Source organism: Bos taurus, chromosome 12 (genome assembly GCF_002263795.3).
Source record: "Bos taurus isolate L1 Dominette 01449 registration number 42190680 breed Hereford chromosome 12, ARS-UCD2.0, whole genome shotgun sequence".
Classification (NCBI taxonomy): domain Eukaryota; kingdom Metazoa; phylum Chordata; class Mammalia; order Artiodactyla; family Bovidae; genus Bos; species Bos taurus.
In genome coordinates this window covers 31,607,544-32,181,021 of record NC_037339.1, presented here as the reverse complement: position 1 = coordinate 32,181,021, position 573,478 = coordinate 31,607,544, and the positions used below count along the sequence as shown (strand labels likewise).

At 43.7% G+C, this 573,478-nt stretch overlaps 6 protein-coding genes, 4 non-coding genes and 1 pseudogene across 27 annotated transcripts; 5 read left to right on the top strand and 6 right to left on the bottom strand.

Annotated features, from left to right (window-relative positions):
* The first annotated feature begins 23,208 nt into the window (after window positions 1–23,208).
* TRNAC-GCA (transfer RNA cysteine (anticodon GCA)) lies at window positions 23,209–23,280 on the top strand. Its single transcript has one exon. It is a non-coding gene; the product is annotated as a tRNA-Cys (tRNA).
* Window positions 23,281–57,077: 33,797 nt separating this feature from the next.
* On the top strand, window positions 57,078–62,051 carry PDX1 (pancreatic and duodenal homeobox 1). The gene is made up of 2 exons (NM_001192136.1): window positions 57,078–57,489; window positions 61,572–62,051. The coding sequence occupies exons 1-2, from the start codon at window positions 57,078–57,080 to the stop codon at window positions 62,015–62,017; spliced, it is 858 nt and encodes a 285-aa protein (NP_001179065.1). The 3' UTR covers window positions 62,018–62,051.
* Window positions 62,052–91,730: 29,679 nt separating this feature from the next.
* CDX2 (caudal type homeobox 2) lies at window positions 91,731–97,468 on the bottom strand. Of its 2 annotated transcripts, none has more exons than NM_001206299.1 (3): window positions 96,731–97,419; window positions 93,090–93,235; window positions 91,731–92,180 (listed from the first exon to the last, which is right to left on the bottom strand). In NM_001206299.1, the coding sequence occupies exons 1-3, from the start codon at window positions 97,269–97,271 to the stop codon at window positions 91,947–91,949; spliced, it is 921 nt and encodes a 306-aa protein (NP_001193228.1). In that variant the 5' UTR covers window positions 97,272–97,419; the 3' UTR covers window positions 91,731–91,946. The 2 variants fall into 2 exon arrangements, with proteins under 2 accessions (NP_001193228.1, XP_024855756.1); XM_024999988.2 differs by having other exon boundaries at window positions 91,949–92,180; window positions 93,094–93,235; window positions 96,731–97,468.
* A 7,661-nt stretch (window positions 97,469–105,129) lies between these two features.
* URAD (ureidoimidazoline (2-oxo-4-hydroxy-4-carboxy-5-) decarboxylase) lies at window positions 105,130–114,349 on the bottom strand. Its single transcript, NM_001099703.2, is given in 2 exon segments — window positions 105,130–105,843; window positions 114,145–114,349. Coding segments are annotated over 2 exon segments (513 nt in total). The 5' UTR covers window positions 114,320–114,349; the 3' UTR covers window positions 105,130–105,505.
* Window positions 114,350–121,019: 6,670 nt separating this feature from the next.
* On the bottom strand, window positions 121,020–190,918 carry FLT3 (fms related receptor tyrosine kinase 3). Of its 3 annotated transcripts, none has more exons than XM_025000075.2 (24): window positions 190,760–190,918; window positions 173,970–174,091; window positions 168,242–168,444; window positions 164,467–164,582; window positions 159,424–159,553; window positions 156,204–156,331; window positions 155,379–155,518; window positions 155,128–155,281; window positions 153,704–153,872; window positions 143,729–143,832; window positions 142,648–142,756; window positions 142,207–142,385; window positions 140,608–140,714; window positions 140,382–140,514; window positions 140,195–140,299; window positions 135,751–135,861; window positions 133,901–134,054; window positions 132,047–132,129; window positions 130,338–130,465; window positions 126,985–127,107; window positions 124,263–124,374; window positions 123,854–123,953; window positions 123,322–123,427; window positions 121,020–121,588 (listed from the first exon to the last, which is right to left on the bottom strand). In XM_025000075.2, the coding sequence occupies exons 2-24, from the start codon at window positions 174,075–174,077 to the stop codon at window positions 121,466–121,468; spliced, it is 2,925 nt and encodes a 974-aa protein (XP_024855843.1). In that variant the 5' UTR covers window positions 174,078–174,091; window positions 190,760–190,918; the 3' UTR covers window positions 121,020–121,465. The 3 variants fall into 3 exon arrangements, with proteins under 3 accessions (XP_024855843.1, XP_024855842.1, XP_024855844.1); XM_025000074.2 differs by lacking the exon at window positions 190,760–190,918 and adding an exon at window positions 189,785–189,921; XM_025000076.2 differs by lacking the exons at window positions 140,195–140,299; window positions 190,760–190,918 and adding an exon at window positions 189,785–189,922.
* On the top strand, window positions 128,959–129,040 carry MIR2285O-2 (microRNA mir-2285o-2). The gene has a single exon (NR_107747.1). It is a non-coding gene; the product is annotated as a microRNA mir-2285o-2 (primary transcript).
* Window positions 190,919–222,989: 32,071 nt separating the features above from the next.
* PAN3 (poly(A) specific ribonuclease subunit PAN3) lies at window positions 222,990–346,437 on the top strand. 10 transcript variants are annotated; one of them, XM_010810774.3, is made up of 21 exons: window positions 222,990–223,889; window positions 240,483–240,604; window positions 241,335–241,401; window positions 243,251–243,321; window positions 267,740–267,901; window positions 285,692–285,839; window positions 314,533–314,780; window positions 316,011–316,067; window positions 317,279–317,383; window positions 318,151–318,208; window positions 321,315–321,476; window positions 322,214–322,330; window positions 322,418–322,519; window positions 325,920–326,085; window positions 327,485–327,575; window positions 332,021–332,160; window positions 334,657–334,786; window positions 335,474–335,538; window positions 340,921–341,059; window positions 343,476–343,605; window positions 344,936–346,437. In XM_010810774.3, exons 1-21 carry the CDS (start codon window positions 223,436–223,438, stop codon window positions 345,070–345,072), a joined length of 2,871 nt encoding a protein of 956 aa, XP_010809076.2. In that variant the 5' UTR covers window positions 222,990–223,435; the 3' UTR covers window positions 345,073–346,437. The 10 variants fall into 10 exon arrangements, 8 of the variants coding, with proteins under 8 accessions (XP_010809076.2, XP_024855837.1, XP_024855836.1 ...); XM_025000069.2 differs by lacking the exon at window positions 267,740–267,901; XM_025000068.2 differs by lacking the exon at window positions 316,011–316,067.
* Window positions 260,255–262,509, bottom strand: LOC790037 (centromere-associated protein E-like; annotated as a pseudogene).
* Window positions 346,438–351,640: 5,203 nt separating the features above from the next.
* On the bottom strand, window positions 351,641–556,942 carry FLT1 (fms related receptor tyrosine kinase 1). 6 transcript variants are annotated; one of them, NM_001191132.4, is made up of 30 exons: window positions 556,474–556,537; window positions 523,978–524,074; window positions 523,155–523,384; window positions 494,046–494,170; window positions 490,045–490,207; window positions 489,803–489,939; window positions 486,408–486,582; window positions 484,904–485,021; window positions 482,459–482,628; window positions 481,682–481,841; window positions 457,175–457,289; window positions 447,892–448,000; window positions 439,777–440,085; window positions 434,683–434,829; window positions 412,793–412,924; window positions 397,251–397,357; window positions 392,083–392,215; window positions 385,794–385,898; window positions 381,996–382,109; window positions 380,267–380,355; window positions 375,952–376,108; window positions 375,407–375,504; window positions 374,132–374,254; window positions 372,313–372,424; window positions 370,484–370,583; window positions 366,284–366,389; window positions 365,656–365,798; window positions 361,272–361,356; window positions 358,095–358,183; window positions 351,641–354,392 (listed from the first exon to the last, which is right to left on the bottom strand). In NM_001191132.4, exons 1-30 carry the CDS (start codon window positions 556,535–556,537, stop codon window positions 354,191–354,193), a joined length of 4,014 nt encoding a protein of 1,337 aa, NP_001178061.2. In that variant the 3' UTR covers window positions 351,641–354,190. The 6 variants fall into 6 exon arrangements, with proteins under 6 accessions (NP_001178061.2, XP_059747951.1, XP_015329239.1 ...); XM_059891968.1 differs by lacking the exon at window positions 556,474–556,537 and adding an exon at window positions 555,775–555,926 and having other exon boundaries at window positions 351,644–354,392; XM_015473753.2 differs by lacking the exons at window positions 351,641–354,392; window positions 358,095–358,183; window positions 361,272–361,356; ... (11 more) ...; window positions 397,251–397,357; window positions 412,793–412,924 and adding an exon at window positions 430,612–430,796 and having other exon boundaries at window positions 556,474–556,942.
* MIR2300A (microRNA mir-2300a) lies at window positions 383,914–383,991 on the top strand. Its single transcript, NR_031035.1, has one exon. It is a non-coding gene; the product is annotated as a microRNA mir-2300a (primary transcript).
* Window positions 383,916–383,989, bottom strand: MIR2300B (microRNA mir-2300b). The gene has a single exon (NR_031038.1). It is a non-coding gene; the product is annotated as a microRNA mir-2300b (primary transcript).
* Window positions 556,943–573,478: the final 16,536 nt, after the last annotated feature.

The following is a 573,478-nucleotide window of genomic DNA, read 5'->3' as shown; positions in this document are numbered from 1 at the left end:
CCAGGCCTCCCTGTCCCAGAGCTTGTTCAAACTCATGTCCATCAAGTCGGTGATGCCACCCAACCATCTCATCCTCTGTCGTTCCCTTCTCCTCCCGCCCTCAATCTTTCCCAGCATCAGGATCTTTTCCAAGGAGTCAGTTCTTCGCATCAGGTGGCCAAAGTATTGGAGTTTCAGCTTCAGCATCAGTCCTTCCAATGAATATTCAGGACTGATTTCCTTTAGGATTGACTGGTTGGATCTCCTTGCAGTCCAAGGGACTCTCAAGAATCTTCTCCAACACTACAGTTCAAAAACATCAATTCTTCAGTGCCCTGCTTTCTTTATGATCCAACTCTCACATCCATACATGACTACTGGAAAAACTATAGTTTTGATGGAATTTTGTTGGCAAAGTAATGTCTGCTGTTTAATATGCTGTCTAGGTTGGTCATAATTTTTCTTCTTAGCACTAGGGGAAGACAAACCCCAGTGCCTGCAGTTCCTGAAGACCGCCCCACCATAGGCATGTAACCCTGGCACCGACCTCCACCGGCCCCAACCAATGCTGCAAAGGCCAGGAGCGTCCCTGCTGACAGATCTAAGGAGCAGGAAGGACAGAAAACAACGTGCCTCTAACCTCCAGCGGCTCTGTGGTCAGGGTGGGTGGCAGCTGCCCCAAAACGGGAGAAAGTCCCGCCCCTGGGTTAACCTCTTTAAGATGTTCTGCACACACACGTCAGCGATGCATAGCTGCTGGCATCAGGCATCGCCAGCGGAAGCCTGCGGTGAAGCCCGGCCCTCATCCGGTGATTGAAGAACTAGTGCTAGAGAGTGGCACAGAAGAGGAACCCACCTGCCCGGTTTGCGGCCTGACCCGTACACACGATCACATAAAATGCTATAAACCTGTGTGTTTTCTCGAGGATGAGCTCTAGAACTGACAGCCTGCCTTCAGTGAGTGAGCTGCCCCGACCACAGTTACCACGCTGGTGAAAGCTCGGCTCCAGGGCCCACAGGACGCTCCGAGGAGGGCCAGCCCTCGGAGGGGCCTTGCCGGCGCGGCCCTGGGGTTTGCGGGCCTCCAGCAACTCCTCTGCAGAGTTAAGGAGACTCACCCCGGCGCCGCCTCGGGCGGCTGGAAACTGTGGGGCGGCAGCGCCGCCTGCCGGCGCGAGACCGCAATAGCTAGGATGCTTCCGGAGCTGAGCCGACCGAAGACGAGGTCCAGGCCTGGGGAAGGACCTCGCACAGGCTACGGGGGCGGAGAGCCCTGCTCCCACGGGAAGCTGGGGCTCATCTGAAATGCCGGGGACGGGCTCCGTCCTTCCTTCCTCCTCTCCCCCACCTCCCCAAAGGGGGCTTCAGGAGTCAGCAAAGGACGTAGCGGGGTCCCCTTCGTGTTCTGAACGGTTGGCCCGACTCCCCGCCCTCCCAAGTCCCTGCTTTCTTTGTGGCAGCCCTCAGGTAACTGGATGCCTTGAATAACTGGATGTCACCATTAGTATTACAAACATCTCTATTATATTCGAATTGTGGTGCTGGCGAAGACTCTTGAGAGTCCCTTGGACTGCAAGATCAAACCAGTTAATCCTAAAGGAAAGCCAACCCTGAATACTCATTGGAAGGATTGATGCTGAAACTGAAACACTGATACTTTAGCCACCGGATTCAAAGAACTGACTCATTGAAAAAGACCCTGATGCTGGGAAAGATTGAAGACAGGAGGAGAAGAGGACAACAGAGGATGAGATGGTTGGATGGCATCACCGACTTAATGGACATGAGTTTGAGCAAGCTCTGGGAGATAGTGAAGGACAGGGAAGCCCGGCACGCTACAGTCCAGGGGTTGCAAAGATAGTCGGAGATGATTGAGTGACTGAACAACAACAACTATTATACTGAGCTTTCCTCACATTATGAGCATCTCAGTTACTACTAAAAGGTTAGAACAAGTTGTCAGAGCTCCTTGGCATCTGGTTATTCTCACGTCAGGGCCCCAGCAGTCCTGAAGAAAATTCTGAAAGACAGCAAAGAATCCAGTCCGATTCCTGATTTGACTTGGATCTTCCCTTCTTCCCAGGCCCACCCATTATGTCTTTCTAGGTCCTGTGTTCACTTGGGCCCTCTGCCAGAGTTAAATGTATGTCTGCCCTGTCTTTTCAATTAAAAATAAAGTTAAAATTTGAACTTGTCACATTAAAACACATTTCTCAACTTTCTTTCCTTTCTATCCTAAGTATTAAAAAATAAACAACAACAACAACAAAACCCACTCAACAAATGCCCTCATCAAGAGCTGTTAAGCGACTTCCCTGGTGGTCCAATGGTTAAGACTCTACTCTCCCAATGCAGAGGGTTCCCTAGTTGGGGAACTAGATTCCACATGCATGCTGCAACTAAGAGTCCAGCATGCTGCAACAAAGGTCCTGTAAGCTGTGTAACTAAGACTGGGCAGAGCCAAAAATAATTTTTTAAAAAAGAGCTGTTAACACACACTGCTGCTGCTGCTGCTGCTGCTGCTAAGTCGCTTCAGTTGTGTCCGACTCTGTGCGACCCCATAGATGGCAGCCCACCAGGCTCCCCGGTCCCTGGGATTCTCCAGGCAAGAACACTGGAGTGGGTTGCCATTTCCTTCTCCAGTGCATGAAAGTGAAAAGTGAAAGTGAAGTCATTCAGTCCTGTCTGACTCCTGGCGACCCCATGGACTGTAGCCTACCACCAAATGTGCCTTCCTGGACAGCAATGATCTTGAGTACATTTCTCAACAGTCCCCCTAAGATGTAGCTTTGACTGCACCCCAGCAAGTCTTCCTGCCATAGTCAGAGACCCAGAAGGTGCCCGTTGGCACCCCCTTCCCCAGACCCACACCCACCTGCAGGATGTGCTCCCCCTCTGGCTCCATTCAATGGTTTCCACTTCACTCTAGGATTTCATCTATTTGCGTAGCTCAGCCTTCAAGGCTTTGTCTTTCTGCCTTTTGTCTGTCCTCCACACTCCTGATGACTCAGCCACACAGCCTCTCCCGGAATTTATGACACCTCCTGTCTCAGTCTTTGTCCAACATTTTCCACCTGGGCTATTCTTATTTATCCCTCAGGCTGAGCTTGCATGCCCTGGCAGTGAGATCTCAACCTAAATTACTCTCATGTGTCACCTTCCCTATAGGGACATACAACCGTTTGTGTTTTTATTGGTTTTCAGCTCCGGCTCCTTCCTTGGGTGGTAAGTTTCAGGAGAGTAAAGAAAGCATCTGTCTTGTTCACTGACATATACCCCCAGCACCAAGCCCAGGGCTCAGCTGGGATAGGAGAATGGCTCCGGTGAATACACGAGTGGGTTTGGGGAGCTTGATATTGTTACCACTGAGAGGTTTAGTGATTTCCTGCTGCTGCACATCTGGGTTGGTGGTGCTCGTGGTAAAGAACCCGCCTGCAAGAGATGCAGGTTCGATCCCCGGGGAAGATCCCTTGGAGGAGGGCATGGCAGCCCACTCCAGTATTCTTGCCTGGAGAATCCCATAGACAGAGGAGTCATAAAAAGTCAGACACGGCTAAAGTGACTTAGCACATACGCACACACATCTAGCAGGAAGACGTGCGGTCTAGGTGACAGCATCCCCTGGAAAATTGAAGGGCGGTGGGAAGGGGGCGGGGGAGCAGGCAGGTGAGAAGATTCTAGAGGGGTCATTCTCAGATTCAGATCCCTCCTCGAGCGGGACTGTGTAAGAATACGCGAGAAGCACATTCAACGCTTACACTTAACTGCAGAACGTATTTTTGTTGCCATCATTCGGAGTGCGCAAGGGTCTCCCCTTACAAGAACCCCTCTGTCTGGAGAAAGACAGCAGACAATACAAGACTTCTCTGAGAGCAGATTTGTGGGTTTGAAGGAAGCTCGCGGGTTTAATAAGCGACTGAGACACTGCTCGAGGCCTCTCAGTTCCCTGGGAACCGCGAGCACGAGGCTGCGAGGCGCAGGAACGTTGAGTCGTTGGGGACCCAGCAGGTGGAAAGGCTGCCCCGGGCCGGGCCAGGCGGGAGCGCCCGGGGAGCGCACGGCAGAGGGCGCCCGAGACCCGAGCCAGGCGCTCTCGGCAGGTGCGCCTGCGCCATCAGGTGAACCGACCAGACCAGCGCGCGCCGCCGCGAGCGCGCCGGGGACCCGCTCCTTCTCCCCGCCCTCCTCCGCCCCGCCCGGATCTCCCTGTGCGGAGAACGTGCTAAGAGACCCCCAGGCTATCCGAAAAACATCTGCTGGCCATTTTTACTTATTCCGGTGTGTAGGTGACAGGTGATCTTAAGAAAGACGCCAAGGGCCTTTGGGCTCAGGGCAGGCATGCGGGATGTGTTTGGGGAGCTGGTTTTTGTTTGTGGAGTTTCCATGGGTAGTGGGTTTTGCTTTATTTTTTTCTTTTTAATGTATAGGTTAAAATTTGCCATTCTGGAAAAGTGCTTTTTTCCCCAGAGTGACTTGACACATCTCTAGCGATTTCCCTTCTCAAATGACTGATGGGAAAAGAACAATCGAAACAGGTCAAAATATGAGAGAAACTTTCCAAGGGACTGTTTATCAGTCCCTTTGACTGATAAACTTTGACTCCCCCCTTGCCCCTACTCCCTTACTGGAAGTGAGATTCATTAAGTCAAAAAGGAATGTCAGTGCTGGAAGCCAGTGTTGAAATTAAACCACCTTCTTATTGTTAGGTAGATGGAACAGGAGGCCCAGAGAGGATAAAGGACTTGTACAAGGTCACAGAGCCCTTGAGCATGGTGGGACTGAAGTTTTCATGGTGTGTGTGAAGCTTTCATTCTACACTTTATATAACACAATCACTGCAGAAAAGGAAGGGAAAGTGAATGATTAACATCCTAGAATCCTGTCTCTTCAAGATGGTAGATGTTGGTATTTTTGCTGTATGCTGCTGCTGCATCGCTTCAGTTGTGTCCGACTCTGTGCGACCCCATAGACGGCAGCCCACCAGGCCACCTGTCCCTGGGATTCTCCAGAGAAGAACACTGGAGTGGGTTGCCATTTCCTTCTCCAGTGCATGAAAGTGAAAAGTGAAAGTGAAGTCACTCAGTCGTGTCTGATTCCTAGCAACCCCATGGACTGCAGCACGCCAGCCTTCCCTGTCCATCACCAACTCCCGGAGCTTACTCAAACTCATGTCCATCAAGTCAGTGATGCCATCCAACCATCTCATCATCTGTCATGCCCTTCTCCTCCTGCCTTCAATCTTTCCTAGCATCAGGGTCTTTCCCAGTGAGTCAGCTCTTCACAACAGGTGGCCAAAGTATTGGATCTTCAGCTTCAGCATCAGTCCTTCCAATGAATATTCAGGACTGATTTCCTTTAGGATGGACTGGTTTGATCTCCTTGCAGTCCAAGGGACTCTCAAGAATCTTCTCCAACACAATTTGAAAGTATCAGTTCTTCAGCACCCTGCTTTCTTTATGGTGCAACTCTCACATCCATACATGACTACTGGAAAAACCATAGCTTAGACTAGACGGACCTTTGTTGGCAAAGTAATGTCTCTGCTGTTTAATATGCTGTCTAGGTTGGTCATAGCTTTTCTTCCAAGGAGCAAGTGTCCTTTAATTTCATGGCTGCACTCACCATCTGCAGTGATTTTGGAGCCCAGAAAAATAAAGTCTTTGTTTCCATTGTTTCCCCATCTATTTGCCATGAAGTGATGGGACCAGATGCCATGATCGTAGTTTTTTTAATGTTGAGTTTTAAGCCAGCTTTTTCACTCTCCTCTTTCTCTTTCATCAAGAGGCTCTTTAGTTCTTCTTCACTTTTTGCCATAAGGGTGGTGTCATCTGCATATTTGAGGTTATTGATATTTCTCCTGGCAATCTTGGTTCCAGCTTGTGCTTCATCCAGTCTGGCATATCACATGATGTACTCTGCATAAAAGTTAAATAAGCAGGGTGACAATATACAGCCTTGATGTACTCCTTTCCCAGTTTGGAAGTCTGTTGTTCCATGTCCAGTTCTAACTGCTGCTTCTTGACCTGCATACAGATTTCTCAGGAGGCAGGTAAGGTGGTCTGGTATTCCCATCTCTTTAAGAATTTTCCAGTTTATTGTGATTCACATAGTCAACAGCTTTCGCGTGGTCAATAAAACAGAAGTAGATGTTTTCTGGAGCTCTCTCGCTTTTTCTATGATCCAACGGATGTCAATAGTTTTATCAAAACTTATATCAGCTTCCCAAAACCATGTCAGCCCGTTCACGTTGCTCTGTAACCGTGGTGTTTGTGTGTGTCAGTGTATCTACAACACTTCCCCACGTCAGTTAGGGAACAGCTACATCATAATTTCTAACAGACCATTCCGTTGAATGGATATATCTTCATTACTTTAATCAAACCCTTACTGCAAGACATAAGATTTTTCAAATGTCAAACTCATAAATGACACTGTACCAAAAATGTCTATTCATATATATTTTTTTTGCACATTGGCGTTCACTCACTGATCAATGTGACTTTTGGGGGGAGCACAGTACACAAGTCACAATATTTCCAAGCCCCAATGTCCCCCACCTTTAAGTGGAAGCAACCAGTACTGATCTCCTAGAGGTGTTGGGAGAATTAAATGAGAGCACAGATGGAAAGTTATTAGTGCTGTGCATACAGCAAGTCCTGTGAGTGTTGGTCCATAAAGAAGGCTGAGCACCAAAGAACTGATGCTCTCATATTGTGCTGGAGAAGACTCTTGAGAGCCCCTTGGACTACAAGGAGATCCAACCAGTCCATCCTAAAGGAAATCAGTCTTGAATATTCATTGCATGGACTGATGCTGAGGCTGAAGCTCTAATACTTTGGCCACCTGATGTGAACGAAGAGCCAACTCATTGGAAAAGACCTCAGTGCTGGGAAAGATTGAAAGCAGGAGAAGAAGAGGGGGACAGATGATGAGATGGTTGGATGGCATCACTGACTCAATGAACATGATTTAATCAAACTCCAGGAGATAGTGAAGGTCAGGAAAGCCTCCTGTACTATAATCCATGGGGTCACAAAGAGTCAGATACGACTTAGCGACTGAACAACAACACAGCAAGTCCTAAATAAATAATGACTATTATAATGTGCATGCTACAATATGATTATTGTTACCACAACCCCTGAAGGCAGGCTGCCTCCTCAGAGTAACCCCCATGGTTTTCCTTTACTCTTTGAACAAGAGCTCCTGGAATTTTGTGAAGATGTTTTAGGTTTGAAACTTTAGTCGCTAAAAGATTTTCATTTTTTTCTAATTAAATTGAGTCTTCGACTATGTCCTGGTTCCACAATTTAATGGCAGTCAAAAAAGAGAAAAGCACCTGGTTCTACACATTTCATTGAAGGTCCTTGAATAATTCCAATGGCCCTAGTCCTTTGTGATTCATAAAGCCGTTCTCCACTTCTTTCCCCTTTGGAAAAGCGGACAGCATAGCCTCCAGGTCCCAGTGCCTTCAAACTAATCTCTGCTTCTTTTTTCCTTCATATTTAGAAGCCTCCACTAATTCACTGTTCTGATAAGGGAGAGGGGGGATACAGCAGAAGCTGTTTTTTCCAAACCTTTGGTGTTAATCTGAGAGGATCCGCAGGTCACAATGGATGGCTTTCAGGTTCATACTCTCATCGGAAGCTTTGGAATCCAATGTCCAGTTCTCGTACAAGTAACCCAACGTATGTGGCATCCACGCTTCTCCAAGGGCTGTCAAAATAGGTAACCTCGACCTTCTTTGAAAAGCTAGATAGAAGGTTCAGTGATAGAGGATCCATTGTGGGGGTCAGAAGTCAGTGACCAAAGTTCAATGTGCCCAGGGCTTTCCAAACTCCTAGGAATGCCAGTTTCTCCACGCCTCCTGTGCCCTCCTCCTCTGCTCCACGGAACACGGGAGTCAGGACACCCCGAAGATAGTTGGGGTGGGTGTGGCTAGTACACAGGTCCTGCCTGGCCATGAGGTCACAGCACCCAGCCCCGGGGGCTCCTGGTCTGTAACAGATGCACAGAATGTCCCTCGAGTGCCTTCCACCATGGTGTGTGTCCTTCCTTTCAGTGGTGACCAGTGTCATATTATAACGGCTCAGGCCTGGTGCGGTGGTTCTCGCCTCAGCTTGGCTAGTGCCCCATCTCCCAGGATTCGCTTCTTCCTTGGGTTCTGAGTCAGGGCTGGACATAAGGGAAACGTGTGCCGGCCTGGGAGGTGGAGGTGAAGCTCACTGTGATGTCCTGGAGGCTGGATGGGCACCCGGCACCATTGCCACGTGCCCACAGCAGCAGCATGCGTGCAGCTGTGGGCGGCACCAGGGCCTAAAGTTGCCCCAGCTCCCACCAGGTCTCCTTCCAGAATGTCTCCGGGTGGGGCCAAGGGTGCGTACAGCTTCAGGCCTGCAGGCGCTAGCCCGTCTGACGGAGGCAGTAAGACACAGAAGCGGGGTCCAGCTTGTCCCCACAAGTTCCAGTTAATCCCTGCAGGGTCGAGTTTGTCCCTGTTCTCACCCACGTCACATCCCACTAACCAGTGATGACGGTGACTTCAGGCCACCAGCAGAGACAGAGGTCTCAGCCCCACCAGCTCCCAGCACTGACTCCTATAGTAAATCCTCTACTCCTTTTAGCCCTGCTTTTCTACTTCTGGGGACTCATCCACAGGAAACAAAGCCAGCATCTCAAAGAGGTACCTGCACCCCCATGTTCACTGCAGCATGATTTACAATAGCCAAGACATGGAAACAACCCAAGTGTCTGCTGATAGATGAGTGGATAAAGAAGATGTGCTGTGTATGTACGGTGGAATATTACTCAACCATAAACAAGAGTGACATTCTGCCATTTGCAGCAACATGAATGAAACTGGAGGACATTATACCAAATGAAATAAGCCAGACAGAGAAAGATGAATACTCTACCATGTCACTCATATGTAGGACCTAAAAAGGTCAAACTCATAGAACCAGGGAGTAAAAACAGTGGTAGCAGGGTCTGGGGACGGGGTGGGATGGGGAAATGTTGGTTAAGGGCACAAACTTTCGGTTTTAAGATGAGTAAGTTCTGGGGATATAACATATAGCCTGGTGACTATAGTTAATAATACCATCTTATATGCTTAAATGGGCCTCCCAGGTGGCGCTAGTGGTAAGGAATCTGCCTGCCAATGCAGGAGACACAAGTGGGTGTGATCCCTGGGTGAGGAAGATCCCCCGAAGGAGCAAATGGCAATCCACTCCAGTATTCTTGCCTGTAAAATTCCATGGACAGAGGAGCCTGGCAGGCTGCAGTACACGGGGTCACAAAGAGTCCCACACAACTGAGGGACTGAGCACGTGCTCATATGCTTGAAACCTGCTAAGAGGGTGGACCTTAAATGTTCTCACACACTCAAAGGTAACTATGTGAGACGTCGATTAGCTTGACTATGGTGCTCATTTCAGCAAGTATAAAAGTATACATACATAAAATCGTCACGCTGTGCATCTTAAATATATACATTTTGTTTGTCAGTTATACCTCAATAAATCCAGAAACGTTTTTAATTTTAAAAAAACTGCAGCAAGGAGAAGGAAATGGCAACCCACTCCAGTATTCTTGCCTGGAAAATCCCATGGACGGAGAAGCCTAGTGGGCTATAGTCCGTGGGGTCGCAAAGAGTCGGACACGACTGAGCGACTTGACTTGACTTACTTTACTTCCCATGCTTAGACCATACCACTGCTTTTCTCATAAGAACATTTAAGTACTTGAGCATTGTTAAGTTAAAGATACCTTACTTCTGAGCTTTCACTTGGAATGTTTATTTTAATGTGTTCTTTATTTTGCACTGGTTCTGCCTATAGTTACATGGTATATGTATGCCTGACTTGTAGTGATTCTAGAACAGCGCTGCTTAAACGATCTGCGATGAAGAACCTTTTAAAAGATTTCTTAAATCTTTTTCAAAATTTCCAATCCTTTGCGAGCCAGAACTTACACAAAAACGCAATAAAAACATCAGACTACAAAAAAAAAAAAAAAAAAAACTGCAGCAAATGTGTCTTTCTGGTGGGAGAAGTTGACAGTGGGGGAGGCTATGTACACATGAGTAGAGGTGAAGAATGTATGAAAATTTCTACATCTTCTGCTAATTTGCTGTGAACCTAAATATAAAGTCTATTTTCACAAAAAAAGAAAAGAAAAGCAAGAGAAGTTTCTAGTGCCTCGAAAATGTGATGTGAGAGCTACAATTTCGGTACAAGAGAAAGTGAACGGCACAGTACTTAAAGCAGGGGTTCTGCGCCACACACTGCTGAATGGCCGGGAGGCAGGCAGCTCACGTCAGTGGCCGCAGGAAGAGGAGGACCAAGTGACTCGGAGGGGTGCTCGGAATAACACACCCAAAGCGCTGAGAACACCGCCTGACATACACTAGGGGCTCAGTGTGCTTGCTATTATTAGAATTCTGCATTTTAACCCAACAAATAGCACTTGAGCAATTAACCATCTACCCTCTGAGAGAATGATCATAAAAGGGCTTATTTGCCAGGAGAACCTCAAGAGAAAGCTGCAAGGCTGAATTCAAGCAACCCTTCCCTTGAGGGGCCCTTCCTCAACCCAGACTGTTTCCCATCCTTTCCTCTTTGCTACGTTTTTTTTTTTTTTTTTATCTTTTATTTCTCCAGGCCAGAATGCTGGAGCGGGTAGCTGTTCCCTTCTCCAGAGGATCTTCCCAACCCAGCAATAGAACCAAGATCTCCTGCATTGCACGTGGATTCTTTACCAGCTGAGTATGAGGGAAGCCCGTGTTTAAATAGATACAACTTATTTAATCCACTAAGTTTTTTAAATGAACCAGTTTATTTGTTTTATTTTTAACTTAATTTTTATTTTATGTTCCAGTACAGTTTAATCAGGGCTCCCCAGGTGGCACTAGTGGTAAAGAATCCGCCCCCCAATGCAGGAGACGCAAGAGATGTGGGTTTGATCCTTGGGTTGGGAAGATCCCCGGGAGAAGGGAATGGCAACCTGCTCCAGTATTCTCGCCTGGAGAATCCTATGGACAGAGGAGCCTGGCAGGTTACAGTCCATGGGGTCGCAGAGAGTCGGACACGACTGAGTGACTAAACAACAGACAAGTACTGCAAATGCTCCCCGACCCCCATCACTCAGGATGCCGGTGCTGGACCCGGGAAAGGGTGGCGCAGCAGTGGCCTCACTGCCTGTAGGCTTATCCAAGAGCACTCCCAGGGACCTGTGCCAAACTCCTGTCCTCCACGTCCGTGAGAGTGCGTGTGGAATGCAGCCTGGTGCATGTCTGGCTGCAAGGGAGCAAGGGCAATAGGGTTCCAGCTTTGCAGGCTCTAAGATCAGAAAGGCACCCCTGGAAAGAGATGGAACTGGTTGGTAAGTGCCAGTGGACCCACCCAACAAAAACCCAGATAGCGTTTCTTATCCTCTAATGGACTAGGAACCTCAACCACTGGCAAGGGCCAAGCAGCCTTGAGAAACACGATTTATAGTAGCACTGAGCAAGACAAAGATTTTATTTTTTTGGCATTTATTTATTTATTTGGCTGCACTGGGTCTCAGTTGCATCATGCTGGGTCTTCGGTCTTCACTGTTGCATGTGGGATCCACTTCCATGACCAGGGATCAAACCCCAGCCCCCTGCATTGGGAGAATGGAGTCTTAGCCACTGGACCACCAGGCATGTCCCAAGATTTTGTTTTAAATTTACTTTCAGATTCTCTTAGGTTTTGGTGAAGCTCTCAAATATTATCTGCCTCCCCCAACACTAAATCTGCCTCTTACAGACACTCCTGAAATCAAAGCCTGATTGTGTAGGCATCTGAATGTTTTTTTAGGAAAGTTTTCATGTTTAAAATTTTAAAATCTATTTTACTTTTATTTAAAATTTTTAAAAGTTGAATACATTCACTTTTTGATTGCGCTAGATCTTCGTTGCTGTGTGCTGTGTTCTAGCTGTGGCGAGCGGAGGCGACTCTCTAGCTGTGGTGCACAGGCTTTTTCGTTGCGAGGCTTCTCTACTTGCAGGGCTCAGGCTCTAGGAGCACGGGCTTCAGCAGTTGCAGCATGCGGGCTCAATAGTTGTGGCACACGAGCTTAGCTGCCATGCAGCATGTGTGATCTCTCCAGACTAGGGATCAAACTCGTGCCCTGTCCCCTGCATTGGCAGGTGGATCCCTACTGCACCATCACAGAACTCCAGGAAGGTTCTCAAAGGTGCACAAGAACCTAAAAACACTGAGAAACACTGTGCTGAGGGTAGTGGGGTTCACCTATGACACCCCTGAGCCTGAGTGGAGGCAGGGCCTGTATGGGCTGATGGCCACTGTGAAGACAGACACCCCCAAGTGTGTGGTCCTGTGGGAGCCCCCAGCGCCCTCCACCCCAGGGTCCCTTGCTTATTGACCCTTTTCAGCTAAATGTGGGTGTGCATCATGGTCACCTGCAGAATTTGTTCACATACAGAATTCTGGTCCCCACCCTAACCCAGATCTACTTAGGGAAACCAATTTGACCAGATAGCCATATTTTTAACACACTTGATGACTGATTTAGATACAGCACCAAGTTTGGGGTCCAAGAGAAGTCTGTGCTTTGTTTCTTCTAGGTCCTGGCTTCCTCTCCTGGTACACCCTGCCCCATTCTGACTGCCATCATGGTGATTCAGGACAGTCAGGGTACCTGCCAGGGACAGGTGAGCACTCGTCAGCCACTCAGTGACCCATGGGGCCAGCGCCCAGCATGTGCACAGGCTCCTTATCTGGAAAAATGAAGGCTATCACTCATAGGAGGTACCAGGGAGGAATGACTCACATCAAGAACCTTGAAATCTGCAGATAAAAGGCAGCACCGATTCCCCACTGGAACTGCAGTCACAGAGACCACTCTTCTAGGTGGGCACGAGGTCCTTGCAGACCATCTGTGTGTGAAAACACCCGCCGCTCCACAGTCAACCCGTCTGTGCCCTTCACCATCAAAGTCACCATCCCCACTGGGTGTTAGTCACTCAGTCGTGTCCGACTCTGTGTGACCCCATGGACTGGAGCCCAGCAGGCTCCTCTGTCCGTGGGATTCTCCAGGCAAGAATACTGGAGCGGGTAGCCATGCCCTCCTCCGGGGGATCTTTGTGATCCGGGAACTGAACCCAGGTCACCATCCCTACACCACGCTGCAAAGACACACTGTTGCGTGAGGACCACTGCAGGGCATTTCTTCCCGAGTCTCACTCCAAATGTTTCTGCCTGGGATCAGCCCCAGCCATGGGACCTACTGGTTGCATTGAATGCTGTTGTCATGTCCCCGTGGACCTTACACTCTCTTTATTGCACTGAACAGCAGTCAGCACTCCAAGGGGTGAAGGGCACTGGATGACGCCCTCGCCAGGCGGCCAGATGTCGCCATGGGGCCAGCGGCTTTTATCCTGCGGCTGCTGAATTTCACGTATATCATATTTATCAGCGGGAACGTTGTCAGTTTTATAAATGGAAACTGAACAACCATAAATCATTCTGTGGGGAGGTAATTGTGGGGGACGAGGGGTAGGTCTGCTTGTCAGCCTGCCAGCCAGGTGTGTTCGTCCAGCAAGCAAGCAAATCTGCAGAGTGACCCCTGGCCCAGCTGATGCCCACCATTCTTTCTGCTGGGAGACACACCCTGGCAGACAGGGCAGAAGACATTCGCCAGCCTTGAAAGCTTCATTGGCCTGTTTATAAGATATTCTTATATTTCCCTGTTCTTTCCACAATGTCACGGTCACAGGATCAGAGTAACTAAACATATGTCTCAGAGCCTAAACATATACACAAGTATTACTCTTTGGTCTCCTACTTTGGGGTTATCCTGGTGGCTCAGACAGTAAAGAATCCACCAGCAATGCAGGAGATTCAGGTTTGATCCCTGAGTTGGGAAGATCCCCTGAAGAAGGAAATGGCAACCCACTCCAGTATTCTTGCCTAGAGAGTCCCATGGACAGAGGAGCCTGGCAGGTTACAGTCCATGGGGTTGCAAAGAGTCAGACATGACTGAGCGACAAACACTTTCACACTTTTACCTTACCTGCCTTCCATGCCCATCATTACAAGTTGATTTCCTCGAGGTCTAGTCTAACTTCTTCAAGTTTGTTTTATTTTCTGGCCTCAGCATGCAGCATGTGGGATCATAGTTCCCTGACCAGGGATTGAACCCATGCCCTCTGCAGAGGATGCACGCAGTCTTGACCACTGGACTGCCAGGGAAGTCCCAAGTTGAGATGATACTGCATGACTAATGGATTACACCCACCTCTGAGCATTTACTGTGTATACGCAGCGCAGGGACCTTCGGGAAGCCATGGTCTGGTGGACCCCACCAGATGGGAAACTTAGGGTCAAAGAGGTCAAGTACCTTGCTGGGGTTCCCCCAGCCAGTTAGTGGCAGAGCCAGAGTTAGAAATTACATTCAGTCTGTTTTCAAATTGAGATTCTTACAATAGGATGACGAGGGCTTCAGTAGACGGTGCCAGGGGCGAGGATCCCCGGAAAACATTCCAAAAATCGGGAGCTTCAATCCAACACCACTTTGTTGTGACAGCTTTTTCAAGGGCAGAGAATGTCAGGGAGTAAAAGACAGTCAAGAAAACAGCCTTCTTTCACTCTTCCCAAACAAGTTGTGTTTCTTTCTGAGCTATGTAGAAAGCATTTATAAAATTAACAAGCTGTTAGATTTTGAGGGGGCTATATTTTTTGCTATGAATTCCTGGGGGTCTTTGTCCTGTAGTTATTGAAATTTTCTTTGCTTTACGCATGATCAAGTTTTGTAGTTTTCCGATCATGTAAAAGAGTGAATGAACTCCTAAACATTCCTCACTCAAAGCTGTCTCTTCTTTCTCTCTAGATGTAATGTTCTCTTGAGAATGTTCTCACTGAGAATAATAATATAATCAGTTTTTTAAAAGTGTTTAAAACTGTCGTTCCCTTGGAGGCTTTCAGACTTGGGCGTGAGTCCGTGTTACCTGCAAGGCTTGTTCGAGCCAGACTGCCAGGCCCGACTCCCAATCTTCTGATTGAGCAGATCTGGGCTGCAGCCTGGTACAGGGCTGAGACTCCCACTTGGGCACCAGGTCACGGCTGCTCAGGGCTGCCCAACAAAAACAGGGTCCCAGCCTCTGCTTTTCCCACCCCCTCACTCACACCCCTCCCTCATCCACTCTCCCCGGGGGGTTGGCCCCCAATGCCGGGCCCTGCCTTCAGGGAGGTTAGACAGTCCCTGTCACCTGCAGCCGTCATCCGTCCCAGGGGTCGCTGACACAGAGCACAGGAGGGATCGGACGGCTCCTAACCCCATGGAACACACCAGGGTGGCCGCATTTCAGGTCAGGCCTGCCTCTAGGCCATCTGGGTTTTTCCGGTCCCTTGAATCACGTTCTGTGGGGTCCACATCTCTTCCGCATTCACACAGGCTAAGTTCCGCATTGCATGCTTGAGGCTACTGACCCAGATTCTACTTTCAAGAAAAAGGCACAATCAGGCACCTGTCAGACAAAAAGGCAAGTACAGGAAGCCGCTTCTGGGAGGTGGTGTGCCGTTGGCGCAGCTGAGAGGAACGGCAAGTTCCCGTCTCCAGGCTGGTCTCGCCCACGTCAAGCTCAGGTTTCTGCATGGGCAGAGACAGCAGCGGTGGTTTTTCTCCCCTTCTCTTCTCTCCAATCGAGTCCTGCGCTGCTTTCAAGTTACTCCTTGGGACGGACCCTGGACCTCTCTCAACCCACGCCCTCCTTTCATCTGCTCCGTCCGTCCCCACACCCTCCTCTGCCTCAACGTGACCTTTCCTCACCCAGACTGCATTCTGGTCCCTTGCTGGCTGCTGATCACGTAGGCAGGATGCACTGTGGGGAGCTCTGGGCTTCACCCCACCTCCTGCAGCTCCCCTGAACCCAGGCTGAGTTGGGCCCAGGAAAGGTGCCAGGGAAGGCTTCAGACAGTAAAGAATCCTCCTGCAATGCGGAAGACCCGGGTTCAATTCTCGGGTCGGGAAGATCCCCTGGAGGAGGGCACATGGCAACCCACTACAATATTCTTGCCTGGAGAATCCCCATGAAGAGAGGGCTGCAGTCCACGGGGTCACAAAGAGTCAAAAACGACTGAGCAACTAAGCACAGCAAGGTGCCCAGGAAGCCTCCTCAACCACCAGGGTTCCCAAGAGCCTCAGGTGCGGAATCAGACAGAGTGGAGATGACAGCATGCAGAGAGGACAGCAGGAAATGAGGTCAAGGAGATGCTGCTCCTCTGGCAGCTCCGAAGGGTCCCAGCAACCCAGAGCAGAGGAATGGATTTACACAGGGACTGCAGGTTCCAGGGCTACCACCTGTCCTCCCATGAGCAGAACCAGAATCCAAGCCAAAAAGGGGAGTGAGGAGTGAGGAGTGACTGTCCCTCCCTTCCAGGGCTCCCCAACCTGGCCACAGAGAAGGGCCAGTCAGACATGGGTCTTCCCCGGGCAGGTCAGAGAAGGGGAAGTCCTGCCTGCGTGAGCAGCAGCATCGGCCTGGGTTGACCCACCGGTCATCTCTGCCACCCCACAGAGATGCTCAGACCCTCCCCTACATGGTGAAGGGCTAGGTTGCTGTGGGCTGACCACTGTTATCAGGCCAAGTCAGGAACACAGGGGCCTGGCAGCTTAACCACAGTGGGGTCGACCAGACATCCAGGGGCTGAATCCTTAAAAGCACACTGCTCAGAGCTAGCCTCCCATGTACGTACATTCCCAACACAGCACAGGGCCCAGGTTCAAGTGCCTGCATTTCAGTCCAGCTGTCAGCATTGTAGGAGGCCAACAGGCCCCCACTACTTGGGAAGATGGCCTAGGGTCCAAGGGAAATCTTACCAAGATGGTTTTTGCCCAAAAGGGTCCAGGTCTTGGTCTAGGATTGGGGGTTCCACTCTAGGACCCTGGCTCTTTGTACCCACCTGCTGCCAACCCCCTCAGGGTCCTTCTGAAGGGCTGGCCATGCCCACACCGAGCACCTAGATTCTGCCCTGACCCCAAGTAGTCTAGTGCTGCTGTTCAGTCACTCAGTCATGTCCAGCTCTTTGCTCCCCCATGGACTGCAGCACGCAAGGCTTCCCTGTCCATCACTGTCTCCCAGAGTTTGCTCAAACTCATGTCCATTGAGTCAATGATGCCATCCAACCATCTCATCCTCTGTCACCTTCTTCTCCTGCCCTCAATCCTTCCCAGCATCAGGGTCATTTCCAGTGAGTCGGCTCTTCACATCAGGTAGCCAAGTATTGCGCCTCAGCTTCAGCATCAGTCCTTCCAATGGAAATTCAGGGTTGATTTCTGAGTGACCACAGACAAGACCACAACCCTGAGTCAGACTGGGCACAGACCAGCCCACCAGAATGAAAGCTTCAGGACAAGCCCATCATCAGGGGATGAGTTAGTAAATGGAAGTGCATCCACACCACAGAACCCTACATCATCATTAGATAAAAAAAAGTACTGATACAAAATGAACTTCAAAATGCATTGTCATGCGAAAAGAGCTGGGTGTAATGTGTATGGAGAGGACAAAGAGGGTATTTGCATATATTTCCATATTACCTCTGATTTTGCAGGGAACTCATAACATAGGCTGTCTCTGAGATGCACAGGGAAAAGACAGGAAGAAATTCTTTCAATCTGCACCCTTTTGAATTTCAACTGTGGGAATATGTTAGCTCTTCACTAAAAACTTTAAAGTTAAAAAAGTCAGGAAGGGATAAATTAGGAGTTTGGGATTAGCAGATACAAACTATTTTATATATATATATATATATATATATATATATATAAAATAAACAGCAAGATCCTATGTATAGCACAGGGAACTAAGCACAGTGTCTGGTAATAAATATAACGGAAAAGAATCTGAAAAAGACTGTATATATACGAAACTGAATCACTTTGTTGTACCCCAGAAACTAACACAACATTGTAAATCAATTATGCTTCAATTAAAGAAAAACGATGACTCTGAGATGTGAGATGTTAGTCTGGACGACTGGGTTGACTAAAAATATGGAGCCAGGAAAGAAAGGGAAGCATTTGGGAAGAGAAAATAAATTTAGACTTCAACTATTGAGGTGGAAATGCAATAAATATCCAAATTAAGATGTTTAGCAGAAAACTGAAGACATGTGAAGAGAGCTCACAAGATGACACGGTACTGAAAAATGGAGACTTGGGGCCACGATTTCAGAAGATGTGGGACTGCATGATGGGCTGGTCTTCAGGTGAAAGGGGCAGAAACCTAACTCCACCTGCCTTAAAATATAAAGGGGGGAGGGAATCTATTAGAATAAATTACTGTGAAATCCAAGGAAAGGCACAGATAGGCCTGAACCTAGGCACTGAAAACACATTGTCAGAATGCCGAGCGGGGAAAGGTAGGTCCTTTTACATAAGTTCAAGAAAGGATAAGGGAATTGTTACTCAGCTCTAGTCCCAGGGCACAAGCATGCAGCCACACAGAAAGTTTCAGAGGCACCCCCATCACTGGGTGTGCATCTCACACCAACGCCACACCTGCCCTCTGAAACCAGCCACAACTGACGCACAGATCAGCTAATCCCCAAACCCAAGCTTCCCACAGCTCCACACGAGGACAGTGCTCGCGTGATTGAACAAGCAACACAGTTCTCCCCGCCGAGCGAGCGATAAGGTCAACGCACACAGAACAAGCATGACACTCCCGATCCCTACCGTGCTTCTTCGGCTCCGGCCACCTTCCCGCTCGCCACCATCCGCAGACAGTCCCGGCCACTTGTCCATGAGTTGCTCCCCCGCTGCTCCAGGCTCGCATGGTCCACAGAGCTCTAGTCCCAGGTTTCCTAACGACGTAAGGAAGAGACACAGAGGAGTCTATCAGTTCAGTTTAGAGCACACACTCAACAGAGTGGAAAAGAGGACAAGGCCCTAAAAAACGTGCACCCTGCCCATAATTTACATTCTTCTCACGAGGGGCGGTGCCTGTGACCCTTCGCCTTTAATCTGGGCTGGTTTACAACTGTTCTAACCAACAGAGTTCAGCAGAGGAGGGCTCGTGCGGCTTCTGAGGCCAGGTTAGAAAACGCCATGAAACTGGAAGCTGGCCTTCAGATGCTCGATTTGGGCGAAACCAGATACCACGTCAAAATTGCAACAGTGCTGTGTCTCCTGTGCTGGTGCCTCGGGTACCGGCCTGGAAGAACCACACACACCTCCCGGCCCACGACAGCCAGTGTCCACCACCCGCCATGTGAGTGAGCCACACTGAGCATCCAGCCCCGTCGAGACTTGGGGGAATCTGGCCTAGACAGCACACAGGCCACCTCAAGCAAGAGCTTCCCCCTAGTCCTTCCCAAATTCTTATTCCACAAAATCATGGGGAGAGTTATATGGCTGGTGGTTTGTTTTTTTTTAATTAAAGTAAGTTGATGTACAATATTACATAAGCTACAGGTGTACAATATGGGGATTCCCAATTTTTAAATGTTATACTCCAATATGATTATCATAAAATATTGGCTATAGTCCCTGTGCTGTACGAGTTACCCTGTGGCTTATTTTATACATGAGGGTGTGTACCTGTAGGTCCCCTTCCGCTCTGTTGCCCCCTCCCTTCCCTCTCCCCGCTCGGAACCACTAGTTTGTGCTCAGGGTTTGTGTGTCTGCTTCTTTTTTGCTACAGTCACTAGTTTGTCGTGTTTTGTCTGTTTTGGGGCTGGGGAGGGGGAACGCTGCGTCGGGTGTGGCTTCTCTCACCGTGGCATACAGACCTCTTTAGTTGTGGGCCTTGGGCTTAGTTGCTCCACACTATGTGGGACCTCAGTTCCCAGAGCAGGGATCACCCCTGTGTCCCCTGCAGTGGAAGGCAGATTCTTAACCACTGGACCACCAGGGAAGTCCCTGTTGTATTTTTCCGTAAGTTACTAAGTTTTAGGGGTGGTTTGTTACGCAGCAACAGTAACAGACAGGTTTTGGCGCTGGAGGTGAGGTGCTCAATATGAAAACAGGTCTTAGGTGTGTGGGACTGGCTTTGGGACTGAGCCAAACAAAGCTCAGAGCTCAGGGGACTGGAGGAGACTTAATAATAGTCTGAAGGACCTCAAAAGAGGCTGTCAGTGGTGGCTTAAAAGGAGAATGAGGGAAATGCTCTTGGAAAAAGGAGGAAAGCAGATGCTTGTTATAAAGTGGCAAAAAGTTCAGCAAAATTTTGTGCCTCCCATTTTCCAGTTTTTAATTTATTTTATTAAAAAAAAATGTATTTGGCTGCTCTAGGTTTTATTGCAGCACGTGGGATCTAATTCCCTGACCAGGGATCAAAATCTAGCCCCCTGGATTGGGAGCTCAGAGTCTTAGCCAATGGACCACCAGGGAAGTCCCCTATTTTTAAAACAGGAGTATCTATAAGCATCTATAAGTTTCTATAAGATATCTATATTATATATATGTATCTATTATAGATATCTATAAGTATCTATAAGTTTTCCCATGCCAAACACAGTAGTTTAAGTGAGTGGAAAGCAAATCACATGATTCTTTAATTCACAGATCTTCAGAGAGGCACTGTACTCAAGAAAGCTCATTCGTAAAGCCTCTTCTGGTTGGGGACCCAGCTTAGATGGCAGGACCCAGCCTTGGTCTCTGATGCTGTAATGGTATGAGATTTTAGTGGGTCAAGAGACTTCAGTGGATTCTTGGGAGAAGAGGAGCACTTTGCATGTAGGAGAAATGTAAATAATTCATGACCAGAGGGTGGACTATGGTCATTTGAAAACATGGTCCCAAAATTTTTGACCCTGCTCTCATTGAGAAGTGGGGTCCACTCCCCCCTCCCCTTGAATCTGGGCCGGCTGATACAGATTCAGTAATGGAGTCGTGAAGCAATACAGTAGTGGAATTGTGAAAGTGACCTTGTGTGACTTCTGGTGTTAGCGCAAAAAGAGCAACTTCTGCTGGGACACTTCGGGACACTGCCTCTGGGTGAAGCCAGCTATCGTGACCCCCTGAACCTGCCAGATGGAGAGGTCAGGTGGAGGTCTTTCAGCAGACAGAGCCAGCTGAACTTTCAGACAAGTCAGCAGTAACTTCTCAGAGCTGTTATGACTATTAAATAAGTTAACATATGGGAAACATCCCTGAAAGGTGCCTGGCACATCCTAAGTGATGTATGAGTGAGTGTTGTTATTACTTATCATGGTGGAAAACCAACAGAAAATGCCTAATCGGAAAAGAAAGAACACGTAGCCATTTAATTATTTCTAGTCTATGAGGTTGCACAGAGTTGGACACGACTGAAGAGACTTAGCAGCAGCAGCAGCAGCAGCAGACATGGATGTAAATACCAAAGTAATTAGGTAAAAATGGTTGCCTTTGAGGAAAAGGGAAGAAAAGAAGAAATAAGAAATTGCTTATCCCTTCCAACAAAACGGTAGAAGTGGTCGATTCTGATGTGCATTATAACTGAGAAAAATTAAAATTAATAATAAAGAAAGATGAAAAGTGAGAAGATGTCAAGCCATGGATAAGGAAAGTAGTCACTGTAGTTCTTGGATGGTGGAAAGTCAAATGGTTCTATAATGTTAGAAAAAGAAGGTAGAGATCAAAATACCGACTTCCAGCAGCACATAGAAGGTGTCCACAGAAGGAAAGACTTGCTGATTTTTGCTTAATCCAAGACACAATATTATGTTTTTGATCAGAAAGAAACATAATAGTTGGGCTCAGTAATGTCCATACTGCTGCAGCACAGTGTCCACCATTATTTAATGTGTTACTCTAGTCCTCCCCCTCTTCTATTCATTTGTGGCACGCTAAATAATCTGTGAATACTCACAGGCAAAATGTACCTTTTTGTTTTTCCAAATTAAACCACTGAATATGAGAACATCAAATAAAATTGCAGGTTTAAAGCAAACTTATTCTCTTAAAGTTCCCCTTTGGTCAACACTGCCATTCTCTTACAAATATATCTTCTAGATGGATTGGTTCTTACCAGTTAAAACAATCAATTGCCTAAAAGCTTTTCATAAAAAAGCAAAAAAAGAAAGAAACAAAAGCTAACCAGATCAGCCAGAATATGAAATCACTTCATATAAAAATAATATTATAAGATAGTCTGACAAAAATATATAAAAATATGTCTCAGATTTTTAAAGAGAGAAATAAACTCATAACTTCAATTGAAAATGAAAAATAAAATATAAAACAAATGTGCAGAAATTTAAAAAATAGATCTATTTTTAAAAAGAAACCACTAGAAATCTTAAAAGTGAAAAATACAACCATCGACATAAAATATTCAACCAGTGGAATATGCGCAACACCTGACATGGTCAAAGATAAAGTCAGTGAACTGAAAAATGATCTTGAGGAATTAACTCAGGAGGCAGTACACAGAGGCAATAATGAGAACCAAAGAGACTTGGAAATAAAATCGAGAGAGTCAAAGAAACATGTTAACAAGAGTTCCAAAGTACACAAAAGAATGAATGGCGTGATGCAGATGGAACATTTTTTAAAATAGCACAGATACTTTGCGAAGATTAAAGAAATGTGTTCTCTGTGCATGTTGAATATCAAGCAGGACAATTTTTTAAAATAAATTTCACACAGTGAAACTTGAGAACATTAAGGATAAAGGGACAATAGTAGAAGAAAAGATAGAAGGGAAAAAAAGATACATTATCTACCAAGAAATTTCAACAGACTTATCAGAATAGTAAATGCCAGGGTAATAAGGTAATAGTGTCAAAAGTGCTCAAAGACATGTCTGCATAAGTGAAGTCGCTCAGTCGTGCCCGGCTCTTTGCGACCCCATGGATAGTAGCCTGCACCAAGCTCCTCCGTCCATGGGATTTTCAAGGCAAGAGTACTGGAGTGGGTTGCCATTTCCTTCTCCAAGGAATATTCCCAACCCAGGGATTGAACCCAGGTCTTTCACATTGTAGACAGATGCTTGTCTGCATAGGTACTATTACTATCTCTTGAGGAGTAAGCTGAGACACTACTAGCTTAAGCAATTTTCTCAAGATTCCACGGGTGGGATTTAAACCCAGAAGCCTTAACTCCAAAATTCTTAGAGATGGAACTGCCCTGCATTTATAGGAACATAATAATAGAATAATAGAACATAATAAAAGAACAATTTACCAAGCAACAACTAGCCTAAATATTTAACAACAGGAAATGAGAAAATTATGGTATGGTCACATAACAGAGGCTTCCCTGGTGGCTCAGATGGTAAAGCGTCTGCCTGCAATGCAGGAGACCCAGGTTCAATCCCTGGGTTGGGAAGATCCCCTGGAGAAGGAAATGGCGATCCACTCCAGTATTCTTGCCTGGAAAACCCCATGGATGGAGGAGCCTCATAGGCTATAGTCCATGTGGTCGCAAAGAGTCGGACACGACTAAGCGACTTCACTTTCACTTTCACATAACAGATGACTGAACACCAATTAAAATGAATAAAATGTACCTACACCCATGCACATGGATAATCTCTAAAATATAATGTAGCCTCTGCCAGAAACATGCATCTAGACATCTGAACCCTCCAGCTAAAGAAGCTTGAAAGACTGATAAGAATCATTAATGGTGAGGTTCAATACTTTTCTTCTGAAAAATTTCCTCCAGGCAAATTTACCTATGTTACATCTTTTCAACAATTTTGAGATTTGAAGGAGAGAAAGAAATAATAGAGTCTATTGTTTTGACAACAGAGAATGTTTAAGGCATCTTAAGTTTAATAGGGTAACAATCTAATCATACCTATAGAAGTAATGTGAACAAATGAAACACAGTTAATTCAAAATCCGCATGATCCTTTTTATAACTGACCTCTTCTCAGTCTTGATTAGAACCACTTATATATAAATTGTGATTGATCCTCTTCTGTTGACTTATAATAGAGATGCAACAGATTATCTTATAGTTGTCAGGAACAAGGAAAAGTGGAATTTGAGAGTGAAGTTAAGATTATTCCTAAGGACTTAATGTGTGCTCAGTCGCTTGTGAAAGTGAAGTCGCTCAGTCATGCCCAACTCTTTGTGACCCCATGGACTGTAGCCTACCAGGCTCCTCCCTCCATGGGATTCTCCAGGCAAGAGTACTGGAGTGGGGTGCCATTTTTGTCCAACTCTTTTTGGCCCCATGGACTGGAGCCCACCAGGCTCCTCTGTCCATGGAATTCTCCAGGCAAGAATACTAGAGGGGGTTGCCATTTCCTCCTCCAGGGGATCTTCCCAACCCAGGGATCAAACCCGAGTCTCCTGCATCTCCTACACTGACAGGCAGGTTCTTTATTACTGTGCCACCTGGGAAGCCCTAAGGACTTGTATTAGGAAGCTAAAAATGCTTGACAGCAACCATCCATAAGATGATATCACATTGAGAGACAGTCCTTAGAATCTCAAACATTTGTTTAAAATGAATAATTTTGGCATGATACCCCTAATTGGCCTGAGGACAGGCAACCAATGCAAATACAGTAGCTTTTCCCCAACTATTCAATGACTAGACAAATAAATACTAAACTTTTGAACTTAGAAAGGGAGTTTTACGTTTGGATGGCTGAGACTAGTTTATTAACAGCCTAACTGGTCTTCCTGTCTGGAATCTTGTTTCTCTCAAGTCTGTGCTAACATACAAGGGCTAAAATGGCACATGTATTTATGACATGTTCTCCTCACATCACACGTCCCAAATAATGTCCGTCTTCTCAGCTAGACTCAAAGTTTAGTCATGGAAGGGACTGCTTTATTCATATTCAGAGCTAGTGTTTAAGCTTGATTCAAAAAGTGTTTGCTTGTAAAGCAATTATCCTTCAATAAAAGAAAATAAATTTTTTTTAAAAAAGCGTTTGCTAAGCAAAACTCAAAGAACTGGTGATAATGTAACGCTAGGGGGCGCTAGTATGTGGTGTCGGGGTTTCTTTTTGAGCTGAATTTTTAGAATCCCTGAATATTTGAGAAAAGAAATTCAAGAACACAGGGCCTTTAGGCCACAGAAGCAAGCTTACTAATTGACACACTCACATGGGGACCTGGGAAGAGATACACCAGGTGTATGTACTACCCAAAGAGCCTCCTGTGAAATCTTGCTGTTAATAAAAAGTCCCTCTCTGAGAAATCCCTTTCTGCAAGATGTGAGAACCCAAGGTTGAATTTATGACATTTTATGGGGTCAGGAACTCTTTCCAATTTTAGAATCTGCCCTTTATAAAGATACGCCTAAATTGTTCCCTGGTGAAATTACAAGACAATTATGCACAGACCTAAAATAATCTGAGTATGAAAGTTTCTTACGCTTTAACGTAAGAAAAGCTCATATAATTTTTTTTTAACTAAGAAACCTAAGCAGAAGTGATTTTAAAACACTTGTTGACATATGAAAGTTTTAAAATTTGACTTTGGTGCCAAGAAGACATCTAGCTACACCAATATCTAAATTCTCTAAATATTTCCTGGGAAATGTAAAGTCCAGATAATTAATGAATTACTCTACTCATATGTACTCAGGGATTAAGTGTTATGTGGATCAACTTTTAAATCCCTTTCGGAAACAGAGGATTCTAAATGTTTCTTTTTTTTTTTTTTTTAATTGTGGGTGGGCTAAGTAACCAGGGAACAATTCAATTTAGCAAATATTTATCATATGCCCCCTATGAACCAGGCACAGGTTTAGGTATTAAGCAGCCTGTGTTAAAATAAAATGAATTATTTTTTAGCTACAAAAATACACATGGCGCGTCACTGGAAAATTAAGAAGGTGAGTAAGAGCACCCATAATACAACCATCCAACAACAGCTGCTATAAATACTTTGATGTGCTTCAACCTAAATTTCTTCCCTGACATTCCTTTAAAATCTAAGTTTTTAAACTTCATTATAAACAATTTGCTTTTTCCATCAGCATTTTAACAAAATTTTTCTCAGGTTACTAAAAAGCTTCCTAAACAAAATTTTAGTCTTGTGTAAAAATATACAAATTCTTAAGGCTTTGTTGATGCTGCTGCTAAGTTGCTTCAGTCGTGTCCAACTCTGTACGACCCCATAGACGGGCTCCCACCAGGCTCCCCAGTCCCTGGGATTCTCCAGGCAAGAACACTGGAGTGGGTTGCCATTTCCTTCTCCAGTGCGTGAAAGTGAAAAGTGAAAATGAAGTCACTCAGTCATGTCGACTCTTAGCGACCTCATGGACTGCAGCCTACCAGGCTCCTCCATCCACAGGATTTTCCAGGCAAGAGTATGGAGTGGATTGCCATTGCCTTCTCCAATTGTCAAATTAACCTACAGAAAAGTTGCATCAATCAACACAGCCACCAATAAAATTAAAAAAAATATTCATTTCTACATATCTTCATTAGTGGCTATTAAGATTGCTTTAAACTTTTGCCAGGGGACTTCACTGGCAGGCCAGTGGTTAAGACCCCAAGTTTCCACAGCAGGGCGGATGGGTCACATCTCTGGTTGGGGAACGAAGATCCTGCATACTGCATGGAGCAACCAGGAAAAAAAAAAACTGTCTCTGTTTGCACATCACAGAACAGCATATCTGGAAAATGCTAGAAAATCAAAGATAAAGCAATCCAAACAATAAAAGAATTCCATAAGATAGCAGGATATAAAATTAACACACAAAAATCAATAGCATTGACTTCAAGGTTCTTGCTGACATGTAAAAAGCTTGGAACTCATCACTCTCAACTCCCAACCTCACAAAGAAAAAAAAAGATGAACACATTGCTTCTCAGACCCATCAAAGAATTAAGGTCACAGGGCAAGCTGACACCCTGAAAACGGGAGGGACAGACAGACAGATGCAGAAAATCACAGCTACCAAAGAGCAGAGCTGCACCTGGAGTCTGGCAGGAACACCCGAAAGTAAGAGACTAGTTTCCAGAGTCTGAGCATGGGGTTGCTTGAGAGAGAAAACTCCTGAAAGCCTAGTCTTAGGGACACCACTGCTGCTGCTGCTACTAAGTCGCTTCAGTAGTGTCCGACTCCTCACGACCCCATGGACTGCAGCCTACCAGGCTCCTCCACCCATGGGATTTTCCAGGCAAGAGTACTGTAGTGGGGTGCCATCGCCTTCTCCATAGGGACACCACACTCTCCTGCCTTTTACCTCCAGGAGTCCCACCAGGTCCGCAGAGGGAACAGAAAGTAACCACTGTGAGATAAGCTCAGAGCACTCTGTCCTCCTCAACAGCCTGCCCTCAAGAGAAAATATTTTACCAGACCCGAGGAAAGGGAAATACCCAACCCCAGCCCACTCTAGTTTTCCTCAGTGAGGACGGGGTGAGGGGTGACTTGTGAATGTCACAACTCAGGGCTCCTAAAAGACTGAGACCTAACATAAGGCTCTGTATAAGGTTTCCTCTCTTGCCATACTTTACCACCACATCGCCAATTCTCCTGGAGAGCACAACTGAAAGAGCTGCAAACTTCAGATGCTAGTTAAGCATCAGTCTCTAGGGACTTCTCCAGTGGTCCAGTGGCTAAGACTCTGAGCTCTCAATGCAGGGGGCTGGGTTCGATCCCTGGTCAGGGAACTAGACCCCACAAGCCACAAGAAAGAGTTCACAGGCCAGTTCACCGCAAAGATCGAAGATCCGCATGCAGCAGCTAAGACCCAGCACAGCCAAATAAATTGTTTAAAATATATTTTAAAAAAGAATCAGTCTATAGAGAAACCTAAAGACAACTGGGGAGACAAAATCAAGGACATGAGAAGACATTTTAGTCTTGGAAACCATAGCTACAGCAAAGAGTAAACACAGACAACTCCCAGAGAGATTGACATGACATCTCACTCAAAAGGCCTATTTACCTCAGTTTCTTTTACCTAATATTATATCATAATATATATTATTTGCTGTTCAGTCGCTCAGCAATTGTCTCTTTGCAACTCCATGGACTGCAGCACACCAGGCTTCCCTGTCCCTCACCATCTCCTGCAGCTTGCTCAAACTCACATCCACTAAGTCAGTGATGCCATTCAACCATCTCATCCTCTGTCACCCTCTTCTCCTCCTGCCCTCAATTTTTCCCAGAATCAGGGTCTTTTCCAATCAGTCAGTTCTTCACATCAGGTGGCCAAAGTATTGGAGTTTCAGCTTCAGCATCAGTCCTTCCAATGAATATTCAGGACTGATTTCTTTTAGGATTGAATGGTTTAATCTTCTTGTAGTCCAAGGGACTCTCAAGAGTCTTCTCCAACACCACAGTTCAAAAGCATCAATTCTTCGGTGCTCAGCCTTCTTTATGATCCAAATCTCACATCCATACATGACTACTGGAAAAACCATAGCTTTGACTAGACGGACCTTTGTCGGCAAAATAATATCTCTGCTGTTTAATATGCTGTCTAGTTTGGTCATAGCTTTTCTTCTAAGGAGCAAGCAACTTTTAATATCATGGCTGAATATGAGATAAAGCAAATGAGTAAAAATGTTGATGCTGTTGAGATTCAGTTCTCACTACAGAAGAAGGTCATACAATATGGAATATGGGAAGCCCAGAAAGAACTCTGTGGAGACTGGAGACAGTGACGTAAATTCCTTTTTTTAAATGTACATATATGTAGATGATAATGTGCATATGTATCTGGTAAGTGTTCACATGTTTGTCTGTGCATGTGTTTGTGTGTTTGTGTATATGTGTGTAGATACATGTCTCTATTTCTCAGGACTATCTGCTGAAACAGCTAAGAAGCAAGGTGAAAGTGAAAGTCGCTCAGTCATGTCCAACTCTTTGCAACCCCGTGGACTATACTCTCCATGGAATTCTCCAGGCCAGAATACTAGAGTGGGTAACCGTTCCTTTCTCTGAGGGATCTTCCCAACCCAGGGATCGAACCAGGTGCCCTGCATTGCAGGCAGATTGTTTACCAGCTGAGCCACAAGGGAAGCCCAAGAAGCAAGGTACCCCAGTAGTAATGAGCACCCAGACCCCAGAGCTTGATCTCTACCTCCATGCCCCAGCAAAAAGAACAAGAGGATCTCAGAAAATGGCTAATTCCAGGGCTGACAGAATGGATATCAGATAAGCCTGGAGTGTCACGTAATGCCAGAATGTAAGGAAATCCTTTGTAAAATATAGTAGACGCATGTCATGAAAATCAGGTTGAAAGGGCTCCTACTGGCCACATCTGGCATAAAATTTGAGCCCCCAAATAGTATAATAACGAATTAGAAAGTGAAAGTGAGGTCGCTCAGTGAAGTCGCTCAGTCGTGCCTGACCCTTTGCAACCCCATGGACAGTAGCCTGCACCAAGCTCCTCTGTCCATCGGATTTTCAAGGCAAGAGTACTGGAGTGGGTTGCCATTTCCTTCTCCAGGGAATCTTCCCAACCCAGGAATCGAACCCAGGTCTCTCGCATAGTAGACAGACGCTTTACATTCTGAGCCACCAGGGAACTGTGAATTAGAAATCACCCCAAAGTAGGATTCATGAGTTTATAACAATGATAAATAGATAAATGAATGGGAAAAAAAAAGAAAGAGTGCTGAGGGCCAACTGGTGGATGTGGAGGGGATTCCACAGCTGGAAATCTGTCATTCTGCAACCAGGGTAGAAACTGGATCGGCCAAGAATCACCAGTGGATGAAGGAGTAAACGAATGTAATGGACACAGACAATGGAATCTTAGAGAGGAAAGAGAGTCTGACACCAGATCCAGCATGAATGAATCTTGAAGACATTATGCTAAGCAAAATAAGCCACTCACTATAAGACAAACGATTCCAGTTATACGAGGTTTCTAAAGTAGTCAATTCACAGAGACAGGAAGTAGAATGGTGGTTGCCAGGGCCTGGAAGGATGGGGTCATCGTTTAATGGGTACAGTTTCAGTTGTGCAAGACGAAAGGAGATCTGTGGGTGGATGGTGGGGATGGCTGCAGAGCAGTTTCAATGTACTTAACGCCACAGAGCTGTGCACTTAAAAATGGATACAATGTAAATTTCATGATATGTATTATCACAATTAGAATATATAAGTTTTCAAAAATAACCATCACTAGATGCCAACATCAGAGGGAAATTTTGATGAGGAGTAGGATTTTTCATTTTTTTAAAATGGCTCCCCACAGATTGTTTATTAGTTGTAATGACTAAATCTGGCACCAATTTGATGATTGAAATTAACTTTACCAATGAGAGACAACTGGACATCATGTGCCTGCAGGTGTGACACCCTTAGAAGGACACAAGAAACATCAGATAAATACAAAAATGGAAAATGTTCTATCAGGAAAATGGGAGGGGAGGAGGGACTGAATTCTCTAAAACTGTCAATGTTATAAAAGACAAATAAAGACGATGGAAATGTTCCAGGCTAAGAGAGGCTAAAGATACAAGTGAAACCCAACAGACTGGAATACCAGCTCAGCTGATGAAACTGGAATCATATCAACAAAGAGGTATCAAGTTGATAACTGTACTGTGTGCCTCTGTAAGAACATATCCCTGCTCTTAAGAGACACAGACTTAAGTAGTTAAGGGCCATGACATATAGAGCTGACCAGCAAATGACTAAAAAGAAAAAAACTGGATATGCTTGTGTGTGTACCCTCTGCACCTGGCATCTAATAGGAACTCGATCAATGTTTGCCAAATGAAGGAAGAAACTGGTTGGAAACTGTTTGTTTTTTTTACTTAAGTTACTTGTAAATAGAAACATTGACTTATTTGTCTTTCACTTTGAACTAAAATTTCCTTTTTCCTAGGAACTAGGAAGTGAACTTGGGCTTCCCTAGTGGCTCAGACGGTAAAGAATCCGCCTGAAATGCAGGAGACCTGGGTTCAATCCCTGGGTTGGAATCAAATAACTGGTTATCTTAGTCAGCATGGCCTACTGTAATAAATACCATAGCCTGGGTGAGTTAAATGAAAGACATTTATTTCTCCCAGTTTCAGAGGCTGGAAAGTCCAAGATCAAGGCGCCAGGAGATCTGGCTCCTGGCGAGGGCCCTCCTCCTGGCGATGGCCAGCTTTTTGCTGTGTCCTCACATGGCAGAGAGAGCACGTTGGTCTCTTACCTTCCCACAAGGACAGTAGTTCCAGTGTTGGGGGGTCTACCTTCATGACCTCATCTCAACCTAATCACCCTCTCTGCACCACAAACACAATAATTAGTGCTGTGATGGTTTCCCCCAATTTCGCTTCCTAGTTCACTTCCTGTGCTTAGTCGCTCAGTTGTGTCGGGCTCTTTGCGACCCCTCTGTCCATGGGGATTCTCCAAGCAAGAATACTGGAGGAGTCGCCATGCCCTCCTCCAGGGGGTCTTCCCAACCCAGGTAACTTAAGTAAAAAAAAAACAAAAAAACAAAAGTTTCCAACTATTGCCTTTAGTGGAGTTTACTATCAGCCTTGGGTTCTTTGCATGTATGTTATCCACCAAGATATAACTCATTTGTCCAAAATTTTTTCATTCTTCCATGTTCCCTTCACAGAGGAAACCAATTCGCGGTAAGTGAGAATTGAGCCAATTCACAAAAAGAAATGCAGTTAGGGCTTCCCTGGTGCCTCAGTGGTGAAGAATCCACGGGTTATATCCCTGGCCTGGGGAACACCCCACACGGCGAGGAGCAACTAACCCCTTGGGCCATGACTACTGAGCGAGCCTGTGCTCTAGAGCCCGGGAGCCGCAACCGCTGAGCCCACACAGCCTAGACACTGGTGCCCTGCAACAGAAGAAGCCACGATAATGAGAAGCTTGTGTGTCGTCAGCTAGAGAGTAGCCCCCGCTCACTGAAACTAGAGAAAGGCCATACAGCAACGAAAACCCGGTACAGCCAAAAATAAATAAATAAAGTGATTTAAAAAAAATAAACGAAGTGAAGTCAGATGGAGCAGCTGACAGCCCTGATAACTAGCCCGAGGCTTTGGATCTAGCTGTGCCTGAGGTGTCCTCCATATTCCAGGTTCCCTAGCTATTTCCTGAGATTCTCTCTCTGTCCTCTTCCTGTCCCTTCTTCTTTCTGAGCCTTCACACAATTTTGTCACTTGCAGCTGACAGGATCTTGACATAGAGGTTATCATCATGAGGGGCACCACGAATGATAAGAAAATGAAAACTTCTACAAAAAGTCAGAGTTGTGGGAGTTCTTCATTGGGGAAGATCTGAGGAAAACAGCATCTGAGCACATTCCTAATGTGTTAAATCTTTGGTCAGTGGAAATAGCCAAGAGAATGTTCCAGGTAGAAGGAATGGAGGAGAAACAGTAAAAAAAAAAAAAATTGTCCAAGCCAACAAGAGCGTATTCACAGCAGAGCAGTATGGGAGCCAAGACCAAGAAGGTGAGTTTGAGCTGCTCCATGAAGGACCCTGCACTTGGACAGAATATTCCAGGTCATACTGTCTGGCTGGAAAGGAAAATGTTGTCCTGTAGCTCAAGAGAATAGCTGGGGCTGCAGACTTGGGTTGGGAGTTGTCTGCAGAAAAAAACTATAGCTCAAAGCCTGAAGTGCTGGAACTGCTCACGCTCACAGTAGCAAGTGTATCTGGAGAGTCTGTTCAGGTTACATTGTGCTAAAGGGTGGTGACAGCATAGCTTCATTTACTCCTTAGACAAACCCTGTAAGGCAGCCACTATGTTCTTACCTCATTTGGGAGCTGAAGTTTGAAATAAGCTTACAGAGTTAGCCCGTTCAAAGCAGTCGGTGCAAAGATCCAAAGCAGTCAGTGCTGCAGCACTTGAATCTGACCACTTCCAATTTGCCTTGATTCATGGACCTAACATTCCAGGTTCCTATGCAATATTGCTCTTTACAGCATTGGACTTTACTTCCACCACCAGTCACATCCACAACTGTATGTTGTTTTTGCTTTGGCTCCGTCTGTCCATTCTTTCTGGAGTTATTTCTCCACTAATCTCCAGTAGCATATTGGGCACCTACCAACCTGGGGAGTTCATCTTTCAGTGTCCTACCTTTTTGCCTTTTCATACTGTTCATGGGGTTCTCAAGGCAAGAATACTGAAGTGGTTTGCCATTCCCTTCTCCAGTGGACCATAAGCCTCTATACAGTCAGCAAAAATAAGACTGGGAGCTGACTGTGGCTCAGATCATGAACTCCTTATTGCCAAATTCAAACTTAAATTGAAGAAAGTAGGGAAAAGCACTAGACCATTCAGGTATGACCTAAATCAAATTCCTTGGAAGTGGAAGTGACAAAATAGATTCAAGGGGTTAGATCTGATAGACAGAGTGCCTGAAGAACTATGGATAGAGGTTTGTGACATTGTACAGGAGGGAGTCAAGACTATCTCCAAGAAAAAGAAATGCAAAAAGGCAAAATGGTTGTCTGAGGAGGTCTTACAAATAGCTGAGAAAAGAAGAGAGCAAAGGAGAAAAGGAAAGATACACCCATTTGAATGCAGAGTCCCAAAGAATAGCAAGGAGAGATAAGAAAGCCCTCCTCAGTGATCAGTGCAAAGAAATAGAGGGAAACAGTAGAATGGGAAAGACTAGAGATCTCTTCAAGAAAATTAGAGATACCAAGGGACTATGTCATGCAAAGATGGGTTCAATAAAGGACAGAAATAGTATGGACCTAACAGAAGCAAAAGATATTAAGAAGTGGTGGCAACAATACACAGAAGAACTGTACAAAAAAGATTTTCATGATCCAGATAACCACAATGGTATGATCACTCACCAAGAGTCAGACATCCTGGAGTATGAAGTCAAGTGGGCCTTAGGAGGCATCACTATGAACAAAGCTAGTGGAGGTGATGGAATTCCAGTTGAGCTATTTCAAATCCTAAAAGATGATGCTGTGAAAGTGCTACACTCAAATTTGGAAAACTCAGCAGTGGCCACAGGACTGGAAAAGGTCAGTTTTCATTCCAATCCCACACAAAGGCAATGTCAAAGAATGTTCAAACTACCACACAATTGCACTCATCTCACAGACTAGCAAGGTATTGCTCAAAATTCTCCAAGCCAGGCTTCAACAGTATGTGAACTATGAACTTCCAGATGTTCAAGCTGGATTTAGAAAAGGCAAAGGAACCAGAGATCAAATTGCCAATATCTGTCAGATCATCAAAAAAGCAAGAGAGTTCCAGAAAAAAACATCTACTTCTGCTTTATTGACAACGTCAAAGCCTTTGACTGTGTGGATCACAACAAACTGTGGAAAATTCTGCAAGAGATGGAAATATCATACCATCTGACCTGCCTCCTGAGAAATCTGTATGCAGGTCAAGAAGCAACAGTTAGAACTGGACATGGAACATGGACGTGGACTGGTTCCAAATAGGGAAAGGAGTATGTCAAGGCTGTCTACTGTTACCCTCTTATTTAACTTATATGCAGAGTACATTATGAGAAACGCTGGGCTGGATGAAGCACAGCTGGAATCAAGATTTCTGGGACAAATATCAGTAACCTCAGATATGCAGATGACACCACCCTTATGGCAGAAATCGAAGAACTAAGAGCCTCTTGATGAAAGTGAAAGAGGAAAGTGAAGAAGTTGGCTTAAAATTCAACATTCAAAAAACTAAGATCATGGCATCTGGTCCCATCACTTCATGGCAAATAGATGGGGAAACAATGAAAACAGTGACAGATTTTATTTTGGGGGGCTCCAAAATCACTGCAGATGGTGACTGCAGCCATGAAATTAAAGGATGCCTGCTCCTTAAAAGAAAAGCTATGCCCAACATAGACAGCATATTAAACAGCAGAGACATTACTTTGCCAACAAAGGTCTGTCTAGTCAAAGCTATGGTTTTTCCAGTAGTCATGTATGGATGTGAGAGTTGGACTATAAAGAAAGCTTAAGGCCAAAAAATTGGTGCTTTTGAACTGTGGTGTTAGAGAAGACTCTTGAGAGTCCCTTGGACTGCAAGGAGATCAAACCAGTCAATTGTAAAGGAAATCAGTCCTGAATATTCATTGGAAGGACTGATGCTGAAGCTGAAACTCCAATACTTGGGCCACCTGATGCGAAGAACTGACTCATTTGAAAAGACCCTGATGCTGGGAAAGATTGAAGGCAGGAGGAGAAGAAGATGACAGAAGTAGAGATGGTTGGATGGCATCACCTACTGGATGGACATGAGTTGAGTAAGCTCCGGGAGTTGATGAAGGACAGGGAAGCCTGGCATGCTACAGTCCGTGGGGTCACAAAGAGTCGGACATGACTGAGCAACTGAACTGAACTTGGATCTGATCTCGTCCCTGGAAACAAGCTCTTAACCATCATGCACACTGTGCTCCCCAGTGGGAGAACACAAGCACAGGAAGACGGCAGAGAAAGAATCTCAGGAAATAACTAGCAGAAGCAAGATTCTGGCCACCGCCAAGTGAGCTGGGAACCTGGACCCTCAGCTGCTATCTGTAGGTAGAAGAGCCAGGCAAGGATTTCTGGATTTATCTCCATTTGCTGGGGTACCTGGCTATCGCTTCTGTTCTTCTCTACCAATAACAACCGAGCCTAAAAACTCTCCCACCTGCTTTCAGATGCCCTTCTCACAATGTCTCTATCTTTTTAAACCAAATATTCCCCCATAGCTCAGTTGGTAAAGAATCTGCCTGCAATGCAGGAGACCTGGGTTCAATCCCTGGGGCGGGAAGATCCTCTGGAGAAGAAAATGGCGACTGGCTCCAGTATTCTTGCCTAAGAAATCCCATGGACAGAGGGGCCTAGCGGGTTACAGTCCATGGGGTTGCCAAGAGTTGGACACAACTTAGCAACTAAACCAATGAAGATGTCAGAGTTTCAGTACAGGTACCTGAATGACTGCAGGAAACAAACCCTTCTTTCTATTACAGGCCAAGATTTGAGAGGTTATTTGTTAGAGTAACTAACATTACCTTAGTTAGCATTTGAGGAGATTCAGTGAAAGCATTAAACCAACTAACTCTTGAAATTTAAAGATAAAATTCTTCCCACACTTAAAATTTCAATAGGCAAATTGAAGGACAGAATTGCCACTCATGAGATTAAAAAATCATGGTGTTAAACACCACGTGGAAGAAATCATTTCAAAAACTAGAACAAACATGCAAAGGGCAGGAATATGCAAAAGAAAACAAAAGTTATTTGGGAGATAGGTCCTAAAGGTTCAATATACAAGTAACACGAACACTAGAACAACAACAACGAAAATGTAACAGGAGGTAAAGTAATGACCAGAGAAATGTTTGTTATTGGCAGAGTTATTTATGCAGGTTTAAGAAAGAGCACATACCTAGGCATATCCTTGGAAAATTTTAAATGCCAAAGTTAAAGATAAAATTTGCATGTTTCTAGGCCAAAAGAACAAGTTATCTACAGAAGAAGAAAAAAATCAACCAGCACTGGACTTCAATGCAGCCGCAGAAGTCACTGGAATGGAGGATTAATGTGGACAAATTGCTAAGCGAAAAAGACTAGGATGTATCATATGCCAAGATATTATCTACTTGCTAGGCTGAAAGAAAGATGTTTTCTGCAATGCAAAGATTCTGATACCATCCTTCACATAACCTGAGGAAAAGGTTCCAGAAAGCACTCTGTCAAGAAGAGGGAGGAGGAAGAATGCGGATGAGGAGATGAAAAAAAAAAAAAAAAACTGATAGAGGAAGGAAACAGGAAAGGAGTCAATGGTAGGCAAAGAACTTTGCAATATAGGTTGTTAATCTAACTGGATAATAATTGACTGGGAAGGTGTACTATGAACACTAAGGAACCTTGAAATATGAGACATACTGCAAAGGAAGCCTAATAGTAGTCTGGGGCAAAAAGTAATGTTCATCTCAGCAATATCCAGGAATTGGGAATTGGTGGGAGGCACATGTGAAAAAGTAGTAACACTATAATTGTCTTCTAGTGGAGGCTAAAGAGAGCACAGGGGAAGGAAACTTAGTGAAGTAATATCGTCTTGGGTAAGACTTCAGCAGTAAGGACAATGATTAGGAATAGGAATGCTGAATGGGAAAGCACAATAAAAATTCCAAATTAACATGAGGGAGAGAAGAGAATAAAGACTAACTGGATCAATCAGCAAAAATAAAAAGCAAATAACAAAATAAAATATGGAAGTAAACAAATAAAGAGGGTAAGGTAAAAGATGGGCTTCCCTGGTGGCTCAGTCGGTAAAGAATCTGCCCGCAATGTGGAAGACGCAGGTTCAATCCCTGGGTTGGGAGCATCCCCTGGAGGAGGGCACGGCAACTCACTCCATCCAGTATTCTTGCCTGGAGAATCCCCACAGACAAAGGAGCCTGGTGGGCTACAGTCCACGGGGTCACAAAGAGTTGGACATGACTGAGCAACTAAAGCATAATGTAAAAGATGAGGATGGTCACCTGGGGAAAGGCAAAAAGAAAAGCTTAACTATATGTTGCTTATGGGCTTCCCAGGTGGTCCGTTGGAAAAAAAAAAAATACACCTGCCAAGCAGGAGACACGGGTTCAATCCCTGACGTGGGAAGATCCCCTGGAGAAGAAGAAAAGATCCTGTATTCTTGCCTGGGAAATCCCATGGACAGAGAAGCCTGATGGGCTGCAGTCTATGGGGTCGCAAATAGTGAGACACAACTTAACAACTGAACAACAGCAACCCACTTTTAAACATCATTGTCTTGAGTCCCAGATATTGTTATACTTTTGTTTCAATCACCAAATATAATTCATAAAACTCTTAAGAAGAATAGTCTGCTGACTGTACGCATCTTTCTGTTGCTCTTCCTTCCCAGCATTCCAAGATTCCTTCTTTTATCCTTTCATCTCTGGTTTAACCTGGTTTCCTTTAGCAATTCTTTTAGGGTAGGCCTGCTAGCAGCACGTTTTTTCAGTCTTCCTTCATTTGCAGAGGTCTTTTATTTCCACTTCACTTCTGAAGGATGGTTTCACCAGATACAGTATTCATAATTAACAGTCTTCTGCTTCCAGTATTTTTAAAATGTTGTGCCACTTCCTTCTGGCCTCCAGGGTTTCGGATAAAAACTCTGTTGTCTTTCAAACTGGTGTTTTCCTACAGATGATGTGTCTTTTCTCTTGGCTGTTTTCAAGGTATTTCTTTGTCATAGTTTTCAGAAGTTTGATTATATGTCTTGGCGTGGACTTCTTTAGGTTTATCCTACTAGGGGTTTCCTCATCTTCTTAAATTTGTAGGCTTATGTCTTTTACCAAATCAAATTTTTAGCCATTATTTCTTCAAACACTTTTCCAGCCCCTCTTTTACATCTTTCCTTCTAGGATTCCCATGATACAAATGTTGGATCTTTTATTACTGTTCCACACATCCTAGAGGTCTGCTTTTTTTTTTTTTCCCAGTCTATTTTCTGTTTCTCAGACTGTGCAGATTCCATCGATCTGTCCTCAAGTTCATTGAGTCTATCCTCTGTCATTTCTACTCTACTGTTGAGCTAAGGTAGCAAGAGTTCTACTGTGATTACTTTGCTTTTCAGTTCTATCATTTCCATTTGGTTCTTTTCTGTTAATTACTTCTTTGCTAAGATTTTTTTCATTCATTTCAATAGAACCTATAATTACTAGTTGAATATTTTTATGATGACTCTTTCAAAATACTTGCCAGATAATTCCAATCTGATTTATCGTGGTGTTGGTACCAGCTGACGGTCTTTTATCATTCAAGTTGTGATTTTCCTGGCTCTTGGTGATAGGTGATTTTGTTTACTTATATCCTTAACATTTGATGATTATGTTAGAAGGCTCTGGGTGCTATTTAAATCTCTTATTTCAGCAAGCAGTCACCTGGTTTAGATTTGGCACACAGATTCTTGTCTAGTTTGGGGGCCCCTGGTTCTAAAGACAGATAAACCTTTAGAGCCCTTGTGGTGTTATCTTGGTCTGCTTGGTTCACCTGGTGCGCCTGGAGCTTCTGCTCATCTCTGCATGTATTGCTTAATGGGGCAGAAGGGGCTTCTGGAGGCCAGGCCACCTATATCTCTCGGGGACCAGGGGGTGGGACGTGGGCATCTCAAGCCCATGGAAACAACAAGGCTTCCAAGTTGTCTGCTTGGGGTAGGATCCCCTTGGTCAGTGCCATCCTGCTTTTTGGTGTCTCTCAGTGGTAGAGGGGCCCTCTGGCCAGGCAGAGAAGAGAATATCCCTTGGTCACTTTTTGTCAGTGAATTTCTGGATTGATCTATCTCACTTGCCTGTGCTGCTGGGTCCACCCGGTATTGTCCGTGGGTCATCTGTCTGATCCAGGAACCTACCTCAGCTGTCTTCTGTTGCTAGACTGGTGGTCAGGAAGCATCAGCCTTGAGTCCTATTTCTCTGTTGGTTGAGTGGCTGTCAGATACCCATGTCACCAAGTTGTTCCTCCTGTCCAGAGGTGCCCAACCTGTCCACCTGCTTCTTTCCACCTTTCAGAGCTGTCCTTTGCATCTCTTCTGTTGTTTCCAGAATTTACTGTTGTACTGGGAGTCAAGGAACAGAGAGAAGTGAGTCTACGCCTTCTAGTCTTCACCCCAAGTCTGATCTCCTCCAAGAGCCTTTTATTAACTAAACCCAACTGCCAATGGGAGAGTAAAAGAGCATGTCAGTGCAATACATAAAGACAGCCTTGGCAGTCCAGTGGCTAAGACTCTGAGCTTCCAGTGCAGGAAGCGTGGGTGCGATCACTGGTCAGGGATCTAGGATCCCACATGCTACCTGGCCACAGCCAAAAAAATAAAAAGTCAACTTCCCAGAGCACAGAGCAGAATGAAGAAGGGTGAAGTGTGGGCTCGGATAGACAAGCAGAGAAGATCCAGTGCAACTACAATGTTTTGGAGAAGATAAAATCAAAACATTTAAAATATGCAAAGAGTATTTACCTATCCCATAAGTGTAAGTGTTAATCACTCAGTCATGTCTGACTCTTTGTGGCCCCATGGACTGTCGCCCACCAGGCTTCTCTGTCCATGGGATTCTCCAGGCAAGAATACTGGAGTGGGTTGCCATTTCCTCCTCCAAGGGATCTTCCACATTGAGAGCAGATTCTTTACCATCTGAGTCACTGGGGAAGCCCTACCCTATCCCATACTCTCTTTAAAAGAATATTATCTGAAGAAGGAAAGTAACTTCAGAAGGAAGGATGGAAATGCAAGAAATGAGACAGGAAATGAATAAAATATGTTGGTATAGTCAATTAAACATTTGTTAACCACCCAGAGACCTAACTCTGGGATTTTAGAAAGATGATACAAAGTCCTTAGATAAAACAAGGAATACAAAACAAACAAACAAACAAAAAAAAACAAAACAAGGAATACAAGGGATGGTTCCTTGGGTAGTTAAACTGCAATGTTGTCCCAGTCTTGTTCTGAGGTAGACAGCAGTCTCAGATAACTTTAGATACTGTTGGAAATTTTGAGGAAGATTCTCTGATGGTCCAGTGGTTAAGAATCCACCTTCCAATTCAGGAGGTTCAATTCCTGGTTGGGGAACTAAGTAAGATTCCATATGCCTTGAGGCAGCTAAACCCAAGAGACGCAGTGAAAGATCCCATGTACCTCAACAAAAACCTAATACAGCCAAATAAATAAGCTAATTGAATAAAAACTATCCTTGTTCATTAAAAAAAGAAAACTTCTGATCATAATGGATATTAAAAAACTTAAGGCAATTACTAAAAGAACAGCTATTTAACATATAGTTTCAGTCACATACACAAGGGAAATGGGAATTACAGAAATTTTTATCAGTTTTAAAGAAGGCAAGTGAAAAGGAAAGGGAAGAGAAACACAGCCAAAAGAGATGGCAAAGGTACAGAAAACAACAAAATTCTGTAAAGCAATTATCCTTAAATTTAAAAATAAATAAAAAATTTTAAAAAGCTTAAGAAATTATAAAAAAAAAAAAAGTTTAAAGCTCCATCAAGTAGATGGTGGAGAAGGCAATGGCACCCTACTCTAGTACTCTTGCATGGAAAATCCCATGGACGGAGGAGCCTGGTAGGCTGCAGTTCATGGGGTTGCTAAGAGTCAGACACGACTGAGCGTCTTCACTTTCACTTTTCACTTTAATGCATTGGAGAAGAAAATGGCAACCCACTCCAGTGTTCTTGCCTGGAGAATCCCAGGGATGGGGGAGCCTGTTGGGCTGCCATCTATGGGGTCGAACAGAGTTGGACACAACTGAAGTGACTTAGCAGCAGCAGCAGCAAGTAGATGGATGAGAAAATTAAAAAAAAAAAAGGTGGTAAAGGTAAAACACCTGTTATTTGCTGTAGTGACTATTCTAATGGACAAATCATTCAATTCCACAAAATACAATGAACTGAAGGCATATCACATATCAGTTCAGTTCAGTCGCTCAGTCGTGTCCGACTCTTTTCGACCCCACGAATCGCAGCACGCCAGGCCTCCCTGTCCATCACCAACTCCCAGAGTTCACTCAAACTCACGTCCATCGAGTTGGTGATGCCATCCAGCCATCTCATCCTCTGTCATCCCCTTCTCCTCCTGCCCCCAATCCCTCCCAGCATCAGAGTCTTTTCCAATGAGTCAACTCTTTGCATGAGGTGGCCAAAGTACTGGAGTTTCAGCTTTAGCATATTCCTTCCAAGGAACCCCCAGGGCTGATCTCCTTTAGAATGGACTGGTTGGATCTCCTTGCAGTCCAGGGGACTCTCAAGAGTCTTCTCCAGCACTACAGTTCAAAAGCATCAATTCTTCGGTGCCCAGCTTTCTTCACAGTCCAACTCTCACATCCATACATGACCACTGGAAAAACCATAGCCTTGACTAAAGGCTCCTATAGTCTGCTTTTTATTCAAATACATTTAAAGAGTTAGGCAGCTTTGGTTTCCCATGAAAATTGATAATTAACCAGCTTTGTGGAGGATACTGATGGGGGTAGGGGTGGTTAAAAATCAATCCCTGGAAAAGCTGTGCCCCCTGGCCCCCTCTCCCACCCCCTCCTCTTTCCCCCGCCACCCTCCCACCCACCTAAACCCTGGACCTTCCAACACAATCCATTCCTGCACTCGTTTTCTCCTTCCTTTCAGGCCTCTGAGCCAAGCACTTGCATTGCCTCAGGAAAAAAAACAAAACAAAACAAAACAAAAAAGGGGGTGAGGAAGGCAATAATTAGTTAGGAATCTCTTTTGCTAGAATTTTCCAAATCAATAAAACCACCTGTAGCAGTGGCTATGGCTAATCCATCTTTAAATTCTCAGGGCTTTGCATAATAGTGACCCCGAAGTTAGGAATATAAGCCTGGGAAGCTGGGAGGAAGGGTGAGCAGAACCAATAAACATTTCCTGTGCACTCGCTGCCTGCCTCGCAGTGAAGAGACGGAACGTCCAAGTCACGGCGTTAACATCTGGGGTCCGCATCTGACGGTGCCCACCGCCTCAGCTCCGTCCGCTGGAACCCGGAATGCCCTGGACCAGACAGAAGCACTGAGCCAGGGTGCACTGACATGGCTTCGTCCTGAGTCTTGGCCATTCAGGGGGCTGCCACAGAACACCACAGACCCAGCAGCTTACAAATAACAGAAGTCTATTTCTCATAGTTTTGGAGGCGGGGAACTCCAAGGTAAAGGCACCAGCAGATTCGATGTCTGATGAGAGCGTGCTCCACAGCCTTCCACTCTCTGCGTCCACGTGGCAGAGGACCAAGGAGCTCTCTGAGGTCTCTCTTACACAGGAGAGAGCTCCATCCTCCTGACCTAAGCACCTTCCAAGGGCCCCTCCTCCAAACACCCTCGCATTGGGGGTTGGGATTTGGGGAGGAGACAGACATTCCGGCTAAAGTAGCCCAATGGTCCTCCCTCCATCCACTAGGGCAGAGCGAATCAGGGTCACGGTGCAGCGACAGTCATGTGACAGAATTCCATCACTGCTCTTTCCTCTCCCTCTCGTGCAGGGTGAGAAGGTGACACGTGGAACTGGCTTGTGTGTGTCTTCAGTCATCCCCGCTCAGTCTCAGGACCTGTACCTGACTCAGGTGAGCGTCCTTCTAGAGCCCAACCTGAGGGCACGCTCTCAGTGCTCAGCACACAAGCGGAGCGGCACAGCATTTTTACCAAATGAACAGGATAGAAGGGTCCTAAATGAAGGAACAGTTGATAAGAACTGAAATCAAACTGAGTCAAAGAACCTAAAAAGCGTGGCAATTTCAAAACTGTAAAATGGTGTTGGAGAAGACTCTTGAGAGTCCCTTGGACTGCAAGGAGAGCCAACCAGTCCATCCTAAAGGAGATCAGTCTGGGTGTTCATTGGAAGGACTGATGCTGAAGCTGAAACTCCAATACTTTGGCCACCTCATGCGAAGAGTTGACTCATTGGAAAAGACCCTGATGCTGGGAGGGATTGGGGGCAGGAGGAGAAGGGGATGACAGAGGATGAGATGGCTGGATGGCATCATCAACTCGATGGACATGAGTTTGAGTGAACTCCAGGAGTTGGTGATGGACAGGGAGGCCTGGCATGCTGCAGTCCATGGGGTCGCAAAGAGTTGGACACAACTGAGCAACTGAACTGAACTGAAGCTTTAGGAAAAAGAATTTTTAAAAACCTTCTGCGTAACAGTAAATATATGATAGGTACATTTAAAACATCCAAACGTAATTTCCTGAGATAGCTCTATAGCCTTAGTGAAGTCATTAAATTTTCTAGATATCATTTTTTAGCACATCTAGGTCTAAAAACTAAGATTCTTTGAACATTTCTGCCAAGTATGAGAAAATACATTAGGAATGGCTCCCAGGTCCACTTGAGGACACACCTGCGTGACAGAGGTGAGGCCACTTTGTTACAAAATTGACTGACACCTGGACAGCCAGTTTGCACATCTATCGTAAGAACTTACTCATCCTCCTTGAAGTGAACTGGAATTTTCCAGGCTCTAGAGGTTCAAGAATATCTTACTTGAGGTCCCAAATTCACCCAATCACCAGGTATGCTCACCTCTGTGCTGGGAGGTTTTTTCCTCATCTTAGGAGCTATAGAGTGAAATAGGGAAGAGTAATGAGATACATCATCTGATCTTAAAAAAAAAATTGCTCAGAAGTGAACAAAAATAGGAAGAGCCTGCAAATTTTATCTGTGTGCCTCCATCAATAATTTCTCTTTTAACCCTCACAACAACCCCATGAAGTATTACTATTATTATCATTTCATGGGTAAAAAGATGAGATTTGTCTCTTTTCATTTCCTAGGGCCACTATCACAAATTATTATAGACTGGGTAGCTTAAACCAACAGGAATTTCTCTCACAACTCAAGAGTGTCAGCATTCACCACGTGTTGCTAAGGAACTGGTTTTATTGGCAGGAGAGAAAATAGCTTTTAGACTGAGAAATTATAAAATACATAGTGTAAGAAAAATAATTGTACTGGTAATGTACATAGGCTGGGTGTGAAGACGCAAGAAGCAGAGTGCCTCAGTGGACATCAGTCACAACAGCCTAATGAGGCACAATCTCTGCTAAGGCAGTGCCCATGGTATTAGGGGAAAGAGAAATAGTCATTCAGTTGTGTCTGACTCTTTGTGACCCCATGGACTGCAGCCCACTAGGCTCCTCAGTCCATGGGATTCTCCAGGCAAGAATACTGGAGTGGGTAGCTATTCCCTTCTCCAGAGGATCATCTTGACCCAGGGATTGAACCCAGGTCTCCTGCACTGGCAGGCAGATTCTTTACGAATGAGCCACCAGGGAAGCCCTTAGCACAGTGCAGGCAATCCATAAATATTTGTTGACTATAAATGAGTGAAGAGCTAGACACTCTGTGTGTGTTCTTTTTGGAATGTTTCTCAGGTATTTATTATTCACTCACGGGATACAACTCTGTGGTAGGTACTATCATTATTCCCATTTTACAGAAGGAGAAACTGAAGCAAAGAGAGGTTAAGACACTTCCCCAAGGTCACACAACTAACGAGTAGTTACACTGGGATTCAGGCCAGGACAGAGTCTGTGCCTTTAGCCACTGGCCAAGCTGCCACCCGGTAGATGAGAAATTTGAACCCTGGTCAGCTGAAAGTCCAAAGTCAAATGGCTAGTAGATGATGGGCCCAGAGGATACCCTACCTGCTTTCAGGGAAAAACTGAAAACAGGGCCCCACAGGAAAGCTGAGTGTCTTTCTGTGAGCAGTGTGATCACCAGCTTCCAGCAAGAGGTTGCAGAGCCACAGTCTCAGGGCACCTGCAGTTCTTTACTGTGTGTGTTTATGAGCTCGCTTCCTTCCCACTGCTGCAGTCGAAGACTGGATCCCAGGGTGGGGCTCATGGCCTATTCTGCCCCATCCCCACAGCCTGCCACAGTGCCATGTACTGAAATGACACTCAGACAAGAGTCTAATGAAAGGGGGAGGGGAGGACAATCTTTTTGTTTGTTTTTTGCTTTTTTGGCTGCACCATGCAGCATATGGGTTCTTAGTTCCCTGACCAAGGATCGAACCTGTGCCCTGTGCAGTAAAAACAGAAAGTCTTAACCACTGGACTGCCACGGAAGTCCCTTTTTCTTTTTTTTTTCTGTCAAGGGGAGAACAATCTTATTAAACCCAACTACCATTTATGACAACAGATCGAAGTCACAGCTCGATGTATCTGTAAGTCTATGAACCTCTAATCAATCTTAGAATTGTAAATTCACCTCCTCCAAACTCACCATTTGATCTCATCACATTTATTATCCTCATAGAACAGGTAACTACAGCCAGAAAGTTGAGTAGTAATTATCTAATGTATAAGTCCTCTGTACATAGCAAGAGTATTTAGTCAAATAAACGTGATCATTCTGAATATTTACAAGGCAGCAAGGCTACCCACTCCAGTATTCTGGCCTGGAGAATTCCATAGACTGTGCAAGTCCATGGGGTCACAAAGAGAGTGAGAAAGACTGAGTGACTTTCACTTTCACTTGCACCATTTGCAAAGTTCCAGCTAGTGCACTGCACCAGCAACCCGAATGCCACAAGTGGGCACAGAAAGCACAAGCTGGGCATGGACTGGGTCCAGGTAAACCTTGCCTTGTGAGGGATGGCAGTGGACAGGTCTGGATAGGCAGGGAGTTATGAATTTCCTGAAATCTCATGCAGAATTTTGTGCGCTTACGCACTGTGCCTTTTTCTAGGGAAATGATTGGTGGCATTTAATACAACCTCAAAGAGCTACTTGAGTGAAACAACAAAACCAGAACTATGACTTCAGTGTCTTTGCTTACTGATGGTAATACAATGTTTCCCTTCCAGGCACCAAATGAGAAAGAACTACAAGGAGCCCTAGGTATAAACAGAAGTGCTTCAAGGCCCCTCGTGGATGAAGAAGGTGAGAGAAAGGAGATGAATCTGGGAAACACAATAACCTGATGGATGCGAGGCTGTGTGCAAAATTTGGTGCTAAGGTGCTAATTGCTTCTATTTCCCTAATTAGTTATTTTCTTAAGAGCTGAACGAAATTGAGTCTTTTCAAGTACATTTTTTGAGAAAAGCGAGCTTGAATTAGATGAAGGAGCCGATCTGGCCATGTGCCTACCTACTTCTTTTCAAGACCATTCCGCCACCCTTTACCTAATGTACTGGGGGGGAAAAAACCTGGTGGAAATATCACTCAACTTTGTTAACTTATTTTTTCAGCAGAAATATATTACATAAACCATCTTCAGTTCCTCCCTCTCCCCCTATCAAGCAGTAAGCGGAATCCAAGTCCTAGAATATTATAAAGAATAGATGGAGGACTTCCTTGGTGGTCCAGAGGTTAAGAATCCGCCTGCCACGCAGAGGACTCGGGTTCAATCCCTGGTCCGGAAATCCCATATGACACACAGTAACTAAACTCTTGGATCTCAACTATTGAGCCTGTGCTCTAGAGCCCGGGAGCCACAACTGCTGACGCTGCATGCCCTAGAGAAGCCATGACAATGAGAAGCCCGTGCGCACTGCAATGAAGAGGAGGCCCCACTCGCCGCCACTAGAGAAAGCCCACGCACAGCAAAGAAGACCCAGTACAGCCACAAATAAACAAATTAATTAATAATAATAAAACAGTTTAAAAATGTATATATGTGTATAACTGAGTCACTTCACAACAGAGATTGGTGCAACGTTGTAAATCAACTACACTTCAATTTTAAAAAAGAAAGAAAAAAGGGGGAAAGATATAATGATAAGTGCTAATCAATTATTGTGCAGGGGAGAGAGAGAGAAATAGTAACTAATGAATCTTTAAAAAAAAAAAAAAAGAGTAGATGGACTAAGATGAGTATTCTCTTTAAAAATGGCCCTGGGGCTTGAATGGGAAAGGTTCACCAAGAACCAGCAGGAGAAAGTGGGAGGTTTGAACGTTTCCCAGGAAGTACTTCTCCTTACTGAACTTCTCTAGTTATTATATCTAAGTTTGGCTACTGGTCATATAAATAAATAAAGGCAAATAGTGTCACTCCACTCTCTTGAGAAAACTCCAAATTCTGTGTAATTACAGGCCAGGCGACAGATAACACCAGGTTAGGGGCTAGAGACTGTGTTTGCTTTTTTGTTATCATCTATCACAATTTGCTGGGAAGGTAAGAAAACACTGCTGTTTATCTGGGTTCATGGCAATCTCTGACTCCAGCTTTCAGAAACCTCAAGGTTTGACTGTGACCATGTTGGCAGCGTCTAATAAATTGCTTTGTAAATGAAGCAGACAACACTGACTGATTATGTTTTACAATACGGCATTAGTAAAAAGAGAAAAAGATTTTCTTCCCCTAAGTTGAATTTTAGGTTCATATGTGTGTGCCTTTTTCCCTCTCAAAAAAAAACAATAAAAATTAGGTCAGTTTACATATATATACAAGCTAGTCCATAAAATCTGGGATGCAGAGATAAAAATGTTTTGTATGCATGGAATACAAAATGTCATGTACATTTGCTTGTGTTCAGACTTTAAGGACACGCTATGTAAGGTGTAAGAATGACAACGAAATGTGAACCAGTTGAAATTCTGAAAGCCTGGTATCCAAGCGACAACTTGGGTGTGGGTCGGAGCAGTAAAAACAGACTCAGGTGATCATTTAAGCCTCTCAGCTTCTCTGTTCCCTTCAACCATCCGAATGAATGAAGCCAGGAGAATCTCTGAGCCTGTGTTATCATGAGTTAGTTGCTGATATGAATGCCTGCATTGTAGGAGAGATGGCTCTCTTCAAACCAAGATATATTACTTGACTCTTGAGCAGAGTCACAAATATTTACATGGCAAAGAAATAAACAAGGAACACCCAAATCAAACCAGGCCCACTCCCTGCTGTTTTATTTTAGATCTTTCAGCACAGAGAGCACTTCCTGACTCTGAAGACTCAGGTGTGAACCCGGAAAGCCCTCAGAAGAGCGCACATGCAGGGTAAGGATGGACACAGGAACGACAAGGTGACCAGAGGACCCGGATACTTAAATGAGAGTTTCACGTTTAAGCTTTACAAAGTTCATATAACTGTACAACTGCTGATGTTCTATCAGATAAAAAGAAGAAATAGGGACTTCCCTGGTGGTCCAGTGGTTAAGAATCTGCCTTGTAACGCAAGGGACACCGGTTCAATCCCTGGTCCAGGAAGATCCCTCATGCTGCTGAGCAACGAAGCCGTGTGCAACAACTAATGAGCCTGAGCCCTAGAGCCCTTGAATCACAACTACTGAGCCCATGAGCCACAACTACTGAAGCCCACACACTCTAGAGCCCCAGCTCTGCAACACAAGAAGCCACCGTAATGAAAAGCCCACAAACGGCAATGAAGAGTAGCCCCTGCTCGCCACAACTAGGGAAGGCCAGCATGCAGCAAGGAAGACCCAGCACAGCCAAAAAATAAAATAAATAAATCTTAAAAAAAAAAAAAAAAAAAAAAAAGACCCAACAGGACGTAACTAAGCCCAGAGGCAGTGAAATATTCTTTTTTAAAAAAAAACACTGAAATTTTTTTAAAAAGTCATATATTAGATGTAAAGACCCACATTCCTTCCCATGTTTTAAAATAGTGTGTGAGTCGTTTGTGTCTGGCATGGTTCTTACCTTAGGCACTTTCTCTAGCAACCTAATCCAGTGAGAAACATTCTGTGAAAAATAATTTACTATCCAGAAAGTTTTCCTGTTTCCAAGATAAGAAAGCCTGTTCTGCCGTCCCGGGCGGGCAAGGGCTGTTTAAGTTCCTAGATAACAAAGTTGTTATTGATTCTATTATTTTTACTCTTCCTGATTCCCTGCAGTCCAAAGGGAGTTTGTTAGACTAAGAGTGATTTTTATAAAAAGGAGTAGCTGTTATTGTTGTAACTGGCCTCATTGTGACAGATGGGATCTCAGTGTTTTCTCACCGCTCTTTACTCAGGAGCCAGGAGAACAGAAAGCAAACAACCAAGAAACCAACACACTCACAGTAATCTGGACTTCTCAGAGCTGAGCCAGACCACTTGGAAATCAAACACCAGCCTCCTCCTGAATGCCCCTTTTAGCCTGTGGTTATTGACCAACCTAACATTCCCTTATCACATGTGCATGTGGGCAGAATTAAATGGAATTAGCTGCAAATTATATAAAATTCATTTACCTTTAAAGGAAGCTATTTGGCTATGTTCAGCGTAGGGAGCGTAAGGCATTAAGACACAAGTTAATGGTACCGCCTGGAGATGGATCAATCTGCTTTGGTTTTATTGTCTCCCTTTATTTGCCCTTGTGGGTTAGCTGCTGTGGCTAGAAATGCCCAGCTCAACTTCTCTGAACCCACACTGGAGCCATGTTAACACCCTAAGTAGAATCCCACTCTTTCTAAAGAGCTCAGTGTGTAAGCGAAAGTGTAATAATAAAGTAAGGTCACAATGATTCTTTCCAAATCTCTACTCAAGTAAAGAAAGAATGAATGGAGACTTCTTTGATGACCCACTGGTTACGAATCTGCCTTGTAATACAGAGGACACGGGTTTGATCCCCGGTCCCGGAACTAAGATCCCACATTCCGATGGGCAACTGAGCCCACATGCCACAATTAGCCTGAGGGCTGCAACGGAAGACCCTCCGTGATGCAACTAAGACCTGAGGCAGCTAAATAATAAAAAAAAAAAAAGAAAAGAAAAGAAAGAATGAATGTGCAAGAGAGAAAGGAAATCTATGAAAATGTTTAGGATTTGCATGTATGCTGTCCATGCAGAGATTCAAATAACATGCCTCCTGCACTGACCTGGGCTTTTTTCCATACATTTCCTCACTTTCATCTCCTGACAATCTTATGACACAGATTTTATTTGTGATTTTAATTTGAATGTCCGTGCTTCATGCTTGTTCTTTTAAGAGTATCTATAAGGAGAAGGCAATGGCACCCCACTCCAATACCCTTGCCTGGAAAATCCCATGGACGGAGGAGCCTGGTGGGCAGCCATCTATGGGGTCGCACAGGGTTGGACACAACTGAAGCGACTTAGCAGCAGCATAAGCTTCCACAGAGCAAATAAACTATAGTTTAAGTGTTTGTGGTTGCTCAGTGATGTCTGGCTCTTTGAGACCCCTATGGACTGTAGTCCGTCAGGCTCCTCTGTCCATGGGATTCTCCAGGCAAGAATACTGGAGTGGGTAGCCATTCCCTTCTCCAGGGGATCTTCCTAACCCAGGTCTTCTGTATTGCAGATGGATTCTTCACCATCTGAGCCACCAGGGAAGCCCAGGAGAATGACCCTGGATATGTTTAAAAATGCAGATTCCCAAGGCCCAAACCCACCATGTGGTTATTCAGTAGGTCGGGATTGTGCTCAGAAATGACATGTTATAAGCATCTCAGTGATTTCACACATACAGTTCGCGAATCACCCTTCCAGAAACACTGAACCTGTGTGATTTCATTGATTAGCAGCAGTCTGTACCTCTGTGAGATTTGCCTAAAGATAGAATGTTTCCATATGTAATTGGAGAAAATAAACATATTCAAATACAGATTATCTCTGCATGAGGATACATTGATAAGAGACACCTACCATGGGAAGAATTACTAAGGGGCAAACTCAGTGGGGCTGAGACCACAGTCAAACAATAAACCTTTACTTTAATCACTGCCAGAGGAGGCATGAATCAGCCTCGGGCAACCAAGACTGAGGGTCTCAGCCGTGTGTCCTGAGCCTGGAGCTGACTCTCTCATATCCCTCCCCATAGATTTCCATTTTGAAAACTTTTGTCTGCATCTTAGATTTGGGTGACAAGCAGAGGAAACACAAGGGTGTTTCTACAGCCTCACAAAGAAGACCAGGGTTGCAATGATCATCTTCATGACCTGGAGGAGGTAGAAATGAAGCAGGATTCCACCCCTGCCTCAGTCCAGAATCCTCCTCTGGAATCCTCCTCTCTTGGACCACGGGAGGGTTTCCTCTGAGTTTGTGAGAGCAGCTTAGAAATGGAAAGTGAAAGTGTTGGTCGCTCAGTCATGCCCCACTCTGCAACCCCATGGACTGTAGCCCGCATGGCTCCTCTGTCCATGGGATTCTCCAGGCAGTAATATTGGAGTGTGTTGCCATTCCCTTCTCCAGGAGATCTTCCCGACCCAGGGATCAAACCCCAGTCTCCTGCACTGCAGGCAGATTCTTTATTATCTGAGCCGCCAGGGAAGAACCATGGTGGCGAGAGAACCTTTTGTCTGCCAGAAGGGCTTAGATCCTGCGTTCTTCACCTACTGGTGGTGGGGGTGGGGGTGAGGGGTGTTCATCCCTGCACTGATATGATGGACTCAGGTCGTTCTTTCAGGTTCTCCTTGAAGAAGAAGAGGAGGAGGAATGGGAAGAAGGAGAAGGAGGAGCCCCTGCATCTCCTCAGCCCTGTTTCTCCCCATGTGATGTCTTCAGGGCTGGCTGGAGCTGGTGCCAACAGCCTCTCCCCCTCCTCTCTCCCCTTTAAGCAGAGGGCACATTACCCTAAAACACAGGCACATATCCACGCAGTGCTTCCTCTGTGTCCCTGAATACTTCTCTCCAGGCCTACCTGTCTGGGAATGTCTGCAGTCAAGGGCTCCTGGTAACAGCTCTGAGACTCTTGAGTCTGCAGCCATTACCAATAGTTAAATGCTTGAAAGTGCATGAAAGGGCTTCCCCCAGGGCTCAGCAGGTAAAGAATCCACCTGCAATACAGGAGACACAGCTTCAGTCCCTGGGTCAGGAAGATCCTCTGGAGGAGGGCATGGCAGCCCACTCCAGTGTTCTTGCCTGGGAAATCTCATGGACAGAGGAGCCTGATGGGCTTCAGTCCAGGGGGTCACAGAAAGTTGGACGTAACTGAAGTGACTGAACACAGCACAAGTGTGTGAAAAGCAATGCCAGGGAAGAAAGGAAGAGACGGACCATTTACTGAGTGCCTATGCTGCTACTGCTGCTGCTAAGTCGCATCAGTCGTGTCTGACTCTGTGCGACCCCACAGATGGCAGCCCAACAGGCTCCTCTGTCCCTGGGATTCTCCAGGCAAGAATACTGGAGTGGGTTGCCATTTCCTTCTCCAATGCATGAAAGTGAAAAGTGAAAGGGAAGTAACTCAGTCGTGTCCGACTCTTAGCGACCCCATGGACTGCAGCCCACCAGGCTCCTCCATCCATTGAGATTCTTCACTCAAGAGTACTGGAGTGGGTTGCCACTGAGTGCCTATGAATTGCCACAAACATTAGACATTTTGTCTCTTTGAAATCTCACAAAAATAATTTTTAAAATTATTATTTCCTTAGTGCTACTACACAGTAAGAGAGTGTGATGTTATTATTATATGGGTATATGTTATAGAGCACTGCCATTGTTTTCATTTCACAAATTAGGGTGTTGTGAAGTTGTATAGCTTGCCAAGGGACCTGGCTGGTGCAGAGCAGATTCAGAATACAGGTATATGCAGCTCCTAAGATTTCTATGTGATACACCAAAGTCCAAACTTGTTCACTCCTGACTTTCTGTAACTCAAAGAAATTGCAGACAGGTATAGTAAGAGCTGTATAGGTGTTTAATATTATATTTCAATAAATATTATTGAAAATATTCCTCCTTCAAACCAATAAACCAAGTGAAATGCAGAATGGTTCAGGAAAGTGTGGGTCAAGGCTTCTTTGGGCTCCAGCAGGAACGTGGGGGTAAGGAAAGGCTCCCAGGAGAACAAAGGATCAGTGAGGAAACGGTGAGGCAGGGAGCAGGGAGCTAAGAAAGGGAAGCTCAGTGAAGGCAAGAAGCTGGTTATCCAGGACTAAGATGAGAAGAGAAATGAAAGGCCTGGGGTTTCTAGAGACTGCACATTGGGATGACAGAGCACAGATGGCAGCCTGGGTGACAGCAGGCCAGAGGGGAGAGCCCAGAGCTGCAGGGCTGGCCACAGGGGTGCTGGATAGAGGAGGGGTGAGCTTAGGCCCTTTGGAACACTTGCCTTTCAGCTGCAGAGTACACTGACTGCCTCAGAAGGATGAAACAAAAACAGGAGGAATTAAAAAAAAAAAAAAACAGGAGGAATTAAAAAAAAACAGGAGGAAAGGGCTGGTGTCTGGGGGGGGGCGGGGAGGGGCACCAAGCCCAGTCCTAGGTCACAGCCCACCCCCCATATGCCCATTCCACTCTTCCCATATCATAAAGAGAGCCCGTGACATAGGGAACAAGACAACTGTCCAATTAAATTAGACCTTCAGGCTGTATTTACTAGACATTTGGGCTTTCCTAGTGACTCAGATGGTAAAGAATCTGCCTGTAATACAGGAGACCTGGTTTGATGTCTGGGTTGGGAAGATCCCCTGGAGAAGAGAATGGCTACCCACTTCAGTATTCTTGTCTGGAGAATCCCATGGACAGAGAAGCCTGGTGGGCTACAGTCCATGGGGCCGCAGAGAGTCAGACACGACTGAACAACTAACACTTCACTAGATATTTAGAGTGGTAAACTGACTGAATTATCTGGAAAATAATTTCAACTCTCCACTGAATTATGCTTGATTGCTTTGCCCTAGCAATCAATGGGCAAAACTTCAGAGTCTGGGGTCCTTTTCCTGAAAGAGTTAGGTTTTCCTTGGCCCCTCTCAGACCTGGGTACCAGAGTCTGAGGAAACCCTGGAGTAGGAAGGAAGAATAATGGACCTGGGGGAAAAAACACTGGCTCATCTACCCAAAATCAAGGTACATTATGGAAGGAATGTCCTCATCTCATAGAGGACATCCTCTGCTTTAGTGCTTCACCTCCGGGTATCATTTAATAGCAAGACAACTATAAGGAATACACTGTAACAAATTAAATTGCACACAAATACATCACAAACGCACCCTCCGAGCTAAATGATGACCATATATTGTTTTCCCTTTATAATGAAATACAATGGCTTAAAAATTCTCATCGCCAAACCAAATTCATCCTTTGGCACGCTTGTGAAAACAGCGAGGAAGACTCAGTCACTGATGGAAGGACAAGGTGACCTCCGTTCGCAAGCCGGGCCTCGGGAAGTGGGGAAGAGGGGAAGCGAGGACCGCCAGTATCAGCCATCAGGACGTCCTGCTAATAAACGACTTTTTCACTGTCCACACTTTAATTGGTTTACAGCCTTTTCTGTTTATTTATCCATAAGAGCTGCTGCTAAATGGCTCGAGAAGGCGCTCGCCTAATGGCTCGGTATCGCTGCCGGGGCTGTGGGAGGCGAAAGGGGCGCGGGCGTCAGCGGGAGTGAGAGCGGAAATGCATTTCACCTTTAATGGACTTGGCGCTTTTATGACACCCTGAGCCCGGTCCACAGAAGAAACACAACGCACCACCCAGCTCGGTGGCGAGGATCTGTATAAGCCTGATAATCAGGCGATCCCCAAATCTTCTTACCTTGTCCCACCTAATAACAACAAACGGCCGTCTGACCTCGGGTTCTCGGGCCATTTCTTTGGGCAGCCACCAGCAGCAGCAGCAGAAAACGCTTACTGTGGGAGCGGGAAGGTGCGGGCGGCCCACCTTCAGCCCTACCGTCCCCTCCCCAAGTTTGGCGGCGGTGGTCCTGCCCCCCTTCCCCCTCCCCCCCCCCCCGGATTCCCGGATTTTGCCAGCAAGCGCAGGGGGCGGGTTGGCTTTCTGCTGAGTGCCCCTTTCCTTTCTGCAGGACCGAGCAAAAATATTAAATGGGAGCAAATGAAGCATCGAAATGGAGACCAATTTACAGAAATGTGCAATTAGACGAGAAGTGCAAAGTAAACACGTTGGGGAGGGGAGAGGCGGAGAGGGAGAGAGCCGGGGGAGGCGGGCGGCAGCTGAGAGGGAGGCGGGGGCTGCCGTGCGGAGTAGGGGGGCTGAGGAGGGGGCGAGCGAGAGGAGGAGCGGGGAGGGAAAAGGTGCCCGATCTTTGTCCCAAGCGGTGCTGCCGCCTGCTCATAACCACGTCGCCAAGTCAACCCGCGGCGACCGAGCCGATTATCTCCGAGGGTCAACACGCGGCGGCCCGGCCACCCCTCCGGCCCTGCCCTCCGGATCGATGTGGTCGCTCGAGGCCGGCGATAGCGGGTCCTCCGCGGACGCCGGGAACAATGGACTCATTGACGCGGGCGCGGAGAGATTAGGGGCGCGGGTCCCACGGCCTTTCGCTCCCCTGCTCCCTCGGACTACAGGTGGCCCTTTTCCCTGAAGAAATCGCCGGAACTGCCCCCCACTGCCCGCCGCTCTCAGTCGGTGAGAGGGGCGCTCGGAGGGCCCCGGAGCGGCGCGAGTGCCCACCCTCGGGCGGACCCCTCGGTGCCCAGCTCTTACTCACCCCAGTACAGATGACGCCCGCACCAACATCTCACCGCAGAAGGAATCTGCCGAAAAGTTCAGATCCCCAACTAGGTTTTGCTTTTTAATGAAAACGAGGCATATTTCGGGGTAGCGCACGCACTGCCTACGCATTCGTGTGCTTTCCACCAGTCTGTTAAAATCTGGTCAAACCTGGTAAAGGACTGGACGCAGTCTGCAGTTTAGGAAAGTCGGTGCAGTGATTTTCTCTTGCTGGTTCCTGGTGGTCCACCCTCTCTCTTGCCCAGGCTTCTCTGCAAAGGGGTCCGGGGTTTCTAAAACCCGCCTGGCGGTTGGAAGACTACGGCCCTTTCGTTAGGACGCTCAGAATGCCCAGGGCGAAGGGGTCGGTGGCGTGGGTCCGAGGTTTGGTGCCAATGCGACCTCAAGATAGTCCGTGAGCACCACTGGTTTCCAAAAAGCGAAAAAGTGTCTCTATTCAGTGAGGACCCCAGAGTGCTTTCCGAGCACTCCCCTCCCGGGCGTACCTTGTTTCCATCCGACCCAGGAGTCGACTCTCTGCAGCCGCCCAACTCCCGCCAGGTCTCGGGATTCCTGGGGGCCTAGCAGATCTGGAAACAAGGTGCCAGCCCCCTCCCCCAGCCAGACACAAGAAGGGCTGCAACGTCGTTTCCCCCTTGCCCCAGTAGGAACCTGCATTCTGAGTTGACCAAATGACCCTCAGTTCCCCCAAATCAAAAATTAACAGTGCCTTTCAATTAAAAAAAGTTTAAGCCATTGTGAATGCTTCTGAAGTTATAGTTTACACTCCAGAAATCCCCAGAGCACAACCATAGGCAAAAACACACTGCGAATCCTGGATCTTTATGTGTAAGCTCACTGACATCACTCATGATTGTGTACAAATTGCACAAATAAAACAGAACCAAGGGCTTCTGACCTGTAGAGCTGAGGTCTGTGCATTTTTTTGGACCATATTCCCAAACAATATTTTTAAAGTCTGTTTACAACCTCAACATGTGTATACTTGTAAATTATATCAATGAACTAATATGTACAGTATGAAACATACAAGGAAAAACAGACTTTATGATGAAATATATTTCTATAAACGAATAGAAGTTCCTGCCCCACTTTGAATGTTCATTCCGGCCCCACTTTGGCACTGTCCTTTCAAGTGTGTGCAGGAAACCGAGCCGAAGGAGAAACGGAAACATCCAGGGGGCTCGTGGGGACCCGGGTCTGGCTTCTTAAGGCCGCGGGCCAGGCCAATAATGGCCTCAGGCAGAGCCACGTGGGGCACAGCGGAGCCTATGGCGCGGCGGCCGCCCGCCCGTCCCGCCGGCCCCGGGTGCCCTCCGCGAGCCGCGCCGAGCTGTCAAAGCTGCAGGGGTGGCGCCGGGAGTGCCAGCGCCGCGCAGCTCCAAGTCCCCGGCCACAGCTCGTTCTCCCGGGTCCCCAAGCCCGGGCGGCAGCCATGAACCGAGAGGAACAGTACTACGCGGCCACGCAGCTGTACAAGGACCCCTGCGCGTTCCAGCGGGGCCCGGCGCCCGACTTCAGCGCCAGCCCCCCTGCGTGCCTGTACATGGGCCGCCAGCCCCCGCCGCCGCCGCCGCCGCCGCCGCCGTTCCCCGGAGCCCTGGGCGCGCTGGAGCAGGGCAGCCCCCCGGACATCTCCCCGTACGAGGTGCCTCCGCTAGCCGACGACCCCGCGATGGCGCACCTCCACCACCACCTCCCGGCTCAGCTCGCGCTCGCCCACCCGCCGGCTGGGCCTTTTCAGGATGGAGCCGACCCGGGCGCCCTGGAGGAGCCCGGCAGCGTCCAGCTGCCTTTCCCGTGGATGAAGTCTACGAAGGCTCACGCGTGGAAAGGCCAGTGGGCAGGTGAGTCTGGCCCCCCCAGCCGCTCTGTCCTCACCCCGCTCTCTGTTCGACTGCCCCTGTCTCCAAGAGCTTCCCAAGACCCTCTCTCTGTCTGTGACCCCAGCCCCCCACCCCGGATAACCTAGAGTCGCACTAAACCATAGGGGAGCTAACAAGGCCATATTGAACAGAAGCTTTTTTTTTTTTTTCTGGCTCAATCTGGAGCGGCCTTTACTCAGCGCTCTTCCTGGGAGTTTAAACCCCTTCCTTCCCTGTCCACTGAACACCAGGAGCCCGCGCTTCCTGACAGCCTAGGTCTGGCCGAGTTCAAGGCTTCGGACCTTCCAATCCTTGTCCAGCGGGGAGCCCCCCAGCCCAGGACTCCTGGAGTGCCGTCGGGGGAACCGAGCGGGGCTCTGGGATGCTCCGGACCCGGGCTTCAGAGCCCTGGCCTCCTTCTCGCTCTGAATTCCACTCCCCCCACCCCCTTACTGGCGGCTTCTGTGAAGCAAGCCAGACCATCTCAGGGGCACCTAGTAGGTGCAGAGAAGCAAGGGAAGAAAACTGTAGCCAGGCGTGCAGAGGTGTCCAGAGGCCAGGGTTGGGCCGGGAGGGGACTCACCGCAAGGCCGGGGACTGGCCACTCACCCCCGATGGAGAGGCATGGGGAAGTTCACTTACTTTTGAACAAACACAGGCTGCTTCCCAGCAAGGCAGTTTGAGGAGGGAGATGCCCTCCTGGCACAGGCGGCTTGGGAGGCCCCTAGCGCTGGCCGGTACTGGAAAGTCGGCCCGAAGCCGCCCCCACGTCCCTTCCAGGCCCGACCCGGCGGCAGCGAGTTCCGGCCGCGCGGCCTGCACCGCCGGCACCGCGTGACCGCTACCGTGCGGAAGCCCCTTCCAGGCTCACCTGCACTGCAAGTCGTGGACTTTTCTCCTCCTCCCAGCTAACTGTCGGGAGTCGGGGGACGAGGCTGCAGGTGCCCCCACCCCGGAATCCTCGGCCCCTAGTCTGCCCGGCCTGACTGACCTGACTGTGAGCTGGCGAAGCCAGGCGGGTCTTTGGGGGATCCGGGCTTGCCCAGGGTCCCCGGGGCTCGCCTCTCTCAACCTTTCTCCCGAAGGTTCCGTGGGGTCTCAGGCAAGTCCTGAGGCAGGACAGGGTCCAAACTCAGGCTGCAATCTTCCCCCGCGCCAACCAAATCCGGGACGGACCCTTATCCTGCCTGCGCGAAGTTTCGCCAAAGGCCTCAGAGCCTTGGAAAATTCGGGGTTCTCGGGAGGCGGGAAGCCGGCGAGCATGGACCTGGACGGGAAGTCCAGGAGCCGCCTGGCGCACTGGGGACGCGTTTCTCCAATTCCTGGCCCTCCTCCTCAGCTTCCTCAGGAAAAATTCGAGGGAAGTTCTGAAAAAGCCTTTCTGAGGTGGGGTAACTTCCCCACCTCCTGGACTCCTGTGGACGGAAGGGGTCACAGTGTAAAACCTGAAGGAAAGATAGCAGCGGGGGTGATGGGGGGAGCTCTGGAAGGATGACATTCCTGGATTGGAGGACTAAGGTCAGAGAGACCTGTGCCAGCGGGCCCTCCGACCTGGGGGAGGGCCCCCCTCCAGCCAGGATGCTGCTGCACCAGCTCAGTCCTCCCTGGAAACTCTGAAGGAACCCAAATTCAAGGTCTGTGACCCCTGCCTGGCTGCTCCTAGAGGGGCTTCACGCCCCTGGGGAGAAAGAAGCGACGCAAAGGGCTTTTATTCACAGATCAATCGGGTATGATTATTAATAACAATAGGAACTTCCAAAACCTTCAACCTAAAAAAGGAACTACATCCACCTCACTGGTGGGCTTGCCCCTAAATACCGTCCCACCCCCCCGTGCCTCAGAGAAAGGTACAAACTGACCTCTTCCCTTTTCTGACCACCAGCAGCCTCCATCCAACACCTTCATGTTCACTCAGTCACTCAGTTGTGTCCGACTCTGCAACCCCACCGGCTGTAGCCCGCCAGGCTCCTCTGTCCGTGGGATTCTCCAGGCAAGAATACTGGAGTGGGTAGACATGTCCTCCCCTAGGGGATCCTCCCAACCCAGGGATCAACCCCTCATCACTGGCAGGCGGATTCTTCACCGCGGAGTCACTGCGGGAAGCCCATCCTACACCAGGGTCCCTGAGTTAGTGGGCCCTTCGGAGCCTCTTAGAGCACTGCGGTGAGGCTGGTGAAAACGGGCCCAAGCCCTTCAAGATTGCGGGTTGAATTTACGGACTCTGAAGGAACTTTTTAGATGTTCTTTTTTTTTAATATATTTTTTTAATTGGAGGATAATTGCTTTACAATATTGTGCTGGTCTCTGCCATACATCAAAATGGCTTCCTCATTTTTCTCGAAAACCAAGAAAGGCTTGAAGTGTTAAGATTCTGAGATGTCCCCAGCAAGCAGGACTCCGCTGACTCAGACCTGAGCCTACTCCTTGGCTTCTGGGCACCCCCTTTCAGTCTGGGGGAAAACCCCAGCGGGTTGTACAGGGTGGTTAACCCTCCTAGCAAACACACACACTAGCTTTTCAACTCTAGCGGACAGGCATAGGAGAAATGTCTGCTCTACGAAGGAAATGATGACTTTGGCCTGTTCCTGGTGTTCTGGTGGAACCCACAGCCCCAGAGTCCACAGCCCTGGCGCAGCTGGTGTCTCATCCAGAAAGGAAAATATTAGGACTTGGAGGCTCGCAGCCGCGGTGAGCTGCGCTAATCCACCGGGCTGGGCCTGGCTGTTTCTTCTTTGGCCTGGGGTTCCTCTACCACCCACCACTGCCACCTCCCCAGTGGGGTACCCAGATCCCCAGTAGGGGGTCAGGCCTGAGCCTCCCCTCCCAAGGAGTCTCTCCTCTCATTTCTGCCAGTATTTCAGGCCCTGGATGCAGAGGCTGGGGCTGATGACAGTGACCATCCCTCGGGCTCAGAATGGTTCCCCTTCTGATCCAGGGCAGGGGCCCAGCCGAGATCAGAACAACAAATGCAGAGAATCTAACAGCTCTTGAGTTGGTGCTGATCACAACAACATAACTCTATAGAGAGATATGTGATATAACATATGAGATACAACAATACATGTCATAACCTCCGGATTCTTATTAGCTCAAGGTCTTTCCAACTGAAGGGTGCATCCATTTGTTGGTGAAATTCATTTACTGTGTTGAGACCTCTTTATTTATTTTTTAATGAACTAGTAAACTCCAGAATGTGCCCACAATGTGGGAGACCTGGGTTTGATCTCTGGGTTGGGAAGATCTCCTGAAGCAGGGCATGGCAACCCACTCCAGTATTCTTGCCTGGAAAATCCTCATGGACAGAGGAAACTGGTGGGCCCCAGGCCATGGGGTCACAAAGAGTTGGACATGACTAAGCACAACCCAGTAAACAATAGGGAAAATTAGACAGCATCATATGTGGTAAAGTTTGGTTTAATGTCCTAGATATTTTATATGTCAATTATATATCAGTGTGTGAATTGATTTGAAATACATTTCTTACTACAAGTCGTCATCAGAAAGGTTTTTTAAGTCCTTATTTAAAGACATTTTTTGCCTTTGTAGAATCCAGTTCCTTTAGATTCTTATTATGTGCATTTTGGGCTTCCCTGGGAACTCAGACAGTAAAGAATCTGCCTGCAATGCAAGAGACCCGGGTTTGATCCCTGGGTCGGGAAGGGAAGATCCCTTGGAGAAGGGAATGGCAACCCACTCCAGTATTCTTACCTGGGAAACTCCGTGAATAGAGCATCCTGGTGGGCTACTGTCTGTGGGGTTGGACAGGACTCTGCCACTAACACTTTCACTTTTTCACTCTGTGCATTTTAATCAGCATCAACCCAAACAGGGTGATTCTAGAACCACTGGTTGTTAGAGCCACTGGGAGATAAAGGACCTCCAAGAAAAGCCTTACTAGTAAAGGCCTTTGAGCCCCAGACTGTACTCATGGATAGATGGTTGGACCTCTGCGGCCAGAGCGGCTGGGAAAGGGCCAGAGCCGAAGGATCGGGCTGCAAGGGTGGGAGCAGGCCGCAGGAGCCAGGGGTGGAGGGGCCCACATTCACGTGCGGTGTCGCCCGCAGGCGGTGCCTACGCAGCAGAGCCGGAGGAGAACAAGCGGACACGCACCGCCTACACCCGCGCGCAGCTGCTAGAGCTGGAGAAGGAGTTCCTTTTCAACAAATACATCTCCAGGCCGCGCCGCGTGGAGCTGGCCGTCATGCTGAACTTGACCGAGAGGCACATTAAGATCTGGTTCCAAAACCGCCGCATGAAGTGGAAGAAGGAGGAGGACAAGAAGCGCAGCTGCGGACCCCCGGCGGCGGGAGGTGGGGACGCGGAGCCCGAGCAGGACTGCGCGGTGACTTCGGGCGAGGAGCTGCTAGCGCTGCCGCCCCCGCCGCCACCTGGGGGTGCCGTGCCGCCCGCGGGCCCCTCCGCCGCCCGAGAGGGCCGCCTGCCGCCAGGCCTTAGCGCATCGCCGCAGCCTTCCAGTGTCGCGCCCCTGCGACCGCAAGAATCTCGGTGAGAGACTCGCCCAGGCGGTAGGAGCGGACCCAGGACCCCGGGTGTGACCACCGGTCCAGGCTGCAGGGGAGAACCCGGGGGTTCTGAGGCGCCCATGACCACTGGGAAGCCGTGGGGAGACGCTGCTCCCCTCCCCCTGGAGAAGAGACGTTCTCTGTAATGTCCGGGGCCCCTTCGTGTGAAACTGCTGGGACTGGCAACGTCTGGGCTGTTGAACCTCTTTTTAGAGAAGCCAACTCTTCAAAAAGACCATAAAAAATATACAGATAGGAACCTTGCCCCAACACAAGCAGGCGAGCCGGCTGGAGCCCCTTCATCTGCCCGGAAACAGAGCCATTTTTACTCTAAAGGTCCCTCTGCCTTTACCTTTAGAAATAACTTAAAGGAAACATCCGAGGTTTCAAAGACCTAGTGAAATGGATGCCCGTTTCCTCCTCTTCTCTTTTAATCTTTTCATCAGAACCAGGCACCTCACTGCACATCCTTCGGACTCACTTCTTTTCTCTGAAGAAGAGACCGCCTCCAAGGGGTCGCTGGGTAGCAGCAGGGCTAGGGGGTAGGGGTAACCCCATTGTTCCTATGTACAACCCATCCCTCCGCCCCCCCCCCCTCCGTTGGTGAGGTGGGAGGGACCTGGAGGTCTGGGGGAGAAAGAGGCCCCCTGATCAACTGCTGAACAGAGATACGTGGGTGTGCATTTAGTTCCTGGTCTCTTGGCAGGGAAGACTGCGGAGGTAAGCAGGGGGGCCTGATTCACCTTGGAAACTATGGAGAGTGTGATTTCCACATCCTCAGAGATGATGAAAGCTTATGTGGTTGGGGAGCTTGGGGGGAAAAAATGGCTATTTTTATTTAAAGTTTTTAAATTACCTCACAGTTCACAGGTCTGTGGTTTCCAGGTCAGTTGGTTGTTTCAGGGTCTGGGTCTCGTGTTCAGGTGATGTTTGTGGGAAACGATAAATAAATACAGATAATTGGGAAGAGATCATGACTGATTCCCCTTGCTTTGTATCAAACCCGTTTTGTGGAGCAATGATTCCAGTTCATTAAAAAAAAATTAAAGCAGCATATTTTCTTTGGCACTAACCAGAGAAAAGTCAGTAATTAAGACACCACCTTTGGGTTATGAGGTTGAGAAAGCCTATCAGTGGGTGGATTTTCAGATTTATTTTAAAGTTAGGAGTCACTTTTTTTTTAATTTTTTTATTTTATTTATGGCTCTGCAGGCTCTTCATGCTGCCTGGGCTTTTCTCTAGCTGCGGCTAGCAGGGGCTGCTCTCCAGTGGGGGCGGCGTGGGCTTCTCACCGCGGTGGCTCCTCTTGTTGCGGAGCATGGGCTCTGGTGCCCACAGACCTCAGTTCTGCGGCTCCCGGGCTCGAGAGCCCCGGCCCAGTGGCTGTGATGCATGGGCTCAGCTGCTCTGCCACGTGCGGTCTTCCCAGACCAGGGGTGGAACTCGCGTCCCCTGCTTTGGCAGGGGGGCGATTCTTTACCATTGAGCCGCCAGGAAAGCCCTCAGGCGTATTTTAGACTAGTTTTCCACGCTCCTATCTGGTGAGAGAGGCCTGGGAGCCGGGAGTCCTCAGCCACAGTGCTTGCTCTGCCATCAAAAGCTCTGGGGCCTCTAGCGAGCGCCTGCCCCTCCCTCAGTCGTGTCTGACTCTTTGCCCACCAGGCTCCTCTGTCCATGGGATTTCCCAGGCAAGATTACTGGAGGAGTCACTTCTGAAGATGAATTAATTTCTTAGGCACCAGAGATGGGGGGTTTGGAGATGGGGGGCTGTCCATGAATAGGTTCAGTGTCAGAGCTGCCTCCCTGCACCGCTGGCACCCAGGCGGTCAGAGAAATGCCCAGAGCTGGCAGTCCTGGATGAGTCTCCCGCCCCTGGAGCCCGGGGGCCAGGAGGTTTGTGTTGTGGGCACACAGGCCGCAGTTCTATGGGCTCCCGACCTCCAGACACCCGCTCCCCGCCACGATCCTTGGACGGGCGACTGGCCCAGCTGCGTGCCTGAATGCGCCTCCCAAGCGTTCCCACCGGACGGTCCTGAGACATGGACTCACGCCCAAGAGTCGATGATATTTTCTTTAGCAAAAAGATGAAAGGTTTGTTTCGTTGGTGGTTTTTGCTTCTGCTTGTTTTGCTGTTTTGTTGTCACTGGTTGTTTTGCTTTTTGTTTTTCTGAGAGAAATCGAGTCGCAATGTCCAAAGAAAAGCAGGTTCTGTGGATCAGAAAGGACCTCTTCCTCGTCAGTGAGACACCTCACAAGGCCAGGCAGTGCCCTCGCCCTGCAGCCTCTGTGCACCTGCCTGGGCTCGCGAGTCCAGCACCTCTGGGTTCAGACCTGGGGTCCCTCAAACACGGGCTGCGACTCTGATAAAATGACTCCACTTCCCCGTGCCTGGGCTTCCTCATCTGAAACGTGGACGCACCTCACCAAAGAACGCAAGCAACGCGCTTAATTCAGTGTCTAGAAAATAGTTATCCCTGTAAAATGGTTGTTTTACAACGGCGGTCGTTTTCTGGGCAACTACAGCTGCAGTCCTTTGCGGGTCCCCACAGCCTCTCTCTTTCGACAGATCCCCTCTTGATCACGTACCCACTGACCTTTACTGCGCGCGTCCTAGTTTCACGCCGCCCCACCTCGTAAATACACTTAAGACTGCCCGCAGCATCCCTGACCAGGTAGCTGTCTTCTGGGGAGGAGATACTGCGGAGAGCGGACCCTCTGGAGCTCGGCCTCCCAGTTGGTGGAGGTAAGGGGATTTGAGCTCAGAGACCAAGGAGATGTTGAGGTTTCCCGCAGGGACTCTGGGTTCCAGGGTTCCGCATCCCAAGGAGAAGCCCCGGCGGCCGGGGCGGGCTCGGGAGTGGAGAGCGCGGTCTGCCTCCGGCCTGCCTGCGGCCTCCAGCTTCACCGGGCCGACGCCTCCGCGCAGAAGAAGCCCGGCTTTCACTTCTGCCTCCCCGGTCTCCAATCACCTTCTATCCCTTTAGCTACGCGGGCCCAGGGGCAAATCCCTGAGTTCTCCGTTTCCTCTGTCTTCCCAGACGGTAAAGAATGCAGGAGACCCGGGTTCGATCCCTGGGTCAGAAAAATCCCCTGGAGGAGGGCATGGCAACCCACTCCAGTATTCTGGTCTGGAAAATTCCATGGACAGAGGAGCCTGGTGGACAATAGTCCATGGGCTCGGGGTCGCAAAGAGTCGGACATGACTGAGCGACTAATATTCTGGAATATAATGGGCTCAACGCGAGGATGAAATAAGATGGTGTCTTTCAAGTTTATTGCCGGCCCAGCGCAGTGTTGGGGGAGGCCGAGAGGAGATGCTGTTGCCAGTGGAGGCCAGCCCCCCAGGAGACCCTGGAGATCCAAGGAGGCGGCGGAGGGCGGGCCCGACTCACCAGGTGGGCCTGGAAGACAGCGAGGAGGGGAACGAGCTCCGTCGGAGCCACGCGGGGCCTCACCTGACCGGATGGGGCGCGGGGTCCGACACCCCCGGCCGCCCAGGTCCAGACCCGAGTGTGGCTGGACGTGCGCTCCCAGTCCGCGTGGCCGCCCTCGGCCGTGAGCTGGCGGATGCGAACCGCCGGCTGAAGGCGCCCGGAACTGCCAGACGAAACCCCGCGCGGCCCAGGTCCCCCGGGTGAGGAGGCCTGAACGACGACAAGCCCTCCCTGGAGCCCGAAAAAAGAGTCAGCCGGCCGGGGCTCAAGGGACCGCCGGGTGCCGGGACCCACGGTGACCGCGGTACCTACCTCCCTGGTGGGGCCGGCGGCCTCCCTCCGCTCCTGGGAGCGGTGCGCTCGTCCTCGCGGTGGACACTCGGAGCCCGGGCGCCCGGACAGCGGCCCCGGCGCGGAGGAAGACGGGGCAGGTCTGAGCATCCACGCCCGCTGCCCGGCGCAGGGCATCCGCGCGGGACCGCGGACCCCACCTCTCCGCCCGGAATCTGCCGTCCGCCATGAGGTACCATCGTGGAGCCGCGGCACCGTCCAGGCTCAGCCACAGCTGCCCTCCCGGATTCGTTGGTCCCGCGCCACACCACCACCACCAGGAGCCATGGAGGGCGCGAGCCGTGCTGAACCCCGGGCCTCCCGGTGCAGAGCATCGGGATCTCGGTACGGGGCCACAGTGCTCAAAATCCCCTTTTCTCTTGCGGTATTATTCCCTCCTGTAGATTTGCTAACGGTTTAACCAAGAAGTTCTCACATTAAAAGCCAAGTTCATACTACGCGATAACCACATCTGAAATCGAGGTGATTTCGGGGTGTGGCATCTGTAATTCTCTCGCCCCTTCAGATCCGGGCCTGGCGCCTAAATGCGCTCTTGACTGGGCTCCTCCTCTGGGCCAGCACCTGCAGTGCTTGCCCTGAAAGCACCCAGTTTTGGAAAGCGGGGTCACTCTCCTCCTGATGTCCCTCACAGTCACGCAGATTGGATTGATTATCGGTGAATTTATCACGGTAAATAGGAGTCACTCGGGTTCCTCTAATTTCTCCCTTTGCACAACAAAGGCTGTGTTGATTTCCCAGATTAATCTTGACCCTCTTAGGCCAGCGCTGTCACTCTCTGCATATGCTTTCCTTCAGCTAATTCTGTTCAGTGCATTTGCTGAGGTGAAATCTATTACAGTGCCCTTTGCCTTTGTTCCTTCATTCCCATTCTCTTCCTCCTTTTCTTTCGCTCCAGATCTGTTTCTCTGTAGGTGTGCATATGCCTTAGGGTGAGCTTCCATCTTCATTTCTCGGTTTGTCCGTTGGCCTGTGTGCATTTGTGTGCATGTGTTTAGGAAGTGTCTTACGTGGATTGCAGTGATGGCACTGATCAGTGTGTGTGTAGGGACCAGGGACACCTTCCTATACACTTTTTTCCCCCGACCCAGGACAGCCTGAGGACATTGCTTCTGACGAAAACTGGCCCTTAAGGTAATTGTGTCAATTTTGTGTTGACACAGTGTTTTCGGGCAGGAAAATCAGTCTTCAGAAGAACACATGTTGGGGACTTGAGTAGAAGCTGGCTGATGGCTCAAGTATTGCACGATTGCCTAAGGAATTGAAATTGTTTTTCTAAGAAAAACGTTCACAACTGAATCTTTCATACTTCAAAGACAGAGAAACCATCCTGAAAATCCAGTACTTTGAAGGGTCAGAAGAGGGAAGTTGACACTAATCAAATTTTACTCAAAGCCATTCTGACAAGCTAGATGTGGGAGCAATGAAACTAACGGGACACTGAGGCAGTGCAGCAGGAAGCAGAAGGGCTTCCTGGCACCAGAACTGGGAGTGATGGAGCCTCTCAACCGGCAGCCAGCTTTCAGGAAATTACCACCGGAGGATGACTTGAGCCACAGGGAGTGATTTCCGTTGACTCCTAGTAGGAAAAACAGGTGAGGCTCTACAAACAGTGGCTACCAGTAGCTGTTTTAAGAGTGAAAGTGACTGATATGGGTCTTTTGGATTACCTAGTGATTACCTATCAATGCCAAGTTCCCTTATTAAACTGTGCTATGTTTATATATCATGAAAGAGAATAGATGTAATCAAATTTTATTTCTTTTTAAGTTGAAATTATTTTTCTTTATAAGTGAAACGCAATGACTTTTATAGTCTTTATTTTTTTGGCCGCATCATGTGGTATGCAGAATCTTAATTCCCTGACCAGGGATGGAACCCAGGCCTCCTGCATTGTGAGCACGGAGTCAACCACTGGCCTGCTGGGGAAGAACCTATAATTCACTTTCCAGTAGAGTTGCTTAGAGTCTTTCCCTAAATGCAGAACATGTGGACACCTTAAATATATGCCTTTATCAGAATGCAGTCAAGATTCTTACCTGTATCATAGAACACACTGAACTCTCACATCTAGTCATAATTACACACATAAAGTTGTAACAGTATTTTTACTGTGATTAATTTATAGCAATTGAAAATCTGTTATTTTTCTGAATTCTCAATTAGTCTTACACCCAAGGGAATGAGAATTTGAAAAACCATTTATCCTATTTACACATGCTCTTAAAAATTCATAAGTTTCACATGTCTAGATATGTCTGGAAATACTGCTAATTTGAAACTGATATATTACATGGAACTATTTCCACCTTGGAAATGCAATAAATGTATATCTAGAAATGCAATAAAAGGTATAAAATAAGCTCCAAGGTTTAAAAACAAATAGAAAATACAATTGAATTTATTATAATAAACAAACATATTATTTTAATTTAATGTTGAAAGTCTAATTTGCTAGACCAGAAGTACAGTAGATTATTTCTCCTCTTGATGAGGAGACACAAGAACACACAGAAGTTATAAAGCGCAAGTCAGCTTTCATGCTGCCCAATATCCTGAGATCCAGTGGAGGAGAGAGGGAAGGATATCTGGAGAAATACAGAGATTAACAGTGCTGTTTCTCAGTGCTCTGGTCAGGGTTTAACTTCTCTTTTTGCATCTACTATTTGTGGCAATTCTGAATGAGGGAAAATAACTTAATCCCTTTGAGCTTGTCTACTTTTCTGTGAATTACTGATAATGACACCTCTTATGATTGATCTGCAATCTGCATGCATGCTCATTCATGTCCAACTCTTTTTGACCCTGTGGACTATAGCCCACTAGGCTTCTCTGCCCATGGTATTTTTCCCAGCAAAAATACTGGAGAGGGTTGCCGGTCCCTCCTCTGGGGGATCTTTGCCACCCAGGGATTGAACCCATGTCTCCTGCATTAGCAGGCGGGTTCTTTACCCCTGAGCCACTTGAGAAGCCCATCCTCATGTGATTGCTGAGGGTTAAATGAAATCATGTGTGTAGAGTGCATACATGGGTGATCATGTGTGTACAGTACATTCATGGGTGGTTGGTGTGTTTCCTCCAGAAACTGAGATCATTCACATCTCACTTGAGCAAGGACAGCACTTTGCTCAGTGGACCTCAGAGGTGACAACAAGTGACACGAAACAGATGTGTGCCCTTTTATCTGGGACCTCAGAGCCTCCCTCTGATGGGGAGCTAGGTCTCATCCCGAATCTTCACAAGAGAGTGTGTGGACTGAAAAACCACATTGGTGATGACCAGACAGAAGCAAAAATCAACCACCAACTCTATCACAGAGGCAGAAGCCAGTCATGCTGAAGTTACACTTCGGACAGTACTGATGCCCCAGTTATCTAGCAGTATGTGTAAGGCACATATGTTTTAACTAATTTAGGTACCGTCTGATGACCAAAGAAAGTGTCTTGACAAAGGGGAATTTGTTTAGGGGCCCCCAGGCTCCCCAAGATAGGTGATTGTCCCAGACCTCCTTAATAAGTCATTTCCTTTGATGTTATTGTGTGGTTAGGTTTGGCTGTGACTACTGGAAACCCAAAATATCCAAGGTTGAAGAGTGAAATTAATTTCTCTCCTATATGGAAGTGTGGAGACAGGTGATTCAGGACTGGAATATTGCTCCAGAGTTGCCTGGGGCCCAGGCTTCCCAGGTAGCTCAGTAGGTAAAGAATCCGCTGCCAATGCAGGAGATGCAGGTTCGATCCCTGGGATGGGGAGATACTCTAGAGGAAGGCATGGGAATCTGCCCCAGTATTTTAGCCTGGAAAAAATCTCATGGTCAGAGAAGCCTGGTGGGCTACAGTCCATGGGGTCACAAAGAGTCAGACTCGACAGAATTGACTGAGCACAGCACAGGTTATTCTGACTTCCCTTTGCTATATTTGTCCCCATTTCATGGTTCCATAGGGCCCTCCAGCTACAACACCCACTTTCTAAGCATCAGGAGAAAAGAAACAAGGACAAAGGGTAGGCCCCTGTGATGGGTGGAGTATTGATCCCTGAGAGATGTCCACCTCGTAATCCCTTGAACCTGTGTTCCGTTGTAGCACAAAAGGGTCTTTACAGATGGAGTTAAGCTGGGGACCTTAACTTAATCCTGGATTATCTGGTGGGCCCAGTCTAATCATACAAAACCTTAAGAGCAGAAAGCTTTCTCCAGCTGGATTCCAAGAGATGCAGCAGCAGAAGCGTCAGATTCCATGTATGGCAGGTGCTACTGCCAGCTCTGGGGTGCAGGACCCACGAGCCAGGGCTGGCCAGAGGCCTCCAGGGGCTAAGGGCTGCCCCCAGGTGAAGGTCAGCAAGAGAGTGGTGACCTCGGTATTGCAACCACAGGACCTGGATTCTGCCAGCGACCGGAGTTCTTCCCAGAGCCTCCCTAGCAGAGCCCAGCTGGCCAGAAACTTGACCTTGACCCTTGTGAAACCCAGAGCAGAGAAACCTGCTGGTTGCAGAAACTGAGAGGTAACACACTTGTGTTGTTCTGTGCTGCTGTGCAGTGATGTGTCTGCAACAGTAGAAAAGGAATACTGCCCCCTTTTCTTGAATGACACTGCAAGGAAGTGACACCACACCTGCTTACACGTCATGAACAAGACTTCAGTTACATGAAACCACGTGGCTGCACAGCAGGCTGGAAAGTACAGTCTCCATTCTACGTGGTTGTTTGTCTAGTTAAAAACGGGAGGGGGCAGCATTAAAGAAAGAAGGGTATCACACATACTGGGGACAGCTTGATGTCTCCACCACTCTTACCAAGAATCTGCATTGAAAACTTGACATCATAACTTGGTGCCTTCTGCAAAACCCCCAAAATAAACAGTACTCATTGCTGTATACAGCCCTCGTGCTGGGATTTAGTGTAAGAAGGAAGTTTGCTTGGACAAACTTGCTTACTTTCATCAGGCTGTGAACACTGTACAAGGTATTGTTTGCCTTGTCTGTTCGAAAGCTAAAAGCTAAACTGTGTCTCCCAACCTTGGCTTCTATTTCTGCTTTCACCATTTGTCGCTCTTCCGAACTGTGTGTCAAATGACTGGGTATCTTTAAGTCTGCTTTTTCATTGGTACATTGGAAGAAATACCCATCTCACAGGATTGTTGTAAGGGTTAAATAACGTATGTAAAAATTACTTTCTGGCATGGAAATGGCCCTTCAGTGTATTTCATGGTGGTGGTGGTTTAGTCACTAAGTCATGTCTGACTCTTGCGACCCCATGGACTGTAGTCCGCCCGGCTCCTCTGTCCACGGGATTCTCCAGGTGAGAATACTGGAGTGGGTTGCCATTTCCTTCTCCAGGGGATCTTCCTGACCCAGGGATGGAACTCTGGTTTCTTACATTGCAGGCAGTTTCTTTGCTGACTGCGCTACCAGGGAAGTCCCATATAGTTTATTCTTTTATAATAAAAATATATGGAGGGAAATGTCCCATATTATGATAAATGTCCTCTATGTATTCAAATCCTCTTGTGTATGCGTGTGCTAAATCACTTCAGTTGTGTCTGACTCTTTGCAACCCTGTGGACTGTAGCCCACCAGGCTCCTCTGTCCATGGGATTCCCCAGGCAAGAATACTGGAGTGGACTGCTCTGCCTTTTTCCAGGGCATCTCCCTGACTCAGGGATTGAACCTGTGTCTCTTGCATCTCCTGCATTGACAGGCAGGTTCTTTACCACTGAGCCACCAGGGAAGCCCCTCAAATCCTCTTAGGCACATCTAAATCATAGAATATTGGGGTCTGTTCATTCTCCCCTCCAGGACTCTCAAGTCTCTCTCCTCCTCAGCTTCCTCACCGCCTTGGTTCCGCCCCACCCTCCTCCATCTTCACCAGTCCCACTGCAGGAGTCTCACTGGCTCAGGCAGCACCTTCCCCGTGCACCCCACACTTGGCTTAGGCCAAAGGGCTCCTCGGACACAGGGATGTGGTCGTGCCTCTCCATGATGCAGAGCTGCTCATGGGCCTCCATAGTCTGAAGGTCAAGTCCAGGTCCCTCAGGCTGGACTCTCAGGCCCCTTGGTTCTCTGAGCCCATCAGTACTTGTGTGGGTCCCGAACCCCCAGGGCTGCCTCTAAACAACGTTCTTTACCCTCCAACTGAAAAGGCTACCGACTCACCCTTCCTGTGCTCACCTGCCTTCCCTTTTTTCCCCCACCCTTCCTTACACTGAGGTTTATCAAGTAATAGCTCTGCCGGGCTCTGGAGCAGGACCTGGGTTCTCTGTCAAGTCCTCTAGCTCATCAAGCACTGGACATTCTCCATGGACTTCTCCACACTTCCAGAGCGTCCCTCTGTGGCAGCTCATTTCTGTGACGCCTGTGAAGCATGTTTCTTGTCTCTGCATCTTGGTGTAGTCCTGGCTCACTCCAGCTGGGCTGGGCCAATGACTTGAACCAGAAAACTGCAGTAAAATGGATGTTGTGCCAGTTTCAGGCCTAGAGGAAGGCCTGGCATATGTGCTTTTGGAAGCCACCTCGCTGATGAGGCTATGTGAAGAGGCTGTGTGGAGAGGAGCTGCCCTGGGACAGATGGAGACAGAAGCCTTGGCCTTGGGGTGTCTCAGCAGAGCCTCTGGAAAACCCCAGTCCAGTCACCATCTGACTGCAGTCATGTGAGGTCGGCAGAGCTGCCCAGCCCAGTCAATGGGAACAACTGTGAGTGTCATGGACCCCTACATCTGCAGTGCAGTAATGGATGCCTGGGACACCCCTTCCCCAGTGGCTCAGTGGTAAAAAATCCACCTGCAATGCAGGAGATGCAGGAGATGTGGATTTGATCCCTGGGTTGGAAGATATCCTGGAGGAGGGCATGGCAACCCGCTCCAGTATTCCTGCCTAGAGAATCCCATGGATAGAGGAGCCTGGCGGACTACAGTCCATGGGGTCACAAAGAGTCAGACGCAACTGAGTGACTGAGCACTCACGGCACAATAGACACCTCGGACACCGCTTCCCCAGGCCCTGCTCCCACCCATTATCCCCATGGTGCCTTTGCATTCACACCTTTATCATCTTCCTCATTACCTGGCATGGTCTTTCTCCTCGAATAGGGAGTGAGTTTCTTAAGGGCAACCCTATTTCTTTATCTGAAAAGATTCAGTATGAAAATAGAAACCACTTGAAGTGTTTCAAACTCAGCACTCACAATGCCATGGAAAGACAAGCCTCCCCTGGACTTTTGGCTTCAGGGTCTTCTTACCATGGTTGTCAGGAGAGGTCTGGAGGCTGCTGACCTCCAGCCCCATGTGGGGGCTGTGGCAGCTCATGGCAGCCCCACATCCGAGAAGATGATGGCCAAACGGTGGAGTGTGGAATGTGACCACGAAGCACTCACAGGATGGGTCAGCCGTGACTATCACAGGAAGAAAGACACCTGCCCTCTCTCTCTGTCTTCCAGATACTACATGAGTGCATCTCGCTGGTGGAAACTTAACTGTGCCCACTGGCCTTGCTCCTAAGATTTCTGGGAAATGTAGGCTTCAGCCTCCCAGCGAATGCTCAACAGGGGAGCCTGAGGTTAGAGAGACTCATGAGAGCCAATGGACCACACGTGTGCACTTCCAGCTCCCAGCACAACATCTTGGCAGGTGCAGAGTCTTCAGGATAGACTTGCTGAATGAATGGATGAAAATACAAATTAACCAGAGTATCCATCACTCAGTTTCGGGACTTTGATGATGGTCCAGTGGTTAAGACTCTGTGCTTCCAATGCAAGGGGTGTGGGTTCCATCCCTGGCTGGGGAACTAAGATCCCACATGCTACAGAGTACAGCACACACACCCACACACACAAAAGCAGTCAGTGTCACACACAAAAAACCTCTGCCCTACAACTGTTCCCTGGCTGAGTCAGGTCTGACTCTGGGAACCCACAGACTGCAGCATATCAGACTCCCCTGTCCTTCACTATCTCCCGGAGTTTGCTCAGATTCATGTCCTACAATTACAGGCCTGTTATGAACTTTCCTGTGTTAGATACTGGGAAGGAAAAGGTAAATATATAATTTTTAAAAAATTTTCCCAGGAACAAAATCTGAGCACAGAGTTGAGTCATAGCAAGGGTGGAACACGTGAGTGAATTTTGTAAGGTTCTCACTGTAGTTTGTTGTGGGATCTGTATCTTCTCCCTTGTCATGTAAGTGGTGGTGGTTTAGTCGCTAAGTCATGTCTGATTCATGAGACCCCATGGACTGTAGCCCACCAGGCTACTCTGTCTATGGGATTCTCCAGGCAAGAATACTGGAGTGGGTTGCCATTTCCTGCTCCAGGGGACCTTCCTGACCCAGGGATTAAACCTGGGTCTCCTGTGCTGCAAGCAGATTCTTTGCCAACTGAGCTATGTAGGCAAATATGGAATCCATTTCAAATGTTAACTTTTCAACCTGTTTTGCAAATTGTAACCAATTTCTCCTGGAAGTAAGGAGGTTGCTTTTCCAAAGCCAGCTTGTAGCTGATTCTGGAAACACAAAGTATGTTTAAAGAAAATAAATCAGCCACAAAGATCAGATTCTTGAAAACAGTCACAACTAAGTCCCATATTGACATGTAAATTCTATGGCTTCACCTTGAACATTATCTAACCTTGGAGGTTAAATAAAATCACTTCACATATACTATTTATTTATCAGGCTGTCACTTAGGGTGCCATGTAGTTGTCATTTCCTCAGGGATGAGGAATGGGCCAGAAACTCAAGACTCCAGGTGTCTTAGTTCAGCCAGTAATTAGTAAAGGCAGGTGAAAAGCTCATTTTAGCTGTGTTATTTTCACTATTTAAAAATGCAAGTATTTGTGGAGTAACCAAACACATATTAGAAGAGTCCTCATCAATTCCATTAACCTCTAACCTCGTCCACTATAAATCAAATATCTGAGGGTTTGTGAAGCCATATGGCCCATGTACAATTATAAGCACGTCCCCCATGCAAGAGGTTTAGCCATTTGTGAAAACAAGACTAAGGGTTTGTTTTGGAGAAATTAATTGATCTGTGGAATTTTTGTTGTTTGTTTATATTACTGTTGTTGAGAACTTTGAGTTGCTTTACATTAATATGGGCTTCCCTGAAAGAGATGGGAATACCAGACCACCTGATCTGCCTCTTGAGAAATTTGTATGCTGGTCAGGAAGCAACAGTTAGAACTGGACATGGAACAACAGACTGGTTCCAAATAGCAAAAGGAGTAGGTCAAGGCTGTATATTGTCACCCTGCTTATTTAACTTATATGCAGAGTACATCATGAGAAACACTGGACTGGAAGAAACACAAGCTGGAATCAAGATTGCCGGGAGACATATCAATAACCTCAGATATGCAGATGGCACCACCCTTATGGCAGAAAGTGAAGAGGAACTAAAAAGCCTCTTGATGAAAGTGAAAGTGGAGAGTGAAAAAGTTGGCTTAAAGCTCAACATTCAGAAAACGAAGATCATGGCATCCGGTCCCATCACTTCATGGGAAATAGATGGGGAAACAGTGGAAACAGTGTCAGGCTTTATTTTTCTGGGCTCCAAAATCACTGCAGATGGTGATTGCAGCCATGAAATTAAAAGACACTTACTCCTTGGAAGGAAAGTTAAGACCAACCTAGATAGCATATTCAAAAGCAGAGACATTACTTTGCCAACAAAGGTTCGTCTAGTCAAGGCTATGGTTTTTCCTGTGGTCATGTATGGATGTGAGAGTTGGACTGTGAAGAAGGCTGAGCGCCGAAGAATTGATGCTTTTGAACTGTGGTGTTGGAGAAGACTCTTGAGAGTCCCTTGGACTGCAAGGAGATCCAACCAGTCCATTCTGAAGGAGATCAGTCCTGGGTGTTCTTTGGAAGGAATGATGCTAAAGCTGAAACTCCAGTACTTTGGCCACCTCATGCGAAGAGTTGACTCATTGGAAAAGACTCTGATGCTGGGAGGAATTGGGGGCAGGAGGAAAAGGGGACGACAGAGGATGAGATGGCTGGATGGCATCACTGACTCGATGGATGTGAGTCTGAGTGAACTCCGGGAGTTGGTGATGGACAAGGAGGCCTGGCGTGCTGCGATTCATGGGGTCGCAAAGAGTCGGACACGACTGAGGGACTGATCTGATCTGATCTGATAGCTCAGCTGGTAAAGAATCCACCTGCAATGTGGAGACCTGGGTTTGATCCCTGGGTTGGGAAGATCCCTTGGAGAAGGGAAAGGCCTGGAGAATCCCGTGGAGAGGAGCCTGTCCATGGATAGCTCACAGCCAGACATGAGTGAAGCAACTTAGCAAGCACGCATGCCACAACTAAGAGTTCTCATGCCACAATTAAGACCTGGCACAGCCAAATAAATACATAAATAAACATTTAAAAATATATAACCAAATATTGCTAAGTAGCTAACTCTGGGTTATGGAACTGGGTATTCTTTTACTTTAGGTTCTTCTGCATTTTTTATATTTTTGACCATAGGATACTCATTTTAACATTAATAATACTTATTTTTAATGTTATTCATGATTGAGAGCAGAGAGATAACAGATGATTTCTAAACCTTTTTCTTATTTGAAGCTTACTTTTTGTGTCCAGAAGTGGACATGATTTAAAAGAACCCTTTCTAAATTGTCTGCTTCTCCTACAAAAAGTGCAACAAATGTATCACATTGCAGCAGGGACTGCTCTCAGAGGCCCTAAACCCTTCTCCACCTCATTCATCATCCTCAGAGGTGGAACCCTCCACAAGGAGAGGCAAAGCACTTGGGAAGCCCTGGGACTAAGGAAGCTGGCAGCCTGGACAGGTCAAGATCAAGATGCCTGGGGGAGGGAAGGTCACCTCCAGGGGTGGGAGGGTGTGGGGACGGGAAGACACAGCCCCACCCTTCTGTGCCTGTCAGACCCCTGCTGGAGAATCCCAGGACTGTGGATTGAGTCGCCTTTATCATGGCTTCCTATGTGTGATTCCTTACTGTGGTTTCCTGTTTCATGGCTGGTTTTTATTCCATAAACTTGGATGAACTGCTTACTATTTATCAGACCCTGTGCCAATTTTGTTAGTCACTCAGTCGTGTCCGACTCTTTGCGACCCCTTGGACTGTAGCCCACCAGGCTTCTCTGTCCATGGAATTCTCCAGGCGAGAATACTGGAGTGGGTTGCCATTTCTTTCCCCAGGGGATCTTCCTGACTCTGGGATGGAACCCAAGTCTCCGCATTGCAGGCAGATTCTTTACCATCTGAGCTATAGGGAGGTCCCTACTCGGGGTAGAAAAAGAGAAAATGTAGGATCCCTACTTTCAGTAAGTCCATCATCAAATGCAAGAGTCAGACAAGGGAAAGGGTGTGTTGTAACACAGTGCGATGGTGCTTGCACACAGATTTATGCAGAGAATACAGAGAAAGGGGACACCAGGCCTGGGGGATCTGGGGAACCTTGACAGAGTTTGAAGGAAGTGAGCTGGAGAGAGGGGAGGAAGTTCCATGCAGAGAGAGGAGAATGGACCAAGACCTGGAGGGCAAGAAAGAGCACAGAGAAAAGACACAGGGGAATTCTAGAGCCGCTTTGAAAGTATTTCTGCTGTCAAATTACTCAAATTTAGTGGCTTTTGTTTTTGCTGTCCAGTTACTAAATCATGTCGAACTCTTTGCAACCCTCTGGACTGCAGCACACCAGGAGGCTTCCCCATCCATCACAATCTCCAGTTCACTCAGATTCATGTCTACCAAGTCGATGATGCTATCTAACCATCTCATCCTTTAGGCAACACAAACTTAACCTCTAACAGTTCTAGAGGTTGACGTCTAAACTGTTGTCTAAACACAGGTCTGGGGGCCGTGGTCCTCTGGGAAGCCCTTCCAGCTCTGGAGGCCGCCTGCATGCCTGGGTTCCCGCCCCTTCCCCCACCCCACTAGCCACAGCTTCCACAGTCAGCACACCTGTCACCAAATCTCCCCTCTCCCCACATAAACACCCTCGTGATGCTCCGGATGGTTGTCCGCATCTCAAGATCCTTAACCACAGTCCCTTCACCTTGTAACGCAACACCTCTTGGGCTCCAGGTTAGGATCCCCAGCCTTGCTTGGGGCCGTTAGTCAGCTTGCCATTGTCCCCCTTGGCATAGATATCACACCTCTCATATCAACTCTGACAAGAGTCCATCATCCAAGAAAGCCAAGTGCATCCCACTCCTAACCTGCAATTCTGGAACACGCTAAGCCAAATAAACTTCCAGGGAAGTGTACGGAGAGTCTCCATGTTTCTTTCCCAAGCATTTCCTTCTTTCATTTTTACTTTCGTTTAGTAGTTCTACCAGTGCTATGACACACAACATACAGTCCTGTGCTTGGCCGGTGCTTAGCAAATAGAGGAGTCGTTACAGGAATGAATGCATGAAGGAATTCAGTGCAACTAGCATCTCCCTTCTTCCCATCCAGTCCTTTTGCTTCTTACTGGATTTTCATTGTTGAGGTTATAATTTCCCAATGCATATGATTCTTTCTTTTCCCTCCCCTGATACCAACATGGTCCACGGATTTCTTTACACTTTTCACTTTATTTACCACTTCTATGCTCTGATCCACTTTAATATAGTTTCTGGTGAGATTTCAGGAGGCCTGTTTGGATTCCACACTTTTGGCTAAGAGATACAGTTATGTTTTCAAAGAATAACTCTTCATATATGTTGTATACTTCCATTTATCATTTATCTCAGAAATGGGGAATATATTTCTATATTTATGAATATAATCATACAATGACTAATGACAATATAATCAGCAAGCCAGGGTGTAGACTACCCCATGGGACAAATAAACCTGTTTTCTTCAACAACTAAATTGTTAAGATTTTTTTTAAAGAGAGAGATTGAAGGGTCAATATCTAATTAATATATACCAGTGATGGCTATGCATTTCTATTTTCTCCACTTTAGAACAGGAGTATCTATAGCAGTTATCCTATACTTGTCCCACCATTGTATTAGCGCATGCATGCTTAGTCACCTCAGAGAGGTCTGACTCTTTGAGACCCTATGAATGTAGCCTGCCAGGCTCCTCTGTCCTGGGATTCTCCAGGCAAGAATATTGGAGTGGGTTACCATGCCTTCCTCCAGGGGATCTTCTCAACCCAGGGATCCAACCCGCATCCCCTACATTGGCAGGAAGGTTCTTTACCACTAGTGCCACCTGGGAAGCCCTGATTATATTAATATGTAAGGTTTATTTGAGGGAGAAGTTACAGAAAACTTGTCTCTAATTCATCAGTTTTCAGATTAAGTGGAACGAAACCCAAAGAAAGAGCTGAAGTCAAGGAGTCCAACATCCACCGGGACCTGATTTGTATCAGGGGCCCCTGTCACCCAAGCCTGAACCCAATGCCTTAGTAGGAAAGATAAAACTTCAGGAGGAGAGAACTTGCACATGAGGAATGTAAATAGTTTGTGGGCACGGAACTAACTTGAAAATATGGCCGCAAATTCTTTTACATTCCTCCCATAGAGAGGTACATTTATTCTCTTCCTCTTCAATTTGAGAAGTGTGTCAGTTCTTCAACCAATGGATTGAAAATGACACTGTGTGACTTCTAAAAGTGAGTGCAAGTCACTCAGTTGTGTCCGACTCTCTGTGACCCCATGGACTATACAGTCCAAGGAATTCTCCAGGCCAAAATACTGGAGTGGGTAGCCTATCTGTTCTCCAGGAATCAAACCTAGGAATCAAACTAGGGTCTCCTGCATTGCAGGTGGATTCTTTACCAACTGAGCCACCAGAGAAGCCCTAAAGTGACTTCTGAAGGTAGATCATAATAGGCACAGAGCCTCCCTCCTGCTCACTGGGATCACAGATTTCCAGAGCTCTGCACCACAATGGAAAAAGTGGTTTTTATACTTTTTAAGTTTGCTGGGAAGAGGTACAAGCCACAGGAAGACGTTAACCATCCACAGTGATCCCAACTTTTGGCTCCTTTCAGCCTACCCACCAAATACCTGAATAAAAGAATTCAGGGAATTCCCCGAGTAGTCCAGTGGGTTAGGATTCATTACTTTCACTGCGGTGACCCAGGTTCAATCCCTGGTTAGGGATCTAAGATCCTGCAAGCTGAATGGTGCAACTAAAGAAATAAAAATGTGAAAAAAAAAAAAAAAAAAGCAACCTCCAGATGATTTCTGCCCCAGCCACTCAAGTCTTCCTGAGGGTCCTGACATTCTGGAGTGGACATAAGCCATTCTTGCTGTACCCTATGTGGGTTCCTGATCCACAGAATCCATGGACATAACAAAGTACCCGCTGTATGACACTGAATTTCAAGTTGCTTCTGATACAACAGAAGAGACACCACCATATTAGTTTCCTGTGGCTGCTGTAAGAAACTATCATATATGTGCTGGCTTAAAACAACAAATTTATTCTCTCACAGTTCTTCAGGCCAGAGTCCAAAACCAGGCTGAGAGCAAGGTGCGTCACTGTGGGTGACGGTCTAACCCTCGCTTCTTCCAGCTGCTGATGTGTCTTGGCTTGCAGCTGCATCAATCCCGTCTCCCAGGCCAGCCTCAGATCTCTCACTGCTGCTTCATATCACCTTCAGGTGTGTGTAAGAGAGAAATCTACTTTTGCCTCTCTGAAAAGGACGCTGACAGTGGCATTTAGGGCCTATATGAATAATCCAGTGTAATCTCTCCCTTTCAAGGTCCTTAATTTAATCATATCTGCACCGATTGTTGGGGTGGGATTTCTCGGTTTTAGTATTTGGTTTCGTTTTGATTTCAGTGTCATTTTCTTGGCTTGTGTGGTTTTTGCCACACAGTCACAGTTTCCAGAGTTTGGCCTGTTGATGTCTTTTAGATGGCCATTTTTCAGCCTAGATACATAAGTACACAGAAGAGCACACTGTATAATTCTTTTGTGCCCTGCCTTTTTTGATGTATGAGACCAAAAAAAAAAAAAAAAATTTCCTCAGATTACTAAACACTCTGAAAACTTAAATAAAAAAACATGAAATAATACTGAAAACAGTGGCTTTAATGGTTACACAATATTCTACCAAATGGGTATACCATAATTTAGTTGCTCAAAATATTAATGTTGGACATTTGTTTCCAACTCCCTATTTCTGGTTATTTCCCTAGATTAGTTCTAGATATGGAATTACTAAACTTGAGTGTATTTTAAGACTTCTAAAATATATTACCAAATTGCCAAAGACATATCAATTTACAATTTTATCATAGTATAGAAAGTGCCTCCATATCTTTCTCTCACCAGCACTGAGTATTAGACTTTTTAAAGTATTAAGTTATTTGATGATATTTCATTAGCAGTCTAGAATTTTTCTTATTATTTTGCTTTGAATTCTGTATATATCAAGGAAAACAATCCACAGACATTTTTGTAGCAAATACTTTTGTCACTTTTAATTTGCTTTTAAATTTTGAAAATGCTATTTCTGATAATTATGTACCATTTTATGATTCTTCCTTTGCCTTCATACTTAGAAAGTGGGCCACATTCAAAGAGCAGACTCAATGGTGGCTTAAATAACACGGTGTTTAACACCAGAAGGGCTTCCCTGGTGGCTCAGACTGTAAAGAATCTGCTTGCAGTGCTGGAGACCTGAGTTCGATCCCTGGGTTCTTCTATTCCTGGAGAAGGGAATGGCAACCCACTCCAGCATTCTTGCCTGGGAAATTCCATGGACAGAGAAGCCTGGCGGGCTATAGTCCGTGGGATCGCAAAGAGTCAGACACAACTGAGCAGCTAACACTTTCACACACACTTGGCATCAGAAAGGCCTGGATCATAATCTATCTCATAGGGCTAGACGTTGGGTTTTGCAAAGATTTTGTTGTTGTTCAGTCGCTCAGTCGTGTCCCACTCTTTGCGACCCCAGCACTCCAGGCTTCCCTGTCCTTCACCATCTCCTGGAGCTTGTTATTTCATTTGCAAAGATTAAATGAAATAATTTAAAGGATCAAGCACAAGGCCTGGGATGCATAAACACTGTTTCTTTTCCATCTGTTTACTAGAAAATAATAGATTCAAGCAGACCACAAAGAAATGCAAAAAAAAAGAAAAGAAAATATGCTTAGTAAATTATGGAACATAAAATTGAATTAGTTACCATTTTCTGTCCATCAGAGTTAAAAAGTGTAAGCAATAATTTCTAGTGCAAAGAGGCCATGGAGAAAGGCAAATTCACTTATAGGCAGCTGGGAGGTACTGTGACTTGTTAAACCCTTTTGGGAAGCAATGCCTATATTTATTAAAGCTAAAAAATGAAAAAAGCTTAAAATGATAATTTTCTCTGACCTAGGATTTCCAATTTGAGTAATCTAGCCTTTAAAAATACAAATATACAAAAGCATATATGTAAAAAGATGCTTACCCTTGTACCATTTATGATAGAAAATGCTGACAGCAACATAAATATCCATCAGTAGGAGGGAAGTAGTTGAAAAAAAAATGTTTTCAGTCTCTACCCTCTAGAATGTAAGCTTCCCAAGACCTAAGATTTTATCTGTGCTCTTAACACTGTTTCCCAGCACCTAGAACAAAATAAACATTCAAAGAAATTGGTGAATAAGGAATGAGTAAAGTTACGGCATCTAAATTTACAATGCAGCAACCATTTAAAAGAGTCAATTGGATTTACATATAATGACCTGGGGAAATGCCCTTGATATCTTTGTTGTTGTTTAATGAGTTCCTGCTGTTTTGAAGGGGAGGTAGAAATTAACACAATATTGTAAATCAACTCTGTGTGTGCGTGCTCAGTCCAGTCAGACTCTATACGACCCCAGGGATTGCAGCCTGCCAGGCTCTTCTGTGGCATTTCCCAGGCAAGAATACTGGAGTGGGTTGCCATTTCCTCTTCCAGGGGATCTTCCCCACCCAGGTATCCTCTCCTGCATTGGCAGGCAGATTCTGTACCATCTGAGCCACCAGGGAAGTCCCCAAGATGTATTATTAACTAATAAAAGCAAGTCACAAAGAAAAGTATGACTTCAATGTTTTTTTAAGGAGAGACAAAGGAAGAACAAAAAACGAGATATAAGTTTGTAAGATGTGATACATGTTTGCCTAAGCACAAAAAATTCTTGGGTTGATGTAGCCCAGGATGTTAACATTGGTACCCCAGAGGGAAGGGATTGAAGGAAGTGAAAGTCGCTCAGTTGTGTCCGACTCTTTGCGACCCTATGGATTATACAGTCCATGGAATTCTCCAGGCCAGAACACTGGAGTAAGTAGCCTTTTCCTTCTCCAGGGGATCTTACCAACCCAGGAATCGAACACATGTCTCCCGCATTGCAGGAGGATTCTTTACCAGCTGAGCTACAAGGAAAGCCCAATGAAAGAAGCGGGGCGGGAGTTTTAACTTTTCCCACATCTCTGCCTTGTTTAAATTTGTTGGAAGGAACTATTTGTGGAAAGCCTCAACTGGCGTTAGTAAAAACTTAAACCCAGCCAGGCTTTGCGATGAGAAGGACAGCCTATTGGCATCCTTTGCCACCGCGTTAGAAAAATGTGTTCGTGGCTTTACTAGGAATTCTCTCCATAGTTCGGGCTTGTGGCGCCTGTAACTTTTGTGTCCCTCCCCCCAACACACACCCCTCCCGTGAGTTTGCTCAGCCCGTCCCCTTCCTGCCGGGTATCTTTCCCGTCAAACCTGCTGACTCGCTTGCGCGCTTATCTGACCCGGTGCTCTGCATACGAACCGGGCGCGCGGGGGCTGCTACCGCCGGGTGCACGCCCGACCTTTGCCACTTTCCGCGTCCAGGACGACTGCAAGGAGGATACAAGTTACAAAGAACGTGGCTACAGGCTGCTCACCCCAGAGCCCTTATTTCAGAAAGGGTCCCCCAGGCACAAGGCCCATCTCCAATTTTTAAAAAGGGGCTTGGAGGAGGAGGCAGGGCTTGGAGGAGGAGGGGGCGAGAGGGGACGAAGAGGTCTGGAGAAGCACCTGCCGTCGCCTCCACCGCTATTAATATTAACTTTTATGTAGACTTGGCCCTTTTCTCCCCGGGGCTGCACAAAGCAGGAAGTCGGGAGCAGGGGTGTAGGGGAGGGAGTTGGCAGGAGGGGAAAACCCTGGGTAAATTATTTAGCCGCGAGTAAATTATTTAGATCCAGAGAGATCCCGCCCTCCCCCAATCCCCCAAAGCGGGCCCGGGTCGGGGATCGGCCCTCACTAGTCGTTAAGTTGGACGCTCTCTGGAGTCCCGTGCGGGGCAGACAAGGGACACATCCGTCTGCGAGAAAAGGCTCGAGGACGGGGGGCATCCACCGGGCCCGCGGCTCCTGGGGATGTGGCCTCTTCGCCCCGCCGGGAAGGGGCCCCGGGGGCAAGGTGTCCGCGCGGCCCGGAGAGGCCGGAAGGGTGGGCTTGCCCATCCGCGGTGCCGCGCGATCCCGCCGGCCGTGGATCCCGGGCCCGCGCCCCTCTGCGGGGAGGCGGGAGAGGCACAGAGGGCCGCCCCGGCCGTGACCCCACTCCCCGCCCCGCGCGTTCGGGCGCTGGGCACCGCCGGCGTCCCGGGACCCGGCCGCTCCGCCGGAGCAGCAGCGCCGCCTGCCGGGCCCCTGGCGCCTGCCCGGCCCGGCGCGGAGCTGGGCGCGCCCGCCTCCCACCTCACCTTCCAGGTCAAGTCCCTCCCGCGCGGGGCGCTCAGGAAGCACCGGGAGGCCGCCGCGCCCTCCCGGAGCCCGGGGCCCAGCACCGCCCCACTCCTAGCGGGCGCGCATTGAAAAATCAAGAACCCATTTCACCCTGACGACCAGGCGGCGGTGGAGATCGAGATGCTCCGAAGAAGAAAAGGAATCTGTCTGGAATCTCCCCGCGGGGTCCTAGCTGAGCCTCCATTCCGGAGGCGCCCGGACGCCAGCAGACTGCCTTTCCCCGCCGGGCGAGGAGCCGGCGCGGCGTCCGGGGCGGGGAGACGCTACACCTGCGCCCGACGCCCCCTGGAGGTCCGGCTGCCTGGGGCAGGGGTTCGCCACTTTGATCTATGAGCCCGGGCCGCAGGGGGAGCGGCGAGGCCCCGGCCACCTGAGCGCATCTTCCCTGATGGCTGGGGCCGCGCACCGACGCCTCCATACCTGGCCGAACACCCTCTACCCCCAAGCCTGTTTCAGACGACTTGTCTATATGCATGAGCAAGGTTTGCTTTTTATTTTTCTGTCTAAAACATTTTGCAAAGACTCGAATCCAGGCAATCGATTCTCTGAGATAAAGGTGCGAGGTGGGGACTAACTAAAAGTTCCCACTAAGGGAGGAGCCTGCTGCCTGTCCCGTGTGGCTTGACATTTGTAAAAGGAGCGCCCAGCTTAATACGCTAATACATGTCCCTCTAAAAATTTATTCCCTAAACAGCTTCAGACGGCCCGATTGTCTGGTAGTGTTGCCTTCTGGTTCCCTGTTCTGGCCATGTCTCCACCCCCTGCACAGTTATCATAACCACGTGGGTGCGTTTCAAGACTCTCACCCTAGAAATGAGGAATACATGCTGGTTGTTGGCTGAACATCAGGACCAACAGAGTGTTGGTCTATTGTGTTTAACAATATATCACTCACAGGTATCTAAAAGTATAAAGGCGGTTATATGAGATTCACAGCTATGATGAAAACTGTAATAACAGGAAAATAACTAGAGGAATTTGGATTTCTGAAATCTGCATTCTTTTCAGTAAGGTGGTTTGAGCAGGAACATTATGCTTTTTATTTTTAATACATGTAGATTCCAGATAGCAGTCTTTTTTTTCTTCTGTCCTCCATGTATGCTTCTATATCGCTATGTATTGGACAATGGTCTCTTTTGTTCTCAATTAATTGTGTCTTTCTTCTGTTTGCCTCTAGCAGGGCACATACACCCTACCAGAGTTTTGCCTAGAAAAGAGGGAGGGCTAAAAATAGGATCTAGAGCCACTGAATTTTGTCCTGGTTGTTGTTTTTAATACATTAGATACACAAAGTGAAAGAATATATACTGTCTTTCATGAGTAAAAGACAGAGCCTGCCCACGTCAATTTTTACAGCTCCTAATCTGTGGTTTAGGTATTAATACTCAATCTTTGTCATTGATTCCACTAATTGTCAGTAAATTAAAATTATTCAGGTGCCAACCAACAAGCCATTGTTTGCGTATACTACAATGACTTTAGCTCCTACTTTGTTTTTCATTGTTTGCTTTCCTGAGATTGGACAGGAATTTATCAACTACCCCTTGTATAAAACCTATTATTGCCATACTGCAGATACAAAGTTTTATGAGAGCAGACTGTCCTGAAAGTTCTGAGATAACACATGAACAATTAGAAAAGAATTTCTTTCCTAGAAATTAAAACACGGATATTAAAAGGCATGCAATGGAAAAAAAAATGTTCTGGTATTGATCATGAAAAGGGGGGGGGGCATGAAATGCCTAGGTTCCTTCTTACCAATAAAATTACTTGAACCATAAACCCAGTACATGACCTGAATATTATTTTAAGTACGTGTGAGTGTGTGTGTAGGGGGGACTGTTTGATTATCACTGAATGTCAGGGAACTCTTCCTCATGGATCAAACTGGTGGTGTTCTGGTTTATAGATTAGATTTCAAGCACAGAATCATCAGGATCCTAAATAAAGAAGAATAAGTGAAAGCATTAGTCACTTAGTGGTGTCTTGACTCTTTTCAAGCCCATGGACTGTAGCCTGGCGGGCTCTTTTGTACATGGGATTCTCCAGGCAAGGATACTGGAGTGGGTTGCCCTTCCCTTCTCGAATGGATCTTCCCGACCCAGGGATCAAACCCAGGTGTCCTGCATTGCAGGCAGATTCTTTACTGTCTGAGCCACCAGGGAAGCCCACACCAGTCATTATCTTTGGAGCTCTGGGAACTTAATTGATATTATCTGTATCAACCAAGGTTAGTGACAAATTTCAATTTGAAAAAAACTGTTGTTAAAATAAATGTTTGAGTAGTAGAGACACAAACCTGAAAGGTCACCTATGTACTTGTTCCCACCTTCTCTAAACTGATACCTCCAAGAAGAATGTCAAAGTAAATGTGGCTATAATCTCTAGAATTGACAGATTCTACTTTCTTTATTTGGAATTTGAGGGTATTTTCCTAGATCTAATTTCATAACCTTCAAGAAGTGAATGATAGAAGAAGTGTGTATTTCCTCTGGCGTATAAGTAAAGAAAATATTTAGTGATTGTTTTGGCCCCCCCACTTGGCTTGTCCCAGTTAGCAATAAAACCTGCTTGATTTCCTAAAATCATAGTCAACTCTTGTAGAAGAGGAGGAGGCAAAAGGAAAAATCCACCCCCCCTCAGAAAAAAAAAAACAAAACTTTAAATGTGAGAATTATGGGGGTTGGAAGATTGTATAGTCTAAATAGAATTTAAGAAAATAATTTAAATGCTGATTTAAAATACAAGGTAACCTACATTATTTAGATATGAATGTTTTCCTTATCCTCCAAAGCAATACTAGTTTAACGCAAAATCTGCTGCTATAGTTTTTGTGTAAGGGAAAATTATGGGTGTTAGAAGAAAATGCTCATATTAAATGACTTTAAGGGAAGGCTTGAAGAATTGAACCCACAGCATCTGGGGGGGTGGGGGGCTGGCAGCCCAGCTCCTGGCAGAGTACAGAATTGATATTGAGGTATTAGACTGGAAATTATTTCAAAATAACAAAACTTTTAATATCGCCTAGGTAGAGTTGGACTATAAAGAAAGCTGAGCACGGAAGAATTGATGCTTTTGAACTGTGGTGTTGGAAAAGACTCCTCAGAGTCCCTTGGACTGCAAGATCCAACCAGTCCATCCTAAAGGAAATCAGTCCTGAATATTTATTGGAAGGACTGATGTTGAAGCTGAAACTCCAATACTTTGGCCACCTGATTCGAAGAACTGATTCATTGGAAAAGACCCTGATGCTGGGAAAGACTGAAGGCGGGAGGAGAAGGGGACAACAGATGATGAGATGGTTGGATAGCATCACCGACTCAATGGACATAAGTTTGAGTAAACTCCAGGAGTTGGTGATGGACAGGAAGGCCTGGCATGCTGTAGTCCATGGTATTGCAAAGAGTCAGATACAACTGAGCAACTGAACTCAACTGAACTGAGGAAGAGTGTCTGCCTCTGTGCCTCTTCTGGGTTAAAGGATTCTGATTGATATCCTCAACTAATCTGAGTCTCCTAAATACAACTGGAAGTGCGTGGGTCCATCTTACCTAGTAGACGAAAGGACAGGTAAGCTGGGCAGAGCCATAACTCATCTTCTCATCTGGAATGTTCATGTTTTGCCACTTGAGAGTTTGTGCAGACACACAGGCAGTGGAAATCAAAAGACAACAGACTTGAGGCTATTTTGACAAAGTAAGCAGAGCTAAATACAGGAGGAAAACTTCTGGAAGGTAATAATTCTCTAATGATTTGAAAAATGATCCTTGTTCAAACATTAACTATAAGGACCCTTGAGCACTTCAGAGAAGATGGTTCATGACTAAAAAAAAAAGAGGAGGAGTTCATGTCATTATTGGGGTCTAATCATAAGTGTAACCCCATAACTTGCATCTGCTTACATTGCATTTGATCTCCATTTACAGATGAGGAAGTGGTGGCTGGGAGGTTGTAATCTTCCCAGGGTTCTTAAACTGATTCTAAAACAAGTTGTGAATAGCGCTCTTAAAAACCCATAATCTCTTCCTAAGATTCTGTAGCTGAGATTTATTTCTGCTCCTTTCCTCCCAGGTGGTTGTCAATAACAACAGCCAGAATATTGCTGTTTATGTGTTTAGATTTCTATTTAAGATCAATATTCTTGATTATTGTCAGCCTCCTGCCTGATAGTATCAGAGAGCAAGGAAACTCACTGAAACTTTCGTGGCTTTCAACTAGCAGCCTATCTTGTTAACTTTATGAGATGAATATGATAAAATTATGAATTGTTTACAGGAAAAAGAAAGACTTGGCCTGCTTTCTCTACATATATACCTTCTTTTTTACATGAGTTCCACAATACTGCTGCATCTCCCCCCTTTGTTTATCCTAAGTTCTCGCTCTTCCCGTAAATTAATATCATACCTATATTTCTGTAAAATTTTTTTAAAGAAACGTCTTGTGCAGACTTTTGGGGGGAGTAGGGCACCCTGGGATCTTAGTTCCCCGATCAGGGACAGAACTCGCGCTTTTAACAGTGGAGGCGTGGAGTTTTAACTACCGAATCACCAAGGAAGTTCCCCCAAAAGACCTTTTTAGAAGAGTGGACAGCTCCCCTCCCCTAAATTTGCTTTTCTTAAACATGCACCAGATCCAAGAATTTTCTGCACCTGGCCCCGTGTGCACTTAGCTTCCCTGGGCCCGTGGCCGCGGCGGGAAGGCTCTCCACGCGGGTCTGGGAGCAGCGGGTTGGGAGAAAGAGGTCTGGGGCTTGCACCCTTGGGTCTCAACTGCATCCCCTTCCTGCAGAGGCGGCTAGCAGTGTGGGCCGGACCTCGGCTCTTCCCAGGGCGCGCGCGCTCCCTGGCGGCGGGAGCGGGGACAGGGCGCCGAGGGGACCCAGGGGCTCGCCCCTGCGATCCTCTTGCACAGCGCCCGCGGCGCTCGAACCCGCGCCGCCCTCAGCTCACAAATGAACCCTGACGTCAGGACGCCGGCCTCCCCAGGCCTCTCCCGGCCGCACTGCCCCCTCGCGCCGCGTCCCCGCGTGGGTTCCCTGGGGGCTGGCTCTCGGGGCGGTGTCTCGGCGTAGCGGGGCGCGGCCGTCATTCCCGGCCTTGCAGGCGGCGGGGGCAGGGAGGACCGGCGGGCAACCCGCCTCCCCGAGTGGGGTCCCGGCGGGCCCTCCGGACGCGCGGGCGTCGGCGCTAGGGGCCCGCTCCCCGGGAAAGGGAGGCCCGTGTGATCGCTCGCGGCGGGACCATGCCGACTTTTGGACCTCTAACCACTAAGCAAACAACCCTTGTGCTCGCGCTCCACTGTCCAAACAGGCTTTATTGACAGGCGTTTCACGGCAACGCATAGCAACCGCGCCGGGCCCCCGGGGACCACCGGCTGCCTGGCCGCCCCCGCCCCGGGCCTGGCACGCGGCCTCCCGCCCCCAGCCTCCGGGTCCCAGGCGCCGAGGGGAAGGCGCCTCCCGGAAGCGCCGCGGAATCGGGGCGATGCTGCAGGGGGCATTCCTGCCTCGCAACTCGGCCCGTCCAGCCCAGCCCTCGGGGCACCTCCTCCCTCGGTGGAGACGCCGATCCAGGCCCGGAGCGGCTGCGTGGGGGACACAGCCCCTTTTCCCGGGCCCCGCGGCCGCCGAGCGCGCCCGGCTCAGCGGCTTCCAGGACCAGAAACCTCAAGGGCAGGAGCCCCGTGCCCAGCCGAACCCTTTGCTGGGTTCCCAGTTCTTATCCGGGAGAGGGGAGAGACCGGGGAGGGAAGGCGGGGAAAAGGAAACAGCACGGAACAAGACAGGCCATTTACAGAACACGGTCGTGGGAACTTGGGCTTCCCAGGTGGCGCTAGTGATAAAGAACCCGCCTGCCGACGCAGGTTCGATCCCTGGACCAGGAAGATTCCCCTGGAAGAGGGGATGGCACCCCACTCCAGTCTTCTTGCCTGGAGAATCTCCATGGGCAGAGGAGCCTGGCGGGCTACAGTCCATGGGGGCAACTTAGTACGCACGTTCACGGAAACTTTGCCTTGGGGAAATAGAATCGAGGATTTTCACTTGAATGCTGGGCATCCTGGGGAGAAGAGACTCACCGATGAAGGGACTGAAGGTGATGGCCTCCGTGTGGACTTGACGGGACGCAGTGAGGGGCTCTCTCGCGCCCACTGCCCACCGTTCCCCTAGCTGAGAAGCAGCTGGGCGTTCAGCTGTGTGTCCTGCCCACAGGCACCCCCAGGAGAACCACGCATTCCACAAGGCAAGGCTGGGCTTCGGCTTGGGGGCAGGGCAGGTCTCAGAAACCGCTCCCTCGGGCTTCTGGTGCTCTGGGGTAAAATGAGGTTGTCCAGATAACCTTCTCCACCCCCCACCCCCGCCCTGATTTTCCTAATTCTAGCTTGCAAGGAGAAAGGATATTTCATTTCTTTAAAAAATAATCACAATTTCAAACAAAACCTGATAGGCGATAAATACAGAATCTGAAATCTGGAAAGCTCCTTTATCTCTTTTCTTTTTAGAAAAAAAAAAATTCAACTGTGTTCAAATACCACCCCCCACCCCACCCCCACCCCCATTTCCCTTCACCATATCACTTCTCTCCCCATGGATCCAGAAGGCTTTTAAAATGCTGGCTTGGATGTTACACAGACCAACAACCCAAACAGCAGCAACAACAACAGAAACTCCCCCTTTTTCATCAGCCCCAAGATTGTGAAAATCACAGGAAGTCCAGGTTGTCTCTGGCATTTATAGCACTGACATACATTCAGCCCAGAGAAGCTCTGGTGACAGGCATTCTAAACAAGGCCCTGTCCAGGGCCGCCCCCCGCTTGTCAGGCCTGGAGTCCAGCAACCACCCTCTCACACTACCATTGACCACGCGCATACGCCAGCCAAGCCTTTCCTGCACTGGGAAGGGAAGAGAAGAAAGACAAAGACCTGGGGGTTCTGCACGCTTCAGTGGGCCCAGGTCTCCATCTCAGCTGCCTCTGACTTCTGCAGCTTAAGTCTTGCCTGCCCTAGAGGTGAGAAGGGCCAGGGGGACCTTGGAGGGCAGTTAGTGGACCTAACCATCTTGGTTCCATCCCTGGCAGTCCCCTGAGCCCCTTTCCCGCCTTAGCTCCAACCAGAGACGTGTCCTGCAGATCTGGGAGGCCAAGAGCTGAGGAGCAGGGGGCTGAAAGGCTGGTCTGTTCTGCCAGTCCAGGCAGCGTGTCCGCCAGTACTAAAGGAAGCCCGGGTGTCTTTTCCCATCTCCTCACTTGGCAGAAAGAGTCAGAACGGAAAAAGTCGCAATCTAGGAGAATGTCATCCTTGAGGCCCCCAACCACAGTCGTCTTTCCCCCAGGCCCCCCTTTGTTTCTGCTCGGAGGGCTAGGTCAGCTGGTAAACATTAGTGAGTGAGAGGGGAGGGGGTCTTTCCTGAGGGTTCTAGCAGAGTCCATGCTCCTCATGGCTCAGCCTGGAATTGCTACTGCAGGCCGCTGCGGGTCACTGGGTGACAGTAGGGTTTAACACCCCCCCAGCTGGCCCCAGAACCCCAGGCACTGAGCCTTGCAGGGAAGACACGGGGCTCAGGGGCTCTGGGACGCTTCTCAGCGGACCTGGCTGTGGCTGGGGAGGCTGTGGCCCAGAAGGTGGGGGCGGCTGTTGCTGCTGCTGTTGCAACTTCTTCTTGTTGATTTTCCTTTCCTTTGCTCTGCGGTTCTGAAACCAAATTTTAACCTGGAAATGAAAAAGGTGGAGAAAAACAGAAGGCGGTGAAGAAGACAGCGAAAGCATAAAGGGACAGTATTTGACACTAGATCCAATGCCTCCTTCTCCAGCCAAAGAGGTCCCCACTGCACCCGAAGGACAGCAGCCCATCACCCAGCTTTTTGGACAGCCCATATAACAGCCCAGTGCTGGAGCTTCTCCCAAGCTCCATGCAGTCTCAAGAGGGAAGTGCCTCTCTCTCCCTCTTTGTTCCTCAGGTTTCTTTCCAGAGCAACCTTTATCTACAACTTTACTGGAAAAGTTCAGAGTCTCAGAACTAAGGAAGACAGAAACTGCCAGGTCCTTTCTACACCAAGCAAGGAGGCTAGGGCTAGATGTACTTCAAAATGACAACCTTTGGCCTCTCAAAGCTAAACGGAAATGAAATAGTCCTTGCCTTGGGGCTGAGAATGAGTTTTAATGAGGGGTTTCCTGGCTGTGAATTTGACAATCTAGAGCATTCAGGAGCTAAGCCTCACCCCTCCATAGTTTTTCTGGACAGAGGCTGGTATCCTACATTAATTTTTCCCCCAATAAAGAACTGGGTACAAAGAGAATAAGTCTTTATTGACCCAAATCGGATTCTGCATTAAACTAAACTCAGTTTGTGTGTGTGTGTGTGTGTGTGCGTGCGTGTGTGTGTGTTTTACCTCCCAGGTCCCCCGAAATAGAAAAAAAAAAAAAAATCACAATATACATATGTTTTTTAAAAAGACAAGTAGACATGGAAGAAGCCTTTTTAAAAAAGCATCTAGAAGGAAAAGTCTCTCGATTCTCTTGCTTAATCTGCCCACAGAACTGGGTGGATCCTGGGGCCTGGCTTCTAACCCTCCCCACTGGAGCCTCCCAGTTGGTGACGGGGCCCTGGAGGGTTCCCACCTGCCTCTCTGAGAGCCCCAGCGTGGCGGCCAGTTCGGCTTTCCTCCGGATGGTGATATAGCGACTGTAGTGAAACTCCTTCTCCAGCTCCAGACGCTGGTGGTCCGTGTACACGACCCGGTATTTGTCTTTCGTCCTGGTTTTCACTGTGGAGGAAGGCAAAGTTAGCCCCGAGAACTGCCGGGCAGCCCATCAGTCATGGGTAATGACAAACCTCCCTAACCCAGGAACCATTTCTCTTCCTCCATCGCCCTGGGGGGCCGCGGTTTGGCTGGTTCCTGCTGAGTCTGACAAGACCCCCTCCAGAGGGTGTGTGGGGGGGTGCTATTCAGGACAACTAACCTAGTCTTGGAATTAAGTGGTTTTTTGAAAATTAAAGAGAAACTAAAAATTCATACAGGTAGCAAAGAGTCTGACACGACTGAGCGACTGAACTGAAAAATACATACAGGTGACAGCAGAACCCCATCTGGGGTTTTGTAAAGCAAATACAGCACCTGAGCTGATGAGGCCCAAAAGGAAAACAGTCCTGGGAATATTCAGATTTCCAGGCCCATCAGAGGTTCAAAAAAAAAAAAGCTCACAGTAAAAACAGCTGGGATTGTGGGTATGTGGGTGGGGGGAGGATTCCCTTTCTGTTTGTTTTATTAGAAGTGGAAAGGGGGTGCAGCAGCTGACAGCTGTCCCCTCAGGTCACTAGAAACCGCACACGCCCCCCCACCCGGGCTCACCAGCGTATCCGGTGGAATTCTAAGCAGGGGTCTAGCAGGCCGCTAATTCCTCTCGCTGGGGACGCTCTATACCTGGGCGAAACTGGGTTGGCACACTTTTCTTTTTAATCCTCCATTTATTTCTGCTGCAAACCCTGCCAGAGCTATCCTAACCAGTGATCTACTGCTCATTGGATTGAGTCAACATATTAAACCTTGCATTGATTGTTTTACTGAAGGGCCTTGACAAATAGTGCGACTGGAGTCAGAGCAGCCCGGAGCCCCGCGTCTCCACCGAGTCTGTCCCGGGTCGACCCTCGGCAGAATCCCCCAACTCAAGAGCTGTTCTCGCTCGGCCCCAGGTCGGGGTCTTCTCCCCAAAAGAACAGGTTCAATCGCCCGGTGCCCCGGGGCTGCAGAAAGATCTAAAGGGTCTGGGGAGTTGCTCGGAGGTGTTTAATGCCCCGCAGGCCGACTTTGTTCAGGTAAAACCCTTTGCAAACCACAACAAAAGCGCCCTGGGAAGATACAGGCCGGATCAGAGGGAGCTCCCCGGAGCCGCTGAAAGGAGAACACAGCCTCAAACAATGCAGGACAAGGCGATCTTATCAAAGAAAAGCCCTTTCAATGCCTTAATAACAACCGCGTTCTGTTTGAATTACCACTACTGAGCAAATGGCGGGCCGGCCTTCATCCCCCTCCCCGCCAGGCGCATTAACATCAACACGGCGGCGGGCGCATTTGAATGCGCGCGGTGGCCCCGACCCTGCGCCCGCCGGGAAAGGAAAGGCAGCTGACACGTCCTGGGAACCTGCGCTACCGCCCCCAGCCCGCCCGCGGTGGTGGCCCCTGTGTACAGAGGGGCAAACTGAGGATCAGACTAGATCACCACGCAGATGGTGTACGGGGGCCAGGTGGGAGCCACAAAGGACACCTCCCCGGGCCGGAGAGCCGGGCGCAGGGGAGTTCTCCGAGCCGGACTCTCCAGGAGCTGGACTCGCCTTGGGGCCTTCGGGAGCGGCTCTGACTGGGGGCTGTCCTTTCAGTATCCGGAGAGGCCGGGGCAGCGCGACCAGGCCCCAGTGTGCTCTGCAGCTCGCGCCCCGAGGACCTTGGAGATGCCCCGCACCCCCTGGGAACCAAGGAGGGGGCTGGAGTAGGGGAGAGATGAGAGGGACTTGTCAGAATTCATTATTGACTGCGAAAGTCACCACCCTCTTTCCGGGCCCTAAAAGAGACAATGGCAGGGATGGGAAGGTGTATATCAAAGCGGACTGGGTCGGGTCCCACCCGCCCCCCCTTCCCCACTCGCCCCTTGACGGATGAGGCTCCGCAGAGGAGTCGGGCTCCGGCCGGCGGGCCGCCCCACATTAACATCACAAGGGCGCCCGGCGCCGACTGCGGCCTTGCCACCTTGGCGCAGGACTTCACAGCGGCCTCTCCTCCGCTGACCCCGCGGCCCAGGCTCCGGTGGCACGCCTCCCTCTCCCCCCCGCCCGAGCCTGCTCAGCGCGCATTCTCCTGGGACGCACCAAGGATCCCGGCCCGGCCCCGCGGGCCGGCGCCCCAGGCAGGCTCAGGATAGCCAAGGGCCTTCATCGGGCGCGCTCTCTGTCCAGGCGAGCGCGCCTCCTCTCGGGGGAAGGGACCCAGCCGACCCTCCAGGTCGGCCCCGAGGCCTCCTCCCCGGACCGCCGCAGTTCCCCCCGGTGATGGGTCCCGGTTTGTGCGCAGTGACGCAAAAAACCGATCCCGGGAGACAGCCCCCAACGGCTACTCTGATTTATGCGGCTGTAATCGGCTATAAAACCCCTGCAAAGTGGCCATAACCTGCATGCGAGCCGGGCTGGGCCTGAAAGGAGGGAAGAGGAAAAAGCGGAAGTGCAGAGGGCTGGGAAAGACTTCATGGAGGGAAAGCGGAGCCAGCAGGACTCTCCCACCACACCTACTGGAGCTCCTTCCCCACTGGACACACTCAGACGCCAGACGGGGCAGACCCGGAGCCCAAGAGCCTGCTCAGTCCCGCCAACCCGGGATCTCTGCAGAGACATCTCTGGGGCAAGCTCGTTAAACGAATATGCGCGCACACACGCACACACACTCACGCGCGCGCACACACACACACACTCACACGCGCACACACACCAGACCCTGGGGAGGAAGGTTCCGGAGAAACGATCTCCGTCTAGAGCAGCGGCGGAGCGCGCACGACCCCTGCCTCCCCTTCTCCCTCTGCAGACACGAGGGGACTCCCGGGGCGTCCAGTCCCAGCCCTCCGGCTTTTGATTGAAATGACCCCTGCGCAGATCAAAGGTCTGAAGACCCGGGTGCTCCCCCAACCCCCGAGCCGCACCTCTTCCCCACTTCGTTCCCGGGACCAACACTTTCTTTCAGCTTCGGCAGCTTCGCCCAGTTTCCCCAGCGCGGCAGCTCCGATCCTTACCTTTGGTTCCAATGGCTAAACCTGGTCCCTCGCGCGACCGCGCCGCCCTCCCGGACCCCCGTCCCTTGCTCTTCCTGAGTGGCCGGGACAGGGAAGGACGGTGTGCCCCTAAAGCCCGGCCTTGGGGAGCTGCAGGGTAGCCGCGCACCGAGCGAGGACAGGAGGCAGCAAGCCGGGCGGACGCGATCACTGCGCTGCAGCCGCGCTGCGCCACGTTCCCGGGAGTCTCCCGAGGGTCTGAAGACCCGACCTTACGAAGGAAGGGCGGTGGGAAGGAGGGAGCCTCCCCTTTGCTTTACACTGAACGCGGCTCCTGAGACCAGGACCTCCACTCCCGACCCCGCTATCCCCTACTCAGGGTCCAGAGCAGCAACCCCCGGGGGGGAGGGTCCAGAGCCCCCTAGACGCGGTCGCCCCGCCCCGCCCCCCTTGCGCGGAGTCCCCGGACGCGCGGGGACCGCGCCTTCCCCCGGCGCCCGCCAGCTCACCTTGGCTGCCCAGCGCCGGCTGCGCGGGCTTCCGCATCCACTCGCACAGGTTCCGCCGCTGGCCGCCGGGCGACAGCTGCTCGGCGGCGGCGGTGGCGACCGGCCCGGGGGGGCCGGGGTTGAGCGTCTGCAGCAAGCCGGAGGCGCAGGAGGGCGCGGCGGCCGGGTGGTGCGGATGGTGGTGAGGGTGATGGTGCGGGTGGTAATCGGCTGGCCCGCTGTAGCCCATGGCGGCGGCCGGGGAGCCCCCGTTGAGGCCGTGCGCTACGGCGTTGGCGGCGGCCGCCGCGCCCCCCGGCGTGTAGCCGTTCCAGTCCTCGCGGAGCGGGGCGCCGTAGGCGGCAGGCCAGGACGGCCCCGGGGACTGCGCGCTGTCCAGGTTGGCGGCGGCGGCGGCCGCGGCCGCCACATGGTATCCGCCGTAGTCCGGGTACTGCGGGGGGCTGACGAAGTTCTGCGGGGCCAGGTTGAGGCTGCCGGAGTGGCGCACGGAGCTGGGATACATGCTCACGTCCTTGTCCAGGAGGTAGCTCACGTACATGGTGGCGAGGGCCCGACGGCGAACCTCACCATGCTGCCCAGGGACGGACGCTGGAGGTTGCCGGGGGGCGCCGCGCTGGCGAAGGGGGCGAGGGGGCGCCGGAACGGCGGGTGGCTGCGCTCCGGCCCGCGAAGCTCCGCCGGCTCCTCGCGGCGCTTCTGCCTCTGAGGCGGTCCCTGCCTCGGGCCTGCCTCCTCCCTCCCTCCCTCCCTCCCTCCCGCTCTCTCTTCCTTCTTTCCTCCCACCTCCTTTCCACTAGGCTGCAGAGGCGGGGAAGACCCGCCACCGGCTGGCGTGCGGAGCCCCAGGCCGGCGGCCTTACGTGATTAACGAGTGTTTACAAGACTCTATTAGTAATGACACAGACACCAATGGCTGGAGACGTCGAGGCGCAGCGCGCACCCGGCGCACAACCCCTAGAAACACGATTTGCATTTTAAAAGATTAGGGAGGAGGGGGGGAGCTCTCGAGAGGGCTGCGACCCATCACAGCTAAATATTCAAACCTTTATTGTTAAGAGCTTCCTCCTTCCAACCTTGGTGCACTTTAACCTCCAATCACAGGTTCAAAGAATGAAATCAAGAGACTTGCAAAAGGGGGTGGAGGGGTGGGGAGAGCTATCTTGGTGGGAATCGGGGTTTAGGAACCGAGGAGTTGTGTTTTTGCATTTGCAGGGAAGGGAGGGGGTGTCTAGAAGAAGCTCCTTCCATCCCAAAGAGAAAAAGGGAAGCCATTGCTTTGATGACAGAGTTTCGGGCCAGCCTGGGAGGTGACGGGTGGAGCCGGGAGAAATAAGCCTGTTCCTTTCCCCTCTGTGCCCCTGGCCAGGCTGACTGTGCCCCTCAAACAACTGTCACCGCTGATCATTTGTTTTCTTCCCTAGGGAAACAGCTGGCCCTCCACAAGAGATAAATTAAGACCCTAGTTGAAAGTCATATCTCCGAGTTCATCTCACATTTGGGACTCAAATTAAAGCTATTACTTTTTTTGAAAAAGCATTTACACTCCAAATTCAGAAATCTTGACTGCAAACCAAGAAGAGAGTGGTAGTAGTCAGGCTGCTGGGAGGGCGGTAACGGAGGGGAGCAGGAGGGTTCGCTAGAGTTCTGGTGTTTCTTGAGCTGGGTCCTGGTGTGTTTGTTGCCTGTGAAAACTAAGCAAATTACACTTATATGTTTATATACTTAAATACGTGGTTTAAAATCAGGAAAAGGGACTCCAGGATTTCTGCTAATGTCTACCTAGGTATATATATGTCATACAACATACCAATGGCTTAAAACCATTCTCATTTGCAAAGTAAAACATATCTCCAGAGAAAATAGTTTTTCATCTCCAGGGGATGGGAAGAGACCCCCGAGCCATCACTGATGATTGTTTCTGAAAAGCCCCAAGTGGGGAAGGGTCTTGGATTTGGAAGCACTGTGTCTCGGGCTGGAAGTGGCGGCCCTGGGGACCTGTACTGCATGGCCTGGCTTGGGACCCGCCAGGACAAGTCGGAGGACAGGAGCTCAGGGCGACCAGATTCGCTCGGGCAGGTGCCCATCTCAGTTCAGCGACCTCGGGGAGTGGGGCCTGCGGCTGCCAGTCTACCTCTGTCTGCTCCGAGTCCAGACGGCGCTGCCAGCCTGGGATCTGAGGATCGGCCCGGGCAGTGGGCTGCGCAGGCGGACTGGGTGGCTTTGAGCGCTCCGGGAACCAGCGGGGCGCAGTGGCTCTCCTGCAGATCCACCCTTGTCGTTTCTCGCCGCCGAGCAGTCTCTGGTGTTTGTCACTTCCTCGTGTGATCTCTGGAGCTCCATCCAGTGTCCTTTATCTCCTAGATCTTCACATCTCCCCAGATCGGGAATAGAGCGGGTCTTGTCATCTTCTCCACTTTACAGAGGACAGCCGGCTGGCCGCAGAGTTCCGAGAGGCCAGGCCCCAGCAGGATCAGGCTTCGGATCTCCTCCTTGCTGGTCCCTCCTGTCCTCTGTGTTTCCTAAGGAAAGAGGTTACAATGGAGGAGGGCGGGTGGTAACAAACTGGGCAATCAACTGGTGAAGGCTGTGGCAGATCATCCTTGTGGATCTCCCCGGGCCTGGCCCGGATAACTGAGTGTCATGGGACCTCTTGAGAAATAAAATAGGAAACAAATTACAAAGCCTGTTACAGAATCCAAGTCACTGAGTTGGGAGGGGGATCACGGGGTTGGGGGGGTGGGAAGTCTGTGGACCTGGATGAGGCCGGGATGTGGGAGGTTAAGTGGTGGGAGCATTGCAGACGTTTGATCTAGCAAACATCTTCCTCCTCTTCCTGGGAGACACAATCCTTCTTTCCGCCTCCACCTCCCCCCACCCCCGCCCCGCCACCCCCGCAGCCCCCTCCCAAGCCTCCAGCTCTGGAAGCTGAGGCCCAGGCTTGCGCCCAAGTCTTCGGAATGTGGGCATTCTTTGGGACAATCGCTTTATTGGGGACAGCCAGCCCCCTCCACCCTGCGGTGGCCGCTTCCTGCGTTTTTATGGCCGCCGGCCGCTGGCTAATTGTCCCGGTTTTCCAGCTGTGTCTCCGCTCTGCCCTGGAGAAAGGGCCCTGGCCTGCCTGCCCAAATGCTTTGGGAGCGGCCTGGGTTGATCTGGCCCCAGGGGTCACACCAGATCTCAGAGAGGCCCATGCTCACTTGGCGTGTGGGGTGTGACGCCTGGAGAGAGGACACTGGCTGGTGTCCTTCATGAAGAAATGGGCCCTCATGGCAGTAGCATGGTCCCTCCATGGTTCTGGGCCCTGGGCTGGGGGTGAGGAGAAAGGAGGCAATAATGATGTCCTTGGACAAGCTCCTTGGAGTAGAAATATCCCCTCATGTCTGGGTTGCTCCCTCAGCCAAGAGGGGGCCCATCTGGGTTCCTGCAGGGGCAGGCTGTTGGGAGCAATCAGGGAGGGGTGCAAGGTGGCTGATGGGAAGAGAGCCTGGTGTCTTTTCATCACCATGGCTTAGCCTCTGAGAGCCCTTTGTCGGGTTCCTGACCCCTGGAAACCTGCTCTGGGTGGGGGAGGGGAGGCAGCTCCTCCGGGCCTCTGGGTGCAGGTGTGTGGCCCTGGGGGAGTGCAGGTGCCACGTGGGACAGGCCTCCAGCAGAGACCAAGGTGCCTGGTGCATTTCTTAGAGCCTCTTGGCTTGAGCTGAGAATCACCCTCAATGGTTGTCCCCAGCCTTCACTCTTCAAGGCTCTGGCCCAGCCTACCAGTACCTGGGTCTCCAAGTCATAGGGAAGTTTGGGGCTGGGGTGGGGCTGGGCCTGAGGCTGTGACCCCATGGAGCTTGAGTAGGCTGCTTAGGGCAGGACAGGGTGGGAAGAAAGAAACCAGGTAAATAAAAGGGTCCAGAAGACTCCGGGGCAGGCTCCACTTAGGTTATCAAAGGGACGTCTCTTTGTTACTGACAGCGTCGGGGCCACTCCACATTCCTCCGAGAGGGTCCGGGCTTCCAGAATCCTGGCTGCTGGCAAGGGCAGGGGCACTGAGCCGGGTGGGGAGCAGGAGGCACCGGAAGGGGCGGGCCATTCTTCCAGGGAGATGAGACACTCCTTGAATCCACAGATCATTGACAGGGCTGCCTCTCTGCTCAAAGGTCCCCAGTGTTTGCTCCAGCCTGGGGGGGAACTCTGCTTTTCCCCGTATTTGTGGCTCCTGGAACTGGGGCACCTGTGACCCTTGACACCTAGGTAGGGCAGGCTGTCTGTTCCACCTTAGCAAGCGAACCTACTTTCTGAAACCCTTTCAGATCAAGGAAATGATCCAAAGAGCGCTGCCCTTGCAAACTCCCTCTCTTGCCCTGCACAGGAAGCTTTCAACCTGCACTGACCTGAATTCCCAGGAGAAATAAGGAAGAGCAACAAGGAAGAGTGTTGTCTGATAAAACCATTCAGCTTGGCAGTCTACACTGCTGTGGGAAAAACTACTCGGTCGCTGTGTAGTTTGGAGTTGGAGAGTTTTGGGGCCAATAACGGCACGAAGTCAGCAATCCCCTCACATAAAGGAAGCCTCTATAAGGGGTGGTTTGACCCCCCAAGAAATCCTGCCCTGCAGCTCTGCTAACATCTCTGGGAGGGAGATCAGTCACAGTGTCCTCTCTGTAGGGTCTCCCCAGAGTCCGCCGCCTGCTCAGTTCCATCAGGCCACAAAGGAGCACAACGTGTTCATCCTGAACAGCAGGGAGGGGCTGCAGCTGCCCACAGCTGCCCGGCTTCATTCACAGACTCGTCCCCACCCAAGGGAGTCAAGAATGTTCCCCCCAAGCAAACTGAGTCTCTGGTCCTGCCTACCTGCGGGAGAGTTTCTGAAATTGTGGGAGGTCATCGGTGGGCTAGATGTTTAACACTCAGAGTGCAGGAGAGTGGATAAAACAGTGAGCTTTCTCATCCAGGGCAAGAAATAATTTTTCCCCCCTCCGCTCAAGGAGAGCTAGGAAAATAAAAAGCCTCAGACGAAGGGCTGATATTTGGGTGCAGAAATCTGGTTTTGCCCACTAGCTGCAAATTATGGGAATAAATGGTGGTTGCCCATTTTCTTCCCCCCACCCTCCCAACCCACCCTGCTAGAATCAGTCTGTGGATGTTGTACGACTTGGTCTAATTCTGTGTGATGCGTGAGCACAGAGCAAGAATTGAAAGCCTGAGAGGGAGCGCTCACTATGGAGAATACCCAGCCCCCGGGCCAGCAACACCTAAATGCTATCACATGGCTTTGGCGCGGAGTTACCGCTTGTTCCCTTACCGATGTCTCATGCCTAAAGTGATGACCTTTGTTTGTCATATGAAAATATGTTCCTGGGAAGCCCTACACAGCAGGCTGTATGTGGCAGAGAGAAGGGGCTCAGGTAAGGGTGCAGCTCTCCTTGGGTTACCGGGCCCATTGGAAGCTACTCTCTCAAGAGGAAAGTCGAAAGTGAAGTCGCTCAGTTGTGTCCGACTCTTTGCGACCCCATGGACTGTAGCCTACTAGGCTCCTCTGTCCATGGGATTTTTCAGGCAAGAATACTGGAGTGGGCTGCCATTTCCTTCTCCAGGAGATCTTCCCAACCTAGGGATTGAACCTGGGTCTCCCGCATTGTAGGCAGACGCTTTACCGTCTGAACCACCAGGGAACTTTGGTGCGGGGTTGTGGGGGTGGGGGTGGGACAAAGGAGTTCATGTCTGTAGCCTTTGCATTTTACAAAGGAGCACTCTGAGGCCCAGAGAGGTTGGGTGACATTCCCAAGGTCACACAGCTAGCTGTTCCGGTCACTAACATTAAATGAGCTATATACAGGTGCATTCTTTGTAAACAGGAGCACTCTGTGCAAATGTTAATAATTACTAAGGCTTTGGGTGCCACCCTGGAAACCGCCTCCCCAACCCCAAACTGACTGGCGTCATGCGGGAGGGGGGAAGCCAAACTCCCCATCCCCACCCCACGCACCAAATAGTTTGAAAACAATCAGGTTGAGCTGTTGTGACAATTCTGCTTTCCAAGTCCTATTTATTATATTTCTCCCTTTCAGGGGCACCTGCTAATTGCAGTGTATAAGTTTATTGAATTGAACTCCATCCAGATGTTTCTTCAGTTGCCAACAAAAGTATCCATCTATCCCACAGTAAATTACTTTCTGTAAAAGAGCTCATCTTTATTTTTTGAAAGGGAACCCACATCCTGTGGCTGACCCCTGGAAATGTGTCAAATTCAAAATGAGTAAAGGGAATGCAAAGAAATCAGCTTGTCTTTCTCACCGTCCTCTACTTCCCCAGCAGTGTCCCTGCACCTTTTTGGACACACGGCCCCAGAGGGTCGTACTTGTATGGGTGGCGGGAAAAGGCCACCCATTCAGTTTCCCATCACATAGGTGAGTGGGACCTGGACTCGGCAGTTCCCAGCGGGAGCATTCTCCTGGGGCTTGCGGCAACGCTTGCCGGTTGGTCTTGAACATTTCAAGGGGGAGTGACAGTGGGTGAAGCAGCACCATCTCGGAAGGCAGTGTGTGTGGAGGGGTTGAAGAGTTACTGAAACTGAAATCAGCTCTTTGCTCTCCGACTTTTCTTAGAGTTGCCGTCGTGCTTTTTTTTTTTTTTTTTAATGAATTAGTTAAGTACGGGTATTAACTATTCACCCCGGAAACTGCACCACCACTTCTGCACCCTCTTCCCCGACATCTCCCGGCCACCCAGCGGTCCTGGCTGGTGGCTTTGCTGAGGCCCGAGTCCGAGCCCGCATGCCTCCGCTGTCCGTTTGGTTCGTTTCCCGCATCCTGCGCACTGGGAACACAGAAACCAGAAAGCATGCCCAAGCCCAGGACACCACTATCTGAGCCAAGATGTGGCAGAAGAAAACTGCCCTGCCAGACCTTGGCAGCCTCTGGAGAGCCGCCCGCAGGAGGACGGAGGTGGATGTGGGGTGTCCAGGGTCTTCCCCGTGCCCCCGCAACCCGTCCTCTGCCAGCGCTTGGGGCTTAGGTAGAGACTCTCCCCTTTCTCCCCCAGCTCCTTTGAAGGGGCGGGTTCAGCACGTTCCCCCACCCCGTATGCCCTCCTGAAGAAACAAACAATTTTGCAAACAAGCTGTAAGCCCTCAAAATGTTAACAGTGTAATAGTAGACACCAGATGGTGCCTGAGCCCAGCAAAATGCAGCTCCTCACCTCTAAAAATAGGGCTTTGGATCCGGCCCTGGGGATTCCTGCTTGTCCTAGCCTGAGCATATTTATATGGGGGTCCCTCTAAGAGGTGGGCTCACCCTAGGGTTGGGCAGGGTCCCTTCAATATAGTTTATTATTCTCAGTCTCAGGCCCAGCCCTTGGTCCTTGTATCCAGGGCCAGAAAATCTTCTTTGTCAAACAGCAGGTTTCTTGCTTGTGTCAGGAAAGCCCCCAGGTTACCCCCGCAAGAGGGAGGCAGGCGTCTATCCCCAGGCCCAGGGGCCCCACCTTTGCACCCAGGTCCTTTGTAATAGACACCTGGTGTTCCCCCATCCAGAGAAGGCTCTGGGGACTCCCCTGGCCCTGCTGCCAGCCCATGGCAGGGGAGATGCTGGTCAACAGCGACGGTGGGGCCTCAGCTCACCTCCTGGCTTCCCCACCTACTGCTGTCCCCAGCCTCCGGCCTTCACCCTCACCACTAGCAGGCAACACCTGTAAGTTGGCAAAGGGGAGCAGGGTTCCTGGATTAAAATTCCCGTGCTACCATGGTGGCTTCTCTCCGTGGAATTTAGCCCCCAACCAAAGGTGCTGCTGTCCTGCTTTTTATGGAAAGATTTTATTGCTCCTGTTGCCCTGCAGACCCCGGCTGGTCACTAATGGAGGTTCGTGTCTTCAGAAGGGCCAGTTCTGCCTTCATGTCTTCCTCCCTCTGCGGTGAGGAGAATGGCATGGCTTGTTTCTCCTCTGCCAACAGAAGCCTAAGGAGCGCTTGTTGGGGTTTGTTGGACCTTCTGGTGGGTGTGACTGGGAGAGAGAGAAAGGTGGTGGGCTCCTGCTGTGTGAGCAGACACACTAGACACCAGTTCTCTGGGGCTCTGGAACCCCGGGTCCGGCCTCTTCTGGCCAGAACCGATTTTCCTCCGTTCCCCGCTTTATCAGTTCTATAAGGCCCCGGACCTTCACGGCCATCCAGCTTGGAGAAGCCCCACTCCTAGCCTTTTCTGCCGGCCCCCACCGGGTGCCTCCGCAACGCCGGCCCCCGTGGGGCGCTCTCCCGCCCTCCATCCCCGCAGGCCGCTTTGTCAGTCCCAGCTCAAGCTCCGCGGTGTTTGTCCAAGTTTCAGAGAGACTCCTTCCACTCTCATGGAAGTGTCGGCGCAGCAACTAAGGTGGGAGAAGAAGAAGAAGAAGAAAAACAAAAAACAGACAAACCACTGGAGAATAAGATTCCTTTTTTGTCCGTTTTGTTTTGCGGCTGGGGGTATAGCAGGAGAGGGTGCGGGGCCAAAACGAGCTGGATAAGCGCTTTGGAATCCGCATAGGCAGGTGGTGTCAACGGGCCGCAACGGGAGTGAAGAATTGGAGCAGTGAGCTGGATACATCGGTGGCAAAGCCCGAAACTATCAACAGATATTTTGGCAAAGGGTGCGCGTGTGGGGAGGGGGACAGAAGGGCTCGTTATTCGTGCGACTGTCTCGATTCGCCCCAGCCTCCGTGCGCGGGGGTGGACTTCGTTCCAAGCGCATCGCGCGCGCCCACGGCCCTGGTGCGTCCCGACGTGCGTCCTGGGGTCCTCTGCTGGCGCGGCCGCTACGGCTGCTCCCCGAGCAGGTCGGCGAGACGCAGGTGGCAGATCTTCTTCACCTCGCCCAAGGCGGTGCGCAGCTCCTGCGCCGGCGGGCAGCGCAGCCGGCGCGCCAGCTCGCGGGGCGCCGCCGCTGGGTCGCTGAGGCGCACGGCGAGCACGAAGGGGAAGCCGAAGCGCGTGCGGTACTGCGCGGTGAGCTCGGTGAACCGGAGCCGCTCGGCCGCGCCCAGGTTCTGCAGGCCCGCGGCGCTCTGCTCCCGCTGCGACTCGGCGGTGAGCCGACCCCACGGCAGCTGGCGGCCCGCCAGCTCCGGGTGGCAGCGCAGGACGCCTTCCTGGCCTGCGGAGAAGCACAGACATACGGCGGTGGGAGGGTGTTATCGCGCCCCGAAGGGCTTCGGAGAAAAGCAGGGTCCCGGAACGTGATGAGGGGCACCTCGGGGCGCCCAGTGCACCCGCCCCCTCCAGCTCGTCCTGAACCCTGCGCCCCTCCAACCCCGCTTCACTCGGCCTCGGCCGGGGCCCCGGGGGCGGGGCGGGAAGTGACAAGTCTGTCCTTTGAGACCTTGGGGCCAGCAGAGCGGCGGGGAGCGGCCGCGGAGGCTCGGAATTTACGACTTGCTCGGGAGGGAGCGGGGACGCGATAAGGGAACCCGAGCGTTTCGTATCTTTTCAAAGTCCTTTGCTCTCAGGGGGGCTTTGATGTCGGAGAGGGCCGGACACAAGGGCCTGAAGACTTCCTGCAAAAGCCACGGAATGGGTTTTGCTCTGGAAAGGAGACTGGCGGGGAGGATCCACAGGGATAACATCCTTGGAGCTTGGCAAATAAATGCCCAGGGTTTTGTGACCCTAAGTGTGAGCTCTGAGCTTCTGGAAATCAGGCGTGCAAAGAGCTTTGCAGATGATTAACTGCTAAGAAACCCATTTCCAGCCGAATCCTACGGCCCTTTGAACGAAAGTGGCTTCCTCCTTTTAGGAAAACAGCACCACTCACCACCCACCGTGACTGAGGCTCGTTTCCCTTCTCCCACGGTAGATCTCAAAACAATTCTTGGAGAACAACCTTTCCTGGGAAGGCAGCTTCTCCTCATCTCCGAACACTGGCCTGAAATTGGCCACCCGTGGTGTGAGTCCTGCGATTTCAAGTCCTAATCCAGGGGGGTTTTCCTGAGCCCTAGCCAATCATTTTACTTAGTTCTCTAAAGGGAGATTTAGAATCCGTGGGGCTGGGCAAGACTTCAGATATGCTAAACAGGGAACCCGATGCGAACAATGGGGCTGATGACACCTAGCTTGCTGAGGAGTGGCAAGGATTGGAGACAATTCACTTACCCACACAGCACCTGATGCTAGCAGTTTTTCAATAAATAGCCATATTACCTGCCCTAGTAAACTCAGTGTAACTGGGCTGCCCTGCGGCTGGAAGCTTCTGTCCCTGGGGCTGAGGACAGGTGCGGGGCTCCTCTGGAAAGGAGGGGATCACTGATTGACTCTTCCTTTAATTAGGGTATAAACTCTCCCTGCTTAAATCTTATAGTTTCTGCCCAATTAAAGGATGACTGGGATTGTTGGCTTGTGGACCTGTGTCCTGAGAAGTGGGAGAACTGGGGTGGGGGGAACTTCTGCACTGAAGAGAGGCTTCATCAGAGGCTCAGAAAGGAGTAGCTGACCTGCCCAAGGTCACTGAGCCAGGAAGCTGCTTGCGTGGGGCTCCTGGACTCCAAACCACTGGTTTTGGAGCACTGACTGCCCCTTCAAGATTAAAGGTAGTTTAAAATGAAACTCAGGTCACCAGTAATCCCATTTTGGCAATACCCCCCATTTTAGAATACCTCTCCTGGGCCTTGCAAAACTGGGGGGCTTGGTCCCCGTGTCCAGCACAGCTGGGTGATGCGAAAAACGTAGGTGATAAAGTCCCTACCTGGGTGCCCCCAGCCCTGGGCTGGAAGGCGGCTGTGCTGTGGAGGCTGCCCAAGTCTGAGGCTGGGTGCCCCCTGAATCCGCTCCATACCCACCTAGTCTGGACCCCCCCAAATGGGCATGGGCGGCGGGGGTCTGGGAGGCTCACTGGCCCTGACCGCCTGCCCTGCACCCCATCCTTGTTTATTCAGATTTTCAAAGGGGTGAGGAGGTAAGGGGGCTGGGACCCCGCCTTCTCACTGAACTCAGCGTCTCCCCACCCCACCCTCCCCCCATTTCTTACTCTGCAGAGGCCTGGCTCCAGTGCAGGGAAGGAGGTTTTTGCTAGGAGGACCTGGCCGGGGGTTGGGTTTGTCCCCCGGTGGCCCCAAGCAGAACCCTGGTCCTGTGGGTGGCCGCCCGCATCCCAGACCTGCTTCTTCTTTCTGGCCCTGACACCTGGCCTCTCACTCCGTTGGGCTCTTCCCTCTCTTGAAAACATCACCTGGGGTTAATGTTTGCCCAGGACTGAGCGTGTTTTCCGCTGGTGGCAGGAGACAAGGGGGATGAGAGAAGCGCAGAGCAAAGAGAAGAAAAGAGATCAGAAAAGAGGATTTACACACACACACACACAGAGCAGTCAAATGTAGGTAAAGGAAGATGGTGCAGGGAGGCAGGGGAGGCAGGTAGGGAATGGTAGCTCTGGAGAAATAGAACCTGAGCCCGTTGACCCAAGGACTCCATCTTTATTGCCCCAAACCACTGATACGCCCCTTCTAATCCTTCCTGCCGGACAGCTCTCTGCCCCTTCCAGTGCTGCATCCCCAGTGGCCTTAAGCCCCAGTAGGAGGCTGGAGACCACGCCTGGGTACTCCCCACCTCCCCACCTCAGCCCTGCAGTCCCCCTGCCTGGACTGTCCAAACCTGGCTGGGTGTCTCACTTCAGGCCTTTCAGTACTGTCTGTCCTTCAGTCGCTCCTAAAATCTGAGACAGCACCGCCTCTGCCATTGGCATGGCACGGTCTGGAGATGCAGGTGTGGACAGACACTGTTTGCTGCGACCACAGACCAAGAATCTCTGCCCCTTGAAGAGTTCCTGGCACGGAGCCGACAGTCCTCATTTTATTAGCAGACAGTGGTGGCCGCTGAAGAGCAGGGGGTCGGCCTGGAAGCCCATCAACGTCCTCCAGTGTCCCCACACTGTCCCAGCTGGTGTACCCTCCCTCCTGTCCGGTGCATGGCCTGGGCCAACCTCTCTCTCCACTTGTGTTCTGGGAGCCAGCGCCTCCTTCCATGTAAAAGGCTACAATTTCAACCATCAATCCACCCCCCCACCCCACCCCCCTCCCCCCCCCCCCCCCCAGGCCTGCCCACCATCACTGCCACTTCATCAACACACAAACCGGCCCTAGAAGCACTCAACCCCTAAACAAAAGGAGCGCCCTCTCTTGATTGCCTGTGGTCCTCTAGTTCCTCCCTGCCTCTCTGCTCCTCCTCACAGCACAGCTGTTCCAGGGGATTGTCTCCTCGGCATTCCCACTTCCTCTCCCCACCTCCCAGTCTCACCCCATCACACTTCCAGCCCCACCGGCCTGCCAGGCTGCACTCCTCGGGTCACAGGCGACAGACAGCTTGCTCAAGCCAATAGCCAGTGCTCTGGCCTCTTCTCTCTCAGCCTCTTGGCAGCATGTCATGTGGTTGGCCCTCTCTCCTTGGAAGATTCCCATCATCACTTATTCTCATCACTGGTCCAGATCAGCGACACAAGTGCTCCCCGACTCAGTCCTCACACCTTCTCCCTTCTGATTCACATGGATGCCCTAAGTGTTCTCATCTAGCCCCCTAGCTTCAAATGCCATGGATTATTTCATGACATCTGGGTCTAGTCTAGTCCTCGGCTTTCCCCTGAGTTCCTTTGTTATGAGCCACCTGAACACTCAATATTGTCCCCTGGATGGTTATTTGGCATCTCAGCCTTGCCAAGCTCCCATTCTCCATCCTGTCTTCTCAGTGCTGAACTCTTCCTCGTTGCAGAAAACAGACCACCACCCACTCAGTTGCTCATATAAAAAATACAGGTGTTATCCTTCATTTCGGGCTTCCCAGGTGACTCGGTGGTAAAGAATCTGCCTGCCAATGCTGGAGCCACAGGAGATGCAAGTTTGATCCCTGGGTTGGAAAGATCCCCTGGAGAAGGAAATAGCAACCTCTCCAGTCTTCTTGGCTGGAGAATCCCATGGACAGAGGAGCCCGGCGGGCTACAGTCCGTCTGGTCACAGAGTCAGACACAACTTAAACAACACAACAATCCTTCATTTCTCTTTGTTTCTGACCTGCCTTCCTGCCACAAATCTATCAAAAACACCTATTGGTTCTAACTCTAAAATTCTTCCTGAAAATCCAGCCACATCTCTTCATCTCTCCTGCTGCAACCCTAGTCCACCTGACCATCACCTCTCGATTTTACTGCTACTGCAGGCCCTCCTATGGACGGAAGAGCCTGGTAGGCTGCAGTCCATGGGGTCGCTAAGAGTCGGACACGACTGAGCGACTTCACTTACATTTTTCACTCTCATGCATTGGAGAAGGAAATGACAACCCACTCCAGTGTTCTTGCCTGGAGAATCCCAGGGACGGGGGAGCCTGGTGGGTTGCCGTCTCTGGAGTCGCACAGAGTCGGACACGACTGAAGCGACTTAGCAGCAGCAGGCCCTCCACCTGACCCCTTTCCTCACATCTCTCCACTCTCCACCATTCTCCAACTGCCTTGGTCTTTCTTGTCACTTCTTAAGAAAGACCTCTTTTATTACATATGTTCTATCCTAATACAAATGTTCTCCTAGTTTCTAGAATTGAAATGATCCTTTTTATGTATGTTAATCCTGCATCTCTTCACTGAAATGTCAGCTCATTGAAGGCAGGGACTTGTCTTGTTCATGGCTCTATCTCCAGGGCCGGGGACAATTCCCCAGGGAAGAGTAGGCACTTAGCAAGTGTTTATTGACTGACACTCTGGGGAGAAAGTGCTGTATATTTGACTGAATGAACACATCTTAATAGCCTCATATAAATACCTTATAGCCTGCATTGAAGGAAGTTATCGGTATCCAAGTCTTTGATGCTTTCAACAACTATCTTCTGAAATAAATATTAAGTAATGAATCATGGCATTATTGCTATTCTGAAATACCACAGAAAGATGCATGATTAACTGTTATGACATTTTTATTGCTCTTTGATGTTTAATACAAATCACTATTGAATTTGTTCATTATTGGCCGTGTGTGTGTGTGTGGGGGGGTGTGGGTGTGGGTGTGTGTGTGCGCGCGCATGTGAACCTTCTTCCCTTTATTGTTGTCATTCCTCTGGCTTGGGAATCAGGAACTGATTGGCTTGAAAAGGTATTTTGCCAATTAGTTTTGGAGCTAAATATTAGTCCTATACTGCCACCTACTGGTCAGTAATCACCATAGTGTCTCCGAAATGAATAGGCAATCTTGGCTTACTCTTGAAACAGAATTTTCCGTTTTCTTTAAATGGTAGAATGTTTTCTTAGACCATCTAAAACAAATCTTTGACCAGATAGATCATCATAACCTGAACATCTCTATAAGGTCCCTTTTAGTTTTAGGATTCAAAGACTCTGTTACACCCAATTTGTTGTTTACTATCTAAGGAGTAAGTCGTCCCCAATGGCTCAGTGGAAAGAATCTGCCTGCAATGCAGGAAGAAATGGGTTCAGTCTCTGGGTCAGGAAGATCCCCTGGAGCAGGGAATGGCAACCCACTCTAGTATTCTTGCCTGGGGAATTTCACGGACAGAGGAGCTTGGGGGGCTATAGTCTATGGGGTTGTGAGCAAACATCCAAGAAGAAAAGCTAGACTTTTACTTGATTATTTTAAAAACTAATTTAAAATAAATTAGTAGGGGAGGGGACTTCCCTGGCAGTCAATGGTGGGGACTTCACCTTCCAATGCATGGGGTGTGGGTTTGATCCCTGGTTGGGGAGCTAGGATCCCGTATGCCTCTTGGCCAAAAAGCCAGAACACAAACAACAGAGGCAATATAGTAACAAATTCAATAAAGACTTTTAAAATGGTCCACATTAAAAAAAAAAAAAACAACTTAAAAAAATAAAACCCAGCAATTCCCCGGTGGGATTCCCTGATGGGATTTTCACTGCTGCTGCCCGGGGTTCAATCCCTGATCTGGGAATTGAGATCCTGCAAGTCAAGAAATGTAGCCAAGAAAAAAAAAAAGATAAAAATAATAATAATAAAAATAAAACCCCAAATATCTGGTACATCAAGCATTAACATTATTGAATAAATCAGTGAATGAATAGATGAAGTCCCTAGAAACTGTTTCTAGATTTTGCCTTTGAATTTCCAGAAAATTCTTCAAAAGCTGTTGGGTTGATTATCAGGGTTTGTCTCAGTTTTCTTATCTGTAAAATGGGGATACTAATGATAATCCTTATTTTATAGGATTATTATGAGGATTAAGGGAGTTAGTAAATGCCAAGTGTTGGGAAAGGTGCTTAAAAGACAGCAATAGTAAGGGGAAAATGCATTTTAGGGGTTGTCATCATTATTTCCACCACTAACTCTGCTTGCTTAATGCCATGAAGATGATTAGATAGGAGGAAAGTGATTAGAGAGGGCTGCACTCCCAGCTGCCCCAGGCAAGTGTGGCCACCAGCACAGGGCTGAAAAGCAAGCTCTACCAGCAGAGAGGTCCCTCAAAGAACTGCCTGGAGTGCAGAAGCAAGCAAACGCCCAGGTGGCTCCAACTCCCTCCAGAGGTTTTGTCCCAGTGACCGCTTGGAAAGTCACCCCAGTTAAAGTGTGTGGGGAAGGGTAATGCCAGGCTCCACCATCTTTCAACATCCCCTTAGGAACGATTTCATTCATTCCCTTGGCAAACTTCGATCATGTTCCAGTGTTCTGTCCACTGGGTGGGATGGGATTCTCACACTGGCCCAGATACGGTGGGTCCCTCGTGTTTGCAGCCAGCTGGCCTGTGGCAGGGGGTTGAGGGGTGGGGGTGGGGGTAGGGGGGCTGCAGGATCAGCTTTGGACAGGCAGTGCGTGAAGGTCAACAGGGCCCCTACATTCCTACTTGCGGCAGGTGTGGGATCTAGTTCCCTGACCAGGGATCAAACCCGAGCCCATCCCCTACACTGGGAGCTCGGAGTCTTCACCAATGGACCACAGGGAAGTCAGGGCCTCCACATTCCTGTCAGCTTGGTTTAATCCCCCATCCTCCCCTCTTCCTGAATGTACCTAAAATGAAATAAAGGAGCCCCTTGTTTGGGAGGCTCCCTCTGACCTCTGGAAACCTCGCTGGGGCCGGGTGTCAGAGCCCTGGGCTCACAGGCCAGGACTTGTGCAGAAGAGCACCGCGCCTACAGCCCAGCTCCCTGTGGAAGCCCCTCTGTGAAGACAGCCTGTCCCCTCGAGGTCCCTCAGCCAGTCCAGGCTTCTCCAGGGACCTTGAGGACAGCCCGGGAGGCAGCCTCAGCCGCTGACCTTTGGCCTGTGAACCCCTGGGAGGCCGTGTGTCCTTCTGACTCACCTGGGATTGGCCTGGCCCCAAACTTCCCTCCTCTCCCCACCCTACACCCCCAAGGGCCTCCTTTTCTCTCTCCACCCAAAGGAAATTGGCATTTTCTACCTCTTTCTCCAGAGGGATTTCTTGAGACTTCTGTCTTTCCCCCTCCACCTCACACCCACAGGGAGCTGCTGACCTGAGGGACTCTACTTCCCTTAGCCGCCTAGTCCAAACCGGCCCTTTCTGGTAAAACATAAGCCATTCTCTCTTTCCCCCCAGGCTCCTCAGATAGTCCGATAGGGAGCAGTCTCCTCTCCAGCATACGGGACATTCCCAAAGCCAACGCAGGGCTGGGGTGGGGTGGGGGGGCGGGCACTAGCCTGACCTTTGGTCCCTGAGCAGCTTTGAGGCCAGAGGAGGCGGTTGCCTCCTCTTTCCTGGTAACCCCAGAGCTTTAATATTTAACAGCCAGTTTACCTGAGCCAAGGAACCTTCTTTTACTCTACTGTCTGCTTAACACTGCAAGGACTTGACTCTCTTTTGCAGAAGTCTGAAGAAACTCACCAAGCCTTACAGCAAAAATAAGTAAATGTGTATACCAGGGATAAACAACTAGGCTCAAATATCTCAAAACAGTTTGATAACAAAGAAGAAGTAGACTCACAGATGAGAAAACTAGAGGTTACCAGTGGGGGGTGGGGTGGGCAGGAGGGGCATTATGGATGGGGGAGGGGAGGTGGAGACGATTGGGTCTAAGATCCGCTCTGGAATATATCATACAAGACGGAGAATACAGCCAATATTTTGTAATAACTAAATGGAAAGTAACCTTTAAAAATTGTGTTTAAAAATAAAAACAGCCACAAGACCTCCCCTCCCCCCATTTTAAAAGAAATCTTTTTTGGCCACACTATGGCTTTTGGAACATGAGTTTGAGTAAGCTCCATGAGTTGGTGATGAACAGGGAAGCCTGGTATGCTGCAGTCCATGGGGTCTCAAAGAGTCAGACATGACTGAGTAAACTGAACTGATGGCTTGTGGGATCTTAGCTCCCCAATCAGGGTTCAAACCCAGGCTCTTGGCAGTGAAACCTGAGTCTTAACCACTGGACCATCAGGGAATTGCCTCCCCTATCTTTTTGATAAGCACATCTGAAATCCCTCTGTCAGCGTCCAACCCAAAACCTTACCTGACAGTGGAAGACCATCAATAAAGGCAAAAAAGTGCTTCTCTAAATCTCCCAAGCCAGAGAACGGGCGCTTGGACCAAACCGCGGCTGCGATCAGAGGACACCTCTCGATGACATTTCCAAACACATCCACAAATTCTCCAAAGTCCATGGAGTTGACCTTCTCAATGTCCATGGCTTGTGCTCCAGTGGCGGTGGCAAGACTGGGCTCCCCTCTGGGTGAGTGACTGACACGTCTCTGCTCGTCGAGTTATATTTGCTGAATGCACAGGCTTGGTTTGTTTTGTTTTTTTGCAACACCAGCTTGGCATGTTTTAAATGCCTCTGGGAAAAGCAGAGATCCAGAGTTCTTGTGCAATCAACCAACACGGGCTTAAGGTCTAATCCAGGGAGCAGAGATCTTGCAGAGGGGGAAACGTGTCCAGCCAAACTCTTCCCACCATCCAAGCAGGCAGAGGCCATATTCAGCCTCAGCATTCAAGCCAGTTAGCCTTCTGGTGCCATTAACATTTTAGCCTGCCTGCTTACTGTATTTGTTTCATGACTGAAGGACTGACAGCAAAGAAGTCAAGGAACTTTGCTTTTCAAAGAGGGTAAGTCTGGTGCCAGAAGTACCATAATTACAGGCCATGTCTTCGAATATGGAGGAAGATAAATATGTATAGGCACACCCATACACACACATGCACACGCAGGGCTTCCCTGATAGCTCAGTTGGTACAGAATCAACCTACAATGATACAGGAGATCGCCTGCAATGTAAGAGACCCAGGTTCAATCCTTGGGTTGGGAAGCTCCCCTGGATATGGAAATGGCAACCCACTCCGGTATTCTTGCCTGGAGAATCCCATGGACAGAGGAGCCTGACAGGCTATGGTCCATGGGGTCACAAAGAGTCAAAGGTGACTTAGTGACTAAACAACAATCATATGCGTGTGTGTGTGTGTGTGTGTGTGTGATGGGGTGGTTAAGTTGTGTTCACCTCTTTGCGACCCCGTGGACTGTAGCCTGCCAGGCTCCATGAGATTTCCCTTGCTCGAGTGGGTTGCCAACTCCTTCTCCAGGATCTTCCTGACCCAGGGATTGAACCCATGTCTCCTGCATTGGCAAGCGGGTTCTCTACCACTGAACCACTAGGGGAGCTGATATGTATTGCCTGTCGTATATGTTGCATAGATATGTGAACACACACTGGATGCTGTATCATGTGTGAAGTTTTAGGCAGGCAGCCCAGTGTGGAGGGCCTGGTCCCAGGAGAGCTTGGATCCAGGCTCTGCCCCCTGCTAGTTGGCATTCGTCAAGTTATTAAACTTTTCTGAACCTCAGTTTCTTTGTCTGTAAAGTGGGGATAATACAAGTATTTGCCTGATGGGATTTTTGCAAAGATAAAGCAAGTTAGCTTAGCAGAGTGCTCCTGTTAACATCGCACTGCAGAGGTGTCGGCTGATACAATGTTGACTGCAGGAAGTCTGCAGAGGACCAGCCACAGAACATCCTCTGCTGTCCTTTCTGCCACCAGAGCCAACACAGCTCTTTCCTGTCCCCCCAGGTTCCCTGCAGACAGGATAACAGCCAGTGTGAATTTATTTCCCATCTCCCTCCCCCAGCACCCTCAAAGCTGACTGTCCGGAAGGGAGGGTGAGGTCTGTCCAGCAACTGCACCCCCAGCCCCTCGCAACCCTTGCAAGTCTTACTCCCCTCCTGGTCCCCGGAGTGAGCAAAGGAGTGGGGAACTGAAGACAGAGCAGAAGGCAAGGGAAAAAGGGTTCCCCTCCTTGTGCATGACCCTTACCTTCCTCCGCCTGTTATTCTGCACACAAAGGGTCCTTCTTCCCCACCAAGCCCCAGGCACTGGCAGCCTGGGCCTGGAGCCTGGCGGCTCTCAGCTCCTCTGAAGCAGTGGGAGAGATAGACATCTGAATTTGCAAGTGGAAACTTCTTAGCTCATGGAAATGCTGATATGCACAGTGGGAAGGGCCTTGCATTTGGGGCAGAGACCAGGAGCCTAACCTTTTATTTGGTGTTATCTGTTGTATAACAATGGAACTCCAAACAGCCTACTAAAATAGGAAGCCTTATGCTCTGCTGTCACTTTTCCAGGGAAGAGTACTGGAGTGGGGTGCCATTGCCTTCTCCGAGGAAGCCTTAGGGTTAAGGTATTAAACAGTCCTGGACACTAAGCAATTGACTTCCCAGGTGGTGCAGTGGTAAAGAATCCACCTGCCAATGCAGGAGATGTAGGACACACGAGATCCCCTGGAGGAGGGCATGGCAACCCACTCCAGTATCCTTGCCTGGGGAATCCAATGAACATAGGAGCCTGGCAGGTCCATGGGGTCACAAAGAGCTGGGCAAGACTGATCACAAAACCCACCAAAATCCAACCAAATTCCTGATATGGAACTTGGCCAGCTAGGCCACCAAAGGACCCTGGGCTCAGTTAATGTTGTCTGACTCCTCCAGTCAAATTGAAGAAATGTAAAGGCAATGGCACCCCACTCCAGTACTCTTGCCTGGAAAATCCCATGGACGGAGGAGCCTGGTAGGCTGCAGTCCATGGGGTCGAGAAGAGTCGGACACGACTGAGCGCCTTCACTTTCACTTTTCACTTTCATGCGTTGGAGAAGGAAATGGCAACCCACTCCAGTGTTCTTGCCTGGAGAATCCCAGGGACGGGGAAGCCTGGTGGGCTGCCGTCTATGGGGTCGCACAGAGTTGGACACGACTTAAGAGACTTAGCAGCAGCAGCAAAGTGGTCAGAGGTCAGGGCATTCTCACCCTAGCAAAAAGTTAAGTTACTGAACTGTATAGTATATGTAAGAGAATTGTATGGTATTTGAATTATATATCGATAAAGCAATTATTTTCTTTTTAAATTTTACTTTATTGATTTATTTTTTAAGATTTTTAAAAATATGGACCATTTTTAAACACTTTATTAAATTTGTCACAGTATTTCTTCTGTTTTATGATTTGGTTTTTTTGGCCTCAAGACATGTAGGATCTTAGCTCCCCAACCAGGAATTAAACCGGCAACCCCTGCATTGGCAGGCAAAGTCTTAACCACTGAACCATCAGGAGCATTCCAAAGTTGTTATTTTCTAAAGTTAATTTATAGAGAGATGTAGCTTCATAATTTCCATTTAACCTGTAAGATATGATTCTTATGTCCTGGGCTGAATGTATTATTGTATCTGAGTTTATTATAATTTTTCTTTTAAGGTAAGAGACTTTTAGCAGTCCATGGAGAAAATTCTTAAACAGTCAAATTTTTATTTATTTATTTTTTTTCAGTTGAACTGTTTCAAGCGTCTGTTCCCTTCAGTGACAACGCTTATGTTTCCTTGAGCAGAGCTTAGGGAGATAATTTTTTTTTTTTTGGATAGGCAGACGTTTTCTCAATAGGATACACCAGGAAGGCAAATTGCTTTCCTGAACCTACTTTTAAAATTTGAGACAAATTGGGAGTTGGAGCTCCTGTGATCCTCCTCTCACCAGACTCCTTCCATTGGCTGAGCCGAAGCAACGTGAAGTTCTGGCTGAAGGAGCCCAGAGTGGTCGCTGAGGCCTGAGGAAGCCTCAGGCATCGGGGATGGGTCAGGTCTGCAGTTAGTATCTTGGTGGAGCCAACTAAGTGACTTAACCTTCTCGAGCTTAAGCTTTGGTTTCAGTGTTAAACTGTCACGGAACAAGCTCCTACCAGCCAGTTTATTAAATGAGAAAATCCATGTGACACCTTCAGCACAGCTCTGGAATAGTGTTATGGACAAATCAGTATAATATACAGAATTTATCAGAGTGAACCTTGAGGACATTATGTTACAAAAAGACATATACTGCATGATGCCACTTATATGAAGTTCCCAGAGTAGCCAAATTCAGAAGAGCAGAAAAGAGGACAAGAGCCAGGGGCTGGTGGGAGGGGCACACAGAGAATAGGGAGTCAGTGTCTAAGGGGGACAGCTTTGGTCTGAGAAGATGAAAAAGTTCTGAAAATGATGGTGAGAATGGTTGCTCAGCAATGTGAATGTAATTAATACCACTCCGCTGTACACTAAAAGACGGCTAAAAGGTATATACACTACTATATATAAAATAAAGAAATCAGGACCTACTTATAGCACTGGGAACTATATTTAATATTTTGTAATAACCTATGATAGAAAAGAATCTGAAGAATATCATATCTGTAGCTAAGTCACTTTGCTGTACACCTCAAATTAATACAACATTGCTAATCAACCATACTCTAATATAAAAGAAAAAATAAACTGAAAAAAGAATACATATACATATACACATTATGTAACTGAATCACTTTCTTGCACCTGAAAATAAGGCATTGTAAATCAACTATACATCAGTTTAAAAGGTGGCTCAAGTGGTAAATTTTATATTATGTATATTTTACTGCAGAAAAAGATCAGCAGAGACTTTTCTGCTTCTTTAAGATAATTGGAATTTTAATACATGTTGGGTCTCCAGGAGCTAAAAAAAATATGCTTTTCCAGGTGATAACTGCCCCTCTTTTTTTTTTTTTTTCCAGTTGCTGAGGGTGGTACAAACAGTTGTTGTCTAGTCGCTAAGATGTGTTTGCCTCTTTGTGACTTCCTGGGCCGTAGCCCGCCAGGCTCCTCTGTCCATGGGACTCTCCAGGCAAGAGTACTGGAGTGGGCTGCCATTTCCTCCTCCCGTGTGTCTTCCCGACCCAGGGATCAGAACCTGCGTCTTCTATGTCACCTGCTTTGACAGGTGGGTTCTTTACCACTGAGCCATCTGGGAAAACAAATGTTAATTCTGACAAGTCACTTATTTTGATGGAAAGGATAGTGGGCATGGCAGGTGAGTTCAGACAAACGCTATGGAGCCGGTGGTCCTTCATGAAGAGCTGAAGAGTGAGAAGCAAGATCAGGAAGGAACTCAAGGGGTGGGAGGAGCGCTGAGGTGGTAGTGAGGTCACCTAGGCATCTTCTTGCTATAGACTAGCCCCTCAGGGTGCTTTTCTTCCTCCTGGAAATCTCTAAGAAACAGAGCCTTTGTTTTCAGGACAGGAAGCCAGTCCAGGCTCAGACAGCATGAAGCAGAGCAGGTGCTCCAAGAATATGGTCAGAAGTACATTCTGGGGCAGATGAACGCAAGGTGTAGAAGGCAGTGGTAAATTTCAGGTCCCAGGAGAGAGCCCGACCCCAGGCTGCCCCACTACCAGTGTAAATAATGCACATAAAATGGACTGTCATTCCCACAGAGGGGAATAAACAAAGTCATCTGCATAGAGGGTTATTCTTCCCTCTAATCAACGGGTTGGCTTTTTCTTTAATTCTGCTTCTTAAAATTTGCTCTTCTGGAGGCAGGCCTGGAGTCCTGGCGGCCAGGCTGCGGTGATGAAAAGAGTAGTGCCAGGGTGCCACCTACTGGCAAGACTCCTACAAGGGCTGGGAGGCAGGGGCTGACCAGGAGGGAGCGACACCCCGGCCGCAAACTCCGGGAATCATTAGTTGTATTCTGACACTTTTTAAAATGTGTAGTCATGTCCGGGACAAAACTTGACCCAAACGAAAGCTGACTTTGTGCTAAGAGCTGGGTTTAAAAAGAATCTAATTTCATTTTCCCTTAAGAGGTTATTTATTTTTAAAATTTTATTGAAGTCTACTTGATTTAAAATATTGTGTTAATTTCTGTTGTAGAGCCAAGTGAAAAGTCATACACACATATATTATTTTTCATATTCTTTTCTATTACGGTTTATCCCAGGATGTTGAATATAGTGCTCTGTGCTATACAGCAGGATCTTGTAGCTTATCCATCCTGTTATACTGGTTTGCATCTGCTAATCCCAAACTCCCAGTCCTTCCCTCCCCCACCCCCTCTCCTAAAAGGTTTTGAAATGCCATCCTTCCTTGGATTAGGAGTTTGGGATTAGCAGATGCAAACTATTACGTAGAGAATATGGATAAACAAGGTCTAGCTGTAGAACACAGGAAACTGTGATAAACCACAATGAAAAAGAATAAGTGAATAATTAACTGAATCATTTTGCTGTACGGCAGAAATTAACAGTGCATTGCAAATCAACTATGCTGCTACTGCTAAGTCGCTTCAGTCGTGTCCGACTCTGTGCGACCCCATACACAGCAGCCCACCAGGCTCCCCCGTCCCTGGGATTCTCCAGGCAAGAACACTGGAGTGGGTTGCCATTTCCTCCTCCGATGCATGAAAGTGAAAAGTGAAAGTGAAGTCACTCAGTCGTGTCCGACTCTTTGTGACCCCATGGACTGTAGCCTACCAGGTTCCTCCATCCATGGGATTTTCCAGACAAGAGTACTGCAGTCGGGTGCCATCACCTTCTCATCACTATACTTCAACAAAATAAGGTTAAAAGATAAAATAAATGCCATCCTCCCTAAGAAAAGATTGCCTTTTCAATATCATAGTTGGTACATACAAAAGTTATGTTATTAAGGATAATAGCATGAGGAATTTTTTATCTGTGAAGCCATGACCCCACCCAAGCCCTAAAAACTTCAAATGTCATCATGTGAAAATGAGTAAATAGTGTTAATTGTATAATCACAACTCCGTGTAACATCATGAGTGAATCTCAGCATTATGTTGTTTTGTGTTCTTGTTTCTAAAAGGAAGTAGGCTCTGGAAGTCTACAGTGTATGACACCTTTTTTTGTAAAGCTCATGACCATCAGCTGTTCTTCACCCAGTCTAGGGGCAGGAGTCATGGAGCCTTTCAAAAATCTGATGAAGGAATCAGCCTTCTTCAAAGGAAAATACACACAGGCACAAGCAACATATCTCACAGGGTTTCAGAGGTTCAGGACTCCCATTAACTCTCACTCTAAATCTGCCATGTAAACAACTCAATAATGAACATTTCTATAGTAGAAATTTTATTTCCATTCATAAAATATATCACTAAATAGCTGAAAAAGTTACATATTATTTTAAAACAGATTTAAAAAATCATATTAGCTTTTCCTTAGCAAAATGCTTTTGTCTTCTGTATTTACAAGAGTATACTATACTTCAGGTAGACAATTTTCACTCAAGCCAGCCTGGGAAGGCCTTTGGATGAAGGTAGATGCTTCGGTAACGTTATCAGCTCTTCTTGCCTTGTGCAAAGGATGACTGGATTTTACAAAAGTCCCTTTGGAAACAAGAGTAAATACAGAGAGCTTCTAGAGAAAAGTCCAGCAAAGCAGCAGTTGAGAATATATTTTCACTTAGTGATGAAATTAATCTTATTTTGGTAATCTACACAGCCTGTTTAAGGTAGGCAGGGGGGATGAGGTCCTTAAGACTAAATCGTTTCTCTAGGAATCTTCACTGTGAACCTGAGGAGAGGGTAGCCCCAAGTCCACCTCTCTGCTGTAAGGTCGCCTGTTTTGGTAAACAGAAGGACGCTCTGAAACACGGCCATCCATGTTCTGATACATCTGTGTGTGGGAAAGAGATGGACACACATCACCACCTAATGACTAAGACTGCCGAGTCACACGTCTACAGTGCAAATTGTTACTTGCTTTTATTACATATAGATCATAGAGGATAGTCTATATATTAATGGACAAAGCAAATGCGGTCCTTTTATTAAGGGAGAAATCAAGTCATAGTCAAATATTTTATTTCATTATTGCTTCTTCTCTTAGATATAGAATCTCAATCTAGAAATGCTAACGCCATGCAGAAAAACCATAAAACAGAAAGGCCATTTGTGTAAAGCAACAAGGTCCTACTTGTACAGCACGGGGCCCTGTATTCAACATCCTATGATTAAGCCATAATGGAAAAGAAAACGAAGAAGAATGCATATATGTGTATACCTCAATCACTTTGCTGTACAGCAGAAATTAACCCAGCATTGTAAATCAGCTATATTTCAAATAAAATAAATTAAAAAAAAAAGAGAAAGTCCCCCAAAGAGATCTGTTCTTTATACAATAAATACAGAGAACAGATTTCTTGGTTTTCACTTGGGAGTTTAGTGACTTTAAAATTTTTGTCCAAATGAAAACAGCTCCACTTTTTTGTCTCTCTGTAACATTAATACACATTCATATAGATAAACTAAGCAATCGTTGGCCAGTCGCTAAGTTGTGTCTGACTCTTTGTGAACCCATGGACTGCAGCACACCAGGCTTCCCTGTCCTTCACTATCTCTACGAGTTTGCTTAGACTCATGTCCATTGAGTCGGTGATGCTATCTAACCATCTCATTCTCTGCCACCCCTTTCTCCTTTGGCCTCCTAAGCAATATAGACAGATACATGGACAAAAAAAAAAGCTGAAATCACCGTTACAGTAGATAGCTGTTCAAACACAATTTTGTCTCAGGAGGCTCGGACAGCAGAGTCTGTTGTAGATCCTTGTTAAGAACTACTAATATGTCCTTCCTATGTTACATGTGTTACATCTTTTCACTATTTACTACACATGGGCACTTCTCATCTTTTTAATGGCAGCCTAGGGTTTCACAGTACTCATGTACCATAATTAAGCTTTTGATGAACTGGTCATAGCCGACCAACGGAAAAGTGCACACATGACCTTGTCTGTCTTTGGGATGAATTGTTGTTTAGTTGCTAAGTCATGTCTGACTCTTTTGCGACTCCATGGACTGTAGCCCACCAGGCTCCTCTGTCCATGGGATTTCCCAGGCAAGAATACTGCAGTGGGTTGCCGTTTCCTGCTCTAGGTGATCTTCCTGACTTGGGGCTGGAACCTGTGTCTCCTGCATTGGCAGGCGGATTCTTTACCACTGAACCATCTGGGAGGCCCGGGCTCCCAGAACTCCAGGCCTGTGCTCTTTCTTACCTGATTGAGTTGTACATTATTCCATGTGAAGGCTTGCTGTCGAGTTAGGAAAGCTCAGTACCTTCTGAAGATAGGGATTACGTTCTATTTTCTGGTCTTGTCCTCTGCACTGGTCACGTAAAAGCACTTAACTTCTTAATCAATTGATTGACATTTTCAGGAAAAGCCATTTTAAAATTTTTTCCCCTTAAAACACTTGTCCATAAGTATATCTAACCCCATATAACTTTTAAGGAGTGATCAAGACCAATTGCGATGAGGAAGGCAGCTTGGTAACTAAATTTAGTGATTAGCAAATCAGCCATGAGAGTTCTGAGTGACGGAGTTCTTTATGAAATACTGTACTGCTACCTACCGCTTCTTCTGCATCTGCCAGCTGACACCCTAAAAATGAAGTCAGGTTAGGGAAGGATGGTCGTTTCCTGGAGTCAAAAGCCCAGCAGGATTGCATTATAAAGTATCTGCAAAGACAACAGAACAGGAGCAAGACAGGAGATCTGAATGAAGCAAAATGGGTGACTTTCCACTTAACAAAGCACCATTTATTACTGCGGACCGACTTATTTATGGCGTGTTTGTCCTGAGGCAAGTACTGTCCTAGACTCAGAACTCATATCAGAAAGGACAAGTTAGATGATGCCTTTGGACAAATACAGTGTGGACCAGAATTCAGGAGAAGGGTCCCTCAAGTAAAAACTGAAACCCAGGAAAAGGTTCAGTTGTGTTCAGAAATTCCTGAAACCAAAGGGAAGAATTTCTTTTTCTTTTCTTAAGAGGAACCATGGGAACTTCATGCTAAGGAGTTTTACTTTTTTTCTCATGGGCTGGGGGCTAGACAGACTGTACATTTCCGATTTCAGCCACTTCTCAGCCTAACCTGTACTTACATTTCTTCCGTGGCATAAAATGGCTGGTCCATCTTGAACCCACTCTGGATGAGTTTGTAGAAGTTAGCATCAGCGGGAATCCCAGGGTAAGGATTGACACCTGGAAAAACAGGAGGGCGTATGACCATTTCTTTATCATTTATTCAATCAGCAGACACACAGATCCTCGCTTCCTGGACCAGCACTGTGAGGTGCTGGGCTCCTGGCAGAAGCCATGGTCCTGCTTGAGAGCAGGTTATAGGACAGACAGACAGACACCAGCGATAAACATAAAGGGGCTCAGGCTGCAACAGAAGTTAAGACTGGGGGGAGCTCTGGGAAGGGGCGTTTCCTCCACCCTTTGAAATAGGAGTGGGGGAGGGGTGCAGAGGGCACAGAATGCAGAAGCCCAGGGAACTGCAAGTCTTACCAAGCGAGAATATTTCCCAGAGTAATATTCCATACGACCAGACATCGCTTTTAATTGTGTAGATGCCCTCAAACAAGCTTTCAGGGGCCATCCACTTCACAGGCAGACGGGCCTGAATAAAACCCAAGCAGAGGTTGGTGGTGAATTTTCCACGAATAAACATCCCTTCTTTCCTCCAGTTAGTGAGATGATCACCTTTGTTTTCTCCCTAGTGTTAGTCGCTCTGGCCAGTCTGACTCTTTGCAACCCCATGGACTGTAGCCCGCCAGGCTCCTCTGTCCATGGCACTTTCCAGGCAAGAATACTGGAATGGGTTTTGCCATGCCTGCCTCCAGGGGATCTTCCTGATCCAGAGATTGAACCTACATCTCCAGCATTGCAGGCAATTCTTTACCGTCTGAGCCACCAGGGAAGTCCATTCTCTCCCTAAGGGCACTCTTACTGCTTCCCTGAGAAAATCTTATTTCCCAAGGGGACGTTTCTCACTGTCAGATTAATACTGTAACACATTAGCCTTAGACAAAAAAACTTTTGATTTCTTTAAAACTCAAGCTTGCATTTGGGGTTGGTAGGTTTCCAGTAGACTTTCCCTCCCCGATCCCCCCCCTCCCTCCCCGCAGTGAGGAGCAGCCAGTCACTTCCCCATAGGTAAGCGGATGCCGGTGAATTAGTGGAATATTTTGTCAAAGCATTTCTTGGAAGAATCTTAGTGGAAATCTCATCCACAGGAATGTGGTGAGGGCACACATGACACGGGGCTTGCAGAAATGACACCAGTTGGCGTCTGTGGCTTTAGTCACTCCCAGTGGCTTGATAGCAGTTTCAAATGCGTGTAGCCTCAGATTAGAATCAAGACACAGGGACAGATAGGTTCCTGGGGCTGAGAGTTTTGAAGAATTCTCCATTTCATGGATTGAGAACCCTTCACTGAGCACGTTTAATCTGCCAAGTAAAAGCAAAGCTCGAGAAAGAAACCCTGTTTTAAATTCTTTTCAAAAGGATGAGCTGGGAGAATCAAGCTGGCCAGTCTGGTTCTTTTGACTCATTAAAGGAATTAATTGTGGTTCCAAATGGAATTGGCTTTCCTGCTTAAGAAACCACCAGCTAGGAGGTTGAGGACTTTAAAGCCATTAGTTCATCCTATTTATGACTGCAGCTACAATAAGGGAGGCAGAGATCCAAACTCAGCTGAGTGTCTGATTCTAGTGGGAACACAGTTTAATTTGATTTGTAACCTTTATTGTATGTTTCCCCTCCACAGACACTTTCTTCCCTGCTGGTTTTGTTAGTTTATTCCCACAGCACTACGAGGTAGTGAGTAATCCTCATGGGAAACACTGAATCACTGTGGTTGTGCACAGACTGTGTGGCTTAGACCATTCACGATCTAACCCGTGTGCGGTGCAATATTCAGCAGGTGACGTTTCTCAACCACAGACGGGTACTTTGAGGACTGAGTCAATACCTGGAATACTTAGAATAGCACTTAGCACCCGGTAACCACAATACCAGCATTTGTTGTTATTATTCTTACTTCAAGAGTAGGGACAATAAAGCAGATAGAAATCATAAAAATGAATAGCCAGAAAGAAGAGGAGCTGAAATCCAGGTATTGTAACTCTTAAAAACCATATTCGTTCAGCTATACACCATTTTATCATCTTTTAGGAGTACTTTTAGGAGTTCTCTTATAAGTAACACACATATCCTCAGTTTTTTTTTTAAACAAGCAGATTCAGTAATGTTATGGCTTCCCAGGTGAGTCTGTGGTAAAGAACCTGCCTGCAGGAGAATTGAACCGCCTGAGGGTTCAGTCCCTGTGTTGGGAAGATCCCCTGGAAGAGGAAATGGGAACCCACTCCAGTTTCCTTGCCTGGAAAATCCCAATGGACAGAAGAGCCTGGTGGGCCTCATTTCATGGGGGTCGCAAATCAGACACAAACTTAAACATCACTGATGTTTTAGGTCTCCTTGCATAACAGTAACAGGATGACAAATATTCGGCAACTAACATTTGATTTAAATACTATGCCTTTTAAAAATGTATATTTAATGTTTAATTTATATGTTGTATTGTAAATGCTGTCTTGTAATGATTACCTATTCTCATGATCGAAAGTATAACACAATAGTCACTTAATAGCTAAAGGAAATGAAACGAGCACAAGTAACAAGATTTTTTTTTTAAGTATAGACTGCACTCCAAGGCCCTAATTGATAGGTGTGATGCTATTTTGTTCAACTTTTGTTACAGATGGAATAGTCCCTGATGCTGCAGAAAAACCTTGGAAGCATAAGGAAGTAGACTGCTGGGAGGAAGTTTTCTGAAGTTATCATAAATCACAAATGCACTACTGTGAGTGCAGATATTTAGATTAGCAATGACAAAACAAAATGTAGAGCACAGGGAACTATACTTGTGATAAATCATGATGGAAAAGAATATGAAAAAGAATGCATTTATATACATATATATATATGCATAACTGAGTCACTTTGCTGTACAGCAGTAACACATTATAATTCTACTATATTTCAATAACTGTAATGTGTTACTGCTGTACAGCAAAGTGGTTCAGTTATGCATATACATATGTGTATATATACATTCTTTTTCATATTCTTTTCCATCATATTTCAATAAAAAAGAATAAAATTATATTAAGTAAAATAAAACTCCCCCCCAAACAGGATAAAACTACATAAGAAACAGGAATCTCACATTTCCCCTGATGACGTAGTTGGAATCACTCATAATATCCCGAGCCAGCCCAAAATCAGCGATCTTCGCCACTTTCCCGTGGGTCACCAGGACATTCCTGGCTGCCAGGTCTCTGTGAAGACACTAGAAAGAACGAGATGGGAGTGTGATTTACCCGGTTGTATGTTTTCACAGAGGACAATCTTTCCTATCGTTTCAAGTTCAGTAGGAGTTACAGAGGGCTTCGCTGGTGGCTCAGATGGTAAAGAATCTGCCTGCAATGCAAGAGCTGCAGGAGACGTGGGTTCGATCTGCGGGTTGGGAAGATCCCCTGGAGGAGGAAATGGCAACCCACTCCAGTATTCTTGCCTGGACAATCCCATGGACAGAGAAGCCTGGTGGGCTGCAGTCCACGGGGTAGCAAAGAGTCGGACACGGCTGAGCAACTAAGCCCACAGGAGTTACAGATGATGGCAGGGCAGATCATAGAGACATCTTCTCTTTACTGAGTCCTGAGCAATCATCACAATGGGTAACACGGTGTTTGCACAAGTCAGCTGTTGTGGCTGCAGCTACTGGTGCTCCTTGGGGAACATTCCCAGAGGCCAAGGGGCCAGGTTCTGAGAAAGCAGGTCAAGCAAACCAGGTGCGTGTCTGGCTGTAAATGAGAGACACAGCAGCCCAGCCTCTGCTGGGCTCCAAAAAGAGTGCAGGAGCTTCTGGCAGAGACAAGCATGTTTCTCCTGACTGGAATGGAAAATAGCTTTGACAATAAAATGGCATAATATATTTTTAAAAATTCGGGAAAAATACTAGAAGTTTGGAAAGGTTGACTGAACTGGAATGAGAAGCAGCCCTGGGCTTCCCTGGTGGCTCAATGGTAAAGAATCTGCCTGCCGGGACTTTCCTGGTTGTCCAGTGGCTAAAACTCCATGCTCCCAATGCAGGGGGCCCAAGTTCGATCCCTGGTCAGGGAACTAGATCCCACGTGCTGCAACTAAATATCTTGCATGCTGTATCAAAGATGCCGCTTATCACAACCAAGAGCTGGCACACCCAAATAAGTAAAAAAAAAAAAAAAAAAAAAAAGAATCCACCTGCCAATGCAGGGGACACAGGTTCGATCCCTGATCTGGGAGCAACTAAGCCCCTGTGTCACAACTATTGAGCCTGTACTCTAGAGCCTGGGAGCCACAACTACTAAAAAAGAAACTTTTTTTCCTCCAAAATATTACAAAATAAAATCTCTGCCAGCCCCAGCACGAACTCTGTTCAGAAAATCTTTTCTACACGGCCTCTCCACCCTTGGGTCTGACATGCCTGTTTCTCCCCTGGGTTCCCAGAACTTAACTGAGCATAGCATTCATCTCAATCTAGTAGCATCTCTGCTTTTCTTTTTCTCCCCATCAGAGATAAGACCTGCCTTTGTATCTTGGCACCTGTCATGGTGCCTGGCACCGGTCAGCAGGCAATGCAGGATGGATTCACGCAGCCGCGGAGGAAACCCAGGGGCAGCCAGAGAAGTAGGGAGGAAACAAGGGAAGAGAGTGACGGTGACTCAGAGGGAAAACAGGGGAGCCTAGAGGGAAAACAGGGGAGAGAGTTCCAAAAAAGCAGATGTGCTGCGAACATTCTTATTAAAACAAGCCCGGGGAGGTGGGGGGGGGGGGCGGCGGTAAAAGGCAGTGCCCCTTGACCTCCAATGGTGAGTAGTTTGAATATTTACCTAACAACAGGCAACCGGGTCCCACAACAGGTCCAGCAACCGGGCTGGACCATCTAGGGAGATGCCATCAGCGTGTGTAAAGAAACTGGTGAAAGCGCTATTGCAGATGCAGAGGTGAGAAAGGGACTGACTCAGCAGCACGCTGTGAAGACAGGAGAGGAATATGTCCCGGGATGAGGGGTGGGGAAGGATTAGGAGACAGCATTCTTTTAACTATAGAGCAGGGATGCCCAACGTTGGAAAAGCAAAGCAGAGACATCAACATATTGATTGGGTTGGCCAAAATGTCTATTTGGATTTTTCCTTTACGTCCTATGGAAAAAACCCGAACGAACTTTTGGGCCAACCCAACATCCACAAAAGAAAAAAAAAAAAAAAATGGGATTCTAATTGGGGTTAACTGGAATTAATCTGGAGAGAACTGACTTTTAAACATAGAATCTCTCCTCTATGAACAAAATAGAACTCATTATTCAGGTCTCCCTTTTTGCCCTTTAACCAAGTTTCACAGGTTTCTTCATGTAGATCTTACATGTTTCTTGTTTATCTCAACCTGTTTCATAGTTTGGTTGTTCTTGTGAATAGGAATTTTTCCTGTCCTTCAAAGCTACTGATTTATTCCAGGTTCATCTTTTTCTTAAACCTGGGATATAGTCGACGTAATACATTATATTAGAGACAGCACATTTAAAATTTTTTCATTTATTTATTTATGAAATTTTTTGGCCACTCCACCTGGCATGTGGGATTAGTTCCCCAACCAGGAATCAAACGTGAATCCCCTGTGGTGGAAGTGTGGAGTCTTAACCACTGGGCCACCAGGGAAGTCCCTGAGAGAGCACATTATTTAAAAAAGAAAGAAAGAAAGATAAAAGTTGAAATTATTCTCTTCAAATTCAGGGAGAAAAGGGGAGAGTGCAAAGGGGCATGGAGGAGAGGGAGGGAGAGACTAGGAGACACTAAAGGAAAAGGTAGTGGGGGAGGAAGAAATTGGGGAAATAAAGAGAAAGTAAGACGGTAAGAAAACAGGAGAGGAAGCAGCCAGACAAGTGGCTGAAGTCGGCTTACAGGCAGCAGACATGTGACGCGTCAGAGAAAGGGCAGGACTGAAAGAGTATTACAGAAAGAATGCAAAATTAGGGTAGAGTCCCTGGAATGAGGAGGCTCTGAGGTGTCTGTGTAGCAGCCCCAGTGGATTAGTAGGCTCTCATAGCAGACACAGGTGGCCAGGGTGGCCGGCCTGGCCAACAGTGCCCCCAGAATCTGAACCTCCACCCATCCCCTGGGTCAAATGCAGGACACAGGCTGAACAACCTGAAGTGACTGTCTTATCCACGACTATATGACTATACGTGGCATTGAGGTGGGATTCCTGAGGACCTCCTGTCTGGAAGTTTCGGGGACTTTGGGCAGCCTGAAAGGGCTGGGATAGCCATCATGGAATAAGGGATCCTGGACCTTTATACTACAATTAGCCAAGAGCCCCAGTAACATCTTAGGTGACTCCAACAGTGCACAGGAGGGAAAGACAGACTTGAAGGGCTGCAAGTTAAAATAAACAAGAAAAAAAAAAAACCCAACCAGCACCTCTTCTTCCAAATTATCTTTTTGTTGTTGTTGTGAGTTTTGCCTTTAAAAAGGAGCTTACCGACTTAAATTCCAGAAATTCCATTCCTTTGGCCACTTGATATGCAAAGCAAAGGAGATCTTCAAAGGTCAGTACATTCAGGTCTTCTTCTTCCTCCAGCCTTTTTTGGTTTTCGTATTCAATTTCATCTGTAAAATAGAACTGGTGCTCATTTTTGCCAAAATGCAAAGAAGCTGCCTTATGGAAGGGGGGAAGGGCGAGATAAGGGGAGGGGATTTAGAAGTACAAACTATTATGTATAAAATAAGCTACAAGGATAAATTGCACAACACAAGAAATATAGCTGATAGTCTATAATGAATATACATGGAGCAGAACCTTTAAAAATTGTGAAGCACCATGTTGTACATCTGTACAATATATATTGTAACTTATATAATATTGTACATTAGCCATACTTAAAAAAAAAGTTACTTTATAAATTTCTGTGAGCACCTCGTGTACAAATGGAGCTGTTACATCATCTTTCTGGTGGCCCCAGGATTAACTTATTTATGCAGAGTACTGTGAAGCCTAGGAGGCTTCCCAGGCAGCTCAGTGGTGAAGAATCCTCCTGCCAATACAGGAGACATCGGTTTGATCCCCACTTTTTGGCTGAATGACTTTGAACAGCTGAGCCACAGTTTTCTCATGTGTAAAAGGGGGTTAATCAAACTTTCCTCATTGGACTCTTAGAAGGATTGACTGGAAGAACATTAAAGGCACAGACAGTTCATAAAATGTAGTAGATAATTGGTCTTTCTTTTCCCTACATGGCAAAAATACCTAGTGCAAAAGAAAAGCATCTGGGACTTCCAGATCTCCTGGAAGACAAGTGGCAACCCATTCCAGTATTCTTGGCAGGATAATTCTGTGGACAGAAGAGCCTAGGGGGCTAGAGTCCATGGGGTCGCAGAGAGTCCGACACGACTGAGCATGCATGCATCCGCATACATGCAGCCTAGGCAGAGTCACCTAAAGAGTCTCTTTGATTAGAGGAGTGAATTCTCCAGCTCTTGGGTGATAAATCAGAGGTCTCAGGTGCTCTTCTTTTTTTTTTTTTTGGTGGCGCCACATGGCTTGGGGGATCTTAGTTCTCCGACCAGGGATGGAACTCAGGCCCCCTGCATTGGAAGCACAAAGTCTTACCCTCTGGACCGCCAGGGAAGTCCCAGATGCCCTTCTTTTGCACTAGGTAGTTCTGCCATGTCAGGAAAAGAACGACCAGTTATCTACCACATATTATGAACTGTTTGTGCATTTAATGTTCTTCCGGTCAATCCTTCTAAGAGTCCAATGAGGAAAGTTTGATTAGCCCCCTTTTACACATGAGAAAACTGTGGCTCAGCTGTTCAAAGTCATCCCGCCAGAAATTGGGGGAACCCGGGGGTTAACCTGACTTCCATCTGACTCCAGAACTCATCATTACTTCCACTTACTAGGTAATAAGTGGCTCTAATAAATTTATGACTTTTAAAAAGACTAACCTGACTGATCAAATAAAATAGCCCTTCATGTTTATTAGCTGAAACATTGACATAAAATTCATAATACATACATTGACGGTTTTTTACTACCTTTAGGGCAAACATGCATTAATGAAGTCTATAGATGATGTTAGCAAAGAAAAACATGCTTTCGCATTTACACACCTTTAAAAAATATAATAGTAAACACAGAACTTTTGCATCTGTTTCTATTTGTAAGCGCTGTTTAGAATAAAATATTACCTTCAGACTGAAATGAATTCCCATTGAACCCTGAGATAGGATCTGAGTCCGGGTGTATTTGAACTTCTCTTGAACCTGGCATACTATTTAAAAAAAGAAAAGTTACATCATTATTTATGTTCTTTTGAGTAGAGATTTTATTTTAAAATATACAATTCATCAAAGAAATGAATTCCAATTACAAGTGGGGTTTTAAATTAAAAGCATAGCATCAACCTGTCCTTTTCTTGTATGTGGACATTAAAAACATCTGTGTAATTGAGCTTGGCCATCAAACTAGGTTAAGAGTGATTCCCATTCTCTGTTTGGAATCTTCTGGTTCAAAGAGGACCTCACTCAGTTCTTCCCACACGCCTACAAGCTGGGTGTCAAAGCCACATTTCATAAAAGAGAAATTAGGCTGGATGAGATAAATATGATTTGCTGAAATCACGAAGCTAATAAGGAGTGTGACTTTCCCTATAAAAAGTCCATGCCATGCAAATCTTCTATAGAGAACTTTAAGTGTTTCATCATGGTTTTTTTTTTTTTTTTTTCCAAGTTGGCCTTTGTAAAGCTCATTTCCTTTCCCTGTGAAATTAACAAGTAGTAACACTGAGAATCTCTGTTATGTATAACATAGAACTCTTCACTGAGGAATTCTGTATGCATGATATACAATGATTCCATTTTTTCCAGCATAAGAGTTTACTCTAATTACAATATCCATATCTTTACAAAATGGTTTAATGATTTCAGACCACAAATATTCCAAAAGTAATTGCTTTGTGTTTTTAATATCCAGTGACTGGAATGAATTGAAGGTGCTGAGTTGACCACCACAGTTGTCACTAACCAGAGTGTTGGTCACACATGACTCTGTTCTAGAACACAGATGACATTACAGAATCCTCTTGGTCTAAGAATATGAACTGAGAAAGGAACACAGAAGGGAAGATTGGTGTGAATCGTCAAGGACAGCTGCACAAAGACACACCTGGGGTCTCCATGGGGTCCCCGGCTTCAGGATGTTAGTCTGTCTCAGCACTAGAAGGCCAGAGGCATGTGCTGAAACATACATGCCAAGGAAACAAGGAATCTCTAACGCACCCTCCATACATCCCCCCATAAAGTTAAAAGTCTTTAACAAGTCCACCTCTAGAAAAAGGGACAGCTTTCATGTAGGAGGGAAATAGAAATGCACTAGGGATTGAGGACCATTCTGTCAGAGCGCCTGTGAATTCACTCTGAGAAGGGTGTTACTGAGCTACAACATTCAAGTAATCAGCAAGAAATTTCCAAGGATGAGGATGAGCATTCTGCCAAACCTACATACAGCCTGTGGGGACCACGAACCACTCAGGAGCCCAATGGATGGCAGAGCACAGAGATGAACATCACCCCGACTTTATTTTGCTCCCATCGTTATGCCAATCAATCCACCCTAATTTTTCAAGATCCATTTTATGACTTTAGAGCTCTTTTGTGCAATACTCCCAGGACCTGCACTACTTTCTAGGAATATAACAGGGACTTTGGGAAAGGCGCTCTCTCTTCCTACCAATATCCATATGTCAATCAGGAGGCCTGACAGATTGAATTACTCACCTTTCCTAAAACTGAATATATGTCTAGGATGTGATTGTGCAAGTGGGCTGAAATCACTGGTTCAGCTACAGTGTCTGTACTGTAGGACAGGGGAAACTTCATTGTTCATATCAGCAGGGAAACTATGGCAAAGATAAATGACCCTCCTAGGTCTTCAAACACACAGACCACACTGTGCTGGACAGTGGCCCTTAGAAACTGGCTGGTGGGGTGCATTTAACCATCATACTTTGTCTGCTCTGTAATGTATTATTTTAAGTCTCTTACCTGGAATTAGGGTGTGATTGGAAAGTGGGATAAAAACTGAAATTATGTTCCTTGAAAATCTCCGTCCACGTCCTGTGAAATTTTTCTCTTTTACTTCTTAGATAGTTGAGAAGGTCGCCGTAGCAACAGTATTCAAAAATCAAGTAAATTGGTCCTGAAATAGTGACGGTTTTAATTCCAGGTATACAGACACCACATAGTTTTTTTAGACATCTGTGTAGCAGAAACCTCACTCTATGAGAACTTGGTGGGGAGAGGTGGGAAGACAATTCTCTCCGAACCTATCTCATCTTGGACTTTAAAGTCAATTTCAGTTTTTTGTCCAGATTCTTTGGAAAGCTGTCTCTTCTTGCCTTCCACTTTGGCTCAGCCAATAACCACTGGCCCCCAGGATTCTCCAGTTTACAATGGATAATAATATGCTGCCTGCACTGGGACCACTTGGTAAATATATGCTGATTTGTGGTTTGCCTGAGGAGGGAGAAATATATCCCTGCTGCTGCTGTTGCTGCATCGCTTCAGTTGTGTCCAACTCTGTGCGACCCCATAAAGGGCAGCCCACCAGACTTCCCGTCCCTGGGATTCTCCAGGCAAGAACACTGGAGTGGGTTGCCATTTCCTTCACCAATGCATGAAAGTGAAAAGTGAAAGTGAAGTCGCTCAGTCGTGTCCGACTCTAGCGACCCCATGGACTGCAGCCTACCAGCCTCCTCCGTCCATGGGATTTTCTAGGCAAAAGTACTGGAGTGGGGTGCCATTGCCTTCTCCGAATATATCCCTAGTCACCTCTTAAAGGGCTTCCGAGGTGCTGCTAGTGGTAAAGAATCTGCCTGCTAATGCAGGAGACAGCAAGAGATGCAGGTTTGATCCCTGGGTCGGGAAGATCCCCTGGAGGATGGCACAGCAACCCACTCCAGTAATTCTTGCCTGGAGATCCCATGGACAGAGGAGCCTGGCGGGCTGCAGTGCATGGGGTTGCAAAGACCTGACTAAAGTGACTTAGCACGCATGCACCTCTTAAATCCATTTTCTCCTTATTTCTGGCTGGCTGACCCCAAAGGAGTGACGTTTGGGCACAGGGTTCGGGCAATTCCAGGAAGAAGGGAGAGAATCAGAGCGTGGGCTCCACTGGATTCTCGGAGAATAGAGTTTGAAGGCCCTCCATGGCTGTACTTATTTAAAGCAGCCCAGTTGGGGCAGTGGCCAAGCTCTGCAGCCAGGGAGAAGCACCTCCTGGGCAGGTAGAGAAACACAAAATGTGCTTGCGATGTTGTTATTATTATTTTTTTTAATTTAACTTTTTTGCCATGTCACGCCACGAGGCTTGCAGAGTCTTAGTTCCCTGACCAGGAATTGAACCCTGGACATGGCAGTGAACATGCCATGTCCTAACCACTGGTGGTGGTGATGGTTCAGTGCCTAAGTCATGTCCCAATCTTTGCGAACCCATGGACTGTAGCCCACCAGGCTTCTCTGTCCATGGGATTCACCAGGCAGGAATACTGGAGCGGGTTGCCATTTCCTGTTCCAGGGGATCTTCTTGACCCAGGGATAGAACCCGTGTCTCCTCCACTGCAGGCGGATTCTTCACCACTGAGCCACCAGGGAAGGCCCCTGATCACTAGATAGCCAGGGAATTCCTTTTAAGTAAGTTAGAATTCCATGACATTGCCCAGTGAAGACTGGCATTGTCTACACTGATGCATTTAACCCTGAAGCACTGTATGTCTAATCCCACTTGGGTTTGGGGGCCCACACTGTGACTGAGAAAAGGAGAGAAACAGGACAACAAACACCATCTTTGTCTCCAGGCTAAAATCTTCTAGGTGATCTGAGTGGGAACCGGTTACCTGACAGGGTGCACGCCCCCAGGAGATTCACAATATTCTCGTGGCTGCCCAGGTGGGTCATCATTTTGAGTTCAGACATGAGAGCCTCTCTCTCCGAGCTGTCTGCTTTTTCTGTCAATGGCAGGGCATCACAAATGAAAAATGGAAGTAAAATAGGTATTTTAGATTATTTGATAAATTAAAATCTTCCTCTGTTCAGAGAAGATTTGCATAAGAGTTTTAAAATACATTCAATAATACAAACATTTTGAATAGTAATGCACTATGTTTTAAGGCAGAATTTCAAAGATTGCAGCATGAAAGTTGAATCAAATAATGTGCTTTTTCTACTGGACTTTACTCTGCATGCAACATAAAAACCTTTAGAATTGACCCTTAAACAAGAAAAGAAAAAAAATAATAACACATGACTTTCCTCCACAGTAGAAGTTAATGAATATGCTGAAGGGAGAAGCATGCTTTTTTTTTTTTTTTTTTTGACTCTTGGTTTGTTGAAGTCATAGAGTGACAAGATGGGAATGCTAGTGAGGGTTCCAGCCTGTGATCCTCAGATCTAGAACCTTAAATTTGTCAGGAATCCAATGGTCAGGAGGTCATGCAAGCTGCCTGAGTGCTCAGTTGCTAAGGTGGCTCTGACTCTTTGTGACTCTATGGACTGTAGCCCTCCAGGTTACTCTGTCCATGGGATTTTCCAGCCAAGGATATTGGAGTGGGTTGCTATTTCCTTCTTTGGGGGTTTTCCCCACCCAGGGATTGAACCCGCCAACCCATGTCTCCTGCATTGGCAGGCAGATTCTTTACTGCTGAGCTACCTGGGAAACCTGGAGAGAAGGTCAGGGAGGACCAATTCTCACCGACCAAGTTCTCAAGAAACTCCTTACTTGTTAATGAGGACCTGCTGACTAGGCTAGAATGTATCTACTACTTCCCCTGGAGTAAGGCTAGATAGTTTAGCAAATTTTACTTGGCATCTTGCTTAGAAATGTGGCATGGAGGTACTTATTGGTGAATTTAAAGATTTCCTGTTATTGAGGCCAATGTGCCCAGGTAGTCAGGACACCTGCCGCTGCCAGGAGGCTGCTGGAGCCCTAGAGGCCAGGGCAGGGTCTCAGGATCTTGCCCTCCAGGCACCCACCCCTCTGTTTCTTTACATTCAGTGGAGATTTGATTGGCTATTTCTGGGTGTCATTGTTTCATCCTGGAAGATGCTAGCCTTTGTGCGGCTTTTCCAGAGTTTCAGTACATCTACTTTGACTTGTGTGAGCTCTCAGGAGCATCTGGATTTCCAACTCCTTGGCCTAGGAGTGACATCGGGACCCACTCTGCGTCCCATCTCCTGCTGCCTCACGTTGTACAAGGATTCGTGCCTTTCGGGTGTCCATGTCCTGTTCCTCATGACCCAAAGGACATACTTTACAACGACCCTAACTTTTTCAAAGCACTTTCATATACCACTACCTGACTTTCATTCATTCATTCAACAAGTATTTATTGAATGCCTATTGGGTAGGAGGCAATGTGCCAGGACTTGGGGGGAATAAATAGTAGAAAGACACAGCCCCTGTCTTCCTGGAGCTCAGAGCCCCCCTGAAAGGGGAGACAAGTAAATGAACATAGTGTCATTAAATGCCATATGGGACGAGCGAATCTATTGATGAAACAGAAGCAGACTCACAGACATAAAGAACAGACTTGTGGTTGCCAAGGAGGAGGGGCGTGGGGGGAGAGGTGGACTGGGAGTTTGAGGTTAGCAGATGCAAATTATTATCTATAGGATGGACAAGCAACAAGGTCCTACTGTATAGCAGAGGGAATCAAATTCAATATCCTGTGATAAAACATCACGGAAAAGAATATAAAAAATAATGTACACATATGTACAACTGAGTCACTTTGCTGTATAGCAGAAACTAATACAGCACTATAAATCATACTTCAGTATAAATTATACTTCAGTAAAAATAAAAAAACAAATGCCACATGGAAAATGAATGTGGCATGCTGCCCCACACAAGAGGGACACCTAACTCAGACTTGGGGAGGGTGGGGAAGGGGATACTAAACGTTTATGCCGAGACCTGAGGGAAAACAGGAGTTAACCAAGTGAACTCAGAATGGGAAGGATGAGGAAGAAGTCCTGAAGTCACTGGATGGGCCAAGATCAAGAAAGAGGACCACATGAAAGCAACCTAAATGCCCATCAACAGAGGAATGGAGAAAGAAGATGAGGTACAATGGAATATTACTCGGCCATGAAAAGGCATGAGACTGTGTCGTTTGCAGAGACACGGACAGATCTAGAGACAGTCAAACAGTGAAGTAAGTCACAAAGAGAAAAACAAATACCATACAATATCACTTATATGTGAAACCTAGGAAAATGGTACAGGTGAATTTATTTGCAAAGCAGACACAGAGAACAAGCTTATAGATACCAAGGGGTGGCGGAGTAGGATGAACTGAGAGACTGGGATTGAAATATATACACTGTTGATACTATGTATAAAATAGATAACTAATGAGAACCTACTGTAGAGCACAGGGAACTCGACATAATGCTCTATGGTGACCTAAATGGGAAGGAAATCTAAAAAAGAGGAAATATACGTATATGTGTAACTGACTCACTTTGTTGTACAGCAGAAACTAACACAGCATTGCAAAGCAACTACGTGTGAGTGTGAGCTCAGTTGTGTCTGACTTTTTTGCAACCTCATGGACTGTAGCCCACCAGCTCCTTCTGTCCATGAAATTCTCCAGGTAAGAATACTGGAGCAGGTTGCCATTTCCTATACTCCAGGGTATCTTCCCAACCCAGGGATCAAACCCACGTCTCTTGCGTCTCCTGCATTGGCAGATGGATTTTTTACCCCAGGAAACCTCAAAGCAACTACACTCCAATGAAATTTAAAAAAAGAAAAAGAAAGAGATAGAGGACAGCATCCAAAATATACAGATCTGCCCTTATGAGGCTTGCAGACTACGGGGGCAGCTAACACACTAGTTAAATAACTGAACAGCCATGTAATTATAGTTGTGATCAATTTTATGGGAGGGAAAAGCCCAGAGGGAGCTAGGCTATAGCATCTAGCAAGGAACTTGAGCTCATCTGGGGCGTGAGAACGGCTTCCCAGAGGAAGTGGTATCTGAGCTGAGATCTACAGGAGGAGCAGGCGGTGACGCCGTGAAAGGGGAAGGGGAAGGATGGATGTGCAAAGGCCCTGAGGCGGGAAGAGCACGTCACTCCAGAGGAACTGAGAGCTGCGAGGGCAGAGGCGAGCTGCAGCCACGTCGTGCTGGGCTGTGTGGACTGTGCAAGATGAAAGCAACTGGGAAGGTTAAGTAGGAAAATTATGTGACCAGCTTTGCATTTCAGAAGCATCACTTGGGCTTCAGAATCCAGAAGGAGGTTAGAGTGCATATAGAGTAGCTTCTTCGAAGGCTGGTGCATCCATTCAGAAGAGACAGGCAGTAACAGGGGTTAAGAGAAAAGAGGATGGACTCAAGAGGCACCTGCAGGAAGCCTGATAGGAATAGTTACAATGAGGATGGTTTCTAGGATGAGTCAGTCCCAGGTCCCTGTGGCCCGTGGCCAGTCACTGGTACTTATAACCAACCGGTGAGAGAGGGAGTATCAACCAAGGGCCAGGGTTGGAAGAGTCCACTTTGGATAGGCTGTCTTTGAGGGACCCTGGAGACATTCAGGCATGTGGACATAACCCAAAGCTTAGCAGGGAGATGCAATCGTGAGAACCATTGGTACACGGGATGAGGTCATGGGCGAGCTGAGACAGCCCTTGAGTATGAGGAGTGGAAAGGAAAGTGGGACCCTGAGTAAGCCTTCAGGAACTCCACGTGAGAGATGGATGAGAAGATGAGGGAGCAGCCAAGGACAGTGCAGCAGTCAGAGGGTGGGAGGAAACCAGAAGAATACAGCGCCATGGAAACTGAAGGAAGAGAGCACATAAAGGTGGAGGGAACCGTCGATCGTGCCAACTGGTGCTGAAAATTGAAGCAACATGAGGACAGAAAAATGCCCATTAGACTTAGTTCATGGTGGAGGCAGTGGAGGGTGGGCTCATGATCACTTAGAGCCAGCTGGGGGCACTCTTGCTAAGTGAATGATGCTCATAAAGGATGTTGGGAGGGAGGGGTGAGAAACGAGTGGGGATACAGAAGGCACCGATTCCCTCTTCTACCCGGCGCCCATGTCACCATGTAAGACACACAGCTGCCTGTAGCAACAGTAACCCCAAAGCTGAAAAGCACCTAAGCAGACAGAGGAGAGGAAGAAGAGGTGGACTTGAGTTCTATATTCATGACTTAGTGGACACCAACCCCAACTCACTCCCTTTTAAGCTTTGAAGCCGGGCAAGCAGTACCCATAACCATGATGGAAAAGAGGAGGTGGCAGGCGGCACCTCCTCTTGGCGCGTCTCTGTACCTTTCAGCATCTTGACTGCAACCTGGATGGAGACCCCTGTCTTACTAATTCCGTAGGCGGTCGCATTCATCACTTTTCCAAAAGCACCCGACCCCAGGACCTTCCCTGCAAGATACGTGGTGAGTGAGTGAGCGTTCGCTGAGGATTTTCCCACAGGAAGGAAACAGGTGAAACATCCGATTCTTACCAAATTCTAAGTTTTCTCTTGGAAACTCCCATTTGAGATCATACTCATATTCTCTGAAGTCAATGTACAAGTACTCGTTATCCAGAGAGCCGGTCACCTGCACCATCTGCAGCTGGCTTTCGTAACGAAATTGCTTCCGAGAGGAAATAATGAGTCAGTTAGCCACAGGGCATTCTTTAGATATGGGACACAGTGACAGCTTTTTTTTTTAAACCTTTGCTTTTACCTTTTTGTACTTGTGACAAATCAGCATGGTTAAAACGGCAATGAAGGGAAGACAGAGGCCAATTGTCGCATAGAATGAGATGTTGTCCTGGATGGAAGGGAAGGGCCCTGCAACAGAAGAGCATCCCGGAGCAGTGGGTGAGAACCCGGAGATCGCAGGCTCGCTGCAATCTCTCACATCCTGTCTGAGGGGCTGTTATTTGTGATGCTTACAAGCCCTCTATGCACAGAAGCCCACAGAAAAATCAGGCCATGTTCATATAAAGAACACTTCCCTCCCAGAAAATTTTAGATGATTCTGAACCCATTTTATTTATTTGGCCACACCCTGTGGCATGTGGGATCTTAGTCCCCTGACCAGGGTTGGAACCCATGCCCCCTGCATTGATGCACAGAGTCTTAACCACTGGTCAGTCAGGGGAGTCCCTCTGAGCCCAGTGTAAAAAATCATTTACTAGGGGTTTTAAGGATTACACCTATTTAAACCCACAGGATAGTCAAGCCAGATTAGAAAAAAAAAAAAGAAGAAGTCTGTCTACCATATATAAAATAGATAAACAACACAGTGCTAGTATATAGCACAGGGGACTATATTTAATACCTTGTAATAAACTATAATGGAAAAGAATCTGCAAAGTCACACGTGTGACTGAATCAAGAATGTTTTTCTACTATACATAAAGTAGACAAACAACACAGTCCCACTATACAGCAAAGGGAACTATCAACATATTCTGTATTTTGTAATAAACTATAATGGAAAAGAATTTGAAAAAGAATACACATATAAAACTGCATCACTTTGCTGTACGCCCAAGACTAACACAACAACATTGTAAATCAACTATACCTCAATTTGAAAAAAAAAAGAAACTTGTGTTCCCACAATGAAGCTGTCATATGAATGTGGGGAAGTTAGTTTGGGGATGCTGGTGATTCTAAACCATTAGTGTAGGCGGCCAGGTTTCAGAATTGCTTAATTTCAGAGGGCTCTAAATATCAAACCAAAAATGATAAAACAGCAGGCTAAAAGGCAAATAAGGAGATTAACTGAAAGGGAAAGAGGTAAAGACTCCAAATTACTAAATCTGTCTCCCTGGATCTGGATCTCTGTTTGTTGTTGCTGTTGTTCAGTCGCTAAGTTGCGTCCGACTCTTTGCGACCTCAGGGACTGTAACCCACCAGGCTCCTCTGTCCATGGGATTCTCCAGGCAAGAACCTGGAGGTTTGCCATTTCCTTCTCCAGGGGATCTTTCTGATCCAGGGATCAAATTTGAGACTCCTGCTTCGCAGGCAGATTCCTTACCACTGAGCCACCAGGGTTGTCAGGGTAGATGCCCACTATACCAGGAGTTTGGGGTTCTACCCACATTACCTGAATTCATGAGTTACAGTAACATCAGTAGAAGTCACTCTGCCCTTAAACTACAGAACATGTATATTCACTGGGGATTCCTGCCTGACTCAAAAAGCTTTCTCATCTCACACACTGAATCTGCACACTCTTGTAAAACTCCCCCAAATAAAAGCCAAAGACAGGGCTTAACTTCTAGTGGGGAATTCCTGAAGGTGGCATGTTTCAATAGTGATTGCTGTCTACCTGGTGAGCTCAGAAGGATTGTCTCACAGGACGTGCCGAGGGCGTTATAGGCACAACACTTCACCAGGAACCCTTTGACAGCCTCACTCATGTTCAGCGTGCTGCTCGATATCCACTGTCCAAACACTTTCCTGTTGGCCTTTTTATTCCAAATTCCTTCTGTGATTTCTTCTGTGCAGCTGAAAAGAAATGGCAGAGAAGTCAGAGGGGCGTGGCTGTCATCAGATTAGAAGTGAGGGTTTCTCTAATGGGGTCTGTAAGAGACACATCTATTATAGGTTATCAGAAACAATCTGATCATTGAGAATTATGGTTGACTAGGAAGGTAAGCATTTGAAATGCTCTAGCGTTTCTTCTTAAACTGAATTCACGAGAAAGCGTCAGTATGTCAGAGAGAGTTTCATGTTCTTCTAACACAAGAGAGGCCAAGGTCCTCATTACTTGGGGGACTTGTCTGAGCACTTCTTCCAGGTCCAAGATGGTATAGGGTACCCATCAGAGGAGCAAGAAGCCTGACTTGCAGATGCCTCAGCCAGCACTTGAGGTTTCCCTGTAGAAAACAAGAGGAAAAACAAGCTCATGGAGTAATGCACTTTTCAGAAAGGCTTTCCAAGTCAGGTTTATAGAGGCTGCCCGTGCACTGTAAGCAGTTGTGCTTCTTGGAGGGTGTCTCAGGCAGGACTCAAAGAGGAGGTCCTTTCCCCTTGTCACGTCACCTTCGGTGCAGGCAGCCCTGCCACCTCTCTGGGGAGCACCCCCTGGCCAACACTAGACCCTTCCTGGAGAGAACGCAGGTGTAGACTCTATCTACTTGCTCAGCCTAAAATGAGTCTTAGCTTCAGGAGAAGCATCTGCAGAAAAAGTCCAACGAAAGGTACTCTCCTCTTTTCATAGACCGAAGGAACAAAAACTATTAAAACAACTAAATGGCAGGTAGTATGACTTTTGGCCTTTTCTTAACATGATCTTTCAAAGTACTAAAACCAATAAAGTGACACACTAAAGCCCCTTCAGAAAGGACATGGACTCAGCATCTTAACTTAAAAGGATGAGCCCAGAAAGAGGTCTGTGTGTCAACAGAGCCAGGAGATATGAAAGTACAATTTCAGAACACTTCCACAGGTCAACACAGTTTCATCACACTCCTTCCCTAAGCCATTGCTTAGCTCTTTCTGGTCCGAGTTAATACATCATTAAGGAGTCACAAGAGTGAAATAAAATTTCTTGACTACTTCACTTCTTTTTTAATTTTGATTGATTTATTTTTAACCGGAGGATAATTGCTTCACAATATTGCGTTGGTTTCTGCCATACATCAGCATGAATCAGCCATAGGTATATGTACATCTCCTTCCCCTTGACCCTCCTCGCATCTCCCACCCCGTCCCATCCCTGTAGGTGGTCACAGAGCCCCGATTTGAGCTCCCTGCCTTATATAGCAAGTCCCCCTGGCCATCTAATTTAATATGGTAATGTATGCCTCCATGCTACTCTCTCCATTCACCCCACCCTCTTCACTTACTTCTTATATTCAGTGTGAACTCTTTTGTGAACTGGGCGTCATCATTTTCTGCATGGAAGATATACTGTCCTGGCTGGTGTTTATGGTTGCAAAACTTAGATATGCTGTTGGAAAAAGAGTTAAAGACAGACTTAGCCAGATTCTTTGAGGAGATGCTGAAATGAGTGATGGTGTGCTTGGGAAGAGTCTCCCTGGAGACACTTCAGTTTCTCAAGCTCAGTGGACAGGAGGTGTCTTCACTTGCTACTCAAAGCGTGGTCCATAAACAGGCAGCATCAGCCTCGATATTATCTGGGAATTTGTTAGAAATACAAAGTCCCAATCCCCCTCCACCCCCACACACACACCTACTGAGAGTCTGCATTTTAAGATGATTTCCTTGTGATTCACATGCACATTAAAGGTTGAGAAGCACTGATCCAGGCTGGGGCTCCTAAGAGAGACAAGAAGGTTCCAGCCACTACGGTTACATCCATTCCAGACTAGTCTGACTTCCCAGAAACATGGAAAAACCTTGGCGGGTGGCAGAGCCCATGACCCCTCAACCTTCTGAAAGGACAGCTCTCTGAAGTTGGTCCACGGCAGGACCTATGACCAGCCCTTGACTCCCATAGCAATTAACAGTGACGAGGGCTCAGATCCACTGAGTTTGTCCAGAAATCTCTGGGTGGTCTCAGCAGGCTCTAGTATCTTCTTGGAGTGCTCATCCATCTTACCTACCAGGTATCTGGTATTGGGGATTACCCGTTATACCTACCAGGTACATCGTACAGGGGATCAAGTTAGGCCAACTGATCAGGGACCCTGGAAAACAACCTAATTATTTAGACCTGATGGAGAAAGCAGGGAGAGGATGCTGTGGACTCCTAAGCAGGAGAGGAAAGTGATGAACAGTATTTCAGTTGAGAGGGAAATGCAGCAGGAAAGTGTATGAGAGGGAAGTCTGGAAGTAGTTGTTCAAATATGCAGCAAGTCCTTCATTCATTCATGGATTCACTCATTCATTCTCCCATCAATGGCACAGGCTGTTTGTGGGAGGAATTCAGAATACAACAGTCAGTCAGAAAAATCAGATTTCTGTTCTCACAGAACGAAGTGTTCAAAGGCAGACAGGTAAATGTGCAGCTACAGTGCAATGTGGGAAGTCGTGGGAGACAAGTAAAAGGTCAGACTTGAGAGCTCAGAGTGTGAAAAGAGGAGTGTTGTCGAAGGCAGGGAAAACGGGGAGGGAGCGGAAACAGCCAACCCAAGAGGCACCAGGACCACGAGGGGCAGCAGGTGCTGGACCAGATGTGAAGACGAAGGAGAGACCAGAATCCCAGCTGATTCCTGAGTCGAACCACCCGCCTAGCAACCGACAGAGCAGCTTCTGAGCACCAGTTTACCTGACGCCAACGTTCTACAACCTTAACTTGGAAGCTCAAAGGTAATTCTGACTGTGGACAGTGATGGGAGATTCCATTTCCTACCAAGTGAGCATCTAACATGCTTTTTGTTTGCCTCGTTAAAAAGAAGGCTGAAGAGGCAAAAAGGGGACTTTCTTATCTTGACCTACTTCGGGACAACGAGAAGGAAATGGTTGCTGCAGTAGAAAATGACAGAAAGATGGGGGGAAAGCCAAATTATAACTTTAAGGGAGAAAAGTAAGCAACACTACATGCACTCCCAGACTTTAGGAAGGCAGGGTTTAAGAGAAAGATGTATGTCCACAAGGGAAAATGTAAGTCTCACTGGACAATAGCCAAAGACTCTGAAAAGGAACAAGAGATTTAAAAAGAAGCCAGACTGGTTGGCCAGGGACCATGCTAAAAGCATCATTCAATTTGATAAAGAAATGACCAGTACAACAATTGATAATTGCATAGACCAAAGCAATCTGGTTTGTCTTTTTTTTTTTAAGTGGAGACTGCATTGTTTTTATTTTTTCTTCGGCTGCACCACTTGGCATGTGGGATCCTAGTTCCCCGACCAGGGATCAAACATTGGAAGTGCAGAGTCTTAACCACTGGACTGCCAGGGAAGTCTCAGAAATCTTTTTTTGAACGGTTTCCCTCCTAAGTCTCTTGTGCTGTCTGAATGGAGCCTGACTTGCCATGGACAGATGAGATAGTATCTGAAACGTTCTCGCTCTTCCAGGCAGGAAACTGGTCACAGAAACAGCCCGGACAAAAAATTGAATATTCAGGTCCTCCTCAACCGCTTGTCCACTTGTCCTATTTATGGCCGTTGACCCCTTTAAGGGCAACGACTGCAGTGCTGACCCTCCCCTGGAAACTCCAGGAGGACTAACCAGTTAGGACCAGGGAGTTTCAAAACTTCCTCTTTCCCTGGGACTTTTCTGAAAATGGCCAGCAGGCAGGAGATGGGAGATCAGGAGACGAGTTCATGGTGAAACACCTTTGGTGACTAAGATGTATTCTCAGTATAAATGAGAAGGGATTGCTCCTCTGTTATGAGCAAAATGCAGGTGATTTTCAGTTTTCATTTAGCAGCCAGAGGGGAGGAGTTGAGAAGTCACAAGTATTTCCAGCAGCGCAGGGAGTAATTTCACTAGAAAGAAGGCTTTGTTCAAAGAGCAAGGGATGATGAAAGACAAACTGGAGGACAGGGAATAATAAAGTGCAGGTTGGGGAAGCTGAGAGCTTCTGAAACCGGAGAGTTGGGGGCTGGCAAGACTGAGGGACTCCACGTGGCACTGAGGGAGGCCCCATCAGGAGACCCTGCCCACTCAGACAGCGGGGTGTGGAGCGGGCACAGTCTGGCTGAAATTGAACCCGGTCCACACATGTTTCTGTCCAGGGTCAGACACAGGGGTGGGAGAGATGCTGCTGATTTTATGTCACTCTACATAATACTAAGCTCGCTTTTATTTCAGGGCAGCCCAGAATCCTGGGGAAATATAATCATTAAAAACCCAATAGTGGGCACTTCCCTGGCAGTCCAGTGGTGAAAACTCCATGCTTCCAATGCAGGGGGCGTGGGTTCGATCCCTGGGTGGGGAACCTAAGATGACACATGCCTCATGGCCAAAATATAATAAAAGAAAAATTTCAAAACATTTTAAATCAAGAAAAATCCCCAATAGTGAAGCATGGCAAACTTCAAAAGGAGGCACACTTTTATTTCTAAATAAGCAAAGCACACACCTGTATGTTTGTTCTCTCACACACTGGGTGTGAGAATCTTGAACATTTGAAATGAACTGGTGTCCAGAGGCAGTACCAGAGTGATGGTTACAAACACAGGCTTTGACTCTGCTATCACCCGGGCTTCCCTGGTGGCTCCGCCAGTAAAGGATCTGCCTGAAATGCAGGAGACCCAGGTTCCATCCCTGGGTTGGGAAGATTCTCTGGAGAAGGGAATGGCAACCCCACTCCAGTATTCCTGCCTGGAAAATCCCATGGACAGAGGAGCCTGGTGGGCTCTAATCCATGGGGTAACAAAGAGTCGAGTGTGACTGAGTGACTAATGCACACCGCTATTATCCAGTGGTGTGACTTTGGACAAGTCACTGAAACTCTCTGTTCTGATTTCCTTATCTGCAAAATGAAGGTATATCTAACAACTTATATGGTTGTTAGAGTAGTTTTTGTTAAATTTTTATTAAAGCAGTTTTGCATAAACTGCTTATAATAGTGCCTAGTTGTTGTTCAGTCGCTAAGTTGTGTCTGCCTCTTTGCAACCTCATGGACTGTAGTCCACCAGGCTCCTCTGTCCGTGGGATTTTCCAGGCAAGAATACTGGAATGGGTTACCATTTCTTTCTCCAATGATTATGCTTGCTGCTGCTGCTGCTGCTGTGTCGCTTCAGTCGTGTCCGACTCTGTGCAACCCCATAGACAGCAGCCCACCAGGCTCCACCGTCCCTGGGATTCTCCAGGCAAGAACACTGGAGTGGGTTGCCATTTCCTTCTCCAATGCATGAAAGTGAAAAGTGAAAGTGAAGTCGCTAGTCATGTCCAACTGTTCGAGACCCCATGGACTGCAGCCTACCAGGCTCCTCCGTCCATGGGATTTTCCAGGCAAGAGTACAGGAGTGGGGTGCCATCACTTTCTCCGATTATTATGCCTAGCACATAGTAAACATGATAAATGCGTTAGATCATCATTACTATGAGGCTTATTAAGTCTGGAAATCATTTTGAATAAAAAAGATATTTAGAAGCTTTATTCTGGGGTATACCTTGTCAGAAAGTCACATTAAAACAAAGACGCAAAGAAAAAAAAAACTTAAGTAAATGCCCATCAAGGAGTTAGTCAAAATAAAATCTTCTGAAAAGTGGAATGCCATGTAGCCATAAAAGTGATCACGTAAATAATAGTACACTTATTAACAAAGCAAAAGATGATATTTTAAAGGAAAAATTGGGTGACAAACGGCACAATTAAAAAAAATGACACAATTAATTTCATGTTTATACAAAAACCTATACTTCTGTTTCTATCATGGCAGTTACATAGAAAAAGTCTGAAATATAAACTCTGGTGGTGGAATTGTGGGTGTTATATCCTTTCTCTTTTTAAGACAATTTCAGAAAATAAGAGTGAATGAAAGGGACTGACTTTGCCCTAGGTCTGGGGTAAGTAACATAACCTGTTTCCGTATTTCATAAAATGGAATAATGATCAAATTAGATGATCTGTATAAAGGACTTTGCACACTGGCACATCGCAAGGGCTCAAAGAAGTTTCTTTTGTTCTCAGTGAGGCTTCATGACCTGGTCAATACCTTACAACTGAGTGGGCAGGATTTGGAAATTCCCACTGTTCACTACAAGCAAACATCTCCTCGTGTTTGTTACACTCAGGGCTCATCTCCTTCAGGGAACCAAAACAGTCCTTCCAAAAAAGCTCAATGCAGTCCTGCAATCACATATCATTTATTGACTTGAGAGCTGGCTTTTCTGTTTGTCCCGAGAAGGACTGTGGCTCATCACCCAGAACCCACACTCTACCATACCGCTGGTACCAGGAAGCTCTCAGTTAATGCCTGTTGTGGGCAGAACTCAGACTGGTAGAATTGGAAAATTATATATTTCAGGAAAAAAGAAAATACAGGAATCTGTCATGCCTAAGGAGAGTCTCTTAGAAGAGACTATTTAAATAATTATAACATCCTAATAAGTTGTTTTGGGGTGTGTGTGTGTGTGTGTGTGTGTGTGTTTAACCATAAAATTAGGAAAAGCTAAGGCAGATTTGTTTATAAGTCTACAGAGATAGGAAATTAAGCAAACGAACAGACGAAATATCCTAGAACCTTTTCCCAGGACCTGGTTATCAGGGCTGCTGGAAAGTTACAATTTCATAAAACGTAAACATAAAGGCAAACCCTAATAAACTCTGTGCAATATTTGAGGAAGTAAATTGGAGAAACGAAGCTGTGAAGGTGGGGGAAGCTGCTAGATTTCTGGCACACACACGACCACACCAAAGCTTTTTCAGGAGTACTGTTATTACGAGACCTTTCGGTTACACAGAAAAACTGGTGGCACTTTGCTTCTAAAGTCCTCTCCTGCCACATGATGAAAATTCTGTACTTCACCAGCAAAATTCAGTTTGACTAAATAGTTGAAACTGAGTGGTGGGTAAAGGACGCTTACTGTATTATCCTCTGAGTTCACTAGTAAATTGGGAACTTTTTATAATAAAAAATGGAAAAGAACTCAGAATTTAGTCTGCACCCCCAATTACAACACAGAGCTTCATGCAGAGAGCAGAAGACGTTGAGAGCACTTGTGCTCAATTTTTTTGGTCGTTCATCTTTTATTCAATATTTTGAGTGTCTTTTTCATGATGAAGGAGGCTCTGTCTCACCTGGCATTGTGAATCAAGTGGGCCATCACACTCACTGCATCATTTTCATCAATTAATATTGTAGCTCTTCAAGAACTTTTTAAGTAAAATAAATACTGAGTTAAGTGTAGCGGTGTGGAGAAGGCAATGGCACCCCACTCCAGTACTCTTGCCTGGAAAATCCCATGGACGGAGGAGCCTGGTAGGCTGCAGTCCATGGGGTCGCTAAGAGTTGGACACGACTGAGCGACTTCACTTTCACTTTTCACTTTCATGCATTGGAGAAGGAAATGGCTAACCCACTCCAGTGTTCTTGCCTGGAGAATCCCAGGGACCGGGGAGCCTGGTGGGCTGCCGTCTATGGGGTCGCACAGAGTTGGACACGACTGAAGCGACTTAGCAGCAGCAGCAGCAGCAGCAGCAAGTGTAGTGGTGAGTGTGCATTTTGAGTTGATTTCTGGGAGGTGATGATGAATTCATTCATTTACTAAATAGCTGCTGACTATTTACTAAGTAGCTGTTGCCTTGTACAATAGCACAAGGCATTGTACAACGCCTTTCTAAAAAGACAGGAAAATGCCAGGGCCCATCCCCACAGTGGGGTTCAGCACACAAGAGGCTCACTGTATCACCCGGGAACTAGGGGTGAGAGGCACAAGCACTATAGGCGTCAGGATCTTCCCTCATTTATCCATTTAGCTGCCTCTTGAAGATAACTACTTGGGGTCAGGGATGCAGGTTGTGATCATGGAATGAAACCAGATTAACTAGATTGGCCCGAGATCCATATATATCAGAGACAGGGTCCTCTAATCAGTGAGTCTGTCAGATCTTAAGAATGGTGCCAGGTGTCACCAGCACAAATAGCAGCGACCTCCCAGGTGGCCCCTGGCCCTTAAATGCGCCTGCATAACTTGAGGGAGTTGAGGGGGAGACATCACCTTGTTCACGCTTGTAGCCCCTGAAGGCACTGAGCCCATTGAGAAGGTATTAAAGGAATATTTGTTGAACTAAATTGCACTGATCATCTATCTCTTTGAATCAATGTTGCAAGAGAATCCTGTAGGACTAAGAGCTTCTCTGACACTGGGTGACAACACAAAGAACAGGGAAAGGGACAGCACGGACATCCTAAACGCAAGTAGTCAACTCAGCTAGCAGGGGAAGGACTGGCCCTCTGCCTTCTACTTTCAAAAGTTTGATGGTTGAGAATACGGGCGTATGACAATGGGGTGACGCCCCCCTCCAAGGCAGTGGTTCTTAACCACAGGAACTTTTTCTCACCAGGGGACATCCAGCAATGTCCACAGATATTTTAGGTTGTCACAAGTGGGGTTAGTGGTGCTACTGACATCCATGGGGTGGAGACCTGGGACTCGGCAGAATATCCTACCACACAGAAGAAAGACTCCACCGCCACCACCCCCAGGACCCTGAGTGGAGAATTACCCAGCCCAAGATGTCAACAGTCTGTTGTTGAGAAGCCCTGAGTTAGGGGACTGTGAGTCCATCCAAAGGCTGCCTTCTTAATTACTTTAAAAATGAATGCTTTGAACGTTAGGAGGTTTGGGCAAGAGAGGATAGACAGTTCCACGCAAACTCTGCATTATAGAGTGCTTTTTAAAACACACACAAGGGAATTTCCTGGTGGTCCAGTGGCTGACTCCACACTCCCAATGCAGGGGGCCTGGGTTCAATCCCTGGTCATGGAACTGGATCCCACATGCCTCAACTAACACCTGGCACAGGTGAATAAAGAAATAAGTAAAATATTTTAAAAATTAACTGACTTCTAAACCAAAAGTTCTTTTTAAAAAATAAAAAAGCAAACAAGGATCAGCTACAAATCACTTTGGGGTATAGAATAGCATGGTTATCAGGAAACAGAGAAGAATCAAGATGAAAAGAGCTTGAATTTCCCTGGTGATCTAGTGGTTAAGAATCCTCCTGCCAATGAAGGGGACATGGGTTCAATCCCTGGTCTGGGAAAGACTCCACATGCGTGGGGCAACTGATTTGGCATGCCCTAGAGCCCACGGCTCTTCAACGAGAGACGCCACCTCAATAGGAAGCCTGAGCACCTCAACCAAGAGTAGCCACCACTCTCTGCAACTGGAGAAAGCCGGTGAACAGCAACAAAGACCCAGCACAGCCAAAATTAAATAAATAAAACACTTTTTAAAAAGATGAAAAGAGCTCAGCTCTGACTCGTCTCCTAGACCTGTGCCATCCAACAGGAATATAATGCAAGCCACATGCATAATATTAAAGTTTCCAGTTAGCTACCTAAAAAAGTGAAAAGGAGTAAACAGTAATGATAGATTTATTGAACTTAATATATCTAAAATACTAGCATCTTAACATATAATCAAGATAAAATTATTGAGATATTTTACCGCCTATTTCTCACACTAAGTCCTAAAAACCTGCTGTGCATGTTACCGTCACAGTGCATCTCCACTGGCACCAAATGTCAAGCTCTCAACAGCCACGTGTGGCTGATAGACCCGTACTGTACAGTCCAGGACCAGACCTGTGACAGGAGTCACCAGAGGTTCTCATTAAACACATAGACTCTGGATGCAATATGCCTCTGAGATTACTCAAGTGTAGTTATTAAGGAGCAAAGGTAACAGGTGCACCCCAGAGAACCAACTTCTGACTGTAGTTTCTTTGGTGACTGAACTTTCAGCATCTAAAGTCAACAGCTAGCAACTAGCAAAGGAGATTAATCCAAGCCCTGACACGGCACCTTGAAAAAACGTTCAGCTGTGCTCCAAGTGTCCTGCAAGTCAGCTGTAATGTCAAGAAAAATATATTTTGATGGGGAAAACCACTGCAGAATCAGTATATTGTGATAAAAATTGGACCAAGAATCAACCGTGCAGTATTCTTTTAAAAAATGTAGCCTTGGGGCATTGTGCCCCAATTTTGGTTCATCGTGTCTGAAATGGGAGCAAGGAATCCACATTTTTTAATATCCACCCAGATGATTACTATACAGTTGGTATAAGGACTCACGTTGAGAATCAGTGGTTTACCATAAACCCATTGACTCGCTTAAGACATGACAGATGCCTCTCAGCTCATAGTCTATCCTGAAACCATTGTTACCAGGGATTAGTTTTAAGAGATAAGAAGCATCAGAGCCTTAGGATATACAAGGAAGAGCTGTTTTTTGGAAGGAGAAAGAGAGATAAATTCGGAGTTTGGGATTAACATATACCCACTACTATACGTAAAATAGGTTAACAACAGGACCTACTGTATAGCACAGGGAACCGCACTCAATATCTTGTAATAATCTATAAAGGGAAAAAGGCTGAAAGAGAATATATATGCATGTATCAGAGGCTTCCCTGGTGGCTTCCCAGTGGTAAAGAATCCGCCTGCTAATGAAGGAGACTCAGGTTCAGTCCCTGGGTCGGGAAGATCCCCTGGAGAAGGAAATGGCAACCCACTGCAGTATTCTTGCCTGGAGAATCCCATGGGCAGAGGAGCCTGGCAGGCTACAGTCTATGGGTTGCCATAGACTATATAGGTCTATAGGCATCGTCTCTTGTGGCAACTATGGGTTGCCAAAGAGTCAGACATGACTTAGTGACTACGCAACAACAAAAAATATGTGTATAAATGAATCACTGTGCTATACACCTGAAACTAACATAATATTGCAAATGAACTATCCTTCAACTTTAAAAACATGTTGATTTTTATTTTCCAAAGAGGGGCTGAAGAATTTCTCCCCTAAGAGAAACCTGAGTGCGGTTGGACAAACCCTCAGGAAAATGAGATTTTCCTTCAGCATTTATCCTTGGGCTATGTCTGTGTTTGTTTTTTGAAAACTCAAATCAATATACCTATAGGTAGCGTTTTCTGTTTTTCAGGGGTTTTACTTCCTCAGTCATCTGCCAAGGGGCTGAGAGAGACTTCGTGTGCCAGGAGCACATAGCCTCAAATAGGAAGTAACTATCGGGTGACTCAGAAAATGCCGGACTCAAACTGATAATGGTTCTTTCTGTTTTTCGTGAGTAGGTTACACTCTTTGAACTGATTAAAGAGTTATCATTGTGCCCTCAAGTCTGCTGCTTGCTTCCTCGTCCTCCATATCAGCATGATAGCACATTCACTCAAGGGTAACCAGAAGGGTCTGGCCAAGAATGATGATGCCTCCTGGACTCACCTGTACCCATCATCCAGGCCACTTTGCTCACAAGGAAATGATTTTCGAGAGAAGGTCCACGTACATCTGATTTGTGGGTATGCTTTAAACCTGACAGAAAAACAAAATTCTTCATACTGGTCAATTTCATAATCTTCATTTGATTTGGAAACGTTTATAAATCCCTTTTCTGTAAAAAAAAAAAAAAAAAAGAATGCATTTCTAAATTAGATAATGAGATTCATATGGAAATATATTGAGAAAATAAATTTTTATTCATCAGTTTTAAGCAAGAAAACTGAGATTTGATAGCCCAACAAGAAACACATGAGTCCTGTCCCCAGTTAGAAGCCTGAGCATATCACCTTCTGATTTCACTCAGAATTAGATGTGAATAATTGATGCTCTTCCCAGAGAAATGTATAAAGACATCTATTGATTTTGCATACAACTTCAAGGGGTTGGAGGATTCCTCCAGCTTGGTGAACCATGGACACAGAGGGACCCACCGACAATCCCTCAGTCAGAACGGCCTCCTCGTGACTTATGCCACATAAAATAATCTCAGGGCACAAATAAAAGAACAGTCTAGCCAGTGATATGCACAAGGTTTCCCTGGGGAATACTTCCTTGTTAGTTTGATAAGAGAATCTTTTTATTTCTCAGCATTTTCAATGTAGGTGGCTAAAGGCTGCCACCTACTCTGAGATCACTTTTTTTTTTGAGATCACTTAAAAAAAAATTTATTGCTGTCTCTGAGATTACTTAAAGCAGGGTTATTGTCAGATCCTACACAGCCCACCCAAATTTCCATTTCCTCAAGGTTCAGTGGTAAAGAATCCACCTGCCAATGCAGGAGACATGGGTTCAATCCCTGGGTCAGGAATATCCCCTGGAAAAGGAAGTGGCTGCCCACTCCAGTATTCTTGCCTGGAGAATCCCATGGACAGAAGAGCCTGGCAGACTACAATCCATGGGGTCCCAAAAGAGTTGGACACAACCAAGTGACTAAACAACAAGTATTTGTTGGGTTTTCTCAGCCACTGCTCTCTGCCCTTGAGGGGCAGTGCTCAGGTAGTTCTTATTAATGGTGCATTCTGCGTCTGGCTCTCAGCCATGTCTGGGACTACAAGGATAGAAGGGATTATTCCTGTCTTTAGGAACCTTCCAGCCTACTGGAAGACAAAAATCCACAAACAGAGGGTCATATTACAATGTGATGAGTGCAAAAGCAGTGGCATTCAAGCAGGCTCAGGCTCGGTTTAACCGGAAAAGGAAGGGAGGGGGCAGCTTGTATTGATTTCACAAAGCTATCCTAATTCAATTTCTCTCTCAACTTTTTGATACTAACCTTATACTGAAAGCAGAATTTGCAGCACCTGCCTTACACTCCACACTAAAACAACTAAAAACATGAGTACAGATTATGTGCGCAGCTGCATTACCTAGGATGGTGACCAAAGCTGATTTACTGGGATGCTCTGAAGAGGAACAAGTGTAATAGCCAGTGTCGTTTCTTCCCACTGATGATACAAAAGCAAACAGAATCCGTATCATAGTTCTGTTTGTGGAATAGGTACTCATCTCAAAGTAGCTGCCCTAGATTTTAATATAAAACAGAGTTTGAATGGAGTGATTTCCACCTGGATTCTTGGTTCATTTTTCTGCATTTCAGAATACCAGCTCATCCTCTCACCTCTTCCAGTGCTTTATTCTCTAATTCCCAGCTGAGCCCGAATCCGTGGTTTACGTGAATGGCTTTGCACCTTATCCATAAGGGTTCCCCTACTTTAAGAAATAATTGTGGCGGTGTGGTCTGAGGAGTCTGGTTTAGATCTAGAAGATGAAAAAATCCCGGGTAAGAAGAAAAGTGATTCCCCCCTGCACCACACAATATATCCTGAACATTCTGCAGAATAAAGGTTTTAATGGTATCTCAGGGCTTCCCTGGGGGCTCAGTGGTAAAGAATCCGCCTGAGACACAGGTTCCATCCCTGGTCCAGGAAGATCCCACACGCTGTGGAGCAACTAAGTCCATGGGTCACAACTACTGAGCTTCTGCTCTAGAGCCTGGGAGCCGCAACTACTGAGCCCACGTGCAGCAACTACTGAAGCCCACAGGCCCTAGAGCCTGTGCTACATAACAAGAGAAGCTACCACAATGAGAGGTCCTTGCACCCCAACTAGAGAGTAGCTCCCCATTTGCCACAACTAGAGAAAAGCCCGTGCACCAACAAAGACCCAGCACAGCCAAAAATAAAATAAATAAATTAAAAAAAAAAGATTTTAATGGCATCTTAAATGTTACAAACTATCCCAAAATAAAAGGATATTTTAGAGATTAAGTAGTCTCTTATGAAGAAATGAGCACAGAAAGAATCCATAATATTACACTGAAAATGGCCTGAAGGAACTATAGCATTTTTGAAATTGAGTGAGGACCTAAGGGGTGATGATTAGTCCCAGACTGTCTCCAAGGAACAGTCACAGAAAACAGAAGGACAGGATATGACGGTCTTACCTATAGTGAAGAGCTTGGTACATTCCCTGCCCAGCTCGTTTCTTGCACAGCACCTGATATCTGTTCCAAATAACTCATGGAGGACGCTCTCCTCCTTCGTGACAACAGCTGGACTCTCTCCTTTACAGCTGCAATTAAAAAAGAAATGTCAGTTGACTAAACACCTTTTAAAATGACAAGCGAGTATTCAGGAGAAGAGCCAGATAAAAGGTTGTAGAGTTTAAGAGCCTGATAAGAAAATAAAGATAGGAGCAGGTCACAAGGCAAACCAATTCATACTGAGGGTGTGCGCACCACCCACGGAATTCTTAAGGGAACTAGTTAGTTATTCATTACCTCACCTAATTAGAATAATGCTGGAGAGAATCATAATAAAAGAGTGCCAAAGGTTTTGAGAAAAGTACGGATACTAAAGGGGAAAGGGGGGTGGGAGGAACTGGAAGATTGGGATTGACATACACACACTATTGATAGTATGTATAAAATAGAAAACAGCATGTGTAAAATAGGTAACAGCATGTATAAAACAGATAACTAATGAGAACATGGGCTTCCCTGGTGGCTCAGAGGTAAAGAATCTGCCCGAAAGTGCAGGAGACAAGGGTTCAGTCTCTGGCTCGGGAAGATCCCCTGGAGAAGGGAAATGGCGACCCACTCCAGTATTCTCGCCCGGAAATCCCACAGACAGAGGACTGTAGCCGGGCGGGCTACAGTCCATGGGGGTCCCAAAAGAGTTGAACACAACTTAGCGACTGAACAACAACAAATGAGAACATATTGTATAGCTCAGGGAACTCTACTTAATGCTCAGAGGTGACCTGAAATCCATAAGTGACGGGGTACTTGTACATGTATGTCAGATTCATTTTGCTGCACACTAGAAACTAGTACAACACAGTAAAGCAACTATACTCCAATAAAAATTTATTTAAAAAAAGATTTCATGTCTGGTGACCTCTTGGTTGTTGTTAAACAGAAAAAATGAATGGAAGAACCGAGAAAAGACAGAAAAGGGGTGGGGAAGAAAATGGAGAAAAGGAAAAGCACAATTAGGTTTTAATACAGCAACAAGGTGTAGGATCTTTGAAGCTCTGAAGAGGACAAGCCGTGAGAGGGAGAGAGGCCAGGGCTGCAGAAGTGCCCAGGGTCCCCACAGCTCACAGAGGAGAGGGTGGTGTCACCTGAGAGGAGCCAGCCCCACCTGGGGATCTGGGCTTCCCCAGTGGCTCAGTGCTAAAGAATCTGCCTGCAGTGCAGGTCATCAGGTTTGATAAAATCCCCTGGAGGGCACGGGAACCCACTCCAGTATCCTTGCCTGGAGAATCCCCAAGGACAGAGGAGCCTGTCGGGCTGCAGTCCATGGGGTCGAAAAGAGTCACGACTGAAGCAACTTAGCACACACGCACGGGGACTGAAGGGACTTCTCCCTGCCCTCTCCCACCTCCCTAACTATCACCTTTCCCAAAGCAGGTACAGCTTTTGGAATAGTCACAGCTTTCTGTGACTATATACAGCTTCTGTGTACAATCACTTTTCTCCTCTTTATCACTTTAGTCAAATATATTCTTTGTTGTTTACGTATTATTCCTTGAGTTTTAAAAATGACAACAATAATTCTTTTTAAATTACAATAATTTGTTTATTTTGTTTGGCCAAGTGGTAAGGGAAATCTTAGTCCCCTGACCAGGATGGAACCTGAGTCCCCTACATTGGAAGATCAGAGTCTAAACCACTGGACTGTCAGGGAAGTCCCAATAATAATTAATCTTTAAGACAACAATAATTGCTTATTGTAGACATTTTGGAAAATCCAGAAAAACCCAAAGGAAAGAATTTTAATTTGTCCATATTCCTACCACCATGAGATGACCAACTGTTACTATTTTGCTGTGTGTAGCTTTCTAATCTTTTTCTTCTCTGTTCACACATTACATTTATATCTATAGGTAATCTCTTTTTCCTTCAAAATGTGGAATCCCAGTTTTATCATTTGGCAACCTGATTTTTTTTTTCGCCTTCTCTTTAGTCCCATTTTTCAATTAAAGTTGTTTAGTACATTTTAATTAGTTCAAACAGCATGAATCCTTACTTTGTGAACACTTAGGTATAACACATTTACAAGGTACTGACTATCTACCGGGAATTGTTCTGTGCGTTTCACGTGTACCGATTCATTTCCTCACAGACCGCTACCAGCCCCACGCTTCTAATGAGCTGGCAAGGGGTTAAGTAACTCAAGGCCACACAGGTATAAGCACAGAAGGGTTCAGACCCAGGTAGATTCTACATCTTCAAACAATCATATCTGCTCTTCCAGAATACATGGAATAAGTACAAATTAAACATTCATTCACAGGGGATTTTTTTTATGTAGAGGGGATTATACACTAAAACCTGGACCTGGGACTTCCCTGGGGGGCCCAGTGACTAAGACTCCATGCATCCAACTCAGGGGGCCAGGGATCCATCCCTGGTCAGGGAACTAGATCCCAAATGCCCCAACTAAGACCCAGTGCAGCCAAATAAGATAAAAGTAAAAAGTAAAAAACTTTAAAGTCTGGACCTTTTTTTTAAAAAAAACACAACAGTTATAACTTTATTTATTAATTTGACTGTGCTGGATCTGTGCTGCTGTGTGGGCGTTCTCTGTAGTTGTGGTGAGTGGGGGCTACTCTCTAATTGGGGTACGCCAGCTTCTCATTGCGGTGGCTTCTCGTGTTGCGGAGCATGGGCTCTAGGGTGTGCGGGCTTCTGCCAGTTGCTGCATGTGGGCTCAGTAGTTGTGGTGCCCAAGCCCTAGAGCACAGGTCAATATTGTGGTGCCTGAGCCACCTTACTTGATTAGGGATCGAACCCGTTTCTTCCACATTGGCAGATGGTTCTTTACTACTGGGCCACCAGGGAAGCCCTGGACCTTTCTTTTTCCCCCGACAGAGTCAACAACCCTGTAACTTTAAGTTAGAGAGTCAACAACCCTGAACTTAAAGGATGCTAATTCATGTCCTGTGATATGCAGGGAGGGTCCTACAGGTCAGTGACATGACCAATGGGAGCTCCAAAGGCCCCCTCACTAAGACACGCCCCCCACTTCCCCCCTGGGAAGTCCACACCAATCATGCTTTAAAAGGGCATGTTTCTTGTTAACATGGTGATAACTTGTATATACAGTATGATGTCAACTATATTAGAGAAAGTCACAAGAGCTGTTCTCACGTCATACCTGTCACTCTGTGAATCGCAGAACACCCATTCCACCGTCGGTTCTGGAACACTCTCTGAGATGCAGACCAAGGCGTCCTGATTTTCCATTTTTCTAAAGTAAGGTTTTCTTAATGTGTAAAGCAGTGTATCTAAAGCATTATAAATTATTCATGTTTTAATATTAAAAATGTTTCATATGAAAAACATTAAAAAAAACAATAACTTTGTCTCCTCAAAAGAAGAATTCTACATCAAGAAAAGTTAATCTCTTATACTCTAGCAGTATCTTCCACTCCATTCCAAATATATATAATAACATAGCCCCTCCTCACTAATATATTAAACTCAACTCAGGCTGAAATGCTGACTGGCATTTATTCTCTTAGCTAATGTCTTTGGCTATTTCATGAATCCAAAGACAACTAAAGTTTAGCAGAGGGAAGCCAGGTAAAAAAACAAATATCAATATGCATGGGAAAAAGAAGAGCAGAAATAACATAAAGTTTATAACACATACTTATCTAGTTTTGAGGCTCAGCTTTCTGCCCACATGGAGAAGGGCATGGCAACCCACTCCAGTATTCTTGCCTGGAGAATCCCCATAGACAGAGGAACCTGGCGGGCTACAGTCCATGGGGTCACAAAGAGTCGGACACGACTGAGCAAGTAACACTTTCTGCCCACAATTTTATCTAGAACTAGGCAGAAATATAGTCGAACAGAGATAGAATTGAAACAGAATTAAGAGGTTTATTTTAGCCTCTTATTCACATTGAACCTCCCCCCTCCTCCTTCCTCCTATTTTCCCCTCCCTCTCCCCACGGTGCTTATCATATCATCTCTACTTCTGCTTGGAACCCTTAGCGACAGGAGTTCATGACCTCGCAGAGTAGATCCTTCCAGTTTGGAACCATTTTTTTTTTTTTAAAGAACGCTAAATTTCAATCTTCCTTATAATCAATTCTTTTAAAATACTATAATACTTTATATATATATATATGCATATCAAATATATACAAAGAGTAAATTTTGAAGCATAATAAATAAAAATGAAGATCTATGGATCCATGCTCTACTTAATAATTGCAATAATCATAAATACCTTTGAATCTACTTTTGTGTTTCTCTCCATGTCTCAACCCTAGGTTAATTTTATCCTGAATTTTGTGTTTGTCATTTTCAAACTTTAAAAAATGTCTGTATCACATAGATGGGTGGCCCCAGACAGTATATTGGTTTGTTTGCTTGTTTCTGGGCTTCAACATGTGCAATCACTCAATATGCAGTCCTTCACAATTTCAGTTATTTATCCAAACTTATTTTTAAGACTCATCCATGGTTATGTATGCATGTAGCTATGCTTAATTCAAAACTCTTGATGAAAGGGAAAGAGGAGAGTGAAAAAATTGGCTTAAAACTCAACATTCAGAAAACTAAGATCGTGGAATCTGGTCCCATCACTGCATGGCAAATGGATGGGGAAACAGTGACAAATAAACAAAATAAAGTGAGAGACTTTATTTTCTTGGGCTCCAAAATCACTGCAGATGGTGACTGCAACCATGAAATTCAAAGATGCTTGCTCCTTGGAAGAAAAGCTATGACCAACCTAGACAGCATATTAAAAAGCAGAGACATTTCCTTTGCCAACAAAGGTCCATCTAGTCAAAGCTTTGGCTTTTCCAGTAGTCATGTATGGATGTGAGAGCTGGACTATAAAGAAAGCTGAGCACCAAATAATTGATGCTTTTGAACTGTGGTGTTGGAGAAGACTCTTGAGAGTCCCTTGGACTGCAGGAGATCCAACCAGTCCATCCTAAAGGAAATCAGTCCTAAATATTCATTGGAAGGACTGATGCTGAAGCTGAAATTCCAAAACTTTGGCCACCTGATGTGAAGAACTGACTCATTTGAAAAGACCCTGATGCTGGGAAAGACTGAAAGCGGGAGGAGAAGGGGACGACAGAGGATGAGATGGTTGGATGGCATCACCGACTCAATGGACACGAGTTTGAGTAAGCTCCGGGAGCTGGTGATGGGCCGGGAAGCCTGGTGTGCTGCAGTCCATGGAGTCACAGAATCAGACATGCCTGAGTGACTGAACTGAACTGAACTGCTGCTTAATTCATTTTGCTACCACTACCTTGTGTTCCACTGGTGGATATATCACAGTCTACTGTTCCATTTTCTTGTAGGGGACATTTGGGTGTTTCTTGTAGTTTGAATCACCAACAGTGGTCCTATGAACATCCTGTGCATTTCTACCAAGGCAGGTGTGTACATTCCTTTAACAATAGACCTCGGAGTGCAACTTCTGATCCCTACGGTGTGGATCCACGCATAATGACGATTTGTTTCCAACCATCCGGTGGGTATAAAATCATATCTCATTGTGGTCTTTTTTAAGATAATTTAAAATTTATTTATTTTATTATTTATTTTTGGCTGTGCTGGATCTTGGTTGCTGAGCAGGCTTTTCTCTAGTTTCAGCGAGTGGGGCCTTCTGTCCAGTCCCGGTGCATGGGCTTCTCCTTGCGGTGGCTGCTCTTGTTGCAGAGCACAGGCTCTAGAACATACAGGCTTCAGTTGTTGTGGCTCCTCAGCTCTAGGGCATAGGCTCACTAGTTGCGGTGCACAGGCTTAGCTGCCCCAAGGCATGTGGCATCGTCTCGGATCAGGGACCGAACCTACGTCTCCTGCCTTGGCTAGTGGATTCTTATCCACTGAGCCACCAGGGAAGCCCTTCATTGTGGTCTTAATTTGCATGTCTCAGCTATTAATTTAATATGTTTACTATATAGTGAAATATCTACTCGTGTCTTTTACTTTTCTACTAGTTTTTTTTCTTATTGATTTATAGAAGTTCTTTACATATTATGACTATTCAATCTTTGTTGATTATGTAAATTACAAACATCTTTTCCTATTGTATCATAGTTTTTACTATCTCTTCCTGTAGCTTCTGACCAGTGGTCCCAAGTCTACCTTCTAGAGCAATTTTTTTTTTAAGTGAAGCTTTGCTTCCATGGGAAAATCTTTCCAATATTTAAAACCATCCTGAGGTTAAGGAAGACCACTGCCATTGAAGATGTTTTTAACTAGTTAGCCCAGGTTTCCTGATGCACATCAGAAGAATTTCCTTTACGTTACACTGCAATCAATCTTCTGCTTTCCTCAAAATATTTCCTTTTCTTTGCTAAACATTCTTAATTCCCTTAGCTTCTCCTAACGTAAGGAATTCCAAGATTTTCACTATCCTGGTGGCTCTGTTTTGTCACTGTTCATCTGCAAAAATGTAGAACTGTAAATAGTAATTTTCCATGAATTTTCTTAACCCAGACATTACATTTTTGTGAATGCTGCCAAGGTTCAGATTTCCTTTTTTAGCAACCATAACATACTGTTGGTTAATACTGAACTTGTGGTTCACTAAACCCTTTCCTCTTTTTCGTGTTGACTTCTGCCAAGTCTACTCCACCTGATTTTTTTGAATCCCACCACCCAGCAGCACCGTTAAAAACAGTTGCAACTTACTTGAATGATTGTTGTGCTATTTTTATATTGTAAATCTTTTTCTTTTCATTTGTACATTGTAAATCTTAAGTGAAAAAAAGTTGTCCTAAGTATAATAAAGACAGCAGACACACATTTACTTTATACAAATTCAACACTTGGCAAAAAACAGAGGGAAAGAAAGAGAGAGGAAAAAATCTCTCATTCTCTTCCAACCTGAGGGCTTCCTGTCTCACAGAGTGGGGTGCAGGACTAGGGAGGGGTCAGGAACAGGACTAAAATCAAAGAGCAATGAGAGGTACCTCTTGACTTTTGACCTTCTAGGGCTCTGGCTCTTTACATATCAGAGTAATTGCCGGGCTTTTCAAAACAAACGTTGACGGATTTTGACTTTGCCTGGCTTTTGCCTGACAGGCTGACTTTGGAGCCTAACACCGTGTCCCCAGCCCCGTTCAGATGAGCCTTGTGGGAATCTAAATGGCTCTGCTGTTTGCAGCTCTGACTGCAAGACCCAGGGCAGGGAGGCTGGGAGTGCAGACCTGGCCAGGCTCAGCCTCCGGTCGTTGAGCCCCGCACCGCTATGGGCCGGGACACACAGGCACTGCACCCTGCAAGTCACACCAAAGTGCAGCCAGGGAGCCTGATTTACAGTGGATGAACCAGAGCTTCTGGAGTGCTGCCCTGGCCCCTAAAGGCACCGGGACCCATGTGAACGTACCACTTCTAGCCCCGTTTGTCATGTGGGGTAAACCATGGTGGGGGGGCGGTACAAGGCTGAGTCTGCACAACCTCCAGGCCTGGCAGAACTTGGTGGAGAGAAGGAGAAGCCAGAAGACATGCCAGGGGTGGTTTTGCTAACTGCACAGCTGTGTCCCCGTCCTCCCCTGGCCCCCCAACACCCCGGGTGAGAACCTCTGCCTTGCTCCTGATGGTCTGCATAGCAATGGGAGCATTGCAATGAACACAGCAGCTGGCAGCTCCGTATGGTTATTTAAATTCAACTTTCAATCAATTAAGATGAAATAAAGTGACAACTTTGGTGCCCAGTCACACTGGCTATATTTCAAATGTTCACCAGCCACCTGTGGCCAGTGGCTACCTTGCTGGACAGAGCAGACACAGACATTCTCATTGCCTAAGCTTGTGCAATCCTGTGAGATATGTCTGTGTAACCCCATTTTATAGATCAGAACACTGAGGCTCAGAGAAGATGCCGTGACCCGCCCAAAGCGGTCACATCAGATCCAAACTAAGGACTCAGGTCTTCTGACTCTAAGGTCAAAATGCTTTTCACTTCTTCCTTGTCATCTGTCCGTCAGTGAAAAAAAATGGGGAGCCCTAAAATAGAGGTTCTGAAGAGCGCTCACCCTCAGTCTGTGGGTCACAGCAGAGTCTCAATAGGTGATGGGGGAGGTTGAAGTGAGTTCAATTAATTCAGCCACATGTCGAGGGAAACCTGGTTAAACTGTCTGGGGCACCTGGTAAGAGCTCTTAGATTCCAACCACCCCTTTAGAATATTGAGAAAACCTAGGAGCAAATGGCACTTACTTCTTAGACTCACTGTAAACAATACTGTGTAATTGGTAGCTGCACTCTGAATCAAAAGTCGGTATTCTCCAGCTTGGGTTTCTGTCATTTTCAAAATGACCATGGAAAAAACTCCTCTGAAACACAAGAAAGAGAACTGGTTAATCTGGAAAACGTGTGAAACAAAAACCATCAAATTTCACACTGAGTCAGAAGGCAGTTGGGCAGCTCTGGTTCATCTCCGTGGAGAACAAAGCTCCTATCCTGCGCCCAACACTCAGCTTGGGCCTTGTTAGTTTGACCTTGACCTTGATCCGGTCCCTCCCTGGGGAGTGAGCGCTTCACCTCATGCTACCCAAGCCCCTTGGAGGAAAAACTCCTGCCAAAACCATACAGACTTGGTGGGATGCCTTCCTTAGTAGCAGGGCAGCATTCCTGCCAACGACAAAGCATCCTCCATAGGCTTGTCTGCCAGTCACCTGGTCACATGCCTTGGTGCCCCGTTTGCAGAACCACATGATGGAACAAGCAAGATGTGCTGAGACTAAGAATAGTCCGTTTTGTGCCCTATCCGTCCAGAGGGAAGAATTCAAGTAAAATCAGACACAAAGCATTTTCCTATGAGATAATAATTACACTGATACATCACATGGATGTAAGGAGAGAGATGTCTCAATGTGAGTATTTCTAAGTTTTCAGATACTTGGTAAAGATCAATCTGCCTAGGGGCCTTCGTTTCCCAGGTGGCACTAGTGGTCAAGAACCTGCCTGCCAATGCAGAGGATGTAAGAGATGTGGGTTCAATCCCTGGGTCAGGAAGATCCCCTGGAGGAGGGCATGACAACCCACTCCAGTATTCTTGTCTGGAGAATCCCCATGGACAGAGGAGCCTGGCGGGCTACAGTCCATAGGGTCACAAAGAGTCGGACACAACTTAGCGACCAAACAACAACAAATATGTATTTTTTGCTCATGCAGGTGTTTTGACACGCTTGCTTTCTTTCTCTGAACTCTTCACATTCCTAGTACCATGTGTGAACTCTTGGGTATCTCATACAAAACTCTGAGATGGTTATCAGATCTGTCTGGTTATGAGTCTGAGAGCAGATTTAATTTCTGTGTGAGTGTGTGTGTGTGCACGCACGTGTGTGCTCAGTTGTGTCTTGATTCTGTGACCCCCCGGACTGTAGCCACTAGGCTCCTTTGTTCATGGGATTCTCCAGGAAAGAATACTGGAGTGGGTTGCCATTGCCTTCTCCAGGGGATCTTCCCAACCCAGGGATCAAACCCGTGTCTCTTGTGTCTCCTGTATTGGCAGGCCGATTCTTTACCACTGTACCGCCTGGGAAGCCCTTAATTTCTGTAACTCTTTGCTATGGAGAAGTTGCTAAAAATGTCTTGGTACTAGGTTAACTAACCCACAAAAGACCTATGACTTTGGCTGCCTGACCTATAACAAAAAAAGGCACTCTTTCAGAAGAGTAAAAAGAACCCTAATTTTTTATTTTTCTTTTGGTCTCAAGCTAAGAGCTGTTGTGGCATTTCATATATGCATATCTATATATCTATATACCTATCTATCTATCTATAATATATATGTATATATATTAGTCTCTAAGAAGAGATTTCATTTTGTTTTACGGGAATTCTGTGGTGTGTGGGAAAAATGATCATTTACATGCTTTGTAGCACACACAGAGTGATAACATCATGTGGTATTAGATTTTAATAAAATTACTGGAACATTTCTTTAAGGCAAAATGCTTAATAACAGAGTGCTTTACTTTAACCCCAAGGTAAACGTAAGCAAAAAAAGAGAAGTGAGTAATATGGCCTCAAAAGAGGAAAGGAAAATGAATGTGCTCTAAGGTTTAGAACCAGACTTCAGAATTATAGCTACTGGCCTGAAAACTACTTCAATGTTGGTCTGACCTTACAGAAACAAATTAGAGTCCTTGGTACAAGCCAATCATGGGTGTTCTCCCGTGTCCCAGGCAGGTGGCATGGAGCTCTCTTTGGGTCATTGAGGGGCCGTTTTCTGCATTGCTTCTAGAAAGACAATGCCTCTGCTAGTTTTGGGATGCCAGAGCAACCCAAGAATTAGAGAATAAAGCAGTGTAGAATTAGTAAGTGGGCATTCAAATGGCCCGTGCCGCCTGCTTCCTACCCTCCTTGGTCGTGGACAGCAGCGGGCTGCAGTCAGCACAGGGTTAGAGTCAGGGCTTTGCTGTCAATCTAAGACGTGTTTCTGGACCCTGACACCAATGCTCACCACACAGAGGTCAATTTCTAATGTTTCATAATATTATACATTGCAATTCTGCTCATCATACTAGGAAACAAAACAGGTAAGCAATTCCCAGAAAGAAGCTTCTCACTACTTTAACTAGTCAGCTCTTTGCTACTTTAACCAGAATGGAAGAGAAATTTTCTAATTTTTTTATCTTTAAGACAAAATACAATGAAAACACAAGCCATTGGAATTCCCTGGCGGTCCAATGGTTTATAATCTGCCTGCCGATGCAGGGGATTTGGGTTTGACCCCTGGTCTGGGAAGAATCTACATCCTGTAAGGCAACCGAGCCCATTCACCACAACCACTGAGCCCGCACTCCAGAGCCTGTGTGATCCAGCAAGAGAAGCCACCGCAACGAGAGGCCCTTGCGCTACAGTGAGAGAGAAGCCCCCGCTCACTGCAACTAGAGAAAGTCCATGCATAGCCATGAAGATCCATGGAGCCAAAAATAAAATAAGTAAATAAAATTTTTGAAAAACAAGCCACCTTTAAAATCTCAAACAATCTTTTCACTATTTGTTTTACATTTTGTCAGCTATCACTACGTTCTTAGGCCCCGGCCGCTCAGTCTCTCAGTCATGTCCAACCCCATGGACTGTGGCCTGCCAGGTTCCTCTGTCCATGGGATTTCCCAGGGAAGAATACTGGAGTGGCTTGCGATTTCCTCCTCCAAGGGATCTTTCCAACCCAGGGATCAAACCTGCATCTCCTATGTCTCCTGCATTGGCAGGTGGATTCTTTACCTGGTACCTTTACTAGTACCACCTGGGAAGCCCTTCTTCTTCTGCTGTTGCTGCTGCTAAGTCGCTTCAGTCATGTCCAACTCTGTGTGACCCCATAGACGTCAGCTCACCAGGCTCCCCTGTCCCTGGGATTCTCCAGGCAAGAACACTGGAGTGGGTTGCCATTTCCTTCTCCAATGCATGAAAGTGAAAAGTGAAAATGAAGTCGCTCAATCGTGTCTGACTCTGTGCAAACTCATGGACTGCAGCCTACCAGGCTCCACCGTCCATGGGATTTAGGCCCTAAATATACCATATATGTCTATATAACTTTTTAAATTAATAGACTTTATTTTTTAGTACAATTTTACATTTATGGGAAAACAGCATAAACACAGAGATCCCGAACACACCCTTCCCCATCCCCCCCACCACCCCCAGTTTTCCTATTACTAACATCTTGCATACGTGTGGTGTATTTGCTACAAGTGATAAACCAATACTGATATTAACTCAAGTCCATAGTTTACATTAGGACTCACTTTTGGTTAGTTTACCCTGTGCATTTTGACTGCTATAAAATGTCATGAATCCATGCCCTAACTAATTTTTTGGTTCACTTTATTTCACTGGAGATAAGAGTTACAATGGACGTCTTACAGCAGTCTGAAAAGAAACTCCAAATGAAGCAAGAATGCCTTTTTTTCTTTTTAATGGGAAGAAAGTATTCCTCCAAAAATCCTTGTGGTTACACATTGCCGCCCTGGCTCCCGCTTACCTGTTTTGTAAATCCAAGTGTGGCTGGCAGTTTAGGTATCTGTGTTTAAAGACCCAGAGACAGGAAGTGTTCCCTGGGGCGGAGACCAGTACTTGCAGTGTGATGGACGCAGACACGTCCACCTGCACCGTGGCCGCTTCATAGATGGTCTCTGTGCCCTCGGGCCTCAATGCACATGCCAGGTCTTCCCGGGATTCTGATGCCTACGTCATCGATGAAACAACGTGAATTTACTACAAGGGCAGGTTTAATAACTCTTCCTTTTAGCTGGAAACTTTACCAAATACATACATGTTGAAATACTGCATACAACACCCAAGCGCATCATAACCCATGGAGGACATATCACTGACTAAAATTTATATTAGTTATAATTCTCTAAGGAAAAGACAGATAATTTTAGGCTGCATTTCTAAAAATGCTTTATAGACTGTTATAGGTTGAATTGTGCTACCCCCAAATTCAGAAAAGGGCGGCAGAAGATGAGATGTTTGGATAGCATCACCGACTCAATGAACATGAGTTTGACCATACTCCAGGAGATGATGAAGGATAGGGGAGCCTGGTGTGCTGCAGTCCATGGGGTCACAAAGAGTTAGACACAACTGAGCAACTGAACAACAACAGGAAGAAATAACAAAACAAAGTGAAATGTGATGTGCTTGATAAACAGAAGTCCACTACTTTGGACGGTGCATTTAAGTGCTCTGGACCTTCAGAGCAGGGAGAAGTGACTTCCAGGCGGGGACAGTGGGGGTGGAGATGCTCCAGTGGAGTGCAGCAACTGAGCTGGATCTTAAAAGATGAACACAGAATAAAGTAAACCAAGAACAACAACAACAAAATCCTGACATGCCAGAAGAAAACATTTGCTATGCGTATGACAAATAAAGGAAAGAAAGTGCTAATACCCTTAGGAGGTAAAGAATTTTTTTAAACATTGAGAGACACAGAAGCAAAAACACGATAGAGAAAAGGGAAAAAGAAATAAATAGACAGTTCACAAAAACGTTATAAAGAATGGCTCTTAGGCACATGAGAAAATGTTCAAATACACATATGATCAGAAAAAAACAACATTGAGATAGCACTTATCTATCACACTAGCAAAATTTTGTTGGTGAGGCTATAAGGAAATATCCACTCTCATACATTGCTGGAGGAAGGCAAACTGGTGCACCCTTCTAGGGGCGGGTCTGGAATTCACCAACACCTAATAGAACTATTATGCACTTCACCCTCTCAGCCAGCAATCCCATTTTGAGGACTATATGTCCAACAATTGACTGAACATCATTTATAATTGCAAAATATTAGAAACTACCTAAGTGCTTGCACATAGGAAAGCACTTAAGTGCTCATACACAGCAGAGTGACGGAATAAATTATGGCCCATCCACACAATCGAGGACATGCAGTTATAGAGAAGGATGAGGACAAGCTCCATGAACTGATTTGCAGTGATTTCCTAGGCAGATGCTAAGTGAAGAAAGCTAGGTTCAAAATGTTTCTACTTTCAGTTACGCTATCCTTTGGGTAACAAGGAAGGCGACTAAGACAATACACATGTATCTGCTCATTTGTGCACAAGAAATACAGGACTAATATAAAAACCTTAAGGGACTGGCTCACTACAGGAGATAGATGGGGAAAGGAGGAAACTTGGAAGTAGGGATGAAGAAGGCATGACATTTCTATGAGTATGTCTTTTATCACATAGCTTTAGCTTTCAGGACCAGAATCTTGTTTCAGATACTCACAAAATAAATCATTAACATCAACCAGGATATGGGGGAACTAAAAATGGAATGCAAACCAAGTGAACTTAACTGCATCACAAATAACTAACATAATCAGAGTGAAGGGATTGGGAAAGAAAGGAACAAACTTAAGTAACTTGGGAAAAGAATGCTTTGGATGGTATGAGGTTAAAGACAAAAAGAATTGCACACAAGTACTGTATTCCCAGGGGCTTCCCAGGGTGGCTCTAGTGGTAAAGAACCTTCCTGCCAATGCAGGAGATGTTAGAGACATGGGTTCAATCCCCAGGTCAGGAAGATCCCCTGGAAAAGAGCATGGCAACCCACTCCAATATTCTTGCCTAGGGGCATCCCATGGACAGAGAAGCCTGGAGGGCTACAGTCCATAGCGTCACTAAGAGTTGGACACGACTGAAGAGACTTAGCACACGCGCACTGTATTCTAGTTGCTAAATCTTTTTCTCACTGGGATGTGGGTAAGCAACTCTGACACACCAGCATGTGCATGCTAAGTCGCCTCAGTCATGTCCGACTCTTTGCGACCCCACGGACTGTAGTCCACCAGGCTACAGACTCTGTCCATGGGATTCTCCAGGCAAGAATACTAGAGTGGGCTGCCATTTACACCAGAAATGAATATTATTATTGAATGATAATAAAGTAAATTATTTTAGATAATGAAAGCCAGGGGTCTTACTGTCAGAGAGAGAAGTACAACTGAGGAAAGAGAGAAAGGTAGAATGAACCCTTTGGTGCTGAATTGAATCACAGTTATCAGCATGAACTCATGGTGATACATAGATAGATAGAGATGATAAAGAGATAAATATAGTGTGTATGGATGGGGGCGGCAGGTAGTATACAAGCATGTATATCCTACCTGTGTCTGCCAAGAAAACCTAGAAGCAACAATGCTCAGGAGCAATAAGCACACTCAGCTCTCAGATCTTGGTTTCTAAATACTATTCTCCATGAAACCAATGCTTCTTGGAGAAGTGGTTAGTTCCAGCGCCAACACAGGAAAAATACAAGATGAGCCTGAACTATGCTGTAGTGCCAAAAAGTAAGGGTGTGCTTCAAAAATTATGCGGACATGTTGAAAAGACACAGGAACCAAGCTGAAGTAGCTCCCAATGACCAAAGCTGGAAACATCTGAGCCCCCAAATAAAGTGTTAGTTTGGGGCTATAATCCATGCAATAAAATAAGTGTCTATAAGTCTAGACTGATTAAATAAATAACATGGAGAGAAGAGACAGCTCTTCCTCACAGAAGGATTCCAGTTAGGAACAAGTTAGGGAGTTGCTCCCTAATTCCAGTTAGGGAACAAGGGGCAAAGAAGCTCATCATCAGGAAAACATCACAGTAATAATGGTTATAGGCAAGCTCCACCAGTGGACGCCAGAATCAGTGGGGTGAAAAACGGAGGAGAAACAGAATATTTGTATCTCCCCCCAATCCTTTTTAACTACAAAGGAAAAATAGTAGCCTTGTAGGGGAGAAACTCAGGACACACCACCTTAATCTTCAAACAGAAATGATAATGATGGGAAATCTCAGATTTGAAACAATTAAGTGAATTGTGGAAACAGTAAAATAATCCTATTTTGATCCCAGGCTATACTGTGATACAGCTCAGGATGGAGTTGCTTATTTATTAGAGCTGCCTTGGTCAGCTTTGTCAACTAAAGAGTGCTTGGTTCTTCAAAAAAACCTCTGAACTATAAGAGTTTTAGAAAGATGTCTCATCTGAGAACCGTGAACTATGGAAGAAATCAAGACTGCATTTGAGAAAAGCCACTGACACCCTGATAATCCATCTCACATCGAAGCAGGAAAATACCCAGAAGGAGCGCCTTCAGCTTCAGGAAGGCGAAAGTTCAGTTTTTCTACAGTTAGGATGGTTGCTTGATGTGGTTTAGGAACTACTAGGTCCTAATACAATCCTGAATATTGCATAAGAGTACAATTTATTCTACATAAAAAAGATAATACAGAGCTTAATACTAGAAACCAAGACCAATTATCTTGGATTTTTTTAAAAAAGATTGTGATTTATAAGAAAGCACTTAAATGTGTGCAGCTATTTTCTCACATTGAAAAGACACTAAAAGTTTAAAACATCACAGCAAATAATAGTAAAATTTTTTCTTGTCTGCACTAAAATAATCATGTACACCAAATGTCTTAGTTATTAACAAGCCAATGTGTTAATGACACCAATATCTGTTAAAAATTTAAACCCAAATAAATAAGTAAATAAACAAACAAACTATACTTTTGTGCTATGTGTACTCTATAAAAGAAAACAGAGTAACTATAGCTTTGTATGAATCCTTAACTGAATAAAAACCATCAGATCAGATCAGATCAGTCACTCAGTCGTGTCCGACTCTTTGCGACCCCATGAATCGAAGCACGCCAGGCCTCCCTGTCCATCACCATCTCCCGGAGTTCACTCAAACTCACGTCCATCGAGTTGGTGATGCCATCCAGCCATCTCATCCTCAGTCGTCCCCTTCTCCTCCTGCCCCCAATCCCTCCTAGCATCAGAGTCTTTTCCAATGACTCAACTCTTCGCATGAGGTGGCCAAAGTACTGGAGTTTCAGCTTTAGCATCATTCCTTCCAAAGAACACCCAGGGCTGATCTTTAGAATGGACTGGTTGGATCTCCTTGCAGTCCAAGGGACTCTCAAGAGTCTTCTCCAACATAGAATTGGTTAATTTATGGTCACTTTTTATTGTATATAGACTTCTAATATTTTCAGTTTCTTGATCATTTAAGCTTCCTTCATTTGAGTAAACACCTAGGCTATGTTAGCTGAATAGTATTAAGAAGAGTAATGGAAAACAAGGGTGGAACTTGAAGGAGTCAGAGCCAGTCTATGGAGTGATATGCACGTCGACTGAAGTCATGAGAAGACCAAGCCAGGCTGTAAAGGATGTAGCTATGCCTCAAGAAGAATAGTCTGGGGCCTCCCTGGTGGCTCAGGGGTACAGAATCCACCTACCAAAGCAGGGGACACGGGTTCGATCCCTGGGTGGGGAAGATCCCACATGCCATGGGACAACTAAGTCTGTGTGCCACAACTGCTGAGCCTGTGCTCTGGAACCTGGGAACTGCAGCTACTGAGGCTGTGTGCCGCAACTGCTGGAGCCCGCGCGCCCTAGAGCCTGTGCTCAACAACAAGGGAAGCCCGGGCACAGCATCTAGAACAGCCCCAGACCTCTGCAACCAGAGAAAGCCCACGCAAAGCAACAGAGACTCGGTGCAGCCCAAAATTAATTGAGAAAAAGAAAAGAAAAGAAAAGTTCGGCAGCCCTATCTGAGCTGAACTGTAGAAGGAAGAAGGCACTTACAATATTATTGTGACTATGAGGGCTGGAATTAGGGAAGTGGCAGGGAGACTGGAGAATATGAGGTGGTTAAATGAGAACTAGGAAAGAAAGGAAATTGATAAGACTTGGTAACTGACCAAATGTGAGGGCAGAGAAAGGAAGCAGTCCAAAGTGAGGCTGAGCTTTCAAGCTTAGGATCTAGACGGGGCTGTAAACAGAAATCCATTAAAACAAGATGTTTGGGGAAATAGAAATGAAGTAAATTATATAGGTGGGTCTTAATGAGCAAATGGAAAAAATCTATTTATGTAAACCCAGGAGGCAGTTGGAAATTTAGAGATTCGGGGCGTGAGAGAGAAGCCTGGCTTTATTTTAAGGAGAAAAGGAAATCTTTGTTTCTTATTCATTCTGAGTATCACTGTCCTTCCAGAATCTAAGCCCAAAGACAATGTGACTCTTGTTGGGATGGAGTCCCAGGTAACAATGAGTAGAGATGCTCATCAATACCCCACATGAATGCATAGTTACTTAAATATATAAAAAGAAAAGCTCATAAGCCATAGCAAGTCTCAATAGCTTACAAAGTATGGTCTCCAGAGAAAATAGCTAAAATTTTACTATTACTTTACCATGGGATTTGATGATGATGTCCTCACTGATGAATCATTGTTTCCATGGTTGATTAAAACACACTTGATCTCAGGCAGATCTTGATTTGTAATAGTCTGGAATATCATTGTGGAAAAAACAACTGTGAAAGCAAACAAAGGCAGTGATGTTGATACATGCACACCTTAAAAAGAAAATATGTATTCATCTTACAATTAAACAAAATGTAATCAAGGGAAAGTGGCCAACAGGAAAGCATGCAGGAAGTATAATTTCACAAAAGGCAAGTCTTACTATCAATCTTGAGCAGAGGTCCTTAGAGCAGTGTTTTCCAAGGGAACATTCTTGGGGGATGGAAATATTCCTTATCTGTGCTGTTCAACAGGGTGGTCCTTAGCTGCATTTAGCATTAAGCATTTGAAGTGAGGCTAGTGCAACTGAAGACTGGTTATTTGTATACCAGCCATTTTTTTCTTCTTTATGGTTTCCTGGTGCATATACAAGTTACGTTTATGGTACAGTGTAGCCTTTTAAGCGTGTAACAGCATTATACCCAAGAATACAATGTGTATACCTTAACTAAAACATACTTTCTTGCTAAAAAATGCTAACCATCATCTGAGCCTTCAGTGAATTGTAGTCCTAACATCAAAGATCACTGATCAAAGATCACCAAAACAACTATAATAATAGTGAAAACATTTGAAATATTGTGAGAATTACCAAAACGTGACATAGAGATACAAAACGTGCAAATGCTGTTTTATCATCACATAATTTTGAATTTCCCAGTTTTCTTCTTGTAGCTGAGTTCTGGTTTCATACCACTGTGATCAGAAATATCCTGGAGAATGTTCTGAGTGAGCTTGAGAAGACTGTATATTCACTGCTGTTAGATGGCATGTTCTGTAAATGACTGTTAGGTCCACCTAGTCTAACACGTAGTTTAAGTCCGATGTTTCCTTACTGATTTTATGTCTAGATGATCTATCCTTTGTTGAAACTGGGGTACTGAGGTCCCTTTGTGTTGTTGCATTGTTATTTCTCCCTTCAGGTCTGTTAGCATTTGCTTAATTTCTTTAGGTGCTCCTATGGCAGGTGCATAAATATTTATACATGTCATATTCTCTATTGGGTGACCCTTTTTACCTCTTATGACAATCTTTGGCTAAAGTCTATTTCGTCTGATGTAAGTATAGATATCTCTACTTTTGGTTTCCATGAGCATGCAGTATCTTTTTCCATCCCTTTACTTTTAGTCTGCGTGTGTCTTTAAAACTGATTAGGAACTTCCCAGGTGGCCCAGCGGTTAAGAATCCGCCAGCCAATACAGGGGACACAGGTTTGATCTCTGGTTTGGGCAGATCCCACGTGCCTTGGAGCAGCTAAGCCTGCTAGCCCCTCCACTGAAGCCAGTGCACTCTGGAGTCCACGTACCGCAACTACTGAGCCCACGCACTACAATCAGAGAATCCATGCACTGCAATGGAAAAGATCCTGCATGCTGCAACTAAGACCCAACACAGCCAAATAAATAAAATCAATAAGTATTTTTATTTTTATTTATTTTTTTGAGCTTTTACTTCTTTATTTTATTTATTTATTTTTTAAATTTTATTTTATTTTTAAACTTTACAATATTGTATTAGTTTTGCCAAATATCAAAATGAATCCGCCACAGGTATACCTGTGTTCCCCATCCTGAACCCTCCTCCCAGGTATTCTTGGTAGCTGTTTTTTTTCTTTTAGCATTTCAAATATGTAATGCCATTCCTTTCTAGCCTACAAAGTCTCTGCTGAAAAATCTGCTGATAGTACTACAGAGGCTCCGCTGTTTTCCTTCTTGCTGCCTTTAAGATCTTCTTCTTGTCTTTAGTTTCTGACAGTGTATCTATAACGTGTCTCAGTAGGTCTCTTCACATTCATCTTATCTGGAAGTCTCTGGACTTCTTGGACCTGGATGTCTGTTGCTTATGCCCAGATGAGGGGATTTTTCAGCCATTATCTCTTTGAATAATTATTGTGTTCTTTCTCTTTCTCTTCATCTTTTGGGACCCCTATAATGACTATTAGTTTAGTGTGATGGTATCTCTTAAGTTCCTTAAACTGTCTTCACTCTTTTCTTTTTTCCCTTATTGCTCCTCTGATTGGATCAATTCCACTGCTCTGTCTTTGATCTCAGTAATTCTTCCACCACACAGTTGGTTGGTGAACTCCTTTTCTGAATTTTTCAGTTATTGTATTCTTCTTACGGAGAAGGCAATGGCACCCCACTCCAGTAATCTTGCCTCGAAAATCCCATGGACGGAGGAGCCTGGTAGGCTGCAGTCTGTGGGGTCGCTAAGAGGCGGACACGACTGAGCGACTTCACTTGACTTTTCACTATCATGCATTGGAGAAGGAAATGGCAACCCACTCCAGTGTTCTTGCCTGGAGAATCCCAGGGACGGGGAGCCTGGTGGGCTGCTGTCTATGGGGTCGCACAGAGTCGGACATGACTGAAGTGACTTAGCAGCAGTAGCAGCAGCATTCTTCTTAAGCTTTCTCTCTCTGTGGAAATTCTCACTTTATTCATGTATTGTTCTCAGGGAGCATCAGTGAACATCTTTATGACTGTTAGTTTGAACTCTTTTTTAAAAAACAACTATTTATTTATTTATTTTTGGCTGCGCTGGGTCTTCTTCGCTGCCTGTGGGCTTTGTCTTGTTGCAGAGAGTGGAGGCTACTCTCCAGTCATGGTTATCAAACTTCTCATTGCAGTGGCTTCTCTTGTTGGATCATGCAGGCTCTAGAGTGCGGGCTCAGTAGTAGTTGTGACACATGGGCTCAGTTGCCTTACAGCACGTGGAATCTTCCCGAACCAGGAATGGAACCCACACCTTCTGCTTTGGCAAGGGGATCATAACCAGTGGACCACCAGGGAAGTCCTATTTTGAACTTTTTACAGGTAAATCACTTATCTCCATTTCACTAAGGTTTGTTTCTGGAGTTTTATCTTATTCTTTTGTTTGAAACACGCTCCTTTCTTTCTTCATCATCTTTGATTATCTATGTTGGTTTCTGTGGATTAGATAAAAAGCCATATTATCCCAGTCTTCACAGAATAGCCTCTTGTAGAAGAAATCTTATCCGTCCACCCAGGCTTAGTTCTTGGTTCAGTTCAGTTCAGTTCAGTCGTTCAGTCATGTCCGACTCTTTGCAACCCCATGAACTGCAGCATGCCAGGCCTCCCTGTCCATCACTAACTCCCGGAGTTCACCCAAACTCATGTCCATCGAGTCTGTGATGCCATCCAGCTATCTCATCCTTTGTCATCCCCTTTTCCTCCTGCCCCCAATCCCTCCCAGCATCAGGGTCTTTTCCAATGAGTCAACTCTTCACATGAGGTGGCCAAAGTACTGGAGTTTCAGCTTCAGCATCAGTCCTTCTAAAGAACACCCAGGACTGATCTCCTTTAGAATGGACTGGTTGGATCTCCTTGCAGTCCAAGGGACTCTCAAGAGTCTCCTCCAACACCACAGTTCAAAAGCATCAATTCTTCGGCACTCAGCCTTCTTCACAGTCCAACTCTCACATGACCACTGGAAAAACCATAGCCTTGACTAGACAGACCTTTGTTGGCAAAGTAATGTCTCTGCTTTTGAATATGCTATCTAGGTTGGTCATAACTTTCCTTCCAAGGAGTAAGCGTCTTTTAATTCCATGGTTGCAATCACCATCTGCAGTGATTTTGGAGCCCAGAAAAATAGTCTGACACTGTTTCCACTGTTTCTGCATCTATTTCCCATGAAGTGATGGGACCGGATGCCATGATCTTTGTTTTCTGAATGTTGAGCTTTAAGCCAACTTTTTCCCTCTCCTCTTTCACTTTCATCAAGAGGTATTTTACTTCCTCTTCACTTTCTGCCATAAGGGTGGTGTCATCTGCATATCTGAGGTTCCTGATATTTCTCCCGGCAATCTTGATTCCAGCTTGTGCTTCTTCCAGCCCAGTGTTTCTCATGATGTACTCTGCATAGAAGTTAAATAAGCAGGGTGACAATATACAGCCTTGATGTACTCCTTTTCCTATTTGGAACCAGTCTGTTGTTCCATGTCCAGTTCTAACTGTTGCTTCCTGACCTGTATATGGGTTTCTCAAAAGGCAGGTCAGGTGGTCTGGTATTCCCATCTCTTTCAGAATTTTCCACAGTTTATTGTGATCCACACAGTCAAAGGCTTTGGCATAGTCAATAAAGCAGAAATAGATGTTTTTCTGGAACTCTCTTGCTTTTTTGATGATCCAGTGGATGTTGGCAATTTGATCTCTGGTTCCTCTGCCTTTTCTAAAACCATCTTGAACATCTGGAAGTTCATGTTTCATGTACTGCTGAAGTCTGGCTTGGAGAATTTTGAGCAATACTTTACTAGCATGTGAGATGAGTGCAATTGTGCAGTAGTTTGAGCATTCTTTGGCATTGCCTTTCTTTGGGATTGGAATGAAAACTGACCTTTTCCAGTCCTGTGGCCACTGCTGAGTTTTCCAAATTTGCTGGCATATTGAGTGCAGCACTTTCACAGCATCATCTTTCAGGATTTGAAATAGCTCAACTGGAATTCCATCACCTCCACTAGCTTTGTTCATAATGATGCTTTCTAAGGCCCACTTGACTTCACACTGGAGGATGTCTGGCTCTAGGTGAGTGATCACACCATCGTGATTATCTGGGTGATGAAGATCTTTTTTGTACAGTTCTTCTGTGTATTCTTGACACCTCTTCTTAATATCTTCTGCTTCTGTTAGGTCATACCATTTATGTCCTTTATCGAACCCATCTTTGCATGAAATGTTCCCTTGGGATCTCTAATTTTCTTGAAGAGATTTCTAGTCTTTCCCATTCTGTTGTTTTCCTCTATTTCTTTGCATTGATTGCTGAGGAAGGCTTTCTTATCTCTCCTTGCTATTCTTTGGAACTCTGCATTCAGATGCTTACATCTTTCCTTTTCTCCTTTGCTTTTCACTTCTCTTCTTTTCACAGCTATTTGTAAGGCCTCCTCAGACAGCCATTTTGCTTTTTTGCATTTCTTTTCCATGGGAATGGTCTTGATCCCTGTCTCCTGTACAATGTCACAAACCTCAGTCCATAGTTCATCAGGCACTCTATCTATCAGATCTAGTCCCTTAAATCTATTTCTCACTTCCACTGTATAAGGGATTTGATTTAGGTCATATCTGAATGGTCTAGTGGTTATCCCTACTTTCTTCAATTTCAGGCTGAATTTGGCAATAAGGAGTTCTTGGTAGTTTCTTAAATTACCTTTTTTGTGCTTATTGGCTCCCAGTAGTAAGGATGTGTCATGATTTGCCCGTGTCCTGAAGGGGAGGAGACTTTATTTTCTTGGGCTCCAAAATCACTGGGAACAGTGACTGCAGCTACAAAATTAAAAGGCGATAGCTCCTTGGACGCTATGACAAATCTAGACAGCATATTAAAAAGCAGAGACATCATTTTGCTGACAGAGGTCCATATAGTCAAAGCCATGGTTTTTCCAGTAGTCATGTATGGATGCGAAAGCTGGAGCATAAAAAAGGCTGAGTGCTGAAGAACTGATGTTTTTGAATTGTGGTGCTGGCAAAGACTCTTGAGAGTCCCTTGGACCACAGGGAGATCAAACCAGTCCATCCTAAAGGAAATCAACCCTGACTATTCATTGGAAGGACGGATGCTGAAGCTGAAGATCCAGTACTTTGGCCACCTGATGAGAAGAACTCACTGGAAAAGACCCTGATGCTGGGAAAGACTGAGGGCAGGAGGAGAAGGGGCTGACAGGACGAGATGGTTGGATGGCATCACTGCGTCAATGGACATGAGTGTGAGTAAACTCTGGAAATAGTGAAGGACAGGAAAGCCTGGTGTGCTATAGTCCAAGGGGTCTCAGAGTCAGACACAACTTAGCGACCGAAAAACAACAACAACAAAGGGAAGATTTCAGTTAGTACCTAGATGCACAGTGAAGCTGAACTCTCAGGCAGTGGCTTGTAAAATACACAAGCAGACCTCTTTCAGGGAAAGAATGGGAGCTAGTGTTTGTCTGCTTTCTCTGCACTGAGCTCTAAAGGATAGTCAGTTAATAACTGTTTCTTTGTTCACTACAGACCAGTGGGACCCACAAATGCAAGTCCTGCTGGCCACCAGATCAAGGAATGTGTCCTCTAGGTGGCAGTCACAAAGGCCATGGTTTTAGACACATGTATAAGCTCCTTTCAGAGAGATACCAGAGGGCAAATGTGTAAATGGTGCATCCACCCTCCTCAGGCTCAGGCAGAATTGCAGTCAGTCCCTAGATGTATGTTAAATTAGGTTGAAAATGGACCTCTTGAAAAAGCATCAAAAATGGGCAGAAGACCTAAATAGGCATTTGTTCAAAGAGAACATAGAGATGGTCAATAGGCACATGAAAAGATGCTCAACATCGCTAATTATTAGAGAAATGTGAATCAAAACTTCACTGAAGTATCATCTCACACCCATCAGAATGGCCATCATCAAAAAGTCTACAAATAATAAATGCTGGAGCGGGTATGGAGAAAAGGGGACCCCTCTATACTGTTGGTGGGAATATAAATTGGTACAGCCACCATGGAGAACAGTATGGAGGTTAGTTAAAAAAATAAAAACAGAGGGAATGCTCCGGTGGTCCAGGGTTAGGACTCCATGCTTCCACTGTCAGGAGCCTGGGTTTGATCCCTGGTTAGAGGACTGAGATTCTGCAAGCTGCATGGAATGGCCAAAAACAAAAACCAGAGTGATCGTATGATCCCGCAATCCTACTCCTGGGCATATATCCGGACAAAATGATCATTCAAAAAGATACATTCAGCCTAATGTTCATAGGAGCACTATTTACAATAGCCAAGACACATAAGCAACCTAAATGCCCATCGACAGAGAAACAGATAAAGATGAGGTATACATATACAACAGAACATTACTTAGCCATAAAAAAGAATGAAGTAATGCCATTTGCAGCAACATGGATGGACCCAGTGATTATCATATTAAGTGAAGTATGAGACGGTGGGAGACAAATATCACATGGCATCACTTACATGTGGAATCCAAAAAATGGTACAAATGAACTCATTTACAAAACAAACAGACTCAGACACAGAAAACAAAGTATTGTTACCAAAGATGAAGGCTGGGCTAGGGATAAATTAGGAGCTTGGGATTAACAGATACACACTGCTATATATAAAGGAGAAAAACAACAAGGCTGTATTGTATAGTAGAGGGAACTATATTCATTGTCTTATAATAACCTATAGTGGAAAAAATCTGAAAAAGAATATGTATATACACGTATGTATAACTGAATTGCTTTGCTGTTCACTAGAAACTGCTACAGCATTGTAAACCAACTATACTTCAATAAAAGTTTTTTTTGTTTGTTTTTAAATAGGCCTGTTTAAGGAAAAGACTGGGAGAAGGCTGTTTCTGTCTGTTGCCTCAGCACTGAGCCTGCGGGTATAGTCACAAGGAGTCTTTGCAAACCCTTTACAAACTGTTTCTTTGTTTGCTAGGGTCTCTTGGACACAAGTCCCATTGGCTTTCAGAGCCAGGTGTTTTAGGAGTCAGTTACCTGCTGTGATAACCCCGAACTTCAGCAAGTCATTTGACCTCTTTGGGTCTCACTTTTCTCATTTGGTAAAAGAGGGCAGTAGACCCATGTAGTATAATAAATATACTTGGCTTTAGATCAAAATGTATTTGGTCTTTCCCAGACCATGCATGCATGCTCAGTCGTGTCTGATTCTTTGTTACCCCATAGACTGTAGCCCCCGGGGATCCTCTGTCCATAGGATTCTCCAGGCAAGAATACTGGAGTGAGTTGCCATTTCCACCTCTGGGGGATCTTCCCAACCCAGGGATTGAACCTGCGTTGGCAGGTGGGTTCTTTACCACTGCACCACCTAGGAAGCACTCTTTCCTGGCACAAAGCTCCTAAAATCCTTAGAATTTCCTGAGCAACAGGGGTGTCTGTTGTTACTCACAATGAGCCCCTTCTGGGCACTCCAGAGTTTATGCTAACAAGGTGACTTAGGGCGGGGTGCCTCTGCAGCCCCAGGAGCCGGGGGGTTGTCCCAAGAAAGATCCAGAGGTTGGAGGGGTGAGGCTGAAAGCTGACCCGTGGGCAAACAGGGAGGGAAGTGTGCTAATTAAACTCTATAACAATTCTTGAACTAAGAGATCCAGTGAGCTTCCGGATTGGTGAACTGGATGACATTCCGAGCCCTCCCCACACCGCTTGCCTTGCCCTCTGTATCTCTTCCACCTGGCTATCCTGGAGTTATATCCTTTCATCATAAAACGGTAATCTAGCAAGCAAATTGTTTTTCTGAATTCTGTGAGCTGTTCCAGCAAAGTCATCAAAGTCAAGGAGGGGGTCCTGGGAACCTCTGACTTACAGCCTGTGCTGGTGGCAACCTGGACTTGACACTGACATCTGATGGGGGTCAAGAGGGCTCTGAGCCCTTAACCTGTGGGATCTGATGCTATCTCCGGCGAGAGAGTGTCAGAATTGAGTTAAACTGTAGGACATCCAATTGGTTCCCAAGAACTGCTTGGTGTGGGGAACTCTCCCATCCCATATACATGGAGGCCAGCGGAGCCAGGAGTGGTCAGTGTGAGTCCAGGGAAGGAGACTTGTGTGCTCTTCTTTGCACCTGGGACACTCTCATCGCTGTCGTCTCGCCAGTCTCTGCTCTTTCTCATGATTTTAATAAACGACAGTCCATTTGCTCAGGAGTTTCAAATCCATACCTCCTATGTGTACGGCTATATATCTGGGTGGCCCCCAGGAACCTTACACTCAGACTGAACTCCCCCCTTTCTTCCTCCCCCCACCCCCTCCTCTGTTAGTGCCAGCACACCCACTGTCCCCAAAGCCAGAAGTCACTTTCAACTCCTCCCTCTCCCCCACTTCCCATCATCCAGGCAGCTGCCAAGCCATGACATTTTGACCTCCGGATAATCCCCACATCTCTGCATGGCCCTGCCTCTCTTCCACCACTGCCCCAACTCCAGTCCTTGTCGCGTCTGGCCTGGCCGACTGCCAACTGCTTCCTCGCTGTCCTCTCTGCCATGTCTTGTCTGCCTGACATCCATCCTCGACACAGACCCCAAAACTGTCCTTCTGGAGTACATGTCAGTGCTCCGACATGCTCTCACTCCTTGCCTTCAAACCCTAAACAGCCTACAGCACTGGTCCTTACCCTTCTTGAGACACAGACCACACTGAAAAATCTGAGGAAAGCAATTAACCCTCACACACACACAAACACACACACACACTATACACACACACACAATATACACATACATTCATACACATAACACACCAACACACACACACACAAACACATACAATACACACACACGATATACACACACATACACACACATACACAAACACACACAATATATACACATACATTCATACACATAACACACCAATACACACACGAACACAATACACACACAATACATACACATACACACAAACACACATATACACACAAACACAATATATACACACATACACACAATACACACAGAGACATACACACACACACACAATATATACAAACACATACACACACATATACACACAATACACACACACCCCAAAGGACACAATGGATCCCCTGAATTCCCTCCAGAGACTCTTGGGCCACAGGAGAACATCCAGGTCCTTTATCACACCACTAAAACACTCCTTACACATCACACACATCTGAGCCTCTGGAAGCTACCCATTGAACAGGCTTCATTTTCTGAGTTGACACCTTCGTAGATGAGAATTCCCTGATCCTGGGGGCCTTTTACATTGTGCCTCAGCAACTCAGGACGGAATTATGGAGTCCGTCTGCTCCGTGATTCTGACTTCTCTACTGTTCTCTTCACTGTCCTGTTTGCCTGGAAAGTCCTTATTCTCCCCTTCGCCTGTCAAGCCTTACCTTTCTTTTATTTATTTACTTGGCTGTGCTGGATCTTAGTTGGGGCATGTGAACAGTTGGTCGTGGCATGTAGGATCTAGTTCCCCGACCCGGGATTAAACCTGGGGCCTCTGCATTGGGAGCACTAAATCTCAGTCACTGGACCACTAGGGAAGCACCTAAGTCTTAACTTTCTAATCAAGACTTGACATCACCTCTTCTGGGAAGCCTTGCCTGATTTTCTCAGTCTGTATTGGAGGCTCAACCTCGGTCCTTATTTCTAAAATTACACCGCAGTTTTCCTTTTACATGCTTACCCTGTGCCACCAACACCCCCAACATTAGACTGTGAGCAGGAATCTGAACTATGTGGCACCTGGCTGGCCCACATGGTGCTCCCAAGGGTCCAAGAAGGCAAGGAGAGAAACCATGTAACTAAATCCTGACGATTCCTTCCAACTTGAGGCATCTCTCTTTCTGCAAAGCACCTGTCTGACAGGGGATGAAGCTGCACTCTACAGGTATTATCTGATGAAGCGGTAAGATATTGCTTATCTCCCTTCCACAAATGAGGAGCTTAAGTGCAGAGACATTTCTGGCCAGAATAAAGAACTCAGGTTTTCTGACTGTGTTGCTCACCCTAACATATTCAACTGCATCATCTCCAAGAACAGAACCCCTAATATTAGGAACATTGTAACTCAAATAGCAAAGCAGCGGAAGACTGAATTCAATGGGTATGTAACAATCAAAACACACTGGTTTCGGGCTTCTCTGGTAACTTGGTGGTCAAGAATCTGCAGGAGACACGGGTTCAATCCTTAATCTGGGAAGGACCCACGTGTGGAGGAGCAGCTAAGACCGTGCTCTGCAACTACTGAGTCAGTATTCTAGAGCCCGGGAGCCACAACCACTGAGCCCACTGCCACGAGTACTGAACTCAAGCGCCTAGAGTCCGAGCTTTAGAACAAAAGAAGCCATGGTGATGAGAAGCCCGTGCACCCACAACTAGAGCGTAGCTGCAACTCAAGAAAAAAAGCCCGAGCAGCAAGGAAGATCCAGCACAGCCAAAAAAAATAAATCAAAGTTTTAAAAAACATAATGGTTTAAAGAAATAATGACAATATCCTGTTTTAAAGTAGGCTGCAAATAATTTTATGGCAGATTCTTGGCTACCAATGGACTTACAATGACAGCAGTGAAAAAATACTTTTACTGTTTAACCTAAAAAAATAATAATAGTTCCTCTTTTGGATCTTATGCAATTCCTCTAGCCACAAAAGAACAGTGTGTGTGTACTTTATATTATTTTTAAATTTCCTCTACATGTGATGGGACCCATTGAACAGAATTGCATGATTCCAACTAACGATCATCAGAGGGTTCTACAAAAGCTATTATCACTTGAGGACTTAAGGATGATCTAGCCATAGAGGTAATTCAATCACATATACGTAAATCTCACAGACCCCCAAACAACAGAAAAACCCTCAGCCATAGAACTATGGCCACCTAAGATAAAGCTAAGACATTTTTGGAAATCAATATTTGAAAAATAATAAGATCACAAAATCATCTTGATGAAAACCAAAAGCTTTATTCAGTCTTGTGAGATTCACAAGACTTTGCTATTTTGGAGTGAACAGCAAAGGGTACAGCATCGTAGCAAGAACAAGCTAAGCAAATTAAAAATGAGGCCAAGCTAGTTTCCAGCCCCTCGATTTCCCTCCCCCAAGTTCTTATTCCTCTCCTCTTCAAGGTCCTTTTCAAAATCAAGAACAATGATAAAATACAATACTTTTGAGATTATTATTATTTTTAAACCAAATCAGAATCTTGACCCAAAGATTAAGGCAATATCTGGTGGCTATTTGAAGATTCAGAGAGATCACAATCTTGAACACTGACAAGGGCTCTGGTCACATCGCTTCCTGAGTTTCATTAGAGGATGAAAAAGATGAGGGGAATAAAAGGAATTGCAGAGAAAGTCATGAAGCTGAGCCATCCTGTGGGCGTCTCAATTGAGCAGGGATGCTCTCTGGGGAGGAAAATGCAGCCAACAAATTTGTTCAAAGAACCATTTGGAAAATTGCTTCTTCCTAGAATCTTAAAAAAATAAATGGCCATATTTCATTCTGGAACAGTCCATTTTAAAAATTTCAAATGGAAGAGTCTTTTCATCCTCACAACCATTAAATCCAGTAATATCCATGTTTAAGTAGTCTTAGGCTACAAAATGGAGAAGCCGATGGCACCCCACTCCAGTACTCTTGTCAGGAAAATCCCATGGACGGAGGAGCCTGGTGGGCTGCAGTCCATGGGGTCGCTAAGAGTCGGACACAACTGAGCGACTTCACTTTCACTTTTCACTTTCATGCATTGGAGAAGGAGATGGCAACCCACTCCAGTGTTCTTGCCTGGAGAATCCCAGGGACGGGAGCCTAGTGGGCTGCCATCTGTGGGGTCACAAAGAGTCGGACACGACTGAAGTGACTTAGCAGCAGCAGCAGCAGGCAACGAAAATCTTGGGATTCACGCTATTTTTCTCCTACAGATATCTATGGATCATGACAACTGTATTGGAAGGTTTAAACAATTGAAAGCAAACTTTGTGCTGAAATGTTTTCTTGGAGAAAGGCAATGACCATGCATTTTTAAAATAGAATTGAATTAACTATTTATATGTAAGTTCCCCCGTCCCCATCTTTTTCATCTTTGTACCCTCATGGTGCCTAGCACTGAAATAGGTGTTCAATAAAAGTTTGTCAAATAAATTTCTTTTTCTTCTTCATGGAGGCTCCCTCTTCATCTTTTTACCCCCCTGGAATATAAATGTCTTCCTCTCCCATACTTAAGATCTCATTACCTAACTGTTCTTCAGTTAAGCAACAGGAAACTTCAACAAGAACGAAATCTTTACTGATAACTAAAGGGTTAATGAAAGTGCCTTCTTAGTTATAAAAAGTGGAGCCAAGTAGTTAATAATGAAACCTAAGAGGATAATTTACTATAGATCCATTCGAAGTAACCAAGAAGAAATGAACAGCCAGTCTAAACTTGAAGGATAGCATGGATTAGAATGAGGCTTTTAGGATGAAAGGGTATCTTAACACCAGGTCACCAGGTCTGGTGTCCCCATCCAATCCAAACTTTACTGGGCATCCCTTCCGTCTACCTCCTTCTGAGTTGGTTCCCCTTAGGCTACCAGGTCACAAGCAAACAAAGTAAGATAAGCATCAAGATCAAAGGATGTCAACTAAATGTGGAGGTCAAAGCTCTGAATATGAATTTCCTGACACTAATGAGAGAAACAGTTATCACAGTTACTGAGATCCTGAAATCTTGCTCCTAGCTATGATCAGTACAGAATGCAATTAGGGCCATGAAGAGTCTGTGTCCACTCGTTAAGCACTACTTAGAAAACCTAATCATTCTTCTTGAAAGGTAGACCTTACAGTATAAGGGAAATGGGAATAGCATCTGATAATTCGATGTAGTTAGAGCTTTTTTTTAACATTTAAAGTCCTTGTTTTTTAGCCTCTCACTTTATGTTGCTTCATTCAAGGAAGTCTGTAATGGCAAGTCTTGGCAAAGATGTGACAAGGAGCTCCATACGCTGTTAGCGGGAAGGCAAACTGGTGCAACCACTTCAGAAAACTGCTGGACAATATCTACCAAAACTGACATGTGCCTTTCTCTACAATCTAGGAATTTGATTTGAGGGTATCATCCAAAGAGAAATGAGTATTTCTGTCCCCAACCATGTAAAAGAGTACTCACAGCAGTCTTATACTCTTCACTACACAAAATTGGAGACACACAAAGTGTTCTTCAACAATAGAATGGATAGATTGCATAGTCTAGTCATACTAAGGAAATAGCACCTAGCAATTGAAAACAAAAACAAAAACAAAAAAACCACAGTTATTAAGAACAAAGTTGAATCTCATAATCACAATGCTGAGTGAAAGAAACTGGACATTAAAAAAAGAAACATAATAATGGTTTGGTTTACATGTAGTTCAAAAAAACAGGAAAAACCATGGAATCAGAGGTCAGAATAGTAAATGTGACTAAACCAGTGTGATTCTAATAAAATTCAAACCACTTTTTTTCCTCTCTAAAAAAAGTCAGAATAGTGGCTACCTTGGGGGAGGGGGTGGAGTTCGAATTGCTCTTTATCTTCATGAAATAATGATTAGGCAGGTACCTGTGTATATAAAGGGCTTCCCTGGTGGTTCAGCTGGTCAAGAATCTGCCTGCAATGCCGGAGACCTGGGTTCCATCCCTGGGCTGGGAAGATCCCTTGGAGAAAGGAAAGGTTACCCACTCCAGTATTCTGGCCTGGAGAATTCCATGGACTGTATAGTCCATGGGGTTGCAAAGAGTCGGACACGACTGAGTGACTTTCATTTCACTCACTGTGTATATAAAACTTAATGGAGTTGTACTATTAAGATGTGTGCATATTTTCTATCTGTGAATTATGCCTCATTTAGAAAAATCTGGAGAGAGATGTAGGAATTTCTGAGATTGTCCTGAAATATAAAAGAATTCAATGCAGCTTATATACACTTGCATGTACTGATGTTTATACTTTCCCAAAGCCTTTGTATGTGACTGAAAAACCCACTTACCACTTCAGGTTATACATTAACAGAAAGCTAACTTCTTGTAATAGACTCTGAAAAACATATTGTACTGTACATTTAAAATGTACATATTTACCAATTAACAGAGATGTTTAGGAAATGCAAGATGCTTTTCTACTCTTTTCCCCCTTATGTTTTAACTCTATAATTCTGAATTATTTGAAACAAAAGCTACTGGAAATAATTCCTGCACGTCTATACTGCAAGTATTTTCTCCATGGACCACGGAAGATGCAAGACAGACTGCTAGGGTCTGGGAGCTGGAGAAGACACAGCCAGACTCCCTCCGTGGACAGAGCAGGACAGGCCCGCCAGGGGCAGTGAGTGATTATCCCCCAAGGCTGCAGAACTAGGACACGATCCGAGGCTTCCTGGCCCCCCAAACTCTGCCTCCTTCACCCTAAACGCAAATCAACCCTCTCCTCTTTCCAAACAGATGAACTGGATCTAAAGAGGATTTTTTTTTTCCCGGTAACAATTATGCTATCCAGATTATTTGGGAACAGTCAGCTGAGTCCTTGAAAAGCCTCTTGGGGTTTAACGCCAGGATAAAAATCGAGTACAAGAGGAGGGGGCAGCGGGTATTTTAAGATGTAAATCCCGTTTGCATAATATTTTCCAAAGTATCTATTCATTGATCCAGTCGATATTCGGCGGGGTGGGGGGTCGTTACCCGAGATGACTCGCTTTGGGGAGAACCCGGGCGCCTTTTCCCATCAGAGTTCACTCCCGACATCAAAACCTCAAAAGAAGAGTTGGAGACGCCACCCAGGAGTCTGCGGTACCGGGGTCGGCGCACGCAAGGTCCGGGTTCCCCGGCGCCCAGCTCGGGGCCGCAGACTCGGGCGGCTGGCCCAGAACCCGGGCGCGCCGGGCGGGCTGACGGGCGGGGCGGCCCGGGCCCCGCAGGCACCGATTCGGCGAGGCCGCCCGCGGGGTCGGGGCGGCCGGTGGGGACCGCGGCCCCGAGCCCGAGCGGCGACGCGAGACCAGCGGGAGGAGAACGCGGGGTGGGCCCGGCCGGGGCCGCGGGTGACTTCAGGGCGAGTCGGGAGGGCGCGGAAGAGGGGAGGGGCGCGGGAGCGAGAGACGGAGCCGGGCGGGGAGGCGCGCGGCGGCGGGGACGGAGGAGGCGCGCACCCGGTGCCGGCGCTGGGTGGGGGCCGGGGGCCGCGGGGGCTCGAGCGGGCGAGCGGGGCCTTACCGAGCAGCGGCAGCCGGCCGCCCAGGCGCGCCAACGCCGGCATGGCCTCCGGAGCCCGGGGTCCCCAGGCCTCACCGGCCCAGCCCTGCGATGCCGCCCTTCGCGGCGCGCCCCGCGCTGCAGGTGGCTCGCTTAAGGATGCGCGTCACCGACCGCAAATTCCCTCGGACTGGTGCAAAGTGGAAAGGGGGGGAGCATCCCTCTCCCCACCCGCAGGGGCTGTGCCGGGGCGCCGGTGCCTGGCGCAGCGCTGCGGCCGAGCCCACGTGCCCGCCGTGGTCCGCAGCCCGCGCTCCGCCGCGCCCGGGGCTCCCCGACTGTGAGGGGGAGACTGGGCGCGGTTCCGCCGGGGAGGTCGCAGGGGCTCGGCGGCCCCCGGCCGGGGAGGAGGCATGGCTAGAGCTGCCTGCTCCCTCCACCCCCCGCCCCGCCGGGAGTCCCGGAACCCTCTCGATGAGCGTGGGGACAGCTGAAGCCAGCCACCGTCCACCTCGCGCGCGAGAGGCTTTGAGGCCGCAGGGTGAGCGCTACAGCCGCGCGGCACGCGGACGCCCCAGGCTGGCGCGCGGGCAAGCCGAGGGTCGCGGTCCACGCTGGGTGGATCCTAACTGCGGACCCACGTTCTTTGTCCCCCCCGCCCCGCTCCATCTCCTAGGATGCCCAGGATGCAGTCCACAGCGGCAGCAAGAAAAACAGGCTCGGTTTCAGTGTCAACCAAGGCAACCAGGGAAGCTAACATCAGCCATAGGAACAAAAGCAAAACACAGGTCATCTCGGGCTTTGATTTCTGCACTCGTAATTCTTGTTCTTCATTGCATAATATTTCTACTTGAAATTATTTCCTTTGCAATAAGTTGAAGATTGGAAAGCCCAGGATGTTGGCTCTGAGTCTTCCCTTAACCAGCCCTTGACCTTCACAAAGCCACTCATCCATCCTCTGAGAGTTCCCCCTTACCCGCCCCCCTCCTTGCTCACCAGTAATGGAGTGGAATGGACCACGCGGCTTATAATGTCTCCAAGTTCTAGCGATTCCATGCTTTTCATTATTTCAATCTTGCTGTAATCTAGCGTGATAATTGACGTGCATTCTTGGCCAGACAGTCCTTTTCCTCAGCTGTAGCCTAGAGTAGGAAAATTTTCTCTCCTAGAGCATGACAGAAACTTGAAATGTGGTGCAGCCACTGTGGAAAACAGCGTGACAGTTTCTCCAAAAATTAAAAATAGAATTACCATATGATCCAGCAATTGCAATGTTGGGTGTATACCCAAAGGAACGGAAAGCAGGGTGATGAAAAGATGGTCTGTACAACCATATTCTAGGAACATTTTTAACAAAACCCAAAAGATGAAAGCAACCCACACGTCCATCATAGATTAATGGATAAACAAAATCCAGTGAATGGATAAAAATGGTATATACATACAATTGGGACGTCCCTGGTGGCTCAGCGGCAAAGAATCCACCTGCCAATGCAGGAGACATGAGTTTGATCCCTGGTCTGGGAAGATTCCCCTGAAGAAGAAAATGGCAACCCACTCCAGTATTCTTGCCTGGAAAGTCCCATGGAATCTGGCATGCTACAGTTTATGAGGTGGTAAATAGTCAGACACAAACAACAACAATAGTTAGCGACCGAACAACAATATAATACAGCTAGGATCTTATTCAGCTTTAGAAAGGAAAGACATGCTTTTTTTTTTTTTTTTTTTTTTTAGGAAAGACATTCTGACACATGCTACAACGTGGATGAACCTTGAGGGCATGTTAAGTGCAATAAGCCAGCGACAAAAAAACAGACACAGGTTCTATCCATATGAGTTCCCTAAAGTAGTCAAATTCTCGAGGCAGGAAGAATGGTTGGGTTGGGATGGGGGCTGGGGAGATGCGGAATGGAGATGGGAATGGAGAGTTGTTGTGTGGTGGGGACAGAGTTTCAGTTTTGCAAGATGAAGAGAGTTCTGGAGATTGGTTGCACAATAGTGTGCATGTATTTAACACAATTGTACACATAAAAATGTTTAAGATAGTAACTTTTATGTTATGTACATTTTACCACAATTGAAAGTTAAAAAAACTTTTTTTTAAAGCATCTGTCTTCAGTCAGACAGAACTAGAGAAAGAGACATTAAGTTCAGTGAGACATGAATAGAAGTGGTGAAGCAGGCTGGTGATGGGAAGAAGAGTGGGCTAGCAAGCCTTCCAATTGCCAAGATCCAAGGCATTACCTTTATTTATAGCTTGATCACTGCTTTCAAGGAAACTGATGGTTACAAGTTTGCAACAGATCAGCTTGGGTGGAGCACTGTTCAAGGACACAAAATCAAATCAATAGTGCTGCTTTGTCAAAGAATCTTAGGTACACTGCAGAAAACTGTGAGAATGGAAGCGGGAGAAACATGAATGACTTCTTTGCACTCCTGATTCTCCCTGGAAATTGTTGGAGAAAAATAATTCTAGAAAGAGCAAATTTTATACACTGAAAATCTTGGAGTATGAGGTATAGTCTAACATTTTAAATTTTTTTAATTTTTAATTTATTTTTTAAAATTTATTTTACTGACGTGTAGTTGATTTGCAGTGTTGTTTTAATTTCTGCTGTACAGCGGAGTGGTTCAGGTGTACATACATATGGTGGTGGTGGTTTAGTCACTAAATTGTGTCTGACTCTTGTGACCCCATGGACTGTAGCCTGCCAGTCTCCTCTGTCCATGGGATTCTCCAGGCAAGAATACTAGAGTGGGTTGCCATTTCCTTTTCCAGGGGGATCTTCCCAACCCAGGTCTCCTGCGTTGCAGGCAGATTCTTTACCAACTGACCTACGATGGAAGCCCCTATACACACATATATATGTATACATTCTTCTTTTATTCTTTTCCATTATGACTTATCACAGGATGTGGAATATAGTTCCCTGGGCTATACAATAGGATAGCCCAGGGAACTATATTGTTGTTTATCTCTTCTGCATATAGTGGTTTGCACCCGGTAATCCCAACCTCCCAATCCTCCCCTCCTCCTTCCCCCTCCCCCTAGGCTAACATGTAGAAGGTGAGGTGATGCCAGTCGATCATTTCCAGAAGTGTACCCAGAGTTCTGTCTAGTATGATACCTAATTTATTTGTCACAGTGACACTCAAGGAAGCTAGTCCAACATTATCTGGAGTCCTGCTGCTGCTGCTGCTAAGTCACTTCAGTCGTGTCCGACTCTGTGCGACCCCATAGATGGCAGCCCACCAGGCTCCCCCGTCCCTGGGATTCTCCAGGCAAAAACACTGGAGTGGGTTGCCATTTCCTTCTCCAATGAGTGAAAGTGAAGTCTCTCAGTCGTATCTGACCCTTAGAGACCCCATGGACTGCAGCCTACCAGGCTCCTCCATCCATGGGATTTTCCAGGCAAGAGTACTGGAGTGGGGTGCCATCGGAGTCCTAGATTGCACAATTAGTCATGCACACTGTTGTATAAAATTTTGGTTCCAGAGCCTGTGACCTGAAGCAACCAGGAGGAACGAGATGAAGGGAGAAATGGGAGAAGAGTGAGCTTGTTTCTGGGCTGAATGGAGGGTGTTGCATGGGCCCTTTGTTGTTGTTTAGTTACGAAGTCATGTCTGACTCTTCTCAACCCGGTGGACTATAGCCCACCAGGCTCCTCTGTCCATGGGATTTCCCAAGCAAGAATGCTGGAGTGGATTACTGTTTCCTTCTCCAGGGGATCTTACAGAGCCAGGGATCAAACTCACGTCTTCTGCTTGGCAGGTGGATTCTTTACCACTGAGCCACCAGAGAAGCCCACACTGGCCCTACAAAGGATCTATTTTATCAGGATTCTTACCACTGTAATGCTTAGCTACGCAGAGCTATGCTGCATAGTAGTCCTTCATCTCATGAGTGTCTTTCCAGCTCTTACATTGCACAAATCTCTCTCCCTCCTCAAAAACTGTGACATATTTTCAATGACTGTAGGTGAAATGCCTTAATGACACTTAAAAAATACAAAGTGCTGTGGTTTCCTGAAAATAAGGGACAAGCAGAAGGAATGTTGGAATAGGATTCCTGTGAATTCTGTTGAAATATCAACTACATATAGTACAGGGTTACTTGTCTTTTATCAATAGAGAACACCAATTGGCAAAATCTGCCAATACCAAACATTAGCAAGAATTCGAATCAATGGATAACTCTTGTCCACTGCTAGTGGGAGTCTAAATTGGTATAAACACTTTGGACAATAGTTAGCCATCGATTGCTGATGTTGAGCATCTGCACATCTTACACTGAAGTTCCACCCCTGGACATACATACACTTTAGGGAAAGTTTGTACACACGCACTGGGAGGTATGACAAGAATGTTCATAGCATTATCATTTCTAATGTCAAGAAGTTGGAGACAATCCAAATGTCCTCTAACGAAAAGATAAAGTGGAGTTTATTCATCCAATGTACTAACCATATATCAGTGAAAATGAATGAACTACGGTTACAAGAAATGGCATGGATCAATCTCAAAAGCATCATGTTGAGAGGGAGAGAAAGCAGGTCATAGAGTAATAAAGGCAAACAAAGCTATATTCTCTTTAGGAATATACTCATAAGGGGTATAAAGAAAGTGAAAGAATAACTTTCAGGATTGGACTTCCCTGGTGGTACAGTGAATAAGAATCTGTCTGTCAATGCAGGGAACCAGGTTTGATTCCTGGTCCGGGAAAATCCCACATGTTTCTGGACAACAAAGGGCCACAACTGATGAAGCTGAAGCTCCTAGAACCTGTGCTCACCAACAAGGAAAGCCACCGCAGTGAGAAATCCTTGCATCTCAACAAAGAGTAGCCCTGCTCACCGTAATTAGAGAAAAGTCCACTTACCATCGAAGACCCAGTGTGGCCAAAAATAAAAAAAGTCAAAATAATGCTTACCCCTAGAATGGGGTGAAAAGAGATTTCATTAGTTACTGGCAATACTCTATTGCTTTTTACCTTTTGTGATGGATGCTGGATATTCATTTTCTTCCTTAAAATATAATTTTTATTCACTATAGCAGTGAATAATATATTTCATAGTAAAAGAAAACTCATCAAAGGTGGCAGTTTGACACATTTTCACCTATGAAAAAATCTTATCTAAAGAAACAAATATCATTTTAAGGATTTAAAACCCCATTAAAATTCAACTACCACTTTATAGGAAACGCTTGGGACAATGGAACATAGTAAACAATGACACAAGGATATAGTCAGAAAATTCTAGACCTTAGTAAATTTTATAAAACAAATAACCTGGTTTCATCAACAAAAATTTGTAAGAAAAAAGAGAAAGAGAGAGTTGGAGGCATGACCTACAGTTTAAAAGAAAACAAACAGAATATCAAGCAACTGAAGTGTGCAATGTGAAGATTTTATTTGGCTTCTGAGTTAAGCAAAGTGAAAAACATGTAGAGAATAATCAAATAAATGTGACAATAGATTTTATCTTCGATATTAAATAATCATTATTTAAAATTTTACTGTGTGCTAAATGATATTGTATGTATTTTTAAAATAGTTCCTATCTTTGTATAAGTGTCTATGAAATATTTATGGATAAAATGACATAAAATGGAGATATTGAGGGAAGAATAGAAAATGACAGCCAATGAATACAGGGTTTCTTTTTGGGGTGATGAAAATGTTCTAAAATCAGATTATGGCAATGGTTGCACAATGCTGTAAATGTACTAAAAACCATCGACTTATGCACTAAGTAGGCAAACTATAGGACATGTCAATTAGTTCTCAAAAAAGCTGCTTTAAAATGATATAAAGTCTGAGATTTTCTTCAAAGTAATTTGACGTGGGGAATTTGAGTGGAGGAATCAAACTGACCATGCGAGACTAACATCAAGCCTGATAGTTAAGTAAACTCGTTATACTCCTTTTAGAAATTTTCTGTAAAGATTTGGGAGAGCGGGGAAGACTTTGAAACCATGGATCAGTGAAGTCATCCTGAATGTGCAGAAGATAACTATTCTTCCTTAGATGTCATCAGCTACTCTTTACTGTCATGTTACTGACCCACCTGAATGAGATGACCTAGAACATAACCCTTGGAACTGTTTCTGAGATGCAAACAGGGGAACTGCAAAACCCTGATGGCAGAATTTTGTGATAGCTGTTTAGGTCTAAGATGATATAAATAATCATCTTATAGTTGTTGACAACAGATAATATATTCGCTTGTTAAGGCTGCTGTAACAAAGTACCACAAACTGAATGGCTTAAACAACAGATATTTATTGTCTCATGGTTCTGGAGGCAAGAGATTTGAGATGAAGATGGGGGGTAGGTTGCCTTCCAAGAGCTGTATGGGGGAATCTGTTCCATGCCTCGCGCTCCTAGCTTCTGAGGCTTTAGTGGCAATCTTTGGCATTTCTCGGCTTTTCCTGCACCACCTTGCTCTTTGTCTTCATCTTCCCATCTTCATTTCTTCCTGTGTGTGTCAGTCTCTGTGTTCAAATTTCCCCTTTTTATGAGGACACCAGTCATCCTGGATTAGAATCCACCCGAATGACCTCATTGTAACTTGATTACCTCCATAAAGAACTTACTTCCATATAAGGTCACACTCTGAGATATAGGGGGTTAGAACTCCAAAATATTTTGGGGTCAGGGGAGGGAGGATGAAATTTAATGCACAAGAGATGTATTTTGAAATCAAATGTTGTTCAGTCACTCAGTCATGTCCGATTCTGTGACCCCATGGACTGCAGCACACCAGGCTTTCCTGTCCTTCACCATCTTCTGGAACTTGCCCAAACTCATGCCTATTGAGTTAGTGATGCCATCCAATCATCCCATCCTCTGTCATCCCCTTCTCCTCTCGCCCTCAATCTTTCCCAGCATCAGGGTCTTTTCAAATGAGTCTTCTCTTCGTATCAGGTGGCCAAAGTACTGGAGCTTCAGCTTCAGCATCAGTCCTTCCAATGAATATTCAGGGTTGATTTCCTTCAGGATTGATTGGTTTGGTCTCCTTTGAAATCAACGCCTAGAAATTAATGCATATGATTCCTTTACAGGTTAGTTGTTAACTGCTGTGTTAAATAGATTTCAAATTGATATTTTGTTTTGCAAGGAGATACAATCCGGATAACTTGGAAGTTAACACGAAAATGGGAGCAATTAAAAATTATGCTTGCATAAAAACCATATCCTAGTGTAAAGCACAGGGAACTAGACTCTATATCCTATAATAGACCGTAATGAAAAAGAATGTATATACAAGATGTATGTATATATAAAATGTACATATATTAAATGTGCATATATATATATAACTGAATCACTTTATAGTACAGCAGAAATTAACACATTCCACCTCATGCGAAGAGTTGACTCATTGGAAAAGACTCTGATGCTGGGAGGGATTGGGGGCAGGAGGAGAAGGGGACAACAGAAGATGAGATGGCTGGATGGCATCACTGACTCGATGGACATGAGTCTCAGTGAACTCCGAGAGTTGGTGATGGCCAGGGAGGCCTGGCGTGCTGCGATTCATGGGGTCACAAAGAGTCGGACACGACTGAGCGACTGATCTGATCTGAAATCAACTATGTGTGCATGCGTCCTCAGTTGCTTCCGACATATCCGACTCTTTGCAACTCTATGACTAGCCTGCCAGGCTCCTCTGTCCATGGGATTCTCCAAGCAAGAATACTAGAGCAGTTTGCCATTTCCTTCTCCAGGGGATCTTCCTGACCCAGGGCTCGAACCTGCATTTCCTGTGGTTCCTGTATTTCAGGCAGATTCTTTTTACCACTGAGCCACAGGGGAAGCCCAAATAAACTATACTTCGATTTTTAAAAATTGTGCTTTCAAAGAGTTTAAGGTAAGAAGGATACAAAACTATATACTATGACCCGTTTTAGGCTAAAATAAATATATAATGAAAATAAAAACAAAATTGAAGGAAAGGGGTAGAGTTTTAGCAAACCAAGAAAGTCTTAACACTCAACTAATTAACATACATCAGACAAATGGAATAGACAGCAGTGGACCTATGGGAAGCAGATTATGAGAGAGGGAACTTAGATCCATTTACATATCAGGGGAGACCAAAAGTGGCTCTATTGTCGCAGCCGAGAGGAGAGGACTTGGAAGAGCCACAACCCTACAGGGGCAAGGAAAATAAGGGGACTAATTGGTTGGGGAGGACAGGATAGCACCCTAGCCCCTCCCCCTAGGGAGCCAGAGAAAGAGGACCTCAGGGAGGGTGAAGACAGGGAGGCCCAGTCAGTGTGCCTGTATGCTAAGTTGCTTGAGTCATGTCCGACTCTGCGACTCTGCAACCCCAGGGGCTGTAGCCCGCTAGGCTCCTCTGTCCGTGGGATTCTCCAGGCAAGAATACTGGAGTGGGTTGCCATGCCCTCCTCCAGGCTGGTCAGTGTAGGCTGGCCCAAAGCCTAGCAGTGGAATTTTCAGATATTAAAAAAGGACTTGTTTTTCTTTCTTTTTAAAAATTAATTAATTTAATTAATTAATTTTGTTTTGGCTGCCCCACATGGCTTGCAGGGTTTGTCATGGTCTTAGTGAGGGTTGGGAAAGAATTTCCAGATATGAGGCAGAAAGAGAGAACAGTTTATTAGAGTGGGAGACGCTGTTAGAACAGCGAGCCGGCTTGAGGGAGAGCTGACACCTTTTGCGGGCTAGTAGCCAATTTTTCCTGGAGAAGGAAATGGCAGCCCACTGCAGTATTCTTGCCTGGAGAATCTCGTGGACAGAGGAGCCTGACGGGCTACACAGTCCATGGGGTCGCAAAGAGTCGGACACAACTGAGCGACTCACACACATACTCACAGCTGATTTTTATAGCCTGAAGACAGAGAAAATTCCTATTGGAAGGGTGGTAGTAGGTAATTGGTTAGGATGGTATACGTTGGGTGGTAGAGTGGATATTTTACCTAATATGACATCAGGAGACTGGCTGGTTTAGATCAGGAGGCTCATGGCAACTGTTGCTATGGAGCTTGGTTAATTCTGGAAATTTTTGTCCTCTGACCTTGGTATAAGGCTCCAAACTTGTGACCTTGGTATAGGGCTCTATGTGGTTCTTGGCTCCCCAACCAGGGACTGAACCCTGGCTGTGGCAGTGAACATGCTGAGTCCTAATTACTGGACCACCAGGGAATTCCCAAAAAGGACTTGCTTTTCTTGTCCACAAGGCTCAGGAGTAACAGAGTTGGCAGTTTTGCTGGGTCCTACACTCCCATCTAGACAGAAAAGCAGAAGGTTCTGATAAGAAAAAACTGAGAATCAAAAAGACAGTTAACAAGTGCTGGTGAGGATGTAGAGAAATCAGGACTCTCCTACACTGCTGGTGGGTTGGGAAATGGTGCAGCTGCTTTGGGAAGCAGGCTGGCAGTTTCTCATAAGGTTAAACACAGAGTTAATGCTAGTGGTAAAGAACCCACCTCCCAACACAGGAGACTTAAGAGACACAGGTTTAATCCCTGGGTCAGGAAAGATCCCCTGGAGAAAGAATGGCAACCCATTCCAGTATTCTTGCCTGAAGAATCCCATGGACAGTGAGGCCTGGTGAGCTACAGTCCATAGGGTCTGAAAGAGCTGGATACAACTGAAGCAACTTAGCATGGCAGTTCCATTCCTAAGTACACACCCAAGAGAAATGAACATGTGTATCCTTACAAACACTTGTGCATGAATGTTCTTGGCAACGAGAACATAGTGAAAAAGTGGAAACAACCCAAATGCCCATCACCTGATGAGTGGGAAAACAAAATTTTGGTGTATTGATGCAATGGAATATTATTTGGCCAGATAAAAGGAAAGACAGATGCTACAACATGGCAAGCCTTAAAAATAGTAAGCTGAGTGAAAGAAAATAGTCATAAAAGGCCACAAATGATGTGATTCCGTTAATATGAGTTGTCCAGAATAGGCAAATCAGTAGAGACTGAAAGTAGATTAGTGGTTTCCTAGCACTGGTGCCGTGGGGGTGTCATTATAGATGAACAATGACTGCTAACAGAATCTGAGGTTCTTTTTGGGGGTGATAACATTTCTTAACTTAGGTGATGGTGATGACTGCACAGCTCTGGGAATATACTGTAACCACTGAATCGTCCATTTTAAGTGAGTGGCTTGGAAGGTATGGGAATTTTATCTCAGGAAATACATTTTTTTTTTTAACAACAAAAAAAAAAAAAAAAGGAAGAAAGAAACTGAGAATTGCATGCAAGAGTCAGCAGCAGAAGTAACCTTGGGTTTAAAAAAGGAATCATTTGATTCAGGACCCAACCCAAGTAAGGAAACTTCCCCAGGCATCTCATAGATCCTCAGAGGAGGGGGCTGAGCGAGAGCTGTCCTGGACTGATTTATATCTCAAGGAGGACAGTCACTAATACACTGCTTTACTGCTGCTTTTGCAGAGTTCTGTCCCTCTATTCCACTCACTTTTTGCTTTGTTTTTATTTCTCTAGTAGTTTCTCGAGGTAAAATATTTAAAGCTATTAAAATGTGTTTGGTAGCAAGTCTAGTAACAGTAAAGCTCGTGGTGTTTTCTCTTCCTCCGTGGGTCTGGGTGGTGAGAGGGGAGGTCAGATAGGTAATGCTGGAAGAAAGGAAACACTGTTTTGTGGAGGAATAAAAAGAGTGGCCCCTGCTCAGTACCAAGAAGTTGACGGAGGAGAGGGGGATGCTAATTAGTTTTGCATTTCTCACTCTTCCTACACAAACCTGTTCACCTGGGGTCTTTGTGCTGCTCCCTGTCTACCTGGGGCTCTTCGGGATTTCTCTTTCTCCACTCTTCTCAACTCCCAGGTGAAATCTGTTAGTTTCTATTCCTTCAGACTTCTCTTAGGTGGTAGCCAGTTAATCTACTAATGTCTGATTAACTACAGCCACTTTCTTTGAATTGTCTTACCTCTCAGATAAAACCTTCTTAACCCTCTTTGCCAGCTCCTCCTCCCCTACCTTCTTCCTCTCGTGAAATGCTGGTGTTCCACTGTGTTAAATCCTTCTGTCTCCATTCTGCCTTCCTGGTCATCTCATCTATTTCCAGCACCGTCTTGACACCAAAGATTCAGGTTATCTGTAGTTAGGTAATATGCGAGACAGCGTAATAAAAAGCAGAGACAGTACTTTGCCAACAAAGGTCCATCTAGTCAAAGCTTTGGTTTTTCCAGTGGTCATGTATGCATGTGAGAGTTGGACCATAAAGAAAGCTGAGCACCCAACAATTGATGCTTTTGAACTATGGTGTTGGAGAAGACTCCTGAGAGTGCCTTGGATTGCAAGGAGATCCAACCAGTCAATCCTAAAGGAAATCAACTCTGATTATTCACTGGAAGGACTGATGCTGAAACTGAAACTCCAATACATTGGCCACCTCATTGGAAAAGACTCTGATCCTGGGAAAGATTGAAGGCAGGAGGAGAAGGGGATAACAGAGGATGAGGTGGTTGGATGGCTCAATGGACATGAGCTTGAGCAAACTCTGGGAGTTGGTGAAGGTCAGGGAAGCTTGGTGTGCTGCATTCCCTGGGGCCGCAGAGTCGGATGTGACTGAGCAACTGAACAGCAACAATCTGTAGTTTATACCTGCCTCACCCATTTTCAGAATAACCAAAATGTGCTATTCCTGAGACGTGCTGCCAGTGTCACCTGTCACTCTCATAGTAACTTCTCTTAAATTTTCACATTCAGTTTGTCATCATATCTATTGATAGATTAGGAGCTGGGTCCTAAACATGTTTTCACTATGTTCCCTCCCTCCATTCTACCCTGAGTTGCTGATCGTTTTTACAACTGTCTTACCCAGATTGTTATAGTCACCCCACTACCATCAACCCTGTCTCCTTCCTACTAGGATCACAATGGCCTCTCTAAAACTTTGTTTCCATAAAGCCAAGGATTATGGTGCCACATTTTGTGTTACAATGTATTACTACTTGGCAGCCTTTGTAGAGACGGTGGATTCAGACAGAAGTCATCAGTGGATGCTAAAGCAGGAGGTAGGTATCTGATGAGGAATAGAAGGATGTTACAGACAGAATACCTCCCTACAAAATACCAGTCAATTACAGAGTGGCGACTCCATAGCAGAGAAAACTAGCAGACACCAACTTGACCAGGTGATCAAGGTTAATATCACCTACAGCAATGGATCAACATGGAATGAGTGTCTTTTGATGCCTGCACTGAGAAGAACACAGTCATTTCTGTGGCGTTCCTTCCAAGAATGAATCATATAGACACATATAGAGACTAGTCCCTAAACACCCTGTTTTGTATTTCCCCCAAAGCAGACATCTTCCTATATAAACAAGGATACAAAACCTCCAAATCAGGAAACCAGCATTAGTACAAACACTGCCGAGCTTTCACAGATATCTTTCAGAGTTTATCTACCACAATGTCTCTTTTCCTTTCTGGTCCAGGGTCCTATTCAGGAATACATGTTGCATTTCACTGTTATATTTCTTTAGGCTCTTTAGTTGTTTGAACAATTCCTTGGTGTGCTTTGGGGGAAATACAAACCAGGGTGTTCAGGGACTAGTCCCTCTGGGTCTATAAAGAGAGCATGAATACAACAGAATAAATGCAAAAAAAAAATTTACTGGAGAATCTTGGTGAAGAAGATATGGGAATTGTTTTTACTATTCCGAAAAATTTTCTGTAAATTGGGAATTATTTCAAAATAAACATTTTTTTTTAAAGGAAATTTCTTGCATTCTCTACGTGCTTTTTCTTGCCTCTGACCTGCAACATGGATGGGCAGGACACTAATTGCATTTTGGTGGTGCAGATAAAGATGGCATTGGGACATCACTGTTGGGTAAGTGAATAAGAATCTACCTGCCAATGCAGGGGACACGGGTTCGAACCCTGTTCCAGGAAAATTCCACATGCTGCAGGGTGGCTAAACCGGAGCACCACAACTACAGCAGTTCTCTGGAGCCCACGAGCCACAACTACCAATGCCTCCACACCCTAGAGCCTGTGCTCTGCAACAAGAGAAGCCACCACAATGAGAAGTCCACGTGCTGCAACAAGGCAGCGGCCCCTGCTCACCCCAGCTAGAGAAGAGCCTGCACAGCAACAAAGACCGCCCCACAGTCAAACTAAACAAATCTTTTTTAAAAAAAATGGCATCCTAGGGATGTGGAGCCACATATGGAAGGTATTTAGGATTCAGAAGGGAACCCAGAAAGCCTGGGTGACATATGTCACTCTACAAGGCTGAGGAGAGAAATGAACTTTGATGTATTTAATCCACTGTATCTGGGAGTCTCTTGGTAACAACAGCCTTGCCTGTACCCTGTTTTTATTCCCACCACTCTTCCATATAAGCCAGAGTAACAGTCATAGTAAACTAGACCATTATGTTCTACCTGGTGTCCACAGCCAATGCTTGATGTTGTTTCTGTCCAGAGTGAACCGTCTCCCCTTCTCATCATTTCCCTTGTCACTTCCAGTCTGCCAAACCCTTTCTCTCCATCTAGATTTGCCCTGGACTGCCCACTCTGGCAGCCCCGCCTCACACCAACTGAGTTCTATAAGTATGCATGTGCACGCTCAGTTGTATCTGAATCTTTGCTACTCCATGGACCATAGCCCGCAAGGCTCCTCTGTCCATGGGATTCTCCAGGCAAGAATATTGGAGTGGGTTGCCATGTCCTCCTCTAGGGGATCTTCTCGACCCAGGGATTGAACCCACATCTATCGTATCTCCTGCATTGGCAGGCAGGTTCTTTACCACTAGCACCACCTGGGAAGCCCATCTGTATTAGGATTATAAGTAATCTGGAGGTGATTTAAAGTGCACAGGAGGGGAATGCATGTAGGTTATATGCAAATGCCAAGCCATTTTATGTAGGAAACTTGAGCATCCTTGAAATTTGGTATCTTCGAGGGTCTTGAAACCAATCCCCAAGGATGTGGAGGGATGATGGTGTAATGGAGCCTGGACTACCACTTTCTTCTAGTTCTTCGTTGCTACTTCCGCACTATTACCTCCATTTTTTTCTCTTTTAAAAAGAACATTCTTTTTCCAGCAAAAGTATATATGTTTGATACCAGAAAAATTGGAATGGGCACACATATACACAAATATCTGTAAGTGTCAACTAGTAACTACTAACAATTTGATGTCTGTCCATCCAAATTTTTCTCTGTGCATGTATGTTGCTGTTGTTTGGTTACTAAGTTGTGTCTGACTCTTTTGTGACCCCCGTGGACTGTAGCCGCCAGGCTCCTCTTGCCTGGATTTCCCAGGCAAGAATACTGGAGTGGGTTGCCATTTCCATCTCCAGCATGTATGTATACATAGACTTTAAAAATTAATATTTTTTGAAAATAGGATCATCTTATGATACTCTTTTACAGCTTGTTTTTTTAAAAAAATCAAATGCTATCCATGTTGATTTTTTCTACAAAATTTTTTTAATAGAAATTCCATCACATGGATGAATCATAGTTCCTGTAATCAATCAATGTTTTGGGATATTTTACAGCTATTTTTATTTTAACTAATATTTAGTTATGTTTGCAAATTTGGGGACTTAAGTTTTTTTTTTTAAACTTTCTTAATTTTATTTTATTTTTAAACTTTACAATATTGTATTGGTTCTGCCATATATCGAAATGAATCCGCCACAGGCATACATGTGTTCCCCATCCTGAACCCTCCTTAAGTTTTTGAGGCTTTTGAGCTCAACTTACAAATCTTATTTTATTTATAAATCTAATATAGTTTGTTTTAAAATTTAAAACAGTTTTTACTTTTTATTGGTTAATGATTATCTTATAAATTGAATTATTAACTATAATTTATTATTAAATCTCTCTAAATATTTAACAGTTTTATCAAATTCTCTTAGACATTTCAAACCATAAGTCACACATTTAGTGAATTTATTTCTTTTTAACACCTCAAATGCCTAATAAAATCCAATCAAACTTCCTCAGCATTTAAGGAGTATTTACATGAAAAATAAGGCAAAACTTGTAGATTTTAACAATCAGGTTCCCTTAAATACTTAAACTGTGTTATAAATTTAATTAGTTAAATATTTCTAAGTATGTCACTTAAAGACATAAATCTGTCAGATTCTCTAAAACATATCAAATATCTCAAATCATGAACAAAACATAGAAACTATAACAATGATTACAAAATTTATGACAATACCTATTCAAAAATATGAATACTCTAATTTGCCATCGTGTTTTTTTTAACCATCTAAAAGCTTATCTGTATACTTTCTCAGAGTTGCAAGTTTACTTATCAGGCTAAGAGAAGCTCAGGCTAGCTGTCATAGGTACTTAGGATCACAGGTTATTGGCTTGGTGTCAGGAGATGTGAACCTGGAGGTACCTTCCAGAATAATTCACCCAGGCCAGTCTTTATTTGGCTGACCACTTCTTCAAATCATGTTTTTGGTTTGGGGGTTTAAATTAAAATCTAGTACATTTTGTATTCCTCTTGATTACTGCTCCCCTTTTCTAACTGTAACTTCTTACACAACTTTTCGTTTCCTAAACCCAGCTGTACCCTCATCTAGTGACTCTCTTCATCCCTTTTCTTTTCTTTTATCTTTTGGCTGTGCCTCACATCCTGCCTGGGCATTTTAGTTCCCCAGCCAGGGATCAGATCCGCGTTTCCTAAACTGGAAGAGTCCTAACCACTGGACCGTCAGGGAAGTCCCCTTTTCATTTCTTTGCACCTCTCCATCCAACTGCAATCATGGTGATGTATCCCCATCCAACCGTCTACCTTCAAAGAACACCATCACTGCCAACAACTTTGAAATTGACTGGTACTTTTTCATGGTCGTACCTCGACAGCCCTCTACCTTTGAAGTTTTACATTTCATTACATCAGTTTAATAGCAGCTTCTAATCCTTTCCTGGGCTGCACCTTAATTCACATCTGATTAGATTTGTGTGATTTGGGGTTAGTCTGGAAAGTGAACTTCAGCCAACTTTTAAAGGAAGGAGTGGGGTGGCGCAGTGGTAAAGAATCCACCTGCCAAGGCAGGAAATGAAAATTTGATCCTAGAGTCACGAAGGGTCCCCTGGAGGAAGAAATGGCTACCCACTCCAGCTTTCTTGCCTGGGAAATCCCATGGACAGAGGTACCTGCTGGGCTTCAGTCTATAGGGTCACAAAGAGTCAAACACAATGGAGCACACGCATACACACACATACACACACACACACACACACTCTCTCACACACAAATTAGCCTGGAGGGAATTCCCTGGCAGTCCAGTGATTAGGACTCAGTGCTTTCACTGCTTGGGCCCAGGTTCATCCCTGGTCAGGGAACTAAGACCCCGAAAGCCCTGCAGCCAAAAAAAAAAAAAAAAAATTAGCTGTGAGATAAACCAAAAAACTGCCTGAAATTTCTTCCAGAAAACACAATTGTTAGTCATAGCTATCAGTTTGTAACAATCAGAATATTTTCAGTTTCATGTGTTTTACTTATATTAATAACCTAAAGACTGACAGCATTCTCTGCACAGTGGAATTTGAACTCTGAGTCATCAGAGAGTCCCTCTGAAATGTTAAAATTCCTTGATGACATTCATGTACTTGTATTTTTGTCTCTTGTAAAAATTGGGGGATTTAAAATTCTCCACTAGGAATGAAAACCAATGTGACTAATGAATTATGAAGTCATTTTAAGAGTTAAAATGGCAAGTGACTTTTAACAACATTTAAACAAATATTACCTTTCTATCAAAAAAAAATGATTACATTGATTATACATATTTCTGAGCCATATAGATCCCACCCCTTTCCCCCTGCCCATACATTCCACCTTTTGTGGTGTCAGTGACATAAATCAGAAGTTTACATTTTATTAATAGATTGGACTAATAGTACACACAGGCTATTTCTGGATACTTAACAGAAAGGTGCAGGCTTCCTGGGTGGCACAGTGGTAAAAATCCACCTGCCAATGCAATAAAGGCAAGAGTCACAGGTTTGATCCCTGGGTTGGAGGATGCCCTGGAGTAGGAAATGGCAACTCACTCCAGTATTCTTGCTTGGAGAATTCCATGGACAGAAGAACCTGGAGGGCTACAGTCCACGGGGTTGTAAAGAGTTGGACACGACTGAGCACACATGCATATACACAGCAGAGGGGTACAGCAAGGGTGTACTAAATGGTCATCTTAATAGTTAAGTTACTTTCCTAAAGCTAAAGCTATTTGTGTCCTTCTGGTTATAGTGAAGGAGACTGCACAAGTATTAAGAGAACTTTAACCAGCCTAGGCTGAGTTTCTGAATCAAAGCAGAGGCTTAAAAGGCTTAGAAGATAGAGTGAATCTTTGCTCTCTCCGCCCACCCCTTCCCTTCTCTCTTCTTTTCTCTTTTCTCCGTTCCTCTTCTTTTATTTTCTTCTGTTTGTTTGTTTTCTCCTTTCTGAAATTAAAAAACCAACCATCTAGAGTTGAGCTGGCCATGAAAGTTGAGGGTAGATACACACACACACACAACACACACATATATGTCATCGTATCATTACTAGCTCCAAACTTTCCCTCTCAATAACAAAAAATCCCATCCACTCCCCTAGTCATAAATACTCGTGCATTTTTCATCTTTGGCATTTTGATTATGTTTAGCCAGATAGATAAATTTTCTCAGCTTTCAGGTAAATTTTTTACTTTCTGAGAAAAATGTTTGTACATTTATGGGTTAGGGGTTCAAACTAAATAAGCAGAGAGAATATTTTTCTTTAAAAAAATATAAATCTAAATTCCCAGAGTTTTTTTTTTAATAAACATAGCCAATTTAAAAAATTATTAATAGTTTAGAATTTCCGCATTACAACTCATGATTGTTTTGCCATGTGAATTTTTAGAACCATTGTCAAATTTGGGAAAATGTTAATGAAATTCTTTTCATATGTAAGCAGTAAGATTTCAGCATCATTTCACTGCATTGGTGCCAGTGTCACATGTTGTCTAGTTTAGAACCACCAGAGTTTGTATGAAAAAGATGTGTTAGATATATTAAGAATCAGTCCAATAATAGAAGCGGAAAACGTGTTACTTCACACAAGCCGTGCTTGTGTTTGTAACTGCTCTAGGTTTTGTCCGACACATATGGGAATTTCGACAAATTCTATTTTATGCCAACTCGCACTTTTTAAAATAGTGAATGGTTTGTTTATGCTTGTACCTGTTGTGTTGGTGATGGTGGTTTAGTCACTAAGTCGTGTTCAACTCTTGGGACCCTCATGGGCTGTAGCCCTCCAGGCTTTTCTGTCCATGGGATTTCCCAGGCAAGAATCCTGGAGTGGATGGCCATTTCCTTCTTCAAGGATCTTCCCCACCCGGGGATCAAACCCAGCTCTCCTGCATTGCAGGCAGATTCTTTATCGCTGAGCCACTTGGGAAACCCTACACTGAACACATTCCTGACAGGAGAGGACTTCCATTCTGACCAGGTGCTGATGAGAAGCAAAGCCTCCAGGTTACAATGTCACATGTTCGATGGCTGGAAGACTTTTCTACAGACTAGGCTCTAGCTTTGCATGTTTTCAACCTTGTCTCTCCTCTGTTCTCTAGATACTGCATGCTTTATATTGTAATATGAACTCTGGTCCTAGATCCTGGTGTCATGGTTCATGGTGAGTTGGCATGGATAGGTAGGAATCCTCTTAGAAGCCATTCCTATACTCTGGATGATTATCAATGACTTAATTATACATGGAAGTGACTGTGAGTCCCATAAACATATTCCACTAAACCCAAACCACACAAGTATCTGCCCAATCCATAATCAACAGGTCTTACTGTATAGCACAGTATTCAATACCCTGTGAAAGTCAAAGTGTTATTCTCTCAGTCACATTCAACTCTTTGCTACCCCATGGACTGTAGTCTGCCAGGCTCCTGTCCATGGAAATCTCCAGGCAAGAATACTGGAATGGGTTATCATTCCCTTCTCCAGGGTATCGTCTTGACCCAGGGATCAGGTCTCCTGCATTGCGGGCGGAATCTTTACTGTCTGAGCCACCAGGAAAGCCACAGGATATTGGTACAGACATAAATATCAATATCCTGTGATAAACCATAATGGAAAATAATATGAAAAAGAATATATATATATGTATTTGTATAACTGAGTCACTTTGCTGTACTTAAATGTAATTAAAACAACATTCTAATTCAACTATAGTTCAACAAAAATTTAAGAAATTTTGGTTGGTGCCAACATAGCAATAGATAAATCAATCTCTCTGTCTCCAACTGAACATCTCCAACATGCTTCGACACAAGGGGAAGTCTGAGTGGACAGAGATGGTAATTCTAACCAGTGATGAAAGCATTATTTTTTGGAATTCTCTGGCAGTCCAGCGGTTAAGACTCCACATTTTTACTGCCGAGGACCTGGATTCAATCCCTGGTCGGGGAACTAAGATGGTGCAAGCCAGGAAAGGAGGTTGGGATGGCTTTAGTAAACAAAAAATCCATAGCTTTTCATTGGTGAGTCTTAGCCAAGAAAGAAAAGCAGTCTTTCTTCTTCCTGTTGGGCTCTGCTATTGTTGCAGGGTGTGAAAGCTCCCCCTTCTGGTCTCCTGACTCTATTTAATTAAAGCTTCTGTTAATTAACTTTTTACAATATTTTATCTGTTTATGTCTGTAGTAAAATACTCTCTTTCATACCCAATATCAGTGCCTTCACATTTTCTTGATCAGTATAGGTAAAGGGTTTATTAATTTAATTAGTCTTTCTTGACAATTGAGTCTATTATGTATATGTTTCTATTTATTTTTTTTCTACTTTCTTTGGGCTTAATTTGATAAGAATTTTTTCCTAACTTTTTGAAATGGTTGTTTAAATCATTATTTTCAGCCTCTTTTCTAATATATGTATTTAAGGTTATATTTTCCCCTTTAATTATGTGTTTAACTATATTTTGATGTCATTAATTTCTAGTTTAGTTCCATTGTCCTTAGAGACTATAATGATTTTAGTACTTTGAAATTCAGTAAGACTTGCTTTATACCTCAGCATATGGTCAGTTTTGTAAATGTTCTGTAAGTGCCTAACAGGTCAAGTTTGCTCATAATATTTGTATTTTCCCTATTGATTTTGTCTGCTTTATCTGTCATTGAGATACATGTTTAAATTTTCCCATTTTGATTGAGGATATGTCTATTTTCTCCCTTTAGTTCTGACAATTTTCATTGCACATTTTGAGTATATATTGTATGTCTACAAATTTGGAATTGTTAACTTTTTTTTTCTCGGCCATGCCTGCAGCTTGTAGTTATCTTAGTTCCTTGACCAGGGATTGAACCTGGGCCCTCCATAGTAAAAGTGCAGAAATCTAACCACTGGACTGCCAGGGAATTCCCTGGAATTGTTAAATCTTATTGATGACTTTAAATTTGAAATATGAAGTGTCCTTCTTTATATCTGGAAGTTTTTCTTGACTGTGTTTGTGTTATATACATTTTACCATCCTTTTACTTTCATTTTTTGGATTCCTGATTATGGCAAAATATATGCTTGATTTTTGTAAATCTTCCATGGTTTCATGAAAAGAATACATACTTTGGTGCTAGTGTGCAAAGTTCTGTGTTTGGCTAAAGACCAAGCCAGTTGATTACATTATTAATATATTAATATCTTTGATTTTTTTTGTCCACATATCTATTAAATTCTGAAAGAGGTTTATGAAACTCTATTATAATTGTGTGTGCATGTGCATGTGTTTCCAACCAAGTTCTTGCACTGTTAAGTGCTTTTGGACTTTGGTATTCAATATTTATTTGGTGCGTAAAAGTTTGTCATGATTATCATTACTAGTTCGTGGAGTTTACCACCTTTATCTTTACATAATATTCTTTTTCACAGTGTTTTGGCTTTAATTTTTCTATGGTTGATATTAATATTCTCCTTGTTTTTCGTTTGTTTGCCTTTAGGCAAACATCAGAAATCCTAAATAAACAGTTGTCTCCAGATCCCCGCTGTGTGCTAGGTAATGTGAGGTGAGGAGGTTAGCAGTCTGTGCAAAAGATAAAGTTTCTTGCTTTCAGGAGTTTCATTTTATTTTACTAATGGCATATCTCATTAAGAGTCTGGCTTGCATACATATACTTTTCCAGCAAGTCTCCTAATTTGAAGTTTTTCATCAAAGAGTATAAACAAACAAAAAATCTATACTGAAACAAATATCTAATCTCTGAAACAGTAAAATCAATTATTAATACAGAACTATCAGCTCTAAAATGCCAATAATGGACTTATTATGAATTGTAGAAATCTTAAAGTGGTTTTCTAGAGTAGGGGTGCTTACCTAACTAACAGAAATGGTGCAGTGGGCTTAGCTAAGTCGAAGGAACTTTGGCAAGGCTGGTGGGAGCTGTATGAGATGTTAACAAAGGTACACTTGATTCTTGGGGTTATTTCCAAGGTACAATTAATGTTAAAGTTGTATTTGATTTTAACGTATTGCACAGGAATACAATAAGAATTAATGTCTGTAAGTTCCTTGAAAACTTGTAAAAGTGGCAAATTGCTTTTACTACTACAAAGACTCAAAAATCTATACGACACGGACAAGTATATAAGTATGATGACAGTTGAGAAATGGAATATTTCCTGCCATATCAATAAACAAAGATGTCACAGCCATCAGTGATTCCAGCTCTCCCAGTGTGAATTTTTGAACCTGGAGTGAGCCCAGAAAGGAGAACAATACCTGCTATCTGGCAGCCACTAGGCTGTAGCCACTCCCAATGGTGAGCACTGAGGAGCTGGAGGAGGAGGATGTGAAAAACACAGGATGCCAGCCCCAGAGAGCTGAGATTCATATGAAAGGAATGATTTCAGAGAGCCCAGCCTCTTGCATCTTCCCACACATACAAAAGTGCTAAATTCCTTAACTTGAGATATCTTTTTGTTGTTGTTGTTCAGTGGCTCAGTCTTGTCCAACTCTTTGCGACCCAATGGACTGCAGCACGCTAGGCTTCCCTGTCCTTCATACCTGAGATATTGGGTTTTCCTTAATTAACAATACTCTTTGGGCTTCCCAGGTGGCATTAGTGGTAAAGAACCTGCCTGCCAATGCAGAAGACATAAGAGATACAAGTTCCATCCTCTGGAAGGTCCCCTGGAAAAAGGAAATGGCAACCTGCTTCAGTATTCTTGCCTGGAAAATCCCATAGACAGAGGAGCCTGGTGAGCTGAAAACCAGGGGGTCACAAAGAGTTAGACACAACTGAAGTAACTTTACATGTTTGTTGTTCAAACTTAACACGTCCTTTGTTGCAAACTTCTGTATAACCCAACTCCTCCCCCCACCTCCTTGGAGCAATTCTCTCAGGGTCACTTGAGATGCTGCCTCCAGGGCTTGGAGTCCTAAAAATTCCCACTGAATAAAACATAACTCTCAACTTTTAGGTTGTGACTATTTTTTTAAGTCCATACAGCAATGAAAGGCTCTCTCTTCTGGTTGAGGATAATGGACATGCTAAAAAAAATCTTACAACATAGTAGTTACTGGTAATTGCCACAAAGGGGAAGGCTTTTGTTTTTAGTGCACCAAAAATTTGTTAAGACAAGATTAGTACTAGGAAGTTGCTAATAACCTTGTATAGAACTATGGAGCAAAAGTTAGAGCATAAGATGATATACAATTTACAGATAGATATAAAGGCAGTACATTTCATTCTGGGATTCAAAAATAGCTCTAATTTACCCACATGTAAAGACGCCTGCTCCTGGGAAGAAAAGTTATGACCAACCTAGACAGCATATTAAAAAGCAGAGACATTACTTTACCAACAAAGGTCCGTCTAGTCAAAGCTATGGTTTTTCCAGTAGTTATGTGTGGATGCGAGAGTTGGACTATAAAGAAAGCTGAGCACTGAAGAATTGATGCTTTTGAACTGTGGTGTTGGAGAAGACTCTTGAGAGTCCCTTGGACTGCAAGGAGATCCAACCAGTCCATTCTGAAGGAGATCAGTCCTGGGTGTTCATTGGAAGGACTGATGCTGAAGCTGAAACTCTAAAACTTTGGCCACCTGATGCGAAGAAGTGACTCATTTGAAAGGACCCTGATGCTGGGAAAGATTGAAGGCAGGAGGAGAAGAGGACGACACAGGATGAGATGGCTGGATGGCATCATTGACTCAATGGACATGAGTTTGAGTAAACTCCAGTATTGGCGATGGACAGGGAGCCTGGCGTGCTACAGTCCATGGGGTCGCAAAGAGTTGGACACAACTCAGCGACTGAACTGAACTGAACTGAACCCTCATGTAGTTCCCAGTCCAGAATGTCTTGAGGGAGAATTTTTAAACTTGGGCTGCTGTCACTAATACAATCCCTAACTATTCACAAAGTATGACATTTCACCCCCACCCCGTGCATTATTGGTACTTAAGGGAGAGAAGCAGGCAACAGAGGATGAGAGGGCTGGATGGCATCACCAACTCAATGGACGTGAGTTTGAGCAATCCCTGGGAGATAGTGAAGGAGAGGGAAGCCTGGCATGCTGCAGTTCATGGGTCGTGCAGGTCAGACACAACTTAGCAACTGAACAACAACAACAAATTAACACTAGCTTCTAGAAGTCTGCTGCTGGGGGAATGTCCCTGGAGGCCATCTGCACAAAATGTAATTCTCACAGTATATCCCAGAGCAAATATAATTGATGGATTGTATATCATTTTGGATGTAGTCTTTATTAGCATGAAAATGACTTAGTGTTGACCAAAGACTTTTTACTAGTAATCAATGCTCAAGAATGAACCCTTCCTAAAAAAGGGTTCTTTAGCCTTACTATGGAGAAGGCAATGGCATCCCACTCCAGTACTCTTGCCTGGAAAATCCCATGGATGGAGGAGCCTGGTAGGCTGCAGTCCACGGGGTTGCGAACAGTCGGACAAGATTGAGCGACTTCACTTTCACTTTTCACTTTCATGCCTTGGAGAAGGAAATGGCAACCCACTCCAGTGTTCTTGCCTGGAGAATCCCAGGGACAGGGGAGCCTGGTTGGCTGCCGTCTCTGGGGTCGCACAGAGTCGGACACGACTGAAGTGACTTAGCAGCAGCAGCAGCAGCCTTACTATGTGAGTAGGTAGTTGTCTACAAAATGTATTTTTAGGGGATATGAAATGTGTGAAAAATAAGACTCAGAAAATTTTTAAAAAGCAATCATGAATATATAATCAAATCCTTTCCTTTCAGAACACTTATAACTATATGGGAAGATTATATATTCTAATAATGCTCCCATTGTTTTTTATGAAATTATTCTCAGCATCAGCTCTTGATCCTCACCAGAATATTGGCTTTATTTCTATTGACATCATTATCTTTAATCACAAATAACATGGCTTGGCTCAGTAATTTTTATTTCCCATAACTGGCTCTGATAACTTTGAGTCATTTCCAAAAATTAAATCTTCCCTTAAGATTGAAGATTTGCTACTATGAAGATATTTTTAGAAATGTGATTAGAGTACTTAAGCAAATCTCAAAAACACATTATAATTTAGAGTTGTCTAGTTTTTGCCAAGGTGACTACTTGGAAAGAAATATTCATTTAGAGTATCAGTTGAAAGAGAGAAAAAAATCTCATTATTACATACTTCCATTTCTTCCATCCAAAGATAGGAATATTGCTGCATTTGTGTATATTAGTGCCAGAGAACACAAAATTTTGCAAGTTACTCTCTTTCCCTATTAGTGTGCAATTATGGGTTTCAAAATCCTGGACTTGCGTGAGGAATACCAAAAAGAATCTAAGGGAACAAAATATGGATTTGATGCATTTCAATGAAGGATGAGGAAGAAATATATTTAATCCTGAGGTGAGAGGAAGATAACAGTAAGAAAATCCAGAATGGGGGGACACAAGCTCTAATGAGATGGCTGCAGTTCAGGAGAAAGATCGTAGAACTCGGGACCCTCAAGAGTCTCAGCTGATTTATTTTGGGGCACATAACAAAATTTTACAGATCTTTTCAAAGTCTCAGAATCCCAATATTAACACAACATCTTCATTTTAACTGTTTCACGGGATTGTTGGGAGAAGGGATGAGCAAGCCTGGATGCTTTTGCAGGCTGTGAAACACTACGGAATTTGAGGCATCATTACAGTAATTGCCAACATCATCATCACATAAGAGATGCGTGAGAGTGCTAAAAGAAGTAATATTGAAGGTAATAAAAATTGTCAGAAGTGGGATCTATTTTATACAGAAAGGTGGTTAAAATTACTTTGCAAATAAAAATTTTTACTTACTGGCAGAGAGATTATTTTTGCCATGAAGTTCTCATTTTATCATTCAGTCCTTAGGACAGCTCCATAAAGCAGGGACTAGTTCCATTTTAAAAATTAAGAAACTGAAGCTGAACGATGTTAAGGGATTTCTTAAAAGCTGCACAGGTATAGGTAGTAAAAACCAGGTTTAAAACCAGTTATTTTAATTCCAAATCTGGTGTATCTTTTTGTTTCATTAACATTACATTTTGTGCTCACAAAAGCGAGCTTAAAGCTCAGGGGATATCCTCCTATCCGTTGTCTTGAATTGTAATAAATGAATTACTTGAAATGTATTTCACAAATACTTCTGCAATGCCTACCATGCAGGCTTCACTGAATGGCAGAGGTGGAAGAAACACTGGTGACTGGACCCCAAGAAAGAGGAGTGCTGAGAAAATGGTTAACACTGCTCAATATTCTAGAGGAAACATAAAACAGCTGAAGAAAAGCACTAATAAATCTGCTAATACCAGTGGTGGCTCTGGGGGAAAAAAAATTAACACAGCAAGGACAAACATCAGATTAATCTTGATTAAGAGATGAACAGGAGATGAAGATAATCGTTATGTATGGATGATTCAAATAAATTGCCTGTGAAGAGAAGTTAGGGCAAAAAAAGGAGTGGTCATGTATGGATGTGAGAATTGGACTGTGAAGAAAGCTGAGCACTGAAGAATGGATGCTTTTAAACTGTGGTGTTGGAGAAGACTCTTGTGAGTCCCTTGGACTGCAAGGAGATCCAACCTGTCCATCCTAAAGGATATCAGTCCTGGGTGTTCATTGGAAGGAATGATGCTGAAGCTGAAACTCCAATACTTTGGCCACCTCATGTGAAGAGTTGACTCATTGGAAAAGACCCTGATTCTGGGAGGGATTAGGGGCAGGAGGAGAAGGGGATGACAGAGGATGAGATGGCTGGATGGCATCACTGACTCGATGGATGTGAGTTTGAGTGAACTCTGGGAGTTGGTGATGGACAGGGAGGCCTGGCGTGCTGCGATTCATGGGGTCACAGAGTCAGACACAACTGAGTGACTGAACTGAACTGAATGAGAATTTTAAAAATAAATTCTTCATTACATAAGCAGGCATATATTCTTCTTGTAAACTGAAGTGATACAAATAAAGCTAAAGGCCTCTTTCATCACTCCTCCCAATCCCTTCCTGTTAGCAATTTAATGTTTATCCTTCCACTCTTTTCTGTATAGAATTATATATAGCCTTATAAGGAATGTTTTAATGATCTTACATAAAAGGTGCTGTATTCCACATATGTATCTGTATTATGCCTTTTTCAGTGATAGGTCTTACACAAAAATGGTACACACAATCCATTTATGAAGACTTAGGTTACTTCCAATTCTACTATTATCAACAATGCCTCAAGGGAGCATCGTATGTATGTCTCCTTGAACACAACAGTACTTTTCTAGGGGAGATACCATGAGTGGCACTGTTAAGCCATAGGGTATGAATATTTAAAAATTTCATAGATACTGCCAAATTGTCCCCCTACATAGCCGTGTCAGCTAGCCCTCTTAGCAGGAGTGACTGTTTACGGGCCTTGTAAAAAAAAGGAGAAAAATGTTATTTTTTCTGCTCACAAGATGTTCACAATGGGAAGGAATAAATGACTTAAAAATTATTTCAGTTTACATATTTGCATACTAAGAAGAAGGTCAGAAAAAAGAAGACACTGATGGAGAATGACTATATACCGGAGGAAATGCTAGGGGAGGTTCAGAGCACGAGTGCAAGGTCCTGGATGGAAGGAGGGCCCCTGTTCTGTTGAGATGAGGCGGAGTCTCCTTTTCATGGCTGAACAGAATAGAAAGCAAGCTAGCAGGGCTGGGAAAGGGGGAACTGAAGAATGTGGACAAATGTATAGGAAAAATGAGAAAGCAGATGACAAGGATAATGTTTCTCAAAGGAAAAGTTGTAAAAATATTGGTAAATTCTGCATATTAATAATATATCAACATATTAAAGGCTCTGAAAAAGACTTAGAAGTTGTTTAACTCAGTTTCCCAAATTTTGTCAATAACATAACCTTTTGCTTTGTATCAGTTAACATACTGTTAAACTAATCTTCTATGAAATATGCTTTGAAAGTGTTAGTTGCTCAGTGGAAACCAACTCTTTGCGGCCCCATGAACAGTAGCCCGTCAGGCTCCTCTGTCCATGGGATTCTACAGGCAAGTATACTGGAGTGGGCAGCCATTCCCTTCTCCAGGGGATCTTCCTGACCCTGGGATCGAATCTGGGTCTCCTGCCTCGCAGGCAGATTCTTTACCATCTGAGCCACCAAGGGAAGTCCTGAGAAATACCAGACTAGTGAAAGTTTCGAAGGAACTGCCAAGTGTCCAGTATGTTTTCACAAAATTAATTTATTTGAAAACAAAATGAAATAAGAAATACAGAGAACAATTTAACAAAAGCCCATATACTCACTCCTTAGAATTAAAAGGTTAAGATTAAACTACAATAAAGTTTTAACACTTATTTTTCTATTATAGAAACAATGTCTGTTCATGACACAGATTTGGGAAGTGGAGGAAAAATAGGAAGAACCTTCTCTGTTGTCTTATCACCTCAGTAAAACCACCATTAATATTTTTAGGTAGTTACTTTAATCTTTATTTCTATTACACTTTTTATTGTTTACATCATTACAATAAAACAACAAATGCAGTTTTGCATCATGTTAAATACTCACACTATCATAAGCACTGTTGCACAGTTCATGGTTTTTTAATGGCTGCATAATGTTCTTTGTGAATAGTCCACTGTTTAACATTCCCCTTGGTTCTAGAATTTAGATTGTTTGCATCTTTTCTTTTTTGGCTTTCATATGCTATATTTCAATGAGCACACTGTAGCATAAAACTTGTTATTTAGAGTTACCTTCTTAGGATTTATTTGCAAAGTAGAATAAGAATGATGTACATTTTAAAGACTTCTAAAAAAACACTGTTAACTTGCTTTGAGGATGCAGGGTAGGGGGAAGTGGGTGATGCTGTATTATCAGTGCTTTATTAAAGAGTGTTTGTTCTGTTTTCCTCAATTTATTTGAGGTTTCATCTTGTTAGCACTACTGAACTTTTTTCAGTTGATGGAGATTTACAAATCCTAATCTGTCATTGATCGCATTGTGTATTGACAAGAATACACAGAAGAACTATACAAAAAAGATCCTCACAATCCAGATAATCACAATGGTATGATCACTCACCTAGTTAGATATCCTGGAATGTGAAGTCAAGTGGGCCTTAGGAAGCATCACTACGAACAAAGCTAGTGGAGGTGATGGAATTCCAGTTGAGCTATTTCAAATTCTAAAAGATGATGCTGTGAAAGTGCTGCACTCAATATGCCAGCAAATTTGGAAAACTCAGCAGTGGCCACAGGACTGGAAAAGGTCCATTTTCATTCCAATCCCAAAGAAAGGCAATGCCAAAGAATGCTCAAACTACTGCACAATTGCACTCATCTCACATGCTAGTAAAGTAATGCTCAAAATTCTCCAAGCCAGGCTTCAACAGTATGTGAACCATGAACTTTCAGATGTTCAAACTGGTTTTAGAAAAGGCAGAGGAACCAGAGATCAAATTGCCAACGTCTACTGGATCATTGAAAATGCAAAAGAGTTCCAGAAAAACATCTATTTCTGCTTTACTGACTATGCCAAAGCTGTTGACTGTGTGGATCATTACAAACTGTGGAAAATTCTTAAAGAGATGGGAATACCAGACCACCTGACCTGCCTCCTGAGAAACCTGTATGCAGGTCAGGAAGCAACAGTTAGAACTGGACATGGAACAACAGACTGGTTCCAAATAGGTAAAGAAGTACATCAAGGCTGTATATTGTCACCCTGCTTATTTAACTTCTATGCAGAGTTCATCATGAGAAATGCTGGGCTGGAGGAAGCACAAGCTGGAATCAGGATTGCTGGGAGAAATATCAATAACCTCAGATATGCAGATGACACCACCCTTGTGGCAGAAAGCGAAGAAGAACTAAAGAACCTCTTGAAGAAAGTGAAAGAAAATGAAAAAGTTGGCTTAAAGCTCAACATTCAGAAAACTAAGATCATGGCATCTGGTCCCATCACTTCATGGCAAATAGATGGGGAAACAGTGGAAACAGTGACAGACTTTATATTTTCTTGGGCTCCAAAATCACTGCAGATGGTGACTGCAGCCATGAAATTAAAAGATGCCTACTCCTTGGAAGAAGTTATGAGCAACATAGACAGCATATTAAAAAGCAGAGACGTTACTTTGCCAACAAAGGTCCATCTAGTCAAGGTTATGGTTTTTCCAGTAATCATGTATGGATGTGAGAGTTGGACTATAAAGAAAGCTGAGAGCCAAAGAATTGATGCTTTTGAACTGTGGTGTTGGAGAAGACTCTTGATTCTCTTCAACTGCAAGGAGATCCAACCAGTCCACCCTAAAGGAAATCAGTCCTGAATATTCATTGGAATGACTGATGTTGAAGCTGAAACTCCAATCCTTTGGCCACCTGATGCAAAGAGCTGACTCATTTGAAAAGCCCCTGATGCTGGGAAAGATTGAAGGCAGGAGAAAGGGATGACAGAGGATGAGATGGTTGGATGGCATCACCGACTTGATGGATGTGAGTTTGAGTGAACTCTGGGAGTTGGTGATGGACAGGGAAGCCTGGTGTGCTGCAGTCCATGGAGTTGCAAAGAGTTGGATATGACTGAATGATGGAACGGATCTCATTTCCACTGGTCTCCCAACACATTGCAGATCTCCTAAATTTGCCATGTATTTCTTCATCTAGGCGGTTGATAACGTTTTTTTCATAAAATAGGTTAAAAACAGAGTTCAAAGGAGGTCAGTAAAGACCATGTTGATACATGGTCAACTTATCAATACTTTCTGGATATTGTTCAATGAACTCCAAAGCCAGCTTTTTCAACATTTTGACTAATCAAAGAGCACTGAAGTCTCCTAACCATAGCATTGCAGCCTACTTTCCTCCATCTTGTTCACAGGGATTTGATATAGGAAACTGTCAAACATGGTATTGAGGGGTGACTTGCTCTACCTTTGACATTTCTCTCACGGCCCCAGTAACTCTTGAGGACAAAGGATGTATCCTATACACCTCTGTGTGTCAGCGCCTAGCACAGAACCTGCGTGGTACATTGTATACAGTAGATTCTCAACAGAGGCTTGTCTGAAAGATATGCTTGATATGGTATGAATTTAATTAATCTCTGTTGTCTCTCCATTGACACTTCTCTTTCCTAGCCATCCATAGACACACACACTCACTTAGAAATAGTCAAATGTGTGGTGGAAAGGGCACATCTTTTGTAATTAGAAGGCGTGAACACAAGTCCTGGCTTTGCAATTTACTAGCTGTTTGTGGCTGTTGTTTAGCTGCTACTCGTGTTCAACTCTTGTAGCCTGCTAGGCTCCTCTGTCCACAGGATTCTCCAGGCAAAAATACTGGAGTGGGTTGCCACTTCCTTCTCTAGGGGATCTTCCCAAGCCAGGGATTGAACCCCTATCTCCTGTATTGGCAGGCGGGTTCTCTACCACTGAGCCACCAGGGAAGCACCTTACAAGCTGGTAACGTCATGTAACTCTAGACCTTCAGTTTGTTCATCAATAAAATGGTGGTAACTCATCTTCTTTGGGCTTCCCTGGTGGCTCAGATGGTAGTATCTGCCCCCAATGTGGGAGACCCAGGTTCAATTCCTGGGTAGGGAAGATCCCCTGGAGAAGGAGATGGCAACCCACTCCAGTATTCCTGCCTGGAAAATCCCATGGACCGAGAAGCCTGGTGGGCTACAGTCCATGGGGTCGCAAAGAGTTGGACACAACTGAGCGACCTGACTTTCATCTTCTTTACTTTCATCATATAGTTCTTACAAGCCAATTTTTTTTCTAAAGGGAAATCTGATTATGCCATTACTTGACTTTTTAAAACCCTGTAAGACTCTGATGCTGGGAAGGATTGGGGGCAGGAGGAGAAGGGGACGACAGAGGATGAGATGGCTGGATGGCATCACCGACTCGATGGACATGAGTTTGAGTGAACTCAGGGAGTTGGTGATGGACAGGGAGGCCTGGCATGCTGCAATTCACGGGGTCGCAAAGAGTCGGATATGACTGAACAACTGAACTGAACTGAATAACTTTCTATTGTCCTCAAGAAAAATGTCTAGTCCTTTACTGTGCCTTCGAAGGATTCTATGATCCCACCCCCACTCAATTCTCCACTATCACCATTCTAACAACCTAAGCTCTTTTTTACCTCAAGGCCTTTATCTCCAGCTGTTCCCTTTGCCTGCAAAGCTCCTCTCTGCACTTACACATTGGTTACTAGTAGCAGTGATAAAGAGAAATAGCTACAATCTACTCAATCCTTACTAAGCACTGGATACTTTATATACACTATTAGTTTATCCCTTACCAAGTGACCAAGTAACCATTCTTAACTGGTTTATAGACAAGGCACAGAGAAGTGAAGCAACTTACCTCAAGTAACACAGCTGTTAAGTGTAGGCACTGGATTACAAACTCAGATATGTCCCAATTCAAAGCATATGTTCTCCTCTCCTGCTAATAAGGTATCAACTTCTTTCCAGAAAGCCCACACTCTAATAGCTAATATGATAAGGTTAGTACTTAACACACAGGTTTGTAATCGCCTGTGTACCATGTGTCTCTCCAACCAGAGGATAAACAAGCCATCTGAAACTCAGAAAAGAATGCCTCTTGTTTACTTCTGCTTCCCCAGCTCTGAGCTCAGTTCCTGGTACACGTAACAGGCATTAATAACCATTTGTTGAACAGACATACATGTGAAAATGTTTTTAAACAGGGAGACGTAATACAATGTTAATTCTAGTTTAGCTAAGGAACATCACCAGGTTTACCCGTTTGTGGGTTATGAAATGCACTCCCCACCCCCGCTCCTTCTGCAGTGTGGTACACTGGCTTCTCTTCGTTCTTCTGTGACCTCTGCTGTTTGCCGCAAATACCGCCAACGTCTCCCCTCCCTTCCAACTGCCTTTTGAGAAAATCGACTGCAGAGGAGAAAAACTAAAATACTACTTTCCCTTCATAGCAACTCTTTAAAAACTCTTGCAAACTTTTTTTTAAAATACAGCGGAGCATAACATTAGCAACGGATGCGCGAAAAACCCTATCCTTTGAAAATGAATTTCGAATCAAGACTAGACTGGAGAAAAGAACCCCGGGCGCAGGTAGAACTGAAACGTTCAGGGGCTGCCTCTGCAGCGCTGTCCCCAGGTGGCATCTTATTTTTTTTCATAATATTTTACTGGAGGCTTTCAGTAATATAAATAGAGAAAACAGGTGCTGTACTCAGCTGGGGGTTTGCCTGAGTCAACCTCCTCTGCTTCCAGTTTTTTTTTTTTTTTTGATAAAAGGCCCAGGAGTTTTAGGCAATCATTTCTGTAGCTCTCCTCACCCTCAGCGGGAACAGAGGGATGGGGGGGGGGGTGGGGGGGGGAAGAGGAGGGTGGGGAAAAAGTGAAGGCGCGGAAGTGCGACGAACGGACGGAGCTCCTCTCCCAGCAGAGGCAGGGCTTGGGCTCCGGCGTCAGGTGCGCCCCCCCACCTAAGAAATGACCATCATATTCCGTAAATTTCGTCGTTTCAATTAAGAAATGACGCTCTGGCTTTACAAGTAAGAGGACAAACGAAAGCGGGAAGGCCTGTCGCCTCGTGAGAACGCTCCCCCAGCCAGCTCGGCGTCGGAGAAGCGCCGCAGCCGACCGCCCACCGCCCGCCCGTCCAACCGACGCCCGGCCAGGAGTCCCCCTCCCTCGCTGGCGCTCCCGCTACCCACAAGGCCCCGCGCCCCCGGCGCGCAGGCGCAGCGGCGACGGCCGTCTCAGGAAGAGGAAAAGGGAATAAACAACTCGGAGGAACCACAGCGCGAGAGAGCGAGTGGAGGCAGAATTTAAAAATAAACCGGCCCCTCCGTCCTCCCCGCCCGTTCGCTGCAGCCGCCGCCCCCTTCCCCTCCCCCTACTACCCGAGCCCGCGCCCTCGAAGTCCCTGTCAGAGGGCCCGCGCACCCACCCCGTCGTCCCGCGCGCGGCCCCTTTAAGAAAAGAGAAGGCGAGAGTGAGTGAGAGAGACTCCCGACTCTCCCCCTCCCCGCCCCTCCCTCCTGCCCCCTCCTCCCTCCCCTCTCCCCTCCCCTCCCCCCCTCCCCGGGCGGCTCCGGCTCCCGCAGCGGGACAGACCCGCCCGCCCGGGCTTTTCTCCGGCCCCCCGGCAGCGCCGTCCCTCCCTCCCCAGTCTATGGTGGCGGCGGCGGAAGACGAGGCTGCGGCGTTGCCATGAACAGTGGCGGCGGCCTCCCGCCCCCCTCGGCCGCCGCCTCCTCCGCGTCCTCCTCGCTGGCGGCGGCCGCGGCGGTAGTGGCGGTGGCCCCGCCGGGGGTCGGCGGCGTCCCCGGCGGGGCGGCGGCGGCGGCGGCGGCAGCGGCGGGGGTGAAGCTGAAGTACTGCCGCTACTACGCCAAGGATAAGACGTGCTTCTACGGGGAGGAGTGTCAGTTCCTGCATGAGGACCCGGCCGCCGGGGCCGCGCCGGGCCTCGGCCTCCATAGCAACAGCGTCCCCCTGGCTCTGGCGGGCGCGCCCGCGGCCGGCTTCCCGCCCGGAGCGGTCCCGGCTGGAGGAGCCGGGCCGCCCGCGGGGCCCAAGAAGCCGGACCTGGGGGGCCCCGGGCCCGGAGCCGGCGGAGGCGGAGGTGGCAACAGTGGCGTCCTCGACGGGCCGCGGCTGGCAAGTGAGTGTGGCCCGGGGGCGGGGGGCTTCGGGGCAGCGGGGGCAGGGGGCGCCGAAGCCTGGCCCGCGGGGTCCCCCTCTCCCTTCAGCTTTCGCCTCCCTAAGCGCTCCGAGAGGCCTACGCCCGGGGCCTGGGGCCTCCTTCCGTCTTCCTGCCTCCCCTCCCCACAGCTCTTGGCCCGCCCGGGCGGCGACGGCCGGCCGGCTCCCCGGGAACGGGGGGCGGTGGAGTTTTGGGGGGGCGGGGGTGTGGGTGGGGGCGGGGAGGACGGGGGATGGGCCGCGGCGTGCGGGAGATGGGGGTGTCGCTTCCGGGGGGTGTGGAAAGGGGCCGGGTTTGCCGGCACCTGTGAGTGTGTGTGCGCGCGCGCCCCGGGCCGAGCGGAGGGGTCCCCCGGTGGGTGTGTGCCGGTCGGGGCGGGCTCCGCGGCTTCCAGGAGTGGATTGGAAGAGCGGAAAAAGTTTTTTTTTCTTCTTTTTTCTTTTTTCTGTGTGTGTGTGTGCAAGGCTTCTGGGAGAGAGGTTTTCCAGGCAGGAAATGCTTTCTAAGGAATCGGGAGCGAACCGACAAACAGCCGTCTCTCGCGTGCTTGGTCTGAGTCGGGATTTCACCCAAACTTGCATTTCCGCAGTTTTCTTGAAAGCTGGCGGGAGTCTGCAGGGTGTCCGGAGGTGTCTTCTATTTCGCTTGTCTTCTACTACTTTGTATCCAGCGAACCCTCAGCTCGCAGCCTCGGAAACGTGCCACGCCATGAGCCGCTCACATTTGTGTGCGACTGAGCCCTCGAATTCGGCTCTCTTAGGGCAGCGGGCCTTTCTTCACTTGTCATCTGTTACCTTGTAACTTGTTCGTCGATAGTGAGTGGAGTTTGCAGTTCTAATAATAAGCCTAAAAGTGTAATCTGGTTTACAAAAGGTTGCCCTTGAGAAGTAGAGGTGTGTCGAGTTTTTCCTTGTTTGTTTCTGAGTGTATTGAGCATTTCTAAACCAAGTGGGAAAATCCTACTTCCTTGGGAATTCTAAAAAGTTACTAGATTTGAAACTCATTTGATAGGCTGCTTAACTTGGATGTCAGAACTTTTTTTTTAAACTGTAAATGGTCTTAAGTATTTGGCTTGATGCTTTAGCAGTTATTTGTTCTGGGAGGATTATTAAGTGTCTTTCTAGAGATGGGTGTATGTGTTAGTGTGTGTTTTAAAGATTGTTTCTTTTGCTCTGATGGGTCTGACTTAAGTGCGGATGTTATTTGGTGACGGTGAAATGCTAAGAAGAACTAATTTGTAACTTAAAATGTTTTGTCAGAATGGTTACTTTATTGGTGGAATTTTATCACGTTGGAGCAGCAACTTTGCATTTTCTAGGTAAGTTTGCTGGATGTATTGAGTTGTGGCTCAGATTAATTCGTTATGTTTGATGAGTAAGCAGAGAAACTGAACAGTGGTTTTATTACCTACAGAAAGAGGCATGTTAAAAAAATGGAGGTATTCAATTTAATATGTGGTATTTCTAGGATTTTGTAATACACAGATGTGATACATTTGGGACATGAAAGTTAGGACAGGCTGTAAACAAGTGAGGTTGGAGATGGAGGAGAAATACTAGCAATGACTCAAAGGTGTGGACCATTTCATATCTCAGGAACCAAACGTGTTTGGGAGGTAGGTTCTTGAGAGGACAGGCAGTCAGTGCTGTGAAGGCATTTTGAAGTCAACGTTTAGTCATTTAACAGTTACTTGATTAAGTAGCTGCATTATGTAGTTGGATTCTGTGGGACTTGTTTTAACTCAACTGGGTGAAGCCCGAGGCTCCTCTTGTCTGCTGTAGGCTTCTTGGTAACTCGCGGGTGGTCTAGGTTGTGACTCCTTTGGGTGAGATAAAATTGTCTCCTATCAGTGAGTGGCCAGTCAAGTTAGGTTGTTCAGGAATCAGGGAACAGGATTGTGTTGGTGATTTAATGCTTGCATTGAATTTTTTACACTTCATTATTTAATTTTTGATCTAGTTTCTACGTTTCACTGTATTATACTCTATTTTATGAGACACTTGATTTGGGAAATGTATGAGGCAATTAAAAGGGAGGACATTCTGAGAGGTGTTGTTATTAGGAGAAATTTAAATTTTGTTAGTTGTTGATCAGGTAGAGTCACTGATACAGTTTTTTTTTTTTTTTTTTACTTACTACTGATACAGTTTTATATTGTTTTTACTTTGTTTCCTTTGCTCTTCTTTAGGTGTAAGAATGTGGACTATTTCTTGAGCTGGGATGTCAGACATATCTGCTCTGATAAGCTGGGTCCACATGTAGAAATCCTTTGGGCTCCTTGGGTATCTTGGAGCTGTGCGTGTGTGTTTTAAAGTTTTTGTTGAAGTGTACACACCTACAGAACAGTATATAGACCATAAAATTTGGAATTTTCACAAGATGAAAACAGCTCATAACAGTACTCAGATCAGGAAATAGAACTCAATCAGGACCTGCAGAAGTTCTGTTCTTCCTACCTTTGCAGTCACTCCTTTCCCAGAGGTAACCACTGACTTCATGAACTACGTTGTCGATTCATTTTTCACTTTTTCATTCTTTTTTTTGAGCTCTATAAGAACATTGTGGGCCTCTTTTCTTTAAGCATATTTGTAAGATCAGTTATGTGGGAGCAACCTTTTAGTCTCATTCTTGCCTGGTGTTACACATCATATGAATGTACCTTATTTTATATTCTCATTTTGCTGTTAGTGGCCGATGGTACGTTTCCAATTTTTGTTTATTAAGAGCACTCTTTTAAACATTCTTGAACATGTTTTTTGGTTCAAGTCTATGAATTTATGTTAGGAGTGGAATTAAGTAGATGATTTCAGACAGTTTTCTGAAAAGATTGTATCACATTTACATTCAGTCTAGCAGAGTATGAGAGTTCAAGTTATTTCAAGTTGCTTCACGTTCTCCCCAGCACTTGATATTAGCCATCTTATAATTTTAGCCTTTTTGGTGCCTAAAATTTATGATATAATTTGATGTTTTTAATTTGCATGTGTTGGATTGTAACTGAATTAGTTGACAACATTTAAAAAATCAGGTTTAACAGTAAACTACAGATTTCTGACTTTCTTTGAAGGGCAGCTCTTTTCTATATTAGAATTAGGTGTGTTGGCTGGGCAAGACTCCATTTTTGCCTTACTACTGACTAGGTAACTTACAAGCCTGGCTCCTCTTGGCCTTTGAGTTTTTGACTCTTGCTTTCAGTACTTGAATTGTTTTGGTAGTGTTTCAGATTGTGTGAAAACTTGAAAGGTAAATGCAAGAGGAGATTTTATCCTTACTTTGCAAGCTTTGGAAAACTGAAGCAGAAAGGCTTTATTTTTAGTATGCTTGGTTGCAGTGGTGTTTCAGTCTCGTAAAGGAACTGTACTTTCCTTTGTTGCCTACTTTTTATCTGTACAGAAGTATTACACTTATAGCTCTTTGGTTGACCAGGCGGTATGGTAGTGAACGTATTCTGGCATTCAGGATTATTGGGAAAATAGCAGTTTGTTTATTATTCTTTTTTAAAGTGTTAGAGATTTCGTATTTCTTTTGGAATTCGAATCTTCTGAAGGTTCAGTGTGGTTTGATTTGGTGGTTTAATTGAGTTGCTGATTCTTGACCTTTTAATGATGTGATTCTAATATTCTCAGCCAGCTAGACTTTTCATCTTCAAGATGCTCAGTTTTTAGCAGCTCAGTATTTGTATTTTATATATGTTACTTTATTTGAAACCCAATAGATTTATTTTACCAAAACAGACTTATTTTCAGTTCTGCTAATTTAATTAGTAGTGAAGGCTCTGGAATAAGGCACATCTAAGATGGACCTGGCTCTCCTGTCTACTTTGTGATCTTGAGTTTTTAACTTTTAAGCCTCTATTTTTCTCATTTTTAAACATGGAGGTAATATTAGTACCTAGTTCAGAGTTGTGACAGGCTTGAATATAACCCTATCAGAGCATTATCTGGCACATAGTGAGGGGTCAGGGTTAGTTGCTGTTGTTAGTTGAATATTAGTAATAAGTCTACAGTTAGCCTGTATATTTCTTTACCTCCTAGTTTTTGAGAGTATATTTTCAAGACCAGTAAAATAGCTACAGATGATTGAACCGTGGCTGTCTGTCCAAAAGGCAAAAAGCAGGGAATACCTTGAAGTTCATATGCAAACTTTGGAGTGTATGGCAAGACTGTTTTTGTTTAAGCCAGAATTATACTTTTCACCCCACAAACCTGAATCAGCTCACAGAGGAGTGAGTACTGGGAATTTGCCATTAGGAGAGCTCGTATAGATTAACACATTTTTATTCGACTATACACAAAGTAGATAACAAGAGACTTTGTAATACCATTGATTTCACTCCTTTAATATGGTGCTTGCAAAGTGGCATGTTTTGATCAGGGTGATAGGAATACAACATTGAATGAAACAAAAGTCTGTCTTGTGGAGGTTACATTCTAGTGGGGAATACAGGTAAATGTATAAGATAAAATTAGATCTTGAGAAGTTTTACGAGGAAAGCTTAAAGCTTTATGAGGAGTACTCAGGGTTGTACTAATGTCTCAGTAAGATTCAGTTAGTGAGTAAACACTTCTTTCCATGAAAGTGCATTTGAAATGACTCTAAGAAGCTAAACGATGGCCAAAACATCTATTTTTGTCCTTTTATAGGATTTTTCTCTTTTTAAATTAACTTTCTATTTTGAGATAATTGTAGAGTCACACGCAGTTGTAAGAAATAACACAGAAAGCCTGCTGTCCCATCCCCATTTCCCTGGCGGCAGCACCTTGTGGAACTGCAGTGCAGGGTCACAGCCACGCTGATTGGAACAATCCACTTAACCTTTTCAAGATCTTCTGAGTCTTATTTGTGCGTGTGTGTACACATGTGTATAATTTAGTTCTGTGGAGTTTTATTGTGTGTATGTTTTTACACCTGCCAGCACAGTCAGGACATGGAGCAGCTCTGTCACCCTCAAGAGGCCTTTTTGTCACCTTCCTTCAAATCCCTGGCAACCACTAATTTGCCCTCCATTTCTATAATTTTGTCATTTTGGGAATGTGCTATAGGGAATTCCCTGGTTGCCCAGTGGTTAGGATTCCGTGCTTCCACTGCCACGTCTTTTTGTTGTTGTTTACTCTTCTGTAGGCATATCTGCTTTTGTGTACAAAGGTATGAATGTTTATGGTACCTAGAAGTATTTTAAAATTTTATTTATTTTAGGGTTGAATTTATTTAGTTTTTAATAAACTTTTTTGGTAAAAATTTTCACTGAAACAGCAGTGTATAAAGTTAAACTGATCTCATTGCCCAGGGTTAATCATTATTAATAGTTTTGTGTGTAACCTTAACTACTCCTAAGGGCCGTATCTCCACATGCACTCACATTGAGGGTTAAGGTTTCAGTATGAGAATTTAGGGGGAGACAGTTAAGTATATAGCATGGGCATACGTATATACACTCAAGTTTTGTAGCAGTATTTCTTACATTTGTTTTTCCATATTAACTTTATATTCTGTTTTTATAAAGTAGTTTATGATCTGAAGTTATACAAAGGAATGTGATAAAATTCTTGTTTTATGCCCTGTTGTCATTTGCGATCAGTGTGTGCTCAATTGCTCAGTCATGTCTGACTCTTCATGACTCATGGACTGTAGCCCGCCAGGGTCGTCTGTCCCTGGGATTTTCCAGGCAAGAATACTGGAGTGGATTGCCATTTCCTCCTCCGGGGGATCTTTTTGACTCTGGGATCGAATGCATGTCTCCTGTATTGTCAGGTGGATTCTTTACCATTGAGCCATGTGGGAAGCTTGTTGTCATATAGTTGTCAACAAATTCATACATACAGTATTTTCTTTTCCTTTCATTGTATAGGAATTACTGTTGGACTGGGGGGTCCTGAGAACTAGTTTTTTCTCTTTTTTTAGTACTCTGTCTTAAAGTAACTTTGATCTTAGGCTAGTAATTTAGTCCATGTGGGAATATATTTGTCTGTAGAATATGAGAATGGGGTATGGAGTACATGATGTTTAAAATTCCTTCAGGTATAAAATGTTTGTGTTTTTCTAAATGTTTATGTTCTAGGAAACAAATTATTTTATGATCAATTTTTAGAATTCATCCTCTTTCCTTCCCAATAGCTTTAAAAATCTTTGACCTCTCAGCAGCTTCAGCATAGGGAAGGACATGTTCTCTTATCTTGGCTGAGTTAATTGGCTTGTGGATAATGGCCCTCTTCTGGTAAAACTTCCTTTTTTGATGTCCTTTGGTATCTTTTTCTTTAAAAAATTAAAGATATTTGTATCGTTTTTCTAAAACCAGCTTTTAATTGTATTTTTAACATAAAAAACTGCAGCTTTTAAAATCTAGGAACAATATCTTGCTTTGGAAATTAAAAATGTGCTGCATGAGTGGGAAAGCCTGGTGGGCTTCAGCCCATTTGGTCATAAAGAGTCACAGGCACGCACACAGGTTAAAAGTTTAAATAGTGCAAGAGGATGCACAGTGAAAAATAGTCTCCCTTCTTCCTTAGCTCCCTGATCCCTCTCCAAAAGACAGTCACTCTTTTCAATTTATTATGTACCTTTTCAGAGATGTTCTTTGTAGATCACTCATGTTTGTATTTCCCTTAGTACATACTGCTCACACATGGAAGGCTAGTGCACTTTGAGTTTTTTCACCAAACTGCTTATCTTCTAGTTTATTTCATGTCTACACATAGGAATATACTTTACTCTTTATAGTGACTGTGTAATAATTCTCTTGTGTGATTGTACTGTCCTTTTCAGTGGCTATTTAGATTGTTTATGGTCTTTTACAAGTAATGGTACTAAGCTGTTACATTTTAATATACTATGTATCAGTTCAGTTCAGTCTCTCATTTGTGTCGGACTCTTTGCGACCCCATAAATTGCAGCATGCCAGGCCTCCCTGTCCATCACCAACTCCCGGAGTTCACTGAGACTCAAGTCCATTGAGTCAGTGATGCCATCCAGCCATCTCATCCTGTTGTCCCCTTCTCCTCCTGCTCCCAATCCCTCCCAGCATCAGAGTCTTTTCCAATGAGTCAACTCTTCGCATGAGGTGGCCAACTTATACATAAATTAACACAAAGTATAACATATGCATATTTAAGGAACGTATAGAGTCTTCGGTAAGCTTGTTCAAACTTGTTAAATTAAAAAAAATAAGTAGGCAAATGTAGTAGGATCTCACTTCCATGTGGAATCTTAAAAAAACAACAATAAAACAACCCAAACGCATAGATAACAATGAAGAAGTGATTGGTGGTTGTCAGAGGCAGGGGTCCCTGGGGGGTAGGGGAAGGTAGTCAAGAGAGACAAACTTCAGGTCTTTTATTCTGGAAAGTAGACATTAACCATTTCTGTTTTACAGAGGAGGAAACTAAGACTTAGGTTAAATAAACTTTCAAGGATGAGTAATTGGCAGCTGGCTGCAACAGAGCTCATGGGCAGCTGCGTTTGCTTAGTCTGTGCTCATTCCACGGTGCGGTAGGGCAAAGGATGGTGTGACTGTTTGCTGAGTGGCCGGAGGAGCCCCTGTTTACTGGGCCTGCATCCACTGTGCTGTCATCTGGTGTCTCTAGGTCGCACTGCCCCATCAGAAAAATGGAGGCAGTAATACTATTTGCATGGGGTTGTTTAATAGAACTTGGATGTGAAAATCTGTTGTATTGTTTATCAGCTATTTGAATACCTACTTTTAAGAAGGGCTTACTTGTATATGAATGTTTATGTAAATGTGCTAGTAGAGTAGGGAATGCCAGAAAAATATCAGGAATAGTTCCTAATCTCAGTTTACAAATAATTAAATGTTTTAGTGGTTGAAGACAGCAATGAAGGATCAAAGGATTTCTTTTTTTTGGTCACATGAGTGATATAAACAGTATCTTAAAAGGTGGAGTTTTTAAGAAAACAGTTTGGAATAATAGGGCAATGCATTCTAGAGATGAGGAAGGAGGAAAATAACATTTATGATTACTTTTGAAGTAGGGTGCTAGGCACTCTGCTTCACTTGAGGGCCTTTCACAGCCCTGTGAGTGAGATGTGATTGCTTTTCTTTCAGATGAAGAAATGAATTTTAGTGGGTTTTGCTTAAGGTCATTCAGCTAGTGAGTGTTAAAACTTGGATTAGAACACAGTGACTAACTTCAAGTATTTTGTTTTTTCCATTGTACCTGGGTCTTGAGGATTCTACGGCTTGAGCTGTGTGTGTGCTGGAATTGATGGTACTCCTTGTTGTGGACTGTGCGTGCCAAGTCACTTCAGTTGTCTCTGACTCTTTGCAGTCCTGTGGGCTGTAGCCCACCAGGCTTCTCTGTCCATGGGATTTCCCAGGCAAGAATACTGGAGTGGGTTGCCTTGCCCTCCTCCAGGGGATCTTCCCAACCCAGGGGTCAAACCCATGTCTCTTACATCTCCTACAGTGCAAGTGGATTCTTTACCACTAGTGCCACATGGGCAGCCCAGTTGCGAACTATCAGTTCAGTTCAGTCGCTCAGTCGTGTCCAACTCCTTGCGACCCCATGAATTGCAGCACGCCAGCCCTCCCTGTCCATCACCAACTCCCGGAGTTCATTCAGACTCACGTCCATTGAGTCCGTGATGCCATCCAGCCATCTCATCCTCCGTCGTCCCCTTCTCCTCCTGCCCCTGATCCCTCCCAGCATCAGAGTCTTTTCCAGTGAGTCAACTCTTCGCGTGAGGTGGCCAAAGTACTGGAGTTTCAGCTTTAGCATCATTCCTTCCAAAGAACACCCAGGACTGATCTCCTTCAGAATGGACTGGTTGGATCTCCTTGCAGTCCAAGGGACTCTCAAGAGTCTTCTCCAACACCACAGTTCAAAAGCATCAATTCTCCGGCGCTCAGCTTTCTTCACAGTCCAGCTCTCACATCCCTACGTGACCACTGGAAAAACCATAGCCTTGACTAGACAGACCTTTGTTGGCAAAGTAACAACCTTTGTTGTCTTTGCTTTTTAATATGCTGTCTAAGTTGGTCCTAACTATAGACCTTCAAAATATAATGAGTTTATTGGTTTGACTGGAGGAGAGAGTTCAGTAGTGTTAGTTATTGTAAGATCTTTTTATAGTAGAATGTATACTTTTGCATTATAATCTTTGATATTTTGGAAATATCTGTGTTGTTTCCCTGATGGATACACAGTTGTCTTAAATCCATTGATTGAATAATCCCAGTTTTCTCCATGGGTTTTAAAAAGGAGGTTGTCAAAATATAATTTACCTACTGTAAATTCACCCATTGTAAATGTACAATTCATTTTTTCTTAGTAGATTTATAGAGTTGCAGCCATCAGGAGTTTTACAAGAACTTTTAAGATACTTTTCATGTTTTTAAATATACTTTTCATTTTTTTCTGTAACGTTTCATTAAAGTTTGCCAGGTAGATGGTACGTGTCTCATTTTACAAGTCATGGTATAATCTCCACTTTATAAGCATTTTGCCCGAGACATTGTGGCTAGTAAGTGGCAGAACTGAAATTCAGACCCAGAACTTTTAGGAAATACTATAATGATAGGTTGAGAACGGAATGTTGAGGGCTTTTTAATGTTGACTAAGAAGTTTGGATTTCATCCCTTGGGATAAGGATTGCCAGCACCTGTCTGTGATGTCCTTGTTGGCAGAGGAGAACCACTCAGTATTTTCAGCTGGACTCTTTTTTTGTCTTTAAAACTTGTTCTATGGAAAGCCAGACTTGTTCTGTGGGCTCCAAAATCACTGCAGATGGTGACTGCAACTATGAAATTCAAAGACACTTGCTCCTTGTAAGGAAAGTTATGACCAACCTAGATAGCATATTAAAAAGCAGAGACATTACTCTTCCAACAAAGGTCCGTCTAGTCAAGGCTGTGGTTTTTCCAATAGTCATGTATGAACATGAGATTTGAACTATTAAGAAAGCTGACCACCAAAGAATTGATGCTTTTGAACTGTGTTGTTGGAGAAGACTCTTGAGAGTCTCTTGGACTGCAAGGAGATCCGACCAGTCCATCCTAAAGGAAATCGGTCCTGAATATTCATTGGAAGGACTGATGTTGAAGCTGAAACTCCAGTACTTTGGCCACCTGATGCGAAGAGCTGACTCATTAGAAAAGACCCTGATGCTGGGAAAGATTGAGGGTGGGAGGAGAAGGAGACGACAGAGGATGAGATAGTTGGATGGCATCACCAACTCAATGGACACGCGTTTGAGTAAACTCCGGAAGTTGGTGATGGACAGGGAGGCCTGGCGTGCTGCAGTCCATGGGGTCGCAAAGAGTCGGACATGACTGAACGACTGAACTGACTGACTGACTGATGTTGGTCATAGCTTTTTTTCCAAGGACCAAGTGTCTTTTAATTTCATGGCTGCAGTCACCATCTGCAGTGATTTTTGGAGCCCCCCAAAATAGTCTCTCACTGTTTCCACTGTTGCCCCATCTATTTCCCATGAAGTGATGGGACTACATGCCATGATCTTAGTTTTCTGAATGTTGAGCATTAGCCAACTTTTCCACTCTCTCACTTTCATCAAGAGGCTTTTGAGTTCCTCTTCACTTTCTGCCACAAGGGTGGTGTTAATCTGCATATCTGAGGTTACTGATATTTCTCCCAGCAATCTTGATTCCAGTTTGTGAGTCATCCAGTCTGGCATTTCACATGATGTACTCTGCATATAAATTAAATAAGCAGGGTGACAGTACACAGCCTTGACGTACTCCTGTTGTTCCATGTCCAGTTCTAACTGTTGCTTCTTTACCTTCTACAGATTTCTCAGGAGGCAGGTCAGGTGTTCATATTCCCATCTTTTTAAGAATTGTCCACAGCCTGGCCCTCTCACAGAACAAAGGATTGAGTTGCATACCAAAGGAGAGCTACATACCGGCCCCTCCCCGCCCAGAGGCAGAGAGGCAGGCTTGCAACATCTAGAGCCAGAAGGCAAGGGGCTGCTACCATTTCAGCCCCAGAGACAGCATCTTCCACCAACAGTGAGCAGGCTTCCAGCTGCTAACCATGTCCTCCTGAGATCCTGGGTGGATAACATCTGCCAGACCGGTTGCAGGTTGAGAGTAGCTCTCCAGAGGAGACACGCAGCACACCCAGGAAACTGAGTAGTCTGGACCCGGGAGGTGATTAAGATGCACAGCCCACCTGGGACAGTGCGCTCGGCAAGCACCTGGTTGCCTGAGCTGCTCAGACCTGGGAACGGCACAAAACGCACGCCCAACTTACAGACACTGAGCCAGAAACATGTCTGAGTGTCTCCTGTGGAGGTGTGGGTGAGCAGTGGCCTGCCGCAGGAGCTCTGGGTGTAGCAAACCTGGGTATGGCATAAGCCCTTTGCAGGTCGCCATTATCCCCACCATAGAACCACCAGAACTTACACAGGACTGAGGAAACAGACTCTTGGAGGCCACAGACAAAAACCCTGTGTGCACCAGGACGCAGGAGAAAGGAGCAGTGACCCCCCAAGGGACTGACCCAGACTTGCCCGTGAGTGTCCATGAGTCTCTGGTGGAGACCTGGGTCAGCAGTGGCTTGCTGCAGGTTTGGGGGCATGAGGGCAGCAGTGTATGCAGGGACCTTTTGAAGGAGGTCGCCATTATCTTCATTGCCTCCACCATAGTTTGGCCCCAGGTCAAGCAACAGGGAGGGAACACAGCCCTGCCCATTAACAGAAAATTGGATTAAGGATTTATTGAACATGTCCCCACCCATCAGAACAAGACCCAGTTTCCCCCTCAGTCAGTCTCTCCCTTCAGGAAGCTTCCATAATCCTCTTAGCCTTCTCCATCAGAGGGCAGACAGAATGACAACCTCAATCACAGAAAAGTAACCAATTTGATCACATGACCGCATTGAGCTTGTGTAGCTCAATGAAACTATGAACCATACTGTGTAGGGCCTCCCAAGACAGAAAGGTCATGGTGGAGAGTTCTGACAAAACGTCCACTGGAGAAGGGAATGGCAAACCACTTCAGTATTCTTGCCTTGAGAACCCCGTGAACAGTATGGAAAGGCAAAAAGGTATGACACTGAAAGATGAACTCCCCAGGTCAGTAAAGCATCTGCCTACAATGCTGGAGACCCAGGTTCAGTCCCTGGGTTGGGAAGATTTCCTGGAGAAGGAAATGGCAACCCACTCCAGTATTCTTGCCTGGAAAATCCCACGGATGGAGGAGCCTTGTAGGCTACAGTCCGTGAGGTTGCAAAGAGTCGGACACGACCGAGTGACTTCAGTGAGTGAGTGATGCTACTGGAGAAGAATGCAGAAATAGCTCCAGAAAGAATGAAGGGATAGAGCCAAAGCAAAAACAACAGCCAATTGTGGATGTGACGGGTGGTGGAAGTAAATTCCTATGTTGTATAGAGCAATATTGCATAGGAACCTGGAATGTTAGGTCCATGAATCAAGGCAAATTGGGAGTGGTCACACAGGAGGTGGCAAGTGGGAATGTTGACATTTTAGGAATCAGTGAACTAAAATGGACTGGAATGGGTGAATTTAACTCAGATTATATCTACCACTATGGGCAAGAATCACTTAGAAGAAATGGAGTAGCCATCATAGTCAATAAGAGTTCAAAATGCAGTACTTGGATGCAGTCTCAAAAAGAACAGGATGATCTCTGTTCGTTTCCAAGGCAAACCATTCAGTAGCACAGTAATCCAACTCTGTGCCCCGACCAGTAACGCTGAAAAAGCTGAAGTTGAATGGTTCTATGAAGACCTACAAGACCTTCTAGAACTAACACCCCCAAAAGATGTCCTCTTCCTTATAGGGGACTGGAATGCAAAAGTAGGAAGTCAAGAGATACCTGGATTAACAGGCAAATTTGGCGTTGGAGTACAAAATGAAGCAGGGCAAAGGCTAACAGAGTTTTGCCAAGAGAACACACTGGTCATAGTAAACAGCCTCTTCCAACAACACAAGAAAAGACTCTACACACGGACATCACCAGATGGTCAATACTGAAATCAGATCGAGTATTCTTTGCAGCCAAAGATGGAGAAGCTCTATACAGTCAGCAAAAACAAGACCAGGAGCTGACTGCGGCTCAGATCATGAATTCCTTTTTGCCAAATTTGGACTTCATTGAAGAAAGTAGGGAAAACCACTAGACCATTCAGGTATGACTTAAATCAAATCTCTTATGATTATATAGTGGAAGTGAGAAATAGATTCAAGGGGCTAGATCTGATAATCTGAAGAACTGTGGATGGAGGTTCGTGACATTGTACAGGAGACAGTGATCAAGACCATCTCCAAGAAAAATAAATGCAAAAAGGCAAAATGGTTGTCTGATGAGGCCTTAGAAGTAGCTGAGAAAAGAAGAGCTGAGAAAAGAAGCTAAAGGCAAAGGAGAAAAGGAAAGATATACCCATTTGAATGCAGAGTTCCAAAGAATAGCAAGAAGAGATAAGAAAGCGTTCCTCAGTGATCAATGCAAAGAAATAGAGGAAAACAATAGAGTGGGAAAGACTAGAGATCTCTTCAAGAAAATTAGAGATACCAAGGGAACATTTCCTGTAAATGTGGGCTCAATAACCGACAGAAAATGGTATGGACCTAAAAGAAGAAGAATATATTAAGAAGAGGTGGCAAGAATACACAGAAGAACGATACAAAAAAGATCTTCATGACCCAGATAACCACGATGGTGTGATCACTCACCTAGAGCCATCATGGAATGCAAAGACAAGTGGGCCTTAGGAAGCATCACTATGAACAAAGCTAGTGGAGGTGATGGAGTTCCAGTTGAGCTATTTCAAATCCTAAAAGATGATGCTGTGAAAGTGCTGCACTCAATATGCCAGCAAATTTGGAAAACTCAGCAGTGGCCACAGGACTGGAAAAGATCTGTTTTCATTCCAATCTCAAAGAAAGGCAATGCCAAAGAATGTTCAAACTACTGCACGATTGCACTCATCTCATATGCTAGCAAAGAAATGCTCAAAATTCTCCAAGCCAGGCTTCAATGGTACGTAAACTGTGAGCTTCCAGATGTTCAAACTGATTTTAGAAAAGGCAGAGGAACCAGAGATCAAATTGCCAACATCCGCTGGATCATTGAAAAAGCAAGAGAGTTCCAGAAAAACATTTGCTTTATTTTTTTACCCCTTAATTGCAGCACGGCAGTCCTCCCTGTCCATCACCAACTCCTGGAGTTCACTCAAACTCATGTCCATCGAGTCGGTGATCCCATCCAGCCATCTTATCCTCCGTCGTCCCCTTTTCCTCCTGCCCCTGATCCCTCCCAGCATCAGAGTCTTTTCCAATGAGTCAGCTCTTTGCGTGAGGTGGCCAAAGTACTGGAGTTTCAGCTTTAGCATCATTCCTTCCAAAGAACACCCAGGACTGATCTCCTTTAGAATGGACTGGTTGGATCTCCTTGCAGTCTAAGGGACTCTCAAGAGTCTTCTCCAACACCACAGTTCAAAAACATCAATTCTCCGGCACTCAGCTTTCTTCACAGTCCAACTCTCACATCCCTACGTGACCACTGGAAAAACCATAGCCTTGACTAGACAGACCTTTGTTGGCAAAGTAATGTCTCTGCTTTTGAATATGCTATCTAGGTTGGTCATAACTTTCCTTCCAAGGAGTAAGTGTCTTTTAATTTCATGGCTGCAGTCACCATCTGCAGTGATTTTGGAGCCCCCCAAAATAAAATCTGACACTGTTTCCACTGTTTCCCCATCTATTTCCCATGAAGTAATGTAACCAGATGCCATGATCTTCGTCTTCTGAATGTTGAGCTTTAAGCCAACTTTTCCACTCTCCTCTTTCACTTTTATCAAGGGGCTTTTTAGTTCCTCTTCACTAAAAAGTAAGCTAAGAGAAGATAAAACACTATTAAGAGAATCATAAAGAAGAGCAAATACATTTTCAGTTCTGTACTGTACTGATGGACATAGGAAGTTTGCATTGTATGTTTACAAGATGAGTCATTTTCTGTCTGTACCTTTATCACTGCTGTCTTAATAGGATACAAAATCTGTAGGTATCATCTGTTTTGCTAACCCTGGACATCAAAATGAAAAGATAATGTGCAAAAGGAATTCATAGTTATTTACAGGTGTGAAGTGGCAGCAATGGGATTGCTTTCCAGTGGCTTAGTGTCAGGGATATGATTGCTTCATAGTAGCCTAGCCTGTGCACTAATTAATGAGTTGTTGTAAAGTTTGTGCAGCATTTCAGATTTTGTATAGTCATGTTCACTGTAGTGTTAGAAATGTTACATTTAAAGAAAAACATCAGATGATAGTTTGATGTGTCACCTATAATAACTTCTCCAATTAGGAGAGAGGCATACTGTATGGTACTGTAATTCTTTGAAAGTAAAGTTATAAAAGTGAGAAAACAAAACATTGTTAATTTTATATTAAGTATCACTTACTTTATGTAAGGATAGACTACTATCTATATCTGCATATAATCTATGCATTCATGACATGCCTTATTTTCATTTTCTTTTGTATCTTTAGTCTGTGTGGTTCACCTGCAGATTTTCTAAATTGTCATAAATCTCCAAACATTTTTACAATATATTTATCGAAAAAAAGTCTGTGTATTCTCTGATGGCTCAGTTGGTAAAGAATCCGCCTTCAATGCAGGAGACCCCGGTTTGATTCCTGGATGGGGAAGATCCTCTGGAGAAGGGATAAGCATTCCAGTATTCTTGGACTTCCCTTGTGGCTCAGCTGGTAAAGAATCCGCCTGTAATGCAGGAGACTTGAGTTTGGTCCCTGGGTTGGGAATATCCCCTGGAGAAGGCAACAGCTATCTACTCCAGTATTCTGGCCTAGAGAATTGCATGTACTGTATAGTCCATGGGGTCGCAAAGAGTTGGATGCAACTGAGCGACTTTCACTTTCATAATTGGGCCCAGGCAGTTCAAACCTGTGTGGTTCAGTGGTCAACTGTACTTACCAAGAAATAGGATCTAAAGTGTATTGTTCATCACTTTGTTGATATGTGATGGCTTATTTTAGTAGTTACAGTGATTCCATATTATTCCACCTTAGAATTGACAGGCAGCTTGTCTGTTGTCTTCAGCTCTGTCCCATTGAAACCACTGTTGAGTTGGTTTCCTGAATAAGTTAATGTGAAACTGCTGGTCTGTTCCATAAGATATGTTATGAGAAACAGTCTGGGAAACTTGTCCTGTTGAGTATATGAAGATTCACAGAAGAAATTGCAGTAGTTTCCATTCTCCTGTTCTTGCAAGTTAAAGAAAGAAAACTTGATGAGAAAAGTAGGAATAAATGCAAGTGTGGTTTGTTTTCTTCATGTGCTTAGTGGCTCTCAGGTAGCAATATAAAAATAACTGTCTCTGTGGAAAAAGTTATTCAACTTGAGCATTGTTTAACAAGTTTTTAGAGTTGAGCCAGTTTTGTTTGATTCAAGTTATGAACAAGTAAATAAAAACAAGTGTGACAGAGATTTGAGACTTTATTGTAAGTTCCCAAAACTTATTTGGGAACAGAGAAACTACATCAACCTTTTATGCTTTTAAATAATTTAAATACTTGAATTTTCCTTTTCTTTCAGTTCCTGGAATGGATGGAGGTGCTTTAACTGATACGAGTCTCACAGATTCCTATTTCAGCACCAGCTTTATTGGAGTCAATGGATTTGGAAGCCCTGTGGAGACGAAGTATCCTGTGATGCAGGTATTGTTGGTGTGAATTCTCATGGCCCTGGACACTGAGGTGTGTTTTGGGGATGGAGACCTCTAGAGTCTTCCTTTGTCCTCACGTTTGGTGAGTGGGAGGTGGACTTTTAGGAGGTGATGAGGTCAGAGAGGATACAGATAAGCCACCTCCTGTAAGTTGGAAGTCAGGTGAGCTTTCAAGGATGGAGTTGAAGTGTGTAGAGGATGGTTAGAAACAGGCTAGTTTCCCTCCTGTGTGTGTTGTGATTATGGGATGAAGTCCTTTCAGGATTGTGAGACCATAGAGGCTGTGGAGTGTGTTAAGGAAGGGTGGGACATGGTCAGAGAACGGAGACAAGCCTAATTTCATAGCCTCTATCAGGTGTATGAAGGATAATACGTATTGAGAGATAGTAGTTATCGACTCTGTCATTCACATCCCCCAGATGGATACTTACGAAGAAGGAAACTGAGTAGTTATGTGTCTTGCTCAGGCTAGTAAGTTATGGAAGTGCAGTTCAAAATGGTTCTGTGACTTTGGTTTTAAATACCTGGCTAATGAGTAAAATAAGTTTCTGCCTACGTGATTGTAATCCATGCAGCAGCATTATAGGAAGGTGAGAGTGTCACTGACGTGAACAATGGGTTGGAGGGGTAGACGCAAAGAGGGTCAGTCTAAACCTAATCGGTTGACTATTCTTAATTCTGCATTCTTCAGTGATATTATGTATATATATTTTAATTTTCAGAGAATGACCAATAGTAGCAGCTCCCCAAGCCTTCTAAATGACAGTGCCAAGCCATACGCAGGCCACGGTAAGACTCCATCCCTTTTTCTCTCATAGGTATGTGTATTTCTGACTCTAAAAACAATATGTCCACAGTAGAGATTTTGAAAATTATAGATATAAGGAATAAAGTAGAAATGATCTATTATCTTCACACTAAGAGGTAACAAAATTTGGAGATAAACGCACATAAAATAGACTTAAGTATATACATAATAATACTTAAGATCACATTAAATATACTTTTAAATTATAGCTGTGAATGTTTCTCAATCATTGTAAATTGAATCCTATTGTTTATTCTCATAATTTACTTTGCTTCTGTTTTTTTTAAAGATTACACTCCAATATTGGACTATGTGTATGAATCTGTGTTCATATTTTGAGTTATTTCTTTTGGAAACACTGTTATACATGAAATTACTGTTTTAAGATTATGGATGTTTTTAAGACTTTTGATACGGGATTTCCTTTTTGTATCCTAATTCAAAAATAAACGTTTCTTCTTTATCTTTCTATATCCTATTTTAAAAATAAATTCAGGAATGTTTTTTTAAAAAGTATGTTACAATTGAGTATTGGTGCAAGCAGTTATTTATAATAATGAGAAGAAGAATTTGCATGTTGATTGTTTCTTGAGATAGATATTTTATGTATGTGTATCAAGCCTCTCACTACTTGGAAATTTCAGCTTTCTTTCACTGTAGGAAAAAGTAGCAATATTTTAATATTGAATTATTAGAAACTGATGTGTAGCATTGTAGTATTTTTGGTGTTTCCATAGAGTTTATATGCTGACTTGGTCCTTTATACTATCAAAGGTAGCATAAAAGACGAATAATACCTATTTTTAAAGAGTTTAAATGTATAATTACATAAAAATCTAGTGTCTTAGTATTTTATTAACTTCTTTCTCTTTGCATTATTAATTATATTAAATTAGTGTTAATTCTAATGAAGGACTAAACCATGAAAATCCAGACACAAGAAGCTGGAGAAATATAGCAGCAGTTTTATGTATTGCATTATAAAGAGATTTAAGTCTCCTTTAAATGAGAAAATTTACTGTATTTTTTAAGGATTTCACAGATAGTTTAATGAGAAACATAAAGAATAACTAAAGCTCAGAAATGAATATAAAAATGTTTGGGTGCATATCATAAATTCCTTTTCAGAAACTCATTTTGATTTGTTAAGTGAGAAACAATTTAGAGATACACTTTTGTTTATAACTTCCGGCCACAGAGTAATGGAACTTTGAACCTTTAAAGTCTTTGAATTTCGTGTTAGTATTTTGAAACATTTAATAGCCCCATCTTTAAAAACTTAATTTGCCTTATCCTTTTAGTATGACTGTCAAAAATGTGGTGATATACTTAACTTTATGGAATACTCTGCAGGGTAGATGGTTTTTAAGGCCTTGATTGTTAAAGTCCAAGCCCTATCTCTCAGTTATGTTTGACTGTTTGACTACCTTCCCCTCCCCCCTCCCCCCTCCCCCTTTTGTATTTCTTATGACGTGGTCTCAGGAACACAGACTACAGGTAGACTTCCTTAATAAACACATTTCTAATAACATGGTTAAGATTATTTTTTTTTTTCTATTTTATTTTTCTTTTGGTTCTGAGCAAATAGTTACATCCTTATCTGTATAGTTGCTGAATAAATGTGCACTGAATATTGGCTGAATGAAGTATCCTCCAGTTTGTGTTTCCTTCCCTCAGAAAATATTTGAACATCTTCTGTGTGTGAGCATTGAGTTTGATATTGTGGAATATGATTGTTATTATTATTTATAAGCATTTGGGTTAAATGTCTATTAGATTTGTAGGTGTCCTGAGTTGCCTGTGTGGAAACTTATGTAACTTACCTTCCAGATCCTCTAACTTCACCTGCTTCATCCTTGTTTAATGACTTTGGTGCCCTCAACATCTCTCAGAGAAGAAAGGTAGGTGCAATGGACACTTATATGAAACTAAATGGAACATAGGGGTGACACGGGGGTGTTGCCGACATAGTGGTCAGTGTTCTCTTAAGTAGGGGAGGACTGGAATGTTCTTCTTGCCTTTTGTTAACCTTTTCCCTTGTTGTATATCTCTTAAAGTAGAATTTTGTTTGCTCTCTGTGTATGATATAGAGACTTTCTATGTGAAGGAATGAAATTCTTCTACTTATTTTTGCTCATTTAAAAAACTCTTAATGCATTCTCTTTGTAAGATAAACATTTAATGTTGTAGTTGCTGTTCTGTGACCCATTGTAGACATGTTAATCATCTTTTTTTATTTTCTGACTGCTTTGTCTAAATTTCAAAGATTTCTCCCCTAATCTAAATTTCTCATTAAAAGGCACACTTAATCTTTAGCTTTTCATAACTGGCCCAACTGTTTAAAAACAGTTTAAAATCTCTTCATATTAGAAATTTAATTTTATTTGAAATTGAGGTTGAATAGATTTTGAAGTACCTCTATTAGTTTATTATAGTTTGGTGCCTTTGAGTCTTAATGAGAATCATTATGTTAATAGTAATAATAATCTAGAGGAGGTGGTACTTTTGGTTAGGAATAGCAGCTAAATATTCAGGAGATTGTAAATTTTGGTGGAAATTACTATGAAATTACAACTAATTCAGTTTCCTAAGTAATGGGAGAAAGATTAAAAAGAAAAGAATGTTAATTTTAGAAAACTGGTATAAGCTTAAGGTGCTTTTTAGGAAGTATCTGTTCAAAAGGTAGAATTAAATGAATTTCAAGAAGACTAGATAAATTCAATGAATTTCAAGAAAATGTTCTCTAGACCAAAAAAATATGGGGTCAGGTATAAATTACATCAGTATCCTCATGTACCTATTATTATCTCCATTTTGAAACAGATGAGAATAAGTATGTAATTACAACATGCTTTTAAGAAACATTGAACACAAGCAGACTCATTGGTGATGGTGAGAAGTGACAGTAGATAAAGCCTGTCACTGTAGCAGGAGATAGGAACGGGCTAGGTAGCCGGTACAACCTAGACGTCAAGTTACCTGGAGCTTCTTAGTGTTGGGAAAATTAAAAAGCCCCTAAGTAGTTTTAAGGGTCCCCCCAGTGGCCTTTTTACGTTTTTAAAAATAATAATCAGTTAACTGTGGTGAGTAGCATTTCCGATGAATGAATAAAAAGTAAAAGTAGAATGGCAAATAAATCCTTAAGTGTTCCTAATATGAGGGTTTGGTGGACTGCATCTTAAAGTTAAAATACATGATTTAGAGCTGCTGACATTAATTTTTGAGAAAAGCAGTAAAAATCCCTGGAGATTGAAAAAAAGGAGGTTATAATACCCATTCTCCTAAAATTTATTTTAGTAAAGGGAAATAATGGAAGGAAATGTTACTAGAGAGGTGAAATCTGTATGTGGAGAGATATTAAAATGTATCCAGATGGAAGCAGATTAGTCTAGTGAAGGGAGCATTGGTTGTAATTTTTGAGATCCTGAATCTCTAGCTTTGTGACCTTGGGCCAGCTTCCTACGCTGTAATATTCACATCTGTGAAATGATGAGCATGGCCTGAATAATTGCTGTGGTGTCTTCCATGTCTAAAGTTCAATGACTGGGTGAACTGAAAGGACCTACGTGTCAACATCTACTTAGAAACTCAGGATTCATATGTTATACCTTTGAAGGACCATATTTTATTGCCATTTATATTTGAAATAATATGTAGAGACATAGAGGTTTGTTTAGTTTTTTTCCCCAGTAGTGGACTATATACTTAGCAGTCTATGGGTACACGTTGCATATGTTTTTAAATCGTTAATAGTTGAGAAGGCTTAAAATTCCTTTGTATTAGAAAAACTGTTGGTATGAGACTGTTGCATGCTGTGAAGTAAACACACATGGAGACTGACTGTTCTTTTGTTGTAATTTATAATGTCTGTTTAATGACGTAGTTTAGGGGAAGTAACTCATATTTTTGTAAATATTTAACCATAATTGCAGGTGATCTAAGCAGGCTATCATGATTACTGAGTGACATTTTATTTCATAATGAGATTGGAAAACAGGTGTTTGGGCCATACTTACTACTATTTCATAGTTAGATAAATACTTTTCTGAAAATCTCAGTTGGGCCAATCCCTGGGCTGCAAATGCTAATTTTTGCCTCTGGAATATGTGAATTCTTTGGATCAGGTCAGTCAGGTATTTTTATTGTGAGCAGTCTTACTGTGGGCTATATATGGAACATATAAGAAGAATCAACTGATGTTTTTTTCTGCTTTCCTCAAATCTAATTCAAGAGGCAGTGCATGAATCTACTAGAAAAAATTTACAAAGCAATGTATTAATCATTACAAATTTAAATGTGAGGTGATTGCTACATAGCAGAGATTTCTCTAGATCCAGAAGAGTTTGTGGAGAAAAGATGTTTGAGTTGTGGTTTTTGAAGATGAGGAATATGGAGAAGCAAAGATGCTAAGCAGAAGGTATCGTTTTATTGCAAGTAGAGAGTTGGTATCTTCAGGAAATTTAAAAATTTCTCTTCTATCACAGGTGAACTAAGAGACTATGGCTGAGGGCCTTGTCTCTGTAAGGACTTGTTGAAGTAAAATGTGTGCTGTGAAAAAACAGTACAGAAATTCATAGCTGGGTAAATACCTTTGTTTGGGTGGTTTATTGTTGTTAGATACATGAAGAAGAGCTGTATGCTAAGAATATATGCCTTAGGGCACTGCTGCTCATGGTGTGTCAAGTGACCGCAGCTAGGAAGATAAGTTAAAACATTGAAAGTAAATGTTTAGAAACTTCTGTAACAGTTTGATAATACCACAACATCCAAATATGTCATCATTTTCTAGTAGTTTACGTGTATTTTATGAATAATGTAAAGGACCATGATGCATAGGAAATTTTAGTTATTTTTTGTGTGTGTGTGTTCCAATAAAACTTTATTATGGACACTGAAATTTGAATTGCATATAGTTTTCATGTCACAAACGGTCCTTCTTTTGATATTTTTAACAGTATTAAAAAAAAAACAAAACACCAAAATCACTCTTAGGTCACAGGCAGAAACAGGATTTGGCTTGTGGGTTGAAGTGTGCAGTCCCCTATGCCAATCTTTGGAAGTGCTGAGTGCAGCAGCCAGCACACGGTTCTTGAGCTGATAGTAGGCACCTACTGTGTGCTTAATGCACGTCAGCTTCTATCATCATGGAAGGTGTGGATATGGCAGGAGGCAGCTGTCCACGTGGCTGACTTGCTGCTGAGGGGCAGGCCGTCAGTGGGGGAAGGTGGTCTGCTTTGGAGAAAAAGCAGCTGAGATGGGTTATCAGGAAGTCATGCCTTGGGCTACCACCGGACAGGAGTGGCCAACAGAGTCCTTTAACTGGCCCTTCTCTGCTAAGGGCCCAGAGTATTGGCTTAGCTGCCCAGAATGTGTCCCCCTCCCTGCCCCAGCTCAGAGTGAGGGCCTCCTGTCACACCCCTAGGTGCCCCCACAGAGCCCCCTTCCCCTCTAACACTCCAAGGACCCTGTGCCAGCTCCCTCCTGAGGGCTCAGAGCAGACCTTGCCCCCATGTCAGCGATTGTTGCTGCTGCTAAGTCACGTCAGTCGTGTTTGACTCTCTGCGACCCCATAGACGGCAGCCCACCAGGCTCCCCCGTCCCTGGGATTCTCCAGGCAAGAATACTGGAGTGGGTTGCCATTTCCTTCTCCAATGCATGAAAGTGAAAAGTGAAAGTGAAATTGCTCAGTCCTGTCTGACTCTTTGCGACCCCATGGACTGCAACCTACCAGGCTCCTCCGTCCATGGGATTTTCCAGGCAAGAGTACTGGAGTGGGTTGCCATTGCCTTCTCCGAGGAAATTTTAAAAACATGATCCTTCACAACTGATATTTGAGAAGCACTGATTTTTTTTTTAATTTTCTACATTATGAACATATAAATACAAAAAGTACCATTACTTGAAAATGTATACAGTTATTATTGGCCAGGAGTGATGGCAGAAGAAATTGAATTATGGGTGTATGCTCAGTGGGAGAGATAACCCCCCAAAACACGAGCTGGAATTTTGTTGAAAATGGGAGGTAATATATTAGACATCAGTGCATGAGGAAACCGTAACAACAAGGTAGATAGATCAAGCTGAGAATTGGTATGATAGAAAAGGACCTGAGAACCACTGTGAATCACAAATGTGATCTGGACAGCAGTAAAATTTTCTGTCAGAAATCCTCAGGGACAGTCTCTTTAAAATAAAGTTTGATGTAAAGAATACAGATATTTGTAAATGACGTGATGACATCTGCTGACTATTCTTGCTAAGCCGTGTGACCACCGATGATTGAGATAAAAGTTCCTGCAGAATTTGTGTCTGGCAATTTTGGCTTCCTGCTGTATAACACTCATGGTACTTTGCCCTCTTTTTTAGTCATCTAGTCATTTTTGTATTTAGCTTTCTTCCCTTGCCAAATTAAAGCAAAAAGGCTCTGGTGCTTGTCATTTACATTTCTTTTGTTTTAATTGTACTTTAGTACGACATTTCAGTCAATGTGCAGCTTTTACCTGGGCATTTGTATTTTACTGACATTTCTAGTAGTGGGATAACAGTTGCACTTTTTAAGTTTTTTAGATTTTAACACCAAGTTAAATTCTGTGGGACAGAGACTTGTGAATATCATGTTTATTTCTTCTGTTCCTGATTGTAAAGCTCTTTGTTAGGATGAGGGAGGCAGGATCAGAGGAGGCCTGGGTATCTGCTCCTGGCTTATTTGTGAGGAGAGGAGGCTGGGTTGGGCCTAGGCTGGGGTTGGCCTAGCTCCGGATGATTCCCCCGATCTCAGTGTGGAGCCTCCTCCCCACTGTTCTCAATTTCAAGAGCATCTTTCCCTCTGTTCATCATCTCTGTTACAAAGTTTTCTGAGATGTGTATTTTATGATTTCTGATTACTTTGACGTTTAAAAGTTTTTGTGTACATTTCTGTTCTAATGTTCTTCAAAAGGTGACTTTTATGTTGCATACTTTTACATAGGGAACCGAACAGGACTAACAAACTGGCAAGAGCTAAAATGAATTTGGAGAAATCTATAGGATTGTGGCATAGACAATCTGGGATGTAAATCCTTCCTTAATCCTTCAGATGGTTAGACTCATTGAACACAAAACCGAGTATTGGTCTTGGGCGGGGCGGGTTAGGGGGGAGGATGAGGAGAAAATGGAGAAGACATCAAAATATAAATCTTAATGGGTATCACAATACAAAGCATCACCTGTGAAACCATTTTTAAGCATTTAATATATTCTCAGATGTTGTTTTACTTAGTATTTAGATTTCCAGGTGAGCCATATCGGGATCTTTTCCCCATGAATGTTGTACAGGAATGTTCCTATGGAAAATTGTGTTCAGAATTCCAAATTAACACTCTGAGCTATTCTGTTATGGAGTCGACTGATCCTCTGTTCACCTCCTCTTGCTATCCTGTGGAAATGTGCTCAAGTTTTAGACTTAGGGATATGTATGGTATACTTGTTGGAGTTCAGAGGAGCATCCTGGTTCCTGTTTGTAGCTTGCTCAGAGCTCATGGTGAGTTTTTATTTTTCTCTAAGAGCAAACTGTTAGAAATAGTAATAATTCAGTAGCGTTGAACAATGGTCAAGGTTTAATGGAAGTTGTATGCCGGGCAGTTTGAATTGAATCCCCTAATCTACACTGATTGGGTCTTTAAACTTACTTAAACCTTTTTGTGTCTTCATTTGCAAAATGAGAAAAATATTATACTTAATACCTGGTTTGTTGAGTTGTTATGAGGACTAAATGAGAAATGCCCCATAAACGGTAGCTATTATTGGTAAAACTTGATGTTAGCCAAACCTTTCTAGTCTTGTTTGGGAATTGTTTACTGTTATTAAATGAGTCGCTGCTCACACTAGATCAGACTGTGTTAGTTACCCTTTGGAAAGGCCTTCTCTTATAGTTGCTCTGAGAACGTTCATCTTTAAAATATTCAGATCCCTCCTCCTCCAACATTTGAATTTTTGACTCCTCACATAACCGTTAGCTTCTCAAACATATCTGTCAAATTTGGTGAAAGTACATCTGGGAGTTTCTCAGTGAATCCTTGGCAGACAGAAACTTGATTTTATTTATGTTGACAGTGGTTTTCTATATCTGTTTCAGGTAATATGGTAATTCTTTTATAAAATTAAATGTTTTATAATTTCATTATCTCATTTAGTCACCCCAGCAGTTCTTTGAGAGACATTGTTTTTTCCATTTCACAGATTGGAAAATGGGAGATTTAGAGAAATCAGGTAATTTACTTGGACTACTATAGATAATATTTAGTTACATTCAGAGAAAAACAAAAATCTCTTTAGGGCAAAATAAGCACTGAGTCTTCTATGAGGAAAAATGAAGTAGTGGAGAGAGACCACTGGTAGACCACGCAGAGGAGGAGATTATAACATTGATTGACCTATACCTGTCTATTTTTTGATTTACGTGATTATCTCAGTGTCAGTTTTTTACAGTTTTTTGTATTTCTAGGGAATAATACAAAATCAAGCTTTTAATAATTGATAGATAACTTTTCAGAAATGCTGCACAAATTTGTATTTCTACTCATGGGTGCTGATTTTTCAGTAGCCTTGAAAACAGATGTAGAAATCTTTCATTGTCATTTTATAGTCAAAAGCCCCTCACTGTTAACATTTGATTACATTGATTGATTAACTGTTGAGCTTCTCCTTTATGCTTTTTGACCTTGGATTTTTGTGTGTGTGTCCTTTGCTTATTTTGGACTCCCCCCGTGGCTCACACGGTAAAGTGTCTGCCTACAATGTGGTAGATCTGGGTTCAGTCCCTGGGTCGGGAAGATCTCCTGGAGGAGGAAATGGCAACTGACTCCAGTATTCTCACATGGAAAATCCCATGGATGGAAGAGCCTGGTAGGCTACAGTCCATGGGGTTGCAAAGAGTTGGACAGGACTGAGTGACTTCACTTTCACTTTTCATTTTCAACTTGCTTTTCTGTTGGGCTGTCCTTCTTAAATTTGTTGTAAACTCTTTGTTTATTAGGTACTTAAGCATTTATGCTCTTAGTTCTGAAATGTCATACTTAATGTTATTAAGTACATTAAAAAAGAATGAAACCTTAAGCTCATTTTTGTTAAAATAAAACCTGTCTGATGAATATTGAAAGGATTGTCATTGTTTTTATGGAATGTGAATCCACTAACATTTTTATTGCTAAAGACCTATAGTATTCAGCTTCCCTTAGCAAACAGTTACATTTTCTGTCTTACCTGCATATGAATCCTCAGACTTATATGTGCCATTCATCCTATTGTTTAACCCCAATTAGTCTATTCTTTCTTAAAATGATGGATTGGATTAGAAACTTGTTTATAAATATGATAGTTCCTGTCGAAAATGACTCAACTTTGAGTTAACTTTCTTTCCCTCATAAATCAAGAGTCATCCAGGATAAACTTCTAGAATTGTGTTTAGATAGAGGTATGCCTTGGATAAAGCAGAATAAATTGGTTGTAGCAAGCTAGGAGTTCAGCCACATATTTTCTGAACTTTATTTTAATTAATGCTTCTGTACAGTGACAGCTTGCTTTTGTTAAGAGTTTTCAAAATTGATGATTTCAAGGGAATTTTGTTCTATTGATTTTTTAAAAAATCTTACGTGAGTTTTTGTTTTGGAGGCTTTTTTTTTTGTAAGATGTGTCTGGTTGGTTGGTGTTTATCTTACTACTGTATTTAAACACTGAAGCAGCATGGCTTTTGTATGCAGTATTTAATGCTGTTGTTGCTGCTGCTCAGGTGCTAAGTTGTGTCCAACTCTTTGGGACCCCATGGACTGCAGGCTTCCCTGTCCTTCACCATCTCCCGGAGTTTGCTCAAACTCATGTCCGATGTTTTTGATGATAATCATTATTTAGCTTTAGCTTTTGGGATTTTGAGTTGATTCTTACCTAATAATGACAGTTTAGTAAAACCATGCTGCATTTGCTACTGCATTTGGAAACTAGTGGATCATTCTGAGATATTCTAGTTGGCTTCTTGACACTCTACTCTGGGCATTGTATTTACGAAGCATTGTAGCTGATGCTAAGAGCTTGGCACTACTGATGGTTCATCCCTATTTTCTTAGGAAGTAGGGGTCAGGAATAAATGAGTAAGATCAGTTTAGAATTCTCATGCACAAACATGCTAGCCTAATTTTAAAGCTGAATTTAACCAAAACTATGTAAGTTTTCCCAACTCTACTTAATTCTCAAGATTTGTTTTCCTTGTGTTTTGAAAGTGGGGAAGGTAGAGTGGCTTAATAAAGTCTCTGCAACTCAAAATCCCCATCCATGCCAATTAGATTCAAAGAAAGATTAATTTAGGAATTTGGTCATTTTAGGAGTAGCTAGAATAATGTTAATATTGTAATGTTTACATTATGTTATAATGTTAAGGAATATTATAGAATGTAGAATAAGTTTTTTTGGATTGAGGCAGAATACCATAGTTGAGTACAAGCTCTGCAGCTTGACCTTAGGACCTTATGTTAGTTTTGAGATTATAGGCAAATTATTTTAGCCTCTTCTAAACCCTCCTTCTCATCTCTAAAGTTGGTATTATAATAGTGCCTATCTCACAGGATTTTGAATATTACATAATATTAATGCTGTGAAGTGCTTACCACAGAGCATTGTGCTTGTCAGATGGTAGTTGTTTTAGTCTATGCTGCTTATAGTCTTGCAGTTTAGAAACATCTGTTTATCTGTTTCTCAGTGTTGGATTACTTTTGATTAACCACTACTTAAAGTTCAGTCATGGTAATGGGCCTTGCTAAAGATGTTCTGCTTCATTTCAAGATTGAATTTAAGTAAGGGGACACATAAATCAAAAGGGAACCTTTTGCTCATAAGCAAATAGGCATTTTAGGATGATGATTGCTTTTGATAAGAGACTAAAGTTGTTATAAAAATTTTTATGGTCATTACAGGTCATAGTTTATTGTAGAAATAACTTTAAAACAACATTACTCACACTTAAAAGTTTTAACAACATTGGCATGGTATTTTATTTCTCTACATCTTGTTTTCTGGTTCTATTCTAAAGCAAAAGAATAAAAGAAGTTGTAGTTTGGTGTTCCAGATCTTTAGAGATTGAATGTGGTCTTAACAACTGATCTCATTTTTGGTGGCATAAAACTACATTTTAACATTGAATTTTAAAAACAGAAGTAATGACTGCTTTTAAGCTTTCTTGCTGCTGCTGCTGCTAAGTCGCTTCAGTCGTGTCTGACTCTGTGCGACTCTAGAGACGGCAGCCCACCAGGCTCCCTGGTCCCTGGGATTCTCCAGGCAGGAACACTGGAGTGGGTTGCCATTTCCTTCTCCAGTGCATGAAAGTGAAAAGTGAAAGTGAAGTCGCTCAGTCGTGTCTGACTCCTAGCGACCCCATGGACTGCGGCCTACCAGGCTCCTCCATCCATGGGATTTTCCAGGCAAGAATACTGGAGTGGGGTGCCATTGCCTTCTCCATTAAGCTTTCTTAAATTTGGGTAAATAATATTTCAGACTACTCCTAAGATCTTACTCAGTAGAGCTTAAAAATATGTTTCTGTGTGTCTGTATAACTCCTGCTGTGCTACATTTGATATGATTTGGATTACTTTTTACCCATCAGTGTCCTCTATTTTCATCTTCTCAACCTATGTATGATTTCTGTATTGACTGCACAAATTAAAAGGTCTTTTTCATTTACAGATGTTTACCTGCCCATGAGTCTTTAATAATGACTGACTATTTTTCCATAGACCCACTTTCTATAGACCTAGTCACCATTCCATCTTATATATAACTGGCTTTATTTAAGCAATGAAAATGGAAGGGACCTAATATATTACTGTGAAAAGCCTACAGGTACTGATAATGAATGCAGGATAAAATGCAACATGATCTTTGAGGTTGACTTGGTTTTGCTTTTGATTTTTAAATCTTTTACTCATGGAGAAAATTGATTGGAGTCCAATTTATAATCATTTGTAGTTTTAGATTTACTGTTCTAAATTAATTAGGTGTAGAAGCCTTTGAAGTCCAGGTGTGTTAACACACCTGATTAATAAGTTAAGTAGAAGTAGTTCCCTTTGTCTATACGGAAATTAGCTAATTTTAAATATTTGATTTTAAATATTCAAATGGTTTTAATCAGTTAGTCTATTTTTTTCCAGTGGGTTTAGATTAACCACTGATGGTTAATGTAAATGTAATCATATATTTAGTTCTCATAATAACAAATATGCTAAGCCACCAGGATATTTAATTAATTGAGGGAAGACCTTTGTGAATCAGAGAGGTTTTTTTTTTCCCTTCAGTAACTTTAAAGCATGTAAATAAATAAAACTGTTCGACTTCTAAAGAATTACCACATTTAAGAAGAAGGTCTATTGCTATCACCATTCTAGATTATGGGAATTCGTTCCATTCCTTCATCTTCCAGTTGTAGTGGCAGAGTGGAAACTGAACTGAAATTAAGTTGGTTTGTGACATGACTGCAAGGGATAGACACATAAAGATATAAACACAGTCACTTCCAAACATGGAATGCTGGGCCACCAGAAAAGTGGCAGAGTCTACTGAGTCCTGCACTCAGGCACATCTTTTCCTGACATGTGCCAAGGACCTGGCTGGGCATCCATGGTCTCCGCTTCAGAAATTTGTTCTTCTGTACAAAGGCCTAAACCTGAGTTACCAAAATAGCGAACTGGAGGAGGTACTGGCAAAGACTGCCATGTTGCTTAGTCATGTCCGACTCTTTGCGACCCCAAGGACTGTAGCCCACCAGGCTCCTCTGTCCATGGGATTCTCCAGGCAAGAATACTGGAGTGTGTTGCCATTTCCTTCTCCAGGCAAAGACTTTGATCAGTAATGAAAAAACCAAGATTTCGGTGACTCCTTTGGTACAGGATCTTGGACATTTGGTTCCTTGCATTGAGAAATATACAGTGTCTCTTTTTAGAGAGTGTCCCAGTCACTTTAGGAGACTTTGGATCAAGTTACTTCTTTGTGAACCTCTCTCTTAACTGCTCTCCTTCCATGTCTTGACCTCACTTAACAGTTCATTCTTTTGCTTTACTAGCTGTTCATTTTGCTGCTTTAACTTAGAAACTTCCTTTTCTAGCTGTATGTATTCACTTTTCAGAATAAGAGCTTTAGTGCTTTGTACAATGCCACTGCCACCTCCACAGGTTAAGGGTTTATTTGAAGGCTGAGTATCAATATGTTCTGATTCCATTGAGGTACCTTGGGCCTGTTGATGTCTTCTAAGATTTTCTCTCCATAGCCTTATAAGTTCTCTTTGATATTTTACAGTGGCTTTTGTTGAAGCAATTTCCTTTTCAAACTCCTTGACATTTTTCATCTTCTCCAGGTCTTATTTTCACCAGCTTCGTTTTGAGATCTTCAGTTTCTTCTTTATAAGGCTTAGCTCTTAAAAAGCAGCTTTGTCCTGAAGTACTTGGATCTTTTGTTTTTTCCAAGGCATTCATTTGATTCATTAACTTGCCGTTGAAGTTTTGCTATTATGTCATCAGTCATCTCGAGTTCTTTCTGCATCATCATAATCTTGCCCTCCATATGCAGAGTACTTTCTTTAGCTTCCTGGAGTGATGTTTCCAGCTCTTGAATCTTCCTTGTGGCTTGCTGTGTAGCTCTTGATGTGACTTGAGGTTGCCTGTCTTGTGTAGGATTAACAGGGGCACCAGAGGTCAGGGAGAGCTTTAAAGTTTAGTAGCTTTTAAATAGTTTTTCATTGTTCTCTTTCATTGATTTCAGATCATGCTCCCATTCTTTGGCTATGGTAGCATTTCTTTCTTCAGACTCTGTTAATTCATTCATTATAGCAGTTATTTTGTTATGATAGACGTTATTCACTTGGCAAATACTATCATTTTCTTTCTGGATGACATTTTTAAACTTTTCTATATCAAAATGAGCATTTCAGCGACTCTTCCAAAAACTGAGTCATTTCTTTTCTGTTACTTAGTACTTGCTGAAATTCAGTCTTTATGCTATGGAAATCACTTTCTGAGAAATCCTTGAGAATTTCTTCGATATGTAGATCCATGGTCTGGCTCAATTTGAGGTCCCTTGATTCTCCGGGTGATAATGCCATAATCTTGTTGAAGGCGCTATATTTCCATTAGCAGTTCATTTTACTTTTCCATTTCATCAATAAAAGCCATTTCAAATTTATTGATGGATTCATGTTTTTCTTCCCTTGTCCTTGCAATATAGCTTAGCACATACTGAAGCTTCATCACGACTGTATGAAATTCCATGGAACACCTCTGGTTTACAGTAAGAAGTTTCTGGATTTGTTGGGTTTGTGGATATGGATGTGAGAAGTTTGCTTTTACTCTAATTGAAAGCTCTTTTTGGGTTTCAATTTCATTCTTATAAGTCAAGAGACAATCTATTTAAACATTCATAGTGATTATTCATCTCTGAGTATCTCTTCAGAAGCTCTTTTGTCCTAAAGCACTTTTCTCTTAGGTTTCCTGTAAGGTGTTGGTTTCCATCACATATTTTTTTCATATTTTACCTCTTTGTGGTTCTGTTGATCCTTTTTCTGTAATTCATCTTTTGATTTATTTAAATCCTTTTGCATATTTGAAATCTGAGATATTTTTCTGAAACTCTCTCTGAATTTATCAATAATTTCTTGGTGTTCTTTCAAATGCATATGAACAATTTTTAGTTGTGTGTGTTTCCAGTTCTCTAACTATGGTTCCTTGCAAGTCTGCCTTGAGTAGGTCTCTCCAGTTTGAGAGTCTCTTCCACTCTCCTTCAGTTCAGTTCAGTTCAGTCGCTCAGTCTTTGCAACCCCATGAATCGCAGCACACCAGGCCTCCCTGTCCATCACCAACTCCCGGAGTTCACTCAAACTCACGTCTATCAAGTCTGTGATGCCATCCAGCCATCTCATCCTCTGTTATCCCCTTCTCCTCCTGCCCCCAATCCCTCGAAGCATCAGGGTCTTTTCCAATGAGTCAACTCTTTGCATGAGGTGGCTAAAGTATTGGAGTTTCAGCTTTAGCATCATTCCTTCCAAAGAACACCCAGGGCTTATCTCCTTCAGAATGGACTGGTTGGATCTCCTTGCAGTCCAAGAGACTCTCAAGAGTCTTCTCCAACACCACAGTTCAAAAGCATCAATTCTTTGGTGCTCAGCTTTCTTCACAGTCCAACTCTCACATCCATACATGACCACTGGAAAAACCATAGCCTGGACTAGACGGACCTTTGTTGGCAAAGTAATAATCTCTGCTTTTTAATATGCTATCTAGGTTGGTCATAACTTTCCTTCCAAGGAGTAAGTGTCTTTTAATTTCATGGCTGCATCACCATCTGCAGTGATTTTGGAGCCCCCAAAAATAAAGTCTGACACTGTTTCCACTGTTTCCCCATCTATTTCCCATGAAGTGATGGGACCAGATGCCATGATCTTCGTCTTCTAAATGTTGAGCTTTAAGTCAACTTTTTCACTCTCCTCTTTCATTTTCATCAAGAGGGTTTTTAGTTCCTCTTCACTTTCTGCCATAAGGGTGGTATCATCTGCATATCTGAGGTTATTGATATTTCTCCTGGAAATCTTGATTCCAGCTTGTGCTTCTTCCAGCCCAGCGTTTCTCATGATGTACTCTGCATATAAGTTAAATAAGCAGGATGACCGTATACAGCCTTGACAAACTCCTTTTCCTATTTGGAACCAGTCTGTTGTTCCATGTCCAGTTCTAACTGTTGCTTCCTGACCTGCATATAGAGGTTCTCTCTTTCTTTCATTACAGATTTCATTTCTTCAAGGTTTTCATGAAGCTTCTGAGCCAAATTTAAGTTCTCCATTTCTATTTTATTCATGGTTAAGCTCTGGACCTTAAATTCTTTCTTCAGTTGCTTGGTGTCACACATTTTTTTCTGTGTTTCACTAATTTCTTCTTTTAACTTAAAAAGTCGCTGTTCATTTGCTTTCAGTTCTTGGACCTTTTCTTGTAATTTAGCATTTGAGTTTTCTAAATCCACTTGTATATTTGATATTTCTTCTGTCTTCTCAGAGACTATCCCATTGAGTTTATCAGTAATTTCCTGGTGCTCCTTCAGATGCACCTGAGCTGTTCTTAGTTCCTCTTGTTTTTCTGGGTCTTTAGCTTTTGTTTCTCTGAGGCTTTCCCTGAGTTGATCTCACTCCATTTTGAGGGTTCCCTCCATTCTTCTTAGGTCATCTCTTTCCTTAGTAACAGATTTTATTTCTCCAACATTTTCATCAAGTTTCTGAATCAACTTTAAGTTTTCTATTTCTGTGCTTTCCAGGACTGAATTCTGGGTCTCTAATTGCTTCTTCAGTTGCTCTGTTTGATACATATTTTCCCTGAGATCATTTTTTACCTTAAGAAGTTGATGTTTTTTCTCCTAAAGTTCTTGGATCTGTGCTTTTAAGGCAGTATTTATGTTTTCTCATTTCATTTGGATATTTGATATATCATCTATCTTCTCTGAAACAATTCCTCTGAGTTTATCTATAGTTTCTTGGTGCTCGTTTATATTCATTTGGGCAATTCTTAGCTCCTCTCATTTTTCCAGGTCTCTACTTGTTTCTCTTAGGTTTTCCTTGAGCTGGTCTATCTCTACTTTGAGAGTCTCCTCCGTATTCCTAAGGTCATCTCTTTCTTTTGTAACAGATCTTATTTCTGTAAGATTTTCATGGAGTCTCTGAGTTAACTTTATGTTTTCCCATTCTGTATTTTCTAGAGTTGACTTTTGGGCCTCAAGTGGCTTCCAGTTTTCCATTTCACATATTTTTTCCCAAATCTCACTGACATCTTTCATCTCAAGACATTGATGTTCTTCTTCCCGAAATTCTTGAATCTTTGCCTGTAAGTCAGCATCTGAATTCCCTAAGACTCTCTGGATATTTGTTCCTTGATCTGTCTTCTCTGAACTATTCCTTGCATTAATGGTTTCTTGGTACTCCTTCAGAAGCATGTAAGTAGCTTTCTGCTTTGATTTTCAGTTCTTCAGCTACAGTTTCTTTAGTGTTTTCTTTGAGTTGGTGTCTTTACTTTTGAAGGGCCTCCTGTACCCTTTCCAGTCCATCTCTTTCCTTAATTACGGTTTTTAATTCTTCTTGACTTGCCTGAAGTTTTTCAGTCAACTTGAGCCTGTTGCTTTCTATTCTTTGTAGTGATGAATCTTTGGCTTTGAGCTGTTCCTTTAACTGTTCCAGTTCACTCCTTTTTTCCAGAATCTCACTGATTGCTTTGATGGTAATAAACTGTTTCTCATAAAGCTCTTGCATCTTTTTCTGTAATTCATTTGCTGTTTCTAATTCCTGTTGAATGCGTGATTTTTTAGTTTCTCTTTCTGATAGATCCACTCTCAGTTTACCAATAATTTCCTCTTGTTCTTTCAGGTGACAGTGAGCAACTCAGTTTCTAATTATTAGCTGCAATTTCTCTTGGAGTTGGTTCTTTTCAGATTGAAGAAACTCTTGTAGCCTCTGCAGGTCAGCTCTCTCCTTAGCCACAGTTTTCACTTGATCATGACTTTCTTGAAGTCTTTCAGACAGTTCGAGCTTTTCCATTTCTAGCTTTAGTAGTGTTGAGTCTTTGACTTTGAATTACTCCTTCAATTGCTCCATCTCATTCATTATTTTCTTAGTCTCACTGTCTTTTTCTTTCATATTGAAGGACTGTTCTTGTTTGTCTTGAGATGCTTGGATCTTTTCCTTTAGCTTTTCTTGAACTTCTGCTAGTTTTTCACAGGTCCTAGAAAGCTCTTCTTTCTTAATGGTATGGTTCTTTTCTTGTGCAACAATATCCTGTTGTTTTTTAAGTTCGTTTCCAAGAATTCTTAATTCTTCCTGGTTTTCAATGGTCATTTCAACATTTTCTCTTAGGTCAAGTCTTCAGTTTTTCCTTTTCTGCTGTAATACTCTAACATTTGTTGCAGTTCATCGTTCTCTGTTGCTCAGTTAGCTCATTATCCTCAGCATCTATAATCAGAGCTTGGGTTTTTTTGGTTTCCAAATTTTGGCTTTTATCTATGCCAACCATCTTTTCCTGAAATTCATTCCTAGTTTCTCCTAAGTTTTCCTCTATATGCAAATTCTTGCAAGTTTCCTCAGAAATTTTCATTTTTAGCATGTTAATTGTTTCTTGGTGGTGTTTCTAAGACTCAGGAGCATTTCGTAGTTGTTCCTGGATGTCTATATTCATGTTTATAATACCCTGAATGTCAGTTTTGAGTTGGTCCCTCTCAATTTGTAGGCTCTCTTTGAGTTATTTTTGATCATCTTTTTCTTGGGTTAAGGTTTTTACTTCTAAGGTTTGTTGAAGTTTCTCAGTAATCAGTGTTTTTTCCTTTTCTACAGTGTGCAGCCTAGAATCTCTACTTTCTAATTGTTCCTTCAGCTCTTCCACTTCCTTTAATCTTTCTTGATTCTCAGTTGTTTTTTGCTGAAGTTCTTGGATTCTGTGAGAGAGCTCTGTCTTCAAAGCCTCCAAATCTAAACCAAGTTCTTGAGCTTCTTTAGAGAGATTTCCTATTTCTTGATTCAGTTTTGTATTCTCTTCAAGGACCTTCTTATTATACTTTTGCTCAGATTCAATAGGATGATTTTTAACATCTTGGAATTCCTGAACAGTGCTTTCGCAACTCAACTGGGAAGTTAGTAGGTCATTTTTAGTGTTCCCAATTTCTTCAAGTAAACCTTGAATTCTACTTTCCTTATCAACTACTTCAGAAGACAATTTGTCTTTTTCTAATGTTACTGTATAGAGCTCTTCAGATTTATCATGTATCTTTTTCCTTAGCATTTCTATTTCTGAAGGTCAGGATTTCAGTTCTGACAGCAAATTAACTTCATTATGCAAAGCTTCATTTTCTTCAACTGCTTTATTCAGTTTTTTCTGCAGATTGGTTATTTTTCTTTCCAATTCTATATTAGAGAGCAAATCTTTTGAATTTTGCCATCGATAAGGGAGGTGAGTTTTGTTATTTCACTGAAACCATCTATAAGGGAGGTGAGTTTTGTTATTTCACTAAGAGAAGATTGTAATTCATTCTCCAGATCAACTTGGATTTTCTTTTTCACCTCCAGCTGACTTTGATACAACTGCATATGATTTTCCATCTGCTTGCATGTACTTACAAATTCTTATATTTTCTCTTTCAGCTTTAGATTTTCACTTCTAAGGAATGCTGATTCTCTTGGCATCAAGAGTTTTGACATCAAGCAGAGTGTGTTTCATTTGTTTCATTGTTGTAGATCTTCAGTGTTTTCCAATGAGTATGACAAGTCCATTTTCATACGGTTCTGACTTCTGAGAGTCTGTATATTCCTGTAGCATCTTAATCTGGTCTTCCTTTAAGCAGCTCTACTTTTGAACTTAGTTCGTTCTCTTGATCTTTCTCTGCTTTTCTTTCTAGAGCTTCAAATTCATCCAAATCATTCTTTTCTCTTAATTTCAATTCCATTTCTTCATTTTCTCTTCTTAATTGTTCATAGTCTAATACCAGGTCATCGTAGTTAGCACGAAGTGAATTTACTTTCTAAGTTTTCTTGACTTAGTAGCTTTGTTGCTGGATTCCATTCTATCTCAGTTAATGTATCAAGAGTGTTACTGAAAATATCAGACTGAACAGAGAGATTCATCAGTTTCTTCTAAACTTACAGCAGCCTTTTGTGTTTTTGTTGTCATGTTCATTGGCATATTAAATTTATTTATGTAGTTTGAGTCCTTCATTTTGTTAACTTTCCCAATGCACCAAGGGACTTTTTGGGTTTTTTTAGCCTTTAATTCTTGTGATACTAAGGAAGAAGAGGTCACCAGCATCCTTGTTAGGTTTTGAATTTTCTCAATGTGGACTTTTTGAAGTAGGTTGTCTTCTTCCAAGAGTTGGGCCAGTTGGTCTTTTTCCTTTGCCTGGGCTCAAGTCTCTAAAGAAACCTCCTCTAATTTGCTTTTTAAGATCCATTATTTCTTTTCTATATCTTTTCAAGAGAGCTTCATCACTTGATACCTTGTTAACATAAGGAGTATTCTTTATATATTTGGCAGTGCTGGCAAACTGGAGAGTAATAAGGGTTTCATCAAAAGACACAAGCGTAATCGTGCAGATAATATGTGTTTTTGCATTTCCTCCCAAGGAATTCTGGAGAATTCATGTTAATTTGCTGTCTCGATAATTTATGAAACCATCAACTTGTCCATCGCTAAGTTTCTTGATCACTTGTCCCCAAATAAATAAGCTTTGATTTATATTATAGCGTTCTTTGAGTCACAGACCTTCAGCACTGTTTGAGCAGCCCTTTCAGTGCCTGCAAGATCAACCAAATTCAAATGGGACACTTTGACAGATCCTTCAAAATTAGAAGGTTCACCTTTCTCTCTGCTTTCCAAAATCATTCTAAAAATGGTGTGAGAACAGACTACTTCTTTGATTCAGTTTTGTAATTCCATAATGCCTGTTCTTTTCTCCTTTTGTGATCCACTTCAAAGCCATTTCTAATGTATAAACAACTTCTATGAGGTCATCCACATCCACATTCCTGTTGAAGTCTTCCCGAATTATTAAAGGCTTCATTTTTTGAGTATCACAATGTAAGTCTGTAATGATTTCATTGTATATCTCCATGTGAGACACATAAGAGAAATTCCCTACAGGAAACTTCTTAATTTTCTGGAAAGTGTCATGAATTGCCCTGAGTGTTACTCCCAAATACTCTTGTGAACCCATCGTAGTATATGTTTTTCCTGAAGCAGTCTGCCCATAGGCAAATATAGTACCATTTTAGCCTTGGATGGCAGAATCTATGATTAACAGCACAATTTTCTTCATACACATTTTTAGTTGTTCCATTACTATGAAAGACAATCAAAATTAAAGGATTTACTCCCATCAACTTGATAAATTGTATTATTGTCAGTTTTCCAGTAAACTTGAGTATCTTTTCCAAGCGCTGCTTCTCTGCTATTGAGCAGTCGAACCTGCATGCAGACAGCTACGGCTCCTTCCTTAGCCATCCTGCCTGGTTGGATCCCAGGGAATAGAGAAGAGGTTTTAAAAGAGAAATGAAAGTTGGTTTTCAAGTAAAGGCACAGTAAATTCTAGACCAGAGGTTTTTGTTAGTGGACCTCAGACTCTTAGGAGTGGCACAAGGTAGGTTGCTGAGTTGTTACTGCATGCAAAAGTCAATGAGCTAATAGTTCATTAAATATTGTCTGAAGGGAGATAATATTTCATACATGTGTACTACTGTTTTCCAAGTATGTAAACATGTTCTGAGTAATAAAATGTAAATTGTTGAAAAGGGTCATTCATCATAACTTTAGGTAAATCATCCTTCATTATTTCCGAGTATAAATAGTGAAAGCACAGTTATTCTGTTTTTGAGATTCTTAAAATTCAGAGTGTTGGAAACTTTGTCCTAGGATAGCATTGATTTCTCTAGTTTATTATTATTTAATTTGTTTCTCTAGCAATTAGATGGTGATACATGATATAGATTATGATATATAATAATAAGACCTGTAAAGTGTCATAGAGATGATGCTGTCTTGCAGTTTTACCTAAAGAATTGTGCTCTGAAAATTGGTCTGTAAACACATTTTCTATACAAGCAGTGGTATTTATAGATTTTTCTTTTGCTAGACTGTAAAATTTTTAGGGGGGGAGAATAGATCTTATCATTGTGTTTCTAGGGAGGGCAAAAATATTTATGCTGCAATGTTAAGTGAATGAACTAAAAAAAAGTGCGTGTGCATTTAAGTTTTTGAAATAGTTCTAAAAATTAGCTTTTATTTTTGTTTCTTTTGATGTAGTCTGGAGACTTTTTTATTAAGAATAAGAGTGGACTTCCTTTAGTCCTAAACCACTGGACCAGGACCAGAAGTTTTGAAGGGCCAGGGCTTTGTGGGTTATCAGTAATGGCCTTGAAGGCTCTGAGTATTTAGGACAAGGTAGGAGTTGGGATGTTAATTAACTACTTGAACTCCTATCGTTTTTTGGGTGGGGTGGGGGGACCTGGATTTCTTTTTTACTATGAGCTGTTACTTATCCAAATCTTTCCCTGACATTCTCCAGAACTTTATTATTGGAAGGGTGGTCACCACACTAGTAGCAGTACTAGGAGTCCCAGGAGCTTTTTAGAAATGCGGAGTCTCATGCTTCATTCCAGGCCTTCTGAGTTAGAATCTTCATTCTAACAAGATCCCCAGAATATTCCTTCCCTGGTGGCTCAGCTGGTAAAGAATCCACCTGCAATGCAGGAGTCTTGGGTTCCACCCCTGGGTTGGGAAGATCCCCTGGAGAAGGGAATGGCTACCCAGTCCATTCTGGCCTGGAGAATTCCATGAAACGTATAGTCCAAGGGATCACAAAAAGTAGGACATGACTGAGCAACTTTCACTTTCAGAATGTTCTGTGTGTTCATGACAGTTGAGGAGTGCTAGTCTCCAACTTTTTCTTCTTGAAACATTCTCCAACTTTTTCTTCTTGAAAACTTTTGTTCAAGCCCTAAGTTATTTTTTAAGTGCCCAATAAAATAGGGTAAAACTATTTTCAACTATCTTATTGTGCTGTTTATTCAGATTTTGTGAAGAATGACAAAAATCAGTCACTTGTAGTGAATCTTGAGACTTAAAAGTAAAAATTGTATGTATTAGAGAAAGAGACAAGGTGTATGTTCTACAGGATATTTTATCGTAGGAACAAAAAGAGATTGGGAATTTTGATGTTTAAATGTTGACCTGTGCTTAGTGGCTCAGTCATGTCCGACTCTTTGCTACCCCGTGGACTGAAGTCCGCCAAGCGCTTTTGTACATGGGGATTCTCCAGGCAAGAATACTGGAGTGGGTAGCCTTTCCCTTCTCCAAATGTTGACCTACTAGGAGGTAAAGCAGCAAAGCTACTTACTTAACAATAGCACATGACATTTCAGAGTGCTTCCCTTTCATAGTAACTAGCAGACTGGACTGGCAGGAGGCTGTCAAGAGTGGAGATCAACCAGGAAGCATACCTTTTTATTTGACCATCACGTTCTCAAGATTGGTTTGGGAAAGGATTACTGGAACCTAAGGGAAAGAGAAGGGGAGTTGTGCTTCTGTTTGCTCTGGGGGAGGGGTTTGGATCTTGTAGGACACTTAAGGGGCAAAATAATGTTTCCCATAAAATTGTGTTTGGCCTTTATTTCCTCATCTTCCATTAGTCTTTTCTATTTCCCGTAGCCCCTTAACTTTCATTTAATCCCTATAGTTGCTTTTAAGCTAGCAGCCCTTTCCCCAGCCAACCCTTCACCTCTGTTTCCATTGCAGTTTCCTTTAGCTCCCGTGGTCCTACATCAGTGGTCCTCAGATGTGGACAGTTTTGTCCCCCTGCTCCTATGGAACATCTGAGATATTTTTGGTCACGACTAGGGTAGATGCTGGTAAAAGGCCTACAGTGGTCCAGGACAGCCCTCCCCAGCAGAAAATTACCCAAAGTCTGTATTGCTGAGTTTGGGAAACCCTAACCTGGATTATAGCCGGAGTCCATGAATTTGTCTGTGCCTTTTTAATTCTCATTCACAAGCTTTCAAGAGTTCCCCCATGGAATGAAGTCCAAACTCCTTGGCAAGTGATACAAAACAATTCATAATTGTTTTAAAAATTGCTTTCAAGCCTCATCTTTTGCTCTCATGGTTGGCCCTTTATTAATGATAGATTGAAAACTTGTAGTTTTCTCTTAATTAACAACACAGTTCCTATATGCTTCCTCAAGTGCATTTTTCCCAGCCTATAATACATCTTTTTCCCTAGCTCACTCTGTTTTGTTTTGTTTTGTTTTTCCTATCTAGACACACTCCTCCTCCAACACTGCTCAGGCATTCATCCTCTCTGTGACGGCTTCTTTGTCTCTCTTCTTTTGGTACCTTGATTACATGTGCATTTTTAATATCACAGTGAGTGTTCAGTTTGCACAACTTTGTTACCTACTAGGTTATGTCCTCTTTTGGAGGGAACGGTGTGTGTTGTAGTCATCCTTGTATTCCACGTACTTGGAATAGTTCTTGATACAAAGTAGGCTCTCAACATGCTTTGTTGAAAATACATTTTCCTTCAAGGGATAAGTAATAGTTCAGATACTTTGGAAATAGATGGGACTTTACCATAATTTATGTTATCTGTGATGGGACTTCTGTCTGTAATGTTACTGCTTTTGTATTGTGTTTCTTGACTTTGTGCTTTGTATTGCTGCCATCTCTTTCAGGTGTCTTTTGTCTTTTGTTGCTTATAATGGTATTTAAATGGTATCAGTACCCTAGATCTTTTCATTCAGTATCACATGGAAAGTTTACTTTTGAATTAGACTTTGTATGTGAAGTCACTCAGTCATGTCCGTCTCTTTGTGACCCCATGGACCGTAGCCTACCAGGCTCCTCCGTCCACGGGATTCTCCAGGCAAGAATACTGGAGTGGGTTGCCATTTCCTTCTCCAGGGGATCTTCCGGACCCAGGGATTGAACCCTGGTTTCCCGCATTGCGGGCAGACTGCTTTAACCTCTGAGCCACCAGGGAAGCCCTTTAATCCCTGGCTATTTATGGAAGAACTTAAATCTGTAATGACACAAGTTTGGTGATTTCTTCTACCTAAGAGAAAAGGCCTTGGGCTAATTAAAAGTTTTGGGCGTGATGGGATGGAGGGAGAGGAATAATGAATTCCTCTTTGGAAAAATAAACATATGAGAGCTGTTGGGGAGGGAGAATCATACATCGGATTCATTTAAACCTTTTTTCTGTATTGCTTAATGAACTACCGTAAGAATAAATTTCACTAAAGTAGTAACTGGATCAAAAACAAGTCTGGATTTATGAAGGATCTAAATAACAAAAGAACATATAAAGCAATAATTCTCTTGCTTTCAAATGTGTGACTGGAATTTGGGTGTCCTTATATAGATCCTGCTTGACAGGTTGTGATTTTGTTTAAATAAATATTCTTTGATATGTTGAACTTTTTTGATCAGGTACTTTTTAGCCCAATTTCTAAAATACAAATTTTAAATTAGTGGCTTAATTTAGAAGGCTTAATTAAGGCTGTATTATTTTTGCTGTATGTCAAAGCCTTATTTGTTTTGAGCGATGTTATTAGAAGTAACTTGCTTTAAAATTCTTTCATTTGTAATTTGGTTCTGAAGAGTATATTTCTATTCTCATTCACAAAAGTTGTCTGTGATGTCAACACAGAGAGTAATTGAATTGGCTCAAGATTGCACAGAGGTGGAAGTACTGTGGCTTCATGAAACTTTACCCACTGCTGTAATTATTGGGTAGATGGGTAGTGTAGTTGCTTTTCTAAGTTTAATTTTTGAAGAAAATTAATTTTAACTATTTACTTCTGCAGTCTTGAGACAGAACAATGAGTAAAGACAGATTTTAAGTTTTAAATTAGATACCTTCCCAAGAATATATGTTTTTTTCCTTAAAGGAAAAAAAATGGCAGTTTCTCTTTAAGATGCAATTTAGTATAGATCTGCTATAATTAAAAGAGGGAAGATGGTGGAAACTGTTATTAACTATATAAAAAACCCTGCCAACCACTATTAAAATTATTTACTACCTTTATTATAATATTATCCAATGACTCTTGCCCTTATTAGATGGTTTATTTAGTATCAATCTGTTCAAATTACTGAGATTTATAAGACCACTGAAATTTGTGTATTTTTTTAAGGTCTGAGATTATTTCTTTTCATTGAGTACAAGTTGAAGAACGCCTTATAACAGATCAATTGGTACTCTGCCCTAGTTTTATTTTTAAAAATTAAAAAAAACCCAAAAAGTCCATTCCTTAGAAATTGGCTGCTTCTTTTAAGTGAGTGATTCTCAGTAGGAAATAAGGTAGTGAGATGGGGAGTAGAAAAAGATACAGCATGAAGAACTTTTTTGACTGTATTTTGTGCCCTTGAAGCCATTTCTTCATATTGCATTGAGCATAGGTAAGTGCCAGTGGAAAAAATTTGGAAAGCATTTACTTTGCTGATAAGTTAATTTCTGTTCATTAAAGTCTTAATAAACTCAGATTATAATGGATTTCACTAAAACATCTGTTGTTTTCTGTAATATTGTTGTTAGGACTGTGGGTTCTTTTGGAGATGTGTGTGTTCTGGGGTGGGGATGGGGAATGGTGGGTGGGGCTTATAAGGACGTTAGAGGGAGTGTCTCAGTAATTGTACTTGTTTCCTAGTCCACCATTCCTGATACCTTCTGTGTGTTAGTTACTAGCTTAGATTAGTGTGGGGGTTGTTAGGAGTGGCTTGGTTTCTTTCCTTCTTTTTCCTAGCCAAGGAAGTATCGCCTGGGGATGCTGGAGGAGAGGCTAGTTCCGATGGGATCAAAGGCACGAAAAGCAAAGAACCCTATTGGCTGCCTTGCTGACAGGTGTAAATCAGGAGTACCCATCAATATGGTTTGGTGGAACAGAGTCACAGAAAACAATTTACAGGTAAAAATACTTTTTTTAGACATTTTTGAAAGTGAATATTTTGGCTGCTTTCTGTGTCTGTGTGGGGTGGTGGGTATGAGATTGGATGGCTTAGCTGATATACTTAGGTTTTTTTTTTTGACTGAAGTAAAATTAGTGGCCCATTAACTATGATTTTGTTTTGTGGCTTTTTTGCACTTTCTCTGCTTTTATGTTCCTATTCTTTTATTAAATTTAGTTTTTCCTGTTGGATTTTGTTAACAATGCAGTTTATTTTTAATACACAAAGTTGTTCAGGGTACTACATTAAAAAGTCATATTATAAAACTGATTACAGAAAATCTCATTTATTTGGAATCCGAATAACAGAAAGCTCTATGTGTTGTCTTTTTGTACATTTTTAACTAGATTAAAAATTGTGTCTACACAAGCTTGTCAAGTGTTGGCTCTGAAACCAACTTCAACAGTATGTTGTCATAGATGCATTTCAGTCTTTGCATTTTCTGTGCTAATGAAAATGAATTTTTATAACTCACAGGCTAGTTCTCATATGAGTGAATCTGAAGTACCCACTGAATAGCTTGGATCATATTCCATTTTAATTTGGATTATAGTCTCATTTAAAGACGTTGGTAATTGTATAAAATGGATAGCTCTACTAATCAAAATTTCAGTTTGGCTGGAAGTAGAATATCTTTCATCCCAAACTCCCTGAGTAAGTGTATTGTTTTTCATATATTGCTAGCCAAAAGTCTGTAACTCCACATATACACATCACACTCAGAAAGGGTATTACAAAGTTAACAACTTGGTTTTATTTCTGTCACCAGCTTTGTATTATGAAGAGGTTTCATAGTACTTTGGTCTGTTTAATGTTAATACCATATCAGTGTCTGTACTGCCTTGGGCACAGAAATAAAAGTTATCCTGAAAATACTGCACATGTCACTGATACTTTGGTAGTGTTTTTTCTAAATATAAGGAAAAATAGGGAAGTGGCAGGGGGGTCCACATAATCAAATACTTAAAATCTTCAGTGGAAAGTTTGGGATATGTCAATTGTGAATAAGAATATAGTTTACTGAATTTTTGTTTTTGAGATCAGGAGAGGATTTGATGTGGTTAGTGTTAGAATTAGTCTTCAGTTTTAAAAAGAAAGCCTGAAAATAAATTGGGTCCCAATTTATGTTGGTTTCAGGGGACACATGGATAATGCAGAGGCACGGCCACTTGACTGCCCCATCTGCCCACGGCTGTCCTTCCCCCTTATCTCAGTGGTAGTTTTGAGGTACCTCTTTTTAGCATAGCTTGAAAAATCATTAGGTTAGTATAAGAATATGTGCTAGCTAGAGTTATGCTTTATTTTTAATTTAAAAAGCTGGTGATAGATTTTGGAGAAGGAAATGGCAACCCACTCCAGTATTCTTGCTTGGAGAATCATATGGATGGAGGAGCCTGGTGGGCAACACCCGATGGGGTTGCGAAGAATCAGACATGACTGAGCAACTAACACACAGTTATAGATTTGCATTCAGTGTGTTAAAGACTGAATTGATGTTATCTGAATCTAATACTTCAAATACTAATAGTACTTTGTGCTTCAAATAGTTAAAATAGTTCTTTTTCTTTTTTTTTTCCACTTTTAAGGGACATGAGGAATGCCTTATTAGCTTAGTCTGATGTTGGAGGGACAGTGGTACCTTACAGTATTAGTCATGTGGTGTCTATTACTGTCTTTGTGGATTCCTAGATTGAGTACCTGGTACTGTTTATTCAGAGAGCAAAGAGTATGTCAGTGAAGTTTTCTTTTCCATTGGAGTCTTTATCTTTTTTTGTTCTATAAGAAAAGTAGTTTACATAAATCAGTTCTATATGGATTCTTTTTAATTTTGTATGTTTGTTTACTTTCAGGTAGTTTAGATTTTTCACATATAAAAATCTTTATAGATATATTCATCTTTCCTGTTTCATTTGTTTCCTTTCTTTCAAAGCTTAAGTCTTCCAATCCTAAGGTCAGAAAAATATTTATTTGTATTTTATTTTAGAATTATAGTTGTGTTTCTTAAATGGTTACCTTGTGCCAGACACTGCACTGAGCTCTTTATGTATTTTGTCTCTTTTGGTCTCTTATTGGACAGTTGTTATTGTTAAGTTAAATATTTTTAGAGAAGCTAAGTAATGTTAAGGTTAAACAATGGTCAGTGGAGAAGCAGAAATTTGAAGCCATGTGTGTCAGGCTTCAGAATCTCTTCACATATGTGTAACATAGTTCTAGCTCTACTGCGTGTAGGCACGGAATGTAGCTTATGTGTGACTCCACCGTATTTGTAAGGTTCGTCTTTTTTCCCTCATGATTCATCTCTTTTTTTCTCGGTGACAGTTAACTTCACTGCCTTTCTTTCTGGAACTTTAGATATTTCTTTACATTTTCTTAATCTTGACCCAACATCTTTTTGGAAGACAGATTTTGGAAAAAGAAGTTTTTTTACTTCTGAAAACAAAACAAAAAACCAAACCAAACCCCAAACTAAACAAAAACCTAAAGTGACAACGAAAACTTCCTCTGAAAGTTTCTTCCTGGATCATTCATAATTGCATTTGTTCTCCAATTCGAGTCCTGTGATTTTCCAGCCTTTTGCTACTTATATATTTTATTTTCTACCCAGAATCTTGTGATATTAAAGACTCTACTGAACACACAACATTTGTTAAACAGTGATTCTTCTAAAATACAGATTATACTAACTACAGGATCAAAGAAACTGAAAATTTCGTATACTGTGGAGGTAGCTAATAGGGAGCTATGGTGGAGGCTATATTTATTTTTCACATGGCTGTTTGAAATATTGATAATATCTATCTGATCTCCACTACTGCTTCTGTGGGGTTGAAATAGAGTCTAGTCTTTTCTCTGATTTCTTTGAAACCCATTTATCCCTTCCATGCTTGTAGTTTGGTGGATCAAAATTTTGCCAGAAATTTTTATATGTGGAGAAGAGAAAAACACTTGGTTGTAGGCAGGCCAAATCTTCAGTGACAGAGGGATACACGTCTACATGCAAAGATACCAGAAGGCATCAAGACACCCTCAAAGTTTCAGAGGTCTCCTTAGTCACCACCCCCAGCGGTCTCACCCAGTACTTTGTACTGCAGGCCACCTTTTCATTTCAGTCTCTTTCCCTTGTGCATGCTTGACTCTCTTTCATCCTTGCTCTTTATGAGCTCCTGTTCTCGGCTCACTTGTTCTCTGCTCTGCCCTGTATTTAAGATTCTTAAATTTTTATTTGTATTATAACTGGACTTCTCAGTTCAAGACCCACATCTTGGTGCCTTCTGGTATCTTTGCATGTAGAGGTGTACCCCTTTGTCACTGAAGATTCGGCCTGCCTAAAACCAAGTGTGTTTTTTTCTTCTTCACATATACTGCTGCTTTATATTCTTTTTATATTCCTTCTTGAGTCAGTGACTTTATCATCATCCCAGTCATTGAGAGTACATAGCTTCATTTCTACCCTGTCATTTCCCATTTCTACCATTTATAATGAGGAGACTCCTCTGAGGTTTGACTACCCATTAATTGAAAGATGATACATTGGACAATTTACATTTGCCATCATATTAAGGCTTTACCACAATAATGACATATTATCCCCCATTTAAAAAATATGTAAATTGCAACTTAGAAAAGGCTTATTGTTCTTACTGTAAGTGATAACACTTGGGATTCTTGCCCAGATCTATTAAATTTTAACTCCTGATATTTTCCTGCTATGTTGTCTGCCTGTAATCCCCATTCCTTAAAATTCCACAGTATCTTTTTTTTCCTTGCCTTTTTTTTTTTTTTTTTACTTTTACTTTAACACAGCTAACATAGTTTAATACCCTCAGTCTATTTTCTGGATAATTTTTTTAAATCCCTTCAGGATCTATTCTGTCTTTCTGGGCTGTCTCTCTTTACTGTCCACATACACTGAAATTCTAATCATATGAAATCTTTCATACCTCATATAATACAAAATACACAGCCAGTTCTCAGTTCCTTTTTATCTCTGTATTGCCGTTAGTTGAGCCTAAAAAAACTTTCCTCCCTTTTCCTTTTAAAGTATCTCAAATGCTACCTTTTCTGTAAATACTTGCTCAAACACGTTAAAAAAAAAAAAGTGGTTTTTTTTGTTTTTTTTTTTTTTTTACTGTTTTCACAGTACTTGATGTTATTTAACTGCTATTTCGTTCTGTTTTAAACTTCTTCATCTGTTTGTCTTTTCCAACTGAATTATAAGTATGTGTGATTAGGCATATGTTTATTTTTGTACCCTTAAGGTATTCTGCTTGATTCTAAGTGTCACATTTAATTTTCCTTTCTTAGGCAATATGTGAAATTTGTAGTAGTTTGAGAATTTTATGTGTTTTGAAAAATTGATCATCGGTTGTCTGGGATTTATAGCCACTGTATGTTACTATTATTTAATTATCATAATTGATTTAGAACATAGGGTGGTGATTTCTTTTACTATCTTAGAGGATCTTTTATTTTTTTAATTAAAAATTTAACATTATTGGTATATTCTTGATAGTTTTCAGTCTTTCAACCTGGTAGTGGTCTTATTTCTTGACAACGTTGTTGACAAAACTCTGTGTTTTTCTTATGGCCTCAGCTTGAACACCAAACAGGTGTTGTAGATGGAGGGTCAACCGAGACTCGGCATCAGCAGTTGTTTATTTCACTGAAGTGCAAGTTCACTTTCATCTTTCCTTAGTCTCTGTCCAGGTTGATTGCCCATTCCTCTGCCTGACCAATCTGTATGTGAAATCAAGATTTTTTTCATTTGCAGTATGATTACACAGTTCAAAGGCCATTGTTCAGGATTGAAATATTTTATCACCTACCTTATAGAATTGTTGTGAGGATTCAAATTTCTATTTGAATCTATGGTTTGTATAGTAGATATTAAATAAGTGTTCATTCCTCCAGTTTGACCTCATCACTTCTAAATTTGGTGTTTGTTTCTATTTATTTATGGTGGTATTTGTCGCTTATATTCAGATGTGCATGGCCTTATGGTATATATGGAAAGAGGCTGTGATATTGTGTCTTTTAAGAGTTATTTTGATGCTGATACACTTGAATAGTTAAAGTAATTCCTTTAAAAATGCTTTTTTGAAGGGTAACAGTGTGTTCCCAGCCTTCATATTATTAGATGTCAACTTGAATGAAAGGATGGGAAAGGTGTGATTTTATAAATTTCTCAGGGTATTGCATGCTAAGATTTACCTGAAAGTAACGATGTGTTACATAAAGTCATACTCATTTTGTCTTTGACTTTTGGAAATAGTGGGGTTATGAATCAAAAATTATTAATATTATTGTTATTTTAGCCTTACCCCTGAAGTGATGGAAATGAATGAAAACTGTGGGACTGTTGGGTATATTAGTAGATTCATACTTGTCAGTGTCTCTTTTGATGGTGTTTTTTCCCTTGTGGTCGGATTGAATGGTATTTATTTCTTGTGTTTAGTTTGTAAGAATGCTTACATTAAAATCTCTTGGCCTTCAAGTTCTGCTGTGAACTCTAGTTGCTTGTTACTGATGCTTTTACAACCCAGGGAGGTTTGGTAACTTACTGCATGTGCTTCAATCTTTAGTTACTGAGTTTGGTGTTATTTCAGGAGATTTCTAGTCTCATGCCCAGGAAATGGGATTCTTTGGGCTTTAGATGGAGTGGATTGAGATTTATGAGTGAGGCTTCAGTCTATCTAATCAGGATTCCTCAGGACTTTGAAAAGTTATAGAACTGTGAGATAGCTGAAATGACATGACAGTATATGTTCTGCTTTCTGACCCACAGCCCATCTCAGATCCTCTTCTTTTTTCCTCTTCTTCTCTTCAGCTGCTATTCTAAACCTTTATCATTCACCTCACACCCATTCATCCTCTCTATCACTTTTGAATAAATGACTTGTGTTCTTCAGAGAAGGGAAAAAAGAGGTCATTGAGAGTGAATTGCTTCGTATGTTGGCTTTCTACCTATGGAAAACACTTTCACTTATACCCTTTCTTACAATTTTTCCTTCTGTTGTAGAGAAAGAAGTGTTCCTTGACTGTCTCCTTCAGAACCTGTCTTTAGCCCCCTTAGCAGTTTATTTCATTATTTATCCCTCTTCAGTTTTGGACAGTGATTTCTTGACATTGATTTCTTCCTAGCTTGGTCTTCCAGGACCAAGGAATTCTACATGAGGAGATATTCTGTTGTCAGTACGTTTGGGAAACTGTGTGATAGAGTTTGAGAGCTGCTTCCTACTTACTGATGTTACTTTTTCACCTGGCATTCATCCCTTAATTCTCAGTGTTTTATCTTTCCCTTTTATCACTGTTGAGACTCTTTTTTGGTAAGTGTATATAGTGACCAGAAGTCACAGCACTTACTTGACCTCTGTCACATCTGACATTGTCATTCATTCTCTTTCTTTGCAACTGTCGTTGTCTCCACTCTGAAACTATCCTTTATTAGTGTCTTCCAGGGACCTCGTGTCCTTTGCCATGCCCTCAGGAGCTCTCCCTGGCTCTGTCTTTTTTTTCTTAACCCTCTTCCTTTCTCTGCACATGGCGATCTCCAGTGCCTCCGTCACACCTGACTTGTGTGTGTGTGTATCCTCTCAGTCCTCCGCACTTACTGTGAATATTAGCTGCTTCTGAACATCCTCATCTCTATGGCGTAACACTGAACAGTCACTGAGTCTAAATTGAATACTTTTTAATCTTTTACTTCACACCTGTTCTTGCACTCACACACGTGTACACACTGTCTGCTCTGTCTTGATTGTTGATTTCACCCAGTTGTCTAATTTGTGAGCTCTCCTTGATTCTTCTGTCTTCATAGCTCCCACTCTTTGGCCACTAAGGTCTGTTGATTGTGCTGCCTTGACATTCTCTTCCCTGTTAGTGTTGGCACGGTACAGTTTAGGCTCACTTTCACCTGTTACCTGGACTGTTACTGTTGTAATCTCTTACCTGGTTTCCTGATTCCTGATTCCCGATTTCTTTTCTTTCAAAGCACTACCTGGGTGACTATCTGGTCTTGTTTCTTGTCCGATCAGAATCTCTCAGAAAGGTAGGTCACCCCTGCAGACCTCCTGAACTGGTTGCGGTGCCATGGAGAGAAGCATGCGCTTCCTACCTCTGCCTTCGAACATGCTCTCTGCTTGCTGTGAGTGCCCTCTATCTGTCTTGACTCAGCAAACTTGTCTTTTAGGATTCGATTCAAACGTATGGTCTTAGGACCTAATTAGACAGCATGAAGCATTTGTGCTCTTTTCCATAGCACTTCACATCGTGGTCATTAGTGTATGTATAACTTACAGGCTAGCAGTGAATGGCATTGTGTAGGTACTTACCATCTTTTTAGATACATGGATGTTCTGACCTCTTGTGAATGTTGGGTTCTGGTACATTCTGTACCTGTGGAATGCCAGCCTGTGAACTTCTAGAACATAGAGCCTGTGTTTCAGGTATTTTGTTCTCTACAGTGCCTCGTACAGTGCCCAGCACAGTGTCGAGTGTTTTTTATTATTCGGCTAACTGAATAAATTAACCTGAATTAAAGATTATCTGGTGAGATAAATATAGTTTCATGACATAAAATACTATTATGGAAAAATCTTTGAAAAGTCTTAATATATGTTAAATTTTGTTATTAAATATGGCAGGATTCTTGGTTAGAGAGAATGCCTCTAAGTAAATCTTTCTATGAAATGTGACAGATTTTCCTTTTACCTAGTCCTGGATAGAAGATGTACGTAAGTGCACAAGATGGTTATAGCTGTGTAGAGTAATTACTGCCTCCATGGAATGTGGCGATGATCTCACTCTCTTCTGGACTATTCATTAACTGACCTAAGTGGACATTTTTGGCTCTTTTAGGGAGAATGCTATTTTTTTCCAACTTTATTGAGATAATTGACAAACAGGAAGAGTAGTATTAAGAATTAACTAGGTATAGAATATTGAGAATGCCTCTATGGTGGTTAATGATTACTGTCATTGGAGAACTTTGACGAGTAAATGACTTAATGGAAGAGGAACGTTTCATTCATTTTTGTCTTTAAATGCCTTCTGTCCTCCGGATGAAGATTTTGCTTTTTTATATCCATTGGTTCTCCTGGTCTCAATTTGAATATTGCATATTCTCTGTGAATTCTGAAGATTCAGAGATGATGATACGTAAAGAAAAGGAAATGGTATATGTGGCTTCATAATTTATAACTCTTAAGCTTTCTTAAAACGTTTTTGTAAAAATTATATATGCTTATTGAAAAAACTTCAGATACTACAGAGAGGTACAAAGGAGGAAACAAAAATGTCCCAAGTTTCCTCACCACCTAGAGATACAGTCTCTTTTGTTATTTTAGTGAGCATGTATTGTTAGAATCCTTTTACACACCTGTGCCCATGCACATAGAAACATCCTCCCTTCCTGCTCCCTCCCCCGCCCTTTCTTTTAGGCATATGCATACCATGTTACAAACAGCAACTTAGCATAATTGCTGTATTGTAGCCTAATTTTATTTTATCTTTTCTCAATAGTGGTATGGGCTTCTTTTCATGGTAAATAAAAATGTATCATTTCCCATGACTTCTAATGGCTGCACACATGGGTACCATAATCTGTATGTATCATAATGTACATAATTAGATCTTTTTTGAGAGATATTTTAGTTATACCTCCCCCCACCCCTTTTTAAAAATCATTTTTAAAAATGTGCTAACTGGAATCTTTTCTGCTTGTGTGATTTTTTTTCCTGTTTGTGTTTTATTTTGATTCATAGTATCAAACTATTCTCAAGAACAGTGTTAACCATTTCTGACAGAGGTTGTGAAAGATGAACTAGTGAGCCCCTTTGGAAATCTATGTGCCTGTAGTTTCACACTCTTATATAGGGAGAATGACTGTAAGCTGATTCATGGAAATTTTTTAATTTAACTGCCTCATACATAAGGCTTATTACTAGTTGAGGTTCTGACATACACCTGCTACTTTCCCCTTGGTGGTGGTGGTGGTGGTTTAGTCGCTAAGTCGTGTCTTACTCTTTGCAACCCCATGGACTGTAGTCTGCCAGGCTTCTCTGTCCATGGAATTCTCCAGTCAGGAATACTGGAGTGGGTTGCCGTTTCTTTCTCCAGAGGATCTTCCCAACCCAGGAATCTAACCCAGGTCTCCTGAATTGCAGGCAGATTCTTTACCAACTTTCCCCTTAAGATAGTCAAATTATTAGTAGGAGAACTTATACTTAAAAGAAGAATGGCATGAATCTCTTGGAGGCACTAGTAACCAACTGTCCTTCACTGTCCCCACCAATTTGAATCTGACTTATTTAGAAGATCATATGTCCTCTATTGAGGTCTTTTATCAGAAGGCCCAGTTTGCTTCAGGAAATTTGTAAATTGTGACTCTAGACTATTTTTCACAATAGTAGTAGTGTTATATGTTAACTTCTAACTTTAAAGATGCAACTTGGCTCTTAAATAGATCAGTTTCTGAATCACCCAGAAGTTGAGTTTATTTTGATAAATTTTAAATTGACCATATTTGGATATGCTTGAAATATGGAGAAATAACCCATTAAGGCAAAAAAAAAAAAAACTTGTAGAAATGTGAACATGGAGGTTCTGGTTAGCCATTGACTTCTCCTTTCTGTCTCACCCTGTTCCTCTTTCTTCTGTGTTATTTATGAACACTGAAGACAGGTAAAAATAACTCTGAATAGTGCTTCTCTTTATGTCTATAGGTCTCATCTTTTTATACCTTTTAGATAATTTTATCAAGGCAAAATTCTTGCCTATTTTTGCCTTTTGCTCTTTTTATCAGTATCCCCTCTTCTACCTTTCCACCTAATTCATTTTTCTGTGTCCTGCAACACACACATACACTCTCTTCTACCTTAGGCTTTAATCTTTTGAATTAGTTCCACCTGGGCCCCTTTGTCACGCTAAGGAGGGAAGAATAGTAAAGATGGGCGATTGGAATCATGACGATGTTCAGTTACCAAGTTGTGTCCGACTCTTTCTGACCCTATGGACTGCAGTATGCCAGGCTTCCCTGTCCTTCACTATCTCCTGGAGTTTCATAGGTTTTTGAGAAAAGTAGATATGGCTGAGATTAATATCAGCATTTTAGCTCAGTTTCTCTTTTAATGATTTAATTCAGTCAAAGATTGTGGAGACTTTATCTGATCAGCCTGATTGGATTTCAGCAGTTAAGTTATTAATAAAACCGTTCCTTCTCTTTCTTCCCATTTTTCCTTCCTTTTCCCCCTCTTCTTCTTTTCTTTTTCTGCTTTTCTATACTTCTTTTATCCTGGCTAAAAGTAGAAAATGAATTGGAATTGAGTAAGACTGGAGTCAAGTTGGTTCATTGGAATGATGGTGGCCTAGACTGGGGTACTGACAGTGACATGGGGGGCTGTAGTTGAATTTGAGAAATATTTAGGATGTAGAATAGACTCTATGACTTGATGCTTCAAAGATACCTGCCATTATCAAAAGGATGGTTGTGAAATAATTTATCTGTTTAGTAGAAAGCACAACAAAATTTGAGAAATCAAAATCATAATACATAAATAGTTTATAACTATATTTCATGTGTTCAGGAAACTGGGGAAAAGATTAAACATGTTAGTACAGACATGAAAAACATTTAAAAAATTAAAATCATACTTCTAAAATTTAAAACTACAGTGTCTGAAATGAAAAATGTATTTGATGTAATTAGTGACAGATTCGGAGAAGGCAGTGGCACCCCACTCCAGTACTCTTGCCTGGAAAATCCCATGGATGGAGGAGCCTGGTAGGCTGCAGTCCATGGGGTCGCTAAGAGTCGGACACGACTGGGCGACTTCACTTTCACTTTCATGCCTTGGAGAAGGCAATGGCAAGCCACTCCAGTGTTCTTGCCTGGAGAATCCCAGGGACGGGGGTGCCTGGTGGGCTGCCGTCTATGGGGTCACACAGAGTAGGACATGACTGAAGTTGACTTAGCAGCAGCAGCAGTGACAGATTGGATATTGTATAAAAAAAGATTAGTGAACTGAAAGACATAGTGCTAGAAACTGTCCAAAAAACAGAGAAAAAATGAGCCATGGGAGAACATGAAGCTGACACACTGTTTTACTCCCTGAAGCAGCATAGGGCACACAGAAAAGATACTTTGAGAAATAGTGGGCCAAAAAAAAAGGACAGATATCATCCAAATTGGATGAAAATGGTAAGCCTACGGATCCATGAGCTCAGTGAACACAGGCACAAAACAAACAGGGGAGACAGGGGAAAGTGCACCCTGCACTAAGGCACACCATATGAGCAGCCAGCGGGGAAAAGATACTCACTTTTTAGGAAGAAAGATATAAATAACAGCATATTTCCTGTTGGAAACAATGTGAGCCATAAGACAGTGGAGCAATTAAAATACAGGAAGATAAAAAAATGTCAACTTAGAATTCTATTCCTGGGAAAAATATGAGAATGCAATCCCATGAGTGCATTTAAAGATGTGAAATTTTGAATAAAATGTGCAGCTTAGTTACACTTTCCACAGTTACATGTTGTTAATTTTATGATTTTGAAAATATACTCTGGTTATGTAGGATGATATCTTTGGGGAAAGATGGAATTACTTCAAAATTACAATTTCTTAAAAAGCAAAATAAGTACCTTTTTAAACATGCAAGACTTGAAAAGATTCATCAGCAATAGATGTGTACTTTAATAGACGTTAAAGTATTGGGTTGGCCAAAAAGTTCATTCAGTTTTTCCTTTTATGGGACATCTCAAATGACTTTATTCTCCAACCCAGTACTTCAGATAGAAGGAAGAAAATACTCTGAGCAATCTGGATCTGTACAAAGAAATGAAGAAAACTGGAAATAGTAACTACATAAGTAAACGTAAGGAACTTCCCCCTTATTCTGTAAGTTTCTTTGAAAGATAATTGACCATTGAAAGCAAAAATGGTAATAGTGTACTGTAGGGTTTATGGTATATGTAGAAGTAAAATATATGATGATTATAGCAGAGTCTGGGAGCGGAGAAATGGAAGTTTAATATTGTTACCATGTTATACTATATCTGAAGTAGTTTAAAACTCAAAAGTATTAAGTAGTTGTTATGTACCGAATCACGTCTTCCCCAAATTCTCATGTTTAAGCCCTCACTGTTTTTTTTTTTTTTAAGTTCCCTTAATGTGACAGTATTTGGAAATGGGCTTTTAAAGATTTAAGTAAGGTTAAATGTGGTTGTAGGGATGGGCCGCAATCTAGTATGATTGGTGTTCTTGTAAGTAGATGCAGAAATACCAGGCTTTCACACACACAGGAAACACTTGTCTCAGTGAGGACACTGTGAAAGGATGGCTTTCTGAAAACCAAGGAGAGTGACCTCAGGAGAAACTGACCCTCTTGGCTCCTTCATCTTGGACTCTGGTTTTCTAGAACTGTGAGAAGATAAGTTTCTGTTGTTCAGGCCGCTCAGTGTGTGCTGTTCTGTTGTGGGCCTAGCGGACTAAGATAGGCAGTGGTAGGTTACATATTTGTACTGTCAAATCTGTAATACATAATGGTAGAGGCTTCAGTTCTCTGTCAATAATGGAAGAGAAAGAAAATCAGTAAGAAGATGGGAGACCTTAACAACTCTTATCAGTTTATTTGTAGGACGCTCTGTCCAGCAACAGCATAATGAATATTCTTTTCAAGTGACCACAGAATACTGACCAAGATAGAACAACCAATTGGAACAAATCTCAGTAAATTTAAAAGGGTTTAGGTCATGCTAATGTATTCTCTGACCACAGTAGAATTAAATTAGAAGCCAGTTACAGATCTTTGGGGGCTTTCCTTATAGCTCAGTTGGGAAAGAATCTGCCTGCAATGCAGGAGACCTGGGTTCATTTCCTGGGTCGGGAAGATCCCCTGAAGAAGGAAATGGCAACCCACTCCAGTATTCTTGCCTGGAGAATGTCATGGACAGAGGAGCCTGGTGGCCTACCGTCCATGGGGTCCCAAGAGTTAGATAGTATTTAGTGACTAAACTACCACCACCACCAACAGATCTTTGGAGAATCTTCAAGTATCCAGAGACTGAATAACACACTTCTTTGACATGTGTCAAAGAAGAATTAGGAAGGGAAATTTTAAAGTGTTTTGAATTGAATGAAAATAAAAACATGCCAACTGGTGTGGGTGTCACTGAAGCGGCAATGGGAGGGAAATTTATAGCACTAAATGCCTGTGTTGGAAAGGTTCTCGAAAGAGTGATCTCAGCTTAAGAAACTGGAAAGAGAAGAACAAATTAAATCCAAAGAAAGCATAGAAAGGATGAATCTTAATGATGTGAAGTGAAAGAAGGTAGTAAAAACTGAGTACATATGTACATATGTAAGATTCATTCATACTAAATTCTAGAACATCCAGACTAGTCTTTAGTGACAAAAAGCTTATCAGAGGTTGCCTGGAGTTGAGAGCAGCGGAGCAGAGAGGAACAGGAGGGATGGGTTTCATACAGACATACGGGAGCTTTTTTGGGCGTGATGGATGCAGTCCTCCTTGATTTGGGTAACGGTGGTCCACCGATGTCAAGAGTTAACAGAGTTTACCCTGAAATATGTGTGATTTATCCTCTGTCCATTATATTTAAATAAAGCTGTTGAGAAACTTTTACCAGTTCATTTATATTTCATTCGGAGAGTAGAAAGATTACTGAGAGGAGCTTGTGAAGCCAATAAGTGGTAAAGCAAATGGAGTTCATTACAAGGAGCAGCATTGTGGAAGGCATTTTACAGTTTTATGAGTTTATTGTGTTTTTAAAAAGCCTGACCAGTATTCAGAAATAGTGGTGATTTCTCAATCATTCATCACATCACCTTAAGACAACTTTCTTTATTCAACAGATCTTTTGGTAGGTTTGCAGTGAAATATTAAGTAATATTTTATGTTGTGTTTTTATTCAGTATAAACCTCTTCCTGTCATTCTAATAAAAAAAATTAATGGCTGAACTTTTTATTGTTTCACTATTTATTAAATTAGTCTCTTAGTTCATGGGACTAATTTATTGTGTTCTTGGTAAGTACTCTTGTTTGTAGTGGAGTGCAACAGACTATTAAATACTGAATTATACTTTAAAAGGAACAGTTTCCATGAAATAATATGATAGTAGGAAAGCATAAAGTTATAAACTAGAAACATCATCAAAAAATTACTTCATTTGTGGGACTTCCCTGGTGGTCCAGTGGTTAAGATTCTGAGCTCCCAATGCAGGGGGCCTGGGTTAATCTCTGGTCAGGGAACTAGATCCCACATGCTGCAACCAAGAGTTTGTATGCCACACCCTAGGGTTCGCATGCTGCAACCCAGAGTTCACATTCCACAACTAGGACCTGCCTGGTACAGCCAAATTAAAAAAAGAATTGCTTCATTTGTTAAAAAACAAAAATAACTTTATCCATCATTTGTAAAATAGGACATATTCTATCATTTTGGTTGGGATCTGTGAATTGAAGCATTATTATTTCATTTAAAATATATATAATGCTAATAACTGCAACATTGCTTTTCAAGCTAGAGGTCAGGCCTCTTCGTATACTTCTGTCTGAAGAGTATAGGCAGGGGTCATATCCAGATGTTGGGGGTGGTCCCAGTTTGAAGAACTCACTAAATACACTTGGTTGTTTTGGGTGTGAGAGTTGCAGTGTGAATTTAAGTGTGTGAGAACCCAAAACTCTATTGATAAATTCTTACTGCACGAATGTTTGCTATTTGACTTATATAAACATTGATTTTTTTCCCCCCTCAAATGTACACTTAGAGCTGTGTAAGATATGAATGAAAATTAGGATTTAAAATATGAATAGAAATTATAAATTATGAATGGAAATATATGTATGTTAGAAAACCCACAAGTTTAATATAATAGGAGCACGTTTGGAGAGTTATGACAGGCTTGTCTAAATCATCAGGCAGGAATAATAAAACCTTGATTTTTCCCCTACTATTACGCTTCTCATTTATTCCATTCTCTTTAGTGTTGTTGAAGTTAGACAAATTTATATAACCCAAATCCTTGAGTCTTCTTTTACATAACCTTCACTTCCTAAAGCTGAAATAAATTGCTTATTTTCTGGTTAACAGAGATTACATTTTAACAAGATACTAGTTTTAGTTACCAGTTTTGCTTTAGCTCTAAAAAAATATTCTTTTTAATGTGTTAAAGGTGTGTGCCTATGCTATTTTGTTATTTTATAAAACTTATTTCTGTTATAAACCAGTTATATTAAAGTGGTTTTAAGAATACATCTTTTTATTGCACTTATTATTTTAACTAATTTTATCATGAAAAAGTATTCTCCTTTCTACAGTAATTTCTCATTAAGTATTTTTGATAGTTCTCTCATCTGGCTAGAGGACTTTGTATTATCTGTTAATAATAGTAGTCTGCTCTCTTATTCCTAGATTTTGTTTTTGTGTGTGTGTGTGTTATATACTGTGTAATTCTTTTTTCTGCCATTTAAATCCTTTAGCCTTTTCTCACATCTCAAATAAACTCATCTGAAATAAACTTGCAAACTACCTACCCAAGAGAAATAAAGGCCTCGCCATCTTAAATCAGGGAAAAAAGGAGGGAGGTCTTTAGGTCCTTCTTTTTACTTTTTAAGTAAAATTCACTGCAGGTGAGTTTTTTGGATCTTTGGTTGTTGAATCCCTGAAAGTTATAGTTTAGTATAAATTTTCATAGTTAATTTTAATAATCTCTATTGTAATACATTTGAAGGCCCTCTATAATTTGTTATAATGACATTTTATATATAATTTATTTGGAGAAAGTAAAACAGACTCCCCTCCTTTTTCTCCTTTATAGGATCCCTTAAAAATACTCTTTAAGATGAATTTAAAATAGATTTGATTTAGAGAAACTCAGCTTTGTAATTAGTCTCCTGTTCATGGTAAATGTAAGGTATAAATGAAATGGAAACTAGATAATCTCTGTGTGTCAGGATTAGATTAGCTTTAAATTTCTTTGTCTAAATTTACTGTTTCCTAGTAGTCTTGTAATCCTGAAGTCCTCATCTCTCCTAGGCATTCTGAGCTCTTGTAACCAAGTGACCTGATTGATTTTTTTTGACTTTCTTCTTCTAAAATAGTTTTAGCACTCACTGGTGCACACTGGTTTAGCTCTGAAGTGATCCTGTTGATAACCATTTATATCTAGGGATTACTACGTCAATAAAATGCATGGGCTCATTGGCCACACTTTTAAAGAAGATGCCAGTGTTTTTGAAAACTTGAGCATTTGGAAGATTTTAAAATAGACATAACTGACAGGAGAGAACTTTTTTTTCCTTTGGAAAATATATTTTGATTTAGTTCGGATTCTTTTTTTTCTTCAGAATTTCACATTTTAGATATGGCAGTAAAAGAAGTTCTCTGTTTATCTGCTGCTGCTGCTAAGTTGCTTCAGTCGTGTCCGGTTCTGTCTAGTATATTTTAATAAAAAATTAGCATTTTTTCTGTACTTTGTCACTTTGTATTTAATTTTTGCTGGAACATAACTAGTAAAATATCATTTGCTTTAGAGTTTACAGTGGAGTTATTAGCCTGTAGACTTGCTGTTTTCCAAATCTCGTATTTTGAACTCTAACTTGGCAATTTTAAATGTCATTCATTTCAAATAAGGAAGTTGTCCTTGGATTGTACAGTGATTAGTCCATCTTTTTATTTTATGCCTTCTATGGAAATGTGTTTTTCCATTCTAATGATCAGTTCTGAAATACTTTAAGTGATTAATTTTTTTCATTGTGGTTCAGTGTATTTTAAATTTAGTTTGTATATATGTGTGTGTATGTGTGTACACATACATACTGAAAATGTGGGCTGAAGTATGAACATATTAAATTATCTCTTTGGTTAACCCTTTTGGAAGTTGAATTCAAATATCAATGTCGATGGTCATTGAATCTTCATTATACTTAAACATGTGGATCACTATTTCTGAAAAATATTTAGGATATTCATTTGTTTCAGATGGGTGAAATATAGTCCATTTATGGATTTGAGTTACAGTTTCATAATGTGCTAGTAGTTCTTAATGCCAAAGGCACCATGCCACTTAACTAGGTAAAATGTGCCTTCGTACAACTGGGAGGAAGGTTTTCTCATGTAATCTCATTGTAAAATATTTTTAATAAAGCAGAAGTTACATGCCATACCTTGCAGACATTGGGGACTCTATTATATTTTTCTTATATCTTGATTCCTCTCACGTTTGCCTTACATTTAAGTGTTTTTCTCATCTTTACTGTTATTTAAATAGTGGCACCATATTATTGGGGAGATGTCTTAAGTGCTTATAAAGGAGGAGGTGATTAATTTTGGAATAAAGGCAGTTTTGACCTTTATCCTGGTAGAAGTGGTTTAAAGATATTAAATTTGAAACTTTTTGCTCAGTTTTGAGGTAGTTTTAACTTCCCAGTTCTCTAAAATATAGTATTAGGATGGTTGGATAATGATGTATATTTGACAGTAAAGGCAGATTTTCTTGTTTCAAAGTTAAATTCCCCAAGTGAAATGATTAAAACCTTCAAATTTGATGGAAAATTTTTCTTCCAGAAATTTAATTATCCCACTCCAAAATGTGGAAACTAAAAAGCACTGTAAATCCTTTCAGTAAAATATTTTACTTGGTAAATAGAGTACTGTGGAATAATACCTAGTAAATTCAGTCTTTTTTGGGCTTAAAATGTGTTAACTTACTATATTTGATTTTCAAATAGACACCAAATCCTACTGCAAGTGAGTTTATTCCCAAAGGAGGATCAACCTCCAGGCTGAGTAACACGTCCCAGTCACACGCGTCTGCCTTCTCTCAAGTGTTCTCTCACCCGTCCATGGGGACTCCTGCTGCTGCTGGATTAGCACCAGGTAAGTTGAATACCTGTTTCCAGTGAGTCCCAGGTAGCAAATCTCTAAGCACCATTTGCTGTTAGTTTACCAGACCTGAAATTGTATTCTTCAGCGGTTCATATCTGAGCACATTATGAGTTTTATGTTCTAGGTTTTGGTACCATAGACCAAGTGTGTAGTTAAAAATTTTAAAGCAGAATTTAAATTTAATGAATAAAAGTGAAATATAACTTTGTGTTTAAAAGGACAAAATTTAAAGGAGAAAATGGTTACTGAGGAAAAAATATCCAGATCATAATATTTCCTTGTTTTTTATTAGCATGCTAATGCTGTTTCACTCAGAAACTTGAATAAGAGCATCAAAACTTGAATATTGATGTGCTACAAGGTCCTGCTTTTGAAATAAATTTCTAGAAGAATAATTTGTATCATTCTAAATTAAAGTTTAGATGTATTGCCTTTTGGGTGTTTGATTATAAATCTGTAGTAGTAGTAAAGTGTTATAAACAGTGGCAGGAAAGCAGTGTGAAGGGTTAGGGGTCATCTCAACACTTTCTTCCAAGTTTACCCCAAATGGCAGCGGAGGAATTTGAAGAAGTGCACTTGTACATCAGGGGTCCTGAGGCATAGTTCAGAGTAGCCCTATTTTCTTAGAAGGTCCTCTCTTTTATCTAAAAATTCATGCACATTTTGCATTCTGCTTCCTAGCATAAACAGTCCTATAAAAATATGGAAATTTTCTTAGATAATTAGCATTACCCATTCCTATTGCTGTGAACCTTAATTAGAAAAGTAAGGTATGAGAATTATATTGAATTCATAGTAAGTGCTGAGTGGGTTATCTTAAGTCTGTTCAATGGTTGAGCTGCCCACCCAGATGATGTTTCTAGAACCTTTAACGGATAATCATCTGTTGATTCTTGAATGTTAAAAAGCAAAACCAGAAACAAAGTGAAATACTACACGCTAAATGAAGCCAAAAGATCCATCTGGATTAGCTTGGAACTAGTCCTGTCTCCAGGTCTTAATCTAATCAGTAGTGGTGCTAAATGATTGGCTTTGATACTGATACTGAAATCAAGGACTGTTTTTGGAATAAGAATGAAAGGAAATAACGATAACTTTATGGAACAGGTTTAGTGTGTTACACATCAAGTGTATTCAGAGGCTTAGTAACCTTGTGTTGCCAAGGATTTTGTCAATACCTCCTTCCCCTCACCTTCCCCTCTTTCCCTCTTTCTCCCTCCCTCCCTTCCCACGCATTTCCTACTCATCTTTTTTTCCCCCAATGAGCATTTGATCATTTTATTAACTAAATGTAAGCTAAGAATTGTATCCCTCTCTGGTGAGACTTTGAAGGTAGTTTTGTGTGCAGGTCTTTGAGATACACCTTGCAACTCCTTCCTCCTTGCTTATGCCTTTTTACCCTTTTCTTCTACTTTGGCTCTTTTCAGATTCAGGTAAAATTGTAAACCTTTTCCCTTTTTCCTTAGAGAGCAGTGTCAGAATTGAATATCCCTGGTAGCCTTAAAGTTTTACTTGTAAGTAATATGCTACTGTGATTTGTCTCCCATTGAGATGTGTTTGCATTGTTTACATGAGCATAGGCTGCATGTCAGCTAAAATTTCTTAGAGATTCTCCAGACATCTGAGCAGTGTTTATAAAACACCCACGGTAATGGAATCCATATGCCACTCAGAAAACTTTGGCTTTCTTAATTAAGTTCCAATTTATTTTGACCTAACAGCACCTCTTCCCTTGTTTAATAAGTAAACATTTTGTTCACATCTTTGATCAGGCTAATTTAAGCTAAAAGTTACGTTTTTAAAATATTGGATGAATGTAAAATGTCAAAGGGAATTTTAGATATTGAAAACATTTAATTACAGTGCTGTGATACTTGTTTAAGCTTTCCAGTTGGTATTAATTTGTGTGTAGGTAGGTGTTTCATTGGTCCCAGTTGGGTTTCACAGTTTAGGATGAAATGAATTTAAAACTCTTCTGCATAGCTCTAACATTAAAATAGTCATTCTGCTTCTTTTAAGAAAGGATTGATAATTACTGTCCGAAACCACTGGGAATAGGTCAGTATGTTTTATTAAAGGTATTCCTGAATTCTTTATACTGACTATATAAAAATTGTCCTTTATTCAGATGACATTCAACTAGACTAAAATATTTCCCCGAAATACTGGAGTGATGATGGTTTTACATTTACTATTTCTTCATATTTTCTCTTTTTAGTTAATGGCGTAACACTGTGAAGATGAACAAAGGAAAAAAAATGTGTACTTTCTGCAAAACATTTTATCCCTTCAGTGTTTTCTGTTACTTCTTACTCATAAATACTATTTTTTTTCAAGGTCTAAGAAAGGTTCTTGGAATTTTCACTTTTAGGTTGTACAGTAAGAAAGGTCGTAGGAATTCATTTACCTGTGTTAGTGGTGATTTAATTGATCTTTAATCCTCCTCGTCTTAGTGATAATTTTCAGTTATAAAGTTTAATTTTCTCTTTTCTTCAATTTCTATTCCAGAAATTATCCTTGAAAATATGTCAAATTACTGTTTTACTAAAAAATATGAAACCTTAAATATTTTGGCACTCAGACATAAGCTAGAGCAATATCATTTTTATTGTATGAAAAAATACATATTTAAATACATTTTTTGACCAAAAAATGTAAAAATATTTGAGCAAAGTTGAGTAGATGTTAAGATTTTGTATTTCCTCATATTGTAAGGAACAAAAAACATAATGCCTGGAACAAAGTAAAAGATCCTGAGTGAATTGAGTTCTTTTAAAGCTTGTTTTGATCACTTTAAAAACATAATTTGTATTTTTAAAAAGTTTTAATGCAAGAAGTAAAACTTTATACAAAAGTTATTTGAATTAAAATAGATTTGTTATTTACAATAAATTAATTTTAATTTAAAATTTAAAATAGGTTTAAATTAAAATTGAATTAAATTTAAATGTATTTAAAAGTGTTCAAAATATGCAGCACATGTTAAGTTTCCATTGACTTGTATATACATTTTATTTTAAGAAATGAAGGAGCTATAGGTTTAGTTGTTTTCTGCACATATAACCTGAGAACAGTCGATACATTTCTAAGTATCTTCTACAAAGGTAATCATAAGAATATTTGGGATATGGCACTTGACTTATTGTCTTCGAGAACTTCTTCAAGTTATATTGGCACTGAAGCTCCAATACTTTGGCCACCTGATGGGAAAAGCCAACTCATTGGAAAAGCCTGATGCTGGGAAAGATTGAGGGCAAGAGGAGAAGGGGTTGACAGGGGATGAGATAGTTGGATGGCATCAGTGACACAATGGACATGAGTTTGAGCAAACTCCAGGAGATAGTGAAGGACAAGAAAGCTTGGTATGCTGCAAAGAGTCGGACACAACTTAGTGACTGAACAACAATTAAATACATATTTTTTATTTGTAAATATGTGATTTTCTCTGTTCACAGCTTTTATTGTCCTCCTGGAGGTTCACAGCCTTCTAAAGTTAAGAATCACTGGTTTAACACACCCTTGGCAAAATTTTATTTCTCAAGTACGATACAGTAAGAATACTTCTAAAGTAATGTTTAAAGATAAATTTTTCTAATAGGTTTAGCTTGAGGCTTCCCCAATGGCTCAGTGGTAAAGAATCTGCCTGCAGTGCAGGAGATGCAGGAGACACCGGTTCCATCCCTGGGTCGGGAAGATCCCCTGGAGGAGGAAATGGCAACCCACTCCAGTATTCTTGCCTGGAAAATCCCATAGACGGAAGAACCTGACAGGCTGTGGTCCATAGGGTCACAAAGAGTCGGACAGGTCTGAGCCACTGAGCACTAGCTTTAGGCAATCCATTTTTAGAATAGCCTTTAGAAATGAAAATATGACTATACTGAAGACAGTTTATACTTTAATTTTTTGTGCCATGAAAAAGAATTTTTATTATGTGAACTAATTGCTGAATGATTTCTGTCAGATTTTTTCCTTTGAGTATTTCAAGTTGATAGTAGACTTTAAACTTAGTTACCTCAGTCTTGGTCACAGTTTGTTTGAAGGTGATTTTAATAGAGGTATTGACAGGAATGTATATATATTTCTGGGTAGTGTTCTGTAATATATCATGGGGTGGTTTAATGCACAATTGAGCATCTCTTGTTCTGCTTAATTGTGTGTGGACACTTGGGAGAGGTAGAGGAAATTCTTGAATTTGAAAATGCCATTATTGATTTAGAAATGAGAAAGAGAGATATAAGTGACTTTGTAGCGTTTTAAAATATTCATCCCTTCAAGATGAGAATGGTACAGGTTTTTGGACTGTGAATGTATTTTATTGTAAATTATGATGAATCGTGGGTGATTGACTTTAGGAGAAGCATTTAATTATTATACTAGAGCTATCATTATTAAATAATTTTATTCCTTTATTAAAATTCAGTTGTATTATTTTAGAAAAATTTTAAAGTATATTTTTAGATCCAGTGTTTTGAAATACTTAATTGTGTCTTATATATTCCTAAGAGCACCAAATTGATAGATAAAATTGGCTAATATTCCTTATTACTTGGTTTGGGCAAGGTATCGGGAAAAGAGGAATGGAAAAGACAAGGGGAAATAAATATCCATCATTCTTGTTCAAAAATATTAAATTTTTAATATATATAATGTATAATTATAATGTCAAAAGGTGATCTTTTTTTCTGTTTTTTAGTTTTAAAGTTCTATGCTACAATAAAGTTCTGTGATTCATTAACTTTATAATGTTTTATATCATAATAGATGGAGTCTTAATTCATTTCAGTTACATAGTATTAATAGTTGACTTATGCCATAATATGACTTTGATCATTGGTTTAGGTGGAACTTCTGGGGTTTACATGTTTCAGCCTTGTGCCAGTTGAGAGGTGGCATTCATGAGAGATTATCATCTAGCTTCTGCTTTTTCGCTTAGAATAATAAGGAATTAATTAGCTAACCAAGGCAGCCCAGTATATATTTTAATAATTTGATTAACAAAGACAATTAGATCTTTTGCTGAGCTAAACTCTGTCTTATTTTATCCGCTAGTCCTAGGTCTTTCACTTTTGTTGAATGGAATAACTTAAAATCTTTCCTCCATTATAGCCCTTTCTGTTATTTTTTTAGACTAGTTGTATGTGTGTATCCATACACTGATCTGTTCATGTGACTCAACAAGAGAGAAACTGGGGAAACCCTGTTAAAATTAATAAATTGTCTAGGTCAAAAGTCATGAACTTCTTATAAGTCATAATGCTGTAACGTAGTGTGAGTAAATTAAATCTGTAGATCTGTCTACCTACCTGTTGTACTGTCTGATATTCACCTAGGGGGAGGATATGTACCATTGGGAAAATAGGTTGCTAATAGATTGAAGCTATGGTTTTGCAGATGGTAAATATCTTAAGTTCATTATTTCAAATTTCACTGTGGATTTTAAGCTCTACATTAAAATCACATAATGCATAAAATCTATGTTTTACTAAGTAGTATAACTTGACAATACAAATTGTACAAAATACTTAAGTAATTCTAAAACATTGCCATATTTTGTATGATGTAACTAAACAGATTTTCCTTGTAATTATTTTTCATTAATGAATTTTTGTGGGACAGTCAAATAATCCTACCATGAGTTTGTTTTGATATATCCATCTGAATTGATTTTTTAAAAATTATTTTTATACTTAATAGCATTAGAGGTAGTTTACCATTAAAATATTCTTCTAACCAGTTTTAAATATCAATCTTGATTTTCTAAGCATATTACAATATTCCTTAAGAAGACTCTGCCATTTCTTATCTGGCACAAATTTCAGCCTAAAGATGGTGCCTAATAAATGCTTATTTAACTAAGCTTCATTTTTATCTCAGAAAAAAATTTTTTAATTAGTGGGTATCTCTTAATGACAGTGAATTTTAATGATTCCGTAAATGTCTTTGAAGAACTCCTAAATCCTGCGTATGTTCATGATAGTGTAGGTGAACAGTCTCATGAACAACAGAGTATGTTTGTTGAACGTTTAACTTGATTAGAGCTAGAGTCTCCGTGTGTTTTGAGGTGCTAAAACATTTTAAAAACCAGTTAAAGTATTTGTATTATTTTTAAATTGCATGTTTCCATTTTTTTGTAACTACTTTGTTTTTCAGGTCTATTCAGCAGAATCACTCAAACCTGTCCATGTTTTCTAATGGGGATTGTGTTCTACATTAAAAAAATAAAAGTTTACCATTAAAAGTCAGGGGTCCCTAAGGTTTTTTTGGGAAAGGCCTGTCCATTGCCCTGTACTGTTGAGCCCTTCCTGAGTGGGGGCTGCCCTGCGTGTGCATGTGTGTGGGTACAGATGGTGATGTCCCAGGGACGATGACTAACAGTAGAACTGTAGAACCGTAACTGGGTGGGGAGTGCCTGCTGGCTCTATTTCCTTCCCAGTTGGGAATTTCAGGAAACTGAGGCAAGACGTTAATGGCGCAGAGGGGGATGTGGCTGCTGCAGCTGGCTTGGAGACCTGTCAGGTAAGGCTGAAAATAGCTGCCAGTAGATACTGCTCTACTGCTTGGAGAATCCCTGGTTCATGTGCCCCGTTAGCTTTGAGAGTTTCTTATTGTGGACCTCCTATTTTCATCTTATGTATTGACTAATGTGTTCCTTAACTCTGAGAGGTAAGGCTGGAATGGGAGTGGGTAGGGCTTCCCGTCAGCTGTAGGCTCAGTGATCTACAACTGCAGCAGCGTCTCCTGCTGTTTTTTTATTTTGGGGGGAGTGGTGGGGAGGGTGTTTTCGTTGGACTGGGACTCGATTGTCTTTGGAACATGGTACCAAATCTTCTACCAAAGTAGCTGTGTAGCTTTCAGCATATTGTTTGACCCTTAGCATCTTCCTTTCTATAAGAAGATAATATTATATAATTTAAAAAGTCTTTCTAATCTAAAATTCTGTTATTGTTTTGTGACATGTTGATCACTGGGAGATAGACAGGTACACTAAAAGAGAGACAGAAATGAAGACAGTGATGAGAGGTAGCAAAAGGGAGAGAAGCGTTTGATTTTTGTGCTAGACTTCAAAGGACTCTTAGAGGCATGTGGATTTCCTTGATGTAGTAGGTGTAAATAGAAAATCCTGTGTCTCACAAATGGAGCAAGGTGGAGGGAAGGGTTTGTTTCAGCAGTGAAAGGTTAGGGTCTGGGGTGAATCAAGTGTTGTAGAGGTTTGAAATGAACTGAGAGGTGGGAAGAGAGGGTGTGTCACTAGCTGCCCAGAAACATTGCTGGTTCTCAGCTGGAGGTGGGGAGTTGGAAGCCAGTCTTTTGATTTCCTTTGAGTCAAATAGGTTGGGAGCTTCAGGGATCATTTTTTCTATTTCCCCGGTCTTGTGGAAGTCTAACCGTTTGGCTTAATGGTGCACTATAGACACTCAGTGAAGAGAGAGTGGGAGTGTGGACAGAAGTACTGTGCTGTGTGTAACGTGTACAGATAAGAGCAGTCCTCCGTTCTTTAGGAAGGAGTGGAATGGTGGCAGCCACTTTGATTGAATTTTCCCCGATTCTTCTCAGCCTGACTGATCATATTCACGAGTAAAGTCATCTTTTTTCTGAACTCTTTTTGCCTTTTGGATGTGCAGTTACCCTAGAGTAGGGCACGTGGGCAAGGTCTAAGTAAAAGGAGAGGAATCAGTGGTGTATCCCTTTAAACCCCCGTGCACACAGGCGTGTAAAATCTAGCTGTGAGTACTAGCAGAAACTCAAGTATGGAGTATGTGTTGATGGTGGTCATGTTTACTCCTGGATTTTTCAGCCATGAATCTTGTACACTTGGATATGTCTAAAATGAGGCGTTCTCTTATGATTTCATAAACATCTTCCCATATTTGAGATGTAATTGTCCAGATTTTAGACTGATAATTCTATAAATGATAACTAGTAACTAACAGTCCCTTGGCAGGGTGTACCTTTTAGAAAACAGTTCCCGATGGCTCAGTGGGTAAAGAATCTGCCTGCAATACAGAAGACACAGGAAACGGGTTCAATCCGTGGATCAGGAAGATCCCCTAGAGAAGGAAATAGCAACCCACTCCAAGTATTCTTGCCTGAAAAATCCCATGGACAGAGGAATTTGGCGGGCTGTAGTCCAAAGGGTTGGACACAATTCAATGACTAAGCACAGCACAGATGAGTAGGATATTAATAAAAATGTCACCAGAATGCTCCCTCAGCCATAGTTACTCTGGGCCATAATCTTATTGCCTACTGTTGTGATGTGGTAGGTAAACTGCTGAAACATGGTGATCCAAAATGTGATGACTTCACATGACAAAAATTTATTTCTTGATTTTATAACAGTCTGGGACAGATGGTTCAGGTTTTGTGGGGTGCCCTCCTCCATGTAGATAAGGACCCAGGTCAAGTGGCTTTTAGGCATCTGGTCTTCAGTCAGCTGAAAGTGGGAAAGCATGGAGAAGCCTGAGTGGGAAGTTGTTACAGACAAACCTGGAAATTATCCAAAAACTATCTCCACTGTGACTGTCCACCAAAATCCAGACTTTTCTTTTTTTTTTTTAAAGTAGCTGGCCTTCCTTCTTCTCTGGAGAAGACTCATTCACCAGTCTAATTTGGATGCAGAATTTTAAGTTGATTCTGGTTATCTCATATAAACACATTTTGGGGGATTATCTTATTTGCATCATTTGTATCTACTTTAGAGAAATCACCAAAACAGCTGCAGTAACTGGCTTATCTTGCATCATGGGAAATAAAGCTTTCCATCATACTTGGATTTTTGAATATAAGAAGCTTTATGGCTCTTGCTGTCAAAACACTATATTCTCAGGAATTTTTCAAAGAAAGATTTCCAAAACTTGTAGTTTCTGTTTCTTCAAACGCAGCTACCTTTTCTGTTGTGACTGATACTCAACTTGATGGGCCTCAACTGGTTGTACTGAACCTGAATACATTTGCTACCCTTTAGGTGTATTAGAGTGTGAAGAGCAGTTTGTTGCAGTGGTACATAGTACTTGGGTTTTTCACCCATTCCATTGTCCTCCTGCCTAGTTAGCCTCTGACTCCTTGGAGGTAATTTCTCCTGCTCTCCAAATCTTTTAGAGTGCCTGGACAGACTCAGACACAAGTTTATTTGAGCCATTTTAGTACGGTCTTACTGGCTTTTTACTGAAGCCTCTGCTGTGCTGTTAGTATTCTTCTCTCTAGGACAGTGGTCCTTGAGTCACACCAGAATCATCTAGGAAAGAAAAGAAAGTGAAAGTGAAGCCACTCAGTCGTGTCCGACTCTTTGCGACCCCATGGACACAAGGCTCCTCTGTCCATGGGATTTTCCAGGCAAGAGTACTGGAGTGGGTTGCCATTTCCTTCTCCAGGGAACTTCCCGACCCAGGGATCGAACCCAGGTCTCCCACATTGTAGACAGACGCTTTACTGTCTGAGCCACCAGGAAGTCACATCAGAATCACCTGGAGTACCCGTTAAAACCCAGTGCTCCCTGGGTCCGGCCCCCAGAGCTGCTGAGTCCATCGGTTGGTCTCAGTGAGCCAGGGAGTTGTTTGCAGGTGATGCTGATTACTTTTCCGGGAACTCCACTTGGAGAACCACTGCTCCACTTTACGGAGAGGGCAATGGCAACCCACTCCAGTACTCTTGCCTGGAAAATCCCATGGACAGAGGAGCCTGGTAGGCTGCAGTCCATGGGGTCTCTAGGAGTCGGACACGACTGAGCAACTTCACTTTCACATTTCACTTTCATGCATTGGAGAAGGAAATGGCAACCCACTCCAGTATTCTTGCCTGGAGAATCCCAGGGATGGGGGAGCCTGGTGGGCTGCCATCTATGGGGTCGCACAGAGTTGGACACGACTGAAGCAAGTTAGCAGCTCTACTTTACGCTCTGAGCTACTTTCCATCCGCTTTCTTCTTACAACCCTTTTCTTCTCCTGACCTTCTGCTTTCTTTAAATAAGAAAAAGACTTTGAGTCCAGGACTTGAATTGTTGCCTGTGAATAAGGTACATGGGGCTCTAAGTTATTCTTTAGCTGAGGTTAACTTTACTTTTCTGGATCAAGTCTTGTGTTGTGAGTAACTGAAGTTATCAGATAAGTAACTGCTGAATTAATTGTTACAGGGGTTCCTAAAGCTCAGCCAAGATCACAAATACCATCTAAGTAAAAGCAGGCAACAGGGAGTTCTTCTACCTTAGTAATGCTAATGGGCACAACTAATGCAAATTAATTATTCAGAATACCTGAAAAATGAATAGCACAAGTACTGTGGCTGTTTAAAATTTTAAACCCTTTGGATCTAGAACTAGTAGTCAAATATCTTCTATTTGCATGTTATATTTTAATATGTAAAGATCAACTAAATTATTAATGTTAAAGAAATAAGTGTTTATTGATTCAATAGCAGCAGTCTTGAAGTCAGACTTTAATTTTTCTTTTTAATCTGGTACTGGTTTTTATTCATTGGAAAGAAATTTAAAGTTAAAATTACATTGTTAACTAATATTAATCTTATTTTTTGTGAATATAATTTTTTATAATCAGACATGGTCATCTTGGAGTAAGTTTATTGTTCATAAACAGTACAAGATAATTTATCATTATGAATGAAGCATGCCATTTAGTCATAAACAGTCACGGTCACTTGAAAAGGAAAAACGGTTCTCTTGATCCAGATGAGTTATGTTTAGTTGCTAACTTCGTCACTAACCTCCCATTTTCTTCTACTCTGTTTAAATAATATAAGTATTTGGATTTAAAAGCTCGCCACCATTGCAGAGGCTAATTTATCTGAATTAAATTATCTGTTAATTTTATCAGGTAATTTTATCAAGTTTGGGAGCAAGCAAGTCACTTTTCTGTGTTTTCAAATATTTCAGTGATCCCGGTAAATTACCCAGTGTGCAGGCCAGAGGGTATAATTCTGAAAATTGTAATTCAGTTGTTTTCAAGGCAGAAATCTGGATAAGTTATTCACATTTTTAGAATTTAGGCACTGTAGTTTACACATCTAATATTTATTGAATTACTTGTTGAAAACTCATATGCAAATGAGGCTCTTGAAGGTAAGGTTGAAGTTGGCCAAATGAAAGATTACTGTGTGTAGACATGGAAAGCCAAATAGTTGTGCAGGCTGTAGTCTCTATCAGATATTATGTAAGAGTATGTGATTGATCGGACAAGGCAATGGCAACCCACTCCAGTACTCTTGCCTGGAAAATCCCATGGATGGAGGAGCCTGGTAGGCTGCAGTCCGTGGGATCATGAAGAGTCGGACACGACTGAGGGACTGCACTTTCACTTTTCACTTTCATGCATTGGAGAAGGCAATGGCAACCCGCTCCAGTGTTCTTGCCTGGAGAATCCCAGGGACGGGGGAGCCTGGTGGGCTGCCGTCTATGGGTTCTATGGGGTCGCACAGAGTGGGACATGACTGAAGCGACTTAGCAGCAGCAGCAGCAGCAGCATGTGATTGATAAAACTCAGGTTAAATTCATGAACTCAGAATATTTGCTTAAATTTGGTCAACGAGATTAAATAAACTTTGTGAGGAAGCTTTAGGGCACTTGATAGTTTTATTAATGCCTACAGTGTTTCTAATATCCAGGTAGTCTAAATACCCTTTTATCACAGATAGGTATTCAACTAAAATGAAGTATGATTACATTGTCAGTTGCTGAAATTCTTTAGATATTGACGGGAAATCAGAGATGGAAACTGAGTTGCATTTATATAGGTTAGGTCCACATAGCTTTTTTAAAAAAAGAGTATGTTTTTAAAAAAATATTTTGGAGTATATTGAAACTTGCCGTTTTTGTTATGTAATAGAGAATATTTGTACTCTAATCAAATACAGTTTTTAATAATTGAAATGTTACTGTAAATCAGTGAACATTTTTTACTTTATATTTTCCTAAAATTAAAAATATGCTGATTCTTTATGCTTCTTAGAAGAATGAGAAAGAATATTTGTGATATCTTCATGGTCCTATTCAAGTAATTTTTAGTTCAATTTTTTCTTTTGATAGGGGCTTTAAAAACAAGAATCAAGTTTCTTCTACTCGCTAATATACTAACAGGGTTTAAGGTACACATTGAAGGATGGCAAAGGGTCTGTACCAACATTTCCCTGAATACTTTTAAAATATATGTGTTTCTGACCAGGACCTATCCTAAGCCTGCCATTCCAATTTCTCACTCAGATCCTTCCTTTTCCCTCCAGTTCTGCACATATCTGTTTTATTGAGGGGTTTTGTTTCTGGTACTTAACTCCTGGAAATAATTTTGTGTACACTTAATATTTGCGGGCAATAACATTAGTGCCTCATGTGGGAAATGTTCAGAGAAGCTTTTAAATCATTTAAGTAATACTGTATTTAAATGAAAATCAGTGGAGAACATGACCCACCCCCTAAAAAAAGAAATGTTGTAAGAAACATAATTGTGTAATCTTTTTTTTTTTGCTTTCATAATTTTGACTTTAAACACTAATGTATAATAAGATAATGTACTATTGCTTACATTCATGAAATGTTTCTAACCATAACAGATTTATCTCATGGCTTGAAATATTAGTGCTTAAAAAAAACTACTAATTAAAATTATTTGCAAATTATCTTGGTTCGGTGTTAACCTTTTAAAGATGAACGAAAGATATGTACCAGCATTTCTCAGGGTGCTCTTAAAATGTATGTCTTTCTCACCAGGGCCCATCCTAAACCTGCCATTCCAATTTCTCACTCAGATCCTTTTTTCCTTTTCCCTCAAAAGGGAAGAGTTCTGCAGAGAGCTGTTTTAGAAAGCCTTTCTGGTAATTCTGATGTCCATTTCTGGTTAAGAACCAGTGTTTTAGAATGTTTGGGGCAGTGGAGAAGCACTGGTCTTGTTACAGTGAAGTGAAAGAGGAGTCCCCTCCCCTCCTCCAGTAACTTTCCATTCCAAATGTTTATAATTAAAAGAAAATGTTCATATGTTGTCTTAAAAGGTTTCATTTTTTTTTGAGTTTTGGTATGATTATTACGGAGCTATTGTCTGTGTGCACAAGAATGTATAGTTTCTACATTAGTAAAAAAAATTATAGATATCAAGGATCCTAAACTGCTGCTGCTGCTGCTAAGTTGCTTCAGTCGTGTCCGACTCTGTGCCACCCCATAGACGGCAGCCCACCAGGCTCCCCCGTACCCGGGATTCTCCAGGCAAGAACACTGGAGCGGGTTGCCATTGCCTTCTCCAATGCATGAAAGTGAAAAGCGAGAGTCAAGTTGCTCAGTTGTGTCCGACTCTTCTTGACCCCATGGACTGCAGCCTACCAGGCTCCTCCATCCATGGGATTTTCCAGGCAAGAGTACTGGAGTGGGGTGCCATTGCCTTCTCCAGGATCCTAAACTATGTAATTCATTTTCCCAGCTTCAGTTCCCTCTAAGCTGGTTAAGCCATATGAAAATTTCCTAATTACTTTAGAAGAATATGTCCTAACTTCAGTTGGTATGTCAGTTCATTTCAGAATTTGTTAATTATTCTTCTGCATTTCACATGCTGGGTTAAGGTTTTTTCCTTGTCTGAGCTTTTACGAAGTTGAGTAAACCTCCTGTAATGCTTAGAAAGATGCTTGAGCAAGAAATTTAAGACTCATCTTTGCTCATTTTCCTTCATCTTTACAGCTAGTCTGTTAGTAATCCTGTCAATTCAACTTTCATATTATTTATATATTTCAAATATATATTGCCTCCATCTTAGACCAACCCATCTTTGCTTCTTTTATATACTTGTTTTGTCTGATTGATCCTACCCTGCGTTTCTTTTTCCATGTTAAAAGCAGAAGTCATCGGTTTATGGCTTACTAATTGTCATTGGAATAAAATCCGCCTTCCTGTGGTGTATAATTTGTGTCTTCTATCTCATCTTTTCTCTCTTTCCATTGTGTGCTCAGGTCCAGCCATACTGGTCTTCCTCACATATGTCCAGCTTCTTTTTGGCTCATGTTCTTTGTGTACATTGTTTCACTTTGTTCTTTGCATGGATGGTTCCTTGCCTTCTCTTAGGCGTCACTTACAGAATGACTTAAAGTGTCACAGAGAAAAAGACCTTTGACTAATGAGAAGGAAAATTTCCCATCGTTATCTTTCATTGTGTTCTCCTGTTTGTTTCCTTTTTAGAATTTAGCACAGTTTGAACTTGTGTTCTTCTTTATATTAGAATGAACAATCTTCTTCATGCCCACTGGGATATAAGCTGCCTTGTGGAAGGAACTGTGTCTAAAAGCTTATTAAATATTTTTAGAATGGAAAAAATTGAAAATGACTATTAAATGGCCACCAGCTTTCTTTTCTAAGTGGAGGACCTCCTCTGATATGAAATATGTATCCTGTTGAGATTATGTATTTGAAAATGGCCAGCTTTCCCCCCATCTCTAAGCTTTCTTCTACTTAGATGGCCCTTCCGTTTCTTGAGATTTTTCCTAGTTTTCATTGATTAGATCAAATGCCTCTTTTTTTTTTTTCTTTTTCCCCTGCCCCCATCAAAGCCATTTCTGTTTTGCTAGTCGTCATTACTGTCTTCTATCTCTGTGCTTCTATGTTTTCAGTATCTCTTAATGTTTTTAAATTTCTGTCTGTATGTTTTATACGTATTTATTTCCTTCACCAAAGTTAAATGCTTCTGGAGGCATTTCTATCACTTTATTCACTATTGTGATTGCACATGGAGAGCTAGAGTAAACACTGAAACTGAAGAGTTTTCGGCACTGTAGTGGCTTTACGTGTATAGTACGAACTTCACTCGATCAGAACTGAATCTTATTTCCTGAATTCCTGGAACCTTGCTCAGTGCCTGACCTCATGCAGTGGTTCCAGTAAGCTTTCGTATGTATCAGTAGTTACAGATTAGCCCGTGGAGCTTTAAATGTATAGCTTCCTGTGTCCCCATTGAAGACCTGCAGGGTCAGAAACTCCATTTTTGGAGCACTGCCATTGCCTGCATGTTTACAAATTTCACAGGAGATTCTGACATCTACCCTTTACTTTGAGAGGAAAATAAAAGTTCAAAATTCCAGAAAATTTGAAGGAAGGTGAGATTTTATCTGATTTGAATGAGGGTATCCAGAATGAAGGTTCATGAAACACCCAAAAGGTGGGTTTTAAAGGATAGATAGGATTTCTTTAAACATTTGTAATACAGGCAGTTGAGAACCTGTGAAGTTTATTTTTTGTTTCCTATTTGTTTTAACCAGTTTATTACCATAATAGAGAATTTTTTCACTCAATGAACTTTCAAAAAGTAATTCCACCTGAGTTAGGTAAAAACTGAACAAATGTAAAAAAGTGTAAAATGTAAAAAAAAATGTAAAAAAACCTCAGGTGTGGTGCTGAGCTGTAGGCTTGGAGCAGGCTCCTGCTGGAAGAGGTGTCACCCTCCAGTGCTGACTGTGGGGGAGCACTCCAAGACCTCTTGGAGGGACTAGGATGGGGTAGATCTTTTGCAGCCTGGCATTTTTTTTTAAACAAACTCTTGGTGTTCATGTGCAGTGATTCCTCGTGAGAGTTGAAACTACTGTCATTAATTAGCTCACATGGATAGTTACATTTCTGTACCTTTGGCTCTCAGTCACTGCTTTTGTTATGGGGAGTTTCTTTTTCATTTATCTTTTCCAAGTATTTTTGAAGTTTGCCATTTGTGTGATGTGGAGAGCCAGCTATCTCTAAAATGTCAGAGGAATGGAATTTTGTTTTAAAGTTAAAATTACTGGGCAAGGTTCGAAAAAGGTTAGATTGGGCAGGAACTTGGGAAAATGAATGAAAAATGGCACTGAGATAACACGTCATGTCTTTGAAGTACCTGGTACTTCTCTCTTAAAATCGTTACCAATTTTATTTTCCATTAGCACCCCCAAGGTTGGCACATTGTTTCTTGAGGGCTGTCAGGATGTGGGGAGAGGAGACAGGACTGGACAGGTGGTTCGGAGCACGTCCGATAGCAGGCACCTGGAGCTTAGCAGGCGTCAGAAACCTAAGACTTAATTACCATTTCTGCCCCTAGAGGACCCATGAGCCAAGAATACCAGAACTTAATTAGAGCTTAGAACAGTGGCTTTCAAACTTTTTTTGTTTTAAAGCAGCAGAACTCGTGAAGTCTGTATATAGTCCCCAAACCTAAAATTATGTAAAGCAGATAAAACTGGCATTTACAAGATCAGACTTCTCTGGTGGTTCAGTGGCTGGGACTGCACTTTCAGTGCAGGGGACACAGGTTTGATCCCTGGTCAAGGAACTAAGATCCCTCTTGCCATGTGGTCCCCCCAAAAAAAAGTTAAATAAAAAAAAAAAAGAGATCAGGTTTATTAAACTTACTCCTGAACTTACTCAGTGAGAAGAGAAAGTCTGGTATTTTGGTGAACATAGTAAGTTGAAACTGGTGGGGAAAGGACAGTAATTAGTCTTAAACATTTCTCAGTCTCCTTTTGTGTGTTTTCTATCATACAGTAACAAAAAAAAATCATGACTTGCATGAATAAGTTGTGCACCCATTTTTTCAATCTTTTTCTGAGTGCATGTGCATTCAAATAAAGTTTATTGCAATTACTACCTTCTTAATCAAAGATCCATGTATATACACAGGAGTGACAGGAGAGAGGGTCTCTATTTTGTAGTCTCCATGAAAATACTTTAACGCAGCACAAGTATGTCAGTGATGATCTCTAGTGTTTTGAAAAATGAATGTATGCTAGTTTGGACCTGCTTTTGTGATTTTATTGTTGATTTACTAAAAGTAAAAAAAAAAAAAAATAGATGAAATTCAAATCAAGAATTCACAGAGCCCTGAGCAATTTTGGAAGCTTAGGGTTCTGCTTAATGCAGTTTGAAAACCACTGGCACAAAGGTCTGCTTCTTGACGGGAAGCAGTCTGCTGGTACTCAAGATAGGAAAGCTGGAAGGGTTGCCCTTCTCACCTGAACCACAGAACAGAGGAATGATTTGAGTTGCTATCTGGTGAATTCTCCCAAGGATACTATGTGACAAGTAGCATTACATACAGTGGGTGTCTTAGGACTTAGCTCTGCTTTCTCTGAGAAAGGCTGGGGAATTGAGGAATGAGAAAGGTTTAAGACCAAACCAAAACCCCCCCCCACCACCACCTGTCAAATGCATGTATTCAGGAAGGAATACAGTTTTCAAGACAGTGTGCAGTGGCCATCTTCATGCCTCCTCTGGAGTCAGTCTTGAGTTATGTGTTTGTTTTATGAAAAGCTTTTAACCTAATTCATGTGAAAGGACAAATGATGTTTCTGAAGGTAGCTTGAGTTCTTTGGTTGTCTTTCTTACAGCCTTACAGAGGGTTTTCCCCTCTCTTCTGCGTTACAACATAATTATTGTAAACAGAACCCCCTAACTCATGAAGTGGAAAAGCCCCCTAGCTTTGTTGTGGTATATTTTGAGGTTCACAGGTTGTACATATTGAGTTTTGATTTTAGAAATAATAGGGAAGGCAGTTCACCTTTGCAGGTCTTGACAGAACATGTTACTCTTTTTCTTTTAATTCAGAATATTTTCTCTGACCTGTGAATATGAGGACCTTGTGTTAGGGAATTAAGTAACATTTCACTAGCTTTTTATGTATGGCTGTAAGCAAAGCTGCCCTAGACATATAGACGACTTCTGGGTGGATGTATTTAATCCCCCCACTCACATACACACATGCACACAAACACACACGTGCACACATGCATACGGAAGGCAGCTTTTCAAAGTTTAAATAAAACACAGTAATAGCTTTGGCTCTTGAAATACTTTCCACCTACAGTCCCTGCAAATTTCTTGTTGGGTGAGAAATCCTCTGATATGAGTGGTAGCTCTTCTGGTAAGCTTTCTAGTTTTAACGTTTCTTATTGTAACCAAGTTAATGCTTTAACCAAGAACTGCCTATGGCATATAGATGCCTTCAGTTTATCAGCTACTCTTGTAGCTGAAAGGAAGTTGAACTGTTTTTTTGGACCCATTAAGTTGTCCTTTCCACTTGGTTGTTGAAAGAGCTTATGAGCAGTAGCTGTTCTGATTGTTGTTGGTTGTTTTCTCTAGGGAACAAGCTACCCTCTGAGTCAGCACTGGACTTGAAGATAAATCCTACAATTCATGAAACTGACTGATTCGACTAAAGGATGGATAGTTTGGGCAGCGTTGGACAGCTCTGAGGGGTCTGTTTGTTTAACTGAAGGGATTGTTGAGTTCAGCAACTTTTAATTCCCCTAATCATGAGGGGTTGCTGTTGTGAAAACAGGGTTTCTGAAGGAATCAGTTCTGGCAGTTAACGTCAGTATTCTTTTTGACTTTGTTTTCGTTTTATCACCACACTTAATGAAACAATTCTTTAAAAGTGTAGAAATTTTACTGCTATTTGTTGCCATCAAGAATTAGTATGCCCCTGAGTGGTCCACAGAGGGCCTTTGCAATCTGTTTATGAATTCAAGTTATCCTTATTGTGGGGTTCATACACATTTCTTGCCTTTAAACCTTTTGGTATTTGGGTTGTTTCATCTTTGCAAAGGTAGTTTGCATTTGTGGCTTGAAACTCTGAGGATTAAATTGAACTTAATTTGATTAGCATCTGTTTTATTAGATTAGTTAATAATTTTTATTGTGGCTCATGGCTAATATTGTAATGTGATCTTGATAATTAGCAATGTTTAACCTTAAAAGGTTATTGTTATTTTTTAGTCTCAATCTTCAAGGAAATGAGAATAATTATAATGTTGAATTAAATGGTTTTTTTTTTTTTTTTAATGAAACATGAAAGTTTTAATGTTTTAATGAAACATTACAGAGAAGAAATTTCTCATATCCTAATATTCTGGGCCCTTATGAATTACACAGGAATACTGCGAATTGTCTTTTGGGAGGCTTTTAAAAACAGGGTGTGGCGTGATAAAGGAAATACTTCAACCAGAGGTGTATGATCCATGTGGTAACAAATAACTTCTGTGGTTTGAGAGTTAAAGGATTATAAATGTTAATTTTATTTTAATCATTTGATAGTTTGATTTGAAATAAGAGGCATATTACTTAGTATTTAAATTGATTGTAAAATATCTTTCATTGTTTAGGGTAGAAATGCAAGTGATCATTGATCATGTCTGAGTGAAAAATTGGGCTTTAGCTAAGTGAGCTTTCACACATTTTAGCTTTAGGTTCATTAGTTGCATGAGTATTACTACCTTAAGTCTGGTACTTTGGATTAATAAAATTTTTAATCAGTTTTGATAATTATCTGCAAAGCTGAATTTGACTGAATGATGGAGTTTTTATGGGGAAAGAAGTAAAGACTGTACAGACTATTATTATCTTGGCTTTCATGTCCTAATCCTGTTGCTTTTTGGATAGTGGGGTTTGTTGTATTTTGTACAGTCTGTTGGAGGATTAGATCCATATTTAACATACAGACATGCCTAGGTGATGGTTGTCTCGGTTAAATATTTACTTAGGTCCACTTTTAAAGTTTTCTTACCTGAGTTTGTAACTTAAAATTGATGGTAAAATGTTCCCAAAACAGAATTTAGCAATATTTACTTTTTAAGAACTTACTGGCAACATCTTGAAGGATTATTTATTGCCAGGTAGTCTCTGGATTCTTAGATGCCATGTCTCATAAAATGCACCCTGTCAGTGTAATAATAGCCTTTTGAAGGAAGGGAAGAGAAATTTGTATCATTAGAAATTTTAAAAAACTTTAATAAAGAAAAAAAATTTAAACTTCTGTATTGCTAGGATTCTTCCAAAACACTAATCAGGTCTTTAATTCTAATTGTCTTTAAACTCAGAGGTTTTCTGAGTCACCCTTGTCCTCAGCAGTTCTGCACAGCTTCGTATGACTTGTTTCTTCTTACAGTACCTAACTCTTTAGGATTGATGGTAGAATTTAGAGGCTTACCCTAGGAATCCAGAAGCTTTGCACAGATGAATGCTTTAAACCTGGTGTACCATCCTCCTCTTCTTTAATATTTTATGTGTTCTGATATTTGGCAGTTCTTCTGCCTTGAATCACATTTCCTCCTCATAACTTTTTCTTCTAGGTGTATTATTTTTTTATGACTTTTAGGGATTTAAATTTGGGTTAAACTCAACAGTGTGGAGTGCTACAGTGGGTTGTAATAGTGTTCAAGGGACCTAGAGTCTAGCTTCATTTCTACCTTCTCTGAGTTTATGTGCCCAAGCTCTGTCAGGCACCAGTTATTTAGTTTGTAGAAAGAAGGGAAAAGCTTGGTCTACTTCTGGCTTAAAAATTGGAAATTGTAAAACATTCTCCTCAAACCACTGGCAGTTTATGAAGTAGATTCCTTTTTATCTTTAATTTAAATAGTTGTTTAAGTGTGACTTAATGGAGTGATTATCATTAAGCAAAAATACTAAGGATTTTTGAGTTTAGGATTTTTAATGATGTATTTTTTATTTATAAGGCAATGAAAACAATAACTTTAATATTGATGTAAATAAACATGCTCAAGGTTATTCAAAACATAAAGTTAAAAGAAGCTTTTTAAGGTAAAGTTATTAAGTACTCAAACAGCTTTTCTTTGTTTCTTAATTAAATACTGTGTCATGGGGAAAATTTAGTGTATATCAGAGAACTTCACTTTTAAAGAGCTGTTTTCCCCTAAAATCACTCTTATCACCTTAATAAACTTCAATTGATTGATAGTGTTTTCTCTGACCTTCAAATTGCCATTCAATTTTTAGAAACTTATCTATTAAGATGTTGAATTACAGTGTTACCATTTAATGGTCATTATATATGTATGTGCTCTGTGTATATATACATTTATTGTAGCTATAAATATCTTTCAGGATTTAAGACTATTTCTTTAGGCTGCTTTCCAGAACTAGAATTTTTGGGGCAAAAGCTGTGTGTAGTTTTTGTTGAAAGCAGCTGTTTTTTTAATGTGTGCACCAAACCATGGTCTGGGTGGTACCCAGGGTTACTCTAGAAGTCTAGCAGTTATTTACTGAGAATAAAGTTTTGTTTCATATACCTCTAATTTTTAAATAAGTAAACTTTTGAATCGCTTCTATAGTTTTAGTGTACTAGACAAATGTGCCAACTAATGATATCATGCAACCTTTTCTATTTATTAGTAGCTGAAGTCTCATTATAAGCCACAACATACATGTTTTCTTTTACTGTGTATGTTTAGATAGTTCAGGTACTGAAGAAAAGAGCTGATAAAACACATAGGTTCAGCTCCTTTTTATATGAGCTAAATTTAATTTTTCTTTGCTGTATTTCCTAGCCATGAGTGTACATCGCTAGTTATATAATTTCTCTCAGTATGTATGAGCCATACATAGTGGAATCAATATAAGTCCATTGCCCTAACTTAAAGCTTACTTGTTTTTCCTTGAGGCATATGTTCAGATGTGAGAAACACATTTTCCCTGATATTTCTCTATAACAGTGTTTACCACAGAAAAGTGGTGACTGTACTGTGGTAGACAACTCAGGGTATCTGTGCAGAAGTGAGGTAACATAGCAGGCTGAAGACTGCTGTCCTTAACACAGCCTGCCTGCAAGGTTGGCCCTAGGCTGACGTCTGGGACCTTGGAGTTGGCGTGTTCCTGCTGTTCCCTAACTGATTAGGGTGGTTTCCTGTGCCTAGATCCTTTGTGCAAACACTGTGGTTTGTGCTACACATGCGCTTTCCTTCCGGGCATGTGGGATTCTGGTGGGTGCTAGGCAGAGGGTGTTTGGGTGACCAGTCACCTACGAGGACATTGGTTGCCTGGTGGACCTTGGAGTCTCTGGTGGCCCTCCCTGAGTAGATCATTGCATGTGTGTTCCTGGAGGAAGAGTGACGCCTCATGAAGAAGAATGTGTAAGGAAGCCCCTGGTAACCCCCCTAGACCCTGTTCTCTTGTGATCTGGACATGCACATGCTGCTGTGGTCAGTCATGGTCATGAGCGCAACTCTGAGACAAGTCTTTCCAGTTTCAATCTGTTTCTGAACATGGGCGTGGTCTTACTGATCCCCAGTCAAGAAACTTTGTTCTGAATTTACTTAGAAACTGTAGGGATTACATTTTAGACCAGTTTATTTATGCAATCGTCGTTGACATCACGTGGAGAATTTAGCGCATTTCTGACATTATTCTGTAGCTTTTTAACATTTTATTTTAGAAGTTCTATTCAGTAGAATAGAAATATCCTACTGAAATATTCAGTAGAAATCTGTCCCGCATATAGTATAGCTACCTAGAGTATCCTGGAGGTTTGACAGGGTGTATGAATTGCAGATAACTCCAGACTTTTTACTGTCAATAATTACAATTAAACACTTATTTTAAACTCACTTTCTCCTTCTACTAAGAGCAGCTAGTGATAGAAATGGACTAAGAAGTAAAGCTTGTTTCTAAATCACTGAAGAGCAAGTCGGGGCAGGAGGGGCAAAAAGCGCCCTGAGCTCAATTTTGGAGTTGACCTTTTATACCCATCTTTTAAGTCATCATAAGCAATATCAAGGAAAAGGATTTATTAACTTGTTGCATGTTTAAGGTCCTGTTAGAATATAAACTTAATGTCTGTTATTTGAGCTGTCACTGTGCATTGTCTTATTTGGGAGGGGGTGTGACTGGGGACTTAGGTTTAAAAAAATCCATTAAGTAAGAATTGTATCTTTAGTAGTTGCTTTGGTTTTTATATTCCTGGTTATGATCTTGTAAATTCCTTATTCTGATTTTCTCTTAAATGAGGCCCTGTTTGGGGTTAGAGTTGGCCCTCTTGTTAAGAAGATGATGCTTCCTCTGTCTTTAATTCATTCATCTGTTCAATAGGAGATATAGTTTGGTGATTTCTAATCTAAACCATTCTCCTTTGTGTAGCCACACATGACAATTTATTGCTGAGGATTTAGTTTGGTTATTGGAACTTTGATAAAGTTAACAACTTGAGTTACAACGGCATCTACAATTTTAGTTAAAATGCTAGTGTAATCTGGATTTACCCAGGCTGCATAGATCTGCAAAGAGTAGTGTGAAGATACTCAGACAGCTGCGTCAGAAGAATGCCCTTCATCTCAAATTCTTTCAAATTCTTCTTTCTCTTTTGCATTTGCGTTTTTGATGTTTACTTTTAAATAGGGACGACTGGCATCTATGCTACTTGACAGCATGAACTCTTGCTTTCTCCTCCCGACTTCTTGTTACGCTCGGATAATTCTGGTGGTGGCACTCTTCATTTCCTGGTCATAGCTATCACTGTACCAAGAAGATGAAACTTTCACCTCTTTCTTTCTTTTTGACAAATGTATTATGTGCCAACACCGTGCCATTGAGGGTGTAGTTGGGAATGCAGAGAGGATTGAGGCACAGTTCTTCCTTACACAGAGACAGTTTGAATTGTGTGCTCCTGGCAGCGAAAGATAAAGTACAAAATGCTGGGAATAATTTTTAAATACGAGCATCCAGAGAATTTTTATAGAGTAAGAAAATTTTTCAGAAAGTTGACCTAGAACTTGCTGTGAGGATGGGGTCTAGAGAACTCATCGATGACAAGGAGTGATGTTGATGAGGGTACCAGAGGAGGGGAAAGCCTTGAAGACTGTGGATCCGTGAAGCACCTTCAGGGAAGTTGTATTGAATCTTTAGGTGAATCGAAGAGGGTCGTTAAGATTTCAGTATAGTCTTTCTATCCATGACCATGGGCTCTCTCTCCAGTTCTTTTTTGCAGGCCTTTTAAAATACCCTCAGCTGGTAAATAATCCACCTGCAGTGCAAGACACCTAGGTTCAGTCCCTGGGTTGGGAAGATCCTGGAGAAGGGAACGGCTACCCACTCCAGTATTCTGGCCTAGAGAATTCCATGGACTGTATAGTCCTTGGGGTTGCAAAGAGTTGGGCACCACTGAGGGACTTTCACTTTTTTCCACAAAGTTTTATAATTTTTAGGGTTTTTTCTCTGTCTTTTGCATGCAACAGTTCCACCTGATTGGTTGCAGTAGGTTTGTCTTTACTTATTCTGTTCAGAACTCTTGTTGAGTACTTCTTGAGTGAGGATTTCTTAGTTCTTGAAAATCCCAAAGCTTTTCTTTGAATGTTGCTTCTTCAGTATTCTTGGTCTTTTTTGTCCTGGAAACTCACCAACTCATTCTACCTTTTGTGTATCTTAACCAGTCTTCTATATTTTCTAACCTTTATTTCTAGATTCTTGTCTGGTTTACTTTTCTTGTCTTTGATTATGTCTACTTTTCTATTTAACTCATCTTAAATTTTTTTTCTCCCTTTAATAGTTATGTTTTTTGCTCTTATCGAGTCTAGTTCTGTTTAAGAAGAACAAATAACAAGGATGTGTGTGTGTGTGTGTATGTGTCTGTGAGTGAGATGTTTGTCACTTTTTTCATGACCTTAGTCATTTTAGCTGTAGATTTTAAAAAATCTCCTTTATAGGTTTCTGTTATCTGGGATTCATTGTTCTGTGTGTTCTGATTCTCAGTGCGTTGATCAAGTATTGTACACACGTGATTCTTGGAGTTCCTTCACGTGGAGTTATTTTCCAGAGATCGATCGATCTCTGTGTGTTACGCACTGTAGATGTGTTTTTTGAAATAGTTGGTGTGTGCTTTATCCAGGTGTCCATTGCCAGTGCAATTTAAATTTTATACTCATCCCTCACCAGGATCCCCAACATGGAATCTCCTGGGAATTTTCTCTCCTGCCCCAGTGCAGGGTACAGGGATTGGGTTTTCATTTCTCTTGACACCACCCCAGCCTTCTCCTCAGACAAGACTACCTTTTGCCTCTGTGGGCAGGTGGGTAGACGTTTTCTCCTCCAGCAGGACTGATGGTACAGCTTTTCCAGACTCCTAGCTTTACACTGGAATTTGAATTTCGTTCTCCACGTTTTATGTGCTGAAGGCCATGTTTCATATGCCATTGTGAACATTAAAGCCTCAACTTGTAGAGTCTGGATCTGGCCTAGGATGTGATTTTCCAGAGTTCCCACGATACAACCTGTAGTTCATAATTTTGCCTTAATTTTTTGCTCTTGGAGTTACTGTTTTTATTCTTTTTATTTCAGCTGTGTTTTAAAATGTGGATATTATATTTTATCTCACAATATTGTGTGTTCATAATTTTGGTTGGGGTTGAGGAAAGATAATGCTTATTTTAGCATTATCTTAAATGGATGTATTTAAGACCAAATATTCGTTTGGTATATATTAATATTGGAGCCATTTACTTAATGCATTCTGTCATTGTTTACAAAAGTCTTTTTGTTTTTTTTTGAATTTTCAGGTATAGAATAATGTCCTCCAGAAACACTGATACTTTTACCTTCATAAGTTATGCTTGAACTTTTTATATCTCCCTTTGTTTTGTTAATTGCTCTAGTTAATCCATCCAGTGAGCATTTCTGTTTTGTTTCTTTCTTTTATTTGAATTCGGTACTTTTAAGAAGGATTTTTTTCAAATGTTCTAAAGCAGTTATCTTATCATAGCATAACTTAAATATCTAAGTTTGTATATTCACTTAATAAGAAATTATAGTGTAATTATTATATATAATGTCACCAAAATATCATTTTAGGAGTGAATTACAAAAGTAATGCAAAAAATAAATACACAAATGAAATATTTTTTAATTAGCTTATTGTTTTAAATCAAGATTTTCATTCTTCCGGATTGTCTCTCATGGTATCCTCACTCTTTTGCTGTATTTGCCTAAGTGTTCCAGTGACTGAGTACTAATTATTAGCAGACTTGTAATAGCCACAAGTAGCACCCTGCCTCTACCCCGCCGTATAAGGATAGATGGAACTTACAAAGGAACATTTACATGTGAGAGATGAAATCTGTTCGTTTCACCTCTATTTTTAACTGCTCATTTCTGTAGTAATGTTCTGTTGCATTGTGCCATCTATAGTGTTGTATTGGAGAACAAAATGCAACCCACTCCAGTATTCTTGCCTGGAAAATCCCATAGATGGAGGAGCCTTGCAGGCTGCAGTCCATGGGGGTCTCAGAGTCAGACACAACTGAGCGACTTCACTTTCTTTCATAGTCCTGTATGTGGGTAGTTAATATTGTGTTGTGGTTATTGTCTTCACAATACCAGACAGAAAAACTCTCATCAAGCAGATAATATGCATATTTTACTCAGTTCTGTAACATGTTGGTAAAACACTTTGGTGCCACAAAGCTTTGCCCTTTGCGACTAGATTTGATGTTTCTATAGTTTAGAAGTTAAATTTCATTTCTCGCTTCCCATACAATTTAGTTATCTTGTTCTGCTTATGGGCTGTGATACTTGTTACTATTTGTGCATGTTGTGTTTTGTGTGTGTTTAAATAATTCCAGTCAGCTTCTGGTCAGATACATGAACTCAAATTTCAGAGCTGAAACTTTGTAGTAGAAAGCCACAAGATTAAGAGAAAGCTTGTTGCTTACAACTGGTAAATTCTACTAGTTTGTTTTTGGAAATCTTTTTCCACGTATTTAGCCTTAAAGAGAGAGTCTACCTTTTGTTTCACTTGTACCCCTATATAAGACTTAGGTGTTGGGCACCTGTATTGGATATTGGCTAAGAGTTCAGCTTTGGAATCAGATCGACCTGAGGTTGAATCTTAATTCTTTTGTTTAATAATCTATATTTGCCTTTACAATAAATTTTTAAAAGTTATTTTCTTCCTCTGCGAGGTGACTATGATATACCTACCTCACAGGACCTTTGTGAGGATTAAATAGGCTGGTATTTGTGAAGCACTTTGTTTAGTGCCTGACACAAGAAAAGTGCTTAAGAATTGGTAGCTGTATTTGTTGCTGTTTATTTAATTCAAAGGTAGTAAACAAATTTACTCTTTGGTGACTTGGCCAGCTTTATTATCTAGGAAAGGCTTAGAGATTAGCTTTAGGAAACCTATCTAGATGTGTTTCATACTCGATAATTGGGGAGTAGTTATCTTTTGAAAATAATCCTCCCAATTTTTACAGTATGGATTAACCTACAGTTAAATGTATAATATACAGAGTTAGAAGAAAACGCAAAACTCTGGAACAGTTTTTTTTTTTCCCTCCTAAATTAAGCCTGTATCTTAATAGCTTGGTTTCCTTATAAATACGTTTTTAAGGGTTTTAGACGTTAAGACATATTTGCAAATTCTTGACCAGTTATAATGTCAGTACAGTAGACATTGTGTTAACAGCAGAAAGAGTTAAGTTGAAAGTGTGGAGACTTGGGTTTGAGGCCTGGCTTCGCTATTGGCTACGTACATTTGTCCTTGGTCAGGTAAAAAGCCCCCTATGTCTAAATTCTAATCTCTACTGTGGTGCTTGTGACCTGACGTACCTCACTTAGTTGCTCAGAAAAGCAGGTGACATAATTATGTCAGGACTGTATAGGAAGTACAGAGGGCTATCTAGAATAAAGATAAATATTATCTCAGTTTTCACTTTATTTTTGTTTACCTACATCTTTTCAAAGAACAGTGTTGATGTTTTATGAATTCTTGGTATTTTAAATTCATACTCCTGCTTAATGAGTCATATTTTTGTGACCAGAGGCATTTTGGTAACTTTTTTCTTGAATTATGAGATGGCCTATTATCCCAAAGGTGAAGAAGGTTTTCAATCATTCCCCAAATAGCCAGAAAATCATTTCTGGATAAACTTTTTTTTTTCCACCAGAAAGTGTAACTGTAGCTCTAGAAACTATTTTCAGTCTGCTCAGAACTGATCACCTCCATTAAGCCTTTGATGAACTCTACCTGGTTTTACTTAATTTGCATTCTGTCTGCATTTATGCATGTAGTTTGCGGTATATTGGTTTATATTTTGAGTGTTTCTGTGAGTCATTTTGTGTCTTCCTCATGTGACCTGGTCTTGCTTCCTCAGCTAGCCTGGAGTTTCCTCAAGGGTGAAGACAGTTGTCCTTCCCCTTTCTTCACTGTAAATTCCTGATAGAGGATACTGTGCATACATTGCTTTCTTACTAGTTGTGTTTAGGTAAAACTTTCAAGAACAGTAATACCAGTTGGCCTAAGTATGCATCTGCAGAAATTTTATTTGTCTACTATAGTGTATGCCTATTTAAAGACAAAAGGCATCAAAATAGTATACTTCTTGATTTAAAAAAATACAGTATTTAAGCTGCCATGTATTTCAACTAGGACTAAGTTTTCTTTTGCTTTTGCAAACCATTCTGTTAAATGTATTTGGCCCAAAGAAATCTAATAAATCTCATTAAGTAGTTTGATTTTTTGATAGTAAATCATGTTTTAGGAAATGTGGTAATTGTATTGTTAATAACCACAGTTTTAAATGATTCTTTACAAAAAAAAGGATTTTGCCTTTTATAAAAGAAAGACTTTCATAAAAGGCATAATTTTATAGCCACAGTTATTTCTCATTTTTCAATTAAATTCATTTATTAAGTTAATAATTTTTATTGTTTCTCATGTAAACCTTGATATGGAGGAGACTTATTCTTACAGTAAATTTCCTAATTTATTTGGAATTGACTGTTTTTGAAAAAAAGAAATTCTTTATATTTGCATTAATCAGAGCTTTCTCTAGGATAAGATAAAATTGTCTTTTTCCTTGCACTTAAAGAATTTTGCTAAATATGTTTTCTTCCAAATGAGTATTTGCATTTTAGTTTTCAGATTTTTTTCTCTAAAACCAATTTTCACTCTTCCGTCTACTTTAGGAATGTCATTGTCTGCTGGATCCTCTCCTCTTCATTCCCCCAAGATCACTCCACATACTTCTCCTGCCCCCAGAAGAAGAAGCCACACTCCAAATCCAGCAAATTATATGGTGCCTTCTAGTGCCTCTACGCCCGGGAATAATTCTGTTTCTCAGACACCATCTTCTGGTCAAGTGATCCAAAAGGAAACCGTTGGTGGGACGACGTACTTTTATACAGACACGACTCCAGCACCTTTGAGTGGAATGGTGCGTGTGCTTTAAACAAGGGAGAAGAGAGGGCCCTTAGAGCAGCTCCTTATTAATGAGAGAGACAAGGAGGTTACCCCCTCTTGTATCTTTTTACTGTGATGTGGAAAGGTAACTCATTTCTAACTCAGATGATAATTCTAATCTCCTCTTATTTCTTCAAAGTAATCTGTTTCTACAGTAATAAAACCTCTTGGGTTTGCATTCACTTCTCCAGGGGATCTTCCTGACCTAGGGATTAAACCCAGGTCTCCTGCACTGTAGGCAGATTCTTTACCATCTGAGCCCCCCAGGGAATCCCAATTATTATTACTCTAGGTTTGGACAAATCTGGTTGTATATTCACACTCTAGTTTAATACTTTACAGCACGTCTTGCTGTAGGGATCCCCTAGTACTTGTGCCAGCTGTGATTGCCATTTGCTGACACTTGTTTGTAAGTGTAGGTAGACTCACCTCTGGTGAGAAGTTAGAGAAGTCGATGGTTTCTTAACAGTAGTGACTGAAAGCAAACTGATGGTCAACACTTGCCAGGTGAGGCAGTGATTTAATAGCTGGAACTCTGGGTGATGGAGCACATGGCAATAGGAGGCCTCCAATGTGGGTCACTCACTGGTCGAAGGAGGAGTTCCGGGATCCCTGGTTAGAGGTAGGCAAAGGGCCACCAAGGACTGCAGTGAGAAGGGGGGAGCGGGCAGAGAGGGAAGGTCATGTTCCATAAGGTGTACCTTTGCAGTTTTGTAATTTTGTCCATGTTCAGAAATTATTTACCCATAGAAAAGTAAGTAGTAGATGAAGCTCTCATGAATAAGAATGCCAGATTCCATTAAAAGATGAAAGATGGTCTATACCGTAAACATTGGACAAAATCATAGCTGATAGGCTTATATGAAAAGTGTATTTGGATTTTAGTAAGCAAGCAGATTTTGATCCTGTAAATTAAATTAATGATTTATTTTTGGTTGATTACATTTCATATTTTACTGAAAGACAGTTTGAGTGGAAAGAGAACAGATTTTTATTTTTCCTCTTTTAAGAGTCCTAGTTCTGCCTTCGTGTTGTGACTCTTGAATCTTAGTGTCTCTGAGACTGATCCCCCAACTGTAAGTGACCACCGTCTGAGAAATAAATGTGAAAACATTTATGGAAATACTTGTGAATCATGTGAAATGCTTTCTAAAAAATAATTAAGCAGCTAATAGTTTTTTGTTCTGTTTTTGTTTTTGGTCAGAGATCTTTCAAAAATTATCACAGAACAGCTTGCCGAGCAGAAGGTCAAATAATTGAGGTAGAGTAGAGACTTTCCTTGGTTCTTTCAAGTAAGAATTCCATCAATGTTTTGCTTTTGGGGAGGGGGTTATTATATTTTGTAATTACATACATTTTTATTTTATCACATTTGTAGAAAAAAGTTCAGTTTAACCTATAAAGAGATTCTTTTGTAACAAAACTGTCTCAGCTGTTTCTGTGGATATTATACATGGCACATTTTCACAATGTTTTTACCCTTCACACAGCTCTTAAAAATACACTCTTGGTAAACCTGAGGTAGTTCAGCCCAACTGTACTACCTGATGTAAGGAAACCACGGCCAGGGAAAGGAGGCGCTGTTCTCCTTGCAGGTGTAGTTAAAGGAAACCTTTCAAGTATTGCAAAACCACTTCCTGCTTGAGATCCAGAGCAGAACAATCATCTGAGGGCAGCGGAAATCAGCTGAATTCATTTTTAAAAGAGAAAAAAAGGGTTTGTTTCAGCTTTAAATATGAAAGGATAAAATAGAAGATATTTTAGGGTGTACTTTGATTTTGTGCTGTGGACCAGTGAAGGGAAGGAGAGGCAGAGGAAGATGGGAAGAAAGCAGGGTGGTGGGAAGAGCCCAGATGAAAGGATCAAAGACATGAGGCTGGCAGTAGAGTTTAGTGGCTTTGTTGTAGTTCGATTGGAAGGTACATACTCTGTCGCATCCTTCTGTTCACCTCCACTGCTGACCCAGAGGATGCTGGTCCTCTTTCCTGTTCTAGTCTGAGGTGTTAACAAGCATCTAGATAACAACTTTGTTCAGTTTGGCTGCAGGAGACCCTTCCAGAGGGCAGTTCTCTGGGCGGCCAGGGCAGAGTTACTCCATGCTCTGACTGTTCCCAAGCACCTTTAGTATCTACTTTCTTCCTCTCTTCCAATTACCGTTTAAAAATACTTCCAAAAAACTACTTGTGCCTCTCATTGGAGGTAAAATTTTACCGTATCTGAAGAAATGTCTCCTTTCTTATTAGAGTTTAAAAAATAGATTATTCCAATAAAGATTTTAAAACTGAATTCATTTAGAAAGTGTGCTGATAATAGCTATTCTCTGAGTGAATTCTCTTTAATTCACTGTCATATAAAGATTAAAAGTATCAATTTATCATTGTCATTTAAAGATTAGAACTTTATCACAGTAATGATAAAGCTTATCAGTTGAGAAAAATTGATCATTCTATTTTCCCCTTCCCTATCTCTTAGGTATTTCCTAACTACCACATCTATCCTCCAACTGCACCTCACGTTGCTTATATGCAGCCAAAAGCGAATGCACCTTCCTTCTTCATGGCTGATGAACTGCGACAGGTATGCTTTCAGAGTTCAGAGTGGAAACAGTTGATGTCTGTCATTCTTTAGCAAAGAACTGGAGAAACAACAGAGCTCCTTTCAAATCGTATTATTTAATTAGATATGCTGTACTGAAGCAGGTAGAGTTTATGAATTCTAATTGATGTATTTATTTAAGGAAACGTGTTTTTCAAGACAATTGCAGGTAATACAAAACATAGAATAGCTATTTAAATGGACCACCATTTTGCACCTCACATCCTGTGCATTGAAAAGCCTTTGAAGTGTGTAAAATAATTTAAATGATTTCTGATCTCTAAACAGATTTTTGCTAATATCTGTAGTTGTTAGCTAATAAATAATTTGGCCTAGAAAAGAACATTTTAAGAAAGCTCAAAATTTTCTACAAAGTAGGTTTTATAAAATAATTTAATTTTGTTGTTGTTAAACAGGTATTATTTGATATGTAGGATTTTATTTTACTCTTAAATCCTCAGAAATGTTTTTATTTCAGAATATTGTTTGTGGAGTGAACTATTGACCACAGATCTAGCTGTAGGCTCTGGGTTGTGACACTGCTACTTGAAACCAGCTAGAGTTATGGGCAGGTCTACCTGGGACTGGAATTTAGACATTTTACCAGTATTGGAAATGTTATTTCATTGTATTAGTATTGAAAAGTGCACATGCCAAAACTATTAATGGTTATGGTAGTCAGTTACAATAAAAAGTCCATATTTCAGAAGCTGTGTTTAGATGTAAATGAACTTATTTTCTTTTCTTAGGAGCTGATAAACAGACATTTAATAACAATGGCTCAAATTGATCAAGCTGATATGCCAGGTAAAATGCAAGTTGATTGATCCTTCCTTTTAAAGGAGAGTATAATCCTTACGTAGTCCCACAGTTTTTATGCTTTAAGCCAGCTAATTAATTACTCTTTAATGAATATATTTGTTTGAAATCTAGTTAAGAATTGCAAGATGCCATTGGTCATCTAGAGTTTTTCAAATAATTCTACATGTGACAAGATTCTAGTTTATCCAAAAAATAGGCAGTTTTAGAATTTCCACTGTGATTTATCTCACTGTGTACTAGAATGTTATCTTTTGAAACCTGACAAAGTATAGGTACTTAAGTAGGAGTGATTGTTGTAGTTATTATTGAGACTGTGGCATGCCCCTGTACTAAGGCTTTCTGTGTGTAAGTTTTTTCTTTGCAAAGCTCCTGTGGTGTACTTGCTAATATTATCACCTCTGTTTCGCTTGTGAGGAAACTGAAGGTAACAGCCGGGTTAAGTAGCTTGCCTCTAAGGTCAGTGACTAGTAATTGTCTGACCAAATCAGGGTTTAAACCTATATTCTTTTTGGCTGAATTGTAGTGTTTCTCAGAGAGCATTAAAATCTCTTTCCCTAGCTTATTCTGTAAAGGCAAGATTAAATGTGGTTTATTTTAGCAAAACTTTATAAATAATACAGCAGGAATACATTTACTGTAGCAGTAGTCTCAGTATGCTGCTGCTGCTGCTAAGTCGTTTCAGTCGTGTCCGACTCTGTACGACCCCATAGATGGCAACCTACCAGGCTCCCCGGTCCCTGGGATTCTCCAGGCAAGAACACTGCAGTGGATTGCCATTTCCTTCTCCAATGCATGAAAGTGAAAAGTGAAAGTGAAGTTGCTCAGTCATGTCTGACCCTCAGCGACCCCATGGACTGCAGCCATCCAGGCTGCTCCGTCCATGGGATTTTCCAGGCAAGAGTACTGGAGTGGGGTGCCATTGCCTTCTCTGAATCTCAGTATACCTGGTTGTAATCAAGGACTCAGCACAGTCACCTGTGTATCTTCTTGACTGCTAAAGAATTCAAAGGAGTATGTCTGGTTGTTATGTTTCAAGACTGATCTTTTCCCCTTTAGATGGGCAGGAAACTTTTCTGTCATGGCCTTTGAAATGTTCATATTAGAATTTTCCTTATTATCAAGCATTGTCTTTGAGGCCCTAGTCAGGGTAAAAAATAAAAAATAAATAAAATGAAGATGCTATTTACAGTAGTTTCAGAGAATCAATACCTAGAAATAAATACAATAAAAGATATGTAACATCTCAGTGAGGGAGATTTACTGCTGCTGCTGCTACTGCTGCTAAGTTGCTTCAGTCGTGTCCGACTCTGTGCAGTCCCATAGACGGCAGCCTACCAGGCTCCCCCGTTGCTGGGATTCTCCAGGCAAGATAATGCATGAAAGTGAGGGTAAATATATAGAGTGAAATACTATACTCATGAATAGGAAGACATAATGATAATCAATTTTTGTAATCTATAGATTCAGGACAATTTTAGTCAAAGCACATGAGTTATTTTTACTCACAGTACTAACACCTGCTTCATGTTCCAAGAGTTTAATTGTTAAGGAAGGGTTCAATCCCATAAGACCACACCTGCCTCAGAGGTCAGCTGAAATGGGGTACCTAAGCTACTCAAACTTCTGTCTGGGCAACTACAAATTTGGGGGTTTCTACTGGATGCCCTCAGGTTTAGTAATAAGCTGGGATGACTCACAGAACTTGGGAAGACACTGTATGAACTATTACTGGCTTATTATAAAGGGTACAACTCAGGGAACAGCCACATGCAAGAGACATGTGGGGGCTGGGTATGGGGGTGGGGACCTCCTTGCCCTCCCCAGTGTGCCACCCTCTCAGTGCCGCATCGTGCCCACCAACTGTGAGCTCTCTGAATCCCGCTGCTGAGGAGTCTTTATGGATGTTTTGTTGTCGGGGCATGTTGGTTACATCTTTGGCTCTTGGCAGTTAATTCAGTCTTCAGCTTTTCTCCCGTCCCTGGAAGGTTGGGAGATTGGCTGAAAGTTCCACTTCTAATCAAGGTTTGGTCTTTGTGTCTTTCTTTTTTTAAAATTATATTGAACATAACAGAGCTTTTCATAGTATATGATAGAATTTATCAGAAAGTGAAGGTCGAAGACTCCCTGCAACACTCTGAAGATTGTGATTAGGGTTCTGGTGTGTGGGGAGGGCAGGCTTGGCTTGAGTCTGTAGTCCCTGCAGTGGTGTGGTAATGGCACTGGGCTAGACAGATTAACTACTGGAACAGGCTAGGGAGAAGTGACACAGATGGCTGGAAAGCACTGGGAAAAATGGTTTTCTTTATGGTAGAAGATTGTATTATTACAGTTGTATCATCTCAAACCACATGCAAAAACTGACTCCAGATAGATTAAGATGTCTAAAACAAAATGTGTAATATCTCTAAATGATAATACAAAGCTTTAAAACTCATGCTATGAAATATATATGAATAAATTTAATGTTTCAGTAGGGAAAGATGTCCTATACTGGAGGCAAAGTTTGTTGACTCTTCAAATACTGATAAATTTTATTGAATTACAGTTAAAAACAACCCAAAGATATCTATAGTAGAGAAAAAGCTTAGAAGATGTTTACATGTTTGACAAAGAAAAGAAAATTAAAGCCACAAATTAGTAAGAGCCTTAAAAACAAAACTGAAAAGTGGCCAAAAATAGGAATAGGCATTTCAAGAAAGTGGAAATTTATACAGCCAAAAATTATGAAGAAACGTTGAACATCACTGATGATTAGGGAAAGACAAATAAGATACCATTGGAAAGTTTAATATTGATAGGTGATAATCCAAATTGTTTCTAAGAGCTGAGAAACAAGAGTTGTGCTGTTACCAAAGATAAATATTTTTGAGTTCATGAAATCTAGTTCTTTTGTTGTGTTATGTCTATTTTTATTGATTGTGAGACTGGTGTGCCCTATAGAATGGACACACTATGAATCTTGACACTCTTCTAGAATACAGAGTGTTTGATATCAGTCGTTTGTGAATTTGGTTTCTTCTTTATTTCTTTGAGATCTGAGAGATTTATGAGTGTCTGCAAGCTAAAGTCATCTTCTTATGAATTACTCTAGCAGTCCCAACAGAAGTTGACAGCTACCATAGCCTGTTTCCTCTAGAACCACTGCCACCACCCAACCGGATACAGAAATCAAGTAATTTTGGATACATTACATCCTGCTACAAAGCTGTAAATAGCAAAGATGATCTGCCTTATTGCCTTCGGAGGATACATGGTAAGGAAGATAATTTATCCTCTTTTAGGAGCATATTATTGAGGCTGAGATTATTCAGGTATTCCTGAATGAGTTTTTTTAATTAACATGAATTTAAAGGATAATAAATACATTTATCGTTTCATTTGGAAATTAGTATCTCATAAGGGATATATTCAGTACCCCACTCCAGTACTCTTGCCTGGCAAATCCCATGGATGGAGGAGCCTGGAAGGCTGCAGTCCATGGGGTCGCTAAGAGTCGGACACGACTGAGCGACTTCACTTTCACTTTTCACTTTCCTGCATTGGAGAAGGAAATGGCAGCCCACTCCAGTGTTCTTGCCTGGAGAATCCCAGGGACAGGGAGCCTGGTGGGCTGCTGTCTATGGGGTTGCACAGAGTTGGACACGACTGAAGCGACTTAGCAGCAGCTGCAGCAGCAAGGGATATATTGGGCTTCCCAGGTGGCTCAGTGGTAAAGAATCTGCCTGTCAGTGCAGGAGGCTTGGGTTTGATCCTTGGGTTGGAAAGATCCTCTGGAGAAGGAAATGGCAACCCATTCCAGCAGTCTTGCTGGGAGAATTCAATGGACAGAGGAGCCTGATTGGCTGTAGTCCATGGGGTCCCAAAAGAGTTGGACACGATTTAGCAACTAAACAACAACAAGGGATGTATAACATGGCTCTTTTGGCACGTTTTGGGGAAATAAGGGGGAGATGTCATTTCCTGTTAAGCAGAAAATGTTCTCTTTTTCAGGTTTCCGTCTTGTTAACACAAAGTGCATGGTATTAGTCGATATGTGGAAAAAAATTCAGCACTCAAATATTGTAACCTTGCGTGAAGTGTTTACCACTAAAGCTTTCTCAGAGCCTTGTGAGTGACTTGTAATTGTCTCTCTGCTGGTGGGCTTCATTGTTGGAAGCCAGGTTACAGTAATGAGCGTTTGTGTTTTATTTCAAGCTCTTGTGTTTGCATATGATTTCCATGCTGGAGGAGAGACCATGATGAGCAGACACTTCAATGACCCCAACGCGGATGCCTATTTCACAAAGAGAAAGTGGGGTAAGGAGACGATGCAAGAAAGCTGGGTTTGACAAAGCCTTTGCTCTGTGAAAGAGTACTTTTGTGTTTTAAAGTACTTGTAAGTTTAGCCCTATAATCATTCAGTTTAAAGACCATATTGCATTTTAAAAAGAAATACTCTAAAGAAATGGAGTCAGTGTGTAACAAGTTAGGAGATAATGTGTTACCTGTAGATGGAGATGAAGATGGGTTACGAAAGACTGATGTAAATATCTGAAATGTAAGTAGCTGAGAATATGATAAAAGTTTTTTTCCTCTTGTTTTTTCTTTAAAAAATGTAATGCTTTCTGAGTAAAATGGTTTGGAAAATGCGTTAAATTGAAAAATAATTCCTGTAACTTCACCACCCAAAGCATCATCATTATGAGTCTCTTGGCATTTCTTTCTTGTCTTGGTTTTTTGTTTTGGTTTGTTTTGTCTCTCTTACATAGTCCAGTGTGACTCTCTGTTATTTATGTAATTATTTCCCTGAACAAATATTTTGCTTTAAGGTAGGATTCTGTGTTACTAAAGGGACTTCAAAATAAATTTTCAGGTAACTTTTACTTAAATGGGGACTATTTTCATTGTTTAGTATTTAAAGAATTGTTTTATTGTTCATATATTGCAAAGAACTAAAACATTGTAATTACATTCTAACAAATGCTTATTGAAGGGTAAATCATTTCAGAGTTAAAGTAAATTCATTTTGCAATGTCTATTAATTAGTTTGTTTTGGGGGAAGGAAAATGTATGTATCATTTTCTTGTTTGGGGGCAGGAAAGTGTTACCCTTTATGCTGAGGTTTTTGTTAAAGATTTTCCTGAATGTATCCTGAGAGAAAGCAAGGAGAGAGAAGACTGGAGTCTGCCTGGCATTATAGATAAAATATATTATTTCTGTTTGCTTGTAACTTTGCTTTCTGACAGTTGAAAGAAGCAAGCTGTGGTTACATGGCTGTTTTGCATTAAAAATCTGGTCTCAGAGTGTGGTCATTTTTTTCCTTTTGCCATGTCATCTGTAGCACACACATAATTTTGTTGAAAGGGATGTGGTATAACTTTTCCTATAGAGAAATATAGCTGTAGTTGTTCGTTTATTTTAGTAACAACAGCTGTGAAATGACTGTTGGCTTTAATTTATAGCTGGGTTTCTCAGCCTCAGCACTGTTGACATTTGGGGCTGGATTAATTATTTTTGTAGGGACATTCTCTGCCTTGCTGGGTGTTTAGCAGCATCCCTACCGTGTACCCGCTAGATACCAGTAGCAACCCCCTCCTCCCTTTGTGACACCAAAAATATCTTCAGACACTGCCAAATGTCTCTGAGGTGGCAAAATTGACCCCTGTTGAGAACCACTGATTTATAGCACTCCTTTTTAGTTTTTTCTTTTTTTTAATCTTAATTCTGCTTTTGGTGTTTGATTATTTGGTATGTTTACATTTTCTTAGAAATCAGTTCATTTTCTAGTATTTGAAAGTATTGTTTGATGGTATTAACTCCTTTAAATGTACCATATATACTTTAATTTATAGCAATTTATACTCTCTGTTTTCCCAGTATGAATATTGAAAATGAAGGAAAAAAGAGCCAATGTTTGTATAAATTTGTAGAGACATAGATGGAAGTATAATGCTTTCTTATACTATGTAATTTGTTAATTTAAAACAAAATAAAAGATAGCATGTTAAAAGAGATTAGTAATACTAATAAGAGAGTGGGAATAATAATAGCATACCTTATAGGGATTGTGGTAAAAGGTTTAAAATGACATAATGTGGGTAAAGTAACTAGATTGAATCTGGCATAAAGTATGCAGTATATTTGCTACAAATATTTTTTCCCCTATTCAGTTCAGTTCAGTTGCTCAGTCGTATCTGACTCTTTGCGATTCCATGAACCACAGCACACCAGGCCTCCCTGTCCATCACCAACTCCCAGAGTCTACCCAAACCCATGTCCATTGAGTCGGTGATGCCATCCAACCATCTCATCCTCTGTTGTCCCCTTCTCCTCCTGCCCTCAATCTTTCCCAGCATCAGGGTCTTTTCCGCTGAGTCAGCTCTTCGCATCAGGTAGCCAAAGTATTGGAGTTTCAGCTTCAACATCAGTCCTTCCAGTGAACGCCCAGGACTGATCTCGTTTAGGATGGACTGGTTGGATCTCCTTGCAGTCCAAGGGACTCTCAAGAGTCTCTGCAACACCACAGTTCAAAAGCATCATTTCTTTGGTGCTCAGCCTTCTTTATAGTCCAACTCTTACATCCATACATGATTACTGGAAAAACCATAGCTGTGACTAGATGGACCTTTGTTGACAAAGTAATGTTTCTGCTTTTTAATATGCTATCTAGGTTGGTCATAACTTTTCCTTCCAAGGAGTAAACGTCTTTTAATTTCATGGCTGCAATCACCATCTGCAGTGATTTTGGAACCCAAAAAACCACACTTAGTAAATAGCTTTATTTAACTGCTTCCTGGTTGTCTTTGACATTGTCTTGACATATATTACTAGAGCTACTTTTTGAGTCATTTGACATGGTTTTCCAGATGGTATTACCTTCAATTCTGTCTAAATCTGAGGGCTAGCAGTTTTTGAATTTTGTATTGTGTTCTTCCCTGGAAATTTTGTCTCAAGACATAAGAGCTGTTTATTAGCATCACAGTTAACCATTTAACTTTGTTGTTTTTGTAACTGATTCAGAAAAAGTTTGTTTACAACCATTTGAATACTTGGATTTATAAGGTCATGTTCCCTGAAATAACTACAGAATCTAGATTACATTTATGAGGCCCCTTTTCTCTTGATTAACAGTGACCCAGAAAATTGTATCAAGAAGCCCTTACAAGGTTGATAGAATCAAAAGGATTACTTTTCATGGTAGACTGGATTATTTTTATGTTTCAGCATTACTACCCATAAGTGGCATAAGTGACGTTCAGTATTTTACATTTATGTTTTCTGTTAATTGGATGTGGTTGTAATAGTAGAGGCTGGGCAGCGTAAGGACAATAAGAAAACACTCCACAGAGATGTTGGTGGCGACTTTTGTTTCCCTCAAGCCATGGAAAGAATAGTTCCCACACACCTGAGCAGTAATAGAGACAAGGTTTAACCACAGTTTAAGAAAAATAATCCCTTCGGTTCCTGTTTTTAATTAGAACTTGGTTCACAATTAAGAAGAAGTTCTTACTTTAATAATTTTTGTCTGCTGTGCAATAATTATAGTGGTCACAGAAAAGAGAAGCTCAGTGAGAGCGCTGCTACTGCTGGCAGTAGAGTACTGAGGTGTAATATCATACATAAGAAAATCTGGGTTTGTTTCTTGAATTCTTTTTGATCTGCATGTTTTAGTCTTTTAGTTAATTACATGAAGGTGCCATTTTTTGTGTGTTTATAGGTCAACATGATGGCCCATTGCCCAGACAGCATGCTGGATTGTTGCCAGAATCTCTTATTTGGGCATATATTGTCCAGCTGAGTTCTGCACTGCGTACCATTCATACAGCAGGTTTGGCATGTCGCGTTATGGACCCAACAAAGATTCTGATAACTGGCAAAACAAGGTACTGGCGTTTTGAACTCTGGCTTCTTTATCAATCATCTAACCTGTAACAGCTTAGTAAACATAGCATGACGATTTGTTGTAATTCTGCATTTTCATATATTCCATCCAGAAGAACTACTGTGACTTTTGAGTTCATTTGTAAGTTTTTTTGTTTTTTTTTTTACATGCTGAGTTTGTAATAAAATGCCTTGTTATTAACCAAGATCTTGTAGGGGTTTGGGAGGTATGTATGGTTAGCTGCTGCTAAGTCACTTCAGTGGTGTCCAGCTCTGTGCGAGCACATAGAAGGCAGCCCACCAGGCTCCCCCATCCCTGGGATTCTCCAGGCAAGAACACTGGAGTGGGTTGCCATTTCCTTCTCCAGTGCATGAAAGTGAAAAGTGAAAATGAAGTCGCTCAGTCGTGTCCAACTCTTAGTGACCCCATGGACTGCAGCCTACCAGGCTCCTCCATCCAGGGGATTTTTTAGGCAAGAGTACTGGAGTGGAGTGCCATTGCCTTCTCTGTGTATGGTTAGGGTTGGTGGGTATATCAGGCAGTGTCAGTACAAGTTTCATATGTAGAACTGTCAGTCTCAGATTTTGACATGAGTCCCCATAATCTCGAGAGGCTTATTCAGCACAGCCTGTTGGGCTACACCCCCAGAGTTCCCATTCATGAAGTCTGGAGCGAGGCCTGGGAGTTTGCATTTCTAACTAGCAGGCGATTGATGCTGTTGCTGCTGATTGGGTTTCATGCTTTGAGAATCAGTGATTTTACAGAGACCTTAACTTTATCAGTGTTTGATTTGAGTTGTTGAAATTTTGAGACTTGTCTTGGGCAGCATAGCATCAGGAGCTCAAGGTCTTAGTACCAGGTTACCTGGTTTCATGTCCTGGCTCTGCTGGTTACTTAACTAACAGCAAGTTACTTGTGTGTTCAGCAGTCTATGAGACAGGTGCTATTGTTATCTCCATTTTCCATATTTGTAAGGTACCTGCCTCATAAGATTATTGAGAGGACCAAATTAATTAATACATGTAAAATACTTTGAACGTGCCTAGCATATCTTCATCACCTGTTAAGAAGCTAACTGGTTCTCTTTTCACGCGTAACTAGTAAAGAAGCAGCTAGGTTTTGGGAAAAGAAGCAGTGACCTGGTACTCAAAAAGTGCAAGTTGCAGTCCTGGCTTTATCCATTCCTGGCTTTCACAACCAAAGGCCTGTCACTTGAAGTCTGTGACGTTATCTCTAATGTGGTGACTGGCAGGGGTTACATGGGGGTAGGGCAGGTTGAGGGACTGGCCAGGATGCTGAGATCCTTCCCAGTATCATAAGAAATGTTCAGTTTCCACTAGTATGTAAGTTTTCAAAAGTCTCATTTTAATTATTCTCTCTAAATTTTCTAATCTTTAAAGGTTGCGAGTAAATTGTGTTGGAGTTTTTGATGTTTTAACATTTGATAACAGTCAGAATAATAATCCATTGGCATTAATGGCTCAATACCAGGTGAGTAAGAATTAACATATTTAATAACTTATGGCTTGAATTTTTTTAAGATAAATTTTTTTATTTTAAAAGCATTTCAGTTTTAAATGTAGATTTCAGTTTATTCTGGGGGTGGTCTCTATGCAGACTTGGAACGTGCATTTCTTAATCACTATGGTGTGTTCAGTGTAGCGCCCTTAGAAGTTGTAATATACAGAATTAGTGACAGTGTCAGAGACTAGTTGTTCAAATGACAATACATTTATATGACTAGGAAATTTCTCCTCAGCATAGATTAGAGCCCTAACTAGCTGAATGAAATACAGTATATGACATTTTACTTAGTTTTCACTTTTAGTATGTTAAAATCACACCTGTTGTATTTACTTTTACAGTTGTCCCACTGTCACTCCAAAACTTTTATTTTCAAAGGAAAGGTGTTGTATAGCTATTTTCTAAAGGATTCATTTTCTTTTCCTTAATAAAAACCTATCACTCACTTCTTGTACATTAGAATTCAGTTATAGTCTGACTTTATCGTAATATTGTGGACTGAGGTTGCATTGTGTTCTTAGCTATTTCATTCATACTTCTTGATTAATGAAAGGCATAGGTAAGAATCCACCTCTGCAAGGAGCTTGCAGTGTGACTGCTTTTGCCTTTTTACTCTGTGCAAGTGATATAGCTATTTAAAGTCAGTATTTCATGTCATTCTGTTTGTATTCATATTTTTTGGAGGATGTGCAGTTGTCATTTTAAGACAGTATTTGTTTGTTTGTTTTCATGTAAGGAGTTTTTGGTGTTTCTGAACATTTATTAACTTAGGGAGATTTGATGTAAGGCAAAATCCCTTATTTACATGGAGAAACAAGGAAAATACCTTACCTTCCCATTGCCCTTCTCATTTCATTTTCTTTTCTTTAATAAATCTTTGAAAGATTTTAGTTTGCTTTATTAAAATTGAGACAAATTTAGAACAAAAAGGAAAGTCCAGGATGAGAATTAAAGTGTAAGTAGTGTGTGATATTCTGGTTAGTTCATGCTTAAACCTCTTCCTTTGCTGCTGGACAGTGGACAGCATGGTACCCAGACTTAGAGTGACTCCTCTTGTCATGTTCAGTTGTTTGCAGGCTCTTCATAGCTTCCTTCCCCTTTGCTCTGGCCCCCCTACCCCAGCAGCTGCCAAGCTGTTCTGGTTGGTAGTGCCATCTAGTGGGCTCTATGTGGAAGAATCTGGCTACCCTCCAGTCCCCCAATCCTCACCCAGCCCCCACCGCTAGCAGCTTTCTTCTGCAGAGGGCAATTTGCTCCCTCTTTCTTATCCTGGTTGGTTTTTCTTAGCTACTTTCCTGCTTATCATCTGTTTTACACTTAGTGCCTAACTAATTGGCTCTGAAAATTTTCCTTCGTATTCTTTGAGCTTCTGAAAGTGACTGATTATTGACTGTTAAAATACTAGTGATCTTTATATATTCAAGAAAATAATACTAAACTTTGGGAGAGAAATTAGACATTATTTAGAATCAGTGCCATCAGCGTCTATTGCAAGTATTAGGAAACCCTCTGTCCACAGAACTGGTGTTGTGTTGTTTATGTGCAGCCTCATGGTACCTCTTCATTCCTCTCTATTCTGAGTAGTTCCTTTTTCTTTTTAATTTCTAGTGAAAGATAAGACTAGTTTGATTTTGTTTTTCTGTAAGTATCACAGCAGGGGTGTTTTCCATTTATTTTCGAATGTCCTTTATTTATGTTTTGGATTATATCGTTAGTTACCTTGAAAAACCACACTTCATAAGAAAAAACAATTCCAGAGTTTCAAAACAAACAACTGTAAAGTAAGCATTTGGGCCAACTGATTGGTAGGTTAGGAGCTGCCCCCATTCATAAACTTGGGCTACTTTCAACCAATTGTCAGCGTCCCTTTATTTTTCAAAGGCAAAGATTGTATCAGGTTTCCTTTCTTTTTTTTTGGAGTGGGTGTATATATGGATTTTCCATAGAGCTTATATAAGTAAGGTAAAGGAGAGAATTAATGGTAGTTTCTAGTGGGGGGGGTTATGATTTTACAGAGAAGAGGGTACATGAGAAAGGAGTGTATTGTTTCTTGTAGTCTATTTTTCATAGTCTGTTTCAGACACGTGAATAGAGACTGACTTTCAGTAAAATGGACATAAGTAGAGCCATAGATAGAATCAGAGAAAAATCAAGAAGTCAAGAATCAGGAAGAAACTGAAAATGAGTTGGGGGGAAAGCCTCCAGAATTCAACAAATGGGGGGAAAAGCCAGATGGAGGTAAGAAGCAAAAATAACAAATGGAACACTATTTAGCTGAGAATAAGGAAAGGAGAGTTACTGAGCGCTTAATGACATTACAGTGTCTCTGTCCAGCAGGACTTCATTAACCTCTTTTATTTGAAAAAATCAGTTCTGATTTAGTCTGGATTATGTGATGTGTATACTTCATTTCTAGGTGGGTATTCCCACCTTGAGTCAGCTTCAGAAAGGTGGCAGATGTACTCAGAATCAGATGGACTGACTTCCTAAACCCATATGGTCCTTCAGCTATTTTGTGCTTTTGTTTTCCTGTTTTCCTGTCTTGTAATAGGGGATCCTCTAGGGGGGAGATTTAGTTATAGCATTGATTCAGGGTGGAGCTAAACTTAAGATTTTGCTGTTTGAGGGTGGGGATGTTATGTGTTGCTACATGCTGCTGAAATACTTAATAAACAATAACAAGCTTAAGTTTGCTTTGCTGATGACACTGAATTGAAGCACTTGTGGACTTTTACAGTTTTCTTTTCCATGTACTGATTTCTCTCAATTAGCATGTTTATGATTTCCTTTATCTAACTTGGAATGTTTTGTTGATCTGGAGAGAGACTGAGAGGAGTCCTGCCTGAGTTCAGTCATGGCTGTGGGTCCAGAGAGCAAGGACAATGCCACAGCATTCATGCCCCTTCCTGTGGCACCTGCCTTCCCAGCCTGATCTCCGAACTCGGCCACTGACGGAGTTTTACACAGTTTCTCTGACATGAATCCTTGGCATCTCTTCCTGATTGATTCAGAGTTGTCTTAAAATTAATTTTTCCACTGATTATATTATAGGATCTTAGGTTCAGAGTATCAGATTCACCAATGCTAGATTTGAACTTTTTAATGTTATTTTAGTCATTGAGTTTGATTTCTTTTTATTTTTTACTCTTTGGGAAGGATGTTGTTAAGGATAGCTATGTAGTCCTAAAGTTTCCTAGCAATTGCCATGAAATACTCAACCTGATTTGCAAATAACATCATTTATAAACTTTTACAAAACCAGTGGCTCTCAACCCTGGCTGCATATCTGAATCTCTTACAAAGTTTTGAAAAATACCAATATGTAGATCTTATAGACTAACAACACCAAAATAGGATGGAAGGATAGCCACCGGGTGATTTTCTTTTTTTTTTTTAGCTTCTCAGGTGAATTTTATTGTAAAGCTAAGTTTGAAAGCTCTATGGAATATTTATTTATTCCATAAATAAACATGTATCCAGTAATTCAGATGAGATCTCAGATTGTGAAGATTTATGTGAATTTTCTGTAGAAATTACTTAAAATGATTTCCTTGAACTCTAAACTGTTCCATTGTCTTGGAGGTACATGATTACTGATAGTTAACCTGCCAAGCAGGGCCACTTAGGTGACCATTCTGTTTCTAGGAGTTATTATTATTCAGTCAGCTGTCTTTTAAACATTCTTTTGGAAGAAAGGCCTCAAAGGGAAAAATCTTTAAAACAAAGAAACAAAACAGGTAGGAAGTGAGGTGGTTACAGAGCTCAGAGATCGACTATAGTGTAAAAACCTGTCTGCTTGGAAACAAGGGCAGATGGACTGTCATGGAGGTTTGCAGCATTGTTGATGTCTAGAGAATGTGCTCTGAAATCAGGTATTGCGGACATTGTGTTTGGAATAAGGGAATTACTTCCTTTTCAAATACACTCTCACTTTTGTGCATCATGGAGAATGAAGACAGTGCCTGTCATCAATGTAATGATCACTGTGAAGCAGCTGTTTGGTAACCAGCCTCAAATGTCCTGCCATAGTAAGAATATGAGCTTTATTTAAGTATAAACATTTAGGGGAAAAAAAAGGACAGTAAAGCAGCAGTTCTGTAGGTGGCATATGAATTGTTTTGAATGTTTCTTAAAGTAGCCCCTAGAACTACTTTCATTAGAATTACCTAGGTACTTTAAAAATGTTGGGCCTGTTCCCAGACCTACTGAGAATCTGGGGTGGAGCTGCTCAGAAAGAGTCTTTTTAATGAAGCTCCCAGGTAATTCTGATGAACACCAATATCTAGGAACCATGTACCTAGTTCTTCAGCTTCTTTGTAAAGATGCTTTTTCCATGCAGGCAATAGTGTCAGTGTATTAAATTTGTATCTATGAAAGAAAAATTAAAAGTTATATTTATTCTTTCATGTCAGCAAGCAGATCTGATATCATTAGGAAAAGTTGTGTTGGCTTTGGCTTGCAACTCTTTGGCAGGAATTCAGCGAGAGAATTTACAGAAAGCCATGGAACTGGTGACAATCAACTACTCCTCTGACCTGAAGAATCTGATTTTGTAAGTTTTAATATAATGATCTTATGAGATAAGACAGATTTTTCATGAGAGTCTTTTAACAGTGATTCTATTGATTTTTAGTTTCCACTATTTAAAATCAGGCAAAACATAATTAAACAATTTTTAATTTATTTTTATTGCTAAGTATGTATTTCTTGAAATAAGTTCATAAACCAGTGTGTTTAAATTAGTTATTGATGTTTTAAACATTTGGCCAAAGGGTAGACCCCTAGAGCTGCATTGGTATCTGCGAGCTACATATGACCTTTTACATTTAAATGAATTACAGTTAAATAAAATTGAAATGATTCAGTTCCTCAGTAGCACCATGTACATCTTAAGAGCTTAGAAGCTGCATGTACCTTCTGGCTCATATAGTGGACAGTGTGGACATGGAACATTTGCATCATCTCAGAAAGTCCATTAGACAGTGCTACTCTCCAGAGTGGTCAGTACCTTTGTAAGAACTGTCAGAAATAACCCCATCTGCAGCCCAGTTGTGTGGTGTGTGGCCCACACCCCTGTTTCAGAGAGTATGTGTGTCAGGGTCCCTGTGCTTCTCCCCCAGTGTCTTTATACTCCAGGAAATCCTTGATTGTAAGTCTAAAATGACTGGGGCTTAAGAGAAGCCCAGTCCACTGTGGACTGCTGTCACGATGGTCTATAAGATGCGTCTGACATCGGGGATTCTGGAGGGGGGACAACCAGAACTCTTATTTTAAATGATTCAGGAGAATAGATGCTAGAAAGTCTCCTTTGAAATTTTTTTTCTATGATGTTCTAGAAGCAATTAGAGCTTATTGATCCTTTTCAGTCTCTTTTAGCTTCCAGCTGTTCCTTCTGATCTTTCTGTGTAACCCTGGATGATCCAGTTTCTTTTTGGACTAGCCCTGTGGTATGGAACTGAGGGACGGAGGATGGGGCTGCCCACCTGTGCTTTGTTACACTGGCCTAAGTGTCCTGCTTGTGACAGAGCACTGGAGCCAGTGGTTACCTGGTTCCTTTGATGATCAACTAAGATGATTTCTCTTAAATAAAAATATTTGTTTCATATACTATCACAGCAGTGATTTCTAGCCATAGCTTGCAACACCTAGGGTGTTTTAAGTAATCTCAAGTTATAATTTTCCCTTTTTATAAAAGTGAGAGTAAAGGATATAAGTGTAATAAATTGGCCATAAGTTAATAATTACTGAAACTGGGTAATGGGTACATGAAGATTCATCATACTCTTCTCTCTCCTTCTATAAATGTTTGAAATTTTCCTTAATAAAAAATGAATAAACAAGAAAGTCATACTTTCATACTAATCAGTAATCAAAATTTACAGAGCAGTAAACTATGTATCATGTACTTTTGAGCTGATTGATGTGAATTATGAATTAATTCACCTAATTCTCCCAATAACCCTTTAAATTAGGTACCATAACTAGCTCCATTTTAAAGATGTCAAAACTGAGGCTGGGAGATATAAAATAACTTGCCAAAGTGACATAGCTTACAATAACTTTAAGTGTGAGTAGTTAGATATAAATATGTCAGTAATTACAGATGAATGGCTAAGACGTAGATTGTCCACATGAATTTATAACTGTTCATTTATTCAACAAAAGAATGCCTAACTCTGTGTCATATGCTGAAGCTACTTTATATAAGATGAGTAGAATCCCCCATCTTCTGGAGCTTCCCCCATTATACTGGGGAGGAGTTAATAAACTCATCAACAAGTAACATGTTTGCAGGACAGAGATAAGTCCTATGGAGAAAATAGGTATAATTATAAGCAGAGCACAGAAGAGTTAGAAGCTGCTTTGTTAGGAATGGTTAGGACACGGTTGACCTGTCAGAATACTAAAACTAAATGATCAATAATCATTGTGTTCTGACAGGTAGCCGTTTGAGACGTGTAGTATTTTTCTGCCTTAGTTATGATGATAGAAGAAACTGTTCTTTTTCCTGATGTGTGTTAGTGCATGGAGATTTCTCAGAAATAAAAATACCATGACAGCTGGTAAATGAAGTCACAGAGCAGGAGACAGCTTCCTAAAACACTGAAGCTTGTTTCCCTTACCAAAATAAAAGTCTGAGTTTTAGTTTAAAAACTATTTTTGAAGACCAATGGAAAAATTTCCCCACCTACAACCACCCCTCCCAAAACCTTTGGATCTTTTCATCTCCCACTATTGTAAAGAAGGGTTTGAGAATGGAAATATGGTAAGTGTAACTCTATACCCAGCTTTCCTTTCTCATTTTCATAGTAGTAAAAGATTGAGAGAAAGAGACGTTTTTACAGTTTTTTCCATTGGCTCTTAAAGTTTTCCAGAGAAAAGAAATACAATCATTAAGCTTTAAAAATGAACTCGACTTGCATGAAAAAAAAATTTGAAATTGCGCACACTAACATGCTGGTGGCAGCAGTCCCTGTGTGCTTGTGGGTTGTGTTGTTCTGTAAACGGCGTGTTTGGCATTCAAGTGATCCTTCTCTATTTTGGTTAGATATTTGTTGACTGACCAAAACAGGATGCGAAGTGTAAATGACATCATGCCCATGATTGGTGCTCGATTTTATACTCAATTGGATGCTGCTCAAATGAGAAATGATGTCATAGAGGAAGACCTTGCAAAGGTAAAGTGTGTAGTTAAAGGAGTGTGTACGCACCTGCATCTGTGTGTATCAGTAGATGTAAAACAGAGTAATTACTGTGCTGGATATAGTACGCAGCTGGCTAAGACTGCAGATATTTTTGTCCAAACTTAGTGTTCAGTATTTTGATTTCTCAGGTCCTCTGGGCATTTGTCTTATTTTTTTTCGTTCATGGTTTTGCTATAGTCTTGAGATACAATCTTGATTTTTTTTTTTTTTTTTAATATGCAGTCTTAGTAGTAGACAGCTACAGTGGGGGAAGAATACATCACAGGCTTGTGATTACTACATCCACCCTACTGTATATAAGACAGATAACCAACAGGGTCCTACTGTATAGCACAGGAAACTCGTCTGTGATAACCTATATGAGGAAAATCTGAAAAAAGAAGGAATACATGTATATGTGTAACTGAATCACTTTGCTATACACTGAAAGTAACACAAAAACTATAATCCAATAAAAGGGACAATTGCATAATCTTCTTGAGTATTACAGTATGTAAAAAGAACATGTTATATTCAAAAGTGTAACCAAAAGGTGGGGATATTAGGGTTTATGGTTTAAAGCAAATATTGGTACAGGATACCAGTTTTATAAACTTAATTGCTTTTATATTCAGTTAGCTGGAACATTAATATTCTCTCTCTTTTTAAAATGTTTTATAGGAGGTTCAAAATGGAAGACTGTTTAGGCTTCTAGCAAAATTGGGAACAATCAATGAGAGGCCGGAGTAAGGATTTACAGTATTTTACATCATGTTTTCAATCAAGGGCACTGTTTTGCATAACCAGAATGAGTATACCTTATTGTTACTGATTTTATTTGGGAAAAGAGAAGAATTCTCATGTGAAGTGACCTTTTAAGCCTGTTGTTAGCCATTAGGGTGGTGTTTTTAACCACAGCCCTGGTTGTGGTTGTCCTTAGGGATTACACATGCACACAGAGAGAGAGAGAGAGAGACACACACACACACACACACACACACACACACACACACTACACTGTGTTAAAAACCTCTGTTGTGGTTTGCCTATAAGGGAACATTTTCTGCCTGTCAGTACTGCCTCTCTGCTTTTTGAAGCCTGTTCCTTTTACCATGGTCAGATTGGATCTTTTTGATATTTCTGATTGTTTCATGCCTCTTATCTTCTATTAAAGTGCATTGTTACAGCTGTCACATGAGTGACACTGGAAAGGAGGCATCACCATCTTACATTTGTTTAGTTCTGCCTTGTTTGTGAGTTAAAGTTATTTATATGTTCAACAAAGAAGCAAGGTTGATGTTTATGCTTCATACCTGTCCCAAAGACAAGGTGAAACAGTAGCTGTGGTGACTGTGGTAGAAGTTACCCTTCAGGATTGTTAACTGCTGTTCATAGAGATAGGTGGTAGATAAATACCATTGCTTGAGGGAGTTTTTTTGATGACAAAATTTAAATTCACATACCTTTCTTCAAAGTTAAAAGATTCAGTTAGCATTTTCCCTAGCGATTTTTCTAAATAAAATGTGGTCATATGTTGAACCATTTTAAAAGTTTTTAATTGCTTCTTCTGGCATTTATCTCTTTATTTAAAAATATGTGCTTAAGTGCTGTTTCTTGATTTTTCTTCAGTGTTTCAGTTTTTCTTCAGTGTATATAGCTCAGCTAATGACTGTCCTATGGCAGGTGAGGCTGTATTTCTCGTACACCCTTCCTTTAACTAAAGACACATACACACACTGTACCACTTAACCCCTGAATTTTGAGATGAGTATTCAGTGTTGACATTATTAGAGCAAGGTAAATACTGTTTGTAGCTTCACCACACAGTAAATCATGACTACATTTCCTTTGTTTTGTATTTTGTTTTTTGTTTTCCTGGTGTGAATACTTGTCTTATGTAGAAAAATAAGCAAGTGAAAAATATTTACCACCAGTTCATTCTAAACTCCCCGCCGGATATAAAACATTCTTCCATATGGCCTCAAATGAGTAATAACCTCTCAGTTCCCTTTTTCCTCCGCATTAGAAAAATTACCCCAGGGCCTCTGCCCTCTGCCCCGCTCGTGGCTGGTTGCCTTCCAGCCTGCTCACGCCCTCAGCTGAGACCCCGGGCTTCCCTGCACTCTTGCCCTGGGAGCTCTCCCTCTTGTTGTCCCCTCTCTGTGTTGCACACCCTGTTTCTTGCTTTTTGCATTGGTTTACTCTTCTGCTTTAATAAATCACATCCTTCTGTAGCTTCCTGAGAAAGGGGAGTTTTCCCCAGTGTTTGGAAGTCTAAAAATATCTTTATTCTGCTTTCATACTTTATTGATAATACGATTGGGTATATGCCCTCAGAAAATTCTTTTTATTAATGGAATCTTTTGAGTATAGTGCGTATGGACCAGTTTCTTTAAAAGTAGAAAAGGTTTGCAGTGAAAAACCTTTCATACGTGACACCCCCAGTCTCTCCACTCCTCCTACCAGCCTTTATTAGTCTCTTGTACATGTTCCCTGAGTTAACAACTGTATATTCTTATCACCCCTCTACTTTAAAATATGTACAAACGGTAAGTTACGTACAGGGGTCTGTATATTGCACGACAGTGTGTTTTCTCATAACAGTGTGTTTTGGAAATCTTTGTACAGATAACATTTAGTGTACGCACAGCAGTCTTCTCAGTAGTTAACAAACATGACCTAACTGAATCCTAGTAACAGCCCGTAGTGCAGATACTTCAGTATTCCCTGTTAATAGAGAAATTGAAGCATAGGTTAAAAGCCTCTGGGGTCACGCATAAAGTCAGGACTCGAGTCCAGACAACATGTGGTTCCAGAGTCTGTGCTGTCTTAACCACAGAGCCGTGGTCAGTGGCCGTGTAATAGTCCATCCTGTGGGTGCTCTGTAATTTGTCCCTCCAGTTCCTTATCAATGGCCTTTTGAGTTGTTCTCAGCCTTTTTGCTAGTGTAAGCAGTTCTGCAGGGACTGACTTAAGCATACTTAATTTTGTGTGTGTACAAGTATAGGTCCAACTCTGAGTATGAAGTCAGTACCTGCTGGAATTTGTGACTGGAATTTGGCAGCTGTTAGAAGGATTTGCCAGTGTACAGTGCGTGAGAGTCTTTCACTAGCAATACTTTTTGCGAACTTCTGGGTTTTTGACAACCTGATAGATGAAAAATGGAATCTCAGTACAGGTTTTTTGGTATTTACTCACAATGAGCACGTTGCCTGTCTTTCTGATTCAATTCTGTTTCCTTTTCTGTCTGTCTAATCCTTTGCGCATCTTTATTTCCAGCTGCACTTTGTCTTTTTGCTGTGTAGGAGCCAGAGGGATCTGACCTTTGTGATCCTTTCTTTTAAGTTTGTCATCTTTCTTTTGACTCTGCTCAGTTTTTTCCAATACAGACATTTTTATAGTAGTCGAATTGATCAAATTTACTTTTTGCTTCTGGATTTTGAGTCACGGTCAGAAAGTTAGCATTTCTACTCTTAAGATCTTATGAAGGGATCATCAAGAATTTTCTAGAATACTGAAGGTTTCATTTTTTTTCATATTAAAATTTTTTATATATTTGGAATTTATATAGGATGTAAGGTGTGAATTCACCACCACCCCCACCACCCACAGAAGTCCAAAAGCTATTTATTGCATAGTCTAGCTTTTCCCACTGGTTTATTAAGGCAGCAGCTCTTTCACACTATGTTAATGAGTGACATTTAAAATCTACTAGTGTTAGCTCTTTCTTATCTCTTTTATTAAATTTATTAGTAAGCTTAAGGAGCAGTTGTGTTTTTTAGATGTGGAGTTACCTTCACCAGGATAATGGCATGTCACTGTATTTGCTGATGTCTGCTTTAGTATCCTTCAGAGTTTACGATGTTCTTCATTTAGTTACAGTACACTAAGTTTATTCTTAGGTGTTTTTTCTTGTTGCTGTTATCAATGGGAATTTCCTCCATTCTGTCTTCTTAGATTCTTTGTTATCCAGTATATATGAAAACGATTGATTTCTATCAATTTTGTAGCATGGGACTTCTAGTGTTTGGGTAGTTTTTCAGTAGATTCTTCTGGGTTTCTCAGTCGTGTCTTCATATAATGATAGTCATATTTCCTCCCTTCTCATTTCTGTACTTTTGATGTCTCTTGAGTGACTGTGTTAGTACCTCTAATGCATAGTTCAGTAATAGTAATGATAGTTTCTTTCAGAATTTGAAGCACTGCTCCATTTATTGTCTTTTAACTTATAGACAGACTCAAAGCCATTTTCTTTCCAAGTTTTTCTTCATCCCTGTGCTTTTAGGACAACCCCCCGCTCTTTTTTTAAATCATTGATGTGCAGAAATTCACAATGATGTGCTGTGGTGGTGAGTTTTTGATTCATTCTGATGAATCAACAGATGGGCCTTTTAACCTTGGGAATTTATATCTTTTAGTTCTTGGAAGTTGTCTTACTGTTTCTTTGCAGACCTCTTTCTGGCATTCACGCTGCTTAGATGTTAGACGTTTGCAATTGATTTTCTAATATTCTCTTCTGTTTTCCATATTGTGTCTTAGTGTTGTGCTTCGTAGCCAAAAATCTCAACTTATTTTGTCTGAAGTTAAAGCGTTTTTTCCTAATGCTTTAAATTTGTACTTTCTAGGCAATAATCTCAACTTACTTGGTCTAAAATTAAAGAGTTTTCCCCCTAATCCTTTAAATTTTTTGAATTTCTGCGATATTTTAAATTTCCAACAACTTTCTGCTTTCTGAATATTTCTGTCTTACAGCATTTAATTCATTTTTCTCTGAGGCTGTCAATTATAGATTTTTACTCAGTGGGTTTTTAAATTTTTTATTTAACTTTTATTTTGTCCCCTGAAGTATCTCACAGGAAATCCCACTACTGACTTCACCTTCAAGCACCCCACAAAGCATTAGAGCTCAGTTTTTTTTTTTTTGTTTGTTTTTTTGGTTTTTTCGGATCTGCTAAGTCATGCTGCTTACCTGTCTGCTTTTCACCTTTTTAATTTTTGTGACTATTTTTTGTCTCCTATTGTTTCTGATCCCTTTGTCCTTGTCTGTCTATACACTTTTTTAGACACTGTCAGTTGGCTGGGATTTTGAAAAGGAACAGAGATAAATGGGTGTGTTTAATCAGCTTTTAATTGAAAAACCCTGGAGTAATCTTAATAAAGCAGACACATGACTGTGGGGGCTTCCCTCTTTGTTCTCAGAATGCAGACCTCATTTTTACATGTGATCTAAGGCTGCATGGCCTGACCTCTCCCTTTTCATCCTTGCTTCAGATCTGCCTTTTTTTCCTTTTAATTTCCTCCTTGCCTCTTGTGCTGTCTGCCTGTCTTTTCTTGTACCCCTCCTTGTCCTCACTCAGGTCCTGCACTCTGATCCTCTTTTCTCCCCCAGCGCCATCCAGCCTCACTTGTCTTTTCTTGTTTAGGTGCTCCTTTCTCTATCCCTTGCACATACTGAGGCCTCTGACCAGGAGGCATGCTTCCTTGGGGAGAGCACCCATTCCCTCTCTGGAAAGCCTTCCTTGGCTTCCCAGGTGAATTCTTGTTTCTGGTCTATACTGTGTCCCTGTTTTTAAATAGCATTCTCTCCATATCCAATTGCAGCTTTCTGTAACCTGTATGTTTCATAGGTCACTGAAAACTAACAGTGACCATCTGGACAGTTTTCCAGCTCTTTGCCACTCACTTTCACATCATCACATGTTGGTAGGAAACCAGTGTCTACCCCATTTGGTTCAGCCCTAGACATTTCCCTGTTTTATGCCCCCAGAAAAGCAGAAGACATGTCTGACATCTCTCTCTACCCTATATAAAGAGGTCATTTGCTTTCTTCCCCATTTTATCTAAGGGTAGGGGCCTAAGTGAGGAAGGGATTGTGAAGTAGGAGTATGTAAGGGGGTGATTGCTTTGAGAAGTAGAAAATGGTAGCCATGTACTTCCATGTTCAGTGAGATTACTTTTTAAAATCTATGGGCACTCTGGACATAAAATTTGATTTAAAACAGCTACACACAATCCCTACTTTCTGGTTGATTGTAGACAACAGTAAAACTGGTTTTGAGTCTGAAGTATAAACATATAGCTTTGTGGTATAAGCATGAGTTATTGAGGTTAATATTCCCTTCCCTCAGGTTTCAGAAGGATCCTACCTGGTCGGAGACGGGAGACCGGTACCTGTTGAAGCTCTTTAGGGATCATCTTTTTCATCAGGTGACAGAAGCGGGTGCTCCTTGGATTGACCTCAGTCATATCATTTCTTGTCTTAACAAGGTAATCTGGGTCTGAAGTTTGAAGATTATGATGCTATGATCTCCAGTTTATAGAGCTGCATCTTGTACAAATACTGAGAGACGTAAGGAATTACATCTCTGTACTCTGCTGTAGTATACAGGGCATGTTATTCATAATTATTAGCTGCTCCCACTTAAGTAGCAGTTTCTAGAATGGGAGTATTTTTTAAAACCTGCATGAATAATTTCAGAATTTTTCATGGTGGTCCTTTTTGTTATGATCAAATGTCACAAAATGACTGCCTCTTCTCCCCCAACCCACCCCCACTGTCTTTTATTTACCAGCTGTAGTTTGTTTCAACATATGAGGCCATGAGTGGGAAAGACAAAAATACTTTTGTGTTTAAATATCTTTAAAAGTTGAATTCCTTTCTTTGCAGCCATGAGTCACATTGAGTGCTCTCAGCTCAGGGTGTCATTCAAGTGTTAAAACTGAGAGCCCAGTGCAGGACATGCCAGCAGAGCCCGCTGTGATAAATGGGGGGTAGGTGGTTAGATGAACCATGTTGGTAGAGGCATGTCATAAGTTTATTTAAGAGGCGAGCTTTGTGTTTTAGAGAGGGCTAGGAGGGATGGGATTTACAGAGGAAGGGAGGAATGCATTTTCCTTGTGAACTACTTGTAATCATGGAGAGAAATGGGTCTCCAGAGGTAAACCCTCGCCTTTGTTTAGGTTTGTATGTGAAACAGGGGTTGGCCACCTGTGGCCTGTGGACCAAATCCTTTGCCTGTTTTTAGACAACCTACAAGCTAAGAATTTTTTCTCACATTTTAAAAAGATTGTAAAAACTACAACGAACAATATGAAACAGAGGCTTGTATATGGCCCTGAAATTGAAAGCATTTACTGTCCAGCCCTTTTCTGCTGACCCTGGTCTAAGCTGTCCCTAAGTTGCAACGATTAGAGCAGAAACTAGCCACTGTGGCCCATGATTTAGATCTGTTGGCTACAGTATGCTCATCCCCAGATAAAATGGGTTTTATTTTTAAGCATACTTTGCCATGTTTGAATTTCCTTAAAACTCTTTAGAGTATTGTCAGTAACCTACATTAAGACAGAACAAGACTGTATGTATAATTTAGCTAATCTGGTACGATTTATATATTCATTTGTCCTTTTTCTTTCGGAGAAAACATTTTTTCTTAAGCACCAAGTGGAGAATAAGGCCACCAGATTTTAGAAAACAAGAGTCTATAGTATCAAAGCACCAGCGGGTAAAAATACGTAAAATTGGAATAAATACTGACAGGGAGAGTCTGTGGAATAAGCCACGAACAGACATTGTAGATGAAGGTTACTTATTGAGTCTTAGGATAACTGAAGCTTTGGAGAAAATTCTGTTTCATTTCATAAAATAACTGGGAGTAAATAAATAACTCAGGGTAAATAAAAGAGGAGTAAATAAGTTTATCCTAAATCTGAAAATGTGACAATTTTTTGTTTAGAAAAAGTGTAATAAATTAAAAGGGATGGATGGTCATTTTGGTGATACAAAAATTAAATTTTACATAGATTATTTTGGTGGAAATGACAGAAATTAGATGGTAAAATGATTTGAAAGGCTATTGTCTTCAGAATTAGTGTTAAACATTTTGATGAATTAATGAAAATGAAAGGAAAAATGTACATTGAAAACTAACAAAAGTAAAGTGAAAATCCTAACAGAAGTTATTTGGTGAACTCAGGATTCTTACTAATGCTTTATAAAGGCCTCATTAAAATATTATTGCCAGATCCTGATAGATAGGGATTTGATAATGATCACATACTGGCATTCACACAAGTGGAAATAACACAAGTAAACGTATGAAAACATTTGGTAACATTAGTTAAAAAGGTAAAAAAAAAAAAAAAAACAACATTAAAAAAGGTAAATTAAAATAGCAAGGCACTCATTTGATGTGGTGTTACTGGTACATTGGTACAGATCATAAATTTGTGCTGTTTGATGTCCTTTGGAAATCATTTTGGCTGTATGTATTAAGCTATAAAATTCCTCAGACTTCTTGATTCCATCTCTCCTAGGGAAGTAATTCTACAGAAGAAAAAAATTAAGTAGCCAAATATGTTCATTGCACTGTAATTCATGATGCCAAAAGACTGGAAGATATTGGGGGAATAATTGAAGTCTGCATTTTATGGAGTATCAGCTGGATGGAAAGTATTGCACCCAAGTGTTAAGCGTGACAGACAGACAGGCAGCAACACAGGGCAACATTTTTAAAAAACACACCTGAGTTGAAAAGTGTGTGCACACTGACTAGTGATGTTAAAACATTTATGATTATCTAGAGGGGGATGTGACACAATTTAAAAAATTTTTCATATATTACTGTTGCACGTGTTGTCCTAAAATAGGCTTGCACTTCACATGTTGTGTGTCTGTCTGTTTCAGTTAGATGCTGGTGTGCCAGAAAAAATAAGCCTCATTTCCAGAGACGAGAAGAGTGTACTTGTGGTGACTTACAGTGACTTAAAGCGATGCTTTGAAAATACTTTTCAAGAACTGATTGCAGCTGCGAATGGTCAGTTGTAGTATTTGCTTAAAAAAAAAAAAAATAGGCGGGATATGGCCAAGGAGCTTAACCAATAGCAAATTGCACTACAGCTGAACTGTTGTCAGCGTCTCATCTCACGTTGGGGAAGCACGCAGAAGATGAGCAGAGCTGCTTGCACTTGGGTCAGGTGCGCTGTTACTTGAAAGAAAGAATGTCTCCCTCAGCCCCGAGCTGTGGCTGCCGGCGGGGCCACACCTGTGAAGAATTTATTTTAGATCAAGGAGCACCATTAGGTGAATGATGTTCCAGCTTTTGTTTTTTTTCCCCACTTGTATATGCACTAATTTTAATTTTTTAAAGACTTTTTTCTGATCTTTGAACTTTTGCCATGTTGTATACTTATTAAGGGAAACTATTTGCAAGGACACTTTTGGGAAACCATGCTGGGCAACATTTTTGTTCACTGAGGGGTGCAGAATTTGCTCTTTTGGGGAGGGGTTGCCCTGAATAACATAACGGACCAGGTCAGTGATTTCATGGAAGTACAGTATAGTGCATAGTTCTTGTAAGAGTATTGTATGCAAGCTCTGTATGCCATCCACTGTTTGTTCAGATTGAGAGTTTTTTGGTGTGTTTTGTTTTGTTTTTAAGAACACAGAAAAATATCAGTGAATTATTGGGCATGAATTCCCCTCTCAGCTGATTTAAATCCTTTCTGAATGAGGATAGACAGACACTGAAGGAGCATATAGAACTCTTCGCTCCAGATTAAACCAGAGCCTTTAAAAAAAAAAAAAGTGTTCCCCTGCTAATCAGATACATTTATGCCATTTTTTTTAAATAGAAAAAGAACATTAAGAAATTGTGTTAAAGGCCTGAAGGTCAGGAGTCTGTTGCTTTAGGTTCTTTCCAGTTTGCTTTTTTTTGTATAAAGTTCTGTTCTTTGAACCACAGCTTTACTATGGTACTTTACACTGGACACAGATGCAGAGACACTGTTCAGAAGACAAACTGCGCACAGCAGTGGTCTGGCGTCGAGAGCTTTCTGAAGTCTTACAGCCTGGATCTGGAAGGATCACAGTCTGCTGTGCCTTTGCAGTCACTGCTTAGCCCAAAGTCATAGTGCTTTTGATAATAATAACTTTGTGGGGTATTCCTGAGTCAGTCAATCTCAAAAGTTTGGAATTATCCTCCTCTTAACTTTCTTAACATTTGGACGTGCAGTTGTCGCCAAACTTGGGTATTCATGGAATTTCTAGTCAATGAAATACCTGTACTTAGATACTGAAGACTGCCAAATACATAGGAATTTTCTTTCATAAAAACCAGTAATGAAGACTCTTATCTCCTTTCCCAGCACTGAATGTTTTACTAGCACTGGGTGCTCACCACACAACGATGAAGAAATGTGGAAACTCAGAAGGTCGGGAGGGACTTCAGGCACTTGCAACTGATGTGACAGTCTTCAATTTTAATAACTATTCCTATTTGTAGTTTTCAGAGAAGTTTTTAATATTTCTCTGTCCACTTTTTATAAGCTTTAAAATGATTTTCTCTGCCTTGAGATTTGCATCAAGAAAAAGCACCTCTTCACCCAAAAGCTTTGAAGACTAGAGACATGCTTTACATGTTTTAACAAGTGTGTTTGAGTCCACGTTTGGTAGCATCAGTTGTTGAGTTAAAAAGGAAATCAATTATTGCATTTGATCAGGATGGATTTTAAAAAGAACATAATGTTCACTATTCAAAGGATAATTAACATTTGCCACCATAATGTTCTTTTTTTATGTAAAAGGAACAAGAACTTGGAAACATTAACATGCAAAGGTCTTTTATCATTATTAGCTCATGTATTTGAGGAAGAGCAGCTGTCTTTTTATATGTTTTTTGACAAATCATATTGTAATTCTTTTGTACAAAAAAGAACTACTTGTATTCTAGAAGAAATATGAAATGCTTAATTTATAAGCGGGCTGGAGATTTTTTCCAATATTGTTTTCTTTGAAAATGAAAGGGGATCATCTATTTTAGTTTCGGGGTCTGGGAACTTTTTGAAAATTTAATTTGTGGACCAATGTTATGTGAAAGCTAAGGAAGGGCAGGGGTAAAATAGGGCTTGATTTTCTCATTCTGTACAGACCAGCAAACTTCCCTCTGCAAGGCAGGCTCAAATCACACACCCAAGAGTGTTGGCGTCATAAAACGCTAGTTTGCTTCAGCCCCTAGTAACCTCAGGACTTGGTTTGAATATAAAAGGTAGACAACTGATATGTTTTCACGAGTAAAATATTGTCAGCCAGAAACAGCTGGTGTCAGGTAAACTTTTTTTTTTTTTTAAGCTTTGTTTTATATTTATTTTTCATTTAGTTTTTATTGGGAATGGTTTTCAATAGCACTCTTATTAGTTCTGCTTAGGTGTTTTTTGGGGGAGCCCTCTTTTCCATAGTGTAATTCCACTTAAGAGGTTGTCTAAAAGTTAGTCTTTTTAATTCATAGGAAGATTTTAATATCTGAGAGTACTCAAATTAAGGATGTAAACTTCCCACACCTTCCTGTTATGACAGATATAAAAGCACAGAAAGGACAACCCTTGAAATCATGTAACATTGGTCATTTCAGCTTTTTGTACCTATTTTAAATTCTGTCAGTGCGTTTACTTCATTGTAAATATTTTTGAGGGCACCTTTGTGTTTTTGCCTTCAACCTTGGTTCTGTGATTTGGATGTCAGCAACTTCCCTGAAAAGCACCAATGTGTTAAGTTCTAATGTCATGACCCTGGTCTGGGTTATTTCATCTTTAATCCTGTTTTCAGTCTCTATGTGTACAGCAGTATTTTTAATAAAGAATTACAGAGAGAAGATTGTCCTTTTTTTTTTCCCTTTTTGGTACCAGTGCATTTAACAAGATGATGTTTGTCTTACGATCAGGACTTAAAAGGCTGAATATTTCATATGTGTTTTGGAGGAATTTTTGGTCTTTGGATAAAATGTTGGCAGATTTATTTACCAAGTATCTGTTAAATGCTTAACTTGGACCTGTTCTAGACACTAAAAATGCAGATATGAGTATTTGTTATTTACAGAATGTATAGTTACACCCAAATGTTTCTAAATAGTACATGGCACATGCTTCTGTGAAAGGGAGAGGACCTGCTTCTGTGAAAGGAATGACACCTAGCTCATTATTGATTCAGACTCAGTCTACTGTGTAGATGCAGGTGCCCTTCCCCCCACATCCTCCAGAAACATCATATAAGGGTAGAGAATGAAAATACGGCAAAACGTTAATACTCATCGAAACTGGATACTTGTTCACTAAATATAAGCATACTTCAGAGAGACTGTGGGTTCAGACCTCTGCAATAATGCAATAAAGTGAGTTGCATGATTTTTTTGGTTTCCCCTTGCATATAAAAGTTATATTTACACTATCAATAGCTTTATGTCTAAAAAAATGTATATACCTTGATTTAAAAATCTTGCTAGACATCATCTGAGCCTTCAGCAAGTTGTCTTTTTGCAGTAGTAACAGCAGAGATTCCTGATCACTATAACAAATAGAGCAAGAATGAAAAAGTTTGAAGTGCTAAGAGAATTACCAACACAAACCATGAAGTGAGCAACTGCTGTTGAAAAACGGTGCCTTTAGACTTAATTTGATGCAAAGTTGCCACACAAACTTCAAGTTTGTAGAAAGCACAGTAACTGTGAGGCCTGTCTGTATTTTATTGAATGCCTGTTATCACATTATTAACTAAAGATGTATTAATATGTCTTTTGTTGCTCAGACATTATTGACCAGAAACGTATCAATACTTTTTTTTTGAAGAGAGTGATGCAGTTAACACTGTTACATAGTTGTACAATGAAGTTTGATCCAGGATTCGTTGTACTACTTAGGATTGTTATCATTCACATGTTGCTGCATTAGGTTTTTATTCCAGTCTTGTGTATATCATAAACAGAAACTTCTTAAAAACGGTGCATGAAGAAATTTTGAGTGAAAAGCTTTTTGGTGAACTTTATACAGACACTTTCTCTGATAGGCTGAGCGATATATATACTAGTGTCTTCAGAATATAGTTCTGATTCAGATGATGTGAACATTAGAGCAATAAAAAGACAAAAAACCTTAGTGATTGATTCTGATATGGAAAGTGGACATGAGACTCACTGGTGCTGGGGGATGCATTCTCCTTTGCCTCTACTGAAGAGTAGTTTGAAGACAGTGTTTCACGAAGATTAGAAGACTTTACAGGTGTGTCAGGTGTTCATATATTGAATGCAATTACCTGCAAAGTGTTAATGAAATAACAATGAATTTTGGGCCCAGTCAGAATAAAAATTGTTTGCCACAGCTGTTAGTTTCTGCAAAAAGCCCCCAGTCAGTAAAGAGTTAATGCCAGACATTGCTCTAGGAACCATTAGAATCCTGACCACAAAAAGTATTTGTGCTCTTGTTGCTCAGTTATGTCCGATTCTTTGTGACCCCATGGACTAGCCCGCCAGGCTCCTCTGTCCACGGGATTCTCCAGGCAAGAATACTGGAGTGGGTTGCCATTTCCTTCTCCAGGGGATCTTCCTGACACAGGGATGGAACCCTGGTCTCCTGCATTGCAGCCACCAGGGAAACAGCCATATAGTAGTTAAGAGGTAATAGTGATTATGTGATTAAATAACACAGGAGTGATTAAGTAACATAAAGGGTGTGGATCGGGTTGCCAAGCTGAGCAAATTAAAACAAAGAACACCAAGCCTCAGTCATGCAGTGTCACTTGTGCCACATGCTGTTGCTTAAGGAGAATTGGCAGAGCCAGCCTGATTGAAGGGGAGGGAACTGGGTGGGGGAGTGGCAGGAACACTGCTGAGGTTCACAGGGGATGGGAGAGGGTTGAGGCTATCTTTTGGATTGGCCACAGTGTCAAGAGCACATGTGAATTTAGCATTCGCATGACAGTTTGGGGGGGGATCTGGTCAATATGTGTAATTTGCATGTCCTTATCCCATAGATGTCATTGCAAGTCTTGAGGTTGGTTGAGATTATGAAGAGAATTCGTATGGGCTTAGAAGACCAAAGGTCTGGGGCAGTGCCCTGGGTTCCCTGGAACACTATCCACAGATCAGACAAAACCAATGCAAGTCAGAAATGACCTGTGGTGGTGGAGGGGCGGGGGGCATCTGGCAAGTCCAGAAATCAAGGTGTTGATGGGGAAGATTGAGACTAAAAAGGGCCATTGAGTTTAGCAACATGGCATTGTGGATAATCTTGTCAAGAGCAGCTCCATTCAGTGAGAGGGAAAGCTTGGCTCAAGTGGGAGGAAAGGGACCAGAAACAACAAGTGTAAGCCCTCTTTCAAGGAGTTTTGTTGTGAAGAGTAGAGAGAAGGAGTGGTAGCTGGAGGGGAAAGTGGGGATGGTTAGGGTTAGGGTGTTTGGTTTTGCAGGGTGAGAGAGGTACTAGCGTGTTCATCATATCCAGTGGGAAAGTGGGGAGTGGGCGGGGGTGGGGGTGGTGAGGTGCTGGCACGGTGCCCTTGGGTTGAGTTTGGTTGGGGGCTGAGTGCACCAGCGGGTGTTTTGAGTCAGTGTGTGGGTGCAGATGCTGGTAGGTAGGAAAATGTGACCAGGGGATTTTTAAGTTCTCATGATTCCTTCAGTTTTCCCATTAATGTGAAGGGTAAAACTGATGGTACCTATCGTGTTGGGTTGTTCTGAAAATTAAATGGTTTTTCCTTATTTTTTTTCAGCACTTGGAATAGTTGCTGGCACAGAAAATTCACTTGCTGTGTTAGAGTCTGAGCCTAAGCCCTTACTCTTTTTAAAATGGGTTTTTCTTCTGTGAAAAGTTGTGGTAGTTAATCTTTTTTTTCCTTTTGCATATCTTTTATCGAAGAATACAAACACAGGTTTGCAAGTAAGTGGACAGCTCAGTGAGTGAGCACAAAATGAATGCACCTACTACCCCACCCAGATCAAGAAATAGAACCTTCTTTATGGCATCTGATTGGTTTGTTTTGTTTTCTCTTAGATGTCTTGAGTTCAAAAAACAGAAGGCTAGTCATTCCTGTGTTGGAACCCAGGAGATTTTTGAAGTATTTTCTGGCCTTTGGAACCCAAAAGTCTGATAACATGTTTAACACTGAAGGGTTCAATAAACCTTACTGGGCCATCCTTCTGCTGGAGTAAAGAAAAAAAAACTATTCCCAAATGTACTGTAAATTTCTAAAGTCATGAGAAAACGTCTAAACTATGACATGACACCAATTCCTCGAGCATTCTTCAAATTGTTTGCCTAAATGAGTGACTTCTGAGTCAAGAAAACCAGTAATATTTTAAAAGGATTTCAGATTCTCATAATGCTTCTTGCCGTCTTCAGCTAATTGAGATTAGTCACATCCCCTTTTCTTGCTTTTATCCCAAAGAAAGTAGGCTTGTTTTCTCGGAAAATGTTTCTCCAATCTGGTTTGCTCATGGTGTTATTAGGAAGGTGACGGTGTGAGCGCTTTCTAAGACAACCTGGTGGTTGCTTATTCTGTGTCTATTAGTGATTCTCTAATTGTTTTCTCTTTCTAGGATGTAACCCACAAAACAAAGTTGAGTACTTAGCTAGTGTCCTTTTCTTACGGAAATTCTTGTCTCTGGATTTTGCCTGATTATTTTGTATGCTTTCCTGCACACAACCTCTAATACACACACACAGTTATATTCAGTTCAGTTGCTCAGTCGTGTCCGACTCTGTGACCCCATGGACTGCAACACACTAGGCCTCCCTGTCCATCACCAACTCTTGGAGTTTACTCAAACTCATGTCCATTGAGTTGGTGATGCCATCCAACCATCTCTCCCTCTGTCGTCCCCTCCCGCCTTCAATCTTTCCCAGATCAGTCTTTTCAAATGAGTCAGTTCTTCGCGTTAGGTGCCAAAGTATTGAAGTTTTAGCTTCAGCATCAGTCCTTCCAATGAATATTTAGGATTGATCTCCTTTAGGATGGACTGGTTTGATCTCTTTGCAGTCTAAGGGACTCTCAAGAGTCTTCTCCAACACCACAGTTCAAAAGCATCAATTCTTTGGCACTCAGCTTTGTTTATTGTCCAACTCTCAAATCCATACGTGACTACTGGAAAAACCATAGTTTTGACTAGACGGACCTTTGTTGGCAAAGTAATGTCTCTGCTTTTTAACATGTTGTCTATGTTGGTCATAACTTTTCTTCCAAGGAGCAAGCATCTTTTACAAACACATACATTCTTCATTATGGTAATACTACTGTTTGGGAAAGCCTGCCTCATTTTTAATTGAGGGGACTTTGATCTGTAGCCAGCACTCACCCTTAGTCTGTACATTTTACTTGTGATCATGTTCATCTTAGATTTAAAAAAAAATTTTTTTTGCAGTATAGTTGCTTTATAGTGTCCTGTTTCTGCTGTACAACAAAGTGAATCAGCTATATATATGTACATATATCTCTTTTTCCTCTGGATAGGGCATGGCAACCCACTCCAGTAATTCTTGCCTGGAGAATCCCACGGACAGAGGAGCCTGGTGGGATACAGTCCATGGGGTCACAAAGAGTCAGACACGACTGAGTGACACAGCACACACGTATCTGTCTTAGGATTTCCTTCCCATTTAGGTCATCACAGAGTGCTGAACAGGGTTCCCTGTGCTCTACACTGGGTTCTCATTAGTTCTCTTACACGGAGTATCAATAGTGTGTATATGTCAATCCCAGTCACCCAGTTCATCCCCACCGCTCCTTACCCTCCTTGGTGTCCATACATTTCTTCCCTGTGTTTGTGTCTCTTATTTCTGTTTTGCAAACCACTTCATCTGGACCATTTTTCTAGCTTTTGTTACACTGTTCGCGTGTCTTGATTGTTAATACAGCCACTCTGTGGGCTGATGGATGATCCGTGCCTGTCTTGAGCTGTATTTGCTGTCTATTTCTTGTGCTGGTTTAGCAGTTAATATTTCACGAGCATTTTTATGCTTGTCCCCCCTCAACAGCCCTAAGAAAACCAAGACCCCTTTTTTCATTTTCACACAGAATTGAAAATATATGGATGTTTTTGTAAGTTAATTTTATTATATGAAGATAACATACAAAATACATTCATAGTGACTAGAGATGTAGGACAAAATTCTGTCTCACTTATAATCTGCAGCATATACTCTTGGTTTGTATAAAAGTAACTTTAAAATTCCAGTTTCCTTAAATAGTTCTGCACAACACACACACACAAATATACATATAGTTACCACCACTGTCAGTCAAAGGCGCGCTCCTTTAATCAATTACAAGAGGCCAACAAGTGTTTTTTTCCCGTTTGACATCCAAAAGTAACCTTATCAGGATTTTGAACACACTTGCTCCTCGGGTCTGAGCGTCATTCTGAGAACAACTAGAGACAAGCTTGTGCGTGGTTTCAGTCCCCTCCCACCCACCATACTCGGGTTACGTGATCTCACAAGTCCTGGAAAGGGGGTCCTTGCCCCCTAATTGTTCATGCCAACCATTTTTGTCAAAATTGACAAATGGGTCTAATAATGCCATCAATTCATTAGTGATTTAATTTTCTGTGCTGCTTCAGGGCACCTACCTGTGACAAGCCCTTTCCCACTGGAGAGCGTCTTTCCTCCCGGTTTCCAGTTTTTGTTCTATGTTGAGACCTCAGATGGAGCTGGACTGCTGGACAGAGTCTCTGATTCCATTGAGTCTCTGAGGAAGCCAGATTAACACAGTCTAAAGGGTTCTTTGTCTTTTGGAAAAATGGTATTACTAAGGCCTCTTAAAGAACGGATTGCTGAAATCAAGACATATACGTATAGCTAAGGTTTTTCTTTGTTTTCCCTAATTGCTGGATCCTTAACTGACTTGAAAGAACCAGAGACTCAATTTCAAGCTTCTTATATTTTGCCTGCTTAACCTCCTCCCGGTTACCTGATTGCTACTCTTGCCAGTGGTCACAGGTGCTCTTGTGCCTGTAAAGAGGAAGAGCAAAGCTCTCCCCGCCTTTGGTCCCTGGTCCCGTGCTGTCTGGACTCGGCTCCTGGTGGAGACTGGCTGGAGGCTCCTCCAGCAGAGGTCCCCTCCCACCACCACCCCGGGAGCAGCTCTCTGGCTGGGGACAAGCCAACTCTCCCGTCTCTTCACACCAAGAACCTTGAAACGAGACTGTGACCACCCCCGCCTCCACCAGTCCCCTGCCCTCTGGCCAGGGCAGGATGTCCAGGCCTATCTATCACCTTTGTCTCAGGTTCTAGGGTTACATCACCTGTGTCAAGGTAAGCATCCTCCTCTCCACCAGGAGCAGTGATTCCTGGTGGCCTGCCTGGCCCTGACTGGCCCCAGAAGGTGCACACACACCCTAAATACACAGAATCACGCAGAGATGGTGGCGGACCCAGGGCCTCTCGGCCCCAAGAAGTGGGCGCCCTTTTGTACCCTGTCCCTATTTCGGTCACAACTCAGACCCGAGGCAGGGCCCAAAGTAGGTGAAAAGAGGCTTTTCTCTTACTGACGGCTCATTAACTAATATCCTGAGTCCCAGTTCTAGAAACATCTTGCATAAATCACACACCACCTTTTTCCTCAAGGAGCATAAAGTGCTTCATAGACATTGGTTACTGCTCTTGTGTCCAGGAGACAAGCGTGAGAGAGTTGGGGTCCCCACTGAGTAAGAAGGACACGTGGCTGCCTTCCTGTCCTCCAGTCCCCTCGGTCTCAGGCAGTTGGTCTGGTGCAGAGAGGGGGTTTTCACTCCCACCTTCCCTTTTTCTCCATCTATCCTAGTTTGGGTCTAGAGAAAACCTCCACAAGACTGTTGCCCTTCTCCTCAGCTTCCTTTGATTACTAATTGAAACATGTTAGAACAAAGAAGTGAATTAAGTGGACTATATATGAATACTCAAAATAGAAGCAGACGTTATCTGTGAAAACGTGGCTTTAAGCCTAAGAGGTGACATGACAGACCAGACTCACTGGGGTGAGCCCACCTAAGGTTTTACAATCTGCTTGATAGTTCCAACAATTATGTTTGGCTTTTTTTTTTTTAAACCTCGCATCACCCCTCCGTCCTGTCTGCTCCCTGGATGGATTCTCCAAGGTGGACCCAGTGGCACTGTCCTCTACTCACTCCCGCCCCACGAGGTGCAGCTCCAGTCCCCCTCCCCTGCCCTGTGTGCTCTCCCCGTCTTCTCCCTCCCCACACACACAGAGCCTGCTGGAGACCCCAGAACCATGCCTCTGACAGCACAGGCCTTGCTGGCCCAAAGAGTCCGAGCCGCAGTGACAGGTGACAGCGTGTGTCCTGAGCCACCTGGAGCCCGGAGGCTGTGGGGTCTCCGGGGTCAGGATTTCTCCTCCCCGCTGAGTCCTGCAAGGGTCGGCAGTGGCGCTCTGTCACTATTCCTCTATGTGGGGTTACATTCTTGTTAGTCAAGAGAGACAAAAGCACTATTAAAAAAAAAACACACACACACAAAAGCAGCCGGCTCCTGTGGAAAGGAAAAGGTGTCGATTTCTATATGCATAATACTGGCAAAAGCTAGTTTTCTGGGGTTTATAAATACACACGTGGTTCTAGAAAGAAGGCTGTGCAGAATCGGGCTTTAGACTGGTGGGGTGGAGTACAGGACCACAGAGTTGTAGTCGGGCGGAGGTGAGCAGCAGGAAATCTTCCTCTCCAGCTCCGAGTGATCATAGGTGAACCTGCGGTGGCCCGCGCCCAGGTGCCCACAGCTGGCGTGGCAAAACGTGGGTCTGCTGAGGTCAGAAAGGCCTGACTCCTTACTCTTACTGGTTACTCTCAAGCTAAAGACAGAAAAGAAAGAAAAAAAAATCAATTGTACAAAATGGATTTATTGGAAACACTAAAGTCCACTCTTGAGTGGGTGCTTTGTTCAAGCCCAGCGGCTTCCCTGGTCAGTAAAGAATCTGCCTGCTGGGAGGCCCGAGTTCGATCCCTGAGGCATGAAGACCCCCTGGAGAAGGAAATGGCAGCCCACTCCAGTATTCTTGCCTGGAAAATCCCATGGACACAGGAGCCTGGTGGGCTACAGCCCATGGGATCGCAAAGAGTTGGAGTCGACTGGAGGATTAACACTTGTTCAAACCCATCCAGAGTGAGTCTGTTGAGTCCTACCTCGAACTAGGCTGGGGTGTCTGGAGCTGCCCACGGCCTCTCCTCCACTGGCCAGGGACGGAGGGTGGGATTAGTTAAAACAAATCCAGAATTCCTGGTGGAAAACAGCTCCCAGGCTTGGGTCCAGCGCTCCCCTCCGCGGGTCCGTTAGCACCTGGGATTGGCTGAAAGATGCTAAGTCTGTGAACAACATCTTCTAAGGGGAGAGCTGCGATTAAAATAGAGGATCTTGAGAGGAGGCGCCTCCTGCATCAACCAGGTGGGCCCTGAATGCAATCCCACGTGTCCGGGCGGGGGCATCACAGCGCTCGCAGGAGGAGCGGGGCCACGGCCATAGAGGAGGAGTGCCGGGGGCGTCATGGCTGGAGGAGGCGCTGGCCAGGATGTCCTGTGGGGGAGGGGGCCTCATGTCGGGATGCAGCCCTGCCGACACCTCGACACCTCGTTCTGGGGCGTCCGGCCTCCGGAACTGCAAGAGGATCCATTTCTCCCGTTCTGAGCCACCGACTTCATGCAAAGTTCTTGCGGCCGCCTGGAGCAATGCCTAGGACGTGCTACAGAAACTTGGTAAGTTTCTCCCTCTCAAGTTTGTGCTCCGGAGGAGAGAAGCATTCGGTTTGGTTCGGTTCCGGGCAGTGTGTCGCTGGCCAGGGCGAAAAGACTGGCTTTTGGGTTGGGTGCAGGTGGGGCGGGGAGCTGGTCTGGTCCTCCGTATTTGATAGTTTCAGCAACACCGGTGGGAGTGAGAACCCCGCGTGCCACTGGCCGTTTGGCTCGAGATTGGCGCACCCAGCCTTTGAACCATGTTCTGTATGTTGGTCTCGGAGTTGACCATTTTTTTTCCACAAAGGTCTGGAAGTGTTTCAAGGCAGGAAACAAGAACATGTGGGCCCCATTTCTCCCCCTCACTCCGTGTCCTGTGACCTGCCCAGGACTGGGCTCGGGGTCCCTGGGTGCCCGTGGAGAGGACGCAGGTGCGCAGGTGTCCGTCGGGGAGCGTTCACAGCCCTCCAGTCTTCTGTAGTTGATGAGCTGGGGCCCCACTGCTCACAGGTGTCTGCGGACACCCTTTGGTTTACCTCAGGGTCTGCAAACTAGCCGGTGAGCTGGCCACCTGTTTGGTTTGTTGTTGTTTTTTAAAACAATAGTTTTATTGACATGTTTGCATATTGTACAGTATACGTATTTAAAGTGTACTCTGGGCATTTCATATAAATGAAATCCTACAACTGGCTCCTCTCACTTAATTCAAGGTTCATCTATGTTGTAGCCGCCTATCAGTACCTCGTACTTTTGATTGACAAATATTCTCTTGTACGGATATATGCATTTTATTTATCGGTTCACCAACTGATAGACATGAGAGTTGTTTCTACTTTTGATTCTTATGAATATTCGCATATACGTTTCTGTGGGGTATATGTATACCTACAGAGTTGCATTGCTGGCTCAGAGTAACTCTGTTTAACCTTCTGAGGACTGCTTTCCTCTGTAAACTGCTAGATTGTTTTCCAAAGTGGCTGCAGTAATATCATGTTCCCACCAGCAAGCATCCAGAGTTCTAATTCCTCCACGTCCTCATCAACACTGACTCTGGTTAGTGAGGACCAGAGTTCTAGAACCACATCCCTGGTTCAAACCATTCTGGTGGGGGTGAAGAGGTAGCTCATGTGATTTGCATTTGCCCTGATATCTGATGAGGTGAAGCTGATTTTCACGTGTTCCCTGGCCAAGGCCACCGGCTCTTGTGAGTATGGTTGACTGGACACAGCTGCATTTTATTGCTCGTCTATCAGCTGCTTTTATAAGTGGCAGAGTTGAGCAGTTACCACTGGCCCCTTACGAATGGGTCTGCATTCAGTAGAAAAACCATCTAAGTGAAGTTTCGTACAATAGAAACTTGTCGGCAGTCAGAATTTAGACTGTAAAAAAACACATGCAGAACATACTTTTCTGAAAACACTTAACTCTGAACACAGCACCAAACTACACAAATGTAGAATGAAAACAGCATTTCAACTCCACCAAAAGTATTGATCATGAAAGATGTAAAAAGTCACCTGACTTCCCTAGGCACGGTTCCCTTTTTAAACAAGTCCACCCCCAAAGTACTCTTGTTCTCCTAGCTCTTCAACTGTATGGAAAACATAGGGTGCTTGAGAATTTGAGGAAAAGAGAAGGGAGCACTCCACCTGTGTTGTGGAGGAACTGAAGACTTTGTTCACTTTTTAAATCTTGTTTTCGGGTCCTTTGCTTACCGAAGGCGGCCCAACTTCTCCCAAGTGTTTTGGGAACTCTGTTTAAGGGGTGGGGGAAGTTTGCAGATCCCTGATTGAGATAAAAGAGGGGCAGAACGGTTCCACATCGGGGGGAGGGTCCAGGGCAGATGTTTGAACCAGGAAAGGAAGGCAAATCTGGTGGGCCTTGCCCTGCCCAGCGATGTCGCTGGGCAGAGAGGAGCACGGAGAGGAGCCGGCCGTGCAGAGTGCAGCGAGAGCCCTGGTAGTTCTGACAGTGTTGTCACTGGCTGCCCGGTGGAGGCAGGAGAGCGGGCTCTAACAGGAAACGAGCCTTCATTTGGAAGAGTTGGGGTCTCAGGATGGCGCATCTTAGGACTAGACGACTGTCCCGGGGCCCTTCTTGTCCCCTCATTGCAGGCCCCCAGCGGGTAATGGGTGTGCGTTCTCTCCCCGCCCCCTCGGACAGGTCTCTGGTCCGGACTGTACACTGTTCACAGTTGAGGACGTCCAGCTCCTTTCCGCTGAAAGACTATGCTTCTCTTTGCTGGAGTGTTCTGTCTTCTCTCAAATCCCACTCTTCCTTTCCAGAGCATGGTGCTCAAGTGTCTGCTTTTTTCTGTTTGTTTGTTTTTTTTTTTTAATGATTTTTTAAAATTCATTTATTTTTAATGGAAGGATAATTGCTTTACAGGATTGTGTTGGTTTCTACCGAACATCAACATGAATCGCCATAGGTTTACTCATGTCCCCTCCCACTTGAACATCCCTCCCACCTCCCTCCCCATCCTACCTCTCTGGGTTGTCACAGGGCCCCGGTGTGACTTCCCTGAGTCATACAGCAAATTCCCATTGGCTCTTTATTTTATATATGGCAATGTATGTTTCCACATTACTCTCTCCATGCCTCCCACTCTCTCCTTCCTCCCCCTGCCCCAGCCGTGTCCATATGTCTGGTTTTATGCCCTCTTTACTTTCCTTCCAGGGAAAAGAGCTTTCTGCACAGCCTGGACACTGCAGTTTAGGAGGGCAGGCAGCGCTCAAGTATGGCCATGAAACCCTCCTCCCGGGCATCGTCCCTCTTGCCCCTCCAGAAAGTGAGAAAAGCCCCCCACCCCCGGCTTCCTTACTCACTTCAGTGGGGCCTTGGGTTTGCTCTCTGCCCAGGTGAAGCGCTTCAGCAAGGGGGAGGCCAGCAGGGTGCCACTATCCAGCTGGTAGTCCTGCAGGGAAGAACGAAGAGTTACAGCTCCTGCTTGAGCCAGAGGGGTTCGTGACGTTGGGATGCATGTCTGAGGTCACTCCAGCATCTGGCCTCCCTCCCTGTGTGGACAGAGCACTCTCTCCGTACTGGCCAGTCTGCTGCTGCTGCTAAGTCGTTTCAGTCGAGTCTGACTCTGTGCGACGCCATAGACGGCAGCCCACCAGGCTCCCCCATCCCTGGGATCCTCCAGGCAAGAACACTGGAGTGGGTTGCCATTTCCTTCTCCAATGCATGAAAGTGAAAAGTGAAAGCGAAGTTGCTCAGTCGTGTCTGACTCTTCACGACCCTATGGACTGCAGCCCACCAGACTCCTCCGTTCATGGGATTTTCCAGGCAAGAGAACTGGAGTGGGTTGCCATTGCCTTCTCCAACTGGACAGTCTAAACCTTGTCAATTACAAGAGGCCACTATGTCCAGTGACTCAGAGACCCTTCTTCCTGCAGGTGAAGAAAGCAAATATAATCAAAATGGGAAATTGCAGGTAACAGGTGAGCATTTTTCGTAGTCAACTTTTATGCTATTTTATGCAAACTATTGCGTAAATATGTTAAAGCTAATTGGGCAGCTGACTTGGCAGTGATATGTAAAGATTCCCTGGTGGCTCAGGTGATAAAGAATCTGCCTGCAATGCAGGAGACCCAGGCTTGATCCCCGGGTCGGGAAGATCCCCTGGAAAACAGAATGCAGCCCACTCCAGTATTCTTGCCTGGAGCATCCCCATGGACAGAGGAGCCTGGTGGGCTACACTCCATGGGGTCACAAAGAGTTGGACACAACTGAGTGAGAAATAATAAAGACAGGTTTAATTTTCTTTCTTGAAGATTGTATGGAGGTTTGAGACCCTCCTGAGTTACCGTGATATTGAATGGTTTGCCTTGGAGACGAACAGAGATCATTCTGTCGTATTTGAGACTACATCCAAGTACTGCAATTTGGACTCTTTTGTTGACTATGATGCCTACTCCATTTCTTCTAAGGGATTCTTGCCCACAGTAGTAGATATAATGGTCATCTGAGTTAAATTCATCCATTCCAGTCCACTTTAGTTTGCTGATTCCTAAAATGTCAATCTTGCCATCTCCTGTTTGATCACTTCCAATTTGCCTTGATTCATGGACCTAACATTCCAGGTTCCTATGCAATATTGCTCTTTACAGCATCAGACCTTGCTTCTATCACCAGTCACATCTGTAGCTGTGTGTTGTTTTTGCTCTGGCTCCATCCCTTCATTCTTTCTGGAGTTATTTCTCCACTGATCTCCAGTAGCATATTGGGCACCTACTGACCTGGGGAGTTCATCTTTCAGTGTCCTATCCTTTTGCCTTTTCATACTGTTCATGGGGTTCTTGAGACAGGAATACTGAAGTGGTTTGCCATTCCCTACTCCAGTGGACCACATTTTGTCAGAAATAAAAACACACTCCTTGGAAGAAATGTTATGACCAACATAGAAAGGATATTAAAAAGCAGAGACATTACTTTGCCAACAAAGGTCCATCTAGTCAAGGCTATGGTTTTTCCAGTAGTCATGTATGGATGTGAGAGTTGGACTATAAAGAAAGCTGAGCGCCGAAGAATTGATGCTTTTGAACTGTGGTGTTGGAGAAGACTCTTGAGAGTCCCTTGGACTGCAAGGAGATCCAACCAGTCCATCCTAAAGGAGATCAGTCCTGGGTGTTCATTGGAAAGACTGATGCTGAAGCTGAAACACCAATACTTTGGCCACCTGATGCGAAGTGCTGACCCATTTGAAAAGATCTGATGCTGGGAAAGATTGAAGGCAGGAGAAGGGAACAACAGAGGATGAGATGGTTGGATGGCATCACTGACTCAATGGACATGAGTTTGAGTAAATTCTGGGAGTTGGTGATGGACAGGGAGGCCTGGTGTGCTGTAGTCCATGGGGTTGCAAAGAGTCAGACACGACTGAGCGATGGAACTGAACTGAGTTACAGTTTCCAGCAATTCCGTTTACTCACTGGGTCATATTTAGCACTGAGTTTTACGCAGGGCCTTCCTTATACTGTCAAAATGGTGTTTCCAGCGAGTGGACCCCACACGTAGTTCCTGCCACCCTTTGGGTCTCTTATGTGTCTCTGCGTGTGTCCTTGACTATCAGGGAGGAACCTAAGCAAGGATACTGCCCTAGGGCCCAGTGCATCAGGGTCGGGAGGGCTAAGGGTCAAAGAAACCTTGCATGTTGTATTCAGTGCCATTTCCTTGGACTTAAAACCAGCATTCTAAGCAGCAAAGCAACATTTCCAGCACTTTGTCTTTGTAGTCACAGCTTATTTGTAATTTTTTTTGTTTGTTTAATGTTCACGTCATCTTTTTCTCTCTATCTGGTGTATTTGAAGGGTTTGGGCATTTTCCAGTGGTGACCACAGCATTTGAGGTCACCACCTTCTCACCACAGTAGGCTTTCCAGGCCTTTTTTGGGTCATGGCTCTGTGAGCATGGGTGGTCCTGGATCCAGTGACTGTGTCTGGAGACCACGCTCTGGTCCAGCTCTCTGTCTCCTCCCCTTAATCTCTCAGCCCCTTATCCAAACCTTTAAAGGGACAGGTGAGTTGAGGCCTCTTGTTTGCCAGGGCTGTGTGGATTGCTTCTCTCTGTGCGGCTGGGTGGGAGCCTGGCTGCTCAGCTCTGGAAGCTTTGTGGGAAGGAGCAAGAGGTCTCGGAGATTGTGCCAGGATCTCAGAGGGGAGGCCCCACCCCTCGCACAGTTTTGAGTTGCTTTGATGCTGGGATAGCAGGCTTCCACCCCTGACAGCCAAGATGCTTAGAAACACCCAAGGATGTTTCCTAAGGTTATGCCCAGCCAAGGACTTGGGCCCTGGGGTGAGCTCTGGGTCATCTTCAGACTACAGAACTACTTTCAGATTAGCTCTGTATGTCCCATGTCTTGTTGCCGTTCCCCTGGAAGTGTCATTTCAGCCACCACTGATGACTGGCCCCTGGTGACCTAGAGCAACCAGACAGTTGGGGTTTGTGTTTGCATGGGGGGCTGCCCGGGGTGTGCTGAGGAGGTTAATTCTGTTACTTACATCAAGCAGGGAGGTGCCATTCGGTGAGAATTCTTCAAAGGTTTTGAGTTTTTCCAGGCTGATGAAATTGAAAGCATTGACATATCTAAAGAAGCAGAAAGGATAATCAGGTCAGTAATTAAACTTAAAAGCTTTTGCACAACGAAAGAAACTATAAGCAAGGTGAAAAGACAGCCTTCAGAATGGGAGAAAATAATAGCAAACGAAGCAACTGACAAAGAATTAATCTCAAAAATATACAAGCAACTCCTGCAGCTCAATTCCAGAAAAATAAATGACCTAGTCAAAAAATGGGCCAAAGAATTAAACAGACACTTCTCCAAAGAAGACATACAGATGGCTAACAAACACATGAAAAGATGCTCAACATCACTCATTATCAGAGAAATGCAAATCAAAACCACAATGAGGTACCATTTCACGCCGGTCAGAATGGCTGCTATCCAAAAGTCTACAAGCAATAAATGCTGAAGAGGGTGTGGAGAAAAGGGAACCCTTTTACACTGTTGGTGGGAATGCAAACTAGTACAGCCACTATGGAGAACCTTAAAAAACTGTGGAGATTCCTTAAAAAACTGGAAATAGAACTGCCATATGACCCAGCAATCCCACTGCTGAGCATACACACTGAGGAAACTAGAATTGAAAGAGACACATGTACCCCAACGTTCATCGCAGCACTATTTATAATAGCCAGGACGTGGAAGCAACCTAGATGTCCATCAGCAGACGAATGGATAAGAAAGCTGTGGTACATATACACAATGGAGTATTACTCAGCCATTAAAAAGAATACATTTGAATCAGTTCTAATGAGGTGGATGAAACTGGAGCCTATTATACAGAGTGAAGTAAGCCAGAAAGAAAAACACCAATACAGTATACTAACGCACATATATGGAATTTAGAAAGATGGTAACGATAACCCTATATGCAAGACAGCAAGAGAGACACAGATGTATAGAACAGTCTTTTGGACTCTGTGGGAGAATGCCAGGGTGGGATGATTTGAGAGAATAGCATTAAAACATGTATATTATCATATGTGAAACAGATCGCCAGTCCAGGTTCAATGCATGAGACAGGGTGCTCAGGGCTGGTGCACTGGGATGACCCAGAGAGATGGGATGGGGAGGGAGGTGGGAGCGAGGTTCAGGGTGGGGAACACATGTACACCTGTGGCTGATTCATGTCAATGATGGCAAAAACCACTACAATATTGTAAAGTAATTAGCCTCCAATTAAATAAATTTTAAAAAATGAATAAAAAATTTAAAAATGCTGATTAAAAAAAAAAAGAATAATCAGGTCAGGATAACGCCTTCGGTTTTGATTAGTCAGGAGATCACAGGCACCCCATCCCAGCTAAGATGAACCCGAATGCCAGAGGAGTGACCTCACACCTTTTGAAGCTGCAGGTTCCTGGCTGCGTGCCCCGGGAATCCCAGCAAGTGGTTTCTAATCACTCATATGGCCCTCACTGCACTGTTGTGAACAAAACCCCACAGGGACCCTTGAGGGACTCAGCAGTGGCCAGGCCTCTGGTCCCTCAGGGAGCCAGATGACGTCAGGCCGAGAAGAGCCCTGAGTTGTCATCTGGTCTGAATGTGACGGAGGGAGGAGACGATGCCCAGAGAGGTGATGTGGCTTCATCAGTGTACAGCTGCTGCTTCTGAAAGGCCATGACCCGTGAGGGCCGCACGGCCGATTCAGTGGTGTATATCCAAGCACCGGTGCTGTCTGGTGTATCCAGCCCTACGATTACAGATCGGGAGGAAGCAGTAGTAACTGGATGACGTCCTTGTGACTGTCTGCTGAGTTCGGTGGCCCACTGTACACACACTCACCTGAGACCCTGTCACCACCGACAGGGCCCATCTCTTAGGCAAGCGCCCTGTCTGGCAAAGGCTAAGCAAGAGGCTGGAAGGGCCCGTGTCAGTTTAATACTTCCCTCCCCCATGTCTGACCTGATCTGCCTCTGCTAATTTATTATTCAATCCAGGCTTACTTGTCTCCTCTTTAAAACAATGGATGACTCATCTGGGCTGGTCTGTGAAGTATGAATCGGTCGCTGACCTGTGACCCAACCCCACAAATCTGCACTGGCCATTGGATTTCTTCCAGGCCTGTCCCAGACTGTCAATCCTCCCAGTTCTTCCCTGGCCTGCCACGCGTGGCTGAACTGAGGTTGGTGGTCTAGGAGGATACCTCCGTCCATCCATCCTAAGTCGCTTCACTAGCGCCACCTGGGAAGCTCACTGCAGATAAAATTGCTAGGAGGCCCATAGAATAGCCTGAAAGTCCTAATTCTGGTTCTGACTGATTGCAAAGGACAGTGACAGAGCATCAGAACACCTGGGTTAGAAACTCTGTTCTGCCGCTTTCCGACTGCATGGTTGTGGCAAGCTGTCCTCGGTAGAGCTTTAATGTCTCCATCTGTGTCATAGGAATAGTACCTCCTTCCTAGGACTGTCTTGAGGAGGTGATGTATGCAAAGAGCCCAGTGCCGTACCAGACCACAAAGCATATGTCTTGCTGTACAGTAAGTCCCCTGCATGCGAAGTTATGAGTTTTCAAAGATAACGAATGTGTGTTCGTATGTCCAGTGGTCTAAGTTAGTTTACCTGTCTAGCGTACGTTGCTGTGTGCATGCCTCCTCTACAAGTGGCTGTGCTTTTGTGTGCTTTAAACACTACTGTTCAGTAGAGCACTGCTGCCGCTGCTGCTGAGTTGCTTCAATTATGTCCGACTCTGTGCGACCCCATAGACGGCAGCCCACCAGGCTCTGCCATCCCTGGGATTCTCTAGGCAAGAACACTGGAGTGGGTTGCCATTTCCTTCTCCAGTGCATGAAAGTGGAAAGTGAAACTGAAGTTGCTCAGTCGTGTCTGACTCTAGCGACCCCATGGACTGCAGCCCACCAGGCCCCTCCGTCCATGGGATTTTCCAGGCAAGAGTACTGGAGTGGGGAGCCATTGCCTTCTCCATCGGTAGAGCACAGTAGTACACTATCCTTATATCAAGCCCAGGATGTCCAGAAGCAAGAGGGTAGATAGAATTGAATCCAGCAAGGAATCAGAAGCTGCCATCAGTGTGACATCGCAGCTGGCCCTCCATCTCCTACTGCTGATGACCCTTCAGCTCTACCATCTCCCACCTCTTCTCCCTTCTCCAGCCAGGAACTCTTCTTGCCTGTTCACTTGATGCCAGCCCCTATGTGCCAGCTGTTCTACTGCACTAGGTACCGTAAGATTCAAAATGTTTTCCTTTTTGTGTTTGTTATATATTATTTGTGGGAAAAGTATTATAAACCTATTACAGTCAAGTATTACTGTAATAGGTTTCCAGTAATACAGTATGACTGTATTACACTGCAGTACTACGTGGCCAATCGTGTCGGTTGGGTACCTAGGCTAACTTTGTTGGACTTACTAATAAACTGGACACTCTTGGAATGGAACTCGTCTGTATGTAGGGGACTTACTATAGTGAGTGGAACATACGAGTCACTACTGGCACCAAGGTGCTAACCTTATCCAGCGTGGCCACTCGGTGTATCTGCCTCCCCTCACCCCTTCTCCAGTGTCCTTCGCGCTAACAAGAGATACTGTAGTTTGTCAGGTGAGAAAACAAATCCAGTTTGTTTTCACTGTGTTGAAGGTATCATGAAAAAAGTCAAGGTCATCGAGGAGGAAAAGATGGAAGAGTTCTTCGGGAGGAAGATAGACTAAAGAAATGGAAGGAAATGCAAGGTATTCTTGATCGGATGGTGCTTTTAAAAAAGGTGCAGAAGACATTTGGGGACAATAATGGGAACTTGAAAACTTAATAAGAGGAAGAGATTATCAGTTTCTTTGTGATAATGTTGGTGTGCTGCCACAGGAGAACACCCCTTACAAGATATATGTGCATGCTAAGTTGCCTCAGTCAAGTCTGACTCTCTCTGTCCCCATGGACTGTAGCCCAGCAGGCTCCTCTGTCCGTGGGATTCTCCAGGCCAGAATACTGGAGTGGGTTACCATTTCCTTCTCCATACAAGATGTATACCAAAGTGTTTAGAGGCAAAGCATTACAATGGTGTATGTCCTCTTTCATACACACACACACACACACAGAATATAGGCTCCTCTGTCCATGGGATTTTTCAGGCAAGAATACTGGTGTAGGCTGCCATTTCCTCCTCCAGAGGATCTTCTCGACCCAGGGACTGAACCTGTGACTTCTTGTCTCCTGCATTGGCAGGTGGATTCTTTACCCACTGAGCCACTGGCAAAGCCCACAGACAGACTAAGGCAACATGTTACAGTTGAGTTTAGGAGGTGAACTTTTTTTTTGTAAAGTTTGAAAATCTTATCAAATGAAGTTGGAGAAGAAAAGATCTTACCTGACATTATCAGAACTCCCTGAATTAAACTTTGGAGCAGAAATATCTTCCTGGAAGAAGTCCTCGGAGAAGGCAGGTGTCGAGTACGTAAACGCAGTGTTGCCTGTCAGGATGGCGTTGAGCGGAATGTAGTCTTTACCATCCTGAAACAGCAAAGGTGGAGCTCTGATCACACGCGTTCTACTCCAGCCTATTTCTCTGCAGCACTGTCTCACTTCAACTATGTCATTTCCATAATCTTGGTTGTGTTTTGAGATGATACTTCTGCATATATGCACTTTTTTGTTTGTGTTTTTGCTGGTGATCTCAGCTATTGTTGCTGTTGTTTAGTCACTAAGTTGTGTCTGACTCTGGCAACCCCATGGAGTGTAGCCTACCAGAGTCCTCTGTCCATGGAATTGTCTAGGAAAGAATACTGGAGTGGGTTGCCATTCCCTCCTCCAGGGGATCTTCCAGACTCAGGGGTAGAACCCATGTCTTCTGCATTGGCAGCTGGATTCGTTACCACTGAGCCACCAGGGAAGCCCGATCTCAGCTGTTAATAGCCACTAAATAACGAGAGACAAGGAAGACACCCCTTGACTAACATCAAAGGCATCTGGCCTTCTGATAGTCTATATAAATTTACCTGTTGTACATTGGCCTGAAGCAGGTCACCTAGTTTTTCCACAAGTTCCACAAATCTTGGCCTTTCTTTTGGGTCTTTGTGCCAGCAGTCCAACATGGTCTGGTAGCTGTCGGGTGAGAGGAAAATAGAGACGGCTGGAGGCGGTAGTGGGTACATGGGTTACCATACATGTCAGCAGCGGGGTGGGCGTTGTCATGCGTATAAAGATGATGCTTTTTGCAGTATGTAGTGTTCACTCTGTTTAAATTGTGGGTACACAGTGTGATACATAAAAGGCTGCTTGGGCCAGGTCTTGCTTGGAGTGGAACTTATAGATAGACATGGAGGAAGCTGGGAGTGAGGAAGGGACTATAACTCTGGGGTGTTGCCCCTGCTCCCTGGGCACACAGGATGGGGGCTGCCGTGCTCAAGGTTCCTTCACTCTCCCTGACCTGAGAGACCTCCCTGACCTCTCCATGCCTTAGAGTGGGGGCTCCAGGCACGTGCCCCACCCAGGGAACCTGGGCCAGCCTGCCAGTGGCCAGTGGCCTAGAGGAACATAAGACAGTCCCATGTGGATCTCACATTAAGGTGGTGGTTCAGTAGCTAAGTCATATCTGACTCTCTGCGACCCCATGGACCACAGCACGTCAGGCTCCCCTGTCCTTCACCATCTCCTGGGGTTTGCTCAAACTCATGTCCGTTGAGTCGGTGATACCATTCAACTAATCTGTTGAGACAGGTGCAGAAATTCTGCAGAGGCAGGTGGTCACAGACTCGAGTCTTGGATCCTCAGCTCTGGTATAAGGGCTGAGGCAGAGGCTGGCCTGAATCTGCCTTATCTTGTCTAAGGCTCCCTGGTCTCTAGCAAGAAACAGACTCTCAGAGGCTATTGGGAGAGCAGTTATACACACACACACACACACACACACACACACAGAGTTGTATATACATTTGTTGTTGTTTAGTTGCTCAGTCATATGCAACTCTTTGCAACTCCATGGACTGTAGCCCATCAGGCTCCTCTGTCCATGGGATTCTCCAGGCAAGAATATTCTCCAGGCAACTCCAGGAGTGGGTTGCCATTTCCTTATCCAGGGATCTTCCTGACCCAGGGATTGAACCTGCGTCTCCTGCATTGGCAGGTGGTTTCTCTACCACTGAGCCACCGGGGACACCCAGAAAAGATACATAGATGTTCTATTGAAAATTAGCCAAAGCAAGAAAGGCTTGAACCGGGCAAAAAAAGGGAGGAGGGTCTGAGAGTTGGCAGCATTTGGTCAAGAAGAGGCTGCAGGCTTATCTCAACTAGCATCGCTTCACCGCTGAAAGGCGGAGGTGGAGGAAATGCAAGAGCTGTGAGCAGGGTGCTCCCAAGTTCCTCTCTGCTGAAACCAGCCAAAGGGACCACCTACAACTATTGCTGTTTTTTATTTTGATCCCTGGTTTCTGATTTCCAATCCTTTTGCCTAAAATTCAATGCGAATCATCTCTGCAAACACCAAAGGAAAAGAAAGAAATCAAAACATTCATTACTTCTCCTCCTCATTGAAAGACATCTGATCAAACAGGCTGTGGGCGAGGAACCAATGACTCAACATTAAACCGTTTTACATCACTAAGTAAATAGGTTTAATAAGAAAAAGAGATACCAGTTACACCCAACCCCACAGGCCTTCGCAAAGCAAGCTAGGGGTGAGGGGGCCTGTGGAGGGAGCTTCCTGTCCAAGCTATCACCCAGGCTCCCAAGTGCACATCAATTTAGGTCAAGTTCAGGTCACAGGACCCAAGTTCTGAGAGTGCACGTTATCCTTACCCACGTCTTCCCGCTATTGGTACAAGCAATGTGGAAATGGCTCCATCAGCTTTCAAATGCTTAAGGTTTGAATTTTGGACTTCTTTTTTTAATTAAAAGAAAATTTTAAACACCGAAAACATTTTATATTGGGGTATAGCCAAGGGCAACCCACTCCAGTATTCTTGCCTGGAGTATTCCATGGACCTGAGCCTGGCAGGCTACAGTTCACGGGGTTGCAAAGAGTCACACATGACTGAAACAACCTTGCATGCGTAGCCAAGTAACAATGCTGTGGCTGTTTCAGGTGAACAGTGAAGGAACTCAGCCATACGAATACTTGTGTCCGTTCTTGAATTCTGGACTTAACAAACATTTCCCAAAGCCACTGCTTTTTATAATTTCTATAAGAAACTCCCTAGAATTGAGGAATTCTCTCTAGCTCTAAGCTGGGGTACAAGTGCTCTTCATATATAAAGATTTGAAGCTTTCATAAAGTCCAAGGCCATGTGGGGCCCAAAGTTGATGTGAGTTGTTTTGGACCAGAATAAGTATAAGAACTGGAAACACACCCTGCAGGTGTGCAGTGTGGTGCTGGGGGCTCTGGACTCAGACTTGGTTTGCATAACTAATTAGCAAAGTGGCAAACCACTTCTGTGTTCTGTGCCTTGGTTTTCTCATCTGTACAACGGGGATAATAATAGCACCCACTGCATAGGCTGTTATGAGAATGAGGTAAATGGGTATATGTTAAAGTGTTTAAGATAGTGCCTGACTCTTCATAAGCACTAAGTAACTAATAAATAATAAACCTGTTAATGACTGCAATTGTCATTATTGTTGAAGTTGAAAAGAGAAGGGGGGCAGCAGGATGAGATGGTTGGATGGTATCACCAACTTAATGGACATGAGTTTGAGCAAGCTCTGGGAGATGGTGAAGGACAGGGAAGCCTGGCATGCTGCAGTCCATGGGGTCGCAAAGAATTGGATATGACTTAGCAACTGCACACCAACAATTATTACTGTTAGTCACTAGGAATTTGCTCTTGTGACTTTCAGATTATATGGAAAGTGGGCAGAAATATTTAATTCAAAGCATGAGTGAACATGTCAGAGATATTTCTTCTAAGGAACATGGGGTATGTTCCTAACTTGACAGTCCTGTGGTCTAGGGAGTCTGGAGGACCACCTTTCTGTCCGTCTCCTCTGTACGTAGCTAACTAGTCACGACACTTCTTAGAGGCTAGCTCCATCGCTCATTCAGTTCAGATGGCGATTCCCGCCCACCTGCCCCCAATGCCGTCTGGGGTCTTCCAGTAAGATTGTAGCAGGGGAAATACTTCAATCGCAAAGTGCAGAGTCCTCTCATTTTAAATGAGAGAAAGCCCTCCTGCCTTTCTCTCTCTGCAGCCCGGCCGGGCCTGGGGCTCACCTGGCTGTCTCCCCAGCTCCCAGAAGGGCCTTGTGCTTTCCTGGCCAAAGCACCACACGCACCTGACGAGCCCGGGCCCCTTCTCCCTCTACGCTTGGGCTGCTCCCAGCCCTGCCCTTGTGGCCCGAGTCCTCGGGCCGCCTCGTCCCAGGTCTGACCTAGCTCGTCTCTGGACCGTGAAGGAAAGAGAGCGGCCTTGCACTCTGGCCAAGCCCCACTTCCTTCGTTCCCTCTAGCTCCTCCTGAAGGCCATTGCAGGGCTCCCAGCAGGCCCCCGCCGTGTGGGTGGGATGGGAGGGCCCTGCAGGAAAGGCGGTGCTGCTGTGGGGCGGGGGGACGTGGTGGTGGTGGGGCTCCCCTGAGTCCTTGATGGCAGCTGGACACAAAACTGCTGGGGTCATCACATTCCTGCCCAGGCCTCAGCGTGCAAAACAGGCCCAGAGCTTCAGGGAAAAGTGTTTGCATGGCGAGTGAGCACTTGTCCACTGGGGAGAGCTGTCAGGAAGGCCCTGGGCTCACAGGTCCAGCCAGGTCCTAATAGGAGGCCTCTTTCCCTCCCGTCTCCCCTGCATTCCAGACCAGCCCCTACAGATCCCTGCTGTGGACAGGGGTCAGCACTGCTCCCCTGCTGGCCTCCACCCCGGCTGCCTGCCAAGCCCACTGGTTCCCAGTCTGAGCCACCCCCAAGGTCTGGGCCCCAGCTCCTGGGTGGTCTGTTCAGGGTTTCCCAGGCTCACACCTGGATGTTGTGTCGGGGTGGAGGGAGGACCCGGGTAGGGATGGTTAAGGACCTGAAGTCCCACTTCTGGAAGATGCTGGGTCCCCACGGGGGTACTCAGGGGCATCCCTGGAGACAAGGGTTGGCCTGTATCTCCCAGGATGGGGGATTCTGAAACTCAACAGAGCGTCCCCTTCCTGAGGAGGCCTGGTGTTGGGGGGAACCGTGGGGCATGGGGGTCTGGGTGGGAGTAGAGGGGCTGTGGGGGAGGCTCACATTTCAGGCGTGGCATACTCGGGTGCTCGCATCCTCATCCCGTCCTTCAGGCGGCTACAGAAGTCCTCGTCCATCTGCACCCCCGGGTAGGGGGACCCACCTGCAGCAGGGACGAGAGAGCACAGGGCGTGTTATGGCCTTGGGCACGTGCGGGCCAGTTCAGTGTCTGTCTCCTCCTCCGAGGTGATGGTTGGTGGCAAATTCCCAGGGATGGGAAGGGCCCTTGGCACACAGCACGGCCACAGAGCAGCTGGGTTGGCCCCATGGTGCTGGGTGTCTGATGACCCCTGCCTGGTTCCCAGGGCTGCTCCTGTCTGTCTGGTCAGGAGAAAGGCTGGTGTCTGAGGGCCCCCCACCCCCCCCAACCCGGAGAAGAAACTCTAGACAAATCCCATCCTTTAGAGACTCATTCGTTGGGATTTTAACTCCCTGCTGCTGCTAAGTCACTTCAGTCGTGTCCGACTCTGTGCGACCCCATAGACGGCAGCCCACCAGGCTCCCCCGTCCCTGGGATTCTCCAGGCAAGAACACTGGAGTGGGTTGCCATTTCCTTCTCCAGTGCGTGAAAGTGAAAAGTGAAAGTGAAGTCGCTCAGTCGTGTCTGACCCTCAGCGACCCCATGGACTGCAGCCTTCCAGGCTCCTCCGTCCATGGGATTTTCCAGGCAAGAGTACTGGAGTGGGGTGCCATTGCCTTCTCCATTTAACTCCCTACTTTCCTGTAAACCTCATACAGCATTGAGCAGGGGGAGGGGCAGTTGCTGTGATGGGTCTGGGGGAGGAGGGTTGGGAGCCGGGACTGGGCGGGCTGATGTGAAGGTTGAGGGGCTGCCCACGGGCCTGGAGGGCCAGAGGAACCGGGACTTTGCCCTTTTGCCAAATTTTCTGGCCAGGATCGCAGGGAACAACCCTTCTTGGAGGGATTTGTGGCTGGGGGTGAGCAGGCCTCCGTATCGGCCCCAGCCCAGACCTGGCAGCTAGTCTCTCTCAGCGTTTGTTTGTCTGTACCTTGGAGTGACCGCAGCTGGGAGGAAGCAGCTGGGTGCGTGCGGCGCTGGCGCTGTGTCCCCGCGGGGCCACTGCAGCCGCCAAGCCACTTTCAAAGATTGCAGGCAACAGGTGCCTGTCATCGAAAGCAGGGGAATGGTTTTCCCACATTACAGGAAGCCAGGGATGTTACTGGGTGACTTTTATTTGCTCTGAGAGGCAAGTTTTTGGCAAAGTCTAGAAAGACTCTTGGCTAGACCCGGCCGTTCGAGGGAGGCCTCGGAGCATCAGCTGTGCGTCTGCAGCCAGATGTGGGCGCCGGACGCATCTGGCAGCGCAGGCCTGGGACCAGGTTTTTAGTCACCGCAGTGCATGTTGGTGGAAGCTGAGTGCACCCGCACACAACCAACATTTCTGCCGTTCATCCTGTGTGAACCAGCTTCTGGGGCCAGCCATGCTGAACAGAGGCAGGGGGTGAGCTGAGCTTGTTGGGTCTTTCCTGGGAAATTCTGCAGGGTTTTGGGTGGAAGGATGCAGGGAGCAGAGAGGTGTGGGTATTAAAGATTCTGGGTGTTTGAGGAATTTAGGACAAGGGAAGGGAATTAGGAAGACAGAGAAGGGGTAGCCAGATTGGCTGGAGGTAAGTGGGACTGGAGATTGTATTCTAGTCAGACCTCTCTTGCAGCCCCCTGTGTGTTTTTTTTGTGGTCCAGGCACGTATGGGCACACCACTCTGAGCCCCCGCATGGGTTTTAGTGGCTGCTTCAGCCCAGGTGATTCCCTAGAGGAGGCGGACGCTCAGCTCTGGGCAGCTGTCCCCTCTCCTCCTGCCCCTAGACTCACCTAAGGAGAAGATCTCCCACAGCAGCACTCCGTAAGACCACACGTCGCTCTTGGTGCTATAGATCTTGTCAAAGATGGACTCGGGAGCCATCCACTTCAGAGGAAGTCGTGTCTGGAAAAGGGCGAAGGGAGGCCTTGAGCAGGAGGGCATGCAAACAAAGCACATTTGTCCCGAGCAGCCGGGGGTCACCTCCCAGATAACGCTTGGCCTTAAATCATTTCCCGGAGCAGAACGGTTTCCTAGGATGGAGAGTGCACATCAGCCTAAAGTGTGGCCCTGAAAGTGTGCTGTGTTCATCCCTATGACGGGCAGTAACTGTTTAGTAAGCCCTTCCTCTGTGCCCAGAGCACCCGACTCTGTAAGAAAGCCTCCTTCCTCAAACAGCCTGCACTCCACGTGGACCTGGGAAAGAGCCCTGCGAATTACGCAGTTGGCCAAAATGTTCCTTGGGGTTTTTCTGTAACATCTAATGGAAAAATCCAAACAGACTTTTTGACCAACCCGATAGAAGGTATCTGGGAAATCGATCATTTCCAGGAATTTTTCTTAACAAGGAGGAGTTTTGAAAGGCATTACGATATAAAACACAGGATTTTAAGTCATTGACTGGAGGTGTGGGCAAAGGTGTGGAAAAGAAGGAAGGTGATAGTGTTTAGGGCCCCGTGTGACTGGTTTTGAAATGGGAGTCCCAGTGGGTCCGGCCCTATGGCTTTATAGGGATGGAGATTGACAGGGACCCTGGGATGAGTCGGGGACAGAGAAAAATAGAGCGGGGAGGGCTGGGGAGAGGCTGAATGATGCACAGGAGAGAGCACAGACACCCACCCAGGTAGTTGCCATCTTTGTAAGTCAGGGCTCTCGAGGAAAGCCTGTTGTTGTTTTCCTTTTAAAGAAACTGGGGGGGACTCCCCCAGCGGGGTCCAGTGGTTAAGACTCCAGGTTTCCGATGCAGGGGATGTGTGTTCCATCCCTGGTCAGGGAACTAAGATCCTGCATGCCTGGAAGTGAGGTCAAAGAAAGAGAGAAAGAAGAGAGACAGGCGAGCGTGGTTCTCAGACTAGAATCCTGGGACTGGCTGAGTCCGCCACACCTGAAGAGTTGTTAGAGAGAGGCACCTTCTCAGGCCCCACTCAAGACTTTGGAATCAGTTTAACAAGCTCTCTGGATGACCTGTGTGCTCGCTCTGAGAGCCAGGAGCAGAGAGTAGTTGTCTGGACCCAGACCCAGACATAATGAAGCCTTCAGGGTAAAGGCCAGAGGGGAGAGGACACGGGAGGTCAGCTCTAAAAGTGGAAATAACACTTATCGCCAGAGACGGGAAGGAGGAGAGGCCAGTGTGAGCCAGCAGAGATGCTGGGCAGGAGGGCGGACCCGAAGGGGACGTGATTTCCTCCCCAGTGAGGTCATGTGGACGGCCACCCCCACCCTTTCCTGAGACGTGTACACCTGCCGAATCCATCACCCAGCTTTATCTGAGGGGAAGAGTCCAGGCTGTTCTCCCAGCTGCCTGGGGAACTCCCTCCGGGGGGGCAGAGGAGGGGCTGACATGGGCTCGGCAGGGCTACTGACCAGCGGTCAAGGGTCCAAGGGACAGGAGCTGGGCTGGGGCCAAGGGAAGGACCGGAGGAGGAGAGCAGGGCCTCTCTGGGCCCTGTGCGAGGACCCTCGGGTCCAGAGGCCGTGGGCCAGCCTGTCTGCACAGTCTGTTGTTTGGGGACCTCTGCCGAGGAAATGTAAATATTTACCAAGGGCTTTGGTCTATGGTTTAGGAATGATAGGGCCCCAATGAGTCAAACAAACATCAAACTTTGGACTTACATCTCCTTTTCTCACATAGTCGGGGTTCTTATAAATATCCCGGGCAAGGCCAAAGTCACAAATCTTCACCACGTTGTTCTCAGACAAAAGTATGTTTCGTGCGGCCAGGTCCCGATGAATGCACTAGAGTAAAAACAGTGTCATTATCGATGCTGTCTTAATCTCATCCAGGAATTTCCTGAGCCTTCTCGCTGTTCTTAACTCGGGGACTCATGTCACATGCTTCCTTTACACGAAGGGACCAACTCTCTGTGCACATGGCGTCGCCCCAAACATGAAGCATTTCTCTCTACAAATTCAGACCCCTTGGAGGCCCCCAAGTCAAGGAGTGCCCCGAATCCTCTCTGCCCCGGTGCTGCAGGATGGCATCATGTAAACAGAGCTGGCCGTCCATTCTCCCAGGGAGCTCAACTTGCCCATAGCCTTTTATCCTGAGCTGCTGAGACCAGATCACCACCCAGCTGGAGTGTCCTAGGAGGACTCCCCTGGGATGAGCTAACAGATGTGGAGTCGTGTACTCTGAGATTCTGACCAGTTCTGGAGGCATGCTAGGGGAAAACATGGAGCATGGATGCTGGGATCATCTAGTCTGAAACCCAGCAAGCTCTTCCCCTAGAATTAAGATCTACCCACTGGTACCCTACCCACAAGGCTTCCCTGGTGGCTCAGACAGTAAAGAATCCACCTGCCATGCAGGAGTCCTGGGTCAGGAAGATCCCCTGGAGAAGGGAATGGCAACCCACTCCAGTGTTCTTGCCTGGAGAATCCCATGGACAGAGGAGTCTGGTGGGTTACAGTCCATAGAGGTTGCAAAGAGTAGGACATGACTTAGCACTAACACTTTCACTGGTACCCAAGAGTCATTTCTCAAACCTCCTCACTCACATCAGGACAGACTAAGGAGTGTGTTGTGAAGTTCACTCTACGTTTAAGGACCTGTTGTTATTTAGTTACTAAGTTGTATCTCACTCTTTTGTGACCCTACGGATGGTAGCCTGGCAGGCTCCTCTGTCCAGGATTTTCCAGGCACAGATGCTGGAGTGGCTTGCCATTTTTTCCTTCAGGGGATCTTCTGACCCAGGAATTGAACCCACGTCTTCTTGAGTGGCAGGCGGATTCTTTACCAATGAGCCACCAGGGAAGCCCATTTAAGGGCCTACATACTAGCAAATATGAGGAAAAGTGAACTTATAGCAAAGGTTTGTGCTTGCCCGTGTGTATATCCACACATCCAGGCCGAGCAAAGAAGCAAAACAGTGAAGAGTGAGAGCTGACCTTTCTGGAGGACAAAAACTCCATGCCTCTGGCCACTTGAAAACTGTAAGAAATCAGATCTTCCATAGTGATGGGCTGCTTGTAGAAGTCGTCAAAATCTGGAAAGTATTAAAACCGAAGCTGTTTGTAAAGGCTCTTGTCAGGCCACCAAATCCCAGTTTATTGGAACAGCATTAGCAAAACATAAAACAAACCAACAAACAGATCAGAGTTCATCTTTGAGAGCATTTCAGTCTTCACATGAATATCCAACATTTTTCCAGGCCTCTAGCCCGGTTTGCCCAAGTGTTGGGGGGGTGGGGACAGGGGGCAGGAGGATGATCCATTAAGACAGAAAGGCCTGGGGGGAAGACAGTTGTACAGTTCCCTGTCAAAATTAGTAACTCTGGAAATAATCTAAATTCAAATCTTATCTCCCCAGGACATTAGCCTTTGAGTCTCTCACGGATGTTTATTAGGGTGATAAATAAGAAAAAAATTTCAGAGATGCACAGTGTGTTGTAAAAATATCTCAGACTGGAGGACAGGAAGGAATTAATACCTACCCTCCTCTTCCTCAACATCACTGAGACTTTTATCTTCCTGAAACCCGGAGCTCGCGAAGCTCTCGCTGCTGGTAACGCTGTCTAGTCTTTGTTTCTCGCCCTGCTCCAGGTCTGGCTCCATTTTTTCTTTCTTAGGCTCCACGTGTAAGGCTGCATCCTTTTAAGAGACCAAGGAAGACAGTGATGAAAGGGACGGAACAGCAGAAGGGCGACTGGGCCCTCAGGCCAGCAATTGCCTGTGTTGGGAGGATGTCCTCTGAGAGGAGGGCTAGTAAACTAGTAGCCCGGCTGCCCCCTGGGGATGGGAAGTCTTCCACTCTTGCCTGGGCTTCTGGGTAGCATCTCAGGTGGGATAAAGGAATATTCACAGCAGCTGCTGTTTACTGAGCACTTACTCTGCGAGGCAGCACACTGAGGGTCTTAGGTACACTTTCTCATTTAATCTTTCCAACAGTTTTACAAAGTAGCTCTTACAATACATGAAGGAATACATTCAGAGAAGTCAAATAATCAAAGTCACATGCGGCTGATAGATGGCAAAGCTTGAACCCAGGTCTGGCCAACTCCATTCTGTGCCCGTAAGCACTTTTCCATCCCGTGCGCCATCTTGGGAAAGATACGGAATGATGGAAAAGGGTTCCCAGTCAACCCGAGACCACGCTTTATAATCCCCAGTGGGAGTAATAAGAGAAGGCTGCAGTTACCAATGTGTCTGGTTTCCTTGGAGAAGGAGGGAACGTGACCATTTCTTCTTCTCCCCTCCATTCAAAGATGTAGCCTGATCCTAACAAAGGCAGAAAATGCCTTTCATTCTGAACTGGGCATCTGAGCCCTGGAGTGTATCCAACTGTTTCATTAAGTGTGTGATCTTGAGCAGCGAACCACCTTGCTTTTCTGGGACTTCCTTTTCCACATCTGAAAAGCTCTATCATCTTATGTATGGACTCACAGGAGTTGTTGGTTTTGGGTGGAACCAGAAAAGATGGGTATCATCTTGAGTAATTCATCTAATTGCTGTGACTCTAGAAACAGCACTCTCAGTGGCTTCGTGAGTCCACCGTGTACCTGGCTCAGGCAGGGGTGGCTGTAGGGGGACTGGGGTTCAAAGGCGTCCCCTGAACCACCTGGCTTTGTGGCCGGGCTGGCTCCCCATCCTTCCTTGGTTTTTCCTGGAAGCATCACTATGTGGGAGTGGTCCGTCCACTAGAGGGCGTAGTGGGAGCAAGCAGAGGACAGACACGTCAGCTTCAGCCCCCAAAACCTTGGAAGCGCAGAGGGTCTCTAGGCTCCTGCCCCTAGAAAGAGACCCTCTTGTGCCTGCCGCAGAAGGGAGTTAATCCTCAGAGTGAACCCCCGCTGCCATCCAGGTGACCTACCTGAGAGCAGGTAAAGAATGTTAACTCTGGTTACTGTCTGGCCCTGAGGCAGTTAGATTTGATTCTGCTCAGTTGGGGACTGAAATTTTATTTCCCACAAGATCCTTTCCAGGACAGAAGTGGGCAGGGGAAGGTGCTGGGGTGAAAAGTTCTTGACTCTTTGGCGAAGCTCCAGGGACCGTAACTCAGACTCCCCCACCCCACCCCTGCTTCCCCACTCCCGGTAAATGGTATATTTAGCTCTGCTCATTGGTAACTGTTTCTGGTAAATAAAGGTTGATTTACTGAACTTTTGGGACTCTGACAGAATCCATTGGATTTATTACAAATAATATTTAAAGATCCTAGTGAATTTATTTGGAAAATGAAATATCCCATTTCGATTCAGCCTTTCGGTTTTTCCTTCACCTTCTCTGTATATGTCTTTAGGTTCCAAATGTGAAATACAGCTGTGTGTTTTCCACGAAAACACTGAGCTCCACCAACAGGGAGGTGAATCATTAAATATAGCCTGAGAAGGAAGCAGGCTCTTCAAACAAAGGACGTACGAACGCAAACGTTCCATCCTGCCCAGGTCCCTGGGGTATTCTTGCTGGCTTAGTTCTTCCTGAAGCCAGCCCAGGATTTCAGGACTGAAGAGAAGTTGTACAACTCTCAGCCCAGGGTACCATTCTCCACTTTTTCTTATGTTTTTTTCCCCTCTTCTTACCCAGGACAGTGCATGGAAAAAGTATTGAAGGGACATTAGAAGAGCTGGGTTCTTTCTCCTTGACTTTATCTTTTGCCAAGTTCATGTCCTTAAGGCAATTGCTGGACTTTCTAGGCACGTCTGTGATGTGAGTGTGGACTAGCTGATCACAAAGATCCCTTTCGGCTTTAAGAGTCTTATCATGTTATTTTTCAGTTGCTAAGTCGTGCCCAACTCTTTGCAACTCCATGGACTGCAGCACGCCAGGCTTCCCTGTCCTTCAGTCTCCCAGACTTTGCTCAAACCCATGTCCATTGAGTCGGTGATGCCATCCAACCATCTCATCCTCTGTCGTCCCCTTCTCCTCCCGCCCTCAGTCTTTCCCAGCATCAGGGTCTTTTCCAATGAGTCAGTTCTTCCCATCAGATGGCCAAAGTATTGGAGCTTCAGTTTCAGCATCAGTCCTTCCAATGAATATTCAGGGTTGATTTCCTATAGGATTAACGATCTCCTTGCAGTCCGAGGGATTCTCAAGAGTCTTCTCCAGCACCACAATTCAAAAGTATCAATTCTTCAGCGCTCAGCCCTCTTTATGGTCCAACTCTCACATCTGTACATGACTACTGGAAAAACCATAGATTTGACTAGACGGACCTTTGTCAGCAAAGTGATGTCTTTGCCCTTTAATATGCCATCTGGGTTTGGGCTTCCCTGGTGGCTCAGACAGTAAAGAATCTGCCTTGCCATCATCTTTTAAGATACGAGAGACTAAGTGATTTGTGCATGTCTGGGTGTGTATGGAGGCGGGGGGAGGGGGAGAGAGAGAGATGGGGAGAGAGAAATTTATCAAGATGACTTGACATTTAGATAGATGGCTAGTAGATTTAATCTCTATCACTGCACACAGTGGATCAAATAGTCTCTGTGCTTGCCACAAAAAGAGTGTGATATATTAGCACAGAAAGAAAGAGGTTTTTTTTTTGCTTCCTTGTTGTCTCTCTGCTTTATGGGAGTGTCATTGCTTTACAATGTTAAATTAATTTCTGGAAAAAAAAAAACTTCTTTTAAAGGAAAAAGCAGAGACTGTGTTTTAAGCTTAGTCATTAACGGTGTTGACTGAGGAAAAGCACAACCTCAAAACTGTGAGTCAGGTTTATTCAGTGTCTTTCTGAGGACTGTGGTCTGGGAGTAGCCTTGCAGAGAGCTCTGAGGTGGTAGGGGAGGTCAGTTTACATGTGATTCTGGTCAAGACAGTGCGTGCAACCCAGAACATACACAGGTGGAAGGCTGCTGCTAGTCCCAGGGAACAGATACCTTAGTTAATGGTTTCAGGGCTTTTCTGACTAGGAGAGAGAAAAAAATACAGGTTCCTAAAAAATTTCTCCTGTGAAAATATGTGACTATCTGAAGGCCTGTTCTGCTAGTTTTCCCAGGGCACAGATTGCCTTATTTCTAATCTCCACCTGAACTCCTTTCAGAGTGTTTTAAAGGTCAGCAAAAGATCTTCTGGAGGAGGAAATGGCAACCCACTCCAGTTTTCTTGCCTGGAAAATTCCATGGACAGAGGAACCTGGTGGGCTACCATCCATGGAGATGCAAAGAGTCAGACACGACCGAGCAGCTGAGAACAAAGGTGAGCGAGTGACTGCAGTGGCTAATGACTCGGTCCTTGTAGAGCCAGATGGGAAGCTAGCAACATTTCTTTAGTTGGCAACGGAAAAATACATTTTCTTGTTTTATGCTATTATTTTTGTTGTTCAGTTGCTCTGGTTGTGTCCAGCTCTTTGCAACTGCATGGACTGCAGCACATCAGGCTTCCCTGTTCTTCACCATCTCCTGTAGTTTGCTCAAACTCATGTCCTTCGAGTCGGAGATGCCATGGTTATCTCATCTTCTGTCACCCCCTTCTCCTCTTGCCTTCAATCTTAAGCATCAGGGTCTTTTCCAATGAATCAGTTCTTCCCATCAGGTGGCCAGAGTATTGGAGCTTTAGCTTCAGCATCAGTCCTCCTCATGAATATTCAGGGTTGATTTCCTTTAGGATTGACTAGTTTGATCTCCTTGCAGACTAAGGGACTCTCAAGAGTCTTCTCCAACACCATAATTTGAAAGCATCAGTTCTTTGGTGCTCAGCCTTCTCTATGATCCAACTCTCACATCCGTACATGACTACTAGACATGACTATGCTGCTATAGCCTGAATGGAAACTCAATTCTTTGTTGAAAAATCCCCAACCCAGAAGTTCCTTACCTTGTTGAGAAAGAATAAGGCCCGTTTGCTCTTGAGATAGTTGGAGAGATTTCCATATTTGCAGTATTCAACAATCACCATTAGGGGCCCTGCAACCAAAGCGACACAAGCTCAGCCAGTCGTCTGCCAGCTTCGGTAGACCTGGAGGTCTCAAACCGGCTTGTTTTTCTGTTAGCAAGTTCTGGGGGAATCCCTGGGTTGGGAAGACCCCTTGGAGAAGGGAATGGCTACCCACTCCAGTACTCTTGCCTGGAGAATCCCATGGACAGAGGAGCCTGATGGGATACAGTTCATAGGGTCACGAAGGAGTCAGACAAGATTTGGTGACTAACATTTTCTGGGAGATGCTTAGGAGTGAGATTTCTTTTTCAATTGAACCTGAGAAAGAGTTTAAAAATACAAGAGTAGACATGGGGGAGGAGTATGGGGAAGAAGCAGAAAAAAAGAAGACTAGTAGAAGAGAGAGAACTTTGAGGAGGGGAGTTGGGGCAAGGTCAGGGCTCTGCCTGTGACTGGCACCACCCTCCCTGCCCCCAGCCTCGGGACATCAGCCCCTTCTCCCAGGTCCTGTCTGGCCTGACTTCTCTGCTCTCCCCCTCCCCTCCCCTCCCCAGGGGCGTCTGCATGGAGACTGCCTTGGGGCTTTCAAGATCGAAAGTGGGGATCAACCAATTTATAAAGGAAGAGAAGATAAATATTTGAGGCTCAGTAGGCCACACAACCCTGGAGAAGGGAATGGCAACCCACTCCAGTATCCTTGCCTGGAAAATCCCATGGACAGAGGAGCCTGGCGAGCTACAGTCCATGGGGTTGCCAAGAGTCGGACACGACTGGAGTGACTAAGCAGCAGGCCACACTTCTATTCAAGTCTGCCTCTGTAGCCTGAGAACGCCTTGGATGACACCCTTGAGTGACTGTGTTTCAACTTTACGAACGCAGGGATTTCAATTTCATAACATTATCCCATGTCACAAAATATACTTCTTTTGCCTGCCCCGCACCACCCCCCCCCTCCAATCCCCCAGCTATTTCAAACAGTCAAATGAAGCCCACAGGCTGACCAACCGTGGTTTGCCAACTTCTGGTCAAAAGAAGCAAGAGGGTTGGGAAGGGAGGAGACCCCAGAGCTGCACTGCGGGTCCCTGGATGCCCTGAAGTCTTCCCCCAGGCCCCTCGGTCCTCCCCACCACTCATCCAACCAGGCTCAAGGCCTTGGGGGAAGAACAGCATCAGGTTCTGGATCAAAGAAGACATGGTCCCAGAGGGGCTCCCGGCTGCGGGCCCTGCCCTGGGGGAGGTTGGAAAGGCCTGTGGGAGTCTCGGTCCTGACACAGCCCAGTCCCTGCACTTGGCCCGGGTGGGTGAGGCCTGTCTGAAGGCCATGGCTGGCCCCTCCTTCTCTTGGGATCCTGCCTGGAGCCATCCCTTCCCTTGGAGGAAGCTTCCGGAATGCCCACCTTCTGCGAGTTTACCTCGGCTCCCATCATGGGTGTCCTTCTGGGTCTGGTTCATCAGAACCAGACGGGTCTCAAAGGGAGTCCTTCTGTTCGGAACCTTTAAGGTAAGCATCCAGGGAAGGCATTTCCAGTATGGGAGCCCCTTCCATCCTGGGACAGACTGCTCCGGACCACAGCAGGCCGTCTTCCAGGGGGTGGAGGGAAGGGTAGAGGGACAGAGAAGCTGCCCTGGCGTGTGAACCCGGAGAAGAGCAGCCCCCCCTCCCACCTACCTCCTTGCTTGGTGCAGGCTCCCAGCAAGTTGACGACGTTCAGATGGTGGCCGATGTGGGTCAGGATCTTGAGCTCGGTCATCAGAGCCTTGTACTCGCTGGCCGTGGCCCCCTCTGTGTGAGGGGTAAGGGAGAGTTAGGACGACGGGACAGTGGGGCTCTCTCCTCGAGGGCGGCCCGCCTCCCCTCGGAGGTGAGCGGCGCTCAGCTCTCACTGCACCGACTTCCCCACGCTCTGCAGAAAGGCCGGTCTCCAGCCTGTTTTCACTCCTCCACCCTCTTGAGCCAGCATCCTCTGGGCTACAGTGAGGCTGGAGTGGTGTGGGGTCAGTTACTGGACATCGCTCTGGGTGGACCGGGTCCCGGAGGGTCAGGTGCTGACTTGGAGCTGGGCACCTGGTGGGAGCGCCCTGTGGGAGCGCCCTCCCAAGGCTTCTTTCTGTCAGAACCAGGCCCAGCTAGAAGCTTCCAAGCAGAGATGCGCCCACATCTCTTTTTCTCACTTTACCCACTTTGAGAATTACAAAGGAGAAGCACAGAGGGGCCTGCAAGGGCAGAGAGGCCCCTTCTGTAAACATCTCTGCTGTGTGTTATGTTTTCCCTGTAACCTCTTCCTCCCTGGATTCCTCAAGGTTATCTCAAGTCAGGAGGGTCCGTAAGCATCTGACTTCAGCTTCATTCTCAGAGATAAACAACGTCAGTCTAAGAATTAGCAGAGTCTAAGGCCTAGATTAACTTTGTCCTGTCTGTCTGTTCTTATTGCTTAACTTACAAAGCATAAAAAATTTCAAATTATGTTTAGAAGTTTAAAATAAGTCATATTGGCTTGCTTTAAAATATTTCAACAGTATGATGTTTATGAAGTAAAAAGTGAAAGTCATCCCATCCCAACCCAAGTTACCTTTTTTTTTAAAAAAAAAAACCCGGTTACCTTTTTAGAAGTAACCACTGTTAATCACTTGGAGTTTTAGACCTTTTCTATGCATTTATAAATATATGTAGCCAATCAAAAGTCTTTTTTGTTTGTTTACATAAATGGGATCATATATTAAAATATAAAAGCAAATTTGATGTATATAATTTGCTTTCCCCCCTTTTAAATGTGATGGACTTTTCTCATTCTTTTAAATTGATTAATGGCATTCCTGACATTTAGATGGTCTACAGTTGTGTTTTGTTTTTGCCGTTACAAATATTCTTTAATAAACAGCCTGTGATCTTTGTGCCCGTGTGCGTTTCTGTAGGACAGTCCTAGAAGTGAGTGGAAGGCTGTGCGTTTCACATTGTGGTGGATATTGGAATGGAATTTCATAAGCACAAGTCATTTTTTAATAATAACCAGATAAACACTAGAAGCCTCCCAGTGGAGTTGGGATTGGCTCAGAGTAGATGCTCAACAAATATTCGTTAGACAAATAAACAACATAATTACTCTTCTCATCTCAGACATGGGCTTAAGGCCCAGAAAGGTTAAAGGTTTTGCTCAAGGGCACTTTGAAAGAGCTTCTGAGTCATGGCCTTTGTTTGACCTTCTGCCTTTCCAGTGTCTCCTAGAAACAGATGGTCAACCAACTTAAACAATAAAGCTTGAATGAAAATAGTGTTTTAGTGATGTTATATAGTGGGTGATTTGGCAATCTCTCGCAGTCAAGGCTGCTGGCTTAAAAAAATGATAAGCCTTTATTAAGATATTATACACACTATTTTTGTATTGCATAGAACAGATTCTCTGGGCCTTTAAAGAAAATCTCAAGTCAGAATTTCCCCCTCAAATTCATGCTTCCACGCCCTGATGCCCCTTTGGCACAGAAGGAAAACCAGGTTCTTTGGCTCAGATTTTTCCATTTATAGGCAGGGCCATGGCTTTTATCTTGGGCCTATAATAGACAAGCATGGGCAGCTGATTTGCCGCTTCTAGCATCTTATTCCTCAGCTAGTTTTGTCTCCCTGTGTGTGATCATAAGCAGGGAGGCAAAACTAGCTAAGGAATAAGATGCTTTCAGATTTAGTGTCAGCTTATCTCAAGGCTGGATACCAGCTTGCCTCCAAAACACAGACCAGAATCATTTTCAGGATTTTGGAGCAATGGATCATTTCTAGAAGGCAGCCCTTCTGTAGCACTGAGGTGTGTGTGTGGTCAGGGGGATGAGCCTTGTACCCGAACTCTTACTTTTGCATGGCTGAGTTGTGTGGCCTTGCAGAGGCTACTTAACCTTTCTGGGTGTTGGTTCTTTTTCTGCAAACTGAGATAATAAAATCTACCTCACAGAAGCTCTAGAGAGAAAAATAAGAAAAGTGACAATTTCATGCAATTCAAGCTACCATATTAAAGTATATAAGGTTGGCCAGAAATTTCGTTTGGGTTTTTCCATAACCCAATACCTAGTCTGGTGCTTTCTCGCATAGAAGATGTGTTGATGCCTTTTCTCTTTAGACCCTGGGATTGGGGCTGTCCAGGGTAGGGTGCTGGAATGCAGGATGATCTCAGAAATGCCTGTGATCATCTGGGTAGTTCCCCTTGAACAAATCCTCCTGTTTCATGGATGCAAAAGTCCTTTCTCCTGGCTACCTTCAGGCTCTTTGTAGAGCTTTATCAGAGCCGTCACTCGACAGGCTTTTGAAGTGGAAAATATCACCACACGGGGCTTTCTGCAGTGACGGTGTCAGCGCTGGATGAAGGTGAAGGCTTTGCTGTTCCTGCCCCCCCACCCCCACCCCACTCCAGTGAGTGGGTCTCTCAGCTGGACTCTTTGCCAGCTACCTGCTTGGCTGAGCTCAGAGCTTCCTGTGCCTGAAAACCCCCTGGCAATGTGTCAGCAATGTTGGAAAGCTGAAAACTGCCCTGTGGGCTTTCAGTCCTGTTTCTTTCGGTTTGGGAACCTTAAAATGCATCGAAGTAACATGACCATTTCATCACGATGAAGAAGTGTTTACTTTAAAGCAGAGGTCCCCAACCTTTTTGGCACCAGGGGCCAGTTTTGTGGATAATTTTTCCATGGACTGGGGGCAAGGGGAGGAGATGGTTTCAGGATGATTCATGTGCATCACATTCATTATGCACTTTATTTGTGTTATTACTACATTGGCTCCACCTCAGATCATCAGACGGTAGATTCTGGAGGTTGGGGACCCCTGCAGTCGGGAGCTGTGTGTCTTGGAGATGTTTGGTTTATGAGATTTTCAGTGGTTTTCATTTTCACTCTGTCTTAGGGTGGTGGTCGTAAATCGCTTTGTCATTTGACCACCTCCCAGTGCTTCACAGAGTGATAGTATTGTCAACGTAGAAAGATAATTTGTTTATTTGTTTTTAAATCTCTAAAGAGGAAATGTTTTATGGACAGGACTTGATCCTATAAAATAGCTTGACGTTCTGATCAACTCAATTGTTCTAGCTTCATTGTCTTTATGGTGAGCTCAAGCCCCAGCTGAGCCTTTGAGATTAGACATACAGCCAAGTTTCCATTGTAATGTCATAGGGGACTGCTCCAAAAATTCATACCTGTGGTTACTGTGAGCTTAGGTCCCTGGTAGCCTAGAAGAGTTTGAGACGTGGTAGGAAAAACGTCTTTGACGGAAATCATTTTCCCATGGATACTGCTGGACTGTTTCACTTACAAGGTTTATTTTGAGCTCTTGGTGGCCTCATGGAAAGCTCCAGAGGTCAAGGGTCTTCCAGCAGAAGAAAGTTATGTGGCCAGAGCAGACACGGCCTCTGTCTGCTGCTAGGCCACATTCCACGAGTACCAACACCCAGGGAACGTAATGGGGAAGTTGAAAGCCCAGTTAGAGCATCCATACCTTTCAGCATCTTTACAGCCACAGTCCGGCAGGTGGGTGATTTCTTGATGCCGAACGCCGATGCTTGCACCACTTTTCCGAAAGCCCCTCTTCCGAGTGACTTGCCTACGATGGAAAGAAGACGGTTTGTTTGCCAAGGCAGCAGTATCAGTTGAAGTCTTTTTCAGGAAGAAAGGGTCTTTTCCCTATGTGTGTATGTGTGGCATGTAGCTTTGAAGGGAATCTCCAGTGAACAGACCCCAAATGGGTTAGGGACACATTTATGTGGTAGCTTCCTTCCAACTCTTTACTGCACGGCCATGTGGCCCGTGCCCTGTACAGCAAGGCTAGGACCTTCCAGGACATTTGGGGGCAGCTGTATGGCCCGTTTTCTTTTACACAGTCCCTCTCCTGGGGGAGAGGCTACAGAATCTGCAGTTGGTTTTTTCCATTGTCTGATAACATCATTACCACAAAAATTCCCCTATGTTTAAACTAAACCCCTTTTCTTGCCACTTAAGCTTATTTCTTCTGACCCGTGTTTCAGCAAAGGGAACAAACCGACAAGGGTGGTTACTGCTGTTGGCTATAATGATGCGTCAGAGCTACCGAAAAATCACTTAAGGCATTTCTCAGACTTCCTTGCCAGGCAGAATATTTTTAATGTGTCTTTACATGATGATTACAAATCTTTGTGGTTCAAAACATGCGCCCCTCAACCCTGGGTAGCAATTAGTTTCACCACAGAGAGGTGGTTGCCAAGTGCAATAACAAAGTTTGAGGTTTCCTTCGTGGTTCCCGTGGTATGTTATGTTCTAATGACTGCTACCACATTTGTTTGTTTCCTTCACCCTTGAACGAAACCACTAGACTCAAAGGGGCAAGGACCATGCCTGAATCCTCCCAGAACTTGGTGCATGGGGCATCAGGGTCCCTGTGCATTAGTACAGAAGGGAGAGGTGCATTGGGGAGTTTGTGAGATGCTCAAACCAAGTCTCTTACAGTCCTAAGTTAACTGGAGGGGCCCGTGGGATACACAGCTGAACAGTGCTCTGTGAGGAGGCATCTCCCCCCTTTTTCGATCAGTGCTTCCTTCTGCATCTCCAGGACACAGGTAGCTGACTCCAACCTGTCCAGTAGGAAACCAGTACCCCTCAGTCGTGGTATGGCAGAAGAAAGAGTGAGCCAAAGAAGTCCCCTTTTGTTCTTTGGGGGCAGAGCTGTGGAGTAGGGGAAGCCAACAAAATGCTTCTGATGAAAATTAAATCCTGGTTCTGTTCAGTTCAGTTCAGTTGCTCAGTCATGTCCGACTCTTTGCTACCCCATGGACTGCAGCATGCCAGGCCTTCCTGTCCATCACCAATTCCCAGAGTTTACTCAAACTCCTGTCCATCGAGTCAGTGATGCCATCCAATCATCTCATTCTCTGTCGTCCCCTTCTCCTCCTGCCTTCAATCTTTCCCAGCATCAGGGTCTTTTCAAATGAGTCAGCTCTTCACATCAGGTGGCCAAAGTATTGGAGTTTCAGCTTCAACATCAGTCCTTCCAATGAATATTCAGGACTGATCTCCTTTAGGATGGACTGGTTGGATCTCCTTGCAGTCCAAGGGACTCTCAAGAGTCTTCTCTAATACCACACTTCAAAAGCATCAATTCTTCTGTGCTCAGCCTTCTTTGTAGTCCAACTCTCACATCCATACATGACTACTGGAAAAACCATAGCCTTGACTAGATGGACCTTTGTTGGCAAAGTAATGTTTTTGGTAGTCAGTGTTAATTTAACACAGCACCTCTGGCCCCACTTCTTTCTCGGTCTGTTCTGATAATGTGTTTTCAGTGAGCTAACTTTCCTCTCTCCCTCCCTTCCTTCCCAAAGGACACAGTTTGTTATTTGTTAAGATTCCTGGAAAGTTTGTTATGAAGCTCTCCTTGTCCTCATCCCACTGGAACCTTTATACTTGCATGCACAACTCCTCTGTATCAAAGTGTCCTCACCTGCCTCAACTTAGAGTCTTCCACTGCCCACCCCCCAGCATCCAGTAAGGACGTGGGAAGAGCTCTGTCACATGTCATCAGAGGCGTCTCCCTGCCTGGGTCTCATGGGGACGCTGGTAAGATGACACGCCTCCCTGGGTCAGAGGGGTACCTGTCGTGCTGACAGAGATCCTCCTCCCAAGGCATGCTCGTGGGCCAGGATACAGTCTCTGCTTCCTTCTTCAGATCAAAGTGTCCAATAAATAGCGAAATCAGGGCTTCTCTCTTACATACAAGAGTGTCAAGTGGACCCTGAAATGGCATACGGGAAGCACGCTGGCAGATGCCTTCCCCAAATTTGTAAAAATTGGTGTTTTCTGATTAGAGGCTTAATCCTTGCTTTCATAGAGTAAAAGAACACCTTTTATTCTGCATCACCTTCTATTGTCTCCTGTGAAAATTGTCCTGAGCCTGAAACAGGTAAAGAGCATCTCTGTCTTGGGTGCCTGTCCACAGACTCCTGTTTGTCTGGGGCAGGCCGCGTCTTTTTCATCCCCACATCTCCAGCCCCCACACATTCCCTTCCTTGTCAGCACAAAACACTTCCCGTCTTCCAACGGGAAGGTGCCCTGTCGGACATGACGTCAACTTCTGTGGGTTGAGGACTTTGCCCTGACTGGTGAGAACGAGCCTGTTCTCACTTGACTTCCTTCAGATTTTTCATTTATTCTCTTGGAAGCTGACTGTTGCCTCGTAAAACAGCCTGAAGCTCTTACAGGCTCTTTAATCGTCTGATACATTGCAGTCTTCTGGCGGACCCACAATTCCAGTGTCAGGGGAGCCCTGCCACGCTGGACTTGACCTCGCTTTGTCCTTCTTTTCCCTTAATCCTCCTTGGTGCTACCTGGATGCCACTAGCTAGCTTGGAAAAGTGCTGGGTCATTGTTATGGAATGGAATACTACCGGGATCTCCTCTGAGAGGGACTGGTTAGGGTCCCTGGACATGGAGGGTGGTTGGGGAGAGCAGAGCAGCCTGGAGCTGAGCCCTTCTTGGCATCCAGGCTGGTTTTCCAGGAGGCAGAAGCAGCCCAGGCTCAAGCCACTCACCAGATTTCAGACATCCTGTGTGCTTTCCCATGGTAGGTAATTCTGACTTTATCTTCCAATGGGAAGATCCCCTGTTTGACATGATCTCAACTTCTGTGATAAATATACAGGAGTTGAATTTTCTCCCAGCCAGCTTTGGTGAGGAATCACTAATAAAACAAGTTTCTTTAGTTCTAGATTCCAGGAATTTCAGTGGTAGCAATACTCTGGACCCAACCCCAGCCCTGTGTGTCTCTCAGATGCTATCAATTCCAGCTTCTCTCACCAGGGCTGCGGGTTGTAACCCAGAGGGAAGACACAGCTGAAATCAGAAGCCATTTGGTCTGTGTGTTTCTCTATATTTGTAACCCATTATTACTCTCGCATCAAACCAACTTTTCCTCTTCATCCATCCAGACATCATTTTGGTTACTTTCACTTGTCAGACGTGACTTCAGATTGTTCTGTTATCTACTTGGCTTAAGAAACACATCTTGGCCCTCTCTGCTCCCATAGAAGTGGGGCGAGGCTTCCCCTGGCCCTTGGAGCCATACTCGGCACTGAAAGGCCAAGCTGGTTTGTCTGACACACTTACTCTCACCCGTCAGAGACACTCTCATGCCTATCAGCTGAATCATTGCATCTGGCAACTCTGGGAGGGAAGAGAACTATAAGATCTCTAGCAAGGAGCATCTTCTGAAATGGGCTTATCTAAACCCACAGAGCCCTGGGGGGAATTCTGGTTCACAGTCTACCTCGATGGGCCATCAAGGATCACAGTGGTCCTAGGCCAAGGGATGAAGGAATGGGACAGAAAGCTCTTGCATCCTGTACAGAAGCGTGTCTGCTTGTGACTAATACCTTTGGAAAGCAGTGTGGCCTGAGAATGGCTTACAGTTGTGGGGAAATTATCCCATGTTCCTGCCAAGGTCACTGGGGGCCGGCGGGGGGTGGGGGGGGTCCTGGGCCAGCTGCCATGTAATTTAGATTTACAGAAGGAACTCATCTGGTATACCACCTGCCCCAAACTACTCTAAATTTAGTTGACCCCGCCACTGTCCCCATCAGCAGCCATTGCTGGGTTTCGCCTGTCTTTCCAGCATTTTTTTTTACTGATTTCCAATTTTCTCCCCCAAGCCAAACAGCACACATTCTTGGGGCCAACAAAGTCTTCTTTCTCATATAGGGAGAAATAAAGGTGGAATCAAGCCCAGTTCAGTGCAGTTCAGTTCAGTTGCTCAGTCGTGTCCGACTCTTTGTGACCCCATGAATCGCAGCCCAAGAGAACAACGAGAAAATCCCTCTGTCCTCTCCCCTCCCCCCATACAGTCTGCGTGTCGGGGAGGGGCGGCTTTGCGACTGCATTTGTAACAAGAGCTCTGCACTGAGTAACAAGCGCTACTGGCTCCACGATCTCTCTCCCTAGTTCCAAATACTAATGATTCCTCAGAAGCCACTGTCTGAGTATCTAGAGTCTTGGCAGCTCCTGTTGTTCTGTAGCTCCTGGGCTGAAGAGTAATGTGCATTTTGACCTCTGAGCTGGAGGGACTTGGGGGCTGAGCTGGAGGGAAGGCACATTACCTGGTGTTGACAGCATCCCTGTTACCTAGGAAACAACAATCTTCCCTTTCTGTCAGTGGAGCATAAACATGAAAGAGAAAGGCTTTCTTCTCTGTGTTGGCCATTTCAGACACCCAGGGAAATTCAAAGTATGTAACTTATAGATTCGTGCAACGGGGCTTTTTGATCCACAGTTGTGCCAAGCACCAGCTTTTTCACCAAATACTCGGTTTCCCTGCACCTCCCCATTCTGAATTGTGTTCCAGGTCACCACTTTCTAATTTTTAAAACATTTTATTTATTTTTAATTGGAGAATAATCACTTTACAATGTTGTGTTGGTTTCTGCCATACATCAACATGAAGCAGCCATAGATGTACCCGTGTCCCCTCCTTCTTGAACCTCCCTCCGAGCCCCTACCCCATCCTGCTCCTCTAGGTTGTCACAGAGCACCAGGTTGAGCTCCCTGTGTCCTATGGTAAATTCCCACTAGTTGTCTATTTTATACATGGTCATATATGGATTTCTAGCTACTCTCAATTTGTCCCGCCCTTTCCTTCCCCTGCTGTGTCCACAAGTCTCTGTGTCTGCAACTCCATCGCTGCCCTGTGAACAGGCTCATCAGTACCATCTTTCTAGATTCCATACATATGTGTTAATACATGATATTTGGGTTTCCCTGACTCAGATGGCTAAGACTCTGCCCTCAGTGCAAGAGACACGGGTTTGCTCCCTGGGTTGGGAAGATCCCTTGGAGAAGGGAACGGCTATCCACTCCAGTATTCTTGCCTGGGAAATCCCATGGACAGAGGAGTCTGGCAGACTAAAGTCCATGGGATCGGGGCTTCCCAGGTAGGGCTAGGGGTAAAGAACCCAGCTGCCAATATAGGAGATGTAAAAGATGTGGTTTCATTCCCAGGTGAGGAAGATCCCCTGGAGGAGGACGTGGCAACCCACTCCAAAATTCTTGCCTGGAGAATCTCATGGACAGAGGAGCCTGGAGGGCTACAGTCCACAGGGTTGCAAAGAGTTGGACAAAACTGAAGTGACTTAGCATATATGATACTTGTTTTTCTCTTTTTGACTTACTTCACTCTGTGTAATAGGCTCTTGGTTCATCCACTTCACTAGAACTGACTCATTCATTCCTTTTAATGGCTCAGTAATATCCCATTGTATGTATGTACCACAACTTCTTTATCCATTCATCTGTCAATGGACCTCTAGGTTGCTCCCATGTCTTGGCTATTGTAAATAGTGCTGCAATGAACACTGGGGCACATGTTCACCATTTTATCATTCACAGAAGTTTTGTTATTTAACAGGGCCTATAAGACACTGCTGAAACTAATTGCTCCCTTCCCCTTCACTTTATCTGCTCTCATGTCTGTGTCCTCCCTTCGAGGGGATGGACTCAAGCACCTTTGCATCCCTACCACTGAGATGGGTGTCAGCTGCTTGGTGAAGATGCCTAATGACTGTTGAAAGAAGGGACAGGCGCTGCCTTGTCCCTTTGACTTGTCTCACCATTCCAGAGAATTCTTTATCTCTTTATCTCCCTTGCTAGTTTTTGAGCAACTAGAGGGTAGAATCCTGCATCTAGTTACTTCTGCTTCCCTCAGAGCACTGTGTTTTGTGGGCCATGGGTGCTTGGTGCAGGTTTAGGAATCCAGGGAACAAATACATTACCCAGTTTAAGTCTCTCCCGGGCAAACTCCCACTTGCTGGCATCATAAGGGAGCCGATCGCACTGCTCATCCAGGGGAACTTCATCCGGGTCCATGATAATTGACAGGTAGTCAGCTTTAATCTCAGAAGACGACTAAGGAATAAAGAGATCTCAGAGTCACCAACTAGGGAACAACTTAAACCCAAATATGTAATGTAAAACAATACTTGGCATCATCAGCTCCTATTTTGGTTCGTTGGATTGAAACCACATGGTCGGGAGCAGCATGTGCCCTCTGCATGCATGTAGATGCATCACACGCAAGCATGCGATTTCCATCAAGCCACTCCTTACTCTTTTCACAGTGTGTTTCTCTGGTACCCCTCCACTGTCCTGTCTCTGACAAAATGCACCCAGATTCTGCAGTGACCTTAATGCTTTTTCTTAAACAGTGATCAGAAACTCTCAGGTGGCTCAGTGGTAGAGAATCCAGCTGCCAATGCAGGAGAGGTGGGTTGATCCCTGGGTGGGGAAGATCTCCTGGAGAAGGGAAGGGTGGCCCATTCCAGTATCCTCGCCTGGGAAATTCCATGAATAGAGGAACCTGGTGGGCTATGGTCCATGGGGTCACAAAGAGTCGGACAGGACTTAGCGACTAAACCACCACCAAGCAGTGATCACATAATTCTTCTCTGAAAAAATGCAAAGTATTTTAATAAAATCATTCCAAACAATGACTATAAATAACTTTCCATGGTCATTCTCCAGGAATATGAGTGGCAGATGGGTCAGCAGTGGGTTGTGGCTTTTCTGCATTTGTAAGAAAGGCTAAAGTGGCCAAGTAAACCCAGGGTCCCTGGGACAGTGGAGAAGCACATTTCACGTGAAGTGGTTAAAGACACGCAGAAGGCCCCTTGGTTGCCGCAGCAACCTGAAAAGGCTAGAGTGAGATTAGAATAGGATTTACCTGGAGGAGTTACAGAAAAAGGGTTCTGAGCTCAGAACTTAAACACCAGTCAGTCAGCCCTCTGAAAGAATAATATAAAGGAATCCACCAGCAAGTAGCCTCCACAAGTTTCCTGGTGACCGAAATTTTGTGAGTCCCTATTCAGATGGACTGGATTCATTTGAACTGTTTGAGTATTTACATTAAAATTCATGTAAAATGCAAGGTTATTCAGCACATTGCAAGTTTATATATTTAGCATACATAGCTGTGACTCACAGGCAGGAAAAAGATGAAAAATGTACAAAAAGAAAATAGATTTGTCTTCAGTGAGAAATCAAAGTTAAGAAATAGTAAATATTTGCTATAAACAAAATTTAAAAAAAATAGAAGTTGATTATTTCAAAGGCAAAGGGGTGAGACTTATACACAGCTATATTCCAAGCTCTTTTGGCTACTGGTATAATAAGATGTCAAATAAATGAGGTGGCACCTACCTTCTAGTGCTTGTTTTATGTTGGTGATGCAAATGAAGCCCAGAACATACCCTTTATTTCAGATCATATGTAACCGGATTTACATTTGGTGTGTTGGGTTCACATTCATGGTTAATATACCCTGTTCATATTAATTGATTGTAGAATTGGCTGCATTTCCGTAGGCAGGACAGAAAAGAAGTATGCTTGCCCATAGAGGCTGGGTTTTGATAACTCTTGTCTAGAAGTTACTTACACTTCATTTCAATGCGTTTAGGGCCCTTCCTTTCTGTGCATTTCCCTAAACAGGATCAGAGTTGAACAGAGAAGACAAACCTCCCCATCCATTCCACTTCACACCCGCCCACATTCTTTGGCCCTGACTCACCCCGTCCTGGACTGTCACAGCTCACCTCATCCATCACTCGCAATCTGCCTCTTTCTCACAAAAATTATCACTGAAATGTGTGACAGATAGCTCAGGGCAGGAAGATTGCCTGGCCTCCACAAAGAGTGGAAAATGGAGACAGATAGGGAGCACGTTTGTCATGAGCTGCGTTTGCCAGCATGGTAGACTGTGTGTGGGGGGGCACTTAAAGACACTAGTGTGAGGCTGCAGGGCTGGACAGGAGTGTTGTTTCCCACACCAGGGCCCTGGGTGCTCATGAGTGGCATGGATGGGAGCTTTGATGACTCCAGTTCTCAGCGTGTGCAATAGCCAAGGCCATGAGACACGATCTCCAGTCTTCCAAGAGCAGAGGAAGAGCTGCAGCCCAGCCAGGGACAGCTTTTGGTCCTGTGGGAGCTGAGAGAGGTGGGCAGGGGTAGTGACCGAGCCAGGGGAGCAGCCCACGGAAGACAGTCTGCCTACATGGCACCTGAGGAGTCCTATGGTTTGTCTTAAGGCAGATGAGAGGAGATACCCAACAGACCTTCAGAAAGGGCTTTGAGACGAGCCTGCTGGTAGAATCTTGGTTGACCAATGCTTATTCTTTCAACTGACAAAATCATGGAGCACCCACTGGGTGCTAGGCATGGAAATTGCTTGGTCAGGCGCTTCAGAGCCCAGACGTGGAGGCCTGGGTTGAATCAGAACCTATGTATTACCTTGGGCAAGTTACTTAGCTTTATTAAGCCTAGTTTCCTTATCAGTAAGGCAGTGTCAGTGGTGGTACTTATCTCATAGAGTTGCTGTGAAAATCATGCAAAATAGTCTATGAAAAGCTATTTGAGGGGCCCAGTGTATAGCAAGCATGAATAAATATTAGCTTTAGTTGGCCTGTGCAGGGTGAGGATGAAAAGAGAAAATACAGTCCTTATCAGTGAGGAATTTACACAGCGGTTAGAGAAATCAGTTGGAGATATGTTTTTGATGCCTTGTTCCTCTTCGCCTTCCCAAACCAATTACTTCTCAAATCCTATAGGCATTCTGTCATTGAGATGGTCATTTCTTGCCTTCATCCTTTCTAATTGACATTCACATTTTCTAACTTTTTAGACATACAGGGGACCTCTTCGATTGAGTCCCAGAGTGCCTTTCCAGTGTTATTTCCACTAAGCTCCCATATGCAAAGTACCCAGACGTTGTCCCTAACCTGGGGAGTGGGCCAGAGTAAGGGTGGGCTGTTTTCCTACTGCTTTCCTTCCAGCCGCAACCTTCAAAGTCAGTCTCTAAACGGAGCTCTCTGAAGTCTCTCTGCCCTCTCTTCCTTTGAACTCTGCAGTCTTTGTACCGCCCTTGCAGATTTGGCAGGTCCCGCTGTTGTTAGATGTGTTTTCCTATATGATGTACCTCCCCTTTCCAAATCCCGTTGTTTAACTTTTGCTTCCTTCGAAAGCAGTGGCTTTCCTTGTCTTAAAGCCAGTTGCGCCACGCAGCAAAAGCCTTAGGTTATTTATTCACCACACAGGAGGGGCTGCCAGTCGACATACCAACCCTGGAAAGTATAACCTTCCTGGTTTCGAACAGCAAGTCTAAGGTCACACAACCTGAATTCAAAACTCAGCTGCGACTCTAACTAGCTGAGTGACTCTAGGCGGGTTACTTTACCTCTTTGAGCCTGTTTCCCTCTCCTTAAAATGGGAATAATAATATATTTATATCTTTGTGTTTTGTAAAGGACTGAGATATGACATAAAGAGCTCCCCAAATGTGCCACAAACACTCAGGACATAAAATGGTGAAAGTGATTTAAAGTGATTTTTAAAAAAATAATTAAAGCATAAGAGATGAGAAGCTTATTATGTTATGTAATGATTTTCTAATTCAGAACTACTTAAAGATAACTGTTTCTTTGATATATTTTTCTTCTATATATTTTATTTTAATGTATTATCTTTTAACAGCAACCAAAACTAGCCTTTATAAATTAAAAAATTTAAATAAAAATAGTATAATCATTCTTAAAAAAAAAAAAAAAAGACTTGCATGTTAATAAGGACTAATACAACTCTAGAAATTGAGGAGGTCTCTCCTTGGTACTTTACAAGTCCTGTTGATTGTATCTCCTAAATATCCCTTCAAGTCTAATCCTTTGGACTAAGCGACCGTCATTTCTGACTTAGACTGCATTCTTCTGTTCACTGGGTTCTTCTCTATTCACTCTTGTCCTCTCTGGATCTTTCTCCTCATACAGCCTGAAATCGTCTTTCTAGACATAGGTCTCTCACACTTAAAATCACCTACCTTTGCTTAACCACCACCCCCCACCCCCCACCAAGGCTTCCTCTTCTAAAACACAAAGGAAATTGCTTCCCGCGGCCTACAGGGCTGGCCTGGACAGCCTCTCCTCTCCTGCCTCCCCTCGTCCGTCGTCCCCACCTCTGCCCGGGTCAGTCTGTCCTCCTCACCGCATCTCCTCTGCCTGCAGACTTCGCCTCCCTTACGTGCTATGTAGTCGGCTGACTCCGGTCACCGCTTGACGTCTGCCTGTGCTACAGTCAGTCTCTCCCCAGACTACACACAGCAGCCTCTCCTCTGCTCTGTCACCAGAGAGCCCTACACAGGGCCTGGCCTCTGCCCTGAACGGGCGCCTGGGAAATATTTAAGGCATGAATGAACGAATGAGTGTTGGCTCGTTGCCCCCTCCCTCCCCACCCAATAAACTTCAGAGAAGCACAGGTTATGCTAACAGGCCTAACGATAGGAATCTGATGTCTTGAATTCCAACCTGAGCTTCACACGCTGAAGAACTTAATTTTAACATGGGGCTCAGAGTATGGAACAGCAGACAGAGATAAGACAGAGGTGGGTCTTTATTTTGCCTTTTCCTTTTTGTCTCTCAGCAGAGAGTGAGATTAAGAAAATGAATATTTCTCAGATCTCGTGTGGACTTTACAGACTTCCTTTTACACTGAAGATGTTCCTTCTATGTGTGGGACACAGTCATCTGTTCATTGTTCTAGCTTTTTATTTTTTGAAAACCCCACGTTAGGGTGAGAAGTTTGTTTTTTGGATTTTCTTTTTTTTTTGGCCATCAGGCATGCGGGATCTTCATTCCCTGGCCAGGGATTGAACCCTTGCCCCCTGCAGTGGAAGCGTGGAGTCTTAACTGCTGGACAAACAGGGAAGGAAGTCCTGAGAGACGGTTTAATGATTCATCTGGCATGTTCACCTGTTCAGGGCCTGCTCTGGACATCAGGCATTTGGGGGAGCAGGCATTTTTGGGGGAAATCGAGCATGATGCTGCTACAGCAGGAGTGCCACTGGGCCTTGTGGCAGATTTTTGCCAAAAGGAGCATAGAATTTCATCTGAAATATTCTTACCCTTTTCAGTTTTCGGATAAAAAGCGTTAACAGGAGCCAGAAGAGGGTTGCAGCCACACAGGTGCACGTCAGAGTGATGAGCTCCAGGTTGGACTTGTCCGAGGTCCCTGGAGAGAGAAAAACACCAAGAGGCTGCTAAACAGCAGCTGACAACCCCTGGGTCTGTGATTTGACAGAAAAAGGTCAGTGGCCCCCAAGTGCTTCATCAGGGCGAACACAATTGGCTCCCAGCACAGAGCCTCTCACCTTCTGGGTCAGGCAGGGTTCACGCTATTATCGTCATAAACTCACATGGAAATGAAAAGACTTTCCAGAAATGTTGCTGTGGAGTTTGCCAACAACTCCAGAAATAGTGAGTTAAAAGCCAGAGGAGAAATTAAAAATGGGAAAAAAGATTAAGGCAGGAACAAGACCTCATTAAAGTGCTAAATCTGGACGATGTGAAATCTCCCTAATGGGTTTGAGAGGAAATTCTAAAGAAAAAGAAAAAAAAAAAAAAGAACATAAAAAGTCTCCTTGGGGAATCACAAACTTCTTCAAAGTAGACTTTAAAAATAAAAATAAAGCTCCAGGACTGTCACAATCACCCACTCACTCCTCTTGGAACAGACAGGCCAACCCTCCGGGTCTGACCACTCATGTCTGGATCTCTCATGTCCGAGGCTCCTCCTCAGGCGGAGCTGAGCCAAGGGACCTGCTGGAGCTGATTCTTCCCCATCACATTGTTCCTCAGAATTGGCGATGAAAGCTGAGCACTGTTTCTCCACGACCAGAAAGAAAAGACCCAAGGTATCCAAGAGAAGCTTCCAGAGAGGATCTTCCTTGGGATTTAAAGGAATGCCCCAGTGAGCCAGGACCGAGGTTCCCTGCTTCTCGATGCCAGGGGAGTGTCCTGGGAGCTCTAAAGGGATGCCCTTGTCCTTGACCTTCATGGGTAGTAGTTTAGTCACTAAGTCGTATCCGACTCTTTCGACCCCATGGACTGTAGCCCACCAGGCTCCTCGGTCCATGAGATTTTCCAGGCAAGAATACTCGAGTGGGTTTCCATTTCCTTCTCCAGGGGGTCTTCCCGACCCAGGAATCGAACCTGGGTCTCCTGCATTGCAGGTGGATTTTTTACCGACTGAGCTATGAGGGAAGCCCATTCAAGGGAGACAGAGACTTAGTATCAAGTGAGGCCAAGATCAAGTGAAACTTATTCCCTTTAGAAATGGTGAGGCAATTTCCTGGCAGGCCAGTGGTTCGATCCCTGGTTGGGGAACTAAAATCCTGCATGCTATGTTCCATGGCACCTCCTGCCCTGCACCGCACCGCCCCCCGCAACCCCCAAGACATGGTGATGTGGATGATGGTATTTTTTATTGAGCACTTACTATGCATCAAGTCCTCACACCTGCCTATGAAGCAGGGGAGCAAGAAATATCCCCATTTCATGGATAAAGGCTTCATTGGCGGTGGGCGGGGGAGCTCTTGGTTTATTTTAACTTAATTATTTGACTGTGCTGAGTTTTATTTGCAGCATCCGGGACCTTTGATCTTCCTTGTGGTGTGTGGGATCTTGTTCCCTGACCAGGGATCGAACCGGGGGCCCCTGCATTTTTTGAGCACAGAGTGAGCCACAGGACCACCAGGGAAGTCCCTGGGCTCTTTGTTTTAATTCAGTGAAGATGTACTGAATCCGACTCCAGGCAAGGAGATGGGTGGGTAACTCAGGGAAAGCTGTTGCTATCAGGAGCTCACTTACAACCCAACCAGGAGGCTTAAGGCAAATGGAAAGAAATGAGGTGCAGAAAGTTTGGAGGTTGAGGGAGAGGTGACACTTGAAATGGATCTTGACCTGCAGGGGTGAAGGCAGGGGAAGGCACTATAGGCAGAGGGAAGGTGTGAGTGATGACCCAGAACTGGGAAATGGTAGGGCTCTGATGGAGGTGGGACAAGAGGCAGGGAAAGAATTCTGAGCATCCCTGTGGTCTCAACTCAGTGCCTCGGGCAGCTGGAGCCACTGCAGCTTCTCTGCCCGGAACAGGAGCAAGTACACAAGCTAAAAACTGGAGCCTCTTTCCTCTTCCCCATTCAGCTCCCATGTACGAACAGTCCCTGTGGGCCACAGTCCCCGCCACGGTGTGTCTTCTCATCCGGAGGGGACTCTGACATTTCCTCTCTTTTCAGCCCACCCCCAGTTCCTGTTCATTCTGCTTCCATGGCTCATGAAATCCTCTCCTCCTGTCCTACCGCAGGATCACCACCTAAGTCAAGGCCCCTGCAGTACCCCTGAATGACCGCAGCAGCTTCCTAGCCAGCCTCGAGCCCCCAGTCTCTCCTCTGCTCAAGCCCACGAGATCTTGCCGAATCACAGATTCCATCCTGCTGTTCAGTCACTCAGTCATGTCTGACTCTTTGCAACCCTATGGACTGCAGCATGCCAGGCTTCCCTGTCCTTCATCATCTCCCAGAGTTTGCTCAAAATCATGTCCATTGAGTTGGTGATATCACCCAACCATCTCATCCTCAGCCGCCCCCTTCTCCTCCTGCCCTCAGTCTTTCCCAGCATCAGGGTCTTTTCCAGTGAGTCAGTTCTTCGCATCAGGTGGCCAAAGTATTGGAGCTTCAGCTTCAGCATCAGTGTTTCCAATGAATATTCAGGACTGATTTCCTTTAGCATTGACTGGTTTGAACTCCTTGCTGTCTAAGGGACTCTCAAGAGTCTTCTCCAACACCACAATTCGAAAATATTAATTCTTGAGTGCTCAGCCTTCTTTATGGTCCAACTCTTACATCTGTACATGACTACTGGAAAAACCACAGCTTTGACTGTATGGACCTTTATCAACAAAGTGATGGGGCTCCTTAAATTCCATCATTGCTGCCTACTCCCGGCACTGTCAGGAGAGAAACCCAAGCTCTTACATCCTGTCTGCCCAACCTCACCTGTTTCTTCATCTCCTGCTGCCCAACCATCCCCCCACATGCTCTACTTCAAAATACTTGTAGTTTCATAAATAGACCAGCCCTTCCAACTCTGTGCTTCTGCCTTCACTGTTTCTCTACCAGGATATCAACTTCCCAGGGGTGAGGTCACACCTTACTCGTTGTCCCCACTCACCAACTGAGTGGATAAGTCATACTTTGATTTGTCTCTAGAGAGTTTCATGAAGCTTTCAAAGGGTTCAGGCCAAATTCCCATTCTCGTATATTCACCCAATAAGCATATAGAACATCACCCAAGTGCCAGGCTCTGCCCTGGGGGCTGGAATGTGGTGGTAAATGAAGGGGCACGGAAAGGAGCTCAGGGTCTGGTGTTCAGGTATGAACGGACAGGTGTGTTCAGAGCTCTGAGTGAAGCAGCAGTAGGCGGTTCTCTGGTTCACAGTCATGCCTCTGGTGCAGAGGACAGTGCCTGGCATGCGGTAGGCAGGCATCCTGAAAGTGTTGGTTGAATGAATGAGTGGACTTGGCTTCATTTGCTGCTCTGGCAGCTTGTGGTTATTCTTCCCTGGATCTCATGAGATGAACTGAGAAATTTCCAGGCATGACCCCCTCTTCTCTCAGTACGGGTCCTCTCGATGGGAAGACAATAAATGCAAGTTAATAAGTTTGGGTTTCCTTGGGTTTCCCAGGTGGCACTAGTGGTAAAGAATCCACCTGCAATGCTGGAGATGCAGAGATGCAGGTTCAATCCCTGGGTCGGGAAGATCTCCTAGAGGAGGAAATGGCAACCCACTCCAGTATTCTTGCCTGGAGAATCCCATGGACAGAGGAGTCTGGTGGGCTGCAGTCCAGGGGGTCACAAAGAGTTGGACAAGACTGAACAACTGAGCATGTATGAGCCCCTGAGGTGAGAGATTTAATGTTTCCTCTCAGTATTCTCACACACACACGTGTCTTTGCTTATGCTGCAGATATGTTTTATGTAACCAAAAACCAGACTGGGACCTGCTTGGGACACAGTGGCCTTTGGCTGCTGGAGGAGCCGAGAACATCTTGGGACTGAGCACAGTCTGCATACAGTCTCTGCAAGGACTGACCTCGAGAGACCCCGCTCACGGTGGGAACTTTCCCACTGCATTCCCAGGGGCAGGAAGTTGACCCCCGAAGTAATTCCACAGTCCTTACTCAGGCAGATTCCTTGCAGTGGGACTGAATGTGTCCGGGTGCACTTAGGCATTTAAGGAATCAGCTCATTAAAAACATCTTCGATGAACACTGGTTAGAAGGGAAAGGTCTATTTAATACTGTTACTGTTTTTTGAAAACTGAACTCATTTTGTGAGACCTGGTATCCAGGCTCTGCCTCTGTCTCGTCCGGTAACTTGATTTTCATCTTCGCTTGGAAAGTAACCATGAGGATCATCCGCTGTAGGTTGACCTAAGTCAGCAGCATCTCTTCCCATCCACTGTCGGCTGTGTTTTCAGGGGTCAGACATCCACACACTGGCCTGCCCTGGACCCAGCTTCACCTCGCTGGTGTCAGCTCATGAACATGGTGCATGAAACAGCCCAGCTGTACGTGGCGGGCGTAGGAGGCGGGGGAACATGGGTGGATTTGACAATAACAGGACTTAGAGCTGGATCTCAGTGCTGTCCCTCATGTCTGGTGGGTGTTAGAGCGCCGCATGGACGTGGCATGAGGATGTTTTTATATGGGATAAAGACAAGAAGGTGGCTGATTCAAAGAGGTCAGGTATTTGTACCTCTTATTTCAGATTGCGGACCGGGCTGCCCAGAACGTGCCATGTCAGTTACCCTCCCGGGCTTTGGCCCGTCCCTGCTGGGGTAGGATGGGCAGGCAGGGGAAGGGCTGAGTTCTGAAGGTGGCGTGTCTTTCCAGAGTCTGCAGAGCTGGGCTGTGTCCTGCCGTCCTGCCCTGAGCCTTTCTGACGGTGGTGGGCAGCGCTGTCTGCATGGGACTCAGGCTGTGTGACATGGCAGCATCATCCCGGCCGGGACACGTGGCTCTTTGTGGCCCCAGACCACCTGAGTGAACGGGCAGCAGAACTGGGTAGCTCAACTTATGCGGTGTAGCCGGGTGGTGCCTCCTAAGAAGTGAGGGCAACTCCCCAGCAAGCGGCCAGGGCCCCAGCCCCAGCCTGCCTTGACTCCAGAGAAGGAAGTCTTTCCCTGACCCTGCACACAGCTGTGAGTGCCGGGGACTCTGTGCGCCAGCCCCATCCCTAAAGTGTGGACGTGCCAACAGCACCCCACCTCACAGGGGAGATGGATAAAACTAGGTGTTATTTTGGAGGCTTCACTCTCTTTTCCTTTTAAAATATCCTCTTATTACTTCTTGTTTTTATTTATTTTTTATTTTCTTTTTGGCCATGCTATGTGGCATGTGGACTTCCCTGGTGGCTCAGATGGTAAAGAATCCGCCTGTAATGTGGGAGACACAGGTTTCATCCCGGGGTGGAGAAGATTCCCTGGAAAAGAGAATGGCTACCCACTCCAGTATTCTTGCCTTGAGAATTCCGTGACAGAGGAGTCTGGTGGGCTGTAGTCCATGGGGTCACAAAGAGTCAAACACGACTGAACGACTAACACACACACACACACACACACAGCATGCAGAACGTTAGTTCCCTGACCAGGCATTGAACCCATGCCCCCTGCGTTGGAAGCACAGAGTCTTAACCACTGGACCACCAGGGAAGTCCTCCTCTTGTTACTTTTTGTACTTCAAGCGCAACATAATTTTTTTCATCCAAATATATTATGTAAAACACAATTTGCTTTTCCTTCTAAAACTAATCAGACTTTGACCCAAGTACTGACCATTTTCTGTAAACCACTGAGTTACTTTCCCTGAGAAACTGGCCTAACATTCAGCATGGCTTAGGAGTTATTCTCTGGTTCTGGTGTTGTTTTAATTTGAGGGAACCATTCATGTCGGTTTATTGCCCATTATGCTATTGGGACATCAAGAGAAGGGTGTGTTTCTTATTCACTCTGCATCTCAAGCACTGGCCTAGTGAAAGACTCAATAAATGTTTATATATGGATAAAAAGAAAATCAATCAATGCACCTGAACCTGGCTGCCCATGGGAGTCAATCAAGCAAGGCTACACCTCCTTTAACCTAAAATTCAGTAACCAGTAATCCAGTTATCCTTATTGTATAATTTCTCTAAGGCTTATTGGACATTTAGATTGACTGTCATGCTGATTATGAGGGCTTCCCTGGTAGCACAACACAAAAGAATCTGCCTGCCAATAGCAGGAGAAGCAGGAGATGTGGGTTCGACCCCTGGGTTGGGAAGATCCCCTGGAGGAGGGCATGGCAACCCACTCCTGTACTCTTGCCTGGAGAATTCCATGGACAGAGGAGCCTGGTGGGCTTCAGTCCATGGGGTCGCACAGAGTTAGACATGACTGAAGTGACTGAGCACACACACATACACACACTTACTTTCAGGTATACATACGAATTGTGAAGCCTTATATGTATACTTGGAGAAGGCAATGGCACCCCACTCCAGTACTCTTGCCTGGAAAATCCCATGGATGGAGGAGCCTGGTAGGCTGCAGTCCATGGGGTCGCTAAGAGTTGGACACGACTGAGCGACTTCACTTTCACTTTTCACTTTCATGCATTGGAGAAGGAAATGGCAACCCACTCCAGTGTTCTTGCCTGGAGAATCCCAGGGACGGGGGAGCCTGGTGGGCTGCCGTCTATGGGGTTGCACAGAGTTGGACACGACTGAAGCGACTTAGCAGCAGCATATGTATACTACATAATTTGGTATACAGACACCAACTTGGGAAGTGAGGTATGGACATACTGTATTTGGATTAAATTTGAAGTACATTTCAAGAGGAACTTTAGGTAAAGATACTTAAAATTGCAATTCTATCAGTTCTATAACACATTTTTATCACAGTAAGTTAAAGCCTTAGGTCAAATAGCAATTTTGTGGCCTGGAACACCATTTGTGTGACTTACTGGCTAAGTCTAGAAAAAGTATAATACAGCAAGTTTTGTTGAAATGGAATTCAGTGTATCATATTAACAAATAAGGCGTGCATGCTAAGTTGCTTCAGTTGTGTCCAACTCTGTGTGACCCTCTGGACTGTAGCCTGCCATTCTCCTCATATGTTTGAGAAGCTTTTATCATATGCCATATGCACTGTTAAGTTTGTTAATCCTTCCAGCAACCCTGTATGGTTGGCATGCCATAATTCACACCCATTTTGCAGATGAGCAAACTGAGGCTCCAGGAGGGAAATCATCTGTCCAGGGTTGCATGGCTCGTGGGCAGGGACACACCTGACTTCAGAACGGGGCCTCTTCCCCACCAGGTGGAGGGGCGGGCGAGCGGAATGGTTAAATAGGGACCCAGTTCTCAGTGCCGCCACTTCCCAGCTTTGTAACCCTGGACAGAGTCCTCACCCTCTTGGGGCCTCAGATTCTCACTTGTAAGTAGAAAAGAAAACCCTCCTTGGATTGTTACAAACGCGAAGAAGACTGATGCATATTACGTGCTTAAAATGGTGCACTGCACGGTCAACAAGTGTGAGATGTTCTCACTGAATTCCAGCACCATTTTTTGCATTCTCGATCAAGGCCAGCTTTCTGTCATTGTTTAGGTTTCAGTACAAAGGCATGCACAGCCTGCCCCCAGCCCTCCAGGGTGAAATCGGGGAGCTGCCAGCTCAACTGTCTCCCTCCTCTCCTGGGGAAACCCATGAGAGGAGTGACACCAGTCACCAACATCTCCGTGTGAATTAGTTTATCACACCCTTCCTAGTGCCAGGAGAGCCAGGGCAGAGAGCTGTGTCAGAGGAGGCTCAGAAGGATGGCTGGGGGGGAGAAGGATAGAGGGGAGAGGCTAGTCCCTAAGACGAGTCTGTTCCAACCTTTTCCTTCTCTTTACATTTGGGACTTTGTTAAGGAACGTAGCGTATCCTTCCTGCCGTGTGTGTCCTTTCCTGAAATGTGTCACTGAGGGGTTATTGTGGCACAAAATTCACAAACCACACCTGTTTGCATCCATCAGTCATCCTCAAAACATGTTACAGGGGCTTCCCTGGTGGTCCAGTGGTTAAGAATCCAGCTTGCGAGGCGGGGGATGTGGGTTTGATTACTCGTCAGGGAACTAAGATCCCACATGCTCTAGAGCAAGGACTGAGCTCCCTGTGCTGCAAAGAAGACCTGACACAAGCCCCCAAAATAAATAAGCTTTTAACAAATGTTAAAAATGGTAGCTATTCTTCAAGTTGTTTTCTCTTGCATAATTACAAATGCTATTATTATGCTTTGCTATTATTTCAATAGCAAAGCCTAAATGTGTTAGAAGAATGTGTGTATATGTATATTGGGTTGGCCAAAAAGTTCAAGTTTTTCAGTGACACTGTATAAGAACCTGAATGAATTTTTTTGGCCAACCCAACACATATACACATACATATATGTTTATCGATATAGTGGTTATTACTTAGAGTAATAAAATACAGTTTATTTTAAATCCTCAGATGAAAATGTGCCCCCCTTGCATTGTAACAGTCCCCTTGAGTTCCATGGACTATGGAGGGCTGTTAATTTCAGAAACTATTCTGGTTAGTAACAGTTTTGTTGCTGTTGTTTTTAATATTAGCACTTCCCCTTTGAGCTCTCCACATGTGCTTCTGGGCAGTCCAAACCAAACAAGACCTGTGATTATTTAAAGAAGCCACTTTGATTCCCCAGTCCACTCATCCTTTTCAGATACAAAAATAACACATTGTTTTATCTAGGAGTATAAGAATCCTTTTTCAAAGGAAATAAAAAGAGCAGACAGTTTCCTTCCTGGCTAATGCCTGAACCTCTTTCAATCTGTTAAACATAGCCACAGACACAACTTATTTGCCCGGCTTCACTTCCTAAACTCAACCTGACAAGATACAGGTCAGGGGGAGGGTCTAGGTTGCATATATTAGGAAGCCAAGTCTGCAGCTTGATGCACCTAATTCATAGCCACCAGAGAGAGAAGCAGTGATTTAGACTCCAGACGCAAGAATCTCATTTCACTGATGAAATTACTAAGCAGGTACTGCCTTTAATTGTTCTGAACAGCATCCAAGGATCAAAAAAAATTTTTTTTCAAGGATCAGATTTTTATTCCATGAGCCCAGAGTACTTCTAGTCAAGATATTGCATCTAATTTGTAAGGTCCATATAATATCAACTTTCAGAAATTCTTCCTATTCAAGATTATCTTCTTCTAGGGAGCTGAAACCTGCCTCCTTGAAACGTTGCCACCATCTCCCTCTCTTGGTTCTGCTTCTCTTTTCTGGAGTGTTAAAGGGTAAGGCCAGTGTCTCCTCTGTCTGATAATGCCTTAAATATTTGCAGAAAACAGTCGTGTCACCCCCTCTCTCCAAGTTGACTCATTTTTAGACTAAACATCCTCCTTTCCTTGTGCTGTCTTATCATTACCCTATAAGGATATGGCTTCATCTGTTTATGCTTCTCTTAGAAATGGGTATGGATATTTCAGGTGTGGTTTGATGATGGCTGATCAGGTAATTTCTCAGCTAACCATGATTTTTCAGCAGAGAGGCTAGATATAGCAGTCACTCTGAGAGCAGGGAAAAAGCTGCAAAAGAGAGCAAAGGAGGAGGAAAGAGAACTATAAAAAGCAAACATAAGGACTCAAAAAAGCATGGCTGTTGGGGGCAATTAGGGTGAAAGTAAGGAGCCATGTACAAAGTAGCTGCAGCTACCTTGCAAATTACACCATTTCTCTAAGTGATATTGAAGACTGATGCCTCATGAGGAAAAAGAGGTCATGAATCAAAAGGACCAATTCCTCCGGGTATGGGAGGAATCAGTTCTGACCCCACCAAAAGGATAAATGATTTGCATCAACTCTCCCCCTGAAATTATCTAAAACAACTGGATATTTTTAAAAATCTTCATAAAAGTTTAAAGCAATCTGACATAACAGGCCAAACTATGCATGAAAGTGGGAATGAAGTAGGGCTGAGGAAGATTGGGAAGGCATTTATACTCTGAGGGTTTTTACAGACCCTTATAAATAGCAGATTCAGTTTTCATGGCTTCCCAGAGTGTGGGGGACTGGAAACGAAACTCAGGGTCCTCACAGGGGAGGGATATCTTGTGGAAAATCACTGCAGATGGTGACTGCAGCCATGAAATTAAAAGACGCTTACTCCTTAGAAGGAAAGTTATGACCAACCTAGATAGCATATTCAAAAGCAGAGACATTACTTTGCCAACAAAGGTCTGTCTAGTCAAGGCTATGGTTTTTCCTGTGGTCATGTATGGATGTGAGAGTTGGACTGTGAAGAAGGCTGAGTGCCAAAGAATTGATGCTTTTGAACTGTGGTGCTGGAGAAGACTCTTGAGAGTCCCTTGGACTGCAAGGAGATTCAACCAGTCCATTCTGAAGGAGATCAGCCCTGGAATTTCTTTGGAAGGACTGATGCTGAAGCTGAAACTTCAGTACTTTGGCCACCTCATGTGAAGAGTTGACTCATTGGAAAAGACTCTGATGCTGGGAGGGATTGGGGGCAGGAGGGGAAGGGGACAACGGAGGATGAGATGGCTGGATGGCATCACTGACTCGATGGACGTGAGTCGGAGTAAACTCCGGGAGTTGTTGATGGACAGGGAGGCTTGGCATGCTGCGATTCATGGGGTCGCAAAGAGTCGGACATGACTGAGCGACTGAACTGAACTGAAGCCTGGCATGCCAGAAAGCAACCCCCCTCAGGGTAAAAGTAAAGTTACCTACCTCTAAATGAGAACTGACTGCATAAACAAAAATAATACTACGTGGCTATAAGCAGATGGGATTAGCAGATGCAAACTATTACATGTAGAATGGATAAACAACAAGGTCCTACTGTATAGCACAGGGAAATATATTTAATATTCTGTGATAAAGCATAATGGAAAGAATGTGAAAAAGAATGTGTGTCTATGTATAACTGAATCACTTTGCCGTATAGTAGGAATTAACATAATATTGTAAATCAACTGTACTTCAACAGAATAAAATGTTTTAAAAAGTAACCAGTTTCTCACAGAAGTCAATGGACTAGTCAATAGGAACTGTTGAGAATTATTTAGACTTTGTCATTGCCAAGGGTAATATGGATGTGGGAGGTCCAGAATTACTCATAACTCACTGCCTTCTTTCCTGCCTCATTCACTTGGCTAATCCAACATCCTGCAAGGCTTCGTTCAGAGGTCAAGTCACTCTCCCTATCACTTGCAGCCTCTATGAAGTCCGTTAGCCCTTATCAGCGGCATTGTGTAGTATGTTTACTACTGATTAGTGTTTCTATTTTACCTGTAGGAGGAGCTCAAAATGTCTATTGATCTGGTTCTCCTGGTTTCATGTCCCCCTTAATTGCCTTTCAATGAGGTTTTCAAAGCACATGGAGCTTAGCGAGCATTTCTCAAAAGCCCATATCCTGCATGAAAGTGAAAGTGTTAGTCACTCAGTAGTGTCCAACACTTTGTGACCCCCTGGACTGTAGCCCGCCAGGCCCCTCTGTCCACGGGATTCTCCAGGCAAAAATACTGGAGTGGGTAGCTGTTCCCTTCTCCAGGGGATCTTCCCGACCAGGGATTGAACCAGGTCTTCCGCATTGCAGGCAGATTCTTTACTGTTTGAGCTACCAAGGAAGACCCCATATCCTGCACAGTCCTGAGCAAATAGATAAGCTGTTGAGTTAACAGCTAATTTAATTTGGCTCCTCTCTGTTGCCCTCAACAGTATAGTGATGTATTTCTATAGCCTGCCGGGCTATAGTCCATGGGGTTGCAAAAGAGTCAGACATGCTGAGCAACTTTCACTTCACTAGGATTACTATATATAAAATTACTATATATAAAATATATATAAAATTACTATATATAAAATTACTATGTACACACCAAGGACCCACTGTGTAGCACAGGGATCTATTCTCAGTATCTTATAATAACCTGTCATGGAAAAGAATCTGAAAAAGAATATATATATATAGAGAGAACTGAATCAGTTTGCTGTTTACTTGAAACTAACACAATGTTGTGAATTGAGTGGACAGCAATAAAAATGAAGAATAAAAGGTGAGAGTAGGATTGTCTGGAGGAGAACAAGCGGGGAAGGGAGGCTGTTCAGACCGAAGGAGAACGATGTGTAAGGGCAGAGGACCAGGGGCGAGGGGGTGTGTTCTGGTTTAGTCCAGCTGAGGGGCTGCGGTGTGGGGAGGGTGATGAGAGCTGAGACTGGAGGAGGACCTGATGCACAGGGATGAGGAGAATGGTGACCAGAAACCCCTGCAGGATCTGAAGCAGGGGAGAAACATGTCAAAGATCAGTCATTTAACACTACTCTGTATAAAGTAGATAACCAATAAGGACCTGCTGTATGGCATGGGGAACTCTGCTCCATACTCTATAATGGCTTGTCTGGGAATAGAATCTAAGAGTGAGTATGTGTAACTGATTCACTCAGCTGTACATCTAAAACTAACGCACTTGTAATCAACTATACTCTAATAAAAATTTTTTTTACAAAGATGAGTCCTGTAAAAAGATGACTCTAGACTTGGGCATGGATTGGAGGAGGGCAAAAGAAGAAGGAGGAATGCTGTCTGAGAGGGAAGGGATGATGTGCACAGACGACAGGGGTCAGTTCAGCTGAATGGCAGCTGTGGGCCATTCAACAAAAATCACTTCCCGTTTCCTCAACAGTGAATGATCCAGGTTGATAGAAACTTGGAGATGACCACATTGCCTGACTTTGCTGAAAAGCATGACATTCGTGGGAGGAGGAATCAGGGGAAGCCATCTAGAAGTGGGGAGACAGGACAAGAAGGAGCAGGGTGGGGCTGGAGAAGTCCACGGGCTCAGTTTCACCCTAAGGCCTTGCAGACAAGCTCCTGGGGTGCTTTGGGAGAATGGAAACCTTCCTTCTGCAGTTTGCAAAGACCTAGACTCAAGTAAGTCCTGGCCATGCTGCATGTTCATGGTACAACTTTGGACCAGCAATTTAATCTCTTCAAGTCTCCATCTTCTTATCTTTAGACCGAGCATAATACTCCTTCTTTGGATTCTCGTGAAGTTCGTGGGATTCAGTTTGTCAAGTGTCTCGCCTGGTGCCTGCACATAAAGGTACTAAATAAAAGTACTAAGTAAATACCAGTCTGCTACTAAGTGCTGGGGAGGGAATGCAGACAATTGGTTGACACAGCTCCTGCCTCAAAAAGCTTGTGATTCAGTAGCAAAGAGACGCATGTGCTCAGTCAGTATCTGACCCTCTGTCCATGGGATTCTCCAGGCAGGAATACTGGAGTGGGTTGCCATGCCCTCCTTCAGGGGATCTTCCCGACCCAGCATTGAACTTGCATGTCCTGCACTGGCAGGTGTATTCTTTACCCCTGAGCCACCAGGCAAGCCCCCAAAGAGAAGCATATCGATTCCTAACTATTCATGAAAGGAAGACTAGAGTAAGTTCTGATTCAAGTTTCTTCATTCAAGAAAAATGGTGTGGGTGAGGGGAGAAAAGGACGTATATCTGACTCAGCTTTCATCCCAGAGGATGTAACAGAGCAGAAAGCATCTAAACTGGCCCTAGAGAATAAGGAGGATTCGCCTGAAACAGGGAGGCGCCTGGAGAGAAGGCATTCCAGGCTGCATTAACTCAGTTAACCCAGGCCATGCCTAGCCTTCTGCTGTGAGTCAGGCTGACTGATGGCCAGAACCCTGGCTCATCAGCCCCCGATCCGACCTGGGGCTCCACAGTGCCCCTGCTCTGGCCACAGCTGCAGAAGGGGTGCCAGCAGACTGAGGCAGCTAGAAGAGTGGTGGTCACGGCCAGTGGGTGGGACAGAGTCAGCGATGTCATGAAGCAGTGGGGCTTCTAGGAAACTCAGAGCAGCCTGGCAGAAGAGGGGAAGGGTCAGGAAGTGGTCGTCTACGAACTTGCGTAAATATCTCTGCTTCAGGCAAGGGCTTCTCCCAACCCATCAGAGCCCAGGATTGAGGATCAGGGAGACCCCCTCACTCTCTGGAGGCACCCCCTTCTCAGATCTCCACCCCACCCTTCCTGATGCAGTCTGGGGTCCTTGTTAAAGTATCAATGAACAGTCCTTTACAGAAGGAGGTATTAAAGAGAGAGGTACCCTTGATGCATTATCTCCATGTGTAAGCAAATGAGTTGATACTTTAAAACCAGGATGATTGGGGAGACAAATAGGACCATAACTTAAAGGGTTTGGGAAATGCTACCCTCGACTTTTTTCTGAAACTGTAAATTGGTAGTTTCAGATTTTTCAGGAGACTCTCCAGGATCATTTCCTTGTAAGAGACTGGGACTAATGGGTTCCCTGGTGGTCTAGGGTTAGGATTCAGTGTTTTAAACGGCCATGGCCTGGGTTCAGTCCCTGGTCAGGGAACTGAGATATGGAAAGCCTCAAGGTACAGCCAAAAAAAAGAAAAAAGAATGGGGATGATAAATTCTCAGTTACCATCTTTAAGTAGTGTAGTTTCCAGGGCAGAAAAGTTGATGAATTTTGCCTTCTCCCTTAGTTCCTCCTTAGGAAATTCTTATATACTCTGAAGTCTCCTTGGGAGCATTTGCGAAATAGGCTGCTGAACGACATGTGAAACCTCAGTGAGTCATAGATGTGTACACCCTAGAGGTGCCAATTTGAAGACTTTATGATGCTGTAAATGTCATGTTTTTGGGCGATTCTTGGCAGTGGAGAATTAAAATCGAGGTCTAATCTCTTTTCTGAATGGAAGCCACGTGGCCAAAGCCCAGGCTAGGATGTGGCCTTTTTGGGTTTTGCTGCTCAACAGAGCTGTTTGAGGAAGCCTGTGGAATACTTTTCTTCATCGTGGTCTGTTTACCATGTGTGGCTTCTCTCTGATCATATTTTGCAGCCTGTGCTGTGCTCAAGTCGTGTCTGACTCTTTGCGACACCATGGACTGTAGCCCACCAGGCTCCTCTGTCCATGGGATTTTCCAGGCAAGACTACTGGAGTGGGTTGCCATGCCCTTCTCCAGGGGATCATCCTAACCCAGGGATCGAACCTGGGTCTCTTGCATTGCAGTGGGGTTCTTTACCACTGCACCGCCTGGGACACCCAGTGTGCAGCCTATTTCATGTTAAAAACAGGCTTATGACAACACGGGGAAGAGCCAGTGTATGTGTAACTGAATGGGAGTGGGAAAAGAATGAATAATTTCCAGCATATGTGTTTTTTTTCCCTCTCTCTCTCTATGCCTGGCTTCTGTCTTCTTGGATTTCTTTCTCACAGGCGTGGCCACTCTGGCCATTCTCTGTCATGGCTCTGGCATTGACAAGCTCTCCCATCTTCCAGGGTCTACTTTCTCCCGGAGCCTGTGTTCTGACGGCGGCCTCTTTCCAGGGTGGCCGGCCTGTGTCCTCCTCCTTGGCCTTTCGGGGAGGGACCAGACAGGCTAGCCCAGTGGGACGGGGATGGGAGAAGGAAGTCGGGGAAAGGAACATACTGGAGGGACAGCGGGGGATTGGGAGTTGGCAAGTTCACCAAACGGGGAAGCAGGTGTCTGGGCAGCTGTTTACCTTGCACAGTGAGGTGGGCCGAGCTCTCTGCCGAGCCCTTCAGGTTGCTGGCTTTGCAGTGATACACGCCTGCATCCTCTTCCGTGACTCTCTCGATAAACAGTGTGCTGCTTCCCGGTCCTAAAATAATTCCTGGGGAGTGAGAGATGTTTACATTAGTGGGCCTGGATGACAGAGAAAACAGCCACGTGTGTGACACAACCCTCTTCCTATCTTTCTGCCTTCGGATGAGGAAATCCAAGCTCTGCTTCACCTGGGCCAGCGCTGCTTATTTGGTCTTGTCCAGGCTGTCTCGTGGCACCTTCGGGAGCTCTGAGCCCCTACTTTGGAGATGCAGGTCTGACCCAGGCCAGAGAGAAAGATGGGGCAGCTGCCTGAACCTTGGAAGAGCACATGTCAAGGAAGTGTGTGTGTGTGTTACTTGCTCAGTCGTGTCCGACTCTTTGCAACCCTATAGACTGTGGCCCACCAGACTCCTCTGTCCATGGGATTTCCCAGGCAAGAATACTGGAATGGGTTGCCATATCCTCCTCCAGGGGATCTTCCCAATCTAGCGATTGAACCCAGGGCTCCCGCATTGCAGGCGGATTCTTTACTACTAGTGCCACCTGGGAAGCCCCAAAGAAGGAGTATATCGAATAATACTAATAGCAATTGTTGTTCAGTTGCTCAGTCATGTCTGACTCTTTGCGACCCCATGAACTGCAGCAAGCCAGGCTCCTCTGTCTTCCACTATCTCCTAGAGTTTGCTCAAATTCATATCCATTGAGTCGGTGATGCTAACTATCTCATCCTCTGCCACCTTTTTCTCCTTTTGACTGATAACAACAACCATTTCCTCAATGTCTGCTGTGTGCCAGGCAAGACTGAGACCCCATTCCTGTCTTTTTTTACATTGGAGGGTAATTGCTTTACAGTGTTGTGCTGGTTTCTGCCATGCATCAGTGTGAATCAGCTCTAAGTATACATATATCCCCTCCCTTTGGGGCCTCCCTCCCAGTCCCCATTGCTGTCTTGGCAATCATCCTGTAAGGGGTTATTGTCTCCTTCTTACAAATGCGGTAAGCTGCGCTTCAGGGAGGTTAAGGAACTCAACTGAGAGCGTGCAGTCGGACGGAAGGCACACCTGTGGCTCAGGGGTCACAGCCAGGCCTATTTCATGGTCACGGTGGTGAAGAGCGTGGGCTGGGCTTTGAACGAGGCTTCACCACCTGCAGCTTGTCCCTTTAGGCCAGTTACTTCACCTTTCTGTTTCCGTGTCCTTCGCCTTAAGGTGACAGTGAAAACAGCTCCTACTTGATAATGGAAAAATGGATAGCAAGTGCCCAGCACACAGTAGGTGCTCGGTAAATGCAAGTTGAAGTGTTACTGTGGAGCGGGTGTGAAGGAGGGGGATCCAGCTTCCAGACCCAGTTGCTTCAGTACCAAGTCCTGTCACCCTGTGTTTGAGTACTGATGCTTAGTCTGAGGCTGAGACTGGATGGTGGGAAGGGGCAGACTAAGGGGTGGCGTCTGCTGAGGGACAGTTAACTCATACCAGGCACAACACACATTCACACACACTCTCTCTCAGACACACACACACACACACCAGCAAACAGAAAATGTTTGAGTGAGAATCAATACATGTAGCATAGCAGAGCCAATTAAATGCAAAGTCTGGGCAGGGAGGAGCTCATTAAGAACAGGGAAGTCAGAGGCAGCACGGAGGTGGTGGGCTTTGGGTTAAAGTCTAAACCATTATCAGAGGTGATGGGAAAAAGAGGGGGCATTGAGAAGAAGCAGGACCCTGGAATGAACATGTGCTGAGTGCTGGTTCTGGAATAAATTGGGCCTGACCAGACCAGAGGCTGTATTTTGTTAGCTGAAATAGTTTGTATTCTCCTGATTATAAAGAATAACATTCGATACAGAAAACTTGAGAAATATATTGGAAAGCATAAAGAATATAAAAATACAAACAAACCTATGGTCTCACTCCCAGTCAATTGTCCTTTTATTTTTTTTTTGCCATACCAAGCAGTATGTGGGATCTTTATTTCCCAACCAGGGATTGAACCTGTGCCCCCTGCATTGGGAGCACAGAGTCTCAACCACTGGATCACCAGGAAGTCCCCCTTTAGTCTTTTTCAAGTGGCCTTTTTACACAGCTTGTTTATTGACATCATATTTTAAGCTTGAGCTTCCCAGATGGCACTAGTGGTAAAGAACCCACCTGCCAATGCAGGAGATGCAAGAGACATGGGTTCAATCCCTGGGTGGGGAGGATCCCCGGGTTTAGGAAATTGCAACCCATTCCAGTATTCTTGCCTGGAAAACTCTATGGACAGAGGAGCCTGGCGGGCTACAGGGCCAGTCGGTGGAGTCACCAAAGAATCAGACACAACTCAGCATCTAAAGAACAGGTGCTACACACTAGTCCACACGCTGGCAATACAAGGATAAGCGGCAAATCAGTCCTTGCCTGCTCGGGGCTTCAGTTACACTTCGGGAGAAGCACAAACAAAGAATGTCATTTCAAGTGGCCATGAAGTTTGTGAAGAAAATGAGCCAGGTTAAGGAGGGCCACAGGTTAAGGAGGGTGAGGAAGCTATCTTAGGCGGGCTGTTTGAGCAGAGACCAGGGAGGTGGGCTAGCGTGAACCAGGTGAAGACATGGAAAAGGGCATTTCAGGGACAGGAAATTGAAAGCCCGTGGGGGCAGGAAGGAGCTTGTTTAGGGAAAGACACGGTGGCTTTGTTCTGGAGCGATTGTGGTTGTTTTTACAATTAAGCAATTTAATTTTTAATTTAAGTAACGTTTAATTTTAAGTGATTATTTGGGTTGCCCTGGCTCTTCGTCGCCATATGCAGGCTTTCTCTAGTTGCAGGAGCGGGGGCTACTCTCTAGTCGCAGTGTGCGGACTTCTCACTGTGCTGGTTTCTCTTGTTTCAGAGCACGGGCCCTAGGGTGCTCAGGCTTCAGTAGCTGTGGTACACAGGCTTAGTTGCTCCACAGCCTGTGGGATCTTCCCAGACCAGGTATCGAACCCAGGTACCCTGCACTGGCAGGCAGATTCGTACCCACTGTACCACCAGGGGAAATGCCTGGAGCAACTGTGTTTGTTGGAAGTGGTAGGAACTGGTGGTATCAGGGATCTTTGTGAAGGCTTGCTAATGGGTTAGCATGTGGTACTTGAAATGCCAAGTCATAAATGTGTGACTTCAAGGCTGATGGTTTGAACAACTGTGAGGATAGTGGTACCTATCCTGGGGGGGAGCAGGTTTGAGGAAGAAAAATTGAGAGTCCTGTCTTGTGAGAGGCCCACAGCACATCCCAAAGGAGGTTTCACTGGGGCCCAGGGAAGAGGTCAGAGTTGGTTGTTCAGTCGCTCAGTTGTGTCTGACTCTGCTACCGACTGGAGCACGCCAGGCTTCCCTGTTCTTCACTATCTCCCGGGGTTTGCTCAGATTCATGTCCATTGAGTCGGTGAGGCCATCCAACCATCTCATCCTCTGTCGCCCCCTTCTCCTCCTGCCTTCAGTCTTTCCCAGCATCAGGGAGGTCAGGTTACAGCCGGCTAAGTGGAATCAACATTTGGGAAGCAGGGACAGCCAGGGGGATGGAAACAAAGCTCATGGGAAGTGAGTCCGGCCGCTCTGAAGCTGGAGCCCCAGGAAATTAGAGGAAGAGGAAGCAGCAGAGGCTTAGAAGAAGTCGCCCAGGAGGTTGCAAGAAAAGAGGAGAGCCTAAGTCCTAGATCCGAGGAGAGAGCTCACAGAGGAGAACAGGGATCTGCTGCATTCAGAGCAGCTGAGAAACTAGGAAGATAGAGATGGGAGATAACGAACTGCTGGATTTGACAATGAGCTGCTTCAGTGACGTTTGGCAGAAGCGTGATGACTTAGAGAATAGGAGGTGATGGAGGAGAGATGGGGGTGCAGGTTAACTTTTCAGGGAGTGTGCCAGAGACCTACATGAGGTCAAGGAGTGAATTCTTGTTTGAAATGTGAAATTTTATAGCATGTTCATGTGCTGATAGGAATAATCTGGGAGGGAAGAAAGGAGGGAGGAAAAGATACTGAGGGAGAAAGAGGAGAGAGGAGGAGAGAGGACACAGAAGGAACAATGCCAGGAGAAGTGAGAGGGAATGGAACTCAGCGGCCAAACTGACCTTGGGCAGGAATCCGGAGAGCTCAGGATGGGACAGGTAGATCCGACAATTTGGTGATACATTTTCTCAGTAAACAAGAGGTACTCATCGGTTGAAATTGAGGAGGAGGAAGGAATTTTGGAAGTTTGAAGCAAGAGAAGAAGGTGTGAAATAGGGTGCTGGCAGAGAAAGAAAACAAATCCAGTTGTGAAATGCTGTTAAGGTTTTCCTAATGCGTATACAGCTTTAAACATTGACCCCTCTGTGCATGTATCTTATTGGTTGGTATTAGGTTACATCTAATCACTCATGACTATAAACAATAGTGCAAGGACATTTTTAAGCATAAAGTTTTTTTTTTTTTTTTAATTTCAGATTATTTCCTTAGGCTAGATTTTTCAGAAACAGATCTATTAGGTCAAAGGCTCTTCATTCACATAATCAAGCTGCCTTCCCAAAACATTATTCCAGTTAACACTTGGGCCAGCAGAGGGTGAGAGACAATTTTATCACTTTCCTGCCAGGACTGAGCAGAAACATCTAAATAATACAAAACACAAAACTTTGTTGGTTTGATAGAGAAAAAATAAGTTGTCTTAATCTCTGTGTGTGTGTGTTTTGGAACATTCTTTCATGTGTTCCTTAGCCATTTTTATTTTCAAAGCACCTGTTTTGAGTCGTTGACTGGGAAGGTGAGTTCAGATGAAGGAGAGCTTTGAAATCCTGGCTGAGGAGTTCTCATTCATTGGAGAAGGAGAGGGTCTCAAAGGCCTTTGAGGGAAATGACATGAGAGCTGTGTTTAAGGAAGTTTAGTCTAGAAGGAGAATGCAGGATGGACTGGAATGAGGAAAAAGTGGTATCTGGAAGTCCAGCTCACCAAGTGGTCATTCAGGCAAGGAACGATGAGGCTCTGAGTCTGGATGGTGGGAAAGGAAGTGGAGGGGAAGAAATGGAAGCAGACACTTTGCAGAAACAAGCCACAGGGATTGGTGCTTTACTGGATCCAGGAATAGACCAGGGATGAGTCCAAGGTGCTTCTGGAAAAAAAAACAGAGCTTTCCCCTGTAACCTTGGCTAGATCACTGAATCCCTTTGGGGCCATTTCCCCATCTGTGAAACAAACAAACAGAAAAACCCTCTGTTGTACCTACTCCATGGTATTTGCTAGGAGAATCAGTAGAAATTATTTAAGTGAAAGCTTTGAAAAGTAAGGTATGGTGTAAGGGATGATCCCAGAAAGAGAAAGCATGGCTGGATGGTGGGTGGTCGGGGGAAAGGACGTCAGGAAGAGCAGCGAGCCGGTTACCCACGATTGTCTCCACTGCAGCTGACCTGCATCTCAACCAAGTTCCTATCACTCTGATCCCAAATTAAGGCTCAGGGCATGATCAAATAAAGCTAGAGGACTTGGACTGCACCCAAGGAGGCAGATGTGTAATTGGAGAGGTGAGAGGATGAAGCCAGAGATGCTGATGAGCTGACATCATCTGGCCCGGGTCCCTCTTCCCACCACGTGGAGGAGAGAAGGGGCGAGACAGTGTCCAAAGTCAACAAGCACAGCTCCTCTTTCTGGCTTGGCCGCACGCTGCATGACAGCAAAGGCAGGGACCTGGATGTGTGACCATCAGGCTCGGAAGCCTCATCGCACTGTTCTCCTCCTCTGTTCTCGCTTATTTCCCTTCTCACAAAAACAGGCCAGTTACTCCCTCATTCTTTTCCCCCATTCCTCCAATCTTCTGCCCATACTCGACTATGGTTGTCTTTCCTAGTTTCTTTAACGCCTTAACCTGTTACTACCTTTATACAACCTATTCTCTGTGATACAGGCTCTGTTCTGCTGTGGAGCTCACCTTTTAAGGAGGGCTCCCCTTTTAGTTTAAATTTTGATTAATTTCAGAGATTTTAAAAGTGCAGGAAAGACACAACCCCTGTGCTCACCATTAAGATAACCAGATGTCAACATTTTCCCACCTTTGTTTTATATAAATGAAGTTTATAGATGCTTTTCCCCTCTCTCCAGAGGTACCACTATCCTAAAGTTGGTGCATCTTGGTTTCACACAGGTTTTGGTGCCTTGTCCACATAAATATCTATCTCTATAGACTATAATATTGTTTTGTGGTTTTAAAAATTCCAAATAAATTGTATGATATAGTACATATCCTTTTTTAACTTGGATATTTTTCTATTCTACAATGTGTTAATATTTATCTTTGTTGATACATGCAGATGCAGTTAATTTTTAACTGATGTATGTAATATTCCCTCGTATAAAAAAGCCACAGATTTTTTAAAAATTCACTTCTCTACTGTGGGATAGTTTTCACTCTTTTGATCTTTACCAAGAAGGCCAAAATGCACAGATGACATACCTATGTGTGCATTGTTATACTTTATCTCCTTGTCCTGGGTTGTAGAGTATACCCATTTTCGACTCTATCAATTATTACAAAATTGTCTTTTGAAAATATACCAATTTACACTTTAACCAGCAGTGAGCAAGCACTCCCCTTTCCCACTTACTTACCAATACTTGGTGTTTTCAGGTGTCTTTAATCGGCAATATTTGGGGTGTAAACATCTTGATATGGGTTTAATCTGTATCCCCCTGATTACTTATTGGGTGGAATATCTTTTTTCAGTTTGGTTGGCCATTTGGGCTTCTTTTCCTGCGAATTACCAGTTCATGTCCTTTGCACATGTTCCTCTTACCCTATTTGTCTTGTTCTCAATGACTTTAGGGTTCTTAACATGTTTTAGATACTGAGCCCTTGTTGGTTCAATCTGTTAAAGTCTTCTCCATTCTATGAGCAGTCTTCTAAACTTTGTTTATGGTGGATTTTTAATATAAAGACTTTTAAAATCCTAAGGCAGTCAAATGCATCAATCTTTCCATTATCCTTTGTGCTTTTTGTTACTTGTTAAAGAAATATTTCCTATTCCGATACCATAAATCATTTCCCTTATATACTTTCCTCCCCTCAAAATCTGTTTAAACAGTTTGCTTTTCCTCATTTAGGTCTTTAATACATCGAGATTTCCTTTTAAAGGGAGTATGTATATTGTGTGAGATAGGGACCTAATTTTTACTGTATTTTTACCGTAGCCAATTATGACAGCAAGGCTTACAGAATAATCTGTTCTTTTCTCACTGAATTGTGAAGCGAGTTTTGTCAGATACTAAGTTTCCACATATTTGTTGTTCTGTTTTTAGGCTCCACAATGGCCTATCTATCCTACACAAGTGAATCCATGATTAATTTAGGATTGCTTGATAACACTTCCTAATATTTGGTATGAGCTGATGCTGTTTTCAAAATTGTCTTGGCCCTTTTACACTACAATACAGATTTCAGGTTTAGCTTGTCAAATTCTGTAAAAAGCACTGTTGGAATGTTGATGGGAATTTTTCTGAATTTATGTAATTCAGTACATTGGGAGAAATTGTCCTATTTATTTTTAGGTTGAAACAAATGAAACTGTCAATATTTTGACCTATAAAAATGGCTCACAAGTGGTTCAACTTACTAATATATGTCCCCTTCTAAGAATACCAAATATCTCTGTGTTACTTAGGTCTTCTTTTACGTCATTTGATAGCTTTAGGATCTTCTCTTTAAATATATTGCTTTTCAGTTATATTTTCCTAGATAAAGTTATAATTTTTGTTATTATGCAAAATGGCATTGGGATCTTTGACAGATCACTTTATCTGAATATTCTCTTTCCCCTTTGGGTGTTCATTATTAGAATGAACAAGTAGAACTCAGAAACATGAGGCTGTACTATGTTTTCCTGAGATAATTCAATTGTAGGCCTGCTTCTTTCTAGAAGGATTGCTTACATAAATTCCAACCACAAAAATCATGATAATTCCCATGGAAACTTACAATTTATCATTGTCAAAACTCTCTTCTTCATCCATCAAAGTTCGACTCAAATGACATTTCCTCCATGAAGTGTCCTGTGATTACCTGTCAGAGGTGCTGATTTGTATCTGATGGAATTTTATGCCCTTCATGTTGCATATTTTTGAATTGACTTTGTACCTATTATGTGTGTGTTTTTCAAAGGTAAGGAATAAGTTTTACTCATTTTCCTTTTCTCTAGGATATAACAAATGTCTGACTGATGGTAGGGAATGAAAGTTACGCTTAATAAAATAAAAAGTAATTTTTGTTATGATGGTCTTGGCTTGCCAACTTAATGATAAATGTTTTGAGGTAGGCATATGATAAATTTTCCATAAATGGTAGCTAGGATGATGATGTATCTAATTCTAGGTACCTAGTAAATAATCACACCTTTAGATTGTCCATTCTTTTTTTTTTTTTAGATTGTCCATTCTTAAAGGAATTCATGGGCTTCCCTCATAGCTCAGTTGGCAAAGAGTCCGCCTGCAATGCAGAAGACTCCGGTTTGATTCCTGGGTCCAGAAGATCCGCTGGAGAAGGGATAGGCTACCCACTCCAGTATTCTTAGGCTTCCCTTGTGGCTTAGCTGGCAAAGTATCCGCCTGCAATGTGGGAGACCTGGGTTCAATCCCTGGGTTGGGAAGATCCCTTGGAGAAGGGAAAGGCTACCCACTCCAGTATTCTGTCCTGGAGAATTCCATGGACTGTATATAGTGACCCACAAAGAGTCGGACACAATTGAGCGACTTTCAATTTCTTAGGAATTCATTAACTAAGAGCTGTATCTGAATTAAGGATCAGAAGAGCAAAAATATAGATTCAGGATGGTTAAAGGTGGCCCAAGAAAACTAGATGTCCGATTGATTTCCCACAAATACCACAAAGGAGACACTATATATCTAGTCAAACTTTTGGGGTTTGGAAAATTATATCTGGGGAAGAGAAATTCAAGTTTAGTAAACTTCAAAGGCTGACAAAATTCAGACATGAAGGATGATGGCTCATTAAGTAGCACTAAAAAGATGAATGATTCCAATGTTTTCAAATGTTCACCATGCAGCTTCTTCCTTAATTGAAAATTTGACTCTAAGATCAAGCCTTGTGGCAAAGCCTTTATAGATGTAAGAAAAAAAATGTTGGTGAAATATGGAATAATCTAAGACACAGTGAAAGGCAGCCTTATAATAATGTGCTAAGTGGGAAGAGAGTTGTGAAATGTTGAAAACATATAGTCTAAAGGCAATCCGATGGGCAATGTGATCCAGAGACTCTCTGCTCTATAGCCTTGAAAAAGATAAAGATGAGAAGCTTTTAGAAAAGAATTAGATTAAGGACAGTGATGGGGAAAAAAAAAGCTGTATAATATTCTTCTCCATGCAACCACTGAATAAGGGAAAAGCCATCCACAAAGGTTCTTTCATTTGGGATAATGGCTATTGCTTCACTAGTTTGACTTTCCGAAGTGGGTTATGATAACAGAATACTTTTTAAAAGCTCTTAAGAAATTGTAAACCAGATGCATTGAAGGGATTATGGTTGAAGTGAGCACCTTGAAACTGTGCCTAAAACACATGTATTTCTAAACATGTTAAAGTCAAAAGCACTTTTTTTTCCCGCTCTTTCACTGAATTTTACTATTGTTCCAATGAAGTATTTCAAGATGCTTTGGGCACATAAAAAAAGGTGTCAAGTGGTGCTAACTCTGTGGTTATGAGCTGTAAAACCTTAGCTACTCACTATGTATGTCTATAAATTATAAACACAGACACTTGTGTGCTCACACATGTAACACACACACAACCTGTCCCTGCCCCAACAAATTCTTATGGTGTGTCCAGATTTGCCATAGCCCCTTCCATGTGGTTGGAGGAATTTATACCGTAGGATACAGTCAACTAAAGTGGCCTTTCTGTGGGTAGTATAGTATAGTTCTATGACCATTTTCAGGCAGGAAATAGTATTGCATTGCACAAGGGGTTAACGGCAAGAAGGTATTTTTCCATCAGTAGAATAGCTAAATAACTTATGGGAACACATACCATATTATAGGGCATGACTGCTTAAAAAATTAGGCAGATGATATGTACATAGGGAGATCTCCAGAATAAATTGTGATAAAAGCAAGTCATAAAACAAAACACAGAGTGTGAGCTCAACTCAGATTTATCTTAGAGATGTTGGCTTTTCCCAGATCACCCTACGATAATCCATTACCTTATTTTGTTCACCACAGCAGTCACTACCATCTGATTGCATGCTATGTGCTTATAGTTTTGTTAGATTTATTACCTGTACTTTTTCATTTGAATATAAATTCAAGGTCCCTGTTTTGTTTGCAGCACCTACTGTATTCCTGGTACAGGGCTGGCTCTCAGTGTATAGCTATGAATGAATCCCAGCTATCTTTTGCCCCATGAATGTCTATGCCCCATATTTGCATGGGCTTCCCTGGTGACTCAGTGGTAAAGAACCCGCCTGCCAATGCAGGAGACATAAGAGATGCAGGTTTGATCCCTGGGTCGGGAAGATCCCCTGGAGGAGGGCATGGCAACCCACTCCAGTATTCTTGCCTGCAGAATCCTATGGATACAGGAGCCTGGCAGGCTACAGTCCATGGGGTCACAAAGAGTCGGACACAACTAAAGCGACTTAGCACCCACGCATACATATTTGCATAAAGGCACATATACAAGTAAAGAAAAGGAAAAATCTGACAAAATACACATCAAACAGTTATCATGGGTTAATTCCCCCAAGAGACAACTTTATAGTGTATTCTATTTTGGTATTATGTGATCATTTACAATTTAAAAGTATTCATGTACTACTTATTTAGTTAAATAACAGTAATTTTTTATTACAAAAATGAAATGGTGTAGGTCTCTTTACTATCAGCAAAGAACCACTGAATGAAAGTTTAAAAGCTATATAGATCCAAATACTTGTACATTTGCAAAACTTTATGATACTGACTATGGATAGGATAATGAAATATTTTTGAAGCAAGTAAAGCAGATTTATGCTTCCCTACAGCTTACAATTAAAAAAAATTTTTTTGGCCAGGCTGCACGGCCTATGGGATCTTAGTTCCCCAGCCAGGGATTGACCTGGCGTCCCCTATAGTGGAAGTCCAGAGTCTTAACCACTGGATCACAAGGGAAGTCCCCAAAATTTACAAATTTGAATTAAAGCAATAAAAGGACAACCAAAATTTATTCCATCAGGAGACTGGTCCCTATGGAGGGCAGGGGAGAGAGAGAGAGAAGGGGTGTGTATGTGTGTGTGTGTGTGTGTGTGTGTGTGTGTGTGTGTGTGTGTTAGGGTTGGGGCATGACTTATAGTATGTTTTCTGTGTGTGAGTTTTCATGATAGTTGAATTATGACTGAGTTGAATGAGAAGGCTACTTATACTAATATACAATCTTATTGTGTAAGATGTCTTAGTAGCAGATTACGCAAAAATCAAGTTTTGATTGAGTGTGGGTGGAGGAGGAATGAACTTCCTTGATTTGGCGTTTTCAGCAGTGATTTCATCCTGCTGAGCTCACAGATTAGATTATCCGAGAATGTATCTGTTGGCATATTTTCCTTAATTGTACTGGGTAGAGTGGTGATCCCCACTGCATCGCCGGGTGTCACTTTAGATCCTGGGTAAGCTGTTTCAAGTTCCTCCTTGGGGGAAGGAGGCGTTTCCATGCAAATACTGGACTTGTGAGGTAGAAAAGCCTCATCTCATTAGTTTGCCAAGAGCTGGAGGAGTAAACTTAAGGCAGGTAGTGTCTGAGTTTTCCTATATAATCACCTAGGCTTCCGCGTAAGCAGGAAAATGTGGATTGGGGAAGGAGACCCCCTTCTACTCCAGGAGCTCAGACCACAGCTCTTAGTTTTAGAGTTAGTGACCCTGGACAAGGTTCAGCCCCCTCCCGGTCTCTGGGAGAATCTGTCCTCCTCCACCCCCATCCATCTTTCTTTCTCTCTTCTTTGTTTTTCTTACTCCCCCTTCCTTTTTCTCTGCTACTGGTCTCTCAAACATCGCCTGCTCTTCAGACAAAACAAGCTGCCGGTTGTGGCCATGCTCAAAGTACAGTTCCTTGTGTCCCAAGAGGTCACAGAAAGAATCAAAAGAGGAGGTTAATTCACAGTGGGAAGGGAAGAGCTTTAATGGTATGAGGTTTCCGTTTGAGGTGCTGCAGAAGCTCTGAAATGAGACAGTGATGGTTGTACAAGCTTGTGAATATACTTACTGCCACTGAACTTGGCACTTTTAAAGGAAACAGTAAAATTTTTGTTGCATGTATTTCACCACATTTTTTTTTTAAAGGGAGAGGTTGTTCTAAAGTGATGCTCACATTTGCAAGTTTTTTCCCATTTCTTACATTGCAAATTTTTCACTTGAACATTCAAGAGGGCTTCAAAAGAGGCACCCAACCAAAGGTAAACAGCTAGCAGGGGCTTCTGGTTCACATGAGAGAGTCTGTGCCGGCTCGTGTGTGAGTGCTCCGCTGGGTCTTGCTGTGGCCGAGCGCTGTCAGGAGGCTTTACTGGTCTGAATGGGGCTGAGGATATGGGCTAGAAGAGGCATCCAAGTCATCTTTCTTGGGCCAAGCATTAGGATATGACACGATGCTAGGTATATACGAGAAAGAGCTAAATACGGTGGAACTCGAGGATAAAGAGAGAGATTTGAGGGTGTCAGGACTGAGTCTCCATAATAACTCCTGTTGATTTCCAGTTCAAAATGGGACTCTACTCACAGGTCATGTTACTTTTCTTGATGTAAACCCTACAGCTCCACCGCCATACATGTGTCAGTCTCACTGAAGCGGCCGAATGTTAGCTAGTAATTAGCAGGAAGTGTTCTCCACTTTTCCATCAGCTTAGAGCTGTGGTTGGAGTTGGGCATCCTCTCTTCTCTAGGGTTTTCAGTTCTGGCTCTGGACTCTGGCAGTGCCAGCCAACCGTCTTCTCTGCTGTTACCCCCAACTCTACTCCTTTCACCTTCTAAATGCCAGTTTATCCTTAGGAAAGAGCTGAGCCTTAGTTCTCTGCCATGTTCAGTTCAGTTCAGTTGCTCAGTCGTGTCCAACTCTTTGCGACCCCATGAATGGCAGCACGCCAGGCCTCCCTGTCCATCACCAACTCCCGGAGTTCGCTCAAACTCACGTCCATCGAGTCGGTGATGCCATCCAGCCATCTCATCCTCTGTCGTCCCCTTCTCCTCCTGCCCCCAAGCCCTCCCAGCATCAGAGTCTTTTCCAATGAGTCAACTCTTCGCATGAGGTGGCCAAAGTATTGGAGTTTCAGCCTCAGCATCAGTCCTTCCAATGAACACCTAGGACTGCTCTCCTTTAGGATGGACTGGTTGGATCTCCGTGCAGTCCAAGGGACTCTCAAGAGTCTTCTCCAACACCACAGTTCAAAAGCATCAATTCTTTGGCGCTCAGCTTTCTTCACAGTCCAACTCTCACATCCATACATGACTACTGGAAAAACCATAGCTTTGACTAGATGGACCTTTGTTGGCAAAGTAATATCTCTGCTTTTGAATATGCTATCTAGGTTGGTCATAACTTTCCTTCCAAGGAGTAAGCGTCTTTTAATTTTATGGCTGCAATCACCATCTGCAGTAATTTTGGAGCCCCCAAAATTAAGTCTGACACTGTTTCCACTGTTTCCCCATCTATTTCCCATGAAGTGATGGGACCGGATGCCATGATCTTAGTTTTCTGAATGTTGAGCTTTAAGCCAACTTTTTCACTCTCCTCTTTCACTTTCATCAAGAGGCTTTTTAGTTCCTCTTCACTTTCTGCCATAAGGGTGGTGTCATCTGCATATCTGAAGTTATTGATATTTCTCCTGGCAATCTTAGGGATGTCCTTTAAGCTTATACTGTTGTCAGAGATACAACTAAACCAAACCCTGAGAAGATTCTGGCAGAAGAGTTCTTCTCAGAGAAGAGCTACTGGGGTGTCTGCTAATAGGGCTTGGCCCTTCTCTGTCTGGGTACCTGGATCCCCTTACCTTAGAGACACTGATGGAAGAGGAAGGGATGACATAAACGGCTGCTTCACTGATCACGTGAACTGACTGATTAGCTCAGGTCGGGTGACAGAGCCTACTCACTCCCCACTCACTGCCTTCCGTGTGCCTGGGCAGCGTGGCCTCATTTCTTTCCTGCAGTGTTTCTTAACCTATTTTGCACCATAAGGGCACATATCCACGAGGAAGAAAAGGCAATTACTCTGTAAGTTTTGTGGAAGGTTAATAGACATTTCTGAATTTTATTGTTCTAGGAAATCAAGCAAAAATAGCTTGAGAGTGACAGTTTATCATCCCCCGGCATCAGCATCCTTGTTCACCTTTCTCCTCTACTTTTCCTCAGCATCTCTCCCAGATCCATGAAAACCACTTTATGCTTCAGGTGTAATTCTGCCCCCTAGGTACTAGGACTAAGTCGGTCACCTTGATTTGAATAATCGCTTACCGGTACAGAGATTTGCATCAGTGACATAGTGATGATAGATGATTAGATAAATAACTCTAGTGACCAAGATCTCACTTAGGAAGGAATGTTGATCAGTGATTCCTCTTCCAGCCTCTGTCCATTCAAGATGGAATTTATTCTCCCTAAACTCTTAGTAACAAAGGTCCGTCTAGTCAAAGCTATCGTCTTTCCAGTAGTCATGTATGGATGTGAGAGCTGGACTATAAAGAAAGCTGAGAATAGAAGAATTGATGCTTTTGAACTGTGGTGTTGGAGAAGACTCTTGAGAGTCCCTTGGACTGCAAGGAGATCCAACCAGTCCATCCTAAAGGAAATCAGTCCTCAATATTCATTGCAAGGACTGATGCTGAAGCTGAAGCTCTAATACTTTGACACCTGATGTGAAGAACTGACTCATTTGAAAAGATCCTGATGATGCGAATGACTGAAGGTGGGAGGAGAAGAGGACGACAGAGGATGAGATGGTTGGATGGCATCACCGACTCAATGGACATGAGTTTGAGTTGGTGATGGACGGGGAAGTCTGGCATGCTGCAGTCAATGGGGTCACAAAGAGTGGGACATGACTGAGCGACTGAACTGAACTGAAACTCTTTGTGGTTCGAACCCTACTTCTTTAATCTTAAAATACTCTGAAAATGCCTTGCCGTCCTAGAGATTTTGATGATGGTTTCTCAGGCTTTACTAACAGCATCACAGGTTACTATCACCTTCTGTTCTCTGAAATATTTTTAGAGAAGAGTACTTTTGTCAGCAGTTCATGGCTCTTGTCAGGAACCCCACTTTCTCTGCACCCCCATTTGGGAGGTGGTTCTTGCTTACACCGGTGTAGCCCTAAGCTGGGCCTGCCTCCTGCCACCTCTGCTTTGCAAACCAACCTTGATTCCTCACTGTGTCACTCCGAAGCCCCAGGCCAGCAGCCCCTCTTCTTGTGCTTACTTGGCTGTCACAGCATGAAACATCTTAGAACCTCACTGGAGAATCTGGGAAGAGTGTGAGCTAGAAAGGGGACTTTCTGATCATTTGGGGTAACTGCCAGTCCCATCAGCAGGCAGGTGGAGGGGTCACTAGGACACTCTTGGGGAACCAGGAGTTCTCCAAGGTGACTTCGTAACGTTCCAAGTCTGGGCACAAACTCTAAATATGGTGGGCCTAGCAGAAAGAATGTTTCTTAAAGGAGCTTCCCTGTCTGTAGACTGCTAAGAATCGAACCACTGCCAACGAGAACGTGTCTCCAGCCTCGAGGTCTCTTGGTGATGTTCTGGTGCTGGTCCTGTCTCAGGACATTTTTCTTTCATGTTTGGTCCTTTATATTATACTCACTTTAGCAGCTCCATTCTTTGGTCACCTGTCCCTTCAAAGGAAATATGTCTCAAATCACCTGCTTTCAACACTTTGTACCCTACCATCCCTCCTAACTGTTCCCAGCTGCTTCCTGACTTGGGTCTAGTTCGGAGGTTCTCCAACCTTTATCACATATTTTCTCTTATTTCCTCTTTATCTCTCTTCCATTCTATGTATTCCACTAAAAATGGATGATTGAGAACCTGCTGTTTGCTCAGCATTAGGAATTAAAATGAAAATATTTTAATTAAAAGCACAAAGGATATATATTTTTTTCCAGTTATCTAACATATTAAAGATCTTTTAATCCTGTGATGGAGTCACATTTTCTACTCATTTCATTTAATAGTTTACCTTATTCCAGTTTTTAGACTCATTAACTCTGGTGCCTATTGACCTATGATAGTGAGTTAGGGCACACACGGTTGCTGCTTGAAGGAGTTGAGGTCACTCAAACACACACACTATTATGTCCGATGTGTGCTTATTCCGATTTTCATGTTCTCATTCAGCGCTGTATTCACAGAGCTTAGCAGAGCACCAGACACAAAGCAGTGCCTTAATGATGTTTATTACATGAGTAAAAAGACAATAAGGCTGATACAGAATAAATTGTGGACCTTTTGAGATTTAAAAGTAACTGGATTTTGGTTCAAAATAATTTTTAATTTTATATATGACACGTCCACTTAAAAAAAATGCTTTAAATGGTTTTAATATGCTTTGCATGAAAAATAAATTTTAAAAATTCAGTGAGGTTTTTTTTTTCCCCCCAGTGAGGTTTTTAGGAAGCCTAAACTTTAAGAGTTGGAAATGAGAAAATCTTCCTTGTTTTCAATGCTGATTTATGCCCACAAGATCATTTAAAACTAGTGTCTCTCTATTCTCTTCTGAGTGATGGGAACTAGCGTTTAGTTCCACGTGGTATATCTGTATCCAGGGTCTGGGTGTCAGAGTTGCTCTTCTGGTTTAACGCTTGGTCTGCTACCCACTAACCCTACCACTTAGTCATTTCTCCCATGTTTCTGCTTCCTCATCCCTTAGCTCATCAAACAGGCATGACAATTTAGCAAACCCCATAGAACTGGTGGGAGGAGTAAGCAAAGCAATATTAGTAAGGGGCTTCAACGAGGACCGGGCGCCTAACAAGAGGGTGGCAAGTCAAAACAGATCTGGAAATGCGGCTGATAACGGCACCTGCCTCAGATGCCGGTCGACAGCCGTGGAGGGTAAATGAGACTTTTGTAAACTCTTAACAGCTCCTTGGGTATCTGGTGAGCACTCAGTACATTTTTATTATTATTTTTGATAAGGAAGGCCTATAAAGATAGCATATCTTCAAAGGTTTTAACCATCACACATGAAACCAGAGAACAGCTGAGTGACGCACTCTACGACGTGGCATGGGTTGTGAATAAACTCGGACTTCAGAGAGAAAGCAGCATGCTGTGTGCCCCAGGATGTGAAGGGGGGCTCTGGTGGCCAGAGGCCGGGGCAGTCTTCTAGGCTAGGGAGCCGGGGTCGGCTGTCGGGGGCTGTGGGGGTAGATGGAAGTTAGCAGGCTGGCTCGTGCTGTTGAGGCCCCGCAAAGCCTGTGATTGTGCTGGGTTGTGCAGCTGGTAGTGGGAAGCCCGCCCCGTGGGCACCCCAGGGAGAGGGCCTCCTGCCCCCTGAAAACACACTTCCCTGGGCTGCCTGCTTAGGGAAGAAGTTACCCTCCCCTAAATTCTCTCACCAGCTATTTCATCCCCACTTGTCTAGAGCCTTAACTCTCTGTTGTTTTTGGAATCGAGTAAGTTGTCATTGAACAAAAAACAGTGATAATGGGCTGGATCCTGTCAGTGATCCAAAGTCACCGAAATGCTCTCGGTATATGAGTTCTTTTTGAGTTGCCAGGCTTGGTATAAAAAGAGGCATCTCAAGTGTCTAACGGAAGTACAGTTTATTCTCAGGTTACTAAAACTCAGTTGAGCTTTCAAAGGCTTAGGATATGATGGACTAGTTCTCAAGTCTTTTTCAGCCTGTGATCTTGATGTTTTTCGATATCAGCTTTCGAACAAACAGTGAGTCAAGGATGTTCACTCTGGTTATCAGTGATCTTCACTTATCTATACACATGGACAAAAGGGTCACAGTCATAAGAGTGTGTTGCACTGGCTGTTGAATTTGCTGTCTCAAATGGAAATCTTACATATGAAACTTTACAAACACCATATACCTGTAAGCAAGAGATTATCCCCAGAAAAGTTAAGAAATTCCTCTCCAAAAAGCTATAGTAGTTTTAAAGCGTGAATAAAAGGAAGAGAGAGAGAAAATCGACAACGTAGTGTAGCCGAACTCAATAAATGCTAATAATAGCATATTGGGCTTCCCTGGTGACTCTGCACCAAAGCATTTGCCTGCAATGCAGGAGACCATCTATAATGCAGGAAACATGGGTTTGACCCCCAGGTTGGGAAGATCCCTTGGAGGAGGGCATAGCAACCCACTTCAGTACTCTTGCCTGGAGAATCCCATGGACAGAGGAGCCTGGCAGGCTATAGTCCATGGAGTCACAAAGAGTCAGACATGACTGAGTGACTAACCCACCACTCCAATAGCATATTAGAATGATATTTAGGAAAGATTTCATATAATTTATGTAAGACTGTTTATACTAATAGACATTCTTCTTTTGGCCCTCAGAAGATTAGAAACAGTTGTGAGGAATATATTTTTGTTAAGTTATTTGACTTTGGAGATGACATTAATTAACCCTCTGATACCATTCAAGAAATTCTGACAACTCATGGGCCAATTTCTGTATAAATGAGATGTGTGGGAAGGTAGTATTTACTAAGCCGTGATGTGGGTCAACTAAGTTATATTAACTCATTTAAACCATACTACATTCCTATGTGGTTGGTATTATCTCAATTTTATAAATAAGGAAAGAGAGGCTCAAAGAGTAAGTATAAGTGAGTTAGTTTCCCAAATTCTCTGACCCAGGAGGTTCAAACCCTCTCAACACCTCTTAATATTTTCTGTTTGTAATAATTTCTTGTCTCTTCTCTAATCCCAGAATGGTTGTGGGCTTTCAAATTGGTTCAACTCTAATTCTTTAACCCACATCCAAAATACGAAAACTGAATTTAAGTCAAATTCACTACTTTCAAAGAATCATCCAACATCTCATAACATTTCATAAAATATGGAATATATTTTGTGATCAAGTCACTTTGGGGAACACAGAACTTGAAACCACAATGCTACCGGATTTCTTCAGTATAGGACTTCTTTGGGTCCTTAATAAAATACTAATGTGAACTCCGAATCTCTAAGGAGAACCTATACAGACATTGCTTCTCAAGTTGCTTGCTTATTCACATATTTATTCATCCTTTTATTTTGTTAGAATACTGCAAGGGATGAATTTTTTCTGAAACTATCCTTTTTCTTTTTTTTAATTTCTTTTTAATTGGAGGATAATTGCTTTACAATATTGTGTTGGTTTCTGCCCTCTATCAACATGTATCAGTCATAGGTACATGTATGTCCCTTCCCTCTTAAACTTCCCTCCCACCTCCCAGCCCATCCCACCCCTCCAGGTTGTCACAGAGCACCAGATTTGAGCTCACTGCATCATACAGCAAATTCCCACTGGTTAATCTAGTTTTACACATGGTAATGTAAATGTGAAACTATCCTTCTCAGTAGCACGTCACTTTGCCTCTTTGCACCTACATTTTCTATTCTCCAAATGGAACTCAAGACAGTCCGAAAGTCCCTTTAGCTTTAAAAATTCTATGATAAAGCCTCTCTCCCGACCACCCAAAGTCTAGGCATTTGTGCTACCAAGTGAGCTTCCTAAGGATAGAATGAGATTTGTTGAAAACCACTCCATTCATTCATTCATGGAATATTTATGGATTGCCAACCACTGCGACAGGTTTGGAGGACAAAAAGACAAGATACAAATAACATGAAAGACACTGTCTTCAGGATGAGGGCATGATATGATACACATAGAGGAAGACAGCATGATACAGTTCAGGAAGCGGACAGTAGCAATATGCGTGGATAATACAGACTCACGTGAACTGATGACGGCAAAATGGCTCAGTAAGAGAACAGAAATACTCCTGGATAATAAAGAAGGGATGGGTCAGTCTTCCATGAAGACACACCAGGCAGAGGGGACACAGGAGCAAACAAAGCATAGAGTTTGAAGCAGCGTAACACATGCCGTGATCTACAAGAGCGTGACAATTGCTAGAACGTAGAGTTCAAGGCAGGGGAGCATACAGCTGTATGGAGCAGGCAGGGACCACTGTGGAGGGCCTTCCTTGTCAGATGCTTGAACTTGGTCTTGCGATGGAGAGCCAGTGGAGGACTTGGAACAGAGATGTGACATTTTAGGCAACTGGGTGGCAAAAAGATGCAAAGAGAGAAGAGAGGTAGGGAGACCAGTTAGGAGACGCCTGCAAATGTCCAAGGAGTAGATAGTGAGCACCTGAATCAGGAGACTGACAAGAGGGAAGCAGAAACAGTTCATATTTTGTACAACCTGCTCAGCCTGATGGATCAGAGGAAGAGGGGGAAGAAGGTGGACCACCTTTGGTGTGGATGATGGATACGTGGTGTCTATACAAGAGGAGAAGAATCACGTGATGTGATCAGTTCTGGACCTGCTTGGTGTCTGGCCTCTCTACGATATTTGTAGATATCTTAAAATCGGTGACATTCTACCAGAACCTTTTCCTGTGCATCAAACACAAACATATTTCATTTTGAGTAGAAGATTCACATGGAAGGAGGATTCCACATTGCCAATATTTGAATTAGGTTGTTGGGATGTTGCAAATAAATGGCAAATTTATCTTTACTATAAATGTAATTACTAGTCAAAATTAGAATAAGTTCATTTTAATTTTATTTAAGGGATTTCCCTGGCAGTCCAGTGGTTAAGACTCTGTACTTCCAATGCCAGGGTATTGGTTCGAGCCCTGGCTGGAAAGCTAAGATCACACAGGACTTGTGGCCAAAAAACCAAAACAAACAAAAAAAAGAAACAGAAGGAACATTATAACAAATTCAATAAAGACAAAAAAAATGGTCCACATAAAAAAGTCTTTACAAATCTTATTTAACTAGGGAATCACGAGACATACAACAGATAATGTTTATACTTGTGAATTTAAGTCTAGTTTTTTTTTGTTGAAAGAAGATCAACATGGAGAAGGAAATGGCAACCCACTCCAGTATTCTTGCCTGGAAAAGTCCATGGACAGAGGAGCCTGGCAGGCTGCAGTCCATGGGGTTACATGACTGAGCATGTGTGCATGAGGGTGGAAGGTCACGGGTTGGTAGCAATAAACTGGTAGAACTAAAAAAAAAAAAGATCAACAAATGACCATCAGTTTAAATGGTTTGTTTTTTTTTTATCAGTATTCCAAAATATAATTTTAAATATTTTTTAAACCAAATCATTGAAATCAGTATCAGTGAACTAAGGAGATTATAAATCTACTCTGAACTTAAACTATGCCAGGCATTCAAAGCTCTGTTTTACCTCAAACTGGAGGAACTAACTCCTCACTTTTCCCTGTTGTCCAGATGAACTGAAACATTTTCTGAGTGGCTCTTACTATTTTCTGAATGCACAATTTTTTATTTTTATTGTTTTTGGCAGCTTGTGGGATCTTAGCTCCCAGACCAGGGATCAAACCCAGGCCCCCAGGCAGTGAAAGCTGAGTCCTAACCACTCGACCACCAGGTAATCCCCTGAATGCCTGATTTATAGCAGACTCTGGAAGGCTCTTTCTACGGGCTTAGTAATATGGTCTATATAAGAACTGACTTCAGTATCCTTCCCTGGAAGTGGCTTAACCATGAATCAGAGCTCAAATATGATTTTTGCAGTTCTATCAGCAGTTTTAGACTTCCTGGAAGAAAGTTATAGGGATTTTAAGAGGCTGAGGAGAAAGAGGAAATTCAACGAAAAAAGTCTCTTACCAGGTTCTTGCTGTATTTTGTGGTTGTTTTTAAACCAGGTTATCTGAGGCTCTGGGACACCATTAGCATGACAATCTAGAGTCGTCGAACTGCTGATGGCTACCGTGAGGTCACTGAGGTTTCGCAGGAGGTAGGGTGCTTCCTGATCTAGTGGATAAAGAAAGGGAATTGTTATTACTTGTAGGGCTCATTCTTTCATTATATATGCATATCGACACTGTGAAAATAGAAAAGCAGCAAAACTCAACTGTAAGTGTTCATTCATATTTTGTTCCCTCCATTTTTCCTCTGTGGTTAGCCTACCGCTTCCTCTTAAGTTACTGCAATAAACCGAAATCTGTTAGAACACCGAGGAAAATCAAGAACTCAGTTCTGTATTTTTAGATTTCAGCATCAAGGTTTTTGCCTGGCCAGCTAGTTTCCTTCCTTTCTTTGAGAGAAGCTTTTTTTCTAAAATTTACAGATTTTTGCATGATATTTTAGGAACTAAAAAGGAAACGGACATGATTTTGGATATGGCTGGTAGTGAATTTTTACACAGATGCAGGGAGGTACAGTGATGAGCTAACCGAATTTTGCATTTTTGTGTTTTATTCACACGATAGTGATGAGCTAATCTAACTTTGCATTTTTGCATCTTACTAACACGGGAGGGCATGCTTGTGTCTCTCAGCAGTCAGTAACCTAAACTGTGAGGTAGCAGACCAAACAGGAGAATTTCTTGAACTTTGAAAACTTTTTATTAGGAGTGTTTCCTTCCTCCAATCCCTTCCCCAATGCAAACGACCAGAGGATTAATTCAAGAGACAGAGGCACAGATGCGTAGTTTTTGTACTATATAATAGCACAAATAATGTATTTTATATTACTTTCTCTTAAAACATACAAATATGATACAATACAATTTATTTTAATAAAATGCCAACCAATATAGTACAACAAAATGAATTTAATACATTAGGAGGCAATACATCACGACACTAAAATCCCACACAGAAACAGCAGTACCCCAAGGCCCCATGAGTACAGCGTCTCTATTTTAATGGAGTCAGTCCTGCTGATGTGTATACATTCTAGTTGGACAGGTGCTGGATTGGTAAGTCAAGCTTGCAAGATAGAAGGATAAAATTGGCTCCTATAATCTTTCCCACTCTCTCAAACCATCCTCCCCACCACTCGTTGCCCATCTGGGAAGATAAATCAAAAGAGTTCTGGCATCACTCACACATTCTGTGTGACTGGTTTCTGAGCTGACTCTGCCCATTTCTGATGTCCTCCTCTCACTGAACTAACACTGTGAAAGCAGCTTGTATGTGTGTGCGCTTAGTCGCTCAGTCATGTCCGACCCTCTGCAACCCTGTGGACTGTAGCCTGCCAGGCTCCTCTGTCCACGGAATTCTCCAGGCTAGAATACTGGAGTGGGTTGCCATGCCCTCCTCCAGGGGATCTTCCCGACCCAGGGATTTGAAGGTCTCCTGAATTGTAGGCAGATTCCTTACTGTCTGAGCCACCAGAGAAGCCCAAGAATACTGGAGTAGGTAGCCTATCCCTTCTCCAGCGGATCTTCCTGACCCACCACGTTCTGAGAGATAACACCTTGCAATGAATGGCTTTGATTCCATGTCCCTGCAGGACTCTGCTGAGTCCCCACTCCTTTCTGTTTTTATTCCTGCAGGGAGACTCTCTGTATGAGCATTCGTTAGAGCAGTTGAGAAACCTCAGGTTAAAAAGTATGTTACTATATGACTCTGATAACATGTTGACATAGCATGACGTGGCAGGGTGGCTGTCTGTTAGAAGAAACAGATTTCTCATTCAGTTTGGATTTCCATAGCTTATCATTAGTCTTTTCTCATTTTATACAAAATGAAATCTGAAGGCAAAAAGAACTGAAGGAGTGCTAATGTATCGACTCTTCAAATAGAGTGTGAAATGCATAACAGCAACCATCCTTTGACCTGTTTTAGTGTAGTTCCCCTAGTCTGCTGTGCAGACTCATTTTAATATTTCTGGGTTTACATTCTGTCTGCTCTGTCAAGTACCTTTTCCTAACTGAAAACGCAGCCATGTATCAAACTCTTCCACTTTGATAACTTTTACATGCTCGATCATTACAATTTTGACATTTTTACAGTCAGGACCCCAGACATATCAGTGAAACATGACAAGATAATAAAGAACAGTATCATATTACTATTTCACATATTTTACAGCCAAGTGTGACACATCTCATTTAAAACCCAGAACAGACCCAGTTCACTGGGTTACACTTGTAGTGGCTTCCTCTAGCACATTTACTATTTCCCAGGCACTAAATATGAAAAAGTAATCCATCATTGCCCATAGGTCTTATTATAAAAAGGAAGCCTGAATACACGGCCTGTCACACCCAGATTATTTTCATGGCTACAAACTGGAACCATCAACAGCACAGACAGCATTTGGCTTCCCTGACAGGTGTGTTTGAAAACAATGCTTATATGAAAGAGAACATTTTAACATAAACGTCACGCACAGCTCCCCAAAGCCCTCTCTCAACTACACGAACATCAGACGAGAAGTAGCACAAGGACTGAAGAATGAACAGAGGAATGTCAGTTAAATACAGAGTTCATATCAACATGTCTGAAACATACAGTATGAGGATTTTTTCCTCTGTACCCATGTTTGAAAAAAAAAAGTTCTCCTAGGTGCAAAGTCTCATTTTTGGCAAGTTCCTAAATGGCCTAAATCAACCAAGGAATCTTTTTTTTTTTTTTAATCAATTCCCACTTTACAGTCATCTATTTCAGCATTTTTAAATAGAGAAAAGGTACATTGCACCCATATTTTTAAACCTGAGTTATTTGATGGAAATAGATAGCTGCTTTCCAAAATTTAATGAAAGGGAGAAGATCCCTTCAAATGGAGAAAACCAGGATGAAAAGAATATTTCTGCTGGTTATCAGTAGTCAAAGATAGCACCCCACCAGGTCCTTTTCCTTCTCAGCATCTGTGCCCCAGAGATCTGCTGGGTCCCATAAATAAGTGGTTTCTCTTCTCCATCTGGAAATGGGCCTGAGGAACCAGCCTCACACCCTCTACCCCATCTCAGTCATTCTCCATAGCAGGCTCCTTGTTCTTTCTTGTTCTCCTCCCCTACCCTTATGCCACACCCAGAAGACAAATGGACAAAAGTCAAAACCCACCCAATCATATTTTTTCTTTTTGAAACTCCGTGGAAGGATTCATTACTCTAAGGGATTCTTGACATCATCCTTTGTAAAATACTATGTCCTTCCCCTACTCGGGAAATGATCGCTTCTGCATGTCCAATTCACCTTGTTTTTTCATTTGCTTTTTCAGCTTTATTAAAAAAAACAAAACAAAAAACTGAGCGCCCGCCCTCCCCCAAGTCCTGCGGCATTAAGGCACTCTTTTCCTGGAGGAACACACTGACTTATAATGAACAATTCGCCAGGCTAAAGAGCCATAGGTACAATTTCCAGATACAATTGATTATTCTTTCCTTTGGGCTGACAACTTCCAGGTTGCTAATTGTTTTCAAAGCATTTGGGGCTCTATGAAAGTGGCAATCTGGGGAAAAGCTATTGTTTACTCCTTCACATCTGACAAAAGCAATTCCCACGTGAAAGACAAGTTTAGCCGTGGGACAGAGCCTGCTACCTAAAGGAGGAAACAGTCTGGTGAGTTCCCAAGCCTCGGGAGCTGTCATGCTGACACCTCCCACTTACTACCCAGTCCAGCCACCGCTGCTCTCAGCCTTGGCTATTTTGGTCATTAGAATTTGCTTTCCAGTAGTTCAGGCAAGTCACAGGCAATGATCAATCATAAATGAAAACAGAACAATGCATATGAAATTGGTGAAAAAGTCACTTTCCCCTCAAATGCAAGCTGAAAACAAGAGATTACAAATCTCTCTGGATTAGAAAATGGGATACATTTTAAAATGACTCTTTGAGTCCTGCTTCTGTAATTTTGCCATTAATCCCCAGGGAAAAAAAACCCTATTAACATTTGCATATCAGGGAAGTGGACTTTTTTTTTTTTGATGGACAAATTTGAGATTGACGTTTAAGAAAATGCATTAAACCTCTGGTCACAATAGCCTTTATTTCCTTGATAAATTGATTATGGTACACCGTTGAATGGCATCCATTGAACAGGGTGAAGTTCTTTAACCAGGAACAAGAATATTGAAAACGAAGGTGTGATCCACTTTTTGTTCAGGTGCTGTCAATGGCTATGCGGTCCACTCAGGGGCAGTGAGGAGGCAGCCCACTGGACTAGTTGACTAGCTACTGGGATCACAGGAGAGAACTGGGCTTGGCCTGAGTGGACTTTTGTAATTCACACTGTCATAAAGCTTCAAGACCTCTGAATTATCCCAACACCTTGCACCTTTGGGGCCCATCTTAGACGCTCCAGTTTAAAATTAATGTGCTTAACATATAAAAAAAAAAGCATCTTCAAATAAATAAGCATTATAACTTGCTATCATCCAGGTGCTATTTACAAATCAAAGAGCAGAGGCAATAGCAGGAAATAAAATCCGGCAGAGGTCCGACAGAGTCTCCAGTTCAAGTGTCCCTAGTTCTGGGCTGGCCAGTGAACCAATCCATGTCCATCTTTGGTAGACACCAGCATCTGTTTAAATTATTCAGGTTGGCAGCTTGGAAACATGAACATAAAAAGGGGCGGGCATTAAAGTGGAAGGAAAGGGTCAGTCCCCAGTTGTCGTTTATCAGGCGGGAGAAGACAGCAAAGAGCAAAACGCAACAGAACCTCCAAATCCAAACGTGCACTGGGTCGGCCCCAGAGAGCGGACCCCTTTGGCCCAAACGGGGCGCCCCAAGCTGGGGGCCCCAGGCGGGCTCATTGTTACTCCTATCATCGCCAAACTCATTTTGGGAGGAGCTTCTCCTCTGAGCCGGAAAATGAGCAACAGTGACAATAAATCAAGATGATATGAGACAACTGTTACTTGGTAATGAGTCCTTTAATGTTTTACATTATTTTGTGCGGTACAATCATTCCTCGTGCTTTTAAATTTGGAGATCCGAGAGAAAACAGCCTTTTTGTTGCAGTGCTCACCTCTAATGATCACTTCTTTCTTCTGGAGGATTTCTTCCCCTGTGTATATGTTCCTAGCTCGGCAGGCATAGGTGCCCGAGTCTTCCAGGGAGGCGTTCTTGATGACGAGGTTGAACGTCATGGAGTGCTCTTTCGTGACAGGTGTCTTTTGCTTGCTGATGCTCTGTTGCGTGGTCTGGTTGTTCACTGTCCGCAGCAAAATCCAGGTTATGTCTTTGTACAAAAACTTGCTCACTGTGCAAGACAGCTTCAGGTCCTCTCCTTCCGCAGGCATTTTGTCCAAGGTCACATGAAATCCATGGGGCACATCTGGAAAATAAGAACAAAGGACTTGAGTTCATCAGAAAATCAGTGTCTCAACCTGAGACTGTATCTCATCACAAGATAGTCAAGGATCTTAAGAACTGTCCCTGCACAAATGGTCTCAGCATCAGCATTACAAGGATGGTATTTATCTTTTCTTTTTTTTTTAAGGGAACTGATTGGATGTGGCAGGTAGGAACCAACTCAATTTGCTCCATCAAAGTGAGGCAGGAAATGCAAAATAGGATGTTCTTAGGAGGGTATGTTTATTTACCAAACATTGCTCGGTGGAACGCTTTATTATAACTTGGGATGATAACCCATTGCTCTATCATGTACAGAACTCCTCCTGGCAAATGGGGAAGATAGTGAAGGGATCTAAGAGGAGTTTGTGCTAGAAAAGAAACCACAGGTAAATTTGATAGGCAAATTTACTTAACCAAGTTGTGAAGGAGACAGGAAGTCCCAGGCTGGAGCTAGGAGACTCCAGTCAACACTTTAATTCTACACTTTGGACTGACAGCATCCTTCCCTAGCTGCTGGCCCATCATTCCTCTACTCTTTGCTGGTACCGAGGGGCCAAAGGGAGCCAGCTATCCTGCTCAGGTACCCATTTATGGTGATTGTTCTACTTAACTTAGGGGCTTCCCTGATAGCTCAGTTGGTAAAGAATCCGCCTGCAATGCAGAAGACCCTGGTTTGATTCCTGGGTCGGGAAGATCCGCTGGAGAAGGGATAGACTACCCACTCCAGTATTCTTGGGCTTCCCTGATGGCTCAGCTAGTAAAGAATCTCCCTGCAATGTGGGAGACCTGGATTTGATCCCTGCATTGGGAAGATCCCCTGGAGAAGGGAAAGGCTACCCACTCCAATATTCTGGCCTGGAGAATTGCATGGACTGTATAGTCCATGGGGTCACAAAGAGTCTGACATGACTGAGCAACTTTCACTTCACTTTGGTCATCACTTCACTTCTACTTAAAATAAAAGAGCAAGAGTTCTTCTGAAAATGCGGACAACTAATTTGGGAAAGTTGCCAGAGTGCACAGAGTTAGGGGAGGATGGTTTCTAAATCAGATTTGCTCTCAAAAACATATTAAGGGACTTCTTTGGCTTCCCCAGTGGCTCAGACTGCCTGCAACACAAGGGGATGCGTGTTCGATCCCTGGGACAGGAAGATCCCCTGGAGAAGGGAATGGCAACCCACTCCAGTGTTCTTGCCTGGAGAATCCCATGGACAGAGGAACCTCACGAGCTTCAGCCCATGGGGTTGCAAAGAGTCAGGCACGAATGAGCAATTAACACACACACTGGTGGTCCAGTGGTTAAGACTCTGCACTTCCACTGCAGGGGGCATGGGCTGGATCCCTAGTAGGAGAGCTAAGATCCTGCATGCCAAGGTATGGTCAAAAAAAAAAAAAAAAAAGTCTTGAACCAAATACACAGACAATATATCCACTTAAAAAAAGAAAACAACATTACACAGTTTCCTAAAGGGACTACATCATTAAAAGGCATTTCTCCAATGTGGATTCCCAGCGAACCTTCATTTCCATCCTCTTGTCCCCTCTAGCCACACCTCACAGCTTCCCTCCTCAGCTTTCTTAACCTGGACCATCATTTGGCATCTACGCTGACAGTTCCTTCATCTCCTTTTGGACCATCTCACCAGACAACTTTAGAAAATCCTTGGTTCCTGGCCCTGAACTGGCCTGCTCTCAAAACCTTTCCATTGCTTGTGACTAGCAGCATATCTGCACTTGAGCAAAGAATTGTCGCCAACATTTCACAAAGAACTTTGAAGATGAAAAGCACTATGTTATGCTATTATTATTATTATCCTTTGCACACAAAGCTATAAAGAAACCTTTAAACCTTAAGGGGACAATAGTCCAAAATTAGATATCATATCAACTCTTTCCTAAATCTCACTTTGCTTGTTTTTCTGATTTTTCTGGGCTTTGGCTTTATTATAAAGTGTCACGACTGAAGAAATGCCAAAGTATTCATCTGAAACCTGGGAGCCAGGGTGGGGGTAGCAGTGGTTTATGAAGCCATCAATGAAGGGAGAGAGAGGAGGCACCATGGGTTTGTCTGCTTTTAAAATTAAAAAACCTAAGAATTTGCCAGAAGAGGCAGAAGCAGCTGACAGTCCTTTTTTTTTTTTTTTTTTTTTTTTTTTACCATAACAATAAGGTATCAGAAATAGCCCCTCGAATTCAGCATCTTTTTATATTTGGGACACTTTCCCAGCATGAGGAGTAAACCGTCAGCCATCAACTTTTACACATATACTAGGGCAGAAGTCTCATGCCCTGGTTGCGATCCACTCATTTCTCAAAAGACAGCGGGCGTCCATTTACCAAGCCTCATCCTTGTGGTTAGGACCCAAGAGGGCCGAAGTAACACCATTGAGATCATGTCGAGAGTTTCTATTTACTTTAGTGATTTGAAACTTCCTGTGGAAATAGCTCACAGGTTTCCTGATGGAAGATTTTGTTTATCTTTGCCAAGCACCACCAGGAATCTCAAAATAAAATGCATTTAGTGACATTGGGAAGCCAGGGAGATAAGGCCGGGCTGTTCCTGTTTGAGCCTCAGTAATTGCTAACACACCCACAGTCATGCTGAGTGCCAGCAAAACAGCAAAAACACACACAGAGGAAGAGAAAAGCACCAAGGCAGTTTTCAGGTCTGTTTCTCAGGAGAGAGACCCTGTTGAGAAGCTGGTTTGGTTTATGTTGTCAGACAGCGCTTAGAAATGATCTATTTCTCAGGACAGCCCCTCTGCTGTTCTTTTTTGACACATGGGAGATGGTAAATAAGATGTCCTAAACTAGTTAATGAATCCAGAGGGATTTCTCCCCTTAATTCATGTCAATTTTTTTTTCAGCCTGAGTACAAAAACAGACCTAAGAAAGCAGGTCTGCCTTCTGACTCTCAAAGTGAAAACAAGCAATCTTCCCACACTTAAGGATCTGTAGTGGAATCAGTCCAGTCAGCAGCAGAACCAACTCATACTCACGCATCTGACGCGTGATCACATCCACGGCGTCTTAGGAGGTGGCGTGGAGAAAACTCACCCTCGCTCATAACAGACATTCTACCCAGGGTTAGATGATAGAGGACTGTATTTACAAAGGTACACGCTTGGGGCTGGCCATTTCGACTTGATTGGATCAAACCAATGAATGACGTTCATGACAAGAGACAAGTATAGAAGTTAGAAGGATGAAAGGTGTCTTCTCCTTTTGCAGGTGGCAATAAAGAAGACTTGACTTCAACTGGAGAACAGAAATAGCATTCTCTAGATAATGAGTGGTGACTAGAAAGTTCTGCTTGTTTTAATTAGATACTATGGTGTTTTTTGTTTATAGAGTGCTGAAAGGTTCTGATTTTATTTTTAATTGGGGCATGGTTGCTTTGCAGTATTGTGTTTCTGCTGTACAACGAAGTGAATCAGCTATAGGTATACATATATCCCCTCCCTCTTGGACCTCCTTCCCAACCCCTCCCCCATCTCATCCCTCTGCTGCTGCTGCTGCTGCTGCTGCTGCTGCTGCTGCTGCTAAGTCGCTTCAGTCGTGTCCGACTCTGTGCGACCCCATAGACGGCAGCCCACCAGACTGCCCCATCCCTGGGACTCTCCAGGCAAGAACACTGGAGTGAATGGCAAAAGTGTGGAGAAGCCATGAAGGATGTTAATGGCCACAGAACCAGTTTTCATTAGTTTGGAAGGCAACTCTGTTGTTGTATTTTAAGGAGGGGCCAACCTTGATTGAAATGAGGATCTGTAAAGATCCAGATCTAGGTCTTTTGATTTCAAGCAGTTAAATTTTAGACAGCTTTTTTAAAGCATGAGCTGCAGTAGGTAAATATAAACATTGGACAAATATGCACTCATTTTTCAGGAAATAGTCATGGAAGGTGCAACATTCCTAAGAATATTTAGTCTCATCTCTAGGCTTTCCTCATAGCTCAGTCGGTAAAGAATCTGCCTGCAATGCAGGAGACCCGGGTTTGATCCCTGGGTTGGGAAGATCCCCTGGAGAAGGAAATGGCAACCCACTCCAGTATTCTTGCCCGGAAAATCCCATGGACAGAGGAGCCTGGTGGGCTACAGACCATGGGATTGCAGGAGTTGATGACTTAGCAACTAAACCACGCAGTGAGACTAAATCTCATGACAGAGATTTGAGTAAGAGAGAATTGTTTTAGAAATAGTGAACATCAGTAATGTACAATTACCAGTCAAAACTATAACTTTTCAAAACTGGGAGCAAAGAATTTAGGAGAATGATATGCCAAACAATGGGGACTTGATCAGAATGAATTTGTGCTCAGTTTTAAGATTAAAGCTCTTAAACTTGTAGAGGAAAGACATCGTGAGCTTTCAGTCAGGTATATTGGAATAGAATCCCCATCGATCCTTTCCATGGATAAGCCTTGGGATCTAGAAAAGGTTTCAAGTGCTCCATGGTTATAAAGTGGATCACGTGGTAGGGAGAAGGTGAAGGGTGAGTTCTGTCTGGGTTCAGGAGGGGGTCTGCTCTGTCAGCTGGGGTCCTTTCAGCAGCAGTGCTGGGCACAGATGTAAGCTGGAGCCATGGAGAACTCAGGGGGATGTGTGGGCTAGATGTTGATGCTGGATGTTGAGCACGGATGAACCTTCCCTGGGGACACTGATCAATGAGGGAATGAGAGGAGCTCCTCTCGGTCAGGGCATCCTCTCCCAGTACTGCCTGTGGACCCAGGCAGAGGGCTCTCTGTTCTGAATCTACCCTTCCCCACAATGGAGGGGCCAAGTGGGGTCCTGGAATTCCCTGGAAGATGATCCCAAGGCTGCTTTCAGACGGTCTCAGGCCTCCTCCCCTTCCTGACATCAGACTGCTGGGCGGTCTGCACACTTGGGGGGCTCAGAGAGACTGTATGGGGGAGGCAAAACAGAGTTTGGAGGTGTGGCTGGGGAGACCATCCCCAGGGTCCACGGCCCCTTGCGGTGGGGACAGAGCCAAGTAATGCTGGCTGGCTCCTCCTGCGCCTCCAGCACTACCACACGCCCCTCCTAGCAGACCCGGAATTCTTGATTTGCACCTGACTTTCAGGTCATCATGAAAGTATATTTGTCCACCAGAGGCTAAAATATATCTACCAGCTTATTTGCATGATTTAGAACTTGCAAGTGGTTAGATGTATAGTTTGTGGGCCTCTTTGTTGGTCCTCTTGCCTTGATTCTGAAGATGCCAAGGCCAGAATGTTCTCTTCTTTCGACTGATTCAAATTCTAGGCCCCTCAGGACGCCCCCTTAGGTCCAGGATCACCCCAAGTTCTGCTTCCTTCTCAGGGGCTTGGAGCAACCCTGTACAATACAGGACCACCTGTGGCTTCCAAGCCTTGAAAATGTGGCCAGTGGGACTGGACTGAATTCATTCGATTTTATTTCAATTCCAATTTTAAAAACCAAAGCAGTGTAATATTTTAAAAAATACTGAAGACATGTTAAAATGATAGATTTGGGATCTGTTGGGTTTAATAAAATGCACTTTTTTCTTTTTACTTCAAAAAATGGTTACTAGAAAATGTGAAATCACACGTGACTTTTATATTTCTGTTGGTAGCACTGACTTACCATTGGTAAATTCATTGGTCATGTTAATTCTGCTCATTCATCTTTTATAAAAAAGAATTTAATGTCTTTATTTTTGGCTGTGCTGGGTCTTTGCTGCTGGTCGGACTCTTCTCTAGTTTCAGCAAGCGGGGGCTGCTTCATAGTTGCGGTGCAACCTCGCTGTGGTGCTTCTCTCGTGGAACACAGACTCGAGGGCACGTGGGGGTCAGCAGTTGCGGCCCCTGGGCTCTAGAGCGCAGGTTCTGTAGTTGTGGTGCATGGGCTTACTTGCCCCATGACACATGGAATCTTCCCAGATCCGGGATCGAACCTGTGCCCCTGCATTGGTCGGTGAATTCTTTACCACTGGGCCACCAGGGAAGCCCTGCTCATTTCTTTTGATACCAGAATACAGACAACATTTCTTCTTTGTGTCTGTGGTGTTCAGCCTGTCTTCCTAATAAGACAGGGCCTCCTTGCTGTCCCTTGGAGTGCTCAACACAGAGCTGACCTGTACTGTTTAACAGCTGCTGCTCATTAAACTTGAACAAACGTATTGAATATTCAGCACAGAAAAGGAATGGGTCGATCTTTTGTACTCTAAATCACAGAGATAGTGGCCGTGGACTTGGAGTCCACGTGGACAGAGTCGTGTCTGACTCTGCAACCCCATGGACTGTAGCCCACCAGGCTCCTCTTGTCTATGGAATTTTCCAGGCAAGAATCCTGGAGTGGGTTGCCGTTTCCTCCTCCAGATGGGTTAGCTTGTTTCTCCCGAAATAAAAAGGACAGTACAAACCTTTGAGCTTCATTAGTTCAGATCATCTGAGATTGCTTTGAGAATCAGTATGTGCAAAACAGCTATCTGAATCCTCTAAATAAAGGCCTTTCCCTACTTGGAATGAATGCAAAGATGATTTTGTCTCCATTTCTGCAATACTGACTGGATAGGGACTGGCTTAGTTTTCAGAGGCTCTGCTGGGTGCCTCTCCACCTCTCTAAACCCCACTTGCTCATCTAGAAAACACGGGGTTATCATACCAAATAGCCCCAAGGGTCTCTTCTGGCTCTGACAGCCTGTGGGAACCCACCAAGGGATGTCTCCCATGGCACCGTTTTGTTGGCTAACTTGCCTGACGGCTCCCTGTGCTCCAGTAGCACCTACTTTTCATGAAATCGGACCTACCTACCTATTTCTTTCAGGAGAACTCAAAGTAATGGCAGCAGCCTGCCCCAGACAGCGTGAAGTTTCCAGGGAACTGGCCAACTGCCCAGGCTTCCTCAGAAAACTGGGGGAGCGTGGAGCCAGGCAATTGTTTTATACTTTGGGCTGCTGACTTCCTTCCTGTGCCATGCTGGGGCACAGGGAGTGCTACTTGTGTGTCTTGCAAGTTTGAAGATTTGCAGACGCCATCATATTTCAAGTTAAAAATTCTGAAATGCTACTGAAAAATAGCACACGAATAACCTTCAGCCAAGCTCAGTTTCAGATGTCTTTGGGAGAGCCTCATTTCTCAAAAAGTTGAAATTCCGTTGTAAGATGTTTGCTGTATAGCAGAAATTAACACAGTATTGCAAATCAATGATCCTTCAGTTTAAAAAATGCTGTGAAACAATTCACCTCTTGGGTGACAAAAATGTCATCGCACATAGCGTAAATGGTTTCCTTGACTTTTCCTGCACCACCGCTGTGTGCCAGGCCCTGTGCTGGGGACTGTGGGATGTTCAAAAATGAACATGACAAGGGACTTCCCTGGGAATCCAGTGGTTAAGACTCTGTACTTTCAATACAGGGGGTGAGGGTTTGATCCCCAGTCAGGGAACTAAGATCCCATATGCCTCACAGCCAAAAAACCAAAATTTAAAACAACAGAAGCAATATTGTAACAAATTCAATGAAGATGTAAAAAAAAAAAGTCCACGTTAAAAAAAAAAAAAAGACAAGATCCCAGATTCACAATCCAGCCTGGGAAGATGTCCACAAATAGCTCTAAAAGAGAATTCAGGGAAGTAACTCTTCAAGAGACCCAACGATGTTGTAGAAGACGATTCCTGAGAGCAAGGATGAAGGTACTCAAGAGTTGAACAATTCTATGGAATTTTTTTTAAAATAAAAATCACTCAAGTACATTAAAAGCAGACAAGGTTAGAAGAGAGACTGAGGTCACTGGGCTGTCTTCCTAAGTGCAGGGCGTGTGTCTTACCTGTGATGTAAAAGTTCATGTTTCTTTCCACAGTCCCGACTTTATTGGTAGCCATGCAAGTGTAGATTCCAGAAATTCTAGCGTCAGCCACAACCAAGGTACTAGACGTCTGCAAAAGGAGAGGCAGTTTTAGCGACGGGACAGAGAACCCTCGGACACCCCCGAGATGCTTCTGAGGGGCACGTGATTCGGCCACCCCGTGGCCTCGACACAAATGGGACTGCACGCGTGCTGGTTACCAGGATCTCTGCAGCCCAGAAAGGGTGGAAAAACAACAGGAAAACAGGTCCTCAGGAGACCGGGGGCTATGACATCCGACTTGTATGAGGGCTTCAGGCTTATTTACCTCGCGCTGCTGGCCTAACAATTACAGACCTGAAGCCCATATGCGGCACGGCACGTCCTACCCTAAGAGGTGGTCAGCGCCACGCTGGCCAGAGGGGAGCCTGGCCCGTCTCTTTTGTCTGGATGACTTGTGATCACGAACACGGCTTGCTAACAGGAGCCTGCCTCACACGGGAGTGCTAAGTGAGCAAGGACAGAGGAGAAAGTCTGGCTGAACCACTGCTTTTCTGGAACGTGGTGTTGCAGCCCCGATGCCCCAGGAGGAAGAGTGGACGCTTCCTAAGACCCTTGCATGTGTTTGTAAATTATTGGGTTGGCCAGAAAGTTCTTTTGGGTTTTTCCTGATGGTATGGAAAACCCAAATGAAATTTTTGGCCAACCCAATACTTAATTTCTCAGTCTGTTCATTCCTACTCTAGAAAATGAAGATATAAGTGATGAATGCATACCACAGTATCATTTCACTGATTTTAGCGCTGCTGTTTGGTGAGTGCGCCCCTAAAGAAACATGAGTCAAAAGTGGGTAGACTTGAAAGCACTTTCCAAACTGTGACGTCACAAAAAGTCATGCCTCAAAAAAAAAAAGTAGTGAAACACCAACTTACATGGCTTAAGGATTTGCACTGCTGTCTTCAGGATAAAAATTAGTAGTATTAAACGCATTATTGAGAATTTAAAAATTTAACCCGACCTTGCAAAAAAGTAATGCATACTATACGTGAAACAATGAGACAGCTAGTAAGGTTTTCATATTTAAAATTACAAAACAGTTTGATCCAGTTGCTTATTGATCACTGCAGCCTATCTCTAGGGCACAAAGGTCTGGTCACAGGCTCTGACACTGTAGACAGAGCTGGTGCTTTCAGACTAATGGGGTGTCCTGGCTGGAGTAAAATGATCCAGTCATTCACAGGCTAAAGGGATATAAAGGCTGAACTGTGACAGTAGACTTTTTTTTCTAATAATTAAAATAAAATATTATTGGAGTATAATTGCCTTATAATGCTGTGTTAGTTTCTGCTGTACAGCAAAGTGAATTGACATTGGGCTTTCTAAGATGGTCACACAAAGTCTACAAAGGGTCTTAACAATTTTATAAGTTGTTCAGTCACATGGTAGGCATTTTACCCGTGTTCTCATATTCCTTTCAATAAAGTATGTCTGTCTTTCATCTACGGGTCAGGAAGACTAAAAACTCTATTCCTCGTTTTTTTTAGCCAGCAAGTCTATTGCTCCAAATCCCTTGTAATTGTCACTGTGGCACAGTCAATATTTTATGATGATTTCATCGTCTGTCTGTTGGATCTGTTTAATTACATCTATTCATATGTCCTCTGTGTATTGTTGAGATTCTGGGAAATGAAAATGTTTGCAATTTGTGGCATGTTCATCAATTTAGCATATGTGTATATATGTGTTAAGTCACTCAGCCATGTCCAACTCTGCAACCTTATAGACTGCAGTCTGCCAGGCTCCTCTGTCTGTGGGATTCTGCAGGCGAGAATACTGGAGTAGGTTGCCATGCCCTCCTCCAGGGGATCTTCCTGATAACTGATTATTTAAGGCACTGCCCAAATGTTGTAAGGGAGACAGAGGGGAATAAGAACATGACCCTTATTCTTAACTTGAAGGACTACTTGAAGGTAATAGAGAAGAATGTCCCTACTTGAAGATCAAGTATATATATTATACTATTCTCTCTTTCATAGAGAAACACTCGCATGAAGGCAAATAACCAGTGGAGAGAGAATGAGAGCTCAAATGTCTCTTTCTCTATTTGATTATCATTCTAAGAGGTGGGGCATAAAATTCTGGATAGCGATTTCTTTATAGTTGTTGCACCCACCACTTCAGAGTCACAGAGGAAAAAGCAGCTGGAAGAGGAGCTTGTAGATGAGAGGTAGAAGGACCAGAGAGAGCACTGAGTAAGAGTCTGATTGCCGTAATCTTCTTAGGAGACGCACTCACGTGCTTGGGGCAGAGGCAGATGAAGAATAGGCTCAGAGCCCTCACAGCCCCTCTGCTGTTTGTCTCTAGGCCCAAGCACAGCCTTCCCGGTGAAGTTAGGGCTCCAGTGTTGATCCGAATGAGCCTCAATACAATCTTGTTTGGATTCTCAGATGTATTGCTGGTCCATAAATAAGTGAACACCTCATTGCTGTTTGGCTGGAAGCTTTGAAATTATAAACAGCAATTACCTGAATCTGAGAGTTGCATTTGGGTTTCTATTAAAATTACTCTGATTTCTCTGAACTCAGGCCAGCTGAGAACCTGGGGTACATGGCAAGGGCATGTCAGTTCAGATGTGTGCACCTGCCCTGTTTAAGGCCTGGGTGGGAACCTGGGATAGCTGTGGCTATTTTACAAGACTCCCAGTAGCTCAGAACTTCTGTATAACCAGAGCGTAAAACTGAGGTCCATAGATGGGAAATGAATGAATTCAGGTCACACCAAGTACCCTGGAGATAAGGGGTCCATTTGAGCCTCTCATTTTGCCTAAATAACCTCTTCCAAAACAGACTCCTCACCCACAGTCAAGCCTGTCCCAGAACTCACCTCTCCCAAGTGCCTATGAAAATTGATCTAGAAAATGACATCGATGGAGTTTACATTATTTCTTTGTTTCTGGGTAGCTTTATGTAGCCCTTGCTGTGTGCCAGACAGTGTGGGAGGCATTTATCTTATTTAACCCTCCCTGTAGCTCAAGGACATGGGTGTATTACCTGATCTACAGAAGGGGCAACTGAGCTTACAGAGGTTAAGCGATTTGCTCAAGTTATGCCCAGGTTTGTCAGACTCCAGTGCCTAAGCTCTTAATCTACACAAAACCGCTTCCTGGACTAAAACTCTTTAAATTTCACAGCACAGATCTGGTGGTAGAGTTGTCTACTCTTTGAATTGGGTTTCCCCTGGAAAATACCTCCTTTAATAAGCAAATATGGGTCCCTACAAGCTCAACTGGAGAAGGCAATGGCACCCCACTCCAGTACTTTTGCCTGGAAAATCCCATGGACGGAGGAGCCTGGTAGGCTGCAGTCCATGGGGTCGCTAGAGTCGGACACGACTGAGCGACTTCACTTTCACTTTTCACTTTCATGCACTGGAGAAGGAAATGGCAACCCACTCTAGTGTTCTTGCCTGGGTAATCCCAGGGACGGAGAGCCTGGTGGGCTGCCGTCTATGGGGTCACACAGAGTCGGACACGACTGAAGCAACTTAGCAGCAGCAGCAGCACAAGCTCAATACTACTCGGTACAGAAATACCAGTTTCTTTTAGCATTTTATACAAGTTGCAAGCTATTTTTCCAATGGATAAAGTGTTATATGGTTTGAAAATATGATTTATAATGGACAAATTATAAGAAAAATTTACTTATTTATTTAAAAATACTTACTTATTCGGCTGCACTGGGTCTTAGTTGCGGCACATGGGATCTTAGTTACAAAGGATCTAGTTTCCCTGACCAGGGATCAAACCTGGGCCCCCTGTATTGGGAGCCTGGCATCTTAGCCACTGGACCACCAGAGGAGTCCTTAGAAGAAAATTTTAAAATAAGATACAACTTATATCATGTGAGTAACTTTATTCAAAATTATCTGATTTCTAGAGGACCTATTTTTCTAGAGTATATTTTTAAGTTATACATTAGCAAATATCAACTTTGTAGTTAAAAAGAGGAAGTATTTCAAACTCAAGAATTTGAGTCGTAGCATCTATTTGAAATCATATTGCATAAGGTACACCAAAAGAAATTCTCAAGGCTGTCTGCTTCCCTTTGTTCTAGAATTAGTTTCCATTTGTCACAGCTTTTTGAGCTCTGAACCCACACTTTGCCTCTATTTGCTCTTGGAGGACCATAGGATTAAGATATTTGAAACATGCTCTTAAAGTCCATTCTCTGGATTCTTCTGTGTGACCCAGGAACACTGCTGAGGATTGTCGTCAGGCTCTGTCAATTTGGAATTTATTCATACTCCTTCCTTCCTTCCCTTCCACTAAGCATTAGTGATTCACTACTTCAATGCGTTTGAACCTCACGGAACAGAATGGAAGGGACGATGTGTAAGTCAGTCTAATTTCCAGCACTTGCTTTAAAAAAAAAAAAAATCTATATATGGAACAGTGATTTTAATCTCGGGATGTTTCTAATACAGTTTCCTTTAAAGTGTTTCAGAGAGAAATAAAAGGAGATATGTAAAGGTCAGGGAAGAATCTAAAATTATCCTAGGGTGGCACATCTGAGCCAACTGATGGGAAAATAGAATGTGATAATTAGACAAAGCTGGGGAGTGTGCAGGGGGTGGAGCCCACACTGTGATTCTGAGATGAGGCATTCGGGCTTCCGTCATGGATGTGTCTCGTATGGCACACACATTTCTCAATGAAATCTCAAAATGATTTCAATGGAAATGTTGCTAAGACAAGTTGTCACAATCCTCCAGCCTCAGAGAATCAATGCTGTAAAACGCATTTCCTGTCTGTTGTTCCCTAACACCAGGTTCCTTCTACTTCCTGCTCCAACTCTACAAACCAACAGTCTGGCAACTCTGGGGAAACAATACCAAAGCTCCTCGTGTGCCATTAGCAACTCCAATTGATGACTCACTTTTCATAAATCTGGGCCAAAACTTGGCCATAAGGAAACTGAATTTTATTGTCTTGTGCACCCTTCCTTGGGTTAAACAAAACAAAAAACACAACAGAAAGGGGAAAAAAGCAAGTCCTTGAAATCCGGCAGGTGCTCGAATAGGACCTCATTCACTGATAGCTCAAGTGGGGTCCTGGACATGCTGACTACATGACTGTGGGGAAACGTATTGGTATGTTCTAAGCTGGGACTTTCATTTGCTTTCTTAACATGTACAGAAAAGAAAGGCAGTTTTAATTGTAAAAGAAAGACTGCAAAGAATTCTGAGACAGCAAAACTTCCATCTGTCATCTGAAAGGTTGATGTTTTTCACAGACACACAAGGATACATCAATAGATGCTAAAAGCCAAATTAGGAAATTCTTCTAAAGGTAAGATGTGAAATTAATAACTCCCTTAAAATCTAATGTGTTACTGTTACTAATAGGATGTGTGTGGGTTTTGTGTGTGTGTATACTTTGTTAAGAAGGAGTATAAAATTTGTTTTCAATGCAAACTGTTTTAACAAATAGTCTTCATCTGGGCTTCCCAGGTGGCGCTAGTGGTAAAGAACCCACCTGACAATGCAGGAGACGTGAGAGACACGGGTTCAATCCCTGGGTCAGGAAGACCCCCTAGAGGAGGGCATGGTAACCCACTCCAGTATTCTTGTCTGGAGAATCCCATGGACAGAGGGGCCTGGTGGGCTACAGTCCACGGGGTTGCACAGAGTTGGACACGACTGAGCAACTTAGCAGCAGCAGCAGGCTTCATTTGCTGTTGTTGTTTAGTTGCTAAGTCATGTTCGGCCATTTCCTCCTCTGGGGATCTTCCTGACCCAGGGATTGAACCAGGATCTCCTGCAATGGCAGGTGGGTTCCTTACTGATGAGCCACCTGAGAAGCCCAATAGTCTTGATAGCATATGTTCAGTATCTGGGGGATTGCACTAGGGCACATATGACAATCGTTTTGATAATGGCCAAATGAGATAGGCCAGATGTTAGGAGCTCTGTTTTTTCCTGGTGGGGAGAACTCAGGTTCAGAGAGGTGAACTGATTTGCAGTTGGTTATATATAATAGAAAGAGCAGAGCTTTACCATGAATCCTGCCCCCAGGTTGGATGACTCCAGAGCTAACTGTGTCTGGTGGTCTCTATTTAAAGCCTCAGTATAACTACACTCCCTTGGACTGCAAGGAGATCAAACCAGTCAATCCTAAAGGAAATCAGTCCTGAATATTCATTGGAAGGTCTGCTGCTGAAGCTGAAAACTCCAATACTTTGGCCACCGGATGCAAAGAGCTGTCTCACTGGAAAAGACCCTGATGAAAGATTGAAGGCAGGAGGAGAAGGGGGTGACAGAGGATGAGATGGTTCGATGGCATCACCGACTTGATGGACATGAGTTTGAGCAAGCTACGGGAGCTGGTGATGGACAGAGAAGCCTGGCGTGCTGCAGTCCATGGGGCCGCAAAGAGTCAGACACAACTGTGCAAGTGAACTGAACTGATAACTACAGAATTATAAGACAATGCATTTGTTTAGAGCACACATGGAAGAAATCAGGGAAGACTATCTCACCCAGATTTTGCTCCTCCACCTCCATCCTTTTTCACAGGCATTCTGTATGGAGGCAGGTGGATACTTCATGGTTTCAGCCTAATCAGAAACCTGACCTGGCCTTTTCATTTTCTATCATATATATTTTGTGGATAGAACACCAAAACCAGACTAGAAGTTCCTTTGAAATTAAGATCGTAATTCGTGCTTTAATAACCAGTGGTTCACAGTACAAGCACCTGATAGGGTCAAGAAGAGGCAAAATGATTCAACACCCTCAATGGCATCTTGGAATTTTCTAGTACTTTGTGACAACTAACTTGCTTTCCATTCTGAGGCAATTTCCTGTTTAAAAAAAGTAGTGTCACTTGAGTTAAACTTTCCAGTTCACAGAATTTCCTTTCTTCTAAGTATTTCATTAAATGGCTCTGTCATCAATCGCTACACATCATGGAATGTTTTAAACTACAGTTCATTTGTATTCAAGAAAAAGACATGTAAACCACCTACAGCTACTGCAGTGGTTAGAACAACTCTTCCTGAGTCCTTGACAAGTGACTGCAGATGTTATTGTGCAAGCCATCAGCATCTTAACAAATTTCTGTATTGGTTTAATTGTCAGAGCCCTGGGTCTTGGCAAAGGAAGACTTTGGTTTGAGTTTCTCATAACTACTATTATGCTGCGACTTTGAGTTAATCATCGTATCGCCTCAGTTTTTCTTATCTTCAAAATGGAGATAACCACTTGGACCTGCCAAAGAGTGATGTTGACATGAGCGTATGTCAAAAAGTTTTCCATAATGAAGAATTCAGATGTTATTTGTTATTTTGAAGTCCTGCAGGGACGATGATGCCATCTACTTTGCTGCTTTGAAATGCAAAGAATATAGCTGGACAGACAGCAATAGCATGTGAGCAGATGACATCCGTGTTAACAGACACTCTGAATATGCATGTAGGAGTAGATATTCCAGCAAAGGGTGATGTGATATGTTTTCCTCTCTTTGTAAAGCATCACTACCTCTGTGCCCAAGAATAGTGGATTTTTAAGTGTATTGTTCACTAATTCAGGAGAAAAAAGTCACCAGGCTTGAGATGCACTGAGTTTTGCCTAGTTCACGAGGTGTCAGCTAGTTCTCAGGCTAACGGAGTTTAGAAGAATGAAGAACGCATGTGCAAGAGCAGAAAAGATGGTTTATAGAGCCTGACTGGGTTAGAGAAACTTCTTTTTTAATGGAAGTATATTGACAAAATACTAGCTCCATGTGTATGACATAACAATTCAATATCTGTATATATTGCAAAATCATCACTACATTAAGTCTAGTTAACATCTATCAAATGCACAGGTAAAAAGTTGTTTTTCTTGAGCTGAGAAATTTTGAGAGGTATTCTCTCAGCAACTTTTAAGTATACAATTCAGTAGTATTAACTACTGTCACAGTGCTGTCTGTACGTGATAGCCCAGTGTCTATTTATTTATTTTACAAATTGGTGGTTGCCAGAGGCAGGAGGTAGGGTGTGGGCAAATGGATAAAAGGAATCAAAAGGTACTCAATTCCGATTTATGAGCTTTTTTTTTAAATTTGTTCACGTGAGATTATATGGTATTTGTCTTTCTCTTACTTACTTCATCTAGCATATGCCCTTAAAGTCTGTCCATGTTGTCACAAATGGCAAGATTTCATTCTTTTTTTTATGACCAAGTCATATCCCTCTGTGTATGTGTACTGCATTATCTTTATCCATTCATCTGTAGATGGACATTTAGGTTGCTTCAGTGTCTTAGCTACTATAAATAACGCTGTAGTGAATGTGTGGCTACACATATCTTTTGAGTTAGTGTTTTTGTCTTCTTTAGACAAGTACCCAGAACCGGAATTGCTAGATCATAGGGTAGTTATATTTTTAATTTTTTAAGGAACCCCAAGACTGCTTTCCATAGCGGCTGTACCAATTAGAGTCCCACTAGCAATGCATAAGGGGTTCTGAACAGCCTCACCAACATTTTTTATTTCTTGTTTTTTTTATTCTATGTGTGATTTTATTTATTTTTTATTGGCGTATAATTGCTTTACAGTTTCATATATTTCTAGTCTTTTGCAACAGCCTTTCTGACAGGTGTGAGGTGATAAATATCTCACAGTGGTTTTGACTTGCATTTCTTAGGTCAGGATATCTGATTCACTGTGGGTTTGTATATCCCAACTGAGGCTTTGCTAGTGCAGAAATGGAGGGGAAAAACAAGATATTTTGTGAAAGGGAAACATTCCATCTTAGCCTAAGTTTGGTACTGGCTTTTGCTTACTGACATCCCACTCCAGTTACGTCAGAGACTCTCCATGTTGGTTAAGCTAGCATCTCTCCGGGAACTTTTGTGCATCCTGGGCTCCATGCTGAAGATTCACATGGAATAGTAATTGGTGGAGCAGGATAATATATACTATGTATATTATATAGTGTAATAATAGACTACTATGCACCCAGGGTCCAGAACCATGGATGGGGGCCAGTCTCCTGTTCAAGAGGCATCAGGACAAGGACTTGTTCCTTTGGGACTGCTGGTCGTTTGGGCGGATGCAGCAGTTTGAGTCACCTCAGTGCATCTCTCCATGAAGACATATGCCTTTCTTCTTTCAGAAGTTTTGCGTGAGCATTTGAATTCCTTCTGACTCTAATAAACCCATAACTAGGAAATGAGTGTGAGCTTTTAGAATAAATATCCCCACGCTTATTCTGATAAACAGTACCTTATTCTTTCCTTCTATGATTGCCGTGCGCTGAGTGAGGCTCTCAATTCTGTTTCCTACAGTGCTGTCAGGATCCAGGATAAAGGCCTCTTCATTAGTGGAGCAAGAGTTATACCTGTTTTTAAAAAAAAAGGAAGTCATCACTATATTGCTTTGCAATCTGGTCCAGCCCATGGTGGCTGGTGATGTGAAAACCATTAAGCCCTCAGATAATAAAATCACACATTTTCTTACTTTCCTTAGATTCCACCCTCCATCCCCACCAGCATCCATCCTCAAAACTTAAAATAGCAGACAGATTTTGCCTTATCTCTAAAAAAAAAAAAAAGACCACCAATGTGTCTTCATACATACTTCCTGTTCTAAATGTTAAATACTAAATAAAAATGCGTAAGTTCAACAATCTAATATCTAGATTTTAATTAGTTCCTAGTGGAGAAAACTTGCAAACACAGGAGAAAAAAGTTATGTTAATGAACGGAAACCTTAAGGAAATAACAGTATTTCACATCTATAAAAGGCTGGCATTTAATGAGAATATTCTGTTACACAGCTAATTTTTTCCAGGGCTAATTAAGTGTATATGGAAACACACATCATGGAGCAGTTATTAATTTCAGTCTATGTCTTTTCAAGTTTGGGAGTATCATGGCAAGTTCTTGAACCTCTCAGGCCTCAAGTGTTTAATTATAAAATACGTGTGTTAAAGATTTTTAAGATCTTTTTGGCTTCTAAAAGTGCATGAAATCTCTCTCTTAATACTTAAACTAGCTGGTGGAGTATATGCTCAATCTCTCAGTCGTGTCCCACTCTTTGCGACCCTGTGGACTGTAGCCCACCAGGCTCCTTGTCCATGGGATTGTCCAGGCAATAATATTGGAGTGAGTTGCCATTTCCTTCTCCAGGGGATCTTCCTGACCCAGGGATCCAACCCACATCTCGAGTCTTCTGCATTGGCAGGCGGATTCTTTCCCACTGTGCCACCTGGGAAGCCCAGCTAGTAGAGTACCAGGTAGTTTGATGAGATTCCAACCTTCACCTGAAAGTAAGCATGTTCTTTCAAACACCTTATTATCAGTAGGCTTCTATCAGTTTACTATCCAAATCATCAGTGTAAATATCTACTAATTATTCATTATGTTTCTTTGTCTCTATTTCATGATCTCTGTGATGTCTCTTCTACTAATTTAAGGTTTTGTTTGTTTTTCTTTCTCTAGTTGCTTTAAGAGTAAGGTTAGGTTGTTTGCGATTTTTCTTGTTTTCCTGAGCTAAGATTGTATTGCTATAAACTCTCCTCTTAGAGCTGCTTTTGCTCCATCCCACTGCTTTTGGACCATGGTGTTTTCGTTGTCACTTGGATCATTTAGTATGTTTCATGTATTGTAGGTTCTCCATGAATAAAAAAATCCAAACAACCAAAAAAGACCCTTATGTCCACTCTGACCCAGGCAGTGCAGCAGCGTTTCAACCTGCCTGTCCCCAAGCCAACACCCACAGAGTCGCTGCTAGACCAGACCCCTGAGCACTTTGGGTTTTAGTGGGATCTTCGTTGCTTCAAAAGCTTCAACAGCTGTACTGCAGAAAGCCCAGGTTTCTATAATTGACAACCAAGGCCACCCAAAGTCCACTCCCTACCTGCCTTTCTGACCTTACCCCTGCAGACCCCCTCCTCCTGGGCAAACCACGGTTTGGTTCAGCTCCTTCAAAGAACACCTGAGTCCTCTACTTGCCCTAACTTCCCCTAGCTCTACGACCGTTTTCTCCTACTGAAAAATAAGAATACAATTATATCTGCCCCATTAATCTCATGGGATCATACAAACGTTAAATGACTTAAATTACTTGGGGAGGTTTTGTCAATGAAAGCCACCTAGAAAACCTGGGAACTAATCTTCCTGTCTCGGGGTGTACACGCCTGACTCCTTCATCTTCACTCACCAGTTACCAGGGCCTCGACGCCCCCTCACCACCCACAACCCGATCTCCTCCAAGCGGCTGTTTCTGACCTCCATGGGCACTCGCGACCAGAACCCCTGGGTGAGCCTGAGGATGGACCACCTTACTTTGTGCTGTGACTTCTATCTGCACGTCCTGCCCAGAGCCCAGCATGGCGCTGCCCCGTCTGATGAGTGTAGGTGCTAAGTGGACACTGCAGGTGACCTGCTTTCTACCACTTATGACAAAATGAACACCATCTCCTTTATAGTAGCCTTTTGAGATTTAAATATGGATTTTATTGGGGACATGATGCAAATATACAAAGAGGTATTTTCTGTGCCTCAAAATAAATAAATAATCTGTCGGATCCTGAGGTGTGTTTCTCTGCCAGCCTGGGGAGCTTAGGAGCCGAGTGTGGGTAGGAACTGGCATGCGTGCCTGCAGCCCCCGCGCCACCTCGGCTGCTTCCTGGTGGCCTTATGAATTGAAGCTGTTCATTTCTTCATCCCTCTCCTGAATGCAGTCTTTCCTCCTATCTCCCAGCCTAATGAGTGAGGCAAGGAAGTGGTTATTGTTATGATTACTTGCACTGTGAACTTTCCAGGGAAACATGTCATATTCCTTCCTTCTGGCTTCGAATCTGTGGTGAGCACACTCTGTTCATGGATTGGGCAGATTCAGGAGATTCTCAAACCAGGAGGGAGTGTAAAGCCCCATTTCCAGAAAGAATGAATGGTTGGTTTTAAGTCATTGCTGCCCTTGGCTACTTATGTGAGAAGAAAGAGGATGAAACCAGTGAGAGAAAGGGTGAGAGAGAAGGAATTGTGATGAAAAAGTTCTGTAATTATTTCTCTCTGGTGCTGGAGCTGAGAAAGAACTCTAGTATGTGAAACTGGTGCGTTTTCCAGGGTGGTCTCCCCTCCTGGGGGGCATGCTGCCCCTTAATGTTCTCTCCCCCGCCCATCCCCAAAAGCACCCATCACTTTCCAAGTGTGCATTCAGTGCTTCGGGCAGCTGCAAGGGACACGGACCACCTCGGTGTGATTGCCCTGTCTCCATAGTTACACCAGGGCCACGCATGTAACTGGCACCCCACAAGCCTCTGTAAACATTTGGCATGAGGCACTGATGTGTGGCTTGTAGTAAGAGTTCTTGTTGGTTTTAAGTGTTTATTATCTCCAATCATATAGATGAGTAGAGCCATAGTGTCAATATAATAACCCCCCATACACCCATCACCCACACTTAATGATTATCCAAGTTTGCCACAGTTGTCTCATTTGTCCCCTTATTTCATTTTTCCTTTTGAGAGATATTGTAGAGTGAATCCCAGACAGCATGTCATGTGAGCCCCACACTTTTTAGTGCCTGTCTAAAAAGTATGCACCTTTCCCAATATAACAACAACACGGTGATCCTGTCTAATAGAATTAGTAATTCCATGGTGGTGTTTGTACCAGGCCCAAGTATCAGATTTCTCCAAATGTTTTTCAAATGACTGTTTTTTATAGTTAGAGTATAAGATTTAAAATAAAAAAGAATTCATAAGGACTGACTATTCCTTAAGGAACTTCTGCGATTTTAAAAAATGTTTTGTTTTGGAGTATAGCTGATTAACAATGTTGTGACCATTTCAGGTGGATAGGGAAGGGACTCAGTCACACCCATTCTCCCCTAAACTCCACTCCCATCCAGGCTCCCACATAACATTGAGCAGAATTCCATGTGCTATACACTAGGTCCTTGCTGCTTATCCATTTTAAATATAGCTGTGTGTACATGCCCATCCCAAACTCCCTAATTATCCCTTCCCTCATCCTTCCCCCCAGCAATCATAAGTTTGTTCTCTAAGTCTGTGACTCTGTATCTGTTTTGTAAATACATTCATTTGTATCATTTCTGTGATTTTTGACTAACTGTTCCTTATTATCAGGTAAAATAAGTGAACATTTTAACTTATTGACTAGCGGAGGAAACTGAAAATTTTATACCTTCTCCTTTACTTGACATATGCTAATGATAAAGTTTCAAAGCCATGTATCATTTTGCCCTATTTTTTATAACATGTTTACCTTGAACTGGAGAAGGCAGTGGCACCCCACTCCAGTACTCTTGCCTGGAAAATCCCATGGATGGAGGAGCCTAGTAGGCTGCAGTCCCTGGAGTCGCTAAGAGTTGGACACGACTAAGCGACTTCACTTTGACTTTTCACTTTCATGCATTGGAGAAGGAAATGGCAACCCCCTCCAGTATTCTTGCCTGGAGAATCCCAGGGATGGGGGAGCCTGGTGGGCTGCTGTCTATGGGGTCGCACAGAGTCGGACACGACTGAAGCGACTTAGCAGCAGCAGCTACCTTGAACTACTGTTTGCTCTCAGATCTTTCACAAACACAGGGTACATATATGGGTTTATATAATGTGTGTGTGTGTGTAACATGGATATGGGGGGTTGTCATATGTATGCCTGTATTGGACACGTGTGTATGTACTTGATGCTGTGACATTGAAGAGCTGAAGTTTTCTTGCATCTGAGAGAGAAACCTATGATTTCATTCTTTTCTCCTCAAAGAAGTAAAAAAGATAAAGGAGGCCTTAGAGGTCTTAATTTCATACTCTCAGTTGGTCGTCGGGAAATGTAAAGAAATACATTAGGGTAAAGCAAGAGGAGGCATTTCCCCAAGGGAAGCACAATTGGCCTCAGGGGCTCACTGGGGCTGCCTGGCTCCTCCCCACCCACCCACCCTCCCTCCACCCCACCCACCCTCCACCCCACCCACCCCACTCCTCTAGGACAGCGCCCGTCAGCACAGCCCTGGCATGGAAATGACAGGCTAGACTTGCTGCAAGGTCTCCAGATGAAAAAAGGGCAGATTCTGTGGCTATTTTCCATACTGGGGACTGTGATTTTTTTCCTCTTTGTCACTGGAACCTTAAAAATAGAATGTCTTTCTGAGGCTGACTGTGTAACACAGCACTTGAAACGAGAGGTCGGGGGGAGGGGGGGTCTGCCTGAGCCTTAAGAATACATCAAGCTCTTAAGGAAGTAGATTGTGCCATGTTTGAAGATGCAAAGATAATTGCTGTGCTGGGAACCGTCTTGAGGGGGGAGGAAGCCGAACAACAAGAGGAAAGCGGCGTTCGCTCCTGATTTCGCACAGGAAGCCCTCCGCACCTCCTGCCAAAGGGAGATAAGAAAGCTCCCAGGCACATTCTGGACAAGGCCACCGTTATCAGCTCCAGCTCCACGCTGTCCTCCCTGAGCCCCAAGCCCCTTGTCCCTTTCCTAATGAGCTTCAGGACTCCGACCTCTATTTGCATACAGCATGCCAAGTACAATAGCGTGGAGGTATTTATAACCATCCACAGGAAAAAAAAAATTTCCGGGGTAAGAGTGTACTCCATGTCGATTGCCCTGGAGCTGAAACAAATTAGTTTTGGACTAGAGACTGATGTAAATAAATTAAAAGAAAGCAGCCAATTATGGATCCAACACATGGAGCAGGGACCTTCCATGGGGCACGTCTGTCTCTTTGCCTCCCAAGGAGGAGAGGCCTGTAGGGCTCTCTGGTCTGGTCCAAGTGAGCAGGCGGCTTTGCTTGACGCAGAGTAGGGAAACACCACCTACACCTACGCAGATGACCTTACTGACCTACATGCTCTGGGTTTGTTCCTGTGGTGCTGACAGATTCTTCCTGCACACTCAGAAGCATTTGGCTCCTTTGTGACCAAAGACAGAAGCCACCTTTCTCACAGAGAAAGGCAAAGCCAATGCTGGGATCCAACCTGCAACACTGGCAATTTTGACTGCTGGTCCCTACAGGCACACTATGGGCTGTTATAATTACCATAGATCCTATGCAGTATCATAGTCTACTCTAATAAGGATTATATTTTCTACATGCTAAGTAATTTCTACTGTGCTAAGTGATTCATATACACTATTGCACTGATCTCCACAACATCCTGAAAAGTAGGAACTCTTATCCCCCCGTTGAATGGATGAAGAAATTGAGGATTAAGGAGGTTAAGTAAATTACCCACTAAATTACCTACTAAAGAGCTAGTAGGGCTTCCCAGGTGGCGCTAGTGGTAAAGAACCAGCCTGCCAATGCAGGAGACATAAGATTCAGGTTCTATCCCTGGGCTGGGAAGATCCCCTGGAGAAGGGCATGGCAACCCACTCCAGTATTCTTGCCTGGAGAATCCCATGGACGGAGGAGCCTGGTGGGTACAGTCCATAGGGTCGCAAAGAGTCAGACAAGACTGAAACAACTTAGCATGCATGCACAAAGAGCTGGTAAGCGGCAGAGGCGGACTTTGTAATCGGTTCTTACTCCAGAATCAATGCATTTAACCTGTGTGCCACATGTAACATGTCCATGTTCTATCATCATCTAAAAAGAAACTGTTATACTTTAGTGTTTCTTTGTATCCCGGGAGGAAAAGACTTCTCAAATAATCACTACACATACACCATTACTGTGTTGGGGACTGGATGTCTTTTTTTTTTTTTTTTTTTAGCCCTTTTGGTATTAATAACTCAGTCAACTGCTTTTCCCAAGATTTGACAAACAGCTCTCGTGATACACAACCGAAATGTACTGCGTGCCCACCGTGCACGTGGTCTGCAATGGCAGTCTACATTCCGTTAGGCATCCCCTGATTTCTGATCTCAGGTCTGTTCACCTTTACAGATCCATCACAGGAAATTCAGTGCAGTGTGTGCGCCTGCTTATGCTTGCCTGTGCTTTCCCTAAGGAGCTGGCTTTGAACAGTCCTGATTGTCAGACTTTCTGCAGTCCTCCTGCCTTTCTCTCCCCTCCCCCACCACCCCAAATGCAGAGCTGGCTCTTTCTCTAAAGGATGGTTGTTGCAACTGGTGGAATCAGAGGGGAGAGATGAGCTTTAGCCCAATGAGGGTTAGTGTCTGTGTTTTCGACTCTCTGAAGAACCAGGTGAGGTGATTTAGCCCTTTGAGAAACTGCTCGTTTTAGTGCCTGTAATGGTACCTAAGACTCCTATAGTTACCTAAGCAGTCTCATTTTGTAAATGATTTCTAGCAAACTTAATCACCAGCCCAATACTAGAAGGTCTGCTCTACAGCCTGAATCTTTCTTAAGATAGTTGGTTTTTGTTGTTGTCTTTTTAGGATCCCCTTTCATCCTGTGATAAATGACATTAAGCTGACCTTTCTTTTAAAAATCTCTGTTCTGCTAAGTCGGGCTCTTGATTGGGCTGAAGGGAACCAGTTTCTAGTGGGCTGCTGTTATTGCACCAGGTCTGAGGCAGCCCTTGCACACATTTAAGCTGAACTAACTCTAGCGGTCACCAGTGAAGTGGGTGTTACAATCTCCACTTCACGATTCCTTTTACCAGTAAATAAGACAACTGAGACTCAGGAAAATCCAATGTCTTGCTCAGATTCATAGAGAAAGTGGCAGACAAATCTGGAGTTAGAACCCAGATATTCCTAACTCTTTCCACCACACCAGAACTCAGTCCATCCCACGAGATGAATTCTGCTCCCAAGGGAATCCCCCCCACCCCAAACTTTACCACCATGCTTCAGAGTCATGTTAGGAAACTCTGGGGGTCCTCTGAGGCCAACTGGTACAAAGTCAGACACAGGGAGAAGCGAAATCTTAGCTTTCAGAAGGGAGATATTAGCCCCGAGTCCTTTGGTGAGGGGTGGGGAAGGAGCAGAGGAATAGTTTATAATTACAGTTTTTAGTTGGTTAGTTTTCATCATTAAAATGCTAAAATTATAGGAAATCTTGGCCTTCTGCTGGCTGATGAAGTTCATCATTAGAAAAAAATCTTGCAGCAAAAGAAAGACCCCACTTTCATGGCAATCTTTTTTTTCCCCTTGGTAACTTAAAACTGTTGTCTGCACGAGTCCTAAATACGTTCTGGGATGAAGCTAGTCTTTTATTAGGAACACCAGTACACTTATGGCAGGCAACTGATTTAGAAGGGACCTCTGGGGTGGGCTGGGGGATACACGGCGGTGAGCTGAGCACCCCAACATCCAGTGGCTGCCTTATTTGAGCCTGAGCCATGCTTAGGAAGATGGTATATATTAATGTACAATGAAAGCACCTTTAATTTGGGGGTGAAAAGGCTCTAAAAGTTCTGCAGAGCCCCAAGATGCAGGTTAATCTCCCTCCCTTTTAATCTCTTCCGGATGATGGAAGCTGAGGGCTTCTTGTGCAAAGTCTGTGTCTTTGTTTGGGGTCTGACTGCCCATGCTCACTGTGATTAGAATCTGTTTGCGAAGAACAGTGAACCATTTCAAGTGAGGAAACAAAGGAGGAGGGCAGTAGTAAAGAGCAATCGAGGCTGTAAAATGTCTTTTTAAAAAGTGGAAAGGGGAAGAAAAAAAAAAAAGGACCACCTGGATCCCTGCCAAAGGACAGGACCAGGGGCGGCTCCCCATCGCCTCCCGCCCTCCTGCAGAAGGGCCTCGTGTAAACTTCCCTGCGCTGCTGCGGGTGTCGTGTCAAACGCTGGTGCGCGTGTGTCTGAGCCATCAGATTAACAGAATCTGCAAACACTATCTTTTCCCCTTCTCTCACATTCTCTTAAAACAAATAAAACAATACAGAGGAGAGGATGCTGGCAGAAGGCGGGCGGCGGAGCGCAGGCAGGAGTGTTTAGACAGAACGGTTCCTGCTCCTTCTGCTCCAGGAAAAGGGCCTGGGCCTCCGTGCTGGTCACAGGGTCAGGCTGGGGGGATTCTGGGGCGGGGGCAGGCGTCGGGGAGCCTTTCTGACACGGCCAGAGGACCTCGTGCCGCCTTGGAGCCCACAGTGAAAACTACTTCTTGTCTGAACGGCGCGGGGAGGGGAGTAGAGAAGGCTTTTTGGGGACTGGAGGCTGGGGTCAGCGCCAGGGACAATGGCAGGGGGCGTCCAGGGGGCTGGCCAGCTCTGCTGAGATAAGAGCTTTTCCGTGAGCGTCTTGGCCCGTGGCGCTTCCTGCTCTCGAGGCCCCACGGTCCATTCACACTCGGAGCAAGGCCTGTCCTCCCAGCCTCTGTCTTCCTTCCTCCTCTCACCCCAGCTCGCCTCCACCGAGGGGCCCCTGGGATCCGCCCCCCCTCCCCCGACTCTGGGTCTCTCTCTCTCTCTCTCTTTTAGGGAATAGGGGCCAGGGTGTCCTGACTGACAGCCCTACATTGGGGTGACCATGGAGCTGGGAGGGGGTCACCTCCTCAGCTACACCCCGATAGGAGCCTTAGAGAAGTCATCCGTTTTCTTCATTCACTTTTCTTCCTAGTAAAAGGCTGGTCAGTGGAGGAAGGGTGATTGGAGAAATTTTATTTAAAAAGTCTTTAGGGAAATGTTTGGGGTAGTAAAGAACTCGCGTGCCAATGCAGAAGACATAAGAGACGGAGGTTCGATCCCTGGGTTGGGACGATCCCCTGGAGAAGGAAATGGTACCCCATTCCAGTATTCGTGCCTGGAGAATCCCATGGACAGAGGAGCCTGGCGGGTTATAGTCCATGGGACTGCAAAGAGTCAGACACAACTGAAGCAACTTAGCAGCAGCAACAGCAGGAGTGACTACAATAACCTCCTTTAATTCCAGAAGATTCAAGGAGTCTTAAGGTATTGACTCCAGTTGCTCAAGGAAGCATATGTCAAGCTATGGCTATGTATCGTTTGCATAAGGAGAGCAGATTACTATATCACAGTCAACATGGAAACATCCAGGTGGCCTTCAGGGCTAAATGGTGGGGAATCACATTAAGTAGAAATTCTAGACCAAGTCAGACCTGAGACTGGATCATGGTTTTGCAACCTTCTGGTCATGGGAGGCAGGATGACAAGGTGGGGAGAATCATGTCATAGGAAATGGATCAGAGGCCTTGACTGGTCTTTCTAATTCCTTGAATACTTTTGAAATCGCTGGGTCACGTCAGCCCAAGGAATTACTCTTAATAAATTCGGGATTGGTGTCATGCCACCAGTGACCACGGAGGAAGTGGTAATGACCAGCACTGTGTCACTCACTGTCTGGAGTGGAAGTGTGGTTGAGGAATTCGTTGCCTACAGCCCACAGAGGAGGAGAAAAGAAATCACTTTTCTCAGATCTCAGTTCCCTGAAAAATTGTATTTCTCTTGTTTTGCCTTTATCTCATGGGCCCCTTCTTCTTGCAAATGTCTATTTTATGTCTTTCTTTGACAGCTAGCAAGTAAAGCATGTGGGCCATATCTCTGTCTTACCCCATCTTCATCCAGATTTGCTAAATAATGAATCGCACTTTTCACGAACCACCTCGAATTCTTTGGGCATGGATGTGTTCTTAACTCAGTATCACCCTCATGTCTGCTAACGCAAAAGGACCTTCTCTGAATTATTTCCTTTCTGTTTTTTAATCCCTGTAAGAAAACTACTAAGACGTGGTAACATGGGGCTGCTTCCTTTGTTGGCAATGTTCAGATGGGGTGGAAAATGGTAAAATCTTCAGATTATTCAGGAAGTTAGAGTTGTTGTCTAGGTTGGTCATAGCTTTGCTTCCAAGGAGCAAGTGCCTTGTGTCTTTTAATTTCATGGCTGCAGTCACCATCTGCAGTGATTTTGGATGCAGTGATTTTCACTTGCTCCTTGGAAGAAAAGCTATGACCAACATAGCATATTAAAAAGCAGAGACATTATTTTGCTGACAAAGGTCTGTCTAGTCAAAGCTATGGTTTTTCTAGTGGTCATGTATGGATGTGAGAGTTGGACTATAAAGAAAGCTGAGTGCTGAAGAATTGATGCTTCTGAACTGTGATGTTGGAGAAGACTCTTGAGAGTCCCTTGGACTGCAAGGAGATCAACCCAGTCCATCCTAAAGGAAATTAGTGCAGAATATTCATTGGAAGGACTGATAATGAAGCTGAAACTCCAATACTTTGGCCATCTGATGCAAAGAACTGACTCATTAGAAAAGCCCCTGATGCTGGGAAAGATTGAAGTTAGGAAGAGAAGGGGGCAACAGAGAATGAGATGGTTGGATGGACATGGATTTGAGCAAGCTACAAGAGTTGGTGGTGGACAGGGAAGCTTGGCTTGATACAGTCCATGGGGTTGCAAAGAGTTAGACACGACTGAGTGACTGAACTGACTAGAGGAGTTGTAATATCCTAGACCTGGCTGCACTGGTGAATTCTGCCTCAGCTCTTCAAACCCTCATTGCCCCACATCCTGTCCAGCCTACCATGGCACGTGGGCTCTGGACATTTACTGGCTTGTGTTCAGTTGTCTTCTGATACTTTTCCACGTGTTTGACTTTTCAATAACCATATCCTTAATAACAGAAGGAACTAAATCTTGTACTTCTTTCGGAGGACATGATTCTACTTCTTAAATGGACTGCTGCTACTGCTAAGTCACTTCAGTCGTGTCGACTCTGTGTGACCCCATAGACGGCAGCCCACCAGGCTCCCCCATCCCTGGGATTCTCCAGGCAAGAACACTGGGGTGGGGTGCCATTTCCTTCTCCAATGCATGAAAGTGAAAAGTGAAAGTGAAGCCGCTCAGTCACGTCCGACTCCTAGTGCCCCCATGGACTGCAGCCCACCAGGCTCCTCCGTCCATGGGACTTTCCAGGCAAGAGTACTGGAGTGGGGTGCCATTGCCTTAAATGGAGTATGTGTGAACAAATTAGTTTTTATTGAATCAAATGGTGCTAGTAGTTATTAGCTGCTGGTTAAGTTATTTTCTATTAGCCTAGAAGGTGCTTCTGCACATGTCAGCACCATTGCTTGGGTAGAAATTCTCCAATACTATTTACTTGTCAGATGTGGATCCCAACATGATGTGTCCATCCTGGGTCATTAATGCTCCTCCTTGGGAGTGGACAGCCCTGATGGCGGTAACACGGCACTGGGTTGAGGGGGACGTGTGAGGTCACTGGAGGGTCAGCAGTGCCCCTTTCTCAATATGTGTGAGGTGAGTGATGGATGGCTGAGTTGGCACCCATGTGAGATTGAGTCCATGTCTAGTCTGCTGTTCTTGGTGGGCCAAGAAGACTGGCTCTTCTTGTTGGGCCATCACTCAGTGAGAGACACTGTGCTCTTCTGCTGGTCCCCAGGTAGCTGGGCTAAGCCCTGAGGTTATGATGATGAGTAAGACCTAGTCCCTGCTCTTAAGTAGCCCTCAGTCTGGTCAGATAATCACCGCTAACATGAACGACCTGTCTGCTGTGTACCAGGCATTGCACCGAGCATCTTACAAATTAATTTCTTTGGAGTAAATCACCATGGTTAGAAGACCTGTCCAAAGGTGCAAGCATGTTTTGGGGGGGGACATGAACCCAACGTCAGGGACTGTTTTGTCAGATTGTCAGCATTCACTGGACATTTGTGTGTATCTGATGTTAGGGAAGTAGCTTTGCAGTGGGCGGCCCCAGAGCAACCAAAAACAACTATAAGCAAACAGATTTGAGCTAAGTATTTGGGCTAAGTACTACTGGACTGTGCATGCATGCTAAATTGCTTCAGTCATGTCCAACTCTTTGCGACCCTATGGACCATAGCCTGCCTGGCTCCTCTGTCCATGGGATTCTCCAGGCAAGAATACTGGAGTGGGTTGTCCAGGGGATCTTCCCGACCCAGGGATCAAACCTGTATCTCTTACATCTCCTTCATCGGCAGGCAGGTTCTTTACCACTAGCACCACCTGGGAAGCCCCACTACTGGGCTAAGTACTTTTATGCATTTTATCTCATTTAATCCCCCTAAACAACCTTAGGATGTCAGGAAACTTGGACCCAGAGAGGTAGTTCACTTCGCCCAGAATCACACAGCCAGCAGGTAATAGGAGCCAGGATGTAGACTCCAGAGCCCATGACCTTCAACTCTGGGCTACACTGCCTTTCTGCCTTCTCATGCCTTTTAAGGTTGTTCCTGATGTCATAACACAGGCTTTTCAAAACATACTTGCTTTCTGGATCATGAGTTTTTGAGCAAAAAATATTTAATGTCTACATGGTTGTGCATAATGACAGATGAAGTGCATGGATGGTGATGTGCTAGAAGGCCATTCGTCTGCAGTCTCTGGCATATCAGCCAGGACTGGCTTCCCAACGAGATCCGTGGAACACTCTGGGCCTCATCTCTGAAATGGTAGTAACTACAGTCCTTGTCTCATAGAAGTTCTGTAAGAGTTAAATGAGAGCCAGTACATATAAAGCACTTATCCTTTGCTTTTCAGTTGCTAAGTCGTGTCTGACTCTTTGCGACCCTATGGACTGCAGCACGCCAGGCCTCCCTGTCCTTCACTATCTCCTGGAGCTTGCTCAGATTCATGTCCATTGACTTGGTGACGCCATCCAACCATCTCATCCTCTGCTGCTCCCTTCTCCTCCTGTCCTCAATCTTTCCCAGCATCAGGGTCTTTTCCAATGAGTCAGCTCTTCGCATCAGGTGGCCAAAGTTAGGTGCTTAATAAGTTTCAATAATAAGGAAAAAAAAAAAAAAACAAACCCAGGCCATACAGTCTACTGGCCATAATCTTTCATTTGGCTGTAAGTAGAGTCTAAATACCATTTCTCTTTTCCTCACCTCACTTATCCAGTAACTTTTTCACACTCACAAAAAGAGGATTTCTCAATGAGGTAACAATCTCTGATTATCTCACATGTTTTCAGTGAAGAGGACAAGGCATGTAGAACATGAAAGGCCTAAGAAAAAGGGATAATAAGCAGCCACACAACTTTTTAAAAGGCCTGAGTGCAAACCTAAGACTTTGATCTTCAGACATGGAAGGCGAGCTTTGGAGCCATAATGCGCATAACGTGGGCTAAGGACGGGAGTAAGACACCCTCCCACCCCCACACTGAGTCTGTACAAGCCCATCATTCTGTAAGTGCCATGGGGGTGGGGGGTAACCAGAGAGCAGGACGCCTGGGTGGTGGCCAGGGAAGGCGAGCTGGAGCAGAATGACTGGCTGGCAAAGTTTTTAGCCTCCATTCAAGAAGTCCTACGTTGGGTCCAAACCTCCCTTCCCAGATTTGGTTTTCATTTTACCTCGTCCTGGTAAGCCAGCCAATGACTCTCTAAGCATCTCCTCTTCAACCCCTCCCTGTCATTCCCCTGAGTCCCTCTATCAGATCTGTCCTCTCCCTTCCCATCTGATCCCCCCAGGACTTCCCATCACCTTAGGACCCAGATCTCCTCCCCTGCCTCACCATGGTGCTCCCTCTTAACTGCCGTCCATTGAAACCATGTGGGTTTGTTTAGTCAACCAGAGTGGAAGCACCTCCCTGGAGAAGGAAATGGCACCTCACTCCAGGATTTTTGCCTGGGAAATCCCATGGACAGAGAGCATGGCGGGCTACAGTCCATGGGGTCACACAGAGTCAGACACGACTGGGCATGATAAACACCTTTCAGCAGGATGCAATACAATGTTGTAGTGAAAATAAGAATAACAGGAATTGCAAATACTTTCTAATTTTCCTTGTTATGGCTTCTTAGATACACTCATCATTTAAAAGTGGACAGTTCATTTCCAAATACATGGGGTTTTTGAAGTATCTTTGATATTAATTTCTCATTTAAATGCTTTCTTTTCTGCAATCACCTGCAGTGTTTTTTTCAGTCTTTTAATTTTATCGAGGCTTTCAATGGCTAAGTCAAAGAATCTCTCTTGGTAAATGTCACATTGCACTTGAAAATACGTGGGTTACTTTCAAACATCTTTTGGTAGTGATTTCTAACAATTCCACAGGGATAAGAGAACAGACTCTGTATGATTTCAATACCTTCAGACCATGACATTTCTGCACCTTGATTTATGTCCCTGAATATGCACCAGTGTCTCCTGTTTTATACCTATGGGAACTTGAATAGAACTTGTATCCTGCTGTTGTGTTAAAATTGTATAAATCTTAACTATGTTGAATTGGTTCATAGTGCTTCTCAGGTCTACTGTATCCTTTGCTTTTCTGTCTATTAATTTTTGAGAGTCTGATATTGAAACTACAATTGAAACTACAATCTTATCTACCTAAAAAATAATCGTAATGTATTTAACTTTGTTCTGTATTTTCCAAGTCTCCTGTAAATGTGCTACCATACTTTCATAATCTAAAAAAGAATAAACAGGAATAATAAGCAGACAGAAATTTGAGACTTGGGTCTAGTCCTGGGCTTGCCATCATCTAGCTATGAGGGGAAGAATAATTATCTGTGAGCTTCAGTTTCTCATCTATAAAACAAGCTCTCTTTAATCTCTAAAATATCTTAAGTTCTTAAAATTTTTTTGAAGGATAGTTGATTTACAGTGTGTTAGTTTCTGCTGTACAGCAAAGTGAATCGGCTATACATAACCACATATCCACTCTTTTTTAGATTCTTTTCTCACATAGTTCATTAGAGTATTGAGTAGAGTTCCCTGTGCTATACAGCAGGTCATTATCTATTTTATATACACTAATGTTTATACGTAAGTCTCAATCTCCCAATTTATCCCTCCTCTGTCCTTTCCCCACTGGTAACCATAGGTTTGTTTTCTACATCTGTGACTCTATTTCTGTTTTGTAAATAAGTTCATTTATACCATTTTTTAAGAGTCCACAATATCATATGATATTTAGAATGTCTTAAATTCTACGTGAATGAATCACTCACAGTGACTAGACCCAGGCGTGTCGAGGCTGATGCCCGCACCTCCATGTCCCCTTCCATCAGCTGTAAACCCTTATGCATTCTCCTTCATCTCCTTTTATCAATCTTCCATGAGCTTCGTGAGGCGGGCTGAGGGTTGAGTGTTTGCTGAATCCTGACCCAGAAAATGAATCCTGAACCACGAATGGGAGGGAATGGGACTTCCCTGTAGGAGAGGAAACAGGCCTGCATGGTGGGAAAGCCACAGAGACGGCAGCACTATTCATGGAGCATCAGTCCACTGTTTGATTCGCTGTCCTCCTGAGGTTGGTCCTATACAGGCTCGCTTGTCCCCGTGGGGTCTCTACCCCCTCAAAGGGTCTATCTACTCCCTCTGCAGGTTTGGGGCCTGAACCAGCTTCATTCACATCATCCTTGGTTCCCAAAGAGATTGTGAGATTGGAGTCAGATTCCCCCAACAGCTGCTAAGTTCTTTCTTCTTTCCTCCCCAACCCCAGTTCAACTTTAACCCAACCAGTGGAATCTGAGATCGCTGGTGACAAGAGTAAACCCAAAAAGTGAGGCCAATGCTCTCCCAAACCTGTCCCCTCGAGGACTTCTGCTCCTTCCTCTAGGAACCCACAGTGATCCACCGTGGCTCACTAACAGTAACCTTCTGAAATGCCAACCTACGTAGCCTCTTCTATCCCAGATCTGAAAACACCTGAGAGAGAAAATTCTGAGCTTCAGTTTCCTTATGGGGAAATTGTGGCCATCATGTAGAATTGTTGCACAGATTAGGGGTAATGTATGGAATGGAACGCACACAACTTTGGCCCTGGAAAGGAGCATTGGTTCAATCTCTTACAGCTATCATCATGAAGTAGTCAACTGCATTCAAGGTGACAAAACATCCCATGAGTATTCTAGAGACGGTATGAAGAAGTGACTATTGAAGCTCATTAGGAAGTACCACCTGGACCCCAGTCTAAATTGATCACACGCTTCCTTCTAGTCCAGGCCACCAGGTTCTGCTTTTTCACTTAAAAGGGCAGTGAAGTTTATCAGGTTGGCCAAAAGGTTCATCGGGCTTTTTCCATAATATCTTATGGAAAGATGTATTGGCCAATACATGAGAACCGCAGACCAAGGCCCATGTTTCAAGATACAGTCTCTCCAGCCCATGGATACATAACTAAGATGTGCCTTTCCAAGGAAAGGTGTATGTTTTACAAGGGATTTGTTTACATGTTATCTCAGGATCTTGTGTCAGGATAGGAGTTTCTAGATTTGGTCATGAAAATGCCCATTCAATTAAAAAAAAAAACTGTGAACATGGGCTAAAGACAATTGGGGCGGTTCTGCCAACGTTCTGGAGGAATCTCCCCAAATTGCGGGTTGCCACCTTTTGGTCTTCCTACTCCAGGGAAGCTAACATTGAACTTTGCTCAAAAGCTCCCTCTCAAAATCACCCAGCAAGACTTCCTATGACTCAGCCTTTTGGTTCAATTTAAACACACAATGGAACGTTTGATAGGAATTACAGGAGACAGTTAATTCATTAGCAACAATTATTCATTGGACTCCCCGTATTCCTAGGAAGAGTGGGGAATGAGGAAAATCTCACAAAGAGTAGGAAAGCGGCAAAAAGGCATTGGCGAATGAGCTCGCTCTGTTGAGATCTCTGCATGAAATATTAATAAGGGCTGTTGGAAGACTCACACGGGCGGCGAGGACTTCCTTATCCCATCATTATATAACAGAAGCAAGACGTTTCCCAAGTGAGCAGCCACTTCTGGTTTGTGATGAAAGCTTCTTGGGGGCGGCCAGATTTACGCTGCTGTTGTTAAAGCTCAAAGTCCTATTCAGGTGGGCTTGGGTGAAGTGGTCATCTTTTAAGTCTTTGTATTCATTTGAGGTTTTGCGTGTGCCAAGTTAAAATTCTCTGGAGCCTGTCTGATTTGAGTCTGCCTAGGTATACCCACAAGAGACGTGGGTACAAATTGTATACTTAGAAGCAGTGTGATAAATATTAAAGCGTGAAGTATGTGATCAAATTTCCAAAACACGAGGTCATCTTAAATTACAGCTTCTCTCTGACATTGACCTACATCTAGCCGCAGGAGAGGTTGGCTTTTGCAGTGCTTAAACCGGTAAAACTTGTATTTTCTAGCTAGAAAAATCAGATACGGGACATAAAATTGTTTCAGCATAAAAAGAATAGACAGCCATGCTGGTAGTCAATTAAATTTGGGTCCTTGAATATATTTCTCATTAACTACCATTAATGATTGTTTTGTTTTTGCCCTGTTAATTTTACATACCCCACTGGTGCACAAAACTGCTTCTCCCAAATGATCTAGACCTAAGACATCCTTAATGATTCAGGCCTTCCTTTCTCTGCCAATTTGGTGATGTAAACAATAGAGAAATGCAATTAGGCAACTTCTCAGAGTTCCTAGAGGCCTCTGCCTCCGTATTTTGTAGGCCAACCCCGTCTCCCCTCCCCCACAAAACACTCCCCCCTACTGTCCCTGCAAGAGTGTTTCAGAAATGGAATGTCAAACCATGTAGCAGGGAATATAATTCCCTTTCTTTTTTAAAAAATTGAAGTAGAGTTGATTTACAATGTCGTGTGTGTCAATTGTTCAGTTGTGTCCAACACTTTGCGACCCCCATGGACTGTAGCCCACCAGGCTCCTCTGTCCATAGGATTTTCTAGGCAAGAATATTGGAGTGGGTTGCCATGCCCTTCTTCAGGGGATCTTCCCGACCCAGGGATCAAACCTGGGGCTCCCTCATTTCAGGCAGATTCTTTGCCGTCTGAACAATGCTGTGTTACAGGGAACATTTTTGGGCTGGGCAAAATGTTTGTTTGGACCTGGATGGGTAGGGTGGGGAGGGAGGTGGGAGGGGGATCCAGGATGGTGGGGACACATATATACCTATGGTTGATTCATACTCACGTGTGGTGGGAACCAGCACAGTATTGTAAAGTAATTATCCTCCAATTTTAAAATAAATTTTTTAAAAGTTTAGATTTTTCCATAATATCTTATGGAAGACCCAAGCAAACTTTTTGGCCAACCCAATATTTTCTATCAAACACCTAAACACAGAATTATTTGAGACTCCAAATCTGATTTGCTTTAAACCTTTGGAAGTAGTTCCTTGAGATTCCATGGATGTCTATTAGGTTTTCTTAGCAAATCCACCATTTTAACTAAGAAAGCAATAAAGAGTACTCCACCCATGTCACCTTCCACGAGGTGAGAATCCAGTTACACTGCACGTGTTCTGAAAGACTGCGCTGGCAGAAGACCACACGGAGCAAGCACGGTTTTAGGACTAACTGGGCAAAGAACGCCGGTCTGAATGGGCTGGACGGGGCTGACAGAGCAAAACAGCAGCAGTGGAGGAGCTGCTACATTTTCTTCCTTAATGAGTGATTATCGACATTATAATTAGAGTCAGTTCTGCACCACAGCATACACCATTACATGTAAGACTTCTCTTAACAACCGCTCTGCATTCCTAAGTTTTTTTTTGTTGTTGTTGTTCATTTGGCCCTGACCTTCAGAGTTAATCCTGAGGTCCAGGGGCTTTATAATTTGTAAGAAGTGGAAGGGAAATAGTGTGCAACCACTAGGGAATTATTTCAAGCTCTTCAGAAAGAAGAAAACGTCATTTTAAGTGGTTGTCTCATTTCACTCGTTAACTCACTGGGTATTATAGGAAAGGGGAAGCAGGACAGTTACCATTCACAGAAGGGGAAACTGGAGCCCAGATTAAATAACTGGCCAAGGTCACACAGAAGTCAGGGACAGGGCCAAGAATAGAACCCACTTCCTTCATTCCCAGGTCTCCATGCCCAAGACTGTGGAAAAGAGATGCTGCAGGTACGTATATAGAGAGGATACATAATCACCCAGTGGGTTTGACTTTACATCATTAAATTCTAAACACAAAATGTATGTATCTTTGTTTTGCTCAATCAGTAGATGCAGTAAGGCTATTTAGGCTGAATACGGACCATGTGCACAATGTATTGTAAGATATAGGCAATGTCAACACAGTGTATCAGATTTCTCTCTACAGATTTTTATGGGTCACAGATAGCTGGTGAAGGAAACGAGACTTTCGCAAGAACCCAATATACCTAACATTTTCCATCAAAGCATGATGACACAGATATGTTGCAACTCTGTTGTAATCTATTAGTGTTGTTGATGATAATTTGTGATGCTGAGAAGGGGAGAATTACAGTAGCCTCTTGTCTAAAGAATGTGTGTTCTAAAACCCAAACCGCCATCCTTAAAGGCTGCTGGCCTTGAACCTCCTTACATTAAAGAACCAGATTCAGTTCAGTTCAGTTCAGTTCAGTCGCTCCATCGTGTAGGACTCCCTGCGACCCCATGAACCGCAATACACCAGGCCTCCCTGTCCATCACCAACTCCTGGAGTTTACTCAAACTCATGTCCATCGAGTCGGTGATGCCATCCAGCCATCCCATCCTCTGTCGTCCCCTTCTCCTCCTGCCCGCGATCCTTCCTAGCATCAGAGCCTTTTCCAATGAGTCAACTCTTCACATGAGGTGGCCCAGGTATTGGAGTTTCAGCATCAGTCCTTCCAATGAACACCCAAGACTGAAAAGAACCAGATTGCCCTTCCCCAATTTCTCCTGGCTTCCTCAAATTCATCCTCCCCATTCCCCAAAGAGGGGCCCCTTCCAAACAGCCCCATATTGTTCCTTTACAGAGCATCCTCCATGGAGCAGGCGGCCTTATCTGAGCAATTTTTCTATGAGACTGGACCAGCAGTGTGACAGAGCTCACCAAGGACCATGAGATCGCAACCAGCTCACCTCGTGGGTAGTTCATAGTTCTACTTAGTTCTTCACAACCCAGGTTGGAGGGTGTGTATGTGGGGGTGAAGTTCTAAAAATCTGGCAGGAGTCAGCTCTCTTACATTCCAGTGTACCCCACCCCAGCTTCAGCCAACGCGCAAGTCAGAACCACTTCCTCCCATGACTGGAAACAATGAATGGGGCTGGCCCCAGCTGCCCCGTTATACCCTTGCGTTCATTCTTACTTTTGCCTAGCTCATCTATCTTGCCTTCTTCTTCTTCCCTGCTTCTGAAAAATCATAAATTCTGTTTTCCTTGATTCCACAACCCAGCCCTACTAGATCTCCATTTCTAAAGCACGGCAAAATGACATTTTACTTTCCATAGTCTTAGCGCTCGTTTCTCAGAAATATTAGGTAAAAGTTCTCACAGTTGTGAAACTAGCTTTGCAGTGGGGAGAACAATGTTTTCCAAGTTCCTTGAAAGTTTTGGAGCCTTACATGGAGACATTTACCCTAATGCAAGCAAAACTTACAACCTTGCAAGATTCCATGGCACTCTGTACCTTTCTCAAACACACTGCCTTATCTGAGCCTTATATACTCCCTATGAAGTGTATGTAATCACCCCTATTTCATACGAACAGAAGCTGTAAACTACACATGTGAAAAGCACTATAAGCTCACCACCCTTCTGTGTGCTCCCTGGTTAATGCTTAGGCCGACATGGGGCAAGTTAGGACAATCGATTTAGAAGTCTCTGCCAGTTGCTGGAGGTGAAAGAAATCCCACATTCCACCTCATTTGATATTATAGTAGAAAAATCTGCCTGCAATGAAGGAGATGTGGCCCGAGCCATGGGTTCGATCCCTGGGTTGGGAAGATCCCCTGGAGAAGGAAATGGCTAACAACTCTAGTATTCTTGCCTGGAAAATTCCATGGACCAGGGAGCCTGGGGGTTACAGTCCACTGGGTTGCAAAGAGTCAGACATAATTTAGCGACTAAACACACACACAATAATAACAATGTTTTTAAAAACTCAAAACAGTCTGCTGCTTCTACTACTTTACTATCCAGATATGCAGAGAATTAAAAGGTGGGGAAGATTCTACTGTATTTTCCCTCAGCTCATTATGTATGTGAGCTTAAAAGTAACTACCTTTCCCCTAACCTTAATGTCTTAGGACAAATTCTAGGTGAATCAACAACCACAATGTCATTCAGTTTGAGCATAGCTTAGCAGCTTAGCACATTGTTTTTAAAGGAGGCAATTTTTGTTAAATTTATTTAAGGCTCTTAGTATTCACAAAGATGAACTACTTGAACAGTTCTGATCATTTTTAAAAATATATTTATTGGACTCCAGGAAACTATACAGTAAGTCTGAATCTCTTTACTTTAGACTCATTAACCAGTTGGTCACTTTAAACCAATGAATAGTTTTGAGCTACTTAAACACATTCTAACCTCAAAACTAATGCTTTGGTGTGGTCCATAGATAGATATATCTCTTAACTAGAACCTAAAAAGTAAATACCAAGAATTATTCTACATATTCAAGAGTAATATGTATATATTAATCACGTAATCTCTTTTGACAGATGCACAGACAACATCCTGCAAATATGTACTGTGTAACCCAGAATAAGTAAGATTTTTACAATCCATGCACTAGAACATCCATTATTCAAACGTCACTATCTAAAATTCCTGCCTGCCAGTGAATCTAAGTATATAAAAATAGTTCATAGAAAGTCATATTTGAAAAATTTTAGTAGTAAAAGAGGGCTTGTCTGTCAGTGTGAGCTCTGATCTCTCTGCAGGGTGAAATCAAGTTTTTCTATTTGCTCTCTAGTGTACAAAGGTCCCATGTATCTTTCTGAAATATCTCTACATTAAATGTACTGATTCAACCATCAGGCATCAAAGTTGGACCTGACACAGGTAAGCTACTCAGTCTACTGACTTAAAAAATGAGAAACTCTTAAGGACACACACATCTTCTGCATTTCAAGCAACAATTTATTTGTAAGTGAATCATCACTGAAAGAGTGAAAACTTTCATTTGTGATCTGTCTTGTGATAGGAACAAAGAAAGAAAAGAAAGCCTTTAGCATTAAGAGAATACGTCAGACGGCCAACAAACATTTACAGAAGATTTAAGGTACTGCTCTCAATCTTTGAGAGAGTTCCAAGAGGAATAAGATATCTTTCTAGGCCTTGGCAAGCATACTTCGTAAAATGGGAGAAGGATCCTCCTTACCACAGAGAAATCAGGAAAAAAGGTAATGTTTATAAAGTTTCACTTCAGCTGACCTAATTCCCCAAACCACATTTTATTAGCATTATTCAAACTTAACTTTATAATATTGTGTTCTGTCACTCATAATTCTTATTTTCTAACATAGCCATTAGCTCTAATCTTGAATAGAAATGAAATTTTAGATTCTCTATTGTCAAATCACAATAAGAATATTCTTAAAAGCCTATGTTATTCTATAAAAATTCAACTCTATACCTTTATCCAAACCTAAAAGCTTAAGTTAGTTATTTTAAATGCATTTGCAAGTAATTATTGTTTAGTTGCTAAGTTGTGTCCAACTCTTGGCAACTCTATGGACTGTAGCCCCCCAGGCTCCTCTGTGCATGGGATTTCCCAGGTAAAAGTACCTGAGTGGGTTGCCATTTCCTTCTCCAGGGGATCTTCCCGACCCAGGGATCAAACCTGAGACATCTGCACCGGCAGGCGGATTCTTTACCACTAAGCTACCTGGGAAGCCCCAGTTGTAATTTAGGTTAGCACAAACATCCAGGCCTTAAAGAGTCCATAAATATGGATGTCTATTTCCAAATCAGCAAAATAATAAAATCTCAGTATATTTTACTTTCTTTGGGGTTGAATAATCACAGTGGTAGAGAAGGTATTCCAGATCTGTGAGTTCTCATATTTCTATTCTTAGCAAAGGATTCACTCAAATGAGAAATCAGATGTGTGAAAACAGTCACTTCTCAGGAATTACACACTCACCCAGGAACTTTCACAATCAGGATAATATGCCTTAAAAGATTAAAACACGAGATGAAGACAGGCTGAAATTGCAGGAAGTATCTAGAAAACCAAGTAGCCTCTTCTTTTCATGCTAGAATTATATCGTGTTTATTTTTTTATCAAGCTAATTAAAAAAAATAATAGCAACTCTCCCAAGCACTCTACAAGTGGGACGAAAAGCAATAAAGAAAACATTCTGGCCTTAAGCTAATTGTTGAGCAGTCTCACTACTATCTTGACTACTGCACCCATCAATTCTATCTGTGTACCTTCAAACTCGCTCCTATGAACGATCATGTGTCAATCCTCCAGACTAAACAGTAATGGAAAACAGCAAACAGGGCTCGGTCATCAACAGGAAGCAAGGAAACACTGCACGGCTGACAGAGGGCAAATACACCCCGAGCATCTGTGTATTCAGACAGGATGCTGAATCAGCTCATAGCTCAGAGAAGACGAGTGTACCCACACCTTGTGATGTGACAGAGCTGTCAGCAAAGGGCTGTTCATGCTGAGGAGGGAGAAGAGAGTCTGAGAAAGTCAGGAAGGTTCGTGGAGAAGGTAACCCCACTGATGAGCTTGGGAAGATAAAGATGGACCTCTTAGGGGGGAGAAAGCATGTGGAAGGTCATGTCCAAGGAGTGTAAGAGCACACACAGAGCCTAGGCAAGGCAATGATCACCAGTGGTGGGAAGATCTGATGTCATGCTCAATGCTTTTGGAGTGCTAAATGGGGGGACCAGTAACTGATGTAGTAATGGAGCCGAAGTCTGGGGGTGCCCGGCTGGAAAACAAGAGATGGGAGTTCCAACCCGAGTTCCAAAGAGTGGCTCAGAGGGGGACCCTCATTCTGTCCCTGTGCTCCTAGTCTAGAACTATTGGAATTATGACACGGTTAGCCATGGTAAGGAAGAAGTGTAGGTAGACTGCCTACCTTTTCCCAGGGCAGGGGAAGCCTCGCCTGCTGTGGACCGCACGTCCCAAGTGCCAACTCCCATCTGTGGCCGTGAAAGACCCTGGAGTCCAGATGTTGAAGAGCATTCGAAAGTTATTTGAGAAACAAACTGTGCCTACCTTGCATTGGAGTGATTATGGTTACAGGGGTGCCAGAACCACGTGATAGCAGGTGTGGGGACTCCATAAATGGTGCAGGTCAGGATCTGTCTGCTGCCCAGTGGGTACAAGATCGGATCCGGGAATGATGATACAGCCCTTTCGTAAATCTGGGGTTTCACTGAAAGGAGAGAACAGGACAGAGGTTGAGAACTGGTCCAATGACTGGACCACAACACCAAGGACCACGTTCTCACTGGTTCTGATGTCAAGGAGACAAACATGTGGATGAAAACCAAACCTGTGTAACTGTCATCATAATGTCAATTGAAAAGCAATAGGTATGTTTTGAGAGCATGTAAAAACTTGATTCCATGGTACGTACGTTCTGATCACAATGATAAAAAAAAAAATCACATTGCTATGGGAGACAAGAAGCAACCATGAAATAGTTGGGATGGGGGCATAATGGTTTTTAAAACAATTGAAAAAATTTTAATTTTCTTTGTTATACTGACTTTAAAAATCAATTTTTATTAGAGTACAGTTGCTTTACAATGTTGTGTTAGTTTTTACTGTACAGCAAAGTGAATCAGCTATATGTATATATATATCCCCCCTTTTCTGGATTTCCTGCCCATTTAGGTCAGCACAGAGCACCAAATAGGGTTCCCTATTACAGACAGCAGGTTCTCATCCATTATCTATTTTATTTACTGGCTTTTGACACAAATGGTCACTAATGTCACCTCCACCAGAACCAAAAGAACGTTTGAAAAGTCTGAACGGTGAACTCACCATTGACAATCAGAGTGACAGTGAAGTTTTTGAACACATTTGCCTGCTTTATGCCCAGCAAGACTGTGTAGTCCCCTGCATCTTCGGGAGTCACATCTTTGATAATCAATGAATAGCCACGAATCAGATAGCGGGCAGACTTCTCAGTGGCCAGTGACCCGTCTTTTAACCTGTGGTTAAGTGCATGATTAGTAAGTTATTTCATACCACCTCTTAGATAACACGTTAACATTGCCACGTACGGATGTGTGCTCCAGTTTAGACATTTAGAGCCCTGGATTCCTCAACAGCCACTTAAAACATTTAGACACTGACTTAGTAAAGCCCAGTGGGGGAATTTTAGATTGGGAAACACTGCTTTGTTGATCGGCAAAGAGGAAGAAGCAAGCTGAGGGAAGGAAGACAAGTGATGATTTAATGTACCCACATGGATGCTGCTTGCTACTGTGACTTAAGTATTAACCCAGAAGCACGGGCTGATTCCATCTGAGATGTTTTTTCAGAGTTCTCCATGAGGCTCCATCGCAATACAAGGGTCATTGTAAGTCAGATCAACTAGATCACTTCTCCAGATAAAAACAAAAATAGACTTTCCCATTGTGGCCTCATGTGGAGTTCTTATTAGTTATATAAATGGTCACACCAGTTGTCCCTTTCATAAGCTATAGTGAAATCAAGATTATCAAGGTTCTTTCCTCTGGGAAAGATTAAGGCACAAAACTCACAAACAAAAAGTATAAACTTAAAAATAATTTTTTTTAAACTTTAGAGACAGACTCAAAGCCTAGATATCACTCAATTACATACAGAACCAAGAGTCAGGCGAGAAGGCTCACCCTGGCTCTGCCACTGTATGCCGTGAACTTGACTAAGTCATTGATTTCTCAGTTTCTCCAAGTTTCTCAAAGATCTCTTAACTGTAAAACTCTGTGATTTCATTAAATGGCACAGTTCTTTCAACGGGCATTTTTCATAGGCTTCCCTGGTGGCTCAGGGGTAAAGAATCTGCCTGTCAGTGCAGGAGATGCAGGTTTGATCCCTGGGTTGGGAAGATCCCCTGGAGAAGGAAATAGCAACCCACTCCAGTATTCTTGCCTGGGGAATCCCATGGACAGAGGAAGCTGGTGGGCTACATTCCATGGGGTCACAGAGTCAGATATGACTGAGCGACTAAACAAGTAGGAATTTATTGTGTTCTGCATAAAGCTGTAATGTTAGCAATGGCATTAGTTCATAGGCAAGCAAACAAATTCTAATTCCTAGTAGGTCTCATCTCCAAAGCAGCAAAATGTGTGATTTTAAACCACGCATTTTGCTGTGATTATAAATCCCATTTTAGTATTACTTTAAATTATTTCTTATGAACAAGTCATTACTTTCAAAATTGGGTTTTTTTGTTTGTTTTAGGTCTTTGCTACTTAGCTACTGGAGAAATTAGCAGTGTTGAACAGAGGGCTATGTACTTCCTAGAGTGGAGTGTATATTTCTATTGGAATAACATACATTCATAGGAAATTTACTATTAAACTTTTTAGATATTATGAAACAAAACCTCTCTTCTACTGCAACGACAAGAAGGGACAGAGCACAAAGTCTCATTTTCTCTTTAATGCCCTATTAATGATTTAGAGGAAAACTAAAATGCTACACCCATTTAATATCGAAAGCAAAACAAGCTCTGGTTGAGATTCTATATTGTGTGGGTTGTTTTCCTAATCAGTTGTGTAGTATACTCTTTGGAATGCAATGGCTTGGGCCAAAGATCCTGGCATTTAGAAATGATTTCACAAAATGATTGCAGATTATCAACAGATTACATTGTTTTACATCAGGTGTTGGGTAAAAAAAAAAAACAGTTGCTTAAAGCGTTTCTGAATATGCAAACTTCCAGCCAGAAAACCTTGTAATTAGTTCAAGTCGGGCCATGGGTGCACCCCTGCCACCAAATCAGTCTGGTCTCTATTAATGTTTATTTTTAAAACAAGACTGGAACTTTCAGCCCAGCTGTACCTAAAAGAATTATTTTCTGATTATAAGAGAATTATTATCCTCATCACAAGGGCCCACTTCTTCAGGGTTAATAGAGCATGTTACATACTCAAGATGCTTCCTAATCGTTGCTCAACATACTCCATTCAGAGGAAGTTGACATCATAGGAAGGTTTAGAGAGGCAGAAATTTAGTCGCAGGGAGTGAATGACTAAACCGCGTGAGCACTCAAAACACCCCAGCCCTTGCTCTGTCCTGTGTCATTATTTGTCCTCCCTATCAGCCCTTCCCACTCACTCCGCTCCGAGCCTAGAAATCAGCCCAGACCCTAGTCTTCCACTGTTGTCTGGGAAACGTATATTGTTTCTTTTCAGGAATTCAAGTCTCTCAAGGCTCCTGCATCTTCCTACTGACAAAGCATGTCTTAAGCTGCAAGGTACATGACTGTGATCCTACCAGACAACTTCTGGAGTGGGGAACGCCTTCACTCTCATGGAGAGCCGGTAAGACCGCTTGCCAGCTACAGCCTCAAACGCCTGCTGCTGTTGAGGCCTCATAGTGATGAATCCCTTGTCTACGAAAGAAGGGAGAAATCCATTAGAAAAGATTATATGTAAACAAAACCGAACCAAAACCCCATTCAAGGAGGGTGCAGCCAGGGAGTAAATGGAACTGAATTACTGGTGGTTCAGATGGTGAAGAATCTGCCTACTATGTGGTAGATCTGGGTTTGATCCCTGAGTTGGGAAGATCCTCTGGAGAAAGAAATGGCAACCCACTCCAGTATTCTTGCCTGGGAAATCCCATGGACAGAGGAGCCTGGTGGGCTACAGTCCACGGGGTCACAAAGAGTCAGACACGACTGAGCGACTAACACACATGCTCAAGTACTGATCAGTGAATAAAACCATTTAGAAGTACCCAAACAAGTGAGATATTTGCAAAATCAAATGGTCCCTGGGACATAAAAGCCCAGTGGCAGGGCAACAGAAACACCTTAAACATCTATATTATAACAAAAACATATAAAGAATCTTCTAAAAAAAAAAAATCAACCTGGCCAATATGAGTGCCATGGGAGAAAGTTGTTCCATGTGCTCTAGAACAACTAATTTGATATAAAACATCAACTGGAGCAAGTCAAAAGAATATCAAAGGCATTGGTAGAACTGTCCTCCAGTTTCTGCTCCTTACAAGGTTATCTTTTCAACGGCAGCAATAAAATTAGGTTTTTAAGACTTCTGAAGAGGTTAAAGTATTTTCTTGACAGAATTTGCCTATTGGAATTAAACAATAATATTAGGATTTCATGGGAATAAAATCAGGGATAAAAGAATATCAATTCTAAGTAATTTATCACAGCATATCTTTCCCTAAATCAGTATAATCTCAGAAATGTCTTCCAGAAGTTAAAGGTAAAACTGTATTTTTCTGTTTTGTTCATGTAAACTGAAGTGAAAGTCGCTCAGTTGTGTCCAGCTCTTTGCAACCCCATGGACTGCAATACGTGGACTGCAGCCCGCCAGGCTCCTCTGTCCATGGGATTCTCCAGGCAAGAATACTGGAAAGGGTTGCTATTCCCTTCTCCAGGTGATCTTCCTGACCCAGGGATTGAACTTGGGTCTCCTACATTGCAGGCAGATTCTTTACTGCCTGAGCCACCAGGGAAGCCCAATGCAACACTAAACAAATAACTTTGTATAGATTCTAATATGATCTAACTGACTTATTATCCACAATAAATTTGTAAGGGAAAGATACTTGACTCAGTGCAAAAGTATTACAGTTGAAGAACACTTAATGTGATTTGCACTTGGGCAGGGGGTGAAGGGAGACAAATTTTTTTTCATGACAGGCTAACTCCTGTCCCAAAGAAAATTTACATGATTTATAGAACTGCACCACCTCCCCCCCCACCCCCAAATCTGCAGTGACTGGAAAGCAGGGAAGGGTTGCTCACCATATATATGCACCGAGGTGTTAACAGACTTGAGCGTTTGCCCGCTTTTCACATGACAAGTGTAAAGCCCTTGGTCTTCCTTCTGCACTTTGTCAATAACAAGGATGCTGTAGAATACATTATTGTGGGGATTGCGTTGGTCAATGCGTTGCCTTATACTGGCTCTCTTATTTACCTAGAAAGAAAATGTATGAGTTATAGCATTTCTAAAATGATTCCTACAATCTGTAATTTTCTGCTAAGAGGCAAACCCACTCAGAGCAAGCTGCCCAGAACCACAGCTCTGTCTGGACATGTTTCCAACATGTGCCATAGCGCCCTGATTCAGCACTTCAGGTTCTTCAGATGGACTTTCACATGTACACTATCTTAACAGTTCCTCGCAACAAGCCAGTGAGATTGGTGGGCTAATTGCCTTTTTGTGGATGAAGAAATCAAAGCATCAAAACACTGACCAGAGTAGCCTGGGAACTTGGGTCTTCTGAGTACAAATCTGATTCTTCCCTCTAGCCCCTCTCTAAGCAGTAACCTGTTCTCAAGGCAGCAATATCAGACACAAACTCAGGCAAGGACTGTCTTCAGTATGTGGATTCATGGCAGGCTTTCTCCTGACAAATCCCCGTGTAAGTTTTTTGGGGCTTTTTTTTCTTCCTTCTAGAAATGAAAGATGATGAATCCTGGCTACACCTATTAGGGTTTAATGATCCATGTTTCATTATTTCACTATTTGAACAAGGCTTGCCAATTTCTGCTAAACCTCACGAAATGGGCCTGGGGACCTGCAAAGCCCTTGGCAAGTTTTAGCCAACAATCTAGGGCTGGGGTTGATCCCATGTTTGCAGGCCTCAGGCTCAGCACTGTACCCTGGCCACAATGATCCACTCCTGGTTTTGCGAAGATGAGGTCACAGTGTCTTTTCCTTTCATTGTTCGCTCCTTTCTTTTTCTTACTTTTTTTTTCAAGCATTACATTTTATAACACATAATATGTTATTTCCTCCTCTCGTTTTGTCCCCATGAGGAGGCATGGAAAAAGACTCTGGAAGTTGGCCAGACTAGTCTCTGGGTCTTGACCTTAGCTCTCCCTCTGTGCCATGTTGGATAAATTCTACCTACCTGTTGGCACAGATGCGTTAAACAATTTTCTCCCTTCTTGACAGCAACCACAAAGAAGATGTCAGTCATTGCCATCAAAAATAAGAGAATTGGTCCCTACGTGCCAGACTGGGGGAACTTCAGCAATTCTATTTGTGTTGATATTACTTCTCCCTTCTCCCTTTAGCATCAATGGGTGGTAAAAATATGATTAAAAATGGGATGTTTTTACAGTCTCAAAAAATTTTCCTACTTTACCATGAAGAAATATGGCAAATACCACCTTAACCATGGGACCAAGATAGCATCATGTACCTCCAGATATGACATTGAGAAGGACACAACAGCACTTCTATCGCGCACCTGCCCAAAGTGCATGGCCTGAGTCTAATAATTAGAAGAAAGACCAGAAAACCCAAAAATAACAGGTATTCTACAAAATAACTGCTGTATTTCAAGGGAGGGCTTTCCTGGTGGCTCAGATGGTAAAGAGTCTGCCTGCAGTGCAAGAAACTCAGGTTTGATCCCTGGGTCAGGAAGATCCCCTGGAGAAGGAAATGGCAACCCACTCTAGTATTCTTGCCTGGAAAATCCCAAGGACAGAGGAGCCTGGTGGACTACAGTCCATGGGGTCACAAAGAGTCAGATACGACTGAGTAACTTCACTTCCAGGAAGAGAGGAAGAGAGGGAAGGGGTCTGTTAAAATCAACACAACAAGAGAGATAAAAACACTGAGGGACTAGTCCAGATTAAAAGAAGACTAAAGAGATAGGACATCCAAATGGCAGGATACGATGCTAGATCAGAAATTTTGTGCTTATTGCTGCTTTTCTTCCCCAATTTGGTAACATCTTCATTGTTTCTGCCTTGGTATCCTAAAACTGCCTCTGGGTTTTACAACAGTCTTGTCAGCAGCCACAGGCTATCTAAGTCAAAATGAAACCCAGTTAACAACTTAGATCTTTAGTCCCACAGACCGCATTCCCCAGGCTGTTAGGCATATGTTGTGACGTGTAATGTACTAGACCACTTCCATCACAGAAAGGTCTATTGAACAGGGCCACTTTCAAAGTTATGGACATTGAACAGATGTATCACCATACTCTCACAGCAGCAACACTAAAAGGATAAAAATTTCTTCCCTCCTTCCATGTATTAAGAATATACGGCTTCTAGCAAAACCCAGAACATATTGCCACAAGTTGTAGCAATCTTATTTCAACCATTTTCTAGAAAGTACCTTATGACTGATGAGTCTTTAATATGTCCCTATGGGGTCTTTGTGATACCTTTTGTTGCCAGTTTATTCTGTTTTCCTAGCAAGAAGTATGTATACTGTACAGCACAGGGAATATAGCCCAGTATTTTGTAATAACTGTCAAGAGAGCATAATCTGTAAAAAGTCTGTATCACTATGTTGCATACCTGAAGCTAAACTAACATTGTAACTCAGTTGTACTTCAATTAAATAAAACAGTGGCTGGGGACTGCGGCACTCATCCTAATTCTACATAGGCCATCTAATACGTGCTATGTAATGTATACATAATTTAATCATAAGCTAGCTTTGTGACTGGGCCACCTGAATGATGTAACCAATGGTTTACCTGGGATCTGAACCATAAACCATACAGACAGGTAAGAAATGGCGCTGGACTCACTGTCGGACGATTCTCAACAGTTTATCAGAGATTCCCCCTGTATACATATTTAAAACAAAGATTGTTTGCGAGGATGTTTAATTTGAACAAGGGAACCCAACTCAGGCTTCATTCTTTCCATTTTTCTGAAAGACAGAATCACTCCTTTGTCCCTTAACAAACAGAATATTCGGTGGCTGGGTTGTACTATCTTTCCCAAACATGCTCCAATCAGGTGCCTGCCTGTCTGCCGGTCTCTTCAATTAATGCACCGACAACAACTTTTTGCTGTTGTTGTTACAAAAGATAGCCCCTGCCTGGCACGTTGTGATAACTTTCTTTCTCATCTCTAAATCCTAGAGACTCGTTTCCAAGGATAAAACAATCCCCTTTTCCACCCAGAATCATGCAATAGAAATACCAGCTATACACTTCCAAACAAAACCTCCAGACATCAAAAGACGGTATCTCTGCAGATCATACTCACAACACGTCAGGGAGGAGAAGCACCCGAACCAAACCCAAAGCTCCTTTATTGACTCTGCCAGCGGCATCAGAATATTCTGCTTTTTCTCCCTTACTTCAAAAACTCAGTTTAGCATCTCACTTGCAAAAACTAAATACTGTCCTATAGAAGAAATAGAAAAGGAGGTCACTCACTCCTCCAGGGTAACTCCAGGTCATCTCAACTCTTGTGTTCAATGGGGTGGTAGCCGTGCAGTTGAGGGTGAGAGTATGGCCTCTCAGTTGTCTGACTGGGCCTGGTGTGCTTATCCAGACGTCTGTGATTGTGTTGGCTGTAAGCATAAGGAGTCACGTTAAAAAAAAAAATCAACGTTTCATTAAGTAGATTAACCCTTGAGCGCCCCGGCGTACGTTCACGCTTCCGGAACATCACTTACTTTGCCGAATTATGAGATAGTTTGACTTGTACAAATGTCCGTTGACTGTTGTCTCGCAGGTCAAAAGCCCCACTTCTCTGTAGGATGCTTTATGTATTATAAAACCCCTCCTACTGTCCCAGATTATTCTTTTTCCATTGGGGATCAGAGTACCAGATGGAAACTGGAAAAGGAAGAAATGTGTGTTCACAAAATCATATTAGTGCTATGGTGAGAGCTTCACTCATAGTTTGTAATTGTTGAAATACAAATTTTATCTCAAATGAGAATAGTGCAGGTAGAAACTCCAGGTTGTCATAATTGGTTCTTTAGTTTTCTTTGCATGTAACACATGATACGTTAACCATGATAAATTATTGTCAACAACATAATTTGTTATTAGTCTTAGCAGCAAGCTGCACCCACCTAGGGCATACCTAGTTGTCGTTTGTCAGAATTCTAGCAGGACCCTGTGTCTCTTCAAGCTTCTGGGAGTCTCTGTAACAAACTGGCCTGATGCTCAATAGGAAAATGAATTAGGAATTTTTTTCCACTAGGGCTGCCTGGTTATCTTCTTGGTCTCATCACCGGGAGCTCTTAACAAGCCAAACCTTGTCATCTCATTTTGCGTGATTCGTTAAGGAGCTGGCTATCTTAAAAGGACTGTGCATCATTGGTGGTCCGCCAGGATTCACAGCATTAACTTGGCACTCACTGGGGTTATTATCACTCTGGGGAAACTGATGGTACTGACTCTGCACCAGGGAGGGCAACTCTCAGATGCTGCAGCTCCTGAGAGCAAAGAGATCTGAAAAAGGATGTGAGGCCAAAGACAGTCAGGAATGATGTGCTTGCGAATTCCTAGAAGTACTGCTAAACAGCGAGTCCAAACGGAAGAAAAGAACCCACCATTTGATTCTCCCCTAATGCCTTTTCCTGCACACCAGAGAGTTAATCTAAAGCCTCTACTTTGAGTAAAGGGTCATGGTTTCACAGAGCTGCTGCTGCTGCTAAGTCGCTTCGGTCATGTCTGACTCTGTGTGACCCCATAGACGGCAGCCCACCAGGCTTCCCCATCCCTGGGATTCTCCAGGCAAGAATACTGGAGTGGGTTGCCATTTCCTTCTCCAATGCATGAAAGTAAAAAGTGAAAGTGAAGTAGCTCAGTCGTGTTCTACTCCTAGAGACCCCACGGACTGCAGCCTACCAGGCTCCTCCGTCCACGGGGTTTTCAGGCAAGAGTACTGGAGTGGGGTGCCATTGCCTTCCTTCTCCAGCTCCACAGAGCAGCAGAGCCAAATTCCCTGATGCCAGATTGTCAGCCAATTTCAGAGGCAATGGTCTGATGACTACTATTATTTATCCCCAGTTGGAAAATTTGGGGGGGGGGGACCAAATCACCTTCTCACAACAGATTATAAAGATTCATAGCATTAACTGCCATAAAGAAGCTCAAGTCTTCTCTGTCTTCTTTTTAAAAGTACACACCACCTTCCACCGCTCTATCCGTCGATCCACAAGTATACTGCTTGTGGAAGGAGCGAATCGGACTGGGATGTGTGACCTGATGGCAGAGATTTCTGTTTCAAAAGCACTAGCTGCCTCTCCCAGTGAGTGTATGTCCACCCTGGTGCACGTCCCCAGAGCCTTACGTGGGTTTGAGATGAACTGCATCCTGTTTATGAAGAACTGAAAGCAATTAAAGGATGCATTTCATGCTTTAGTACATTAGGAGGCTACTTGTAAACTTGGGAATGCTCTGCATTCCCTGGCAGGGGGGTTGGGAGGGTGGGGAGGAGAAAGAACCTTCTTTTCTAACTTGGTGCAAACTATTAAAAGGAAAGTCTCAGAAAAATTTATAACCGGGATTGAAATCTGTCAATGCTTGAAAACATGAGAAATGCTTTAAAAACACAAGAAAACAAGTATGTGCTGAATCTAAGGGAAAGGTTGGCTGATGGACTTTCTCTGCGCCACCAAAAAACACATTCAGTTTTCCTCTGAAGTGTGTCTCTTACTCTCGTCTATCCACGACTGCCAGTAGTTGTAGTCCACTGACAAAGCCACGTTATGTCTAGCTGACAAGAGCTAAAACAGCAAAAGGCTACAAAGCTCATCAGCTGCGGCAATCGCTGTATGTGTCCTAAAGAGGCAGGAAGATGGGCAGCCTTGCAAGAGAGCAGGCCCCAGGGAGCTGTCACCAGCTGACCAGGGTTCTACTGAAGTAGGCAGGGGAAAAAGGAGAGGGAAGGGGCAGCAAGTTAGGAAAAGAGGGATGGGAAGAGAAGAGGAAGGGAAAGACCTCATGATAATGTCATGTCAGCATATATATGTAATAGGTTAGAACATTTTCGAAACATATATATGATATACCAAAATCCTTGTTAGAATTTTATGCTTCTCTCACTTGCTTTTCTTTTGTATCATAGAGCTGGGTGGGAAAACAGAGAAAATAAGCTTTCCTTCCCAAAATGCTTGCAGGTGAGAATTTGGGAAAATTCCTCAGACAGACAAGCAACCTGCATTAGGGCCAGAAGGCAAGGGGCTTACATGAAACAAGAAGTTTCATATCCCCATGGTTTGCTCCATATTCATCACAGAGCAATTATCGTCTTGGACTAAGTGGAGTAATGCCAGGCTCTTGAAAACATCGCTTGATAATACATTGATTACTGGGCATTAAACTGTTAGGTATGTAACATGGACAGTAAGCTGTGAATGGGCTTGCCTATGCCAGGCGAGGTCCTAAGTGTCTTCCAAGCACCTCGAGTAGCCTTCCTGACAGGTGAAGGGATACTCCTGTAACTCTACCATCTCTCCAGTGAGGACACTGTTGTGGAGGGAGGTCTCACAACTTGCCCATCTCTCTGGCAGGTAAGTGGACAGTGAGGGGAGGAAGAACCCAGGCTGTATGATCCCAGCCTCTGCTCTGAACCACTCTGGTCCTCCTCCTGTGCAAACAAAACCATCAGCAAAGGATGAAGGAGCACGGGAGCAGAAGACGGAACGTGGGCTAAAATGTTCCGTGTGGCCCCCAAAGCCCCTCACTCCCTGGAAACCTCGGTTTTTTCTTCTACCAACTCAGTTTGACTCCTCTGGGGTTTCTACCTCGTCTACCACGATTTTATATTTCCTGGCAATGGTACCCAGTGTGATATTGAAGATGTAACTCCACAATGTAGCGGACTGAATGCAAGGTATGAAGACAGGGAGATACCTCATCACATTTCAGGATTCAGGGTCAATCGGTGATAATGAAAATCACTCTGGATTCTTCCAATTTGACTACCGTCACCACCTGAGTCCCAACTTCTATGTGATGGGCAGTGCCAGGAGATGCTTTAGACAGTGTTCATTTCTCCTCAGCTCTAAGCACCCAGGATTTACTGCAGTTTTCCATTTGGGGAGTTTTTATCTAATTCTCAGACTTAGCACTACCCCTAAAGTAACCAGCTGAAATACCTGGCTTGGCACATTTTAGGGATTTTGTCTTTATTAGATTTTACTTGAAATCATTTTCCTTCTCTTCATGCACAATTTACAACATAATATGAAGAAAACCCTCACTTATAGTTTTTTATTTCCCCTATGAGGTTAAGTTTAGATGCTCGGCAAAAGATAAGCCTTTTGTTATCAGGGAATTCCCAACTCAGACCAAAGCAACAGTTCTCAGATGCCTGAAGAGTCAGGTATCCTGCCTGGCAGTTCTGCCTTCAGCCAAAATCTGGATAATTAATTTGTATACCCCATAGAATTGGTTTTTCTGACATTTACAGACGTTTGAATTTATGGCAATGCATAAAAATTTTCATGATTTTGGTTCTTCTGTGATTCACATAGATTTATGCCCAGAACATTATCCTCTTATTCCATTTAAATACACACATGGGTATAACATCTAGCACTCAGACTTCTGAGTAAAAAGCTATTATAGAAAAGTATGTAAGCAAACTATTCCAGAGACAGAAAATAACAATACATTCTGCTCACTTGCGGTGAAGAGCAGGTGAGAGAAGTTTTACCTTTTTTAAAGTAACACTGATGCTGGGAGACGAGACCCGGCAGGGGATGACCACCTTCTTCCCTTCGGTCATATTTATAACCTTAGGGATTTCACTGCGCATGTCTACGAAAGGTCTACCTGTATCTGAATGAGAAGAAAATGAAAACACACACACATAAATGACTGTACGATGAACACCCAGACACTGAAGCTGGCGCGGCAACGTGGGGCCACCATACACCTTCCCATTCATGTGACCCCCATACATCCGTATTCTTCTCTCTCACCCGGCCTTCCGTGTTTCTGCCCAGATACAGAAAGCTTCTCTAAGGAAACCAAATTCCTTATTCAGGTCTCGGCCTTCAATCAGCGGACCCCGGGGCCCAGTCCCTACTTTGCAAATTGTGACCTGGGGGATGGGATGAGGAGTGTTTAGATCATTCAGAGAAAAAGCCATAAAAGTGCAGAGTGAGAGTAAGGTGAATATTCTGCATAAACACCTTCCCACAGCTTTGCAAAGGGCCTCAGGAAGCGCCCTCCTGAGCCTTTGTCAGAAGTCAGAGGAGGTGGGTGCACAGGTCCACAGTCTTAGGAGCACCAACGAGAGCGGAGAGTGGGGACCAAGGTGTCAGGCTGGAGAGAGGATTTCCATTTGAATGACAGAAACACGCCTCCACCGCTTTCTGCAGCTTAAAGGCCGACAAGTAAAAGGAGACGGTCTGAACTACTTCAGGGGAGGGGGTAGGGTGAAGGCAGGAGAAGCACGGTGCACACGGCATTTATTTCACAAGCACGTGTGTCCAGTTCTTTAGCCCGCACTGCACGACTACGAACAGTAAAGCACGCGCGAGTGTACGCGAAGAGACCTGGAAAGGGCTTTACCTAATCACCAAGAGATCACCTTTAAAAGCATGGCACTGTCAGCTACAAATCGGCCTTGCCTTTTACCTCTATGAGGATTAAATCAGGTGCCTCTGCAGGGCTGACCCTCAACACCCTCTGGAGGGAGTTCAGGGTGGACAGCAGGAATGAGGCGCTCTGGGGAAAATGGGCAGTCAGTCTTCAGCTAGTTAGATAGTCTCAGGAGATGATTATATGAGCCCAATTCTTGCATCTCCTCATATCTAAAAAAGCACTAAAATCCCTCCTGGTGACATCTGCTCCTCAAGACAAGCAGAAATCTTCTGCAAAAAAATAATACATGCTTGATTGCACATACTTACCCTTCATCAAAATCACATATATGTTGACCTTCCCCACCCCTCTCCTGCCTCTTTGGAGCAGTTTCTCAGAGATATCTGAGATGCTGTCTTCCAAGCTATAGTCCTTATTTCGCCCCCAATAAAACTTAACTCACAACTCTCACATTATGATTTTTTTTTTCCCCAGTTGACAGCATTTTGTCCACCTCAGAGGTCAGAAGGACTCAAACCACTTGCTGGGCTTCCCTGCAGTTCCTGTAGGGACAGGACTGAACATTCTTTCAGAAACACTCTCGTAGTCCACCTCGCATTTGGAATCCCCTGACAGTGATCTCTTCAGGAAACACTGCTCTTAACTTCTCCCCTTGGACACAACCCTCCCTGCCCAGATGGAAAGAAGCCCTGTGCAGACTCTCCCCTGGGCCCTCACCTGCTCGCCGTTCAGAATAATCCTGGATGCCAAACAGAGAATAAAGGGAGAAAAAACACGGGCATGATGGGGGCCATGGCTGCCCGGACTGATTGGGGGCTGCAGACATTGTTATGAACTGTGTCGCCCCCTGCCCCTCCCCCACACAAATGATATGTTCTAACCCCAGCACTGCAGAATGTGACCTCACTAGGGTCAAATAGAGTCACTGCCAATAGAGTTACTTCAGTCAAGTAGGGTGGGGCCCTAGTCCAATAGGCCTGGCGTCCATATAAGACGATGGCCATGTGAGGAGAGACATCCAGGGAGAACGCATATGGAGACAAAGCAGAGATGGAGCAATGCAGTTGGAGGTCAGGGCCACCGAGGGTCGCCGGCCCCCCTCAGAATGTAAGGAGAGGCAAACAGGGGCTCCCTACAGGCTTCAGTGGGGCACAGCCCTGCTGCCACCTCGAGTGTCTAGAATGTGAAATGATAAAGTTCTGTAGTTTTTAACATACACACATACACATACACACAACCACTCCACCACCACGAAAAAAGGGACCTTGCTGTAGCCTGCTGAAGGTGGCGGTGTGTGACATACACCAGAGGAGGCCCTAGAGGGACCCAATTAATACAGCCCATCTTGGATGATCAGAAACCCTTGAACGATTCCTCCTGGTCTCCTGGGAAGCCTTCCTGGGCCAGCCCTTCCTGCTTCCCATCCCAGCCCACCTCAGGGGCTTTGCCAGCAGCCCCAGAACTCTCCTGTTATAGCACCTAACGCACAACTTCCCTGGGTACACGTGGGATGATGACTTCTTAGGAGAGGAGACAGACGGTATTCATCTCTGCCTCATATGAAATGAATGAATGAGCCAGTGAATGAACTACTCTCCAACCCTGTCATTTTACAGATGAGAAGAGAGAGGCGTGAACAGGTGCAGAGAGTTGTCTAGCTGTGAACAGAAACCCCAGAGGCCAGTTTCTTCTCCTGAGCTCCAGTCCAAGGATCCTTCCCTGCCCCACCTCCCCTCATCAGAGCCCGCTCCCTCGTCATAGGAAGCCCTGTTGTTGCCAATTGTTTTGCAGAGACAGGCTGATTGTCACAGTTCTCTGGGGCAAGTGTGTGCGATGTCACACGGTCTAGTGTTGGAGGAATTCCCAGACGAGGATGCTCACTGAGGGGCAGGGAAGGGTGGAGGTGCCTTTGGGACAGCCTCAGGACAAGGCTCAGAGCTGGGGGAGTGAGGGGGACAACAGATTGTGGTTAAGACCGTACATGTTAGGAGAATTTAGGGCTGAGCAGTGACCCACTCCAGCATTCTTGGGCTTCCCTTGTGACTCAGCTGGTAAAGAATCTGCCTGCAATGCAGGAGACCTGGGTTTGATCCCTGGGTTGGGAAGATCCACTGGAGAAGGGAACAGCTACCCAAATCCAGTATTCCGGCCTGGAGAATTACATGGACTGGACAGTTCATGGGGTCTCAAAGAGTCGGACACGACTGAGTGACTTTCACTTCACTTAAGTGGTTAGGACTCGTACTTTCATTGCTGCTGAGGGCGTAAGTTCAAATCCTGGTCCAGGAAAGATGAGCAGCATGACCACAAAAAAAAAAAAAGCATGCACTTCACAGCCAGGGTTCAAATCCTAGCTCTGCCCCTTACTAGCAGTGAAAGAAAGTGAAGAAAGTGAAGATGCTCAGTCATGCCTGACTCTTTGCAACCCCATGGATAGTAGCCTACACCCAGCTCCTCCGTCCGTGGGATTTTCAAGGCAAGAGTACTGGAGTGGGTTGCCATTTCCTTCTCCAGGGAATCTCCCCAACCCAGGGATCAAACCCAGGTCTCTCACATTGTAGACAGATGCTTTACCATCTGAGCCATGTAGCCAAAGCATTTCGCCAATTCCATCCCTCATCTGTAATACTTATCTCAAGGGTGACATAATTCACACATATAAAATGTTTAGAATGGTACCTGGTAGATGTGTACGTGTTAGCTATTAATTTTCTCATTATGAGAAATTTGAACTTGAGAAAGGGGGGTTAGGCTATATGAAAATCATAAATTATACTCAAGATCTAAACTACAGAAAGTACAAATTTATATTCATATAATGGCATAAAAAAAGACAAAACAAATACACTAAAATGTTAGCCATGATTCCCTTTGAGTATTATGAGTTGTTATTATTTTCTTTGTGACCCCATGGACTGTAGCCTGCCAGGCTCCTCTGTCCATGGGGTTTCCCAGGCAAGAATACTGGAGTGGGTTGCCATTTCCACCTCCAGGGGATCTTCCCAACCCAGGGATCGAATCCGAGTCTCCTGTGTTTCCTGCATTGCAGGCAGATTCTTTACCATTGAGTCACCAGAAAAGCCCTTCTGTTTTTGTGAGATTTTCTAGAATAAGCATGTATGATTTTACAATAACATTTTAAATCATTGCATGTAAGTCTCAATGTCTAAACCATTTTTACTTGAGGAAAACTATAAATTTCATGTGATTTACATCAGTTTTGTCCAGTATACTAGGAGACATTAACTATCACATTAATAGTTGTATGTCTATTAGGAAGGCTCAGTGAGTGTAGTAGCATCTGTAGAGAGGAAGAGTTAATTATACGGAGACAAAGATTCACTTATCAGCACAAAATTCCTCCCCTGAATAAAACTGCTGAGCTGGACATCCAGGCAGGACTACTGGGATTCGATCAATTCCTTTCCTTCCTCCTGTGAGTCTATATTTTTATCTCCTTTGTGAGTCCCAAGGTAAACACAAACACCAGGAAATGGTTTAATTCATGTAACTAAATTGTAAATCCTTCACATTTAATTTACTGTCTCCTTAAGCAACCATTTTCAACAAAGGACACTGGCATAAAATGTTCCTGAGGAAACAGTAAACCTTGGTGTAGTCATTTTTAGTCTAAGGAATGCCAGTCCCAAAAGAAAACAAAAGCAGCTAATGCGACATGCCTTTGAACTTCATCTCGCCCTTGTTCATTCTGGATCCTTCGAACACTTGAATTTCATAAGTCAATGCCAATTTTAGCACTGGGCCCACTGTTCAAAAAATATCAGAATTTCAGTGATTGGTGTCCGTCCCAGCATAATTCAAAACACACCATTTGTAGCACAGTTAATAGTGTCATTATAAATCCACTATGTTTACAAATGAACTTATGCCTACAGATACACACACTCTATTCTCCAGGCTTATTAATAGTATATTTCCTCTGCAATTTGCTTCAAGGAAGGGCTAAGAATGAACTTGCCTGACATATTATAATACAAACATTTTTTGTTTTGTATGACCACAGATACAGAAGAGGTCACGGTTCCATTAATATCACCAGTAAAACCACTTACTATTCCCATAGGACGCATTTGTCTTCGTCACAAAATTAAAAACGACTTCTAAACCCAGCCAGCGCCGTGAAGTGATTTCCTGAGACCAAAGTGGCTGGCTGTTGAAAGAGTGAGGAAGAGCTGCTCCGGAGACCGGAGACCGCCGGTGTACCCGTGGTGCAGACACTCTGTCACCAGGGACTCAGGCCACACCCAGAGGCAGGGAGGTCACACCACCTCCCCTCTCTGGACTCTTAGAACTCAAAGCAGCGACAGGAAGCTGGCACAGAATGAGGTTTTCTCATCCAGCAGAAGTAGCTGGGCTGTCATCCTTCAGGACAGCGGGCAGACTTGGGCGCAGGGGAAGATCGAACAGGGACCCTTGCTCAGAGTGGTATTATATCTACTTTTTCAATGTGTTTTTTCCTTTTGAAATCTGTAATCACTCTGGCATATCAGGGCACACAGACATAGAGGTCCCAGCATGGCAGGCTTCATGCCACTCTATTTCCCAAGGGCATCACCTAGGAACTCTTCTATGGAGTGTGGAGCAAGTGAATGGCCCAAGGATTTTAGGGGGTTTTTCAGACTGAAGAAGAGTTCAATAGTAAACATCTTATTTCCGAGTACTTGTTCATCCCCGTGATTTTCATAAACTTTTTCTTGATTTCCTTTTCCTTTAATTTCATTTACCTTAACTCTTAAGTCCTGGTCATGAGGACTCCTAATTATTTTTAAGGAGGATGTGATTTTAATTTACTGAGGATGAAGTGAAGAGGATAAGAAGGTAATTAACCAACACCATGAAAAGGATCCTATCTAGAAATGAGAGTTTTCACATTGCACTTTTGACTTTAGTTGCCCACCAAAGCTTTTGAGAATTCAAAACAGAGCTTTGGAGCAACCACAAGAAAGCTGAAATAGCTATAGTAATATTAGATAAATAGCTATTGTTGTTCGGTTGCTAAATATTAGATAAAATAGACTAAAACAAAAAACATTACTAGAGATAAAGAGGGTGTTTTGTAATAATGATAGTGTTTAGCAGGAAGATATAATAATTATAAATATGTAGGCAACTAGCAACAGAGCACCAAAATACAGGAAGGAAAAACTGACAGGACTGAAGAATAGAAAATTCAACAATAATAGACGAAGATTTCAATACCTTACTTTCAATAATGGACATAACGAGAGAGATGGCTAAAAAGGAAATAAAGAACTTGAACAACGCAGATAGCCAACAGGACTTAACAGACATAAACAGAACCCATCGCAGCAGAATACACACTCTTCTCAAATGCACACAGAACATTCCCCAGGATAAACTATACACTAGGCCATAAAACAAACTTCAGTTAAATTAAAAGGATAGAAATAAGACAAAGTATGTTCTTTGACCACAGTGGAATGAAATTAGAAACCAGTAAGTGAAGGAAACTTGTTGTTCAGTCACTAAGTCATGTCCAAAAAACCAGTAGAAAAAAAATTCATGAATCCAAAAGCTAGTTCTTTGAAAAAATAAACACAACGGACAAACCTTTTGACAGACAAGCCAAGAAAAGAGGAGGAAAGACAAATTAATACGACCAGAAGAGAAACAGTAGATATTACTATTGACACTACTAAAATAAAAAGAATTGTAAAGGAATAATATAACTGTATGCCAATAAATTAGATAACAGATGAAATAAACAGGTTCCTAGAAAGACATAAACTACTGAAAGTAACTCAAAAGAAACAGACAAACTGAATACACCTATAAGAAAAGAGATTGAATCAGTCACCAAAATACTGCCCACAAAGAGAAACTCAGGCCCAGAAGACAAGGGAATTCTATCAGATATCTAGAGAATGAACACCAATTCTTCACAAATTTTTCTAAAAGAACAAAAGGCAAAACTTCCCAATTCATTCTATGAAACCAGTGCTACCCGGATACCAAAACCAAAGACATCACAAAGGGAAAACAGGTCAATACTTTTTATGAATGTGGATGCAAAAAGAGCTCAATTTCCAGCAAACCCAATACCTATAAAAGAAGTATGCACCTGCCAGAGTGGGTGTTCCAGGAATGCAAGATCGCTTTAACATCCAACAACCAGTCAATGTCATTAATATACAATATAAATGGAATAAGAAACAAAAATCTCATGATCCTTTCATTAGGTACAGGAAAAGCATTTGACAAAATCCAAATCCTTATGGAAGACGGTATGGAGATTCCTTAAAAAGCTAGGAATAAAACCACCATATGACCCAGCAATCCCACTCCTAGGCATATAGCCTGAGGAAACCATAAGTGAAAAAGACACATGTACCCCAGTGTTCATTGCAGCACTATTTACAATATCTACAACATGGAAGCAACCTAGATGTCCATTGATAGATGAATGGATAAAGAAGCTGTGGTACATATACACAATGGACTATTACTCAGCCATAAAAGGGAACACATTTGAGTCCGTTCTAAAGAGGTGGATGAACCTAGAGCCATTATACAGAGTAAAGTAAGTCAAAAAGAGAAAGATAAATATCGTATACTAATGCATATATATATGGAATCTAGAAAGATAGTACCAAATAATTTATTTTATTTGCAGGGCAGCAATGGAGAAACAGACATAGAGAATAGACTTATGGACATGGGGAGAAGGAAGGAGATGGTGCAATATGTGGAAAGAGTAACATGGAAACTTACATCACCATATGGAAAATAGATGGCCAATGGGAATTTGCTATATGTCTCAGGGAACTCAAACAGGGTCTTTGTACCAACCTAGAGGGGTGGGATGGGGAGGGAGATGGGAGGGAGGTTCAAGAGGGAGAGGACATATGCATAGCTATGGCTGATTCATGTTGAGGCTTGACAGGAAAAAAAATTCTGTAAAGCAATTACCTTTTAATTAAAAAAAATAAATTAAAAAAATCCAAACCCCTTTCATAACAAAACACACACACACACACACACTCAAAAAACTAGGAACAGAAGGGCATTTCCTCAATCTGATATACAAAAAAAACGTAACAGCTAACAACACTGTTAATAGTAAAATGCTGGATGCTTTCCCCCTAAGATTAGGAACAAGACAAGGTTGTCCAGTCTTACCACTTCTGTTCAGCACTGTACTAGGGCTTCAATGGTTATTATGAATAATGTTACAATAAACATTCCAGCTAGAGCAATTCAGCAAGAAAAAGAAATAAAAGGCATCCAGATTTCAAAGGAAGAAATTTTCTCTGTTTTCAAATAACATGATCTTGTATATAGAAAATCCTAAGGAGTCCACTAAAAAAAAAAAAACAAAAAACCTATTAATTGGAACTAGTAAATGAGTTCAGCAAGATTTCAGGATTCAAGATCAATATGCAAAAGTATTATATACTTCTATGTACTTTCAATGAACAATCTGAAAATGAAATAAAAGTTTTATTTATAATAGCATCAAGACAGAACAAAACACTCAGGAATATATTTAACAAAAGAAGTGTGAAGCTTATATTTTGCAAACCGCAAAAATACTGTGGAAAGAAATGAAGTAAATAAATGGTAATACTACCTATGTTCATGAATTGGAAGACTTAATATTGTTAAGATGGCAGTGCTCCTCAAATTGATCTATGGATTCATTGCAATCCCTATCAGAATGCTGGATAACTTCTTAGTAGAAACTGACAGGCTGATGCTAAAATTTACAATTGAATGGGACCCAGAAGAGCCAAAACAACCTTGAGAAAGAGGACTCACACTTATCAATTTCAAAAGTTACTACTAAAACTGTAAACAACCATGATTAAGACAGTGTAGTACTGGCATAAGGACAGACAAGCAGATCGGTGAAGTAGAACTAAGAGTTCATAAATAAGCCCTTGAGTCCATGGTCTGTTGGTTTTCAACCGGGCTGCCAAGACCATTCAATGGGGAAAGATCAGTCTTTTCAACAAATGCTGGAACAACTCTACACACAAAAGAATAGAGGACCTTTACATCAAACCATACATAAATATGAACTCAAAATGTATCAAAGGCCTAAATTTAAGAGCAAAAACTATACAACTTTTACAAGAAATCAGAGAGGTAAATCTGCATGATCTCAGATTTGACACTGGATTCTTATACATGATATCAGCAACAAAAGAAAAAAGTAGATCAACTGGACTTCCTCAAAAGTTAAAACTTTTGTGCTTCAAAGAATACTATCAAGCAAGTGAAAAAAGAATGCACAGAATGAGAGAAAATATCTGCAAAGTATTTATCTGATAAAGGATTTGTATCTAGAATACAGAAATATTTATATATCTAGAATACGTTAAAATCTAGATATACAGAAGCTGCCTGCGATGCAGGAGACACAGGAGACTCAAGTTTGATCCCTGAGTGTGGAAGATCCCCTATGGAAGGAAATGACACCCATTCTAGTATTCTTGCCTGAAGAATCACATGGACAAAGGAGCCTGGGTGGCTATAGTCCAATGAGTAGCAAAGAGTCAGACAGGACTAAGCAATTAAGCACAGCACATCTTAATATTGATACCTCTAAATTTTATGTCTAGAACATAAAAATATTTTTATAATACATATTTAGAATATGTAACTACATAAAATATATTAATATATAATCTAATTAAAAAATTGAAGAACTCTTACAACTTGGTAACAAATAATCCAATTTAAAAATGGAAAAGAGATCTAAAAAGACATTTCTTCAAAGAAGAGGTACAAATAATCAATAAGCACATGCAAAGATGCTCAGCATCATGAGCCATCAGAGAAATGCATACCAAATCCACAATGAGATACTGCCTCAAATCCACTGGGACGGTGATGAAAAGACAGGGTAGCAAGGACTGGCAAGAACTTGGAGAAACTGGAACTCTCATATGCTGCTCATGGGAACATAAGATAGCCACTTTGGGACATAGTCTGGCAGTTCTTCAAATGGTTAAACATGCAGTTATGCTTACATATGACCTGGTACTTCCTCCCTTAGGTATGTACCCTAGAGGATGAAAACTTGTTCCGCAAAAGAACTAGCATATGACTGTTCACTGCAGCATTATGTCCATCTACTGGCAAATGGATGGCTAAAACGTGGGAGACCCATACAATACAATGGAATATTATTTGGCAATAAAAAGAAATGAAGTGCTTATACTTAGTACAACATGAATGAACCCTGACATATTATGCTGAGTGCAAGAAGACAGCACATACTTATATATTTAATAATAAAATGCCACATATTTTATTATTCTGTTTATATGAAATACTCAGAATAAGCAAATCTACAGGGACTGAAAGTAGATTAGTGTTTGCTTAGGGCGGGGAGGTATAGAAGGGTAAAGGGTGACAGCTAAAAGGTACAGAGGTTCTTTCTGAGATAATGAAGGGTTCTGAAATTGTCTGTAGTGATGGTTGCATATGTCTGCCTATGTGCGAAAGACCATTTTTGTTGTTCAGTCGCTCCATCATGTCTGGCTCTTTGCAATCCCCATGGACTGCAGCATGCCAGGCTTCGCTGTCCTTCATTATCTCCCAGAGCTTGCTCAAACTCATGTCCATGGAGTCACTGATGCCATCCAACCATCTCATCCTGTGTTGCCCCTTTCTCCTCCTGCTCTCAATCTTTCTCAGCATCAGCATCTTTTCCATTAAATTATACAATTTAAATGGGTGAATTATACAGTATATGAATATCTCAAAACACTTATTTTGAAAGAGAACAGAACTCTGGGGTCTATCTCAGGAATGGTGACCCCCTGTTTCCTAAGCTGGAATTGTAACCGGAGATCATTCAGTGCCGACTACCTTATCTTATAGAGTCCCTCCAACCTTTCTCTCCCACTCCTCTTTGCATTTGAGGAAGCCACTCACAAAAAATTTTCTCCCATGACAAAACCATCCTGATTGTAAATACCTAGTTTAGTTCCCACTTAGCAGTCCCAGGTCTGTGGGGAACATAGTGAGACATCTCTGTCTTCCTTCAGCCGGGAGGTTCCTTGACCGATGTATCTATCCAAGTCTACACAGTATTTCTTAGTGAGTCATGCTGGTTATCCAAGTGAACAAGTAAAACCTCAGCTGTAATTCGCTACCCACCCAGATTCAGAAGTGAGATAATCCCCTCTATGGCTGACCTAGGAATATCAGTGCCAGGCTCTGCCATCTACATGAGACCGTACACAAATGTTTCTATTACAGCAAAGTAAGCAGAGAGAGGGCACCGTATTTCAGACTCAAGATGCTATCCTAAAATTAAACATGAATATATTATTTGTGTGATACAAAATCAAAAAAGCTCTTTCCTGACTGCCTACCTTCCTTCAAAAGAGAAGCACACAGTTTTGCCTTATCTCATTTGGAAGTCCCATTTGTTCACTTATAACGGCAAGTTGGACATTCAGTTCAGTTCAGTCACTCAGTCGTGTCCGACTCTCTGCGACCCCATGAATTAGGAGAAGACAAAAGACCAAGACTTAGGAGAGAGGAGGACAGGAAGAGTGGTTCAGCCCCTCGCCTTCTTCCTGCATCTTCTGTGAATTTGCTCCTTGAAATGAGCATATCTAGCAGCCAGGCAATTGGGGTAATCAATCATTTCAACCCAGTGTCCAGCAGAGGCTGGGCACATGGTGCATGGCCAACTGATGTTTATTGAGAAGATACCAGATGAAGCAAGAAACAAGGTGAAATCAGGACGCATTATGGTCCTGTGCACACAGCAGCTCCATGGACTCCAGTTCTAGCTGTATGGACCTCACACATACCTCTCCCCCCGGCTCAGAAACTTTCCTTTTGATTAGAGGAAAAAGTAGATACTAAATTCTGCCTGAAGGAGAATAATTTCTCTTTAATTTACAGCTAAGACCTAAGTAAGTTAGCTGAAGATCTAAGTAAGAGTGGAGTGCCAGGGGGATGGTACACCTGACTAGACCAGAAAGGCAGACAAGGGCGCAGTTTCTCGGGCTGCCTAGGACCTTGCTCACTGGGTGTTCACACAAGATGCTTAGTTGATTTCTATGTTCACAAAGTCAGATCTTCATCTTGATCAGTTAAAACATCTCAAAAGAAAAGAAAGAAAAAGAGAAAAGCTAAGAAGGAAGTGGGGGGAGAAGGACGGACGGACATATAGAGGGATGACAGATGGATGATGAAAGGAAAGATAGAAGGAAAGAAAGGAATGAAACAGGAATAAAGGAGAAAGGGAAGAAGGAAGCAAGCAGCTCTGATGGGCAACAACCATTCCTTCTTCTACTGCCAAGATTTGGGGCCGTGTCCCAAATTCTACTATTCCCAGCTCTGCCTCTGAATCGGAAGATTATAAAACTGTTAGGCGACTTGTGTGATACCCTAACACAGCCTCTCACGTTACAGAAGCAGAAGCTGAGTCCCAGAGATGAGGAAAGACCTTCCCACAGGCATAGGAATGGCACAAATGGTTGAGCCAGACCTGAATCCAGGCGTCCTGGTCCTAGACCATCCTCTCTGCATCAACCAAAATCTAGCCCAGACTCTCAGAATGACTTAGGGGTGACAATTACACCTTCAAATACCCCACAGATGGGACGGAAGGAAGGAAGGGTGGAGGGAAGGAAAGACGGCCCAGGGACATGGGGTCTTCTGGCAGGAGATCAGAAATATGAAAGGACAGACTGATAAGAAATTCCTACTGTGAACATCAAGCTCGAGTCAATGGACCCCCTGCTTAGCTCTCTCTGCTATAAGATGCTGGGGACGTTTTGGGGTCTCTGTCATTACCACCTCAGGGCCAAGAGCTGTCCAACCAGATAAAGCTCTATCTTATGGAGCCTAAAGATCAAAGTCCTTCCAGGGGACAGTCATCCTCCAGTGCAAGGGATGTTTGGTCCCTGGGACATGGGTTCTCCCTGAGGGCAGCTACCCTCTCAGGAGAACGTCCCCTCCAGGGTCTTGTACTGTTGGCATTGGAGGCCAGGGTCCTGCTTAGGTCGGGCACAGCTGCCCTGTGACTCTCTGAGGCTTAGTTCCCTCTAGAATATATGACAGGCATTTTCCTGTCCCCAAACCTATGACGTGTTATGCATGCATGTGAAATGTTCACGCAGGGAGTAGCACCCTGACACCTCCTAGGGGGTTGCTGGGTGAGGAGGAGGGAACCGGATGCAAGGCCACAGGGGTGGTGGCAGTTGAGAGCATGGGGCCAGGTCTGGAGCAGGCCAGTCCTTGGTCACTGCAGCCATTGTTGTCAAGTGGGAATACAGGCCAGCACAGCTAGAGTTCGTTTTTCCAGATAAGTAGGAAATCAGATTTTTATGTGAACTCCTCCAATTATTAAACATTGGCAGCCAAAAGCACTGCGCCTGCCAGTCAAAATGTATATCAGCAGCATTTGGCCCGAACACTTCCTGGCCTGCAAGTTTGTACTGCCCCCCAGCCCCCACCCCACTCCGTTCTGTCCTGCACACAAACCTCCAAGGGGATTGAGGGGAAGCCCAGCAAGAACATACTGGCAAGAGCAGGGCCTTGAGTCTATCAGATCTGGGTCCCAAGTTTGACTTGGGACTTACATGCAGTATGTGACCCTCAACACAGTATTAAATTTCTCCAACTTTCCTGTCCAAGGAGACTGACAATGGAATTCATCCCATTGGATTTCAAGGATGAAATATGATTTACGGTAATGAACCTCAGCCAGATATCAATAAAGGATAGAAAGGCACACTCGATACTGCTCAAGTGTCAACAGTAGGAAGGCGCCGGGGCGTCTTGTCCAGCCCCACCAAATGAGCACCTGTGCTGTGTTTGAATACCTGGACACACAGGGAACTCACCACCTCCCAAGACAGGTCATTCCACTGCCAGAGAGCTTTAGATGTTAGAGAGTGTTTGCTTATATCAAGATGAAATCTGCCTGTCTTGACTTCTTTCATTCTTAAATAGTAGCTGTACTGTCAGGGGTTATAAAGATGAAGTTTGATCTCTTTGCCTCAGAGAAAAACTTTGAAGGAGATATTTTTCCACCCAGTTCTTTACTTTTCAAAACATTTATGTTCCTTTTGTTGTTCTTTGCCAGTGAACAATAACAAAACCGTCAGATTACTTAATGCTCACAACCCGGTGGGGCAGGTACCCATTTGACAGATGAGGAAAATGAAGTATGGGGGCAGGATCATAGAATGTACTTGTAATTCCTGTTCCTCTTGAAATGTAAATTAAATGGTAAGACCTGGCAAACGTTTGACAAACCTAGAGAAGGTATTAAAAAGCAGAGAGATCACTTTGCCAACAAAGGGCCGTATAGTCAAAGTCATGGTTTTTCCAGTACATCCATACAGATTCTTTACCACTAGCGCCACCTTGGAAGCCCATAAAAGCATGACATTCCTTCAAATTTGAATTTTAGATAAACAACAAATAAGTATAAATAAAAATCTTTAAGTATAACTATGCCCTAAATATTGCCATGGGCTTCCCTTCTGGCTCAGTTAGTAAAGAATCTGCCTGCAATGCAAGAGACCCAGGTTTGATCCCTGGGTTGGGAAATACCCTGGAGAAGGAAATAGCAACCCACTCCAGTGTTCTTGCCTGGAGAATCCCATGGACAGAGGAGCCTGGTAGGCTACTAAATCACCACCACCATGGTTTTTCCAGTAGTCATGTACAGATGTGAGAGTTGGACCATAAAAAAGGCTGAGCGCCAAAGAACTGATGCTTGAATTGTGGTGTTGGAGAAGACTCTTGAGAGTCCCTTGGGCAGCAAGGAGACCAAACCAGAGAATCCTAAAGGAAATCAGTCCTGAACATTCGCTGGAAGGACTGATGCTGAAGCTCCAATACTTTGGCCACCTGATGCAAAGAGCCAGAAAAGATGATGATGCTGGAAAAGACTGAAGGCAGAAGGAGAAGGGGGCAACAGAGGATGAGATGACTGGATGGCATCACCAACTCAACGAGCATGAGTTTGAGCAAACTCCGGAGATGGTGAAGGACAGGGGAGCCTGGTGTGCTGCAGTCCATGAGGTCGCAAAGAGTTGGACACAACTGAGTGATTGAACAAGACTTGGCACCACCTGCATCACAAACCCCATCCACCTGTTAATGGTGTTCAAGGTTGGGTTCTTGGCTAAACAGAGTTAACTAAAAGCCTGAATCTTTCTCACATATGCTGTCTCAGCTGCTTTCTTCCCCATAGTCCTAGGGCGGTCAGCTGGCTTTGCCAGCCAAATACAGTCCTTTACACTTATTCCTGTCAGATCTCATTTGGTTAATCCCACGTCACAGTTTGGTCAGTTGGATATTTTGGGGATGGTGATTCTGTCATGTGACGTGTGTGTTTTTGCCCTCATTGTGGCTCTTTTGTTCTGTATGCCCTGCATTTCCTCATCAATGCCCAGGAGGACCAGTGAGACCAATATCAATTTTAAAACTCCATGTTTCTTTCATTTAGCAAACATCTCTGAGCACCTCCTCCCTGGCACACCCCAGCTGGAGCCATCAGAGTGAGCAAGACAGTCACTCCTGGTCCTCACTGAGCTGGTGAGATGAGTCCTATGTGAGGGGAGGGCAAACCTAGTTTGGGGGAGCCTGGGGAGCTTCCCAGGATGGGTGATGTTGAACTGGAGACCTAAAAGATGAGTACAAGAAGACTGGTTCCATCTCTGGTGGAGCATCGCTCCTCCACGCCCCTCTTATTGTTCTCTTTCCATAGGGCTTTGCAATAGGCTTGGTTGTAACCTGTTTTATTTGCATCACTAATTGCTGTCCTTGAAAACTGAGGGGATTATCTTTGTAGTTTCTATTCTGCCCAGCTCACTGCCTTTCACCACAGCAATTACAACTGATTATGGCTCAGATGGTAAAGAATCCACTGGCAATGCAGGAGACCTGGTTTCAATCCCTGGGTTGGGAAGATCCCCTGGAGGAGGGCATGGGAACCCATTCCAGTATTCTTGCCTGGAGAATCCAATGGACAGAGGAGCCTGGTGGGCTGCAGTCCATGGGGTCACAAAGAGTCAGACACACCTGGCCAACTAAGCACAGCACAGTCCTCCTAAGTGTAGGCACAGAGTTTGTGTACAGCCTCCCACTGAATCTCCCAACAGCCACACAAAGTGCTAACTCTTCCCATTTTACAGAAAAGGAAACCAAGGCTGGGAAGACGTAACAGTAGCAGCAGTTAACAGCAAACACATGAGAAGTGTGTACTATACACCAGACCCTAAAACTAAGCATTTTATGTGTGTGAACTCCTGATGGGAGCAAGGATTAAGGACAAGAACCGTGCTGCCTTCTCCACTGCAGATTAGTTATATGGGCAGTTACTTAACCTTCCCTTGAAGAGAAGGTGAAAACGATAGCGCTGCTTCCTAGGATTAGGAAGTTATGAGAATGAAATCCCTAACCAATACAGGTACCTAGAGTGGCGTCCAAAACACGGTGAGACCTAAGTATGAACCGCTATTCTTATTAAGGAATCTGCACAGAGACTTTGCACATATCAGAGTGGGGACTGAATCCAGTTTGAACCCTGGATCATGTTTCAAATATAATTTAGATATACACTACTCCAGGGGATCTTCCCTACCCAGGGATTGAACCTGGGTCTCTTGCATCTCCTACTCTGGCAGGAGGGTTCTTTACCTGGTGGCTCAGGTGATAAGAAACTTCCTGCAATGCAGTAGACCCAGGTTTAATCCCCGGGTCAGGAAGATCCCTTGGAGGAGGGCATGGCAACCCACTCCAGTATTCTTGCCTGGAGAATCCCCATGGACAGAAGAGCATGGTGGGCTACAGTTCACAGGGTTGCAAAGAGTCGGACATGACTGAGTGGCTAACACTCTCACTTTCTTTACCTCTAGTGCTACCTGGGAAGCCTCATATATATAATACTCTATATAAGGGCTTCCCTGGTGGCTCAGTTGGTAAAGAATCCGCCTGCAATGCAGGAGACCTGGGTTTGATCCCTGGGTTGGGAAGATGCCCTGGAGAAGGGAAAGGCTACCCACTCCAGTATTCTGGCCTGGAGAATCCCATGGACTGTATAGTCCATGGGGTCGCAAAGAGTTGGACGTGACTCAGCGACATTCACTTTCACTTTTTTTCACTTTCACTCTATAGATAATCTTTCACTCTAAAATAGACAATCAACAAGAATCAACTGTATAGCACAAGGAACTCTACTAAATATTCTGTAATAATCTAAATGGGAAAAGAATTTGGAAAAAAAAATAGTTCCTCAGAAAACTAAAAATACAATTACCAAGTGATACAGCAATCCTTGGGGTCACAAAGAGTCGGACACACCTAGGTGACTGAGCCCGCACACACCTCAATCCTATTCCTAGGCATATACCCATATAAAACCCTAATTCAAAAAGATACACGCACCCCCATGTCCATCGCAGCACTATTCACAATAGCCAAGACATGGAAGCAACCTACATGTCCATCAACAGGTGAATGGATAAAGAAGACATGGTACGTACATACAACGGACTTACTGCTCATCCATAAAAAAGAATAAAATAAAATAAAATTTGCAGCAACGTGGATGCAACTAGAGATTATCATACTAAGTGAAGTAAGTCAGAAAGAGAAAGACAAATACTGGTATTTGTGCTATATAAGTGATAGCACTTATATGCAAAATGTAATGCAGAGCACAAATGAACCTATCTACAAAACAGAAAGAGACTTCAGACATAGAGGACTGACTGGTGGTTGCCAAGGGTGAGAGGGGAAGGGAGAGGGATGGACTGCAAGTTTGGGGTTGGTAGATGCAAACTATTACATTTAGAATGGATGAACAACAAAGTCCTCCTGCATAGTGCAGGAACTATATCCAGTCTCCTGGAATAAACCATAATAGAAAAGAATATTTTAAAAAATATATAGGTATGTGTATAACTGAGTCACTCTGCTGTACAGGAGAGATGGGCACAACATTGTAAATCAACTGCACATCAATAAAAATTTTTTTAAGAAAAAATATATGAATATGTATGAATGAATCATTCGTCTGTACACCTGAAATGAACATTGTAAATCAACTATGCTCCAATATCAAATAAGATAAAAAATGAATACAGTATGTTAATTGGTATTTGATGAAGGAAGGAAGGACAGTGCACTGATTGCATTAGTAATAGCACAGTCAGCCATGACAACCACCAACGCAACCCGGCCCAAATGCCTCAGACGACAAAAAAAATGGATATTTCAAACAGTAAAGGAAAACTGAGTAGTGTCTGAACTGCAAGGACCACCAAGATCATAACAGGGTACCTCCTTGTCTCCAGGTGGGGTGGCATTTCATTGCCATTGTTAAAGAAAGTTATGAAATCTCAGAAACTTAAAGCCTTTTCAGCTTGAGGGGATTTCTCTTGGAAAGTCCCTTGCTCACTTTTCTTAATGAAATTACATGATGGACATTTTTCAAATCCTTCAAAACCTTAAGGTTTTGATGGACTGTTTTCCACCCTTCTTGTTTGTAGGGGACACATGAGAGGATATGGTCAGTTTTATGGGATTTTCATTTAGACTTCACTGCCATCTTGAGATTTCATAATTCCACCTCAATCACTAATTTTTCCAAGTGGCTCAGTCAAGAGAATGCTCATTCTGATTACTTTTAAGCATTTATGTAGTTCTACTCAATGCCTGGTGACACACAATGGTTATTGTGAGCAAAGATTAGCTATGTGCTTCCTAAGACCTGGCCTGCCCCATTTTTCTGGTGTGGAGCCTAGCGAGTGTCAGGAAATGCTCTTCCTCTGAAGGAAGGACCAAACTTTTAATTGACAGGTACCACCAAGAGCTAGGCCTTCTCTGGTGGCTCAGCAGTAAAGAGTCTGCCTGCCAATGCAGGTGACCCAGGTCGGGAAGATCCCCTGGAGTAGGGAATGGCCACCCACTCCAGTATTCCTGCCTGGAGAATTCCATGGACATGAACTGGTGGGCTACAGTTCAAAGGGTCGCAAAAAGTCAGACATGACCGAGCACACACGTACCAAGAGCTAAAAATGAAATTCCTAGGAACATGCTGGATGAACACAGGGCTCAGGGCAAGGGCTCCGGAAAGAAGATGTGACACCCCTGACTTCCAACAAATCCACAAGTGGCTTCTGTCCCAACCGTTTGTCAGTGTTTCCCCGAGTCAAAGCCCCATGGCATCTAATAACAAAGTGTCTCTAGAAGGGAAATGTGAAATGGCAGGACTTAATGACATCAAGAATGTCTTCCATCAACTTTTCACGCAGCTGGAAGGAGAGTGGATAAGAGTTAAGTTACTCTAAACTCTCACCATGTGGTCCTAATCAGCTGTCCCCTGTGATGGATCGAACAGATAATCTCCTTCAAGCCTCAGCCTTACAGGGAGCCCAGCGCCAGGCTGTAGAGAGAGGGGTCTGGTCCCCAGGGAAAACTCCAACCAGCAATGTCATCAGAGTCTATTTAAAATCCTAGCCCGGTCTGTTTCTTCTTTTTCACCACTTCACCAAAATGAGCGGAAAAAAAAAAAAAAATCCAGGAAAACCTGACCTTGTTCTAGATTTTTGGTGAAGCTATATGCAAAGGCAAGCCAGGAAATACCTAAGAATTTTTTTTAAGATTTTTTTTTTTTAATGTGGACTTTTTATTGAATTTGTTACAGTATTGCTTCTGTTTTTTATGTTTGTTTGTTTTTTTTTTTTAGCTGTGAGGCATATGGGATCTTAGCTCCCCAGCCAGGGATCGAACCTGCATCCCCTGCATTGGAAGGAGAAGTCCTAACCCCTGGACTGCCAGGGAAGTTCCCTCTAGGAATTCTGTACAGAGGATGGTTTGGAGTAGAATTCTGCTAACGCAGGTCAGCCTCAGGCTGCTGCCATTTTAGGAAACCTGCTGGGGGTTTCCAGACGAGTAATCCAGAGGCTGAGTCCGAACTCTGTTCACCCCAACATATTCCTCCATCTCCTGGGCAAATACATCAGGCAACGATGTGAGAAGGATGGCAAACACGAGCCATCACCTGAGCTGTTTGCACTGGCTGCTTCCTGGGGCACAAGGTGTCTGGCACACTTTCTTCTCAATACCTGTGTGCTCAAGCACCATCAGTCTTAGCCCCCGAGACGGAAGCTTTGGGAACTTCTTATGGGAGCATTCATGCTAGAATAGACAGAGGTTTCGGAAAGTAAGTGGAAGAAGCCATTCATTGAGTGAGGACAGACATGGAGTGAGTAAGGGGGACGACATGAGCGGCTCTTTGGGCAGGCAGCAGGAGGGGTGATGTGTACCTGCTGAAAACTGACTGTGAAAACCAGACAAGACCCTGGACAGTAACCAAGCAATAACAGATAACGTCATAAATTTGGTAAAGCAATCCAGACCTAGAGAACTCAGCTGACCTGTAGTTAAGTGTTTTTTTTTTTTGTAAGTTGATTTCTTAAATTTTTTTTTTCTTGCTACAAGATGTCAACTATTTTAAGCACTGTGAGGGATCTTCCGGTGTGGGCTGGAGGGCTGACACCCCTGCTGCACCCCCAGTTTAGAAATGTCATCACCAGCCAGGAAAAAGTGGAAGTGGAGTGAATCTGGAGAAAAGTGAAGTGAACTCTGAGTAAATCTAGAAAAGAAAGTGGAAGCAGACTCTGAGTAAGTCTGCAGACTGCTACTCTTTCACTAACATCCCTGCTTGGTTTTTTTCCCGCTTGTTTCACGGTCATGCTGCCTGGAATCGCCATGCACTATGGCCAGCTGGGCAACAAACTCCCAGTGCTCAACCGTCCTCCGGCTACGCAGTGTCGCCCCGGCACCCTGTGCGTGCTTCGCAGTGCGCCAGACCAGGCAGGAGTCCAGGGGAGACGGTGTCGGGGCAGAACCATCCACAGAACTTCAGTAAGTTCTACCGGGGGTGGGAGGCTCAGTCAGGACTCTTGGAGGCATCCTCTTCACTCCCTGGAAAGCCTCGTTTTTGGACAACAGCCATTATCTCACAAAGTTAAACCCGTGCATTTTAAAAGCCTCACTAATGTATAGAAGTCGTAGTCCTAGAGAGGGACCAGGGGCCTCCAAAACCCTAAGATGCCAGAACTTTGCTCGTGCCTCCCCCAGAACGAACAGGGTCTTGCAGGTGTGTGATCCACGTCCACAGATGAACGCCACCTGCTGACCGCACCTCCTGGGTCACATCCGCTTTATCTCAGGAACGTGATGAGTGTGTGTTGCACACAGGCACCCACCAGGGTGGGAGCCACGTTAACTAGAGGAGAGGTGTTATTTTCATCACCACGTTCTCTGGCTCAGGAGTGATGAGCCAAAACCACCACGGTGCTCAAAATGGGAGTTGTTTTCTCAAATACAAAGCATAGAAAGGACCCTTCCACACCTGTGAAAATTTTAATAAGTTTACCTTAATCAGACTGAAACTTTTAAAATTATTGTGCTGAGTTCCACAATAAGAAGCACTTTCCACATTAGACCCCAAAACCACACACACTCACACGTATTTTACATTTATGTGGTATTGTGTATATGTGTGCGTGTGTTTGGGAAACAAGTTCTATTTTTTAAAAAGTTTCACTAAATCATACTTACCCTTGCTTTTTGCAATAAACTTAGATAGTTTCCATTTACTCTGCTTTATTTTTTTAAATGCTGATAACAACTCACTTTTTTTTTTTTTTTTTTTGCCATGCTGCATAGCATGCAGGATCTTAGTTCCCTGACCAGGAAGCGAACCCACGCTCCCTGCAGTGGAAGTGTGGAGGCTTAACCACTGGACTGCCAGGGAAGTCCCACAACCCATTAATTTGATTCCACAGCCCATTAACAGTTGGGGTTTTTAAGAGCCCTGCTCATCTTAGTACATAGAAACGTCTCTTCACCTTGTGGTGTGAGCTGGAATGCAGTGGTGACTGTGTGTGTGGACAGTGACCACAGGTTCTGACTCCATCAGGTAACAACCCAAAGCTCTCCGAGACTGGGGTCTGGTTCTCTAAGGCCAATCACTCAGAAAAACAGCCTGAAACCAGTGTAACCTATCATTCCTCAAGGGAAAAACACTGAGTTTGAAATTTAATAGAACGTAGTAACTGTATAATCTCTATTCCCAAAGACAAAGCAACCGCTGGTCTACAGTTTGAAGTCAATAACTGAATCTCCCAGTGTAGTGGAAACAGCCTTAACCTTGGGGTCTGACCTAGATCCTCTTCCTGGCTAGTCATTTCATTCCCTCTGTCTTGAGCGGATCACAGCAGCTGTTTTCTCATACATAAAATGGAAGAATAACACCAATGTGATTTATCTCAGAGTTATGCAAAAGCTCTTAAGGGAAACTGGAAGTGCTGTATAAGCGATTATGTTGAATCTGTCTTAGAGTGTCTGTACCTTTAGTGTTGAATATTCATATTTGTTTGAGGGTCCATAGCCATGCAGAGCTTTTTCCCACTAAATACATTTATGTGAAGGCGCATCGATCATTCTTCCCCTGGATACTTGGGAATTAGAGTTTCATCACTTCATGGCAAATAGATGGGGAAACAGTAGAAACAGTGGCTAACTTTCTTTTTCTGGGCTCCAAAATCACTGCAGATGGTGATTACAGCCAAGAAATTAAAAGACGTTTACTCCTTGGAAGGAAAGTTATAACCAACCTAGATAGTATATTCAAAAGCAGAGACATTACTTTGTCAACAAAGGTCCATCTAGTCAAGGCTATGGTTTTTCCAGTGGTCATGTATGGATGTGAGAGTTAGACTATAAAGAAAGCTGAGTGCCAAAGAATTGATGCTTTTGAACTGTGGTGTTGGAGAAGATTCTTGAGAGTCCCTTGGACTGCAAGGAGATCCAACCAGTCCATCCTAAAGGAGATCAGTCCTGCGTGTTCATTGGAAGGACTGATGTTGAAGCTGAAACTCCAACACTTTGGTCACCTGATGCAAAGAGCTGACTCATCTGAAAAGACCCTGATGCTGGGAAAGATTGAGGGCAGGAGGAGAAGGGGACGACAGATCACTGATTCAACGGACATGGGTTTGGGTGGATTCCGGGAGTTGGTGATGGACAGGGAGGCCTGGTGCACTATGGTTCATGGGGTCGCAAAGAGTTGGACACGACTGAGCGACTGAACTGACCACTTTTCAGTTGTATACCCACTGCATCTGATCATTTTTCCACCTGAAATGAAGCTGCTATGTAAATCTCATTCATTTGATACATAAAGAAGAACCAAAGACAGGAAAATCTGTTGTGAAAATGCTCCAAACCATTTGCTTTACTAGACACAGAGAGAAAAACAATCAAGTGGAGAGAAGCAGAAGAAAGAGGTGAGTTTCTTTTACAGGGAAGAACGAGAAGATATCGACTCAACCACAGCACATGGGTCCCCATTCCTCTTTGCCTTTTCAACTATAATTCTTCAAGAGAAGATGATATACTTCAAGAGCCCTGAAAATCTTGTGCCTGGAGAGGGGAGGGGTTCAGGCTGATTTCAAAGCATGGGGAACTCAATATGCTAAGTTCAAGGTTTTCTAACCAAATTGGAGACACTGACGAAGTATTAAATACTTTGGAGATGCCATTAAAATCTCTTCTGGTCAGTTTCCTTATTTTACAGTCACAACTCATATATTACAATACTAATTGCAATGAAATCCTCGAACGTAGAAAAGGCTGATCTGGAGCCAATTTCTTGTGCGTACCAGAGTTATAAAAGAAATGCAAATATGTTCATTTTTCTCTACCAGGGGGATGACCACCAACCACCTAAGTAGCCCTGCTGTATGTGTATGTGTGCACGTGCATGCATGTACAAGTAATTCTAGCATATGTGTATGTATGTGTATGCACACACACGTGTGCATGCTCAGTCATATCTGACTCTTTGTGACCCCACACACTGTAGCTCACCAGGCTCCCCCGTCCATGGGATTCTCCAGGCAAGAATACTGGAGTGGGTTGCCATTTCCTTCTCCAGGGGATCTTCCTGACCCAGGGATTGAACCTGTGTCTCCTGCACTGGCAGACAGATTTTTTTTTTTTTCACCACTAAGACACTTGGGAAGCCCAATCCTGGCATGACCATTCAGCTAACATCTTTTTTTTTTTTTTTAGCAAAACAGTGAGGAGTACTTTAGAATTTTCTTTATGACCCAGATTTTTGTAGCTATAATTGCTGGGGGGTTCCATTCATTTTCTCAAAAGCAATTTTTTGAAAATACATATATAGCATTTTTCAGCTACCCTCATTCAATAGTCATCTGTTAGGATCAACCCAAGGGTGTAACAGGAGAGGATGTCAATTAGCATCAGTGTAAAGTAGTGAGAAAAAGCTCTCCTTGGCTGTGGGACCAGGGCCACTTGCCCCAGTGCCTCTACAGATTTCAAGGGTCACCATCTCTCCTCCCTTCCACCACAACCCACCAGCTCACCAAGGTGGACTGAATCCCCCCAGTCCATCGCATTCTCTCCTTTCCCACAGTATGATGACAGTGACCTTGGCCCCAGCCCCTGCCTGCTGTTCCTGTCTTATGTTGCCCTCTCTGATCTCCTCCTACCACTGAGAATCTGACCACTTTACTCTGCTGCTAACACTTTTCCATCACTCCCCATGTAGCCTCATGTGAAGTGGATTTTAGGCCCTTTGCTTGTATAATAAAATCACGATAAGAAAACCTCATAGGATTATTGTAAGAATTAGACAGTATAATGGAAATAAAACCATCTGTTTAAATAAAGTGAAACCACAAATGTAAGAAGATATATTAGTTCAGTTCAGTCGCTCAGTCATGTCCGACTCTTTGCGACCCCATGAATCGCAGCACGCCAGGCCTCCCTGTCCATCACCAACTCCCGGAGTTCACTCAGACTCACGTCCATCGAGTCAGTGATGCCATCCAGCCATCTCATCCTCTGTCGTCCCCTTCTCCTCCTGCCCCCAAGCCCTCCCAGCATCAGAGTCTTTTCCAATGAGTCAACTCTTCGCATGAGGTGGCCAAAGTATTGGAGTTTCAGCCTCAGCATCAGTCCTTCCAAAGAAATCCCAGGGCTGATCTCCTTCAGAATGGACTGGTTGGATCTCCTTGCAGTCCAAGGGACTCTCAAGAGCCTTCTCCAGCACCACAGGTCAAAAGCATCAATTCTTCAGCGCTCAGCTTTCCTCACAGTCCAACTCTCACATCCATACATGACCACTGGAAAAACCATAGCCTTGACTAGATGGACCTTTGTTGGCAAAGTAATGTCTCTGCTTTTGAATATGCTATCTGGGTTGGTCATAACTTTTCCTCCAAGAAGATATATTAAGGGGAATTTAAATTTATCAGTAATTAATAAATTAGCTAACTAAAATTACTCAAGTAATTAAGTTGATTTTAATGCATTGTATCAGAGGTGTGATGGATTTATACAAGCTATAATGTTAAAGTGGTGATATTGATTTTCCTCACATTACACATACAATATCAGATGTTATGGCCAAATCAGTGCTTAAGTGGGAAGCATCTAAATAATAGTTTTGCTTATAATACATATATGGCACTTGACATTATGTAGAAAAAGCTATGCAGTCCTGATTTTTCCTCTCACAGAACTCTATTAGACCACAAATCTATACCTTTTCAAAAGATGTGTCCAATAGTGTTTCTCATCGTTATAGAAAACCAAAACAAAATGCTAACACATCTGCAGATGCTTACCGGGGGCAAAAATCGTGCAATCACATGTGCTAGAATAAATATTCAACAACAAATAAGTTATAACCCATTGATATCTAGTAAGTAATCACAGTTGTGTGTTAGGAACCAATTTGAGTTACTAGTCCCAGGGACAATCCTGAGTCTCCAGAGACAAGTTTTGTGCCCCTGAACAAAATTAAACCTGTAATGTTGTAAATATCAATAAAAATGGAAGCCTAAGGTCAAATTTTCTCAGAAATAAAATGAGTAAGAGAATGCAAGTAGGAAATGCATAAAATGTTAGGCTACTTGGAAAAGTTACAACTGCTTAATGAATTACATCACAGCTAACTTGGGTTTGTGCTTCCCTGATAGCTCAGTTGGTAAAGAATCTGCCTGCAATGAGGGAGAACCCAGTTTGATCCCTGGGTCGGGAAGATCCACTGGAGAAGGCATGCTGCTAAGTCACTTTAGTCGTGTCCGACTCTGTGTGACCCCATAGACAGCAGCCCACAAGGCTTCCCTGTCCCTGGGATTCTCCAGGCAAGAACACTGGAGTGGGTTGCCATTTCCTTCTTCAATGCATGGAAGTGAAGTCGCTCAGTCGTGTCCGACTCTTAGTGACCCCATGGACTGCAGCCTACCAGGCTCCTCTGTCCATGGGATTTTCCAGGCAAGAGTACTGGAGTGGGGTTCTCCGAGGAGAAGGGACAGGCCTGGAGAATTTCATGGACTATATAGTCCACGGGATTGCAAAGAGTTGGATACAACTGAGTGATTTTAACTCACTTCACTTCACTAACTTGGATTTTAGTAAAGTGAGACCAAAATTGTTCTACCAGGAAACAGACAACAAAATCCATGTTACTATTCAGAGTGGTGTAGTTACAGACACCCAGCAAGTGTTTCCTAAATATCTGCTCATCAAATTGATTAACAAACAAAGATTCAGAGGCTCTCCTATGGTTACTACTATTGACTCAAATATAATTTTTCTTACTAGTGTTATTTAAAAATAATGACTCCAAGATTTTCCCAATGAACACACAAAATACTCGTGATATTCCAGAGTAATGTCCTGTGAAACACAAACAGTACATTTTGCAGCCCGTCCCTATCCAAGAATATGGTCTTTGGGATAGAGAATTTCCTTCTGTCCAACCAAACTGTGTGGGAGCTTTGAGATCCTGGGACTTGTAACTTTATGCTAATATTTGTGGACTTCTACCAGAAAGCAGACGTAATACACACATAAAATCACAACCAGTACTCACACCCCCAGCCTCACACCAGTTAGTGATGGTGCTCTTTCCTACTTGGCCTAGAATTCATCTTCAATGTCAATTTCAACAGAGTATTCCACACAGCCCTGTTAACTGCTGTGTGTATTCATTTGACAAATATTACTGGGCTCTTGCTACGAGCCGGGCACTGTACCTGGGAGGCAGATTGTGGATACAAGTAATTAAGGCAGACATGGGCTTTGCCCTCACAGGGCTCACACTGACAACTGATTTGACACTCAGAGTGATGGTTATTTGCCAGATCTGCTCTGTTGTACAGTGGAAGTGGAGATAGTTCTAAACAGCTAAGTGTCTTCTATTTTCAAAGGGGATCGAAGCTGACAGTTTCTGCACCCCTATCTACTGGCTCCATAAATCATGAGATCTACCAAGGAATGTAGCAGCTGGGTAATAACTGAGTGTTATTTCTTAGGGGGAAAAAAAAGAGATGGTCTTCTTTCACTCATTTTAAGTATTTGATTTACAAGTCATGTTTTATGAGGAAGAACAAAGTGACAAGTCATCTTCCTTATTCCTTCCAGGGATCCATTTCTACTGTGGATCCAATAAAGCCACAGGAGAAAGGTTCATGAGAATTTTAGAATGAATGAATTTTGCCTCCACTTCCACTAGAGAGACAGGAACAGAAGTGTTTTCTTTCCTCTGCAAGGGGCAGAAAGAACATACATAACCTACTAAGTGGAGCTAGGAAAAGCGATCAGATGGCTGAGCGCGTGACACGGTCCACTGCCGCTGGCACACTTCATGTGTCTTCTCCTAATCCTGCCCTCCTGTCCCGCCCACCATCCTCTCTTCCATCCTGGGGAAGGTGGTTCTGCCTTCCCCAAGCAGAGCTCTCTGGCCTCCTTCCTCCTCTTATTTTTAAGTGGGCTGGTTGCATTCCTATGGTGGGGATTAGCTAGGAAGCTGGTGTCTCCTCCCGTTCTCCACCCACCCAGAAAAGTGCAAAATGTACAAACAGTGAGTTTGGTGGAGCAGAACAGAAGAGTGGCTCAGTCAAAGGGGGGTATATGTATACACATGGCTGATTCACTTCTGTTGTACAGCAGAAACTAACACAACATTGTAAAGCAATTAATCTTCAAAAAAAAAAAAATCAAGCTGATGAGAGCAAAGATATTACTGCTAATATCATACTACTTACTGTTCTACTGTCTGTAAGAGTAACCCTGCCTCTGGAAAATTACACACTAGGCTCCAGTAAAACACTGTCTAGTTGCCTTATTTTAAAAAGAAGATTCCCACCAAAGCCTAAGTCTATGTAGGTGCTGCCTTCAATGCAAAGATGCAGTTCTTTAACTCACTAGGAGGAAGATCCACGATGCTATTGACACTGACAATTGGTTGTTTCCTTTTTTAACCCGCGTGTGTGTCTTGAAGTGCCTACTAATTTTGACTTATGCACTCTTAGAGCTCTCGCTCGAAGGCTAGAGTCTTGTACAAGTTTTGGAAACTGGCTGGAATGAAACAAGGAAGAACAAAGGGACAAGTCATCTTCCTGATTCTTTCCAGGGATCCATTTCTCCTGTCACTTTATATTTCTTTGAGGATTTTACATTTCTTCCCTCTGAACATTGTTTCATTTCTTCATTCGCCAAGGAGGGACAAGCTTAAAAAAATACTACAAAAATCATAACCAGAAAATGATTCAGTTTTGTCTTTTGCCCTTTGCAGTGACATGTGCCAGCTCTTATATCATTACAATACTCGTTTGTGAACGTGAAATAATACTGTATCATGAATGGAATTAATTTTGTAACCTTCAAGCAACATTAGCAACACTATACTTACGAATTTAGTAAAGAACAATGTTTTACAAGTTGCTAGCATATCAGAGAACACAGTTGTGTGAAAGGACAAAATATCTTGTATTCTACTTTGGGCTTCTCAATTAAGAAATAGAACTAAAATCTTGCCATTCACTTATTCATACCGTGATGTGCCAGACAGTATTCTAGGAGACACAGATACAGTGGTGAACAAAACAGACAAGAGTCACTCTCGTCAGGGAGCATGCAGTTGACCAACTGGTCCTTGAAAATTCTGGTTGAAACTGACACTCAAGAAACATATTAAAATGCACTCCACAAGTTTTGACAGCTAGGTAGAAGCTCCTTCCTGGCCCATTTCATTCATACTCATGAGAAAAGCGCCCTTTCTATGGACCAGGTGGATTGATGACCTGCTGCACAGCTACAGAAAAGACAATGTGGAAAATGAAGCTCTTACCATTAATAAATATGTAGATGGTAGATTCTGCTTTGTTCTTGGAAGCAGGTGCAGAGAGATATCTGCAGCTATAGAAGCCAGTGTGGTTGGCCTGAGCCGCGTTCAAGGTCAAAGTGCTGCAGAATTTCTTGAGGTTCTTTCCACAGGCAGACTTAGTGATGTTAAGCTTCCCGCTTTGGTTTTCCCTGTTCACAGCTTCAGGCAGATACCAGGCATGGGCAGCTCCTCCTCTGCAATCATAGAGGAGAAAACAAAACACCGTCAGGGTTAGGGCCAGTGCCAAAGCATTCATTTCATTACAAAGCACTATCCTGAGGTCTTGGGCTTCCCTAGCGGCTCAGACGGTAAAAGAATCCGCCTGCAATGCAGGAGACCTGGGTTCAATCCCTGGATCGGGAAGATCCCCTGGCGAAGGAAAACCCACTCCAGTATTCTTGCCTGGAGAATCTCATGGACAGAGGAGGCTGGTGGGCTACAGTCCATGGGATCACAAAGAGTTGGAGACATCTGATTTTTATATAAATACTATATATATATATATATATATAGAGAGAGAGGTCTAAGTCCAGTCATCTGCTTTACAGAAGAGTAACACATTTAGAAAAACTTTTAAACAACTCAAAATGTTCAGGGCATCCCTTCCTCTGATTCCTTGTGAGTGAGTAATTCATCTCTCCCGTAGACGAATGAATCGCCCTCCGTGGGAGGCTGGATGCATGTGGTTTGCACTCGGCAGATGGCCATCTACCTGTCTGCTCTCTGGGGAAGGGTTTTGCCTTAGGAAGGACAAGCAGATGGTCCCCAAACCAATACAGTCACTCACCTGCATTTGAGATTCAGCGTCTGGCCAGCTTGCATCACGTGCCGGGTGCCTTTTAAACTCAGTTCAGGATGTCTTAATATTGAACCTGAACTAGATCCTGGAAAATAAAAGTTGAAGTGTATTATTTATTTTTCAAAAAAACATTTGACTGTTCCAGGTCTTAGTTGTGAACTCTAGAGTTTCAACTTGTGGGATCTAGTTCCCTGACAAGGGACTGAACCCAGGTCTCCTAAATTTACATCATGAAGTCTTAGCCACTGGCCCACCAGGGAAGTCCCTTGAAATGTGTTTTTTGAAAATTGCCCTCTCGTCTTTTTCTTTTTTCTCTTTTAAGTTAATTCCTTTAAATTCCTTTTATGGAAAGCTATAAATTCCATATGCAAAAAAGTACATCTAATACAAATATATTTTATTTCACAAAATTTTTGTAATCTAAGACTTGCTAACAAGTATTATATATCCTACTATGCCAAATGACCTAAAAATATTCAAAATCCCATTAACTTAGAACATTAATAAGTTCAATTTATGGTTCAAAAAACAACCATATTAAGACTATATCGTAACTTATTAAAATATTCAGGATTAAATATCAATGTCATCCAAAGTATATTTCTAATATTGAACCAACATGAGTCATTTGGTTATACAGGCCTGTCTGATCTTTTTTCTGAATACTTTTCCTGGATTCTAGACATAGTTCACTCATTAATTGAGTCATGGTATTTTGGGCAAGTCATTTCTCTTTCTGAACCGGTTTCCTCATGTGGAAAACTAATTATAGAATCAAAATTAGTTTTAGAAGCCACTTTGTTTATCTTACATAATCTCCAAGTTTCCTCTTTAGTGGAACAGAGAAGAGGGAACTGTCCATTCCTACGTGACACTTGACAAGTATATTTTGTGGGAATCGTTGTGAGACTATGAGATCAGCTATGAAAAAGTGCATTGAAGTCAACATCTCCATACAACACGGTATCCCCATACAACACAATATCCCTTCACAACATGATGTCCCTTTACAACACAACATCTCTATACAACACAATATCCATCCATGGGATCTGCTGTGAGACCCTGGCCAAGTCACTTCTCTCCAGATCTCAGTTCTCTTATCTGAAAGGCAGGAGACTGGACTGGATGACTCTGGGTCTCTGTCTGTTTCCGCCATCCCCAGAGCCAGGATTCTTTGAGCCACTGGTGCCATAGAAGTTGAAATTCTGCTGAAGCTCTTGTTGATTTATCAGGAGACACCTCAATCAAGAGCTCTCTCCTCCTCCCCTATTCTCTCCCTCCTCTTCGCCCTTTTTTTTTTACCAGCTTTTTCCTGGTAAAAGCAGGAGTTTGGGGCTCAGGATTAGCAGGGATAAAGGTTGGGGGAGGGTAGGTAGAATCTAGAAAAATGGTATAGATGATCTTATTTGCAAAATGGAAATAGAGATACAGATGTAGAGAACATACATATGGACACCAAGAGGGGGAAAGGAAGGTGACGAACGAATTGGGAGATTGAGACTAACAAATATACACTATTGATGCTGTGTGTAAAATAGATAAACTAATAAGGTCCTGCTGTATAGCACAGGGAACTCTACTCAGTGCTCTGTGGTGACTTAGATGGGAAGGAAATCCAGAAAAGAAGGGATATATGTATACACAGAACCGATTCACTTTGCTGTGCAGTAGAAACCAAAACAACACTGTAAAGTCACTTTACTTCAAAAAAATTAATTTTAAAAAAATGGTCGGGGGAAGGAGAAAAGATAAACTCAGAGGGAGCCAAGTTACATATGTGGAGCTGATCTTAGGGAATATTTTCACATAAAAATCAGTTTCCAGCTCTAAAACACAGGGAGCTCAGCTTGGAGCTCTGTGATGACCTAAAGGGGTGGGATGGGGGAGGCGAGGGAGGCTCAGGCAGGAGGTGATATATGTACAATTATGGCTGATGTGCAATGTTGTATGACAGAAACCAACACAACATTGTAAAGCAATTTTCCTCCAACTAAAAAATAAATCAAAACAATAAAATAAATAATGCAAAAAAAAAAAGGCTTCTGAAGTGGACTCCAAAGCAGAAAATGGGATCTTGGACCACAGACCTGCACACGTCAGGTTCCACGGGGAACTCTAGCAACGCTCCCTAGTGTTGCTCTCAGGTTCTAAGAGTGCAAAGAAAACGAGACTCGGCGGCACACCTGCACGGGAAGCCTCACGTCGCCATGTCCTGAAGGCACGCCCTCGGCAGTCCTGAGCAGGCCGTTTCTTGGTATCCTCACGAGTGAATCGGAAAGCTGCCAGGCACAGCCTGGGGACTTGGTTCTCTGTCACCTGAGTGGCAGGCATGCTGCCTGGCATGTGACAGATAGACACCCTTGTCACTGATACCTGGCAGAATCACGCCCCTGCCCCACTCCCATCAGAGAATGTTTTGCTGGGTATGTAACTCCAACAAAGATGTTAACATTATCTGCTTTCCTGGTGTTGCTGCTTTATTAAATATTTTTAAAGTCACTTTTTAAAAAAAGATTATTTTTTGGTGTGGACCATTTTTCAGTCTTTATTTGTTACAATATTGCTTCTATTTTGTGTTTTGGTTTTTTGGCATAGAGGCATGTGGAATCTTAGCTCCCTGACCAGGGATTGAACCTGTACCCCCTGCATTGGAAGGCGAAGTCTTAACTACTGGACCTCTACAGAAGTCCCCAAAGTCACTTTTATATACAACAGGCCCTGGTATTGAATTACAACGGGAACAAATGGTTCAGTACTGACTAGCTGCTACTGCTGCTGCTAAGTCACTTCAGTCGTGTCTGACTCTGTGCGACCCCACAGACGGCAGCCCACTAGGCTCCTCTGTCCCTGGGATTCTCCAGGCAAGAATACTGGAGTGGGTTGCCATTTCCTTCTCCAATGCATGAAAGTGAAAAGGGAAAGTCAAGTCACTCAGTCGTGTCTGACTCAGCGACCCCATGGACTGCAGCCTACAAGGCTCCTCCGTCCGTGGGATCTTCCAGGCAAGAGTACTGGAGTGGGGTGCCATTGACTAGACTTAAGTTCAAATGACTGTACCATTGAGATCCAATTGGTCTATTAAATAACCTCACAGAACAGGCCAACGGATTCAGGTACCTAAAGAAAAATTTTGTCCTTTCCTCACCTTTGAGTTTCCTGAGGCAACAAGTAGCTCAAAATCCGTGACCCAGAAGAACACTAGGTCTTTCTAAAGCCACAGCCAGCAACTGATAATGCCTGCCCTGAAAAACACCCAGGCCAGGGCATGGAATGTTGAGGGTTTCATTGAGCAATTGTTCGTGGGTTGTAGCAGGTCCACCCAAGCTTCCTGTGGAAAATTCTGGGCAATAAGTGGTAGGTGTCTCTGTGGTTTGTGTGCACATAGTAAGCTTTCCCATCCAGGAGCAGCCAAGGGGAAGATGCCTTCCTTCTCCTGGCAGGAGGTGAGCCTTCCTTTTTTTTCAGTTGCTATTTTGGTTTCCAAATTGTGTGACTCTTTGCTCTGTGAGCGCCTAGAACACCAGCACTCCTGACCCTCGTCAGAGAGAGCCGTAAGCCTTAAAGAACCACCCAAATTCCAGCAGAGAGAAGCATCACGCAGAGAAGATCCCTTAAAAAATATGCCCTCTGCACGTCCCTCTCTGCTTCTCCCACTTCAGCCTCCAACCAAAAAACAACACAAAACAACCAACCTGAGTGATTAGCTAAGACACTGAGAGAAAAACAGCATTAGGGGAAAGTTTGGGGGGAGAGAAATGTTGATAGAAATATTTTGCTATAGAATTTGTTTCCACCGACATAATGAATTTTGTACTTGGAACGAGGAAGCTAGAAAAAAGTAGGTGATTGAAAGGAAAGGAGAGGTATAAGGAAATGGTATTCTGAAGTAACTGGACACTTTGGGACATCACATTCTTCAGTTAATAGGAAACTAGAATCTCATAAAGATGAACAGAGATGCCAAAACTACAGTTCAAAAGGGAAACCGACAAGGGAAAAGTGAGACACTTATTCCTCAACTGTTCTGAAATTTCAATAGGCTTTAAAACATTTCTTTGAAGCAGTTTAATGCCCTTACACCTACTTGTGTAATGAAATATTTAACTAATGTTTTCTGAGTATCTCTGGCACGTCAGACATTTTTCCCAACTCGATCGTGATGTGTATAAGGACGTGAATATGCATATATTCCAAGATCCCACATCTTCCCACCAAGGACGACTCTGTTTGCTCTGCTCATGAGTAGGTCAGAGTCACATTGTTCATTTAGAAATAAATCGACAGGATACTTCATTTCAAAGGGTGGAGTGCTATGACTTTACAATGGTCCCCCACTGTGAGGCTCAGATGGGGATCAGGACTTTTCACTGTTTGCCAAGGTAGCCTAGAAGCCTGGTTTAAAAGTTATTGTCCCCTCAGAGAACTAGGTGGTCTGTGAACTATTGTTTTCATCAAAGTTAACGACAGTAGAATCATGGGGGTCCGAGGGATCTCCTTATATCAGGAAAATAACTATATAAATAAAACCAAACAGAAAACTCAAACAAAAAATGCAGTCAACAACATGAAAAGGCACTCTGCTGACTGGGGGAAAACATTTGCAAATCATATATCTGCTAAGGGGTTAATATCCAAAATGTATATTTAAAAAACCCACACACAACTCAATAGGAGAAAACCAAACCAATTTTACAAATGGGCAGCTGCTGCTGCTGCTAAGTCACTTTAGTCATGTCTGACTCTGTGCGACCCCAAAGACGGCAGCCCACCAGGCTCCCCCGTTCCTGGGATTCTCCAGGCAAGAACAATGGAGTGGGTTGCCATTCCCTTCTCCAATGCATGAAAGTGAAAAGGGAAAGTGAAGTCGCTCAGTTGTGTCCGACTCTTAGTGACCCCATGGACTGCAGCCTACCAGGCTCCTCTGTCCGTGGGATTTTCCAGGCAAGAGTACTAGAGTGGGGTGCCATTGCAGAGGATCTGAATATTTTCCCCAAAGACATATGATCAACACACAAAGATGCTCAACATCATGGATCATCAGGGAAATGCAAATCAAAACCACAGTGAGATCTCACCTCACACACAGAATGACTATTATCAAAAGGACACGAAATAGTAAGAATTGCGGAGAGGGTGGAGAAAAGGGAACCCTTGTGCACTGTTGATGGGAATGTAAACTGTGCAGCCACTACAGAGAACAGAAAGAATTTTTCTCAAAAAGTTAAAAATAGAACTCTCATGCTGCTGCTGCTGCTGCTAAGTCGCTTCAGTCATGTCGGACTCTGTGCGACCCCAGAGACAGCAGCCCACAAGGCTTCCCCCTCCCTGGGATTCTCCAGGCAAGAACACTGGAGTGGGTTGCCATTTCCTTCTTCAATGCATGGAAGTGAAAAATGAAAGTGAAGTCGCTCAGTCATGTCCGACTCTTAGCGACCCCATGGACTGCAGCCTATCAGGCTCCTCCGTCCATGGGATTTTCCAGGCAAGAGTACTGGAGTGGGGTGCGAGCTATCATATGGTCCAGCAATTCCACTTCTAAATATTTATCTGAAGGAAATGAAAACACAGAAAGACATGCATTCACATGTTAACTGCAGCATTATTTATAATAGCCAAGGCATGGAAGCAACCTGAGCATCCACTGATGGATGAAAAAAGAAGATGGATGGGTCTATATACTCTTTGGAATACTACTCAGCCATAAAAAGAATGCAATCTTGTCATTTGATTCCATGCGGATGGACCTTGAGGCCATTACGCTAAATGAAATAAGTCAGAGAAAGACAAATATGGTATGATCTCATATGTGGAATCCAAAAAAAAAAAAAAATCAAAACAAAAACAAACTAAATGCAGACTGTGGAAATGGACTTTTGTCACAGGCTTCATTATCAGGAAAAACTAGTAAGGTCAAGCAGAGTGGGCAAATAGCATTAAAAAGCTGATACGTATATATGCTCTTATGTGACCACTGACACTTTGTATTGTCCTTGTTTGAATAGTTTCCCTCATTGTTCGTCTGTTCTGTGTTATTGGGTAGACAGAAAGAGAAGAGACCTTTATGGCCCTTAAACGAACACCCCTTCGTTCCCCACACGATGACCTCTGGGAGGAAGCCCATGCATGGACGGTCCTAGGATGCTGCCTCTTTCCCACCTGTACTTCACTGGCAAGACGGGATGCTTTCTTTGATCTCAGTGGGAAGAGTGAATAAAATTTCAAGTAAATAAAAAGGCTTTATTTTGCAACCAAATCAAAGCCCAGATGACGGAGACTCTTTCTTCAAAACTCTTCAAAGCTACCATGATGGACACTGAAAGAGGGAACAGCGACCTCGGGTCATCATGAACCAGACAGCCTTGCCCATCACTGTTAAGACTGGGAGACGGTTCTTACATAAAAAGTGGCCAAAAAGTATCTGTAGAACACCACTCTTTTTATTTATCTAAGTAATAACAGTGCTCTGATGGGTTAAATGCAACTTCTAGACAAGCTCTTTAGCCCCTCTTCCTTCCAGACACCCCCTTACCCCTACTATACTGAAATCAAAGGGTTGTTCTCTGTAAGAAAGGGGCCTTTTTCAAACAGGAATCATGAAACAGCTATGTTTTTCCATTTTTGATTGAGAACATGAATCCCCCCAGCTCTACTACTAGCTAGCTCTGTTGCGGCCAAGAGCAAGTCACCTTAAGCCTCAGATTCTTCATCAGCTCACAGAGGAGGCTGGAGTTACGATTCTGACAGCCTCTTCCGGCCTAAAAAGCCAGTGATTTTTATATCCACAGTAATTAATAGCAATGTACAAGTTAGAAACCACATTTTAAAACATAACCTCTGGAAAAACAAATAACCCATTTTAAAAATAGATTAAGGATCTGAATAGACATGTCATGTGCCAGTTAGCAGATGAAAAGATGCTGGAATCCATGAGGAAAATGCAAATCAAAACCACAGTGAAGTACCAATTTCACACCCACTTGGATGCTTCAATTAGAAAAAAAAAATAGTAAGAAGTGTTGATCAAGATATGGAGGAATAAGAGCCCTTGTATATTGCTGGTAGAATTATAAAGTGATGCAATCATGTTGGAAAACAGACAGCAGTTCCTTAAAAGGTTAAACATAAGTTAAACCTATGACCCAGCAATTCCACTCTTAGGTATCTACCCAAGAACTAAAAACATATGTCCACATAAAAACTTGTAAACAGATGTCCATAGCAGCATTACTTCTAATATCCAAAAACGTGGAAACAACCCCAATGATGGATAGATAAACAAAATGCAGTCAATCCATACAACGAAACCTTATTTGGCAATAAAAGAAATAAAGTACAGAGACATGCTACAACATACATGACCCTAGAAAACGCGGAGCTGGTTCACACAGAGCAAAGGCCTGGTGGGGACGCAGTGAGAAGGCGGCCATCTACAAGGCATGCAGAGAGGTCTCAGGAGAAACCAAAACTGATGACACCTTGAGGTTAGACTTTCAGCTTCCAGAACCATGAGAAAATCAATCCTCTTGTTTAAAAACCAAAACCACTATACCAAGTAAAAAAAAACCAAAACCACTATACCAAGTAAAAGAAGCCCATTATGAATGCCCATATATTGTTTGACTCCATGTACATCACATGTCCAGAACAGGCAAATCCATAAAGACAGAAGGCAGGTGTCGGGCTAGGGGAGAAAGGGACAGGAGTGACTAATATGGGAACTTCTTTTTGGGGTGAAAACATTCTAATATTAGATAGTGGTAATGGTTGTTCAACTCTGTGAATATATTAAAAATCACTGACTTACAATTTACAATGGTTTGTTTTATGGTATGTGAATTTTATCTCACTAAAGCTGCTTTGGAATAACTGTGGTGCTAGAGAAGACTCTTGAGAGTCTCTTGGACTGCAAGATCAAACGAGTCAATCCTAAAGGAAATCAACCCTGAATGTTCATTGGAAGGACTGATGCTGAAGATGAAGCTCCAATACTTTGGCCACCTGATGTGAAGACCCGACTCACTGGAAAAGACCCTGATGCTGGGAAAGACGGAAGGCAAAAGAAGAGAGGAGCAGAGGATGAGATGGTTAGCACCACTGATTCAGTGGACACGAATCTAAGCAAACTCCAGAAGACAGTGAAGGACAGGGAAGCCTGGCATGCTGCAGTTCATGGGGTCACAAAGAGGCAGACATGACAGCAAATAAACGACAACAACAACAACAACAAAAACTTATGACTGAAATAATCAGAGTTATGCTGACCATTGCGCTATTCTGAAATTTTTTGCTACATATAACCTCATCAGTGTTAAATTTTGAACTTTTGTTTCTCCAATTTATAGCTTCAGAAGGCTAATTTTAGAAAAACAATTTTCCTTCTTGTTCAGTAACATCATTACTTATGTATTAGAAGATTTACAAACATACAGCAAAAAACACATTGTTTCCCCAAATTGCAATTCTTTAGTTTAAAATTGCTTCAAATTGCATATGGAATTTTAACTATTTAAACTGTAATTTTAACAAATTGAGTCACACAGAAAATTATGTCGCTAGAGCTCTTGGAAGAAATCTACTGGTATTTCCTTTTATAGTAAAATGACTGATTTCTAATGCAAAGCTTCGTATATCAAGTTCATTTCAAATGAGATGCATCTGTCTTTGATTCTGCATACCATGTTTTCAATAGTACATAATCCTACATGATAAATGACCTCTTTATCTAAATATGAATGCCCAAGTATCATGTTTCTAAAATTTGATGTTAAGATCACGAGCCTTTACCAAGGTTGTATGAGGTTAATTAAACATAATTCATAGTAAAAGAAGACTTTCTTTCCTCAAGATGTAGCTTATTAAAAGCTTAAGTCTCATAGACTAAATCTCAGAATCTTTTTGGTTGGTGGCAGGGGTGGGAAAAAGGTGAAGAATGCAGTTGCAAATGAACCAAAATTTCCAGAAACTTCCAAAACTTTTGTTTGAGATGCTAATGCCTACAGAGCTCTAATAATTATTAAAAAAAGTTAACTCTTGGTCTTAATTTCTGTGTCTTGCCTCTATTAAAGTATTTGCCAGATAATACGAGGAGTCCTTTATAACTGATCACACTAGTTAGAATGACTCTTAAAGATTACACCACCGGGGTAGCAGACAGGCACACACACTACCGGAGGCCATCATAAAGTACATTTTCTGTCACCTCTAGCATGATGGGGAAAGACCAGAGGGCTTCTGTTCTATCTACCTAGAGACTATATCAAAATGGGAATGGCATGGGAATTTGTACAACAGCAGCATAACTCAAGTGAGTCCCACAGAGAGAAGCAATATTGGTTTCTTAAATGTTATTTTTCTCCCCAAATCAACTGGCCTTAAATCAAGGAAGGATCTAAAGAAATGAAAGGATGTTTATGAAAGTGTGTGCACACACACAGAGCCATCTGCGCATATGCACACGCGTCTCTCTCTGGGAAGTTTGTGTTAGGTGCGGTGGGAGGTTGGTGTAAAAATGAGAGGGGTCATGGTGTGTGTAGCTACTGAACCTTCAGTCTTAGGCACATAGAACTCCTTTCATGCCAGGAGTCAGAAACCGACATGTGCTCAGCAACAGCCAAAGCTCTGACTCACTGCTGACTAACCCCTGGCAGAGATAAGACTGTGACTTTTAGATGGACAAATACAGGATATTTTAGATTACAGTAACTGTGTTATTGATCTTCCGGGTTAGGGAGCTGCTTCCAGCAATGATACACCTAATTTGTAGAAAGTTGGTAATCCCAGAGATTATTTTCTTTTTCATCTTTACATGAAACTATTTTATCACAGAGACCCACAAAAAAGAAATCACTGGCTTCTTGCTTTAGAGTTTCTGCTACCCAATGTTATCCCTAGATCATCAGATTTGAAATACAAATGATCTGATCTCCATGCCTTAATAGAAAATCTAAGAGTCATTTCTATAGCATTCAGTTCAGTTCAGTTGCTCAGTCGTATCCGACTCTTTGCGACCCCATGAATCGCAGCACGCCAGGCCTCCCTGTCCATCACCAACTCCTGGAGTTCACTCAGACTCACGTCCATCCAGTCAGTGATGCCATCCAGCCATCTCATCCTCTGTCATCCCCTTCTCCTCTTGCCCCCAATCCCTCCCAGCATCAGAGTCTTTTCCAATGAGTCAACTCTTTGCATGAGGTGGCCAAAGTACTGGAGTTTCAGCTTTAGCATCAGTCCTTCCAAAGAAATCCCAGGGCTGATTTCCTTCAGAATGGACTGGTTGGATCTCCTTGCAGTCCAAGGGACTCTCAAGAGTCTTCTCCAACACCACAGTTCAAAAGCATCAATTCTTCAGCACTCAGCTTTCTTCACAGTCCAACTCTCACATCCATACATAACCAATGGAAAAACCATAGCCTTGACTAGACAGACCTTTGTTGGCAAAGTAACGTCTCTGCTTTTGAATATGCTATCTAGGTTGGTCATAACTTTTCTTCCAAGGAGTAAGCGTCTTTTAATTTCATGGCTGCAGCCACCATCTGCAGTGATTTTGGAGCCTCCAAAAATAAAGTCTGACACTGTTTCCCCATCTATTTCCCATGAAGTGATGGGACTGGATGCCATGATCTTTGTTTTCTGAATGCTGAGCTTTAAGCCAACTTTTTCACTCTCCACTTTCACTTTCATCAAGAGGCTTTTTAGTTCCTCTTCACTTTCTGCCATAAGGGTGGTGTCATCTGCGTATCTGAGGTTATACGTCTTGAATTCAAGTGTAAAAAAAGACAAGTGAAAAAAATAATTTCGTTTCAGTAGTGACCACTGACACAAGCTTATACAGATGTTTATTTGAGTAATTTGTTTTAAAGCTGTCTTACAATTTAGGTTTTTAATTGTCAGTCAACAAAACCCATAAATAGCCTTCCAGCCCAAGGCACAAAGCACCCCATAGTATTAGCCCCTGGGGTAGCCAAGGTCTTCATTCCATCCACGCACAGCTGATGGACTTTACTCATTTTCCTTAAACTCTATACACGTTACTGAAAAGAAAAAAATTCTGCGTGGTTTTAGACGTTTACCCAAAGTCCTCTACTGACATGGACATTCCTACCGTCAGCATTTACGAGGGGCACGTCTTTGGGGGTACCTCTCTGAGCTTTTTACTTGACACTGGCTTCTCGGAGGGTCATGGTTTAACAGGGCGCGTTCATTTATCATAGGGCCTGTCACCGCCTACCATCAGGAGTCTACCCTCCCCGTGACCTGTACCCAGGCCAAGCTCCTTTTCATGTGACATCAGAGTTAATGAAGGTTGCTCAGTGAGAAATCTCCTGCCGGCCGAGGAGTTACCTTTCTTCCCCTGAAATGCTCTCCCACACTGATGTCCTTTCATCGAGGGAGCCCACACACTGCCTCCCCAGGGTTATCTAACGAGATGTCACTTTCAGTTACCATTCGATGTCATGGGAGTTATCTGAGAGGCCTGGAGCAAGGGTCAAGATCTGGTGGACCGGGCACAAGACACAGCTCGCAAAGCACTCAGGGAAGATGGTGGGCTTTCCTCTGCTTACACAGAAGGAGAGGAACAGAACCAACGCTCTTAACACCCTGAACATGCAGAGAGGAAGGTTTAGGGGGAGGGCTCAGCACAGCTGTTGCTCTACCAGCAGCTGGAAACGCATGTAAAGCAGACAGCCTGGCAGCCTCTGCTCTTACCCAATGTCGCTGTTCAGAGACTGTGGGAAAACTGGCGATGATACATCTCACAAAAGGTGCTTACAAGCACCAGTCATATTATGCTATCATTCATGTCGATTTACAAGTTATTTCAGGCCAGACTATATCAATTTTCAGGTTATAAACACCTGAAAAACAGAAGGCTCAGTAGAGATGCAATTTCTTTTTTTTTTTTTGATGTATTAATTTTTAATTGGAGGATAACTGCTTTACCATATTGAGTTGGTTTCTGCCATTCATCAACATGAATCAGCCATAGGTATACATATGTCCTCTGCCTTTTGAACCTCCCTCCCATCCCATCCCACCCATCTAGGTTGTCAGAGAGCATCTGTCTGAACTGTCATACAGCATATTCTCATCGGCTGTTTTGCATACGGTGCATATGTTTCCATGCTACTCTCTCCATTCATCCCGCCCTCTCCTTCCCCTCTGTGTCCACAAGTCTGTTCTGTCTGCATCTCCACTGCATCTCCACTGCTGCCCTGCAAACGGGGTTCATCAGCACCATCTTTCTAGATTCCATACGCACGTGTTAATACATGGTATTTGTTTTTCTCTGACTTACTCTACTGTGTACAATACGCTCTAGGTTCATCCACCTCATTCAAACTGACTCAAATGTGTTCTTCTTTATGGCTGAGTAATATTCCATTATATATGGACCATAATTCAATAAACATTCATGTAATGTACAAATACTTGGCTTACTGGAAACAACCAAGATTTTCCTGTTGTTGTTTATCTTTCATCAGTTGGTGGATCCTGGAGCACAGGGAGCAAGTTGCATCATTAGGCATAGCTATCATTTTAATAAAAGGCCCTAATATTAGCCTTCTAACCTCTGAATGGCTTAGGATTACAAGTTTCAGGCCAGCTAAAGGTATCCTCCATATTATTCTTTTTAAACAAAAGATTACTAGTCTGGGAGCACGGGACAATATGCACGCAACCCACAATGTAAGATCTAGAGTCTTCCCTATTCCATGTGGAATTAGGACTATGCTTTGGCCTACCACCAAACGTTTTACCAAATACTCTGTGTGCATTACTGTCTGGAGCCAAAGTTCCGGGCATCTATGGAGGCAATGGCCGCAGGGTCCCTGAATTCAAGGGCATATTATTTACATGGATCCCTCTGGGTTCCTTTAGAAAGGAAAGCATCACAGAGAAGATCTGGGAAATGTTTTACTGATTCAATGCAGGAGTTTGCCATAGAATGCCTAAAGTTTAAGGACAGGAATTAGAACTTTAAATTTTAGTTGAGCCACTGTGTATAACCTATTATGTAACACTATAATCCTCAGGTTCATACACAGGTCTTTCTGGAAAAAATAGAACATATCACGGAATGCTGCTGCTGCTTAGTCACTCAGTCGTGTCTGACTCTTTGCGACTCCATGGACTGCAGCCTGCCAGGCTCCTCTGTCCATGGGGATTCTCCAGGCCAGAATACTGGAGTGGGTTGTCATGCCCTCTTCTAGGGGATCTTCTCGACCCGGGGATTGGTCCCAGGTCTCCCACATTGCGGGCGGATTCTTTACCAGCTGAGTCACCGGGGAAGTCTAAGAATACTGGAGTCGGTAGCCTATCCCTTCTCCAGGGGATCTTCCAAATCCAGGAACTGAACCGGAGTCTCCCACATGGCAGGTGGATTCTTTACCAGCTGAGCTACCAGGGAAGCCCAAGAATGCTACTAACTATAAAAAATATATATACCATGCTGAAGTTTTAATTTCAAATCCAAAATGATGCCTTAACATTTTTGTGTCACACGGACTTCCCTGGTGGCCCAGAGGCTAAGACTCTGTGTCCCAGTGCAGGGGGCCTGGGCTTGATCCCTGGTCAGGGAACTAGATCTCACACCCCACAACTAGGAATGTGAGTGCGGTAACTGAAAGAGCCCACGTGCTACAACAAAGACCCTGTGAACCCCAACCAAGACCTGGTGCAGCCAAATAATTTTTAAAAAACTACATCATAAAATGAAGGAAGGCAGGCAAGTGTACACCTTAAACTCGAGCTGAAAAAGCAGAAAATGCTGTTATCCCTAACTCAAAGTTTGGTCCATGCTTTTTATACACTGACTTTCTACTTTCTTACAAATAATGACACACCACCACTTGTTTTTCATATAAAAACAGGGGAGAAATAAAATGAGATTGGAAGGCTGAGTGTGATAAAGTCCTGATGTTAATTTCAAGCTTATTCTGATTGTTTCTCAAGTCTAAACTACACAAAACACATTTTTTTCTGGAGTTCTTTGGACTGTCTATAAAGGAGGTGTTTTATAAATTCACTAAGAGAAAAGTTGAGAGATCTCTGTCTTTGTTACCAATAACATATACAAACCCTCTGACCCTTGAGATTTAAATGGCCAAGAGTGTGCAATAAAGTTATCCATCACAGGGGAATGGAGGTTTGGAGAGCTGTTAGCATACTTTCTAAGGCTCATTAAACACTGTCCTTGACCATTGTGTTTGTTGTCAAAATCAGTTTCCTTCTAAATTAAACAATTTGGAATACAATTGCCTTTCATTACACATATTTTGAAGATTAATCCTACGTAGACAATGTGATGGGTGCATTGACTGAACAGTTCTTTTCAATTCTGCTTTGCTTTAATTTTTATGTTTTCTTACGACTCAATTTACGTAGTAAGTATAGGTAACAGCTGGCCTTCCTAAGATTTTACAAACTTCAAAAAAATTCTTTATCTCAGATGGAATTAGTGTTATACAAGTTTTGCTGATAGCCAAGCTTCTGGAAGGAAAAGGAACCAATTAAAAGCAGTATGCTGCCACTGGAAGTATCTCGATTTTAAAAGAAATAATTGACTGAAGGCTTTTCACTCCAATATGGGATATTAGAGTCTTCCTTACAAATATCCATGAAAGATTTTAAAGTCATTTGCATCCAAAACCTGAAGAAAATTGGTTTTCATTCCTGGGGCATTTTCACTCATACAATTGCACTAGTTGGTATAGAATCTGCATCTTTACGATCATCCAAGATATCACACACCTGATGGAGGAAAAAAATAAAACCAAACACCAATTTCTATCATCCGTTGGCCATTGGCCTAACAGGCTTTAAGTGCATATGCGTTGGTGCTCAGTGTGTCCAGCTCTCTGCAATCTCATGAACTGGAGCCCACCAGGCTCCTCTGTCCATGACATTCTCCAGGCAAGAATACTGGAGCGGGTTGCCATGCCCTCCTCCAGGGGATCTTCCCAACCCAGGGACTGAACCCTCATCTCTTGCGTCTCCTGCATTGGCAGGTGGGTTCTTTGCCACTGTGCCAACAGGCTTTACAATAACTTATGAATCAGCTCATTCTGAAGGACAAGACCAAAACCAAGAAGCAGAAGTTACATGAAACCAGGGGGAGAACTCTGAAGAGAGGGAGTAAGGTCCCCAAAACTGGAGCTGCCCCCACAAAGTGAAACCACCGGCTGGGACATGAAACTGATTGAGCAAGTTAAGGGTCAGACTCCCATCCACGATTCCAGGAAGCTAGCGATGCATCACCCTCATTCATGTCCTCTTCTCATCCCTTTTACAGTCAGCCAACCTTGTTTTTTCCCCCTACTTCTATCCCCAAACACCCCCTTCCTCTCACCCCAGCAGCTTGAGGCTCTCTCTGCTCTACAACCTCAGTGTTTATTCTTCCATTGAATATTTCTAACATATTCTACTTGCACTCCAGTCCCCTATGATGAAAAGGCATCTTTTTTGAATTTAGTTCTAGAAGGTCTTATACATCTTCATAGAATTCAACATTCAAAAAACTAAGATCATGGCATCTGGTCCCATCACTTCATGGCAAATGGATGAGGAAACAATGGAAACAGTGGCAGACTTTAATTTTCCTGGGCTCCAAAATCACTGCAGACAGTGACTGCTGCCACGAAATTAAAAGACGCTTGCTCCTTGGAAGAAAAGCTATGGCAAACCTAGCAAGTTAAAAAGCAGAGACATTACTTTGTCATCAAAGATCTGTATAGTCAAAGTTATGGTTTTTCCAGCAGTCATGTATGGATATGAGATTTGAACCATAAAGAAGGCTGAGCACTGAAGAATTGATGCTTATAAACTGGTGTTGGAGAAGACTCTTGAGAGTCCCTTGGACAACAAGGAGATCAAACCAGTCAATCCTAAAGGAAGTTAACCCTGAATATTCATTGGGAAGACTAATGCTGAAGTTGAAGCTTCAATACTTTGGCCACTTGATGCAAAAAGCCGACTTACTAGAAAAGACCCTGATGCTGGGAAAGATCGAAGGCAGGAGAAGAAGGGGATGACAGAGGACGAGATGGTTGGATGGGATCACCAACTCAATGCACATGAGTTTGAGCAAGCTCTGGGAGATAGTGAAGGACAGGGAAGCCTGGCATGCTGTTGTCCATGGGGTTGCAAAGAGTCAGACACAACTGAGAGACTGAACAACAGCAACATACCCTAAGAGAAGGATACAATAAAAAATAAGAACAAGATCACTTCTTTAAAGGGTTTATAACTTAGGATGGATAACAGATAACTAAGTATATATGGATGCATAAAATTTTGTACTTACAGCTTTTTACAAATGTAAAATTACATTATCTTAGTGGATGATTAGAGGGAAGTGTACCAGAGTCAGGGGAGGGCATCGAGTCCTGGGAGTGAAGGACTCTCTCAGAAGAATGATGTTGAAGCTAAGACCAGAAGAATTAGTGTGTATTTGCTGAAGGAAACACCAGGGTCTCTCTCCTCCCAATCTGCAAACCCTCTGAAACCCATCTTTACTTTGCATACAATTGTTCTCTTTTATCAACCACTCTTAATTCTCTTGCTTCTAAAGCTCTGCTTTCCTTGACCTCTTTGCTGAGAAGAGAGAACCCTATTGTCTCTTCCCAATGCCCTGGTTTAGGCTTTTTTTTTTTAAGTCTGGGGTCTACTTGACTTCATTCGCTACTGCGGAAAGAAAGGCACAAGTGGACACTCACTGGAAGACATGCCTAGGCCACACTGTGCGTTTTGGAATCATGGAAGAGACATGGGATGGACGCTCAACAAGGGGAATAAAAGAAAATGACTGGATATGGCCAGTTTGTTGTTGTTCAGTTGCTCAGTCGTGTCTAACTCTGTGACTCCACAGCCTGCAGCACGTCAGGCTTCCCTGTCCTTCACTATCTCCAGGAGTCTGCTCAGACTCACATCCATTGAATCAGTGATGCCATCCAACCATCTCATCCTCTGCCACCCGCTTCTCCTCCTGGATCAGTTTGGCCAGGACTTAACTCGTCCCTCCTCATCTCTTTTCCTAGCCTACACCATGGATGATCCAGAGCCATGGGGAAATGGTTTTCAACATAAATGTTCTTATCCAAGATGGCGAAAACAACGGCAGCAATCATAGCATCACCTTTATGTTTACACTGCACTGATGTGACTGCAGCCATGAAATTAAAAGACGCTTACTCCTTGGAAGGAAAGTTATGACCAACCTAGATGGCATATTCAAAAGCAGAGACATTACTTTGCCAACAAAGGTTCGTCTAGTCAAGGCTATGGTTTTTCCAGTGGTCATGTATGGATGTGAGAGTTGGACTGTGAAGAAGGCTGAGCGCCGAAGAATTGATGCTTTTGAACTGTGGTGTTGGAGAAGACTCCTGAGAGTCCCTTGGACTGCAAGGAGATCCAACCAGTCCATTCTGAAGGAGATCAGCCCTGGGATTTCTTTGGAAGGAATGATGCTAAAGCTGAAACTCCAATACTTTGGCCACCTCATGAGAAGAGTTGACTCATTGGAAAAGACTCTGATGCTGGGAAGGATTGGGGGCAGGAGGAGAAGGGAACGGCAGAGGATGAGATGGCTGGATGGCATCACTGACTCGATGGACGTGAGTCTGAGTGAACTCCGGGAGTTGGTGATAGACAGGGAGGCCTGGCGTGCTGCGATTCATGGGGTCGCAAAGAGTCGGACACGACTGAGCGACTGATCTGATCTGATGCACCTACAAATTAAGGTTCCCGATCAACTGTCTTCTGTGCTATTTGGGAAGCCTGACCAGCTAAGATTCACAGCTGTGAACATGAAGCAGAAACCAGCCGTTCTTCTTGAAGGGCTTTCAGAGCTGAGTGGCCCCTTAGGACATGAGTCACTGAGAAATGGATTAGGTGAACACCACCACGTGTTCAAGATTACCTAAGTCAACAAAGAGATCATCTCAAAGCTAGGTGCCCTTTGTTTTTAAAGGACACGTTTTGAGTACAGACAGTCACGAATTCTTCACTAACATAAGTGAGTCATTTCAATAAAATTCAGTTCACATCACAAAATGACACACTTACTCAAGAGTCAACACATAGCACAATAAATACAACCGTGTTCCCATCTTCAAATAAAATGTAACGGGTTAGTCGACGATAGTCACTTGGGCAGATTTTAAGTGAGTATGTTAAAAGTGCTCTAAAATAAGAGAGTCCTCCACGCACGCCAAATTCACGCTGGAGGTTGACATGGACCTCAGATGATGACTGGCGGTGAAACAGACATCAGGAGAATTCAATTCAATATGGTCCGTGCTTTCCCTTGTGAAACTAGAGCAGAAGAGATAGTGTTCCAAGACACTGTCAGAAAACATGTTTCTTTAAAGAAATTTTCCCTCCCAAGTTTGGACTTACTCTTCCAAAATGGTGAGTGAATTAGTCCAGCTAAGCGATCCCGTGCCATCTGCTTGCCATAAAGCACACTAAAAATCAACAACTCTGTTTCTACTCGTTAGAATTTTACTACTCCTCTCTACATGGATATAGAACCACTACATTTAACATCCAGGCCAAAAGGACTAAAGTAGAAATTCTTGAAAACTAGCTTGCATAGGAGTTTCCTGTATTTCAAAGTGGCTTTGTGTGGCAAATGCTGGACTTAATGTATTTTTCACTTACCAGCTTTGAGAACAGGAAATGGGGTAGGGAAGTGAGTGGTAGAACCAGGTCTAATCTATACACCAACAATATGTGTCAAATATTCCTTCACTGCAAAAAGTTGTAGGTACACAAATTCCATTCTAGGGCGATACAATTACTCAACTCCTATACTTCCCCCCTCCCCTTCTCTAGTTCTAGCAGAATTCCCTATGGAGAAGATTTCAAAGCTATAAAACTTTCCAAACAACAACAGAGAACAAAAATCTGATCCAGCAGGAGACCATAAGTGGAAAAGAGAGTTGGAGTTTTCCAGAAAGAAAACAATACCATTAAGCACAGATGAAATGCTGTAACACAGGTTTACATTGCCTTTTAAGATGGTTTGCAATCCCCTCCAATATATGGCTGCCTCTCTGCCTGTTTACATATATTTTCAGTTTCTCTAATGCCAACTTAGAAAAAGAAAACCGTCTTAAAAATCCAACAGTATATAAGTCCCCCTCCTTACAACTTTCATCCAAGACATGCAGTCTTTTTTGGTCACACTTTCTACTGTCTCCTTGGAACAACAGATAAAACTCCTCTCTACGTGGCAGAACGGGATTTTTTTTTTTTCCCCCTCAGATTCGAGTAAACATACTCATATTCTGGTATCAAAATATATCCCTCTCAGTGTGGAGAAAGGGAATTCTCCTACACTACTTGGTGGGAAGGTGAATTGGTACAGCCACTAAGGAAAACAGTGTCGGGGTTCCTCAAAAACTAAAAACAGAGTTGCCATATGATCCAACAATCCCACTCCTGGGCACATATTCAGAGAAAACTATCATGTGAAAAGATATGTGCCTCTATGTTCAATGCAGCACTGTGGTGACTCAGACAGTAAAGAATCTGCCTGCCATGCAAGAGACCTGGGTTTGATCCCTGGGTCAGGAAGATCCCCTGGAGAAGGGAATAGCTAGCCACTCCAGTATTCTTGCCTGGAGAATTCCATGGACAGAGGAGCCTGGTGGGCTATAGTCCATGGGGTCGCAGAGAGTCAGACATGACTGAGTAACTAACACTTTCACTTAATTATTATTATATGCGCACCCTTATGTTCATAGCAGCACTATCTACAATAGTCAAGACACAGAAATAATCTAAATGCCCATCAACAGATGAATGGAAAAAGAAGATGTGGTACATATACACAATGGAATACTACTCGGCATTAAAAGAAAAAAAGCCATTTGCAGCAACATGGATGGAACTAGAGATTATCACACTAAGTGAAGTCAGGAAGAGAAATATTACTTATATGTGGAATCTAAAATATGCTACAAATGAACTTATCTAAAAAAAACAGAAACCAACTTACAGACATAGAGAACAGATTTGTGGCTGCCAAAGGGGAGTGGGTTGGAGAAAGAAAAGGATCGGAGTTTGGAGTTAGCAGAAGCAAACTATTACATACATAGGATAGATAAACAACAAGGTCCTACTGTATAGCATAGGGAACTATATTCAATATCCTGGGATAAGCCATAGTGGAAAAGAATATGAAAAAGAATGTACACATATGTATAACTGAATCATTTTGTTCTACAGCAGAAATTAACACAACGTTGTAAATCAAGTATCAGATCAGATCAGATCAGTTGCTCAGTCGTGTCAGTATCCCTAAGTAAAGATCAAAAAGAAGTAAAATGTGCTTTTCTTTTCCTTACCTTCTTGCAGGTCTGTATGTCTGAAAGAAATGATCTAAGGAAGAGACTCAGGCCTTAAACACTACCATTTTGCTAACCGGACAAGGACTGTCAATCAAACAGGGACTGCAGAGCTGCGGTCATGGCCATCCCAGACTGATGGGTGCTCGCTCTAGCACAATGCCCTTGGACAGTGGTCTTTTTCTCATGGGCCATAACAATTTTTTTTACTCTTAATGGTGAACACCAAAAATACTGGAGTGGGTAGCCATTTCCTTCTCCAGGGCATCCTCCTGACCCGGGGATAAACCCAGGTCTCCCGCATTGCAGGTGGATTCTTTACCAGCAGAACCACAAAGGAAGCCCCATAACAGCTTTTTAATCTTAACACAGAACACCAAGAATACCAGAGTGGGTAACCATTTCCTTCTCCAAAGGATATTCCCGACCCAGGGATAGAACCCAGGTGTCCGGCATTGCTGGTGGATTCTTTACTGACAGAGCCACAGGGAAACAATAACTTTTTATTCTAAACACTGAAAACCAAACTCCTTGCTTTTCCTTAATTCCTAGATTTCATCATTCAAGATCTTCCAGATAATTGCTGGTGGTGAGAGTACTGATTTCAAAATCAGAAAGATCTAGGTTTCCTGGCCCGGACACTCCATCAGAATGTAACATCCGTGGTTTCCATTCATAAAACAAAGTTAAAAGTGTGCAAACGGATGGACGTTTCTCAAGAGATTCATGGTGACGTGCACATTCCGCCCCCAAAGATAGACTTCTCCCCAGCCCCAGCTCATGAAGCATCAGGGTCCTCCCCTTGACTGCAGCTTCATTAAGAAAAAGCTCTAGGTCTCTGTGGTTTCTGGGATCTAAAATGCAAAAAGCAGACATTCCCAGAAACAACCCGGCAGAGGGCAGCCCGGCCTGTCCGGGGACCAACCTGATGCGAAGGAATCAAAGCACCGCCGGCCTCAGCCATCCCCCTGTGCAGGCTCAGGTCACTTAGAGCTCCATGTGGGAGGACTTTGGGAGCCTATGGACAGTCATGTTCTTAATGGCTTTGGAGATCCTTCTCCGACTTGAATTTTTTGGAAGGGCCTTGAATAGCCCATGATAAGAAAACCCAGATGACGGAAATTCTGTCTTAAAGGAGCCTTTAATGGAGTCTGCTGCACACAGCAGTAGAACCTCCCAGGGCCACCACAGGCCACAGTCGCAGTGGAGTCTCACATTCTTTGGAGCTGGCAAAGCTCCAAGGAGAGAATGGTTTGGAAGGAGGAGAAAGACTAGCACAGTCTCAGCCATGCTCTTTCCCTTCTCCCCTTTTCTTTAGGCTGTAAGGCATGCTAAGAGGAGGGGGGTTTGGGGTCTGACAGAACCAGACTGAAATGATTCCAATTCAGGGGAAGTATTTAATTTCGCTAAGTCATGCTTGACTCTTTGTGACCCCATGGGCTGTAGCCTGCCAGGCTCCTCAGTCCATGGGATTCTCCAGGCAAGAATACTGGAGTGAGTTGTCCTTTCCTTTTTCAGGGGATCTTCCCGACCGCAGGGAGCGAACCCATGTCTCCTGCAGCTCCTGCACTCGCAGGTGGATTCTTTACCACCGAGTCACCAGGGAGGCCCATCTTTACTTTATTTAAGTATTAATTCTTAGGCACTCTGTGATCTTAGGAAAAGTACTTAATTTACCTAAGCCTCAGTTTTCTCATTGGAAATGGCAACCCACTCCAGTATTCTTGCCCGGGAAATCTCATGGACAGGAGAGCCTGGCAGGCTACAGTCCATGGGGTCACAAAGAGTTGGAGACAACTGAAGCGACTTAGCAGACTGAAAAGAAGGGCTAAGCACTAAACAGCACTTTCCCCTTCTTCATTGATATAATTTTATCAACTCCAGGCACATAACTAATCTTTCAATCCAAGTTATCATCATTTCAGGTTCTATATACCTTAAGTTAATGAACTAGATTTATGAAAGATATAAAAATATTTCATGGGCTTGGGAAGATGTGGACATGAGACCTCACTGTAAGGAGGGATACAGGATATACTTGAGATTTTTCCAACCTACAAAGAAGGTTTCCAAATTTACACTGTTTAAACAGTTCTTGCTTAATCCACATTTTCATTCATCAGTCGCCTGAAGTAGAGCAGCAGCTTCTTGTCCTTTGTCTCCTTGAGGACTGCGCCCACAGCCTCAGCACCAACTCCCGTCCAGAGAGAATCAAATTCCCCACCCCTCTGACCTAGGATGGCTCTGACCATCCCAGTGTGGCAGGAATGGCACCGTAGGGGTTCCAAGGCTTTGTCACCAGTTCAGATGGCTTCCACCCCCAGGAAGGAGGCCGGGCTAGATGACTGTGTAGCAAAGGCTGCGTGCAGGAAGGAGGCCCCATGACAGCCAGGGCCTTGGGGCCAGCTGCAAAGCCAGGGGACCATGACTGCATGAATGACCCAGCTGAGCCACACCCAGATTTCTAACCCACGCACTCATGAGACAACGGATTCTTGTTGTAGCCCACTGTAATGTTTGGGGGCAGCTTGCTATGTGGCAAGACATGACAGATACAAATGCTATCATGACTCAAGCCCGGGAAGCAGTGATTCACCCACGGGGAAGGGGTATGCTCTTTCCGTATCCAAAAGTGTCCAGAGTTCACACAACACTGGGTCGTAAATGCCCTATAGGTGGCCCGAGATGCCCTGGGGGAGGAGCAGCAGCTTACCCTCTTGAGTTTCACAAGAAGGGTCCCTGCACCCATGGTTCTGCCTGGCATGAGGGCAGCTCTGTCTGCAACAGGGCAGCGACTTTGCTCACCCCTGGGAACAGACCCCTGGCATGTCCCAAAGTCAGCAGAGCATACTGCTCCAACAGGGAACCATTCAGCCACCCAAAGGGGGACGCTGGTCCCAGCAGAGGAATTCAGACACAGGGGCTCGGTCAGACACACAAAGCATTGCCAGGCTTCTGCCATTCTCGTGCAGGGTTTCTTAGAGGGAAGCAGGGCTGGACCACGGCGTGTGGGTGGAGGTCAGGTCAATAGCATGGTATCTTTCCAAGAACTCTGTAGGCATGCACCCACATTTCTGTGGAGGACAGGCTGAGTGTCCCATGGTGTGAGTCAGAGAAGGAAGACTATGGTAACCTCACTGTCTAGACCAGCAATTCAGTCCTGGCTCCTAACTCACATACGATGCTCTGCAAAACAGACCTGCTCACTCCAAGCACTTTATTCCAGAATTCCTCTGCTAACATGTACTCTCCCTCATAGATACAGTTTCCTCACCTTGTGTTAGGTGTCTAGTAATAGTTGTGTCTGACTCTTGTGAGTCCCCTATGGACTGTAGCCTCCCAGGCTCCTCCGTCCATGGGATTCTCTGGGCAAGAATACTGGAGTGGGTTGCTCTTTCCTCCTCCAGGGGATCTTCCCCACCTAGGGATCGAACCTGCATCTATCTCTTGTATCTCCTGTATTGACAGGTGGATTCTTTACCACTGCGTCACCTGGGAAGCCCTGCTAGATGTCCAGTAATGATTTAATTTAGTGCCTTTTCCAGACTGGCCCTGGAGCAGGTACCTCCAAGGTGGCCAGACCTCTCACCTGACCCCTAGGGGGCTAGTTTTTAAATTTTTAATTGGAGGAAAATTGCTTTACAATGTTGTGCTGGTTTCTGCTGTACAACAATGCAAATCTGTCATTATATATATATATATATATGTCTCCTCCCTCTTGAGCTTTCCTCCCCTCCCACCCCTCTAGGTCATCAGTGAGCACCAGGCTGGGCTCCCTGTACTGTACAGGCAGCTTCCCGCAAGCTAGCTATTTCACACATGGGAGTGTATATATGTCATCGCTACTCTCTCAATTCGTCCCACTCTCTTCTTCCCTCTCTGCGTCCACAAGTCTGCTCTCTACATCTGTGTCTCCATTCCTTCCCTGCAAATAGGTTCATTAATACCATTTTTCTAGATTCCACAATCACATGTTAATATCGGCTATATTCAGTTGCAGTGAGGCGGATGAACCTACAGCCTGTTATAGAGTCAAGTTGATCAGAAAAGACAGACTTTCAAAGCATGGTCTCTGCCTCAGGCCTCAGCACCACCGGGGATCTAGTTAGAAGTGCAGATACTGGGCCCCACCCCGACCTACTGAATCTGGGCCCAGCACTGCCCTTCGAGCTCTCCAGGTGATTTGAATCATGATAGTACGATGCCCTTAACCTCGCCGCCCACTGGAATCACCTGGGAGCTTTGCCATGACTGATGCCTGGGTCCCACTCAAAAACTCGTGATCAATTGGATTGGTCAGAAGCGCAGCCACGACGAGAGGATTCTAAAAATTAAGCTCCCCATATGATTCTAATGTTGAGTCTAGGCTGAGGACCCTAGAGAAAAGGGTTTCCACAAAACTCTGCTAGAAGCCTAATTACTGATCAAGGCCTGCCAAAGGAGGCCTTGAGTTCAAGGGATTTCACATCTGCATATAATGGAAGCCAAGGCTTTTCATTTGTACAAGGTTCACTTCAGGCCTCTTTTTCACAAAAGGACCTGATCACTGTTACACTTTGCTTGTGTTGACCACATGGGTGGTAGGTCTGTGGTTTGAAAGGAAACACATTCACACTGGTTAAATAGAAGGACAGACAGCCTGGCTAAGAAAAGGACCTGTAAGCAACAGTGGTAACCTGTGAGAAGGCAAAAGCATTTGCCAAGATCTGCAATAAATGAGCCGAGGAAGGAGGCAAGTGTCTGGCATTTCAAGCCAGTAGGACGCACACAGGTGTATTATCTTCTGCAGGACAGCATGATGAGCTGGTGACGTGCCCTTGACAACAGCTTACAGAGAGTGATGCCCATGGTCCCAGCTTTTTACACCGAGTGACTTTGTTTCAGAAGCAAAGGCCTTGTAAAACTTTTATTTGTGGTCAAAAGCTATTTAATGCCTTTTTAAAATTGTATTATATAGTATTTTTCACCAGGCCCTTACTTTCTAAGACCCAGGGTCTGGTGAAGGTATTCCTGTTTGCTCTGATGACAGGTCTAAGCTAAATCTAAGAGTTTGTGGCGGGAGGGAAGTCTTGAAGTAGGTCACAGGTGTCCCAACAGAAGACAGAGCCCAAGAACAGCATGGGACCTGGAAGAGGCTCCTGGTAGGCCCGGGTCTCGTCCCTTGGTCACACAGGTCAAGGTCATCACTAAGATGTTGGTGAAGAAGAGTGAGACTCTGACATCAGAGCTAAGAACCCTTTGCTAAAATCAGTGTTTCTCCATTTCTAATGTGCAAAACCACATCTGGGGACCTTATTAACACGCAGGCTCTGATTCACTAGGTTCCTAGGGGATGCTGGGCCATGGACCACACTCTGAGAAGCATGTTGTGGGCATGTGCAGAGGATGGAGTTGGGAATGGGAGCTGGGGAAGGGAGGCACCAGCTTAAGGCTGGATCAGGGCATTCCGGATTTTTTCAGAACACGTTTCACGCCTAGTAGGCTGATCCTGCCAGGAACCCATGTGCGTCAATGGTTGAGGAAGACCTATTCTAAGCAAAGAGGAAGCTAGGCAACTAGCATCGAGGCTCCTTCAAAACAGAGGCTTGATTCTGAGTGTGTCTTTGTCATTCAGATCTGCAACAGGGTGCAGCACCCAGTGACTCAGGTTTGAGTCTATCCAAGAACAAGTAAGTTAAAGCAATAAATAGTTGTGGCTTATAGTACAGTAAAAACGGTATAGAGCACTGTGGGGTAAAGACAAAGGAGGGCTTGGCCTCTCGTAGAGGCTGGGACAGAAGGGCTGCACGGACCCCCCCACCCAGCCTTGCTGGCCCAGAAGCCTCAGGGAAGCATCGTGACCGAACCGGTGAGCTCACAGGACACAGGCATCTCAGAGTTGAACATCCCAACTCATTTCCCAGATCTTAGCTACTCACAACAGAAGACAAATATTGTCTATTGAGAAACAACTTCTTCAAGGAATCCACTGTTAACTGAGCTCCACGAAAGGCAGGGGTACTGATGACCCGGAATAAATTCATAGCTGGCCAGAGAAATTTCTTCTTTGAAATGATATTGTGGCTACATCATTCATTCCTTTTTTCCAACATTTACTAAGCACATCCATGCCAGGCATGAAACTAGGCACCAGGGATCTAAGGAGAGCTAGGACATGGGCTCTCCACTCCAAAGAGCGAGGGCAGACACATGAACAGAACTCTAACCAAGCAAGATGAGAACAGGAGGAGGGGCTTACACAGGGGCTATAAGAAGAGACCACACACAGTAGAAGAAACCAGTTCTTCAGTCTGGGGCTACAGGAAGGAGCTCATTGGGCCAGGAATTTCTCAGCTGAATTTTGAAGGCAGGGGAAGAAAAGATGCAGAGAGAAAAAAGGGTCTTGCAGGCAAACAGCACGAAAAGTGGAAAGCCCATCTAAAGAACGGTGAGTTAGTTCTTTGATGAGGGTAGTTTGTGTGGCTGGGGCACGGGGTGTGTGGAGGGAAGTGGTAAGAGATGAAGCCAGTGCCATAGCCACAATTATTCAAGCCGCAGCAGTTCAAAAGGGGGATTCCAACTGCTCACAAGAAACATTAGTCTTCTCACCAAATATTTCAGTTTACTATAAGCAGCCATCATGTTGATATTCTTAATTAAACTCCTTAGGGACTTTAAAGTTTTCTCATATTAAAAAAAAGATGCTAGCTTAGTTTAATAAATTACAGCACAGCCATACCATGAAACGCTACAGTCATTAAAACTACTACTGTAAAGTATTAATGGTGATGCGCTAAAATATGAATGATGTTTTAAGTTTAAAAGGCAATTTAAATAGATTTTCTTCCCCACTGGGGAGCATATAAACACACATCTACCACTACAATATGTTCATATGATCCTAATTTTATGTGAGTAAAAATATGTATTCATGTATTGATGATAGGAAAGAAGACTTAAACACATTTGATAAAATGAGAAAAAAATAAGGTTTTTAAAAAAGATGCCAACGTTTAAAAAGAAATCTTAGCACACACATATTTGAACATCTCTACTTTGTTTGGGGTAGAGGAAATACAAAAATGAAGAAATGTTATATGTCAGTTGAACACCAGGTTCTATTCCTGGGTGTACCACCAGCCAGCTGTTGACCTTGGATAAAAACCCATTAAACTGCTCATCTCTGAAAGAGTATATGGACCCGTGAGGTCCCACCGAGCACTCACAGTGCATGCATTTGTGAAGTGAGAGCAGATGTCTCAAGGAGCTCAAAATCAAGCGAAGGAGCAATAATCAGACATGGCTCTCAGGCAGCCAGCTTTACCAAGACTGATGGGAAATCCCCAGGAATTCTTGACATCCCCCCACATCCGCCCAGCAGCAATGCAGGAAATCTAGTCCACTATCTTCAGCAGACTCAATGGGACCATTTCCTTAATGAAACCCCCCTGCAGTCCCAGATACTAAGCCAGAGGCTTTCTTTTCAAGCCCTCCCTCCATCACCCCATTCCTCCCATTTCCTTCCCCTCCCTCAATCTGGTATAAAAATCCAGTCCTTTCATCAGCAGCATGCAATTTCCAAGGCACCCAAGTGTGTGAGGACTCAACAATGAACCTGGAAAGCATCTGGCAGGAGATCTTGTCATTCCTTGCAAGCCGCCCCAGAAGACTGAGGCCAACAGAACAGAACGGACTGTTCCACGAGGTCCTTTAAACCAACCCCAACAGATGTTTTTAACCATTCCTGATGACACATTTTTACTTAACAAAAATTAAGCCCGGTGTTATTTCAAATGTTCTTCTTCCGCTAGCCACAATGAAAAATCATGATATTTACCTGATATCCAACTCCTGACTGTGCAATTGAACCAAGACCAGACTAATGCCAGCCAGCTCTGCATTTAACACCCAGGTGCCAAGACAGTTTCCTTCATTCTATTCTCACACTCACTCGCATGTACATCTCAATTTAAAGCTCTACAGAAGCTACTTACACTGTTATTTGTTCTTGCTGTGCAGGATTCCCAAGCCAGAGCAATCATCGGTTAAAACTTTGTGATCAACTGGGTAGCCTTCCTCAAGGACACCATTTGTTGATATAAAACTGTTTTGGGGGCAATATCATTTTGAATTTCTATACTGTATACATTCAAAGGAGATTTAGACTATCTCCTTGATTAAAAACCAAGCGATTCTTTGGTCTCTTCTAAAAAGTCATATAAAATAGGTTCACGCTTAAATAAGTTTAGCATCCTTGTTAAAATCAGAAACTCTTTTTAAGTTATTTGGGGAGCAAATAGGATTAATTAAAAAGCCAAGAAATATATATGGGTTTTTAAATGACTGGTCTCCTTAGAAGAGATCATGGAACTACAGTTATGAATCAGACTCTATTTCATTAAGATTCTGTTAGTGTCGAAAAAAAACAAAAACCCAAGATCATGGTCAGTACTGGCCTTGGGCATCCTCTAAACAGCTCAGTTCTTTGAATCCTGATAAAGAGAAAGCTCGGAGAAGGCAATGGCACCCCACTCCAGTACTCTTGCCTGGAAAATCCCAGGGACCGGGGAGCCTGATGGGCTGCCGTCTATGGGGTCGCACAGAGTCGGACACGACTGAAGCGACTTAGCAGCAGCAGCAGCAGCAAAGAGAAAGCTAATCGGCTGGAATCAGGTGTGTTTCACTAGTGACTAAGCAAATCCAACATGATTACTAACAGCAGGGTAAAGTCCGATCGTCCTTTCAGCCCCAGCTCTGGCATTGCAGGGCTTATCACCCATTCTACAGGCAATGCAGTTAAGGGAGGGAGAAAAAGAAACACTGTTCGGTCTATTTCCTGGAATCATTCATTGATTTTTGAGAGTTGGCGAAGTTTCCCTAGAAGTAATCACCTATCCTAACATCTGAATTTTACATAGGAAAACACAAAACTGACTTATTGCCAATGTCGACTTAAAAAATGCACAACATGCGAGTTGCCAGTTTAAGTTTAACTTGGGACAAAGTGAGGACTGCAGCCCGGGAGACAGCAAGCACCTCAGACAGCTCTGAGAAACTGCTCCCAAGAAGCAGGGCGGAAGGTCAGTATATATGAAATTTTGGTGACAGGGGAGTACATGAAACCAGCCACATATTCTTCCAGAAGGTTTCGACTAGTCTCACGAAGCTGTTGCTGGTCACGAGGAACAGTCATCAGCATGCAGGATTTTAGTAATTGCCTAGATATGGAGAGATACAAGAATTGGGCTCGTAAAATCGGCTCCTGAGAATATCTAACTACCTGAAGACCTGTCCTGCTGGTCTCTCCCCCAGCACAGGGTGCCTCACTCATGCTCTCCCACCCTGAGCTCCTCCAGGGGATGTTGAAGGTCAGCAGCTGCATTAGCACATGATTTAATCCTTGTGGAGGTAGGTGTTGAGCACCCAGGGCAAGTGCCAATTTGTAGTTGACAGTGGAAAAGCAACTGGATAGCCTATCACAGAATTTAATAGGGAAAGAAAAAACTTAAAATAGTAAATGAACAAGGGCAAAGTATTCAGGAACTAGAGTAGGCGACCACCTACAATTTATCTGCAATGTGATCCATCATTTGGAACACCAAAGGTACTCTGTAATTAACATTCCAAACGTGCAATTCTGGGAAAACAAAACCAAGAGAGTGTGGCTTCATAAACTTTGGCGAAAACAAGAAAAATTGCTATGCAAATTAGTTGGCTTTTGAAAGGTTACATTCATTTTGGAAATGAGAATTTTTGTCATGTACATTTTGATTTTATATCATTAGCTCCCCTCAGGAAATTTGCGAGTGAGGTATTTCCAATTAGTTGTAGCAAGTTGTACATGTTAGCTGCTCAAAAATGCCAGAAAAATGGGGAGTTGACCAAAAGGGTCTGTGGCTTTCGCAAAGGTGTGGTGCCTTAAAATATGAAAATGAGATTGTGAGCTGGAGAAATGAAGACTAGTATCCTTTTTAGAGGAAGAATTTGCAATAAAGAGGACCTGGAAGTATCTGAATTATTGATATGTTTTTATTTCCCAGGATATCTGGAAGAAGGTAAATATATTTTTTGCAGGGGAAGGCCGTTCTCTTCTGTATTAAAGAACCTCTGATTATTTTATATCTCAGTGCACACCCACACACTATTAATACCTCATAAAATTACATAGCACCCAACAGTGAGCAGAGCTGGGACCTGAAAAATCCACAGAACAGAAACTTGGCCCCTATCTAGACACCGTTCCCTAGACAGGAGCCCCTTCCTCAGTCTGAAAGCCCTGATGAAGTTTAGAAATTAGGTAGCTGATTATCTTACAGGGAGACAGCTGTGCACCCTGGGGAGAAGCCTGTGTGGTTTGCAAAGTCCTCATTAGCAATTAGAAACCCGAGCAGCTGATAGAACGTTTCCTATACACGCAGGTGAAGACATTCTCACCATGCCAATGTTTCTCTCCCGCTTTCTCCCTATAACACATATGTATAAAAATGTTTTTTTTTTTTTTAATTCACAAAAGAGTTCCAAGATTTCTGCCTCATTTAAGTAAAATGAAGAGGAATCATAAGAGAATCTCACTTGCGGTTCAGGAAAGCTTCCACGGATCTAAGCTGCTTTTAACCACGAACAGAGCTATCCTTTGCTAGTTTTTGAAACAAAATAAATCTGTGTGAAGCAGAAAATCCAATAAACCATATACATTTTCCTCCATGTTTTGGATTCACAGTAATTTACCTAGATTTACTTTTACATAATAGACAGATGGACTTCATGTAATTAAAACGCTCCAAGCAATTATATTTCAAAATATCGTGACTTTGCAAACCCCCAAATGTATTTTTGAGGTAAAAAAGCAGTACTCCACTCAATATAGTTGTTTTAGCAACACTTCCAGTTTAGAGCGCGTTCTCTCCAATTACGAATCCGTTTTGCCTGTCGGTTTAACAGTTTCATCCATCTAACTGGAAGCATTACTTGTTATTTAGAAACTGAAGGATTACTAGTCTTCCCACTGAGAAAGAATATTTAACTGTTACTACCTTTTGAGTTTAACAAACATTAAAAAATATATATGCCAGCCCTCTCGCTTTCCTTCTCAAGAATCTTTGCAATAACTTATTTTATGTTACTGCATTTTAGTTCACACTGTATCTTTGCCCCAGGACGATTAAAAGCCAGGCGCTCCAAAACCTGGCTCCCTGCGCCCACCGAGGCTGAACTAGGGATCTTGGCCACTGAGCCGAAACGGCGAGTTCGAGCCCCTAAATGCCCTAGAGTTTTGGCGCCCCGCTGGGGGCTACCTCCACACTAACCCGGGGGCAACCTTCTGGTCCCGCCGCCAGTTTCCCCAACACCGGGCAAAGGCGCGGACCTCACCGATTCCTCAAATCGCATCTTTTGTTCCAAATCGTTTCCTTTCAGAACTTAAAAAACTAGACTTGCAATTCTGAAACTTAACTGGATTTGGGTCCTCAACTGCCGTCGGCGGTCAAGGTCACTCAGGTCAGCGACCTGGGCGAGTAGACCCCTGGCCGAGTTTCCACTCCGGTTGGCTGCGCGCAGCGCGCTCAGGCGCCGCGAGTAACGAGCGGCGGCGAAGAGTCGACGCCGGGGAACGTTCCCCGAGACGCGCGGGCTCGGGAGCCCTGAGTGGCTCGAAGGGTACCAGCCGTCGCCATCTCCTGGGATCTGTGTGCTCCCGCCGGGCACGCGATCCCCTCCCCAAGGGCTCACCTCCTTCCCTCGGGAGACGCTACGTCGCCGTCAGTGCCCAACATCGCCCAGCCCCCGGGCAGCCTCGCAGGCATCCTCGGAGCCGCTGTTCCGGGGGGACCCCGGCGGACCCGGCCAGGCCCTCTGGGAACAGGCTCTGGATGTCTGGCAGGTCCGAGCTCACGGCACTCCCTGAGCCCAGAACCGGGGTGGGGGTCAGTTGGCTTGCGGGAGGTCTCCAGGCGCCAAGGGGCCGCCTCAGCGCGGAGCCGAGCGCGGCGATGCTCGCGGACCCCAAATAGCGGCTCTCCGGGGGCGCCCACCCCGACGGCCCGCCGGAGGAGAAAGGACGTCACGGCCCCAGGCGGCTAAACCGCAACTAGTGTCCCGATCCCCTCGGAGCCCTGTCCCCAACCCGCCCGGGGGGTGCCCGGCCGCGCCTCACCTGTGAGCAGCAGACCGCCAAGCAGCGCGCACAGCAGGACCCCGGTGTCCCAGCAGCTGACCATGGTGAGCGCGACGCGGCCTGCTCGCCCGGTGCCCGCGCTCCTAGCTGGCGCCCACCGCAGCCGGTTCCTTCTCGCTCCGCCGCCGCCGCCGGCCCTGCTCCCCGGGCGCCCCTCTCCGCAGCCCCAGCAAGAGACAGCCACTTCCCCCGGTAATCCTCGGAGCCCGGCGTTCTCTGGCCGTTGAGTTCCAGCCCCGGGGCCGGTTCCGAGCCGCCGCCGCCGCCGCCGCCTGGGAGGAGCCAGGAGGAGTGTCGCTCCGGCGCGCTCCGAGCCTCCACCGGACCTCGATGAAGAGGAGCCGAGGGCGGGGGCGATTTTTAACCTTTCCCCTGCCCACTTCCTACCCCGGCACCTCCTTCCAGTGACGTCAAGGGGTCCCCCACCCCTCATCCGCCTCCCCACCTACCCTCTTCCTCCGGGACCTGACTCCCTACGGCTCGGGAGTGGGCGGGGGCCGCGGCGGGCGGGGGCGGGAGCGCGCGTGGGGAGGCGCGGGCGGCGGCGCCCCTGGGGCACCGACCTGCAGGTTCAGGGTCCTGGCTCCGGGCTCCTGCCCCTCTCCCCTCCTCCTCCCCTTCGCTCTCAGGAAATCCTTGCTGTCTCTCTCCGCCCGGCTTACTCAGCCCTGGGGGCCGCCCGAAGCTGGGAAGGGGACGGGGCTGGCCCTCCACTGCCCGGCTCCGGGGGCGGAAAGTCCGACCCTGGGAAGCGAGCCGCGCCTCCGAGACGGTGTCCTTGGCACGGAGGGGCGAGGCGCAGGCAGGCTCCCTCCCCGTTTCCATGCTCTTACCGCGCCGTCCCGCCGCCCGCCCCCTCCGCCCCCGCGACTCCCCCGACTGTCCCCAGACATCTAGGACGGCGCCGGACACCCTGGGCACAGGGGTCCGCGTCAGGAACGCCCGCGGGACCCGACGCTTGGCTGGCACCTTCGAGATGACCGCGAAGCCGCCGGGGTCCCTGGGGAGCGCGTCAGTGTCTTCGGCCTCACAGATGAACCCGCCCAAGTCATTTCCTAAACCCGCCGCTTCTAGAAGCAAAACAAGCAATAACATTACGATACCTTTTCAAAGGCTGAAACGTGAAGCTGCTCCTGCAACGTTCAAGGGCCGAGCGCTTGAACTTGATGAAATGCTCGAAAAGAATCTTTTCTGACGGCAGCTTGCTCCGCAAGGCGAGTGACTCCACTGCTCTTCGAACAAAACCCAGTGAAATTAACATGAGGCACTAAATCATTTGGGATGACACTAATTCCACCTTGTTCCCCAATTATGTCTCCATTACCTCATAGGCTGATACGGTCCCAGGCTCCACGGAGCAGCCCAGTCTTGCCCCTGTAAATACCGCTGGTTTGAAAAATACTTCTATTGGAACTGCCAGATAGTCACGATAAAAGGAGTGTGAAGGCTCCTAAACCCGGGGCCAGCGACTCTTCCTGAAGGACTGGACGGCCTCCCGCCTGGCAAGGTTAGGCAGACCTGGAGTTGCCACACCTGTAGATGGCAGTGCAAGGAGAGGTCCCCGCCGCGGGCGCTCCACGCGGCAACAGCGCACCGAGCGCTGGGGCGCGGGAGTCGGAGCCCCACGCGGCTCCGAGGAGAGAAAGACCACGCGGAACCTGGGCGCGCCTATCCGCTTCTCCACTTTTGCTGCTTTTCCGGGGCTCCTCTCCCCTCTCCCTGGCTCTTTCTCCTCCCTCAAGCTTGACTTCTTCAAAACCGCAGTATCATTCCGCGAACACTTCGTTAATTACGAATCGCAGGGTTAGAGGCTGATAACTGATCTTTCTTGCGACTGATCCCTCCACCCTCGGTCACAGTCCGGGACACACCTGCAGAGCCAAGGTGTCCCCCTTGCCTCACTTCAGAGCTGCTTGTCCGTCCCATGCTCTATCCCCAGAAGAGGCTCCGCATCGCCCTTCTACAGCGCCTCTTGGAGCCGAGCATCGTGTTAGGGCCCCAAACGCTGAGATGGGAAGATGTCTTCCCAGGGGCTTAGTTCTGGAGAGGAGATTGATGCGTCAAGAGTATACGAACATGACAGTTCGAGGATGCCAGTGCTGGAGGGAGCTTGAGTCCAAGATGGGCACAGAGATGAGGCGGTCTTTCCAAGAGCTCAGGAATGTTTCTTAGGAAAGACACTTAGCTGACTCCGGGGTGGGGTTGTGTGTGTTGGTGGCGGCGGGGTGGGGGGGGGGGCAGTCCATAGGACAATCTATAACAGTTTATTACAACCCTTCAAATGCTATTTGAGACACAACCCTCCACATGCCTGCTGCCAGAAATGAATCTACATCGAGTTTATTTGTGAAGCCAGAAGGGTTATTTGATGGACAGCTGAAACAATTTCATAACCTCAGACGTCCATCAACAATACTAGTATATTGTACATGCTCTGTCGCTCAGTCGTGTTCCCACTGTGCAAATCCATGGACTGTAGCCCGCCAGGCTCCTCTGTCCGTGGGATTCTCCAGGCAAGAATACTGGAGTGGGTTGCTGTGCCCTCTTCCAGAGGATCTTCGCCACCCAGGGATGGAATCAGCATCTCCTCCATCTCCTGAGTTGATTGGCAGGCAGATTGTTTACCACTGAGCCACCTTGGAAGCCCATAAGCCACCTGAAAGCCCATATAAGCCTGGAATATTGCTCAGCGATTTAAGGTTAAAGAGTCCCAGTGGAATCTAACTTAATTTATACCAAAAACATTCTGCATTGAATTATCTCACACAAATTTCCCAACTATCCTTTTGATAATTGCAGGCTTTTAATTATAGTCGATGGCCACCTGGTGGCTCAGAGGTTAAAGCGTCTGCCTGCAATGAGGGAGACCTGGGTTCCATCCCTGGGTAGGGAAGATCCCCTGGAGAAGGAAATAGCAACCTACTCCAGTATTCTTGCCTGGAGAATCCCATGGACGGAGGAGCCTGGTGGGCTACAGTCCATGGGGTCGCAAAGAGTTGGACATGACTGAGCGACTTAATTAATTGTAGTCAGCAATTTATTTACTATTTCTTATTTTGTTACTTGTATTAGCCTCCTCACAGAGAACTCAAGATGCTACAAGTTGTCACAAGGTTTTGTTCTCATTTCACTCTAGCTCATAAATTTTAGCATTGAGAAAAACAAATAGCTAAGCTAAAATGATGGAAAATAAAGGTATGGCTCACAGCCCTCCCCACTGAAAACAGATAATACTTTTGGATGAGAATAGGCTGCAGCGCTCTTCCAACTAAATCACGAAGGAAAGGGGTTTTATAGATAATAGTGATGGAAAAGATCAATTTCAATGTGCCTGGTGGGTATAAAAAGCTATTGAAATACACTATCTGCTTGCTTCCTGCTCAGATACAAAAGAACATTTCATCTCCTGCAAAACCAGACACTCTCTCTTGTTATCAGCTACAAACATTCTCTTGAGGATTCCTATTCAGAGGCAGACTGTTGGTAAAACCAACAGCTTTAATATTCAAGACCGAACAATGATATGGGAGCATCATGTGAGAGGCAGGAGGGGACCCAGGGCCTTGTCCTCCTTCAGTGGACCAAGTGTGGAGCCGATCAGCTTCTAGTCACAAAGGCTCAGTCAGGACTTCTTCATCCCCTCGTAGGTTAGGTGGTTTCAGAGCAAAGAAAAACTGCTCCACACTACACACTGCGTAGCATACTTATGTGTGGTTGGTTACAAGAACCAAATGACTTTTTAAAACCCTTCTGTGTTATATGAAAAAAAAAAAACAAACAAACCCATCTCCCAGCACATCTCTGCTTCACAGCTCAGCCTCTGAGATCTGAGTAGCACATGCTCACAATCTTCCTTAGGGAAACTGCTGAATTCACCAGGCAGGTACTACTCCAATGCTGATAAGTTCTGATGGAGTTCCTTAGGGAACCTCCACTTACCCACCACTCTTCTTTTGGCTCCACCTGCTTCACTCCATCCCTGCGCACCTGTTCCTCACCTAGGTTGGTGCTGCTGCTGTTTATCTCATTTTGACTGATTCAGGCATTCAGCTTCTTTTAGAGCCTGTGTCTCCCAGCTCACTATACTTTTGTTACTGCAGCCTAAGATCAAAGGAGCCCTTTCTGTCAGCCACTTTGTACCCTGGAGGCTTGCGGGACATGCTCTTGGTTAAAAGACCCGAGGCTTTTTCATTGGGAGCCGTGTGGTCTCGTTATACTGGGCCAGTCATAGTGTTTGATGACCCATATTGCAGACACTTTGACACAGTTTTTTAAATGTTCTTGTTTCATTTAGTCTATCTTTCTGGCCTGTTGAAATCTTTCTGATCTCCAATTCCGCCATTCAGCGCATTTTCTATATGTCCTGCTTCACATTATCCAAAAAATAGGATAAATGTGCCTTCTGTCTCATCATTAAAATCACTGCCTAAGGCAAAGTTCAATGAATGGAGAGAGGGAAGAGTCTGCAGAAGTTAAGTAAACCAAAGTATTCTGTGTCATTTTCTCTAGCTGTGAGCTTCCCAGGTGGCACATGGTAAAGAATCCACTGGCTAATGCAGGAGATCCTGGATCGGGTAGATCTTCTGGAGAAGGAAATGGCAATCCACTCCAGTATTCTTGCCTGGAAAATTCAGAGGAGCCTGGTGGGCTGCAGTCCATGGGATCGCAGAGTCAGACAAGACTGAGCACTCATGCAGGCATCTCCAGCTGCATCTTCACCATGGGAGGCTGTGTGTTAGCTTTTAACCATTTACCATGTTATTATTCAGGAATGGTCCTTGCAAGAGGTAATAAAACAGGTGAGTTTTATTCAAGGTATTTTAGGAAAGTTAAAAAAAAAAAAAAGCTCAGAAGGATATAATCAGAGAAGACTGGGGCAGGAGAAAAGGCAAAACAGAAAAAGAACAAATACCTAAAGGAAAAGCAGCTGGCTAAGGAAGCCTGCATAATGGTTATCTATTCAGTAGATTGAACAACTTTTGCCAAAGATTAGTTTTATCTCCGTTTATAACTTTTGGCTACTGATTTTTACTTATTTTTTTTAATGACATTACTTTTAATATAGGGCTTCCCTGATAGCTCAGTTGCTAAAGAATCCACATGCAGTGCAGGAGACCCTGGTTTGATTCCTGGGTCGGGAAGATCCACTGGAGAAGGGATAGGTTACCCACTGTACTTTTCTTGGGCTTCCCTGGTGGCTCAGCTGGTAAAGAATCCACCTGGAATGCAGGAGACATGAGTTCGATCCCTGGGTTAGGAAGGTCTCCTGGAGAAGGGAAAGGCTACCCACTCCAGTATTCTGGCCTGGAGAATTCCATGGATTTTATGGTCCATGGGGTCGCAAAGAGTCGGACACAACTGATTTTCACTTTTAATATACTCTTAGTTATAAAACATTTTAGACAAATGCAAAGATGAGAGGGCTGGGGGATGAATCATAACCCCATCATCTCAGCAAACCTACTGTGATGTCTTGCTATATTTCATGTTAATCTTTTCTCAGAGAGTGCATTTTTCTGTGTTTCTATAGAGCCTTCATAATTATTATATTTAATAGCTATGAAATACTATCCTTCCGCTGGACACTTCACTTTCACCATTATAAATAATTCCAAAATGAATTTGACACTGGAATGTTTTTTAGTCAGTTAAGCACATACAGACACTCCGTATCCATTCCTCTCCTCCCTACGAGCTGCTTTCATATACAAACACACACACAGTCACACACACACACACACACACAAGTTAATATTCTCGCCTCACTTGAGGCTTGCACCAGCTTAGTCCAACAGTGATCTGGCAACCGATCAGAAGGAAAAGTTTTGTGGTGTGGTGCATAATCCAGAAAATGTATTTTCTCATTCAGTAATGAGAAAAAAAATTTTTTTTTTGCACCCATACACAATCCCGGGCCAGTCTTGTTGAAAACAGTAGCGTAGAAGATTTAACGAGTGCCCTCAAAGGCCTTACAGTTTGAGACAGCCAGATTTCATGAAACATTAGGAAACAATTTACTGCAATTAAAGCAATTCTACAGCAAGAACAAGATACAGTTGTGAGCACAAAAGGAATTACTGATCACTGGACTGGGAAACGGTTTTGATGGTAGTATCAGATTTGTGTTGGCAGAGATGGGAAGGCGTCCTGACAAGGAGAAAAGGGAAGAAACCCAACTCCGATGGGGGGACTGTGTGGGGCAGGGGTGGCCAGTGGAGGAGGGAGAGGACCAGGGAATGGGGAGACAAGCTCCAGCAGGTAAGGCTGAGGGACCTGGACCACCCGGTGTGTGTGGTCAGTTGTATGCTGCTAAGTCGCTTCAGTCGTGTCCGACTCTGTGCGACCCCATAGACGGCAGCCCACTAGGCTTCCCATCCCTGGGATTCTCCAGGCAAGAACACTGGAGTGGGTTGCCATGTCCTTCTCCAATGCATGAAAGTGAAAAGTGAAAGTGAAGTCACTCAGTTGTGTCTGACTCCTAGCGACCCCATGGACTGCAGCCTACCAGGCTCCTCCATCCATGGGATTTGCCAGGCAAGAGTACTGAAGTGGGGTGCCATTGCCTTCTCCGGGTCAGTTGTATAGGTAAATTTAAATGTGTCCCATCCTGCCAGTCCTAGGAAGGGATGGTTTAGGATGGTTAGACTAGCATATAGGGGATTAAAGGGAAATAAAACTGAAATGAACTGAATAAACTATTAAATAAACCTATGAAGAAACCAGCTATTAAGAGGCAATAGTTCCCTGAATCACACAGCAAATTCCCACTGGCTATCTGTTTGACATAAGGTAGTGAGTATGTTTCCATGTTACTCTCAATTCGTCCCCCGGTCTCCTTTTCCCTCTGTGTCCACAGATCTGTTCCCTATGTCTGTGTCTCCGTTGCTGCCCTGCAAATGGGTTCATCGGTACCATCTTTCAAGCCGGGGCTCTGTGACAACCTAGACGGGTGGGAGGGGGTAGGAGGTGGGAGGGAGATTCAAGAGAGAAGGGCCATATGTATACTTATGACTGACGCATACTGGAATATGGCAGAAACCAATACAATATTGTAAAGCAATTATCTTTCAATTTAAAATAAAGTTTAAAAAGAAACAATAGGATAGAACTGTAACAGTTATGGGAAGGACAAACCAAGAGGACAGGTGGCTCTGGTGAGTAGATCAGGGACGGGATGGAGAGAGAAATTAACACCGAGGTTGAGGTGAGGAGGACAGAGGAGCCCAAGAGGAGCCTAGAGAACCCCAAGTTTCCAAGGAGGACTCCAAGATCTCTGAACATTGCCGGGAAGGGGAAGCTGTTGCGATGGGGGCGGGGACGGGGGTGGGAAAAGCAGGGACAGACTTGTTAGTTTCCACCAGGTTGAAGTGAGTGGGCAATTGAAAGCAGCCTACTTTATTTTCCTGCCTGAGCCAAGACAGGGTTTAAAGTGATCCAGTGGCTCAGGTCCAGACATTTTAAGGAAGTAGAAATTCATCATCCGATTGCTGTATCCTAATGCTGGACCAAAATCTTATTTACTCAGAATGTCTGAGTTTTATGCAATGGCCAGGCTGTAACTAGGAAGTTTACTAAAAGCCATGAGTTGGATTCCCACATCTGGGTGATCAGCAGAGCTCTCCTCTTTCAGCCCTTACGTCTTCCAAAGTTCCCCTTCCCCAGACACAGACTCTGGGCAGGTCTGCTGGCCACTTCCGTGGAAGACCATCCCTTTCCTTCCTGCATCTCTTCCAGACTCCTCCCAGATGTCCTTCTCATGCGTGTCAGCAGCAGCAGAAGTCAAGGAGTCACTCTCTACCCTGGACTGTGGGACCATCTGAACCAGAAGTCAGCTAGAAGGTAGGAGCATGGCCCTAGAACTTCCAAAGATACAAAATCTGGCAAAGCTGGCATCAGATGCAAAACAAAACAGGCTTTCTTGGCAAGCATCCTAGGCAATTTAGGAACAGAAAGACGATACTGTAAGACAATTGGCCGATTTTTTTCTAGAACGTGTGAAGAAGCTGCAAAGGTTGGAAAAAGAAAGATTCCAGAAGACTGAAGAAGATAAAACATGGAATCATAAAATTTTAAAGTACAAATGAATCTCAGAGAAGATCATGTCCACACACTTGATCTCTTTAAGGAAACAGGCAGAGAGGTGATGAGCTTTGCCTACAGTGAACCTGAATCTGCAGGACCTCCTTGGGCTTATGGATTAGACTCCACCCTCGCCTCCTTCTCCAGTCCCCAGCCCTTCTGGTCTCTTAATACCAAGTCTATTAGATGGAAGGTGAGTGCTGGTCCCTAAAGACCCACTGCTCCATCCCCTGGATGAGCATGAGATGATCTGATGAATCAGCTGATGCTAGGAAGGACCTGCCTGCAGGTCAGCTCAGATTTGTCAGGTCAACGTCACCACCTTTGGGCAGATGGTCACCTGCACTCAGAAAGCAATCTTAAACAGAGAGCCCAGCACTTCTGCTAGTCAGGGCAATGGGCAGCTCCTGGGCAAGCCTGCCAGGGGTGCTCTGCCTCTGGCTGGGCCCATGACCTTGAGCAAAACCACTTAACCTCCTTGTGCCCCAGTCCCTTATCCTGGGATGTCAGCAGGGCTGATGATATAATGGGGTTGTCATGATGACTAAAAGAGAAATCCTTTTAAGCATTTATAATAGTTCCTGGACCAAAATAAACACTAAGTGCTAGCTCTTATGACATGGGTAAAGTTTGTTTGGCATGCCCCCTGCACTCTCCCTAGTCCTCTACTACGTATCCCCGGGGGGTGGACTACACACCTGCTAAGTTCCAGGTCTCCCACGGGATTGGGCCTTGAATGGTCCACCACACTGGCCACACGTCCAAGGCTTGTCCCAACGGGCAAACCTGCTTCGTCTGACCCTAGGGGATCATTTGAGACCTTGTCTCCTGTCTGATTTCAAGTGTCCTCTGATGCTGATGGCCTCAAGTTGCTGGCCTGATTCTCATATGCCTGTCTGCTGAGTAGCTGTTTTGTTTTTTTATAATTAAAAAACTTTTTTTTTTTTTTTTACCATGCTGTTCGGCTTGTGGCATCCTAGTTTCCCCGACCAGGGATTGAACCCACACCCCCTGCATTGGAAGTGCTGAGTCTTAACCACTGAACTGCCAGGAAAGTCCCCTACTGAGTAAGTGGTACCTTTCATAGCCATTCCTAGGCCCAGCTCATATCACCACATTCCACTGCTCTCTTTCCTCTCCACCCTGCCCTGGTTGGCCTGCCCATCCCCTCTCTCCATGGGCCTCTGCTACAGAAGTTTGGCATAAAACCCTAAACTTCATATAAGAAAACCTCTCCTTTAATAGGCAAAAATCTTGGTCCATGAAGGTCAGCAGTGATGGGAGACATCTTGGTGAAGCTTCTCCTTCCTCCTTTCATCCCAAGATCTCCTTTCCTGAATTTCCCATTAATCTCCACTACCACTATGGAGCTGGTCTTTGGGGGCCCACAGTGCCCTGCAGTGTCCCACACGTGTGGAGAAAAGCGTCCCTTACCTGCCATGAGCTGAGCTGAAAATGGCTGTCAGTGTTATTGGGACCCCACGAAGGGATCGGATAAGATGATGGCAGAGGCGGCCCCCTCCTGAGCCCCCCACAGGATGTTCTCCTGTCCATGCTGATATTCCATGTGACCTGGCTGAGCTCAAGGACAAGGAAGAATCATAGGGAAGGGACTTAGAAAAAAGCTGCTGGCCTGCCTGGCCCTCCAGTGACCACCGTTCCTTCTGCTCGACTGGGCAAACTGCAGCTTGCTTTTGCCTTTGCCTATGGGCTTCCCTGGTGGCTCAGACAGTAAAGAATCTGCCTGCAATGCAGGAGAGCTGGGTTTGATCCCTGGGTCGGGAAGATCTGCTGGAGAAGGACATAGCAACCCACTCCAGTATTCTTACCTGGACAGAGGAGCCTGGTGGGCTACAGTCCATGGGGTTGCAAAGACTCAGACACGATTGAGTGATAATTTTTTTTTTTTCACATTTGTTCTCTAGGCTTAAAAATGGTAAATCCCCCTTTAAAAATGGTAAAGAGGAGGATAAAGGGGGAATCCGGTGATTTCAGTATCTAGAAAGAACATCAGTTATAATTAACAAGTCCTTCAAATATGAACTCAGTTTAGGAAAGCCCCAGTGACTCAGTCCGTACAAATGAAGAAAATGAAACTCAAAGTTTTAAGTGATGCATCCAGCTAAGGCCACAGGACTCAGCCTAGGACAGGCGTACAAGAGAAAGAGTCAGGGTTTCCATCCACAGCCACGGTGTCAGGCCTCGCAGATGCCTGCAAACATGGTTTTATGTTTTGTCATGTGTGTTATCTGCTGTCATTGATAGAGTTAGGTGATTTGAGGACCCTGACCACACCTGGAAACTGAGACATTCACGACAGGACAACAGGAGTGCCATTAGCTTAAGAGACTCTCTAGGACTATGAAGAAAATCTCCTGACCCTCAGCCTGGTCCCCTGATACCAAAATTAAGAATGGCCAGGGAGAGACTTCCCTGGTGGTCCAGTGGCTGGGAGTTCCCCTCACGATTTGGGGGACACTGATTTGGTCCCTGGCTCGGGAGCACCCCACATGCCACAGGGCGCCTGGGCCCCTGCCCCGCAAGTGCTGAGCCCAGGGCACCCTAGCAGTGCTGTGTAGCAAGAGAGGCGGCCGCTGTGAGAGGCCCACATGCCAAACTAGAGAGTGACCCCTGCTCTCTGCAGCTAGAGGGAGCCATCGAGCAGCAACGAAGACCCAAGACAGCCAAAAATAAAATAAAACGTAAATTAATTTTTAAAATACATTCATTTTTTTTTAATGACATGGAATTCCCTGGCTGTCCAGTAGTTAGGACTCGGCACTTCCACTGCAGGGGGCTCGGGCTTGGTTCCAGTTCGATTCTGGAAACTAAGATCCCACTAGCCATGTGGCAGGACCAAAAAGAACTAAATTAAAAAAAAGAATACACAAAATTAAGAAAGGAGATAAAGATCTCAGTCTCAGGAGGAAGATATAGTAGGAAGACAGGGATCCCAGTGAAGAGCAAAGCCACATCTCAAAGCCTAGAGTTGGTGTGAACAAGAACTATTTTGGTGCTTCTCCACGGCAGAGCCTCAAACCTCTGCCTGGGCTGGCTCCACCATCCACCATCCACCAACCATCATCCAGCATCCAGCATCCAGCATCCAACATCCACCATCCATCTATCACCCACCATCCATGTATTACCCACCATCCATGTATTACCCACCATCCATAGGGCTTCCTGGAAGATGGAGAGCATGACTTTCCATGGGATCAGGGAAACAGGCCACATTCTGGCAGGAGTTTTTCTTTTTTTAAATTAATTTGTTTTAATTAGAGAAAAATTACTTTACAATATTGTGATGGTTATGAATCAGTCATGGGTACACATGTCCCCCCATCCTGAATGCCCCTCCCACCTCCCTCCCCAACCCATCCCTCTGGGTTGTCTCAGAGCACCGGCTTTGAGTGCCTCATGCATCGAACTTGCACTGGTCACCTATTTTACATATGATAATATACATGTTTCAGTGCTATTCTCTCAAATCATCCCACCCTTGCTTTCTCCCAGAGTCCAAAAGTTTGTTCTTTACATCTGTGTCTCTTTTGCTACCTTGCATATAGGATCATTGTTACTGTCTTTCTAAATTCCATATGTATGTGTTAATATACTGTATTGGTGTTTCACTTTCTGACTTACTTCACTCGGTATAATAGGCTCCAGTTTCATCCTCCTCAGTAGAACTGACCCAAATGCGTTCCTTTTTGTAGCTGAGTAATATTCCACCACGTATATGTACCACAATTTCCCTATCCATTCGTCCCCCAGTGGACATCTAGGTTGCTTCCATGTCCTAGCTATTGTAAACAGTGCTGCAGTGAACACTGGGACACACATGTCACTTTCAATTCTGGTTTCCTGGGTGTGTATGCCCAGCAGTGGTAGGAGTTTAAATGCAGGTTGCAATCCTGTTCCGTAAGGCACGTGAAGGACTTGGCATCGTTCACTCCTGCTGGGACCTTCCACCTGTCCGAGAGGGACCTGACACCTTCCTCTGCCTGTTCAGCTCTCACCCACTATGCACGTCCTGGTCCAAGTGCCACAGGTGCTCTGAAGACTCCCTAAGCATGCCAGTCAGCCAGACCTCTCTCCCCTGCTCACCAAAAGAATGTACAGTTCTGCATTTTTCTCTTGTACTTTCTTGCTTAGATGCTGTGCTGCTGCTGCTGCTAAGTCGCTTCAGTCGTGTCCGACTCTGTGTGACCCCATAGACGGGAGCCCACGAGGCTCCCCCGTCCCTGGGATTCTCCAGGCAAGAACACTGGAGTGGGTTGCCATTTCCTTCTCCAATGCATGAAAGGGAAAAGTGAAAGTGAAAACGCTCAGTCATATCTGACTCTTAGCAACCCCATGGACTGCAGCCTACCAGGCTCCTCTGTCCATGGGATTTTCCAAGCAAGAGTACTGGAGTGGGTTGCCATTGCCTTCTCCTTAGATGCTATAGAGAACTGAAAAGATGTTTTTAGGCATTTAAGTGCTTGTTTGAAAAGCAAAAATAATGAATATGCCAATTAGGCACACTTTGGATTGCAAGCAACAGCATACTTGGGCTTCCCAGGTGGCTCAGAGATAAAAAAAAAATATGCCTGACAATGCAGGAGACTCAGGAGATGCAGGTTCGATCCTTGGGTTGGGAAGATCCCCTGGAGGAGAGCATGGCAACCCACTCCAGTATTCTTGTCTGTAAAATCCCATGGACAGAGGAGCCTGGTAGGCTACAGTCCATGGGGTCACAATGAGTCAGACACGACTTGCTGACTGAGCACATACTTGACTAAAAGTGAATTAAACAATAAAGACAAATCTTGTGTTGCTGCACATATAGCCATTTTGCATTTCTTTGCCTTCCTTGTGATTAATACTAACCATCTGACTACTTCTGGGCAAAAAGTGGACATTCTAGTAATAAATGTTAGCGGTGTGTGACAATTGCTGGCCAGTTCCAGAAAATTTCAGGTCAGCAGGTATGCGTTTGTTACAGTGTCATTTCCTCCTGCCACGGCAACTTAGAAGCCTGTGGTAGATCTTTAAGATGCGAGTATCTTGGAGAATGAATCCTGAGTTTTCATCACAAGCAAAAAAATATATTTTTTCTATTTCTTTAATGCTGTGTATCTTTAGGAAACGATGCATGGTCGCTCACTGAACTTATTGTGGCCATCATTTCTCAGTGTGTCTAAGTCAGATCATTACGCCATACATCTTAAACTTGTGAAGTGCTGTATGTCAATTATATCACAATATAACTGGAGGGAAAAAGAAGATGCAAATATCTTGGGCTCTGAATTATCTCTTGGAAAGAAATTACCCTGGAAATTCTCAGTGAGCCCTCAACTGACACTGCATGAGAAAAGAAATAATAAACCCATATGTGAAAATCCACTGGGAATTTGTAATTAACTAATTACTGTAGCAAAATTTCCCCAGTACTAGACCTCCCCAGTGAAGTTGCTCAGTCCTGTCGGAGTCTTTGTAACCTACCAGGCTCCTCCACCCGTGGGATTTTCTAGTCAAAAGTACTGGCGTGGGTTGCCATTTCCTTCTCCAGGGGATCTCCCTGACCCAGGGAATGAACCCAGTTCTCCCGCATTGCAGGTGGACGCTTTACCGTCTGAGCCACCAGGGAAGCCTGATAGCAAAACCTAGCCCATCCTAATATATTGAAACAACAAAATGAAATTTAAAGAGTTTGCAGACATAAGGAAACTAATGGAACTTCCAAACAACATCATTATATAATGAACACTTTAATTAGGAGCAGAAAGAACAGGCAGATACCACTGAGAATCTAACTACTGACATAAAGGAAAGTCTTGAGATATAACATACCTGAAAAAGACAAAGATATGAAAGCAACTAACGAGATACTAATAGAAATGGAAAAAAGATTAAGTTATTCCAACTTAAGATGATTGATGTCCCTGAAGTAAAGAATCTAAAGATTAAAGAGAGTATTTATTAAAATACGAAAGAAAAATTCTGTGAAAGACCTGACTGTGCAGATCAAGAGAACAAATTGTATACCAGGAAAACTTAATACAGTATGATACTGAGGAGATATCTTCTAATTAAACTATGCAACTTTAAGGATAAAGAAAGAATTTGTCAGGTGTTCAGGCAGAAAGAGTCGGACACGACTGAGCGACTTCACTTTCACTTTCAGGCAGCAAAGCAAATTGCTTGCAAGGGAGAGAAATTAGACTGGCCACACATTTCTCCCTCAGTGAGAGAAGACGAGTGAGTTTCAAAGGAAAGGATCCTAGGCCAGGCCAGGACGTTGCTGAGGTTGGAAGGCAGAGACAGGCATCTCTCAGACACGAAAGAATCCGGAGGACACAAAGCCATGACTCTGCATGGGAAAGCCACATGACTTGACAATAAATCCAACCAATCAAAAAATTAACCAAATATAAGAACTTGGGAATGAAGAAACCATGGTAAAAAGATGTAAAGTAAACAGTAAAGCCACTTGAAGGCATATGTACACACACACGCGTTTCTCACGCTGGTAAAGAATCCACCAGGCAATGTGGCAGACACAGGAGACTCAGTTTCGATCCCTGGGTCAGGACAATCCCCCAGAGAAGGAAATGGCAACCCACTCCAGTATTCTTGCCTGGAAAATTCAGAGGAACTTGGTGGGCTATAGTCTGTGGGGTCGCAAAGAGCCAGGCACAACTGAGCACACACATGTATTTGTATACATATACTCACATAACTCTGAGAATTACACTCCTTAGTAGAATGTAAATGTTGTGAATGGAAGCAAAAGTCAGGAGGGGAAGAAAAGCATCAGGAAGTAAGATACTCTTACGGCAGGGGGTCCATTGACACTGCCTAAAATTTTTTTAATGTAATTTTAAAGACACAGTATATCTAATACCTTGTTTTTTAAAATTCTATTCATAACTTTTGAGAAAAAGCTTGACTTGAAGAAACTCCTTTGCTGCTTTAAAACAGTCAACCTTGACTAAGTGAAAGAAGCCAATCTGCAAAGGCTACGTACATATGGCTCCAACTGTATGCTATGCTGGAAAAGGCAAGCTATAGAGTCGGTAAAGAGATCGTGGTTGCCAGGTGTTGGGGAGGGAGGGGTGAAGAGTGGGGGACGGAGGCGTCTGGGGCAATGAACTACTTGGTGCTGCACTGCAGTGGTGGCTACACGGCATCACCCATTGGTCTGAACCCATCAAGAATGAACTCTGATGTAACCCGGGCACTTCGGGTGATGGTGATGTGTTGGTGCAGGTTCACCTGTTGTAACAGCAGTACTGCTGGTGGGGGATGCTCACAGTGGGGGCTCAGGGTAGTGGGAGCACTACAATTTCTACCCAATTCTGCTGTGAACCTAAAACTTCTCGTAAAAAAAGTAAAGCCCATTAATGTTCATTGCAGCACCATTTACAATAGCTAGGACATGGAAGCAACCTAGATGTCCATCAACAAACGAATGGATAAAAAAGCTGTGGTACATATCCGTCCATGGGATTTTCCAGGCAAGAGTGCTGGAGTGGGTTGCCATTTCCTTCTCCAGGGGATCTTCCCAACCCAGGGATCGAACCCGGGTCTCCCACAGTGCAGGCAGACGCTTTACCTTCTGAGCCACTAGGGAAGCCCACAATGGAATATTACTCAGTCATAAAAAGGAACACATTTGAGTCAGTTCTAATGAGCTAGATGAAACTAGAGCCTATTATACAGAGTGAAGTAAGTTGGAGACAAACAAATATCATATATTAACATATATATAAGTGGAATCTAGAAAGATGGTACTGATTAAACTATTTTCAGGGTAGCAGTAGAGAGGCAGACAGAGAACAGATTTGTGGACACAGTGGGAGGGAAAGAGAGGGTGGTACGAATTGAGAGTGTAGCATTGAAACATATACACCACCACATAAAATAGATAGCCAGTGGGAATTTGCCTTATGATGCAGGGGACTCAACCCTGCACTCTATGACAACCTAGAGGGGTGGGATGGAGTGGGAGGTGGGAGGAGGGAGGGGACCTATGTATACCTGTGGCTGATACATGTTGATATATGGCAAAAACCAACTCAATATTGTAAAGCAATTATCTTCCCATTAAAAATAAATAAATAATAAATAAAGCCTGTTCAAAAATGTAAACCTATTAAAATTTTTTACCCTATTAAAATTTTTAAACTTATTTTTGAAAAGTGAATTTTCATCTTCTTGCTTCACTAATTGGTGAGTACTGCAAAATTGAGTTTCCACTATTTTTGGCATTCATAGAAATCTGAGGCCTAATTTTGCTCAAGATTTCCCGGTGTCTGACAAAGAGGTTCGACTAGGTATTATTGTTGTATAATTAAAAGTCATGAAATGCCATTACGTGTGAAAAAGGAAAAAATTAGAGGGCATACGTGGGAAGTCACACAAACGAAAAGAGAAAAACATTAACCTGAAAGTGGTGATGAATTTGGCAACTTGAGGAAGACAACCCCACCACAGACACAGCTGCTCTGTGTGCATAGCACACACACTGCGACCCGGAAGTAATCCTGATTCATGCTCTTTTTCATACCAATTCCATTGTGTTTGGAACAGTTACTCACCTTTGCATTCATCTTGGGAATTTTCTGAACCTCCTTCCTTTCATTCAGCTCCTTTCCTAAATTTGCTTAATGTTTTTCTTTGTAAAATTTAGGAGAATGTAAAAGAATACTTTTTTGTTCCTGAGATGTGAAGTAGGCTTCAGATGCTTTTGAGACCAAAATGACTTATCAGGTTAAAACAAAAAAGGGAGGTAGAGGAAGTGAGGGTGGCAGGAACTAGAGAGCTCCAGGGTCCAAGAAACGCTGAACGGTCTGCTTCAGAAAGCGGAGCGTGGCTCTTGCTCTCTTGCCCAACCAGGGATGGAGGAAGCTGGTCATCT

What these genes read in the sequence shown, in the direction of transcription:
- FLT1 (NM_001191132.4), bottom strand. Translation starts at nt 556,537, where the DNA reads ATGGTCAGCTGCTGGGACACCGGGGTCCTGCTGTGCGCGCTGCTTGGC. An exon ending in TGGCGGTCTGCTGCTCACAG is followed by an intron (nt 524,075 to 556,473) that starts GTGAGGCGCGGC and finishes TTTATTTTCCAG; the next exon opens with GATCTAGTTCAGGTTCAATA. An exon ending in ACGCTGAATCTCAAATGCAG is followed by an intron (nt 523,385 to 523,977) that starts GTGAGTGACTGT and finishes CTATGATTGCAG; the next exon opens with AGGAGGAGCTGCCCATGCCT.
- CDX2 (NM_001206299.1), bottom strand. Translation starts at nt 97,271, where the DNA reads ATGTACGTGAGCTACCTCCTGGACAAGGACGTGAGCATGTATCCCAGC. An exon ending in GCCGGCGCTGGGCAGCCAAG is followed by an intron (nt 93,236 to 96,730) that starts GTGAGCTGGCGG and finishes CTTCCTCCACAG; the next exon opens with TGAAAACCAGGACGAAAGAC. An exon ending in TGGGGCTCTCAGAGAGGCAG is followed by an intron (nt 92,181 to 93,089) that starts GTGGGAACCCTC and finishes TTTCATTTCCAG; the next exon opens with GTTAAAATTTGGTTTCAGAA.
- PDX1 (NM_001192136.1), top strand. Translation starts at nt 57,078, where the DNA reads ATGAACCGAGAGGAACAGTACTACGCGGCCACGCAGCTGTACAAGGAC. An exon ending in GTGGAAAGGCCAGTGGGCAG is followed by an intron (nt 57,490 to 61,571) that starts GTGAGTCTGGCC and finishes TGTCGCCCGCAG; the next exon opens with GCGGTGCCTACGCAGCAGAG.
- FLT3 (XM_025000074.2), bottom strand. Translation starts at nt 189,827, where the DNA reads ATGCCGGCGTTGGCGCGCCTGGGCGGCCGGCTGCCGCTGCTCG. An exon ending in TGCTCAGACAAGTCCCCCAA is followed by an intron (nt 142,386 to 142,647) that starts GTAATGAGGACC and finishes ATTTCTTTTCAG; the next exon opens with CTGCACAGAAGAAATCACAG. An exon ending in TGCAGTCAAGATGCTGAAAG is followed by an intron (nt 135,862 to 140,194) that starts GTACAGAGACGC and finishes TGCCATTGACAG; the next exon opens with AAAAAGCAGACAGCTCGGAG.
- PAN3 (XM_010810774.3), top strand. Translation starts at nt 223,436, where the DNA reads ATGAACAGTGGCGGCGGCCTCCCGCCCCCCTCGGCCGCCGCCTCCTCC. An exon ending in ACATCTCTCAGAGAAGAAAG is followed by an intron (nt 243,322 to 267,739) that starts GTAGGTGCAATG and finishes TCTTTTTCCTAG; the next exon opens with CCAAGGAAGTATCGCCTGGG. An exon ending in TTGCCTTCGGAGGATACATG is followed by an intron (nt 321,477 to 322,213) that starts GTAAGGAAGATA and finishes TCTCTTTTTCAG; the next exon opens with GTTTCCGTCTTGTTAACACA.